The sequence below is a fragment of the Micromys minutus genome, assembly GCF_963924665.1.
Source record: "Micromys minutus genome assembly, chromosome: 5".
Classification (NCBI taxonomy): domain Eukaryota; kingdom Metazoa; phylum Chordata; class Mammalia; order Rodentia; family Muridae; genus Micromys; species Micromys minutus.
In genome coordinates this window covers 67,996,924-68,500,313 of record NC_137974.1, presented here as the reverse complement: position 1 = coordinate 68,500,313, position 503,390 = coordinate 67,996,924, and the positions used below count along the sequence as shown (strand labels likewise).

General features: G+C 39.9%; 2 protein-coding genes and 1 pseudogene across 4 annotated transcripts; 1 reads left to right on the top strand and 2 right to left on the bottom strand.

Moving 5' to 3' along the window:
* Window positions 1-83,766: 83,766 nt before the first annotated feature.
* Window positions 83,767-385,729, top strand: COL19A1 (collagen type XIX alpha 1 chain; the record flags this gene model as incomplete). Its single annotated transcript, XM_080916766.1, has 50 exons — window positions 83,767-83,857; window positions 96,189-96,248; window positions 97,645-97,744; window positions 121,388-121,511; window positions 122,951-123,226; window positions 127,513-127,593; window positions 131,869-131,994; window positions 133,143-133,205; window positions 148,366-148,410; window positions 151,025-151,069; window positions 187,561-187,614; window positions 195,222-195,275; window positions 197,154-197,189; window positions 241,851-241,904; window positions 282,991-283,044; window positions 312,616-312,669; window positions 319,037-319,078; window positions 324,467-324,529; window positions 328,476-328,511; window positions 329,140-329,175; window positions 329,272-329,325; window positions 329,981-330,034; window positions 331,399-331,452; window positions 332,103-332,192; window positions 332,887-332,931; window positions 333,040-333,117; window positions 335,791-335,826; window positions 335,935-335,979; window positions 336,067-336,120; window positions 338,339-338,380; window positions 342,050-342,154; window positions 342,240-342,293; window positions 342,502-342,555; window positions 347,298-347,351; window positions 348,668-348,721; window positions 351,464-351,508; window positions 353,491-353,541; window positions 353,626-353,670; window positions 354,257-354,283; window positions 358,316-358,369; window positions 360,438-360,482; window positions 363,572-363,616; window positions 363,721-363,783; window positions 366,814-366,849; window positions 366,991-367,035; window positions 369,527-369,697; window positions 371,995-372,061; window positions 379,375-379,503; window positions 385,381-385,458; window positions 385,602-385,729. 50 exons carry the CDS (start codon window positions 83,767-83,769, stop codon window positions 385,727-385,729), a joined length of 3,396 nt encoding a protein of 1,131 aa, XP_080772892.1.
* Window positions 385,730-397,182: 11,453 nt separating this feature from the next.
* On the bottom strand, window positions 397,183-476,221 carry COL9A1 (collagen type IX alpha 1 chain; the record flags this gene model as incomplete). 2 transcript variants are annotated; one of them, XM_080916658.1, is made up of 38 exons in its annotated part: window positions 397,183-397,367; window positions 404,754-404,831; window positions 410,249-410,437; window positions 412,171-412,225; window positions 412,389-412,535; window positions 416,071-416,103; window positions 417,414-417,458; window positions 418,125-418,160; window positions 418,699-418,770; window positions 419,256-419,309; window positions 427,516-427,569; window positions 427,663-427,716; window positions 428,519-428,563; window positions 429,673-429,726; window positions 430,145-430,198; window positions 430,330-430,383; window positions 430,521-430,574; window positions 433,001-433,054; window positions 436,172-436,225; window positions 437,254-437,307; window positions 441,938-441,991; window positions 443,280-443,336; window positions 444,373-444,405; window positions 445,080-445,133; window positions 446,235-446,288; window positions 446,651-446,674; window positions 448,887-448,922; window positions 449,162-449,215; window positions 453,887-453,949; window positions 454,071-454,106; window positions 454,207-454,281; window positions 455,639-455,659; window positions 456,401-456,484; window positions 466,601-466,997; window positions 474,494-474,626; window positions 474,735-474,812; window positions 475,722-475,795; window positions 476,208-476,221. In XM_080916658.1, the coding sequence occupies 38 exons, from the start codon at window positions 476,219-476,221 to the stop codon at window positions 397,183-397,185; spliced, it is 2,766 nt and encodes a 921-aa protein (XP_080772784.1). The 2 variants fall into 2 exon arrangements, with proteins under 2 accessions (XP_080772784.1, XP_080772785.1); XM_080916659.1 differs by lacking the exons at window positions 455,639-455,659; window positions 456,401-456,484; window positions 466,601-466,997; ... (2 more) ...; window positions 475,722-475,795; window positions 476,208-476,221 and adding an exon at window positions 455,716-455,793.
* Window positions 476,222-482,274: 6,053 nt separating this feature from the next.
* On the bottom strand, window positions 482,275-483,537 carry LOC308421182 (rab GDP dissociation inhibitor beta-like; annotated as a pseudogene). The gene has a single exon. The product of its transcript is annotated as a rab GDP dissociation inhibitor beta-like (transcript).
* Window positions 483,538-503,390: the final 19,853 nt, after the last annotated feature.

The window sequence follows — 503,390 nt, the reverse complement described above, 5'->3', positions numbered from 1 at the left end:
TGGGCACTGCGTTACCACGTGATTTTTTTTTTTTTATCTGCGTGTACCTGTGAATTTCCATGATGGTTTCATTCAATTAAGATATCCTAGTCTATGAATTAATTGTAAGTGCTAATTATATTCCCAAGTGAGCAAAACAAAGAGATTGTTGTAAATCGTATGTGAAGCCGAGGAAAAGCCTGGGAGGCTTGCCTGGGTCCCGTGGTGTATTAGTGTATAGTTAAATTGAATAAACAAACGCTGGCGTAAAGTTTTGTTTTGATTGTGGACTTTTAACTGTGATTGGCCTGTTGGCTTATGAGGAATTTTTTTTTTTAATTTGGGTTAATAACCGAGGTGAGAAGCCCCGCCCTGAATGTGGGTGGCATTATTTCACATCCCTGGACCACAGCGCGTGCAGAATTTGTTGTTGTCTGCGCTGGACTGTGGATGTGAGTAGCCATTTCAAGTTTCTGCTGCCTTTAACGTCACCACAACAATGGACTGAAACCTCGAACTGTGAATCCAATAAACCATTCCACCCTTAGGAAACTAAGACACTTAGAATGCAGTCAGAACCGTTTATGAATGAACCCCATCGTCGCTGCAGCTTATTACACCGTGATATTACTCACCTTGGTCTTATTTCTGGCTGGAAGTCTGTAGTAGCTAAGGGGTAGAAGAGTAGAAACGACAAGAAAGTGGAAAAAGAATGAGTTTTATATGAACCGATCCAATCACAAACTCTCTGGTGGGAATATGTGCACATCTTTGAGATCTCTCGAAAGTTCCTTTAACCGTGCCGAAAGCACTTAGAATTCCTCATCACCTGTTAATCATATTTGTGCTTTGCTTCTTTGAATCAATGTCTTTTAACCCTTCTCTAGTAGCTTTTCTGGCCAGAGGAGATATCTAAAACCACCTGACCAGTCATCCCCATTGTCTTCAGTGGCCCAAACCCTCTTGTGAAAACTATCATATAACCGATAATTTTGTGAGCACAAGCTGTTTCTCGATGAAGCTACATCTCCTTAGTTCTGCCATGGAACAAATTAAGCAACTGGATTTCTACTGGATTCAGATCCCGTTCCACAGTGAGCCTGAGTCAGACAACACCCTTCCGTATATCTTAGCATTGGATCCATTTTCAAACTCTCTAAATGGGTTCCTGGAAACCTTTTTCATTAGCCAGCTTTCCATCACTAAATAAAAGTACTCGAGATAATCAGCCTATGAGTCGTATTATGGTTAACAGTTTCAGGAGGTGCAACCCATGGTTATCTGATCATGTTGCTTTGTCTCGTGGTGTCTTATGTAGTATATTAAGACCGTGTGGTAGAGGAGAACTTTACCTCATGAAGACTGAAAAAAAAAATAGAGGACGAGACTGAGTCTGCTTGTGGCTTTATAGTTCCAGGTTCTCTGTTTCTTCCCTAAAGTGTCCAGGCACCACCAATGTACACCAACCAGGAATAATGAACCAGTGTGGTCTACTGGACTCCATTCTGGCTGGGAGTAAGTGCCAGGGAGAAGGCCTTCTCCAAGAATTTTAATGAACAGTTCTCTTAGACCACCTTAGCTTGTGTGCATACCTTTATTCAGGGTGGGCTTGTACAAATACACTTATTCAGGGTGGACAAGGACTATATATGAACCTTGAGAGAGTGGGAAAGAGTTTTCAGGGCAAATTTAAAACCACTGGCTAGAGATTAAAGTACCTGGAATGCCTCGTTTGCATGAAGATGTATGCTAGGAATCCCAGGTATTTGCTGCGCGGGCTCTTATCAGAAAAGAGGAAGTTGAACTAGGAGGTCGGCCAAGGACTGTTCAACCTTCCCCCAGGAGAAGGTGTGGGGGCTGGACTCCTCAGACAAGGTCAAGAGAAGAAAGCTTTGCTAGTAAAGGGAGTCTTCCATTTTGTGCAGAGCTCAAAGGAGCTATCCAGACACAGTAGACAGTGACCTTAATTAGCAGGCTTTCCCCACAGGTTTGAAGAATGGCCCCAATAAATTCAAGTGGTTTGAATGCTTGGCCCATAGGGAGTGACATTATTAGGAGATGTGGCCTTGTTGGAGTAGGTGTAGCCTTGTTAAAGGAAGTGTATTATCCTGTGTAGGGGAGGGGCTTTGAGGTCTTCTTTACTCCAGTTACACCCATTGTGGGATGCTGTTGTGGTAAATATTTTTAAAGGTTCTATTGCTACCCATCCCACAGGGTCTCACTTCTCAGGAGCTCTCACTTTGGGAGCTGCTCTGATGTGGAGCCAAGTGCCCTGTCTCTTTCTCTACTGTGCAATCTCTTAGGCAGTTAGTTACCACACTCTTAGGCAGTTAGTTACACACAAACACACATCTCATTCCATGGGCCTCATGTCTGGATCTCCATGCTCCAGCTGCCTCTCAGCCATTGTTTTCACACAGTGTCCTCAGGTAAAATCATGACTCAACAATCAATAACTTATCAAACAGATTTATATGTTAAATTCTCATTCCAAACTCCCTCCACACAATAAGCTTACAATCAATTGACAACGATATAAAATGCCTGCCTAGATGAGATAAATTGACCTTTAGGAATCCATCCCTTAGAAAGTACACACTACTACTAATGGCTACTCAGAGCCTTGCTGATGGAGACGGATCATCTTTGTCTTCCATGTTGAATCTCCCACTTCTCCTCCTTTGCTGTACTAAAACTTTGTCGCCACCCCACTCTCTACTGTCCAATCATGTGTCGCTTGATATCAACCTGCAGCACCCAGTCTGTTTTTGCTGCCAATGGATCAAGATGTAGAACTCTCAGCTCCTCCGGGACTATGTCTGCCTGCATGCTGCCATGCTTCCCATCATGATGATAATTGACTGAACCCCTGAAACTGTAAGCCAACTCCAATTAAATGAATTCCTTTTTATGAGTTGCTGTGATAATTGTGTCTCTTCACAGCAATGAAACTCTTAACTAAGACATTCCTCAAAGGTCATGCCTTTGGTTGCCTAATTTTATTAGGACCCACATTCTGCAGGTCTTTCCACCTTCCAAAAGCACTGCATTCTGGGAGACTTCATCTCCTTCAATACTCATATATTTGTCTCATTTGTCTCCAGACCCAAATTAGGGATGTCTGGTATACAAGGTTGCTTCCAACCTGTTGGTTGTTTGTCAGCAAAGGATTACAACAACACACAAACAGGCATACATTGCTCTTAGTCAGCAGCATAGAAAGGTGCATAGTTTAAAAGCAAAGCTCTGCATTAGGTTATAAAGCCGACTGCATGGGAAATTCCAGGCAAGTAAGGCTAGTTTGCAGCTTGTACTCTTAAAGGCAGGTTAAATCTACACAATGATTCCATAGTAGGATAGCAAGTTAGATCTTAAATGGTGTATAACAAGCTCGGCTGGAAGGTCTATCCTCTCCAGGTTCATAGAAATCTATGGCTATGGTTAGCCAAACTGAGAGGCTCTTTGCAGCTCAAGGCAAGTGAGAAGGGCCTGGAAGAAGGAAAAGTGATATAATTGTGTTTAAATTAAATATAGATAGATAGGGACTGGAAAGATGTCTCAGCAGTGAAGAGCACTGACTGCTCTTCCAGAAGTCCTGAGTTTAATTCCCAGTGGCTCACAACCACCTGTATTGGGATCTGATGCCCTCTTCTGGTGTGTCTGAAGTGTGATAGTGTGCCCTCAAAAATAAATAATAAATATTTTTAAAAACCATTTAAAATATAGATAGATGTGTGTGTGTGTGTGAAAGGGGGGGGGGGGACTGTCTCTCAGGTGATTGTAAACCTTAGTAGATTGATACCAAGTGTCAAAGGAATATAACTGTGGAAGTGGGTCTTAACTGTGAGTTCTCTTGCCTGAACAGGAAACCAAGAACAAAAGACATTTGGTTTTGCCTCCAAATACTCAAACTACGCAATAGAGAGTGTGTATGGGGCCCAGGAAATATGACTATGTGCCCACAATCTTCTTATAAATTATTTTTGGAAAACAAAGTTAGATTCTGATTAAATAACATAAACTAGAAGAGAAAAATATGGCATTGGATGTATTAATAAAGAGAAAAGATGAACAAGGAAGGAAAAAAGTTACATCATTTGGATACAAAGTAAATAATAGAAGAAAGTCAGACTTGGTGTCTTCAAAAGGGAAGACACCGAACAGAGATATTCTCTGTGCCTGTAGCTGGAAAGTTGAGGTAGGCTGACCCAAGTCCTCTGGGGAGGGGTCTCCAACTTAAAGGATCTCATAGAACTTAACAAGGGCTTGGCCCTGCACTGAGTCAAGCTAACTGCTAAAGGGAACTGAAACCTAGATGATATTTGTACCTGAAATTACAGTTAAGCCACAGTAAAGTTCAGCTTTGTGTCCAAATTAACTGTATATGGTTATATGTCCAAATTAACTTTTTACCATGTGTCTGGATGCTGACATTTTCATAGTTTTTAAATAACTGAGTATTGTTAAGTCCAATTTGTGAGATGCATTACTTTCTTGGCAAACAAAAACACTGGACTAAGTTGAAATAAGCTTTAGAATTTGTCTCTTTGGCTGTCATTTTTGACTCAGAGATAATCCTCTTTTTGAATGACAAATTCTTTCCTTAGCTATTTGAATTCCTTCAGCAAGATTACACTGAATTTCTTGCTGTCTTGTGACTTTGCACATGTTGGACTTGATTCACAGTGTGTTTATATAGTATATAGTTCTCTGTGCTCCAGGTTTTCCGTACACTTAATCATCTGTCCAAAGAATTTAGGAGTGGCCTAGGGTGAAAATTGATGTGGGACTGAGGGACTATAGTACACCAGCCTTTTCTTCCCTGTACAATATTAGATCTTTTCCCTGCTATTCCACTGCCAAAACCCTAGATTTCTTATGGCAGCTCTAGGAGGTTTCTTCTTTTCCTTTAGAAAAGGGCTCAATTGTGTTCATAAGGTCCTCTGCCCATATGGTTGTGAGGCCCACTTGGTTCTAGAAACACATTTGCTCATTTATATATAACCCAGTCAGGAGCCAGAGGATTTTGCACTGGAGCCAACGTATGAAAAACTGCACTTACATCTACATTTTCCTTTTAAGATCAAGATTTCTTTTCACACCGATGGATAAGGTACATTTTGAACATAGCACATCTATTTCACTGGAGGGAAAAAAATGGCAAGAAGAAAATGTCACTAAAATGTTAATACCTGGGTGTTTTTAAATTTAACAGCACGCAGGCAACTTTCCAACTTATTGTCCTAAAATTAGATTGCACACAGTATGGTGAGGTGGAGTGTGACATTCACATTTTCGTGTTTCTGTGGTGATGAGCTCTTAGTGGATGCTGTCCGAAGACTTCTAGTGAGACAAGTGTTTCCACGTGGACTGGCAGTGGATGTAGTCTTTTAAAGGATTTTTTTCTGGCTAAAGTGAAATGATTTGTTCATAGTTTAGACATGTTAAAATAATTTAATGCCTCCAAATGTTTTGCATTATCAAATATCAAACTTGCTACTTGTGTGCATTAACATGTGTGTGTGTGTGTGTGTGTGTGTGTGTGTGTGTGTGTGTGTGTGTGTGTACAATTCAAAACATGTCAAAGTCATCTTATAAGTAGATTTCATGATTTTTTAAAAAAGCAGAGTTTAACTCATGATATTTAGAATTACCCATAGTGTACTGGATAATTTTAACAGGAGGTGCTTTTGATTTATTTATATATTTGGTAGCATATGTTGCTCTTTTTCCTAACAATAGGGTTCCTCTCCTTATGGGAACATCTGTTCTTTTCACAATGCACTTTTGTTTGCTTCATTGTTGCAGAATCTATTACCTTAAAATTGAATTCAAATTGTAGCCTTCTGCATTTAATCTCTGCATGTTAATGATTTATAGATTATATAGTTCTCCAAAAACCTTGTCAGAATTTATGGAGCTAAAGCAGTGTTTCTCAACATGTGGGTACTGACCCCGTTGGGGTTTGAATAGCCCTTTCTCATGGCTCCTCTAATACCACCAAAAATGCAGATGTTTACATTATGGTTGATATCAGTAGCAAATTTACAGTCATAAAGAAGTACCAGAAATGACTGTTGTTGGTGGCACCATAATGTGAGGAATTGTAGTAAAGCATCCCAGCAATAGGAAGGTTGACACTCAGCACAAGTATCTCATGTCTAATCATTCTTATAACTTATGAAGCAGTTCAAACATTAATAGACAAATTGTAGACATTGCCATCCTTTTATTTTTAAATATCAAAAGTTTGTGAAACTTTCTAATTAGAGGAAAAAAAACCTGTGGGTTTCAACTTTTATATTTTATTCTTACCTTAACATGTTTCAATTCAAAATGTGAAACATTTATACTGGGGTTAGGATGGTCTTTTAGGTATAGGTAACATTGTGAAATGTTTTAAAGGTTAAAAAGCAGTTTAGCAGACATCCTGGAGAGTATGCCCCACCAAGAAAATACTATGCACAACAGTACAATACCATGAAATAGCATGTTTGGTACTGGGCAAAGTCAGTATGATTTTAGTCAGTAAGAATTTGCCATTTCAAGATTAGATTGCAGATGGATTGATGTATGTGACTAGTAAACTCAACTTTCATGTTGGAAAGGGTGGTTTTAGAGTTTAAGGACTAGTCACAAAGGAGTGAGCAGGACAGAGGTAAACTGACCTAGGGGTTAGTAGGGCTAACAAGACTATACTACCATTCCTAAGAGGTTATTCTGTCTTTCTAAATAGGAAATAGTTTTAATGGACAGAATACACACATTTAGGATAGAGCTACCTAGCAGCCATAGAGAGTATCAATAAATAACACCCCCTGCCATTTTATCTTGGGTCAGTACCCCCCTTTAAATAAACTTAACAGGAAGACAAAGGGCATGAGGATGTATCTGGTGCAAAGCCTTATTATGTTCACACTCCTGAGGTTCCCAACAGGTAAAGGGTGGAAGGTGCTCCTGGTCAACAAGCACAAAAATGCTCAGAAGAAAAGTTAAGGCTTCTCAGAGTCACAGAGGACATACAGAGTCCTAGTGAAGGCAAAGAGTACATTCCATTTCTCACAGGGTCTATGATGTGCCATAGTGGAAAAAAATCTTATTGTATTTTAGGCAGAGTTAATAAGAAACTGATATTTCTAAATAAGAAAAGTCCTCTAGTAAAAAAGACATTGTTCACTTTTTATTGTGTTTAATGAAAACAGGCAATGTTAAGCAGCATAACTAATAATTTGCATAATGTCTCATCTTTATATTAAAAACCAGATTTATTATTAACAATACTCTTCCTTTCAAAACATAGAAACAAATCAGTATTGTTGGAAGTTTTAATAAAACCAAAGCACTACGAGTTAGGTTTGGACCTGAAAATAAAAAGAAACAATGTTAAAACTTCATTTTCTTAGATTGCCAGTATTTCAACATTATTAATATTTTTTTAATTTTTAAATTTTGTGTGTGTGTGTGTGTGTGTGTGTGTGTGTGTGTGTTTCCATGTAGGTGAAAATGTCTAAAGAGCTCACTTGAGTTACAGAAGACTAAGTTCCACGTAGGTGCTGAAAATGGAACTCTGACACTAAGCAAGAGTAGTTAACATTGTTAACTACTGAGCAATCATTCTCCTCAACTAAAATTTAATGTTAAAGCTTTATGTATTTAAATTGTTACACTCTTTACTCCCTGATTGAACTAGTCAAGCCTCAATAGCTCAAATGTCTCCAGCTATGTTTTTCCACATTCATTTTGTTTTAAGCTCAATTTTAATAACTTTTAGCTAGAGACAACTTAAGGATTTGTAATATTATTCATAGGAATGAGACCTTAGTGGGGGAAGACCCATAACAAATTGACTATCAAATATTGATTTTTAAAATTATCTGATGAGTGTCGTTTGGAGAAGCACATTCACAATCAAAGTGTCAAGCTTTGGTAGATATGACAAACCACCCTGAAGAAATTCTCTCTTATTCCTTCAGGTCATTTTTTTTCTTTTGATTTACTAAGCCATCAACACCAGTTAATATTTCCCCAGTACTGGCATGTACCAACTATTGAAGAAAAGATGAAATGTTACACAAGTTACTCAACTCATGATACAAGTCATTTTCCCTTTAGACCACATTTATTTTATGACAACTGTATGCAAATGAATATTTTCTGTCGATTTTGTGGATTTGGGGATATCCACCCAAATCAGGCCTGTCTTTATAGGCTCTCCTTGCCTCGTCACCTTGTGATTCTGGGATGTCTCCCTTAATCTAGTCTTGAGGACTGACATTTATAGAAACAGCAACCGGTCATAAAAATTCAATTAGAAAGTGTAAACGTCAGTCTCCTCAGAAACTATAGAAAGATTAAAGGGGTGATTAAGCTTCTTAAGGTCCTCTTTAGATTTCAATATTGTTTTCCTCATGTCTGCCAGAGTAGATTCACCACAACACTAATGAAGCTTTCATTTGTGGACAGAGACAATTTTCCTGGTCCCCACTGCATTCTTCCAAGATTTCATAAAGTTCTAGCAATTGATATGCATTTGTTTTAGCCTGTCGAGGTCCCTGGCACTTTCCACAGAGCTTTCCTTTCTTGACACTTCTCAAAGGAGTGTCATTTGAACAGCCACAGACACTAAGCAACAGGCAATGTTATTTAGCATTAGGAATGCTTCTTAGTTAGCATTAGTGGGCTATATACAAATGGCTCATAAATGCTCCATTATAGTTGAGTTATTGATGGGTATCCATGTATTTGATTGGCTTCCAGGAATATTCTGTTCTCTATTCCAATTTAATTATCACTATGGAAAAAAGGCAAGAGCACTGTAATGTGATGGGAATATGTGGCTGATACCAGAAGTTTCTGGGGAGTGGGAAAGACCCAAGTTTTAAAAGTATGAAACCACAATCTGGATGATGCTACTTTTATGGATTTAATGAAGCTGTACAGTATATATCAGCTGTTAAAATGATCCATTCTCCCTACCTTGTTTTAAATAAAAATTTATTTTCAATTCTGTTTGTGTGTGAGAGAGAGAAAGAGAGAGAGAGAGAGAGACAGACAGACAGAGAGACAGAGAGACAGAGAATACCCTGGAGATGGAGGTGTGTATGTGAGAAACAGAAAGAGAGAGACAGAGAGAATACCCTGGAGATGGAGTTATCTGCTGTTTTGAGCCACCTGATGTAGGAGCTGAGAAACGAACGTGGGTTTACTCCCAGAACAATGAGACCCTTAACCACTCTTATCCACTTAATCCCATGAACCTAATTTTGTATTTCTAATACTAAATTGTTGTATTAAAAAAGATTTAATCAGGGCTGGAGAGATGGCTCAGTGGCTAAAAGCACTGACTGCTTTTCCAGAGGTCCAATTCCCAACAATCAAACAGTAGCTCATAACCATCTGTAGTGGGATCTGATGTCCTCTTCTGGTGCGTTTGAAGACAATGACAGTGTACTTTATATATATATAGTGTGTGTGTGTGTGTGTGTGTGTGTCTGTGTGTGTGTGTGTGTGTATGTACATACATGTGTGTATATATATGTATATATATATATATATATATATATATATATATATATATAATAAATCAATATTTACCAAAAAAAAAAAAAAGATTTGCTCACATGCAAAGTAAAGTTTTGGTCTTCCTACGGATTTTTTAAAATCCCACTTCATTCTTTACTTCCTAGAAACATGCTGGACTGGCAGGCCTTCCACTTCATACCCTCCCTACTGAACTTTATATGCTGCTCCCACTCAAAATACTGCTGAGTATCTGAATCTCCCTTTTCTCCTCTTGACTGCATTTATTTTAAGCACTAACACTCCAGTCTCTAGTTAAAGTCAAATAAAACCCTCTATCTTTTCTATGATTATATAGTGCTTCTTAGGCTTTTAAAATACCTACATGAATCCCTTAAAAGAAAAAAAAAGTCTTCCCCTGGAATCCAATATCAACGTTATTTTTATGTTGTTTAAATATTTATAACTATGAATCTGTATACAAATACTAGGAGCTTATCAAACTTATATGAGCCTAATAAATTAAAAAGTTCTAACAAAACTCACAGAGAGGAGTCATTACGGTAACGACACCTTTACAATGTGATACATGGTGGTTCCTTGCTGAAACAAAGTCACCCATCTCTGAGCTTTTAGAATTAATCTGTTTGGGGACTTTGATTTCAATAACACAACTGTAGAAAAGGTTGATTCTCCAAAGTGTGTGGTACAAATGGTAATTTCCAGTCTCTGTTTGCTGATTAAGTATAATCAGACACCAAGCTTAAGTAAATCTAGGGACTAATCCTTTGAAGCCAGTTTTAAAGTGCTCTCTTGACAATTGTGTGAACTCTCTTTCTCATTTTGAGATTGCACGGATGTTGGTCCCAGTGAGCTATGCATTAAGTTGATTCAATTGCAGCTGCAATTGAAAATTGAACTATTTATTATTGTATATTTTGGCAATAAAGAATTAGAACATGTGATGTAAGATGAGAATACTAAAACCATTTGTTTACAATGTGACTATAACACGGGATAGCCAACAAGCTTCCTGGGAGTTAATAAATCTTCATGACTAACCGTGGGATCTATCCATTCTGTTATCAGAACTTTCTCCCCAACCAAGGCATCGATTTAATACATTCGGTTTTCTTATCTGATCCTTCCTTAGTGCAAACAGGACAGAAGTGTAAACTTTAGAAGGTTGTTCAACTAATGCCTCAAGTGTGCAAATATGTGCTTGTAGCTTTGGGAGGTTTTCTAAAGGAAGTGCAAAATACAGAATAAAATTTGATTTACAGTTTCCTTTGGGAGTTAGCCTGGGATGTTTTATGTAGAACAAGCTTGCCTTGAGCTTAGAGATTCACCTGCTTCTCCATCCCAAGTGCTGGAATTAAAGCTGCGTGCTGCCACACCTGGACCTACTTTCAATTTTTATTTTTGTTTCTTAAATAAGTCAATTATAAAAATGCTGCTGAAAACTTAATTGTTAAGTGATGAAAATGCCTTATAGGCTCCCAAAACAACTACTTAAATATTACTTCATATATATATATATATATATATATATATATATATATATATATATTACACATAAAGCTAGAGTACATTTGAAAAAATCATTTAAATAGCATGGTTTCTATAGGATAATAACATAAAGTGGTATTGTTGGCTTTAAGTCAAGAACTTAGAATCTACAAGGTAGATACCTCATTGCTTTTAGTATCACCTTATAAAATATTGACACTAAATATCGACACCCTCTGTACAACTACTACTGTGCTGCCAAAACAGTCTTGAAACGCACAGTTTGGAGATAGCCTACCTACAGTATAAGCTTTTGTAAACACTGACCTTCATATTTGTATTGGTCAGACCTATTCTCCAACATCCAACATTCGAAAGGTCTCTAGCACCAAACCATAACCCTTTTTGAGAGGCAGCAGTCAAACACATTGGAAGGCATGGTTTGTTCTCTAGGATTCTGGCTTTTTGGAATGATGGGGGGTTAAGAAGAGAACAGCCAATCTATATATGGAATAGTGGTACAGGAGGGAAGCCCCAGAGCTTTGCCCCATGATGAAAATGGGAATAAACAATATCTATTTTGGAAGTATTAAGAAAGGTGCAATGGGAGTCAATCAGTAAGCAGAGCAGAAAAAAGATACACAAGGAGAAGGCAGTTGCCAACATCTGGCAGCAGAGGTGAAAGAACAGAGTCCCTGAGTAATCCAAGAAGCAGGAAGTAAGAGCTATGAATGAGAAGAAAAGAGACAAATGAAAATTTAGTCAACAAGGACAGTTATATAAGGGATAAAAATATTATGAGTGGAACATTGATGAAAGAAAGAACAGGCTTTTTACATCCCTGAAGTTGACAAAACTCAATTCTACCAAAGAGGAGTCTAGCTCTTCTTTTGGGGCCTGGTTCGATGCATTTCTTAAATTGGCAGGAAGTTACAATAAATGAACACAGTGTCTGTTTTGCTTACTCCCACATGGAGGCTTTTAATAAACTCCACATGACTTAAGGCATTCTCAGGAACCTCTGTCTTTATAACTAAGATGAATTATCTAGTTAAAACAGCTTTTTTGTGATTGCCCCCAAACTGTACTCATTAGCCAGCATATTCACTTACTGTGACCTAGTAAATAGAAACGATCTATTTCCTTATCAGCTCCCTTCATGTGTACCTCTAGTCCCCAGGCTCTTCCCTGAAAGTTTGTTCCTTGCATCCTCAACATTGTCATTTGAGAATTTATCCATAAAGTCTTATCAGATGAATGAGTCAAACAGCCACTTGAAGAAATGTTACAAAGCCAGACATAAGGGACTTGCCTACAATCCCAGGGCTGGGTGAGCTGAGACAGAGGATCCATGGATCTTGGTGATGAACCAGGGTAGCCAATCAGGAAGCTTCAGGCTTTTAGAGAGAGACCCTGTCTCAAAAATGAAGGTGGAGAGTAATGAGAAAGCTGGAACTTAGGCCTCCATACTCACAGTACACATGCACATGTGTACCCACTAACACATGCGTGTATCCACAAACATGCATAAATAAACGAGCACAAAAATGAATTTTAAGTTTCAAAAATACATAATAATCATGAATCTCTGATTAGTGACTTTTACAAAATAGGAATTTTTGGCATAACAGATACATCAGTCCTATACATATGTATTTCAAAAAGAGAAGTTACTGCTGCTTTAGGTAGTTTCAGAGAGGCAAAACTGAGAGAGGATCCCAAGCAAATGTTATTTTTTTCCTGAAGACTTTTAGAAGGTTTCCTCTACTTACATCACAATAGAGAATATAAACTTCACTGGTGAATCTTTAACACTGATTTCCCAACATAAATGGCTTAGGAGGCTTAGGTACTGGAGAGGAGAAACCATCTCACTGAAAATTAAGTATGACTTAGACCTCCAGGAGAAGTAAGAAACGTCTGAAACAAAACCAGTTTTGGAAACTTAGGTTCCTAAGATAACATCCTGAAGTTCAGGTTTAAGCTTTCAGTAAGGATTTAACCTATCTGGCACTGGAAGGGACCCCCGACCCTTCCATAGATGTTAGTCTTGGGATACATGGACCGAATAAGGGAATTAATAGATAGACACCTCATCTCCTACTTGGGCACAAGTGTGACCTTTTGCACTATCTTGAACAAACAAAAACCTCACTGTGGCAGTAGACAAGACCCTGAAGCTCCACTGCAAGCTAGTGTTTAAAACCACAAAGTAAGAGGGACAAGAGATGGGGTATACATACACTGTCTCTGCTCTTCATGGTTAGAAACAAAGTTGAGCAGCAGAGCGCCATGTCCTTTTGGTTGTCCTTGTTCTTCTTCTTCCCTTCTGGCTGTAATGAAATGTTCTCTCAATGGTACCTTTAAGGGAGAAGAGATTTACATTAGCTAACAGTTCAAGGTGCAGGCCAGCCATGACAGAGGTGTCAAGGCAGAGCTTAAGGTAGATGCTCACATGGGCATTCACAGTAAAGAAGCGGAGAGCAAGGTGTCGGTCTGCGCTGCTGTTCAGTTTCCCTTCTCAGTTTATATAGAATAGGATATAAGCCAGGTGATGGCACCACCCACAGTAGGCAGTCCTCACTCCTCAAAGTAACGCAGATAATCTGTCACAGGCACGCCGAGAAGCTCACCACCCAGAAGAGCCTAGATCTGTCAAGTTGATGACTCCCCATCACGACGTGTCTTTGGGGTTGTTAAAGGATGGGTAGGTAAAACGGATGAGGAATGTCTCATTAATATGGTAGTAATCTTCCTGATAAATGTCACATGAGGTCTCTAATAATCCCTTTTTTACTCGAAGAGCTATGCTTATAATTTATCCCGAGTTGGGAATCTATTGTTTAGACATTTTCCCATAATTTTTTGCTTTTTAAAACTAATGTACTTTGACTCATCTTTCCCAGGCACTGTCTCTTGTTTTTACTCTTTTATTTCGGGACAAACTTAGAAAAGGGAATGCAAGCTCCTTCACTGGGATATGCTATCCAGCTTGTTCCTCCCACGTGTCCTGGGCCTGAGCCAGCCGGCAGCTTTGGTGGCCACTTCCCAATGCATCCACCTACTCTCCATTCACCCATCTGCTCTGCATGCCTTTTCTGATGGCATCCAACCACCACAAAGTCTCTGAGCCACTATCTGTTTTCTAATCCCGTGTTCCTGACCCATGGCCCCACCCAGCTGCCATTTTAGGACAGGTTGTAAATCCTTAAATTCAGAATTACAATCTCCAAAGGCATCCCAAGAATTGTTCTCATATGGAGTTCTTTTCATTCATCCCATGGTTTTACCTCAAAAGCTGGTGCAGAAGATGGATCTTGAATATGAATAGCAAGGGCTATTCCTCCATATTGATTTTTTTGGCAGGGGAATATATATATATATATATATTTACATGATCTGTTATCATTTTCTAGTTACATAACGTGAATTATCACATTTTTGCTAAGTAAAAAAAAATACTTAGAAGGGTAAACACAGTGGCTTAGTGAGTAAAGGTGTCTGCCACTGAGCTGGATATATACCTTAGTACAGACACACTACACCACACCACACCAACACTACAGCACACCACACCACGCCACACTGTCTACACACAAATAAAAAAAATAATTAAAAATTAAACCACTCATTAATTCACAATGGTGATTAATTTTCCAGTTGATGTAAGGTTAACATATATTCCAAGTAACAAAATTTATCTAACTTATTCAATGGTGCCGTGTCTTAGCTAGGGTTTTACTGCTTTGAACAGACCCCATGACCAAGACAACTCTTCTAAGGATAACATTTAATTGGGGATGGCTTACAGGTTCAGAGGTTCACTTCATTGTCATCGAGGAGGGAACATGGCAGCATCCAGGCAGGGCAGATGGTGTGTTTGGACGAGGGCTGCTCCAGCAGCTCTGGTGGTGCCCAAAGCAATGTTGATCCCAAATCTAATGAGCAGAGGGATGAAGAGCTCTCTTTGCTTTTATCTCCTTCCAGCTATAGAGTGGGTTCTTTTTCGGGCTCATGGAGGTAAGCCTGGGGAACAATCATTATGGGGGACCTGAAACTTTGAAAAGGGGGTTTAAAGCAGGAACTGGTGATGTTATTCCACCAGAGAAAGGTAGAGGTGGGGGAGTTCACACACACTGACTTGGTGACAGTGATGTTATGGGAAACTGTGGGATGAGATCTTGAAGAAGCTCTATGAGGTAAAAGGGAAAGAACAGGGTGAAGAGAGGAAGATTTTGTAACTTTGGCATGGGTAAGGAACCACGAGGTTCTTGAAGTAAGTTGTTAACGGAACAGCTGTCAGTGGCGGCCGGAAGGGGAAGTACTGAAAAGCACAAGAGGAGCTGGGGTGGATGGTTAGGGAAAGGAAGTCAGCTGTGTATCGTATCCAGGGTGGCTCAGACCTCCTCCTGGGATTGATTTTCGTGATGAAGAATGATAATGTGGGTAGACTGACTTGGAGGCAGGGAAAAGCTGGCAGGAAATGTATAGGTTGGCTAAAGGGTATGGTTTAATCATTAGGGTAGCACCTACCCTTGACTCCCATTCGCCATCATTCGTCCCAGAGATTGTTGATTGAAAGTTGAAAATGAATTTTAAGCTTGATGAACATGGGGCCACCCAAACTGGTGAATTCAACTCAGCATCCTCAATACCTGTGACTTCTACATGTGGAGGTCCCCCCGCCCCCCGGGAGGCAGTTGCCTGAGTTGCCAAAGCAAAAGCAGAGGGAAGTGCTGGAGGCAGGGGAGATGAAATCCAGAGTAGGTAGATCTCATTCTTGGTCCAGCATCCTTCAAGTGGGAAATCCTGGGTCACTATGATTTTGCTGAATCCTTTATAAGTCTCTCTATCAACGAATCTCCTACAAGTCCTGCTGAGAGAAGAGAAAAACCTCTTCCTCGATGCAATACATTTCTTGACTTTTGCTCTGAGGTTTACATATGCCTAAGGTATATAAGCTGATTTAATTCAGCTGTCCTTTCTGAAATCCAGTGTTTTTCAGCTGCTGTGTAGCCTGTCATGTTGATGTTTAAAAATTTCCAAGTCAATAAAGCATTATTTATCCCACCTACTTAGAGGAGCTGAGAAAGGAAATGCCTTCTAACCCTTGTGGCCTGTGTACGGGGAAGTCTAGTTGAGAGGCGACATTTTTGGGGAGAGGTGGTATTAAATGCCTGTCGGATTTGAAAGCTAACAGAATTCTTCTAAAGGGGATCCTTTGTAAATATATGAAACAACAATGAGATAAAAAGTGTTTTTCAGTAACCCTTCAACATTGACTGCACAGAAATCATAAACTTTAGAAATTAAGTCCTTAGAATTAATTTTGGTTCCATAAAGGAAATACAATAGTTTGGAGAGTGCTAACTTCTAGGATACATTATTGGCAGTATTAGTTATTAAAAATTCCATATGTTACAAAAGATGACTTGATAGTCAGTAACAGTGTGTCTGTCAAATAAACTGGCTGAAATAAATGGTCTTAGCTCTTGGCTCTGTTACATTAATTGAAGACTAAATAATAAAAACAAAATAAAAGAGGGCAAAACATATCTCCCTATTAATTTTAGTACCAATTTTATATTGCAATAACACATTAGATATATTGATCAGTAAAAAAGAGAAATGTACTAAAATGAATTTCACCTCTTTTGTTAGCTTTTAATGTGTTTACTAAAAAATACAAAATAATGTTTAGTTTACATATTATTTTTATTTAATGGCATTGCTTAAGAACATAGAGCTTTAATTAGGCTGCTTGATACTAGAGGCAATCCTATTTATGATGGCAGGCCTATAGGAATTTCTCAAGAGCAATATAAAATAGATTAGAGTCTCTGCAGCCTTTATCAGTCACAATTCTGTTTTATTAATTTAGTAATTATAGATTGAACTTGAAAAGGGGTAAATGTATGAGCTGGTTGGTTCATTTTACATGGACCTTAGTAATTTTAGTTCCAAATGGCAAAATGGTCATTTTATATTAACCAAAGCATAGTGATCTAATTAACATGAGCACTATTTGGTCTTAAGCAGTACTGAGTTATAAGGTCATGAACATTCTTTAGTTTGACTGCAAACCATGAAAGTCTTCCCTGTATCCAGAGGACTGGAGGTATATAAATTTAGTACAATGTAAAATAATGAGACTTCTTGTTGCTTTCTTAGTCTAAAAGGAGATACAGTGTTTTTAAACCATTCCTTTGTAAACCATTCCCGGCCTAAGGGAGAGGGTCTCCCTTGCCAAGTGCAAGCTTCAGCTGTCACTTTAGGTGCTATTGCCATGTGTTGGGTCAGATCTTGTAGGGGATGAGGTGTGGGCCCCTGGCAGGCTCAGAACTGTGCACTTGAGTTTGCTCAGCAGGCCCTTCCTCCTGCCCCTCCCCCCACCTGACTTTTGTCTATATTTTGGTCCTGCCTGGTAGGACAGAGAAGTGGTCAAAGCTTTTTTATTTTTATTTTTTGAGGGGTGGTGCGTATCTCTCTGTTTAACCCCTAGGAAGGAGACTGGGAAAAGGAAACAGATAAGGAATGGTGAGGTTATACTGGTGCGGCTTAGGGTGGGGTCTTGTGATCCAGAGAGCAGGGCAGTGACACTGGAACCTGACCGACTGTCATGCCTGCAAACAGCTCATTCATCAGACTGGTAGACTAGATAGCCTTGATACTGAAATGGCCATTTGCTGAAAGCCATCATGGAGGACGATCGAATCAGTGGGTCTTCATAAGGACATTTAGACTGTTAAATTGTTGGATTGATAACAGTTTCCGTCATAATAGTTAAACTGGGTCTGATTTCTAGCTTAACAGAAAGTGGGAAGATATTAAAGAATGTTAATCTAGCAACTTGGCCTCTCCAACAAGGGATCACATCCAAAGGTCTTCTAGTCTATGTGAATCTGACTGGAATGCAGCCATGCTCTGGATTATAATTCAGTCTGGCTAGAATACAGACACTCCCTTAGTACACACCTTTAATTCCTAACAACAAATGAAGGTTAGTTTGTAGAATGAAGCAGCCATGTTTGAAAGTTACTTCTAAGTTAAGACCACTTCCAGAGGACCCAGGTTCAACACACACACACACACACACACACACACACACACACACAGAAATAACATCCAATTGTAAGGCAGACAGTGACAAATCAGAGAAAGCTTTGAAAGAATGAGTCATAGATAGGATATTCTCAACTCTCATGAGAACAGCACAAGAAAGAGAGGCTACAGAAGATTGTAGGAATAGAAAAGAGGTTAGAGATAGGTGGTGGTGGTGGTGGTAGCGGCAGCGGCAGTGGCGGTGGGTATGTGTATAGGAAACAGATTGAAGACAGGACAAGCGACACACAGGTGAAGGCAGAACAAGCCAGAGAACAAGAAGAATCCAGAAGATTTGAACAGATTGCCAAAGTATGAAGCCAAGCAGAGCAATTCAGTCAGAAGTTGAGAGAGGATGGATTTAATCAGTCAGGTTGGAGGATTATATTGTACAGAGGTTAAACGCTTCCAGGTCTAGTCTTTGGGTAGTTAGAACAGAGAAATGCTCTGGACTCAGCCCAAGTCACGTATTAGCACAGCTTAGACAGGGCTCTCATTTCATCCCTTCATCTGAGGAAATAAAAAATGACATTCGCAGTATGGATTTGTAAACTTGAATGTCATTGTGAACTCTCATGTGGGTGCTGGGAAGTAAACTCAAGAATGATTGGTGCTCTTAACCACTGAGCTATTGCTCAAGCCACAGGTCTACAATGTGATCTCAGAATTTGGGTGGATCGTGAGTTCAAAGCCACCCTGGGACAAATGTCATATTAAAAACTAAAATTAAACAAATAAAACAAAACAAAAACAACCCCTCCCCCAACAAAGCTGAAACAAAATCCTAGGAAAAAGAGGAACTGAGGGTGGGTGGGCAAAAGAGATAAAGAAAAGAGAGCTGCAAAGGGGGAAGAAGGAAACAAATCAGAAAAGTAGAGAGAACTCGTCTTGAAGCAAATGTCATTCTTCACGTTGTTCGTTTCTTCTCGAGTTTACCTTCTGTGGCAACTGGCAGAGTCCTGAGGTAACTTTTTTTTCAAATACTTTGCCAAAGGATCGGATATTAACTGCTGCTATGATTTAAGTATAAAGTGCCCCACACGAGGTTATGTATTTGAACATTGTCTGGTGTTTGGAGAAGTTATAAGACTTTTTGGATAGGAGGCTTGGTGGTGAAATGGATACTGGGGATATTGCCAATTCCTGCACAAGAACCAGTGCTTAGTTTCCTGATCCTATAAGATGTGGGAAGTCACAACCACAAACTCCTGCTTCTCCATCCAGAGCCAAGATGAATTATTCTAGCCACAATCTAAATAAATCTTTCCGCCTTCAGATCAGTTTTGTTTCTTAGCAATTTGGTTACAGGGATCAGAGAGAAAACTAATATACTCCATGGGTGAAATGACTGTGGTGGACCACTTCATCTGTGCTGGCTCTTAAAGTCTCACCTAGAGTGGGAAATGATGCTCTACCCCCAGAAAGTGCAGCATAACTGCCTTATCCCCGAGGACAGCATAGAAACCACAAACGTGGTCATCTACAGTCATTCTGAGCTAGGGAATATGAATATATAGTGCATCCCCAGGGACCAAGTGGCCAGACTGACAAGTGGATCAAAATGAGCGATGCCAAAGGCTTCTTTTCTTCTTCCACGACTTCCCAGAGAGCTGACTCTGCAGGTCACTTAGTGCAACAGAAGACCTGGCTGTTACCAGATACCGATTTCCAAATATTACCCCCCTTTTAGCAAGGCCACTAATTCAAATACTGGTTTCTACTACTACACAATTGGGCAGATGTCCCTAACCTTCTTCCTGGCAAATCTATGGAGAACTGATGAGAGCCTCACCTGGACAGCCAGGCAGGTGCAGGTAAACTATTTGTGCCTTCTGAGCCGATGAGTTCAGCATGGCCACTATCCTTTTTGTAATTTATTTGTCCTAATAAGCCCTATTTATATCTGTGCATCAGACATAACTGGTATGTGCCTGAGCAAGACTTATTTGCATAATGAAGACTGGTAAGAGAATTATTTTGTTCATCATCTATGAATAACTTAAATATTTCTTTCACCTAATATTATTTCTATGACTTCATAAGACCAAGTTTCTTTTGATGTTTAACTATTCCCCTACAAGATACTTTTATGCTCATTACCAACAAATACACCTGCATAAATCCAACAATAGTCAACCTTCCCAAAAATGTGTTACTGTTGAAAACTAAATTTCAAACACATTTCACGAACTACTTAAATAGAAAGTAGAGTTTTTAACATTTCTGCATTTCAGATTTCAATTCTTATGTTTGACTTCTTGGAGTCCACTGTATTACGGTTGATCTGTTAGTACCTGATGCATTGATAGTCCAAATGCATTGAACTATCAAAACACTTCACAAGAGACTGAAAATATCACTTCTAATAGAATTATGATTCTGTGCCCTGCCCTTGGTTCCCTCTGGCCCAGGTGGTTAACAAGCCGCTCCAGCACGGCAGGTCCATGCCACTTTCACTCACAATTCCCTTGGCGGGTTGTCACTACACCAGGCATGCAGAGCCCAATTCCACAATGGGCTTGGTTCACCCCGCCACTGCACTTTCTCTTGAACTCAATTAAATCATCATATGAAAGAACACAGCATACAGTACCTATGATACAATTGACAAGATATAATTTGTCCATCTAGACAGCACAAAATCCTGCACACACACATGCCTTAGAAATATTCCCAATAACCTGCATCTATGCTCAGAGAAGAATTTTAACATCTGCTTCCATGTTGCTCCCAGATCCTTCTCCTTCTCTTCACTCTTCACTCCTCCCTCTTTCTAAAACTTTATTTCTGCCCATCCTTCCTTCTCATCTAATGACAGGCCTCGTTTTATCCTGGACTTGCCTTCCTGCATACAGACATCATCTTCAGGGGGATGTGGGCAAATGCAAAGAGGCAAAGGATATATAGGACAAACAAGTGTCAGAGAGTCACCACTCATGGGCCATTGTCCTGGAAGCTTGTCGGGTGAGAGTGTCAGAGTCACAGTGAGTTAACTAGGAAGCAGACTCTGGAAACCAGCGTGGGGGGGGGTTCTAGTTTAATATGGAGGAAGTTCATTGGCATATATACATACATCATCCAATCAGCTAGGGACAAATCTTGATACCACCCAATGAGCCTGAATGGCACCGAACCCTCATTATGTGAGTGTGTGCTTGGGGAACAGCATGTCCTGTGAGCAAAGGGCAGGAAGCAGACAATGCCTTGGGCTGGGTGCCATTTTTCCAGTCTTTGGTGTGCTGGGACCCCATTATGTATCATCTAGTATTCTGGAGACTCAGGTCGACTCAAGAAGCTACAGGAGTCATTTGTGATTCTCACATTGACTATATCTTAGAGACACTGTCTGGACAGAGACTGCTCCCTCAAATGCTGACTGACTTGAGTAATGACTCCCTATTTTAAGAGTGTAAAAATTTTTGTTTATGTGCTTACCTGTTTGTTTGCAGGATGTTGCTTCTTAGTTTGTTTTGAACAGTCTTACTATGTAGCCAAGGGTATCTCAGACTTGCTATATAATTAAGAATGACCTCAAACTCCTGATTCCTCCTCCCCAGGCCCCCTAGTGCTTGGTATGCCCACCATGCCCGGTGTACAAGAATGCTTTTAAAACTAAGAATTCTGAGGCTCTGCTCCTAGAGGTGTTACATTTCAGTGGGTGTAATGCAGGAGTAGGATTGCAGGACACTTAGGTCAATGTGCATCCCAGGGACTTGGGAAATGTAGTAGCTTGAGGATACCTCTTAGCAAACACAAGCATAGGACCCAAACAGAAAATGAGCTAAGTCCCTATTGTAACACGATATTGTGTCTAACTCTGTTCCAATTTTGGCTTCCATCTCACATTCCCAATGCATGACAGGTGGGCACTCACCAGAAAGACAAATGGGAAACATTTTGGAGTAGCACTCAATATTTATGACTTCTGTTTGTCTCCATGAACTGTCATTAGCCTGGTAAATACATCAAAATCTTCCAGGCATCAAAGATTCTGCATTCCAAAGTCTACCACCCGTATGACTACCACAGACAAAAGGAGCCACAGGGTTACAAAGACTGGTCACAGGAAGAGAGGCTTTTCATGAAGTTCATTTGTATCAGAAGCTTTAAAAAGAAAAGGGAGAATATCCTCCTTGTGGCCCTGTTCTCAGAAGACAAATTTCAAGATGTCAGAAAACAAACAAGCAAACAAACAAAAGCTTACTATCTATTATAACACTTCTACATAAATAGCAAAGGGTGCCATGAAATGCAGGCCTGGGCAAGATGAAACAATGTCACAGCTGACTGTCCTCCAGGACATTCTGCTTGATAAAAATAATGGGGACAAGGATGGTAAACTATAATGGGAAGCAAGTCATGTGGAGATTAGGAATACTTTCAAAGTAGTTCCCTTCTGTCTTAGATCACCTGGTCTAAGTTATTTTTCTAAGCGTAAATGATTAATGTTTTTACTACATGAGGCCATTTGCACTTAGTGATGACAACCTAAGAGAAGAACTTATTTTAGCTCCCAGTACTAGGACTTCAGTCCTCCATGGTGGGAAGAGCAAGAATTGGAATCAAATTGGGACACAGTAAGGACCTACTGTGGCAAGATACAATGCCTAAAGCCATCCCCTGCCCTGCCCTCACCCCCCACAATGATATGCTTCTCAACTTGTCCCAACCTTGTGAGGGTTGGTCAGGTGCTGCTGTGTATGCAAATGCTAAATTCTGAACCACAAGGTCTGACTGCCTCAATAAGCAGATTCTCATGTTCACGAGCCTCTGCTGTGCAAACCTTGCTCCCCAATTTAAAACTATTAAAGTTTTAAATAGTTAAATTAAAGAGGCTATAGCCAATTACTGGGGAGAACTGAAGTAGGCACGATTTTAGTCACTGAACTGGGGGGGGGGGTCAGAGATAGAGAGGAGGAGGAAGAGGGAGAAGGAGAAAGAAGATGGAGAGAACGGGGGGGGGGGGGTCTCTATTAGGCATGATGAACCAGGACCATATGGCCAAGTGAAATGTTCCCTGAGGTGACCAAGACCAGCTTGGTCGAACAACAGGTTCCCCAGAGCAGGAGAGAAGATTAAAAAAGTCACAGTGTTATTGCTAAATCGCTTGGATTAAAGAATCCCTAGGAGGTGGATGAAGCACAGATCTGGTGTGCTCGAGGTGGAACTTCCTGAGATGATTCTACTGTGAATGTTCTGATCTAACTGATGAGCCAACTCCTTGATGGAGTTACAGCTTGATGGCTTTGTAGGCAGATGGTGAAATGTAGGTCAGGAGGTTATGTAACTTGTATTTTTAAATGTTATTTATTAATTCTATTAATTCTAGCATGACCTGGCCAGCCCTTCAACAACTGAGGCAAAGACCCATGGATTCTTTAAAATCATCTTTAGCATTACTGTGCGAATTACTCCTGCTCTATTTTTCTATGTGCTAGACTGTTAAGTCCTCAGCTGTGCTCCCCAAGTACTGCCATTTGAGCTTCACCCAGTTATTTCTGATCCATCTGTCTGTCCTCAGTGTGGAGAGCTTTTGGGGTCGCTTGGCAAGAGTTTGACACTGGGCCAGGACAAGATCGCAGAGCTACCCCAGACAAGAATTTAACATCGGGCTAGGACAAGAAAGTAAGTCCAGAGAAGAGTCTGATTTTAAGATAGAACAAAGAAGTAGGCTTAAGAAAGAGTATAACTTTGCCTAGGACAGGGAAGTCGGCTCGGATAATCCTGTCTTCTTTATCAGCCCTTAGAAACAGTGATGATGGGGTTTTGTTTACGGTCTTACTTGTTCTCTGTTTAAAAGGGTATAAAAGGAGACTGAAAAAATTAAACCCACTCCAGCCTCAGAAGTGGCTGGGGTCATGCTGCAGTTTTGTCTAATTGTCTCTTTCTTTTTTAATCTTCTCTCCTGCTCTGGGGAACCTGTTGTTCGACCAAGCTGGTCTTGGTCACCTCAGGGAACATTTCACTTGGCCATATGGTCCTGGTTCATCATGTCTAATAGAGACCCCCCCCGTTCTCTCCATCTTCTTTCTCCTTCTCCCTCTTCCTCCTCCTCTCTATCTCTGACCCCCACCCCCCAGTTCAGTGACTAAAATCGTGCCTACTTCAGTTCTCCCCAGTAATTGGCTATAGCCTCTTTAATTTAACTATTTAAAACTTTAATAGTTTTAAATTGGGGAGCAAGGTTTGCACAGCAGAGGCTCGTGAACATGAGAAGGGACTTCCAAAGGTGCCATTGAGGTTGTTTTCTGTTGGCCTTCTACCACTGGGAGTGTTCTTAAGAGAAGTTTGTTTTGAGACTCTCTTGGAGGAAATTAAATTCTTTTGCACGTTGTTCACAATTGGAGATTGCTTCTGGGTTAAGAATGGGGACATGTGTTCACTTCACCTTTCAGCTCTAGACCCCCAGCTGGTGCAGCCTGTGCAGGTCCTGTGCGTGCTTCCTCAATCTCTGAGGATCCATGTGTGCCAATCATGTTGACTAAGAGGTCTTTGTTTTCATGATGTCCTCCATTGTGGGTCCCGGGTCCTGTTTCTTTGCCTAAGGTGTCTGGATGCCACGAGTACAGCGGCAGGGCCAAGTTCGTGATCAGAAGTCTGCAGACTATGTTTTTCCCTTTGGGGCATGAGAGAGCCTCTGGAGCGAAACTAGAAGGGGAAGGCAGGCTCTGGAAGGGATGCTGTGGCTCCAAGTCTTCTCTTGTGCTACCTGGGTGCTGTCAGTGTACCGCTGATGGGAGAGGAAGACAGAAACGGAAACAGAGTCTTCAGAAATGGAAATAGAGTCCTTGGTCCTTGGTCCCTGGCCCATGGTCTGCATGTACCTTCAGGGAGCTATGACACTGATGTATGCCTGGCCTGAAGGAGAGAGTGGGCCAAGATGAGCAGGATCCAGGCTCCTCATCGATTGGGAGCCAGTGCTGAATCTAGAGTTGCAGAAGAGAGGATGCCTTCTTCTGGAGTCTGAGTGTTGCAGCTCTTTTAGGTGAAGGCCTTCCCCATGGCGATCTGTAACAAGGCAGCTCACTGAGAGGATCTCCGTTTGTTTATGTTTCTGCAAAATTCCTGAGGTTTGAGCATGCCCCGCTGTACCTGCTCTTATGCCCTTCTGGTAGCGTGGTACATGTGCCCTGCAGTCCATCCCCCATGGCTTTCCACCTGCTCTTCTGTGGGTTTTTCTGAGCCCTAAATCAGGGGTTTGATGGAGACATCCTGTTTAGACTGACTGGGCCAAGATCTCTCACTCTTTACATAATGTCTGGCTGTGGGTCTCTGTATTTGTTCATCAGGAAGCTTCTCTGATGAGCAAGGTAGCAATCTACAAGAATAACAGAATGTCATTAGGGGGTCACATTATTGATACTTAAAAAAAATAACAGTAGTGTGTGGTGATTTTACCTTACATTCCCGGGTTATCTAGTCTAGCTGAATATTAGTTCCAACTTGCGGCATAGGCTTTAAATCAAATTAAATATTGGTTGGTTACACCCACAAACATATTGCCGCCATTGTATGAGCATATCTGGCAGGCAGAACACCACCATAGATCAAAGGCTTTGTAGCTGGTTTGATGTTTACGTTGCCCTTTGGTAACATGCAGATGCTTGTATGAAAGACACTGGAATGTGAGGGTGGAGGTTCTATAAAGATCCCTCAGCTCCTCCATGTTCAGGGAGTTGTATAGGTGTTGTCTTCAGCAATGGGAACTTGCCAACAGCCTGGGTTGTTCAGGGATTCCTATGGGATCGCTTTGGCTAACAAATCAACTAGATGTAACCCAATCCTAGTACCTACCAGAAGCATCATTTTGTAATAAGAGATGACCGGTTGGATCCAGGTTTCCCCTATTACTTGGTGATTTCATTTAGATCACCTTTATATATGTATATAATTTTAGGGAGCTTCTATGGTTTTAAAAGTTCATACTGCACCTCAAACAGACTCTCACTGCCGTTTCTCCTCTCACTCCCTCCCGCACCTCACTGTCTCTCTCTTCTCTTCCCCTCTTCATTTGATCCTCCTATTCCAGCCCCTGATCTGTCCATAACTATTCTGTTTCCCTTGCCTAAGGATATGTATCTGCTCCTACAAATCCCGTAGCCTGTACCTAACCTCCAGATTGTAGCTCGGTTATCATTCATTAACTTAACCGTTGATGTCCACATATAAGCAAATACATACCATATTTATCTTCCTGGATCTGGGCTACCTCATCCAGGATAATTTTTCTGGTTCTACTCATTTACCTGTGACTTTCATGATTTCATTTCTTTTAATGTCTGAGTGTACCACATTTTCGTTATCTAATTTCCTGTTGAGAAACATTTAAGTTGTTTCCAATTTCTCACTATTATGAATAGAGCATCAGTGAACATAGTTAAGCAAGTGTCCTTATGGTAGGATGGCACTCCTTTGGGTTTATAACCAAGAATGGTATAGCTGGATTTTGAGGTAGATTGATTCCCATATTCATGAGGAACTGTCATATTGATTTTCATAATGGCTGTATAAATTGCCCTCCCACCAGCAACAGAGGAGTGTTCCTCTTATTCCACATCCTCATCTGCGTGAACTGTCATGCCTTTTATTGATCTTAGCCATCCTGACAGGTTGTAAGAAGGAATCTCAAAGTAGTTTTGATTTACATTTCTCTGATGACTAAGGATGTTGTACATTTCAAAAAACTGGTTCTCAACATTTGACTTTTCTCTTTTTAGAATTATCTGTTGAATGGATGTGCCAGGGTTGGGGATACCCAGTGGGGCCCTCTAGCCTCTCAGAGGAGACGGGGAGGGTAAGGGGGGAAGAATGAAGTGAAGGGGACAAGAGAGTGATGTAAAGTGAGTAAAAAAAAGGAAGAATTCTTGGGTTGGATATGTACCCTCCTTTTTAAATTGGGTTATTTGTTTGCTTGATATCCAGCGTTTTGAGGTTATTTATATATTTGGATAACGGCTACTTCTTGGATATGTAGCAGTAAAACTCTTTTCCCAATCTGTAGGCCAATGCTTTCACCAAACGATGGTGTCCCTTGTCATATAGAAGTTCTTCAGTTTTATAAGGTCACATTTATTAATTGTCAATCTCAGTCCCTATACTAATAGAAAAGGTTGTTTCGTTGCAAAAGTCTTTTTTCTGGCTGCGTCTGGCTCCCGCTCTCACAGCCATTGCAGTCCATTGAGCTCCACAGAGACAGCGCCGGGGCAAGCGAGAGCCGGACGGGCACTGGGCGACTCTGTGCCTCACGGAGGAAAATCAACTAAACATGGGCAAAGGAGATCCTAAGAAGCCGAGAGGCAAGATGTCCTGATAGGCATTCTTTGTGCAAACCTGCCGGGAGGAGCACAAGAAGAAGAACCCGGATGTTTCTGTGAACTCAGAGTTCAAGAAGTGCTCAGAGAGGTGGAAAACCATGTCTGCTAAAGAAAAGGGGAAATTTGAAGATATGGCAAAGGCTGACAAGGCTCGTTATGAAAGAGAAATGAAAACCTACATCCCCCCAAAGGGGAGACCAAAAAGAAGTTCAAGGACCCCAATGCACCCAAGAGGCCTCCTTCAGCCTTCTTGTTCTGTTCTGAGTACTGCCCCAAAATCAAAGGTGAGCATCCTGGCTTACCCATTGATGATATCGCAAAGAAATTTTGATCCATTTGGAGCTGAGTTTTATAAAGGGCTATAAGTACGGTCTGCTCTATTCGGATTCTTTCCCTTTCAGCAAAATACATTAACACCAGCATGGTTTGATGAAGATGTTCCCATTTCTCCACTGTGCATTTCTGGCTTCTTTTTAAAAAAGCGACAACAACAACAACAACAAAAACAGAAGTGTTTAAGTGTGTAGATTTCTGAGAGTTAATTTTGTATCCAGCAGCTCTGTTGAATTCCTTTATCTGCTGGGGTCACGTATGTATTCTATCACATCATCCTCAAATGAACATATTTTGAGTTTGAGCCCTTCCTTTTCAATTTGTATTTATTTGATGTCCCTCTGTAATCTTATTGTTCTAGGTATGGGGAGAGTAGACAACCTTGTTTTCCTCCGAATTTTGGTGGAATTGCTTTGAGTTTCTCTCCCTTTAAGTTGGTAGGCTTGCTATAAACTGCCTTTATTATGATAAGGCATGTTCCTTGTATCCCTAATCACTCCAGGACTTTTATCATGAAGGGGTGTTGAATTTTGTCAAAGGCCTTTTTTGTGTCTAATGAGTTGATCATGTGGATTTTGTCCTACAGTTTGTTTACATAATGAATTACATTTATCAAATTGTGTATCTGAAGCAACCATGAATGTCTGAGATAAAGCATACTTGATCGTGGTAATTTTTTTAAAATTTTTTGATGTGTTCTTGGATTTTGTTTGCAAGAATTTTACTGAGAATTTTTGTATCTATGTTTATAAGGTAAATTGGTCTGTAATTCTCTTCCTTTGTTGAGTCTTTTATGGTTTGGGTATCAGGGTAACTGGGGCCTCCCAAATTGAACCAGGAAATGCTCTTTATTTTTTTTCTCTTTCTCTCTTTTGTGGAGTAAATTGAGGAGTATTGTATTAACTCTTCTTTAGAATTCTGTGCTAAAGTTATCTAGTCCTGAGCTTTATTTTTCAGATCCATGAGATGGTGTCTATCCTCCATGTTAAGCTTTGTTTCTTGGATGCAGCAAAAGAATGGATCATGTTGTGTGTGTGTGTGTGTGTGTGTGTGTGTGTGTGTGTGTGTGTGTGTGTGTGTGTATGTGTGTGTGTGTGTGTGTATGTGTGTGTGTGTATGTGTGTGTGTGTGTATGTGTGTATGTGTGTGTGTGTATGTGTGTAGGTGTGTGTGTGTGTGTGTGTGTGTGTGTGTGTCCCAGGGAATTTAAACCCTTGGTTTTGAGAGATCACAATGGGCAGTGTTTGTTATTTGCAGCCCAGATGTTCTCTGTCACTGTTTTCCATTGATTCCAAGAAGCATGCTCTGCAGAACATTCATTGTAGTGGGTGACATAGTATAGTTTACCTGTTTTTGAGTCATCGTTCTAGATTAAAACATTAAAAAGTATGTAGCAGCAAACTCTATAGCCAAACAAATTTGCTGGCTTCTCACAATCAAAAGAGATGAAAATGACTCTACGTTGGAGAAAAAACATTTCTGAGCTACTTACTTTTTTTCAAAATAATATATTCAATGATAAGACCTGTATTCCTGCTTTGATTTGGATAACAAATAACTTTAGTTGTTGACATTTAAAGTATTTGCTGGGGGATTAAAAGCCAATTTGAAAATAGAACTGTATTTACACCTGCCAGTTTCACTAACATTTTCGAAATACTCTGGTTTAATTATTTTTTAGAACTAAGTTTTTGTTTGTAAACTCAGAGACTGCCATTTTCTCCTTAGCTGCCACTGAATTTTCTCCTTGCCGTCTGGTCTGATAGATGCACTGGTTTTGTTTGTTTGTTTGTTTTGTTTTTTGCTTTGACCTAAATAAAACTCACTCAATAAAACCACAGTCCTAAGCAATAATTTGGAGAATTATTTGGTTTCTATGGACTCAAACAATAGGACACAATCTTAAAGGGCTTGAAGCGAAATAAGGTGATGAAGAATGACAAAAGAGAGCTGCATGGTAAAGGGTCAGTTAGGGACCAGTTCAACTTACACAACCAGCTGGATGGAGGGTGGCTCTGTTATCATCTTTCTTCGGGTACCATTCTAAGGAGCTGTAAGTCAGCCCCTGTGGAGTGTCACAGTCAAAAGCAGTATGGCCTGCTTACTAAGAAGGCCTCTTTCCAACATCCACAAAACACCAACACCACTGTTAAATATCTTTCTGGAAAAAAATGTATTTCTAACTACAATAGTAAAAAAAAGTATGTCCTAGAAGTTTGATTAATTATAGGTAGAAAGACTGAAGAATCGAAAATAAAAAGATTAAAGTGGTTAAGTAGTTTGTTTCATGATGTTTACTGTCAGAGAGATGATCCCTTCTCTTTTAATGAGTGATTTAAATATTTTGAAATGTCACAATGACATGTAAAGTCAAAGCATTATGAATTTAAAGCACCAATAACATGTATTGTAGGCAAACTCTTGAGATTTTCTCTTTGTCAGATTAAAGGTGATAATGCTCAATGTAACTAGTGGAAAATTTTAAAGTTTATGTAAAAAATTAACTCCAGGTGGTGGTGGCACACTCCTTTAACCACAGAACTGAGGAAGCAGAGACAGATGGATCCCTTCGAGGTTGACACCAGCCTTGTCTACAGATCTAGTTTTAAGACATCCAGGGCTACACAAAGAAACTCTGTCTTGAAAAACAAACAAATAAAAAATCTACACCAAACCAAAACAAAACAAAATTTAAAACTTTAACATGAATATTATGAAGAGAGTCTTGTTTTAAAAAGGAAGGTTAAGTTGGCCAACTCAGTCTGTAGACTTGTTCTTTTAAAGGTCTTTCTTGGGGAAAAAAATGTTTTATTGATCACCTGTAATACCACAGCCCTGCAATCTCAGCACTGAGGAAGTTGAGACAAGAAAGATCCAAGTTCCAGGCTAATCTGACTATAAAGATAGGCTCTATTGCAAAGAACCAACCAACTAATCAAAAGCACAAATAATAATAAAGGTTGCCTTTCTTCCAGTTGTTTCTAAGTATTTACATATTCTTAGTAATCTTAACTTGAGAAGTATCCAAATTGATCAAAACTGTATTGTGTTGGCTAGTTTTTTGTTTTTTTTTTTTTTTTTCTTTTTTTTGGTTTGTTTTCTCAATTTCACACAAGCTAGTATCTTTTAGGGAAAGGGAAACTAAGCTGAGAGAGACCTCCATACATTGGCCTATAGGCTAGCTGGGTGGGGGGAGGAAGCATTGTTTTACTTAATGATAGATCTGGGAGGGTCCAGCCTAGTGTTGGTGGTGTCACGCTGGGGAAATAGGTGGTGGGTGTATAGTATTTCCAAACAGCAACTTGTATAAGCCATTGAGATCAAGCCAAGTAAATGATGTTTCTCCCTTATCTCTGTTTCAGTTTCTACCTCCAAGTCCCTGCTCTGACTTCCCTCAGTGATGAACTGTTACCTAGAAATATCAACTTCTCTTCCTAAATTGATTTTGGTCATGATATTTATTGAAACAATAGGCTCATAATTAGGACAGGTACTGTGGTCTGTGGTGGTTTGAATAGATTTGGCCCCCTCAGACTCAGGTGTTTGAGTGTTTGGCCAACTGGGAGTGGCACTATTAGGTGGTGTGGCCTTGTTTCAGTGGGGCTGAGCTTTGAGGTCTGTGAGGGCTATGAGGTCCTCTGGTTAAGCTCTGCCTTGTGTAGAATTAGAGTTTCCTCCTGGCTGCCTTCATATCAATATGTGGAACTCTCGGCTTCTTCTCTAGAACCATGTCTGCCTGCAGACTACCATGCCTCTTGCCATAAGGATAATGAACAAAATTATAATGAAACTGTAAGCCATCCCCAATTAAATGTTTTCTTTCATAAGAGTTTCCTTGATCATGGGTGTCTCTTCACAGCAATAAAACCCTAACTAAGGTTCTATCTTCGTTTCTTCCTTAGTTAGAGTTTCATTACTGTAAACAGACACCATGACCATAAAAGACAACATTTAACTGGAGCTGGCTTACAGGTTCAGAGGTTCAATCCATTAAATTCAATGTGGAAGCATGACAGTGTCTTGGTAGACATGGTAAAGGAGGAGCTGAGAGTTCTACATCTTCATCTAAAGGCTGCTAGGAGAAGACTGACTTCCAGGCAGCTAGGATGAGGCTTTCAAAGCCCACACCCACAGTGACAAACCTACTCTAACAAGGCCACAGCTTTTCATATTGCCATAGTTTCAATTGTTATTTTGATAAAAATCCTCTGACAAAAGCAATATATAGAAGACTTCATCTTAGCTCACAGATCTGGGTCTGAGCAGCAGGAGCTTGGGGGAGTTGGTCACACAGTATTATCAGTAGTAGAGAGCCATGAATGAATGTATGCTTGCTCATCTAGTTTTCCGTTCATCATCAAATCCAGAAATGCTGCATCCCACATTAACCAATAAAATTAAGATAATCCTGATAGGCATGGCCATAAACTAACCTAATCTATACAATCCTCATTGAGACTCCCTTCCTTGATGGTTGTAGACTGTGTGTCAAGTTTGCAATTGGAACCAGCCACTATGGGTTCTATATACAACTAACTGAAATATGCAATGTGATTGCTAAGCCCGGGAGAAATGAAGATGACAAAAATATTGTGCATTTTAGGTTATTTTCAGAAAATTCTAACTAATATTTTAAGAAATCAAGCTTAAAAGGGACTTTAAAAATTAAAATAGTTGCTAAGTGAAATCTTGTTACCCTTATAAAATGTCAGCTTCATTAAACGTTCCCCCCCGAAATACACTCGAGTTGATGCACTAAAATTAAAGTTATTATAAAGTTCCACAGATGCCTGATGATATCTGCAAACAGGTCATAATAAACACATTGAAATTGTCTTACGCACAAATAAAGCTCGGATGTTGTGATCGGTTTTGTAGCTCCCATTTATACACGGATCATTTATTTTTCATGAGAACCTCTAATTTGTCAGCTGAACAGCATCTGTTTCAGAGAAGGATGTTTTCACCCCCCTTGTGGGAATAGAAAGGCGACACCTGGAATTTAGAACCTTAATAATTAAAGAATTCAAACCATGAAAGTAAATTTCCACACCCTCGGGAGATTTACTTCTTCATGTCAGAAAGGGAGCTGCAGTTCTAGTAATCAATACTAGATGGCGCTCTGCAGTTGTCAGTGCTGGTCTTTCCAACCCTCCAGAGCTCCTGAATTCAAGGGCTAAAAAGTGAAGGATGCTTTTAGTGAATTTCAGACTCAGCTCATCTCCCCCTTTAACGTCCTCTTTCCAATGTTTACTTTGTGTTGGGGTTGGAGACATACAGTCAGAGCACCATTTTGTGGAGTCTGGTTCTTTCTTTCCACCTCTACGTAGGTTCCAGAGATCAAACCGGATTCTTAGACCTGCGCTTCGACTTAGTCCGCTTACCACCCTAGCACGTTCGCCATCCCCCCCTTTCCTCTGTATTTTTAGAGGACATAAGCATGTTCTCTCTTAATTGACTTTTTTATTCTCTGCCTATCTCAACCCTACCTGTGATGCCGCGTGTTTAGATAATAAAATTAAATCTCAAAGTAATCAATTTGTATTAGATAGCCAGTAACATCATTGGCCAGGTTACGCCCCTGGTCTTTGTCCTACAAAGCTAGCTACTTTGCCCAGAGAGGTGAGACCCTTGCGGTGACTCAGACAAAGTTCATTATGGAAAAAAAAAAAAAAAAAAAAAAGAGTCAGGAATGTAACCTGGGAGGTGTGGTTCCTTCTGACTTTCTTCCCTGAAGATTCTGGTTCTTACCTACACGTCTGAGGGTCTGGTGACAGCAAAAAGGAAGGACTGGCAGAGAGAGACAAAAAGCGAGCACATTGCACGTGCCAGGCTCTGGCTGAAGAGTACCTGCTTGTTTCTTTACATTCTGAAGCGATTGTTTGTAGCGTGAATGAGTGGACTCTGTTTAATCCGTGAAGAACAGGACGCTTGAAGGGGGACCGCCTTCAAACGAGTGTGTAACTGGTGGGTTTGGTTGCATTTCTGCTCATTTCGGTACCAGCGGGGCTTTCGACAATTAAGTTCGACACATTCAAGAAAACTGTTCACAGTTGGTGTTTTGAGCGACATGTATGTGCTAGGCCTACACTATACAGCCTGCTATCCTGTTTGTTACCACACTTAGGTTAATACCAACTGTTACACCATGACTGAAAAGTGACATTTCCAGCTTCAAATCGGCAGTTGGTCCCGGTGCACAGGCAAGAAGCCTATGCTCCTTAATAATCAATTTTTGTTTTAACGATACAAACATGGATCATTCTAAATATGTGTTTATAAAACTTGTCATGGATAAAAGTTATTTTAGTTTGTAACCTTTCTCGTCCCCAAGTGATCACAGTGTCTCTAAAATGCAAACAAATGGCATCCAGTTGGCTTTTTAAATTAGTGTATGTTTACTATGACAGTTTCATGTATATATGCCATGCACTTTGCCCTATGACCCTTTGCCCTCCACCCTCCTGCTGGCTTCGAGTACACACACACACACACACACACACAGAGAGAGAGAGAGAGAGAGAGAGAGAGAGAGAGAGAGAGAGAGACAGAGACAGAGACAGAGACAGAGGTGGGGGACTAGATTCTGCATATAGAGGAGTGTGCACTATTTGGTTTTGTGAGGCTGGCTTATATTGCTAGGGAGATGATCTGTACTTCTGTGTAGTTTCTAACACAGAAAACCTTATTTTTCCTTATAGGTCAATAAGACTCCACTGGGTGTTTCCATGTGTTCTTTATCCATTCATATGTTTATAGGCATCTGGGCTGGCTCCTTGGCTTGACTCTTGTGAAAGGTTCTACAGCAGTGTGCACTCAGGAAGCTCTGCTTATGATAATTTGAGTTTCTTTGGGAAGATGCCCAAGAGTGGTGTAGCTGGATTACATTGTAACAAGCATCTGCACTTAACATCCATTAAACTCTTTACACTGCAGACTATAAGCAAAGAGAAGGCATGATTTCTTCCTTCAAGTTCTTGATAGCTTATTGCAGAAGATGTGTATAAGTGCTTATTCCTTGAGCTTTTACCTAAGACTGTTTACAAAACTATCTCAGGCACTGCAGGAGCTAGAAGCATGATTACATCAGGCCCTAAGTAGAAGGACAGCTACCTTTGTCTAGACATTGAGGTGGTGGTGGCTTGTGTAAGGATAGTCCCCATAGGCTCATATATTTGAATGTTTAGTCACCAGGAAATGGCACTATTTGAAGGGATTAGAAGGATTAGGAGTTAATAGCCTTGTTGGAATAGGTGTGGCCACATTGGAAGAGGTATATCAATAGGAGTAGGCTTTGAGGTTTTCAAACCCCATGTCAGGTCCAGTCCCCCCACTCTGCCCCTCCTTCTCTCTCTTTCTCTCTGCCTTCAATCTGGATATAACTTTTCATTACTTCTCCATCTCTAGCACTATGGAGGAACTTTCCCCGAGTGAATAAAGATTACAAGGGACCAATCACTGGGCGAGTAGGCGGGACTTCCAGGTCAGGAAGAGAAAGAGAGAAGGCAGGAGAAAGGAACACCCTTTCAGACTGCAGACTCCGACAGAATGAAGGAAGCTGATGTTTTGAGTAGCAGATCAGGATCCACCAGAGGATTTCTAACATAGAGTACTTCATAAAACTAAGATGCTAGATATTGAGCCCAGCGATTATGTTACCTGCTGATTCTAAACTAAGATTGTCTGGTGTTTTCCTTCAGGCGCCAACTCAACTGGGTTCCAGAGAAAGGTAGGACATTAGAGTGTGGTGTGCAAGGGTGCACCCCAGCCAGCCACGGGAATTTGGAAGAGCCAGGCATGGGTGGCAAGCCACGGGATTTAGTGAGATGGGAGGAGAGAGCGACTTTGGAACTCTGGGGTGGCAGAGCCAGCTTGGGTGAAACAGGGCCAGGCTAAACGGAATAATGTGGTCTCCGTTTGTCTGCTGGGCTGGAGACAGACAGACACTGCCTGGCCGTGCCTAACCGGCATTAGCAGGGGATGATTTATATCATGCTTGCCTGTTCCCATACTTCCTGCCTCCATGTTTCTTACCATGATGGTAGTGAAGTAAGCCCTTGAAACTGTAAGCTACCCTCTGATTAAATTGTTTCTTTTATAAGAGTTGGCTTGATTATGATGTCTCTTCACAGCAATGGAACAGTGACTAAAACAAAGAACATGAAAAAACAATCACTTGGGGAAAATGGCACGGTCATCCTGTTTGGCAAATAAAGAGTCCACCCATGCAGATGGGTTCTTTCAACTGTCCCCTTGCCAGATGCAAACTGCTCCCTCCTCAGTCTTTCACCTACTTCTGTCTAGCTTGTAAATTGGAGATTTGAAGGGGGTGTTTGTATTTTGGTGTATAATTTATTCTTGATCACATTTAACGGATAAAGACTTTAGCTTCTCTTTCTGGTTTCTGAATTCTGATTCAATATTTCAGAATCTTAGCAGCGGCTCTCTGTGTAACTCAATGAGACATTTTCTGATGGCTAATTACCAGGACAGCCTTACTCCTGACCAGTATTTCTTCTCTACTTTGTGAGCTTTTTTTTTTTCATTTTAATGAACTTTACAGTTGACAATTTGTAGCAATTCATTAGCTCGATTTGATTAGAGTATTATCATACAGCTAGGAATCGTACTTCTGCTAAAAAGGAAAGCTACTGACACCGCATAACTTTGTCAGGGGTGTAATTTTTAATATTGTCATTTACCATGGTTGGTGCAAGTTAGACCCTGAGGTATTAAAGCTCAATTTACTTTCGATCATTGCCAGGACAATCTGAAACTGGTGACAAAGTCAGTTAGCACAAAATGTGTTTATTTGATGTCTGATGCCAAAAGTTCTTAGCTCTCATGCTCAAAATTTAATCTTCACTGATTACGAATGTGATATATTTGATCACATTAATCCATGACATCCCCGCCATATGTAGGAAACACCTCAACCCACAACTAATTGCATCTTTTTTCTATGTCTTTCTGCTACTCATTGGGGGAACACTTGGGCTTTGCTCTCAAAAGTCCTGGTGAAAGCCCTTCCTGAGCCATTTTGGACATGAGCAAGTAGGTGGTAGAGAGATGGAAGAGGAAGAGAAGCTAAGTGGTTTGTGCACTATGAAGAGCACAGAACTGGTGTGGAAAGGCGACCACTGTTCTCACTCCTTGGGAAATGGTGAACCACACTCTCGGTCAATAGAGCCAGTGAGAAGCATAAGTGCCAAAGGGCCTCTGCTTTCTTTCACTGAGCAAACCCACCACCGTGTGACTGGCGGTGACTCCCAGAGAAGCATCCCAGCCCAGGAAGACGACTCCACGTTGAATTACAGGGGTATTGTGTGTGTGTGTGTGTGTGTGTGTGTGTGTGTGTTTTGGTGCTGTATGTAACTCTGGCCAGAGATTTCTTTTAGAATCTTTGGGTTGGACAAACACTTAATCATCCCACCTTTCCAAGAGGATGTCACTACGCGCGTACAGGCACCACAATGAGGAGCAAGTATGTGATGGAGAGATGGGAGAGAAAGAGAACCAGAGTGGCTTGGGCTTTTTGACGAGGTGGGAATGGAGATGGGAGCTGTGAAGAGCAGCCTGATGGGAGTAGCCTGAGCTGCCACCTGAGGCCACGGTGATGTCCTGGGCATGCTGCTCACAAGGGCCATGTCTAAGTCCATGAGACTGAAGCAGCAAAGGTTGGTGACCCATGTCACCACTAAAGGCCATGCACATGTTATTACAGTAATTGATCAGTTAATTCACTTTAATCTCCCCAGAGGCAGCAGTGCGTGTTCCTCACTACCGCCCCAGTGTTTTGAGTTCCCAAATGAAAGGCACACACACAGCCTTATATTTAATATGCCTCAGTCAGCTCAATGGCTGGACCACTTCCATACTTACCCATAACTAGCACACTCTCCCATCTGATATTTCTGAATTATTAATTACTAAAACCTATATTCCATCCTGGCTATCTCAGACCCAGGCCTGTAGCCCTCCCGGGGCCACGATCCCTGACTCTTACATGTTGGCTGTCTCTCTGTCCTGCCCTTCTCTCTTTTTATCCTAGCATGGCTGTTTTCCTTCTTCTTCAAACCCCTTGCCCATGAATCCTAAAGTCTATATCTATCTTTCATTGGCTGCCAGAAACTTTCTTTACCAGTCAGAAACAACTAATTACATCCTGTCCATCCACTTTTCTCAATTTAGGTATATAACTTTAACATCTATCCTAATGTAAAGAGTTAACAATTCTATACCTGAATTATGTTTTGATTTTAACTTGTATTACCATCTCAAAGCCATCATTTCAAATGTACATCCTCCTCCTCCTCAGTGCTAAACAATTTGATTCTGAGAGTCTAAGTAGTCTTCAACCCCTTCAGAGATCTGAGAATATATAGGAAGCACAAAAACATAGCTTCTAAAACATAAACAATTCGTAGACATGGCTAACTCTGTCTTAGCAGAGCTCAGCTGTCGACTAACACATCTTGAGACAGTACTTTTTGTCTGTGGATGAATTAGGCCAATTCTTTCCCAGTGGCTACCTTACCACAACTGGAGCATCTCTATATGGAGGTTGTGATGCTCAATGTGTTCTTTGAACTGTGAAGTGGTTACTGTCAGGAGTATACATGTTTCATAGTCAAAAAATCAAATAATCACAAAATTATTATAAATGTCATATTCTGTGGATTTATGATGCTGTTGAAGACTATCTAAAGTATATCTGAATAATTAAACCTGACTACTTTTAGCTATTTCTATTTGAATAATATTAAAAGCAGCTTATTATAATTAAATCAGAATCTAATACAACTATGACTTTCTATTTAGCCTTTAACTTGCACTGCTTAATCATCCTAAACAGTGTGTAATAGCAGCTATAGAAGGACTGGGTCTAAGCCTTGTATTCTTAAATGAGTTGCAGAGGCACAGTACTTATCTAACAACTTGAAATTTGTTAATTTCAAATTTTGTATTAATATAAAAAATTTATGCCAATGAAAATTTTAATTATGTATCAATATGTAAATTTGTAACAATGTAAGAAGTTATAACTTCAATTTTGTATCGTTTATAAAGATAATATTATGATTTTACAATGCTTTGTTTAAGAATAAAATTAGTAATTCATCTCATACATCTAATTTCTTATAATATTACCCTATCCCCCTTCCCCCTTTAATCCCATTTCTTTTACCTAGGAAAGAAAGGATAGAGAAGAAGAAAGGAAAGACAGAACACCCCAAGTGCGAGCTCTCCATTTAGTTTCTTCCCTATTCAAAATTATGACTATTTTTAAATTATCCCTTAAAATGACAACCTATTTATAAAATAACCATAACCAGACACTCAAATCCAAGGGATTGAGATGATGATTCTCTGCAACTTCTTCCTGTTGAATTGCGGCAACAAAAAACTTTAAGGGAGTAGGGAGGGGTAGAGAAATTAGAAAAATTGGTCAGACTTTTAAAAAGCTAGCTTTAGCATCTGGTATCTAGTCTCTGTGTGCTTAGAAGGTTTAGGGCTTGACTGAAGCTTTGACTGGATCCATGTGAAAGGCTGGATGAATCTAGTTCATCAGGAATCAGCAGCTATTCCTGAAATAAAGGGGTGTGTTTCTGGGTCCTCAAGATCCTCTTCATGTAAACTGGGGTGATGCCTTGACTCTAATACATCACTTTTCAGACATTAGCATCAGGACCACCAGCAGAGCATCCTGAATAAGCTAATAGCAGAACAAAACCCGGGGTTCTAAGTCTGAGGTGGAGCAAGATGGCATTCATTTCTGTGAAGGCTTTTGGTGCCATTGCTACAGCTCCCAGGGGACTCCACTTCAGAGAACATGGTTCCTATCCAAGCAAAGGGTTTGTTATTTACCAACTTACCTGTTCTTGATTAAAATTTATATGAATGTTTATATGTGTAATATATACTCATGTTCCTTTTGCTGCCTTGATGAAAAAGTGGATTAAAAAAATTAAGATGTTAAAAGCAGTGAAAAGCAGTCAGCACAGTAGTGTGTGTTTATAATCCAGTTCAGCATGAAAGAGTTTGGGGACAGCCTCAGCTACAAAAGAAGGATGAGGAGGAAGAGGAGGAAGAGGGTGAAGAAAGAACAATGAATGGACTTTCTCGCTTACACTGGATTTCGTACTTCATCAAAAATGTTTTTTAGTCATTATTTGTTCATCTTCTTTGTGAAGAAAGGGAGGTTTTTTTAGTGCAGTGTCGCCCAGAGATAATGTACTGCATGGCATCTCTTGAAAGGCCCAGTAAATGTCCGGACTTACCTGTGCCCTCCTCACACCCCAGGTAATACCAGTCAATTGGAACCCCCTGGAGATGATCATGAAGTTTGATACTTCTGCGTCTTTGCTTATGCTATATATTTAATCCCCTCTTTTTTATCTTTTCTCTGTGGGGAGAAGGAGTTTCTCTCTCCTAGGCACAGATGCTTTCTACAACTCTTACTGACATCAGAATCTCAGTTCCCTGAAGACAGAGTCCTGCTTCATTCATCTTAGACCCTTTGTCCTGCTCACTTCTGGTGGTGTTGCCTTGGAGATCCATGCGTACCACCTGAGATGTACATCACTGTCTCGGTCAGGGTTTCTATTCCCACACAAAACATCATGACCAAGAAGCAAGTTGGGGTGCAAAGGGTTTATTCAGCTTACACTTCCACATTGCTGCTCATCACCAAAGGAAGTCAGGACTGGAACTCAAGCAGGTCAGGAAGCAGGAGCTGATGCCAAGGTTATGAGAGGATGTTACTTACTGGCTTGCTTCCCCTAGTTTTCTCAGCCTGCTTTCTTATAGAACCCAGGTCTACCAGCCCAGGGATGGCACCACCCACAATGAACTGAGCCCTCCTTCTTTGATCACTAGTCAAGAAAATGCCTTACTGCTGGATCTCATGAAGGCATGAGGCTCCTTTCTCTGTGGTAACTCACTCCATCTTGTGTCAAGTTGACAAAACCCAGCCAGTACAATCACCAAATGGTTCTAGACCATAAATGATGTGGGTGTTGTCACAGCTATTTGGTTTGGGGCTGAAACTCCCCAAATAGGAGCTCGGAATTCATCTTAGATCTTAGGATTTTTCATTATCATTACACCTTACTTGTGTTTTGATGCATACCTACTATGATATTTCTACTTTTGTGTGTAAATATATTTACATAGCAAAAGCAGCCAGCCACATGGAATCAATTTGTGGAGTCTCATCTATCTGTCTGTGTGTCTATCTGTTGTCTGTCTGTCTATCTATCTATCTATCTATCTATCTATCTATCTATCTATCTATCTATCTAACCATTCATCCATCTACTCATCCACCCACTTATCCACCCATTCATCCATCTATCCATCTATTTACCCACCCACCTACCCATTTATCCATCTAACCACCCATCTTCCCACCCATCCATTCATCCACCTACCTACCTACCTACCTACCTACCTACCTACCTACCCACCCACCCACCCACCCACCCACCCACCCTCCCTCCCTCCCACCCACCCACCCACCCACCTACCTACCTACCTACCTACCTAACCTACCTACCTACCTACCTACCTATTCTCTTAGTCAGGGTTTCTATTCCTGCACAAACATCATGACCAAGAAGCAAGTTGGGGAGGAAAGGGTTTACTTAGCTTATACTTCCATATCACTGTTCATCACCAGAGGAAGTCAGGAACTCAAGCAGGTCATGAAGCAGGAGCTGATGCAGAGGCCATGGAGGAATGTTGTTTACTGGCTTGCTTCCCATGGCTTGCTCAGCTTTCTTTCTTATAGAACCCAGGTCTACCAGCCCAGGGATGGATCCACCCACAATGGGCTGGGCCCTCCCTACTTGATCACTAGTTGAGAAAATGTGTTACAACTGGATCTCATGGAGGCATTTCCCCAACCGAGGCTCCAGCTTGTGTCAAGTTGACGCAAAACCAGCCAGTACACATATCTACCCACTTACCTGTCACCTATGATTTATCTCATTTCTCTATTTCTGTGTCTCAGCCTGGACCTCTCATCTCAAGTCCTCCATCACCAGTCAGCAGGATGAATTGTTTACATTTCAACTGCTATTCATAGCATTACCTCCTCTCTCCTCTCAGTTTTCAATCTTGCCTGAAGCACTCTCTCTTCCAAAGATACTCTTGACTTTGATGAGATTCTGTGTTTTAACTTCTCGACATACCATGAAAGTTCAAATTTCTCTGCCTTCTGGATTCCTTTTTTATTACTTAGTGTCTCTGTAAAGGACCATTCTAATGTCTTTTTCTACTCGATCTATGCCATAGTGTTGGCATTACAAAAAAAAAAAAAAAAAAAAAAAAGTTGTAGCTCCCAAACCTCAACTCCTTTTACTGCTTGCCTTTGACACATTAAATTAAATATAGAAAAAAAGTTCTTTATACTGAGACATCCATGTCCAATGAAAACAAATGACAGAAAACAGATTTATAAACTGTGCCTGAGAAATCTTATTTCTGTATTTTTTCTCAGGGTAAATTTTCCATGTAGTAACTGTCTCTTCAATACACATGAAGCCTTTCACAGCATACTTTTAAATCTTAAATGTCCAATGACTTTATTCTGCTTGACTGTCTTTTCAGATTGGTTTGTCATCTTTTTTATTTCCATTTTCAATATGTTTTCTTATTTCAATCTGTAAGTAGTAAGTTACTACTTGGGTGGTTCATTTATCCTGAAGTAAACGTTACAAAGCGATTATTATTATTCTACTTTTTCTGTTTCTCGTGTTTAATTTCCATTATTAACTTGATTATATTAAGACACACATAGGACATTAATGAGTAATGTGTGTGCATGTGTTTGTGTGTGTGTGTGTGTGTGTGTGTGTGTGTGTGTGTGTGTACCCAATGAGATTAACTCAGGAGAGAATAAGGGGGAATGTGAGTGGCACTGGCTTTCCCCTTTCTCTGCTTTCTTGCTGGCAGTGAAGACTATGCTTTTCATACAACCATCCATCACAGCTACAATGGAGCAGTACCATTAGGAACTGTGAGCCAGATGAAACCCTTCTTCCTTTAAGTTGCTTTTTCTTGGGGAATTAATTGTTCACAACTACAGGAAATAAAAATACTATACTGTGAAGTTGCTTTAGAAACACACATAAGTAACTATTTCCAAGGGTCATCAATGAATACTTCTCTGCTTTTACATGTTAATACATAGACTCACCATGTAGATACATCTCTCAGCTACGGCTACTGACGTTATGATGAAACTCCATGGCCAAAAGCAACTTGGATTTATTTTGCTTACACTCCTATATTACATGTCATCATCTGAAAGTAGGTAGGGAAGGAACTCAATTATAGAAAGAACCCGGAGGTAGGAGCTGAAGCAGAGGCCATGGAAGAGTGTACTTACTAACTTACCCTCATGACTTACTCAGCCTGCTTTCCTATAGAACTCAGGGCCACCAGTTGAAGGGTGCCCCAACCCCAAATGGTCTGTGCCCTCCCCAATCAATCACTAATACAGAGAATACTCCTCTGGGGCCATCAACCCTTCCCCTAACTCTGCCATCAGACTCCCTGAGCTCTCTCCAATGTTTAGCTGTGGGTCTCTGCATTTGTTTCAGTCAGCTGCTTGATGGAGCCTCTCAGAGGACATTTATTATAGGCTCCTGTCTGCAAGCATAACAGAGTATCATTAATAGTGTTAGCGATTGGTGCTTGCCCATGGGATGGGTCTCAAGTTAAGCCAGTTATTAGGCCTTGGTCTCTGCTTCATCTTCATCCTTGCATTACTTGTTGACAGGACAAATTTTGGGTCAAAAGTTTTGAGAGTTGATGTCCTTATCCCTCCGCCAGGGGTCCTGCCTGGCTACCAGAGGTGGTTACTTCAGATTCCATATTCCTACTGTTGGGAGTCTCAGATAAAGTTACCCCCATAGACTTCTGGAAGCTTCCCCCCTCAGGGCTCTGGCACATCCCACAACCCCTGTGAGACCAGATCTTGGGTTTAGACTGGATCTTAGAGAACCTGACTTGGGTTAATCTTTCTAATACCAGTTCCCAGGTTTATCCCCAACAACTCTGCACCCAGGTTACAAGCTTTCCCCTGATACTTGGCTTCCTAACAACCACAAATCAGGAGAAAACCAGACATTAAGTTTATGGTTTGGCTTCTAGTGCCAGCCCACTATTTTAAAGGACAACAAAATTCCATAATAGTCCCCAAATCAAATGTGTGCCAGGCTAGACCCTCCCTCTCTTACTTGCCATTTCCTGTAAAACCTAGTCCCACAGAGAGCTTGGGACTTTACCTTCCCATTCTGCTGTGATGGGGGTGTGGCCCAAGTGTGAGCTTGAATAGCTTTGACCTAGGGCAATTGCAGATTGCATTGGAGTTGGCTCCTTGGGGCTCTCTGACAGGCATAACACTCCTGACCCTAGAAGCCACTGACTTCCATTCATTCTCCTGGCCCTTTGGCCCTCTCTCCTGTTCTTCCCCACACCTGATCCTGAACTATCTCCATTTCTTTCCTCATCCCCTCTCCCACCTAAATTCTTCTCTTCATTTGCCTCCTATGAGACTATTTTATTCCTCCTTCTAAGTGAGACTCAAGTGTCCTTGCTTGGGTATTCCTTCTTGTTTAACTTCTTTGGGTCTGTGGATTTTACCATGGCTATCCTCTACCTTATAGCTATTATCCACTTACTAGTGAGTACATACCATCCATGACCTTTGGGGTCTGGGTTATTTCACTCAGGATGATATTTTCTAGTTCCATCTATTTGCCTGCAAGATTCATGATGTCCCTGTTTTTAATACCTGAGTGGTATTCCATTGTGTAAGTGAACCACATTTCCTGTATTTATTCTATGGTTGTGAGACATCTGGGTTGAAAATGTTCTACAGGCCTGACTACAGCTCATTCGTAGCGAGGCCTTTTCTAAGTTGAGTTTCCTTCCTCTCAGATGACACTAGCTTGTATCCAGTTGACACAAAACTATGCGGCATAACCCTCTTAAGTTAGGATTAGCAGGGTCAACTTGACAAGAAAAATGTACAAGGAGCTCATAGCTTATAGATTTTAAATTGCTTAAAAGGCTGGAAGGATAGCTCACTGGTTAAGAGCACATATTGCTTTTGTAGAGAACCTAATTTTAAGTCCCATGATCCACATAGGTTGGCTCACAACAATCTTTAATTCCAGTCCTGAAGGCAACTGGCTATCTCAGGCACATACCCTCACACAGGTACATGTACACACATGTAAATGTAAAGAAACGCTTAAAGAACGCCATTTCCTTGATAAGCAGATCCTGAAGCCACATCACTGAGATCACTAGGGTAGATATCAAAGATGCATTAAATGCAGACTCTACCTTCCCAGAGCTCAATAGCTATATTGTATCTATTTGTTCCCGGAATCACAGGGGGTGGGAGAAATGTTAATTAAGGCTATTAGGGGATTTATCATACAGCAGAGAGAAGCCAAGTCCATAGGATTGTCACAAAGTTACAGGGCATTAGACCTAAGTGTATGTTTCTCAGTGTTTCCCAAAGCGTACATTATAGATTGAGCTTTCTCATGGAATCTGGAAATGTTCCCATGCCACCCAGTTCAGGGCCATCCTTTCATGTGTTTGGAAAGTGAAATCCCCAGAGGTTAGGTGATGGTGTGTCCAATGTTGGTAGCATAGGTTACAGACTATGAATGCCAACCTGGATTTCTGTCTCTGTCACCTTTGTATATTTCTAAACGCTCCTTTCTAATAAATATCCAGTGAGACAAGAGAATACAAAATAGTGTGGATAGAAATTTTCATGTATTCTAAGGTCATTGATGTGCAGTTTTCAATGGAAGTTGATAGTTTAACACAAGAGACTAAACTTAGTGCAGATGTAGACCTAGGAGAAAGGGTGGTTGTGCCTGCATGGAGAAGACTCCCAGATCAGTGCTCCTTATGCAGGGCTGGATTCCTCTCTGTGGGAGGCTTGAGTCACATCAGAAAAACGAGGGGGCAAAAACCCAAGAAACCTATTAACCTCATTTTAGACAAGCAGGTAAAAAAATTTCCATCTTATGCCATTGAACTTAAAGTTTTACTTGAAATTATTTCCAGGATTCCGGCTTGGATAAAACCTAGATTTAGCCAAGATTTATTTGTGGTAAAAGTTTCAGCATGGTGTTTCATAAATAAGTAAGCAAAATTCTGTCTTTTCCTACAATATCCATTGATTCATTGATTGATTCATTCATTCATTTTCTCTTCAGGAAAGCCAGAATGGGAGGTAACACTGATGTTCCTGCTTCACATGTGAGCGGCCCTGTCAAGGCTTAGAATGTCAGTGATTTACAAAAAGAAAGTCCCAACTGATAGTTGGTTTCCATGGAGGAAGACATGCATTTTTCACTATCATATGTTGGCACTGTAATTCATGGAGGACAAAGGACAATGTACAGCTGCGCTAATGAATTCAGATGCTTGGGATTGAGCCCAAGCCTCTTTAAAATTAGCCTGAAAAAAAAAAAAAAAAGCCTTGAAATATCAGAAGGCCCAGTTTCCAGCGTGTTTATTTTTATAATGTTAGCTTTCTCGGATTAACATTTTGGTGACAGCATACTCAGTCTCTGTTTTATTAAGACTTAGATTTCTTTTGTCATTAAAAATATAAATAGCAGTTGGGGACAGTAAGGACTTTCTATTTTTGTTTCTAGTGAGACTAAAGAGAATTGTTATGCATTGCATGAGACAGACTTAGAAACAGGTCTAGCATATCTAATTTTTAAAATGGTGTCTGTGGTTTGATACTTAATCTGCATGCTACAATAACTTGGTGAATATGTTTAGCCTGTCACAGAAATCAAGCAATGAGATATAATTAGATTAAACCTCCTTTCCTCAGCACCTCAGCATTACAACATATGGTATATCTTTTAAGATAAACAATACTGGGGTGGTGTGAAGGCTCATGGGTAATGGCTCTTTACCACAAGCCTGGCTACTGACATCTATCGCTGGAACTCACATAAAGATGAAAGAGAAATAACTTCATAAACTTCCATCTCTGTATGCATGTCTTCATATATCCCAATGCCCCTCTCCCATGCTAATATCTTTGTTATGGTAAAATGTATTTCTAAAATATTCTAACATTCTACAATCTTGTTGGTGGTAGATCTATAAACTGGATGTCCTATGTGTCTTGGGCAAATGATCTTCTATGAAGCTATAGCTCAATTTGTTTTTATTTTGATATTTTTTGAGGTTATAGTTTAATTACATCTTTCCTCCATTTTCTCCCTACAAATCCTCCCCCATAGCTTCCTTTTCTCCTTCATTTTTTAATTGTGATTTTATGTGCATATGTATATGCATTAACAGATTTTACACACACACACACACACACACACACACACACACACACACACAGGTATGTATATTTTCTTGGCTGACAGTTTGGCACTGGACAAACAATAGTGTGCTGTTCCTTGGAGAAAACCACCTCTCCCAGATCCGGCTTTTCTTAGTTGACTATAAATAATTATTTCTGTTAAGGAGTTATGTGCTCTTCCCATCTTTCTTGGCATGTTGATTGGTATTATCTTTGTTCAGCTCACATTGGGCAGTCATACTGGTAAGACATTACTAGGAGACACAATCTCACAGCAAACTCCCCAACTGGCTGATATATGCAGTCTTCCAGGCCCTTCTTCTGCAGTGTTCCCTGAGTCTTGGATGCAGGAGTGTTTGTTAGATGTATCCACTGGGACTGATTGGGCTCTGTGACTCTGCATTATGGTTGGTTAAGGTTTTCTGAAATGGTCTGTCTGTTGCAAAAAGAAAATTTCTTGATGATGGGTAAGGACTACATTTATCTGTGGGTATAAGGACAAATTGGTTGTCAAGTGCTGGGCAATTAGCCCTAAATATATACATATAGGTAACATTATACAGGCTGAGCATGTTATAGTCAGGAACATATATGTATATACATACACATATATTCATGTAATATAAGTTAGTGATTAAAGACTATGACTCGGAAGGAGAGATGGGAGGAAGTTATACGGGAGAGTTTGGAGTGTTAGGACCTAGTTAAAATACTAAGACCTAGATGAAATGTTAAGGTCTAAATAAAATGTTAAGGTGTAGGTTACCTGGCTAGCCTGCCTTTATAAGGAAACTGTTTCATATGTTTCTATTGTTACTAGAAATTTTCTAATGCCAAATTGATTACATATTCTGATATGTTCTGTGCCTTTGGAAACCGATCACTATAGAAGTCAGTAGAACTAGTTTGTATAGTTACCCACAATAAGCTTGGACCCAAACCAATCACCCAACAGCACTTCCTGTACCTATGTATAAGATTTTATGGTATAAGTTATCTCTGAGATGAGTCCTAACACAAGAGAGAGACACGTGTACCAATATGAGAAACTATTTGGACTAAGACTTCTATTTTGAGTAGAGCTGACATTCTATTTGGCAGGCAGACATGTGTACGACTATGCCTTTATGCAGGAAGGCAGGTACAAGATAAAATGAGGCCTGTCATTGGACGAGAAGGAAGATGAGCGGGAATAAAGTTTTAGGAAGGGAGAAGGAGCCAGAGCAAGGAGCAACATGAAGGCAGATGTGAACATTCTTCTCTGCTCATAGATACAGGGTGTTATGAACATTTTATAAGGGATGGATGTGTACAGGATTCTGTGCTGTCTGGATGGGGAAATTATATCAATTGGATCAGAGACTATTATGTGGTGCTTCCCTTCATGTGGCGACTTAATTGAGTTCAAGAGAAGGTGCAGTGGCAGGAAGCACCAAGCCTGACATGAAATTGGGATGCATGGGCCTGGTGTGCTAACAACCCACCAAGGGAACTGTGAGTGGGTGCAGCATGGTGAGGTGCCACGCTAGAATGACTTGTGGACCTCCTGCGTCAGAGAGTACTTGGGGACCAGTGTGGAGCAGCTGAGATAAATTAGTGCAAGTTCCATATGGCCCTACAGATCTGGAACTAGTGTGGGAGCAACTACCCAGGTCAGAGAGAGTGGTAAAGTGAGGGAACTGATCACACCATTTTAAATATTAGCCACAACAGACATGTGCATGGATAACTGACACACTGGTTAGAAAGTTAAGACACGAATATTAGACAAGTCCTTATCACAGACAAATAACTCAACTAATGGGAGAAAGATAAATGTACAACAAAGACATGTTCCTAAGGAAATCCCCCTGTCCCTAAATCCTGATTGGTGAAATAACTTGACACAGTTGTTTGTGGATTTCGGGCTTAAAAACCCTGTAGGATCTTAATTCAGGGTTCAGTTCCGGAATCTGGATCAAGGCCCTGGTCTACGAGTCCTGGGTATATGCTCAACAAACTATCCCTGTCTGGCTGAGACTGGTGTTTGTGTGCTTTGTGAGGCAATTCCTAGACTCTAACAGAAGGAAAGAAAAGGGGAAAAAAGAAATGTAATTATATTATACTCTCAAAAATAAAAGTTATTACATTGTTCTATAGTCTTCAAGGGATATTATAAACATGTTCTGGTACAAAAAGTTAAACAATCTGCAAATAAATGTTAGTAAAAATTTTTAATTCACCCAATGATCTATGGTCATATATTTTAAATGGAGCTTAAACTTGATGGTGTTTTCCTTTTCTATTATTTTTAAGAGCAAGAACAAGACACATGGGAGGACTGGGGAGGAGTGGGTGGTGAATATGATCAAAGTACATTATATGAAGTTCTCAAAAAAGTAGTAAGAAACTTGTTTAAATACACCCAAAATGTTCCAGAAGAAAGGGGCAGATAAGAGTGTTTCTTGTTGTTAAGTAAAATACACGTCTGCCCAAGTCTGCAGCTCCCACTCACCCATAATTTCAGCTCCAGGAGACCTAACACCCTCCTCTGGACTCTGTGGACACCTGCACTCAAATGTGTGGTTTTTCCCAGGAAACATAGACACACATAATTAAAAATTTTAAAGAATATTTAAAGGACCAGGAAAAGTGATAGGTGAGGGCAGATGTCTTTTCTGGAAGAAGGGGTTGTGATGCAACAGAAGTCTGCCTATTCTATTTAGGGATTTAGACAGAAAATTGAGGAGACATAGTCAGGAGGGCTAACTGACATCAGTCTAAGCATGCTGAAGGAAGACAGTGGATCCTGAAGGAGCTGAAAGAGACAAAAGGGCTTAATATCACTAAACGTGAGCAACAGACATACACTAGACAATACACACAGAGGGAGTATCTTGATATCAACAACCAGTACTTGTATTCTTAGATACCCATGTTGTGTTGACTTTTAATTGTTTTCTATTGCTACAAATGAAGGACAGAAATCCATGGGCTGGTTAGTCAATGCATACCCAAGGACAAGTATAAAGCCAGCATATCCCTTGTCCCCGGGGTGCTAACATGAGTTACACCCCAATCACAAACATCTAAAGAACACAAATAGAGAAAAAATAATGAAGCATTTTCAAAGGATTGTTTTAGCTGTAAATCATTTGCTCTCTCACGTAGATTTCCATTTGAAGGGTGCATTTAGCAGTCCTGTTCTGTTGCATGATATTTGATCACTCTGGGAAACTGAGATTGTCTTATTTACAGGGGAAAAAAAAAACTATTTCTTATTTTAATGTGGTTCAGCCTTAGCACACACCTTTAATCACTCAGACTGAAAAACAAACATGCCCTTAGTACACATCTTTAATCCCGAACACTGCAGGTAAAGTTAGTTTGTGGAAGCAAGCAACCATGTTTAAATGTGATGTCTAATTGAGTGGCAAATCAAAGATTAAGGATTTGACAGAATAGGATGCGCCCAACTCTCAAGAGGAGAGAGGGAAAGGAAGCTATTTAAGAGAAGAGGCAGAGAAGAGAGGGAAAAGAGGCAGGAAGTGTTATTGGGACAGTTGTACAGAGACATGTTGCAGAGAAAGAACAAGCTAGACACAGCTTAAGAGAGAATGAGAAGGAGCTAAAACAGATTGCAGACATTAGTATGGGACTAAGCAGTGAAATTGAGGGACTGTAAGAGAAGCTGGGTTGAATCAATTAGTGTGGAGAGGAGGTTTGAGCCAGAACAACTGAGTTGATCAGTCAGTCAGAGCTCAGAAAGAACAAGGCACATGAGCTTATTCAGTAGCAAGGCTCAGAGGCTAAAAACATTTGGTCTACATTAGATTTTACAGAGGCTAGAAGCTTTCAGGACTAGGCCTAGGTTGAGAGATGAAGTTAGTAAGCCTCCAAGACAACAATTGTGCAGGAGAATAAAAGCTACACTAATATTGTTCTACTTTCTCATGTATACGTTAGTTAAGTCATAAAGACTTGATGTTGGTAGAACAAGAAAAGACATATTATATTCTGATCAAAATTAAGATATATATATGTTTGCAGCTCCAATGTACATGAATAAACTTAAATCTTAATTCATATCGTTGGCCAATTATTTGCACATATATAGTTTTCTGGGATCTCTGTATAGTGTTATATGGGCAAATAATTTTCTAACAACATGAAAGTAGAAGTTCTAAGTTAAAAGAGCAAGAGAAATGTCCTGAAATATGGGAAATCATACATTACAGGCACATTTGACATGGTTTATACTAAAAAAAGAAACGAACCAGAGGAGACAAATTCCATGTAATTGTTGAGCTTTTGTGCAAACATTTTAAATAGAGGGTTTTAGAGCCAAGAGAATTATTTAATGTCCAAAGCCAACTTAATATTTTTTCATATGCCATTACTATACTTAATAACAATGACGTATACTTACATATACACATATATTTTAAATGATACTGATAACAGACTGCAAGGGTTACAGGCAATGTTTTTCTATTTTCCAAATACAGTGTAGTCAGCAAATGCTCTGAAATGACTAAAGTGTGTAAAGGAAGGGGAAGCACCATCTGGCCATGAAGAACTAGATCTCTGCTGGCTGTGACATCATCCGTCTCCGCGAGAGAATGGAACAGCCTGGAATCCCACTGTCTTCTCCCTACCCTTCTTCCACCAAAATCTCCATTCAGTTCTCTTGACTTTATCTTCTAACGTGACACAAAGTTTCAGATTTCTAAGTAAGAGTTTGTGGAGACAGAAAGCTACCATGAGGTGAGAGCGTTTATAAACAGGACACAACATTTACAATATGTGGAAACAGAAAACTACCATGAGGTGAGAGTGTTCATGAAGGTAAGTAACGGGTCAGTAGTGTGTTTTAAAGTGGAAGCCAGAGACCTCGAAGCAGATCAGTGACTCATTGCGATGAGAACTTGCAAGTCAAGCTGTTTGCACAAAAGGGTTTACTGTGTGACACTCTGTGACACACCACAAGGAGATGTTCATTTGTTTGTTCCTTTGTTTTATTGTATATTTTTCTTTTGAGGGAGCAGTTATAAGGGCAGAAGGCATACTAGGAGGATGGGGGGTATTGGGATGCATGATGTGAAATTCACAAAGAATCAAGGAAAAGGTGTTTTAAAACGTTTGTAACATGTATATGTTTCAAAAATTAGTGAACGACTTCCTTTAAGCCAAAAGTTAAGTACTTAATAGTGCATAGGATTTTTGGCTTTGTTGTTTATTTTTACCTATTTTTGGATTAAAATTTATCACATGATATATTTTGCCTATTATACATAGGTAAAATGCTATATGTACAGAGTTCAATGGGAAGTACAATCCCAGTCTTGGGATGAGCCCTTTTATATAGATGTAGGAAAATTGTTGCATCTAAAATGTTATGAATACTCTACTGTTTACTTATATTACCTACAGAACCCTTCCTTGATTTGTCCTCTAATTTATGCTTTACTCCTTCCTCCCCTGGCTTAGATCCTTCAAGCACTTCTGAATTCAATTTCCCCCATTCCATTAACTATGTATCCTTTTGGTAATCTTTAAAAGCAGATATTCTAGCCAGTCTGTCAAACCTGATGCTTTTAGGTCATCTATAGTGAGAGGTGAACACGCCCCAACAAACTTGGTGAGACTTTATTGAACTCAGTTTGATAACTTGCCTATGCCATTCTTTAGCATAGATGACGCTGTCCTGTGTAAAGAAGCTTTTGGTTGTGCCGTGTGACACAGATTTACATGGTGTTTTGCTGACCAAGACCCATGGGAGGGTATGTGATGTTTGAAGGCAACAGACAGTGGTGGGATGCTTCCATACCAAGCCTTGCGATGCTTTCTCTGTTTCTTGTCTTCACTGAACTTCACTTTCTTGAAAGAGACACCACAGAAAACTCCTCCTGGCACCCCGGCTGGTACTGATGGCTTCCGCTGACTAGAGCCAAATCAGCAGAGGCCGGGTTGTTTCTGCTGGATCTTGCCACCACTGCAGATTTGTGCTTGGTGTCCTGACTCCACTGAACTTGAGTTCTGGATATCCTGACAAACAGAGATTTGAATCATCCCAAACAGGTCCACATCCTCTTGTCCTATTTACCATCTTTTCTCCTCTACCTTTGGAAGGTGGCCTAGAAGGGGTATCAAAGTGTTTAAGAACCCTTATTAAAAGTAGGTTTTAAAAAATCTAAGCCTACACATGTATCATTTTTGCTGTTATTTGAGATCTCACAAAATTTCCACAGTGTCCAGCTGCAAAGCAACTCAGTAAACTTCGGATATTTTACTAACTTTCTTTTGTGCAGTTGTCTATGTTGCATATGTATAATTTATGTACATAAAATGATACATGTATTTTAAATTACATTTCGGGCTGAAAAAAATGGCTCAGTGTTTAGAGGCACTTGGTGTTTTTCCAGAGGACCTGAATAGGGTTTCCAGAACCCACATCAGGTGGCTTCACATCATTTGCAACCCCGGCACAGGCACTCACCAACACATATCTGCATAAAGACATGTTATCCACACACAGTTAAAAAGAATTCAAATGAATCTTTGAACTATCTAATCACAGCTATGGGTTCATTTGTATGAGTGTTGGGGGTGTGGGCACAGTGCGGCACAGCACATGTCTGGAGATCAGAAGACAATGTAAGGAGTCATTTGTCTCCTTCTACCCGTGGATCTTAGGGATAGAACTCTCATTGTCAGGCTTGGCAGCAAGTGCCTTACTAGATGAGCCATTTCACCAGCCCCAAGTACTACATATATTAAACTAAAAATCATTGTACTTTGATTTAGTCAGTAAAGGCTATGCAATTTTATTTACTTACTTGCCTTTTTTAAAAAAAAGTCATTTCTTTGTTTCTGAACTTTCACCTTGTCAACTAGCATCATTTTCATCGCATCTGGGAAACACCGGTGAAATAGATCTGTTAGTATTCACTACCTTAGTGATTCCTTGCTTTTGTTTAGAGATGTTTTTGTTACCATTTGGTCAATTGGTTCTGTTTTTGTGATCATGAATTTGCCTATTTGTATGTTTGTATGTCTGTATGTTTGTTTGTACGTGTGTACAGGTAGCTGGGAAGGCTTGAAGAGGTACTAGATCCTTTCGAGATGGAGTTATCTGCAGCTGATTATGAGGGGAGACCCATCCTCAGTCCTCTGGAAGAGAGCAAGCACTCTTAACAGCTTAGACACCTCTCTAGCCCCTGAGATGTTATTGTTTTGTCTTTGGCTTTAAGAGCAATCTTGGAGGGGGTGATCTAGGGCAGTTATTTATCTCCAGGTTTCAATGATTTTATTCACTGCCATCTGGCTCACACTATTTATAAAAAGAAATATACCAACAGCACCCGTTTCCCATTTGAAAGTATTTTCCACATCTCCATAGGCTTTTAATCCTTACAGCTTTTATTAGTGTCTGTCTGCTTTGGTTTATATTCTTGAATTTTTACTTTTAGATCTTTCGTCAGACTTGGGGAAGCATGAATCATGTTGTCTTTGTGTATGTTATTGATCTATTCACTGTTTTCCTTTCTGTGGAAAACTCTATCACACAGTTGAAACATTTCATTGTGTCTCAGATAACTCTATTTTATCTTAGTCTTCACCAGCATTTCCAGTGTTTCTTTCTATTGCACATAATTTGCTATTATCTTTCACATATTCATTCTGTTACTCCCAGTACTTGTGTCTTTGGGTCTGTGTATACTTCTAGAGTTTCCTTTCCATCATTGGTTATGTAATTCAATTTCTGAAAAAGGGGGGAGTGTTTTATCTGTTTCTTGGTTTTATGTTCACAGTTATTTTAACTTCGTTATTTTCAACCCTGGTATCTTCTAGCACGGCCCCTGAGCATAACTTTCTAAAGCAGTTGAATACAACCTTCTTACTTCCTTGGTCCTTGCCTCCTGGACAGAGTTCTTATTTAACAACACCCACTGTTCTGCTTTGTTGTCTGCTACTTGAAACGTTATCTTGAAATGTCCCTTTGTCTTAGATAGAGCGTTAGTTAGTACTGAGAAGAGACACCAGAACCATGGCAACAATTTTTTTAAAAAGATTTTATTTTTAAGATTAAAAAAAAAGTTTTTATTTATTTATATTCCAGACATGCCACCCTCCTAGTTACCCCTCCCACAGTTCTTCATCCCATTCCTCCTCCCCCTCGTCTCCTAGATGGTGCTCCACCCTCACCAGACCTCCCCCTTCCCTGGGGCCTCAATTCTCTCCAGGATTAAGCACATTTTCTCTCACTGAGGCCAGACCAGGCAGATCTCTGCTATATATGTGCCAGGAGCCTTGGATCAGCCCATGCACGCTCCTGGTTGGTGACTCAGTCTCTGGAACTAAGACTACTGGTGTTCCTATGGGATCACTCTCCCCTTCAGCTTCTTCAGTCCTTCCCCTAATTCAACCATAGAGGTCCCTGGCTTTAGTCCAATGGTAGGGTGTACGTATTGCTTCTGTCTCAGTTAGCTGCTGGTAGGGCCTCAGAGAACAGCCATGTCAGACTCCCAGCTGTAAGTACAACTTTTATAAAGGAAGACATTTAATTGGGATAGCTTACAGATTCAGAAGTCCATTGTCATCGTGGGAGGAAACATGGCAGCCTTTACATTGACATGGTGCTGGAGAAGAACCAGAGTTCTACACCCTCACACAACAGGAAGTTGAGCTTCTGAGACCTCAACACCACTCCCTAGAGATAAACCTACTCCAACAAAGCCAACCTATTCCCAACAAGGCCATACCTCTGAATATTGCCACTCCCGATGGTCAAGCATTCAAACACATGACTTTCCAGGAGCCATTTCTATTCAAACTATACTTAAAATTCAATTAAAAATAAAATGTATACTTAGAATTTAATAAAAAAATACAATGTTTACTTGAAATTTTTTCCTTTTATAATGCTACTTTTGAGTCTGTTTTGTAATACCCATAATTCTTGGGTTTTCTGCTAGATGCTGTGGGGACATTTTATCTAAATTTAGTGTTCAAGGCAGTGCAATTTAGAATAAAATCTTAATGGTGCCTTTATGTCCTTTTGGCTCTCTTTTTGTTCAATAAGCCCTGCTTGAATGAATAAATGAGTTATTTGGTTGATTGGTTTGGAAATTCAGACAAAGAAACCAAACTCATAGCTTAAAATTTGTACATTTATCTTTGTTTTTTTTTTTTTTTTAAAAATAAAGTTCTTCAATAAAACAAACAAACAAAAAAAAGAAACAAAACTCATGGCCCTTCTGGCGAAGCCTAATACAAAGTGGCAATTGACTGAATTTGGAACTAAGAAACTTTGAAGGAAATAAAGAAAAAATAATTATTATGCTCTACAGGGCAATTAATATATATTTTTATAGTTTTCCAGAATATCCCATATTAATTATTTGATGAAATCTTTACAAATTCTCTGTAAGTAAACATTTAGTGTAAGACTAAGTCATTTATTTGAAAGTACAAATGTTGACCTCAAACACAACTCTGCTTCTACGTCTTATGAGCATGGATCTATGATGTCTAAAATTCTAGATATGAAGACTATATAATAATTAGAATAACTAGATAGTAATTTTATAACCCTACCTATATTTTTATGTCTTATAATATGACAGAAGGGTTTGTTGCTGGAGGTTTAATCGTCCTTCTCGTCCTTCTTTGGTGTTTTATCATCTACTCTTTCACACGAATTCTTACTTCTAATGAGCACACAATATACAGAGTTGTGTGCAGTTTGGGTTAAGGCCAGTTTCTTCATTTGCTAGGAATCAAGTTTACAATGCAAACACCCATATTACATGTACCTAGTTATATGCATACATACTTGAGAAAGAACATTTTTCCTTCCAGTAACAGATAAGGCAGGCACTGTTTCATGTGTCTAGCACCTAAAGATATCACAATTTCCAGAACTGAAAAAAAATGTTCTTGTTTCTCCTTTGAATGGCACCTCAGTGAGTGGGTATTATCATACCCTTAGCCAAAAAGAAAATTCTGAAAAATACCAAGGAAATCTTACTGTACATATGCAATCCCCAAATCCTAAGGACGAGAGTGAAGTGGGCTGCAAGGAAAGTAAGAGGATAGACAGAGCAAAGTGAGCATTTCCTTCATTACCGGCTGGGCTTCTGTGGGAGACTACTCTGGTGACTGGCCACCACACATGCCTCTGGGACCTTCTCTTTCTCTCTCTCTCTCTCTCTCTCTCTCTCTCTCTCTCTCTCTCTCTCTCTCTGTGTGTCTCTCTGTCTCTCTGTCTGTCTCTCTCCCTCTCCCCCTCTCTGTCTCTGTCTGTCTGTCTGTCTGTCTGTCTCTGTCTGTCTGTCTGTCTGTCTCTGTCTGTCTGTCTTTCTCTCCTCTCTCTCTCTCTCTCTCTCTCTCTCTCTCTCTCTCTCTCTCTCTCTCTCTCTCTCTCTCTCTCTCTCCCCTCTCTCTTTCTCCCCCTTCCTTTAAAACAAACAGCAACATAAAAAGTAAAACTTTATTACATACTTATTTCCAAAGAGGACAGAGATATGTCAAATATTCCAATTCTTCACATTGATTACAGAAGATACTTACAACTACTTCATAGAAACTGTACTGGTTTTTGTGTGTGGGGGGGGGTTGGTGGTAATATATACCTGCAATCCCACTAGTACCTTCTCTTAGGTTTGCCTTTGCCCAACCTCTCCTCTCCCACCCCAGCTCTATCTCTACACTTTGGTCCCTCTCTCTGGTTTTCCTCTCAAATGGTGTGAGGTCTTCCTATGAGGTCTCCTGGAAATATTGCATTTAAAATAAGCTTGCTCTGCCCTGTCTGTCCCCTGCTTATTTTCCGTTGTTTGTGTAACTTTCTGACACGATCAATATCATTCCCTCATCTCTGCAGCACTCTCTACCTTGTTCCTTGCTAGACAAGCTCCATAAGGGAAGAAGGTCCTTTCATTGAGTTCTGCATCTCGACAGTGACAACTGACCTTGGCTCATAGAATTGCTCCATCAATGTGTGTTGAAGAAGCTCATGTTGAATGTACACTAAAAAAATTAAAAATGTTTTGGAGAATTTCAGGTCTTCTGAGCCAATAGGAGGCAGTTGCTCACAAAAGTTAAATTTGATATTTCAGTTAGAACAGAGCATTGGACCATCTAGAAAATCATTATGCTACTTTGTAATTGGTTAGATCAAAGTATTAATGAAAGACCTAGAATTATCTCTCTGTAAAATAATTTTCCATCACTGTTTATGCTCAAAACATGTAATCTTGTCTGTTCTGTTAATAGCTGTTTTCAAATAAATAACTGTAGAACTAAAACTTTTTGAATTGGGTGTATGTAACATATATGTACATATATAATATATATATGTGCATTTATGTGTTTGTGTATGCTGTATGTAAAGTTCTGTAACACTTGAACCTCTTCAGTGTCTATTTGATAAAGAGATACTCTATTTTCTCTTGTGCTTCCAATTAAAACAGAAAGCCAAATGCCTCAACCTTGTAAATTACCGAGGTATTAACCAAAGCCAGCTGCAAATTGTAAATGCTCCCCCTTTTATAAGAAGCCAGCTTGGGCATGTGCTTTCCTTAGTATTACATAGCATTTGATCTCTCTTGTTTATGCCTTCCAATTTTTTTTATAGTACACAATCTGTCTTTATGGGGATTCCTTAAGCCCAACAATGCATTCAACATTCTCTGAGAGAAAGCACAGAAACCTTCATTCTAGGATTGGGGAAATTGGATTCATTGTTAAAAAAAAATGCCTACACTGATAATTCAGTCATTTACCTGGAGGCCAATGTGAAATGAGGAAGAAAATGGACAACAATATTAAAGACTATAATATTTCCTTAAATATCCACCAAGCAAATGCAAGAATAGGAGACTCAACTTGGCTCAGAAGGCAGCCATGCTTACAAACACCCAGGGAGTTATTTTAGAACTGTAAGACACAGAGTCCAGTTGTGTGGACAGGGAAATGATGATGCCTGGAGACAAGGGGACAGACTGACAAAATTCATACAGACACTGGCAGGCCCAGAACAGCCATCAGAGCTCCCATTGATCCATAGTTACTCATGTCCAGAATCTGGTTCTCAGAAATAAGTCCTAAACATAAAGGTATGTACAGTAGGCGCTTCTTCTTTTTGACATTTTGCTGGTAAATAAAGTCTGTGCTTTAAACCTTGGGCTGCTTTGTTGGTATCTATGTATATTTGCTCATAAAGCTTCCTTTCATTCTTGAAGGTGTCACTGTTCAGAAAAACAATCAAAACTCTCTGGCCACTCGCATTAAACCCTTCCATGTGCAATCAAGTGAGAAGTGTCCTGGTTACAGAAGCAAACCATCTCAGAACCTTTTCCCTGTGACCATACCCTTGGAAGGACTCAGTAGACGAGAGACACAGAAAGACCTACACTTGATTGATTTTAGATAATCTGAAGACCATGCCCTGCTGTTTGTAAATAATCTCAAAATCACATTTTCATGACCACATATAGACTGTAGTATATATATACATGTAGTAAATACAAAATTATAATGTACAATTTTTATATTTGCCTTGTTGGTATGAACCCTATTAAAATCTCAATGTTAAAAAAGATACATACCAAATGCTAATTTTTTTATAACTGGCTTATTTTCAATTTTTTTCTTAAAATAAACCCAGCCTCTCAAACATTTTGAGATTATTAAATAAATAAAGACATGTTAGGAAAATGGCCGGTCCCGCCCCACCCCCAATGATTATGCTAACAATGAAAGTATTCTGGGTTTTGCAAAGGGCAAGAGCACTACAAGAACAGTAAAGAAGGTGCCAGACTGTCTAGAAGCTAAGGCCTTAGGATGAAATCAAACACTACAAAGTACCTCAATAGTATTTTTCCAAGTCTTATGCAACCAACTTTCTTTTTTAAAAAAAATACCTAAATACTGGATTAGTGTGTTGTTTTAAAGTTGATTTATTTCACTAAGACCATAAAACAACTCTAAAACACAAAGCTTAATTTTGTCCTTCATTTCTGTATATCTGCAAGAGTCTCTGGGCTGATGATTATGATTCATGAACAGCAGAAATGCTCACTGCTTAAGATCTTTTTCTGGAATTCTCCTTGGCTTCTCCCACCATCTTCTTCTCTTGCTTTCATTTGTCCAGTGTGATTAGAAAAAGAATCATTTTGGGCTTTTGCAACTCCAGTTGAAGTTCAGGAACCAAGATGAGCTATTAATAGTCATCTTTCTGTGGGAAAACAAAAATCGAGTTTTTTTTTTTTCAGACCTTGCTTCTTCAGTCTGGTTAATATTGGAGAAATTTGTATCATTACTGCTCACACTCACTCCCCTGAAACCCAACTTTTCAAAGTGTGATAGGGAATCTCCTGAAAGGGTTCTGTACCTCCCGTTGGCATTCTAAAGCAAATGGTGACACCTAGGCTATCATTTGTCCTTAGATGTCTTCTTCTTTATCATTTTCCTAAAGGCTAAGAATTTTACAACTAAACATTTCTTTTAATGTTTGTTGATTAAAATGTCCACAGATGAATGAATAAAGAAAATATGGTGTGTTGACCCAATGGTATATTTACTCAGCTATTTAAAAAAATTACTAAATTTTCAGGTAAATAGATGAAGCCAGAAAAAAAAATAATGGCAAATGAGATAACCCAGACCCCCAAAGAAAAAAATATGTTATGTAGTGACTCACATGTGAATGTTAACTGTTAAATCTTCGATAGCAAATCTATAGAACCACAGAGGTCAGGTATAGAGTAAGGTTCTGGGGAGGAGGTATGGATTGTCCTAGGAAGGAGAAATTGAATAGATCCTTGTGGACAGATTGGAGGAGTAGGGTCTGAAGTTTGAGGATTAAATGGAAATGGGGAGGGAAAAGAGAGAGAAGGAATACAATACTCTGGAGTTTTCTCCAGAGTCTCGGAGGGTAGCCAACCATCTGTAAGGCCAGGTTTTATGCCTAGCAGTAGATGGTCAACACAAATTGAATTCAATGGGATTTTTAGGTGGTTGTCACATAATTTTGTATTTTTCTTTGGAACCTTACAGGTCTTTGGCAAATGTATTATTGTTTCTAATTTTGTGTTCTTATGAGATTTCTTTGTGTGGGAACATGTGTGTCTCTGCATCTATATGTGTTTCTTGTGCTTTTTCTTTAGCTCTTTTTCTCATGTTCCTAAGCTTAAGTGGCCTCTTAGTCTTCTACTGTGTCTTGAATCTCTGTCTCTTGGACCAGGCTACCCCGCTGAAAGAGAGGCCATTTATTCCAACAGAATAATGAGAGCTTCTTTCAGCCAGCTCTCTTCAGATCTGGCAGGGCTAATGGTAGCAATTTTAAAGAACCCAGCTGAAAACATCCAAGCTCATAGATGGAAGAACCTCAATTATGAGATTCATGGACAGAATAATATAACTACCATTTCAACTACTAAGCCTAGAGTTAATGGGTTAATAATACACTGGTAGACAGACTGAACGTTTCCCAAGACATCACCTACTAATATTCTACTAGTGATCAATCAGAAACCACTACCATTTGGCTAACCTTGATGGAGCAAGTCAACCCTTTCTCTGAATCTTAAGACACTTGGACTGAGGTAGCACAATTCAATTTCTAGGTTCTATAATTAGAGTTTGAGTTGCTTCTGAATGGATATATGGTAAGTAGAGCCTAGAAAGAGACCATAGGTAATGATTAGAAGAATGCTTTCGATGGGCTTTTAGGTTTACCAGACACAGGAAGGTGAGCAGTTGCTTTATCATGCGTCCTTCAGCCAAAAAGAACTGTTTCACCACCTAAAACAAACATAGTCAGCTGTCAATGGACTGAAACCTCTATCATTGTGAGCCGAACTAACCCCTCTCTTTCTCTCTAGGTTTATTATCTTGGATATACATTACAGCAATGGAAAGATGACTACCACACTGTTCAAACAGTAGATGTTGATTTCTCACAATTCCGGATGATGAGACATTCAAGATTAAGGCAAAATTAGATTGAATATAAAAGTTCTGCATCTTAAAATATGAAATAGAGACCGAAGGAAAGGTCATCCAGGGACTACCCCACCTAGGGATCCATCCTATCTGCAGACACCAAACCCCCACACTATTGTTGATGCCCAGAAGCACTTGCTGATAGGAGCCTGGTATAGCCGTCCCTGAGAGGTTATAACAGCACCTACAATACAGATGCAGATACTCACAGCAACTGAGCCCAGGGACTGCAATGGAAGAGCTAGGGGAAGGACTGAAGGAGCTGAAGGGAATTACAACCCCATAGGAAAAGCAATATCAATCAACCAGGCCACCCAGAGCTCTCAGGTATTAAACCACCAACCAAATAACACAATGGAGGGATCCATGGCTCCAGCTACCTATGTAGCAGAGGATGGCCTTATCTGACATTGATGGAAGGGGAGGCCCTTGGACCTGTGGAGGCTCAATGCCCCAGCATAGGGGATGCTAGACTAGTGAGGTTGGAGTGGGTGAGTGGATGGGGAAGCACCCTCATAGAGGCAAAGGGGAGGGGAGGGGGGATAGGATGGGGAGTTGTGGAGGGTTAAGTGGGATGGGAGATATTATTTGAAATATAAACCAAAATACTGCATCTTTATAGATAGCTGCTTTATTTGCTGTATCTGCACATGATGGAAAAGCCAAGGATCTCTATGTAGGCTTTTTTTTTTTTTTTTAAGTACTAATGTTGCTCAGGAGGGCTCCACTATCCTGAACTGATAATTACTCAAAGGTCCATCCTTTTGAGCTACAAGGATGTTCCTTGTACTGGCCTTATAGGGGTTAGAATTTCAATGTGATTGTGAGAGGGTCATTTTCTGCTTTGGCTGGTAGCAGGCTCCTGAAGTAGTCAGCATCCCCAGGCCCAGAGTGACGTCACTATAGCAGAAACAATTCAACACTGATTACACTGGAGATAGAATTGCCATGAAGGGATCTGGTAAGCAGTTTGTGGAATAAAGCCTTTGAAACATAATGGGCTTAGGAAATTTTGCCAGGGCTATTAAAATGTATGGAGACATTTTAATTAAGAGTAAACCAGATCTAGGCCAGATGTGGTGGTACACACCTTTAATTCCAGCACTGGCAGGAATCTGTGAGGTCCAGGCCAGCTATGGCTACATAGAGAGATGACCTGTCTTAGAGAACAACCATGCCTCCAACAACAACGGCAGGGATATGTAACAAAACAGATCCGTATAGAAAAACCAAAATTATATAGCTTTGGCTAATACTTGAAGTAATTTCAAATATATATAGATTTAGAAAATATATGTAGATTTATAAAATCTTATTATTTTTCATTTGAAAGGCCTTATAAACATAAAAGCTTATATTTTGAATAGGTAAGAATTAGCTTGTGGTAACATAATTTGGTAGCAAGAATGTTCTCAAATATTGGAAAAGTCGGTAATTCTGTCCTTGGAGTTGGAGATCAGAATTTAGTTAAATTTTCTGACTCTATATGAATGCCTTAACTGAATGCTCAGCTGAGAGAGGCTATTTGCCCAGTTTGGAGTCTGATAATTCCCATTCTCTATTGTCAGTTGTTAAAGTATGTTGGAGCATAACATTTAGATAAATAAAATGATTTTAGCTTCATCTAACGTCATTCATAGTTTTCATTTCTTTGTGATTAATTCCTGGCTCAGGGTGTGTAGTTCAGTTTGTAGAGTACTTACCTACAATGTATGGAGCCCTGAGTTCAGTTCTTAGTACCACAGAAAACAGAGTTTGGCGGTTCCTGATTATGGTGCCTGGAACTCACCTGGGGGGACATCAGCACCAGATATTCAAGGTCATCACATAGATTAAAACCAGCTTGGGCTGAATGTGAAATAAAATCAATCCACTCTTAGGCTGGGAGCTGTGGTTGGAATTATGAGGACAGGCCTCTCATTGGACGAGAAGGAAGGGTAGGTGGGAACAAAGTTTTAGAAAGAGGAAGAGAGGGGTAGCAAAGAGCAAAATGGAAACAACATGTAAGCAAATCGAGGCAACACGGAGGAGATGTAAACCATCCTCTCTGAGCATCTCTGCATAAATAAAGGTTGTTATGAATATTTTATGAGGGATGGATGTGTTACAGGATGATTTGACTTGTCCAGGTGGGGAAATTATATTATACCAATTGAATCCATTTATTGTGTGGTGTTTTCCTTTACTGCAGACTCAACGCCAAGGGACCTGTGAGAGGGTAGCCACTGCTGGGACCAAGGGGTGGCAGCAGAGAATGTGAGCAGAGTTCCCGTCTAGTCTAGCAGAGAAGCAGCCGGGAGAGATACTAACAAGACATAACTAAGAACTAACAGCCTATGAGATAAATTAATGTTATTTCCATATGGCTCTTCGGTGCTGGAACTAGTGTTGGTGTGACCACCCAGGTCAGAGAGTACCCAGAACCATTGTGGAGGAGAGACGATCTGGAACCAGTCATCGTCTTTTTTAATATTGCCTCAACATGGAGACATTGTTTTATGTATACATATTATATATACTATATCTTTATCTATATCCAACATAACCAATCTTTATCTCCACATCTACCTCTATGTTTAACTCTACCTCTACCCTTACACCTACACCTACATCTACACCTATACCTACATAATATTAAGTCAGGAACGAGATGTATCTTTGTCATGGCCTATGGACCTCTGCCTTCCTTGAGCATCTTCCTAGCCCTCTGACGCTTACAGCACTATGAGGCAAACAGGTGTTCCAAGAAGGCCTGGGGGAAGCTGCTGAAGACAGGAAATTCTAGGGAAAATGTCCCTCGACTGTCAAATGAGGTGAGCCTGTGTGCAAATTCTCACGCCCCCTGTGATTTGTTCCCAGCCCCAGGCCTCCTCCATAGGGACTCTGAAAGTGTTACTGGTCAAAGGACTAGGTGTGTAAGGCAGTTAGCACCATGAACAATACTTGACAATCTCTCTAGTAACATAATCTTGATTTTATGAGGTTCGTTGATCAAGCTAAACAGTTTGGAATGAAAACCCAATGTCCCCCTAAGGGACTTTTAGGAAAAATAGTTACAATTTTGGGGACATGACCCTGCATAATATATAAGCATATTAATCACTTATGATGTTTCAATATTGAATTATTATTGAAATTATTTTGTATGTAGAACAAGTTTCTTAAGAATGTTCAGGAATCACAATAAAGGTCAATAAGAGAGTATTTTATCCTTTAGTAAGAAATAGTATTGTGTTCTAATTTTCATAATGGAAATTATTTTTGACTTAGGGACAGAGAAGAGTACTACAAGGACACTACTGACTAGTGACAGTCTTGTCTTGATGTACTGACATCCTCACAATCCCTACTCTGGGAGGCTTTTTAAATCGAGAATAATTTGTCCTGCGATTTTTATCAGTGGAGTAATATAATTCCCTCAGCTGGAAGCAAAATCATGGGCTTCTTATATTTTCACATACCTAATGACTCTCAGTCCATATTGAGATTAAAAATTGCACGCCCTTTGTTATTTGACCTCTACAGGACTTCTTATTTGAAAACTGTTTTTTGAAGAAAAAGAAAGCTTGCTTCATTTTACAGTGTAAGACTGGAAATGCGAAGACAGAACTCCAGCCTTCAGGGAGCTTGCAGTCAACTAGACAGGTGTGGAAATGTGGAGAAGCGGCACAGATTGTCACTGAAGCAGCACACACTGCCCACCGTGCTGTCAGTGTTGGGGAGGGTGCGTGTGGAGGGAACTGACAGGAAGGGCATCACGTTAACTGTGACAGCTAAATAATCCTTGACCGATCGGCAAAATTTCTCATTCCGGCTACCGGGAGCAGTGTGATGGAACAGCCCCTGGCTGATGCTTTCAGCAAACATTTTTATTAACATGAGGATAAGTTTAAAACTTCACAAATAAGTGAAGTACGATACCCTTCCAGGAACTAAGATCATGGGAGGATTTGGACGTGTAATCAGTTAGATTGACAAATGACCAAAAAAATAAATTTGGTTTTATTTCATCTACTAAGATTTTAAGTTCCTGACGTTCACAAGTAAAGATGGCTCTTCTCTCGGTATCTCTGTTGTGTTCATGACTTTTCACGCATTCTTTTCCCATCATAAATCACACATATGAGTGCGAGTGCCTGCCAGATGTCAGCACCAAGAATAAAGCTACATTTAACTTATTTTTATATTCAGAAGCCATTTGAAATCGATGTGAGAATATTAGATGGTTTGATTAATAGCTGCTTCCTAGGGAATTCGCTAGACACAATTTACATGAATTATGTCGCATATTGGTTTATATCTGGAATGCTCCTATTGGATTAAAATAAAAGTACTATCAAGGTCAATTTCTCAACTCCCTTCAGACCATAGCTTTATCAACAGGCCCAAGATAGAGCAACAACCGTTAACATCTGCTATGTGTTTATGATGGCAGGGTTACATGTGCACTGTAGAAACTTTATATGTTACAGATAAGCAAAAGAAAGAAAATCTCTATAATCCTAACCCAGAAATAGCTGAGTAACTGTTTTAGAGGAATTTACAATGTAATTGACACCCACCCCACCCTTGACACATTTTTTTTCATTTTCAATGTACATGGCTAAGTTGCCCTTCAGCAAGACTGAACTATTATATACTTCTCCAGTTGTTGAGAAAGATCTTTCTCTCTGCCTACATCGCACAAAATAACTAATGTTTGATCCTATCAAAATAGGTAAAGAGAAAAAATAATAAATGCATATTTTAAAATGCTAATTGAGTTAAATACTTCATCATGAGTTTATTGAAGATTTATATTTACTGGGTAATTTATCTCTCTGGCGGCTATTTTTGTTTTTTCTGCCAGGACACGCCTCTCTGTTACTAATAAATTGTTCTGGAGAACTTAATGCATGTTACCAAGCTGTCCCTATGACTAGGCTAGTCACTTGTCTTTTATCATATTTCCTTTCTGTGTCACTGATCCTAGGGAGAGGGACTAAGAAACCAAGAGAAAGATGCAGCTGTGACCCCACCCTGCAGTCACTTGTAAACTGAGCACACATCACAAGTCAGTGTGTTCCAGGAAGGGAAGCAAAGAGAGGCGAGCCTTGGAATATTAATTTCTGTGTGATGAGAAATTTTCAGAAACGGTGGCAAAAACAGACCTTAAAATTAGTGGATTTTCCTCGCCTACTTTGAACTAATTTAGAACTAATACGAATAAGAACAGCGTATTGTAATGCTGCCCCAGAAGAGAGTATAATGAATCTGTCTTGAGCAAAGGCAAGTCAGATTTGGTAATTACAGTCAACAGTAAAGTCTGTTCATCCACTGTGGATGCATTGAGCTGTTTCCATGAGACATGTATGAGAGTCATGTATGGCTGTGCCCTGAAAATTCAATAAATAATGAACACTTTTATGGTTTGGTAACTAAGAAATTAGCTGGGGGCAATGTTGAAATTCTTTCTTCCTGGAAAAAAAAAAGGGGGGGTGGAGTGGACTATGAAGGAGAAAAGTAAAGGAAGCAGTAAAGCTGGGAGCCTGGATGCAGAAAATAGAAGGAACTAAAGAGACTAAGGAGAGATGTTTAAAAGAAACACACTGTAAATGTAACCTTTCCAAATTACCAAGATAGATTGCAATGTCCACCCTAAAGAGCTTCGTTTATGTAAGGCAGACATAAAAATATGAAGCCTATGAAATACTTCAGATGGAACTTATCTCTCATGTGACATCTATGAAGCATACATGTTGAAAGTGGTTTGTGCTTTTAAATATATAGAGTGAGATGGGTGGTAGGTGGGAGGAGGGAATGGTGGGAGGGTGGAACCAAGTGGCCTAGATGTTAGAAGTTCCATAAGTTGTTAGAATTTAATCATTTTGGATACTTTCTGCTCAGAAGTGGCTTCAGAATTAAGGGGATCGTCTATCGTTGCATTTGATGTAGATAAATAGAAGGTGCTTGGTTTAACAGTCATTCTACTTGAAGTCACCTTAAAATTCAACAAAAAGAATTTGGTAAAAACTCTAAACCTATGGACATAATAGGTTGGGATCATAAAAGAAATCTAGACTCAAATCATGTCTTAAAAAAAAAAACAAGAAAGGAAAGAAGGAAGAAAGGAAGGGAGGGAGGGAGGGAGGGAGGGAGGGAGGGAGAGAGGGAGGGAGGGAGGGAGAAAGAGAGCTGTGTGCACAAGTGTGTCCAGAACAGAGAACATGGCTGGTAAGTTTTAAACTTGATTCATTCCCTTCTCAAGGTAGCCAAAAATGTGTTGGTTCGGTGTTATAAGTAACAAAAGGGGACGGTAACACAGAGACAAAAATGTGCTTATCTACCTCATGAACACATTAAAGGTCGTGGAATTATTGAAACAGTGGAGTAAAGACCAGAGACTTGACATGCGGTGTAAAAGTTTACAGATAGCTGAAATTAGTAGTCTGGACAATAAGGCCCGGGCATGAAAAAGATTGTATATAATATAATTGACCAATAATGAAAAGAAATAAGGGCTCTTGAGAAATTGGAAAGGTGCACCAGAAACTTAGTGCACCAGACTTAGGAATCCTGTCTTTAAATGGGCAGCTGAGCCTCAGGACCCACGTGATGCCTTTTCCTTTGGCATCTTTCCACCGGTCAACCAAGACTTTGTGGTGGAAATCACGTGAGGAGGGGGCGCATCACATGGCTTGAGATCCTGACAGGAACATGGTTCACGGCACTCAGCGAGAACTCTGAACTTCAGAGCTCTGTTTTCTTTAGGATGATAGATAGGTAGGTTTTCAACCCACTAGTTAATGCTGTAATAGTCTCCCTCCGGAGAGGTGAAAATGAGCTATTTTAAAATTCCTTCTAAGCATCTAAAAATCTTTGCCACTATGGTCTTATCTTCTTTGGACTGATCACCTCACTATGGGAAACTTATGGCTCTGAGGTAACACTTCCACAATTTCCAATCTTATGAATCAATAATACATATTTTTCTCCCCAACTGTGGCAACACACAACTAAAAAAAACATTAAGCATTGTCTAACTCTTGGGTTAATCTTCTAAATTCTAAAATTAAAAAAAAAATCACACACTATATGTATATAAATATCTGTGTATATCTACTATGAATAAATATAAATCTGAAAATACATATACTTATTGTGTATAGGTACTGCTATACACACCCCCTCCACATATTGAAAGAGATTTCAAAGAATTAAAGGACCGATACTTATAACACCAACCTATTTAAGCACAATGTATCTAAGAGTCATAACGTACCTTTATGGAGGCAGACGCAAACCTACATTCAGGATGATGATTAGAACGCAAGCTGACTTCATTACCCTTAGATAAGCTCCAGATACAGAATAAAACATACACGATACCCGTTTTTATTTTTAGCTCAACTGTTTAAAAGCCAATTATCTACCTGTGAATGTATGCCACACATCGTACTTTGAGGACACTTCTTCATGGTCGGAAGTGAGAAAGCATCTGCCTCCAACTGTCATTGCCTCTGAAATTCCTATTAAAACAGAAACCTGAAAGACATAGTCCCAGGCTGGGCTCTGTGTGATCAAGAAAAACCTGGGCACGAGTTGGCTGAGGACTGTCTTAGCGGAGTCCTCCGTGCTCACCGAGTGGGAGGGTCACACTGGAGGGACGAATAAGGGCACAGATGCGTCCCGCTTCCACTCGCTGGGAGCTGGCGCGGGCCACTCCGCGGTGGTGCTGCAGCCCGGTCGGGACTCCACCGCGCCTCCCAGGGGCTCTGACACCAACCTAAGGTAAGCTGCGCAGCTCGGCCACCAGCCTTTTGGCTTGCTGTCGCCCACACAAGCCCGGTCTCTGTCGTGTGCTGTGTTTCTGGTCATTTGCCTGCATCTGCTTTTAAAGAAAATGTCAGAAACGGTGCTGCACAAGTGCACACATTTCGGGGGGGAAAGCTGCCTACCCCCTCAGTTACGCATTCCCACAGGAGCCTAGGGGGACCTTGTGCATTTGGCCAGATCAGGCCACTTTGATACGCTTGCCTATAATGTGGCTCGTGTTTGTGCGTCCAGGTCACGCGGGTTCGCGCGTTCCACTTTAGTTCTCGGTGAATTTTCTGGGTGGGTTTGGGAAGCAGAAGTGTGTGCGATGCTGATGCGGGTGGAACGGACGCGAGCTACTTAAGAAGGGGTAAACGCACGGAGCAAGCTACGAATTCTGCGGGGCTGCGGTCTCTGGGGCTGGGATGCTGTACGGGGGGGGGGGGTAGGCGAAAGCCAGGACGCACAAGCTCGGAAGCCCGTGTCCCCCGTGCGTGCAGTTACCCACTTCGACCTGAGCGGGGGTCCCCAAGCCCGGTTTGGGCTGGCGCGGAGAACAAGGATCCGGGTCTGGTCCCCGAGTGCTGGGCCCTGTGCCTCCCTCAGCCCGCAGAGTGCGCAGCGCATCAGGCCCGCCAGAGTGCTGTCCCCCTCCCTGCCGTCCTCGCTACTGCGGCCACCGCGGGGACTTCAGGGTCCCGGTGCAAACAGACGCTGCCCCGCCTCCTCCCGCGGCCCTCGGCTCTGCGGGAATCCGGCCGGCGCCGCAGCCACCGCTGCCTGGAGGAGGGAGGCGGCGCGCACGGTCCTGGAGAAGTTTGTTGGTCCGGAACCAAGCGCTCCACAGCACAAGGCAGCTCCTTTGAAGCAGGCAGGAGATGAAGCCTAACCTTACCCCAGCTAGGTCTTGAGGGCTCTGGAACTAGCTGTGTGGGTGAGCAGGTTACCCACAAGGGCCCCATGCCATGGGGGACAGAGGGAAGGGCATGGTGGGTCTCAGGAGACAGTGGACTCGGCAGTAGAAAGAATGGGACCCAGACGCTGAAAATGTGTACTTTTAATAGAACCCTCCAGGAATTGCGACAGTGGGTGATGTGAGACCTAGCGCGAGGCTGGGAAATGGAAGGGTAACAGAAATAAATTGTGCAGCCTCCACCCACCCCATCACCAATTCAGAGAGGACTTCCTTCCAATCTCTCCTTGGAGAAGAGGTCTAAGGAGCAAAAAGGATGTGAGGGTTCTAGAGGCACTTTAGAGGAGTATACATCTGCCCACTCCTCACCTCCACTAATGAGAGTTAAGGAAATAAGAACTCCTGTACAAATTAAGGGCTACAGTTGTTCTTTAAGCGGGGAGGAAGCCTGGTTGAGAAGGGTGGCATTTAGCTTCTCTGGAATAGGCAAGAAAAGCCGCTGGGTCCTTTCTAAGTAGAGAGAGCTCTTCACCAGGCGCCTGCAAAGAACATGCCGGGATACCTACATGTTTTCATGGAGCAAACTGTAATTTCTCAGTCCTGAGATGAAATGATGGTGTTTTCTGATAAGAATAATTCTTCAGGGCAGAAAGAGGTAGCCGCTAGGAATAGGAAACTCATTCTCATGGGGGGCGGGAGGTGACCAGAAACCTAAGTGTTAAGAAACCTAAGTAAAGTGTTCCTGGTGAAAAAAGTTGCAACAGGGGAGCCGTTCCATTCCATATGGACTGGTAGAAAGAGAAGGGAAGAATGCCACGTGCAATCAAGTTTGCATCTGAATCTTTGTTATCTCGGAGTCCTTCCAAAAACAGATACAAGCCCACAGTACTCTTCGGAAATGGAAAGTTTCTTTTCATCTATTTTTCTGGTCCTGCGGTTTAATCTCTTTGGCTGAAGTTTCTGTTCATTTTCTGAGGCCACAGAAACAGGCTGTGTTCTGAATGGATGGCTCCAGGGACAGGAGGCGATTTGGATAGCAACCATAGAAATGGCATTATATGTGAACGTTCAAATGAAGGATGACAAGCAAGTAGAGATAAAAGGAAGTGGAGCTATGGAGATACCACTTACTATCCGGCCCGGAAGTGAAAATGTGGGGAGGAAGATGGAGTGAAGGGTTACTCCAGACAGGCCTTGTTTAGAACTTTTGTCTCAAAGAAGCAGAGACTAGGCAGGTTTCACAGAGGAAAACAGGCGAGCAGGCAAAAGAAAAGGCACATATGAAGGCTTAAAGGTGTCAGCGGGTGAACAGTCATGTGGTGGGGAAGACTGAAAACACAAGCTAGGTGAAGTCTAAGGTGAAATGAGATGATCACGACCATGGAGAAAACACCGGAGAGGGAAGGCTTCTCGGCGGGTGCCGTATGCTATTGTTGTATAGACCGAGTTAGCAAGACAACCAGGCGAAGAAGCCACGTAGTAAATCTAACAGCTAGATAGTGAGAGAAGAATAGGCCTATTCTATCCAGCTGTAAATTGTGAGTGGAAAGCACCCTTCCCATTTGTCAGAAACCAGAGGGAATCGGACAGTTTTCAGACTGTCATACCAGACAGCCAACAGCCATTCAGATAAAGGAGAAGCTGCAAGAGGTGGATGAGTTGGGAAAATATACAAAGCGTATCAGTATGGAATTCTAAACGATAGTGTGTCATAGGCTGGGATGTGTCCACGGGAAACAGAAGCAGAGCTTGGAATCAGAGAGCAGTGGAGGTCGGCTGCCGTTGTGGGAATTTTGGGTGTCTGAGCAGCTAGTGGGGACAGCTGCCATTCAGAGAGGTATGTCAACAAGACAGACTCACTGTAAGGCGGAGAAAACTGCTCATGTATGTTCACATAGAACTGGGGGAGTGCTGACGTCTTCAAGGAAGAGAACACTATTGAAATAAATGAAGGGAGAACCTATGGAACCTTGAAGGATTTGGGCAAATTCATCAGTAGTACACGTTAGCAGTTAGGGAGGATGTTTCTGTCCTGGCAAAGAACTAATTTCAACACTTAACTCTTTTTGAATCTCATTAAATTACATTCATCCTTGTTTCATATGTATCCTTCAAATATTAAGCAGAGTCTCACTATATTGACTAATAATTCTCAATATATGTTTCACCTTCAACTAAAGAAAGAATTGCCTTAGACTGCGCTCCTTCTTCCAACTGGCTGCATAGTTGCCCAGGGATGGTAGGTTTATAGCAGACTAATGAATACAATATAACAGTTTTTGTTTCTTTAAGAGGATAAATAGAGTAGGAACAATGTCAAAAAGCTGTTACTGTTTGGTACAGACTTCAAAGGCGAGTAGTGGGGCTGGAGTCCGCCTATAAGGCAGTGGAGATGAACCTTGCACCGATGGTGTTCACAGAATACACAAAAACGGCTTTTTGAACTGAAAGTTGAAGGCAGAGTAAGGGTACCCAGACGGTGAGAAAATTGGAGAGATGATCCAGCAATAAATACATAATTAGACAAATAGATAATGTATGTATATTTGAAAAGGACAAGCAGGGCTTGTTGCAATTCTGAAGCAGAGAAAGTGCTTACTATGAACAAAGTCCTTATTTTGATTCCCAGCAAGGCACTCCCTACCCCCCAAAAACAATCAGAAGAATGGCATTTGGGTTATTGTTAATAGTTTGCTGGAATAGTTTAGAAAGCAGTAGGTTAGCAGAGAGCTGGAGAGATAAGACTTCACTGTACTAGAGCCTTATGTCCCTTACTTCCCACTATACAGTGATGTGCCATTAAGAATGAACAGGAGAGCCCTCTCATGATTGGGCCAGTTTTAGAAATAAAATTATTAGCCAGGACTCACATTTGCCTGTACTCTGGCACTCCATTACGGAGGCTAACAGTGTTTGAAGCTAGTTATTACTAGTTTGAAGCTGCCCCTGGACACCTAGCAAAGGAGAGGGGGGGGGGACAGAGAGACAGAGAGACAGAGAGAGAACAGCTGGGGGATAGAAATTAGGGAAGGGGGAAAGGAAGATAGGAGTCTAGTTAAAAGGCTGTTGCAACTTTCAGGACGAGAGATTGCCTCGAAGTAAAGAGCACTTTTCATAGAGAAAGTGTGCAAGGTTTCAACGGGAATGCTTTGGGAAACGGTTTGACAGACTCCCCTCAGGTCTGAGGTGGATGAGTTGTGGGAGGTATAGGGGTGGAGAAGAAACTAAAGATGATCTGAAACTTCTTATGTTCCTACTTTTACAATATTTATAATAAAAACATAAAGGGGAAGGGATTCCTGTGCAGTATGTAAGAGGGTAGAAACCTCGCCTAAGTTTTGGCAGTTTTCTGTGGACTTACTTCAACTTCAGTAATAAAATAAATGATGAAATTGTAAAGTAACTGCACACCTACTCCAAAATAGTTGTGTTTGATATTAGCTTGGGATTTTCACAGTTTATGGTATCGTTTTTTGTTGGTTTGTTTGTTTTGTTGTTGTTTTTTTTTTTTTTTTTTTTTTTTGTTTTGCTGGCTTTTTTTCTTCATGAAAAATAGATTCTCAAGACTGACAAAAGAGCAGATGTGTGGCACCTGTTGCTGTGTGTATTTACACAATGCCACACTTGGTCACAGCAGAACCAGGCTTTCCTGCTGGAGTTGCGTATGGACATGCTGGAGCACAGTCAAGGAAGTCTGATGAAAAATCAATCATCCGCCCTCTTGTCTAGCACTCCCTCTGGGAGGAATGTTCTGAAAATGTGGCTTCTTGCAGATGTTTCACAGGTCAAACATCTTTCTTTTTCTTTTTTTTTCTTTCTTTCTTTTTTTTCTTTCTTTCTTTCTTTCTCTCTCCCTCCCTCCCTCCCTCTCTCTCTCTCAAAACAAATCTTTTGTTGAAACAAATGATATTTCTAACAATAATTATTTATTTAAAAAGCAAATTAGATGAACCCATCTGAAGGGCTTTAGCGATTTGGAGCTTTTAAAGAGTTATTTTGCAATCTTTCTAACCTAGGATGTGAAAGTTGAGATGTGTTGCTTAATGATACAGTGTATGTAAAATGAACAGGTATCTTCTTCCGCCCCTTTCTCCTTTCCTGCTCCTCATGTTTGGCCATTTGTTTGTGAGTTTTTGAGGGATGGCTCTCATGTAATACACAGTTTCAAAGACATCAGGTGAACATGTAAAATTGAATATGTTAATGGGCGTAACAGTAAAAATATTCATGTTTGAAAGAGATTTGATTGGATTTACTCGGGCTTTCACTGACAAGCTTCTGAACAATTTCATCTAGTAAAACCCCATCATTTCATCCACTGATCCATCCACTTATCTACCATCCCATTCACTGCTCCATTGCTCTGTCTTCTTGTTCAGATTTCCTATTCCTTCCTCTTTTTTTTCTTTAAAAAATATGTTATTTTTCCTTTCGTGGATGCTGAGGACCAAACGTGGGTCCTCTCCAAGAGCAGCAAGTGCTCCTTAACTACTGAGTCATCTCTCAACCCTGACAGCAGTAACTTCTATTTAATTTGCTGCTATATTCCCACCCAATTAATTAATGGTTCATAATAGGGCTCTCACCAATGAAATGAGGCAATAAAGTTTTCAATTGTTCCTTCCTTGCTACTCCTGGTTTCTGTGTTATAAAATATAGCAAGGAATTCTTCAAGAACCATAGTCCTTAAAAATACCTTAGGCTTTATAAGTGCTTTAAAGATTTTGGGAAGTGGACTAAGGAAGTTTAAGAGATGACATCCAGAACCAATCTGGTCCGCAGCAGGTGGGAAGAACAGTGAGTCATAAGCAGAGGTTGGGACCCTGTTCCTGCCACGGTAATAAGACATAGGTTACAGGCAGAGCTACCTGAAGGATTTAAAAGGGGTTGTCATGGAACATGTACTGGTGTCTCTGTGGGCTGGTCAGTGCTGAGGACACTCACAAGTATGGCATTACCTTGTGTGGCACTGGATAGAAACTCTCAGGGTTCTAATTGGGATCATGGTAGAAATAAATGAATATTTATGAGGAACTGATTGGCAAGCTATTCCCTGCACCCTGCTATTAAACAACACATGGTAATAATGAAAGCTTTTTGATGAGACAAACCTGAACTTGATCCTAAGACTCTCAAGTAGATTGTTCTATGAGCATTCATGTCTGTGGAATGAGGTCCTGATTCCTGTCTTTATTTCCATCTTAGGGCCTAGAAATGGCTGTGATCTTCCTCCTTCCACCATGTGGGTTCTGGGATCAACTCAGTTACTGAGGGTTGACAATCACCCTTACTGACTGAATCATCTTGTCAGCCCCAGATGGGTTTGGGTAAAAGGAGAAAATGTGTGTTTTGAAATCATTCATTTCAGTTTTTTTAAAATAATTCTCAAACATTTAGATATGTTACATGACCTTCTTATTCTGTACATTCTTAATGTTAGAGGAAGGCAGAATTTACTTCCGAGCTATGCATATTAAAATATATACTTGTGAATGGTAGGTGGTTCAGTGGTTAAGATCCCTGACTGCTCTTCCAGAGGTCATAAATTTAATTCCCAGCAACCACATGATGGTACACAACCATCTGTAATGAGATCTGTTGCCTTCTTCTGGTATCTCTGAATAGAGAGAGATTATATTCATATATGTTATATATATAATAAAATATGTTTATTTTAGGAATTGAGAACACATAGAATCAATACTTTCTGTATCCTTATTAAAAATGTACTGTAGACATCTGTGTACAGGTTTACCAGAAGGCAATTTGGTAAACTTGAGAGTGCTAAGGAACTTCAGCTTCTGCATACATTATCTTGTGGCACCACATTAATCACTGAACTGGGAAGACATTGGAGGTGCCAGTCTTAAATCTTAATGTCAGCTGTGAAGAAAAGCACACTAAGTTGTATAACAATAGCTTGAAGTAATTTATAAAGCTATCTTGATAATCACTTTGCTGAGACCTGGGGAGGGAGATAAGGTAGAAACTGCCTAATTCTGATAAGGGGTTTTGGTTAAAGCCAAGAATGAAGAAATCTAAAGTGAGACACTTAGGAACAACCAGCAGCCCAAGCTCCACCTGTGTCTAAGAACAGTGGCAGGAAAGAGGAAAAGGGAAGATTCAGAGGGTTCTTCCCATGGAAATTCTATTTGGGACCAACCCAGCAAATGACTTAAGAAAAATCATCTAGAAAATATTACTAGTGAAATAAAGAAAGAAGAGATATAAATGAGAGATTCAACTGAATGGAAGATAGACAGGTAGATGAATGGATAGATGGATAGATGGACGGATGGATGGATGGATGAATGGATAGATAGATAGAGAGATAATAGATTATAGATAGACTGATTGATGTATAGATGATAGTTGATGTATATATATATGTGTGTGTGTGTGTATATATATATATGTATATATATAATAGATAGATAGATAGATAGATAGATAGATAGATAGATAGATAGATAGATGATAGATGACAGACAGCTATATGATAGATGGTAGATGATAGACAAACAGACAGATAGGCAGGCAGCAAACAGACAGAAAAAAGAAGTCAACTAGCAAACAGTGGATCTGAAGGAAGATGAGAAGGGATTCTAGGTACTGTGAAGTTGAGGAACCCAATGGGTGTTTTCAAAGAAAGGAAGGTTTGGCTACTGGAAATTCCAGAAGTGATAGTGTTAGGGTGGAGAGTGAAGGATGCTTTGTAAGTTTTTGTTGATGTTGCTGAGAGATAGCAATGGGAAGTTCACACTCGAACATTTGATTAACTAAGTCATATAATCTCATACTGAGAACACTTTGGAAAAAATCAGGTTGCTTCCAAGTTCTGTCATTTTCTGAGCAGCTCAAGATTTAAGGAAATCGTTGAGCAATGTCAATGTCATGTGCTTGTGACTGCAGCTTCTGTAGTCGTTTGTGGCAGTAATAGGAGCCAAAGTTTTGATGAAAGTGAATGTCTAAAACCATTTAACATTTTTACTTTTCAGGTATGAAATCAACCTGAGTGTAAGAAACAAGTGTAACCATAAATCAGACTAATTAGTCTATAGCAGATATAGTGGTAGACATCTTTAGAGTACATAGTTCAATGTTTTCATGTATGCAACTGCCATTCATTAAATAAGACATCTGCTCCTGACTTGAAGATAAATAACTTGGGCTGGAGAGATGGTTCAGCAGTTAAAAACATGAACTGCTCTTTCAGAGGTCCCGAGTTCAAATCCTAGAAATCACTTGGTGGCTCACAACCATCTGTAATGGGATCTGATGCTCTCTTCTGGTGTGTCTAAAGACAATGACAGTGTACTCACATATGTAGAATAAATGTTTAAGAAAAAGCAAATGAATAAATTAAGACTTAAAGATGTTCTATAACTTGCATACACGTGACAGAAACCATACAGGACGCCAAGATTTTAGCTACTGTGTCTCGGTGCTAATTGATCAACTGAGAGAAAACACAATCATAGGTTTCCCAGAAAATTGAATCAATATTTTATATAGAATTTATTTAAATTAGAATTTATTTGTTTAACAGTTACTGACATACACAAAATAGTAGCTGTGATCAATTTGCAAGGTCGCATGAGGATCATGACTATGTTTATAGCAAGAATTCAAAATAAATAAGGCATAAGACCAGATGTTTCATATTTAGAGCTACACATACAATTTTAACACTGTAATTGCTGCCTCTAGCTATTCATCCAGAAATATATAAAATCTTGAATTAATTTTAAAATGCTGAACTGAGTATTTGGCATATGTATGTAGAATATCAAAGAAGATGAAGTTATTTTTCTCTAAAGAGAGTCTATTGACAGAAGTTAGACAGTCATGTGATGAGTTTTGACATATTTGGCTCTTCAATTAAATGGTGGATGGTAGCACATAAGTAATTTATGACTCTTGAATAGCTATTTAATAAAATTGTAATTGTCAAATAAATAGAAGGACCCAGTATATTTTTCCTTGGAAGTTATTTCCATTTTAACTTATTCACTGCAGTAAAGTTAATTTAAACAATGTTAGACTTTTGGTAATAGTGGTCTAAAAATATTTAATTTTATTTTCATTATTTTGTATATACATACACACATACATACATACATACATATATGCGTATGCGTATAAATGAATGTTTTGCTTATGTTTATAACCATACAACATGTGTGTGCATGATGCCCACAGAGACAAAAATAAGGCATCAGATTACCTGGGATTGGAGTGATGAATTATTGTGAGCTGCTTTGTGGGTGCTGGGAATCAAACGTTGGTCCTCTGGAAGAGTAGCTAGTCCTCTTAATGACTGAGGCAAATCTCCATTCCCCTAGAGGTTTTTTTCTGCTGAATGTTTCACTGTAAGACCTATAGAGTAATAATATAAATCCGTAAAGGCAATGATGACATTAGCAGAGTATTATGAAATGTACCATAAGCATTGCAAGTACCAGTTCCCTTTTAAAGAGAATGAAGTTGCATGTGTGTAGTGGACATTTTAAGAGTGGAACCCAATCCAATAACAAAATAGTTCATGGAAAATATGATGATGCCAATTAAGCCATTATATGTCAATATAATATCCCCAAACAGAGTCATGAATAATTAGATTGCGTTTAAATTTCTATATTATGGTATTTGAATCCAAATGTATAGCAATAAGTGAAAAATGTAATAAACACTATTTAAAAGTTTGTGTATGAAAGCACACAGTCAGTAGACTGATGTGGAGACCCATGGTCTCTATTTCTAAGGAGAGAAATGTTGTTCATTATAAGCTGATAAAAGGTGTTGTAAAAAAATGATTAAATACTGGCAGTGCATTCCTTTCTGCAATTGACTATTTAAGTAACAGATGAAAGACACAGCCCTTATATTTTAATATGCTTGAGCAGCACAGTAGTTGGGCAACTTTCTACCCTCCGAGCTTTTACACCCTACCTCTTATAGATAACCCATTATTACTTTAATGTCCCATCTTGGCTGCTCAGAACTCCAATTAGTTAACCCTCTGGGCCATATTTTCTTGGCCCCTAGCCCAGGGCACTCTCCTTGCTTTTCTGTCCCATGATTGCAGTCTCCCTTCTCTCTCTTCCTCCTGGTCTCTAACCCAAGGAAGCCTAGACCCCACCCATGTCTCTTCTCCCCAGCTATTGGATGCCACCATCTTTATTGACCAATCAGAATTAACTGGCGGCAGGGTCCCTCAGGCTACTTGCAGACTCCAAATCTTGGAGGCCAGCATTTATCCTTAGAATATAAAGCAGCATTAAGGTCAATACAAGGGTCAAAATGCAGAATATATGAAAATGCAGTCAAACAACAGCTAACTGTATTTAAAAATGGGGAAAGTTTCTGAGAACCATCTCCACAGAAATACAATGTATCTCCACATAAATAAGTACATTCACAAGGTACATAAAGCATGTTTGATATCACTAATACTCAGGAAAAACAAAATCAAATTTACAGTGAGCCACCCTCTCATACCATGTATACACACACACCCACACACACCCACACACACACACACACAAATATATATATATATATATATATATATATATATATATATATATATATATATATATATACATATATATCAAGTAGAAGGAATATGTCAATGTGACAGAGGGTATGGAGAAGTCAGCACACCTGTTCCTTACTAGTAGAAACTCGACTGGTGTGGGAGTTATAGAGAAACTCCATGGTGGTTCCTGAGGAAATTAAAAAGATGAAAACCATATGGTCCACCCTGCATTTTCTTCTTTGGGCATATAAACCAGAGAATTGTAATTAGGGTCTTAGACTGATACTTGTACGCCTATGCTTGTAACAAGTATTCACAGTAGCCAAGAGACAAGAGCAATGAAATGTCCTGTAAGGGACGATGAAGAGATTTGCAAGTGGTAAAGTATTACCCAACCCTGAAAACAAGAGAAAAATTTTGACAAATGTCACAGCACTAGTGAACTTTTAGTATCTGACTGGAAAATATTTTAGTCGGTAAATTGCTCGATGCACAAATACAGGGACCAGAGTTAAGTCCCAGAATTTGCATAAAAATGGGGTGTGTTCTGGGCATATACCCCAGAGAACATACAATAAAGACACATGCAGCACAATGTTCATTGCAGCTCTATTTATTATAGCCAGAAGCTGGAAAGAACCCAGATGTCCTTCAGTAGATGAATGGATATAAAAATTGTGGTACATTTACACAATGGAGTATTACTCAGCTATCAGAAACAATGACTTTATAAAATTCTTAAGAAAATGGCTGCATCTAGAGAATATCATCTTGAGTGAGATAACCCAGTCACAAAAGAACAGACATAATACACTGCCACTGATAATTGGATACTAACCCCAGAAAGCTCTGAACACCCCAGAAGCAACTCACAGACTATATGAAGTTCAAGAAAAAACAAAGGCCAAAAAATCTGTACATTTATCTTTGTTTTTTTAAATAAAGTTGTTCAATTTATTAAAAAAGAAAAAAAGAAAAGAAAAGAAAAAAAATGGGGTGTGGTTGCATGAGCTTGTAAACCTAGTTCTGGGGAGGAGAGCTAAGCCTACTCCAAGCTGATAAAGTGAGGTGGATGAGAAGAGTTTTCTGAAAACAGCAAGGTGGAGGGCTCTTAGGGGGTGACACCTGGGACTGACCTGTGCCTTCCACACACAGATGCACACACACACACACACACACACACACACACACACACACACACACAAAACACATGTGCATGCACTAGCCCGTATGTACACACCAAAGATATTATGCTAAATAAAATAGTCACCAATAAAGAAGACAAAAGTGGATTGATTCTGTGCATATAAAATACCCAACATAGTTAAACTTCTGACAAAGAAAACAGAGTAATAGTTACGGATTTATTTTTCAAAATGAGATAGAAAGATTTAGCTAATAGGCACAGATCATCAGTTCTATAAACTAACAAGAATTGTAAAGTTGGAAGAGGGTAGGGGCCTTCAAAACAATAGCAATGACATGCACACCCCAAAATTCCCAGAATGCAATTTTTTTTGAGAGTAACATTTTTTTTTAATTGGGTATATTTTATTTACATTTCAAATGTTATCCCTTTTTCCGGTTCCCCTCCATAAATCTCCTATCCCATCATCCCTTTCCCTGCTTCTATGAGGGTGCTCCCTCACTCACAAAACCCCTCCTGCCTCCCTGCCCTGATATTTCTCTACACTGGGGCATTGAACCTTGGCAGGACCAAGAAGGGCTTCTTTTCCCAACAAGGCCATCCTCTGCTATATATGCAGCTGGAGCCATGGGTCTGTCCATGTGTACTCTTTGGATAGTGGTTTAGACACTGGAAGCTCTGGTTGGTTGGTATTGTTGCTCTTATGGAGTTGCAAACCCCTTCAGCTCTTTCAATCCTTTCTCTAATTCCTCCATTGAGAACTGAGTTCGAAGTTCAGTGGTTGACTGTGAGCATCCACCTCTGTATTTGTCATGATCTGGCCGAAATTCTCAGGAGACAGCTATATCAGACTCCTGTCAGCATGTAATTCTTAGGATCAGCAATATTATCTGGGTTTGGTGGTTGTATATAGGCTGGATCTCTAGGTGGGGCAGTCTCTGGATGGCCTTTGCTTCAGTCTCTGCTTCAAACTCTGTTGCTGTATTTCCTCTGTGGATATTTTTGTTCTCCCTTCTAAGAAGGACTGAAGCATCTGCACTTTAGTCTTCCTTCTTCTTGAGCTTCATGTGGTCTGTGAATTGTATCTTAGGTAATCAGAGATTTTGGTCTAATATCCACTTATCAGTGAGTACATACCATATATGATTTTTGCGTGTGTGTGTGTGCGCGCGCACGCGTGCGCGCGTGCATGTGTGCGTGTGATTGGGTTAACTCACTCAGGATAATATTTTCTAGTTCCATCCACTTGCCCATGAATTTCATGAAGTCATTGTTTTTAATAGCTGAGTAGTACTCTATTGTGTAAATGTACCACATTTTCTGTATCCATTCCTCTGTTGAGTGACATCTGGATTATTTCCAGCTTCTGGCTATTATAAATAAGGCTGTTGTGAACATAATGGAGCATGTGTCCTTGTTATATATTGGAGCATCTCTTGAGTATATGCCCAGGAATGGAATAGCTTGGTCTTCAGGTAATACTATGTCCAGTTTTCTGAGAAACCTTCAGACTCCAGAGTAGTTGTACCAGCTTGCAATCCCACCAACTATGGCGAAGTGCTCCTCTTTCTCCATATCCTCGAAAGCATCTGCTATCCCCTGAGTTTTTTTACCATTCTGACTGGTGTGAGGTGGAATCTCAGAATTGTTTTGATTTGCATTTCCCTGATGACTAAGGATGCTGAACATTTCTTTAGGTGTTTTAGGGTCATTCAATATTCCTCAGTTGAAAAAAAATCTCTGTTTAGCTGTGTACCCCATATCTTCAATAAAGTTATTTGATTCTCTGGAGTCTACCTTCTTGAGTTCTTTGTGTATCTTGTATATTAACCCTCTGTTGGATGTAGGATTGGCAAAGATCTTTTCCCCAGAATGCAAAGTTTACATTATCATATATTTTAACACAATGTTTAAAATAAAAAAGAAACAATAATCTTCAAAGAATAGCTTTAAAATCACTTAGGAGGTGGGAGGAATTAAGTGATGAGAAGCTGACTTCACGAGTAATTGAGTCATGGATTAAGAAGAAATCTAGAAATATTACCTGAGCACTCATAAAGAGGAAGGTGTGTGCTGAAACACTCAGTTGCATGCTAGAGTACCATATACCCTGATATACAATTATAGGGAAATCGATTGATTTCCCTTTGCTGGTGATGACTTTGTGTCTGTGACAGAGACTACCAGACCTCAACTTGAATGCTTCTGCCATTACAGATCTGTGGCCATTTGTTCCCATGGTTTCAAGGTACCATGAGGCACACTGGCTCTTGGAAACTGTGGGCCTGCGTGGCAATGTTCCTGCTTCCTGCCTGTACCTGTGTGACGGTCAGGGACAAACCAGGTATGTGGGTCACCTCTCTACATGACTGATAAATGTTATCTAGAGTTCGTAAGTCATTAAAAATCCATTGAAGCAAATCTTGTTAAGGTTGGAGAGGCCATAGATTAGATTTACTGATAGATTAAAGAAATCGGTAATTTTTTTTACCACTGACCTTCATAGTTTGCCAATGACAGACTTCCAAGCTTCATATGCGTGTTAACCTTTTGCCTGTAACTGAAACTTGTAAATGTGATTATATGCATGCATTCCTCTGTTCATGTATCTGATATTATCTCACAGTTTTGCCTTTAAGAATCATTTGTTCACTTTAGAAGTCTAAAAGCTCACCACTAATTAGGATTAACAAGGACATGTCTGCCTTTAATTAAGAAGAAAACAGACTCTGAAATGTGGAAAGCAATAGAGTGTAATTACATGTCAGTTTTGTGGTATCTCAGAGGAGAGAAACAAAAGGTTAATATATCTTTACAGGATCCAATAAGATATATTTATTTTTCAATTATTAAATTTATGAATCTTGTCTTAAATATTCCCAAAGGGCTTTCCAGAAATTTGGAGCATTTATATTCAGTGCTGATTTTTAAAATTAACCGTGACTGAATAGATTATTAACCTACACACATTTTATGTTGCAAAATTCAAGTGAATATATTAGAAAAGCCATTTGCTAAGAAGAGAGAACGTCCCCGTCTTTGCTGAGAATCACGGGATATGTAGGCAGGTGATAATCCCGTATGAGACAGAATATTGCTATGTATATTCTTTTGAATATTTCTTAATAAGACTCCTAAGCTGGTTATCATCTGCTATTTTGCTTTAATCTATAGCTTTAGAAACTCCTTGGTTTGTAAGAATGTTTGTCACTGTCCCTGCCTCTGTACAAGTAGAGAAAGATGAATATGTCTGAACTCCTAATTGAGACTTTAAATTTACTCACACGCAAACCTCTTTGTACACCTTGATCATTTGTCACTAATTTCACGGGAGTCCCATTTTGTAAACCAATCCATCGGAACGTTTAAATACTCTACAAATGTATTAAGAAGACGCGTGGTTGTCACAGTGTTGGATGAAAGCACAGCAGTAGCTAAAACTACAGCCACATTAAACTCATACACACCTGGGGAGAGTAACGATATTCTGAAAATCTGCCCTCTTAAGTTTCTGTTTAAGCCGGGGGGGGGGGGGGGGGCTTCCTTTAGTAGAACAGAAGGGAAAGCTTTAGCTGAGTGGTCCAGCATTTTGGCCATGCTACTAGGTAGAAAATGGCTTTGAATGGAACCAGGGCCTGTAGGATGGATGCAGATGACTCTCTGGTTGTCTCTAGAGAAAGAACCACGGCAGGTACTTACTCCTGACTGCTGTTGACCATGGAAGACTCAGTACTTCACTTCTTTGACAAGCCAACTAGTTGAGTCTGATGCAGGTTGACTGGGGACCCCACGTGGGGAAATATTCACTTTGGAGATAATTAAATGCCATTTTATTTCTCTTCTGATTCACTCCTAAGCTGGCTATTGACTGTTATTTTGTTTTAATCTCTAGCTTTAGTAACTTGTTTACTGTAAGAAGAATGCCTGTCATTGTTGACTTTGTCTCTGTTAGAAAGAAATGCTGTATAAGTAAAGAAAGTGTTGTTAGCCACAGGACCACTGTCTATCACATATCCTTAGAATTCATTTACTTCACATAAGCAAACTTCCATATTTTAGAATTCCTATGAATTGATATTTTCTACATGGAATATTACCATTCTTGATCAAGTTGTATCAAATGCATTTCAGCTCCAAATATCTTGTGGAATTAATTTCTTTGAAAGTTCTTTTCCCCCTAAGAACCCGTGCTCTAACAATATTTACAAAACATGTTGCATGAAGGAAATTATTAGAGGCGACACTGAGTTCTCTCAAGCGATTTGATAGAGGGGGCGCCTGTAGAGCGAGAAGTCATGAATATTACTTCACCCCAGGTATCATTTGCGTGGACTGAAAATCAGCACAGCACGATCACGGGCACCGTCGGAGAATCTGAGGCACTGTCGCCTGCCCTGCCAATAGACGCTTCTTGTGCAGTGCCTTGTGTGTCTGATTCACGGTGCAAGGTTCCCGTTTTAGTCTTCTCATGTGCAGACCTGTGTGTGTGGTCACTAACCGTTTACCGGAGGGAAGTGATCACGTCTAAAAATAAAGTCTCGCAAATCTGAGGGAGAGGCTAGGGTTTCAGGTCTGGACTTGGCGAGCTTGTCAACAGTTTACAGTTGAAACCAAATGTAGGAAACTGTAGGGAAAGGCTGAGTTAGGAGAGGGAGGTTGGGAGAGGGAGCACCTTCATGGAGGCAGTGGGTGGGGAAGGGGTGAGGGGATTGGCGGAAAGGGTATGACACCTGAATTGTAAATACAGAGAATATCCAATAAAAAATAACTTAAAAAAAGAAAGGATAACTCAAGTTTCCATGACTGTCTTCCACACTCTGACAGCCTCAGTGTTTACTTAAAATATTGTTGCAGGTGGGGCAGAATTTAAGAATAATACGGGAGAGACTTTAAGCAAGTACATCAAAAAATCTTGAATTCAGGCATTTCTGTTTCTTTGATAAAGCTTACATTATTTTGACATTAGGGGATAAGATACGTTTGTGTGCTTTCACACTGACAATAAGACCCACTTTACTGATTGATAGCGCCGTCTCCACTGTCAGAGTGCAGAAGAAAAGCATATTAACTTATGTACAATGCTGGACAACCTCCAAACTCGTTTTAATCAGTTGTTTAAAACTGGATCCTCTGTAACAGAAACGTCCACATTGCATGGTTGGTTTCTTTTAGTGTTTCCGTAAGTGTGCTGACTAAATTGTTATAAACAATCTAAAAAAAAAAATCAGAGTGAAAAGCATAGGTGGAATCAAAGGCAGGATACTGTGTAAGAGAAAGAATATTTTTCAACAATTTCCATTCTGCGCATAAACTGTCTAACTCCTACTGAAGACTCTCACAGACTGGAGGTTAGACACAAACTCTACTAAGTCAATCCTCTACTACATGCAAGGAAAAGCTTATTGCTCTGAAATATAGCTTATATTTACTGATAAAAATCTCTTATTAACCTCATGTAGCATTTGTAAATAAATCTTAGTGCTCAGTGTGGTACCCCTGAAAATCTTCAAAGGGATGCAGGCAATACTTCATCCCTGTTATCTGAAGAACAGCAGAAAGGTATTGTACCTGCAGAACATGCCTCTTAGCCAAGTACCTCCCTTGGAAGGTATGGATCTAAGCTCACTAGTGAAGGTGTGACTTGCTTGTAACCTCTTCCTTAAAATAGTTCTGTCCAGTTACTCTTTTTCATATGCCCCACACACACCACTTCAAAGTACTTTTATTACATTATCGCCCAGTACAAGGTTGTCTGCTCTTGTTACCCACTGATTTCCTCCTAGCATTGAGCAGCGTATATTCAGTTCCCAAATGCTTTGGCAGCATACAGACTGAGTGCACAGGGGCTCGGAAGCACAGAAGGATGAATAAAGAAACCTCCCGGCTGCCTCCACCAGCAGACACCATAACACTTGGGAAAGAGTTGGGGGAAGGACTGAGGAAGACAGAGGGGAGAGGGTCTCCAAAGGAAGACCAACAGAGTCAACTAACCTGGACTCTTGGGGCTCTCAGAGTCTGAATCACCAACCGAAGTACATACACGGGCTGGACCTAGGCCTCCCCACATATATGAAGCAGATGTGCAGCTTGGTCTTTATGGGAATCACAAACAATTAGAGCAGAGGCTACCCTGACTCTGTTGCCTGCCTGTGGACCCAATTCTCCTAACTGGACTGTCTCATCTGGCTTCATTCCAGACACTGTACCTGCTCCTGGGGTGACTGTGGTTGCCAGGGTGGCTTGGAACTCCAGGTGATTCCCCTTCTCAGAGATGAAGGGGAAGGGAGACATGGGTGAAGGGGAGACTGGAGGGCTGTGATCAGGTTGTAGTGTGAATACATCAATTTAGAATAAGGAATTCTGTTTCAGCCTTTTAAAAAATATATAAGAGATGCCTCAGTCAGTAGAAGGCTTACCTTTCAAGCAAAAGTACCTAAGTTTGATTCCCAGGAGTTACCGTTTTTGTTTTCTTCCTACTAATATAATAATCAAATGTCTTTATTTAAAAAACCATATATTCCCCACCACCACCAAATTGAAGTTACACATATAATACATTATATGTTTGTGGACTCCAAAATCTGTAGAATTATTATTGTTTAATTGATCTATTTCTTGATCTTATAGCAAAATGGATCTATTTTTTATATAAAGAGCTATTTGTTGAAATTTATTTTAATAATCTTATCTTCTATTTTTACTTTCTGGTTGTTAGACACTTGTTTTCTAGGTGTTTTAAACAGCAACATCAAAGTCTTTTTTATCCAAATTGAAATTTCCTTCAAAAATGTATTATTTTTATCATTTTATTTACTTTATTGGTCTAATTTTCCACACTATGGAATGATTTGAACAATGATCTATTGTCTCTTTTCTTAGACATATTCATGATGGCACACCCCTGTAATTTCAGCTATGGGGAGGCAGAGGCAGTCAGAGCCAACATAGGTAGGGATGGTCCTCTGTTCTCCTTACACATGTGCACACATGTGTACACAAACCCATATACCCGTGTGCACCTGCATGCACACACATGAATGCACACAAACAAACAAAATACAGAATGCCCAAGAGATCTTTTTCATTCGTTTATGCAACCTAAGCAGTTCCACATCTGCAAACAACAGCCAACTGCTGCCTTTACCTACCCCACCACTTATCCTGAGGAAGAGGAGTGCCTTGAGTAAAGGAAGTAATTTTCCTTAATGAAGGTTTGAGATTGATAAAAGGACTATCAAATGAGCTAGATTTCAAATTATAGTTTTGTACATGCATCCGTGCATACATTATGTATGTGCCTGTAGATTTCATGAAGGGGGAATATCAAGGCAGAAATTTAGCAGGGGAAGCAGCCCAGTTACTAAGGCCTTCTCTCACCCATCTCTTTTTGTCAGGCGTTCTGTGTGATAATCTATCACTGAGCTCCAAAATGAAGTATGTTCTTCATTTTTTGTGTGCTTTGCAGCCCTGATCTGTTTCAGTTTTACAGGTAGTTTTCTCCCTCCCTCCCTCCCTCCCTCCCTCCCTCCCTGCCTCTCTCCCTCCTTCCTTTCCTTCCCTCTTCCTATCCCACCCTTCTTCCCCCCTCCTCCCTCCCTCTCTCCCTCTCTCCTTCTGTCCCTCTGTCCCTCCCTCCACCTTCCTTCCTTCTGTCTGTCTCCTCCCTCTCTCTTCCCTCTGTTGATAAAGATTTTAATTGGCATGCACTATTTGTATACATCTCTGTGATGAAATGTGGTGATTCAATATGCCTACGCAGGTGTGATGGTCAAACGTGGTTAAGAGGATTTATGTTCTTAAACATTTCTTTGTGTGGGGAAGCCTTAAATGCCTATTTTCTCTTATTTCTAATAATTTATGTTATAATAATAAAATGAATTACTTAACATCTCAGTCTTAGCACATCCAGGACCTTCCACTGATTAATACACATGCTGCCAAACAAACTCTTATTTCTATCCGAGATCCTAGTGAGTCAGACTTTTATCTAGTTAAGCAAAGCAATTGTCCCTTCTCCCTCCAGTCATCTGCCTGCCACATCTTGTTGATTCTTGTTCCTCATTCCTTCTGCTTTTCCACATCCCATTGCTTTCTTTGTAGACCAGGCTAACATCATCTCTGGGTTCACAGAGTGTGGGAAAGCAAACAAAGTAGCCAGATAAAAATCTCAAGGACCAAGCTAAATTTGAAGTTTAGATAAATAATAAATGATGTTTTCTTGTATGCCTGGATATTCTAGATCTTTTTATCAGGCTTACTTATGTTAATATATTTTTCATTACGTATCTGATACTTGATTATCCATCTTTTTATGCCTTTCCTATGTTGAGAAATCCTATATGGGAAGACATGGATAGGCAGGGAAAGCTGAGCTCATGTAGGCATAGTTAAGTGGAGGTGCAAAGGCAATGAGGATTAGATACATAGATATCTGGAAAACAGCCAGCACAAAGATTCTGAGGCAGAGGACTGCTCAGTATAAGGGAGAAATGGTACAAAGGCCAGGAGCCTGGGATCAAGGGAATTAGGGGCAGTAAGGTAAAGACACATGCTACTCTGGACAAACTCTGACTCCCAAGGCTGCAAAGTCAAAGGCTAGACTGTGGATCCTACCACACTGACCAGAGCGGTGCATACTGTCCTGTGGGTCTCCCAGGAAACAGGGTTTCACTTGTCTGGTCCCAGATAATGTAGATTGGTCTCTTCTGAATTAGTGCCCTAAGTGTCTCCCTCAGAAAGACTCAGCTCACAGATATCTGAGAGTCGTGAAAGTCACCCCTTCTTTTCCACAAAACTGTGTTATGGATCCCAGTGTTAGGTTTAGCACTCAGCCTTGCATGCACGGTCTTTCCCATACATACTTTACTTACCTGCAATGAAGATAAACCTGTAAATTAGGCTCAGAAAGAGATTGACAGCACAGCTGGCACTAAAACTGGAAAAAATTAGATATTCTGTAATATAAATTTAAATTAAAACTTACTTCTGGAAAGTTTTCAACTACTATTTGCATGCTCCAGTTGCTCTTAGGTCACTAAGAGCTCATGATGCAAAACTCAGAGCAGGAGGGCTCCTGTGTGTGACTCAGTACCCTACTGCTAAAGCTCAAGCGTGTTAGCAATGTAACACTTTATTTTCATCTTCGTATTTAAGTCACTTTTAGATACCTTCGCTTTGTTGTGTGTGTGTGAGTGTCTATCTGCACGTGCACTGTGTACCATGTAAGCGTCTGGTTCCTGCAGATTTCAGAAGAGAGTAACTGCGAAGCTACTGTGTCAAGATGTCAGGATGTCAGGAACCCAGGCTCGGTTGTCTGCAAGAACAACAGGCGCTCTTAACTGATGAGCCATCTCTGTACATTTTAGCAAAGTGGAAATATTAATTACACCGTCATCCTGCAAATGACTCATTTTCTTTTCCTGCAACCCGTGAGGTGTTCTGTAAATACTAAGAGCTGTCAGTACACTAAAAAGAGTCTCATAGAACATGCTTGCCTTCATTCTTCATGACCCTGAAGCCTCAATTTCCCCCTAGCTTTTGTATAAAGAATGAATTTGCCTCCTGATTTTTCCTAAGCTAGAGTTGCAGAGGCGATTAGCTCATATTTGGTATGACCATCAGCAAAAAAACACAAACTGATTAGGTATTAAATCAATTGAAACGACAAAACCACAATAATAGGTTATAGCTGGTCTTAGATGTGAGAAGAAAGGGAAACCAATGAACCAACCAACCAAACAAACAAACCAAAGCCTAAGAAAACTGAAGAGATGCTGACACACTGTCAAGCTTTCTAGTGAATACTATAATAACGGCTTATGTAACTCAGGATAAAAAATCTAGACAAGAGTTAAGAGCGAGTATTTAAAGATGGGCAGGTTTCGTTGTTGTTGTTTTGATGAATAAAACTGCTACTTGTCTATTTTGTTTTCATTTTGTGTGTTTTAAGGATCTTGTCTAAAATTCCTTGCCTATAACCCTATTCTTATACAGTTAATGTCTCTCTACATTACTAAAATCATATCTTACAGTGCTGGAGTCATGACTCAGTGCTTAAGAGCACTAGCCGATCTTGCAGAGGACCTGGATTTAGCTTCCAGCACCTACATGACAGGCTCACAACAGCCTGCAACTCCAGTACCAGGGCACCCAATGCCCTCTTGTGGTCTCTAAGACTACTACATGTATGTGATACACAGGCATGCATATAGACAAAAGACACACACATGTAATTTTTTTAAAAAAATGTCTTATCAAAAGAAGCAAGCTAGTCTCAAAATTCTAGAAGGCCAAGACTTCTGTTAAAACCAGAAAGGAACTGACAGGTTAAAGTGTGTGTGTGTGTGTGTGTGTGTGTGTGTGTGTGTGTGTGTATCTATGTGTGTAAACAGGATCTATTTTGTTAAGCATACATTTTGTCTTTCATCTTTTTTTTTCTTTTTCTTTTGGCATTTATAGCACTGATCCATTTTTTTTTTTATCAAACACTAGATACCCATCTTAGGTACAAATGAAATATTAAATCTTCCAGATCAGAATCATGACGAAGCTGCCACCCTCCCAATCAATTTCCACATTTGTAGCTAGAAAGCAGTAGGAACACAACTCAAATTCCCACTGGGTTTCCTAGAGGTTAAGCATACATTTAAAACAAATGGAAACTAATGAATTTTATTAAAGAAGAGGGTTTTTTAGGTGTGTGGTTGCTTTGTTTAGAACATGTTCTTGAGAGGAGATGTTCAATAAAGTAGAAGGAAAAGTTGGTTTGCGAGAAATGTGTTTTATTCTGCACTCTGCCATTGGGTGGCTGTGTGATTGTATTTCTCTCGGGTGACCAGGAAACAGAGGGTTAATAGACATTTCTTCTTTAAAGGCAATTAAGATAAAGACATGAGGTATGTGAAGTTGAGCTAGCTGATTTCCTTTTTGTTTCCTCTGGCTCTTTTCAAGATCCCAGCAGCCTCATAGACAGCCCAGGTCTTTCAAGCTGTGTAAAGAGGAAATCAAGTCTGACAATCATCAACATTAACACTTCAGCATGCATCTGCTGAAATGACTCACATTCGCTTTTGAGAAACTGTTGAGTTCTGCAAGCACTGCATCTTTCTGAGAAGGATGGTATTCATTACTCTTAGAAACATCCCCAGAGAGGCTCTGAGGGACAGAGTTGCTGTGCTTGGTCCTGTTTTAACGAGTATTGTCACATTTGAGTCTCATGAATAAGTCTAAAGGCACATTAATGTTAAAATGCAGATGTATGTTTGTATGTTATGATTTTGATAGTTTGACATATCCAATCTCTGATAGTCACTTCCACTGTTTTATATTAAAATGCAGATGTCAATATTTAAATTGATTAGCATATCTAGCTTATAATAGCCAATGATACTGCTTTCTTGGTTTTGTGCATTGAATTCATGAATCTTCATGAGTTGATCTTATTGCGACTTAAATCTTAAAACACTTAGTTTTAATTTGCTTTGCTCATCTCTTCATGTTTAGATAGCATGTGATCTAAAGATAGGAAATGGCATTAATGTTTTGTAAACTGAATATTTTTAGTGGAATATATATGTGTATATATATATATATATCAGGCAATGTTGAATTCCATTTCTTTTCAAAGTCATGTGCTCATTCCATTGACATCACCATCTATGTGCTAGGAAGAATTTAAATGAGATTTACAGTTTCCTACTGGAGACAGGCCACACACCTTCCCCTCCCTACTGAAGTCTCACAGCAGGGAAGCCCTTCTGTTACCCAGAGATTTGTTCCACCAACCACATACTGAATCTTCTTGTATGTATGTGCACATGGTGGGAAGAATGCAAGGTTCCTTTTTACCACTTATTGTCTTATAGATATCTGCAGCCAATATGTATTTTTTAATTGGGAATTTTCTAAATCAAAATTTAAAAATTATTTTTAGATCAAAGTGTTTTCCCAACAGAACCGCTAGCTTTCTCTTTAAATCTAAATAATCTAGATAAGCAAAATCTAAAGCACAACACATGGGATATTTTTTTTACATGTGTTTATGTGCACTTGTGTAATTGTCACATAAATAAAATAATAAAATATACCCTGGATTTTAGAAGATTTCTGTGTACCTGCTCTGGGTCAACACCCCTCCACGGTAATCACTCCTCCAAGCAGATTGGTCATACAATCGTCACATAAATGGAATAGGTAGTATTTGTTTAGGGGAGATGATACTTCCTTAGTTATTTTCCCTCTAAGGTCAAAATAGTTTCATGTATCAAGTTAAATCTTCCTTCCTTCCTTCCTTCCTTCCTTCCTCCCTCCCTCCCTTTCTCCCTCCTTCCCCCTTCCTTCCTTCATTTCTTCCTTCTTTTTGCTGTCTTTTCTTTCTTTGTTTCTTTCTTTCTTTTTCTCCTCCCTCCTTCCCTCCCTCCCTTCTTCCCTCCCTCCCTCTCTCTCTCTAGCAGCTATCCAGATTTTTTATTGTTTATATCATTGTATGACCTCTTGTTTCTGAACTTTTAGGTTGTAACTCTCCAAATAACAATTGGATAGACATTCTTATCTAAAACAGTCTTTTGCAGTCCCGTTTGGCTTTCGTGTTTCCTGGGTCACTGAGTCTTCTTACTTAGAGTCATACTTTATTAGCTTCCATAAACACTGTCAAACAATTTTCTAATGTGGTCCTGCCACTTCCCACCACCACATGCCACATAGAAGTGCAGGAAATGTCACCCTTTGTCACACCCTCACCAACACTCCAAGTGACAGTTCTTTAATTTGAGTCATTTAATGGAATCTTAGTAGCTTCCTTTCCATTTCTTGATTACTAATGAAGTAAAACACTTCTGATTTTGTGGGTTGGTGATTTGGATAACCTGCCTTGCGGAGTGGGAAAGGTGTTTTGAAACAAACTTTTTTATGTTCTGCTCCTTTGTGGGAGCCTCGGGTTTGTTCTGGATACAGTACTTCCCTCTCTGTGTATTTTCTCTGTTTGAGGTTTGCCTCGTCTCTTTATGATACATGTCTTATACATACCTTCTTCCATCTGCTGGCCTGACTTCTCACACATCTGATCGTTGGATTAACAAGTGCTTTAATTTTAATGGATCCCTCATTTACCGGTATTTTCTTTTGATAGTAATGCTTTTCCTCTTTCAAAACACCCCTTGCCTCTCCAGGTTCACAGAGCTTTATATATTACTAAACTTGCTTTACGTTTTACTTTTCACACTTATAGTGTGTTCCAGTTTCTCTATGTGATGTGAGAAATCAAGATTCAGTGTTTTCCTGCATTGGTGTCTAACACTAGACCCCACTGGCCAAAAGGACCTTCTATTTCCCAGTGAATTGCCATGGTCGTTTTGCAGTAAATAAAGCCATATCTGAAATGGTCTACATTTGACCTTCCTACTCTGTTTGACTGATGTGTCTTTCTATGTGCACACCAATGCTGTGTTAAAAGAATCCCTTATATATCATGGTTTGTTTCCAAGTTATTGTTCATATTTGTTCCTCCATTTAAACTAGAAAATAAGCTTGCCAGCTTAAACACACACACACACACACACACACACACACACACACACACACACACACACACACACTGATTTATCAGAATTGGTATTTTAATCATCATTCAGAAAGAACATGTTATTTGATATTTCTACTTGTAAAATATGTGCTTGCCTTACTTAAACCTTGAGATCCTTCTACTTAAATATGCCAGGCCAAGTCCTTCTCACCAGCACCAGCCTGGGTACATTTGTCAAAGGAAGAGCAGAGGCATTCTGGGATTGACTGGAAAACTGGAGGTTTTCACTTTCAGCCAAGCAGATGGTCAGTTTGGCCATAAGCCGTTTACTTCCTGTTTGTACTAGAAAATTTAAGACACAAAACTCTCTTACACGTGGAAAACTGAACGTGTGACTGAATGGCATTAGAAAGTGTAACGTACTTAGGTCAGGGATGTCGCTGTACTCTTGCAGACTCGCTGTGGCGTGAGTTAAAAACTGGGTGGCAGTTTTGTCTGCGTGCTCTCATTTGTCGGTTAGAGTCTTGATTAGGTTTAAAGAATAATATGTGTGTGTGTATGTTACTGAATCTGTATGATGTTGTCGTATTGGACATGTGAGTTCACTGAATGGAAATGAGCTTTATTATTCATCTGAGTATTATTGAGAAACATAAATATTAACTTTCTCAATTTTTAACGTACAAAAAGATCTCTGCTTACTAATTTTATTTAGTTTTGTTTTCCCGGTTCATGTTTCATCATGTTATAAAAGTTTAAGATCACCTGGTTGAAAAATGTGGATAAAGTTAGGATAAAGTATATCAGTAAATCACTTGTTTAATTGGATGAACTGGAGCTGATTCTTATTATCAAACGCATAGAAACATATAGATGTTTGAGTAACAGTGCTAACACTAGCCAGCACAAATGGGATTTTACTGTGGGCCAGGCAATATTTTAAATATTTTATATGAACAAACATTAAACTTTTATAGATGTACAGTGGGGTGAAGAGCATCATCCTTGCTTTACAGGAATCTAATGAAATGGTTCAATTAGTTTTTATTTTCAGTTTTATCTTGTTTATGATTTTATGGTAGTACTCCCAACTTCATTTGGGGAAAGTATGATGGAAAATTTAGTTCAAATAATTTATTGATTTATTTTTAAATAGAGACAACCTGCCCTTCTCTGAGAACAGAGGGATTTCATGATGACAGAAGCATCTTGACAGGTAAGCGCTGCGATTCTTTGCTAAGTAGAAATTTGTGCAAAAGTTATCAACCGATGCATCATAGCTCATATTCTGGACTTCATTATCATAAATTTTGTGGGGTCTCTCATAGTGCCCAGATGCTGTATGGTTGAAGCTCCAGGGAGTGGGGATTCGTGGAGGTAGATTACATTATCTCGTTAAAGGAATAATTATTCTACCTATCTCTTCAGTATGACTTACAGTGAATGCACTGTCCTAGTGTGGACAGATCATTAGCCCTGCCAGATGGAACGTTAGGTCTCCACCAAGCCAGAAGGTGGGCCTTAGTGCCGCTTGCCAGCATCACAGGCCATGATCACAACATCCACACGGGAAGTAAAGGCTGTGGGAAAAATACTGACAACAGAGTTTTCTACTGTCTCAATTCAGGGCGACACCACCTCCCCTCCCCTCCCCTCAAACAAAAGCTGTGTAAAATCACAGGCATCACACCCTCTGTTGCAGATTTTAAAGGAGAGAAGAATATTTATGAAATGTTTTTATTTTTATAATTTTTTTTGTTATTAATGTTGTCATGGCTGGTTTTCTTGTTATTGTCGTTTTTTTCGTTTGGTTGTTTGCTTGCCTGTTTTTTGTCTTTTATTTTTGAACAGGGTCATCCCGGCTGGTCTCAAACTCGGAATCCTCCTTCGTCAACCTCCCAAGTGTGTTCTAGGTGTGAGTTACTAAGGCTAGCCAACATTCCTATTCTCCTTCTCTCTTCGCCTTCCTTCCCATCACCCATCTCAGCTTTTCTCCAGCTCTCTCACATATGTGAGAAGAGAACACATACCCAGCATCTGGATTCTAAGTGCTTTCTCACCTTCCTATAATTCTCCCGAAGTATGGTTTTGCAAGAGGCTGTCTAGATTTTAAAGCAGTGACTACTGTTTCTCTGCTAATTTTCTGCTTACATGTTGGAAATGGCACAATGATCTACTGAAATCATTTGCCTAGGTAAATTCTTAGATTAAATCAGAGTGGTATTTTCTTCCCTCTAAACATTTGCAAAGAGCAAGCACAGTGGTGTACTTGTGTGGCCTTAGCACTGAGGACGCCAGTGTCAGAGGATTGCTTTGCATTTAGACAAGGCAAAGCAAAAGCAAACAAACAAACAAACAAACAAAAAACCGGTATTTATGATCTGTTGTTTAGAAAGATGGCTATACCTTCTGCATGCAAAGAGAATTTCATTCTCTTGTACCATAAAAGGGAAATACGGAAAAAAGAAATGGGGTGTATTTGTTGATTTCAAACAGGAGGGGTTTTATTTTAAATCAATCAACCTGTGGATATGGATAACGAAGAATCCTGTTTAAAGATCAATACTTCTGTGAGTTTATTGCAGGTTTTAATAACATGTCATATCTTACAGGCTTTGATCTGGGAGAAAGCTTTGCTCTGAGGCATGCATTTTGTGAAGGTGATAAAACCTGTTTCAAATTGGGAAGCACACTTCTTATCAGAGACACTGTGTGAGTAAATATTCCATTTTTCTTTTCATGTTAAAAATGTCACAAAAATATTTTCTAAGGATATTTCAACTTGTCTCAAATATTAAAAGAAAGCTCAGTAGTATGCCCCGATACTGTAGTGAATACAGAACTTATGTGTTATCAATAAAACTATGCAATTGAGCCCTTTGCTTGCACACAAAAAAAATAGTCTTTAGAAAATTAAATATATTTTTGGAGAAATCTTATTAGCATTTAACATAGACGTAGCCGATACTATATTTTAAAATGTGAACTTTGAATCATAAGGCTCAATGTAGATTCAGAGAAAAAAAGACTGGTACTGTATGTTTTCCTGTGTATACACCATGCTCTGTGATGAATTCGAACAACAGTTTGGCCTTGGGTGCTCTCTTTATGTATGGAATAGAGCTTGAAGGGAAGAGAAATCGCTTGCAGGGCTTTTTTGTTTGTTTGGTTGGTTGGTTGGCTGGTTGATTGGTTGGTTGGTTGGTTGGTTGGCTGGTTGGTTGGTTGGCTGGTTGGTTGGTTGGTTGGCTGGTTGGTTGGTTGGTTGGCTGGTTAATTGGTTGGCTGGTTGGTTGGCTGGCTGTTCAGTTGGTTGGTCAGTCTATTGGTTGGTTGGTTGGTACTTGTATCTTGGGTCAGACTTGAACATTCCTGTGTTTAAATGCACCGTTGTGGAAAAGCACCACATTCCCCCTAGGCTTAGCATGCACATAGATGTCTTCGTGTTAAAAGGAACTGACATGTGTTCCTCACACATCTTCTTACCTATCTGGAGATTCTTTCTTTTAGACGTCCTGTTTTGAGATGTCTTGGATAGCTTAATTTTAATGACATTCTTCTGTTCATTCACTGATGGGAAACCAGATACCAAGGAAGAGCGTGATTTGATGTTTAGGGAATAGAAGGAATGAATGGCTCTCGGTGGGGCTTTCACCAAGTGCCATGGGTATAGCTGTTTAGGTGACCTCATGAGCAGTCACTGAGGGCAGCCCAGTAGTTCCATGATTGATTATGCATATGCTGTAAGGAAAAGCAAAGTGAAAGTGTGTGTGTGCCTATGTGTGTGTGCACATGTGTGTGCATGTATGTTCACCTGTGCTCATGTACACTTGTGAACGGGGAGGTTAACTAGTAGTAATAGATAACATTTATTAATAAAATTAGAAAAGGCAATATACTATGTTCAAAAATTAACATTATTTTCTTACTTCTTTTTTTTTTTTTCCTGTTGATTTAAATCCCAACAATCCTGGAAATGTGGGAAAAGAATTGATTGGAGTGAGTCATTTTAAATTCACTGGACTTTGAGGAAAGCAAATTAAGCTGATTTGAATAGTACTTCCACTATTAGGAACCGATATTCTCCCTTTGAGTCCACAGGATTATAGATGTCAGGCATGAATTGAAATTCGTTTTTCAACTTGGCTCTAAACCAGTCTTCAGTCTTTGGACACTCAATGAAAGTGCATTTTCTGGCTCTGCCGAGCATAACCCTGTTCCTCCAGGACAGGAAACTGGATGGTTTCTGGCTAAGCCGACTCTTGAGTGTCAAGTCTCTTGACTCATCTCCACATTCATTTTGCTCAGGGAGCCAACTGTGCTAGGATGCTTCTCTTGCATGATGCCATTTTGGGTTTTCAATGGGCCTGGAGCAAAGTTTCAGCTATTTATACATTTGTAAATAAGCTGCCCAGCCAAGTCAGCATGGGAAAAGGCTGATGCTATTTTATATGGAAAATGAAAATGCTTTATGTGCCTGAACTTGCTTCTATTCTTCTAGTACGTCCCACCCGATGTTCACAAGGGAAGGAGCCTCCTGAATATGGGGGTCAGAGACCTATCTGAGGCTCAATATTTTCAGCTGGGCTTCTTGTGACATATCCCAACTTTGCTCAGGCAAGGGTTTTTGAGATATCAACACTTATATCTAACCATCTATATCTTTATTGCTCAATATTTAGAGGTGTATTTGCTCTAAAGTATCTGAGGAACTTGCTGTGTCTTTCATGATTTGAAACTCCTGTTTCTTCAATACTTTTTGAGACAACAAAGGGTGGTTATTGGATTGGAGATGGGTGCTTTAATTGAATCTGGGTGGCATACTATTGAGTCGGCTGAATTACCTTTTCAGAATAAGTTATTGTCCCCCCTTAGAGTTTTTAGACTCACTAATAAAAGTATTTAAGAATGGATTCAGATGGAGTTCTTCAGGCAAATTTTATTAGTGTTTCAAAGAGAAACAAAAGGAGGAAGTCTCACCAGCTGCCCAGAGAAGGAGAATGGGAGAGAAAAGAGATCCATGTTTTTCTGAGGCAGCCTGGAGGTTAGACACACAGCAGACCAGTACACGCATGGCTTGGAGTAACACAGAGTGCTATGGAGGGAAAGCTTGCTTAGCCGAGAGTATAAAGATCTCCATACAGATGGTGGAAAGAAAAGGAAAGTTACTTTTCTCTCTAATTCTGAAAAGCAAGCAGATGCACTCTGTACAGATGCTGGTCATATTTACTCTGTATAAGAGGAGGAGTCCAGGGAAGGACAGGAACAGTATCTCATCCAAGGAAAACTCTTCCACCTATCTTGTTAGCTTGTTTGAAGGCGTTCTGTCTACCATCCTTGGATCTGGGACAAGCAACTGACCTGGCCCAGCTGCAATGTTATGCCACCACTTAGGCCAGAGATTCTTTTTATTGGATGGAGGTTTTTTCTTCATGAGTCTTTAATTGCTGTTCTCACAAGACAGAGTTTATGGTTCATACATTTTGAATTTCTATGTACTGCTGCTTCTAAAGTCATGGTGCTTAGAGCTCGATTGGAAAATGGGGGTTACATTTCAAGACATAAATTTTCTGATTTATTATTGATTCCAATACGGTAAATCACCCTATCTGTCAGGCAGTTGTATGAAATACCACGCTAAGGTGGATTCTGGGGTCATATCGAGTTCTGTAGCTTTTTTAGCACTGTGACCTATCAGTAGAAAAGAAAACTGTGGGGTGTTCAGATGAGTTTCAAATCTGTAACTACTCTGAATTGTGCTAGTGGATTTTTCATTTGAAGTAACACCTATGAATAAGGGTGAAGGGATGCTATTTATGAAAAATATCTATATAATACGACTTTATGAGTTAGGATAGTATACTTTGTTACATATTTAGCACATATGACATTGGGTGTGCTAACAAACTTAACCTTCTGAGATGCTAAAAACATTCTACCTAGCATGGAATAAATACTTTCTGGTTTTTGTTACCAAAATAAATCTCTAATGGGAGGAGTTGTCTTTCTCTGTCTCCTTAACTAAATGGTAGGTTACTTTACAAAAGCAGGGATATACAGTCCCACCTCTTACATGGAAGTTATCGATAGCCAACAAGAGGGAAATGGTGGATATGAGAGAATAAGTGTACTTGTTACTTTTCTTTGTGAAAAATGCCCTGACCAAAAAGCTTGTGAAAAACAGTTTATTGTCACCAACATTTATAGAAGGAGAGTTTGTAATGTCAGGGAGGTGGGGCTGGTATCAGGTTGATGGAATATGATGCCCAGAGGTTACATCTTCAACTGCAAAGGGGATATAGAATATGCCAGAAGTGGGCAAGGCTGTGAACGCCCAAAGCAGACTTTCAGAGACATATTTGCTTTAGTAAAGTTGAACCATCTCCACAGACAGCTTTGCTCCCTGAGGACCGAGTGTCCAAATACTTGAGCCTATGGAGGGCCTTACTTATTTAAAACTACCATAGTTTGGTAGCAAAAGAGGTGGGGAGTGGTGACAGTTATAAGGAGATAGGAGTTTGTCTTGGTTTTGGATTGTACAAAAGGATAGTCACAGATAATAGTAGTAAATTTCACGATAATAATAAAAAATTATTAAAATTATCTCTTTAAGGAATTGATGACCATTGGAGGTGATAAATATGTTTAATTTCACTTTAATATCATACAATGCATATATGTGTCAAAATTATATGCTAACCCATTACTATCTGATTTTTATATATCATTTGAGTAAAATAAAGATAGGAGATGTGCTTGCAGTCCATTGAGAGGGTAGCAGTGTCAATGACAAAAATCACAAAAAAGTTAAGAAAATGTCATATAAATAAAAATTGAGCATGTCTCAAAGTAAGGGAGTCATAAGTAGAAAGTATTCCAATTGGTATTTTTGTCTTCTAGACTTTTTCAGGGGCTCCAGACTTCAGCATAGTCTGAGTAGTGCATTGCATAACTTACGCCACAATTTGCCCCTTGTCTTTGCTACTTTTGAATGATGGATCTCATGAACTTGACCCTTTTTCACAAGCTCAGGTCTACAATAGTTATGTCTTATAGGGAGCACTACAAAATACAGGAGGGTGACTTTTCATCTCTATGTACAATTATTTCCAAAAGCCTGATGTTTAGAAATGAAAACCCATCTTTAATTGTCTTGATGGAGAGTATTAACCCATCGCCTTCACCGTTAGTGGTCTTGATAGAGAGTACTAGCCCTGTTCCATCGCCTTCTTATTCTTGTATATTTTGTACCCCCTGAACTCTTCTGCACTTTTAAATTCTTATGTGTTGTTTTTAAGCTTAAAACTCATGCAGTTACCAATAGGGGTGAGAGTGCTTTCTAACTACCATAGATGTTCTAAACGGTTTTGTTAGATAAAAATTAAATAGCAAATAACAAGTAACATTGGTGAATCCCAGAAACTCGTAATCAAAGTGTGTTCCAGTCAGCAGACTCTGAGCTTCCTTATGGCTCAGCTCTGAATGACAGCCTCCCACTGGTAAGGGGCATTGAGTCTGCCTTTTCTTCCTGGAGCCTGATAGAGAGATGCAGAATGCAAGGGAAAATTACCCTAAAAATTTTACAGCCCTGCCCATCTTCCTACCAATGTCATGATTTTATTTTCATTTGCAACTGAAAAAAAAATATCCAGTGTATCACACTTTCTTCCTCTGTTCAACTACTGAGAAACAAGCGGACTGGTCCCCCATCTTAGTTACTGTAAATAGTACAGCAATAAAGATGGAACTATTACATCAAGTGAGGCATCCCCAACTGGTAAGACAAATACCACATATTCCCTCTCATATGCATATAATATAGATATATAATATATAATAATTGTTCCATGCATGTGACTATGAAACTTAAAAGGGGACCATGAGAAGGGTGAAAGTAAAGGAAATCAAACAGAAGATACTAGAGCTCATATGACATGAAAAAGAAGAACATTGATGGGCAGAGGAAGACTTAGGGGAGCAGGCCAGGAGGATGGAGGGGAGGGGAGGATGAGGATGAACAAGAGTCAAGTGTGTATGAAAATGCCACAGTGAAACTCATAATGTCATATGGAAGAAAGAAAGAAACAGCAACTGGAGACAGCAGAGATGATGGCTTAGCTGGTAAGAACACTTAGCGCTCTTCCGAACAATTGGGTTGGATTCCCAGCACCGGAATCTAGTGGCTCACAACCTCCTGGAACTCCAGTTCCAAGAGGGCCCAACACTTCCAGCCTCTTAAGGCACCTGCCCTCCAGATGCACACACCCATGCATGCAAACTAATAATTAAAACATAAACAAACGAATCATAATAGTAAACAATAATAATAAAATACCACAGCTACTAAGAACAACAACAACAACAATACAAGTTTTGCTTTCCCATTGTACCGAAGTTTCAGCTACAAAGTCTGCCCCCTCTGTCACTGAAGCTGAATTTTAAGTATCACTCATGTAAGGGCCAATTTTCAGAGTTTTCATTCCTTCCCTCATATGGGCCTGTTTTCTAATCTATGTTTCACTCCTTTTTCGCTCTTAGTTGGGCCGTCTCCAAGTCCTCAGAAACAGCTAAATTCTGAGGCATGAAACTGCTCAGGGCTCTGACACAGACTAATTCCTGGGCGGGTTTGAAGGATCACTTTGCAGCCCCATTAAGCTACAGAGAGTGACCGTGCATCCCCTGGGTTTTTCTTTGGACATTCTTTTGTTTTGAGATAGAAAGCTTCCTATATAAGGGCCATGTGACTTAGCTAAGACCCCGTCCAGCTGCTTCATGATGAGCTTGACTGTTACACATGATCCTAAATGTCATTGCTGCACTTCCTTAATTATCATCTGGCACGCCAGGAATGTGAGGTGAGTCACCACCACTCCTGCATTCTAAAATGAGAAGGAAAGTCTACTGGGCTCATGGCTACTGGATTGAGATTGTTTAAGCGAAGCTCTTTTAGCACAATTATTTAGTATTTATTATATCTGATAGAGTTTAAAGGTAACCCTTGTAGAGGTTTTAAGTAGTGTATGGAAATGTTTAATTACTAATAATTAACAGAAATTATCTCAGATTTTTTAAAGGAAATTCAGGGATTTTTTTAAATCAACAACAGGTTACTTAATATAAAAATGACTAGTAAAATGTAAAAATGCTGAAATTCCCTCCAAGTATGTTTGTTTGTTTCAGAATATTATGTTCTTTTCCTCCAAATGTACTTTATAATTGGATAGATATAAATTAATGAACAGAAACTAAACAATTGACACATGTAATAATTAAGCAGAGCCTGATAATATAATTTCAATATTTTTCAAGGTTATCGTCAAGTCTTTCTATCATTGGGTTCTTAAAAAAATCAAGTAACATATACTTCATATGAATGTCACATCTGTGATATAATTTCTTCTACAATACAATTTTGAAAAAACTTCTGTATGTAAAAAAAGTATTAATCAAACACTCAGTCCAATACAAAAGAATATTTTTTAATTTGTCAGGTGGAGAGTTCTTTCGCTCTTCATTTTTAGGTACGATGTCACTGAGTGGAAGGAACAAAATCCCCTTGTGAGCGTAAGGAGAAATAGACACACGCCACGTTGGTAAAACGTTGCATCTTTGCTAGACTCTCTCTACTTCTAACACTTCAGAAATGTAGACATGGAAGAGTACTCTTTCATTAATTTCAAGAAAAAGTAAAGACGGTCCTTTGAGAATGCAGCTATGAATGTGGTCATGTGGTTATACAGACCTTGCTTTATGGGAGGGAAAAACATGAAACGCGTTCAGTTTCAGTCACCTAGCAGGGCTTAGGGAAGCTTTATAGTTTCATTACCAAACTTACATTAACTGGATATTCTTCCTTCAGATTTCACTTACTCCATATTATTTTGGAAGGCTGAACTGCATGAGTACTTGATAACGGTATAGATATACATTAGTGGTTCCCTTGACTGTGAACTCAGGGATAAACAATCTTATTCATTCAGAAACTTCTAAAATTTTGTATTTATTTGTGAGTGCTAGTACACAAAACCCTTAGAAACATCAAACATTTTTATTTCAAGTGTGGTAAATGATGACACAATGAAGAGATGAATTTACAGAATGTTAACATACATGTTAATTATATAATATTAACATATATCTAATATATTGAAGAGGTCTCCATTACTTATTTCAAAGAGTACAGACTTAAAAGTCAAATAAAATGAAAGCAGACACGAGTGAGACGCTGTGGTTCATTTGCCTCTTTCTAGATTCAAGTGCAAATCAACTTTTGAAAAGAGATGGTTTCCATTTAAGGTATTTTTTTTCCTCCAGTTGCTACAGTGAGAATACTATCCTGTAAGGCCCAGTGCTTCCTGCATAGCAGGCAGTTTATTCTCTTAGAGAAAGGAAAGGGGAGGAATTGAGAACCAGCTTTGCATCTCTGAACAGACAGTTAATGCTTTAAGTATTTGGAGGGAAACAGAAGCCCCATGTAAAAAGGATATGATTTGGGGTGGGAGAAAAGAAAAAGCAAGGGGAAGGGAAGACAGAAGGGACCTAAGTGAGAGGAAATGAAGGGCTGGTGACACAGGTTCTGTCCACTTGACATTGAATCCTGGGAAGAGGGAATCTCAGCTGAGGAAAAGCTGCAGTCAGAAGGCCAGTGGGCATGTCTGTGGGGTTATTTCAGACAACACGCACGCACACACACACACTCACACACTCACACATGTATGTGCACACACAAAACAGTTGCATGAGTACATGCTCCATCTCTAATCATTAGAGAAGATAACAATTAGGCTCATAACAATTCGGTGAAAATTAGTCATTAATTGATTTAAAGTATTGGTGAATGTACTGTTTCTTTATGTTTACACATTTCCAAAAGATATGATTAACCGAATAACCTTAAACTTATGAATCAATTATGAACTTATTATACATCTAAAACCATCTTAGCTCAGGAGGGTTACAGAGGGTACTTTATTTTTATTTTTTTTTACAACTTTATTTTAAAAACTAAAGATAAATGTACAGATTTTAAGCATTTATACATAAAAAGTACTTGATTTTTTTTAAAGGTTTGATGGTATGCATTAAAATCTTACTAGTTACAATGAGCATAAAGTACATGTAAAACAAGATGTAACCTGGAAATAGTCAATGTTTTCTTGGTGTGTGAAGATTAAGCATAATGGTTTTTCATTTTCTTTCTTTTTTATTTTTGGCCTTTGTTTTTTCATGAACTTCATATAGTCTGTGAGTTGTTTCTGGGGTGTTCAGTGCTTTCTGGGGTTAGTATCCAATTATCAGTGACTGCATATTATATCTGTTCTTTTGTGAATGGGTTATCTCAGTCAGGATGATATTCTCTTAGATGCATCCATTTTCTTAAAAATTTTGTTAAGTCATTGTTTCTGATAGCTGAGTAGTATTCCATTGTGTATATGTACCACAATTTTTGTATCCATTAATCTACTGAAGGACATCTAGGTTCTTTCCAACTTCTGGCTATTATAAATAGGGCTGCTATGAACATTGTGGTGCATGTGTCTTTGTTGTATGTTGGAGCGTCTCTGGGGTATATGCCCAGAAGTGGAATAGCTGGGTCTTCAGGTAGTACTATGTAGAATTTTCTGAGGAATTGCCAGACTGATTTCCAGAGTGGTTGTACCAGTTTACAACCCCACCAACAGTGGAGAAGTGTTTCTCTTTCTCTGCATCCTCACCAGATGTCATCTGAATTTTTGATCTTAGCCATTCTAGTTGGTGTGAGGTAGAATCTCAGGGTTATTTTGATTTGCATTTCTTTGATGGCTAAGGATGACGAGCACTTCCTTAGATGCTTCTCAGCCATTTGATATTCCTCAGTTGAGAACGTTTTGTTTAGCTCTGTACCTCATTTTTTAATAGGGTTGTTTGATTCTCTGGTGTCTAACTTCTTGAGTTCTTTGTATACCTTGGATATTAGGCCTCTATCAGATGTGAGGTTGCTAAAGATCTTCTCCAACTCTGTTGGCTGCCGTTTTGTTTTCTTGACAGTGTCCTTAGCCTTACAGAAACTTTGCAATCTCATTAAGTCCCATTTGTTGATATTTGACCTCAGAGCTCGAGCCATTGGTGTTCTGTTCAGGAAATTTTCTTCTGTGCCTATGTGTTCTAAGGTTTTCCCTACTTTCTCTTCTAATAATTTCAGTGTACCTGGTTTAATGTGGAGATCTTTGATCAACTTGCACTTGAACTTTGTACAAGGAGATAAGAAAGGGTCTATTTTTATTCTTCTGCATGCTGAGTGCCTGTTGGACCAACACCATTTGCTGAATAGGCTGTCCTTTTTCCATTGAATGTTTACAGGTCCTTTGTCAAAAATCAAGTGACCATATATGTGAGGGTTCATTTCTGGATCTTCTGTTCTATTCCATCGATCCACGTGCCTATTTCTGTACCAGTACCATGCAGTTTTTAACACAATTGCCTTGTAATATAGCTTGAGATCAGGGATGGTGATTCCCGCAGATGTTTTCTTGTTGTTGAGGATGGATTTCACTATTCTAGGTCTTTTGTTATTCCAGATGAAATTACACATTGCTCTTTCTATACATACACAACTCTATGAAGAATTGGGTTGGAATTTTTATGGGGATTGCATTGAATCTATAGATTGCTTTTTGTAAGATGGCCATTTTTACAATGTTGATCCTTCCAATCCATGAGCATGGGAGATCTTTCCATTTTCTGAGATCTTCCTCAATTTCCTTCTTTAGAGATTTGAAGTTCTTGTCATACAGGTCACACCAAGGTATTTCATATTGTTTGTGACCATTGTGAAGGGTATCTTTTCCCTAATTTCAGAAAAGCACTTTATAATATTGGGTCACTTTTAAGTTCAACTTTAATGCCAGTGGGGGGTGGCATTCAGAGAAATTGCAACAAAACATTGCATTGGACTTTCGAATGTTTCTTGCATACTCTCTGTGGGCTGAAAGACAAAGAAAGGCACAGTTTGTGTTCCCAAGTTATCTGTCTCCAAAGACAGAGAGGCCAACAATTAGCCATTATGGAATGTAATGGTGTATAAATGTGGCATACACTCTTGAGAGAGCTGGTGAGAATCCCTGGAAACAGTTTTACAGAGGATTCAAAAGGCAGAGGCTTGACAGATGAGTGTTCCAGGTTGGGGGGGGCGTGAGTGTGCACAATGGGGCAGGCAATTGGCTGTTAAAGGATTCTGAGAAACTCCCGTGTAGTTAGTGAACACAGGTGTGAGGATATCTAGAGAAGCAAGAGAACGCAAGGCAGAATTAATTTGAAGGCCATATGTTCAAGAGATTGAACTTCATTCATATAAAAAACTAAAGGCATGGGAGCAGTAGCAACCACCCTGAGGGGTGGGGGAAAGTAACTGTGTGAGTGCCATAGAGAAATCATAGCTTTTAGTTAGGTGTGAGACTTCCTAAATAGATACTGAGGCAGGAGTTGGGCACCCAGATACCAGGAGGACATTTCCGATTTCCAGGGACCTCTTGTGAGGACTGAGCTTTGTTGGGGCATTTTGATCTTCCCTGGGTGAGAGTTACCTGGCAACCCTGGCTTGCAGTGGGTCTCTGTTTCTGAAGAGCAATTTGCTTAACTCTCCTTTTGATTTTGGTTTTGTTCCAAGGCTCAGTGGCATTTGTAGGAGGGCCTGTGTTCAACAGGAAGTCATTTACAACCCCACAATGAACAAGTGCTTACTGGGACAGGCGAGGAATTATTAGAGCATCACCTAAGCTTCGTGTTCTCATTAACGAGCTATGTGTCTGAATCCTCTTTGCAAACACGAAAAGTCTAAGATTTCAGACTCTCGGTGGCTCTGAAACCAAACATTATCCCCAGACCCGAGGGAAGGCATTTAGACAGAGACTCCAGTCCAGCTCGACATATCGCCTGTAAGGAGACAGGTGATGTTGAATGTCAGCTGGGAACGAAACGACTTACTATAAACTTGAGGCATCTCTCACTTCACCCTCAGGAAATGTAACTTGTATCATATTTCTCTTCCTGGAAGCTGTTCAGCAAGGCGGAGGCCTCGGTGATACTGGTAAATACGGAAGTTCTTTATAAACCCTGCCTCACACTTATTCAGAATGGAAGAATTAATTTGGAAGCCTGTTCCTGATATTTAAAAATAGAATCTTTTTCCATGTGGCCATCCATTTGAAAAGAAAAATAAATAAACAAATGTCAGTCTTGTTAAATGGGATCTGGGAAGCTGGCATTCCGTCTACTGAAATAGGCCTTTTAAAAGGCAGCTTTACTTTAGGCTCTGGACTGGTTGAAGAATGTGCGATGGGACCTCTGTCTACCATCGACAATTAAGCCTTTCGAATATGCCACTGTTTGGACATAAAGTACACTTGATTTGGGGAACGTGATGTACAAAACGAAGTTTTTCTAGAAAAATTATGGCCCCCTGGCTGTTAGTGGTTTTTGTTTTGTTTTGTTTTTATGAGCACTGAAATTTGAAAACATGCAAATCTTTTTTCTTTTTCCTGTCTTCCTATTTGCCTTGCATCTTTTTATTACACAGTGAAGAAAGAGGAGAAAAGGAAATAGCAATTGGGACTTTCTTTTTCTTACCCAATCTCTTACTCTGAAGTTTGACTTTATCCTTAACTTTGTCTGTGTGTGAGACAGAGATCCTGTCTGCCCCCCTATGGGCTATGACTCCTTTAGGGATACAGAAAATGGCACCAGCTTAACCTTTCTATTCAATAAAATTACTTAATATGCCAAGAAATATAAATTTACTCCATACTTTTTATTTTTCTCACCAGAAAAAGACACCAAGGTTTGTGATGGAGAATCAATCGATCCATCTTATACTTCCTTCTCCCCATACAACGGTGTCAATAAGTATTTGTGTCTGTCTTTAGAAAGAGATTGCTTTTCAATGCCATTCTTCCTGAATTTTCCAAGTGTCCAGTGCTCACTGCCTGAACACGCGGTGGGAAGTGAAGTCTGTCCCCTTGAGGTTACTCTGTACTAGTTTCTCATTGGTCCAAGATGCCGTCCATCCTTGCGAAACAAGGTTCTTTACTTCAGCAAGTTAACTTTGTGGGGTGGTAGCAATGTCAGACCCTGGTTTGGGAATTCAGTGGATGGACGGCATTGATCTGCATGTGGGACCATGACTCAGGATCTGTGCAAAGGATTCTCCTCTGGATCATTATTTAAAATAGTCAGACTTATGATCATTACTTTCACACCTTAAAGAGCTACTCCTCACCTCCCCGTGCTCTGGCAATCACAGTGATCCAGTATGTGCTTGGCGTGCTTTCGTGAGAGAGAAAATGGCCTTCCCAATGCACAGCAGACCTACCCCAAAGTGGCTTCTTTGTTGTTCCTAGGAGTGCCGCAACTCCTCGGAGGGAAGGACTTCTATTTTAAAAAGTAAAAGCCACCAATTCTTCAAATTGTTATCTAGCCAAGGCCACCTTGAATGCTATCACCAATACCTACAGCTCAATACAATTGAGCCCTGATCTTTGGACTACTTTTGACAAGTTTCCTTCTGAGGAACTCTCCATCTTTCAAAATCCCAAACCAGGTGTCTGTTCAGATAACCCAGACTCCAGATATTGCTGCCACTTAAGGAAGGGGGTGAGGGAATTAAGTTTTTTGTTTTTTGGGTTTTTTGGATTTTGGGGTTTTTAAATAAAATAATTATTGATTTTGTTACTTAGGTACCATTCTATTCACCCCCCCCCCAAAGATGTTAAAATCCCAACCTAGTGTTTATCTTTTATAAGACACACAGGCCCTTCTCATCAAAATAAGTAAGTAATCTCTAAGGTATATAAGGAAAGTATTTCTGATTTTACCTTTTTTAGTATGTATCATTCCAACAGACTGTACTTAACCCATTTTAAAGATATTACTGTGTGTTCTGTGATACTTCCTGGTCCGTGCTCAGATAACTGTAGGGGAAGGAACTGTCATTATCAAATCCTCAGGGATACCAGGAACTAGGGTGTACAAATGTCATAGTGAATATTTTCCTTGGAGACCAAATATGATTTGTTGCTGTTGCTAATATTGTTGTGTTACTGTAAACATTGAAATGAACCTTAAATTCTGTAAAACCAATATTTTATATTAGCTTACCTACTCTCCAAAGCTCAGAAAAAGAACTAGAGGCTTCTCTTCTTCATCAGAATTAGAAAAGATTACTTTTAAGTCAAGTCAATAATGATGAGGAGAATCTCATTTGCAGCCAAGAGGAAGCAGGCAACTTGATATCCTGGAAAAAACTGTCCGTGGAATAAACAGTCACGAGTTCAAGTCCCATCATGACCTCTGCTTGGCAGAGAGCTGGAAGGGCGGTCATTTAAGTTCTATGGCTTTGATTTTTTTCACTTAGTAACTGAGACAGTTGATATAAATTATATTCAGGATTTCCTTAAGCCTTAAGAGTAATATATATATGTATATATATATATATTATATATATATATACACATACATATATATATATGTTTCATATGTTTTCATAGTTCATATGTTTCATAGTTATCATGACTGCAAGAATTTTTTTGGAAGAATAGAAGAATACTACTGAATATATATTTTTTGGTGAAATTTTTTTGAAACATCTGGTAATGTTTTCTCTACAGTGGTCTTAAATCACCGTGTAGTTCTGATGGTTCTCTTTGGAGCTGACCATCTGAGAGCTGGCCTTTCATTGTTGTTTGTTGATTCTTGTTTTATTTCTGTTGTTGTTGTTGAATCTTCAGTATCATTTGGTACTTAAATGTTCCTGCTCTTTTCCTGCTGGATAAATTTCCCCACTGGTTTAAACAAGCGAACATAGATTTTATGCTTATTCAGCCCCTGGAAAAGGATCACAGGCATCATGGGTTTCTGCAGATGACACAGGTTACTGTTCCAGTGTTTGTTTAACAGAAACAAGTTAGCCTTAGCCCTGTTTTCATGAAAATCATTTTACGGTAGCTGAGAATAAGCAATAAATGTGCAAGACATTTGAAAACAAAGAAGACTGGAAAAAATAGGCAAAATGGTATGTTAGGGTGGTGACTGGAGCCAGGGCAACTTTAAGCTTCTTAGAGGACATGACATTTGAACCCAGGCACAAATGAGAAGGAGAATTTGTGTAAATGCAAACTCTAGAAAGATGGCCCCATGAGAAGGCACAGAAGACACAATGGGAAAAGGCTTCAATAACCACAGTTTTTTCAAGGAACTAAAATCCACGTTATTGTGGCTGGCCCTGGCTGCCTCAAAGAATCTAGTGCGGAAGACAATGAGTCAGAGGCAGGACTGAGTCAGCTTCGGAACCAGCATCATAAATGTGCCCTTTATTCTGCATATTTAAAGATGTGTTCTAAAAGTTTTAGAACAGAGGTATCTTGTCTGGCTTTTAAAGTTTATTCTAGCTGCCATGTACAATCCAGACCGAAAAAGATGGAAGGGGGGTGTGTAATCATAATTGTGTAACAAGAATTTATTGGAGAGATGTTGGCCACTTGGACTCAGGCAAGAAGCATGTAGATTGAGAAGAGAGCATACACCTGTGGTCTGTGTTGGTGGTAGGAGTAAGGCTTGACAGTGGACTGGGTTGATAATGAAGGAAAGGTAAAAATTAAGCTGACTTCTAAAGATATAACTGGAATACTTGGGCGAATGGCTGTGTCTCTGAGTTGTGGAGCCCTGGTAGAGAAGTGTTTGGCTAGAAAAGCAACAAGTTGAACAAAAGAATGACTTAGGCATTCAAGTAAAGATGCTCAGGAGCATATAAGTCCAGGAAGGCTGACAAAAGTTTTATCTCCCTTTAGCATCTCCCTCTCCCTCTCCCTCTCCCTCTCCCTCTCCCTCTCCCTCTCTCTTTCCCTCCATCCTTCCCTCCCTCCTTTCCTCATTATCCCCATTTCCTTCCCTTTCTCCCTTTCCCTCTCTCATGCTCTCTTTTGCTCTTTCCTGCATATGTCATGGTGACATTTCAAGTGCTCCAATCTCATGATAGTGGTGTGTTGTTTTGGACTGGCTAACTCAGGGATATTTTTGACTCCAAATTTGTTCTTCCTTCTGTGTTCTCTACTAAAGTTTCCTTCCTTCATAATAATCCCTGCAGACCTCGGCTCCGTGCTTTCCAAAGTGTGAACTGATTATTAGATAACCTGGTAATACCATGTGACTAGTTTTCAAGGATTAATGTTGAGTAAGGTCTAATGTTAACAGAGCCTGCGTTTTATAAACACAAGCATTATCCAGGGAGGAAGAGAAGCCTAGCAGTGGATATTAGCTGCTTGGGCTTTCTGTGAAAGCAATGCATAGTAAGAGAGGATGCTGGCATCTTCCAACAATTTTTGACCTTGTATCACACCTTTAAATGACTTTAGATATACAATTCTATTTCACAGTAATTAAAGGTACACAGTGATTAAAGCCATCCTCTATGTCTTGCCAAGAGCTTTCCTATAATATACCAACTATCTAAACTATTATCTTATTTGTATTTCCTAATGTCTTTAAATCAATTTTACCTAGCAAGAAATCTCATTAATCAGGAAGGGGGGAAAATCACTGGAGAACCTACTTAATGTAAAATTTGGATATACTCCAGTCTAACATTCTGAACAATGCATTTTTTCAGGGGTACATAAAATGCTATTTTTTAAAGGCAGTTTTATATGTCATGGTGTTTTATTATTAGTTGCTGAATGTTAAATTTATGGTAACAATAGTCACTCAGGTACATTTTTATTGAAGATTTTTTATGATAGCTTATTGTTTTTCTCCATGTACAGTGGGAATTAAAGACTTTAGTGACTCTTTTTCCCTGCCATAATAGAAAAAAATGTAGTCTTTAGTCTATTTATTAATGTTCATATAACTTGCCTGTCAATGTACATGTCAATATTTATGGCCTTTCGGATAATAGGAAGAGGTGAAGGCATTGTCTATATTATCTCTCTATTGGCTAGGTCTCTGAAGAGAACAAATTAACTCACAGGTCATTTTAAGGCTTAGTGTTATTTTATCCAAATGGAAAGAGTTGTGTTTTTTTTTATTTGCATTTATATGTTCTTTTTTTTATAAGGTCTCTCTACATAGTCCTGGCTGTCCTGGAACTCATTCTGTAGACCAGAGTGGCCTTGAACTCACAAATCTGGTGTGTGCCACCATATTCAGCTCAGCCGTGGTTTTTAAATGATCATTAATAAGATTTGTAGATTTATGATAAGTCGATATGTGATTGAACAGTGGAGAAGTAAGAGGTGTAAAGATAGGAAAATGGAAGAGGAACAGGGATTGAGAGGGAAAAAAAATCAAGACGGAGCCAGGGAAAGCAGACTTATATCCTGGTGGCTGTCATCGGACATAGGTTAATATACATATTTAAAGGAATTTCATAAGCCTTTATCTCATATGGAAGGGCAGTTTGTATCTTTGTCTATTAGATGTAATCTTATTGTATAGAGGGTTTGTGGATTGAGATTGTAATATGTAAACCTGCATGAAAAGTTACTGGGCCATGGAGTCATATTTGTGCCGGGCGGTGGGGTAAAGAAACAGGCCAGGGGAGAAGCACCAGGGTGGGCTGAGTGAACCTCTGGGGAAGGGAATCTCTTGGAGAGTGTGGCTTGTGGACTGAGTGACAACGTTCGTGTGCTCAGCTCCACACTAGAGCGGTATCCGAGGAGTGATACCTCGGGGGCCAATGAAAGGATAAGCAATAATATTTAATATTTACTGCAACAAGGATTCATGCTTTTTAAAAGACTGACTAAATATAGACAATGCAAAGATAAAAATAAATATTTCTCAGTGTTGACACCCAAAGGGAAACATAATATTCAGATTTTAGAAAACCCATTTTTGTTGGGGTCAATCCCCCACTGACACAAATTCTTAAATTTGATGCCATTTTCTGTCCCCACTGGTCACTTCAAGGAGGCAGGAACTGGATTTTCTAATTCCTCCCCTACAACTTCGATCGATCCATTTTTTCTTTATGATTGAATTGGGGCTGCTGTGTGGAGAACATCAGAGAAGAGACGAAAACTAAGAGATTTTTGCAACATTGAAGTACATGACAAACTCAAAGTCATTTAAAACATGTGAATCTTGAGACTTCAGAGACACTCTGTATTCTGACTACACTAACTCTGCTCTTAGCAGTCAACATAAAGGGGACACCGCACCTTTGGATAAATCAGAAAAACTTTAAGTTCACTCTCTATGGCCATTAGTCATTTAAATTACTGATTTTAAATCGATGGTATGCTTGTACCCTCACCTGTTCATAAATATTTAGGTAACACAAATGAATGTAAGGGTCATAGACATAGGAAATATGTCGTAGATTAAATTCAAAATTCCAATGAGCCCTCAAGAGTAGGTTAACATTAATGTATGGGAATAAAATTCATATTGAGCGTATTGAACTAGAAGCAATGAATATAAAATAGGGGTGAAGGCATAAAATATTCCATAGATAATTCATAGCAATATATATATATATATATGTATATAAATTTGGGTAAAGCTTAACAATATTTTTCTTAATGGAATATCACTGAATAAGCAATGGATAGGATTTCTTATAGGAAATTACACTCCATTCACAAACATGCAGGCTGGATATCTTGGATAGCCAAGCTGTCATTATATCTCTCTGGTAGCACACAAGTAATCTAATATGGCCTCTTTTATAATAGAAACTTTGGCAGGGCCCAGAGAAATTATTCTGCATCACATCAAGTGTTTGTGTGTGTGCCCTGTAATCAAGAAGCCAAGCTGGTAGGGGCAGATATAGTCTTTAACATCTCACTTTTAAATACAAAAACTTTTCTAGAAAGCTTACATTTTCTGTAAGCAAACAAAATAAAACAAAACAAGAGCAAACATTTGCTCTGCTCCTGAAAACCGATTGTAAATTTCTCAAAGAGAAATATGATCGTTACAAAGCTTTTCATTCACTAGGAATGCACTCCAGAGACATTTCTTCACTGGACATTTTGAGAGTGTAATTATCACATATTAATCATACTAATTAGTTATTTTTAACACAAGAGAAACTTTAAGATATAAAGGCATTTTTAGCTTTCAAATTAGATTATAAGTTACTGAAAAGAATTATGTTGAACTTTATGTATAAACTATTACAATTTTACTCTAAAATTTAGTTGGCCTTTATCTGTTTTGTTCCTTTTACACAAAGTCATCAGGTGGCCTATCAAAATGCTGATAGACCTTGAGGTAAATATAACAAATTCCATGTTAAATAATAAATTGTAGTGAGTATAATAAATTCCATGTGTTTATTCTATACCCTCTGAGCATAACCCTTGAGCAGAACTGGAACGGTCATAACTGAGCCCCAGTCTTTGCTTTTCCAGTACTGGGATTAAAAATTTAAGACATCATGCCTGCCTTTAGTGTAGGTGTTGAGATTAAATTCATGTCCTCTTGCATGGGTGCTAATCACATAACTTAATGAGCTACCTGTCCGGTACTTCTTTATTTTTATATCCTTTATTTTCTTATATATAACACATAGATATAAATACATATATGTACATATGTCAATAATTATGAATCAGTGCTGATAGATGTATAAAGATACATTCTGTGTGAAACATTAACACCATGCAAGGAAGAAGCAATATATATATATATATATATATATATATATATATATATATATATATATATATCCATTTTCCAGAATTTGACAACACTATTATATTAATCATCATTCCTTCTTACCACATACCTTTCCAGACAAGTTCAACATGCACAGGATCACATGACCACAGACTTACATCTTTCAACAACGACTGTGTATTAGCAAGAATTAAAAGAAATATGTTTCTTTTGCTATTTTCTTTTATTCTCCCTTTTAAAAAGTCACTTTTCAGGTACCTGGTTAACTCCCACATCTTTGAATATCTCTACTTTTTCTGGGTCAGTTTTTTCTAATAATTCTGCCTCTTATCCACACTGGATGCTGTGAAGTTGTAAATCTACAATGTTAGGTATAATACTTAGGATAGTCAGTAAGAAAGCAGCAAACAATACAATTTTAAAAGAAGGTAAATGGCATTATAGTATAAACATTTAACATAAATCATAATGGAAAAATAAAAACCACAAAATAAGTGGAAAACAAACACCAAATGATAAGTATAATCAATCATATTGACAAATATGTTAATTATAAATATTTACAAAAACAAATAATTATTCAAACAGATAAAAAAGCATGATACATCTATGTAGTATCTAAAATAGACATAATTCATGTTTCCAATTTTAGTAAAATTTAAATTTTAAAAGTTTAAAAAGTAAAAGTTTAAAAGTTAAAAAAAGTATGCCACTCAATTTACATTGAAATAGCTATACAAAGTCAGAAAGACTAGTTTTTCTAATTTATCATCCTATCTTAGTCCATCAAGAGGAGATAGCAATGATCAATATATATGCACCCAACAACACAACCCTAAAATCCACAAACACTGACAAAGTTGAACACACAGAAATAAATAATTTAATAAAAATTATTGAAAATGTCAATATTTAATATAAAGATTAAAAGACCATTTGGTAGAAAATGCTCAAGGGAAACATAATGCCCCTGAGATAACATGACGTAATGAGCACATTTCTTGCTGAAGTAGCTGAGTGTGTGTGCTTCTCAAATATTCAGAACACTGTCCCGAACGGGCCATGAAATATGCTTTAAAAATTTAAGTCTTTCATGTACGCATTAAGTACCTTTGCGACCATAAAATGGACTCAGATTAGAAAGCAGAAAAGCATACTTCAATGTACTAAACAAGCCTGGAGATTCAGTTGGCAGCAATCTAGGGTCCGTGGCATTGAGGCAAAGTATTTTAAGACACCTCTCGCTACACCACCGTGGCTGCATTCCCTTTGACAGATCATGGGATAATCTCCAACAACTACCATCTTGCTTTCACTATTAATAGGAACTTTTAAAACTGATTTTACTTTCAACATCAGGGTTTTCATTCATATCATGTTGTTCTGATTTTAGCCCCCTTAGCAGTCCCCTAATCTGAAGAGGGGGCCTTCTTTATGTGGTCTGTTAAAATTTTACAGTATTCTATATCAGATGAGAATTGAGCTGATGCTTATCACATAATTTTGCTAACTGCTGGTCATGGCACTGGCTTTGTTTAGCTTGTCCTTTATTAGTCTGGACAGTATTTATGAAAAGTGTGATTAACTGTCAAAATTTAAAACTTGAAACTTTTTAGGCAAAACCGTAGGCTTTTGGCTTGTTTGGAAAATGTGAATAATCTGGAAACACTGAATCTATGATCCCATATGGTACCAGCTGGCTGGCACTAAGTAACAGCTGTCCCTGTAGATGGCCTGAGCTCTGTTGCCTGCCGTCCTCACATGTGTCCTTAACACAAGGACCCATGACACTTACTATTATTAACTCGCCACTGTGTTTTTCATATCAAAGTATAAGAGGAATGTGAGGAAGTGGATATTGTTTATACGCATGGCTATACCAAAATGGGGGAGGCAAGATCGAGCGCTATGTTTTTATCTACAAAGCAGACAAGCTCAGTTCATTTATTGATTTGCCTGCATTTATTATCTACCCTTTGTGGACACTACTGTAGTTGTTCAGGATTAATAGGTGAAGGGGTTTGACATAAGCACCCAGAGTTTGTATTCCAACCGTCCTGTACCCATAGGGCTATACATTTGGTTTATATGAACAACAACAAAAGATACCAGCAGTCTTAAGACCTGCACAGAGAGGAGGGTGAGTGCGAAGAAGGTGGCAGGCTCCCTGGCTGGAATAATGCTAGAATTCAGGAATGAGTGAGAAGGACTGAAGGGACAGCGAGGATATAATTATTTGGAGTGTTCATTTAAATAGTTCACTGGGTTAATGAGGAGCTACCAGCTCGACAGCCAGGTCAAAGGGAGGCTGATTTATAAAGAGAAGACATATATTTGTAAAGCAAGATTACAAGACCATTTGAAGAGGACACATGAATGATTTAAAAGGAGATTTACTCTGGAATAGAAAAGTCACAATACATTCTAGAAGAGAAAAATCAATTGGAATGTGTGCCCGACTGAGCAACAGCAGAGCTGGGCTTTCAGTGTTGTAGGTGGGGAACATTAGGGAGAAGAGGATATACCTCAACAGATCCTGAACCATGAAGAATTAAGAGGAACCAGACTATGCAGAAGCCATGTAGCTATCCACACATGGATTTGTGTGTGGGTGTACAAACACTCCTATGTGTGTTTGTGCGTGTGCATACATATGTGTCACATGAGCCCGAGAATATGAAGTCCCAAGTGACCAACTTACTACCTTCTTTATCCAACTACACAGGAGGTGGGTGAGGGGTATTAGAAGCGAAAGAATTTGAACCATAAACGTTACAGACTGAGCTTAACAAGAGAGTAAACAGGAGAATGAGCCAGGACAACCAAAACGGGGGCAAAGGAAAAATTCTACAGTGAACAAGAGACTTTGACATTAACATGTCCCCTGCACCATTTCCACTCTTGCAGAATGCTTATTGTCAGGTGAATATCATTTACCATGTGTAAAGCAAAAGTATTGTCTTTGGAAAAAGGGCAAATATCTACAGAAATAGTCACTGCATATTAACATTTGAAGAGCCCTCACAGAGACCACAGCCGACCATGCCAGGCAGTGAAGCATCCCATTGCCCCACCTTGCCAACCAAGGCGGTGTTTTTACCACAGTCATTCTTCGGTGTGAATGGCTAGCACAATTTACTGGAAATTCATTAACTTCACAGCTTCCAGAGGCAAAATTATTAGAGAAAACTGACCCAGAAAAAGTAGAGATATTCAAAGATTCGGGAGTTAACCAGGTACCTGGAAAGTGATGTTTTAAAAGGGAGGATAAAAGAAAATAGCAAGAGAAACGTATTTCTTTTAATTCTTGCTAATACACAGTCTTTGTTGAAAGATGTAAGTCTGTGGTCATGTGATCCTGTGCATGTTGAACTTGTCTGTATTTGGTAAAGGTATTTGGTAAGAAGGAATGATGTTCAATATAATGGTGTTGTTAAATTCTGGAAATCCTGGGGTGACAGTTATATCCTAAGAGCTTCAAGGTGGAGAGTTGGGAAGAGATGTAGGACATTGGAAGCAAAATGGAATATCCAGCTCTGATTACATGTGGTAAGGGAATAACATGGGGCTTGGGATTTTCTTCAACAGTAGTTTTTCCATAACTATCTCCAAGTTTCCAGTTGGAAGTGCACTTGGTGTTGCTGCTTCAACCCTTTTTTTGTTATTACGTTTAACTAAGCAACACTTCTTAGAACATTGCAACAATTGTCACCAACAATTTAGTAAAACTTCATTTGATACTGTAGAAATCCTAGAAGATACAATATCTCATTATTGGCACATAATCATGTAGAACTGATAATAAAGTTCTCTGCTATCACTTTTAGTAGAGCTGAGCATAATAGTCAATTCTAGTCTTACTAATTAAGTGCATGGTGCTATATTTATATAACGCAACTTCATGTTTTGTTTGTCCATAAGTGATATACTCCATTTAAAAACTAAAAAAGCTTCATTTCATGATTACAGAGTTTCATTTAATATTGCAGGATTCTCACATCCAATGAAAAGACCTAGACACTTTATCTATAACCTAATGAAAATCAAATTCAGGATATGTGGATATGTAGACTGTGGATTTTTTTTTTTTTTATTTCCTTGTGCTTTTACCAAGACCAGTATCCTGACAGTGAGGTTGACAAAGAAAGAAATTAGGGCCATTCTTTGGCTTCTACTCTCTACAAAGACTAATGTTTTTATAGTAAGGACAATACAGCCAACTCACTTTTAATTTATTGTCGTCATAACTTACTGGCAATGAGTATTAGGAATTCATTTGTAAGATTTAAATATGGTAACATTTCTTTAGAAAATATTCCTTGATGCTTTTTTGTACCCAAACCACGAAGGAAGCCGACTTTAATTCTTCCTAAATCACTGCTATGCATCCAAAGTCAGTGAATTCTGAGACTCTCCAAGTATTGTAGCCTACCCACTTGTTTATATATCCCAGCCTTTATAAAAATGATATGAGATGATTAGAAAAGGGAGAGACTGAGAATTAAAATTACATGGAAAATGCAGACAGACTTGCTTCCATACATCTAACAACAGAAAAAAAAAAAAAAAACGAGTAATAAATGATAAACCTGTTGGGAGTAGCTATGACTGAGAGACTGTATTTCACAGAACTGTATACTTAAATTTATTTTCTGGCCACCTTCAGTGTTCCCACAATCCTTGTCTGTTTTCTTCCCATAGTAAGGTATTTCCCAAAGGCCTTCCAGAGGAATACGCCATAGCTGTCATGTTTCGGGTACGAAGAAGCACCAAAAAGGAGCGCTGGTTTTTATGGAAGATTTTAAACCAGCAGAATATGCCTCAGGTAAGCTACCAGTTCATTTCATTGGGTCAGGTGGTTCTCTATTCTGTGTACCCAAATCTGGAGATCGATGTAGCACCCAAATACTTCCTTGTTTAGGGAAATTTTCAATAGAAAACTGTAAACCTTGCTAAGTAGGTAAACCTTGAGGATATGCATGATGTGAGAATCTGGTGAACCAGACATTGTTGTTTTGTTTAGTCCTAAAGATCTATTTTCTTTTATTTTATGTGCCTGAATGTTTGCCTATAGGTATGTATATATGCATGGATGTATGCATGTATATACATACACTATGTGTTTGACTGTTAACCAGAGAGGGCAAAAAACAGTGCTAGATTCCCAGGAACTGCAGTTACAATTTTTTTTTGCCACTGAATAGGTGCTGAGAATTGGAGTCTGCTTGTCTGCAAGAACAGCCATTGCTTTTACCACTGAGCCACACCTTGAACTCCAACCCCTTTTAACATAGAGATTGATATTTTATATGAAGTTAGTGGAAGATCTGCTTTCACTACACAGATGCTTTATTGACTGGCTTCACCTCGCTAATTAACTGCATGTCCCCTCATATCATATATTATCCTTAAAAAGATTTATTTCTCTACTTAAAATTCTCTTGTCAATTGAAAGCTGATATTTCAACAATGGCTTCATTAACAAAAACAAATATGGACCAAGTGCTTCATTCTAGAAAGGGATGAGAAGAAGAAGCCAGGACAATGGCTCAGGGGAAAGCACTTGTCATGTTCAAATGAGGACCGGAGTCCAGATGCTCAGTGCATATATAAATGTCACGTGAAGTTGGGGGTTCACCTGTTAGTTTAGCCATCATGAAGTGGGCGATGGGATCCCTAGAGCAAGTTAGTTAGCAAGACTAGTCAAATCGATGAGCTCTCTGTTCAAGGGAGAGACATAGAGTGTACATACATACATACATACATACATACATACATACAGGCACACATTTATACACATAAAAGTAAATACATCTTCAAGACCAAATAAAAACAAACGCATAACCATTGATCACCTTTAACTTTGGTTGATCTTCTCACTATTAATAACGGTCACAAGCTTATGGTGGGATGAACACGAACTAAAAATGCATGCCATCTATGAAATATCTTCTCCCTGCCATAAAAAATATTAAAGGTTTTAAATGACCAGGTCAGTTTTCATGCAAAAAGAAATGTGTATAATGTTTTTCTTCTGAAATCAGCAACCTTGATATCTATCTACACATATAGAACAATATAAGCATATCGAGGTATGTGATGGTATGATCCAGGAGTTTAAGTTAAAACCATGTCTCACAGTCAGCCCGTTTTTCGGTTATGCCGTTGCACACATGGAACTTCTATTTATGTGCTTTATGAAGTTTGAACTTCAATTCTCAAGCCACATGAAGATGTTCTTCTTATTTGTCTTACTTCTTTTAGATATCTGTAGCGATCGATGGTACGAAGAAGGTGGTAGAATTTATGTTCCAGGGTGCTGAGGGAGATCTGTTGAACTATGTTTTCAAGAATCGAGAACTCCGTCCTCTCTTCGATCGTCAGTGGCATAAACTTGGCATTGGTGTACAAGCCCGAGTCCTTTCTCTCTATATGGATTGTAATTTAATTGCAAGTCGACACACAGAAGAAAAGGACTCTGTGGATTTTCATGGAAGAACAGTTATTGCTGCACGAGCTTCAGATGGCAAACCTGTGGATGTAAGTTGTATCACTAACGCTAACAAGGAGCTGCCAAACATTGCTAACTTAAAAAAATATATATCCTGTAACAGTGGCTTCCTGAAACTGGGGATGTGGTTCTATATGTAGAGTGCTTGCATAGTCTGCATGGCACGTGGAATGTGATCTCCTGTGCCAAATAAACCAGGAATGGTGGTTCATGGTGGTATGTGCCTCCAACCCCAGAACTGCAAAGGTACAGACCACTGCATCAGAAGTTCAGGTCAGCTCAATCTCAGCCACATTGTGAGTTTAGGGTCAGTGGTCTACACAAGACCCAGTATAAGAAAGTGGGGGTGAGGGAGAAGGAGGGAGGGAGAGAGGAAGGAGGCAGAGAGGAGGGAGAGACAGGAGGGAGGAGAGAGAGACAGGAGGGAGGAGGGAGAGACAGGAGGGAGGAGGAAGGGAGAAGGGATGAAGAGAGGAGAAAGAGAGGAGGGAGGGAGAGGAGGGAGGGAGAGGAGGGAGGAGGGAGAGACAGGAGGGAGGAGGGAGGGAGAAGGGATGAAGAGAGGAGAAAGAGAGGAGGGAGGGAGAGGAAGGAGGGAGAGACAGAAGGGAGGAGGGAGAGACAGGAGGGAGGAGGGAGAGACAGGAGGGAGGATGGAGAGACAGGAGGGAGGAGGGAGAGACAGGAGGGAGGATGGAGAGACAGGAGGGAGGAGGGAGAGAGAAGGGAGAGAGAGAGGAGGGAGAGAGAGGAGGGAGGGAGAGAGGAGGAAGGGAAGAGAGAAAGGAGGGAGAGAGAGAGGAGAAAGGGACGCCATTTCTTCCTTTAATAATTACACACCCACAAAGACCCCCTTTCTTATCAATGTTTATATTGTCATGTATGAAGAATATTTATTTTTCAACTGTATTTACACATGTAACTGAATTCTCACATCTAACTGTATTCTGTTTTCATCCACATTTTCCAGTCAGCCAATTTAAAGTAACTGATCGTGCCTTTAAAAACTAAGATTACTAAGAGTAACTTTTAGAGAAAAATTGAAAATATGACACAAGGAAAGTTTAAACTTTGTCAAGCCTTTATGTTTTGAATAAAAGGATTAGAAGAGGAACTTTAAATGCTTCCAGACTATCTGAAGTTTTCATTCAAGGACAATAGCCAATTCATTCGATCTCCGATCTCCGCACAGCAATTCAAAGGCCCTTCCCACAACTTAGCACGTCTTTTCAGAGTTCCTTTGACAGAGATAAAGTCCTTAAATCTATCAGTGGGTCATCTGGATGAGAAGACATGGCCAGAAAACCTCTTTCAGATGAAGTGTCCTTAAAAAAAATTACACTTTGAAGCAAAACTGATATAAATTTTACTGTTGATTTTCCTGCAGAATTATGCCATTAATCTTTTAAGAGTGAGATTTAGCTAAATTTAGTAGCAAAACTTTCTCTTATGGGCTAAAAGATAAGAATGTCTTTAAAAAATCTGTGTGGAGATTACCAACAATAAATATACCAAAGCTGTAAACATGAAGTGCTGACAGTCGAAGCTTCAGTTCAGAAATAAAGCCTTGTGTAGATGTCTCTCTGGAGTTGTCCTTCGTTAAGATCTCTTGGAAGAAAAGGATATAAATATGGAGACATATTCAAGGAAATATTATTTTAGAGCATTTTTTTCTCTAAGAGACACTGTATGTATGAACAGATCAGAGAGAATGTCTGGATTTGGGATCCGGGATGACCAGGCCTAGAGGCGAAGAGGAGCAGCCTGTCCCAGGGGTCCTTCAGGGCCACACGGAGAGATTGCCAGGGAGAGTCAGACCCCCAGCTTGGATCTGTTAATTTGTTAGCAACTTTGGTTACAAAATAGATTCAGTGCAGTTGCTTGTTGTAATAGTATAGGGTTGGAACTAGGCTTCTCTCTTCACAGTCTGTTCTCTATAAACCACAACACGCAAACACAAAAACAGCAACAAAAATCTCTATTGTCCTTTGCTTTCAAAACCTCCGAGCCAGCAGCAGGCCTAAAATCTGTCAGTAAATGATACTGTTATTACTGATGTGTCATTAATCATTGGCCTTGGTTGCTTATTTTCTATATTTTGTCCTGCCGTGATTCTCTCTTGTGAGCCGTTATCCTCCACAAAAGTAGCTTCCTTGATGCAGGTTGAGAACTGAACTCACCATGAATACAAATATAAACAATGAGTGTTAGATTGCAATCCTTTAAAATTGATAATCTACCTTTAGTTAAATAAAATAACTCTTAGACAGCGGGGAGCATAGCATCACATATGATAAGCTTTCAATACCTGGTATGTAAGTGGTATGTTTGTGCATGGTGTATTCACATGTGGAACATGCGTGTGAGCATGCGGACAGCTATCCTGTGTAGGCATGTGTGAGAGCACAGCAGGATGTTAGGTGTCTGGGATTCTTTCTGTATCATTTCCTGCTCTTGAAACTAGATCTCTTGGTGAGCCAGAAGCCCAGTTTTTCAGACAGGCTTGCTTGCCGGTGAGCTCTTGGGACCATTTGTTTCCACCTCCAACAGTTGTGTTACATAGAGCCACTCACAACCATGTCAAGTTGTTGACACAGGAGCTGGGAGTTCACACTCAGAAGATCACAATTGCAGAGGAAGTGCTCTTGTCACTAGAGATCTTGCCAGCCCACACTTATCCATTATCTTGATAACAATGATCAGAATGAACTTCACTTACAAGTTGCATTAGTTAATTATAATCTTCATTCTTTATATCACATAATTTGTATCCCATCTCCAATATTTTACTAGCTAAGTACTATACTTAAACTCTTCAAACAAAAATCATCACAGTGACCTTGTAAAATTCCTATAAACATATATTACTGAATCTTGTGCATTATTTGTGTTACCCATAGACATGAGGCTGCTAATAAACCCATAAGTTTTTTGCTATGTCTGATGCTTTCTATGAGCCTAATTCATTTTGTCAATTTCAGGATACTGCACACTAGAGGCTACCTTGGGGATTTCATTGTATGTCTAGGGTGGGGGCAAGTTAGAGATTCACAAGCTAGCCAGATGTCTCTTTTCTCTAACCACAGATGAACTCTTACAAAACCATAATTTGCTTTTTCTATATAAAATATATATCTAATAACATCAGAGTAATAGATAACCAAGTTCTGTTAAACTGTCAATAAGAAATCATAGAGAAAGGGTCAGGAGAAAGGAGGGAAGCAAGTGGGAAGACAGATAAATCTGATCATGTGATACACCAAGTCTAATATATCCTTCTTTGTTAATGACAACCCTGAATTCACAGTAGTAGGCTAAGTTCAGGGCTCTGGTCAATGCTTCCTGCTATATAGTATTATTTAATATTTCAGTAGCCCAGGAGTTGAAGATGGTGATATAAACACTTATCATATTGATATTTTATAAGTAATAAGAACCATTTACCATGTCCTAGGCAATTGTTCTGATCGTTCCATTAAAGTTATGGTTATTTTTTCCATGAAGTTCATTCATCTCCTGTCTAAGTGCCAAAAAAAGGAGAATTTTCTGCAAAGAGAAGAGACGTTTGTAAAAATAAATAAATGAATGAATGAATAAATAAAATGGTGAATCCTTTGGTTTTCGTGCTGTTGAGACTAGATTGCCCTGGGTAATCCAGTCTGGTCTGAAACACCACATATAACCCAAGTTAGCCAAGTTTTTACTCCTGTATCAAAGTCATCGATGCCAGGACTACAGACACATGCTCCTGGGTTTAGCTGTTGAGTCTTGCTCAGGATTGTATCTATATAAAGTCCATAGGCTTTCTGCAGACTTCACTAAATACAGGTAAAACCTAATTATCATTTTTTCTCTCTACTGAAAATGGCACATTTACTTCATACCTCACATGGGACTCTTGAACCTAAAGAGAAAGCATTTTCCTTCACATACTCCCACCTTTGACTACCTCTCTGCCAAGTTTTATTGTTGTGTAATTTTGTACAGAATGACATTGTAGAATGGTGGTATATCTCTAATTAAATATTTGTGGCTCTTCTTGGTTAATTCAATATTTCATTCTTATTGCTTGAGACAATGAGCCAAACTTTACTATTGTTTATTAATTCATTTCCTCTGTTTAATAATCTTCCTCTGTAGCTGTGTCTCAAGTGATCCTTAAAGCAATGAATCCTAAATTATAATGTAACATTTTAAATATGTATCCGTCATTTATATTAACTTTCCTTTTATTTCTATTTAAATTGCTGCAGTTAATAGTGCCTAAATTTGATTCTCAAAGCCAATGATGTGTGTTGCCACTTACTTTTAATAGATTGAACTTCACCAACTTAGAATCTACTGCAACGCAAACTTCCTAGCCGAAGAATCATGTTGCAACCTATCACCAACTAAGGTAGGTTCGTTTTCTCACCATATGAAACACAAGCGAGTGTGTTATCTTTTAGTTAGCATCTGTAGATCCTGTGTGTAGGGCACTGTGAAGTATCTCAGTTGAAACGAGGTAATTTATTCTCAGTGTGGAGCCCTTCACAGAACCTCTCACACTTCAACCACAGGCTTGCAAAGTGAAATTTGATGGGGATTTGTGCTCACACTGGCCTCAACCTAGTGAGAACTGTGCATCCCTCCCCCCTCGTCTCATCTGAGGCCCCAGATGACTGGAGGTGCTGCCAACATTTCTTACATCTTTCCTCAATGGACCCCACACCTTAAGATTAGCCAACCTGTGTCTAGCTTTGCTTTGTAACACACCCCATCCCCTTCACCCTGCTATTCCCAAGTACATTTTTACCTTATGCATAGCTTTCACCCCATCATGCCAACTGCAAATTCCTTTCCTTGATGGTATCACCAAGAATGGGTTTCTAAATTATTGAATTACATACTGATTTGTTGTCTTTCAGCAAATATCTGTTATTAACCATGGATCTAGTAGACACTGCACTAAGAAAAAAGACTGACAGACATGAACAGTCTGGTCATCTTTTTCTTAACGCCCTAAATGATTTCTTGTTGGCAACAAAATGTCAACCTAGTGAATTAGTCTCCCATATTAAATACTTTTCATCCCGTTCTATGGCCATCACTCCTGTACCTATGTTCTTCATCCCAGGAAAAAGCAATCAGGTACTCTCTCGGCCTCACTGTAATAGCCTCCAATGCGGTGTCCCAACTTAGGATATAATTATATTTCCTTTAAATTGATTAAACTATGAATTAAACAGTAATGGAAGAATTTACCTTCAAATTCTTTTTATATCTAGCACTTTGTTAGCAATAGACCATCAACACATGCATTTGTTTGTTTCTTTGCTATGAAAAAATACCATGACCAAAGCAACTCAGGGGAGAAAGAGTAAACTTTTGGCTTATGGTTCCAGAGGAAGAGTCCATAATGGTGGGAGGGTAGGACTGGCAGCAGGCAGCTGGAGCTGGAACCTGAGAGGTCACATTTTCTATCTCAGACACAGAGTAGAGAGAATGAAGAGGAAGTAGAGTGTGGCCATGAAGTCCTAAAATCCTCCACAGTGACCTAAGTCCTCCAGCAAGGCACTGCCACCCCTCAAACAGCACCACACACTGGGACCAAGTATTGAAATATCTGAGCCCCTGGGGGTCGTTTCCCCTTCAAACCACCACACAGGAGGAGTGCTTCATTTCTGGATTTGTCAGCTACAACATGAAAGACATTCAGTAGGGAATAATTACAAAAAAAGAAAGAAAGAAAAAAGAAAGAAAGAAAGAAAGAAAGAAAGAAAGGAAGGAAGGAAGGAAGGAAGGGAGGAAGGAAGGAAGGAAGGAAGGAAGAAAAATATCACCTCAAAAGAACATATGAAAAGCAAAGTTCCATATTCAATGTTTTGTGCCTTTGAATCTTCATTTCTCTAAATTTCTACACTTATATAGAACTCTACATAAAATTTTAATCAGTAATTCTTTTTTAATTCAAAAACTCTTGTAACTTCTCTCATGCAGTTTGCGTAGTAGAGTGAAATCTAGCCAAATAACTCAGAGTCTTTCAAATATTATGCCTTGCTTATATAACTTGGCTGTATAAAGCATATCTCAAACTCAATTTGCGGATCTCATTCCAAGCAAAGTGAAAGTCTGCCAAATATCTTTCTATAAATACTTAAAAAGATAGCTTGAATACCAGTCTACAGACTTGAAATACTGAGGCTTCCTGAGTCTATACCTTTAATCATAAAGGTTTTCTTATTCCAAAAGTTTGTTGTAAGCAATTATGGTCATGTTATATTGGGGTTCTTAAAATAACTCTTTTTTCACTTAAAAGTAATACAATGATGTTTTTATATTTGTAAATGTTATGCTCTTCATTGTCATTCATTGACTTATCATTAATTGATTGCTATGAAAATGGGTTAGAGTAGAAATAGATGAAGTACTGACTGAAGTAGCTCCTCATTCATTAATAGTTTACAGTGCTAACCTTAAAATTTAACATAAAAATAAATAATGATGTTTACAAAGATTACTTGGAAATCAGTTTTGCAGTTAAAAATAAGTTAGGAATGTATTCCAAATCCTTAAAAATAACCAAGCACAACATTTTTTCATGTTGTTGAGTGTTTGTGGTGATGACATCATCATTTATTCTGTAAGTAAATGTAAATAGAGCTCTGAAACATTTTACAAGCAGGGATACATAAATGAGATAATCCTAAAAGCCATTTAATACAATTGATGAACATTCGAAACCAACTGACTTCTTTGCTTTCTGTTTTTGAACAACATCTTAAAGGAGGCTAGAGAGATGCCTCCGTGGTTAAGACCGCTTGCTGTATTGTACTACCATACTGAGCTGAGTTCTTGCTCTTCCTTTATTCCTGGTACTATAGTGGGTAGGCAAACAGAATATCACTGAGGCTTGCTAGCTGCTACCTTCTTCCAATACAGCTAGCTCCACGTTTCAGGGAGAGACCCTGACTCGAAAAATAAGGTAGAACAAGATAATGGAGGACAACTGGCAGCTGGCCCCCTTTGACTTTGGTGGGAGCACACAGGTGCACATACTTACACACATGTGTACAATCCACATACACATAAACCTCACACATATCAACACCCACAATAAGTGTATTCATAAACATATAAGTGTCCTAAGTCACAAAATGTCATTGTATCTGTATATTTAAAAATTTTATACATTTATATTAAACCACATATATGATTTTTATGTTAATATTCTGTTGAGTACTTCAAAGGTAAAATTAATTCAAGACTATATATAGAAATGCTTTGCTTCTAATAAGTCAGATTTTTAATCTCTGAAACAATAAAATTTCACATGACTGAAGATACAAAGTAAAAAAGTACACAGGAAATAATAAATCATCTGGGAAAAATGAACTGTCTTTGTAGCAATCTTGTTTAATCTGAATATAATTTTTAGGTTTTTAAATTGAAAATTTATTAAGATACCCAATGACCATAAAATTTAGAGGTGATGAGCATAGAATCCCTAGTCCTAAATACAAGAATCTGGTCACAGTGTGTCTGGGTGTGAACTTTACTATAGGTCTTATTACTACAAGTATTAGAGTGATACACATTATTTGAAAGTCAATTATGAATTCTATTTTAGAAAATATAAGAAGGGAATAAACATCAGGTACTAGGATAAAAATAATATTTACCGTGGGCTCACATCACATTATCGAGCCATTGACTCTTTTATTTGTATATCATGAACGTGTTTTCCACTCATGTGTAATTTGTAGTATACAAAGCAACTAGCAAGTTCATGTTCACTGAAGCTACAAATGAAGTTAGCAATGGGAGGAGTGTTGTATCAGGTATCAAGAAGAGAAAATAGATTGGAATTCTCTTTAGAATCAACATGTAATACTTCCTCTATATTTTACAATATTTATTTTAAAAGTGTGTGTGTGTGTGTGTGTGTGTATGTGTATGTGTGTGGGGTGTTTATATGTGTTCGTAAGTGCAGTACAGAAGAAAGCACCAGAGGTTAGAGTAACAGCTGTGGTAGGTCTCTAGATGTAAGAGCTGAGAACTGAACTTGGGTTCCCTACAAATCATCCCTGGCTTTTAACTGTTGTTTCTCCAGCCTCTTGAGTGAAATTAGAGGGGAAAGATTCTGTCTCTTTATAACCATGTTTATCATGTGCTAAACTTACTAGACTCAGAATTTTCTACTTTTATGTCTTTAAAAAACATTGGCCTAGGATAGGCTACACTGTGATTAACTAATCATCATCCTAAAGGAAAAATAAAATCATTTTCAGCTCTACTTACAGTTCTACTGCAGTGCCTACATGTTACCTACTACATTTATATGCTTTTATACTTTTGTTTGCCAGGTGCTATTCACATTTTGCTTGTGTGAAGTATTTTGTTACAAGAATGTACTATTATCAATGTCCAATACTACTATACTTATCATAAGGCGACCTAATATGGCTTTAAAGTTTCTCACTAAAACAATTAGTTTTCACATATTCTTTGTGTGTCACCAGTGTTGTTAAGGACCCTGGAGGCCTAGAGGCAAAGTAAAAATGTAATAAAGTTTTATACATGGATGACAATACTAAGAAGGAAGGGTAGCAGGCATTCAGACATCCTTGACTTGATGGGAGCTAACAACAAGAGCTGACGTCATTCTCTAAATTCTCTTTGGGGATTTTAGTGTCCAGAGCAAGACAGCTTTGGAAGTACCGCTTCATCCTGGGTGACCTCTCAAACTGGTAAAATATCTTCATTTCTTCCGGGAAAGCAGGAACTTAAAGATGCATGCCAGTGCATTCCAAACAAGGTATGTTAGTTTTCTTAATGTACCCTCTGAAAAGTCACTCCACACAGTGGCTTAGGCTCCTTGGCTATGGTATACAGAAAACGTCTTGTGCTTATTTAAGTCTCAAATATAATAGTCATAAACATGGGCTCCGAAAAGGAAATTAAAGATTGCATTTTTTTGATTTTTTTAAAATTTTCCTTTTATTATATGACAGTTAAAATTAATAGAAAGTTGAGGAGAAGAACCGGTGTATAACGGGGAAGTACTGCATACATGACATGTTAGGAATGGACTGCAGCTCAGGAAGTACTGACTTCACAGTCCATGCTAGGAATAGGCTGCAGTGTGGGAATTTGGTGCTAGCTGAAAAGTGCCTGACCTTTGGCAAAGACACTCAAAACCCAGTGCAAAGCATCCCTCCTTTGCTGCATGATGACTCAGTTTGCACAATGTCTGCAAAGTTCCGATTAATTGATTGTCTCTGTGTGGTATTTCTAATTAATGAGCTTCACCTGAACCTATATTGTTCTTTGATCAGTAAGGCTGAGTCCATAGACCTCTAGGAATATATTTCTTATGTTCATAGCAGTCATGGAGTCTGTTCTAAAAACAGGAAGTTAGGGAAATAAATGATGACAGGCAAATAAGATAGGCAACAGGTAGGTATGCAGATAGATAATAGATAGATGGATGGATGATAGACAGAAAGACAGATGACAGACAGGTAGAGGATAGATAGATAGATATATAGATGATAGATAGATAGACAGACAGACAAAGATATAGAGGATAGATGAAAGATACATTGCAAATAAATTGATATATGATAGAAGATAGACAATAGCTAGCTATGTGGATAGATAGACAATACATGCATAGATGATGTATAACAGATGATAGATTGATAGATGATAGAAGATCAACAGATTCATAGACATGATAGATAGATAAACAGGGGATAGATAGATAGATAGATAGATAGATAGATAGATAGATAGATAGATAGATAGATAGATGGATGGATGGATGGATGGATGGATGGATGGATGGATGGATGGATAGATGGAGAGATAGACAGACAGACAGATAGATAGATGAGATAGATTAGGTAGCTTTGGAGAAAGAAAACAATGATTTTAACACATTCATTCATTTTCCCCCCTCAGGAGGAAGCAGGATTACCAAGAACTCTGGGATCCTTTGGATACAAAGGCGACAAAGGAGAGCCGGTAATGTGCACACAACTTGTACTGTTGTGATGAAGGGGTTTTCTCAAAAGTGGCTTAAAAAGATAGAGGCCTTTGGTCCAGCAAAGGCTCATTTTCCTGGAGTAGGGAAATGCCAAGGTGCTAAGGTGGGAGAGAGTGGTTGGGAGAGGGAGCACCTTCATGGAAGCAATGAGACGGAGAGGGGAGAAAAAGGAACAACGTCTGAAATGTAAATGCAGAGAAGATCCAATAAAAAAGAAAATTACATATAAAAAAAGATTTGTCCACCTCCTGTTTATGATAAACACATTTAGAAAAGGCTCTCCAAAACTATGTTGAGGTGAAGAGCTCCGAATACTAGTGTCAAGTGTTGCCCAACAGTTGTCTCTGACTGAGGCCATGGTGTTAGGGAATTCTGAGAAATTTACAATAGCCAGCCAGTCTTTGTACCTGTAAGTTCTAAACACCACCATGAAGCAGGCCTGTGTCCCTGTGACCCCCTGGACTTTCTCACCAGCCACTTCTCTAGATACCTAAGAAACAAATTTCCCTTGTCTGCTAACACGTCCCACTGAGCAGGATTTTAATGACCAAATCTTTGCTCTGTGGGAGGCATATTGCTGCATGTTTGAGGAAGAATAAAGAATTGGATAAATTGGTTTTTCCCCCAGGATATCAATTCTAAACAGAGATAGATAATATAACCATTAGATACTATGTGAGAGGTACTAGGGTCCTGAGAACACTATCCGGGCAGATCAGGAAGAACTGAACATGAAGATGTGTGCTCTTGACTGCTAAGTGTGCAACACAATCCATAACCCATGTGTCAAGATTTCTCTTCCCTATGGCTAAGCTCTAACTTAGCTGTAATATTTTCTAGTTTTTTGAATGTGTCTTTCAACCAGTCAAATTAGGGACTTAATATAATGAAAGTTGCAACTGTTGTTGGAGCCACAGTAATAAGAAAAAAATGCACGAGGCCTGTCCTCACTGCGCGTATAATCTTATGACGATGTAAGTTACCACAAAAGTTACAAAAAAGGACAAAAAGGTAAAGATGGGAAATGTTAGAAAATTAATAATGCGTATAGTCCATAAAATATTTTATGCAAAGATAGATCTTAGAGCAGCAATGTGTTGTGAGATTCCCGTCAACTTGTTGCTTTAAGCCATTTAACTTTGTTAGCAATTCCCATATACAACATTCACAGTGACATGAGATTTTGATGTATAATTCATTAGTAATCTACCACACAAAATAAATAAATACACTTCCCTAATTTCCTTTTGCCTATGCACAGACTCAAAAATTTTTGAATTTGATTAAACCAAGACAGCCACTGCTGTGTGAAAATGCTTTCAGGTGACCATGACCATGAACAGAGTCAACTTTTCAGAAACATATAATCAGCGTGAACATATGATTTCATCTTAAGTAGCAATGACATTTTTAAAATGTAGGCTTTTCCTTGGTGTTTGACTGTTATAAAATTTCCATAGTTCTCACAGGGGCCCAGGCTACCTGAATTTTGGAACTATGAAATATCACTTTAAGATTGAGTGGTTAGAGTACTTACTATAATGAAATCACCAATGTTTCAAGTCATTTAGGGAAACATGTTATTCTAGAAGTTTGCTTATATATCTTTAGATCCAAGAAAGAATGTTCATGGAATTGGAATGGCGTGTTGGAAAGAGTACCACCTTGGCGCCCAAAGTCTTAAGGCATCAAGAATATCTTAAGAATGCCTCTTAGTGGCTTTGATTTCTCAATAATATCCCATCAATGGTTGACCATGAAGGACAACACTGTAACACATACAAATCACTTACATTATAGACATTCAACAGGTGTGTGTTTGGTGTGTGTTTTCCTCTTCTTTCTATTTCAGGAGGGGGGAGTTGAAGGAGAGGTGGAACTCAGCCCTTTCATGGTTTTATGTCCTCTCATATGTGACTTGATAAGACACAAATCCTCAGTTATGAGGCACTATTTAACAAGTTTCAATTGATTGAGAGGCCCAGTGCATAAAAGTTTGGAGTTACTTTATGTCATTTAATAAATAACAACCGTACATTGCTTCTATCTTCATGTCTATGAATATTGAACTCTGTGTTTTGTTTGCAATATTATCTGGCCTTTCCTGAATAGTAGTTACTAGTTTATGACTATTTCTTTGCATTTTAGTTAAAGTAAAATGGGTTCAAATTTGTGGACATTTGATAAGGAGATCAGAAACTATTTGGACATTTTTATAATTTACATTCTCTTATAAACTATTAGATATAGTTTAGCAGCCTTTGGTAAATTTGAGTGTTCGAAACAATGAGAACAAATTTGAGAAAACAACTTTGAAACACTCTTTCGAATTATTTGGCAGGGCCATGTTTCTACAGGTGTTACATGAAGAGTCCTTACTGTAATGTCACGACTTAATAAAGGTGAATTCTTGTTTTTATTTATGGGAAGCTATTAGTAGTGAAATAACACATCTGAATAAGAATGTAAGCAAATCTAGTCTCACGGGGTCCAATGTCTTCTAATGACTCCGTGTCTCTCTGAAGACATCTGTTTTCTCACATACACTTCAAGACACCGCATGGATTTGTAAGATTGCAGCTAAAACCTTGCTGACTTTCTTACTAAGCATGCAGAATAATGAGCTGTCTGTGGCGTTTTTACTTAGGTATCGCATTACTGCTCATGTTGGCCCCTCATGACACACCCTGTCATCTTGTCCCCTCCCAACGCTCCTTTTCTTTCCCAAAGAGCCCCTTTTAAAAAGCTTCTAAACTTTAGTGTTCTTGAGCCTACATCTGAGCCGAGCAATTTGGGGATCGATTTTCCAGTTTGCTTTTGCGTTGTTCCACATTTCCATGTAATTTCCCCAAATTAGCTGTGCCGGCATAAAATGGTGTTGTACATTAATAAAATCTCAGGTGATGGAGCCAAGCTTCAGTGATTAAGCCACTCATTTAAAAAGTAACATTACACTCCACTCTTTCAAGAATAAATTTGTTGGGCTGTTTAATGATGTGGGCGGTCTGAGGGAGAATCCAAAGCATAAACTTCCGTACCCACTTAACAACTCACTTGGGAGATGCTAAATCTCTTAGACGTTAACAATTAATGTACCTTTTATGAATGTCTAATGAATAATTAAGGCATTTTAGTGGATAGCTGGTGGTAAAGTCGAATTTGGCACCCCTAGTATTCCTGGAGAAAAGATATGCTGACTGTCTATTTGATTAACCTTAGTGCCCGTTATATATAAAGCTGAGTCAGGCAGGGTGGGGAAAATGCAGAACTTTTGTTTCTTGGGGATCAGTGAGCTGTGGCCCAGTGATCGGGCTGCCACTGTAAGGTTTTGTAAATGAACTTGCAGAGAAATGCAAACTCATAAAACTTGGTTTTATGTTGTTCAAGGCTACCTCTGACCTACACAAACAGGCTAAGGAACTGTGGCAAAGGTTACAGGGCCAGCAATGTCCAAGTATAAACTGCATGGCTCCTTGGAAAGAATATTTTTCTCAAGAATATAAAAAAAAACAGTCTGTTAACAACTGGGCTTCTTACATGTTCATTTTCATGGCTGATACTGTATCTTAATATTTTGATTTTATTTAATAATGTTATAATCTATAGAAAATTACATAAGTTAAATCATTTATTATAATAGTTCTATTTCAGCCTACATTTTATAGCACCTTATAAGATATATGACTTACAACACAAGAATTATATTTAGGTCTATCAATAAAATGATCCGACTTAGTATCTAGATATAAAATGGCTGCTTTTCTGATTTCTCCTCTAGTGCTGTAAGGGTTATTGTAGACATTACTTCACTCACAGGATGTCAGTTCTGACACTCACTGTATTACCTGGAGCCAGCATGGTGGGGCTCACTAGCAACACCCATACTCAGGAGGCTGAAGGTAGAGAAATGTGAAATTCTAAGCCAGCCCGAGCTATGCTACAAGACCCTGACTCCAAACACTAAGAAAAATGCTCATTTTTTTTAATGCAATCTTTACAAAATTTCACATTTGCATGTCAAAATAATTAGCTTATTTTCACTATGTAGATCAGGCCAAAATTAGTTGTCAGATGTTGATGCTAAAGAAAGTCTTTCTTTAGGAAATAAAAGGTTTTGGTGAGATGACTCCCTCCCACCGTGTTATATTGAAGGCCATGACTCTGTCATATTATTCATGTGAGGCTCCACAGGACTAACTGAGACTGCATTGGTAGGCAGTGTTTTTTTGTTAGTGTGTATTGTTGTTGCTGCTGTGTTATTTTGGTGTCACTGGCCATCAAACCCAAGGACTTGTGAATTCTAGACAGTTCTCAACCACTGAGCTCTATTGGCAACACTTGAGACCAGTACTTCTTTTTCCCCCTATTTTATTTATTTATTTATTCACTTTACATCCTGATCGTACCCCCTAACTCTTTTCCCAGTCTCCCCTTCATATACCCCTGTCTTCCATACCCTTCCCTACTGAGGAGAGCCCCCTCTGGGTACTAACCTGCCCTGACATGTCAAGTCATTGGGGGACTAGGCACATCCTCTCCCTCTGAGGCCAGACAAGACAAGCACACTTACAACAGATTCACAAGCAGGCAAGAGAGTCAGGGACAGCCCCTGCTCCAGTTACTGGGAACCTGCATAAAGACCAAGTTGCACTTCTGATACATATTGCAGTGTATAGGGTGGTGGTGGCTAAGGTCTAGCTCATGTATGTTCATTGGTTGGTTGGTTGTGTAACAGGGAAAAAATCAGATTCGTAGAAAGGAACATACTGGGCAAGTTTATGATTCATTACAACATGCCATCCTGGCACAGAGATGAATATTACTGTGTCTTGTTTATTTCCCTAGAGCATGCTTTTGGAGGCAGGCTGCTGCTGATTCATCTTACACTCCACTTAAAGTACAACTTCAATAAAGGGCTGAGGGATATGGCAGCTGCTTAAAACCTAGTTGATCCAGGTACTTTCTTAGAACTGGGAGTCTGAAAACTTGGAGCCTATGTGCCCAAAACAGTGGTTGGGAGAGTCTTACACAATGAGTGTAAGGGCCTGCTTGAGGCAAGTGTTCTGAGAAATTGAAAAGCTAATGTAATAAATGTGTTAAAAAAATCTTGGTAAAAACTGTTCATCAAATAGTTACCTAGATACCTCAAGCACTTTAACTTTGCATCCAGGTTACTTCCTTTGCTCCTAAGAGTGTCATGGGCTATAGATTTGTTCATCTCCCATTGGAACTAAACACTGGTGTGGCTTTCTCTGTAGCCAGGTTCACGAAGCTTCAGAGATCCCACTTCGTGGTTATTATCTTCTAGTACTTAAAGAAACACTCTTCTTTGACCACATCCCCTTCTGAGGCTCTGGATCTCTGGTGGTACCATCTTTGCTCCTAACTTCACGTCATTAGCTGGGAAAAAGATTAGCGTTCACATGTGAAAAAGAGTTACCACTCCCAGGCTATTGTTCTCACTTTTATAATCCAAGGTTTATTGCTTACTTAACACCATGCTAATGAGCACATGCAAAGTAAAAGTAACAGGAAAATTATCTTTTATTTGGTGGTATAGTTGAGATGTATTACCAAGTATTTCACTCTAAGGGAGAAACGTCAATCTTTTAAGCATTAAAAATTTTAAATTACATTGTAGTTAGTATTTCAGGTAGAATACTAACTTGTAATAAAAATGCCTCACTTGGTTTTTGGTGTTTTGGTTGTGAGCTTACCCTTTCCCTAATGACGGAGTCATCTCTCCAGCCCTGATTTTTATAAATACATTCTAAAAAAAAAACTGTCAGTTCACACATCATGTGTGATTAAGTGATTGGAGTCACATATCTTCCCAGCTCAATTTCTCACATTTTCTTCTGATATGCTTTGTTATTCCAATAATTTATACAGTTTATTCTGTTTACATTCACAGCTCCCCCTTCCTTCTCTCTTCCCAGCCCCACCCTTGCAAATCCTTCTCCCCATTGCCATCCCCTCCTCAGAGAAGAAAGAGCCCCCGTGGGTAGCACCCTACCCTGGGACATCTAGTTCCAGCAGGACTAGGCACATCCTCTCCCACTGAGGTCCAACTACTCAGTTCAGGTAGGGGAATCAGATCCAATGTCAGAAAAAAGAGGATGAAACTGTCTCTGCTCTGCTTGCTGGGGGCCAGTGCCACATGAAGACGAAGCTGCACATTTGCTATAAATGTGTATGGGTGTCATGCCTTATGCACATATGGATGTCTTCCATGTCACCAAAATCATCACTGTGCCCTCTCGGTATTCTTTAAAACACACACACACACAGACCCACACACACACACACACACACACACACACACACAAGAGAGAGAGAGAGAGAGAGAGAGAGAGAGAGAGAGAGAGAGAGAGAGAGAGAGAGAGAGAGAGAGAGAGAGAGACATATAACTTGTCGAAACATCTTGGGGAAATTATGCAGTCAACCTGCCACAGAACGCACACCTCTGTCACATTATTCTCAAACAGAGTATATTTACATTTAAGCCAGAAACTGATTTATGGCCACAGAATGAGACATATTCTGAGCAGTATTAAATAGAATTTGCATGCTGGTTCCAATTTATATTACCACACAATATGATACTGTAATAAATTAAATTATATACATATGAATTTTATCGTCCTAAAATGGACTTGCACTTTGAAGCCCAGTGAAATGATAGCAGTAATTGTTTCCAAGTGAAGAGTTGAATAGGATAGTAGTTTTTCATGGCTGCTCTTTGGCAACAGAAACAAAACAATATACTGTGTAGCACTGTTTTGTGACATGTAGTTTTGGAGAACGGAGTCATTTGGACTTTAAAGATGAGGAATTATAGCAACTACCTATATTCTCTTACAAATTACCCCATCAGCCAGTGTAGACAAAGAGTAGGCGTTCACCACCGTATACATACAACCTCTCTGTCATGCATCAAAAGACAGTCACCCTCTGCATTACACTGATCCAGCACACCTACAAATTTTCCCTAAATTTGATAAACTAACTGCTGTACATTTATAGGGGAAAATTCCATTCTATAACCAAATACCTGGTATTTGGTAAGCTTAGACAGTGGTAAACTTAGGTATCGAAAAGCTGCTGCCAATAAAAGAATAAATGGAAAGGATTAGTTTCCAGGAGAAATGAATACTTCAGACACACCAGAAGAGGGCATTAAATCTCATTGCAGATTGTTGTGAGCCACTATGTAGTTTCTGGAAATTGAACTCAGGACCTCTGGAAGAGCAGTCGGTGCTCTTAACCTCAGAGCCATCTCTCCAGCCCAAACTGAACGCTTTAATGCATAGAATCACATGCATACACATACTAAATCACACATGCACATTCCCTCATACACGTACACATAACCCACACACATCATATACACACAGGTAGTTTTGTTCGACTGGTCTGAATGGGAAAATGGGGTGAGGACCTGAAGAGGGGATGAGTGTCCTGCAAATTCTGCTCTGTAGCCATTCTTATTCTATTGACTGCGTCTTTCACCAAGAAATTTGTCTTATTCCCTACTTCACCAATGTGCCAGTGTAGTGTGCATTGTTTGGGAAAGATGTAAATACTTCTTAGAAATACAATTACTTTCCAATAATGTCTATTGTAATTATGCGATCATAAAAATATAACAAAAATAGAGCCTAAATCATGCTAAAGTAACATTTACTTACTGAATGACTAATGTCTTTCCTAAGGAGAACCTCCTGCTTTATGAGTCAGATGTCACCTTGTAGCCCTGACTGGCTGGGAACTCAGTAGACCAAGCTGGTCTCAAATTCAGGGATCCTCTTGTCTCTGTCAGTGGATGCTGGTGTTAAAGGTGTGTGCCACCATGCCAGACAGAGGGAAGCAGTTATTAAACTATGTTTGTTCCTTATGATGTATGTAAATAGAGAATACTAGTTCTCAGAAATGTGCCTCACATTAAGCAAGCAGAGTTATACTGCCTAGATCGGGGTTCTAGGACAAAAATCCTTCTCCTTTATCAAATGGAAATTATACTGGGCCCACATTAGCTTGATCTTAATGACTGGATGAGAGGTTCATAAAAAAACCAGCTTAATGACTGGCATAAATGTTTAATAACTAGGAGATGCATTTCAAATGCACAGCCTCATGATGCTCTTGCTCCAAGCTCTGACTTACTGTCAGACTAAATCAGAACTCACTTGAGGGAATTTATTTTACTCAAAATCTATTTAGCTGGAAATGTTAAAATAAAACTCAAATATCTTCTGAGTCTTTAGACTATTTAAAAACAACAAGAAGAAAACAACAATAAAATTAATGTTTATAGACCAATGGACCCATTCAAAAGAATTACACATAGCATCACAAACTTGAATCATACAGATAAAAACAGCCACTTACACAATTAATACTTTGTGCTAAGCATTGCCAAGACGCTCCTCCCTTATATTAAGTAACTGAATACTTACAGATCTTTTAGCTCAGATTTGTTTTTATTATTTTTGGATTAAGGACCTAATATATAAAGACAATTGAAATGTCCCTAAGTTTCATAGCTAGCGAGGAGAAGAGTTAGAAGTGAAACTGCCCACATGAACTCACCATTGATGACCCTTCCTGCAGCTTCATCCTGGGGAAGCTGCCAAGAGCCCTGTTTGCCTTTCACACTCAGAATTAAATCACAAATCCATTTTCCTTGCAGCTTAGGGAGCAGATTGTGAGGTTCTCTCTCTAGATTCTGCTGTGTTTCTCAGCTCTAAGTCTATGAGCCCCTTTATTATAAGGTCTGCTAACTCCAACTCAGGTAGAAGAGTGAGTCTATCTATCTTCAAAGAATTACTGTAAGCTACTTCACTCACCAAATTAAAGGGCTGTATAGTTTGCTTCCAGAAAAAAAAATGATGGTTTAATTTTGTCTGTTTATCAAATTTGAAATTAGATTTGAAATATACTCAGAACGTCCAGAAGTGACTCTAGAGACCTGTAGTCTGCCCGCTATGGGCCAGGGTCCACTCTTGGCTGCTCTGAGTTGACCTGAACACCAAACAGGACATTCTACCTTTACACCTGCTACCAAGCATGCTTTTGATGCATGAATACGCATCTCTATTCATGTAGAGTAAGATCAAAGACAATGGTGTTAAACTTAGTGCCCTGATATTATTAAGATAAACTGCAATGGTAATAACAGTGGGCCAGTTGCTAACTTGCCTGTCCTAAGAAAACAGCTAGCCTGCTTTCAGTATAAGGAACCTTGAAGAAAACTGACTTTGCCTCCATAAACCCTGAGCTCCCCTTCATTGTCCTGGATGTGCAGAAACAAGCCTTATTCGTTCTTCATTGCCTTTTTCATTTCTTTTTCTTCTGGGGAATGAAGTGATGGTGTTTGAATCTTGATTTTTTCCCCTAAAAAGGCATTTGTGAGAACACTACGGCTCCAGGAAATAAAGGCAGATGTTGTTTCAGTTCATGTACGTGCCGACGAGTCCTGTAGCTGTCAGGAATCCTAATGAATTCTTTCCTAGCCCAGTCCAGATGTGGCGTTAATGCCTCAGAGACTAAGAGACTTATAGGCGTTTAGTGAAAATAATTTTTGTTTAAGTCATTTGGCTTCCTCTGTGCATTTCTAGCTTCACGTAATTTTTCCATGAACAATCAGAATTAAGCTCATTTCCACAGTTTCTCCCCAAGTTAAGAAACAATTAATATGTATCTGCACAGAACAATTCATTATTAAAACTGAAACCACTTAATGAGAACATTCTTTAGCCAACAGTAGACTTGTTTTTTAGATTTAATTACATTTTTTTCCTTCTTTTCCTCCCTCCAAGCCCTCTCACATACCCCTCCTTGCTCTCTTTTAATTCATGGTCTCCTTCTTTATTGTTATTGCCTGTATATATGTATATTTATAGACCCATATATTCATATTCATAAATATAACCTGCTCAGTCTTTGTAATTCTACTTATATTCATGGCTCACCATTTGGTAATGAGATAACCAGTGTGTGTGTCTTTCCTCAGGGAAGACTATTTCTCCTCCTCTCAGCATCCCTGGTTGCTTGCTGTTCTTTCTGTAGGGTTGAGGGCTGACATGCTTTTCCACGTCCACTTTGGTTTTGTCTGATGCTATCCTCCTTGTTCAGCTCCTGTTGAATGATACGGCATTTTGTCAAGGCTGATAAAACATATGTGAAATTTATTTTAACAAAAAAAAATCATTGTTTGCATTTGTATCAATATTGCCAATAATAAATGTGCTGTTTGTAAGAGCAAGACAGCGAAATCTCAGTGTTTTATTTTATATTTCCATGAAGCTGATAACAGTTTGTAGGGTTATCAATTAACTATATAATCGACTTATATTTTACAAAATAAGGGATCATCTGTATGCCCGTGTGTATTATTTAAAAATTAATATTACAGGTCTCATGAGATCTTCTAATGAGCAATATTCAGAGAAAAACCACCACAAAATTGTAGTTCCATTGCTCTACTTTCTAGTTTCACTGACTAATGCTCCAAGGCTACCAAGAATTCTCGGTGGAAAATTCTGGCTTGATGTGGAATGCCTTGGCATTGCCTTATCAGTCGGTGCCTACTGATACAATATAGCCTTTGAATGAGCAGAAAGGTAAGAAGCACGGAGGAAACAGAGGGACAGGGAAAAGAAACCACTCTGCAGCTGACTTGATTTCTCAATGGTTTCTTATTCCGTCCTAATGCCTTCCACTCACATCCCAAGTAGAGCAGTTGGCAGCAACCACAGCAGATGGATGGCAAACTGAACACATACAGAGATTCTGGCACCCAGGCACTTGACTTTTATTTACCAAATAGTTAGGCAGATCTCAGGGACCCAGTCTGCTAACAACCCTTATTTGGTTTAATGTGCAATCTGTATCTAGCACATGAATATTAAAATATGACCCGGAGAAAGGCCCTGCACTGATTCTTTACATAGCTCAGTGGCTAATTATCTTATTCTTGGTGCAGATCACTAACATAGTAAATAGTGGATTAAAAGACAAACTAACTGCTATCGTTTAAGTTGTCTGTGACTGTGGGTGCTAGTCTCCCTGAAGTGGCTTCAACAGAAGCATCTTTCAGCCAGCCTTGCCAGGATCAATTGTGGGGTAGGATAGTGGGTAAAGCGATCAGGTAAAAGTGAGAGATTAAAGATGGGTTCAGATAATTGATATCTTGATCCCTTACCACCACCACCACCACCACTACCACCATCATCATCATCACCGTCATCACAGATCACTACGTTTAAAGCTCAGGCAGGTTTGTACAAAGCCTTTTGGTCCACCAAGCAAAACTGGAAGCACTTTTATTCTCCTAACTTAGTTTTTTTTTTTTTTTTTTTTTTTTTTTTAACCAATTTTGTGTGTCTGTATGTTTGGGTGCTCCTGGAACAGAAGGATGCATTGTCTCTTATATCTCTGGAATGCCTGTGCTTGGGCCAACAGAGAACACACAGGTTGATACTCTTCAGAAGTTCAAGCTGAACTGTGCAGTACTCAAGGAAACTTAGTTCCAAAGTACAGGAGAGAAGAAAAAGAGAACTGTTAGACAACTATGTTGAGGGCAGAGCGAGAGAGGTACATTAGTAAGAACCCCCAAGGTTTGAAGCAAAGCAGACTTCAGGGAAGTATTTGGGGAGGAAAAGCTCTACCAAGAAAGCTTACGAGTGAGGCTTCCTAGGACAGAATGTAATAGGGGCAGTGTGCACAGCTCCAGAACTTGCTTCCCGTTTCCCGGTCACCTGCTTTCCCTGCTCTTAAGCAAGCCCGACTGCAAGGCTGAAGCTAAGCTAGCCAACTGCTTTAGCACAGCAAGCCTCCAGTAGAGGTAACTGATACGGGGTCACGATATCAATTACTCATCATGAAGAATACTCTGGACAGGAAATGGTTTGCGGCGACTGGTATCTTACTGTCCTCAACTAGGAGCTGACTGATGGGGCTGCGTTCTATATCTTAAGCCATCTTTCACTTGGTGGAGTGCTGGCTGTGGGTGTCAGGAACTACAGGTATCAGGTCTCTCAACAGATGATTCTCAGTAAACATCTTGATTTCCCTACCATGGTATTTCAGTTTCAAAATGACTTAGACTGTCTTTAACCTGCTCTGACAATATAATAAGCTCAAACCTTTCTTCCTGACAGAGCCACCTTAAGAAGTTCATATACGTTTCATAGGATCCCAGAATTTTATTAGATTCCACAAAAGTGGCTAAGCCTCCCCCCCCAACTTCACTAGTTATTCGAGAAAACTTACACCACTCTCCAAATCCTAAATTGTTTATTTTTTTCAAAGCTCAATATAACTTTTGTTTGTCTAACTTGGAGAAGGGTTGAAACTTGATTTTTTTTTCCTTTGACAGACAATATTAGTAAGTGCTTACACTTGGTTACATACTCAGTATATGCAAATGTACATAGTTGTAAAAGAAAATTTTATTAATAGAGAAACAACATGGTGTGTGTGTGTGCATGCGCACAGATGGGAACATGTGCATGGTGTGTGTGTGTGTGTGTGTGTGTGTGTGTGTGTGTGTGTGTGTTATGGCTCCGTTTTTGTTTTTGGAGGGACCACTTCTGACATAATCTGCTGAGTTTGGAAAGCCACATTTTAAGAGACACATTGACTGGTCAGTGTACACTCAGAAAGCAGGATCATATGTTTCGTGACTCTAGACTATCGCTAATGGTTTAGTGACTGGAAGCCTTGAAAGTGACCCAAGTGATGTCATGTGTAAGATCAGAAGGACTCTTTTCTCCTTTAGGATATCAGAAGTGAGATATCTAGTGGGAAGGTCCCCAGACAACTTCCGGGAGCCAGTTCTCTCCTCCCACCATGTATGTTCCAGTAATTAAAACGCTTGTACAAGAGAGAATATCCCCAGAACACACACACACACACAAACACACACACACACACACACAGACACACAGACACACACACACAATTCATAAAACAGATAAGCAGTCTCTTTTCAGTAGTGTTGGGCAATTACTGATTTTGTAGGTAGAACTAGGTTGGCCCCGACTGTCAGCATTTCTTTCGGCTTTGCCCCTACATTTTCAGAGCAAGCACTAAAGTGACTGAAGTTACCCACATAATGTCTTAGATTAAGATTTTATAGAGCCAACACTTGACCATCAGCATGTTTGGACTATTGAAGTTTTCATGGAGATTCATACATCCCCCTTTCTGAGACAGAGACGTGACCCAGTAGGTTCACACTCCACTGATGGACTTAGAAGTGATGATAAGCCTCTAAGTAGGGAGAGAATGAGACCAGCTAACAGTCACCACAGTGAAGCATAGTGTTTTAATAACAGGAATCACAGAATGGCAACTAAAGTCACCCCCGTGGCAGCACTCCAGGCACATGGTATGTAAAAGGTGGCTGCTAGCAAAACTGTCACTACTCCTTTTACCCCCCAAAATGGGTCCTTGGCACCGTGAATACCGTGGCATTGTACTTTGGAGGATTACATGCTGCATCTGGTGATCCTGAGTAACTTGTAATACGATACAAAACATTATACTGGATCAGCTGAGGAAAATAATCTGCTTCTTAAGGACAAGTGGGCATACTTCAGTGGTGAGTAATATTAGAGGCTCTGTTTCTATAGAATGGCCTTTGGCGTCAGATACTTAAAGTGGTTTCGTTATCTCCTTATCAGAGGTTAACTGTAGCTTTCCACCAGGCTTGCTGGTGCCTCAGGTCAAGAAACTCTCAAGGGATGGAAATGCTTAGCACGCTGTTAATTATGCTGTTTTTGGCGCTTCCTCGTGTAATTACATATAGCAACCAAATTTTGCCCGTCCTGTGATGACAGCAGTTATACTATAGGGTACTTTGATAGTTTGATCAATAGAGAAAATCCTTAACTCTTAAAGTTTGTGACACATATGGCAGTGTACTTCTGGTAAAACGGAAAAGAAAGAAACAGTAAAACTTTTCAAAAATTTATTAGTAATAAAATTAAGATCTTGATATTTAGGAAGGATATCTCATTGTCATTCTAAATTATGAAGATGTGGTGTTTTTCTTCATAGACTCCCTTTAAATTTTTACAAGTGATATCTGTGTTCTAGATAATCCTTCAGAACTGTTATTTTTCTGAGTGAAATTTTCCAAATATTTTACAAAAATAGAGCAGAACGTATTTTGAGCTGCCTGAATCTCGACACTCAGAAGCCAGGGTAAATTCCTAGACTCAAGTTAAACGTGTGAGGGTCCACCGAGAATGCACACACTGTCCCTGGAGTTTCTCTTTCTGGATGGTGTGCTGTTGAAAAAGCAGACGTGTCAGAGCAATGACAAAGAATTCCAGTAATGGAACCTGATAGGCATCTGCTGAAAACGTTTATGCCCATGACAGAAACAAGACAAGTGGAGAGGGGACGGTTTCATGTAAAATTGCCTTTGGTGTGACTTTAGAATTCATCAACTCACATTAATCAACAGATATGGATAAGGAAATATACATACACCCAATGTGACTAGAATATTCAGACATGCATATGTATCTCATATTAGGCAAGAAGATACTTATATATCACAATTAAATTGGTTGCCAGGGATCATGGTGAGAAGCAGGACATTGGCCACAGCTAAAGGGTTAGAGTTGGAAGCCAAGTCCCTGTGTAACAATTTATAGAAGATGGTTATGAGAACACTGATTCTCTGATGAGTTTGTTAACAACGACTATCTATAATAAGCATTTTGCCATACAAAGGAAAAAGGAAAAGGAAGGAAAGAAGGGAAGAAGAGAGGAAGGAAAGAAGGAAGAAAAGATTAGATTATTAAATAGCATGTGGGATACATGGGATGTGAAATTACTGAGCATTTACTTGTCATCTCAGGTGTTGCTACAAGTTGGATAACTCTGAGACTAGTCCTTAATGTCTCGGAGTTCCCACACACTCCCCCATTCCTTTACCTTAAAATTTGAGGCGATTTCCCTTTACTTGTTACATGGTAGAAAGTTGAAAGACCAGACACATAAGAGATATCCAAGACAATGTTACCTTTCCCCATAATCCTACAGGTTCCCCCTTTTTGAGGATCTTTTTTTTAAGCATCATTTGTGACTAATGACATTCATTTTGGTTACTCCTTCTAGGGTGAAAATGGCTTACATGGTACTCCAGGATTACCTGGTCAAAAGGTAATATGTTTTTTGTTTTTTGTTTTTTTTTAGTAAATGTTTCTTACAAACTAAGCTAATAACCAAGTCTTTCCAAGGATGATTCGTAGAAGTCGTTCTTTCTTGGAGACCCCACATGGAAACATTCAGTGCAGAGTGTTAGCAGCATGCTTCCCAGAGAAGCAGTAGTGATGCTTTCTAAGGGTCCTGGGAGACCTACAGAGGCACCAGAAACAGTGAACAGTGAAGAAGTCTTTTCTGCAGTCATTTCAAATGTGCACAGGCTGTGTTTCTCAGATTGAATTAAGCAAAATATCTACAATGACTTAAAATATCCAGCATTGTAAGGGTGTTCTACACCCAGCTCAGCTCTTCAAAACACACATTTTCCCCCTTTGTCCTGGTGGCACAAACCAACCACTCTAACTACACTGGAGGCAAAAGCAAGAGTATTACACATTCAAAGCCTGTTCACAGATTGCCAGCCTATAATGTGAGTCTAAGGCTAGCTTGGACAACTTAGTGAGATCATGTCTCAAAGTGGAAAGCAAAAAAAAAAAAAAAAAAAAGAGGCTGGGAACAGTTCAGTGCACAGTTCTTGCTTACCCACTATGAGGCCATAGATTCCAGCCCCCACCATGTGGGAAAAATAAACTTGCAGAATGTCACATTCATATTCATGATGAACAAGAACTTTTACACCATCCAGGGTGACTCTCTCAGCGCCTGAGATCTTTCTTATCACCGAAATGAACTTCCTTTGTATCCTTTACTATCTATTCAGGGACTATCTTCTCTGGGAAAAATCTATTCAAGGACAAGCTTGACTGTGCCAAGCATTGCCGGGTACACAGAAACGAATACACTCCAGACCCCGACAGGGAAGAAGAGTCACTTTAGGTGGGGCCAGTTGTCATGATACATCCCAAACACTCCCACCTTGAGGGAGAGCATCATTTACCAAATTTTAGATGTCCCCCCCAATGCCAAATGTCATTTCTATGTTCCAGTGAAACATAACTGGTTTTGATGGCAAAATGTCTGAGAGCATTATGCAACGAGGCTTTCTTACATATAGCTGGCAATGTCATTTGAAAAGAGTCCCTTTTATGTATAGTTGCAGCAGCTTTTAGGAATATTTCATTACATAGCCCTGTAAAGAGAATAAGGTTGTGAGGCATGAAATGGCTTCTGAGTCTCATCACAATACTTCTAGACCAAGCCAAGTGGTACAGCATGTGCCGTATCTGCGAGTTGAGCTGCCAGCCAAGGGATGTGCGGATTTATCTGCTGGGAAATAGTTTTGGACTTTCCAGCAGCTGTTTGTGGTGGCCCCATCATGCTGACGCCATGGCTGAGGCGCTAGGGGCATTTAGCAGCTTCAGTGTCAGCTTGAATTACCAGATGGAGACAAATTCTATATTTTAGGGGAAACGCTATTAAAAGAATGTCAGGCCTATGTACCAATAACTAATCTATTGTTTGCTAATGGTGTGTTAAGGCTAAATGAAGCAAAATAAAATTAATTAACACAATTTGGCTGTATTCATAAGTTAATATTCTCATAAATTACACACACATATTAATTAATGTGGATTTTAATTAAATCACATGCTGCTTTATGAAGGCACTGCAAAAAGCTGAGATCTGAGACTTTTCATCTTTAGCTTCACACTGGCATATGTTTACTTATTATCCCAGCAAATAATAGTAATGGAGGCAGGAGAAGCTCATGAAAGGCCATGTGGGCTATATCAAGAGTTAAGGACAGCCTGGTCTATATAATATCTTCTCTCAAAAGAACTTAAGTAGAAAAATAAAAGAAACAACTAAAACTATTGGTCTCTTACACTTGTACACTCAGAAGGTACTGGCTGGAAGCCTTAGGCCATGACCCCCAGTAGGTACATGGCAAATATGACCCAGACATACCACCCACACCCCAGTTATGCAGCCATAGGTCCCTGGCACATAGGAGACTCTCAGCATTTACTAAATTTTCAATTGGAATGTCATCAATCTATGTATGTGAAATTAAATCTGAAAATAAGTGTATGGAATTGGAAAAGTGTTGGCTGAGGAAAGGATGCTCGTACCTTTTAGAGTTAAAGGACAGCATAGAGAATGACTCCTCTCTTTGTGGCTGTGAGTCACATGAGTGGAACAGAGAGAAGCCTGGGGCTGCAAGCAGGTGGGTTCAGGACTCCAAGGTTCACAGCTAAATCCACTCATGAACCTCTTATTAGATGCTCACACTGTGGAAGGTAGGTCTGGAAGAAGTCTGTGTCTTCTGTGTTTAATGAGATGCCACCAAGGACAAGACTGTAAAGTCAGTCTGTGCTGATTAATTCAGTTCTCAGAGCAAAGATGGTGAGAGCATTCTCATATGCTAACATGTGGATACTTGGCTTTCTGAGGTGAGATTTTCTAGAAGGTAGGGAAGTATTTAGAAAGCTGTTCCTTTGGTATTTTGTGTTATCCAGACTTTGTTTAATATCAGCTTAGAGCTTCATAGCACAAGGAATTATTTAGACCAGTGATTATTTACTCTTAGAAATATCACTGTTATTTTGTGAAAAGTCCACAAAGTGTCAGTGCTGTTCCTATTACTATACACCATGCTCCTCTTTTTCAGGGAGAACAAGGACTCGAAGGCATCAAAGGAGAAGTGGGTGAAAAGGTAACCCTTCCCCTATGCGTTTCTAAAGGATGAACTATGCTCCTGAAATAGCTTCATGTAATATTTATCTCTTAATGTTCTATAGGGCATATGCAATAATCTTATAGGGATGCTAAAATATTTGCATCAGTTAGAGGAGTCTCAATATATTGGTGATTGACAGAAATAGTTCAAAACTTACTTAGTGGTCAGGCTTCCTTAGATGTATTCCATTTATTTGTAAAAGATGCAAAGATTTATTGAGCACTGTATTGTTATGTTATGGTGTCATTGATCTACTATGGCTGATGACTGATTAAAATATTGCTCATTGGATTTTTTTCCCTGGGGGGGGGGGGGATTAAGAAAACCAAAGAGCCGACTATAATAGAAAAGATACCACACACTAACATCAATCAGAATTATTCCAAATGTTTAGTGAAGGGGCGATTGAAAGATGTAGGTGATATATAGGAAACTCAGAGGACTTTAAAATGCCCTGGGTCACGTTACAAGAGACTTGTTAATGCCAGAAAGTTACAGATCCAGAGTCTGTGAAAAGTGTGGGGAAGGCTTCAGGCAGGGGAAGAAGGAAGCACTTTTTCCAAAGCAGTTAGTCCCCAGAGTGAACCATGGCAAGGAATATCACATTCTGCCCAGAGCTCCTGCCCCATGAACATGGATACCCTGGGGCTCAAAGGAGGATGGAAACTGGCGGACTATGGTCCCTGAAGGAACAGGCATAGCCATCCCTGTAACCTAAGGGTCATCACCTCATCCTCTCACAAAATTGAACTCTGCATTTTATACTTTTAAGCAGTGTTTTATTCTACAAATGAATGAATAAATAAATACATATTTACATGCATACATATTTACATACATACATACACACATACATTCATACATACCAAAGTCATTGGATAGCCCTCAAAAACCATCTAAACAACCATTCTTTTACAAATGTTCAGTTTCAGCAGGTGGAGTACATGATCTCAGACTAGCCAGCGTTGCTTGCTTATGCTTACAATTTTTGGCAGTGATCAGTTATTTCCCTCTTCTATAAGTATTTATAGAGACAATGAGCATCTTCTATAATTACAGGACAAATTGCACACATTGTAAGCTACATGATAATTACTTTTCCTCACTGATGTGAGAGAGAGCACTGTATAATGACCATGCAATTGAGGAAAAATTCCATTAAAATTAAAATTATAATGATTTTAAAAAGACCCTTTATAAATCCCTTGGGTATATATATGCTCTAGAATAAGGTATTATCAGGACGTGCCTTTAGGTCTTATTTGCATTTATTTTTTGTTCCTTAATGATATTATAATTGTAGAAATAAATAAAACTAAGGAATGTATAATATCCTTTCTATAATTTAGTCATTAATACATTTAAAATTTGGCTATTTTGTTATTCTGTGAAAGTAGCAGGTGTTTCATGGTAATACATGGATTCTTACAGACTGGACATGCATTAAATACATCATGTACATGTATCACAATGCTGTAATAAAATCCATTATGTAAAATAAATGTTAATCAAACATTGAAAAAAGAACACACATTCAGTATATGTTGCTTCTAAGTTTTCACTTCTGCTTCCTCATGTCTATCTTCTGTTGTGTTTAAGCAACTCATCCTACCATAAGGAGGGAACAGAGACTACTTCAAATAGGTTAGAAGTCAATAATCTTCAAAATGAAAAGACAGTGGCTCTCCTGAGAATCATAAGCCTGATGGTTGACAGTCATATTTAATATTCATGTAATCATGTTTTAAGTTCTTTTTAAATTAGTATTTACTGTAAACTAAATGTTTGACCCTTTTCAGTATTGCAAGCTGAAAAAAAAAACACATGAATTATGTGTCTGTCTGTTCTATGAAACATGTATTTTTCCATATGTTGAGTAATTAAGGTCATGTGATTGACTTGGGTTTTGAGGTAAAGAAAGAAAAGTCTAGCAGCCCTCAATGTGATATGAAAAGAGAACAGGAGTCTTGGGTGGCTCACAGTGCATTGTTTTCTGAACAAAACCAACCAGCTACACTGAAATAACAATCCCTTGTGCAAAAAATTAAGTATTCACTTATTTTAAAAACATTTTCTCTCAAAATATCATATCTGTTAACCATGTTTAGAATGTGATGATTTTGAGTGACACAATGCACTAATTGTAAACTAAATAATTCTGGAACTTAAGAAGAATTTCATGTCTATCAAGAACACGTGTTATGGCCAAAAATAATATCAACTCAGAAATATAGCATATTATGTGTTGATTTCCAGGTGTTATTTCTACAGGCAATAGAAACCAATTTGAGAAGTATACAATTCATCATAGCCAGAAAATAAGCCTTCAGACTAATTTACCTCACTAGGTTGACCAAGAGATTTCCTCCAAAGTCAAATTTACAGAGTACTGTTCTTAGTCGAAAGAACTTTCCAAACTTAACAGGTACAGGTCTGTTTAACCCCCTAATATCCATGGGGAATTGGTTATAAGACTCTCTGAATATGTGAAAAATCTGCAGATACTCAGGTCCCTTAAAGGGAATGGTGAGTGTCCTACACATATCCTCCTGAGTAATTTAATTGACTTTAAATTATTTATAATACATAATATAATACAAATGCTATGCTCTGTTGCATAGAATAATGATGAGAAAATACTGAATATTCAGCACAGAGACATTTTAAGCACAGTTGTGTCTATTCCTTGAGAATTTCACGTGTGCCACATATTCTGTTCATATCTTCACCGCTGTCCTTGTCAAATTCTCCTCTCCCAACTGCATCTCCTTTCCTCTCCTTCCTTCATTCTTTCCTATAACTCTACCAAGGCTAATTAGTGCTTCTTTTATTCACATGGCAGTAGGGCCATCCACTGGAACATGGAGAGCCTACTAGTGTGTACCCCCTAAATAATTCTTCCCCCCATGCAGCAGCAACTACCAATGGTTCCTGAGTTAGGGGTGGTGCCACATAAGACTTTTCCTCATCCATCCTGGAACTTCAATAGTTTTGACCTTATGCTGATGTAGGGCAGGTAACCAAAGCTACTGTTATTCATGAATGTAACAACTATGTCATGTCTAGAAGGCAGTAGTTGTAGTGTTGGTGGCCAGGTGGTGGCACATCATAGAGTTCTTCCCCTCTGCTCATTCCTCCAGCTCTTACATTCTCTCTATCTCCTCTTCCATGATGTTCCCTGATCCTTAGGGGGCTGGTGATATAGATACCTTCTCACTTAGGGCTGAGCATTCAAAATCTCTTACTTTTATGAGTACTCACCATTACAAATCTATGTTTTAACTACTGCCCACTGCAAAGAGAAGCTCCTTCGACCAAGATAGAGAGTATCCCAGAACTATGGGTATAATCAAAGGTATTTCGAAGGCACTTTGATAATATATTTCCTTAGCAAAACAACATTAGTAGGCTTCCCTTACCAGCCATGGTCTTCTTCCTGGGTTAACAGTACCCTTTATTAATGCATCCCCACCGAACAGGCCTGAAATCCACCCAGAATGTGGTTGGTGAACTTCCTATGCCACAGTGCATCAGTAGGAATATTTTGCCTCATAGATCCATATGTAGCATTCAGGGTCCAGTGGTAAGATCATTGATATCTTTTCTTGAACCTACATAGCACTTCCAGATACTAGGAATGCTAGCCAGCAGAGAAGATGTTTCCAGCAAGTTCAGAATTGGTTTCTCTATTCCAGCCAAAATGTGCAGTGTCTTTAACACTAGGGTTTACTATGCAGTGGTGGATAACCAAGAACGTGACTACATATTGGTACCAATGTGGTATCACACTGTATGTGGTACAAGCCTAAATTATCTTGTGAGTCTCTGTAGGCATGATGATCCATGTCTTCTGGACACAACATTGTCTACCCATACCAGATACCTTTGTTTGAACTCAGTTTTTCTTAACTATATTTTTAATTAGCCTATTTTATTCAGTATGTTTTCAGGTTTAATCTATTTCACTGAAAATTCTATGATTTGTTTTTTTTAACATCAGAATAAAATTCTGTTGAGTTTATGTCTCACATTTTTATCCATTCATTAGTGAATAGACATCTAGGTTGATTCTGCTTCTTACATGGCAATGAACGTGTATAAATTATAAAGTCCTTTGGATAGCTGTGAACGGCTAACTCTAACGATAGATAAGAGCCTTCCGGGTTATTTAGCCAAGTCATTTCTAAGGTGAAAGTTATCTTAAGGGGTGGCTAGTTCTCTCAAATAAAGTTATTTATCAGATGGGATTCTCTAAGAAGACGTCTTAACTGTAACTTCAGTTGTAGCACCTGCTCTAAGCACCAAGCCCACATGTGTTGTACATACAGCACATACATACATGAAGGCAAGACATTCATACACATAAAGTAAATAAAATGAAATTACAAGTTTGTCCCTGCTCAATGTGTTGTGAAATCCCATTTCAGATGAAGAAACACAGGGCACCCATTTACTGAAGGCATACTTTTCCCTGAAGTGCAGTTCGTTTTGATTTATTCATGAGTGATATTGACCATAGGCCAATCATATATATATATATATATATTTGATATGACAAATAGATAGAGAGATATAGAAATAGAGATATAGAGATAGATATAGATAAAGAGACAGACAGCAGACATACACACACACACACACACACACACACACACACAGAGAGAGAGAGAGAGAGAGAGAGAGAGAGAGAGAGAGAGAGCATATATATGAGGACAAAAAATGTTTTAACTACTTTCAGCATTTTCATTTGGAAATTAGAATGAACAAGATGTTCAAATCTCTTAATTTTAGGGGTAAAAAAGTGAATTCACTTTTGAAGACTGAGCCCCGGAGGTGTTGACAGTACCCAGCACTTGCATCCTCCGACCTTGAGCGTCCATGATGATCAGGTTGTAGGAACCCATGTCTAGGCTTATGGGAATTAGCCATTTTTACTGTGGTGTTTATTGATGTTTTCTCCCACTCAGGGTTAAGCTAGTAACAATGAAGATGCTACAAAACTAACAAGTACATATGGCCCACACACTCTTAAAACCACTGCTGGAAAACTAGACCTCGTAAACAGCTAGTGGTGTGATTTTTATTGTCCTGCTGTTTCCAGAGTCATCTTTATGTGCTGAAATTCCACAAGATATATGTTTGTAAATCAGAAAATTATGTTTAGCCAACGATTCCTCTGGTTTTATGAACGTTGTATTTTTTTTAAACTGGAGAGTATCTGCTGGAAAAAAATATTCCATTGAGCCCTATTTCTAGTTGGTTCCTTTAAATACACACAATTTAACCTATGAAATTGGTAACATTCAAATGAGTAAAGTTACAAAAATGTACTTTATAATATAGAAGTATATGTCTATATGTACATGTATATGTACATATTCACTTTAATATTAGAAAACTGTATAGCTTCACTTATAATTAAGCCATGTATCTGAACATTTGTAATCTTTAACCAGCAATCTACATCAGGCAATTTTCAGGTGATATAACTCAAAATTTCAGATGCCAACCTAAAATACAATGTGTGTGTGTGTGAGTGTGTGTTCCTATTGTTGATTTTATTAATGTTGAGTTCACTTAGTTACACATACTGCAGGTCCCGACCCACCCCCACCCCCTGGCCCCGGTGGTTGCTTTGTTGTTTCAGTAGGAGAGATGGCCAGAGCCTAATAGAAAATGTCACTACCTGTATATTTAGATCAGTCACTCATGGTGTGTTTTAGTCAAGCAAAAAAGCAATATTGAATCCATTCTTGCTGTTGTATTGACTAGTGCTTGTAGAATGAAGTCCTAGCAGCATCTGCAGGTTTTATATCCCACAGATAATAATGGTATGTAAATGCAAAGATAGTAAGTTGAGTGGGGGGTGAAGTTGGTAAGATTTTGTTCACTTACATCTGACAGATTATGACACACATTTAATTTATAACCAAATTAGAAAGATGAGACAATATTTTATACCAGTACTAGAACTCACAGGCACAGGAGAAAATTTCCTGAACAGAACACCAATGGCTCGAGCTCTAAAGTCAAAGATTGACAAATGGGACTTGATGAGATTGCAGTTTCTGTAAGGCTAAAGACACTGTCAAGAAAACAAAATGGCAGCCAACAGAATGGGAAAAGATCTTTACCAACCCCACATCAGATAGAGGCCTAATATCCAAGGTATACAAAGAACTCAAAAAGCTAGACACCAGAGAATTAAACAACCCTATTAAAAATGGGGTACAGACTTAAACAAAATTTTCTCAATTGAGGAATGTTAAATGGCTGAGAAACAGCTAAGGAAGTGCTCAACATCCTTAGCCATCAGGGAAATGCAAATCAAAACAACCCTGAGATTCCACCTCATACCAGTTAGATTGGCCAAGATCTAAAACTCAGATGACAACAGATGCTGGCAAGGATGTGGAGAAAGAGGAACACTTCTCCACTGCTGGTGGGGTTGTAAACTGATACAACCACTCTGGAAATCAGTCTGGCAATTCCTCAGAAAATTGGACATAGTACTACCTGAAGAACCAGCTATTCCACTTCTGGACATTTACCCCAGAGATTCTCCAACATACAACAAAGATGCATGCACCACAATGTTCATTGCAGCTCTATTTATAATAGCCAGAAGCTGGAAAGAACCCAGATGTCCTTCAGTAGATGAATGGATACAAAAATTGTGGTACATTTACACAATGGAGTACTACTCAGCCATCAGAAACAATGACTTAACCAAATTCTTAAGAAAATGGTTGCATATAGAGAATATTATCCTGAGTGAGATAACCCAGTCACAAAAGAGCAGACATAATATGCAGTCACTGATAGTGGGATGCTAACCCCAGAATGCTCTGAACACCCCAGAAACAACTCACAGACTGTGTGAAGTTCAACAACAACAACAAAAAGAATATATTTTAATCAAAATAGAACTGTATCACATCCCTCTTTCCTCCCTACAGCCTCTCCTAGTCTCTCTCCTATCCCTTCAAAATAATAGCCTCTTTTTCTCTATTATTGTTACATATATACATATGTGTATGTATATGTACCCACAAATACTTAATTACAACCTTAAAAATGTATTAAAAATAAATAAATAAATAAAAGAAAGAAATACCTCTCACAAATAAATAACTCACGTACTTACTTCTAACTCTGAGTATTATGATTATATCGAATCAAGCAATCAATAGTAATTATTTGCCCCAAAACAATGATTATAACTAAAATAATCAAGGATCGATTACATAGAAATTGTGCTGACCTTAGCCTATTGTTTATTTAATTGTTGACATGTTAAAGGCACAAGAACATTGAGGAACTAAAAGGTAGCCATGAGCTTTGGCCACTTCAAATTACATGAGAAAATGACCCAAGAGGAAATTTATGTGGCCTATAATCTTTTCTTTAGGGCATTCTAGGTCAGCATTTTAGGTCACTCAACAAGTCTCCTTACCCAGATGGAGAAGTCCACACTTGCTGAGACATCTTATATTCTTGTCAGTGTCTGCTGGTGTGTATACCCATGGCTATAGTGATTAATTAATAAACCCACACCAATGGCATTTTATGTAACAGAACAGGAGCATGTGCTTCCAACCTATCCAGTAGTATTCCAAAGAGAAACTAGACTGACAACGTCTTGTAGTACCCACAGTAGCTTGTGATTGCCATAAATAAATCGTATATTCCTGTATGCTGAGTTATAGATCAGCTCTGCTATGCTACCTATGTGAACCTCTGTGTGTGCTTTACCAGGGGCTTTTCCTTTACAAAACATTCAATTCCTTTTTAACAGGATAGCTGTTGGAATTTAAAATATACCTAACAAATAAGAGATACTCTATAAAATAGTGACTCAGCAATAACCCACCTATGAAAAATATATACAAAATATTGGTATTTAAGCAGAACAGCCTTGACAAAATTAGTATCTTTAGTTCTTAAATTTTTACAATGCTAACTCCTAACTTTCCTTCTTGACAAGTAAATAAAATATTCAAGAATATTAGCTACATATACAGAAGAATTACTCCAAACCAGAACTGATGTAAGATAACAGTGATTTATTTAGCATGCTTTTGTATGGCTCGGTGACCCTTTAGTCACATTGATCCTGTCTATGTTGGCTGAGAATAGCTAATCTACATTGAATTCTAAAAGGCACTGTGTCTTTATTCTACATGTACACTCTCTTTCCTGAAGTTATCACAGACTTTTCTCTAGGCAAGGGTCCAAAAAACAACTCTACCTGCAAGCAAAACCATATAAGGCCTTTTGAGGCCCCTCCCTAAAACCAGCAGGCCACATATCCAGTATTCTGTTAGAAAGCAAGCCCTACACCCAGTCCGGGTTCAGAGTGTGATATTAGACCCCACCTACCTTTGGGTTGTAGAAAGAATGGATCTCTGCAAGAACAGGAAATGGCTCGGTTTCATGACAAATGTGCTCAATGAGATAAGACTCTTACCTTCAAATCCATGGCTTAGAAACGTTGACTGATTGAAAACTCTCATTGTTCTAATTCTCTCACAAGCTGAAGTATGTCAGTTGTTCTTAGTAGGGTACAGAGACTATAAAAAATACATTTCACACTCGATTGACAGTGCTACTTTATAGTAAGACCATTGTGGAAAAAAGTAAAGTCATCGTAGTGGTGACAGGAAAGAAGTCATGAACGATACCAATGACTTATGCTCTCCTTTCTTCCAATTATGTGCCTTTTCATTTTAGTTACAATAAAACTGTTAGAGTAAAGGGAAAATGCAAGTCAGAAATGTAACGTACTTTTCAGAATTTGACTATTAATGCTGTCTCAGCAATTATGTTTAATATTTAATATTCAGAACTAAGGTGGAGCAGCTAAATTCTGTTATTACAGCGAGGCACGCTGCCATTATCACCGCAAAGATGCTGTCAACCTGTCACCTTACTTCCTGCGAATTCTCCTGCAGTTCGCTCTCATGGAATCCTCGGGAACATTAGCCTGATATAGAATTATTTCATTTACCCTGATAACACGTACGAAACTTCTACAACTTTTAGTCAGGACTTCAGTTGATGGCTGACGTGAAACACGAAGGAAACAGATGGAAGAGAATAACTATAATTTCAAAAATCAGAGCAATTTATGTGTGGCCGCTGGAATTGGTATGGGAGTAACCGTGCCAACTTTCAATTATTCACAATGACAGGCAATTGGAACTCAGGAGTGGCAGTGCCAAGTCGGAGACTTAACATTAGTCAGTGCAGATTGTATATCCTGCAGATTGGGTATCCTGTATATACCCAATCCTCACAGTGCTATTGAGTAAATACTTACATGAAATATAGTTAACCTCCTTTTACTCATCAGTAATTACAGAAAACGGAATATTAAAGCGAGATGAACACACACAAATAAGAACAATGGTTTTCATGAGCATTCGTCTTTTCAAGTATTATTTCCAGTGTCCATAAATTGTTTGACTATGTGACCGTGCATTATTTTATTTAATGATTCTCTTATTGGAAATATGTCTTTTCCTGTGTGTTCTTTGTGATGTAGACTAAGTCATTCTGGTGTGGGGATGGTTTTGTTGAAGACTAATGACTATCAGGGACAAAGTAAAGAGACTACTCAGCATCCTCTGAAGACTAGGATGTCTATCACTATAGTAACAGAGCAGGAGCTGGAGGGGCACTGAGTTACTGCAGAGGAAAATGTTTATGCATTAAACTAAGGTATGTTACCTAACGAAAATATTCTGAAAAAGATAGGGGCAAAGAGAAAATGATGGATGTACTTACAGGAAATCAGAAATATCTTACGTACCCTACGGACCATCAACCTAAAGCCAGTAATATCTCACACTTAAGGGATTTCCACTGAAATCTACAACAAGACAAACCCTCGCCATTCTTATTTAACAGTACCCTGGAATTTTTGGGGCAGTGTCAAGTTTACATCTAAACTATACGCATAACTCAAGTCAACCTGTTTGTCTTCATCTGAACACTACTTAACCCTAAGGACTCAGGGGTCACATATGCGCCCAGATGAATCTTTAAAAACCACTTGCGTGGCTCCCATTTTTAAAACATTCTCAAGGTTTCCTAATAGGTCCAACCCTAATGCTTCGTATAAAGCCTTGCAGCATCTGGACAGTACTTTAACCCTAGAACCCTTTCCCCCCTCACAGCCCACACTGTTGCCTTTTCTTCTATCAGTTCTTTGACATCATCCACTGTTGTTTTTATTTTGTTTCTCGTTACTGTGACAAAATTCTCTGACAAAAACAACATAGGGGAAAGGGGGTTTATTTGGCTCAAAATTCTAGTTGCAGTCTGTCATCATATGGGATGTCAAGACAGAACTTGAAGCAGGCAACTATATCACATCCACATTTAAGAGCAGACAGCAGTGAACTAATGCAACATGCCTACACTCATACCAGTACCGCCTTTACATTATATTCAGGACCTCCTGCGTAGGGAATGGGTCGCTCACGAGGGGCAGGTCTCTCTACCTAAATCAGTGCAGTCAAATGAACCCTCCACAGACATTCCCACAAGCCAACTTGATTCACACACTTTCCCATTGCGATTCCCTCTCCAGGTTATTCAGTCATCACACTTTGAAAGTTACTTTTTCTGCTGTCATGATTTCTAAGTAAACCTTAAACACTGTAACTCACTTATTGTGAAAGTTGTGTGATTGCTTATCACAATTTACAATTAGAAGTTCCTGGCATGTGACTTTTTTCCTTTATGCTCATTTCTTCTCAGTCAAATAGAAATTCTATGATAGAAGATATCAGTCCAGAGTTTTGTTTTTATTTCTAACACCTAACATAAAAGAACTTAATCAGTTCATTCATTACCACCAGGAAATAGTGTGGACAAGGCTTAGAGTTTCTTCTCATTTTCTCAAAGTCTTTGATAAATATTTTGATGCACTCAATATCTCATTTTCAAACTTCTGCTAATAAACTTAGGAGGTCAAATTACACGTACATAATGTTACATATAGATAATACATATACATAATACATGTGCATATGTGCTTACTCTATTACATTAATTCTACATATATTACTATAATTATATGTCAATGAAGATATAAAACATTAATATATTCATGGGTGTGCTAAAATATGCACAGAATAAATTGATGTAAAATAATTTAACTTTTATTATTTACAAATTATATTTGTCAGGTACAACAATCTAGCTTTATATTATCTGTCAAAACTACGGGATGCACTTAATAGCAGATATGACAATGTCTTTTAAATTTAATGGTATTATTAAAAGTTATCTACTGAGTCCTGGGCTGTTTTACTGAGTTATAACAGCAAAATTGCTAGCTGTTAACTGTAGTGGCCTTAAAATGCTTTTATTCAAGAAATTGATTCATTCATTATTTTATGCAGTTTGAGGACAAAGAAATATTAAAATCTTGGGGCACCTTAACAAGCAGCCACACAGAATAACCTGGACCTCATTTATAGGTTTGAAGGGTTCGGTTAATCGGGTTTGGATGATCCCTCATATTTTGACCTTCACTCCTGTGAGTCCATCTCTTTCCTCAGGCTCTGAGCTACTCAGGTTTTCCTCCTGCTGCTCTGACTTCCAGCTCTCCTTGCTCTGGCCATCCTCTGCTACACTGCCCGTCTGCTCTCTGCTGCCTCTGGCTCGCTCCAGCTTCCTCATTTATTTCTTGACTTCTGCTCCTTTCTCTACACCCATTTAATTCCCTGACCTTCCCTTACACCCCTATCTGATTTCCTTCTCAGATAGTTTCATGTTTCATTTTTAGCAACTCTAAGAAGATATCGTTTCTAATATGAATGTATAAGTTCTTCAGCAGGTGACAGGAGTGTTTCACATCAGGGAAATGATCTGTTAAACAGTCCTGTGCCTGTTACCACCCCTGAGGATTTTTGCATCTTGAGAGACTGAATCTGGGGTTCTGCACACGTCATGGAGTCGCTCTACCCCTGACTTGTTTCCCTAGTCTCTATTCTTGACCATTACTGAGTAAGATCATGTGCTATATGAAGAGTGGGGTCAGGGTTGTCTTTAAGTTTCCTAACAACGCTCTAGTATGTATAACAAAAAATGTGTGATTTAAAATGTTTTAAGTGAAATGGGTGAAAAATTACTTAACTTTGTAATTTTTTTTCAGTCCAGAAGTATTGACAGAATTTTTTGAGGGGTATTCCAGATGCTAGAAAAGAAACCCATTTCACAAAATGTTAGGTGTTTTTTTGAAAGCCACTGCCTTGTAAACTTCTTCCATAATAATTGTAGGGATAATTTACAAAATAGCAATTGCTGAATGTATGTGTCTCTACAAAATAGTAGAATTCTTGTTCAGTAGGCAGAGGTGTAGCTGCTGTGTCACATGAAGCTTGTGTAGTGACAGGCTGTGTGAAGCTTATAATCCAGGCTTAGGATCAGCCTTCGCTTCTTATTCTAATATCCTCAAGAAACTATCTTCAGCTTCTCCCTTTCCCTGATCATCCTCACAATCCCCTCTAAGTCACACAGCTTTATTAGGAGGGGAGGCTGACTGAAAACAAGACACAAAAATCTGCTCACATTCCCTTCCATTTCCTGCCCTTTTCTTCATTGCTTCTCGCTGTCTGTCCGCTGATGATCATACTGCACAGTGAGACACAAGGACAAAAAGGATACAACATCAATGCTCGGGGCAAGAATTTTATAGAGGTTCATTTTATATACCTGCAATAGTCCAGACTGGGGACTGTAGGAATGCAGATGGTGATAGCTAACTACATTCCAGGAGCTCAATGATAGAGATATTCCTCCTACTCAGGGTTTACCTGATGATTCATGAGTATAGCATCTTAGAAACATTTGTGGCAAGGGCATAGAACAGCACTCAGTAAATCCAGGTTAAGTCTATGTTTCTTTCTTAGTTAACAGGAAGTTAGATGGTCACCTACATTGGTTCTCACCATTTATTTAGATTTTGTTAGATAGCTCCTGAGAATTTTCTCATTAAAGCTGATAGAAGATAATTATTTTACTCTAAGTCAAAATCTCTTATTTTGATTATCCCACCAGAGTTCTGAAAACCCTTTAGAGAGTTCAAGGCAGCTGTTGTGCTTTCTGGTACACTGCTGCTGTCTCACATGAGAGTCACTATTGCGTTGTACTTCATTGATAAACTTACAGGCTCCTGGTATTTCTTGTGGCTGCCTTCTTATGCTGCTATACCTCATCAGATGCTGATGTATTTCAGAAATGGTTCTAATTATTCCTGTGTATGTGTGTGTCTGTGTGTGTGTCTCTGTGTGTGTGTGTGTGTGTGTGTGTGTGTGTGTGTGTGTGTGTGCACTAAATTACCTAGGCAGTTTAATATATACAGAGCTCCAATGCAGCTCCAGCACCAGCTAATTTCATGGTTGTCTCAAAGTCTTCAGCTGGGAAATTAGAGAATGAGGTGTGTTACCTCATCCAGAGTCACAAATGACCTGAAATAGACTCGCAAAATATGGAGGGATTCTACTACTGTCGTGTTATGATCTTGAATCAGAATATAAGCATTTATATTTATATGTAGTCACTCCTGATTTGGACTTGTGGCCTTCTAGTCTCCTTGTATGCCACTGACTTTTCTTTATTACAGTTAGCACCTTTTTATCTTTGTAACGGTTGTGAATTTCATTCATGTGAGTTCTGTTGACCAATGTCACGGATATGAGCACTGAATAAGAAAAATCTTTTTTCTGGGAAATAGCCAGACTTCTCTGAAGATAAAACTAGTATTGCTGTTCAATCACTTTCTTACCTCCCTGGCATTTAACACATGCCTCTCAGCCAATCCTTTGTTAAATGTTTGACTCAATTAAAAAAAAAAAACTGAAATCACAACATGTAAGTTTTTTTTTAGAGATCATCTTATTCCCTATAAATTCCTTAAAACCACTTTAAAAATATTCAGTCCAGAAATCTGCCAAAAGTCATTATTAAAATACCTTTCATGTGTGTATATTTTTAAAATGAAGACATATCATTGAATCACAGACCTGCCTTTCCTTCAAGATTCTCAGAGACTCATGCCAGTGATGGCCATGGACTCTCAGTTATCTGTCCTTCATCTGTGCTCCCTAGCTTGATGTCTGCCTTGGTCCCAGGGATCTCTAGCTACAATCAGTTAATTAAAGGGCCTTCGATTTCTTTTCCAACCTGTTTGATGTCAATGGAACTCAGTAAGATACAGAATTCCTTCAAGACACATGCTGGGTTTTTGAACATATGTGTTCGTTCAATCACCCATTTATTTGATCATTTAGGACCTACTCCAGACTAGATACTGTGTTCAGCATTAAGGTAACATGAAAGGGACATGTGGGATGTGTTTGATGGTGGCTTGCATAGGATGCAGGGTGGAGGACAAGAGCGGAGCACGCACTGCCTTGGATGGAGGTAAAGTTAGGTCAAATTTTACTCATTAGTGAATCCTGAAGGGAAGGTAAGATTTCTCAGAGCAGGAAGAGTCAGATGAAAGTTCACAAGTTCAGTGTAAGACATTTTGGGATGTAGAGGGAGCCCAGGGACATCTATTGTGGCCATTGCAAAAGAAATAAAAGCTCTTCAGCAAATGATTGAAGCTCAGCTTCAGGCTGAATGTCCAAAGATGGTGGAGGGAGAAATACCAAAGAAATAGCACCAGAGGGTCACTTGGATCATTCAATTTCTGAAATCTTTAGTTTGTTTTCCTCAGTAAAGGTCCCATCCAACCACCAAGCAACTAACCACCTTGGTAAGGAATTGAATGTTTCTAGGAGAAACCTCTCATGAGAACACAAACCTGAAGATCCAGACAGAGGATTAGAGGCTAGAAGCTCTTCAGAAACCCCAGGACAGCATAAGCAGGACTTTTGTTAAGCTCTGCATTTCTTCTCAAAATGCATAAAAACTGAACCGTTTAGTCTAGGGAAGAAGACAAATCTGATATCTAGTATAAGTTTATTCTCCTAGGTAAAATCTTGAGGCAGTAGTATAAGTGATATAAATCCAATCAGTTGATCATCTCATCCCTGAGAGAGAGAGGGAGGAGAGAGAGAGAGAGAGAGAGAGAGAGAGAGAGAGAGAGAGAGAGAGAGAGAGAGAGAGAGAGAGATGGAGAGAGACGGAGAGGGACAAGGGAAGAGAAGAACCAGCAGAACTGGAGGAAAGGTGCATGCTAGAACATGTGAGGTAAAGAGGAAGAACAGAGGGGAAAAAGACTGCTCTACCCTTTATATACATGTTTTTCCAAGGTGTGTGTGTGTGTGTGTGTGTGTGTGTGTGTGTGTGTGTGTGTGTGTGTGTGTTCCTGAACATGCAGGCATATGTGTTGATAAAGGTATGCCACTGTGCATATATGTAGACCCGAAGCCAGCCTTTGGTGTCAGAACATCTCTTCCACCTTATATAAGACCATTTCAAGAAGTGCTTACTGGCAGGAACCTGGCATGAATGCCTCCTCAGAGGCTCTGCCAGAGACATACTGATACAGTTGAGGATGCTTGCAGCTAATCGTCAGACTGAACACCAGGACCCCAATGAAGGAGCTAGAGAAAGCACTGAAAGAGCTGAAAGGTTTTGCAGCCCCATGGGAAGAACAAAAATTACAAACTAACCAAACCTCCCAGAACTCCTAGGGACTAAAACACCAACCATTGAGCACACATGGAGAGACCCATGGCTCCAGCTGCATATGTAACAGAGGACAACTTTGTCTGGCATCAATGGGAAGAGAGGCTTTTGGCCCAGTGAAGGCTCCTTTTCCCAGTGTAGGGGAACACCAAGGTGCTGAGGTAGAAGTAGGTGGTTGGGAGAGGGAGCACCTTCATGGAAGCAGGGAGAGGGGTGTAGGAGAGGGGAGGAAAAGGGATAACATTTGAAATGTAAATACACAGAATATCCAGTAAAAAATAAATATATATGAAAACTTTTTTAAAGACCACTTTTCTAGAACCCAATACATTTCCTGTTTTGCTTTTTAGTATTTACATGACATACATAAAATTTAGTTTCAGTGGCAAATATTTTAAATTACATGTGAATATTTTGTAGGAAAAAAATTCCTGTACCTAGTAATTAAAAGTGGAAATGGAGAAAATGCCAATTAGAAAATAGAGCCAATAAAGTAAAGTCCATAAAAATTAATGCCCAGAAAAACATCCTCAAACCTATGGGGCGAATCCAAAGCTTCGAGGAGGAGAGTGCACTAATGCAGAATAAAACGTGAGTTTAAAGAATCAAACACAAAATAAAGGAAAAAATAACATAGAAAAAAAGTAAAATAAAAAGAAATGAAATAGAAACACAAAGAGGAGCTTTGAAATAAATGAGTAACAGGAAATCAATAACTATGGTCAGCAAAATCTATGGAACCACAGCCTTCACAGTGTAGGAAGGGAAAATATGTTAAAATCTTCTTTAATATATGAGCAACACAGTGAAGGAATAAAATTCAAGTAAACAGGGAGGAAGTAGGGCCAAGAAAAGAGACAAATTAGGGACAGAAGAGGTGACTCCATTCAGAAGATGGACGGAAGAGTGTGGGGGCTCTAATATGCATCCTGAAAGAAGAGTATGTAATAAGATAATCCATGACAACTGGAAATATGGCAATGTTAAAAATTATGGAAGAGATTAGAAAAGTGGTTGAAAACACACCAGGAGGTAAAGGAGCAGCTGACTTTCTGAGTTGGATTGCATGGACCCATATTTCAGTAGTTAAATATTTAAAATGTCCTAAGATAAAGAAAAGACAGTCTCTCAGAAGTTGCATATTTCAACCCCACAGCTAATGGAAAATGACCTGCAACTGGATTTCATTCACAAGCACGTGTAGAGATGTAATAAATAAGACACCAGCAGATAGAATTGAACTGTTCAGCAAAACCCAAACAGGGCAAGATTAGGATGTCCATGGAGAGTCCTGTTACAGAATTACCCAGTGCACTACATCGACCAGTTCAAGTATTGAAATTGACTTGTCCCATTGACATCCACTGAAGTTTGGAATAACACGAAGTAGTCACTATTAATTAAATCCTCAGGTAACAGGAACCGATAAAACATCTTTACTGAAATACAACTATAAATATTGTTTGTAAAAATATTAAAAACATATTAGAGATTGAACAAGCAAAGCTAATTCCTAAAGGTAAAATTTTCATCACATAAAAAATAACATGGATTGGAAAAAAAAAGATATTAGTCTCCTCACTGTAAAGTGAATTTTAAGAAAATTATCGAGAACTTGCTGGAAAGATATTTTAGTTATTTGTGAGAGAAGTTAATTCATTAATAGCAGATATATTGAAAATGGATGTATTTTATCCAAAGTCAACTTACATAAAATGATAATTAAGCATTAAAATCAAGAATAATCAGGAGAAATGTTTTAAAAAGAACACTTGCCAGTACACCATAAGCATAGAGTAGACGCTGATGGAACATACATTGGAACTCCTCTCCAAAATGACAGTAAAATACTTTAAGACTTCAAAAATAATTCATAAATTACACACAAGAAAAATGGCAATTCCAAAATATTTCAATTATTTTTTTAAACTTGGATACTATCTCCTGAAGTTTATATGCATAATTAATGAATGAACATAGAATTTTTTTTTTGCAGGAGCAGAAGGGAGAAATGTTTCTTTTATAAGACTTCATCATTATGGCATTTTTCTTTATAAAATTTCAAGAGCATTGTTTATTAATATTTGTGGGATGGGTGGCACCCTGTGAGCTCACTATTATTACTAAGGATGGTTGGAACCTGTGGAGGTCATAAAAATCTTCCAGGTTCTGTTCTCTCCTTCCACTATAGCTCCCATGGACTGAGCTCAGATCTAACCAGGCTGGATTCACACAAGGGTCTCTGTCCACTAGGATAATTTACCAGCCGAAGACATCGGGGAATTCTTCATTTCCTCTTAGACAAAGGCTGAGAAGCACATCATGCTAACCTTCCATAAGATTTCTGTATTGCTGCAAATATTGTATCATATATAGGAGCAAGACCCTGGAAGCTGACCCTCTACTCAATAATAACTCTTATGTTTCAATCAATAAATCTATAAAGACTCTGGAACGATTGAATTCATTCACATGAAAGATACTGTACCACTAACAAAAGTAAATTCCAAATGGGTGAAAGAGTTAAGCCCAAATCAAAGCAGAGTAGGTGTAGTGTATTTGTGAAAACTAAAAACGGGGCATGCATACCAAAATATACAAAGAAATTATGGGAAAATTGTTCATCAATGCACACAAAATTGAACATTGCAGGGGCACAGGATGCTGTTGGGTAAAATAAAGTAAAACTATTAACATAGTAATAATTAACACTTGCTGTTTCCAGGGGATTTTTTTTTTCATTTTGATGCAAAAACAAAAGCCCGAAATTACTCAGTTTTTAAATGTGTAAGATATATAAATAAGCAGCCACTAAATAGCGACTTCCCAATGTTAACACAGTAAAGCTAGAGCTAACTGGTAGTCTGTGATGTGTAATTTAAAGCGATTATGAGACGTGACTTAGCACCCATTTGGCACCTGTTGCTGGATGGAATTCAAAGGCGAAGGCATGCCCATGCATTGCTGGTGGTATGCGCGGAGCTATGTTCTCTCTGGGAAAGCAATTTAGCAACATCTGTTCACAAATGAAAAATGCATAACCCTTTTACCTAGCAATCACCATCTCGAGAATCCTACTACTGTGACGTATGTCACGAGCAAACGGCGGTGTTTATGGCTTTAAGAAGTATAAAGATTTATACAAGTCTTAATGGAGTCAGCTGAATTCAACCATTTATTAAGATCTGCACAGTTGGCCCACAGATGTCATAATATAAGTATCACCTATTATGTATGTGCACAGTACAAACTGTGCAGAGGGCTTCCTTGTAGGGAATACACTGCTATTACTTGTGAAGGCACAAAACTGGGAAGTCAATATTCGTAACAGGAAATAATCTAATACATTATGGCATAGCTCTATTATAGAATATTATGAAAATTTTATTATATATTATTATATATTATTCATTCTGAATTATAAATTATATATTTATATAGATATGTTTATATATTCATATATTGTCATATATCATGATACATAATGATACATATGATATTTCATATATAATAATATGATATGTTTAATGATATATTATATGTAATAATATTATAACATACTTATTACAACATATAATATTATAGAATATTAACAAAAATAGGTTTATGACTATATGAGTAACACAATTAAAATGTCATATTGAATGTTGAAAGAATATAATATTATAAAATGATATGCATGTGATATCCATTTATAATGACCAATTGTTTTGAAAATTGAGACTTTATGTGAGTTTACATAAATTAACTAGAAGGATATATATCACAATAATAAAAACTGGATATTGAGATGAATAGATACCCATTTTAACATTGAATGTGCTGGAAATATAGCTCAGCAGCACAGTGCTAAGGGACCTGGGCCTAAGATGCAGTTTAGCCCAAAGTAAAGAAAAGGAAAGAAAAGAAAAGAAAAGAAGAAAATAGTAAGTCCATAAGGACTGGTTGACTCTTTAACTTGGAAACATGTATATTATACATACCTTTATATTTTGAAATACTGAAAGTATATGAGTTTCATATATTTTGTATTAATAAAGCTTAAATTCATAACTATATATCTATATCCTTGGACTATAAGTATTGTTATTCATGTACAAATATTACATAACATTTTAATATCTGTATTAACACATGTTTTTGTATATTATGTCCATATATGTTTTAAGTATTTTTTCATCTTTTTTTTAATGGTATAGATGATCAAACATAAGGCCTTGCTCACAGTAGCCAAGTACTCTGCTTCTGAGATAAATCTCTTTCCTAGGAAGTTTGTAAATTAAAAACATAGAACACAAGAAATGCACTTACAAATGGAAATCAGCTTAGATAGTTGCTACAATGATCAATAATAAAATTGAGACCAGGAATGGCAATGCCCCAGTGATTGTGCGACGGGAAGGTGACAGGCAGTAAAGTCATTGGGAATGGAGATGACACAGAGAGGGGGAAATGAAGAAGTCCCTCATCTGACCCCCAGGCCTACTTATTCTCCATTTCTGTAACAATGTAACACTGCACAATTAACTCACCCCAGTGAGCATTCAGCAGGAAACAGGCACATAGTAGCTCTTTAAGGTTATTTTGAGCAAACTAGTATCTTAGAATTTGTGTATCAGTTTCAAAACTAACTCATCAATGTGATCTCTCATATACAACCTGCTGAGATATTAATGAGGAGTTTTGGTGTTTTGTTTGTTTTATTCTTTAGTATGTAAGTCTATTATTTTCTAATATTACATTATAGAATCAACCAATTCACAATACGCATGCTTAGAATTTTCTTGTCTTAGAATTTGTTTTGTAGTTATGCATATGTATGTGTGTTTGTGGGTATGAGTACACATGTGTTGCTGTTGAAAGAGACCAGAGACACTGGATTCCCTGGAGTTGGCTGTCAGCTGCCCACAGTGGGTGCTGGGAACCAGATTCTGGTAGAAAACCAAATTTCTCTGCAGAAAAGAACATTTCTTGCTGTGTGCTAAGCCTGTGAACCATAGTGCCAGCCAAGGCTTTCTTTATTCTTAGTAATGCCATGTCACTTTCACCATAGAGGTCATCTTTGTTATAGTTGTTCCTAACTAATTGGTGTGTGTGCGTGTGCATGTGCACACACATGCCTGTGTGTGTGGGTGTGCGCGTTGCATGTGTATTCCCAGGTGCATTAGTGGTGGCCAGAGGTTAAGGAAGTGATGAAGGTTGTCTTCCTAGATTTCTGTCCCCTTTATTTTTGAGACTGTGTGTCACAGATAGCTGCAATTTTTTTACCTTGCATCTGGGAGCCACCGGAAGGCAAACTAGAGTATCATGCTATAGAAACAAACACTTCTAGAACTCCTTTTAAGTTCCTATTACTTAGATTTCCTTCTTGCCAGTGTGCAGAATAACGTATAGACTGCAGTCTTTAGGAAAGGAATACAGTGTAGACTTGGGCCAGTTTTCTACAGTCAAGTAGGAAAAATTTAATATGTCATATTTTTTCATTCACGGGGTTCAAAACATAGAGCACACTGCAACACGGGTCTTTTGGGGAAGAAATCTTTTCACCAGCATTGCAAAACTAATTCCTTAGTATAGAAATCTTAATAGTACAAGGTTCAAAGGTATAGTCAACTTAGGTCCTGCAGCTGGAGGGAGTGTTCTGGTCTTCCCCGCAGCACCCCACTTCTGAAGTGGCAAGTTAAGACTTGGGAAAGAGCTTACCTCCCAGGGACTGAGGAGAAATAATTGGTGGAAATATGATCATTCCTGTGGTCTAGAGCTATGTGGCCCCAGGGTGACTTCGGCCCTGTTAGAATAGAAAAGAATGCTGAGTGAGGAGTGACTCTGATGTCTTTTAGACACATTTGTGAGTGACCTAGTCAGCAAAACTATGGTAAGAGCAGAAACAGGAGTCAGGATTGTAAACTTCAAACAGAGTTCTTAAGGAGTAGTATATTAGACACTCCAATGACATGGGGCCCAGAACTAAGTTCCATTCATTATTTAAGAACATTTTCAAATACTAGGCTTATGTTGCTTTGTTCACAAAATTGTAGAAATTCCTTTATTTCAACAGCTCACTAAAAAATAAGTCTCCCCTAAGAGTCATTGAAAGTTTGGATCATTTAAAAGGCATATTATGAATTTTACTGAGTTAATAACCATTATGATCTAGTAGTGAGGATAATATTTATCATGGGACATCTTAAAATGCATATTATCATAAAGTGCATAATAAGGAGTTTCCACCTATATAAATTGAATTTAATAGATTGTAAGAGCTCAAGTAGGCCCAGAGGGTCTTTTGAAAATCCCATTTAGGATCTTGTTAAAACATGCATTCCTTTCGCATCATATTTTAGAGATTTTGCTCTACCTATACTCAAACTTGAATATGTTTGTTTTGCTTAGTTGTGCAAAGACAAAAATAGAAAAATATTTTTTCCTGTACATCAGTCTACAAAAAGAGAAAAAAATCTTTTATCGTTAATCTTACTGTTTTTTTTTTTTGTTTTAAATAACATATATAGAAAACATCTATTAAAATTAATAGTTGCTGTACAAAACATTTTATGACATATTTCCATGCATTGAAAAAGTCCTTTTCTTGCATGTTTCAGTGTGAGAAAGTGTGTGTTTCTGCTTAAGATGTGATTGCCGTTAATTACCAATGAATATACTTTAACGAGAAGCACCAGATATAAATTATACTCAGTGTCTTTCAGAATATGGCTTGCAGACTTCCTACATTGAAACCTCCTGGTCCACTAGATCAGAAGCAGCCTCATGCCTTACAAGTTTGCATTGTAAGAAGTACCCTCAGAGATCCCTGAAAAACAACAAGAGATTGAAGAACACTAGTCACTTTTATCCATAAATACACATACACATGTAATGCAGGGAATACCTGGAGTTACATCTATAAAGAACACCGCCTACCTCGTTCCCTCTCAAGCTATATGCTTCCACTCCCTGAACAGTGTATGTAACACATCTATAAATTTTCCCCTGGGAAAAATTTCTCACCAGGCCTAGTATCAGTTTTCTGCAGCCAAGGAGCCATGCCCACTTTGACATGCATGAGAAGCCACATAGCTTTGTGACTCACTACAAATATGAACACACTTATCTTCTACATATTCTCTTCCAAGAGTCGGGGCCTTTTGCAAACTCCATTTTGATGGATCAAATTAAGACCTACTACCTATGTCTACTCAAGTCCTATGGACTTACAGAGACTATATCTGAATCATCAAGCCATGCCAACATACATTTACAAAGAAATAAAGACACAGGAAGTCTGACTGACCTTTCTCTAATAGATCCCAGAAAAAATAAGTAATGAAACAAACCATCCTTACAAAGACAAAATGAAATCTAATCGGGACCATTTGGTAGTGCTCTTCTTTTGTGAAAACGCCTGAGATTTCTCAGACATCTTTACAAACACAAGGAGTTTACTGAGCCCTGTGCTATATGATCAAAGGAAATAAAGAAGAAATAGATACAAGCATGTGTCAATGAGCTTACACCATAGCTTAGAAGGAAATGAACTACCATCCTTTTCTCCCACGGATGTTGTACTGGCTGGTGTTGTGTCTGTCACCTTAACATAAGCTGGAGTCATCACAGAGAAAGGAGCCTCAGTTGAGGAAATGCCTCCATGAGATCCAGCTGTAAGGCAGTTTCTCAATTAGTGATCAACTGGGGAGGGCCCCATCAATTGTTAGTGTTGTCTTCAGTGGGCTGGTAGTTTTGGGTTCTATATCAAAACAGGCTGAGCAAGCCATAAGAAGCAAGCCATTAAGCACTACCCCTCCATCGACTACTGCAATCAGTTCTTGCCTCCAGGTTCCTGACCTGCTTGAATTCCAGCCCTGACCTCCTCCAAGGATTAACAGTGATGGAGAAATATAATCCAAATCAACACTTTCCTCCCAACTTGGTTTTTTTTTGTTTTTTTTGTTTTTTTTTTTTTTTTTTTTTTTTTTTTTTTTTTTGTCGTGGTGCTTTTTTTGTTTTGTTTTTCTTAGTATTAAAAATATATTCTTCTCTTATATAATACATCCAGACTAGGTTCCCTTCCCTCCAGGGGGTTGAGTTATCCTTTCACAGGGATCACTGAAGACCATTGGAAAACACAGGTATTTACATTAGGATTCAAACAATATCAAAATTATAGGTATGAATAGCAATGAAAATAATTTTATGGTTGAGCAATCACCCCAACCTGAGGAACTGTATTAAAGGGTCACAGAATTAGGAAGATTGAGAACCACTGCTCTATGGTATAGCCTAAGTTCCGGAATTGCAATCCCTCCAGCATTGTTAATTTTTGTTCAGGATATTTTTGGCTATCTAGGATCTTTTGTGGTTCCATATGAGTTTTAGGGCAATTTTCATGTTTGTGTGAAGAATGATGAGGGGATTATCATTAGGATTGCATTGAGTCTATAAAGAGCTATGGTAGGAAGGTCATTTTAACAATGTTAATTCTACCAATTCATGAACATGGGATGTCTTTCTATTTTCTGTCTTAACTCTCTCTTCAGAAATTTAAAGATTTCATTGTAGAGATACTATAGTTCCTTAGGCTCATTCCTAGATATTTTTTGAGGCTATTGCTAATGTGACTTGTTCATGATCTCCATCTCTGTATGATTGTCCTTGGTTATAAACTAGCTACTGATTTATGCTTGTTGATTCTGTATTCTGCCACATGACTGAAATTGTTTAACATATCTACAAGTTCTTAAAAAGACTCTTTGGGATCTCTTACATATCAATATCATGTCATCTGCAAATAGGAACAGCTCATCTTCTTCCTTTCCCATTTGAATCACTTTAATTTTCTACTCGTCTTCTTGCTCCAACTAGTACTTCAAGCACAGTATTGAAATGGAGTGGGGGATTCAAGAGATCCTGACTGGTTCTTGATTTCAATATGATTGTTTCAAGCTTTCTTTATTTAGGAGGAGGTTGGCTATAAATTTTTTCCTGTATAGCTTTTATAATGTTTTCTCTAGGTCTATATTCTGTACTACTTTAAAATGAAGGCACGTCCAAGCATCTTTCTAGGTGTATTGAGATGATCATGTGTTTATTCTTCCTTAAGTTCATTTATGTTATTATATGTATTGACTTGCCTATGTTGGACATCCCTACATTTTGTTAATACGCCAACTTGGTCATGGTGTATAATCTTTTTATGTATATATGTAGTCTATTTGTAAGAATTTTACTAAGCATTTTTGGGTCTATATCCATCAGAGATATTGGTTTGTGGTTTTGTTTCTTTGTGTGTGTTTGTTTACTTGGTTTGGATATCAAAGGAGATTGGGAGTACTTCTATTTCTTTTTTTTTTTTTTTCTTGTTTCTCTTTTTAAAATTTTTTATTATTTTTATTGGATATTTTCTTTACATACATTTCAAATTTTATCCCCTTTCCTGGTTTTTCCTCTGGAATCCTCCATTCCATCTCCCTCCCCTTGCCTCTATGAAAGTGTTACCCCACCTACCCTCTTACTCATTCCCACCTCCATGCCCTGGCATTCCCCTACACTGGGGCACCAAACCTTCACAGGACAAAGGGCCTCTTCTCTTGCTGATGCCCGGTAAGACCATCCTCTGTGACATATGCAGCTGGAGCCATGGTTCCCTCCATGTGTGTGAGCTCCAGTCACCAAGTTGTTGAATTTTGGTGCTTACGCGTCATCAGTGGAATTTTGTGCTTTAATAATTGTGATTTTGTATTTTTCTCACAGTTTCCTAGCTTTGCTCATTCCTTCTTCATCCTAATACGTTGCTTCTTTTGCTTTCTTTAGGGTTGGTTTGGTGGATATAAACTCTGTAAGGCTGTTTATATCAGGGAAACTTTCACCTTCAATTATGGCATATAGCTTAGTGTGGTATATTAGTGTAGGCTGGATGTCATGGTTTTTTAGGATGTGGAATCCATTGCTTGAGGCTCTTTTGGCTTTCAAAGTTTCCATTGAAAACACTGTTATCCTGATGGATTTTCCTTTATACATGACTTGTGTTTTTTCTCTTGTAACTCCCTTTGTTATGTCTTTGTTATGCATGCTCGGTGTTTTAACTACAGCAATGCTACAGGGGCTTCCTTTCCTGGTTGTCTATTTGGTGATCTGTGTGTTTCATGTAACCATGTAGGTGTTTCTCTCTTTAGTTTGGGGGGAGTTTTCTTCTGCGATTTCGGTGAAGATCTGGTCCATGTCATTGATTGTCCCAAGTGTGCCTATAACTCAAAAGGTCTGGTATTCTTCATTTCCTGTATTTTCCTTTCCAATGGGTTTTTTTTTTTTAAAAAAAAAAAAAATTGTATTTGTGGCTCATTTGGTCTAGATCCTCTACTTTAGGTAGAGTTCTAGTGTTCTGTCCTGCTTAATTCACTCTGCTTTTGAAGCTGTACTTTGAGTTTTCTAGATAAGTTATTGGTCTTTTCTATTCCAGTGTGTGTGTGTGTGTGTGTGTGTGTGTGTGTGTAAGAGTGTGATTACATCTGAAGCCTGGATGACATATTTAGGTGTCTTTTTCAAGTCCTATCCACCTTGTTTTAAGACCAGTTAACTCACTGAAGGTGGAATTCACTGACTGGGCCAGACTAGGTGATCAATGGGCCCTGGAATCTGCTGATTTTTGCCTTATGAACTCTTAGATTAAGGGCATGCACTTCACCTATGGCTTCGATATTAGTTTTTAATGTGATGTTATGGGTCTGAACTTGGCTTCTCGTGCTTATATAGCTGAAGCATCTCTTGAGCCACCGTAGAATACTTTTTTTTCTGTTTGTAAAAGTCATTTCTCACCAATATGTAGATCCATTCATTCTATGAGGACAGCCAAAATGATGATATTTAAACTTTATTATACCCTCTATTTTGTTAAATGTAATATTTTGTAAGGAGGAACTGTCTTGAATCAAGTCTCCAATTATGCCATGTTGTACACCAGTAAGAAGGATTTGTTAAATATTTTTCACTTTATATAGTTTTCAAAACCAAGCGTTTGCATCTGCAGATGGCTACCAATTATATTTTATTGTTTGGGTTTTGGTTTAATAGATCTGCTTTAATTCATTGACCTTGTCCTCACTGATACTAAAATTGTCCCCTGTTTGGCTAATAAGAGAAACTTCACCTAGCCACTGAGTCTCTTCCTCCTGATCCATTCATCTCTGTGAGCTGCAGCTGTTAGGATGACAGATCATTTAAGTTTTAATGTACTGCAGGGGCTAACTTAGCTTTTGTGTGAAACATAAACATTCCCGGGAATGACTACTTTTTTTCTTTTTAGTACTTTCTTTACTCTTGAATTCATGTGGCTTTCAACATTGTGGTTTCCCTTGCAAATTGCCACAGATTACTCTTCCCCAGACAGCAATGATAAGCCCCTTTATCCACCGTGCTTAGTACAAGGTTTTGTATAAAACTGCAATGCTACTAACTTGCTTGATTATCTAACACTTCACAGTGCAAGTGGCCTTATCACTATAGAAGTGACCAGCAGAGGCACCTCCGCTTGCCTGTCATAGCAATTTCAATCTGATTTAGTTGAAATTGTTCTCCGATCTCAAATGTACAGTTGAGTTTCTTCAGTCCAGGTCCAGTGACTAGAGTTGACCCACACGATTTATAATAATAGCAATAAGATAAACTCTTTAAAACATCGTATTTAGAAAGAAATTAACATGTATAAAGGCAAAAAGCACAGATGAGGTAGTCAGAGGTAGCACAGGAAAAGTATTCATATTTTCTACATGACTTAATAATAAGCTATTAAAGTCTCGCCTTACTCTTACCAAGATTACATTTTTTTTCTGTGATTAAGGATACTTCTCATTTTCTTAGATGTGACTCTTCTAGGAGACCTAAGCAAGCATTTGTTCATCCTGGGGATGGAAGAGATCATAGAACAAGAAAACAATTCCATCCAAATCTAGCTTGGTGAACCAATGGATTTTGGGGGCTCCTTACAGGAACATGGGTAACTCAAAGACAAAAAGCCTACCTCCGCAGGAAAGAAGACTGGAGAAAACTACCCACTGAAGGGTCTTCAGGCTGCAGCTGTTGTAGTTGGCTGCAGCTTTGGGGCCCTGTGGCATTCTGGGCTTCCCTAGTCCTATAACTCTTGTTAGCTTTTTGAGTCTGAACTTCTTGCCTCTCCTTCATGAAGGAGTGTTTTAATCGTGAGGAAAGAATTACACAGATCAGACTACTGTTTTCAGTATCATGAATTTATAGTAGTGGATGTTTCTATTTTGACAAAAATAATTTACGGGCAGCTCATAAATACCTTTCACGGGAGGTAAGTGCAAAATCAGCCAGGAGCTAGCAATACCCTTAGCTCAAGGTTACAAATAAAGAAACTACAGCTCAGGGCAGAAAAAAAGTCATGACTTTTTTTCTATCATAAAATTCCTTATGCCCAGCATCTTATTAGTTCTAAGAGAGTGGCAATTCATTTTAAAATGTATTTTAGAAACTTCCATTCCCAAACCAGCAAAGAAAAAAAAAATTGTGTAATGCATTCATCCTAGTTAGACAAGAAATGAGTCAGTGACAGAGAAGAAAGCAATGGCTCCCAGACCAGTTGAAATTGGCCCACGATGATTATGGAGAATTCCCTGGATCTGTCATTCTGTCTGGATACCAGGCAGCAGCTGCAGAGGACCGAATTGCTTCTCTCAAATGTGTATCGAGTTTCATTTCCTTTCCGCATCAGCAAAATAAAATGAAATGGGGAATTTTGGAAATGGTCTGAAATATTATTGCTGACATCGCTGTAATTTGGAAATGGCCAGGCCATTACGCAGATGATTTGGCAGTTTGGGGAATTTACTCTGCATGTGGCAACAAGCCTTAGTCAGCCTGGCACTGTCATTTCAAATTCCATCGTTTTCCTCAGGATTCTCTATGAGACCTACTCTGTGCCTCTGTCCTTGTGTACACCGGCGAGCCGAGCTGGTCCTGATTAGTAGCTTTGCAGTATGGGCCTTTAGTATTCCATTTGATGTCTTGCTCTTGCCCATTACCTATCTCCTCCCATAGACATCCCTTTGGATTTGGCCTTCCCCCAAAGCATCATTCTCCTGTTCTGTTCCACTAGCTAGGATTTATCACTATGCTGCCTCTACCTATAAAAACCAGCCGCCCTTTCCCTACTCCCCTTCTGCCCCTCTCATCCATTCCTAGTGCCTTACTCTCTTATTTCTAGAGGGCTTGCTTCTTACTATTTGTCATTTATCACCTAGACACTGCAGTTGTAAGTGATGGGAAGGGGTAGGTTGTAATGTGCAGTTTGCCTGTGTTCTGCACTGTGATGTTTTTCGTGGTGCACTGACTAACTGCGGCCTGTCATCATCAGAAGTCATGGGAACAGTCCCGAGAATGCCCCTTTTGTCTCTATTCCAAAAACTCGGGTTTCAGGAGCCAGGAAATTCTGAGACTACTAGAGAACACGAATGACCATCCCCTACTTGTATCTTTCCCAGAGGCCAATTCTAAGAGAGTCTTGAATTTTGCAGTGCTTATATAAATGGCAACTGGGCAGTTTTCCTCCTATAGCAATTAGCAGAGTTAACTGCTAGCCATGACTCTGGAAATAATAATAACAGGCTTTATGTTAAACTGTTTCTTAAAGAGAACAGAGCCGTCTACTGTTTGAGTCAGCAAATCTTCGCAAAGGCTGCATCTTTTCTGGACTTGTTGTTGTTGCTTCTTTGTTTTTGTACAGTCCTGGCTGGCTGCCTTTCAACTCAAGTTTGTAAATCAGGCTAGGCTCAAGCTCACAGAGGTATACCTGCCTCTGCCTCTTAAGCACTGGCACCACCACTGGGCCACCACTCCCAGTCTGTTTTGAATGCCAGTGAATAGAGAAAAAATTTTAGTGAGACATGTAGTTTTTGGGTTTCAAGTAATAGACCTTCCATTTAGTTCTTAGAAACATTTCGAAGAACCCCACTGAAAGGTTTATTCTTCAAATAGAGAATAGGAAACAGATCTCGAGAAATAGGACTGAAGGAAGTGTGAGAGTGTGATAGAACTTAAAGGGACAGTATTGGTTGTTGGTGAGCTGCTTCTCACCGAGGGCACCTGGGCAAATGCGGCTGAGGTCACCTCGGGAAACCAGAAGGTGGTGGTTTGGAACTGTCCCCCTCTTGAAACTAATATGCTCACTTTGGTGACCTTTGATACTCAGGAGCATCACTTCCTCTCACCTGCCTATGTTGTCTTGCCAGAGTTAAATTAATTCACTGGCTCCACAACAATTCCAGAAACAGAAGACCAAGGAAAGCAATGCCGATAGAGTTTGAAATGCGCATTGGCCCTGGTGGTTCATGCAACTAACTTTATAGGAGCTGTCTGTCAGTCAGCTGCAGCCGAAATCAATGAAAGCCCCAGGCTTGTGGACAAAGAGAACCTAAACCAAATGAGATTTTACTTTTGCAGAGCAAGTAACTTGCAATGGTGGAAGTACTTTGAGATTGGAAGTTACTTATAGTCCCTGAGCTATCCCAGCAAAATGGGGATGAAAATACTAGCCAATCATGGTCTCTGAGAGAACTGAATGAAGCGCCTATGGTGCTGGAGAAATGGACCAATGGTTAAGGGCATGTGTTCATTTACTTTTCTCTCATGACAAGCACCATGGCCAAGACAACATACCAAAGAAAGCATTTAATTGGTCTTACGTTTTCAGAGTGTTAGAGTCCATGATGGTGCCACAAAGGCATGGTGGCATTCACAGCTGAGAGCTCAGTCTCTATCCACACAAGTAGAAGTCAGGGAGACACATTGGGAATAGTCGTTTGAAATCTTCCCCCCTCCCCCTCACCCTCAGTGATGAAATTTCTCCACTAAGGTCCTACCTTCTAATCTTCCCAAACAATTCCACCCACGGGGGTCTGAGTATTTGATACAGGAGCAGATGGGAGCTAGTCTCATTCCAACTGCTTGCTACAGAGCATGTTTGTGCAGAGGATCAGAGTTTGCTTCCCAGCACCTATATGGGTGATTCCAGACTACTCATAATCCTGCCCTGTGCGCATCCTGACATCTCAGGCCTCTCTGCAGGCACCTGCTCATATGCACAGACACATTTAAAAAGTAATCTGTCCTGTATAAAGCACCAGTCCTGGTAGGGGAAATATGTACTGTTATGTTACTGATGATCTCTATAGAAATATACAACACTAATACCTTACCTGTTTCTACAGACATTTCCGGGGAAATTCATACACTGTAAAAAGGACTTTGCTACTCAACAGCATGATCTAATCTTAACATCAGTTTCAGGAAAGAACAGAGAGTGGGAAAGTCCTCAGTGAGACTTGACTCCCTTCTTTCCTCCATACTTTGGTTAGAATTAATTTTTGATTCCCATCAGTCTAACTTTCCAGAGTTATATGTTTAAAAGAAACCTTCAGACACTATGTATTTTCAAAACTCTTCTGTCTTTTAAAACCAAGTGAAATACCAAGAAACAACCACTCCGTTCTTCCTGCTTGCTAATTCCCTCGGATGTCAGAGTAAGTGGTTCTTAAATTTGAGATGAAACTTCGAAGGCTACAGTTTGGTTCATGCTCATTTCTCTCCAGCGCAGAGAAAGAAGCAGCTGGTTACTATTTCCAACTTTCTTTTGTCTGAGATGTATTAAATATGCAACACATGAATGTATGGTTTTTTTTTCTTCGTCTGGATTCAAAGCCCACCACTTCATTTTTTTGCAAACAATGATAGAATTTAAAACAGAGAAGCCGTCATGATCATTTGCATCCTGCCTGGAGCCTGACTAGTTGATTCCACTTAAAACAAGCCTGTCATCTAACACCTCTGTACTTCTTTGGTGTTTTTCCCCTACACATTTAGCCTGACTACCAGTTAGAATATACTTCTTTCTCTAACGAATAACGAAAATTCTTCCTGTTAATTCTTTTAATCAGTCTGCCACCAAGTAGTATTTTTGTATTTTATTCTTGATTCAGATGATAGCAGTCCTATTAGTTTGCTAGTAATTTATCAAGCACACTACTTTTCTTTGTTATGGATATCTTTGTTCCATGCTTGGGACTGTCCACTCTGTGTCTGAGCTGCATTCAGCTATGCATTCTTTTCATCCTTTAACACTTACAAGGCAGCTGTCTGATCAACCCAGAATTAAGTGCAAGACTGCACATTTCAGCCCTTCTTTTCATTGTTTATGACAACATGCTTTGGATCACTGGAGTGTTTTATATCACGAACATATTACATATCTACACTATATATTCAATGAATATATCGATGGTTTTCTTCACCGGAAGTAGTGTCGCTCTCTAGGGGGGTATTTAGAAAGGTCTGTAGACATTTTGATTTGCTGTTACCAAAGAGACATGGAGTAGAAGACAGGATGGCTTCTGGCCTGCAGTGAAATGAGGCCTGGGATGATGCTGAACACCCAGCAGTGTAGGGGACACCCTACAGAGGAGAGTTGCCAAGAGTTCTGAGGTTAGACCACCCCGTGACAGACAGATAGGTGTGCAGATAGAGCGTAAATGAACCTTACTATATACCATGACTCTGCCAAATGCATATCCTTCAATCAAAACACCGACCGGCCTATTGTTCTCTTAAAAAATATGTATTTATTAATTTCTTGCATGGGGAGGTGAGTGTGCATGCACACACAGAGAGACACACACAGACATACACATGCATGCACACCTGTGAGCACATGTGTTTGTCCAGGAAGAACAAAGCGATAGGATCCCCTAAGAGCTGAAGCTGCAGGCAGGTATAGGGGCATCTGATGCCTGTGCTGGGCACAAAGCTCAGTATTCTGGAAGAGCAGCAAGCTATCCGGGCCACCATGCTGTCTCTCCAGCCCCCACGTGCCTTCTGGGACCCACACTATGAACATTTTAAGTGACTTTGCCTCCTTCTTTAAAGAGAACCAGATGTGCAGCATTTCAGCTTCATAATGTTTTTATGTTGTGAAACAAACGAGTTTAATGGTTTTAGAGCGCCGGCTTTAAGTCACGGTGCCTGAGTTGAATTGGGGACATTGGACATATGACTTAAAATGTCTTGCCTTTGGTTTACTCCTATGTGGAATGTTGGTGCTTAAAGTAGATTTTGTTGTTATTGCTATTGACACGAGAGATCACTTTGAAGTGGTATGCTGTTTCTTTGGCTTTCTGTTACAATGCACCCCCTTACCCTACAGGATTAACTTCATCAGACTATCAGCTCTGTTCTCTGCAGCATCACAGTCGCTACATCAGCATCAGCAGCACTGCTACCACCATCTTCAACATCATCCTTCTCCCCATCACCATCACCATCATCTTCCTTTGCCCTTCTTTTAGCCAAGTTTGTCAATGTTCTATACGAATATGGATTTTATACAATTTATGCTAGCATAGGATGTGCCATAGAACTGAATCACTAGCCCCTGAGTTATTTCAAACTTGAGATTGTGTTTGTTTGAAGTAAAATACATTTCAAATATTAATGATGGCACCTATAAAATTCTACTTGTCTTCCTGTGCCAGAAATTTCACTCCACTTTCATAAACAACTCTTCTGTGCCGTGTAGGCAACATTTTTATAAGTAGATAAATATTTTCTTCTCTGTAGATGGGACTCTTGTTTAGAATTTATTTTTATGTATATGGGTGTTTTTCCTGCATGTATGCCTGTGTAACACGGATATGCCTGGTACCTTGGAAGCCAGAAGAGAATGCCAGTTCCCTTAGGACTAGAGTTACAGATAGATTTGAATTACCCCGTGGGTACTAGGTAATGAAGCTGAGTCCTCGAAAGAGCAGCCAGTGTTCTTATCATCCCTGTTGATAGGACTCCTGTCCTTAGAATCTGTGGTTGTTTAAGATCCTTTTGCACACCCCATTAGCCACATCCTATAGTGCTAGATGCACAATGCCTAAGCTTTCAGTCATAGGTAACATTCTCTGTGAACATCACTGTCCAGGTGAATGTGCTTTCATGATAGAAAATGCGAGGAGCTCAATGGGATGAGACTGTTTGAAATGTGTCTAGGATAACTGAGAGATAATTCTTCAAATTAGGTTCATTCGTGGGGTATTGTTGCTGTTGTTGTTTTGGCTTGGAAAGTGGGAGATAGAGAAGGCCTGCATGCCATTGCACAGAAGCGAGAATCAGAAGACAGCTCAGGGGTCGATTCTCTCCCCCTGCTATGTGGGATGAAGAGACTGAGCTCAGGTCCTGCAGCTTAGTGCTGAGTGTCCCTTCCTACTGAGCCATGTCATTGGATGGAAAATCAGTTTTTAACTTTTTAAAAGGATATGAATCCAAAAAGATGAATGTGGCCACTGAGACGCCTGAGTAACACTTCACCTTATATTTTAGACTTGAAATACTCACTGCATTTCTAGTCTCTACTTGCTAGGAAAATTGGGGTTGTTTATTTTATTTTACCTGTGTGTGTATTATACTCCAGAAGTTATTTATATTTCATTTCATTAGAAGCTGATAATCTTAGATTATTGGGAGTACATGTCCGTATTTCTGTTTATAGATGATTTCACTGTTTAAATTTTTATAACTTCTTAAAATTGTGCTTAGTTCAATATTTTTGCAAGAAAAATAGCAATGCTCACTAAAAATTATGAAGGATAGAATTTTTAAAAATCATCTTAATGATTGTCTCAGTTGGGGTTTATTGCTATGAACAGACACCATGACTAAGGCAATTCTTTTTTTTTCTTTTTTTTTCTTTTTTTATTAATTTATTTATTTTATAAAATATTATTATAGCTCACAAAATTTGTTACATAATAATATATAATGAATAAATGATCTTTTTCTTTTTCTAAGAAGGACTGAGTCTTTCATATTTTAGCCTTCCTTCTTTTTGAGCTTCATAAGGTCTGTGAGTTGTTTCTTGGGTGTTCAGAGCTTTCTGGGGCTAGTATCGAATTATCAGTGACTGCATATCATGTTTGTTCTTTTGTTACTGGGTTATCTCTCTCAGGATGGTATTCTCTAGTTCCATCCATTTGCCTAGGAATTTCGTAAAGCTGTTGTTTCTAGTAGCTGAGTAGTACTCCATTATGTAAATGTACCACAATTTCTGTATCCATTCCTCTGTTGAAGGACATCCGTGTTCTTTCCAGATTCTGGCTATTATACATAAGGCTGCTATGAACATGGTAGAGCATGTGTCCTTATTATACTTTGGAGCATCTTTGGGGTATATGCCCAGAAGTGGAATAGCTGGGTCTTCAGGTAGTACTATGTCCAATTTTCTGAGGAACTGCCAGACTGATTTCCAGAGTGGTTGTACCAGCTTACAACAACCCCACCAGCAATGGAGGAGTGTTTCTCTTTCTCTGCATCCTTGCCAGCATCTGCTGTCACCTGAGTTTTTTATCTTAGGCATTCTGATGGGTGTGAGGCGAAATCTCAGAGTTGTTTTGATTTGCATTTCCCTGATGACTAGGGATGTTGAGCATTTCTTTAGGTGCTTCTCAGCCATTCCATATTCCTCAGCTGAGAATTCTTTGTTTAGCTCTGTACTCCATTTTTAATAGGATTGTCTGATTCTCTGGAGTCTAACTTCTTGAGTTATTTGTATATATTGGATATTAGACCTCTATCAGATGTGGAATTGGTAACCAAGGCAACTCTTATAAGGTCAACATTTAACTGGGGCTGGCTTACAGGTTCAGAGGTTCATTCCATTATCATCAAGGCAAGAATATGGCAGCATCCAGGCAGGCATGATGCAGGAGGAGCTGAGAGTTCTACATCTTCCTATGAAGGCTGCTAGCAAAATACTGACTTCCACGCAGATAGGTTTATATGCTGTGCTAATAAATATATCTACCTTTAATACAGAAACTGAGCAAAAACATTTTGTCACTATTGTTATTATCATCCACAATGATATTAATTATCCTCTTGAGCAATTGTAACTTACTAAGAGCACATGACATCTACCAGAAGCCCCTTATTAAGGGGTGGAGCCTACAATGTGTCTCCATCATCTATGGCAGGGTTCTGACTGGCTTGGTCTTGCGCTGGTAACTACAGGTTCTATGGTAACTCTGTCTTGTCCAGTGGACCCTTCAGACTCCTCTGCCTCCTTCCCTTTCTGCCTCCATTCCCACAACGTTCCCTAAGCTTTGTCAACTTGTCCCAATTGGAATGAACACTCAATCTCTTAAAAAAATAAAAAACAAAAGAGTGCATATTAGCTGAGGTATATACACTGGACTTATCAATTTGTTCTTTGAATTCTACTGTTTAGATACCAGTACTTTTATAGGATGAAATATGTATAATATGACTTTTGTAGCTGAACCATAGTCCATTTATCTAAGTGTGATAGATAATTTATTGAATCAGGTCCTTATTCCCTGGGCATGTGGAATGTTTCTCGTAAATACCACTGTGTTCCCTATAAGGTGCCTTAAGCTTTGCATCTGGTTATTTCCTTAGGATACACTCTTAAAGTAAAATCACAAGGCCAGGTGTAAGGAAATGATTTAAGAGACTTGATATATATTGCCACATTGCCCTCTGGAAAATTCCTTCTTGCTTATAGAAGAAAAAAAGTAATTCTTCTAATTCTCCTCCAATCATTTTTATGTAGTGTTCCTTTGAACCTTTGAACTTCTTTGGTTTTAGGGCTCAGAATTGCTTATTTTTAAATGCGTGCTTCTTCCAGAGGATTAGCAAATTAATCACTTTGTTATATATATTGCCAAACTACATAGCTCTCCTGACTTTTTTCTTAGTAAAGGTTTTGAAATATGACTTTTTTGATTGTTTAAATTATTTCTTTCCAGGGTGAACCAGGAGCCAAAGGAGACACTGGTCTGGCTGGCCTTAATGGACAAGATGTAAGACCAATTCTCTTTTGAATAATGCTCTGTTTAGATTTTACCACTGAAATAGTCTTTCTAACGCGATTAAATCTGGCTGTCCTTGGCAGAGCCAGCCACAGTCAAACAAAGGGAAGGACGGTGGCAGGCTTTTACACAGCCTTTTTACTGCAATGTTTAAGTTTCATTACCGGGCTCTCCAAGGCTTCATTCGTCTCATGAATGTCTTTTCTTCGTCTTCATTTCTTGATGATTTTTTTTTTTTTAAAAAGCCTTGCTTTCACTGTCAATTTCTTCCTGCATATGTTCAGCTGTGACCTGTGTTCCCAGCTGGCTTTCACAGTCTACATCACTTTTGTTTCCCTCTAGAGAATGGTTGTGTCTGCAGGATGGCATGTATGTAGAGAGGAAGAGAGAAAAGGGAGGCTGTGTACTAGGCTCATACACTCATCCAGAAAGCCATGACCCCTTGACCACCCCATACAAGAGGAGAGTGCTCTAAGCTAAAGTATGCTATAGCCTTTGACATGTTTGAACCCAATTCATATCCGCCCCTTTCCTAGAGAGCTATTGCCCCTCCTTACAGAGCACTACTGTGGATCTTAGAGTGAAATTTGAGCAGTAGGCTAATTTTCCTTTTCTTTTGCTTTTTTTCTGAAATGTATCTATTCAAATCAACAGTCACAGCTTTCTATTGAAATGCAGTTTGAACTGGGAGCTTACAGTAGCAACTCTTAACCTCCTTTACAGTCTCATCTATACATAAACTGCTTATATGGTTCAAAGAGCCACATTGCCTACTTTATGAATCAAGTAGAAGGAAACACTACCCATGGCTCTCTGCTCAGCTCCATAATGCCTGGAAGCCTTTGACATCCTTGACATGCCTAGAGGTATTGTGAAATCCATCTTGTGTGCAGTAGACCTTCACAACAGGGAGAAAGGGTGAAGAACAATCTTTGTGGACTGTGGAGGGATTTAGAGGGTTCATAAGAGACTTACTTCCAAAAGAGAAACACCCCAGAAGTCACTCCTGGCACAAGTTTCTTTGTGCCACCCTTGCCTTTCGTTCCTTGCATATTTCCCAAGAATATCCATTCACGTTGTTACTGTGACACTAGTCCCTTTTGCTGCTCACCTTTGCAGTGAATTTCCTAGCATGTGTTATGCACTAGAACCAGTGGCTTCCAGCCGAGGAGTCTGGAATACTCTTATTGCCTTCTCTTGCTATATCAGGATGCTGTTCCATTTGTTTAAATGCAGCATCTAACCTACCTTGATAATCACTGCACCATGGTACTCGGTTCAATGGTCAGAGTTCTGGAGTATGAGCAAAGGCCCATAGTTTACCCTATTTGTGACATTAATAGAATAAGGCCAGACCAATAGAGAGTGCATTATGGGGAGATAAGCATTCCTCCTGAATGGGATGGTCAAGCAAATACAACTCCAGTAGGAAAGGTTTTATTCCTCTTACCCTGCAATTTCTTAAGACTACGGAGCACGCTACTAAGCAAGAGACAGCCCATTGATTTGCTCAGCAAATCACCTGCCACAATGCTCTAAAAGGTAGCAGAAGACTGAATTTCAAATTTCTATTAAAAGCAGTGTCTGGAAAAGAATGTTTTCATCGCCACAGCTTCGTCAAAGCTAGTGAGACTAAAGAAGAAAGCAAGCTCTCCTTACTTATTCCTGTTTCTTGGCCATGGCTCCTGAGTATCTCCGGGAAAATCAAGGAAGGAAAACATCCTTTACATGTCAACAAAGAAAATAGTAAAATCATCCTTTAATCTTGAATGCTTGACAGAAAGGTCTCATTTTCCTACCAAATCATGACATAGCCCACAGCCTGATCGTCGGGGCAAAACACCTTTTCAGCACTTGTGACAACTCATGCTGACCTTGTGATTACAGGCACACCTCTTAAGAAATGTATGGTATGTTAATGGTGATTTTAAATCTCACTAAAGAAAGCCACTATTGAGATTTTAGCTTCCAGAATGCTCAGTTAGAATCCAAGTGAGCAAATTCAATATATCAGGCTTGCAACCTTCTAAGCTACTTTCTATACTACAGTGACTTGTAATGGTTTAATATTTCCACTAAATGAATTCAAACAGGTCTGTCTTGATGGTTTTCACTGTTGCATATTGGATTTAGTAAGATGTGATATATTATTGTATAATACATCTTTCTGTGCCAACTTTTTCACAAAATAGCTAGCCTACTTAGTTTAGAAAAAGGAAGCACGCTGGTCCATTCTTTCTCAGCTGGGCACTGTGGGATTTAGAACAAGACAATTCTCTGCCATGTGAGATTATCTTTGTGTGTGTGTGTGTGTGTGTGTGTGTGTGTGTGTGTCTGTGTGTCTGTGTCTGTGTGTCTGTGTGTATGTATGTATGCATATATATATGTATATATATGTATGTATATGCGTACAATAACATTTCATTTTAAAAGAGGCCATGAATTTGAAAGAGAGCAAGGAAAGGTATATGGAAGAGTTGAGAGGGAGGAAAAGACAAGGAGAAATGCTGTAATTATATTATAAGCTCCAAAAAAGACGAAGAAGAGCAGAATGTGTTTTGTCCTCAAGGTTCTCAAGTCATATTAAATAGCCTTTATTCATAGGGACGACAAAAATTCTGTGTGTGTGTGTGTGTGTGTGAACGTGTGCGTGTGTGTGTAAACTTGTGTGAACTTTGTGCTTAAACTCTAAAATATTAATAAATGCTTTTTTACTGTAGTAAAATAATGGGTACTAAGCAACACAGAAATAGAACATTTTTTTAAATTTCTACAATTTACCTTTCAAAACAAAAGATCTTGGATTATTGGATAGTTAAGTGATTCTGATTGTTATCTAGCATGGAACAGATTCAGCAACAGTATCTTAGAACAGATCTGAGATAGTCCGCACGTATCCTATTGTAACCATGGAAGTCAGACTGTCTGGTTAGAATCCCAGCTCCTCCAGTAGCTACAAGTCACATCACCCTATTTATCGTCCCAGTTTCCTTATTTGCACAATGGGAAAATCAGATTATTAGTACTTGCCACTGTCCTGAGAGAATCAAAGGAGTCACCATGTAAGCAGCAGTAGAAAGGTGCTCGGCACACATAAGAATTGTGTAATCAATCATTTCCTTTTATCAGAAACTTGCAGGTGTGACATACTATTTTTAATAGATGCCCTTTCATTAATTTCTTTCCATTCAACCTCAGAAGAGTAGGTCTCAGTTATTCAGTTTAGTCTCCTCTTTATGTTTATTTTGATCTTCAAAACACCCTATGACAAAATTACTGTAACTGACATTCCTCCAATTATCACACAAATCTCCATATACAAGTGTGATCTATACTGCTAATTACAGAGGACCCTGAAATCACAGAACCAGAAAGTATCAACTGGTGACAGCTGTTGCCTTTGCTAGGAAGCAAGATTAGATCAGTAGATAGGGCAAGGAATTAATTAGTAGCTTAAATTTTTTAATAAATAATATTTTATACCATCTGACTTTTTAAAATGCTATATTAAATGCACAGTAGATTTTTCCAATAAAAACTCTGCAGTCTACTTGCTTTATGTGACAACATCCCTTGGCTTTTATTTTGCCTTTAGAGAAAACTTTCTATCTCTCAGAACATGCATTTACGACTGACATGCTGCGGGGAATCAAATTACTGAGATCCCTAATAATAGATGCTCATCCATGCCTTACGTTTCAAATACATTGCATTTGATGCTTTGTGCTTTTTAACTTAAAGTTTTGTAATTAAAAACTCCTTCCATATCTCCACCATTCCTCAAGGTCATGACCTCTTCTATAATCTCCCCTTCTCTCTCTCTCCTCTCTCTCTCTCTCTCTCTCTCTCTCTCTCTCTCTCTCTCTCTCTCTCTCTCTCTCTCTCTCTCTCTCACACACACACACACACACACACACAACCAAGTTCATTTTATGATGTTTTTATGCACATGTGTCTAGGGCTGATACCTTTTTTTTTTAAGATTAGATAACTCATAACTAGGCACATCCCTTGGGGGAGATGATTCCTTTCTTTCCAGCCACTGATTGCTGACAGTTCTTCATCCAGAAATGGGGCCTTGTGAAATTTCCTTAACCTGCACTGGCTTGTCAACAGATGTTGTCATTGTACAGGTCTTGCTTAGGCAACCATATTGCCAAGGTTTCATGGTCACAACTCTTCTATCTAGAAGGCACAGTCCAGGCACTAAAGACTTATGCTCACATTTCTAAACAAGTTTTATGCATTTGTGCTGTGCCTTTTCCCCCACTCTGGCACTCAGTAACATTGACAGCAACAACAGCATGACGGGCAGAGAAAAATTGAGCTCGCAGAAAGCATTACCGAGCTGCTTTTCGGAGCCTATTACAAACCCATAGCCTTAACATCACAGTACTTTGTCACAGGGGACATAAGTTCCATGGGTCTACTTCCAGAGCTATAGCTGCAGGAGCTTAGTGAATACATTGCTTCTCTGCTGCATTTTGTTCTCTATGACTTAAAGAACAGTTGTCACATAGCTGTCAACCAGAGTGGGAAACACCACAAAAAGCACTATTAATTATCTCTTGCTTGCACTAAAAATATAATAAATAATTTTTGTTAAGAGACAGCCTAACTAACTGTTCTTACAACTATGATCCTGAGCATCTCTTCAAAATAACTACTGTGTATACCTTTTTTAATGCAGATGCCCTGACTACCTAGGATTATTCACTAAGCACTATTCTTTTTCTGAGTCCCAAATGCCATATTGCAGTCTTAAGCACATCCAATAGATTGTCAGGCTAGTAACATTGAAGTGGCCTCCCACTTAATTAGAAAAAAACATTGTTCCCATATCTATATGTTTTGACCTCTGACCTTGACTTAATATATGTCATAAGATGCTACCTTAGTGACTTTTCCACTTGCTGTTTACATCACCTGTACACTTTCCCCTGGGACTGTTCTGGAACGGAAACCTTCTAAAACAGCAGTCCCCTGTATGCAGAGGTAGTGTCTAACCATTCCACCTGAGGCAGCTCCTTCCGGCATTTGTCTCACTATGCCTACCGAAATGCTCACTGTCTATCTCACAAGTCCCATAAATGGCAAGAATCTTAACTTTGTGAAAGAAACTTTGTGCATTTATTTATTTACTTGCTTACTTATTTGTAGCAAGAATGAATTTTTATTCAAAACAGCTGTAACAGGGAATTGAAGAGAGGGGGTCAGGCACATGTCCACATATAACAAGGACCAGGCTGTAGATGTGGACAGTGGCATAGAGGAGACAATGTGGGGGAATTAGTAAAAAGGGATATCAAGTATGGCACAGTTCTGGTCTAGGGGAATTCTTTCTAATGATAGCCAGGGACGAGAGGTCACAGGGAGGGGATGAAGAGCACACTCGATTAATCCTGAGATTTGCCAGAGGAAAACTAATTCCACCATGTGTGCCAAATTTAAAGTAAGCTTTTTTAAATATTAACTAATGACCAAGAGATGAATTTTTTTGTCATCCCCATTCCCTGGAATTTCCCCACTAAAAAGGGCCTCAAGCCATGAGTTGTAGCGGTTTAGGTTTATATGGACAAATTTATAGGCCACCGTAATTTCCCATGATGCTTTATTATTGTCCAAGAACTACAACTCCTAGCATTTCAGGAAGTTACCTGGTCCTTGGGCAGGTGGGACTTATGGGTTAATTTAAGACATTGCGATTTCAAGGATGAAAAAGTTTTATATGCTGACTTAGCAATACTTTTAGATAGCCAGTTGAGCAAGCCAAGGGAAGCCAAGGACAAGGCAAGGGCATGGTTTAGACTTAGGAAGAGCACTTACAGGAACCTGATTAGCATTAGGTTATAGAGGTAATTTTTGTTACCACCTTCTTCTCTTGTGTCTGATCTCCAAACTGGTGCAGAAATATAGAGAAAGCTACTAACTCAAGACAAAAGTAAACATGTTACAGTTTCTCTTAGCCATGGTGGAGAAAGGTTACTTTTTCTAATATATATTACTTGATGCATTATTGCCAACATTAACATTTCAGCAAACAGTATAAAAAGCATTAATGAACTATCTAACATTATTTTCTTATACTATGTATCATAAACCAAACTGGAAATGCAGCTCAGTAGTAAAGAACTTGATGGCATGCTCATGGCTAGTTTTTATCACTGAGAAGAACTGGACCAGAGAAGAAGAGTAACCAGTGTGCAGATACTTTATCAGACAGCATAGGTCTAGGATAGTGAGGGGCTACAAGGCACCGGGGAAAAATTCAGTGGACACATAGATAAATCAGTGCTAGAAATCCATTCACAGAAATGTAACTTGTCTCCCCATAAGAGGTTAGGACATTATTCTGCCAGGTTTTACTCTCAACTGTCTACTGCTTTAGAAAAAAATAGATAGATATTCCGAATAAAATTCCAAATAAAATGTAGTAGACTACTACACATTAAATATTACTTATTCAACACTAAAACAATGATTAAAATATATCAAGGTATTTCTTCATTTCAAAGTTGAGGTTTTTTTTTTTTTTTTTTAAGTTGAATGTTTTAATCCATCCCTTGTTCTTGTTAATGTCTTACATGGTTTTCACATCCTCTGTGCAACAAAAATTATTTCATCCACTTACTTTCATTACTTTGGTTTGCTAGTGGATTCCATATGGAATACCTGTAGGTGCTGGGGTGTGTATTATATATATATATTCACTACAAAATTCCCAGGCAGTGATAGCTTGCTCCCTCAGCTAGGAACAGCAAAATGTTTAGACTTACTGTGTATAATATCACTCCCAAATGCTTCCGTTTCCATTATTTCTTCTCTCTTGTCCCATGTGCTCAAAATGAAGGAAGGTACCACCCTTATTTACCAGTGGTCAGGATGTGTCCATCTGACTCACCTTCTATTTCCACAGTGAACACAATCAGCTAAAGAATTGATGTGGCCATCACCAACTGAGTACCAGAAGAAACACCCCACAATCAGGAGGATTTGTGAAAAAAACAATCTAACAAATTTTCTCTCTTGCATTATCTTTGTAAATCCAGGTTAAAAAAGAAAAAAATTAGAAAATGAAACATAGTTTCAAATGGACAAGATGCTACATTTTCCCTTCAGCCCTGGGAGTGACAGGCTCTGTAACCTTCCTCCCAATAATTAAATTTCTTGATAGAGACACGAACATGTTTCTCGATGTAATGCATGAATTTTTTTGGCAAGCTTTATAAAGGCTAAATCAATGCTAAATCAGAGGTATTTACAACATCCACAAATTTAATCCAAAGAGGATATTTCAAAGCTCATATAGATCTAAATGATGGTCCCCCAGATGGTGAATTAATGTAATTTTAGCAGGAAACCAAGTTGTGCAAATATGCAATATTGAGGCCCCGCGCTGCTTTAATGTTTCTGAAGCAGCCGCAGTGCAGATGGTGCCTATCACAGCGTTGCCAGTTGCAGGTTTCTGTACTAGAGAGCAGAGAACGGGGTTTGGGAGTCCGGGGAAGCATGGATGACTTGGCTACTAATAACCTGTCAGTAATTCAAGTTTTTGGTGACTCTTCTGTAAGAAATTATTTTTGCTATGTTCTTTTCAGGGTTTGAAAGGTGACTTGGGACCTCAAGGTCCACCTGGCCCAAAAGGAGAAAAGGTACTGTATCTACCCAAAGCCCACCCCCCCCCACGCTCGCGCGCGCGCGCGCGCGCGCGCGCGCGCACACACACACACACACACACACACATACACACACCCTAAATCGAGTGACTTCTTGTCGATCCTATCTGGTTACACAAGCATCCTGACTATGGCGGAAGGCTGTTGTATGAAAAGCTTCTGAGTGAGGAAAGCCTTTCGGTTGCTTCGGTGTGAGAGACTGTGTGTGCAGCCACTAGTTGACATTAACACAGGAGTGAAACCTCCTGTTTCTCACCTTTGCTTGGCAGCCTGAGTGTTCCATCAGCACATTAGCAAAGGTGTCCTGTGTCAGGAAACTCAGCCAACAACACAAAGCTGTCACCTTAATGACCAGGCAGGTGGTGCTGGGGGGAAGGAAGCTCACTTTCTGCCTGCCCTTCAGACCAAATGATCTATTTCTTATGTACCCCCATCTCCACCCCCACCCCACTCTGTACTATTTCATAATGGCATTTTGGATGTGGCCTCTTAGTGACAGTAATGAATATTAAATCCAAGGGTTGTGTTGAGTGCAGTAACAAGGCAATCCTGATTTCATGGGAATTGTACATATCTACATTTTATTCTTCATGCTGAGCACATACAGAATTCCATGCCTTTCTTCCACATTTATCTCTGCACTAGAGATGCTCTCACAGAGCAGTCCTTAGTAACCGATTTAAGCTCCTTAACAATCACCACTTTATTCACATGTCCCCAAAAGAATGGATGGATATACAATGCTCTATCTTAAAACCTAATAACTAAGTTTAATGAGAAGAAGAGAAAATCCTAGACATACTTAGCATGACAATCCCATGGCACACAGCATTGACACGTGGACTCCATCATGTTCAAGGCAACAAAAGCCCAGCAAAGGCACTTGGTCCTGATGACTATGGAGTTCTCAATAAATGACTAGAGCTCCTGAGACAGAAAAGCACCAGCAGTGACACATCATGAACTCTGGATGCTTTTTCAAAGACTTGTTTAAAGACAGGGTCTTACTGGAAACCTCTAGCTAGGCTGGAACTTGCAATGTCAGTGTGGCTGGCCTTAAAGTCACAGAGATCCTATTGCCTCTGCCTTCTGGGTGCTGGCATGTAAAGTCCAGCATTTTCAAGGACTTTTTGGTAGTCAAGATACACATACTTGGGAACCTGTCTTCACATAGGTCAGCGAAGCAATTCTAAGGCTGGAAGATATGCACAGAAGGGACTTTCTGAAAGCTGGAGGCACAAGTAATGCCCATTCAGCAGAGCCTAGGAGAGGCTGTGGGGACAGTTCCTTGCAGCTGCAAGGCACAGAGTGGTGGCGGTGGGGGTCCACTTATTATTTCTGCTGATCCTCATACAAACTTTGTCAGAAAAATTATCTGTCACCATGAGGCTTCCCAGCTGCTCCGTTGGCAAGTAACCATAATTGGAAAGATAATTTTTTTTCTAATTTTGGATTCATACTCAAAAGAATAAAAACATTAGATTATTTTAGTTTTTCAAAACCCGTTCTGCTACTGCAGAAAGCGTGAGGGCACAGAGGCATGTTTTTATACCATAAGCCCCAAAGGGAGCGTGATACAGCTCTCATTACGCAGGAAATCTAATCAAGAAGAATTCTATTTTTTATGACCTTTCAAATTGTGAATTTGCTGGTAGTGAAATTGGGAAGGGTTTGGGGGAAATTCGGAAACAGGGGAAGAATATGACCAAACTATATCATGAAGTTCTCAAAGAATAGATGAAAATGTAAAAAAGAAAAGATTTATCTTTACATATGGCTTCTCTCCATAACCTCTTAAACAATGTACAGAAAGGTGCTGCTGTTTAACTGCAACTTTCCTTTCTCCTATTTTAGGGTGATATGGGACCCCCAGGGCCACCAGCCTTAACTGTAAGTAATGTTAAAGGGAAAAAATTAAAACTGAAATGTTCCGTTTGCTATTCAGACTGCATCATGACTGAGATACAATTTATGCCACACAAGTATTACAGGAATTCATAGTGAACTTTGAAAATGCCTAGCAAACCTTCTCATTTTAAATATGAACTCCTCCCCTGAGCGATGATATACTTGACCCCAAAGTCTTAGGGGTATTTTTTTAAATAGAAGTCTGTAACTAGTATCTACCTCAAAACAAATTTCTACATCTTTACCATGCTTCATAGTTGTGTCCTTATGGTTGATTAGGCACTATTTTAAAATAAAATGTATATTATGAGTAAATGGTAGTGGTCAGTTTCACTTGGCCTAAAAATTGTAAAAGCAACACTAGATATAACCATCCAATAGCTTCTTTTCCTCCTCTCTTTTTTCTCTTTTTTCTTCTCTCCTCGCTCTCTCCCCTTCCCTCCCCCTCCCTTGACTCTCCCCCCTCCCTTACCCTTCCTCCCCCTCCCTCCCCCTCCCTTCATTTCCCTTTCCTCTCCCCCCCTCATACACACACCACACACACACACACACACACACACACACACACACACACACACAACTGAGAACTCTCTATGTTGATCAGGCTGGCTTTGAACTCATAGAGACCCACTGGGCTCTGCCTCCCAAGTGCTGGGATTAAAGTGTTAAAGTGTGGGCCACCACACCCAGCCAAGAGATATGCTTTCGCCACTGATTGTAACTTTGCTTTCGAACCTACCAGAGACTATTTTCCCATGACTTACTTATAGGATTTGCAAATGATAAAATGGCAGAAGATTGGTGAGAAAAGTTAATGATGTGCATGTGATAGGATTGTCGCCAAGTAAATGTTTCATAATTTCTCAAGTGTTTTATCATAAATATGTGGAGTTTCCCTATTTACACACAATCTGCCATTATAAATTTTCTAAAGGTTTTCATTTAACTTAAAGATTCTATTCTTAATTTTTTAAAAAAAGGGGGGAAGGAAAAGATCAAAATAAGGTGTAGCCTAAAGTCTGTCATCTTTCATGTTGATATTATCAATGCTGTAAATCAAACATGAAGTCGTTAATATTCAAAGACCCATGAAGATGATAGAGGTGAGGTTAGAGATGTCTCAGGTACCCGGGGTGGAGCATTGCTGGCATAGAACATGGGAATCTGAAGGGCTGTGCTTTCATGTATGTGTGTTTGTCTTAGGACTTGAACACCCCAAATGGAATGAAAGAATTGTCTTGTTCACTTCATTTCCCAACTTTAATTTAAAGCAGACAAATACTTCATGTTATAGAGGAAACCCAAGAAGTAAAACAAGGGACCTTACTCTAGAAGAGCAAAAATCTTGAAGGTTTTTATTTACAAACTTTAATGAAATAATTTTGAAAGAGAATTTTTACCTTTATGCCTTTCATTTTATATATTTTGGAATTAAGATTTCATTTGGGGTGACTTAGAGTTAGGTTTGCTCATCTTATGCAAAGCATGCGGCTGTTTCTCAGCTCAGTCATATGTTTAACTGCTTAGTCACTTGGTTCCCTAGCCATTTCCGGCTCCTGTGAAAAGCTGATATGTGAGCTCTTTATTATTTCACTTGAAATAAGGTTTAGGACCCTCAGTCAAGAAATTATATTGGAATCTATCTACACTGTGAATGGCCCCTAGCAGCTGATTCCTCTCTTCTAAGAAACCTCCTCATGGTGGGCTCTATGCCTATCATCCAGGATTTATTACAGAGACAAAGCTAAGATATTTTGCTCTGTGATATCTAAAAATATAACAAATCCAAATTCTAATTAGAAAGCATTGCATTTTATTTTATAAAATGAAATAATAATAAATATGTGGATATTACTATTTGCTATACTGGTCACCAACTGGCTTCCCTGTGTAAACTATCAACAATCATCTAAAAACAGGGGTGTGTGCTGAATATTTAATTGATTTTATGATGCATGTTAATATTTTATTAATTGAAATAACTGCTAGCAGCCTTCTGGGAAGCCAAAAATGGCTAACTGTTCTGTAATATATTAAACAAGACAATGATAAATCAGAGAGCTCATCCCTAGTAATTCTTAAAACTAGCTTCCCACTAAAATCTATCGGCAGGCTTTAGAAAATACCAGTGTTGGGTCTTCATCCCACCAAATTCTAATTTAATAGGTCGAATGTTGGACCAGCACATTTTTTGAGTTCCACAAGTAATGTGTGGGAAACCATTGTTTACAGAAACAAGGGAAACAAGCTTTCTTTCCATCCCAAGATTTTTTTCAGAATGCTGCAGTGCCCTGGTTTTCCTTTGAAGTCCAAGTTAATGAACAGCAATAAAGAAATATCTTTATCTTTGGGGAGGCAAACTGGTAAAAGTCACGATAGGAGACTGCTCAGTTAAGGAGCGGGGATTAGGGTTAGGAATGTCCTTCCATTACAACCTTAACCCAGCCACTTGAGTATGCCTGCTGGGCTAGATGCCTTAACACTTCTCAAAAATTGAAAGTGCACATAAGCCACCCAGGGAATCTTACTCACGTGCACAGTTTTATTCTGTAGCAGTAGGGCTGAGAATAGAAATTATGCATTCTCAGAGGTAGCCACTTGGGAGTTGACAGTACTCCTCCTGGTCCATGGATCAAACAGGGCTTCATACTCTCTCTATCTCACTGCCTCATTTCATAAGTCAGTGGATCCCCATCTTTACTTCATATTCAAATTAACACAGATACTTTTAAAAATGTATAGCATTAGTAGTGTTTGTGACTGACATGAAAATCTTGGGGTAAGTCATGTGTCAGTCAGCTTACGTTTTTCTGAGGCTGCTTTTGCATGGTTTGAGACTCACTAGCTTGAAGGCCCAGCTAAAGATTTTTTTCTACTGCTTCCTCTTGAAATTCTTGAACAAACATTTGGAAGTCACTCACAAGCCTGTATTTGTATCAGAAACACCCTGCATGACAACTTGTAGGACTTCTAGGCAAGGCTAAACTCTAGACCTAGATGATACCTAATATGGGACACCTGATTACCTCTTGAGAACAATGAATTTTATCTGGACATATTTTCAACTCACCAGCCAACCCAAGAGCCACATTTCTTTTTTTTAAGCAAGCCCACAGCATTGACACCTTCAAGACATAGCATCCTAAAGACTCTCCAAGTTCACACGGCTGAGATGAGTAAACAGTGAACAGGCCAGACACCTTTCCTCATCTAAATCACAGTGCTTATTCATCTTGATTGAATATACAGCTTCGTTTAACAGTGAATGCAGAGAAACAGTAATTAATGACAATGTCTTTGCATCAAGCAGGTTCGTGGGTGGTTGAGTTTATTGCTGTTATTTCTCTATATCCCTGTAAATCACTATGCTTAGGCCATTGGTTTACATTCTTTTCTTTTCTTTTTTTAAACTTTTAATAAGTTATGAAAGAAATACTATTATGCTGGACTTGGTGATGACACACTCTTTTTATTATTACTATCTTTAATTTTTATTGATTCACAGTTTTAAAACTAAAGTAAAACCACACTGTAAGTAATCCAATATTGGGTACCAACCCAATAGGCATCTTTCCTAAATGCACCAAGCCAAAAGAAAAGTGGCTCCTTCTCTCTCAGCAGCAATCAACCATCAGCTAGGTCTAGAGTCCCTCTTCTCCCATGCTTACAAAATGAGATTATAATAGAATTAAATTATTTACCCCTTCCTTTTCCTCCCCCCAAATCCTTCTATATACATAGCTTTGCTTTCTTTCAAAACCACCTATTTTCATTAAGTATTATTTGTTTCTTATTTGTACTTTCTAAGTTCTCATCTATGACTGGGTCTCAGTGAAGGAAGTGGGTAAAAGAGTAAGAGAAGCCAATTTGCAAGGAATAGAGAGAAGGAAAGTTGGTAAAATGTCATGAAGTACAGAACCTCGGAAGCAGGCTCACCAGGGAATCTCAATCATGCCAGTTCTAGCCCTCCCTGCCATCTCACAACCATGGACTCTATCCCCTAGTAAAGGAAGCCTTAGAAAACCAACACAGAGAAGAGGGCTAGCAAGAAGATTGACCACAATGGCACTGCAGTTTAAATGCCTCTTTGACTCATGGAAATAGTTCACGTTCAGATGCCAGAGCTGAATCCCTTTGATAACCTTTGTATCCTTCTGTTGATTCACCTGCATGGGTCATATAGACAGAACTTCAAAGGAACCATATGAGGGTGGGAAATAAAAAATAAAACTGAACAAAAAGGAGTTGGAAGGAAAAGAAGAGACAGCAAGAATGGATGGGAGAGAGGGAAGAAGGAAGACATACAGGATGTATGGGAGGAGGGAGAAAGAAAGAGGAATACTTTGGAGACAGAAGATGTAGAAATAAATGGGTGGTAGTTACACCTCTACCTCTTCTATCTTTAGCCTTAACAACTCTGTCAGTCAACTTGACTTGAAAAATCTGAATGATGATCTTTCCAGTTGCCTTTTTTAAAGCTTTTCCAGATTATTCTAATAATAACACATTAAGGAATAACCTTAAGGACAACCCTGTGAATCTGGGCATGAAACACAGTGCACAAAATCTTGTCCAAGAATCTTTCCTAAATATACCAAGTTTAGATAAAAGTGTCTCCTCCTCTTTCAGCAGCTGTCAAAAATCAGCTAGGTCTAGAGTACCCCTTCCTTCATATTAGAAAAAAAAAGATTATATAATGACATCATTTGCCCCTTCTCTTTTGTCCCAACAAACCCTCCCATATATACATTTTGATTTCTTTCAAATAGTCTTTTTTCATTCATTGTTGTTACATATATATGTATGTATACTAGCTATATAAATATAATTTGCTCAAGGAAATATATGCATGCTAACATAGAGCATAGGCCTCAATCCTACACAAAGAACTAAAAGCAACTAAGGAATGCCGAGAGAAGGAGAAATGGTCTCCACCAGAAAAGAGCATACAATTGCTTTTCCGATATCAAATGGTCTACGTTGAAAATGTAGAGTTTTTAGATGCCTCTATCTCATTCAGGTCTTGTGAAGGTAAGCATGGTTGCTGTGATTTTATGTATGTAACAGCCGTGCTATGTCTAGAAGACCACATTTCACAGTACCCACCTCTATCTTCCAGTTTCTTAATGCTCTTCTAAGATATTTACTGATCCAGTTGATAGGGTTACTGATAGATGTCCCACCTACAGTCAAGACTGGTCTCTTGTTCTTAGCAGGCTGAACAACAATGCTCCTCTGTATTAGCCACTGCCCACTGCAATAACAAACTTCTCTGATGGAGGTTGAAGAATAGAAATATAAATATTTTGAAGACAGTTTGATAACATGACCACTTAGAAAATTCTTATCAACAGACCTATGAATCCTATTTTTGGGGCTTGACAGTGTTTAAAGTACCAGTCATGAATTCCTTCCTGTAGAGCAGGCTTCAAATCCAATCAGGGGAGTGGCTGGTTACCATAGACACTTCTTTACTATTACCCCAGAAACATCTTGGCTGAGATACAGTATCCAGTACTGGTGTCTTAGCTCACCCAGCAGCCTGTGTGACACTTTGTACCACTGTGAAAGACAGCCAGCAGGCAGAGTTTTGGCTTAGTTTAAGACTAATTCCTCTGTATCCTACAGCCAAAATATGTGGTGTCTCCAGCAACAGGGTCTTACTCTCTAGTTAAAGAGGATAACCAAAAGCAACAGCAACAAACTCCAACACTTCCAGTGTCTCTGAGGCCTCCCTGGACAATGATTTGTGGGGAAATAACGCTACCCACTGAGCTTCTGTGGCCAAGTATGGGAGCAGTAGAGTTCTATGGATACAAATCAATATTTACTAAGCAGTTTGACAACATGGCCATTCAGAAAGCAATATTAGGCTCTTACCCATGGCCTGTGATCTCTCCATGCATAGGCTTTTATCCAGGTTACAATAGTAGGCATAAATTCTCTCCTGTTTAATATAGAATATGGAACATGATGTACATTGCATGTATTATTTAAGGTAAACAAGTATTAATAACCTAATTTTATTGCTTTAGACATTTTTTAAACAAAGAAAGTAGCTTAGATGTCAACTCTTCTCTTTTAGTGCTAAGGAAATTACAAAATAATATTGACTCCGGATTACTACATGTCTATGTTATAAGCATGTACTTAAGATAATGTTAGACTATAGCTTTTCATACATGGTATTCTTCTGGAATAAGTATTTGCTGTATGCTATTCCTTATCAGCTTTTGAGCCCTAGCCATGTGGATGTTGTAGGTTGTATTTATTATTTTCAACTGACTTGCCTTCTTCCAATAGACAAAAACTTTCTTGCCAATAAAGATAGGAAAATTTTCCTGTTGATATTTTCCTTTACTGACAATGTACAATGTATCAGTTTGTGCTTATCTCTCATGAGCATGAGTGTTTTCTTGGTTATATAAATATAAGTAAAGCCATTGTGTGACAAAGAATGTCTTTTGTTCAATATAATAATATACAGTCTAATTTTCCTCTCCAAAGTAGCTATATGGATTATTGTCCTCTTTGTCAATAAAGGCAACTACATCTCAACAATGCTAAACATTGTTAAATGTTTTAGTTTAAGAACTTTCAAAGGCCTGAAGCACATTCAACTTCTTATGGGGCTTTGTGATATAATATGGAAAACATTACAAATCAAAAAGGGAAAGAGCAGACCACTCCAAAAATTATATTGAGAGAGCAGCTTTTTCAGGAGACAGAAAAATACACTATTCCCTCATAATATTTCTTTTTAATGCTGGTGGTTTTTTATAACCTTAGTAAGGTATCAAAATTTCTACAGGCTTATACATGCATGATACATATAGATAACCATATTATGACAATTTACTCTTCTCTCTTCTTCAAGCATGGAAGCACATATGTTTTATATTAAATGTGATCTTTCTGTTTCTTGTTTTCTGTTAGTTTTGATGTAGATTGTTGTAGTTGCCAATTCACCTCTTCTCTAATGGATCAGGCAGTGCTACACATTCCTTGCTTCCTGCCCCAACGTTCTGGGTTCCTGAATGAAAGACACACACACACACACACACACAGAGAGAGAGAGAGAGAGAGAGAGAGAGAGAGAGAGAGAGAGAGAGACAGAGACAGAGACAGAGACAGAGACAGAGAACCTTATATTTTAATATGCCTTGAACAGCTCAATGGTTGAGCCACTCCCAACCTTCACCTAGCTAACACCTCCCCTCTGATATTTCTGAGTTATTACTTACTAAGGTCTATATTTCATCTTTGCTGCCTTAGACCCAGTTGTGTGTGTGGGGGGGGTGCATTGGGGATGCTCTTTCTCAGCTCTCACATAATGGTATGCTCTCTCCTCTGCACCTCTCATGCCTGGTCTTTACGCCTTTCCTAGCACGGTGGCTCTATCTACTTCCCCCTCCCTCTGATATATTTATACATTTTCTTGTATGTCAAATAATGTTTTATGTTTACCAGTGAATTAGAGGAATTATGTCATGACTTGCTTTCTGTTGCTGTGACAAACACCACAACCAAAGGCACACTGGGAAGGAAAGTGTTTATTTCACCTTACAATGGACAACTGTGAGTAGGTGTGAGAAAAGAACAAAAAGGCAGGGAATGGAGGAATGCATCTTACTGCTTTGTTCCTAATCCCTTGCTCAGCCTGCTTTCTTCCTTCCTTCCTTTTTTCCTTCCTTCCGTCCTTCCTTCCTTTCTAGAAGTGGATTTTTTAAATTGGATATTCAGCCTGCTTTCTTATACAGCACAGCTCAGCCCATTTCCTAATGAGTGACACAGCTTACAGTGTCCTGGACCCTCAGACATCAATAATCAATCAAGAAACTGCCCTACAGACATTGCTAGTGGACAATCTGATGGAGGGAGTTATTCAGTTGAGATCCCTTTTTCTCGGAGACATCTGGATTTGTGTTAAGTTGACCCAAACTAAGCAGTACAAATCCTATATTATGTTATATCTCCCAGGCAATCAATAACACAGTTTTAATGAGTTACATTAGCTGAATTCATATTAGAAAACCCAATTTCTTCTAATTGGCACTAGATCAAACTCCACTTTTTAAATGTTTCCCCTACATGAGACAAGACCAGCCAGAGATTTGAACAGTATTTAGATTCAGAATTTGGGGCAAACTTTTCTCCAGGGCTTTATAACTCCCACCCATTTACTTTCCAGGGATGGCCTTTGACCTAAACCAGTGGGGATCTAATAACCCTTTCAAGGGGTCACATATAGATGTCCTCCATATCAGACATTTGCATTTATAACACAAAACAGTAGCAAAATTATGGTTATGAAGTAACAACAAAAAACAATTTTATGGTTGGGGGTCACCACAGCATGGGGAACTGTATTAAAGAGCTATGGAATTAGGAGGGTACAAACCACTGGTCTAAACTCTAAAGTTTGATCTATCAATTCAGCTTTTCCTGCAGACTTTTCCTTTACTTACTCAGATAAGACCTTGTGTTCAGCCTAAATTTCTTAAAAAAAAAAAAAAAAAAACAATAAAAGGGTCCTATTTCCAAATTTTTGACTCCAGTCTAGTATCTACCAAATGATTTTTCATTTCCATGATTTTATTGCATTTCCAGTGTCTTTAGGTAGTTGTTAGCGCATCCATATGCGCGCGCGCGCACACACACACACACACACACACACACACACACACACACCAACATAAATGCACACACACTCAGGCACACACATGGATATATCATACTTTATGTTTAGCAATACAATTTACATATTAAATAAAACTATAATAGAATGCTTTGATGTTGTTTCCAACAGGAGAAAATGATGAAATTTTCAGATTATAGAACCCTCCACTAGAGTAAAAAAATTAAAACACCTTTTCAAAGAGGGTCAGTGAAACAGCTGCATTCAATGACTTGTCATTTCTAACTCCTTTTGTACTAAGGTCAGAGGAATTAAAACAGAAAGCCCAATTTCCACCAGTGTTCTCAAATATGCATGAGTGATTCTTTCAGAATCCCAGAATGGAAAGTTGAATTCATACAGTCCCCAAGAAAAAACAAAGAAAATTAGGATGAAGTTGAAACTAGAAAAAAAAAAACACAAAAACAAAACAAAAAAAAAATCTTTATATCATCTTTCCTGACCCATGTGACCTTTAACCCACACTCCATCCTTCCTTGTTCTGTCTTTTCATTTAGTCCATAGTTGATAATTTCCTGTTGTTGGTCCAATAGGAACACGTAGATCATTCTAGAAACTTACGATGCATTTTTATGTAACACTGAGTTGCATATAAGTGTCCTAGCTGTGTTGCCTTTGCAAACATTAGCATATAATTTAACCTCTCCCATCATCCTTACCTTTGACAGCTCCCTAGGATCTGACTGTGTCTCACAGTCTCTTCCACTCCCACTCACTCCCAGTTAGTACCATGTTCTCTTGGTTATTTCAGTGACAAACCTGTCATCTCTCTACTCCTTCTATCTGCCTTGAGATTTTTCTTCTATGAGGGATTAAACCCATGGCTTTGCATGTATTAGAGAAACCTCTACCACTGAGCCCTTATCCCCGAGCTTTTCCTGAATACAAAAACCAGAACATCCCTGTTACTATTCTCTGAAAGTCGCCAATGTCATCTTCTGTTTTGATTGTAAACTGACATCCAAATGCAATACAATGGCCTACAAAGTTCTACAGAATTAAATTCATACTGAGCTTCTTAAGCTGTCTCTAATTAGTTCTTTCTGAAAATGTCACAACCTCTCCCTTCCTCCTTCTCTCCCTGCCCACTCTCTCTGTTCCCCCACCATCAGAGCTGTCCATCTTTCTTTTATGCTCTTCCTAATGCATACATAGCTAACATCCTTCCCTGTGGATGCGCTCTCCCCACTCATCACCCTCTCAAGGAGCACACAGGCTACCCTTCTGTAATAATGGCACAGTAAGGGTCTAATGCCATGAGATGGTCCATGCTTTCTTGCTGCACATCTCTTCTGACGTTCTCATGTACTTAGAATTCTGTTTACTACTTTGTTTGTGCTTCCCTTCTCCATATGAATATTAACCTCACACAGGCCAAGGTCTTTGATGGTCCTGCTCTATGACAATAGGAATTAGACATGGTAAGCCACTGAATACAGCGATCACACTGACCCACTTAAAATACAAAGCCATTTTCTTTGGATTCCCAGCAAATCTAACAGTGGTTGACTCATTGTTTGCTCTCAAAAAAAAAAAAAAAAAAAAAAAAAAAACAAACCAAAAAAAAAAAACTGGTGTTTAGTGAATAATTTCTTAACTCTGTAAGGTTGAATTAGCTTCAGTAATTTTGCTTACTGGATTCATCTACCCTAACAGAGTTTGTACACCAACAATTTGGATGAAACTGATAAAGTAGTATGTTTTTAAAGACTTTTTCCAGCACTGACTCCTTTTTTTTTTTTAATCTCTCAAAGGTCATTTGTTTTCGGAAGCTTTCTGCTTCTTCTTAAGTCACTTTCTCAGTGTTCTCACTGTTCAGCTTCTTGAAAGCAGGACAATGACCAGCTGTGACATGCTTCTGTGCCTCTGCCCATTGATCCTGCTTAATGTTCTCAGGTCTCCAGTGAAGGGCAGGGTGGGTGACTGTTGGAGTCTAAACCCTGTGATATGTCTAGTAATTATTCAAGTATACACTGGATAAGGCTTTGACTTACAGTTTATAGAAGCTTTACCTAGGGTTTATAGTCAATCCTAGCTGTATCCATTCATCCATTTCTTAGCACATTGTTGATCTCTTGGAAGGTAGATGTAGTCCTTCATCTATCAAAATACCAAACAAACTGCTGTTAGTTGGGTGCTTTTGCTTTTATTAGCCCAGATTTCAATAGTGTCATAATTTTAATTGAAAGTCTCTTGAATTGATTACTAAGCACAAAGAATAGTTCCATATCAATGTATCCTGCATATGGATACAAACATCTTTAAGCAACGAGTTTAAGAACTGTGACTAAATCATAGTTTTTCTCAATTTGTCTAGTCACCACTATAACAGAAATGATGATTTTTCTACTATCACTGCCAAATAATGAGACAAAATAGATATAATTTAGGGGAAAGAGTTTAAATACCCTAATAAATAATATCTTATTTTATGGATTACAACATAGCATATTGAGACAACTCTTTTCAGAATCAGCTTGTTTCTAATATATCATATCCAAATAAGTGACAAACTACATCCTTAATGTCAAGACGTTTTAAAGAACAAATTTGTTATTGCATTTAAAGTGTCTCTTCTGTTGATATTATAATATACAAAGAAAGTAACATCAGGTCTAAAGAAGAACATTTATTATTATATGCATTAATATTTCCTTGACTGTGATGTGATTTAACTAAGATTAGAGTACAAGGAAAGAAAATTAATCATATTCTGTTTTATAAAAAATGTCACCATAGTTTGGACTAAGGATCTACTGAAATACCTACCCAAGAGTGACTTCAGAAACAAGATAGGGCTACAGCTGAAATAAGAGACTTGGCTGGATCTCTCCATCTCTGCTCCCATCCTTTTGGCTTCTGCATGTCATGTTAGAATAAAGACAGGTGCAGAAGGCACAAGACTACTATTTCTTTCACACACACACACACACACACACACACACACACACACACACTTATTTTAGTTCCTAGCAATATGACTGTTGCTCTGGCCCCATCTCACTGGGAAGTTATTAAATACTCATCCACAGAGCACCAAATGTTTACATAGAGGTGAAAGGTTAAGTCAGTCAGCGACAAAGGGGTTTTATCCATGCTCACTAAGTGATACTTAAGGACCAGCTCTTTGGAGCCCAGATAAACCCTTCCTGCATAAAAATGAGGCATGAATTTTAATCGAGGGAGAGCAAGCTGTCACTCTAAGAAATCTACCGGAAATGCTGTAGGTCATGGAGGGAAAGTCTCAGCTGGTTGTCTATAAGTCAAATGACACTCAGCTAACAGATGACCCTGATGCCTGGGAGTACGTGATGTACACACACTAGGGTAGACTTGAAATAATTTTTTTCTCAGTATGTACACAGACCATTTTTCAGCAAACATGATATGACATTCTATCTTTCCACCTTCCTCTCATCTGAGTACTTAGCCTGTGCAGACACTGTGGGGAGCATGGGGAACAGAAAAGCAAATGGCACTGGCTTTGCCTTTGACCAGTTTAATCCAGACATGAGTTAAGGTTGGTCCCTTTACAGCTAGTATGCAAGTAGTCTACAGACATTTAGTTATTTCCAAAAAAAATATATTATTTATACATTTTTGACTTTGTAATATAAGAAGTTATTTATATTACAGTCAACTCACATACTTAATAATGTTTTCTTATTAAAAAAATAACGAAAGAGCTAAGGCATCCTTATCAAATGAGGAGTGATTCAATCTAAGATTATTTTGAATTCTTGATATATTGAACTGGGTTATTCACATGCTTTTACTTTTTTTAGCAAACACAATTTTTTATTCGATATTATATTTATTTACATTTCAAATGTTGTCGCCTTTTCTGGTTTCCCCCCCCAGGAACCCCTAAACCATCCCCTTTCCCCTACTTCTATGAGGGTGCCCCCCCACTCACCCACCCACTCCCCCTCCCTGAACTGGCATTTCCCTACACTGGGGCATCGAGCCTTCAAAGGACCAAGGGCCTCTCCAACAAGACAATCCTCTGCTACATAAGAGGCTGGAGGCATGGGTCCCCCATGTGTATTTCTTAGTGGTTGGTTTAGTCTCTGGGAGCTGTGGGAGGGTCTGTTGGTTAATATTGTTGTTCTTCCCATGGGGTGGCAAACCCATTCAGCTCCTTCAGTTCTTTCTCTAACTCCTTCACTGGGGACCCCATTCTCAGACCAATGAGACTGGATGTGGGATGGATCCCCAGGTGGGACAGTCTCTGGATGACCTTTCCTTCAGTCTCTGCTCCACACTTTGTCTCTGTATTTCCTCCCTTGAGTATTTTGTTCCTCCTTCTAAGAAGGACCAAAGCATCCAATTTTGGTCTTCCTTCTTCTTGAGCTTCATGCACATGCTTTTTCATTCACTTAACTTTTTTTTTTAATCCAACTCAACAATGGAATTTTTAAAGTACCTGTGAGTGGTTGGGGGAACATCTGTAGAAATGCCTTAACATGTTTTGGGTTTACTTTTGGTTTTTAAATCAGCGCTTTGTAGAGGCTGCACAGACAGTGTTGAACACGGTTAAGAACATAACTGCTCTCCCAGAGAACCCAGATTCAGTTCCCAGCACCCACATGGCAGCTTACAACTACATTTATCTCTATTCCCAGGGGATCTGATACCCTCTCTAGCATCCACACAGACTCTATACATGTGAGGTGTACAGACATATAAACACACATAAATGGAAAATAAGAGTAAAAAACAATCTTTAATATTTGGGATTGTTTGTTTGTTTGTTTGTTTGTTTAAGACAGTTTCTCTGTGTAGCCCTGGCTGTCCTGAAGCTTGTTCTGTAGCCCAGGCTGGCCTTGAACTCCCAGAGATCCAGCTGCCTCTGCCTCCCAAGTGCAGAGGGATTAAAGTCAGGCACCACCACCACCTAGAAAACAAAAACAGTGCTTTTAAAGTTTGTGAACCAAAGACGTAATATAAAGGAACTCATTGATAATGGTAGAAACTGCTGGGGTGGGTAAAAAGGAAACATGGAAATGTTGTAAGTACAGTCCTTGTGCATAAAAACAATTAAAGAAATGTAAATAAAAATAGGAGCTGCCTATATGATGAAAAGCTGTCTTTATATATTTTGCAGAAATACTGTCAAGTCAATGCTTAAAGGCTTTGAATGGTTTATGCTTTGGCCTCAGAAAAGATGTATGCTTTAGAAAAATAGTCGGCCTGCTTGACACGGGTGTGATTCCCATGTCTTTCAGTAGAGGAAGGAGCTGAGGTGAGGAAAGCTCACTCTGCCCTTCAGCTTATACTTGGCTTCTTTCTCACTCATTTAGAAACGTTCTCACCGAACATCTAAATTACACATTTTAAACCTCAACAATTAAACTTTACTAAAAATGAAATAAATTAGCCATGTGGGACTTTTATGATGAGCTTATTTCCATTTTATGCTCAAGAAATGCTGGGCTATCTTGGAAAATGAAGGCAAACACACCTCAGGTGCATTAGAGCCTCATGACATGGACAGATCTTTAAAAAAAGATTATGTACACCAAGGAATATCATTTAAGCCATAAAGCTACACCAAAATTGTTTGAATTTTGTCTCCTTCTATTTAAGCACTTTTAAAATATGTGTAGTTGAGTCTCGAATTGATTGATAGAGGGGGACATTTTCAATGCTCACACTCTCACAAGGACTTATGTCATTCATGCTGATTATCTATGCCGCCCCTTTCATAAGACAACAGGAAGCCCTGTGGTGCAGTTGAGTCACTATACTGACATGTGTCTGAAGCTGGCCGAGTGCCTTGATCATCTATACATTAGTTACTTTATCTATAAAATGTGATCATTTTTGTGCTTTACAATATTGTTGTTAAATGAGGCTTTATACTACTTTACATGCTGTAAACATTTTGGAATAATCACTAGCTCCTAATAACCGCTCACACCTATTGATTGTTGTTATTGCTAATACACCGATATGATTGCAAATAAATATCAGTCCATGTGAAGCTAGAAGGGAGACTCTTATGAAATAATCATTAAAATACTTAAGGGGCTTCCTATGTTTCTGTCACTGGTATGAGGGCATGATCTTTGTCTCTTCAATTTACAACTGTGTACTCTAGAATTGTCAGTACGTAGCACACTCTATGTACTCAGTAAGGAAACAAATACATTTCACTGCACCAGCATATTGTTCGATCATCTGCTTCTGTGTTGAAAGCAGCCCTCTAGAGAATATCGCCTGGGGCATCCCATGACCAGCTCCCTTCTTTCCAGCTCACTTTAGGACATGAGATGAACTTCCCCTGTTCTGAAACCTTTCAGCCATAACAATGCCGGCCACAGCTATGACCACGGCGGCATCCGGCTGACTGGGAAGTCACGTTTTAGAGTGAGAGGCATAATCTCCTTGATTGGAAAAATCATTCCTGTTCAGAATCCTGCACATACAATCAGAGTTGAAGGTGTTCAAACTATTAACGTAGTCAGTCATCCCTTGAGGAAGAGGTTAAAGAAACATTGTGCATACAGTCAATAACACGCTATCGTGAAATATTCATTTCTCTTTCTCATTTCTACCCCTGGTATGTCTCTTATCAACATGTAGGGGTTAAAGCAGAGATTATAAATATCATTTGTAACTACAAAATTTTATTATAGTCTTCCTCAGCTACAGGGTTAGGCATAACTCAATACTAGACAGCTGTCTAACATAAATAAGCCTAACATGAATAAGGCTTAATTCCCAAAACTACAAGGTTCAATTCTCAATACCACACCACCCAAAAATATCCATCAATAAATCAAACAACAACAAGACAGTTCAACCACTCTTTAACTACATACTCTAATATTGATCGTTTCAATAATATATTTTCTTTAAAATATCTCTTCATTTCTCTCTGTATAAAGGAAGGAACAGCTTAACTATAGACTCAACATAAAGAATTACCAGTGGCAAAAACTATGGAAGGTATGGAATAGTTTTCTATTGAAGGATAATTAGCCTGTTACAGACTGTGTCAGGAAGCCTCGAGGCAGCTGCGGTACTCCAGACTGAGAGAAAGTCATGAACACACTTGAGCACGCTTACTTAGATGAAGCACCGTGAGCTTGGCGATTTCTCAGTATCTCTCATCTCAAAGCACTATGTGCCAAGTGGGTGCTCCACCTGCTGTGCTAAGCAACTCCATAATCAGAGAACCCAAATATCTTATAAAGGACTGTAAGGAAGGTTTCTTTATCCAGAGAGAGGGTTCATCTCTGATACCCAAGCACCTTTTGCATTGACAGGGGGACATTCTTTTGAAAGAGTCCACGCAGGTACGCTGTGAACGCCTGCCATCCCAGCCCTTGAGCAGGAGGATTGGAGTTTGAGGTCGACCAATCCTCAGCACCACGGGAGGCGTGCAGAACAAGGCAAAAGGACAGTTAATATCCATCTCACAAGACATGCAGAAATGGAAACGACACGTGGAAAGGCCCGCTGTCCTCTGCTGTCCCTTACAGCACGGTCTTGGTTCCTGGCCAGTTTTCCTGCGTGAACTACACTATCAACTTGTCTCTAAGCTCACCAAAGGAAGCCGGAACTAAAACTGTGCTGTTGATTTCACATGGCATTTAATAAAAGGTATCAATAACAGGACTCCAGGCAGGTCGCTGAAGAAACGGTGCTTCTGGGAACCCCAACATCCAACCAATAGAACAAACCCGTAAGTGATCAAACCCCATCTTAAAAGCCCGTGCCACATTCTCCATGTTTTATGTTGAACTTTCTTCTTGACCGAATACATTAATCCAGGAACATCAGTGGCATGCACAACTCTGTAAGATTTAGAGATTCATTCTGTCCACTTCCGCCTGGGTGGAATACCAGGAGAAAACTAGTGGGGTGCTTTATTGGGTATCATTTTTTGCTTTCTTTATTTTTTGTTAATTTATTATTTCACTTTACATCCTGATTACAGTCCCCCTCCCTCATCTTCCCAGTCCCACCTTCACAAGCCCCTCCCCCCACCACCCCTCAGAGAAGGGGAAGCCCCCTCCCCATCTGCAGCAACTCACCCTAGCACATCTAGTCATTAAGGGCATATCAGGATCAAGGTAACCAGTCCAATACTGTTGAAATCTTCATGGCCTCCCTTTGTCCAGACCTCTATTTGAAAAGTCCAGTAGAGGATTAAACCGCTGTGCTCATTAGATTCAGATTGATCTGTGGGCATGCCTTCTGGGACATCTTCTCAATTGCTAATTGATATGGAGGAGTGAAGACCACTGTGGGCAGTGCCAGCCCTAGGCAGTGGGATTTAGAAGAGCTGTCTGTGTGTGAAAAGCAACTGAACAAGCCTCAGGAAGCAAGCCAGTAAGAGTGTTCCTCCACAGTCTCTGCTTCAGTTCTTGTCTTCAGCTCCTGCACTGGCTTCCTTTAATGACTGATTAGAACCATTTACAAGTTACTTTGCTTTATCATAGAAATGTAAATGAAGCTAGAACAGCCACTGGCTAAGAGCACACAGCAGCCTTGCAGCAATGACCAGGTCATTGTATTGCATTTCTTTCTAAACAAAGCCTAGGGGAGAGCTGTTCTGTCCTCTCCCCACCACTGCTAATTGTACTGGGGAACCATCCAACCTCAAACAGCTCTCATCCTTGAGTGCTTTTCCTCTGATGCTCGCTATCCTTTCTCTTTATGATATGGCATAAATGTTTCATTACTTTCGTTGTGGAATATCGTCCAATTTTACATGCCTTTCCAAATATATAACATATTCTTGAAGGCTTAGCACTTTCATGAATCAAGAATGTCAAGGGTTTTCTCATTACTATTAGGCCCGGTAATACTGACCTGAACCTGCCTTAGTATGTGAAAAATGAAGCATCTCTTACACCTCTTAGATTCCAAAGGTCTCTTTGAAAGTAGAAGTTGAATATATTAGAAGTACAATAGTTTTGATGCCAAAAATATTTGAGTTATGAGCTAATCTTTACCATTTATTCATAGGGTTATATTTAGGAAGTGTCTTTATATATAAGTAAAAGGAAATAATTCTATTGTTGGGAGTTGTTAAAGTTAAATAGAATCACGCACATAAAATGACTTCGACCACTACCATGTAAGCCAGTATTCAATTGAGTGTCCATTCTCCATTCCCTTTCCAGTTTATTGTTTAAATTGTAGAGATTATGCAAAGGCATGTATTTTTGGTTCTGTGCAAAGAAGAGTCTTGTATTTATTTATTTCCTTTTACTGAAAATAGATTTTTTCTCTCATAATATATCATGATTATGGATTCCCTACCCTGACTCCTTCCAGTCCCTCCCATCTTTACCCCTATCTGAATCTACCCCTTTCTTTCCCTCTATAGAAAACATAAAATGTAATGATTATAATATAAACTAATACATCAGAATAAGAAATAAACAGACAAACGAGGGAAAGAACTCAAGGAAAGGTACAAGAAATAGAGATAAAGAAACCTATTCATTCACATACCCAGGAATCCCACAAAAACACTAAACTAGAAGCCATAAAATATGCACAGTAACAATAATTCCTTCTTCTTGTTCCCCAAGCCCTTTGGGAAGGGATTTAATGCAGACATTCTGTTTAGGCCTGAGTTTTCCAAGATCTTTCATTCTCTGCAAAATGTCTGGTTGAGGGTCTCTTTATTTTCTCCATCTGTTATAGGAGGAAGCTTCTCTACAGATACAGAGCAAGAACCTGCTCTATAAGTATAGCAGAATTTCATTAGGAATCATTCTATAGCTATATTTTCTTTGTTCATTTGTCTGTTTTGCAACAGTAATATTTGACTTTGTCCCTGGTTATTTAGTCACACGTTTTCGGTGACAGGTATAGCTTCCATCTCACAAATCTACAAGGAGTAAGTAACTAAGTCCTTAAATTAAATGGGACATTGATTGGTTACTCCCACTAGCTTCCTGCCTCTGCTGGACCACTGTATCCTGAAGGTAAGACACCAGTGTAGAACAAAAGATTTGCAAATGGGTTGTTGTTCATGATTCTCCATCAGTACAATGCACAGTACCTCCCTGGGCCAAAGATGCTAGCATCTAGAAATGGAGGCTCTATGTAGGCACCATGTTCCATGAGTTGTGTAGGCAGCAATGGGGACTTTACATCAGGCAATAGCCTGGGTTGTTTGGGATTCCTAGGGAACCCCCCTTGGCCAATAACTAAACTGTATGTAACCCAATTCTAGTACTTGCTGTTATGTTTTTGATGAGCGATGGCAAGTTGGGGCTCTGTCTCCCCCAACTTTTTGGTGATTTTATCAAGATTGCCTTTACATGTGTATATGTTTTAGGAAAATTCTACTGTTTTAGGTTTCCATACCACCCTTCAAATGGTGGAAAGTCCCTTTCCATATTCTGTTCCTCATTGAAGTTTTCTGGCTACCTTCTTGATCTTCCTGTTCCAGACCCACATCCATCCAGAACTATCTATTCTATTTCCCTTTCCTAATAAGGTTTATCTGCCACCCCAGACTCTTACTCTACAGCTACCTTCAGTAGTTCTGTGGGTTATAGCTTTGCTATCATCACTTAACAGCAAGTATCTACAGATAATCAAATAGGTATTATATTTATCTGGGTTTCTTCTCTGAGGATAATTTTTTTTTTGCTGGTCCTATATATTTACCATGATTTCATTTTTAACAGCTGAGTAATATTCCACTCTGTAAGCATACCACACTTTCTTTATCCACTCATCTGTTGATAGACAACTAAGTTGTTACAATTTCTGTTTATTGTGAAAAGAGGAAAAGTGACCATGGCTTGAGCAAGTGCTCTTGTGGTTGGATGAAGGTTTCCTATCTTCCTGAGGAACTGCAACACCAGTATCCATATAGGATGTAGATATTTGCACTTCTATTGGCAAAGGATGAGTATTCCTCTTACCCTACATCCTACATCATGAACTGTCATGTGTTTTGCTGATCTTGGTCATACTGATTGGTGTAAGATAACAAGATTTGCATTTCCCTCATGACTAATAAGGTTGAACATTTCTTTTAAGTGTTTCTCAGGGACTTGAGTTTATATCTTTTGAGAATTCTGTCAAGATTTGTACCCCATTTTTAAGCGGGTTATTTTTCTTCATATGTAGGTTTTAAAAAATTCTTCATATGTTTTGGATATTAGGCCTGTATTAGATAGGTGTTAGTAAAAATTTTCCCATTCAGTGTATTGCCACCTTGTCAAATGATGGTGTCCTTTGCTGAGCAGAAGCTTTACAGTTTCAGAAAGTCGTTCCCTGTGCCAATGATTTCAAGTTGGTAAAGTTCAGTGTATTTGGTTTTATGATGTGCTCTTTGATACATTTGATGTTGAGTTTTATGCAAGGAGATAAATATAGATATATTTGGATTTTTCTACAAGCTGCCATCCAGTTTGATAAGCATCATTTGTTAAAGATGCAATTTTTCAGTGTATATTTCAGGCCTCTTTATTGACAATCAGGTGTGAATTTATGTCCATTCAATTCCACTTGTCAGGATATCTGTTTTTATGGCAATACCATTCTGTTTTTATTACTATAGTTCTGTAGTACTATTTAAGGTCAAGGATGATAACATCAGCTATTCTATTACACAGGATTGTTTAAGCTATTCTTTTTGTGTGTGTGTTTCCATATGTAGCAGAAAATCATCAATCAATGTAATTTTGATAGGAATTGCATTGAATCTGCAGATTGCTTTTGTATGTTTTTATAATTTTAGGGATTTCCTCATTAGCTGTTACTATATTCCCCCATTTATCTCTAATTTTGTTAATTTGGATATTCTTTCTTGTTCTTTTAGTTAATTTAGTTAACTTGCATAAGAGTTTGTCAGTCTTACTAATATTCTCAAAGAATCACCTCATTGACTATTTTTTATTGGTTTGTTGATATTATTTCTATTTTATTGATTTCAACCCTGAGTTTTGCTTTTTCTTTTACTTTTTTTACCAGTAACTTTTTTGGAATGTAATTTCTCCCAGTTGTCCTAAAGCTTCAAGGTGTGCTGTTAAGTTACAAGTACAAAATGACTCCAATTTTTTTATACATGCACTAGTGTGATGAATTTGCCTTCATTGTGTCCCACAAGCTTGAGTGTGTTGTGTGTTCATTTTCATTTGATTCTAGAGAATCACTACTTTCTTTCTTAATGTCTTGGCCCACTTTTTCATTCAACAGTGAGTTTGTTTCAGTTTCCATAAGTTTGTAAGCTTCTGTTGTTGATGACGATATCCAGCTTTAATCCATGGTGGTCAGATAGGATGCAGCTTTACGTCAATTTTCTTACACCTGTTGAGATTTACACTTTGTCTGATTATATGGTCAGCTTTGGAGGAAGTTTTATAAATTGCTGAAAGGAAGTTATTCTTTTGTGCTTGGGTGAACTGCTCAGTTAATGTCTGTTAGTTCTATATGATTTATGATGCCAATTAACCCCAACATCTCTCTGGTTTAGGTATTACTGAGATCATTTCTGTTGATCAGAGTCAGGTACTGAAGTATCCATATATCAGTGTATGAGGGTCAATAGGCTATTTAAGCTGTAATGGTGTATTTTTTATAAACTTGGGTGCCTTTGTGTTTGGTGCATAGATAAGAATTGCAATGTCCTCTTGGAAATTTTCCTTTAGCAACTTTGTCTCTTTTGTTTTTTGGTTTTTTTTTTTTTTTTTTTCTCTCTTTTGATTAGTTTTGGTTTGATGTCTTATTTTGTTAGATATTAAAATGGCTATACTATCTTGCTTCTTAAGTCCTTTTGCTTGGAATATCTTCACCAATGTTTTTAACCAGAGTGATGTCTGTCCTTCATATTAGGATTTTTTGACTTGGATAGGGTAAAAGAATAGATCCTGTTTATGCCTCTATACTGTTGGTCTGTATTTCTTTATAGGAGAATTGAGATCACTGGTGTTGAGTTATGTCAATGAGCAGTGTTTATTTATTCCTGTTATTTTACTGTTGTAGTGTGTGTGTGTGTATGTGTGTGTGTGTTTTCCCCTCTTTTGATTTGCTGGTCTGGGATTATTTAATCTTTGTGTTTTCTTGGGTGTGGTTAATCACTTAATATAGGAGGTTTTTTTCTAGCATCTTCTGTAGGGTTGAATTTGTAGATAAATATTGTTAAATTTGGATTTATCACAGGATGCCTTATTTTTTTCCATCTATTATGCCTGAACATTTTCCTGGGTTTAGTAATCTGACTGATATCTATGATTTCTCCAAGTCTGTAGAAAATATGTCCAAGCCCTTCTGGCTTTCAGAGTCCCCACTGAGAAGTCAGGTGTTATTCTAAAGGGTCTGTCTTCATGTGTTTCTTGGTCTTCTTCCCTTGGAGCTTTTATTTTTTCTTGTTCCGTGAATTTAGTGGTTTGATTATTATGTGATGAGGACTCTTTTTTTCCTAGTCTAGTCTATTTAATATTCTATATGCTTCTTGTACATTGATTGGTATATAATTTTGAGACCAGATAACTTGTCTTCTATGAATTTATCAAGAATATTTTCTATGTCTTTGGTATGGGTTTCTTTTCCTCCCTTTCTTCCTATTATTCTTAGATTTTTGTCTTTTCATAGTGACCCAGATTCATGGATATTTCGTACTAGAGGTTTTTTTTTTTTTTTTTTAGATGTAACATTTTCTTTGACCTATGTATCCACTTCTGTCATGTCATTAGTGCCCAAAATTATCTGTTCCATCTCCTGTATTTTGTTGGTGAGGCTTGGCTCTGAGGCACCTATGAGTGTATTTCCAGGTTTTCCTCAGTTTTTGTTTTCTTTGATTCTATTTCCACTTCCAGCTCTTGAACTTCATACTTGTTTTCTTCCACTGTTTGTGTTTTCATCAATTTCTTTAACGGGTTTATCTATTTCCTCTTTAAGGGTCTCTATCTTGTTCATAGAGGTTATTTTCAGGTCTTTGTTGTGGGCTTCAGCTATATTTCAATTCTCAGGGCCTACGGTGGTATATTTGTATTTGGAAGCTCTGTTGTAGACATTTATTTTTCTGGATGCTATCAATTGTCTTTTTAGACTGACATCTAGATTTCTAGGTTTTAGAAGATTATAATTCTAGGTACTGATGTATGTCTTGCCATTATTGACTGGTCGTTTTGTTTCTTGGTTTCTGTTGCCCTCTCTGGTACTCAAAATATAATGGTTATGGATTTCCTGGAAGGAAATTCTTCTGAGATCCTGGTGTGGGTACTGGGGATACTGGTAAAATGTTTTTCTATGTATTGGGACCTGACACTAAACACTGGGAATGGGCTGGGTGGGGATTTGAGGAGGCCAATAGGGAATTACACCATTATCTGCTTAGTCCCCTGGGAATGGGGGCACAAAATAACTTGAGGTCACAGGTAGTCCAATACAGAACTGGGGATGAAACTGGGAGATTGGATATGGAGGACAACAGGAAAGGTGAAGATCTGAAGCATGCCTACCTGCTTTCCTGTCCTACCTGTTTCTCTTGTAGGCTTACCTGGCTAGTCACCAGTAAATGCCTAGTAAAGTTGGGAGCTGAGATAAAACAATGAGATGAAGGCAGAAAGTTTGGAGGGGCAGATCTCTGGGAGCCACTGGAGATAGGAGAGGAGAAACAATGCTGACTCACGTGGTCTGCTACAGAGCTGGGGATGAGACTGGGGGAGATTTGGAGGATAGGTGCAAGAGGGGAGGGACGACAGCTAGCTTTCTACATACCTGGTTAGTGTGGCTGGTAGGTTCCCAGGCACTGCCTACTGATGTTGCAGGCTGGGATGATAGAGTGAGCTGGGAAAAGGAAGATGGAGTAAAAGGTCCATAAGATGCAGGGAGAGTCTCTACACGCTGTGCTTGTTTTCCTCTTCCTCCATACTGTGGACTTGCTTGTGATGCTCTGTATTTTCTTGACTTCTGAGCTCACTGACTCTCAAGTCCTTTTGATGTACACACTGGACACACTGCTTACTTTTCAAAAGCATGAAGATAACTTTCCAATTGCTTGGCTTCATTGAGATATTATGAAAACACGAATTACAATTTACTTTCACGCCAACGTCCTAGAGTTTTGCATATTGAAAACCAGGTGGCGTTGATAGCCTCTAAGTCTGGTTCTTTGGACAGCACACACAGCCCACGTAACTATCCTCATAAACTGAAAAATGGCTCCAGATATCCTGAGGCCTCTGGGAGATGCACCGAGATCAGTTGCATCACTGCTGCTGACTCTGGCATCGAGAGGCACAGCCTTCATCTGTCAGCCTGAAAAATAGATGCAGGTACATAGATAGATAACTTGGCGCTTGTTTCTAAAAGGCAAAGTTCAAAGAAATGTTTGTTCATAAGTATTTTCTGTTGACCTGAAATATAATTTCCACCCATAAAAATTGTGGCTCTTGGTTGGCTCCTAGATTCATTGGTCAGAATATCATTATCAAGGGACAGACTTTCCTTCTCAGTATGAAAACTGCTATTACACATTCCCCTACTTAGCACCACAAAAAGCCAAAAAAGCAATGTGACCAGTTTTCTTACAAGCATACAAGTTACCAAAATTCACCTTAGAATATAAATTCACAGGGTTCTTGGGTATTTTGTGAATGAAGGAGTAACACTTAGGAAGCCACCTTGGCATCATTTGTCTCAGTGACATGCTTTATTATGTGGGTTAATTCAATCTGTAAAACACACTTCTATGGTCCTGGCTCCATTAAGTACAAATTGAATCTAATGAGAAGGTGATAATTAAGCACATAGCCTACATTACAATAATAGCCATCTTGTATTATCCAAATTAGTAGATTGTTGCAATGTGTGTATCACTTTTACCAGTGAGAGCAGCTTCTTTTCTGAGTGCTTTACGGTAAGTTGCCAGATATGAAAATCAAAGCACTGCTTTACTATTCCAAGTGCCAAGTTTGATACTGCACATAATACTGATGAGGGTTTTACTGCTGTGAAAAGACACCATGACCACAGGAGCTGTTATGAAGGAAAACCTTTAATTGGGGCTGGCTTACAGTTTCTAAGGTTCAGTCCATTAAACATCATAGTGGGAAGCATGGCAGTATCCAGGCAGACATGGTGCTAAAGGAGCTGAGACTTCCACATCGTGATCCACAGGCAGCAGGAGAGACGGTGAGCCACTGAGCTTGGGCTTGACCTTCTGAGATCTAAAAGACTACCCCCAGTGACACACTTCCTCCAACAAGGCCACACCCACTCCAACAAGACCACACCTCTTATAATGCCATGCTGTATAAGTCTATAGGGTCACTTTTATTCAAACCACCATAATGTCTTTGAGAATTGGACTTATTAACTTTACTACACTCGGAGTTTTAAATAAAAGTTAAATTCCTCCCAAATCAATACTTTTACAGAGTCTAAAGTCAAGTGGCACCTTGAATGACTTAACATGAAAATACTATTTACATAAATGGGTTGAGACTAACTCTACAGCATTTTAAATAACCAAGGTTCCCTTTTAACTAGCATGTCAAAACAAGAATAAAATAGATCAAGGCTTTAAAGATAGAAAACTGAACCAGAAAGTTTTATAAAAATGTTGGATGTTTAAAACTAACAAACAGCTTTTTTTCCCATTTATTTATTCATGTAAATGTGCTATGTACATGTGCTGAGGCAGGCCTGTGGATGTCAGAGGACAGCTGGCAGTGAGGTAGCGCTTTCCTTCCTTCTACCTTGTATTTCCAGAGTTGGAACTTCGGTTGTTAAGGCTGACATGCGCTTTACCCTGAGACATCTTACTAGCCCAAGAAATGCATTTTCATTATCAAAATACAGAAGTATTATTAGAGGGAGCACATTGAATTATATGAATAAATAACTATCTGTTTTTTAAAAGCTATACTATGAAATTGCCAATAGAAAGTATGCATTATTTATTAATAAGGAATTAAATTTCCTAAGATACAGAAAGACTTCTGTAAGCCAATAGAAAATCAAAACTCAGTTAAATAAATTAGTTAAAAATGTGAAGTTCATTCTGAGAAGATAGATAAAGACTAAGTTGTTACTTTAAATATGAAGTGGCACTCAGAGATGCCAAAGGTACCTATGCTCACTCATAAAAGGAAGAAACTGAAATACTCCAAAGATGGTTTAAAACACGGACAATTCTTTGCATTGTCAAAGGTAAAGATACACATTCACACACTCTACAAGATGTAGGTTGAATACAGTCTCTATGGGGTTGACAATTTGATACTATCACACACACAAAAAAATCACGTTGGCTTTAAACTTGATGATATAACAATGGGTTGTCTCCACCATCCTCAGTACAAACCCAAGAAAGGATATACAAGTCCATTAGAAGAAAGTGTTAACAGTGGCGGTACTACTATTGTTTCTAACATACTTGCATGTTTATGAATGTGTAATTTACAGAGTCAAGTAGTATATATTGTCTTCTGGAATAGTTTCTTGTTTTTAATTTCTCCTCTGTTGCCTGGCATTTGTAACTGTTTTGTTTCCCTGTGATTGCCTTCCATCTTTTCCACACTGGTCACCATCTCTCGTTCCTGGAACTCAGGTCTTTTGCTCTATCCATGATTAGCTTTCTAGGCTATCGTGGAAGTTCATCTGTCATGCACCTTGTTTCTGTTTGTTTATTTTATTGTTTGTTTTGCTTGCTTGGTTTGAGTTGGTTGATTGGTGGTTGCTTGTTTACTGGTGTTCCTTGGTTTGGTTGGTTGGTTGGTTGTTTTGTTTGCTTATTTTGGGTTGGTTGATTGTTTGTTTGCTGGTATTCATTTGGTTTTTGTTTGTTTGTTTTGCCTGCTTGGTTTTGGTTGTTGTTTGCTGGTGTTTCTTTGTTTATTACTCGTCTTTGTTGCTGGTTGATGTTGATTCCTTGATGCTTCTTTTTGTTGTCATCTCTGTTTTGTTTTTATGTCTTCCTTTGTGCAGATGTATCTTTAATCAAATTATGCAAAAAATGTGAAATTCACATTTTCCTAAAACTTAGCATATCTTGGACTTTATTTTCTACTCATATACTTGATGAGAGTTTTTGCTGCAGACTTAAAAATATTTTCCTCAGAATTAAAGATTTTGCTACCAAGAAGTTTAACTGTTTAAATTTCTGGTCCTCTCCATCTCCTCAGAAGAGGAAAAGCAAGAACAGTGGCTTCTCCCATCCTTTTGGGTATTTGTACAAGGAAACAAGGAAAACACATTTTCTACATCTGTGCTTTCTGATAGGTAATAACTACTCTTGTACCTCCTTCTCCTGTACCAGGCGACTTACAGTTTCCAGAGGATACCCGAGGACATGCTCTGAGATGTAAGAAGGAAGGAAGCATGTTATTTTTTTAGAAAAAACTCTTATTTTACAAGGATCACTTTCCAAATTACTGCCCAAGGTTGATGCAACAACCATTTCTTTGTTATGAAAGGCAAACATGGATTCTCTTATTATCTTTACTCAATCACCTCTCATCTCTATTAGAATACTAATTCTCCCTAGAAACATGGCTTCCTTTGACAGAAGGAAGAGGGCCAGTAGACAGAAGATAAAAGAGAATATATTTTCAAACATGTTGATAGTTTTTTATAGCACAAAACACTTTTCTTCTCTTAAATGATTGGTTTCTATCACCATAAAAACTTGCAACCTATTCATCCTGATACTGTTTGAACTACCTGCACCGCCATCTGCAGTAAGTAGGAAGGCTTCTAACATGGAAAGAACATCTCATTTTAATCCTGAAATTTCAGAGTGTTCGGTATGCTCCAGTCACTTATTCTGCAAAGCTCTAATTAACAGGACTTGCTAATGATGTTAAACTAATTTTCTGCCATATAAGCAGTTCTTTGAAGATATTTTAAAGCAGCATATGCCTGAATTATTATTTCTGACTACAGTCTTTATGCAGCCAGTGATGTATGGAAAAGCAAACCCCAAACCTCAGGCTATTATCCTAATTAGATTAATTAGAATGGAACCTGTCATGAGTCATGGTGGCATACACCCATAATTATGGCACACTGGAGTTGGAGGCAAAAGGATTATGAGTTCAAGACGAGCTTTGAACATAGCATGATCCTGTCTCGTGGAAACACACACACACACACACACACACACACAAATAAGAAAAAAATGAAGATAAAAAGGGGGAGAATTGTTGAAGTTGTCATAGGCCCTTGACCTATATCATTGAAACAGATGATACAAGTGGATATGGCAGACTATAGCCTATTAGTTTTGTCATTAGATCATTGAGTTAACCGCAATCAAGTGATTTCTTTTATTAGATTAGGGTCAAAAGAATAAATATATATTCCATTTATGTTAGCCAGGATCCAGAAAGGTGGTTCTGTGGTTAAGAGCCCTTGAGGCTCTTCCACAAGTCCCTAATTATGTTTCCAGTACCCACACCACTCACATCATAACTTACAACCACCTGTAATGCCAGGTATATATGATACCATTTTGGCATTATAGGCACCTCTGCACATGTGCACACATGCATGCTCACACACAAATGCACATAAATAACAAAATAAGTCTTTAAAAATTGTATAGTCAAGAATATTCCAAAGGTAAAATTTCTACCATATTAACATATAATAAATAAATAAAGGTGAATTAAAAAGTCTTTACCAACACAATGCTATGTTTGATATTTAAGTTTATTAATTAATTTATATATGTGTATGTAGATATGTTGGCCTGTGGCATAATTATGTATATGTAGATAGATACATAAATGCATGTGTGCGTACAAAGACCAGGTTATCAACCTTAAGTGTCATTCCTTGGAATCTATTTAACTTATGTTTTGGGTCAAAGTTTCTCCCCGGGCTTGGCTGGGAGCTCCCAGAATCCTACTCTTCGTCTTCCCAGTCCTGAGCTTCTAGTATTCAGAATAGGGTAGTTAAAAAAATTTGTTGCTTGAGAGAGGGTCTTGCTTTGTTCATGAACTCACAGTACTTTTGTCTTCAACTACTGTATGCCATAATTATGGACATGTGACATCATGCCTAAAAACAGGTTCCAATTTAATTTATTAAATTAAGATAATTCTAACAACAGGCAATAATGTCTGGTTTTTATATGGATTCTGGAGATAGAGCTTCTGTCCTCATGTTTTCAAAGCAAGTATTTTGCCAGCTGAGCTCCACAGACAAGTATTTTAAATAACTTTATGGGTTTTGTCTCTAGTTGATACTCTTCAAACTATTCCACAAAACAGAAACATAAGGAACACTACCCAATTTGTTCTATGGAGCTACAATTGTGCTTATACCTAAACCACTCAAAGACACAACAAACAAAGAGAACTTGAGAACAATTTCACTTATAAATATCTCATGCAAAAATACTCAATAAAATTCTCACAGAATCTAAGAACACATTAAAACAATCATCCATCATGATCAAGTAGGCTTCATCCCAGGGATGCAGGGATGGCTCAATATATAGAAATCCATCAATGTTATCCACTGTATAAACAAACTCAAACAAAGAAAACAAAACCCCACATGATCATCTCATTAGATGCTGAGAAAGCATTTGACAAAATTTATTACCTCTTTATGGTAAAAGTCTTGGAAAGATCAATATGGTAAAAGTCTTGGAAAGATCAGGACTCAAGGCCCATACCTAAACATAATAAAAGCAATATAGAGGAAACCAGTATCAAAATAAATGGAGAAAAACTTGAAGCAATCCCACTAAAATCTGGGACTAGACAAGGCTGCCTACTCTCTACCTATTCAATATAATACTCGAAGTCCTGACCAGCACAATTAGACAACAATAGGAGGTCAAAGGGATACACATTGGAAAGAAAGAAGTCAAATATCACTATTTGCAGATGATATCATAGTATATTAAGTGACCCCAAAAATTCCACCAGAGGACTTTTACAGCTGATAAACACCTTCAGCAATGTGACTGGATATAAAATTAACAGAAACCAATAGCCTTCCTCTACTCAAAGGATACACAGGCTGAGAAAGAAAGTAAGGAAATGACACCCATAACAATAGTCGCAAAAAAAACAAAACAAAACAAAACAAAAGAAAAAGAAAAAGAAAAAACCTTACTGTGACTCTAACCAAGCAAATAAAAGATCTGTATGACAAGAACTTCAACTTTCTGAAGAAAGAAATCAAAGAAGATCTCAGAAGATGGAAAGATCCTCGATGCTCACAGATAGGCAAAATTAATATAGTAAGAGGGACCATTTTGATGAAAGCCATCAACAGATTCAATGCAATCCTCATCAAAATTCCAACCCCATTTTTCATAGAGTTAGAGCAATTTGCAAATTCATTTGGAATAGCATAAACTATTCTCTACAATAAAAGAACTTCTGGGAGAATCATCATCCCTAACCTAAACTGTATTATATAACAATAGTGATAAAAAAAACTAACAGAGACTATGAACCAACTGGAATTAATAGATATCTACAGAACATATCATCCTAAAGTAAAAAAAATACACCTTCTTCTCAGCACCTCACGGCACCTTCTCGAAAATTGACCACATAATTGGACACAGAACAAGCCGAAATTGATATAAGAAGATTGAAATACTCCCATGCATCCTTTCAGATCACCATGGTCTAAGGCTAGTCTTTAACAACAACAAAGACAACAAAAAGTCTACATACACATGGAAACTAAACAACACTCTGTTAAACGATAGCAGGGCCAAAGAAGAAATAAAGAAAGAAATTAAGGATTTTCTAGAATTCAATGAAAACGAAAGCACAACATACCCAAACCATGGGATGCAATGAAAGCAGTACTGAGAGGAAAACTCATAGCTCTGAGCGCTTCCAAAAAGAAACTGGAGAGACCATACATTAGCAACTTGATAGCACAGCTGAAAGTTCTAGAACAAAAGGAAGCAGATACACCCAAGAGATGTAGACAGCAAGAAATAATCAAACTTAGGGCAGAAATAGACCAAATAGAAACAAAAAGAACCATTGAAAGAATCAACAAAACCAAGAGCTGGTTCTTTGAGAAAATCAACAATATTGATAAACCCTTAGCCAGACTAACTAGAGGGCAAAGAGAGAGTATCCAAATTAACAAAATCAGAAAAGAAAATGGAAACATAACAACTAGAACTGAGGAAATTCAAGAAATCATCAGATCCTACTACAAAAGCCTATACTCCACAAAGTTGGAAAATTTGGAGAAAATGGATGAATTCCTAGACAGATACAAGAACCTAAAGTTAAACCAGGACCAGGTAAACCATCTAAATAATCCCATAACACCTAAAGAAATAGAAGAAGTCATCAAAAGCCTCCCAACCAAAAAAAGCCCAGGTCCAGACAGGTTGAGTGCAAAATTTTATAGGACATTTATTGCTGACATAATACCAATACTCTCTGAACTATTTATTCCACAAGATAGAATCAGATGGAATACTACCTAACTCATTTTTTGAGGCTACCATAACCCTCGTTCCTAAACCACACAAAGACCCTACAAGGAAAGAGAATTTCAGACCAAGGTCACTTATGAACATTGATGCAAAAATACTCAACAAAATCCTTGCAAACCGAATCCAAGAACATATCAAAACGATCATTCACCATGACCAAGTAGGCTTCATCCCTGGGATGCAGGGATGGTTTAATATAAGGAAATCCACCATGTAATCCACCATATAAACAAACTCAAACAACAAAATCACATGGTTATCTCACTAGATGCTGAGAAAGCATTTGACAAAATTCAACACCCCTTCATGTTAAAAGTCTTAGAAAGAACAGGAATCCAAGGTCCATACCTAAACATAATAAAAGCAATATACAGCAAACCAACAGCCAACATCAAACTTAATGGCAAGAAACTTGAAGCAATCCCACTAAAATCAGGGACTCGACAAGGCTGCCCCTATTCAACATAGTACTGGAAGTCCTGGCTGGAGCAATTAGACAGCAAAAGGAAATCAAAGGGATACAAATCAGAAAGGAAGAAGTAATTACATCACTCTTTGCAGATGACATGATAGTGTACTTAAACAACCCCACAAATTCCACCAGAACACTACTACAGCTGATAAACAAGTTCAGCAAAGTGGCTGGATATAAAATTAACTCAAACAAATCAGTAACCTTCCTATATTCAAAGGACAAACATGTGGAGAAAGAAATTAGGGAAAAGATACCCTTCACAATACTCACAAAAATTATGGAATACCTTGGTGTGACTTTAACTAAGCAAGTGAAGGACCTGTATGACAACAAATTCAAACCTCTAAAGAAGAAAATCAAGGAAGATCTCAGAAAATGGAAAGATCTTCCATGCTCATGGATTGGAAGGATCAACATTTTAAAAATGGCTGTCTTACCAAAAGCAATCTACAGATTCAATGCAATCACCATCAAAATCCCAACCCAATTCTTCATTGAGTTGGAAAGGTCAATGTACAATTTCATCTGGAATAACAAAAGACCTAGAATAGCGAAATCCATCCTCAACAACAAGAAAACATCTGCGGGAATCACTATCCCTGACCTCAAGCTATATTACAAGGCAATTGTGCTGAAAACTTCATGGTACTGGTACAGAAATAGGCACGTGGATCAATGGAATAGAATAGAAGATCCAGAATTGAACCTTCATGTATATGGTCACCTGATTTTTGACAAAGGAGCTGTAAACATTCAGGGGAAAAAGGAGAGCCTATTCAACAAATGGTGTTGGTCCAAATGGCACTCAGCATGCAGAAGAATGAAAATAGACCCTTTCTTATCTCCTTGTACAAAGCTCAAGTGTAAGTGGATCAAAGATCTCCACATTAAACTAGATACACTGAAACTATTAGATGAGAAAGTAGGGAAAACCTTAGAACACATAGGCACAGGAGAAAATTTTCTGAACAAAATGCCAATGGCTCAAGCTCTAAGGTCAAAGATTAACAAATGGGACTTAATGAGATTGCAAAGTTTCTGTAAGGCTAAGGACATTGTCAAAAAAACAAAATGGCAGCCAACAGAATGGGAAAAGATATTTACCAACTCCACATCAGATAGAGGCCTAATATCCAAGGTATACAAAGAACTCAAAAAGCTAGACACCAGAGAATCAAACAACCCTATTAAAAATTGGGTACAGAGCTAAACAAAACGTTCTCAATTGAGGAATATGGAATGGCTGAGAAACATCTAAGGAATTGCTTGACATCCTTAGCCATCAGGGAAATGCAAATCAAAACAGCCCTGAGATTCCACCTCATACCAGTCAGATTGGCCAAGATCCAAAACTCAGATGACAGCAGATGCTGGCAAGGTTGTAGAGAAAGAGGAACACTTCTTTACTGCTGGTGGGGTTGTAAACTGATACAACCACTCTGGAAATCAGTCTGGCGATTCCTCAGAAAATTGGACATAGTACTACCTAAAGATCCAGCTATTCCACTTCTGGGCATATACCCCAGAGACGCTCCAACATACAACAAAGATATATGCACCACAATGTTCACAGCAGCTCTATTCATAATAGCCAGAATTTGGAAAGAACCCAGATGTCCTTCAGCAGATGAATGGATACAAAAATTGTCGTACATTTACATAATGGAGTACTACTCAGCTATCAGAAACAGTGACTTAACGAAATTCTTAAGAAAATGGATGCACCTAGAGAATATCATCCTGAGAGAGATAACCCAGTCACAAAGAACAGACATAATATGCAGTCACTGATAGTGGGATGCTAACCCCAGAGGCTTGGACTGCCCCAGAAACAACTCACAAATTGTGTGAAGTTCAAGAAAAAAAAAATTATGCTCAATCCTTACACACTAAGAAAACATTGACTAATTCGGGGTTACATGCTGTTTTACATGTACTTTTTGCTCATTGTAACTAGTAAGACTTTAATGCAGAGTATCAAACCTTAAAAAAAAGCTTAAAAATTTGTACATTTATCTTTGTTTTTTTAAAAAATAAAGTTCTTCAATTAAAAAAAAAAGAAGACATAAATCATCATGACAGAGACATTCAGTAAAGATATGATTCATATATCTGTTACTGAATGAACAATTTTTCATATACATTTTACAGTAATATGTAGATTCTGTGCTAAATAATTGACAAATTATTACAAGAAAGTAAATATTTTGTAATGATGTTATATAAGTCCTGGATGGCATAGGGATTTTGGGAGTCTGTTAGCCTGGCCACTATATGGAGAATCACAGATGAAGATGGATGAGGAAAAATATAAAATAATTTAATGGAAATGATGAGAACAACTTGTTTTACAGGCATAGGATTTTTGTACACATCTTATATTAACTATGCTGAAATATACTTACCAGTTTAGAAAAATAAAATGATTTTCTCTTCTAAAAAAAAAAAACTATGCTATTGGTACAGAGACAAGCAGGTAGATCAATGGAATAGTACTAAAGATCCAGAAATAAACCTACACACGTATGGTTACTTGATCTTAGACAAAGGAACTAAAACCATCCAGTGGTAAAAAGACAGCATTATTAACAACTGGTGCTGGTTCAACTGGATGTCAGCATGCAGAAGAATGCAAATCCATTCATTTTTATTGCCTTGTTCAAAGTTCAAGTCCAAGTGGGTCAAGGACCTCCACATAAAAACCAGATACACTCAAACTAATAGAAGAGAAAGTGAGAAGGAGCCTCGAAAACATGGGCACAGGGGAAATTTTCCTGAACAGAACACCAATGGCTTATGTTCTAAGATCAACAAGAGACAAGAGACAAATGGACAAATTGCAAAGCTTCTGTAAGGCAAAGAACACTGTCATTAGGATAAAATGGCAACCAACAGATTGGGAAAAGATCTTTACCAATCCTACATCTGACAGAGGGCTAGTATCAAATATATACAAATGTTGTAGATTGCCCTGCAGCTGTTTGTATTTTGATGCTAATTCCACTTCCCCAAGAAGGACTTCCTAGTCACACTTAGGTGACTTCATCAAAACCTTCTTCCCCCATTTTAATTTGTAAAATAAAGGGGAGAGCAGGTGATTGGGTAGGGGAAGGGAAGGTGGAAGAGAGAGGGACTGTGGAGGAAGAAGACGTGAAAAAAAATGGAGTTGAAATAAGTGGTCTGGCTGTCCTTCTTATAGGAGTGGAGTTAGCATCAAAATATAAACAGCTGCAGGAAAATTCACAACATTTCAAAGAACTCAAGAAATTAGACTCCAGAGAATCAAACAACCCTATTAAAAATGAGGTACAGAGCTAAACAAAGAATTCTCAACTGAGGAATGTCAAATGGCCCAGAAGCAACTAAAGAAATGCAAATCAAAACAACCTTGAGATTCCACCTCACACCAGTCAAAATAACTAAAGTCAAAAACTCAAGTGACAGCAGATGCTGGAGAGGATGTGGCAAAAGAGAAACATTCATCCATTTTTGGTGAGATTGCAGGCTGGTGCAACCACTCTGGAAATCAGTCTAGGAGTCCTCAGAAAATAGTACTACCTGAGGACTCAGTAATACCACTCCTGGGCATATACCCAAAAGGTGTTCCAACATAGAACAAGGACACATGTTCCAGTATGTTCATAGCAGCCTTATTTATAAGAGCCAGAGGCAGGAAAGAACCTAGATGTCCTTCAACAGAGGAATGGATACAGAAAGTATGGTACATTTACACAGTGGAGTACTACTCAGCTATTAAAAACATGACTTCAAGAAATTCTTAGGAAAATGGATTGAAATAGAAAATGTCATCCTGAGTGAGGTAACCCAGTCACCAAAAAAAAAAAAAAAAAAAAAAAAAAAAAAAAAAAAGCACCACACATGGTATGCACTCACTGGTAAGTGGATATTAGCCCAAAAGCTTGAAACACCCAAGATACAATTCACAGACTGAAAGGACAGACTCCCGGGTCGGGAATCCTCTGACCCTCAAAGTGCAAGTTCTCCACACCTTCCAGGAAAGGTGACACCCCAAATCACTCAGGAGAAATGGTCTTGATGCAAACTGCAAGAGGATTTTTATTTCAAGTGCGCTTGGGACCCACAACTGTACGCCACACTGGAGTAGAGGGCTGCGGACCACGAGGGAGAATCGGAACAGATTTTATATGGCTCACAATAAAGCCCGCCATTCATTGCAAAACCCGAAAATCACAGACCAATCATTTCATAGCAAAAGCTTGTGAATCACAACCAATCATTGCAAAGCCCATGAATCACAAACCAATCAGTTCCCTGAGCTCTGTATTTGTGTGGTTTCCTGGGTGGGGGTAGCAATGGGAGTCAAGATATGTCACTAGGGCGCGGGGAGGGGGGGTTTCTATTGTGTGAGCAGTTTGCAGAGGCCAGATAAGCAGTTAGTCAGCTTATCTCTTAACTTATTAGGCCCGGCTCCTTCATGTACCAGGGGCCTGCCCTATGCCCTTTCACCCAGTTTCATACAGAAAGCAGGCTCCGGAGCAGCAAGGAGTGTGACTTTATACCTCCTTACTGGCAGAGCTGGGTCTGGAATTTGAGTTATTAGGGCCTCTAAGGAGCGGGGTTAAGGCTCCTTAAGAGTGAGGTAGCTTCATTTAGAGTGAGGTAGCTTGAGGTCCTTGGAGGGGTTAGGCTACATATTTTTTTATCCTTTCAAGACCACATGAAGCTCAAGAAGGAAGACCAAAGTGTAGATGCTTCAGTCCTTCTTAGAAGGGGAAACAAAATACTCACAGGAGGAAATATGGAGACAATATGTGGAGCAGAGACTGAGGAAAGGCTATTCAGAGACTGCCTCACCTGGGGATTCATCCCATATACAGACCCCAAATCCAGGCACTATTGCTGATGCTAAGAAGTGCTTGCTGACAGGAGCCTGATATTACTGTCTCCTTAGAGGCTCTGCCAGGTCCTGGCAAATACAGAGGCAGATGCTCACAGCTAACCACTGGACTGAGGATGGGGTCCCCAATGGAGGAGTTAGAGAAAGGACTGAAGGAGCTGAAGGGGTTTGTGACCTCATAAGAAGAACAACAATATCAACCAACCAGACCCACAGAGCTCTCATGGACTAAACCACTAACCAAAGAGTACACATGGAGGGACACATGGCTCTAAACACATATGTAGCAGAGGATGGCCTTGTCAGGTATCAGTGGGAGGAGAGGCCCTTGGTCCTGTGAAGGCTTGTTGCCCTAGGGTAGGAGAATTCTATGGCAGGGTGTCAGGACTGAGCTGGTGACTGGGAAGTGTGGGGGAGCACTCTCATAGAGGCAGGGGGAAAAGGGATGTGATAGGGGGTTTCCAGAGGGGAAACTGTAAAGGGGGATAACATTTGAAATGTGAATATAAAATAGTGAATAAAAGGAAAAAAAAGAATTTGCATACATGCTTTAATTCCTTTTTGTTATCCTGTCTTTCAAAAGTAAATACTTTTAAAAATAAATTCTTACCAGTATGAGACAAATTGAAGAATACATATTATATTTCTTCCTGTAATGAAGGGCAAGCTTCAAGTGGGAGACCAGTGTTTACTTTCACCCTTACCCCATGGGAAGTAGAAACCAGTTTGTATTATTTTGGCATCAAGTGGGATTTGTAGGTGAATATGTAATTATCTCAATTTTCTCAAAGAACCAGCTCTTGGTTTTGTTGATTCTTTCAATGGTTCTTTTTGTTTCTATTTGGTCTATTTCTGCCCTAAGTTTGATTATTTCTTGCCGTCTACTCTTCTTGGGTGTATCAGCTTCCTTTTGTTCTAGAGCTTTCAACTGTGCTATCAGGTTACTAGTGTATGCTCTCTCTAGTTTCTTTTTGGAAGCGCTCAGAGCTATGAGTTTTCCTCTCAGTACTGCTTTCATTGCATCCCATAGGTTTGGGTATGTTGTGTTTCCATTTTCATTGAACTCTAGAAAATCCTTAATTTCTTTCTTTATTTCTTCTTGACCCTGCTATCGTTTAATAGAGCATTGTTTAGTTTCCATGTATATATGGGCTTTTTGTTGTCTTTGTTGTTATTAAAGACCAGCCTTAGACCATGGTGATCTGAAAGGATGCATGGGAGTATTTCAATCTTCTTGTATCGATTGAGGCTCATTGTGTGGCCAATTATGTGGTCAATTTTCGAGAAGGTGCCGTGAGGTACTAAGAAGAAGGTGTATTCTTTTGTTTTAGGATGATATGTTCTATAGATATCTATTAATTCCAGTTGGTTCATAGTCTCTGCTAGTTTTACAGTGTCCTTGTTCAGTTTCTGTTTCCATGATCAGTCCATTGGTGAGAGTGGGTTATTAAAGTCTCCCACTATTACTGTGTGGGGTAAAATGTATTTTTTTTGAGCTTTAGTAGGATTTCCTTTATGAATATGGGTGCTTTTGTATTTGGAGCATATATGTTAAGGATTGAGAGTTCTTCCTGACAGATTTCCGCTGTAATGAGTAAAAAGTGTCCTTCCTTATCTTTTTTGATAACTTTTGGTTGAAAATCTACTTTATTCGATATTAGAATGGCCACTCCAGCTTGCTTCTTGGGGCCATTTGCTTGGAAGGTTTTGTCCCAAACTTTTATTCTGAGATAGTGTCTGTCTTTTTCTCTGAGATGACTTTCCTGTATGCAGCAAAAGGCTGGGTTTTGTTTATGTATCCAGTATGATAGCCTATATCTTTTTATTGGGGAGTTAAGTCCATTTATGTTAATAGATATCAAGGAATAGTGATTGCTGTTTCCTGCTATTGTTGCTTTGATAGGTTGAATTGTGCCCGTGTGTCTTTCTTCTTTTGGTTTTCTTGCTTAGAAGTTTTCTTGTTTTTACTATGAGGTGCTTCCCATCATTGTATTGGGTTTTCCACCTATAATTCGTTGTAGTGCTTGGTTTGTGGTCATATATTGTGTGAATTTAGTTTTGTCTTGGAATATCTTCATCTTTCCATCTATGGTGATTGATAGTTTTGCTGGGTATATCAGGTTGGGCTGGCACTTGTGCTCTCTTAGGGTGTGCATGATGTCTGTCCAGGCTCTTCTAGCTTTCATAGTCTCTGTTGAGAAATCGGGTGTGATTCTGATTGGCCTGCCTTTATATGTTACCTGACCTTTTTCCCTTACTGCTTTTAGTATTCTTTCTTTGCTTTGGGCACTTGGTGTTTTGACTATTATGTGTCGGGAGGTATTTCTTTTCTGGTCCAACCTATTTGGGGTTCTGTAGGCTTCTTTTATGCTCGTGGACATCTCATTCTTAAGGGTAGGGAAGTTTTCTTCCAGGATTTTGCTGAAGATATTTACTGTACTTCTTAGTTGATATTCTTTGCCCTCTTCTATTTCTATTATCCTTAGGTTTGGTCTTCTCATTGTGTCCTGGATTTCCTGTACATTTTGGGTTAGGAGCTTCTTGGTTTTTGCATCTTCTCTGACTGTTTTGTCTATGTTTTCAATGTTGTCTTTGGCCCCCGAGATTCTCTCTTCCATCTCTTGTAGTCTGTTGGAAATGCTTGCATCTGTGACTCCTGATTTCTTTTTTAGGATTTCTACCTCTTGGGTTGTCTCTTTTAGTGTTTTCTTTATTGTGTCCATTTCCGTTTTAAATTCCTTCTTCCATTCCTTCATCTCTTTGGTTCTGTTTTCTTCTAGTTCTTTGAGTTCTTTGAGTGTTTTCTTCTTTAAAAGCTTCTAATTCTTTATGCTTTTCCTCCTGTTCTTGTTTAAGGATCTCTATAATCATCTTGAGGTAGGATTTCGTGTCTGAGTCTTTTTCTGGAGTGTTTGGCATTTCGCTGTTTGTTGTGATGGGAGAGCTAGGTTCTAGTGTTGCCAGGTTGTCTTGGTTTCCCTGGGATTTTTTTCGCTTTCCTCTTACCCTCTTGTTGTCAATGATTAGTTTTCACCTTTCCCTTGTACCTGTCCTGTGTCCCTGAATCTCTGCTGTTCCTGGTAGCAGATGGTCCAAGTGCCTGTTGTACACCCCAAAATCTGCTGGCTGGGAACAGAGGGCCCAATGCTGGGTTCCTGGGTCCCTGGATCAAGCCGGCAGGTGCACACTTTCCACGTGCTCCGCTGAGATCTCTCTGCCCCCTGGCTAGTCGGAATCCATTCTCACCTGGTTCTCACCAGTCCTGTGTGTCTGGGTCTCTGCTCCTCCTGGTGGCAGATGTTCTGAGCACCTGTTTTGCACCCCAGAAGCCGCCAGCTGGTAACAGAGGACCCAATGCCACCAGGCTCCTCGGTCCCTGGATCAAGCCCTATTTATTTTTTTAAGCTATAATATTCCTAGTTTTATCAAAAGTATCAATGGCAATTAGGAATAACTGGTTCAGAATCTGTAACATAAAAAATTGTGTTTTCTGACTTCAGCTAAACCTCTGAAACCACAGGGGTAGTGGTCATTCCATGGGTTGTTTCTGAGGCTTATTTGAATTGCTATATTTTTAAAGCCGCATACGTGACTGCAGTCTTACATGGTTGATGGTAGGAAACAGTTGGTCATTCAGTTAAGAAACTTACAGAAGCTAATAATCACATCTTTACTACACATACTTTTTGGAAGAAATATTCCAGAAGCCATTTAAAAAAAAGAATCTCATGTTCTTGTTACTGGGAAGGCTATTTACAAGGTCTTTTTAATTTGTGGAAGAGGCTATACTGTTCTTCAGTTTAGATACACTGACATTTTAGAGACATTTAGTATGTACTGAAAACTACATAAAAGCATAGACTTTTGATATAATCATAGAATTCATTTTGAACACGTAAGAAAGTTGTGTGTGTGTCATTCTAATTCTTGAATGTAATATAATGATCCCTTTAAATTATTAATATAATTTTTATTTCACTTTACATAACTAATATGTAATCATTTCCTGTGATTGAACTTTATATCACTTATGCTTTTACATAGTTACTTTGTCTTGAAAAAAAACAAATTACATATCAAAAAATTACTAATCTTAAAAGAACCAACTAAACTTAGAAGAAAAAATTCACTTCAATACATGCAATTTAGGAAAATTTGTTCTTGTTTTCATACTAATAATAAGAATTATTCATATTGACAAACTGCTCTCAATTTTAGTAGCATGCATTCTATTTGAAAAATAAAACCTAGTAGCATTTTGAAATGTGTGCAGATGCTGCTTAATTTTATGTTTCAGGCCTACAAAGTATATTATAATGCAACAATCATAACACTTAAATTATAGTTTAAAGGAACATTTGAAAGTATACTCACGTACCATTTTAGTCAAAGTGGTTTTAATAGGCATCATATGCACTTTGCATTCCTGGCAAGGGGGGTGCAGATAATACTTCAAAAAGAAAACTCCTTTGATTTAATTCAGTTCCTCTCTTTGATTGAGGAGTTATGAACATATCTTGCCTCTTTTCATAAGTGAAAATGTGCTCAAATGCAATTAATCTATCCTATTAACTTTACTAAACATCTGCTACATTTGCTAAACATTTCAAAATGCTGTTCTGAACCACTTAATGCCAAGTAATTTCTTAGCTAAATATTTACACCAGTTTCCATAATGATAAGCCCTACTGTGTCTTAAATAATCAGCCAATTGTCCTGAGAGCTGTAACACATTGTAATAGCTACTCACTGGAATTTGAAATGCATTAGCTGGCTAAGACCACATTTTGCATACTTTTGTTTCTAGCCAAGAGATGTAGCAGTCTTATGAATTCCATTTTTGTCAATGTTTTTAATATCCAGAACTCCACAGACAATGAATGCCTACACAGATACTCAGGTCATGCAAATACTAAATACATGCTCAAGAGTCTCTTTCACAAGAGTAAGTCTATGCATCTATAACACTGTATAAGAAAACTAGATATTGTATTTTTATAACAAATTAAATAAATAGAAGAATAGAATAAAGGGATAGGCACTACTTAACAAATTAAACCATAGAGAATATATAGAAAGCATATAAATGTATCATGTGTCCAAACAGTTAATATTAACCTCTAAAAAATATGCACAATACCATGAGGAAGTGATCAAAGATTTTACTACATGTAATAACAGAGATGAAACTAAGTCATGTAATTCATTAGTAAATGAATCATAAGACAGACTCAGACCTCAGTCCAATGATTGCTTCAGAATAAGAAATAAATCAGAGTTAAATTTCTTTATCTATTAAGAAAATATGACTGTGAATCCATATGTACTGAACACTGATGTACCTACCCAGCCTATCTAAAACAAATGCAGAAAGTTCCAGACACAATAATATTGAGTGATTTCAATACCCAACTTCCGGCATTGCTATCCAAACAAATTTCAGCAAAGGATCTTCTGTGTTAAACTATATAGCAGATCAAATGAACCTCACAAGCATTAACAGAATGTTCTGTTCAACAGCTGCAGAATACACATTCATCTTAACAGCCCATGGGACTTTATCCAAAACAGACTACATTTTATACCATAAAACAAGGCTTAACAAATAGAATAGTATGTTAAAATCATTTTTATTTATTAAATGGTAATAGAATGAAATGAAAAATCAATAGAAGGAGAAAAAACTTAGAAACTATATAAATACATGGAGAATAAACAGTATAGTATTAAATAATTATTTGGGGAGAATTTTTTTTAACTTCTAGAATAGAAGAAATCTAGGGAAAAGTTCATTTGCAGAATATTTGGGAGTTGAAAAAGACAGTTCTAAAAACTTATATGCATAAATGTTTCCATTTAAAAAATCATAGAGTTTTCACATAAAGACTGTTATGCTGTGTGGTTTCACAAGAGCAAAGAAAAGCCACACACATCACTCATGACAAGAAGGAAGAAAGACCAGGATGTCATGTAATCATGTAATGGAAAGCCTTAGAATTGTGCAAAGAAATAACGAAGCACAGTTATTTCTTGGAAAGCATAGGCAAAATTAATAAATCTTTGCCTAAATTGGCCAAAGGAAAAAAAGACCCAATTTAAAATTGAGTCCAAAAAGGTGTAACTGGAACCAGAAAGATGGTCCAGAGCTATAAAGTGCTCACTGCTCTTATAGAGAGCACTTGTAGAGTTTGTAACCATGTTGGGTAGTTCACAACCACCTTCAACTCCAGCTCCAGCATGTTCTCATCCTTGTGACCTTCATGGGTACAACTGTCTCCTAACCTCCACAAATGTTCCAGGCCACATACCTCCATCATATACAATAATATGATTTTGTTATTTTGGAATTTTGTATTATCCATTCATACAATGTATTTATTTGGTCAAGTCAACCCTTTATTCTCTTCTAACCAAATTTTCTTCCTGTTTACTAAATCTCTAAATATATGTGTTTTGTTTTTTATTAAAAAAAAAAATACACTGAGTCCACTTAATGTTGCCTGTATGTGAATGGGTGTAGAGTTGTTCACGGGAGCATAGATACTCTCTCAGGGACTGCATTTCTGAGGAAAAAAAAAAGAAAGAAAGAAAGAAAGAAAGATGACTCTTCCAGTCCTAGAAGCCACAGAGTGCCAAAAGTTCCTCAGTCAGGAGTGGGCTTCCTCCACATCAGCCCCTGCATGCTGGATTTTGTATGGCTTGATCACATGCACCAAAGGATCCTAAGCTGTTTTTCTTCTATATAGAATGAGTTTAGGTTTACTTATATTGCTTGTTTATATCAAATACTTTTATGCATTTAATATAATAATTTAAATAAATTAATCATAAGTATTAAAGAACCTAAAGTTTTCCTTCTTTTTTTACTATAGTGGATTGACTCTCCAGCAACAGTTGGTTTTCCTTAGCCAGTAACATTGACATTCTCTGTTCAGGCAAGTCAGAAGAGACCAAAGCTGGGTTTTTTCAAGACTGGCTTGATGGTTACAAAATCATCAGGAAGCTTTGGAGCCAGGCAGGAAATGCTCATCTTGAAGCAGTTAGAATGGAGTGAAATGGATTCAAATAAAAAGAAAACTAATCAGGCTCGGTAATTATACGTGAGGACTAAGTTTGAGAGGGGAGTGTAAGGTGTGAGTTTGATTTCTAGACAGTGTGGGTTGACTGTGTTGGGGGTTGCAGAAAGGAGTTAGGGAGGGATCTGCACTCAGTACTTGATGAACCAAATTTGAGATACTTGTAAATATCCGAGAGGGGGTGTCAAACATGCAATTGGCTACTTGATCTGCATATACATAAACTAAGGCTAGTTAGTATCTATAAATCTAGACATCATCTTGTGAAGGGTCTGGAGCACACAAATAGAGGGGATCAGCCAGAGAATATAAACAGGGAAGATGAGTGTAAAATCTCACCAACAGCCCATTTGGAGGTACTGAAGGGAAGGAAGAGAGAGGAAAGACCTGGAATAACCAGTAATGATTGCTGGAGACTAAAAATGGTAATATGCTCTGAAGTTGATATAGTCTCAACCTGATAGGCTGAGAGGTAATTCTTATAACAAATAAGGGACTTGATGTTCACATTATTAACACCTAGGAATTCATGGACATCTTATAATCTGAATTTTAAGTGAAAAAAACAACTTTCCCTCATTGCTTGATGAGAAGAGAAATCATTCAATACCATACAATACCAAAAGTTATGAGTCATAAATAGACACAGTTAAAGCCAGTGACATAATCATGTGCTTTCTAAAACGTACAAAACTACTGTAGTTTTGTTTATAGAATTTGAATATATAAAAGGTACCTTTCCTGCTTGCAATTATGGTTATTGTCCATGTGTGATACTTTAGCAGTTATGGAGGTCCAGTCATGAGAAGTTGTTGTTATTGTTGTTGTTGTTGTTGTTTTGATACCTTTTTAAAAGAAATCTCTTACCTGCCTCAGAACTTCCCTCCACTCTTTTCTGGAATCAGATCCAAGGACAAACAAGACAAGGAACAGCCATTTCTCATCACTTATGTTGATAGACTAACCTTGGAAGGGTCCAAATGACTTAACCTTGTTTTGTTTAGTAACTGAAATTCGAGTCAGTATCACTACATTCTTTCTTGACAGACACACTTGAACTGAGTGTTAACATGTGTTCCTTTTCCCCCACAGGGCTCCATTGGCATACAAGGCCCCCAAGGTCCACCTGGCAAAGAAGGTCAAAGGGTGAGTAAAGTCGAAGCAGCTGGAAGAGTTTGCCAACACAGATGATAATTATTTTTCAGCCTTAAATAAATAAATAGATAGCAAACAGGTGGGCATAAAGTGTCAACTACCAAAGACAGAAAAAGGCTAGGGATTTTGACAGTTTTAACATCAGAGATGTCTAAATGTTTTAAAAAAATTGGCAGCACAAATGTATGGACCATTATTTGTATAAAGTCAATTAGCCCTAATTTGGTCCAGAGTTTCCATTCTTGAGTTAGGTTAATGAGTATTGCAGTGGAAGTCCAGCCTGGACACACATTCTCTCAAAACTGTGGATAGTAACTATGCTCTTGATCCAAAGTAGCTGACATTAGGGACTCTTTGAAAGTCCATTTTCACTACTATTTATTGATTTTAACCAAGATGAAACAGGCAATAAATGAATATCAGCTTCAACTGGAAATACCACAGTGACCATCTCTGGCCAGAGCTGAGTCTTTGTGTCTCCAGCTAGAGGAATCCCTGAAGGGTTCTGGCAGATGCTCTGCTACCCTGGGACTCTTAACATACCATCCTTGGGTGATTCTGTTACTATTTCAGCTGATTCTGGAGTCTCGTGTGTTTTTACGCACTTTCGCATATGATTGCTTCTGAAGTCCTTGTGCTACATAAAGCAGGCATTACATCCTCAACTCTACAACAGTGTGGATGAGGTTCCTGTAACAGGGTTTTCATTGACTGAAGTACATGCCATGCTTACTTTCATTTTACAGGTGTACTATAAATCGCTCCCATCTGCTCATATCAATCACATTTCTACCCTCTGTGATGTAAATCTGTGTGCTTCAAATATATCAGTGTACTTCCAATATTTGAAGACCAATTTGCAAAGGCTTGCTCTGGGAGGGTGAACAAAGAACAAATGCTCTTGATTTTTCTTTTCTTCATTTTATGGGTTCCTGAGCCCACTGCAGGCTTATAGTTTGTCCCAGGAGACACTAATTGACCTCCTATAGGTATCAAGAGTGGGACTAAAAATGTGTAGTCTTATTCAGGTACAGTTCAGTATGGCACATAGGCCTCTACCATGGACAGTAGCCCAAGGCAGCCCAAGATCCTCTTTGTCTAGGAGGATGCTTTGGGTTGTCCCAGATGTGTGCTCAGCTAAGACTATGGACTTTTTGTTTTAATGAAAATATCTTCCCAGTCATGTCTTCCCTGCCATATGCTTGTCTTCTTGTATCGTAGTATTGGAACAATTCATGGTATCTTTCTTTTTTTTTTTTTTTTTTTTTTGTCTCTTTATTTTTTTTTTATTTTTTAAAACGACTATTTTACAAAACAAAGATAGATGTACAGATTTTAAACATTTTTTGCTTAAAATTATACATTTTTGTCAGTACTGTTTTTTTCAGACATTAAAATAATTTTTACATAAAACCATGTGAATATACTTTTTTAGTCAGTACTTGATTTTTTTCAAGGGCTTGACAGTATGCATTGAAAACCTAATAGTTACAATAAGCGAAAAGTACATGCAAAACAAAACGCAACATGGAAATAGTCAAAGTCTTCTTGTTTTGTAAATATATGTATTGCATTGAATCTGTAGATTGCTTTTGGTAGGATGGCCATTTTTAAGATGTTGATTTTTCCAATCCATGAGCATGGGAGATCTTTCCATTTTCTGAGATCCTCCTCAATTTCTTTCTTTAGAGGTTTGAAGTTCTTGTCATACAGGTCCTTCACTTGCTTAGTTAGAGTCACACCAAGGTATTTCATAGTTTGTGACAATTGTAAAGGGTACCTTTTCCCTAATTTCTTTCGCCACATGTTTGTCCTTTGAGTATAGGAAGGCTACTGATTTGTTCGAGTTAATTTTGTATCCAGCCACTTTGCTGAACTTGTTTATCAGCTGTAGGAGTTCTCTGGTAGAATTTTTGGGGTCACTCAAGTACACTATCATGTCATCGGCAAAGAGTGATGTTTTTATCTCTTCCTTTCCGATTTGTATCCCCTTGATCTCCTTTTGCTGTCTAATTGCTCCAGCCAGGACTTCCAGTACTATGTTGAATAGGTAGGGGGAGAGTGGGCAACCTTGTCGAGTCCCTGATTTTAGTGGGATTGCTTCAAGTTTGTCGCCATTAAGTTTGATGTTGGCTGTTGGTTTGCTGTATATTGCTTTTATTATGTTTAAGTATGGGCCTTGGATTCCTGTTCTTTCCAGGACTTTTAACATGAAGGGGTGTTGGATTTTGTTGAATGCTTTCTCAGCATCTAGTGAGATGACCATGTGATTTTGGTCTTTGAGTTTGTTTATATGGTGGATTACGTTGATGGATTTCCTTATGTTAAACCATCCCTGCATCCCAGGGATGAAGCCTACTTGGTCATGATGAATGATGGTTTTGATGTGTTCTTGGATTCGGTTTGCAAGGATTTTGTTGAGTATTTTTGCATCAATGTTCATAAGTGAGATTGGTCTGAAGTTCTCTTTCCTTGTAGGGTCTTTGTGTGGTTTAGGTACGAGGGTTATTGTAGCCTCAAAAAATGAGTTGGGTAATATTTCATCTGATTCTATCTTTTGGAATAGTTTGGCGAGTATTGGTGTTATATCCTCAATAAAAGTCTGATAAAATTCTGCACTGAACCCATCTGGACCTGGGCTTTTTTTGGTTGGGAGGCTTTTGATGACTTCTTATATTTCTGTAGGTGTTATAGGGTTATTTAGATGGTTTACTTGGTCCTGGTTTAACTTTGGGACCTTGTATCTGTCTAGGAATTCATCCATTTCCTCCAGATTTTCCAATTTTGTGGAGTATAAGTTTTTGTAGTAGGATCTGATGATTTCTTGAATTTCCTAAGTTTCAGTTGTTATGTCCCCACTTTCCTTTCTGATTTTGTTAATTTGGATACTCTCTCTTTGCCTTCTAGTTAGTCTGGCTAGGGGTTTATCAATCTTGTTGATTTTCTCAAAGAACCAACTCTTCGTTTTGCTGATTTTTTCAATGGTTCTTTTTGTTTCTATTTGGTCTATTTCTGCCCTAATTTTGATTATTTCTTGCCGTCTACTCTTTTTGGGTATATCTGCTTCCTTTTGTTCTAGGGCTTTTAGCTGTGCTGTCAGGTTGCTGATGTGAGCTCTCTCCAGTTTCTTTTTGGAAGCACTTAGGGCTATGAGTTTTCCTCTCAATACTGCTTTCATTGCATCCCATAGGTTTGGGTACGTTGTGTTTTCGTTTTCGTTGAATTCTAGAAAATCCTTAATTTCTTTCTTTATTTCTTCTTTGACCCTGCTATCCTTTAACAGAGCGTTGTTTAGTTTCCATGTGTATGTGGGCATTTTGTTGTCTTTGTTGTTGTTAAAGACCAGCCGTAGACCATGGTGATCTGAGAGGATGCATGGGAGTATTTCAATCTTCTTATATCAATTGAGGCTCACTCAATTGTGGTCAATTTTCGAGAAGGTGCCATGGGGTGGTGAGAAGAAGGTGTATTCTTTTACTTTGGGATAGTATGTTCTGTATATATCTATTAATTCTAGTTGGTTCAAAGTCTCTGCTAGTTTTGCAGTGTCCTTGTTCAGTTTCTGTTTCCCTGATCTGTCCATTGGTGAGAGTGGAGTATTAAAGTCTCCCACTATTATTGTGTGGGGTGAAATGTATTTTTTGAGCTTTAGTAGGGTTTCTTTTATGAATGTGGGTGCTTTTTTATTTGGAGCATATATGTTAAGGATTGAGAGTTCCTCCTGACAGATTTCCCTGGTAATGAGTAAAAAGTGTCCTTCCTTATCTTTTTTGATAACTTTTGGTTGGAAATTTACTTTATTCGATATTAGAATAGCCACTCCAGCTTGCTTCTTGGAGCTGTTTGCTTGGAAGTTTTTTTCCCACCCTTTTACTCTGAGATAGTGTCTGTCTTTGTCTCTGAGATGAGTTTCCTGTATGCAGCAAAAGGCTGGATTTTGTTTATGTATCCAGTCTGATAGTCTATGTCTCTTTATTGGGAAGTTGAGACCATTTATGTTAATAGATATCAAGGAATAGTTGTTTCTGTTTCCTGCCATTATTGCTTTTTTGGGTTGAGTTGTGTCTGTGTTTTTTTCTTCTTTTAGTTTTCTTGTTTAGGAGTTTTCTTGTTCTTACTAGGCTGTATTTTCCCTCCTTGTATTGGGTTTTCCACCTATAATTCGTTGTAGTGCTGGGTTTGTGGTCAGATATTGTGTGAATTTTAATTTGTCTTAAAATATCTTTGTCTCTCCATCGATGGTGATTGATAGTTTTGCTGGGTATAGCAGCTTGGGCTGGCACTTGTGCTCTCTTAAGGTGTGCATGATGTCTGTCCAGACACTTCTAGCTTTCATTGTCTCTGTTGAGAAATCAGGTGTGATTCTGATTGGTCTGCCTTTATATGTTACCTGACATTTTTCCCTTACTGCTTTTAGTATTCTTTCTTTACTTTGGGCACTTGATGTTTTTACTATTATGTGTCGGGAGGTATTTCTTTTCTGGTCCAACCTATTTGGAGTTCTGAAGGCTTCTTTTATGCTCGTGGTCATCTCATTCTTGAGGGTAGGGAAGTTTTCTTCAATGATTTTGTTGAAGATATTTACTGTGCCTCTTAGTTGATACTCTTCTCCCTCTTCTATTCCTATTATCCTTAGGTTCGGTCTTCTCATTGTGTCTTGGATTTCCTGGACATTTTGGGTTAGGAGCTTTTTGTTTTTTGCATCTTCTCTGGCTGTTTTGTCTATGTTTGCAATGTTGTCTTCTGCCCCCGAGATTCTCTCTTCGATCTCTTGTAATCTATTGGAAATGCTTGCTTCTGTGACTCCTGATTTCTTTTTTTGGTGTTCTGACTCTAGGGTTATCTCTTTTAGTGTTTTCTTTATTGTGTCAATCTCTGTTTTAATTTCCCTCTTCCATTCCTTTATTTCTTTGGTTCTGTTTTCCTCTAGTTCTTTGAGTTCTTTGAGTGTTTTTCTTGTTTCTTCTTTAAAAGCTTCTGAATCTTTTTGATTTTCCTCCCTTTCTTGTTTAAGTATCTCTATCAGCGTCTTGAGGCATGATTTCAGGTCTGTGTCTTCTTTTTCTGGAGTGTTTGGAATTCCGATGTTTGCTGTTATGGGAGAGCTGGGCTCTGGTGTTGCTAGATTGTCTTGGTTCCCTTGGGATGTACTCTTTCTCTTTCCTCTTGCCATTTTGTTGTCAGTGATATGTTCTTGCCTTTCCCTTGTATCTGGTCTGCGTCTCTGGTTCTCCACTGGTTGAGGTGTCAGATGGGTCGAGCCCTGTTTTATGCCTCAGAGTCATCGGGTGTGAGCAGAAGTTCCAACGTTCTGTTTCTGTTTTCTGGAGCAGGCACGGCAGGGCAGGGCAAGGTAGGGGGTGCACTTTCCATGTGTACTCCACAGAGATCTTTCTGCTCCCCTGCAGCCCAGGTCTCCCACCCACCAGTTGCTCAGCCTCTACAAGCCTCCATTCCAGGTGGCAGATGGGCCAGGCTCTGCTCTGCGTCCTGAAGTCGCCTCCGGGCAGAAACAGAAGTTCTAATTTTCTGTTCCCAATCGCAGTTGCTCAGCCTCTATGAGCTGCCGATCCGGGTGGCAGGTAGGCCAGGCTCCGCTCTGCGTCCAGAAGTCGCCTCCGGGTGGAAACAGAAGTTCTAATTTTCTGTTCCCAATCGCAGTTGCTCAGCCTCTCTCATGGTATCTTTCATCTTCTGGATCTTTGTCTAATATTTTATCATTTGGGCATTATTTTCTTAGGGTTTTGTGGTTGTTTTAATGTATGTTCTGCAGTCAAACAGCTCCCATTTTTATACTATTGAAATCATTAATAAATTCTAAGCAGAAAATGACCAGACAACAAGATACCAACAGCCTATCTTTTGTCATGGGCTTGAGACTTGCTAATCAAAGTCTGTGCAAATGTATGTGATCTCTCCTTCCTCCTCACCCACATTTCTTAATGTGGTTTGTAAGATAATTATGAGAGACTCGTCAGACAGTTGCTGGAATGAGAAAGTATTCAAAAGAAGATTTTTCAAAAATATACTTCAAATTGAAATTGTACCTTATTGAAGCTTGTTTTCCAAAAGACAGGTCAAAGGATATATGCAGCTAATGTATTTTTCATAATTGCAGAAGCAATTGTTTGAACTATTTACCTCAATCACTATTTTAATGCAAATATACTCTGCTTATAAATGTGTGTAGTCCAGAACATTTCATAATACCTTTTATTTTATTTTCTGTTAAGAGCAACCACATCAGACAGTAATGTAACTGATTTTACAGTCATTTGTTGCATATAATTTGTTCTTCTTGTTGTTGGTATGTGTCACAAAGATGCCATGTATTTCAAAGAAAATAACTATAGCAGATATTAGTAGTCTTATCCATACTTAAAGATAATTTCTGAATGTGTTCAATGATGTCTCACCTACGATATAAGCTACTTAAACAGAAAGTGGATTAATGTAAGGAATGGACTCTTGTAGGTTTGTGCTTATGTCCCTAAGTGTCACATTTCTCCTTTTCATGGGAGCCAGGTTTGAGTGCAGCCTCAAAAACACATCAACTATATGGATGGATAAGATGTAGACATGTCTGAACTCGGGGACCCCAATGAGGTTGCTAAGGAAAAAAATCCTAAGGATCTGAAAGGGGTTGCTAACTCATGGGAAGAAGAACATCATCAACTAACCAAATAAACCCTTCACAACTCCCATGGACTAAAACACCAATCTTTGATCACACATTGAGAGACCTATTGATCCAGTTGCGTATGCAGCTGAAGATCGAAGTGTCTGGCATCAATGTGAGAAGAGACTTTTATTCCAGGAAGGGCATGTTTTCCCAATGTAGGGAATGCCAAGGCAATGGAGTGGAGAGGGTGATCAGGAGGGAGTGCACCTTTGTGAAGGCAAATGGAGAGGGAGGGGGATGGGAGCTGGACAGGAGAAAGGGATAACATCTCAAATGTAAATAGAGTATCTAATTTTAAAAAAGATGTAGACGTGTCTGAATGCATTATACACACACATACATATACATACATCACACACATACATCACACACATCCACCTGCACACAAATGGACACATACATATACACCTTCAGAAATAGACCAATAATTATTCCATTTCATTGAATTTTAAAATAGGATATTATAGAAAAGTCCATGGCTATAAAAATGTATGAATCTATTATCAACAAACATGTAAATTTTGATTGTGCGTGCTTGCCTCTTGTTAAGATTGTTAAACTAGAATCTAAAACATGTGGCTAATCCCTAGGACTTAACTTCCAGGCACAATGTCTCTAGTGAAAGACGTTTAGTGATAGGCAAAGCTTTACCTCCTTATTGTTCTTCCCTGATTACACACATAACAACAGCTCACAATTAAGATGAGTTTAAAGCACAGCACTCACAGGAGGCCATACTTTTAAAAATTCCAAACATGACAAAAGGATGCAAGTATTGCTGCAGTTATTTTTAACACACAAACTTCTGGTTGAGAAAACACACACACACACACACACACACACACACACACACACCATTAAAATATTTCTATCTATTCAGTGAGAACACTGCTTTTATGGATACTTACACAATTGTCTGAATTTTTAATTAGTTGATTTTGTCTCTTAAAGATGTTAGATATTAGCTTATGAACTATTCATTTAATAAACTATAAAATTAATGCTCTTATATTTAAAGGCTGTCCTTAACGTCAAGAATATTCTATGGCAATGTGTATCTGAGATTTATGGGCCTCTTTTCTTAACCCGATTTTCATCTTTGTTTTATGCCATTAAATGTTTAACCTTAAAGTTTTGAAATCTTGTAAGTAAAATATTTGACTGGAACTTATAATCTTTCTTTCAAGGGAGGGGTCAAGACAGGATTTTTTTTTTTTTTTTTTTTTTTTTTTTTTTTTTTTTTTTGGTAGTTCTGACAGTGCTGGAATTTGCTCGGTATGCTGACCACAAACTCAGGGATATTGGCTGTCTTTCCCTACACAGTGCTGGGATTAAAGATGTATGCCACTACCACCCCGTGGTACTTTTAATCTTAAATATCTTATTCATCAATGTAAGCTTTAGAAGTTAGCTAATAATAGGTATTTGTCTTATACTATGGATGCAGTGTGTTTGAGCGTGGTGAGGTAGGGCAACCTATGTGAAGGCCTGAGGAGTGTTCAGCCCATGAAGAGAACAGAAGAGGAAGTAGGAAGGTACCGAGGACACAGCAGATCCAGGACACCAAAAGAAGAGTGCTTTAACAGTTACAGAGAAGCTGTTAATAAGGGATATTCACTTAAATATCCCCTATTTTGCACTTACAGGGGTCCCTTGCTCTGTTCCTAAGACCTCCATGGTGGTTCAGCAAAGTGCAATTCCAGCTCAGGTGTTAGTTCTCTATAGGCTCCTGAATACATATGGTATATATGCAAGTTACATGAGTGTGTGCACAAGCAAACACACTTGCACACACTCATGCACCTACAGGTAAACACAGATACACACAAGCACACACAAGCATGCACATGCACACCGGTATACAAGGGCAACAAAATCAGTATCGAGATGTTTGCTGAAAGAAGTCAGCAGATGCAGTGTTAACTGAGAACGAAATTTTAACTGATCAATGGGCAAGGCATGAGAAGAGAAAAATGAAAGAAAAGGGGTGTGAGGAGGTAGAGGGCAGATGGTGGGGTGGCAGAAGCGGAAACAGGAACTGAACAGAAGCCCAGAAAAGTATCCTAGGAAGTGACGTGGTTCAAGTGGCAGATCACATGTTTGTAGATGCTCCCACAAAATAACTGACTTTGATAAAGACCCCTCTGAGAGACAGATGCCCTGTGGATCTGCTTATGATGGAATATTTTAAAGTATAAAGAGAATAATTATTTAATGTAACCTTCTTCTTTTCTTATATGAACATTGAATTCATGTCTGAACAATAGCAGTTTAAATGTGAAACCTAATATTTTTTTATTCAAAGACTCATTCCAGGTCTCATATAAAAAAAAAAAAAGAAAGAAAGAAAGAAATGGCTGTTTATTAGTGAGTCGGCTAGTGACACTACTACCATGCACTTTACACGGCTAGACAACCATCTTGTTCTTGTTCTCTGCTACTAGAATCTAGTATTAATACTGGACAGAAATACTCTGCTAAAATCTCCACAGTCTTCTCCAAATCCCCTTTAGTCCTAACCTCAGGTTATCCTGTGTACCCGTGTCTCACCTCACACTTGGAAACCTTTGCCTTGATTGCTTCCCTGGACACCATAGTGCATACAGATTTGACTTTCCCTCACACTGCTAACTCCTGGCTCCATCTAGCCTTGAGATTCATTGCATTTCACAGAGCACAGAGAACTGGAGCTGCTCAGACCCCACCCCTGTCAGGTGGTAGCCCATTGCACGTGACTAGATCTGATGAAAGAAAGGAAACAAGATCAGTTTTCCTCCGTGATGGTGATCCTGGGGCCAGAAAAAAATGTCACAGGAAGACGGGGCAAGTAGCACGTCTTCCTGCTTCTTGTGCCACAGGCAAGATGCTGTTCAGTGTGGAGGTTGTCACCTGGACTTTTAGTCCAACTTGATGGAATTTATACCTACCTTTGCCATTGATGAGCTGTGTGGTCACCAGTGAGTTAATCTCCCTCTCTGTGCCTGTTAACTCATAGAAAATGTAGACTATAATATTCCCCACCAAAGGCCTCTCATAAGATGGATATGGGAGTGTCAGAAATCAGCATCATTTTCATTGCCAGCCTGAAGATGCAGGGATGCTGGTGAAAGGGAAGCAGAGCACCACACCTAGCAGAACTTGACTAGAGACACTGTGTGACTGATGGAGAGACACCATTCAAGAAAATGACTTCTCATTGCTATGCCCCCAAACCCGTTTTCCCTCACTTTCACTTGTGACCTTTGAGGTCTGTGCCCATGTTTTATGCTCCAGGATAAAGGTGGCATTGATGTAGCTTGATAATAAAATTCGGAAACCTTTACAAATGCGAAACAGATGACTTCCTTCCCCTTGAAGGGGAGGATGTAAAGACTGATGTGCTCATTGTAGGGAAGCTTAGGCGTCGGACTTTGTCTTATGGGTAAATGGTGCTTATGTATAAATTTACTAGGATCCTCATGGCAAACACTTTGCTTTCCTTCCTTGCCCGTGTCTGATCTAATTTATATGCCTTATCAAAGATAGGATAAATAACACATGTGATGTTCTGATAATTACTGGGTTTATTGATCCCACTAGGACAAAGGCCACTAAAGTCACTGCTTCCAGGAAGCCAACAGAGAGTGCAATACTCATTCAAGCAAGATTTTCCTCAAGCCCATTTGCTTGAGTTTACAAGACTAAATATCAATGTATATAAATGACCAATCTGTACGCATCCCCTTATTCCCTTTTGCAGAATTCCACGGCAGTCTTTTGGCATTTCACATCTCTCGAGTCTGCATCAAATAGAGCTGCTGAAACAATGTGTTAGGACAGGAAGGCAGAGAAAACACCCATGTATGTTAATATCAAGTAAATGTCAGCAAGGGTGGAGTTGGGTCTCAGCAGTAAACACCCTCTGGTTTTGCTTCTTGCTCTACGCAAGATGGGAGCTATAAATTCAATAAACAAGATGTAGGCAGACAATCTCTAGCCCAGTCTAATTGAAGTCAAGCGAAAAAAGACAGCACAAGGCATGGACTGGACTTTGAGAATAAAATCCAACCTGTAGATCAAGTGAATGTCACAGCTAGTTGATGGCAGTGTGTCTGTGGGCCATTGTGGTAATATTCACTCTAAAGAGTGGTGCCTGCCATGACTTTAAGGCAAAAAAGACAAAATGTTCCAGAAGGACTGGCAGTGAGGAGGAAAAATGATTGTAGCCTATGGTGACAATCTAATACGTATATAGACAGGCAAGGCATAATTGGCCACGTTTCTTTTATCCATTTAAATGAAGGGACAAGTGACATGATCTGTAGTAGAATAAAATAACTATAAATTATCTCCATTTGATGATTAGCAATGAAGAACCATTTCATAGTTTCTGAATGGGATACTGCCTATAAAAGGCATGTTTATGTGGATCCATGAAGAACTGTTCTATGTCATGGAAGAACCACATCATGGAGCTCCCTTCAAACTGAAGACATCCTGTCTTCAATGTCCAGAGATTCTGAAACCTTCAGAGGGATTAACCTGGGAGAAAGGAAGCAGTTCCAGAACACCACATCACCAAACAGTGATTTGCAAATCATCCACACCAAAGTTAGAGGGGAAAAAATGGTGGAGGCATTCCAGCCCATCAAAAGAAACCGAAGCCATAAAAATTCAACAATTCTCTAAATGAGGCCACAGAACAAGTTATATATTTCTACATAAAAAGAAATACTATCTATTCTGTGGTCTTATATTGAAGTAGTAGTAGTGGTAGTAATAGGAGGAGGAGGAGGAGGAGGAGGAGAAGAAGGAGAAGGAGGAGGAGGAGGCAAAGACACTGAGATGACCTAGATTTGCACATCTTTAAAATGGAGACTATTGAAATTTAACTGAAGTACTGACTGATGATCCACCTTAAATTTCATTTCTAAGACCACACATCTATAGGGACAATGAAGCCATTGATTCTTTTCGGTCTCCATGCAGAGACAAGTGCACACTCCCTCTTCCCATGTCAGCAGTTCGTAACCAGAATTGCCTGGCCAGTGGGGAGGAAAGATAGCCAGCTGTCAACGTCAACCTGTTCCAGCTGTGGGATTAGTTTAACTCATAACTGCAGGCAAACTGCTTCAAATTCTAATGTAAATTAGTTTTATCACAACCTAGCTCTCAGGTATATTACAGAATTAAGCCAGAGGCACCAGAAAATATTCTCTGGTGACAGGTGTGTACTAAAGCATCCTATAAATGTCACCTGCTTAGCCACAGAAGCACTTAAATGGGATGGGAGGAGAAGAAGCCCTTTCTTTGAAGTGAGCTGTGCTAACCCTCGGGCATCACTGCCTTTGCTGCATCTAAGTCACACTGAGCACCTCTGTTAGCTTTGCCAGGAGAAATGTCAAGCAGAAAGTCTTTAGCCATTTGAGAGGCTGCGAATATGGGAATGGAGGGCTGCCAGCAAGCACCAAGCACAAATGCAGAAACTACAAAGAGAATCTTAAAAATGTGAAACATGAGGAACACGGGATGTGGTTTATGGCCTAATGATTTAAAGGACAGAAAGCTACAGTTCAAACCTCAGCTTTACAAACCTCTAGTATCTTGCATAACCTTCAGAAACAAGAAAATCCAAAACTAAGTTTAATGCCTTTATCATTTATGACATATCTTGCTACAATTCTCCAGACAGCAGCAGTTGCTAAATAACTGTGACAATGCAGAGATTGAAAGATGATTGGACATTCACAATGCTCCTCAGTCAGCTTTGAACTCTACAGAAAATGCTAATGCCCTATCTTTTCTTGTTTTCCTTAAAAAACAGTAAACATCTGACTTTCTCTCGTTAAGAATTATGGATACCCACTTGATATTTTTAATAGGTTCAATGCCAAAAAAAAAAAAAACCATAAATGCTTGTACTTATGTGAGTGTTCAGTGTGGTAGTCTTTTTAGTCTATTGGAGTATGAGAAAGATACTACATAGCTTTCATTTGCTACATGCTAGGCAACTTCTACCCTGAGCATTAGCAAAGGTTGCTATTTGTATTGCTTATATCAGAGATGCTAAGAATATATCTATGGGATTATAAGGCTATGACAAATGAATATCTATAGAAGCACATAAAACTTGAATGCACATACAATTATTAAGATTTATACATATTCTCATAAATAACAAGTAAATGTTATATGTGCTCAATTATAATGACACTTTATAAAAAAACAATGATTGGTGTATACAGATGGCTTAGCCATTGAAGGCTAGGGTCACAGCCAAAGTGTCAAGACAAGTAACTAGAAAAGTGCAAATAAGAGACCACTGAGGAAAATGATTGTATGTTTCTGATCATGGCTTCACACTTTCCCTTGATAAGCTTTGTGAAGTGTTCCATATAAAATATTTCATACCTTAATACATGTATTTGATCATGCCAATAGATTTTATCTTTAGCATATTTGAAAGTATTCTCATAAAATAAATGAAACTAAAGTCTGTACACCAATGGGTGGACCTAGTTAACAAAAAGGAAAAAAGGGGATGAGACACCTGAATTGCTGTTTTGTGTGGCTATGGGAGTTAGCTGGCCTGGAGTTCCTTAACAGCAGGGATATGAGCTGTCCTTATTCAAGTGAATGATTAAAGAAATCTGTGCACAGCCGAAGCACACAGAGAAAGCAAGAAATATAGAAATGTGTGATTTCAAGAAGAGTCTAGGATCAGTCTGGTTCCACATGGATCCTTGGGGCACAAAGACAGTATCCTGCATTGAGGTAAATGACTGTGCTTCCTCTCTCTGGGTTGAATATGAGCAATAATTTCTCAGATATCCCCCAACAGGCAGCTCATCAAAACTGAAGAAACCTCTGGAGAAAAGTCTGGAAGCAAGTAGTGGCCAGTCCCAGCAACCAGGCCTGGCTCTGTATTAAGGAGGGAATGAAGCAGACATCAGTGTCAGCTGAGCAGAACTGGGTGGCATCTGAGCAGACACTATGGTAGATTTGATAACCACAGTTTCACAGGGAAGACAGAGGAAGTGGGACCCTACACACCTTTTTAGATAAGGTAGATGACAGAACCCAATTATTACATAAGCAAGTGAAATAGCCAGATGCAGCAAATATTCCTAAGAGGGAGAGGGAGGGGGAGTAGGAGGGGAAGGGGAGAGGGAGGAGAAAGAGAGGGAGGGAGAGGGAGAGAAAGGAGAGGGAGAGGGAGGGTGAGGAAGAGGGAAGAGAGGGAGAGGGAGAGGGGGAGGGAGAGAGAGAGAGGGAGAGAGAGAACACAAAAGACTTAAGTACCAGTGGATATGCAAGGGTGAAAATGTCTAAACATATTATCTATGTGTGTAAGACATATTGGGCAAACAATTTAAATGATATCTGAACTAACAAACTGAAACGAATGATATTGCCTTTGACAAATGTAGGAAACAGTAAAGGAAAGCTTCTTTTTGAAGATGAATCCATGTAAAGTCTAAAGTTAAAGGCCCCAGGCATGAAGAGCATCTGCCTTTAAAACTTAGCTCGAGCCAGGCTGGAGGGATGAGTCCACAGATCAGAGTGGACTTTTCCAGGAAACACAGGCTTGATTCCCAACACCCACCGTGTCCGTGCAGCAAACGGCCACCCGTAACGCCAGTTCCGGGATACAATGTCCTCCTTTGTACTCTCAGGGATCAGGTATACATGTACTGCTTATACATACATTCCAGCAAAATACTCTATATGCATTCAAAATAAAATAAATATCTAAAAGAAAAATATTTTCTTAAGTAAAAGTAATTTCAACTGATTTCTTAAAGAGGAAGGACAAAGTTTACTAACAGAAAGTCTCCAGGGAGAGCAGAATTGTACAGGCCAGACTACAACTAAAGGACAGACTTCAGAAAAAAAGGTACTGGGGACAGGGCCTTGAACTTGGGGTAACCCCTACATCTAGGAGCAGATAAGGAGGTCTGAGTGGTTTGAGTCCGTGCTGCCATCTTTGAAAAAGTCAGGGGATTATTGACTATCATTTTCTAAAACTGATGTTTATCTTGTTCAATTGGCATGTGTGTATTGTGTGTGTTTGTGTGTGTGTGTGTGTGTGTGAGTGTGTACCAGTGTGTGTACATGTGTATACTGGAAGATGGGTGGAGGGTGGAGGTTGATATCAGGTGCCATCCTTGTTTACTGAGGCCAAAGCTTGCCACATAAGGCGGATCAGCCAAAGCTCGCCATGTAAGGCGGATCATGCTCACCAGCTGACTGTAGAGATCCTGTCTCTGCCTTCAGAGGCTAGGGTTACTGACCCGCCAAGCACTTGTATGCATTTGAGGATTAAAATTCTAGTCTCTGTGCTTGCAAGGCATGTGCATTAGCCAGGAATCAGCTCACTTGCCCATTAACTGGAATTTAAATAGAAATGGCTCAAGGCTACATTGGGGAAACAAGGAGGAGGTTTTTCTCTTGTATTTGAATGACATACACAAACAATGAACAGAGATAAATTAAAGATGTAAGCTTCCTAAAACAACATTATAAATCCTGTAGGTGTCCAGAGGAAGTTGGGAACACATAAGCACCATTCAGAACCTCCATTTGGAGGACCCCCAAGAAAGTGTAAAGCAGAGGTTCTCAACCTTCCTAACACTGTGACCCTACAATACAGATCCTCATGTGATGATCCCAACCATAAAATTATTTTTGCTGCTACCTTATTACTATAATTGTGCTGTTATGAATTATAATGTAAATATCTTATATGCAGGATGTCTTATATATGACTCCTATGAAAGGGTTGCTTGACCACAAAAGGGGTCACAGCCCAGAGGTTGAGAATCACTGGTGTTTAGGAATGTGAGCATTCATTTTGGGAACAAGAGGAGACCAAAGCAAATTTCATCTTCATGTTACATATGTGTGTTTGTCTCAAATAGAAAAAGAAATCAGAGGAAATAAAAGTCTGCTATTTATGAGGCATTTTTATCATGATTGTTAAGCTAGGTACTGCCTATTTCATTCATAAGGAAGCCCAAGTCAGTGAAGAAAAGGCAGATAAATATGTAGATGTTGAGAAGGCCAAGGTAAGATACCAGAGAAAGACTAGTCAATGAGGGAGAAAAACAACTGTGACATCAGCTCAGAGTACTTCGAGGTTCTCCAGGCTTCCAGTGAAGTCTAGGCACACCATCTTAGCCGTCCCATATATGCTTTCATGCATAAATTACAGTGATGCCTACTATAAAAATCTCCTTTATCAGATACCTTCAAACAGAACATTAGTTTCATTTTATAAATCTGATCTGCTAGGGGACAATCTAATCTTTTAGAAAATTTTATTGGTAAAATATAAATTAGGTAAGGGTAAAGTACTGTCGGAATTAAATTATTCTTAAATTTATGATTTCTGGAAATTTTCACATCTTCTATCTCTGAGTGCATTCTCTAAATTCTCATTTTCCTGAGTTCTGTGAGAGATCTGAAGCATGCATGTGGTCTTAACCGTGCTTGGACAACTCAGGAGACCAGTTTGTAACACAGTGAGTATTTCTGGCGTGTTAGAGCAATTCATGTTGGAAGTTATGGCAACAAATGTGTGTGTGCTATGGTGCTCATGGCCATATGCTAAAGTCCTTTTCCACAAGTGCTGACTGGATGGATGTTGTATAGTTCTTAGCAGTGGTTGCCATAGAGCTAAAATTTTCTTCAGGGTAAGATAGGGATGATATAAAATCTCCTAATCTTCTAATGTAAGATTTAAATGGTGAACTGTTGTTTCATTTCTTGTTTTGTCAAAATTGTGTGACATGGGTTGCCTAATTTACTTTTATTAAACAATTTCTCATATAATGAAAACAGAAGCAATCTATGTCATTTGTAGAAAGGAACGTTTATTTTTAATCGTTTATTCTTAAGACAACATTCCTAATGATTCCTCTACACTTCCATTCTCTTCTATTTTGCTACTCAATTTCAAATATAATTTTAATGAGTCTTCTTTAAAACTATTTTTCTGCCACATCAGTTTCAAGAGGTAAGTAGATTTTCTGGCATGGGCACAATTTGACAAAAAAGGATGAACAACAATTCTATGAAACATTTCCAGATCTTGTCATTTATGATCAGATTTAGACAGTGTGTTAGACTTCCCCCTAAGAACTCAAACCATAACAGACCAAAAATATATGACTTGGAGCCATTTTGTTCGGTATCTTCAGTAAGATTCTATTAGGAGACGTTCTACACCATCATTTTCTAAAGATACCGAATGAGTTGTATCAACGCTAAGACTAATAATTAATAATTAAACAGGAAAGAAACACCCAGTGGTAAAATGATGGTCATGGAGGTTGTGCCTACACAATGGGACCAATGGGATTATGCACCAGTCAGCTTTCTCATTTCTGAATCAGAACACCCAAAAGGGCTTATTTTGACTTACAGTTTCGAAGGGTTCGATTAATGGCCTTTGGTCCTATTGATTCTGGGTCCACAAGTAGGGATGTGTGACACTGTTCCTGGGAAGGCATGTTTCATGGGAGAACACTGTTCATGAGAGTCCATAACCATGTGCTCACCCCATGATAGGAAGATGAAGACAGATGAAAATACAGATAGCAGCAAAGTCCAACTTGGTGAGCCAATGGGTTTTATTGGGGTTACTTACAGGAAGATGGGTGGTTTATTATAGCAGTGACTCAGGGTGAGCTGTATAACCCACTCACACAATCATAAATCTGAAACCAAGAGCCCACTGCACAACTTACAGGCAGCTCAATAAGATGAAGACTCTCATTTCCAGGAGGCTCCATTGGCCCCAGCCTTTTTTCAGGCAGCTCTGCTTCCCTGAGTGACCAGCCTTTCTCTGGTCTCTTACCTTGGCCTTCCCAACATCTGTGTTTTTCTTCACTTTTTCTTCACTGACTTGGGCTTGTTCATGAATAAAATATGCAGTAGCTATCTTAACAATCATGATAAAAATGCCACTTATAAATCGCAAAGGCCTTTTTATAGGTCTTATCTCCCCTGGTTTTTTTTTCTGAATGAGACAAACAGACATACATAATATAAAGATGAAGTTTGATTTGGTTCCATCTTGTCCCCAGAAGTTGTTCTCTAAGATGGATGGTTTTAATCTTGGGAAATGGTTACACAACAAGATGGCAGAACATCCTAACAGTAGGAACATGAAGAAGGGTCACCTGGACCATCACAGAGAGAAAAAAGAGAAAAGGAGGAGCAAAGTTATACTAGGTATCACCTTCATAGTTAATAGCCAGTGTCTTATGTCCTTGATCTTCCTAAAATAGCACCACCAGGAAACAAGCAATGTATTCACTCTTGGACACTTGGATGTAACCATGACAGACAATGTAAGAGGAAAGAGGACAAGAACAGACCTTTGTTATCTAAATTTCCTTAAAGATAGCCCTAAGTTTGCTTTCTTCAAAGCCTGGGCTGTTGTCTGTCTAGTCCGAAGGAACTGGGAGAACTAAGAGGAGGCTCCTTCCTTTCTCAAGTGACAGGAACTGGGAAACCATCCTTGTAAGTGCAAGCAAAGCTGCTAAAGTGTGGTGCTTAGGAACCCGTAGGCAAGCTGGGAAGATAAATATGCTTGTTTGGAACCTTTAATAACAACTGACTATAACTGTGTAGCTTCAGCCTGTGATCACTGGACTCTTGATAACAATCCATCAAGGAGCAGCACTGAACTCAAGGGGAGTTACAGCTTCTGTTGGCTTCCTCTGAGTCATAAACAGCAGGTCCTCAAACTTGTGGCTTTTATTAAAGTTAGGGAGTTAAGATTGTAACTGAGAAAAAAATGTGATCATTTGTTTTTGCAGATTTTATGGTTTATATCTTATTTAGTTTATTTATACTTTTAAATTATGGCTCTATATTTCATTATATATTTTGTACTCATGTTAAACAAGGAAAGAATATTTTAATCCTTATGACAAGACAATTTTCACTACATTTCTTTACATCTCATTATCAGAAATAAGCTAAGTAAGAACCTTGCAAAAAAAAAAAAAAAAAATAGAGGTCTAAAGAATTCTAGGCCAAAATAGTTAAGTCTGGTTTCACTAAGCAGTATGATTAAACTGATATACTGAGCCTCTTAATTGATGGAAGAACATTAAATAACAGCATGTTGTCTTCGGTTGTGCACTGGGTAATGAGGCAGTAGATTTATAAAAATACTAGTAACATGTATGCATAAGATTCAAATATAAGTGCAAAGCCAAAAAGATTTCTGGGAAAACAAATACTGACTTTAAAAAGCCAATTAAAGCAAATGTCCACTATTTCGAACCCAAACATTAGTATTTTCTTCATAATTATTTTATATCGCTGCAACTACAAAAGAAGCATATAGTTTGCTGAGTTAATCATGAACAAAGGCATCAAAGATGTTTGCTTGGGACTGTGACATGAACATATAGAAAAACTCTGTTGTTTGACACAGACAGCAGTGAGTAACAACATGGGAAACAAACAAAACTCGGGAATCGTGTTCACTGCATCCTGACTAACACACTGCCAGCCTCCATTTTGTACTTCATAGTGATTGCAGGGAATGGTGGTGGTGAAGAGCTTTTCCTTCAGTGCAACGCAGACAACTATGATCAACCACACTGTCGGAAAATACAAATGGAGCTCTATTCTTACTTAGGACTTTGTTCTGATGGTCCAGCCATAGGGATGGGTGAACTTCTGGAGTTAACCCCAAGTTCGGTTCCCAGCAACCATATTGGGTGGTTAAGACTACATAACTCTGTCTTTAGGTGATCCAGTGTGCTCTCTAACCTACACACACACACACACACACACACACACACACACACACACACACACACAAAATAAAATATTTTTAAAATCTTTAAGGTTTTAAAGATTATTTTTACATTTTCAAAAATTAAATGTAAACATCTAGAAAATACAAAAGATATGAAACCTCTTGTTTCATATCTTCTATCTTAATATCAATATTTCCATGTAAAGAAATAGTGAAATGTGACTCTCAGTGGCAGAAAACTGATTATCAAATAATGTGTTAATCATGGTGTTTTATATCAGTCATTTTTACCAAGTATATCAGACATCATTACCAAGTACACTTAAAATGTGATCAATTGCCTTAAATTTTACATTTCTCACCAAAAAAAAGTTTTGTATGTAAACATTCCAAATAGCCAAATTCATTTACATGTGGGGCAGGTAAATTTTAATAAAGTACATTGTCACAATAGGGCAGATTCCTAAAACTGGCTACTAATAAAAACCTGAAAATGAATTTTGAAAATGCAACATCAGTTTTCCAGTTTTACAAAAGTTGTAACTTATGAAGACTATGCTGAGCTTGTGAAAATTCATTTGAAATTTCGTTTTCCATTCCCTTCAACCAGTGTTACTCAGCCCACGTATTCATGCACATGATCTCATATTCACGATGTGCAAGCAGAGCGATGAAGCTCTGGGGATAATGGGGATGCCCTAGAAGAAGCACCATTAATTCAGCTGGGTCTGGAAATGATAAAAATCACAAAGTAAGCTCATTTTTTAATGTGAAACAATTTTGTTTACAGTTACAACTGTTTTTGTTTGTTGGAGGTATACATAGACATTTTATATTGACAATAAGTGTTTCACAATTTAAAATCAACTTACTGTCATCTATTACCTGCATATATTGTTGAACTTTATGTAGACATTATCATTCAAGACTTTTTCATTCAAGACATTTTTCATTCATGTTCTTGGCCCACATTCCCCTTCTTATATCACCCCATCTCCTTCTCTTCTCTTGCTATTCCATTCCTTTCCCCAGAGGCCCCTTCTTTTATGATGTGTATGTATATACATGTTCCCATGTGTGTAATTTTATGAATTTATATAAAATCAAAGATCCAAAAAGTTAAAGTGTATTTGCCTTTATGATTCTTATGCATCTCTTAAGATAACAATCTCTGCTTTGTCCATACATCTACAGATGATTTAATTTTATTCTTCTTTCTAGCCACATAAAACTTTACTGTGTAGATGTGCAACCTTCCCTGTATCCACTCGTCTGTTTGAAGACATCGAGGATGATTCTACAATTGCTACTGTAAATAGTGCTGCAATACACATGGGTCAGCTGTGGATGTTGTGTTCCCAGGAATAAGTCCTAGGATAGATGTGCTTTTTAGCTTTTCCGGGACTGGTCCAAACTGATTTCCATAGTAGCAGCACCAACTCATGTTTTTACCAGCTATGAATAGGGCTCCCTTTCTATAAACCCAGTATTCACTGCTATTTGTTTTCTATACGATAACCATACCAGCCATGTACAGGGGTCCCTTTCTAATGAATTTGCATTACATTTGCTGAGATTTGTTTCTTTATAATAACCATTCTTTAATGAGAAGAAATAATATCTCAGTTTAGATTTAATTTGTATTTCCTAACAGCTAAGAAGGTTGATCTTTTTTTTTTCCTATTCCTTGCCTATGAATACATCATCATTTGACAACTGGTTGTTTCATTAGCTTGTTTATTAATTGAGTTGCTTGGATGTTTTCATAATTAGTTTTCTAGTTCTTTATATGTTCTAGATATTAGTCCTCTATCAGACATGAAGTTAACAAGAATTTCCGCTCATGCAGGGAGCTGTCATTGCACTCGATTAATTATCTCCTTCCCTGAGCAGTGGTGCTTTCTTTTGGATTTTTTTAATGTCATACAAATCCATTTGTCAACTCTTAGTTTTATTTCCTAAGCTATCAGAGTCCATTCCAGAAAAGTCTTAATTTTGCCTATTTCTTCAACTAATGCCATCTAACAATTTCAGGGTTTTTGGTCATACAGAAAGAATTCTGATTTTCAGACAGGCAAGAAATGGTGTCTTTGCTTTATTTTTCTACATGTGGCTATGCTGGATTTCCAGCACCATTTGTTAAAGATTCTATTTTTCTCCAACATATATCCTCATTGTCTTTATCAAAAATTAGGCAGGTACATAAATTTAGACTTTTTTTGTATAAGTACTACAATCTATACGATTTAGTTTTGCAATAAAGAAGAGAAATGTGTACATAGCCAGGTCACCTTTCAGAATTAACCAATAGAATATGCAGTGAACTCTAGCTGAGTCACATGTTAATGGGATTTAGGATGCCAAAAGCCTTATCATCAAAGTGAGGCTAACCTGTTTTATTATCCATTCTCATTTATTCTGGGTGACTCAGACAAAGTCCCTTAGAGTATCTATGCAGGGCAAAACAACCAGTGGGTCTAAAAGAGGTGACTAAATAGAATCTTCCAGAAGATGTTTTAAGAGAAAATAACCATTAACTCCTTTACTCTTTGGGGTGTTTTTCCTCTGAGAGGCAGAACATAACTGACCCAGAACTGGTGGAGTGTGAATAGTCTGACTTCTTTCTATAAGATCTGAAGACATGTCTTATACAAAGAGCTTCAAGAAGCGACTCACTGTGTGACTTTCCCAGAACTAAAACACCTTAAAGCTCAGTAGACAGTCTGGATGTGTAGGGTGCAATGGAAACAGGCAGGAACTTACAGTCTCCAAGGCATCCTGGGAAGGATTTGTGAGGGTAATTAACTCAAAGGCAGAGTTTAGATTTATGCTGATAGGTTATTTTTAAGATAGAGGAGACACATCTGAGTTTGGAATAGGAAAATCTGACTAAATCATAAAACTGAGAATCTCAAACCACTTCATTGATGCTGATAACACATTCAAAATCAGAACAAATAAAATACCATTCACAACATATAATTCTGCATTTCCCTGTATTATCCCCACAAGGAGTGCTATCCTTTAGCAGAAACTCCTCTGTGATGAGGATTATTATTTCCATTTGAACATGAAAATGCTGAAATGCAAAAATGTTACAGTACTGTTTGAAATCACAGAGCAAGACAGGAGCTAGCGTATAACCAATTGCTCCTGACCTATTCTGTTCTCAGAACAGCTAAGCCTTCCAAGGTGTTTTAATACATGAATAAATCACAAATCAATTTGCGGTATATTAAGACACCATTAAAGATATAGAACACAGCAGGATATTTTTAAAGCATAACAACACAAGGAAAAGTGAATTATAAAATGTCACATGTGGTATTAGTACACTATTCTTACTTGCCTCTGCCTAGCCCACTTTGGAGAGACCCCTTGATTTATTCTACTGACCTTTTAGAACCACCTGCCAGCTTCCCCCTCCCTCCCTCCTTCCATCCATCTACCTTTTCTTTCCTCCTTTCTTAATTTTGGTATTGTAGAACAAACATAGGAACTCATGTGTACTAAATATATGTACATTGTACCACTGAAATACAGGCACGTGTGCATGTGTGCACACACAAAATCTTTGGCACTTCTTCTCTTCTCTTCCCTTACCTAGACCTTAGGTGCTGTATAGAGGTTGGTGGGGGAAGAAATTTTCCCTACTCTATTCCAAGTGGCTTTGTTTGAGCCTTTCCCCAGCCTCAAACCTTACCAATTGAAATCATTCACTTCATTACTTAGTGTGGTATATGGAAATTTGGTTCCTTGAATTCTTTACTAATAAAACATTAACTTATGTACAATTTCCAATCCCAAAGGAAATGGATTCTCAAGGCATACAGATCTGGGGTAAAAGCAGCTTCCAGGCACAGGTAACATCTCCTATCCTCCTACCCTGTCAAGATTTCAGTCTTCCAATGAGTATACAACCAAAAATATACTAATAATACTAAGACTGGATCTGTGACTAGGAATACGTATGTATATAATCTATAATATATAAACTACCTATATAATATATAGGCTATTTGTAATATATGTAAGCTATCTATAATAGTTATAAGCTATATAATATATAAGTATAATATAACTATATAACAGATATATAATATATAAATATAATATATATGTTAGCTAATGTTGGTGCTTATAAGCGCTGGCTATTATGTCAGAATTACTACTTACTACTAATTTGAGCACAGTGAAAACATGTAGCATGAATCCCAGGGAAGTTTAGTGACTCAGAGACTCTCAGAGACATTTCTGGATCTGGTCCCTAGCACATTTGCCCAGGTTATTCTATGAGGAAGTGTCACTAACCACCAGATAGCTGGGAGGCTTGAATCTAGCCAACAGTGGTCCTCAGGGCAGGGCTAAAGCTAAGAAGGAACTTTCCCCTAAGTCCAGCCGCTCTCTCCCTGGTACTTGTGCCGCCAGCTCCCGACTTATTAAAGCCAGTTCAAACTGCCCTATGGAAACTTACAGGTGCTGCTGGGTGGGTTTTTCCACTTACTGGAGTGCTATGTAAAACATTTACCACCGTCAGTTGCCCCAGAAAACGGGTTTACTTTTAGCGCTGTTACAGAATACTTTGGACTCTTCTTTTTGTCGCCAGACAGACACTTGTAAGAAGAGCAGCACGCCAGGACTGGGTTATTTATAACACAGGATGACATGGAATTTTCAGGAATGTTTTATGGACTACAAATGCTTCGTTCAGACTCTTCATTCTTCTTCCTATGCCCTGATGCTATAAAATACGTCAGGAGGAATTCGTAAGGTCACCATATTCTCAAACCTCTTAGAACTATATACTCTGTTTTAAACCTCCAGGACACAGACTTTGTATCAGTTGGTCTCGGTCTAATTTCAGCTTGCTCCGTTTGTACTTAGACATACTTTTTAAATGCTTGTCATTATTTTTGCTGTTAGAGAGAAGTGTCACATGATACTTGGTTTTTGTTTTCAAAAGCAGGTGGCTAAATTAAAATATTGGAAATGGAGCATTCTGTTGGAACACAACATAAAATTGACATTACAGTAGAAGTTTTTTTTTTTTTTTCTTGCAGAGGATAATAAAATGTTACTAAATTCTCCTATCTCTTAGCTTTTTTTGTTCTTTCATTGGATAAAAGACTTGGTCTTCCTACTGTATTCCAACATGGATGACTTCAAAGCTACTCTACACTTTCACTAAGGACACAATAACTTCTGTATTCCTTTACTTAAGGATAATTCCTTTCTAAAATTTTGCCCAGTGTCAATGAGCATTTCCAGTACTTTAAAATATTAAAACACATGGAGAAATATTTAGCATAATATATACTATGTATTATTACATATGGCATATTTATATAATCCGGAACAGTACCAAGGACCAGAAAAATAACATAAAACATGTGAGACTAGTTACCCATAGGCAGAGGTGAGGGAAATAACTCTTGGTTTGGGAAGGATTATCAAAGAGGCTTGGTGGACATATTGCAATCCCAGCTGGGACAATAAAGATCTGATATCCAGGATATCTGATAATGAGTTTGAGGCCATCACAGGCTTCACAGTGAAACTTTGTTGCAAACAAACAACAGCAACAAAAGAATTTCCCTTTAAACTGGGAGGGGGTGTTTATTTTTAAATAGATTTCAGAAAGTATTCTGAAATTATCACTATTTATTAATCCTACGCCTGTGGAAAATTTATCATTTGTTATGTTACTCACTTTGGATAAGCTATGTTTTTAAACTCGTCTGGGCAAGATAATTTTAAGGAAACTTACAAAGGTTTGTATTTACTACAACCTTAACAAAAATAGCAACACAAACATAGCCATATCCTAAACATGTTTCAAGATGTAATTAATCTCACAGCTTTGATGCTGATGGTTGTCTAAAGTGTAATCATAAATGCAATCACAGCTTTCCTCATTAGTAGAAACTCATCATTTTAGAAAGCCATATTCAATTCTATTTTCCTTATTAGCTCAGTCCAAAAGCAAAACCAAATATTTAATGAGCACCAATTACATTCCCAGACATTGCAGCTACAGCAACAAGCCTAACACGGGTCCTTACTGCTTTGCCACTGACTTTTGTAAATAAAGTTTTATTGGAACACATTAATGCCTGATTTTGTTCATGTAGCCTCTTAGGTGACTCAACAGTAGGAATAAGCAATTATGAGAAAGTGTAGGACTCTCGAAGTCAGTGATTCTCAATCATCCTAATGCTGCTGACCTTTAATACAGTTCCGTATGTTGTTGTCACCCCCAACTATACTATTATTCCACTGCTGCTTTAGAACTGCCATTCAGCTACTGTTGTGAATCTAAATATCTGGTACTCAGGATATTGGATATGTGATGTCCAAAGAGGTTTGACTCACAGGTTGTGACCCGCACAGCTCTAAAGCTAAAATACTCCTTCTCTTCTCATCCACAATAAATGTTCCCAACCTCTGCAATATTCAAAAGCCTTTGTCCTTCTTGGCACCCATTCTAACACAGACAGTCACAACATAAGTTCTGTGTGTATAAGGATAAGAAACAAAGTACAATAAAACAGCCGAAGGAGAGTATTCAGAAGGAGCCATCTTTGCCCCTGCCAAGATGACTGTCGGTCAAATATCTCACAGAAACAAGGGAAGAAATGCCAAGGAGATCAGAGGAAATCTCTTCAGCAGAAGGAACAGATGCAATGTTTTGGGGCGTGAATTCCTAGGAACCTCAGAAGGCCAGTGTAGTCGGAATGGGATGAGAAGAAAGGAGGCAGCAGAAAGTCCATGGAGCCATGATGAATTCAGTACTGCAAGTCATTGAAGAGACCAACCAATACTAATTAAAGGTGACTGTTTGTCTCTTACAATATCTAGCATATCCATTTCATTTAAAAACGGAGGCTAAAACTATGCCTTTAAGACACTATTCATTCCTTATCTGACAGCAACCCTTCTTAGCCGTGCTATTACTGAGAAAAAACCAGAACAAAGTAGCTATTGACCACAAGCCTTCTCTATTTAAACACATACCTGTTTTTTGTCTTTCCCACAAGTTGCCTATGTCTACGCGAGTGTTAGACAGGATACTCTATAGGCTTTGTATGCTCCTATTAACCTTGGTCTAATAGGTTAGTTAACCTCAGTGACATTACACTTTAAGGGTTAGAGATATAACTCAATAGAAAAGCAGGAACTGAAAATATTTAGATGCTGAGCTCAATCCCCAACACCAAAACCATATAGTAGTAACAAAATGCTAAGTCACAAATGGAGTATTTAGGGCCCATTTGTCTTAGGTGTGTTCTAGGTAAGTGGCCAACTCACCATCTCTACTGGTAAAGGAAATGGCTAACTTCTATGGCCTCATGCAGATAAAATCCTCTTGAAATTGGTAGACATTTTTGGAGAGAGTACTGCTTGACTTATACCATCTCTGCCATAAAAGAAGAAAGAAAGAAATGTTTACCGTCTAGTAACAGGGAAAAGACTATAGAAATGTGTTCACAGAGTTATACATTTCTCTTAAAGAAAATATCTCTAGTGCCTTGGTCAGATTTGTTTGGTAGATGAGTAAGAGGGAGTGTAATTGGCCAGAGCTCTGACTTTCATTTCTTGTTTTCCATTTGACTTCTGTTGAAGTGATGACATTGCTTATTAAAATATAAAATATAACCACAACCAATAAGTATACCACATATTACAAGTTTGCCTGTGTGGGGCCATTCATGTCGCTGTAAGTAATGATAGGCAACCGGGCATTTCTGTGGGCTTCCTTAACTTACTTATAGAGGAAAAGCATACAGAAGAAAAATACATTTTGAGATTATAAATGTGTCAAGAACCAGATCTAATGTATGGATGTATATTTAATCTCCAATAACTGGCATATATTCTTCATTTAGGGAATAATACACAAATATTGATCATTTATGCAATGTTTTCTTTTTTTGTTTTTCTATTCCTTTGTGTTCCTCATTACCAGACTGTTCTTCACTGAAGTAGTAAACAAGTGTGTAATTTTGGTTATTTCTTACATTAGCTTTTATGGTTTTCATTACTAATGGTCTCAAAAGAATTAGATTTCTACTTAAAGAGCCCAGATTGCTACATGAACTTGAGAATATAACCATGTAATTCTGAAGACTTGCACAGACAGCACACTGAATTTTCCTTTTGGTGTTTGAGAGTTTGACACCAAATAGATTTCACTTGCCCACATTTTGACTGCATTTAAGTCAGATTAAGTTTTTCTCAGTATTAATAGCCAATGAATTAATGGTATGAATGGTAGTTCATGTTCTAGATAAAACCACAGGTTTTTTTTTTTTTTTTTTTTTAACCACACACTCACTGCAGAACATCTGTGTTATTTCCAGTCTGGGGCTGCTATGCACAAATCTGCATTGAATATGGGTTTTTTTAATGCTGAACATTATTTATCTACTATTTGAGAAATTCATGCACATTGATCAGTAGACACCTCCCTAACTTATCTACTGGCTGCCTGCACAGGACAGACACAAGGTCAAGCAATAGTCAGCATGGGTGGGGGAGGGGACACAGGGCTGCACTCTAGCTGAGAGCTTTTAGCAGCGGGTAGCTTCTGGGGAAGGGCAAGTCAGCTTTCTTCTGAATGTGGCCTCCCGTAGGTTTCCCGTGTTTCATGGATGTTCCTATACCATGTACATACAGACAGTTCTCACTGGACTCAGTGAGTCACAAAAAACATGAAATAGAAAGAGGATAAATCAGGTTCCATTAAAGTGACTCTACAGAATAGGGGTACAATATTATTCAAGGGAAAGATAGTGACATAGCTTTCTTTACATCCTCTCCCCCCCCTCCTCCAGTGATTGGTCTCCCCTGACATAATCCAATATGGAGGGCTAGTTCTATGACTAACTTCTCAGAAATCTCATTTGTAACGTCACTGAGACCTCTAACCATCACGGAGCATCTATCTCCTGAAGGATGACTTTGCTTCCCTCAAGTTCCTAAGTTATGGGCTAGTCATAATGCAAATGAGATGGTACACTCTCTCATTCTCTATGTCTGCATTTAGGCGTTCTTTTCCCTCCATGAAGTCTTTCAATTTAGTTAGGCCAGGCAGCTGCCATATTGCCCATTAATCATACATATTAACTGGAGTAGGTAACGGTTTGAAATTCAACTTCCCACTCTGTCCACAGGGACCAGATCTTGTTTTCTCAGTGTGATGACACAAACTTCAGACCCTGCTAATTAGGACTCTCCCAGGGAAATTCATCCTGACATGTTTCAAGAGCATTCTTCCCCCTGGAGTTCAAGTTCATTAAATTATTAATATCCTTATATAAGTCTTGTAGGATTACTAACATAATAAAACTTTCTCTGTTTTAAAAACCATAGTTCCCTGTGAAGAGAGAAATTGATCTCTCTTCCTCATATCATTTCTGAGATCATAATTAATAGCATCTAACGTTGAATATACAGTAAAATTGTGCTATAATTAAGTTCTAAGCAGTTACATAAATGTAAGGAAGTATTCTAAACAGTCCAGCAGATAACCTATAACGGGTTCTTCGGGGCTCCTCTGTTAAGTGGTGAGTGTCCAGGTTTACTATGTACGAGACCGTCTACCTACCCAGGTGCCTGTATCACCTCCACGATATGGCCCTTTAAAGGCAAAACTCTTTGGCTCTCAATGACAGTCAACACATGCAGCTCAGAGGACTAACCAGGAGCCCCTGATGTAATTTGCAAAGCCCAGCATAATCCGGCCACTCTGCCGTTCACTCTTCACCAGTCAGCTGTCTCTCACTAGTCCTTGAGCAAGCCCCTCTCTGCATCCCCCCCCCCTCCGCTGATGGTTCATCAGACTCTCAGTGGCTCCTCCACCTGCTGCTTTCCAGTCTCTGCCTAAGCTTTCCAGATTATTCTAAAACAGTTAGCCTTCCTATGTAAATGTTGCTTCCTTGTCTTGTATTTTCTTAGCATTTTGTCCCTATCCGATATTTACATATGAACGTTTGTTTACTATATATGCAAATAAATATAGCCTAGCAGTAGATATTAGTAATGGTCCATACAGGCTGCTTGGATTTGAGTCCTAAATCTGTTTCCCATTAGTCAACCTTTGATAAACTGCTTTGTCGTACATTCGTTTCACTTATAAAATGGGATCATACCGAAGGGAATTATGAAATGAATATGTGTGAAATTCGTGGTGCATTGCCTATGCCAAGGTCTTATGTTATCTCTTACCTCCATTGCCCACAGTGGAAGATAAGCTTCATGAGACTAGGATTCAAGGTATTTCCAAGCTCAAGTGTTTCTTGGTTAATAGATGTCAAGGGCATAGGAGCTCAAGGTGAAGAAAATGTCTACACCATAGTGAAGAGATCGCAGGTAAACAAAGGAGAGGCTTAAAGGCTAGGATGGACATTTCATGTTATGGAGAAAGCTGATTTTGTTACATTTGATTTTAGGATGTGTATGACTACATGTAGCATTACTAGATGCTGGGAACAAGAGACTTCCCTAGAGGGGAACAGAAAGAGAGTCAACAGGGACCTGGGAAGTGGTCCAGGGGATTTATAGCAACACCTGCCTTCCTAGGAAGCCTCACTTATGTTCCAGAAGCTGGAACTGATAAGAGCATAGAGGAGGCAGATTGATAGGGACAGAGTCTAAATTACTTCCACCCACTGTACTCTCAACTGACAGTCTCTGTTACGTTTAAGGGAGTAAAATAGCATTCAAATAAAAAAAAATGCACCAGCAATATCTGCATAGTGCTATGGCCCAAGTGTTTGGGGTTTGAATACCATCAATATATTTTCCTGATATTTAATCAACTGTGCAAGATAAAAAGGGGGTGGGGCTGAGGGATGCCTACAGAACACAGTTGATCAAGGGGGGCAGATGTGAGAACTACAGGTGTGCTGGTCAAAGCCACTGCCATGAGAGATTTTCCATCCCGTCTTGTCACAAGGGGTACGTATTCAGCTTCGCACCAGGCGCCCCTGTGCTCTGTGCCCTTTCAATGGCCCTAAAATTCTAATTCCTAAGGATATGCCTACAAAATTGTCTAAGTTCAAAGCTCTAAAATACACGTGTCCTGCAAGTACCCTGATGGAAATCACAACTTAAGAGTTATCGGCAGTTTCTTGGTGCTGATGCTGGCCAGTGTTTTTAGGGCTCATTCTTGTTCCTCTGACTTAGACTCTGACCTTAGGCTCTCTGAACTTTGTGGGTAAATGTCACCATATTGTTTTAACTTTGAAGGACATTATCAGTCACCTGTGTCATTTGTCCCTCTTCCTGCAGATTTGATCTGCTCTAAGCCTGAAGCTATACACTTAGCCTGCTAAAGAGTGCAACAGAAAAATGCACATCCCTGGGGCATTATGAAGGTGGTTGGCTTTGGTGATGGGGAAAGCTGGTTGTGACATCATCTCGAGGTCCAAGGCTGCACAAAAAGTAGAATCTCCCTTCCCTAGTCTGGAAACATTCTAAACACAGGGGCAGGCACACTTGCAGTTTCCACCCTCCCTCCCTGGGGCACAAAGATGTCAACAGACATCACAGCATATTCGAGAGGGTCCTCAGCCACCCTCTACTGCTGCTCCCCACTAGTAACAAGCAGGAAGACCCAAGTGCACAGCAAAGAGCCAGAAAGTGGGTCTGAGAGAGCAGGGTTGCCATGGTAGCTAGAGGCCCCGACAAAACTGAGTGGAAGTTTGGGTTGTCCTGAAGAATTGGTGGAGAGAGCGAGGTAAAGGAAAGGGAGAGCAAGGAGGAAACCATGGGGAAAGCAAGCGGTAAGACAGGGCACCTGGAAGGGACCAAAAGGCTGCCTGTTTTGCTCATTTCAGGAGCTGTGGTCACTGGAGACCTAGAAAAGACAGGAGGACCAGGGAGAGGGGAATGGTATCAATAGTAAAGCACTAGATAATAGGGATTCACTCCAATATTCTGTGGTACAGAGGGTGGTACAGTCTACAACCTATCTTCTATCTCTAAATAGAAAGAGAAAACCCCGGAGGTTTGCCCACACATAGAAGTGGTAGGCGCTTGAGAAATAAAAGTGACAGTGATGCTGATTATTATAAATTGTATGCATGTGTTAAGTTATCACACTACAGCCTACCAATATATAAATATGATATGTCAAAAATACATAATGGTAGAAAAACAGAATTACAGATGCAGAAGAGCTGATTTGTGAGTGCTTAGAATCCCCGCACTGAGGGAGCCTTGATTCTGTTTTAATAAAGTATTACTTATTCAGATCGTCATTTGTTCAGGATAGCCTGCGGTGAGGGTTAGACAATGATATCAGGACAACTTGTAGTTTGCTTTGAAAAGCATCATTTGTTTATAAGGAAGCCCATTTAAAAGGAAAGGAAAGCCAACAGGTTGATTCAGCAGGTAAAGGCACGTATTTCCAGACCTGAATTCAAAGCCTGGGACCAATCTAATGGAAGAGGAGTGCTGACTTCTCTAGAAGTCATCCTCTGATTTCCATACATGTACCTTGGCATGTGCATGTACACACATATGCACACACATATGCACACAGACATATTCACACACAGGCATGCATGCACACACGTGCACACACACGCATATACACACACACAGGCACATGTACAAACACAGACGCAAACACACACATACACACATACACACACAAATACACACACATACACACACATAAACACACAAATACATACACACACACACACACACACACACACACACAAGCACATGAGGACTGCCAAAAGAGAAAGAGAGAGTGAATAAAAGAAAGGAATGGTTTGAGAAGTGTAAGATTCTGTTGCAAGCAGAGGAGGCAGCTGTATGGATTCCTCTTCCCACAGTTCTAAACTTATTTCAGGTCTCTTATTCATACTGTATTACACCCTCTCCCCAGTCCTTACAAGAGCCACTTGTCTGATCCCTGAAGTAACAAGACCTCTATGACGGGTGTCATTGCTGTCTCAAATGTATTTTTAAATATCTGCTAAGATATGAAATGCACTGGGGATATCACACACCCCTGACATGAGAATTCATTCGTTTCCTATTTTTCGCATATATGGCTGATTTTGAAACTGGGCAACACTTTACAGCATTGGTCGTAAATCCCGTTTCTGTTCACAAAGGTAAAAAAAGAAATTCAAACATCCCAGAAAGACAGCAATGCTTTCCTGTGTAATGAACACCTCACTCACAGTTGTGTGTGCCAGTCAAGACCGTGTCTGATCTTTCTTAGCATTTCTCCCATACCTGCTCAGGCTGAGCCAGTCCTCATACTGTATGGGAAACAGTCAGGAGAACGGCAATTCTGCAGACACATTGGACAAATATTTCGACTTGTGGGATCGGTGTCTCTTTATCACCCCTGATTTGAATCTAATTACTGCTGTAACTCCTTCTTTGTCCTCATGACCCTTGCCAGCCACCAGAAACACCTGTCATATAAGGACCAGTAGTCCATTATTTGCATTCTTCTCTTTGGAATGCTGATGGCGGGTGAAGTGTTTATAAATCAAGTGTCTAATTTAAGGTGCATGTGTGCTCTTACTGCAAGTCACCCCGGAAGGATCTGGTTTATGTTTTAACGTTGCATGTTTGCAGACGCCGTTCATTTAAATAGCCCCTGCCTGCCTGCTGACAGTAATAACCCTCTGCCACCATGTTTTTTTTTTTTTATAATTTTTTTTAAAATACTGATGGGTTGACAATATACCCTATATGTTCATTACATTATGAGAATATCTTGGTTTCATTTTCAAGGTTTATTAAAATGTACATTGAAAGATGTACCACTAGTGTGTGGCTTTGGTACTTTCTTTTTCACCAAATGCACACATTGGTGTAAGCAGCACCCTGCTCAAGAAGTGCTTTCTCTCATAAATACCCTCACTCACATTGCGTAACTCACTGTAACCTCTAGTGTGTACACTAATTCTCCCTACTTGATCTTCTGTATAAAATGATCAACACTGAGCTTTAAAAAGACTAGATTTGTTTTACTTTTTAACTGTGGGGGCAAGCAAGAATGACCAATAGGTGCACAGAAGTTCAGATACCCACGGGGACACAGGGGCATCGGATTCCCTGGTGTTATAGTTGGTTATGCTAACCAGTCGCCATTTCTCCAGCCCCAACATTACGCTTCCAAGGAAGATGTATAGTGCTCTATATAGTTCACATTCACTCATTTTTAAATGTTATATACTGTCCCATAACTAATTTTTATTGAAACTCTAACAGGTATTTGACTGTTAACAGTTTTTAATCTACTTGCATAGCTCAGAGAGGATTGCACATTTTAAAAACATATTACTCATATTTTGTTGTATGTATATATATATATATATATATATATATATATATATATATATATATGATGCAATGGGGGTGGGCATTGCTGGCATGTATGTACGTATGATGCGGTGGGGTGGAGGTCGCTAGCATGTGCATGTGATGATTGGAGGACAGCTGTCTGAAGTCTTCTCTTCTCGCCCACCTCTGTGGGGATTACTATCATCAACCGCAGGCTGTCACATTTGTGCCCAGTTCCTTACTCACTGAGTCATCTTTCCAGTTCTGATCTCACCTTTGCAAAGGATTTCTCTTCTATTCTTTAGAAACTTTCCTTTCCACATTACAAATATTTTCATATGGCAAACTGGATTTTTTTTTTTTTTTTTTTTTTTTTTGGATAGAGTAGAGAGGATGAAAGGAATTGGCTTATTTTATTACCACATTCCAAAGATTATAGCACATAGCATAAAATCTACCACCCTTCCCATTTTTAAGCATATGGTATATTCACATTGTTGCAAGACAAGCTCTCAGCACTTGTTTTCCTTCCGAAAACTGAAATCCCCTTTTAAGCAGCCCCTTTCTTCTTGCTCTCAGCTCTGGGAAGCAACCAATTGGCTCTGTCAGTTTGAGTATTCCACCGTGCATAGAAAAAAAGTCACGAAGGTTTTGCCATGATTTGTTTATTTCGCTGAGTCATGTGACCAAGCCTCCCCGCTGACCACATGACAACATGCCCTTCCCGTTAGACTGAGGACCAGACTACTGCATGTATGCATCACACTCTGTTCAGCCATCTCTCCACAGAAGGACACCTACAGCGCTTCCATCCCATGCTGATGAGAATACTGTGGAAATGAACTTTGTGTTACCAGAGACCTAGGGTAGAGTTCTGACTGTGGGGGACCCGAGAGACTAAGGCCAGTTACCCAGCACCATGAATTACTAATCAAAGAAATAACTGGAAGGTAGAATAACAGGAAAATAACTTTTTGGTGTATTCACACTAGAAGACAGCAGGTCTAGTGACTTTCTCATAGCACTGGGGAGAGGACGTACGCACAATTAAGCCCCCTTAAAACAGACTGTGGTTTGACTGATTGTCAGCTCAACTCCAGCTCTGCTGGGTTTCCTGGCACCGGAGAGAGGATTGCCTGAATACAAAGCTCACTGCTCCTGCAATTGGAGGAGAAATGGCTAAGAAGGAATGCATGCCAGAAAGAAATCAAGTCTGCCCAGGCCATGACTCCTGGGTCTTGCTTTGGGTTCAGGGCAATGACTTAGAGTGTCTGCTGTTTCTGTGATCTCGTGCAGATATTGTTAAATAGGGCAGTCCTGCTCCATTAGCTGAAATGTCCCTCTAAGTCAAGGAAAGTCCAACTCTTAGCTACTAGTGTCTTTAGCCTCAGAATGGGAGAGAATTAATTAGGTTAATTTGAAAACCTTGTATTAGGAGTTGTAGACAGACCTCCTTAAATGATTAACATGCCTGTGTGAACCATCGAACAGAAAGACAAATTAGCAAAGAAGACAGGTCAAGTACAGAGGCAGAGATCACAAGTTTCCCTCTGCTAGGAGTTACCTGGGGCTCAAGTGCAGGGCTGGCACGTGCATTGGGGTGTGTTCCCAGAAGATCACAGGGAAGTTCTCCTTTTCACTCACTGAGGATCTCCACATACAATGATGGCACTGTTTGGCGATCCTATAAAGGCTCCTTTCCCCACATCCTTGTCAACACCTTTTATTTCCTGAATTTTTGTTTTGTTTTGTTTTTGATAAATAGCCTTTGTGTTCATTGTGCAAGGTGGAAATTTACAAGTAATCTCTTTTGTAATTGTCAACAAACATGTGGTCGAATATAAACACAATTTTATAGCAACAAAATTTGGACACACACCACACACACACACACAGGATTTTTCTGTAAGAAAAGAGACAGCCTACCTGGTTCTGCTTCTGAACTTGACAGTGATTATTTTCAGCTTCAAAAAAAGAAAAAACAAAAACAAAAAAATCAACCAACCAAAACTACTTGGTTTGGGTTACATTTATAAGACTTGTGGCTCTATTGAACTTGTTAAGAGATGATGATTTACAATTCTGAGAACCTCTGCTTTGGAAACTCTGGTGTAAGGCAGGGACCATGCATGTTAACTGGCTTTCCAGGTTTGAGCATTCGCTGGGCTTTGACCATTAAACAGAAATCCAAATTGTAGTTCAGAATCTCTTTAGTGTTACCAAACGGAAAGCCTCTCTCAGGTTTCCAGGGAAACCATCCGGAGTTCATCTATGATTTTATGCTTTCTACCGTGGTTTTCAGGAATGTATTAGATTAGCTTGATCATAATAAGGCAGGAATGGTAGATCTCTCTGCACTGGAAAGTTTGTGAAATGAGATTTATCAAAGTTGCTTCTGAACAAATAGCCCCCCTGAGAGCAGCCACCCTACCCAGGGCAGCCTTTCCTAGATGAGCAGTCCTAGACAGCTACAGGATAGCTGTCGTGAGTATCCAACCTCCTGCTTTTTGCCTGGCTTTACAGTGGGCAGCAATGGGAGTCAGGCATGAAGACAGACACGTAAGAAGCCTCCCTCCACCAGCATCAGAGGCTTCTCCCCAGCCCTCGCGTCTACAGCCCTCCACCTCCACGACCCCGTTCCCCCAGCCAGTGTGCAGAGCTTGGTCAGCAAAAGCACAACTTAGAGAGGACACTTTGCTTTAGATCAGTGCGATTCTCAACCTTCCTAACCCTGCGGCCCTTTAATAGGGTCCCTCACGTTGCATGTTCCCCCAACCACAAAGTTATCTTCATTGCTACTTCCTAACTGCAATTTTGCTACTGTTATGAATCGCTATGTAAAGATCGTTGTTTTCTGATGGCCACAGAAGTAATTTCTGGGAAAGAGCCACAATTCCACCCCCATAGGGGTCGTGCGTAACCCACAGATTAAGAACCACTACTCCAGAGAAAAGAGAGGACTCTGGTTTTAGTCTTCATACAAAGAAGAGAGGTTTGTGCCGGTTGTGTTAGCTAAATTACTAGCAATAAAGAACTCCTTTTATTGTCCCCCCAAACAATACAATTTACAGTACCAAAAAAATTCTTTTTCTTAGCTCTGAGATTGACTCTCTTCTTTCCTTAATGGTTTTAAATGCAGAGAGACCTCGTGGAAGGGCAGAAATTGGTGTATCTGGTGTGGGTGCAGCCTTACAGGGCAGAAGTAAGAGAGAATTCCTGAAGCTTCTCGGGGGAAGAAAGACAATGTCCAGAAGTGAACGGGAAGTATTAATGTCCATAGAAACGATAGCTCCAATCTCGCATACGGTTTCCGCCTGCCTTATGCCAGAGCGCCCTCTGCAGGACACTGCGACCTGAAGTCCCAAGGTCCTGCCTGCTCCTTATGCAATGCTTACCACAGCTAAAGGGGAGAAAAGTGTTGTTCTCTCTGTAAAGCACGTACATAAAATTGTTCAAATATGCTTCCGGGAGTTATCAGACACTCAGGCCTTAAGCTGAAAATATGCGTTGGCTGAAGTTACCCTCACAAATATGTTCCTTTACGTTTATAACCCTCGCAAATATCTTACTTGCTTGTCCACGCTTAGGAAGGATGTCTGAGCGATTCAGCCCGCTCTGACTCCAGCGGCAGGGCTCTGACAAGGCTAATGCAACAGATCATGTAAATCGCAGGAGAAATGAGGAAGCCTGGAGGCTCGCCCTCAATACAGAGCGTGGATGCTTTTTGCTCGCCATCAGTGCTGTGTTATGGCCCCTGACACTTGTCTTAACATAAACTCTGTGATAAAAATTGATCAATAGCCCTACTTCCAGCCCAAACAGATACTCATTTCTCTTGTGAAGGAAGGAAAATGCAAACAAACCTAAGCCTGTAGTTTTAACTCAGCCTAATGCATCATTACAGAAGGAACGGATCATCTGCTTAGGCGATGCCTTTGATTTCATTTCTAGGACTATTGCGATTTAGGAAACTACAATGCTTCTATTTCTAAAAAAAACTCTTTAGTCTTGCTTAATCCTCAAAGGCAACAGACTTGCATTTACTAAAACCAAATATATTGATTTTTAGAAAATATATACTTCAGGACTAGAAGATGTATGTACGTATAATCTGTATTAAATACAGAATATAAGATTACATATATATTCCAATCTTACAGTCCCTTAAAGAAAGCCAGAGTTTAGATCAATTAAATAGGCAGCATATGAAAACACCATTAATTGCATGTCTTTTGTCATTTAATTTTTTGGTCATTTGTTCTATGACTGTGAATTTAGAAATATTTATGGGAAGGGTGCATTTTATCTATTCTTTGACAATTTCATAGATGTCTGTAATGTATTTTTAATCTTGCTTTCTATTGTTATGTTTTCTCCCCACCTCCTTCAGGAATAAGTTTTCCCAGCCAATCCTTCTCCTACTTTCATCTGAGAGAGAGAGAGAGAGAGAGAGAGAGAGAGAGAGAGAGAGAGAGAGAGAGAGAGAGAGAGGAGACCCACTGGGGTTGGTTAGGGTTGTTTGTATACACATGGACAAGCATGGAGCAGTATAAACAACTTAACCAATGGCCACAACCCTAAGGGAAACTTCCTCCCCCAGTAGCCATTAATTAAGCTTCTCCTTTAGGACTGGGACCTTCTGAGGACTTCCTCTGTTTGCAACACAATGTTGTATGTCCTGTGCAGATCTCCAAGTATCCAGAGCTGCTTGAGCTGAGTAAAACAACTGTTAGAAGAAGCCCTTGACAGTTTGAGCTTTACTTATCCCCCATAGCAATGGGCACACTTATCTCCCAAATCATAACTTAATATTCGTTACAGATCCACCTGGCATTTAAACTTCCTACCCAACTTCAAGCCTAAATAAAATTAGTGAATGCAATGGGCCTTCCCATATGTCTTAGGGTTTTCTGTGAAGAGACACCGCAACCAAGGTAATTCTCATAAAAGAAAATATTTAATTGCGGTTGGTTTACAGTTTCAGAGGTACAGACCATTGTCAGTATGGTGGGAAGCAGGGCAGGGTCCAGGCAGACACGGTGCTTCAGGAGCTGAGTTCTGTATCTTCTGAAGGCAAACAGGAGTCTCTCTTCCATACTGGGTGGAGCTTGGGCATAGGAGGCCTCAAAGCCCACCGACATAATGACATACTTCCTGTGATAAGGCCACACCCACTCCAACAAGACCACGCCTCCTAAAAAATACCACTTCTCGTGGACCAAACCATGACAGCTTACTTACCGCTTGAAATTCTCAAACAAATCACGAGCACTGAAAAAGTAGACCTAATGCTTTTATTTCTTAAGTCTCAGGACCAGTGCCACAATATGTATAAGTATCCTACCAGTGCGGCCATCACATTCTTAGTAACAATGGGGTGGAACCGTGCTGTTTAGGAAACATAAGTTCAGAAACATTCCTCATTCAGAACCTATAACTTCTAAAAAAAAATGATTTCTTAACAAATAAGTTAACTAGGATGGGGCATGGTACCACACACTTCCAGTCCCAGCACTTGGGAGGGAAAGGCAGATGGACCTCTGTGAGTTTGAGGCTAGCCTGGGCTACAAAACAGAGTTCCAGGACAGCCAGGACTATTCCACAGAGAAACCTTGTCTGGAAAAACAAGCCAACAAAAGAAGAACAAAACACAAATAAATAGGGCCAGAGAGAGGGGACCCAGTGGGTACCCCAGGAAGCAATATGTAAAGCTGAAATGGGGGACTTGACCCCGGAAGTTATATTCTGACCTCTACCCAGGCCCCATTAGCATATGTACCCCAGCATGCACACATATACAATAATAGTCAATAAAATTAAAAATAATAGTAACTAAATTCTTTTATGTAATTTTAGACATGTAGTTTCCAAAGCATGTTAGCACAAGCCTGCGTTTCTGGCCCCTGCAATTATAATCCACATGGTTATAAATTTGGGAGTGTGAACAGTGAGCTATAATAAAGATTAATATGTAAGAATTATACACTTAGTTCACTTATCTTGACAGAAGGGAAAAGCTAGTTTGTATTCTGTAGGCTGAATATACAATGTTATCAATGCAATGCCTCTCAAATTGTAGCAAATGTAAGGGTTACTGGAAGTAATCCTCCAGTATGAAATCATGGCTCAGAGCCCCTGGGATTCTTGCCCAGTTTCTTTCTTTCTTTTTTATCAGTTTTATTGGCTATTCTCTGTATTTACATTTCAAATGTTATCCCCTTTCTGCTTCTCCCCACCCCCCCCACCGCCTGTCCCCTTGCCTCCATGAAGATGCTCCCTCTCCCAACCACCCACTCCCACCTCAGCGCCTTGGCATTCCCCTATAATGGGAGAACCAGCCTTCACTGGACTAAAGGCCTCTCCTCCCATTGATTCCAGACAATACCATCCTCTGCTGCATATGCAGCTGGAGCCATGGGTCCCTCCATGTGTGCTCATTGGTTGGTGTTTTAGTCCCTGGGAGCTCTGGGGGGTGGGGGATTGATATTGTTGTTCTTCCCATGGGGTTGCAGACTCTTTCAGTTCCTCCTTCTTAACCAGTTTCTTAAGTAATCAATCTAGTTCTCCAGTCCTTAGGTACCTCCTATAAAATTAGAATTCAGATCCCCTTCAAAATACTTTTTCCTTTTCTCTTTCCTTTTCTTTCTTCCTTTCTTTCTTCTTGCTTTCTTTCTTCTTGCTTTCCTTTATTTGTTTATTTATTTTCTTTCTTTCTTTTCTTTCTTCCTTCCATTCTTCCTTTTTTCGTTTACTCTTTTCTTTTTATTTTTCATGCTTCTGAGTTTTGTTTGCACGGGTATCTTTGCACCACATACCTGCAGTGCCCAAGTGGACCAGCAGAGGGAGACAGAGATACCAGTTTTAGCTCTGTGCCTGTCGTGTATGTGCTGGAAACTGGACCTGGGTTTTCTCCAAGAGCAGCCAGAGCTCATAACCATCTCTCCAGCCCCTGAAAAACATTTTTTTATTTCACCTAAACTGCACTTTTTATTTGAGCTGAAACTGCAGAGTCACCCTACAAAATGGTGGTCTTAAGTCACGTTTCACAAACTGTCCTGATACTGCTGGAGTGTTAAGATAAGTCTGCCCAGGTCAAAAGCAATTAAAATCTGTTCATCTCGGGGAGGGTATTTCCCACTGTGATCGTGAAAAATTGTTCCACAGCTTCAGAATTCATTGATGTCCAAGGGCCATGTGCACTTGGAGCTATTTCTTAGCTTTTTTAGACTGTCTTCCACATTTCTGCTAAATATTGTTGTGTTAAAATGAAATTAAATCACAATACTTAACATCTATTTTCTTTTGGTTCCAAGGGAAGACGAGGGAAAACAGGACCCCCAGGAAATCCAGGACCTCCAGGACCGCCTGTGAGTAAAAATAAGCCTGCTTCTACTTCCCTTTATCCATGCAAGTGGGTCGGGCTATCAGCAGTGCGTTGTTGTTGATATAGGTTATAAAACAACAAAACAGACGAACAAAGCCGGAGAGGGCATGAACTGGGCAGGTATCAGCTTTGCTGACTTTTTGTTTGTTTTTGCAAATGCTTTATGAAATTGTCAGTAATTACTTCGTGTCTTGAAGATAAAAAGTGAGAGTGCACACTAACAGACGAAGGGGATCTTTTCTGCCATTTCTAAACATTCGATGTGGCTTCAAGACAAGTGTGTCTGAGAAGGGATTTAAGTGATGAGGGCACGTATGCGAAGTTGGCCAAAGGCCTGGAACAAATACGCTAGGATCAGGAGTGCCTTTCCCACTGTTGAGAGCGATCTTCTGAAGAACTAGGAAGATTAAGAAATAGGTGACCACTGGAAAGGATTTAGCGTCCTAGCAACATGGGTTCCAGCAGATCGCTATTGTGTTTGGGGGAGGTCTGGGCACATTTTAAGCATCTACACCCCTCGGTGGCTCTGATTCTGCTTGCTCATTAAATCTTGTATTAGGAATAAAGATGGTTTATGAACTTTTTAATATAATAAAATAGCCAATTTATTAGACTAAGAAAAAAAAAAAGTCAGGTAGACTATAACAGGGTTTATGGATAGGTCAGCACTTGCCTGAGAAGGAAATAGTGTGCTGAGGCCACTGGTTCACTTCTGCTCGGTAATTGTGATTTGTGGAAACTCTGATTCCCTTAAATGACTAAAATCTTTCCTTTCACACAAACATCATCCAAAGTTCATCCCGGGGTGCAGTCAGTTTCCAGCACTTTGAGGGCTTCCCCACCATAAGATAAATTGAGGGTCTATACCTAACGCACTCACCGTCTAGTGCAGAACAACATTGAAAAGAAAAGGAAGTCTGGTAATTGGTTCCCTGTGCTTTTCCATCAACGAACACATTCTTTTTCTACAATGAAAGGTCCTCCCAAAAGAGAATTGCTATTTCCCAAAGGACTAGGGATAAAGAGAGTTATTCACAATGCATCTTTTCACGTCAACATAACTAACCCTTGGAGCAAAAAGCTCATAAAAAAAAAATCTAATTGTACCCAACTCCTACTGTTAAGAGGTTTCAAAAACATCTATTTAGGGTCCTACTAAGTGCCTACCTGGAACTGGGCTTGAGAAACTAAATAAGACCCTGCCCTTGCTTGTTTTGGGAGATTTGAGTTCAGGTCAGAGAAATGTGGGGTGCAGAAGAGAATTCAGTGAAGATAACACTGCTGGATTCCTGGAGGGATTCACAGCAAAGAACAAAGGTTGAGGCTTTAAAGATTGAGAAATAAACCAAATAGAACAGGGGAAGGAGCAAGCTGGGTACCTCTCCCCTGACACACATACCCCCCACACACAGATTCCCCCCCCACCCCACACCACCATTCACACACACACACACACATACATACACACACACACACACCACACCATACCACACACACACAGATTCCCTACACACCACCATACACACACACACACACACACACACACACACATACATCCCATCTCCACCTCACCCTATACCTACACTCTACACACAGCATACCTCACACACACACACACCACCCCACACCCACCACCCCACACCACACATACACACACACCACCCCACATACCACCATACATACACACACATCCCATCTCCACCTCACCCTATACCTACACTCTCCACACAGCACACCTCACACACACCTACACCCACCTCATTCCCACCCCCACCACAATACCCCACCTCCATCCCACCCTATCCCATTCCCCATCTCCCATCCACACCCCCACCATACCTCCACACAACCCACACACCCCACCCCCACAGAAACATACCCACACACACAGCACCACCCTCCACACTCCATCTCCACCCCAGCCCACCCCTGTACCCCAGGAAAGAAGACAGTGTGAACAAACACCCAGAATGTAAAACCTCTAGTGGGTAGAAGTGGACGCCCTGCCGCAGATAGCTGAGGCACAGCGAGAGGCCAACAGGGACGCAGTCAGCCCTTTCCAGGGTCCTGGCAAACCCCGTGGAAATCTATGAAAGTAAACAGAGGACCTAAACCGGAGAGCGCCAGGGCCAGATTTCACTGATGGTCACTCTAGCAACATAGGGAAAACAGATGCTGAGAGCAACTCCAGCTCTTCATTGCTTCTGAGATCTCAGCAGGGTATTTGTGATCACAGCTTGGCTGTCCCTTGAAGCTATTTGCATTTGATTTGCATATGGAGTGCAAGGTAGACAGGCACAGTCTAGTGTATTTTTTTTTTTTTTCCGTCTTTTCCAGCATGAAACTGAGCTTTATATGAGCCCTACTTCATGACAGGGAATAAGGCAGCTAAGAGAAAGGGTGGTCGGGCACTAAAATTCTTCTGTTTGAGATTTGAGATGGTGTGCGTGTGCGAGTCACCCCAGTGACTTGTACAGTTTCTAAAGCAAGCATGGGAAGGGCTTGTGACAACCTCAAATACAGAATAGATAAATAATAAATAAATAAATAGTAAAATTAACTTTACCTCTTATGAAATAGTGATAGAACAATATATCCCTCAAGTGAATGAAGCTGAAACATTTATAACATTATATTTGAATGGTTATTTACAGTAGTCAATTTGAGTATCAGAGATGCTAGGAATGGAAGTCTTCAGGAGGCATTAGGCAAGCCTTTGACAATGGAATACTTGACCCAGTGTCCTCAAAAGGACCATCCTTCCTTTGGGAGTTTAGAGATGTTCTCTAAGTCAAAGGCAGTGCCATTGTTTAGTGGAATGCAATGGAGACAAGAGTAGAGACAGAGGTAAAGACTCAAGGACCAGAGGCAACTCAAAATAACTGACCTGCCTTAGCTGAAGTTCTTTGTTCCACGGCCAAACTTGTTAAATTCTCACTTCCTTAAGAAATTTTTATACCAAAAGACAATTCCTTTCCAAAGAATAATTCTCTACAACTTTAGAGTCAGCTAGTGAGCTGTGTGTTCATGTTTGTGGGTAGGTGGGTGTGTGCATGTCTGCAAGAGAATGTACCTGGAAAGAACCATATGCAAAAGTCATAGTAACTAACAATTTAAGAAAATTAAATATCCTGGGGGGGGGGGGAAACAAAATTCTATGAGATATTGACTATGCATATTTGCTTTTCTGTTACTGTGAATCTGACTAAAGGCAACTTGGGGAGGAAAGGGTTTATTGGGCATATACATCCAGGTCACAATCAAAGAAAAGTAAGGGTAGGAATCCAAGCAGAAACAATAGAGGCATGTTACTTACTAACTAAAGCACTGGTTTGCTCAGATAGATTTCTTATACAGCCCGGACTCACCTGCCTAGGAATGGTGCTACCCATGGTGGACTTGGACCCTCCCATGTCAATCACAAACCAAAACAATCTCTCATAGACATGATCATAGCCTGTAGAAGTGAGACAATTCTTAATTTAAGGTTCCCATTCTCAGGTGATTCTAGGTTGTGTCTAGTTGACAATAATAACTAACCAGGACGTTTACTAAATCTGTTGAAGTAAGGTAACTAAGTTGTTGTGAATGTCATATTCATTACTATAGATTAGCTCTCCACATTTTAATTTTATCATCAGGGAAAGTTTAACTTTTCAGGGAAGATTTAATCTGCAGTTGATTGCCAGGGCTAACTATGTTCCCTTATGTTGAATATATTTCTTAAAATAATTTTACACAGTTTCATGTCAAGCAGCAGACCTATCAACACAGAGGTAAATGCTTCCGAATTTCCTGAATGACTTTTTGCCAACTTGGCCTTTCATTTTTTAGATTATACCATTTTTCCTTCCTTTTCTCCCTTCAAGCCCTCCCATAGGTTCTGCCCTGCTCTCTTTCAAATTCCTGGTTTTTCTTTGATGTAATAATTATTATTTGGGGCAGGGTTGTTACACCCCCTTGTTGTCTTTAGATGTCTGTTAGGGGTCGGTACTCCTCTTAGACCATGTAATTCCCAAATAAAAGACACACACACAAAAATACTATAGATTTATTATGAGCCTCTATGCTATATTGTCTACTTCCCGAGGGTGACCCTACAATATCACTTGCCACGTTCTGCCTGGGCCACTCCCACTCCCACAGGCTGGCTGCCATGGCCATGAGGCCAATCCACCTACCCCATGGGGACTTCTGTCTTCCTCCTCCTCTCCCCATCATTGTGGTACCTGCTTGAGACCCCAAGCTGGGAACATCCACGCTGCTCCCTCTCTTCTGCCCAGCCCAGGCTGTACACATCCTTATTAACCAATCAGGGATAACTTGGGGGACATAGTTTACACAACAAAAGCTGGTATGCGTAAGAATCTGCTCGTCTTGGATAAACCGGATCTTGGGGCACATAATTCTGCACTTGAATACACACAGTACCAGATCAACCCCCTACATTTCTTTTCATTAATTATTGTGATATACACATATTCATATGTACATGTACATATATATGATGTATACACACATATATTCCTAAATATAACCTGCTTGGTCTCTATAATGATATTTCTATGTATATTTTCAGAGCTGATCCTTTAACATTGCATAAACAATTGGTGTGCTCTTCACCAGAGAAGAATTTTTTCTTTTGGTCAGCATTCCGTAGTAAATGTAGTTCTATGCTGAGGCCTGTGGTCTTTTCCTGTCCAAGTTGACATGCCATTGTTTCTGTGTGTTTAGTTCGGTTCATGCTTCAGCAGTTGTGTGGTGAGACTGTGGGTGTAGCTTCTGGTATTCTAAAGAAGTAGTCTCCCCAGCACACTCTGTGTTCCCCTGGCTCATGCAATCCCATTTCGGCAATGATCCCCGGGACTCGGTTATGAGAGTTGTCATATAGAGGTACCAATGGGACTGTGCTCCACAACTCCCTTTGATCAGTGGTGCTTTTCTGTAATGGTCTCCATCTGTTCCAAAGAAAAAGTTTCCATGTTGAGGCGAAAAGGCTACACTTATCAGCCGAGATACTGGAAAAAAGGATGTGGGTACCCAGCTAGGTGGGGAGGATGTAGTTAAGGGTTTGGGTTTTTACCATGTCAGAGACCAAGAGCCTGTAAAGTCTGAGAGCATAGTATAGATATCTGGCAAGGGTGTTCTTGAACTGTGGTATAGTGGAAGCACCCGGATTCTCTCCTGCCTCTTACAAAAACCACTGATCATGTGAGGACCTCACCCTCATGGACCTATCTTACTGTAATTACATCCTCAAAGCGCCACCCACCTCCAAACACTGCTAACTATGCCTTTAGTGATCTCTTTTCCGGTACATAAAATTCAAAGGGCTCATTAAAAAACAGCAGAAGGAAACCGTAAGCAGAGATATCTGAAATTAGTAACACCTTGAGATGCACTAAGGTTATGATAGAGAACAGTTTCTCAGAGAGACAAAGGATAAGAACTCTAAACTCCCTCATGAAAGAAATTAGTTCAACGGAAAAAGAACGAGAGGCAGTGAAGCCGGGAAGGTTTATTACGGCACTGGCTCCGTGTTAGAAGCCATTTCCAGTGTATTATGGAATCCCAGAACTACCTCAAGAAGCTGACATTAACCTCCTTTTGCAACAGGATAAGCGGTCCTTACAAACATCAAACGCCTTTCCCAGAGGAACAGAGGGATGATGGAGAGCCCAAATTCAGGCTCGGGATTTGAGTCCCAAACTTCGTGTCCTTGTGCTTGAGAACTTACGGGTTGTGGTCTGATACGGACCGGCCTTACTTAAAGATCACATACAAGCATTGTTTGACTTTTCTGTGGTGACCCATGGCACCCGCCTCATAGGAAAGTACGCTGGCACAGGGTGTGTGGGATGCCATCCTCCCCCGCAGCCCCTATGGGCAGTTCCGACAGTGCTCTCTCTGTGAATACAAAATCATAGCGCTTGCCCCACCCACTTCCTGCAGGGGCTAGGAGAGGCAGCTGCCACGTTCCTACAGGAGCTTTCGGCTGTATGTAGACAAATCTGTTAGTGTTGTTCTGAACATACATTTGCAATGTCGGCAGAAAAGATTGCTCTACACTACAAAGGGATCCACGTGGTTTTTCTCTTTTCACATTTCCCATTTTTGTGCAGTAACAAAACTGTAACATCTACCCTGGCCTTGCTTAAAAATGATCACTCTACGTGTTGAGTACTTTCTTTATATGTAAATCCACTCTTGAAGAGACAGAAATTATTTCCAAGTCACTGCTACAGCTGAAACGAGGGGTTCGAGGGTATTTTGTCTCCCCAGCTTCACAGGCGGGTTCGGGCTTATGGGGCTGGTTTGCCCACAACTGAGACATTGCATTTTATTACTTGTGATCACCTCTGAGTCTCTCCTTAGACTCCAATAAAAACATCTTTCCAAAACAGCTTTTTGGCGATCTTATCTGCGTATGCAATGGAAAATACTGACCTTCTGTTACCATAGCGAAACTTGGGAGGCCAGAACACTCGGGAAGCCTTAGTTTGTAAGAATTTTAGTTCTTAGTTTCCAAAATGATTGGAACGCTGTGGAAATACGCTGGAGTAAGAAGGAAAGCCGGAGAAGTTAATGAGCCATTAAGGGAAGCATGTAACAGCCCACCCCTGTGACGTTAGCGCCGCCTCTCATTTATCATCTCCGTAAGGAGCGTTGATTAAAAGCCACGTAACTCTAAAATGTATTCTTATTCTTTCTATCGCGGGAATGAGTTTAAACCATCTTTATTTTTCTTTCTGGCATTGTTTCTGTGCACTGTTTCATTATTGTGGTGTGAGAATTCATCAGAGGGCTCAAATAATGTCACATTTGAGTGCAGAGCAATTGAAGTTGGAAAAAAAAAGAATTCGAGAAATATGTAATGTGGGGCAGCAGCGCCCTCTACTGTTTCCACTGGGAAATTTCTAGGCAAAGATGCTTCTCAATGTGCAGATGACATTTTGCTTTCCATGTTTGGGGTTGAATTGTGAGTGAATACAATTTTTTAATTTTACTTTTATGATCTGTGACAATTTATAATTTTCTTTTACTTTAAATATAAATGCCATCCCATCCACGATCGCTTTTACTGTCAGCTTTTGATACTTTCTTAAGTTGAAAATTCAGTCCTGGCTCTTGGTTCTCTAGCATGCCCATGTATGGTAAAACGCTGATGTTAACTATTAACTTTGTGGAGCTCACTCCAAAAAGATGCCTATTTTCCTGGCCAAAAATCTGTTTTTAAATATGTAAGTCCATCTTATTTTGTTTTAATTTAACAACACTGTAAAATAATTTCTTTTACCTTTAAAGCAAGAATCGTTTTATGGAGGTAAGGGGTGTGACCGATGTAACATCCGGTGATGAGATTATGTGAATAAATTTAGGGTACAAATTATAATTCGTTTTCAACAGTAATTTGACTTTATTCTCTGTGGTTTCAGTAGCCTGTGTTCAACCATAGCCCAGAAATGTTAAGCGAATTCCAGAAATAAGTTATTTACACGTGTTTTCAGTTATACCCCATTTTTACTGAAACCTCACACCATCTTATTCTGCCTTCCTTGGGGTTGAAAATCACCTCCTTACCCCCTGAATCCAGTCTCCACATAGCACCTACCCAGGAGTCCCTGCATTATCAGATTGACTGCCACAACATCATCTCAAAGCGGTATTCCAACCGCACTCCCTTGATTTAACTACAGCCTCAAAATCTCAATGGTAGTGAGGCTGCCGCCAAAATGCCTAAGTAAACTTGAATGCTGAGATTTCTAGGATTTACTGTAAAAACAAACCTAATATTTGTGAGATCATAAAAGAAAACAAATAACGCTTATTCTGCTATTTCAAACTTCCAAAGCACCTATACAAAACACATATACATTTAGCTTATATAGGACATTTGGATAAACATTTCCTTTAAGCGGGACAAATGTTAAGTTATCATTTCCCAAGGGTTGCTTGAGATGGACTAAGTTTCCCAGGTTTATTCTCCGCAGGTAAAGAGAAGTGAAAGCAATTGTCTTCGAATCACTACCATAAACAATGGATATGCAGTGATTCAAAAACAGAGTAGTGAACTGCAGAAGTCTCTGCCTTAAGAATTACACTCCACCGTAGGGAAGGACGCAAAGAGCAGTGGTTAATAAAATTAAATAAGAGACGGAACAATCTCAGGGTAATGGAAGACCTCTGTGGGAGTAGAGTGATTAATGGGATAAAAAATGAAAAGTGTTCTGGTCGGGGTAGCTTGAGGAGACATCTCTCTGGTCAGCGACATGATTCAAGAAGGAACGAGCCATAGTCAATAGACAAGAACTTCCCAACAAAAAAGCTGGATGTGTTCAATAAGAGTAACAGAACTAAAAAACAAGGTTTGGGAAAAGGATTGGGGTGGGAGCCTTTATCACATAATGCCTTATAAGAATGACATAAGGTTGAGGTTCTTGGGTGCTCTCTGTTTCCTGTTAAATCGTGTGTGTGTGTGTGTGTGTGTGTGTGTGTGTTTTATTCATAGTAGTTAGCTTTCTGTTTGGTTTTGGTGGTGGTGATAGGTTGTTTTAATGTGATAAAATGATTCAAATAATTATTAAAGAAGATGAGTTCATCTTTAACTCGTAATTTTTAATCTTTAAATAGACAGACCTTAGTCTTGTTTGTGAAGAGAAAGCAGATTTTTAAAAAAAGGCTTTGATTATAGACCACTCAATTTCAACCCTGCTAGGAACACTGAATACATTTTTCTCATTGAAAATGGAACTCTTATCACATATAATTCAGTCCTTTTTTTTTTTTTCTCTACCTCTAACTCTGATGTTTTCCTTCTAATAGGCTGCAGGTTAGGTGTTATGAATAGTCATAACAGATAAATGGCCACCCTCAAAACATCACAGAAACTAGAACTACTGTACTTGGCCCTTCCTACCTATTATGGTCCTTCCCTTGTCTGTCCTCCAACTCTCGCTCTGTTACAAAGAGAAAAAGTAAGATGCCACTGTGTGCAGTATAAAACCTGACCAGCTTTCAAAGCAATTGGTACCCTAAAGCCCACGTGGACTGCTGGATGAGGCAGCTGACCAGACATTTCACTGCGACTTTATTTGATATTAAAATACCGTGTGTATGACTGTGTGCATTTTGAGGCTCATGGTGTTTCCGTGGGAACCTCGTTCACTTACAAGCCTTGAACTCATCGATGCTTTCCCAAGCATTCACTTTAGCAGTGAACCTCGGCCTCCTCTGTCTATCAACTGGCTAGAGGCCACAAACTCTAATGACAGTGTCAGAGAGAAAATAAACCTAACCATCAATTTGAGCCAATGGGATAGCAATTTCATCTCTTATTGAAAAGTATGATGACATCGTGAGTTTAAACACACACACACATACACATACTCACACGTAGTATGGAGAGAGAGAGAGAGAGAGAGAGAGAGAGAGAGAGAGAGAGAGAGAGAGAGAGAGAGAGAGCTGACCCATTAATTATTTTTACTACCACTTGTGCATTATTGGAGTCATGGTTCCAGACAAAACAGCAAACAGCTGTTGTCAACATTGCTAAACAGTCAGTGTCACCTTGTGGCCACAGAATTAAGTAGGCACACATGTGAAGCAGCTGGGAACCAGATTGAGATTTCAAACACCAGCACTCGGATCTGTTTGCCCACTCTCTTTTCTCTCCATGAACAATAGCAATGGGGCGTTATTAACGCCTTTCTCAGTGCTAAGCCTCTTTCAGTTATACCTAAATCACGGTGGAAGAGATCCGGTCTTCATCTACCACTGACTACATCTCCGTCTCGGCTCACAGCGACTCTGTGAACCACCGTATGTTCTTTCTAACAGCAGTGAGGCAGCTGCTTGAAATCCTTGGTCCACGGGGATTAAACTTATAATTAGTTGGAGCAGTGCATGAATTTATTGTGATTTCATGATGTTGGGTAAATGTTAAGGTCCAAGGAAGCAAAGTCCAATTAGATTTGTTTGAACCTTTAATGTTCAAAAGTGAAACTTGTTTCTGAAATAATTTTATAATTTACATTTGGCTCAATAGCTCCAAAAGGGATGCCAAATGCCCGTTTAGCTTTTTACACACACACACACACACACACACACACAGAGAGAGAGAGAGAGAGAGAGAGAGAGAGAGAGAGAGACTCACACACAGACACACACACACAGACACATTCACACACACACACACACACAGAGAGAGACACTCACACAGAGACACACACAGAGAGACACATTCACACACACACACACACACGTATGAAATACCATCTCTACTTTAGCAAGACTTTAGGAAAAACCCCAGCAAACAGTGACCTGTGTCATCGGTTTTTGTCGGCACAACTACAGTTTCGTTTAGCAGAAAGACCAAAAGGCACTTTGTGAGTGGAGAAAGTACTGTCTTGTGGGGTTTGAAACTGAAGGAAATCTGTAGAAAATACGATGTGAAGCAATTTCTGGCATGTCTACTAATTTTGTTGACTGGGACAAAGATCTAGCCAATATGGTGGGTGGATAATATTTGATTACAATATTAGGTGGTGGCTTCCTGAAACATTTTAATATTATATTTTATTACTTCTTTGAGAACTTACTATTTTGATGATATTCAACTCTGACTTCTGTTATAACCCCTCCCTATCCCCAACCACTTCTCAAATAAGTGTGTCCTTTTTTAATTATCCAAGTACAATTTGTACTATCTGTACACTCTTGGGTGGTAAATCATCCACTGGCATATGAACCTACAAAAGGCTACACCCCTAATTTTTTTTGCACCTATCAATTGTCCATTGCTACCAAGTTAGAGATGTAGGCATATAACCCCCTACCTCCAAATTCATAAGGCCTTATCATTTTATTTCTGTACTATTTAGCACTCTAAAAGTATTTCAAATTCACTTTTTGAAACAGGAAATCCACTGTCACTGATCATGTCTTTAGCCCCAAGATCATCAGTGTTCCCTCTTCTGAAAATCCCTTGTGCACTGGAGCTAAATAAGTAAGCTAGCCTCAGGTACTTTCCTCCGGATCTACCTGGAGCACACTTTTATGTCACACTGAGGATCAGTTTTGAGCCACGGTCGTCATTTGCAGACTTATCATTAGTACAATACGGAAATGAGAGAAAATGGTACCATATTTAAGTTGGAAATAGAGACTTAATCTCCCTACATATAAAGGCTGAAATTTTCCATTGTCTGCATCAGTCCGGGGTGATCCCAGTGATTCAGATTTAGCACATGCCCTTCTGCCTCCATATTACACCGAGCCTGTCTTGTCTTGGGTCTCAGCAGTGTACCTCAGAACTGTATTCTCTCTGCACAGGGAGCCTTGTTATTTTCCCAATGCTTTTAAAGGGAGTGAATGCTATCACTTAATTACAGAAAACGGTAACACACAGGGCTGATAGGTAGACGCTACCCCTGTGGCCTTTGGGAGTGACTTTATTCCTGCTTTGGTGGTACATGGAGAGGTTTCAGGGGGCCAGACAAGATGGAGGTACAGCTGTTCCCAAGGTGAGGCTTCTGTTGGTGATGATCTTTTGGGGACACCGCTGGATACAGACGATTATTTTCACACATCCCCATGCTTGCTGGCTTTCATGTGCCCTGGTTTTTATCATCTTGCACTGGACCATTGATGCTGCCGCTGGGGATGGCAAGGACTGGAAAGATTCCTGCTGTTCCTTATATCTGAGGGAGCTGACAAATAATCTTTTCCTCCCTTTTTTCGGGACCTACTGCAGAGAGATGAGTATGGGACATTTTGTGGGTGGGTAAGCAGAATGGACGGTCTTAGGGGAGGAATCATTCATATTTTCTAACTTCCATGCCGGGCGTATCAGTCAGCAAGTACTTCTGTCCTATTGGTGTTATGAGGCTCAGATGAATCAGATTGATCTCTGGGAAGGAAACGGCCACCTTCCAAAATGCTGCTTTCTTGCCTTGGGCTGTAAAGGGTTAAAGATGTTTGCAATTCATGGGATAATTTAGAAAATTTGTTTCCACGGAACGGGTTAATTATACGCATTGAAGGGGTTCACCCTTACAGCCCCATCCTCCCCCTCCTGCTCCGAAAGGACGGGCGAACCGGGGGACTGGGTAATTTTGGAAAACAATCAGGTCACATACCGAGTAGTTTGCTTATTCACACAACCATGAACTGTGTATGCTTGAGTTCCCTCAATTACACAGCTCAGTCTTCAGGCCAGCAGCAGACAAGCCCGGCGCAAGTGAGCACTTTCCTAGAATACACAGAGGAACGAGTTTGAAAATGTCCAAAGTGGCAGATGGGGGGAGGGGACGTATTCTCATTCAAGATCTAGAAGCTGCTTCTACAGCGATCCCTCGCCTGTTAACCACACAGCTTTGGAATCTCAGAACCAAGGGTACTGGCAATATCTCAGACCAAGAACCCCCAAGAGCCATAGACCTTTAAAAATATGGTGCAGGTATTTGTCACCATGGGACATAGCAACTGAGACGAGTGAACACGAGGGGCCACAGTACCGAGCATCGTGGGCCACAGTACTGAAGATTGTGGGTTACAGTACCAAAGATGGTGTGTGGCACCAAATCCGGCTTCTTCCTTCAGGGTGTCCAGGCACCACTGCACACCAGGTTGGAAAGGATGTAGCAGACCCGGTATGGGTGGGTAAGTTGGATCTCGGTCTGGCTATAAGCGCTGGGGAAGAAGGCCTTCTCTGAGGTTTTCAGTGTTACAGGTCTTTATGAGGGAAAAGTGTCTCTTCTAGACAATACTCAGTGAAACAGCTCTTAGACAACATTCCGTGAAACAGTAGCTCTCTCTTTTCGGAGGTTAACGGGGCTATAGAAAACGTACGTGATGTGTAGGGGTTTCCAAGGACCGTGTACATGATTGGCTGGGGCTGAGGTTCTGGGAATGCTTCATTTGCATGAAGAGGAATTCCAGACTCTTAAACCTGTAATTTGGCGAAGAGTCTACATGACTTCCAGGAGGACAGAGGTAGGAGTCGTGGGGCTACGTGCCCGGGGACATTTGGGCGAGGAATAGGGAAGAGGCGATCTCAAGATGAAATATTCCAGGGATAGGATGCTTCTCGACCTCGCTCTTCTTTTAGGCCTGTTCCCAAGTTGCACTTGCCCCTGAAGGGTGGGTCGCAGAACAGAACGTCGTGGGTCCCAGTAGTGAGCATCAGGAATAACACTACTAAAGATGATGAGCCACAGTAATGAGCATCATGGAGAACAGTACTGAAAATGGTGGCTCGCAGTACCTAGCATCATGAATAACAGTACTGAATATCGGCTGTTAAGGTACTTCTCACAAATTCCAGAGATTCCCCCATCAAATGAGTACGCGGATGCTGCAAACTTCGTTGAATGTTGAATTCTCGGATACATCTCTTGAAGCCTTCAGTTTCCCTCGGCGCTGATGTGCACCAATCTTTCCTCCAGGACAGTTGCAGCGGCTCTGCTGCGGCCTTATTAGAGAGATGTTTTTTCTCTGTGTGACAGCTTCACAACTAATCTTCTGTGTGGCTTCGTGCTCACCAGTTTGTGACCATCAGAATTCTTCATGGGTGATATTGCTCATTTGGTTACAAAGTGTCTTTTCTACCTGCTTTGCAAACTTATTTTTCCTCCGCTCTTACCTTAGCTTAAGCACTGAGAGTTTCGACCCCTCACCTGTATTATTTAGCATCACAAACCCTGTTAGCTATTGACTGAGGTCACTGCTCTGTTTTTTTCCTCGCAGCTGCCTTTTCTAAGTCCCTGTGTCTTGTCTTTCTGTTCTAAGTCCTGGGTGATCTTGTGGCTTCTATGTTCTCTTTCTCTTCACTTACTCTCTCAATCTATTCTGGCGATTTTCCCTCTTCCCAGTGACACCTTTGAAATACTACAGCAGATTTCAGAGCTGCCCCTGCATGACCCTCATTGATCCTACACCACATTGAGAGATCCTGTCATCTTTTACAACAGAATGACCCCACCTGGATATTTTTAACTGGCTTTAAACGATGGTTGGGATTTTATTCTCCTCTTAGTTTAAGCAAAAGAGTTAAAAGATTAAGGTTGTGGGCTCAGGGGTCCTGAATTGAAACCCAGTTCTTCTCCCTGGCTACACGTGAATAAGTTATTTAATCCTATGCTACATATAAAACAAAGAGAGAACCATTTGTTGGGTTATTGAAACAGTACATGCAATAATAAATACACCTATGTTGTGGTTTAAATGTAGCTTTTCGGCAGCCTACATTCCCAGTATTGAAAGGTGGGTGGCTTGAAGAGATGGTTAAACCATAGATTTGCTTTCAAAATCTTAGTTTAATAAAAAGACCTGTTGGCCTTTGATCTTATTAGCAGAATAAAGGCAATTTATAAGTGAAGTTTTTCCAGCATGTGGTTAGCTCATGATCTTGGCCTTCTGCCTTCTCCCAAGTGAGAACACAACAAGAAGAGCCCCATCAGACCAGAGGCACAAACCTTAGTGTTCGGCTCCCCAGCCCAAGAATTATGGGAAAATAAATCTATTATGTAAAAATTACTCTGTGTATTAAAATAGAATGCCTCTTTTGCTGGATTCTGTCATTGTTCAATTGTGTAGTTAGGAGAGGGAAAATAGAATTGGTTTTCCTATCTGCCAAGTGGAGGTTATAAAAATACCCACCTCACAGAGCTGTCAATGATGAGCCCAGATTACTTTACTGCCAATAATCACACTACCTAGCAAACCTAAAAAACAGAAGGCACAAATACTTGTAGAATTACCATGAGTTACATGAGATATGAATCTTTGGAAGAGCACAATCCTAGGCTAGTGAAATGGCTAAGCAGTTAAAGGTACTAGCTGCTCTTCTAGAGGTCCTGAGTTCAATGTCCAGCAAACACGTGGTAGTTCATGATCATCTACAAAAGGATTTAATGCCTAATGCCTTCTTCAGGCAGACAAGGCTCTCACACACTAAAAAAGAAGAAGAATAATTGCATTTGAGGAGGCACTAAAACCTAATACCAACGAAATAAAGATCCTTTGTGGAGCTGCAGACATAATCCAGAGAGTAGGTAGAACCAGAATAAAAGTCCATCCTCCCAGCAACCCTCAAATATGGGTGAATGTGAAGTAACTGCCACATCCCTAGGGTGTTACACTAGAATCCCAAATATGAACACTCCGTGTATCTTCTGGCTCCAGAAATCTCGTCTCCATATCTAAGTTTCTGGGATTTATATTTCAGTGTTGTTTTGTTTTTCCTTGTTATATATGTTTGTGTACATTTGTGTGTGTGTGTGTGTGTGTGTGTGTGTGTGTGTGTGTGTGTATGTGCTTGCTTACTTGCACTCACATGTACACACATGCGTAAACATGGGAGAGAAAGCTCTTGTCAGCATCTCCTCCCTCAATATAATCTGCAGCAGATATGGGCTCAATATAATGCTCCATTGTAATTTACAACCATTTAATTTATAGAATTAAATCTCGGGAGACACTGGAAAATTCCATTCAGAGCAAATACTAAACGAATGAAAGGACTGACGTTTCATTTTATATTCGTTTAATGTGGTGAATTTTTGAGTGCCTACATGTGTGTATATGTACTGTGTGTGTACATGGTGCCTACAGAAGTCAGAAGAGGACATGAGATTACCCTGAAACTGGAGGGGGAAAACCACCATGTAGGTGCTGGGAATCAAACCTGGGTCCTCTGGAAGAGGAGCAAGAACTCTTAACCACTGAACCACCTCTTTAGCCCAGAAGGATCTATGTTTCCTAAAAACAAAACGATGCTTTCTCAGATCGTTTCTGTCTAAAGAGCCTTATTGATTTTCCCGCTCAGAGTTACAGTACAATTTTGTATGTTGTAATTCTAGTCAAACCTCTACCCATGAACTCTTTGCTTCCTAACTAGGGCTCCCTACAGCCTTCCTTCCAATTGACTTGCCAAGTTCTTGGGTTAATCCAAATATGTGGGTGGGACCTGTCTTCTGTAACTCTGGAAGCAGCAAACTCTTTGCTCTTTTTGTGACCATGTATGAATGAAGCCAACATGTGCAAGGAAGAGCTTGGCTTTTCCCATAAGTATCTTCTTATAACAGCAATGATCTATTAAATTCAAAAGGTATATGGTACTGGGTGGTGAGGGCATGAATTGGGAAGCTTCTCTATTCCATAAATGGTGTTATAATGTTATAAAGATGAAAATTCTGTCCTCAAAGAGATTTCATCCTAGCCGACTCTGAATCAATACATGAGCCACTTTATTTGAGGTATAAATTGCTGTATTAAATTCTTCACAGTGCATCATAAGTGAACACAAAGATGAAAGAAAAAAGTCCATTTAACATTAGCATTTCTGATCCCTATTGTAACGCCTATGTCTGAGGTCTTAGAATTCCTAATAAAATTTTTTAAATAGCCTGGGAAAAATAATTTCTACTCTGCCTTTCTTACTAGCCATACAGATGATGAAAGTGATCAGTGGAATATGAACCTAAATAACTGACCAATAAACAGCTTTCTGTTTGTTCTTAAAGTAAAGCTAATTTTACCATATTTCAAAGAGCATTTTTTAAGCACAAAATTCTTCACAGAAGTTTCTGATGTTCCAAAGGTCATTACTATAGATACTTGAAAATCCCCCAATGCCAGAGGCAGTCAAGTGTTACTCAGAATGCATATTTGTGAGTTCTGGGAGAAACTCCTGATACTACTTGGACACTGGAGGGCTAAATGGTTCATCGAGATAAGTGGCACCGAGAGAGGTTAAGGATGCTCAGTCAGCAAAGTTATGATGCAGGAAAGAATGTTTCTAACATAAAGGGATGCTTCAGAAGCAAGGAGCAGTGAATGAGCAGAAGTTGCAGAACCACTGAGATCTTGATTCCGTGCTTAGAAGAGGCTAAATCTAAACCAAACACCAAGACATGTGCAGGCAAAGTTCTTGACAGAAGAAGTGGGAGTGGGGTAGGACACAAGAGTATAGTCTTTTGAGCTTTGCATATGTAAGCTGGCTGAAAAGTGAGAGTATAGCCAAGCAACTAAAATGTTTAAATTTTAACAGCAGGTTTGCCCTATCTTTCAAATACCAACAGTGCATAGCCCAAAGTTAAATCTATCAAGAGAATGTTAATAGGCTTTCTTCTGTATAACCATTTAACTATTAACACAGTCCTGGGCTTCACACTGTGCATCTGATATGACTGGTAAGACCCATTGCGCTCTACTTTTCATATCCAGAAAGAGTTTAGCCAAAGACTCCAGTCAAAGACTCCTTAAAGGCTACTAACACTACTGCTGAGCGTAGGCACTTCCCGAACTGAAGATAGCTTTAATTCCCTTTATCCAGCAGCCACGGATTTGCAACTTCAGCAGCTCTAAGTTTATAGACCGCTCAAATCAGTACCCATCATTTAGTCAAAACAGTTGAGTTCCAAGCAGGTGTATCTCCCTGGAGTTTATTAGCCTTTAAAAGCTGCTGTATAATTGTGTACTATTCACATTAACTCTGGTGTCTTGTATCTTATGATGGAATCCAATCCACCAATCCAAGAAAAGAATCAGAGCTCTACAAAATAAAATAGAATAAAATAAAATAAAAATTAAAGTCATTTAGAGCCATGATTCAACTGCAGTCACGTTGCTATTGGTCACTGTTGTAGGCCAAATACTCTAATATTTTCTAAAGGAGACTATGTTCAGTTTATCTAGAACTCTTACATGGATTAACCAAAGGTGGCATGCTCTCTGTGACTACTCTCCCCTCTCTATTGAGTATGACTTATCTCATGATCTTCTCAACTGGTTCTTAAACACAAGTCTTTAAGAGAAAAAAATGATATAGTTGTTCTACCTATGGGGTTGCAAACCCCTTCAGTCCTTTCTCTAACTCCTCCATTAGGGTCCCCATGCTAAGTCCAATGGCTATATGCAAGCATCCTTATCTGTATCAGTAAGGCTCTGGCAGAGCCTCTCGGGAGACATTCATATCAGGCCCCTGCCAGTTAGCACTTCTTAGCATCAGCAATAGTGGTTGGGTTTAGTGGCTACATGGATGGATCCCAAGGTGAGGCAGTCTCTGGATGACCCTTCTTTCAGTCCCTGCTCCACTCTTTGTCCCTGTATTTCCTCCCCTTCTCAAATGCCCTGCAGCTCTTGGGGCATGGAGAGTTGTCACCTTCTTTGACTTCTCCCTTTTGAGAATTGATTGATGCTCTGTAGGACTTGGGCACTTGCTAAACTTGAAATGATCCCTTGACTCTTCCCCAGCTGTGTTCCAAGCCAGAAAAGACCGACACAGAGCACAGTCCTTGGTGATATGACTACAGGAATGCCTTCCAATTCTAAGACCCCAGGGTCTACATTGATTTCCTAACCGTACATTGAGATGCTCTTGGTACACGAATACTTAAAGTTTACCCATTGTTACTGTCCTCTGCTTCATTTGAAGTTGAGTTGGGTTTCTTTAGTTTGTTTGTTTTGTTTTTTGTTCGTTTGCTTTATTTTTTGTTTTGTCTTAATTTTTTTTGGTTATTTTATTTATTTGCATTTCAAATGTTATCCCCCTTCCCAGTTAAACCCCCTGTCTCCTCCTCCATAACCCCTGCTTCTATGAGGGGTGTTCCCCCACCCTCCCACCTAGTCCTGTCTCACTGCCCTGGCATCGAGCCCTTCACAGGATCAAGGGCCTCCCCTCCGATTGACGCCATATGTAGCTGGAGCCATGGGTCCCTCCATGTGTACTCTTTGGTTGGTGGTTTAGTCCCTGGGAGCTTTGGGGGGTCTGGTTGGTGGATATTGTTGTTCTTAATGTTTCAAAATAATCAGGAAGTCATTTCTACACCAGCTGAAGTCAGTGTCCGTGTGTTCGTCCCAACCTGTGCCAGTGTTTGCTTCAGACTTAGGCTCCTTGACTGTCTGAGAGAGAGTGTTTAAATATTGCTGCACCAGTAGTCTGATAGCTATAAATCTCTATTACACCAATCCTTGAATTTATGGGACCCAAAGCACTCCACTGACTAAGAAGTTAGAAGGAAAATGTCACCGTAAATGCCCATCACCTGATTAAATGGTAGAGCTTAACACTTACGATCAAACCCACTTGGAACACTATTTTGTAGATTTGACATTTTATGACAAGAATATGTGAAAATATGGGAGCCGCTTTTGTAGATGTGTTGATCTTTTGGGGCATCTGTATAATTGTTCCCACTTTTCTATTGGCTTGTGGCTCCTGACAGTGGGCTGAGTACTTGCTACAGCTTTAGAGCGAGAAGCCACACTGAGCCCAAGAATAAGTTCAACAAGTTCAGGATCCATAGACATGTTCTGTGTCTATGAGGTATATGTATCCACATTCTGTGGGCAGAGAGCCATCTAGGAAACATACTGAATCCTTTCCTAAACTCTCACACCAGCATCCTGAAGATTTTGCTATTCTGCTGGCACCACCCTGTTTGTTCTAATGCTTGGTTTTCTTTCCTTGCCTTCTAGAGTGGCTTTGAAACCCCTCCCCTCACTCACGTACATAGCTTGTATTGATCGAGCACTTTGTTGGGAGGGAGCAACGTGCATGGGGTGCATTTTGAACACAATTACATTATGAAATGTCCAGGTGTAGTCTTTCATGAATTCATGAAGATAGATGTGAGATGCAAAAAAAAAAAAAAAAAAAACCCAGCTAATTCTCAAAGATATAATAATAATAAATAAATAAATAAAAGGAGTTCCCTTAAGTAATAAGGTTATATTTAAAAGCAAAGTAGTATGTCCTTCATCCTGCTAGTACAGTGCTGGTTTGAGAGAAATGCTAACTACAAGTTTTGTTGCATGTATGTATGTATGTATGTATGTATGTTGTATGTATGTATGTTGTATATATGTATGTTATATGTATATGTGTAAGTTGCATGTATGGTATGAGTAAACCATAAAGACTTATCACCCTCTTGTCTTCTCTAGAGGGCAACACTTAATTTAAAAAATTAATGGTAGTTAATACAAGTGGGATTTTAGGCAGAGAGCTGAATTTGCTCTGTATTTGCTATAGAAATTTGTAGTTTTAGGGCAATAAAACAAAAGAAATAAAGGGTATGACTAGTAAAGGAAGAGGCCATAAAATCAAGTTTGCACATGATGTGATCTATATAACAAAAAGCCCTGAAGACTTTGGAAAACTCTTGAAACTGGTAATCATATTTCATCAAAGTAGCAGGATATAAAGTCAACGTACAAAACCAGTCACTTGTCTATATTCCAAGAGCAAGCATGTTGGGAGAGAAATCAGAAAACCAGGCTCAATCACAATAGCCCCAAGAAAACTACAATTCCTAGGGAAAAATTCCATCAAGGAATAAAAGACTTCTATAGCTGAAGTCTTGACCTGCCGAAGAAAGAAACTGGAGCAGACAGTGGAAGCTGCAAAGACCTGGGCTCTACTTTCCTGGCATCTCCAGTTCTGGGTTCTCCGCCACAACTAGAGTTGTGACTTCACCAATCGCCTCCTGGTCTCTCTGACCCTGCCAAGTGGTGCCAAGCCTCAGCTTCCCTCTATTACCCCTCTGATCCTGCAGCTTTCACACCGGCAAACCCAGCACCACGTGACTCTTTCACATTGCCACGTTAGGCTGGGAAATGCAACTTTGCTTGCAGACCCTGAGGAAACACTTCTCAGGAGACATTACCTTCCGGATGCTGGTCTCTTGTTCCAGACATCAGCACTGATTGCCCCAGTGAACCAAAGTTTTCATTTCCACAACCCCACCCCCGCTTAAGGGGAAATAAAACAATTTCTTTATTTGCAAAATGAGACTGAATCGTGGAGATCAGTGAAAATCCACTGGCCCTCTCTCTTCGCAGGGCTGTGAGTCAAAAAAGCAGCAGAGCTGTGTTTTGCGGGGCCGAATCCAGCCCCCAAAGCTCCAGCAGCTCTGTTTGTCTAGATTTTATTTCTTCTTTGCACTGACATTTATGCAGACCCTGTTCGTGCCGGCCTGGAGGCCCTTGCCTGTGGGAGCTGAGCAGAACTGGATGTGCCAGACTTGGGTCCCGGAGGGTGTTGGTACACAACTTAGCAGTTCTTGACCCAGCACATCTTTTTTTTTTTTTTTTTTCTGTCTGCACTGTCAATTACAAATAGAAGAATGTTGGTATTTTCAAGATAACTCCTCCAGGATAGTCTGATTTCCCTGTCCGCCAATGTCCCAGACATTGCATTTAAAACCCCGTGACTGTACATGTTTAATGCGAAAACCGTGCGTAGGTGTGACATAGCTGATGTCTTCAGACGCAAGGTGCTGCAGCTGAGGAAGTGAAGCCCAGGAGAAGGGGGTCCCATGTCCTGGACTGGTGCACGTTTCAAATCCTGCAAAATAGAGAGCAAGTCCATACTCATGGAGTTCCTCATTGGCCTCCTCCCCCTCTTCCTCCCCCTCCCCCTCCCCCTCTTCCTCCCCTTTCTCCTCCTACCGCCTCCATTCCTGTACTACTTTTGAGGGTCTCCTTAAGTTCCTTCTAAAACGAGTAAAGCAGAGCTCTGCTTCCGTGCTTCCACATTATCTTCCCAGCTCCCACAGCAACAGCTTAGTAAGTTTTGTTCACTCACCGACTTTTCTAGCCCAAAGTTTCCAATGTAACCACAATCTACAAGTAAAAAGAAAAGAAAAGAAAACAAAACAAAACAAAACAAAAACAAAAACCATGGTTAGGCCGATCACAGCAGAAGCTCAGATTCCCAGTAGAAATTTTTGTTCTAGTTTGCTTGCTCACTTGCTTTTTTAAATTAATTATTTTATTTATTTACATTTCAAATGTCCTCCCTCGCTGTCTCCCCTCCACCACCACCCACCTTATCACCGTCCCCTTTGCCTCTAAGACGGTCCTTCCTCACTCATCCACTCGCTCCAGGCCCATCCCTCCAGCATCCTCCTTTCCCAGGGACAACAAGCTTCCAGAGGACCAAGCTCCTCCCTCCCGTTGATACCAGATAAAGCAGCCCTCTGCTACATATATAGCTGGAGCCATGACCCATCCATGTAAACTCTTTGGTTGGTGGCTTAGTCCCTGAGAGCTCTGAGGTGTGTCCAGTTAGTTCAGACTGTTGTCCTTCCCACAACTCTTCCACTGGGGTCCCTGGGTCAGTCTAATGGTTGGCTGTATCTGCATCTGTATTGGTCAGGTGCTGGCAGAGCCTCTCCAGGGACCGCCATAGCAGGCTCCTATTTGCCAGCACATCTTGCCATCAGCAATAGTGTCAGGGTTTGGTGTCAGTGGATGGGATGAATCCCAAGGTAGAACATCTCTGGATGGCCTTTCCTCCAGTCTCTGCTCCATTTTTTTTGTCCCTGTGTTTCCTTTAGACTGAAATAATTCTGGGTAAAAATTTGGAGCTAAATAAATGACCCGACCCCACTCCATATCTATCTACTGGAGGCACACTCTTCAGGTTCTATCAACCCGCTGCTGTCAGGTATTTCAGCTAATGTCACCTCTTTGAGTCCTGGGAGTCTCCTAGGAACTTCCTAGTGGTTCTCCTATTCCATACCCCCCACTGCTATATATTTTTATTCATCTCCTGGCCCTCTGGACTTCTTTGCTGCCTTCACCCATACCTAATCCTGCCCCCCTTTTTCCCCCTTCCCTCTTCTATCCAGGTCCCCCCTCCCTCCCTCTGCCTCCTGTAATTATTTTGTTTCCCCCTTCTAAGTGGGATTAAAGCATCCATACTTTGGCTTTCCTTCTCTTTAAGCTTCACATGGTCTGTGACTTGTATTGGCGTATTCTGAGCTTTGAGACAAATAGCCACTTATTAGTGAGCATATATCATGTATTTCCTTTGGGGTCTGGGTTATCTCATTCAGGATGATATTTTCTAGTTCCATGCATTTGCTTACAAAATTTGCGAAGTTGTCATTTTTAATAGCTGAGTGGTATCCTGTTGTGTACATGTACAACATTTTCTGTATCTGTTCTTCCCCTGGGGGAAATATGGGTTATTTCCAGCTTCTGGCTATTATAAATAGGGCTGCTATAAACATAGTGGTGCATGTGTCCTTGTTATATGTTGTAGCATCTTTTAGGTATAAGCCTCGTATTGGTATAACTGGGTCTTCATGTAGAATTATTTCCAACTTTCTGAGAAACTACCAGATTGATTTCCAAAGTCGTTGTACCAGCTTGCAATCCTACCAACAATGGAGGAGTGTTCCTCTTTCTCCACATTCTCACCAGTATCTGCTGTCACCTGAGTTTCTGATCTTAGCCATTCTAATTGGTGTGAAATAGAATCTCAGGGTCATTTTGATTTTCATTTCCCTGATGACTAAGGATGTTCAACATTTTTGTTTTTAGGTGCTTCTCCACCATTTGAGATTTCTCAGTTGAGAATTCTCTGTTTAGCCCTATACCCAATTTATAATTGGGTTATTGGGTTCTCTAGAGTCTAACTTCTAGAGCTTTTGTATATATTGGATATTAGCCTTCTATTGGATATAGAATTGGTAAAGATCTTTTCCCAATCTGTTGGTGGCCATTTTGTTCTATTGACAGTGTTCTTTGCTCTACAGGAGCTTTTCAGTTGCATAATGTCCCATTTGTCAATTGTTAATCTTAGAATTTGAGCCATTGGTGTTGTGTTCAGGAAATTTTTCCCTGTGCCAATGTGTTCACGACTCTTTCCCACCTTTTCTTATATTAAATTCAGCGTATCTGGTTTTATGTGGAGATTTATTTGGACTTGAGTTTTGTACAAGGAGATAAAAAGTGGATCAATTTGCATTCTTCTACATGCAGACTGCCAGCTAGACGGACACAGTTTGTTGAAAATGATGTTTTATTTTTTCCACAGGATAGTTTTGGCTTCTTTGTCAAAGATTAAGTGTCTATAGGTGTGTGGGTTCATTTCTGGGTCTTCAAGTCTATTCTGTTGATCCACCTTTCATCTCTGTACCAATGCAATTCAATTTTTTTTATCATGATTGATATGTAATATAGCTTTAGATCAAGGATGGTGATTTCTCCCAGAAGTTCTTTTATTGTTGAGAATTGTTTTAGCTATCCTGAGTTTTTTGTTATTCCAGATGAAGTTGAGAATTGCTCTTTCTACCACTGTGAAGAGTTGAGTTAGAATGTTGATAAGGATTACATTGAATCTGTATATTGCTATTGGTAAAAATAGCCATTTTTACTATATTAATCCTGCCAATCAATGAGCATGGGAGATCTTCCCATCTTCTGAGATCTTCTTCAATTTCTTTCTTATGAGACTTGAAGTTCTTGTTATATAGATCTTTCACTTGCTTGGTTAGAGTTACACCAAGATATGCTGTATTGTGTGTGACTATTGTGAAGGCTGTTGTTTCTCTCATTTCTTTCTCCAGCTGTTTATCTTTTGTGTAGATGGAGTCTACTGACTTGTTTGATTTTGTATCCCTTTAACCTCCTTTTGTTGCTCTGGCTAGTACTTCAAGTACTATATGGAATAGATAGGGGGAGAATTGGCAGCCTTGTCTTGTCCCTGATTTTAATGGAATTGCTTTAAGTTTCTTTCTATTTAATTAGATGTTGCCTGTTGGTTTATTGTATATTGATTTTATTATGTTTAGTTATGTGCCTTGAATCCCTGATTTTTCCAAGACTTTCAACATGAAGAGGTGTTGTATTTTGTCAAAGGCTTTTCTATCATCTAATGAGATGATCATGTGATTTTTTTTTCCTTTGAGTTTGTTCATATAGTGGTCTACATTGATGAATTTCCATATATTGAACCATCCCTACATCTCTGGGATAAAGCCTATTTGATCATGGTGGATGATAGTTTTGATGTATTCTTGTATTCAGTTTTCAAGAATTTTGTTGAGTATTTTTTCATCAATATTCATAAGCAATATTGGTCTCCAGTTCTCTTTGTAGGGCCTTTGTATGGTTTAAGTATTAGCATAACAGTAGCTTCATAGATCAAATTAGGTGGTGTTCCTTCTGTTTGTATGTTGTGAAATAGTTTGAGAAGTATTTTTATTAGGTCATCTTAGAAGGTCTTATAGAATTCTGCACTAAAACCATCTGGCCCTGGGAATTGTTGTTGTTGTTTGGTTTGTTAGTTTGTTTGTTTGGGAGACTTTTAACAACTGCTTCTATTTCCTTAATGGTTGTGTGATTGTTTAGATAATTTATCTGGTCTTGATTTAACTTTGGTATCTGGTATCTGTCTAGAAAACCATCCATTTCATCCAGATTTTCCAGATTTGTTAAGTATCACCTTTTGTAGTAGGATCTTAGAATTTTTTTAATTTCCTCAGTTTCTGTTGTTATGTCTCCCCTTTCCATTTCTGATTTTGTTAATTTGAATACTGACTCTGTGCCCTTTAGTTAGTCTGGCTAAGGGTTGATCTATCCTGTTGATTTTCTCAAAGAACCAGCTCCTGGTTTTGTTGATTCTTTGTATAATCTTTTTGTTTCTACTTGGTTAATTTCAGCCCTGGGTTTGATTATTTCCTGCTATTTACTCGTCTGGGGTGTATTCTTTTTGTTCGATAGCTTTCAGATGTGCGGTTAAGTTACTAGTGTAAGTTCTCTCCGATTTCTTTATGTTTTTTGTATGCATCAAAATGCTGGCTTCTGTTTATGTATTCATTCTGTTATCCTTTGCCTTTTGGAGGTGGGGAATTGTGTCTATTGAAGTTGAGAGATATTACAGAACAATGATTGTAGGTTCCTGTTATTTTTTGTTGTTAGTGGTAGTGGTTTGTTTCTATGGTTCTCTTTTGGGTTTCTTGATAATTAATTTTTTGGTTTTCTTGGGTGTAGTTTCCCTCCTTGTACTGGAGTTTTCCTTCTATTATCCTTTATAGGTCTGGATTTGTGGAAAGATATTAAACTTGGTTTTGCCATGGAATCTTGGTTCCTCCATCTATAGTGATTGAGAGTTTTGCTGGGTATAGTAGCCTGGGCTAGCATTTGTGTTCTCAAAGGGTCTGCATGGCATCTGCTCAAGATCTTCTGGCTTTAAGAATTTCTGTTGAGAAGTCTGGTAATAGGTCTGCCTTTATATGTTATTTGGTTTTTGTTCCTTACCACTTTTAATATCCTCTCTTAGTTCTGTGTATTTAGTTATATAACTGAAGAAATTTCTTTTCTGGTCCAACACACTGGGTGCTCTATGGGCTTCTTATATACATATGGCTATGTCTTTAGGTTAGGGAAGTTTTCTTCTATAATTTTGTCGAAGATGTTTTCTGGCTCTTTGAATTGTGAATCTTCAATCTCTTCTATTCCTATTTTTCTTAGATTTACTCTTTTCATTGTGTCCTGAATTTCCTGGAGTTTTGGGTTAGGAGCTTTTAAAACTTTATATTTTCTTTGTTGTGTCAATATCTTCTATTGTACCTTCTATGTCTGAGTTTTTCTCTTCCATTTCTTGCTTTCTTTCTTCTTTTTTTATTAGATACTCTGTATTTACATTTGAAATGTTATCCCTTGCTCCCACCCTGCCCCCCATCTCCCCTCCCCCTCCATTTGCCTTCATGGTCCTCCCTCCTAATCACCCTCTCTATCCCATTGCCTTGGCATTCCCCTACAGTAGGAAAATGTGCCCTCCCAGGACTAAAGGTCTCTTCTCACATTGATATCTTCAAGACACTGGTATCTTCAGCTACATATGCAACTGGATCAATAGGTCTCTCAATGTGTACTCAAAAGTTGGTGTTTTAGACTATGGGAGTTTTAGAGGGTTTGTTGGTTGATAATGTTGTTCTTCCCATGAGATTGCAACCCCTTTCAGCTGTTTCAGTCCTTTCTTTACCACCTTCATTGGGGGCTCCCATGTTCAGTCTGATGGTTAGCTGCAAACATGATCAGTTGTATCTATATGACTCTGACAGAATTCCTGAGGAGGCTTCTCTATCTGGTTCCTGACAGTAACTACTTCTCGGCATTATCTCTTGCTTTCTGTTGCTGATTCATGCATTTGTAATTCCTGATCTCTTTCCTAGGTTTTTCATCTCCAGGCTGCCTCCCTTTGTGATTTCTTTATTGCTTCTCTTTCCATTTTTAATTTAGATCATAAACAGTTTTGCTCAATTTCTTCACCTGTGTGATTGTGTTTTCCTGTATTTTTAAGGGATTTGTTAAAGTGTTTGCTCTTTAAGAGCTTCTACCTGTTTACAGTGTTCTCTTGTATTTCTTTAAGGGAGTTGTGTCCTCCTTAAGGTCCTCTAGCATCTTCATGAGATGGGATTTTTCAGTCAGAATCTTACTTTTCAGGTGTGTTAGTGTATCCATGGCTTGCTCTGTTGGAGAACTGTGTTCTGACAGTGCCAAGCTGCATTGGTTTCTGTTGTTTATGATGTTGTTGTGCTTGCCTCTTGCCATCTGGTTATCTCTGGTAGTAACTGGTCTTTCTATCTCTGACTGCAGCCTGTAACTCCTGTGAGCCTGGTTATGACAGGCCTCCTAGGAGTCAAGCTTTCTCTGGGTGAGGGAATGGAAGGGGTGCTGGAGTACTTGTCTAGTTTGCTTTCCGTTGCTCTGAGAAAAAAAAGCGCCAGAAACAATAGCAACTTGCAGAAATATGTGTCTGACTTACAAGTCACAGTTCATCATCAAAGGAAGCCAAAACAGGAACCCAGAGGCAGGCACTAAAACAGATAATGGAAGGAAACGGCTTACAGACTGGCTTTCCTTGTCTAGCTCAGCTAGCTTTCTCACAGCCAAAGCCCATCTGCCTAATGACAGTACTGCTCACAGTGGGTTAATTCCTCCTATACCAATTACAACTAAGAGAATGCCTCACAAGCATGTCCACAGGTCAGTCTGAAGGAGTCAGTCCCTCCGGTGAGGATCCCTCTTACCTGATGCCGTTTTTCTCTCATATTCTTTTGTTTGGGCCATTTTATTTATCCTACTGCTTTTTTTGTTGTATATTATGGTTTCTGATTGAGAGGTTTTTATGAGTTTTGTTTTTATATGTGTTTCTTATGCTTTTTTTGTTGTCTGTTTGATTGGTTGGTTAGTTTTATTCTATAGTTTTTTTTCTTAACTTGGTTGGTTTTTTTTTTTTTGCATTTTCTAATAAAAGAAGGCATGGATATAAAGGGTCTTATCATGGACACACACACATACACACACTAAATAATTGACACCTAGACCTCCTAGTGCCTCAACCAACTGTTAATGCTGCTACTCATAGTGTTTCATTCCTCCTTGCTTCATGTATATTTTCAGAAAGATCAATGTGTATGGGATAACTTGTCTCCTAGCTTTCAAGAATAAGTTATTAACTTACACATATTGACTTGAAAATCTCCAGCCACCCTCATTTCAATGGTTGCTTTCATTATTTTATTTAACAGACCTAGAATATTTTACTCAAGGCTGAATGTATATAATGTCATGAAAATTCACTCCTGACATTATCTCCCTTTTAAATTATTTATTTCAGCAAGGTAACATCCCCATTTGTCTTTCTGATCACAGCCGACTCCATTACTTGCAGGTCCTATTACTTTCTCAAGAATTGCACCAACTTGCTCCCAGGCATTTATCACCCCATCCTCAAATCTTTTATGTTTCTTGGCACAAAGCTAATATGCTATATTAAAATAATCTCCAATCACAAGCCACATATAGGGAACACCTGGTGTAAATGTTAACCAGCATTAAGTACACCCACATTCCTGAGATGTTACCTTTATCAGAATGTAGCTAGAAATTGTTCCTTAAATTTTTTCTTCACATTTCAATAATCAAGTTCTTTTTAAAAATAATCTTTGTATAATGGGGCTCTTTAATTTGTTCAGTCATCTAATTATTTTAAGTTAAAAGGGGGGGAACTTTGCCTCTTTATTAATTTTTCCCCTCCTAGATTTTGGGGTCTAGATGATCTATATAAAATATGTCTGAGATAGATAAATCTACCTTGTCTTAAGCTTCTTCATAAAACAATGGTAAACTTGGTGTTTTATTCCAAAATTGTAGCCCTTAGAGAACTCTTGTCTCCATCCCTTTCTGGAAGGCACTAGAGATGGGCAGCTACCTTACTTCTTGTATACCATCCAGACTGAGCTGGACAATAAAAACAGCCACTCTTAAAACGTTTCAGAAGTGAGATTTTACATGTCTCTTCCTGGTCTAAAACTCCATGAGCATCCCATTTTAAACAACATTCCTAAGTGTAAAGGAATAGAAAAAAATATACTTCTCCATATTCTGTGTTAACAGCGTGTGTAGTAGCATGCATTTCTGTAAAGTGCTCCTTCTGTTCTACAAAAAAGCACAGAAAACAAACGGACGTTACAAAGTCCTGCTGGAATAGCCTCGTGGGTGGAATGGAATCTCTTCTAATAAAGAGTTTGATGGCGGCTGAGCTTGCCAATGTTTCCTGTTGCCGCTTGGGACTGTACTTTGGCTTCATATAAGACATAACTAGAAAAACAAAAGCTTTAGGAATCTGATTACAGGTTCATTTCCATGATATTCTTTATTCATTAAGATATTTGACAAAATGGACTTTGAGTGTATTATTTATAGCACACATTGCTTTGAAAACTGTGTTTGCTTTTATTTTCTCATTCAGGGACCTCCTGGGTTACAAGGATTACAGCAGCCTTTTGGTGGATATCTCAACAAGGTACAGCTTTCTTATTTCCACAACTTGTGTGCATAGAGATTTTTATGTCATTACATTTTTTAGGAAGAAAGCATTATTAGATCCTTACGTCTCAGACCTTGAAACAGAATCGCATATGTTCAAAACATCTCCTCATACCAAACACTATGTTTTCAAATTTAAATTTAAAAAATTCTAGACATATTGTAAAGTAAGTGTTTAGTTCCATAGTTTTTTGTAAGTGGTAGTTCAAAGTTTGATGATGAAGGACCAAGAGAAAGAACTTGCTGTCTGAAGCTTGGGGTGACACCGCCGCTGATAGATGCCACAGCAAGGTTTCAAGCACACGTTCATATCAACAACAAGAGTCTCCCCAGGGATGCGTAGGAACAGCTTGTCATTACCTTGTTATCTTCTTTACCACAGCTTGAATGCTGCCATGGAGCTGTCTTGGCAGGAGTAGCTCCTGATTATACCCTAGGACAGTATCAATAACTGCACAGGACACCAATACAGGGATGAACTCATTGGTGGGTTCACTGTTCAAGAACAATCTATGGGATCTGATCACATAGGGAAAACCAGTGCCATTTTATCCTTCATTGCCCCAAAATGACAGCAGTTGAGGCCCTTTCAATACCTGCCAGTTCATCATTGATACCTTGTGCCACAGAAAACGTTAGAGACTTGTGTTTTGTTTTCTTGGGTTTGTTTCCCATAGATTACTTTCATTTTGGGTTTTTTTTTTTTTTTTTAAAGATTAATTTATTTATTTTATGTGAGTACTCTGCAGCTGTTTTCAAACACACCAGAAGAGGGCATCTGATTCCATTATAAACGCTCGTGAGCTACCATGTGGTTGCTGGGAACTAAACTCAGGACCTCTGGAAGAACAGGCAGTGCTCTTAACCACTGACCCATCTCTCCTGCCCCCTCGTGGATTTCTGTAGCCAATATTGGATTTTTGTTTACACGGTCCAGAATCCTGTATTCCAAGCTTAAGTGGTTTTATTTAATTTCAAGAATTTATTTAATTTTCTTTTATGAGTGAGTGAGTGTGTGTGTGTGTGTGTGTGTGTGTGTGTGAATGACTTGCATGCATGATATCCACAGAGGCCAGGAGGTGTCAGATAACTTTGTAGGCAGTTATGGTAACTAGTGGTTGTGAACCACACAGTATGGATTCTGGGAACTGAAATGGGGTTCTCTGCAAGAACAAGTGCCTTTAACCGCTGAGCCACCCAAGCTCCCAAGTCTTGAAAATGGCTGGTGCTCAAAAGCACATTGATTGTTTTCTAGGACAAAATAATTCATTTAAAAATATTAATTCTCTGTCCAGTTAAACTTTATGTAAACTTAGTAGAAAGCTTAGAAAATCCATAATATGTAAATTTAAAATAAAACAAGTAAATGCTTCCTTGCTCTTGACAAATTGAAGATTATGATTCTTTTCATTTGTTTAGATTTCAGGGGAGTGCTGTGTTACCACAGTTACTTTATTAAATAAATAAATTGCTACTAGCTTTTTTAAAAAAAACATTAGAAATTGGCAAGTTTTTTAAAGGTAAGGTCGAAGAGTATCTAAATTGAATCCGTGTAAGGACATTAGTTATGACATATACTGTTATAAAGTAGGATGTACAATAAAAGCTTCAAAATAATGAGAATAGCTTGAATCTGATGTCACAAGTCAGCTAGAAATGCTTAAGCAACATACTATATTACTCTCGCCATCAGTACAAAATGCACTAAGTCGGTTCTCAGCTACTTAAATATCTGCTAGCCCTTGCAAAACTTTTAAGGTTTGTATCTTTACAGGTCTCCTAACACTACTTCTATATATACTTTTTCTTACCAACGAGTCAGTTTCTCCTTAAATGAAAATATATGGAGCCTTTGTATTTTCGAGTCTGAAGTTGGAAGTGTTGATTTTTAGGTTATTCTTGCTGTAATGGGAACTGAGCTCAGTAGCTGAGTGTGGACTTTTGTGAGTTTCATCCCAGTACCAGTGACTTATCTATTGCCTCTCTGTTACTGTCATTGCAATTAAAGAACCGAGCCTCACATCAGTTCACCTGTGCTCTGAATGTAGCTTTGGAGCCAGAAGATAATAGGGTAAAGACCGAGAACAACAGCTAATTTCTCCCCTCAATAATAAAACAGAACCACTTTGACTCAGAAGTGTTCGTATCTATATTGACTGATAGAAGGTTTTTATTCCGTTTCCTCTTGAGAGTAGATGAGCCTCCTACCTCGAGGTCCCAAGAGGATCTATAGGGAAGCCCACACCCAGGACACACACTGAATAATATTTTTGCACCGTGTTCATCTCTTCTTCACAAGGCAAAGTGCCGAGTGTGCTATGATGAGCAAGATGCACTTTTTTTTTTCACTTGGCATTCTCCCTGCCACCGTCATCTGGTTTGGGATAGTAAGGTTGTTGCATTTTGCAGTTTGTTGCATGCCTGATGGCCCGGCTAAAACAAATGAGCACCGTAGAGGAGGGGCTGAGATTAAATAATGGAGCATGTATTGAGACATATAAAGTGACACTCCAAGGTTAAAACAATCTTCCCTTTTAAATTGGCATTGATTTATGTGATGCCTGCTCCGAGCTGTGGACCTCGGCGCATCTTCTGGCAGCAGCTCCGCTTACAGCGCCCAGATTCTGCTGAGGCAGCTACCCAGGGGAGGGTGAGTAGCGTACTCCTCCGACATGCCCCTCCCTGCTCAAGGCTAAGAGCCTGGATGGTTCATCGCTCATCCGGGCAGTCTGCACTAGCATCTTGGCCCTCGCACAGAATGGATCTATTCTTCTACACATTTTCTGTATCATCCAGAAAAGAAACATGGGCATAAAAGAAAGCTCTCCCTTCACAGCAAAAATCAAAAGTTAAAAAAAAAAAAAGACAAGGAGAGAGAAAAACAAGAGCGACTCACTGGAGAGAGAAGCCAGGACAATCACGTGCGTTCTCGCGTGACCACTTGAGGATGGAAGGATTTAAAAGAGAACCCATTTCCATGTCTATCACGGAAATAATTTTCGGGCAGCTGCTCTCGTCCTGTTGGGATGTTTACAGAGCAGCGTTAATGCGGAGTACACTTCTCCCCTGAAGGGAATTCCGCTCCCTGCCCAGCCAAACTCTTCTTCATTGTCTTCAGCTCTGGGAATTTTAGTAAAAATTTGATAGGCTCCATTAGCTTTTAAAGTCCTGAGCTCCCTACATGGACGGAAAGTGTGATCTGTGGAAACTGAGTACTGGGTTGCAGGGAGGGGCAGATAAACGTTTGACACGGTTTTGAAGATCTACATTGAAAATGCTCAGCTATTGTATCTACACACATCAGTAGGCTCAGTCTGAGCTGCTGGGATTGACGCAGTGCCTCTAAGCTACCAATTCCAGCGTTCCTTTCTCCAAACAGTTGATCCAAAACACAAGACGGCAAAATGATGCATTTTCCTTCCATATGTCAAAGCATAGCTTCACGCCGAACAGACTAGAAGGAACGCCGAACTCCTGTCCAAAACAGACGTTCAAGGTCTTTTCAAATACCAAATTAAATGCAACGAGGCTATATAAAGCAATGTCAGCTGGAGACAAGCTAGAGCCATCAGAGAAGAAGCCTTGGCTGAGGAAATGTTTCCATGAGAGCCAGCTGTAAGAAATTTTTTTTCAATTACTGATTAATGGGGGAAAGTCCTGCCCATTGTGGGCGGTGCCATCCCCGAACTGATTGTCCTGAGTTCTATAAAAAAAAAGCTGGCTGAGGGAGACGTGGTCATGAAGGTAGTGATCTCTTCATCGTGTAACTAGTTATATCTGCCACCATGTTGTCAAATTCAGTTCACGTTCTGAATTCCTGGGAGTCATGTGACTACATATGACTAAGTGAATCAGGTTCACAGTTGCAGTCCTCAATGAATAACTCCTATATTTCCCATGCCTAGGATATTGGAGCATATTTCCAAACGCATGAACTTGAATTGGGGTGATGACTCCATCTTCTGCCAGGGAGTTCATGTCCTTGGTATTTTTCGTTAGTTCAGCTATAGGGAATTGCTGCTGACTGTTTACTGTTTGGAAGAGACAGACAGACAGATGATAGATATATAGATAGATAGATAGATAGATAGATAGATAGATAGATAGATAGATAGATAGATAGACAGACAGATAGACTGATAGACAAGCAGATAGACTGATAGATGATAGATAGATAGATAGATAGATAGATAGATAGACAGATAGATAGATTGATGATAGATATAGCTACTTCCATTGATTAAGCTCATCTGTGTTTACTACAAAGTGTTCCAACAAGAAATTCTCTCTTTGAACAATGAGAGTAGCCTTGAGTTCTCCTGTCTGACAATGGTTCCAATGTTTGACACTTCCCATGTGAGAACAAAAGGATATTGTTCACACCCAGAATTCTTCAGCTGAGCAGGCAAATTAGCAAGCCATACACCATGGCATGTTCCTCTGCTTTATGGTCCAAGCACATGGAGTTTCAAAATATAAAGACCACGTATAAATACATGACATCTTACGTAAATTCGCATTCCAATACCCATCCCTAAAACTACACAAGCAAACGTACAGTTAGTGGGGGGAACGCCGATGTTTTAGACACAGTGACAGGCACCATGTCAAAATGACCAGTGCTATCAAGAGATCTCTGGAGTTTGTCTCTGGGTGTGTGAAGAGGGTTAGACTGGATGGCCAACTGAATGTCAGATGTTAAAAACAAAAGGCCGAAGGCAGGCATGGTGGCCTGTACTTGTAATCCCAACACTAGTGAGGTAAAACCAGGAGAGTCAGGAGTTTAAGGCCAGGCATGGCTAAACAATATGTTTGAGACCACATAAGCCACAGGAGACCCTGCCTCAAAAGGAATAAAAAGGGAGTGGGGGAGGGAAATAAGACAATAGAGATCGAGAGAGAAAGCTTCTCTGGACAAGAGGAATAAGTGCAGATTTCCTATCCTAACTTTTTTTTTCAATTGTAAAATAGAAATTATTATTCACACATACAAAAAAAAAAACTTTCGGAAATACATTGTGTAAAGGTAGCTGCTGACATTCTCTTCCGGATTAACCAATGTTAAACTTCTTGTTACTTCCTCCACCCCCGTGTCTTTTCCTCTCAATTGACTGTGTGTATGTGTGTTTTCATTTCATCTTTTAATCTGTTGGTATGAATTGCTTCTAGGATTAGATACACAAGTCTAAAGCTGAGGTCGGGAGAGACATGACAAGCATTAGAAACTCACGTTTGTTTAAACAATGCCTTGACTGTGGCCTTAGACATGAATCCCTGAGAGCAAGCACTGAGTCACTTAAGGAGAGAGCCTGGACCAGGTCTTAAGAAAGACAGACCTTCTACAGTTAGATGTGGAGAGGAAGGAGAGGAGACGCCTAAAACAGAGACAGATGCAGAAGCAGAAGAGTGAGCCCAGAGAGAGGCAAGGGCACCTCAGGAGCCACTCACTATAGAGCTCATTAAATCCAGTACCACAGGTATCCTTCAAAACACAAGAGCATATGTTCCCATGACATATAACAAAAGAGCCACCAGCAGCCAACACAGTGACATGTATGCAAGGACTCCACTTTGGAAAAGTCCTGGCCCCATTTGGGTGACCTATTCTGCATGTGGCTTTCCAGCGTGTGATTCCAGTCGGAACTGGTCAGTGTTCAGACTTGGGAGGTTAACATGAGCCACAAGCACATGTCATCTCCAGTTCTACAATCGCTACCATGCAGATGGGGGGAGGACTGACTGATGAGCGTTTGGTCCTAGACAGAGCCTGGGGTCACCAGGCTGCGGTTCTGGGGTTACAGGTTCCACACAGCTTAGAGGAGTGAGGATTTTCTGGATCAAACTTGTGGAAATTCAGGGATGAGAGCTTGCCCTTCCCTTCGGTGTTTAATAAGGGTCTCTAGGCACACAGAGGATCCAGCAGCTGAAGTGCTTCCTAGCAATTTGTATTTGCTTTTTCTGTGTGACAACAGGCTCGGGTTGAGTCAAATTAAGGCCATAAATATTTGAGAGTAGAAAGAGCAGGTGACTTGGAATGTGCCTGAGGCCGGCAGGTGTGTATTTGGAGAAGGAACTCTTGGAGCTGTGCTGTTTCTCCCAGAGAGAGCACCAAAAACCAAACAAACAAACCAGACAGGGTCTCCAGCTTTGGAGAGATTAACCGGGCTAAATGTTAATTACATTAACAGGAATAAAATAAGAAACACAACAATGTCTGCCAACGCGTCAAACGTTGATAAAGTACTAACATTTGACTAGCATTTTCAAGATAGAATGCATTAAAAACAATTGGCTTTTTAAATTTTATTTATTTATTTGTTTGTTTGTTTGTTTGTTTTACCCAGGGAACTGGTGGGCACGGAGCTGATGGCCCCAAAGGAGAAAAGGTAATTGTTGTTGTTGTTGTTGTTGTTGAAAGTGATTAAGCACTTTATAGGGGCAGCAGTCACTGTGAGCAGGAGCCTTACCTGCCTGCTGACCAGCTGCTGGATGCTGCCCCTTGGGGGCGCTACTGAGCAGGGGCACACTACAAGGGAAGGAACGTGGTGTCAGGAGAAACAAGGTTAATGATGGTCAAACGGCGAAAGAATTACACGATTTGTAGAAAAACCATAGTATAAAGGAAGGATTGTAGGAGCCAGAAGGGTCAAGGATCCCACAAGAAAACCCAAGAATCAACGAACCTGGGCTCCTAGAGGCTCACAGAGACTGAACCACCAAACAGAGAGCTTGCCTGGGCCTGACCTAGGCCCATTGCGCATGTGTTACAATGTGAAGCTTGTTTTTTTTTTTTTTTTTTTTTTTTGTGGAATTCCTAACAACGGGACCACCGGCAGTCCCTGACTCTGACGCCTGCCTTTGGGACCCTTTCTGCCTGCTGGGTTACCTTGTCCAGCTTTCATAGGAGAGGAGGTGCCTAGTCTTATTGCAATTTGATATGCCATGGTTGGTTGATATCCACGTGAGATCATGGATATGGAGGGGGAGTGGATGGGAGATGGGGATGGAGGACTGCAGTCGGGCTCTTAACAATTTTTAATTAAGAAGGAAAGTAGGGAAGGAGGGAGGGAGATAGGGAGGGAGGGAGGGAGGGAGGGAGGGAGGGAGGAAGAAAGGAAGGAAGGAGAAAGAAAGGAAGGAAGGAAGGAGAAAGGAAGGAAGGAAGGAAGGAAGGAAGGAAGGAAGGAGGGAGGGAGGGAGGGAAGGAAAGGTGGATGGGTTAAAATTCTTGCAGGTAGCCAAAACCATACGAAGTTACAAACAGCAAAACGCCTGTGGATCAAGCTCATTGATTTTCTGTACTTAAAACAAAGGCTGTCATGGGAGTGTTTTCTTTTGCTTTGGTGAGGTTTTCTCATTCCCTATAGTAATCTAGCCAAGCAGTTGTTTCAAAAAGAGTTTTCAAACTAAAACATTTCTTTGTCCTCAGTTGGAAGTCCAGTTTTATTAGTTATAAAGAGGGCAGATTAACTTCTCTACAGGAAATATCACTATATTCCAGTTTGATTGTAAAACCGTGATGACCTTGGACTGTGGATGAGGCAAGGTCAGAGGAAAAATTTAAAAATAAAAAAAATGCACATTAAATCTACAGGCAGGAATATGAAGGCTTGAAAATACTCTCAAGGCAGATGGCCTCTGAGAGCTACCTTCCCTCATTCACCCAGTAAAAGTTCTCTTGATTGAGGGCATGATACTTTGCGATACAAGTCCAAGAAATATGACTTCTGTGCTTTATAAATCAGCACAGCCAATCTATTCAAAAGATTGTGTATCTCTCACCAGGAAAAATCGCTAAAAGATCATCTCAGCAAGAACAGTAAGTTCCTTATAGACGAGCCATTCAAGAAGAAAATTCTTCGGGACTCATAAATAAAACCCCGACATTCTGAAAAACGATTTAAAAAAAATAATTCTATAGCAATCCAAGTCTCTCCTGTGTCTTGGATTTTTGAACAATGCTATTTTCTGTGAAGCAACACCTTATGGAATCATATCCCAACCTCACAAATGGATTGCATTTTAAGTAATTGCTACTGGGCATATGCAGGCTGGGGGCACAGGGACGCTAAGCTTGTCACACAGGACAGCTGAGTGGAGAAGTGGGGGTGTGATGCTCTTAAAGAATTTAAGTGATGAATCATTTCTTGAAACAGAACAGCTGGCTTCTGTGTTGTCCTCTTCATTAGCAAACATATGTCATTTAGAAATTCTTAAGACCTTGCTGATGAGAAATTTGATTCTGTAAAACAGGTGTATCTCAAACTCCAGGGACCATTCCTACCGCTTGGAATCCTTTTAATTGCTTCAGAATGTTAAGTGGAATTAGAAAAAGCCGAGAGCGTATCTGTTCCATCTTCCTACCCAAATAAATGATTTGTCTGGTAGAGTCTACAGGGAACTTGATTCTGTGCGTGATATCAATGTACCCATTAAAGTATTTTTTTAACTTATCATTAGCAAAGGAACAGCCCTGCCAGTAAACCATGTATCAAGCCCACACAGAAAACCTAAGTGTCACAGCTGCCAGAAGAAAGAAGTCAGCTTGACACTTGCACTCACTTCCTGCCTGTTCTGGATCAGTCTCTTGGCTCTTAAGACCTGTGTCTTTCACAGTGAAGATGTAAAACTCCTAGGTTCATCTCTGCTTATGCTTGTGATATGATCAGGGGGTTCCAAACCCTGCCTGGACACAGACGCACCAAGAGAGGGTACTGGAGCCCCATGCACAGGGCCTCCAAGGAAAGAGAGACCAGTATCTCTATTGCTTAAATACACATGAGGTGATTCGGACACTCAGTTAGGGCTGAGAACCACTGAAGGGTTGAATGAACATAAGCTTTGGAATCAAAAGTTCGCTGCGACATAAACTGTTCTGTCACCGTGGGAAGCCACCTTCATACACTAGGCATTAGGTTCCCAGTACATAAAGCAGACGTAATCATCTATAGGAAGAATTGATGGAAAGATTAAAAGCTAATGAGATGAACTTTCCTAGAAGCACAATTCTTGATGCAAATTAGGCTGCCAATAAACACTCGGGGTTTTGGGTTTGTTGTGTGTGTGTGTGCGTGTGTGTTTTTTTTTTTTTTTTTTTTTTTTTTTTTTTTTTTTTCTTGCTTGCTTTACACCTTCTGCTCAGGAGCTCTCACTTAACTTGTTTCTGAAAGAGCTGTCACAATTCCTAGTCTTGTTCTGTGCATCCCAACCCCCATAATTCTGAAGGGAGCAGACTTGAGTTGGAAGGTAGAAGAGAAGACTTAACAGTACTCTTTAAATCTGTTAGTTTGAACAGCTGTGTATTTATAAGTAATGTCTAGCCCCATTCACTTCCTTTCTATTTCTGCTGAATTAGATGAGTCTGTTTTGTTAGGGGTTTTATTCCTTGATGCCTGTTTAGTGGGGATGATACCACAAACCTGTTGGATGAAATGTAGGTCACTTTAGAGTTTTACAAACCAACTATACACACATACACACTTGCGCACGCGCGCGCGCGCGCACACACACACACACACACACACATTGGTGCCTAAAGTGATCACTGTCTTCTCTACCTTCCTACATTATATAAAAGTTACTATCTTTAGAAAACACACCCATTACCACTTCCGATGTAGGAAAGCACAGCTGGGGATGTACAAAGATGTATTTTGCTAGGATCAAAACATGTCGGGTGACTGGAAAGATGTCTCAGACGCTAAGAGCACTTATTGCCTTACTAAGGATTTAGAGTTAGTTTCCAGCACCTGCAAGGAGCAGCTCATAGCGGCCTATAACTCTAAAGCATATCACACCCTTTTCTGGGCTTCTTGGGTACATGCACACGTGGCACACATGTAGACCAGCAGGTGTGTATGTGCACATGCTACTGTGCACATACAAAGTAAATAAATATTTGAAGAAATATGGCTAGCCCACTTTACATTTCACAACTATTACCTCACAGAACTTATTCATTCTTAAGCTGAAAACTCAAAGGAGCCCAGAGAAAAGGCTAGGAATGTATAGGTCATACAGGAACACTACAAAAAGGATGTAGTCAGCCTACAGACGAGCAAGCTGTAAGACATACTGGTGTAAATTATACATGCTCACTGGGCTGGGTGGTGCATGCCTTTAATCCCAGCACTTGGAAAGCAGAGGCAGGGTGATCTCTGAGTTTGAGGACAGCCTGGTCTACAAAGTAAGTTCCAGGACAGCTAGGAACCAGTGCTACACACTCACACACACAAACACACATACACATTAGTCTGTGAATTGACTGTCTGCCCAGCCCATCGAGCTATTCCTTTTGCAAATGAGGTAGGTGTGAACTGACTTTTTAAGTTTATGTGGTTTTCTCATACGGGACTTTCATATGACTGCCTACAGCTTAGAAGTATGAAAAATTAGTACAAAGGCTTAACATTTTTAACCAAATCAATATTATAAGTCAAGAAAGATAGTTAATACAAAAATGCTCATGTGTATCCATTATGAAAATGCCAAAATACGAATTTTGGTAGGAATATATAAATATGCCAAAGACTTTAAGGCTGAAGTAATTTCATGTATTGTTCTTTGAAGATTTTGTTACAGATACATTGTTACACTAAAAAACATTCAGTGAAGCCATGTTTGTAACAGACGAAAGCTACAATGCCTATTGGGTAACCTTCTTGCCTCTGCACATTAATTTTATGCTGTCTCCTATGCCTGAGTTTCTCTCTTCTCTTGTATTCTGAGAAGAAAGTTAAATGCAATATAACTCCCTATGGAATCCATCCCACATTGTCAAAATAATTTATTACTTATGGTGTTATAGACAGATTAAAATTAGAAAACATGGACTGGAAGGCAATTACTAAACTCAAGACAGATATTCTCTCTGGAATAAAAATCCAAAGGGAGATGTGGAGAATTTATTCTCCACGGTTTTCTTCAATTTCTTTCATTTTGAGTATTTAATATTGAAAGGTTTGACACGTACTACTTCCTGGTTTGTATCTTTGAAAGTTAAAAGATTAAGAAAGATACAACAGCAAACACTGTTTTACAAAATTTACCTCAGGCTGAAGGAAACTGTTCAGAACTATCTGTGGTCTGGGGCTATGTCTAACTTAAGAATCAAGTGGTTGGCTGGGGATGCTGGTAAATTCTTTAAAAATTAAGATGCTAAAGCTCTGATGTCCATCCACCATGTCACTCCCGCCTACAAGGAAGCTCTCTCCAACCGCATTTTCTGAAAATATTCTTTCTGTGTCAAATACAAATCCCTCCTCAACGTTTTTGAGCAGGATATCTTAGACATTTCTAAGCTGCTGTCACCAAGTCAGCAAGATTCACAGCCTTTGTCCACAGTCTTCATCTAAGCCACAGGAAAAAGGCTGAGGACAGCCAGCAGATCCCCTTTCCTTTCTGTGATCACTGACTCCCTCCCCCCACACCTAAAATAAGAAATAAGTTCTCAGAAGGAAACAAGAGCAGACTGTTGGGTTGTATAAATGCAATAAATAAATAAATAATGGTTTTGGTACACCGGAACAAAACTATAATTCTTTTCTCCTCTGCGTGTCCTGTCCTTGAATAGTGATTAGCATTGTTCCACATTAATTTTAAATGTCCTAATGAAATGTTATGGATTTCTTAGGGCCTAAGGCGTGGAGGAGAGCAAAGACACCGTGTTAGGAAGACAGGCTGATTAGATTCAGAACGTCACTGAAACCCTGAAAGGGTGGGATTCTGTGGGATAAGTGACTCTGAGCTCAAGGACTTCTGCTTTTTCTTGACAGGGTGACACTGGGCTGCCTGGATTTCCAGGGTCCGTTGGCCCTAAAGGACACAAAGGAGAACCTGTAAGTATTTTAGCTTTGAGGGCAGAGAAAGAAAAAAAAATAGATGAAAAATTAAAAATATTTTCCCAAACTAGCCCCAATTTCATGTTTTCTTTTTAAAATCTAATACTCTGAGCAGCATTGTATAAGCATGTGCAAACCATGCCAGGCAACAGACTCTCTCTATAGTAAGTCACTTAACTCATATGAAAAGTCCCCAGGAGGCAGCCCATTCCAGACACAGGTTAGGCTGGTTCCAGATTCCAAGCTCTAAAATGATTAGGTTGCCTGGCTAAGACTAAATACTGTATCTGAAATGAAAGGTGCGATCAATATATCAAGACTGGGACAAATTTATCTTTGAAATTGAAAACACTTCTCCCTCTCTGCTCAAACAACTGCTCTCAGTACACCTCTGAAATTATTTTCCTTTCTGTTTCCTGTGAGATCGAAGTGACTTCACAAGCTACCTTCCAATGTTGTCCTGGCTGGTTTCATTGGGCAGTTTCAATGCTGCCCAAACTTTTTCTTTGGGCAGAAAAGGACAGAGAGAGGAAGAGAGAGGGAGAGAAAGAAGGAGGAGGAGGAGGAGGAGAGAGGGGGAGGAGGAGGAGGAGGAGAGGGGGAGGGAGAAAGAGAGAGATGAGAGAGAGAGAGAGAGAGAGAGAGAGAGAGAGAGAGAGAGAGAGAGAGAGAGAGAACAATCTTACTACATCATTTATATTCAAATAGAACCACTGGAGAGACTGCAAAAGTGTGTGTGTGTGTGTGTGTGTGTGTGTGTGTGTGTGTGTGAACCTGGAGCTCAACAATTTGGCAAGCCTAGCTAGTCAGCAACCTCTGCGAAGCCTGCTGACTCTACCTCCTCAGTCCTGGGCTGGTAAGCAAACATTGGCATTGCCCTGTTTGGATGTAAGTTCTGTGGATGAAACTTACTCTTGTACACACACCAAAATCAGGATTAGCATGTATCTAGTTGTCATTGTTAAATGTAGCACACCTTTTCAAATTGCTTTCCACCATGCTCCAGAGTGAGTTGGGGATATGGGTTTATTGGGGATGAGGGATGGAGAGGTCAGTAAAATGCTCCAGGGACAAACAAGCTACAGGAAAAGCATCCAGTGCTGCGAAGCTGAACTCTACCTCTGCTTCAGGTTCACTTAGTCGCCTTCAACAGCACTGGTAATTGTCCCTGGCAGCTTCAAAGTCACCTATGGACACTGCTTTTGATCTTCTGGTCCCTTATCCTAGGTGTCCTGTCCAGGCCTTCCTAACAGCTTTTAACAGTGTCCTCCAGCTGAAGATTTCAAAGGGACTATTATGAGATTCTTCCTGCTGCTCACTCACTCCCGTGAGCCACTCACACATGTCCCAACCCCTCCTTGGGCTCCCCCCTGTCCTCCTGCCCAATGATACCCACCTCAATTTTAAGTTTCTGAGCGCACCATGGGAGATGCAACAAATAAGGGACAGAGCAGAAAAGGACTTTCAGCCAACACCTTTTGTACTCTTTTGTTTAACAAGAGTGGGGCCCAGAAGCCAGAGATTTCTAATCCAAGAGTCTTGGGAGGTGCCTGGAAACCTGCGTTTCCCATGTGACATTAGTGTTGCTCCAGCATCACTGAGGGTTGGAGTAGTCCATCCTTCCTAGGCCTGAGAGGCCTTTCTTGTCTTAATGGACTCCCTCTGGCTTTCTCTCCTGCCTTCAGTGTCTGGCTGCCCATCTGGGCCAAACCCAGCTTTGGCCTTTTTATTCATCAGAAATAACTTTCAAAGGACCCAGGTTCAATTCCCAGCACCCAGACAGGGGTTTATAATCACCTGTAACTCCAGATCCAAGCATCTGGTGTTATGTTATGATCACCGTGGGTACCACACACACATATGATGCACAGACACACATACAGGCAAAACAATACACAAAATTTAATAAAGAAGGAAAGGGGAGCTCTAAAACTTAAAAGGGCTACTTCAGTTAGTATTCGGGGAAGATGAAACTAAATAACAAACCTGTGCTTAACCAGCATCCTACAACTCAGTGAAGATCTGAAGCAGGCCTGAAGGTATAGACCTGTTATCTCAGCTATTCTGGGGAATCGGGCTGGGGGACCACAAGTTTGAATAGCTTGGGGTACAGAGTGAGTTCAAGTCCAAACTTGGCAACTTAATTAAATCTTATCTCAAAAAGCAAAATGAGAGGCCTGAGGATACAGCTCCACTTTAAAGTGCTGGCCTGTATTAATTCCCAAGGAGAAGGGGGTTGAACAGAGATTTCGAGCATGCCACAACTCTGACAAGAGTGTTATGGCGTAAGAGCAAACAGAGGTAGAAGCAACACAGCCCAGCACAAGTGCCTCAAACCTTAATAGTCAGGCGCATAATTTTAGAACAAAAATCTGAAAAGTAAGAATATAGACAAGGCCCTGATCTAATGTGTAAAAACTAGCCCATAATAAAAGATGAAATCCTGTTAGGTAGATTACAGTTTGTATGGTCAAACCAAGTAACAGATATGTGGCTCAGCCCAGGAAATGGTAGCCCTCGCTCATGCTATAGTGGCAGCTCAGTTCACTAGGACGAGATGGGTGTTCGAATCCCCTACTCACTCAGTCATCAAGCCAATTTGAATCCTATAGCTTTATCCTTGGGCACACACAACCTGAGTCATCACTGATCAGGAAATGAGACTGAAGGATTGTGAGGGGGTGGGGCTCTCACTGTCTCTCAATTGCTGGCAGTGCCTGACATCTCTGATTACAGATCACTGCCAGTTATATACTTGGTTCAATAAAATGACAAAAGAGCTAGAGAAGGTAGAAGGTGACCCAGAATCCATCATGCCTAGCACATAGAGCATGGCAATCTCAAAGACCTGCTTTCAATAATCACTTGTCTCTTCTCCACCCCGAGTGAGGCATCCAAGAGAGGTGCAGTCCCATAATAATGGTTCTTGCATTTCTCTCAACGTTCATATGTGAAAGAACTCTTTATAGTTTCCAACTTACTGGCCATTCGCTCAATTCAAATAATAAATAAATCTGATTTTAAAAATCAAAGCAGGCAGGTGGAAACAAACACTGAGCTTAAAATCTGGCTGCATAGATAGATGATAGATAGATAGATAGATAGATAGATAGATAGATAGATAGATAGATAGATAGATAGATGGATGGATGGATGGATGGATGGATGGATGGATGGATGGATGGATGGATGGAATGGATAGATGGATGGATGGATGGATGGATGGATGGATGGATAGATAGATAGATATAAAATATTTTACTTTCCTGTTTCCTCAACTGTATATGCTACACTAAGAGCAACTTCCCATTGACATCTGAGGTTAACTATAGTGTGTGTGTGTGTGTGTGTGTGTGTGTGTCTGTCTGTCTATCTGTCTGTCTGTCTGCTCATGCATGTGTATGCATGTGTCTGTGTGTGCCCATGCATGCATGTGTCAGCATGTGTGCATGTGTATGTGTGTCTGTGTGAGACCTGAACAACGGTAACATGGTGACATCAGGGAGGGTACTGGTTACTGGAGGTTATCCCTTACGCTCCAGAGAACCTTCATTCCTAACCCCAAGAGCAACCAACATCAATTCCACCCATTTGTGCTGCTGTCTATCCAGTAATTAACCCCTTCATGTCATTTTGATTAGAGTAAACTCTTAAAATGATGTTTTGTGTGTTTAAATGCCCAGTTAACCCAGGTGGGAAACTCGAGTGCATACCTGCCATTTGGTGGTTCCCCACATCCATTTCCCCCCACAGACGAAGCTCTAGCCTTGGGCAGGCAGCATTTCAATCTGACTGCTGTTGGGAGCCTCAGCATAGTATTAAAATGCTTACTTAGCTCCATGCTCATTTGGGACCATGAAGGAATCTGCAAATTATTTCTCAGTTCCGCCTGTCTGAGTTGATTTCGGAGTGTTTATAATTGATTCTATTTTTCTGCCCATAGGGGGAGCCCTTGACAAAAGGTGAAAAGGGAGACAGAGTAAGTAGGTGTTTATCACTATCTTGGGTTTTCCATTTCATTGATTTTTTTTTTCTCTTCATTTTGTTGTCTGGTGCCTAATACATTTGATGAAGTAAGTTTACCGAAAAATTTTCTTCTGCATTTTAACTCTTATTTTTAATCCTATTATAATAGACATTGTAATACATTATATGACGTATACATGTGTTATACATTATATTACATGTATATTATATACATCATGTATATTACATATATTATATTACATGTATATTACATATATATTATATGACATATATATTATACGATGTATATTATATAATGTACACACACACACACACACACACACACACACACACACATATATATATTCTATCAGCTATCTATCCTGACTTATCTGAGATTGGTGATCATTTGGTGGTAAATGAGTCATTGCTGATTGCTGATGTGTCCTGATTTCACATGAAGAAATGGGATGAGGTGTTCTGTTATTAGCAATAAAGACTTTGAATATTTTAGGGTGAGCATTGTTTGATTGATATCATAATGCCCCCCTTTGTTATGTGTTAATGGTCAATTAAAGTATCAAGCTGTCCGACCCCATCTGGATTCAGGAATGAACCATATGGTGATTGTTTATTTACAGGGAGAACCTGGCCTATTAGGACCACAGGGAATAAAGGTAATCTGGCATTTTTTCCTCAGTTACACTTGCAACCTAAATGAAATAGTAAAAATAATAGTAACATTTGACTTTCCTTCCCATTCATGCATTTAGGGGGAACCTGGAGATCCTGGTCCCCCCGGTTTAATAGGAAGCCCAGGGCTAAAGGTATGTACTTCATAAATAAATGTGTCAGAAGTCACTATTTGGAAATAATATGAAAATTACAGCCATCTTGCATTCAAAAGGGCTTTGTTGTGCCGCTCATTTCAAGATGTTCTCAGAGACTTTATTTTGTTTCCATGGTGACCCCCACCCACTGGCTACAATTATTACAAACAGAGAAGCTAGGCCTTTTGGTATGCAATGGGATTTTTAAATTCTTTTTCAGAACAAATTCACACTAGCATCCATAAAAGCTTCAAGAGTAAACAATGTCAGTTAAATCTACAACCCTGTGTCACATTCCTAACAGGAAATGGATTTGAGATCTAGTTCTTCACTAAAATTATGCATCCCTGAGATGCTTGAGTTTCCCAGGGGAAATTCTACTAGAGTGTCTCAAGATAAAAGAGTTGGGAGAGGGACTTGAGAGGTGTGATCCCAGTCAGTGCTTTGGGCTGGTTAGCTATGATCACCTGCTGATAAAACAGTCCCATTAAATGAAACATCTCAGAATTACAGTACTTAGCTCTGAGCACATGTCAGTATAATAGGAAGAAGGTGGGATGCTGAAACTCCATCTCTTCCCAATGGAAGTCTGTATTTCACCAATATTCTAGTTTTTATGAAAATTTAAAATATATACCATTCTCTATTTTAGGGTCAGCAAGGACCTGCAGGTCCCATGGGGCCCAGAGGACCACCAGGAGATGTTGTAAGTATTATATCATCACTACTTTGAAATAAAATTGATGTTGGTTAATGAGTTGATTATGCTACATTCCCCCAAAATGTAGGTCAACCCCACTACCCAAATTGATCACTTCTAGTCTCAGGGGCTACTGGAGAGTCCATTGAAGCAGAGCTGGATAAACCCATCTTTGAAATTCAGCATAATGCAATTGTCCGCCATCAACACTTCTGCAGAATGGAGGAGACCAGAAATATCCAAAGAAATAAGAGAAAAGCAAAAACAACAGCAAGTGTTTTCAAGTTCTACACCTAGACTTGAGTTCAAATATGCATACAGTGTGATAAGGTCGCTGTAGCTAGCTCTCTCCCCCCACCCCCGTGTGTGTGTACATATATACACACATATACACACATATACCTTAATGCTATTTAAAAGCATTTTTCTTCTATTTTCCCATATCTCTACCCCTTGGATAATCTCCTAGTCTCCCCATGGGAACTGAAAGATAACCGTCCAAATGGAGAAAATTCCTGGCTACACCTCTCAGTGACTCTCTGCCCATGACTAGGATCTAGTTGGTCAGACTTGAGATCTGCCCTTTTCCCACTGTTTCTGGAACCCCCCCCTGTGACTTCTTTCCTCACTCTTAAGCTTGGAAACACCATGACTAAGGCAACATATATTAAGACAATACTTCATTGAGGTTCAGTCCATTCTCATCATGGCAGGAAACATGGCAGCATCCAGGAGGACATGGTACAAGAGCAGGAGCTAAGAGTCCTACATCTTGATCCAAATACTGACAAGAGAGTACTGTCTGTCTTCTAAGCAGCTAGGAGGAGGGTCTGAAAGCCCATGCTCAAAATAACACACTTCCTCTAACAAGGTCCTGCCTCCTAATAGTACTACTCTCTGGGCCAAGCATATAAAAACCACCATACTCCTACAAGCCATTATTGGACCATTTCCGAAATACCTTGTGGAAACACCACAAAAAAATAGAAAATGCTAATAATATAAGATGTAACATGAAATACTCTGGTTAGACTGAACTGTTGGTACCAAGCAAATAAAAAGAATAAAATCAAAAGGAAAAGAGCCACTGTATAAAAGTATAATAAAAATATTTTGACGTTCTCAGACCCTACATCCCATCCCCTTCTTAGTAGCTGGATAGATGGAACATTTCAATTTCCCTTTCCTGTTTCCCATTATAGCTGTTGACTTCGCTTGAGACAACAAGCCACGTGTATCTCTGAATAACACTCCCCCTAAGGCTAAAATCAACATTACCTTGTATATAGATGTTAAAATTCAGTTCTCTTACAAAGGTAAATGGCTATTACATTAAGAGGTGTTCTAACTGCTCGTTTTGTATTCTCTAGGGATTGCCAGGAGAACATGGTATCCCAGGGCAACAAGGCACTAAGGGAGAAAAGGTAGAGTTTAGATTTTATTTTTGTATGTTAAATATGTAGACAGGAAAAAAAAAAAACAAAGATCCTAATGCCATGGAAGAAGCAAAAGATTACAAGGCTTGAGCCTCCCAGGATGTATCAGTACAGGGGACAGACATTCAGACACACTGTCACGGTGTCTCTGATGTCATGCCTCATTGCAGCGATGGAGCACAGAAACCTCAGATGAGAAAATGAGATCTTAGGACTGAGGTCAAGCTGTGGATTCTCAGAAGTCTTGTGGTCTTTTACCACCTGTTTCTTGATATGTCATAGGCATATTAATATTACATCACTCTGGGGAAGTAACAAGGTATCTGGATCTCCTTTGAAAGCTTCGTGAATGCACACGCTATCTGTTCCTGCGTTTATGCACAAGTCGGTGTTACCTAGTGCTGCTCAACATTGTGTAAGAGAACTCATGTCTGAACCTGAATGTGTCTAAGAGACCAAGTACACCACCCAGAGTGAGCTAGCACTTAGTAAACGCACTGGAGGGGCTGAATTTAGGAGTGATCATAGGATGCACTTTAACTGGCTATGACAATATGAAGCAATGGAAACTATTGACTCCCAACTTCCCAACATGAACTTCACTGGAAAAAGAAAGAATCATGTCTTGTTTCCCACAGGGAGATCCAGGCGGAAGGCTAGGCCCTCCTGGACTTCCAGGTCCGAAGGGTGATGCTGGACCTCCAGGGATGAGTCTGCCAGGGAAACCAGTAAGTTCTGCCCTTTGACTAAGAGAGTCCTTGGGCATTCATTCACTGCTAATTCTGGGCCCCAGTTTTAAGACACGAGTGTGATTTTTTAAGCCTATCCACCCCCCAAAAAAAAATTTTACCCTAGCATGTAAAGATAAAACATGTCAAACGATTCACAGAAAGCCAAGAGGTCACTGGGGCAGAAGATAAGCAAGTACACAACACTTTACATACCATCTGAAATATTTCAAAGGTCTCAAGACTTGATGTGCTGATTTCTGAGAGATCTACAGAACAAATATTCCACATTGCCTTTCCAGAGGTTTAAGCTATAAACACAGAACATCACTCATAGAGCATGTGTGATCCCTGATCTGCTCAGGACATTGAAAACTGTGTCACCCGAAACCCCAAAAGGCAATATACTCATTTGATTTGCCCATTTCCCCAACCCTTTGTCTCCCATTACATCAACAACTAGTGGTGATGATTCTGAAGATTGGATGTTTAATTTCACAGATAAAACCTCTTATATTTAAAGCTTCAAATTCAAAAATTATAACCTTGTAAGATGGTCCCTTTATATTTAGTAAGGGGCTTATTCAAGTAAAATAAAGGCTAATGAGCGAGTCATGGATTTGAATTATGACTTCCAATTTCTTAATTAATTAGTAAAAGAAATGTAGTCATCTTACTTTTTTTTTCCTTTTAGGGGTTAGATGGAAATCCGGGAGCACCTGGTCCACGTGGGCCAAAGGTATATGAATTCCATAGCTGACTTTAAAAGAATTAAGAGTTAAGAAAGTCATAACTGAAAATGCATTTGTCTTGTGCTTCAAATTAATTAGAGTATTTGGTTTCACAGGGTGAAAGAGGTCTGCCAGGGATCCATGGTTTCCCCGGGGACACAGGCCCACCAGGGGTAGGAATCCCTGGTAGAACAGTAAGTGACACTCAGACACTTATTGAAACCATTGGTTGTGTTATGTGTTCACTCTTATTTTGTGCAGTGCTCAAAATCTTACATAAGGCAGTAAGCCAAGGAAAAAAACTAAAAGAGTTACAAACAGGAAAGGAGGGATTCAAACCATTGCCTGTTTAGACACAGCTCAATCCTATGCTTAAAAGACCCTGAAGACATTGCCAGAACACTTTTAAGAGCTGAAAACATTTTCATCAAAAAAGCAGAATAAAATATAAGCATTAAATGCAGCAGTTTCTCTGTGTAGAACTGAGAAATGTGACAAGAAAAATCAGGGGGGGAATCTCAGTCAATTAACCTTGGGGTGGGGACGTCCCAAAGAGAAGCCTGACTAAAGAGGTTAGGAACATGTTCAATGAAAACTTGAAGGTACAGAAGGAGACATCTAGGGGTTGGAGGCATCTCTGATACTCATAAACTGGCAGGGATAATGTCAGTATTGCCTAAAGCAATCTTCACCAAAATTCCTTTACAGAAACAGGAAAAGCAATGCTAAAATGTATGCAGAAACACAAGAGACCATGAAAAGCAAAAGCAAGCTTAAGCAGAAAGAGCAGTTCTAGAAATATCATAGTACCTGATCTCAACTTATACTACAGAGCCATGGTGTCAAAGCAGCATGGTTCGGGCTCATGAGCAGACATGCAGAGAGAGGGAATAGAACAGAAGACTGAGAAAATCATACTGCCACAGACACCTAATTTTTGATTAAATTTTAAAAAGTATCAAAAGTATTCATTAGACTAAAAGATAACCTCTTCAATAACTGCCACAATATCTACAAACTACCACAATATCTACAAACTGCCACAATATCTACAAACTGCCACAATATCTACAAACTGTCACAATATCTACAAACTGCCACAATATCTACAAACTGTCACAATATCTACAAACTGTCACAATGTCTACAAACTGCCACAATATCTACAAACTGCCACAATATCTACAAACCCACAATATCTACAAACTGTCACAATATCTACAAACTGTCACAATGTCTGGTGAAAGGTGGAAATGCCCTACCATGTGACCCAGTGGTATTACTCTTGAGTATGGGTCGAAAGCATTCTGTAGAGCTCAGCATTCCATAAAGAGACTTGTACATCCGCGTGTTTATTACTTCACTATTCACAATAGCTAAGCAATGGAACCAGCCGGGATGATACTTCTCAATACATTTTTCAAAATGTACTATGTACCCACAAGAAAATTTTATCCATCTCATAAAGGTAAAGGAAATTATGACATTTTCCAGAAAGTGCATTTGAGTAGAAATTATTCTATTAAGTGAAATAATCCATACTCTTTCCATGGGGAGTGCTCTCTCTCTCTCTCTCTCTCTCTCTCTCTCTCTCTCTCTCTCTCTCTCTCGACCTTTCTCTCTCGATCTTTCTCTCTCACTCTGTGTGTGTGTGTGTGTGTGTGTGTGTGTGTGTGTGTGTGTGTGTGTGATATAAGTAGACATGAAACCATGGAAGAGAAGAAAAGATCATCCAGAAGAGAAAAGGGGGAAATAAAATAGAGTGTAATGAAGATGAAACACCCCTGACAGGAAGCAGGAGGGGTTCTTATAGTGAGAATGGAGACCACCAGGTAGAAAATAAGCCAGAAGAGGGCAGTGGGGAAGGAAGCATATAAGAGCAACATGTCTATGAAAATGCAGTAATGGAACCCATTCCTGTATACACTGCCTTTAAAAGACGCTAAAACATTGTATCAAGAATTCATTAAAGAGGCAACAAGTTTGTGGATGGGAAATATCAGTTAGGAACACAACTGAAAGGCAACACAGGGCATGGATGATAACAGTGCCCTGAATATCTTTAAAGAAGATAAGAAACAGAGCAAACACTGATGCCAACTGCTTAAAGGAAAAAATCAAATGTTAAAAAAATACTCATGTGACTATGTAACCCTGGCTCGCCTAAAACTCACTACATAAGCAAAAGAGTGAAGACATGCCCTCATCCACTGTTAGGAGTCCCACAAAAACACCAAGCTAAAGCCACAACATCCACAGAGGACCTGAGACAGATCCATGCGGGCCCTCGTTTTCCTCTAGATCTGATCTAGAATTCACAGAGAACGGCCTGCCCCTGCTTCCGAAGGACTAAACTAAAGGCAGTGGCGCTTTAAACTCAATGTCTTGGCTAGCTTGAACCTCAGCCCTGGGTTGCCGGGCCCAGCCTTACTTCTGTACCTTGTTTTGTCATGTTCGGTTCTTGTCTCTTGGAGACTCGTAATAGACAAACGAGTCTAAACAAACAACTAGGAAAACGAGTCAATGAAGAAAGGAAAGGTCGCCCGGGCCTCTGACCCCACAGACGATTAGTTTCTGATCTGATAGGATTTGGACACATCTCTTGCACACTCCTGTGTGTGCAGCAGCATGGTGGAGAGAAAGAAACACCCGAGTGTGCAAGCAAAGTCTCATATTTCTAGCCTCGGATATTTGGTTGCTTAATCACTTGCTTGACTTCACAAAGAACTTTCTAGAAACTGTGTGCCGGGCTTTCGGAGCCTTCAGATTATTCAAGCATCAAACTCTGTTGCTCTGCTCGAAAACACGGGGGCATTTGTGGATCATCCTGGTAGAATCTGGATAATTCTCTCTCGTTTTTTATTCAGGGCTCCCAAGGACCAGCCGGAGAGCCAGGTATTCAGGTACGTGACTTCATAAAGTTTTCAACAAAGCAGGTTCGGTTTTCTCGATCGCTGGAAATTACTGAAAAGACGTTCCTAAGCAATTTCTATCCTGCCCCCCTCCACCAGGGTCCTCGAGGTCTGCCTGGATTGCCAGGGATACCAGGGAATGACGTAAGGACATTTTCCCAACACCCATCCTATGTCCATTTTAATTTGCTCTAACTTGCAGAGGTTTGAATATGTTGCCTCTGTTTCTAGGGAGCTCCAGGGAAAGATGGAAAGCCAGGCCTTCCAGGCCCCCCAGGTGATCCGGTATGTAGACAGTTTTGCCTGATTTATGTATCTTTTAATGTACCCAGAAGCCAAACAGCCTACCAAGCAAATTTTGCTGTCCAAACTAATTACAATGCTCGGGGTCTGCTTGGTGATTTTGTTTACCTCCATTATTTTGTAGAGGGAAAAAAAAATTCAAGCTGGGTCAGCATTTGTGTGTGTGTGTGTGTGTGTGTGTGTGTGTGTGTGTGTGTGTGTGTGCATGTGTGATGAATACTTATTTCCTAAGGGTATAATTCAGCTGTACAATTTTGCCCTAGGCTGAGCCTTAGCATTTAATGTCTTTGTTCCTTGGGAAAGTGACATAAAATAGCCACAATTTCTGTTCTTCCAAATACTGGTGAGTAAATGAATTTCATTTTCTAAATGAAAGTTTTCAGGTAAGTTACCTCCGATGTGGTGCATCTCCACCGATGGAGAGCCTCTAAACAGATGAGATGATTAAATTACGAAAATTGGATTGAAACATCACAGAAAATTCATACTAACCGTGTCTTCCATAGTCTTATTTCAGGTTAAACCTTGCTAGGAGTGACAGTAAATCCCTTTACACAGCCTGAGCCCCAACACTTGCACTTTCAATAGGCCCGTATGGCACACGGCATTGTATTAAGAGTCTTGTATAATAAAATCCAAATCTGGCCTCTCGCTGGGGTCACAGGTCCCTTTAGCTCCCATGCTGTGTGTGCCTCCGAGACTTTGGCAGCTGCATGCGGCAGCATTATCCCGCCTTCTTTTCCATCACTGAATTCTGAGCACCTCACCTCAGATCTCGTAGACAGATGTCACTCGGCTTCTCTCTGAAAAGACATTCTAAGACCTGTAGTGCAAACACAGCCCATGTTCCCTGTATGTTTGTCTCGTGCCTCTGAAATCTCTTCTGAACTTCCATAAGAGCTAACTTTAAGACAGACTCACCCTACCATCGATGTACTTCTCTAAAGCCTGATAGTGAAAGAGTGATTTTCTCTTAACAAATTGTTTTACTTTTATACATCACTTGAAACCAACAGCATAGGGAAAGCATAGTGGTCACCATGTCATGAAGCTACAAAATACAGATGTGTGGGTGTCTCAGTCAGGGTTTCTTTTCCTGCACAAACATCATGACCAAGAAGCAAGTTGGGGAGGTAAGGGTTTATTCAGCTTATACTTCTACATTGCTGTTCTTCACTAAAGGAAGTCAGGACTGGAACTTAAGCAGATCAGGAAGCAGGACCTGATGCAGAGGCCATGGAGGGATGTTACTAACTGGCTTGCTTTAGTAGTTCTTGTTAATCACAGCTGATTCATTAGCCCTAGTTAACCAAAACCACAGAATCTTCACAAACAGCAACAGCCCTGACAAGAGTCTTTAATCTTCCCTCTGAAATTTCACAAGCCAGGCCTCCATCTTCTTCATTGTTCTTAACATTATCTTCCAAGCTCCTACAGAACATCCCACAGAGCTCTTAATATCCCAGAGACTGTCTTAGCTCAAAGTTCCAAAGTCCTTCAGCAGTCCTCCCCAAAACATGGTCAGGTTGTCACACGAATACCCCACTATCCTGGTACCAATTTGTCTTAGTCAGGGTTTCTATTCCTGCACAAACATCATGACCAAAAAGCAAGCCAGGGGAAGCAAGACAGTAAACAACATCCCTTCGTGGCCAGTGAGTCCAATGGTGAAACTAAAGTTCCATGTCCCAAATTTCAACTAACATGTCACGTTAAGAAAAAAAAAAAAACACCAATTAACCTGGTTCCTGGGGACTCACAAAGACTGAACCACCAACCAAAGAGCCTGCAGGGGCTGGACCTAGGACCCCCACACATTTGTAGCAGATGTGCAGCTTGGTGTTTGAGTGAATCCCCTATTGGAGCAGGGGCTGTCTCTGACTGTTGCCTGCCATTGGATCCCCTTCCCCTACCTGACTGCCTGTTTGGAACTAAGTGAGTGAGGTTGTGCCTAGTCCTGCTGGGACTAGACATGTCCCACAGTAGAGTCATACCCAAGAGGGGGTGGAGCTTTCCATTCTCTGAGGAGAATAGGATGGGGGATGGGAGGGGGAATTTGCAAGGGTAGAACAGGAAAGAGAGGGAAGGCTGCAATTAGGATTTAATGTGATAAATTATTAAACAAAAAACACTTTGACATCTATGTTCATATATATGCAAATATCCATGATTTGGGTTTTTTCTCTCTTCTTAACTACAGATCGCACTTCCTCTCTTGGGAGACATTGGTGCCCTCCTAAAGGTATGCTTCTACTATCAAAGAAATTACATGTTGGTGTGCAAGAAAGGCTAAAAGGGAACTTTCTACCAAAGATAGAATTAACTGCTCAGCCAAAAAAATTCAAATTCAAACGTTAGAAATGATGTAACACAGAAAAACACATGTGTTTTTTGATAAATTCTAGCATTTATGCCAGTCTTCCCACTCTGAAATTCGGGGTCTCACATTGTGGATATGGAGATTCGGGAAGGCAGTACTGAGATGAAAGACAGGAAGGGATGACGTCATTGACAGATACCTTTAAGTAGATCTTGCCTCTTCTGAAGCAAAAGCTTTCTCTTCCTAGATGTTTACCCACCCTGTCAACCTGTCACCCTGTCAGCTCTGGTCACTCTCAAGATGAACATCCACATCTAGCTTACAGACTGAGTTTTTATGTCATAATATTTCACAGAATGAGCTGTAAAATTCCAAACCCAACCATCACTCTAACATCTGTTAGCCTGTTAAACAAAAATCATCTCTACTGATTATCTATTCTATAAAGTGCCTTGGGCTAAATATGGTGGCACATGCCTATAATCCCAGCCTTTAAGAGGCTTTAAGCAGGAATACAACAAGTTTTAACCCAGTTTTAACTACTTAACTACTCAAAAACATACACACATGTACAAACACACACACACACACACACACAGCTTCCATCTTTTTTCTTTTCCTGTTTTCTGTTTTTTGTTTTTAACTGGATATTTTCTTTTCTTACATTTCAAATGTTATCTATTGCTTTCCTGGTTTCCCCTCCGGAATCCCCCTATCTCATCCCTCTCCCCCAGCCTCTATGAGGGTACTCCCCCCTACTCCCTCCTGCCTCCCCACCCTGGCATCTCTTTCTTAAATACTTTACTGTATTTTATTACTAAGAACTAGGGATCTGAGGAATCTGGCAGTGGGTAAACCTAGGTGTGCATAGTCTCTGTGTAGTCTAATAAGAGTTGGTGAACCCAAATGAAAATGTAGCTGTTGATTTCACTCTTGCATTTTCTGTCTATGAATGAACAGAAATTATATGCATATACAACACTCATGCTTACAGATACTTCACTTACACAACTTGTGTTTATTCTAATGACTTACCTGCTGACTTCCGTGTAAACATGAAGGAATAGTTATAGCATTGAATCCACCAAAAGACATGATCTGGGGGACATATTGGTTGGGGAATTAAAATTTTCAGAAAAGATACATAAATGTAAATATTAACATAAATACTTTTTAAAGTAGCTATTAGGAAATTCAAAACAAGAGCAATATGTTTTTCTAAGACAGAATATTTATGACAGTTTCAGAGAGCTCTTTTTTTTTATTACTGAGTTGTAATTATACACCGGTCAATGCAGTTTTACTTATTTCTTTCCACTTAGTATTTTCCAAAATGTTATAAGCTCATGCTGGAGTACCATTCTCATCCATCAAAGAAACTTGAAGTTCCAAAGAGCTAAGCATTTTTCCCAGACACATAGCTAATAAATGTGAAGTTGACCCGGGAGTACGTGTCCTCTGGTATTAAGTCCTAGATTCTTTGTAACAGCAATGATGTGAGAAATGACAGGATCGTATCAATTAGACACTTGAATTCTTGAAGGAGGAGAAATGTGTACATGCAACCAGAATTTATGTTCAAGTAGAGTATGGATGGCTCAGCAGACAGGCAATATACTGAGTGGACTCTGTTAAAAGAGAAGCAGGCCCCCAGGTGTCTCAGGAATCTGAGGAACAGGTAGTCTTGCCAGGACAGCCTTCTCTACACTACACTATTCTTCTCTCCCAGAATCATCCCAGTAAGGTCCTGGTAGGGTGCAGGGAGGAAAGCTAGGCAGGTAACACCTCCCCACAGCTTTATTCAACAGAAGAAGGGGGAATGCGTAGCTCCCACCAAACATCTAAAACCAAGAATTTGATGAATTGTGATACAATTTAATAACATAATGTTAAGTCCTGACCCTATAACCCAGCATACTGACTCCATGTGTTGAGTCTTTAACAAGGTGGTATGGTAACTGCTTTTTGTTTTCTAAGATGTCTTCAGGTAGAGCACTGAGAAGAACTAGCACAATACTGAAATCAAACTTTCCTCCCAGCTCTTCTAGGTTAATCAGTGTGCCCAGTCCCCTTGGATTTTGATTGAGTGTTGGCTAATGATGAATGTATCTTAATCACTTCTATGAAATAATATTGTTTCCAAGAACCTTTATTAAAACCAATTTCCCTTGTTTTAACATTCTGTCATATATAACCAAAGAAAATGAGACCAATGCCTAACAAGTCTAAGAAGTTTCTGTTGAGTTATAACAATTATTGTCTTTTCAAGTTTTGCTAAAGTCATCAATGTAATCATCTATCTGAGAACGTTTCTGAAATCGGTGTTCTAAGGTTTAGCTTTATTTTGGTAAAGTTGTGTGTGAGCATAATTTATCTTTTATATATATATATATATACATTTTCAAATGTGGAAACTCTCCTGATTCTCCTAAGTTCTACCTCACCCGTTGCTACATGGTGATTCCACAACTTTATGTTTTTAAATTCTTCTATCAATGTGATCTAGGTGGTAAAATTGTTTGATCAACTATACACACAATTCTGGTATCGTTTTACATATTTGAACCCTAGAAAGAACCATTTCAGAGTTTAATCCAGCATTTCTGAGGCCAAAAGTTGTGTTCCAAGGAATATATTGCTGAAAACCAGATATTTATTGGGCCAGAAGTATTGGTTACGAATGGCTTTAGTCTTTCTTGACAGTTTTTTTTAATCAATGGCAAATCTATATTTCTTTTTCTGTTCAATGATTCTTCCCATGAACAAAAACCAGAAGTGTCTTTTGTCCTACCCTGTCAACTCACCCCTCCATCATTGCCCCAATCTTAGTCCTGATCATATTTTTATCCAAAATTTGGTTTTAAAATAAGCTTCTCACAGAAATATTCCCTAGCCATGTGAAAAGACTTTCGCTTATTTTAGAAGCAATGACACTTCCACTCAAGCCTCTGTAGATCACCTGAGAATTGTGGTAAAGTCAGTGGAATGCTGATTTCACTGAGGTTTCCTGACTCTTGGATTTGACTCTGGGTCAAGTCAAAGACCCTCAAGTGTCTGTCCTTCTCAAGGATGTTCCACTAACAAAGGTAGCAGACCCCACGGTGGGTCCCAATTCATTCCACTTTTAAATCAGAATTTTTTTCTTTCCTGTCTTTTTTCTAATTGTATTTCTACTAACTAATGGAACTATTGGTTTGATATGCTACTTAATCTTGATGTTTAATCCAAACTTAAATATGGCTTCCCTTCCTCAACATACTAAAAACTTAAAACTCAGATTGTATCCTCAAATTACATTTCTCACCCCCCCCCCATTATTTATCGGGAATATTCCTTTGTAATGGCATCAGAGATATAAGTGTGGTGTTTTCACTTTTAAATACAAGTTCACCAGTGTCATAAACCAAGATTAAGGATTAGGTTTGTCGAAGTTTTTAACCTCAAAAAAGTCATCTTCTAAATTGAACACACGGGTCTCTGAAAGCGAGAATGGCCTCACGATTACTCATTGGTTGGGTTCAACTAGATCAGACCTCAATTTCTTAAACAGGTTTCAGGAACCTCTCAGTAAGTTGTCTTTATACTCACCAGAACTTCTGTAGCAACTGTCAAGCCAATGTTCCTGGGCTGAAAAGCAATATTGGGGATGAAGGAGGCACTGGGGAGCCTGGAAAATATGATCCTGCCACCAGGAAGGTGAGCGTTTTGATGCTTGTTTGCCAGCCTTACAGCACCCCTACCAAGTACCCTCCTCGAAGCTCTGTTACCCTCTGTCTTCCAGGGTGATGTAGGGCCACCAGGTCCTCCAGGAGTTCCAGGAAGAGAAGGGCCAAAGGTAAGGAAGTCTTCTGAGAGATTTGTCAACTCTATGAAAAGTAGAACTTTCTTTGGCGAAGTGGAGCAGGCCGCCTTTGCTTCATTCTCTGATCCTGTCCAAATGACAGACCTTGGGAGGCTCTGATGGGAGGTGGTACTTTCTTTTCCCCTTTGTTCCAAATGACACCGAAATAGTCTGGTATTCACTGAGGTTACTGTCTTTTCAGGGAAGCAAAGGAGAGCGGGGCTACCCTGGAATACATGGGGAGAAAGGTGATGAGGTAAGCGATTCTGCTGTTACTCTTTCTATTTGATCTAGTAGAGGACTGGTGTTGAGGTAATTATTATTCTGGAAGTGTGCACCAACCAGTTGTTGCCTTCAAATATCCCAACCAAATGCCACAGAGACCCTTAGATTTATAATAAGCCGTAAAGCACCTGAGCTGGGCAGACATCAGTCCTCTATGCTATTTTGTTGGCTTCCTTGTCAAAAATCCCTGAGATATTGCTTGACGTAAATGAAAATCCTGCTTCATCAGGAACATGTGCTCCAGACCCCTGACCCATAGCGACTTTCTTCCTTCCTTTCCTCTTACCCTCCCTGAAACCAGAAGCCTGAGAACAAAGCCCCACCCTACCTCTCTTCTGTCCAGCTACAGGCTGTAGGCATCCTTATTAACCAATCAGGGATAACTTGGGGGACAAAGTTTACAAAACAAAAGCTGGTGTACAGGAGTATTCACTCATTGGGGGCAACCCGATCTTGGGAGCCAGTTTTTAGCATTTGACTCTGCACAGCAGACCAGATCAACCCAAACAATAAGATGTTCACTCTGATGAATATTTAATCCCAAAACCATTTAAAACCACGAGTAGGTAGTTGTTTTAAAAATAACACATTTTAATAATTTTAGATGCTCATCTATCTATGGTGGTCCAGATGTAGAGACACAACATCAAAGCTAATAATAATTACTATGTAAGTTATGGGATTTCCGATTTCAGGTAATTATCCTAACTCTCAAAGAATAAACAGAAGAAGAGTGTAATCACGAAAAGACCTCAGGGTAGCTAAGAGATGGAAAGAGTATATGAACATGTGTAGATGAGGGCAGCTTCAGAACCCAGCTGAGAGCCGGGAAACACCTCTGTACCACGAGTCAACTTTAACAACCTTGGCTTATTTAAGTCAGGGCTCAGCTTCTAAACGCTTGGGAGAAATAAGCGAAGCTAAGGATCTGGGTAGACTGGTTCAGGTCATCCACTCACCCCAGGAACAAGCACCTAACTCAGATGTGGCTTTGAGATAATGGAGTAATTTCCTGACTGTAAGCCGCAGTGATGCTCGGGATATTATTCTTGCCCTGTATAACTCACATTAACGCTTAGAAAAACCAATTAGAATGATGAATTGCTGTTAGTTTAAACAGTTTTGGTGCTAATAGTTCTTAATGAAAGTAAGAAAGCCATCTGGCATATATTAACCTTGATGGTAGTATGGGAAATTATGACACTGTAAACTAGATCTGTTTTCCTGGTTGGAACTGTATTTCACATTACAGGCTATCATCATTTATTATTGTTTTTATTGATATTCATTGTGTTCTGGAAACCTTTAAGATTGGCTCGGGATTGTTTCCCAAGTTAAAAAAAATTTAAAGAATGGGAAATACAGCATTTATTTTCATTTATAAATAAGACATTAAGGCGTTTGTTTTGAAAACAAGTGAGAATGAATGAGCTTTTGCTTCCACAGAAGGTTTCTGTGAGGTATAAGTACAACCATGGGCTTTAACAGGCAGGCAGGTTTTAACTGCCTAGATTGAAGGGGTGGGCTTAAGGGGCCATTGAGAGGGTAATAAAAACAGGGGAATTGAGAAATAATTGGAATTGGAGCTTTTTATGAGTGACTCTGTTAAATTCATGAGAAGTTAACTTGTATTGATTCCATGAGGTATTTTGCCATCTTGGTGAGCTGAACCCATTATGAATACCCCTTGATATTTTAGTGTGTTCTTTGGCATGGATCAACAGGAAATGCTGCAGAGGACTCATTAGAGTTCAGGAGGCTCTCTTCCTTTGTCCCCTACAGGGATAAGCCTGGCCCAACACAACTTTTGTCTGCCTCACAGATCAATGACAGCAAATGACTGTTTCATCTACTTGCACTCAATAAATACCATAGTTACACATCTGGCTGGTTTGTCTGAATGAATAAAATATTAGTCAACAATGCATACCTTTCCAACTGCCCAACACACTACACAGTGATGACAGACGTGCATTGTCTCTAATGTTACAAAACCTGTGGAGAAGGTACAGAGGGGAGGTCATACCTTCTGGAGACCTACTTTTGTAAACAGCAACTTACTTCAAAAGTTAGAGGAATCACCCATTTGCCAATGTTTTGAAAAGTGGCTCACTCCAGGTTCTTCATGTAGCTATAAGGCTCAGCATCAAATTGCAAAACATTAACAAAGCACAGATCCCATGTTTCCTAGCCAGAGAAAGAAATTGACTGTATGTATTCACATAATATTTTATGATAATCAAAGACAAACAAGGCACAAAAATGTCATTATTCATAAAATATAGCAATGATGGCCAAATACCTACACAATCGATTTTACTTTAAAAGTCACTGTGTCTTACAAAATCTTCACATCGCTCCTTATGCCTGCATAATAGCTCTCACTCCTGTGACAGAATTTTGGGCAGCTAAGAGAAAGACTGCTGAGAAAGATGGTTTTTACTTATGCAGTGGGGTTTATTTTCCAGTTTAATGCGGTCATCAGAGGTTAACCTCCCATGCTTATAAATTAGACAACCCAGAAACTCACTCAGCATCTCAGAGTTGAGACTTAAAGTAGCAAAGAGAGGAAGATATATGCATAATTATATCTGAAACAGTTACATGTAGAAAAATTTATGGAAATGTGGGGAAAGTACCCTTCCAAATGGAAGTTTTTCCTTTTTCCTTACAAAATTATAAATATTTTTATAAACTCACATGCATGATAATAGGAAAATGAAAAGAGGAAATGAAATGAAATCCACCATACTGATATGAGACATCCACACATACATGTATGTACACACGTGAACATAGCAAGTGAAGGGGGTTGATAAAATCTTGAAGAAAGAATGACTAAGTTCTTTCATACAATTATACACAAGATTTTTGCCTGATACTTATTACATGAGGCATTCCAGCACACTCAAGTAGATCCTTTAAGTATTTCTTCATGTCATACCTGTTGAGATTCTATAAACCCCACCCCTCAGTTACCTGGCAACAGCCAGGTATGCTCCGCCCCAGTAACCTGACACTATAAAAGGGGCTATTTGCCCCCTCCTTTCTCTCTTGCTCTCTCTTGTTCTTGCCCTTACACCCTTACTCCTCTTCTTCCCCTTCTCTTCCCCACTTTCTCCACATGCTCATGGCTAGCCTCTACTCCTTTACTCCTCTATTCCTCTCTCTCTCTCTCTCTCTCTCTCTCTCTCTCTCTCTCTCTCTCTCTCTCTGCCTCTACTATCGTCTTAACTCTCCTATGACCTGAATAAACTCTATTCTATACTATACCGTTGTGTGACTGGTCCCTTAGGGGAAATGGATTCCCAATATGAATCCCCAGAGGCTTCCTCCTTGCCTCCAGGCCTCAGCTCACCTCCATGGGCCATATGCCCCCAAACTCTCTTCATCCTTTTCCTAACAATACTTGTCTTAGTTACTTTTCTATTGCTATAAGAGACACCATGACCAAAGCAGCATATCAACATATGTATGTATGCATGTGTGTGTGTGTGTGTGTGTGTGTGTGTGTGTGTGTGTGTGTGTATGAAGAAGAATATAATTGGGGCTGAAGCTTGCTGACTGTTTCAAAAATGTTAATCCACAATCATCATGGTGAGAAGCATAGCAGCAGGTAGGCAGGCATGATGCCAGAGAAGGAGCTGAGAGCTTACTTCTGATCCACAAGCATAAGGCAGAGAGAGAGAGAGAGAGAGAGAGAGAGAGAGAGAGAGAGAGAGAGAGAGAGAGAGAGAGAGAGAGAGAGGCATAGTCTGGGCCTGACATAGGCTTTTGATACCTCAAAGACCACCCCCAGTGATGTACCTCCTTCAACAAGGCAAAACCTTCTAATCCTTCCAAAACAGTTCCACTACTAACTAGGGACCAAACATTCAAATATATGAGCTGATCAAAACTATTCACACTCAAACTACCACAGTATCTCATGAACAAAGCTGAAGCAGCATGTGGTCTTTGGTATTGGATAAACTGAACTTATTCTTAAGCCTATTGGTACAAATACCCTCAATCCAGCTCATTCCTGCTGACATCTCATAAATACAGATGCCGTCATTTTACCACAGTCACTTTGCTTGATATTTATAATGGGCATAAATATTCATCATTTAGGAACACTAGAAAGAGGGGTTCTAATATAACAAGTAATATTAGAGCAGCCCTAAAATACTTTATTCAGTAAAGAGACTGACTCTTGAAAAATGATGCCATTCAATCCACAACTTGGGTCTTGTTTTGTTGGTTTTTTTTTTTTATTGGTTTTTTTTTTGTTTGTTTGTTTGTTTGTTTTTGTTTGGTTTTTTTGGCTTATTTGTTGGTATTTATACTGATGGAGTTGAAAACCTGACCTTGACGACTGTTGGGTAAGTATTGTACCTCTGAACCACAACCCCAGCCCTTCCATCTAGAACCTGATGCATTCCCTATGAATCTGAAACAACAGACAGGTGAATAATTTTTCTCTAATTAAAACATGGTCTCAGCCTCTTAGGGAAAAAGTGGTAAAAACCCAAAACTTATGTCTGTCCCCACAATACACCCAGTAGTGTGTATTATATACAGTGTCCACTGTATATAGATTATACATTATTATAAATATATAAATGGTCCACAATCTGAACCCCAGAAAGTCTCTGAAAGTGCTGGAAATCTCACAGGAGTTGGCAGTAAATTCAACTAACACCAAAATCTAACAATTTTGTTTTTTTCCAGGGTCTTCAAGGAATCCCTGGCCTCACAGGAGCTCCTGGCCCAGCTGGACCCCCTGTAAGTATGTCTAAGACTAGTTTCCTCATAGGCCATACCTGTGGGAATGATACACGGTGTATTAATATTCCTGGTGCCTTTCCTGCCCTGTATCTCTGTGTAGCTCAGCCATTGCCTAGAACAGTAGCCTCACCCAACACTCCAGCTTTCATCTGAGATTATTTAAGCTTGCTCAGTCTTGCAGAGACGTCTCATGAGAATTTTTGCCAAGCCAAAGAGCTGTTTCTCACTCTGTTGGACGTAGAATACACAAGTACATTCTCTCCTTGGTTATAAAATTTGGCACTAACCTTAGATAAGATATTCAGATCCAACGCAAGCTAGAATTTTCTAAAGAAAAATAACAGGCCAAAGATTATCAGCTTTAATTTGTTGTAGTCCTATATGTGAAGTTTTAAAAATTCTGTTTCTGCTGCCCCCTTGAACACAGCAATATGGCCTTTGGGTTATCTTGTTTTCTTGGAACAGAGTCTTCTTTCATTTCCAACCTGCCAAACCCAATCTCTTACTTAGAGTTTAATTCTAAGAAATCCTAAAGTTCAATTGACAGATAAAAGATGGGGCACAAAATCACACTTGAGTTTTTCACCAACAAATAATCTTTGTATAAGTTTGTCCCACATAATGCATTTTCCTTGCTAAACCAACTCCATTAAAGTCAAAGTCTCAACCTTTCTACCTCTTCTCTTAAAGTCCTTATGTCAGTGAATTATTTTTATCTCTCAAATAAGAAGTGATCATCCCTTACTATTTTGAGTCATGGGTTTGCCATAATTAAAAGTTTATCATTTATGCTTGCACCTACATAATAAAATTTTAAATTATGAAAAAGAACCAAAAAAGAAAGCACAAGAATTACTGCTAATTCTATTCTCAAAGGAGAATTAAGATTTACTTTTGTTTTCCTTTTTATAATGCAGATCACATAACTCAGTATGCGCATTTTTCATTCTGCCCAGTATTGGAGTATTTAAAATGTTGATCGCTACTGAAATTACACCTCATTTAGAAAGACCTGTTATGTAAATTGCCATTTAAACAGAAAGACTAAATTCTTAAGTGTATCGAAAGGTTTCAATTAAGGTCATTAAATGTGGTTAGCCAAGGTGAAAAAAGAAAGATAGAAATGTTAAACTTCCAATGGCTTATCCGGAGAATACAGGCTGCTGTATCAGCCTGAAGAAATAAGCTTGTAGAACCACTTTAATTAGGATCAAATGACCTTCTAAATGGGTTAAGTTTAAGCGACCACCTTCCACCACCTTTTGACCATTGACTTATTGGCTCCATAAAAAACTCAGGTTTTCATTTCACAGGGCTTAACCGGAAGAACTGGACATCCTGGTCCCACTGGAGCAAAAGGTGACAAGGTACAGAGGAAAATGGGACTTGGGTTGGGGTAAGATGAGACCATTTACTGAGAACTCTATGCAATCAAGAGCAGCCTACAGGAGCCAATGTTGTATGTCAGGAAGTGGCTATTCATGGAATGAACTTGCAAAGATGTTGGTCTAAAAGTGGGTCCAAACACAGGTGTTTATAGATGAGAGCTATGTTTGGAGATAGAAAATCTAGACTTGGTTCAGAAGCTGAGATGTCCATCTGTAAGGAACAGTGACTGGTTCAAGCCTCCGAAAGAGAAAAAGGTAAGCTGGACTGTAATGTATCAGAAACTTCCAGCTATGGCTGTGTCTTGCTCTCTTTGGGCTTTTGTTTAAAAAAAAAAAAAAAAAAAAAAAAGTATAAATTGGCCCTAAACAGCATCTTTCAAATTCTGAGAAGCTAGAAAAGCCCCAACAAAAGCACTGGTGGTTTTGGTAGCTGGCAGGCCCATCAAATTCATCATCCTATGAGTTAGTTGGACTCGTGCTGTAAGTTTAGGGGAAGAGAGACCAAACATACTGAGTGAGCTCCCTGGCTCCAGATAATGCCTTGCTGGCTCTCAAGACAATGATCCACATCCAAATGACTGGTGAGACAATCTGGCAATGCTGTGCCTAGAAGACCTTAGTAGAAATTGACAAAAACCACGTTCCCTGGGAAGAAGAATGCGTTAGTTAGTTACTTTAGTTGCTAGGTCAACATATCTAAGAAAACAGCCAAAGGTGGGAAGTGTTTGTTTGGACTTACAGTTCAAGACCGAAGATCGTCATGGTGGGTAGGTCATGGTAGATGTTGAGGTCTTGAGTTCATGCCGCATCTGTAAGCAAGAAGGAGAGAGAGATGGGTGCTAGTGTTCTGGTCCCTTATTCAGTTGGGACTCCAGCCCGTGTGATAATGATGGCCCTGCTCAGGGTGGGTCCTCCTACTAAACTTTTCTGGAAATGTCCTCACAGACACGCCCACCCAGAGGTGGGTTGCCACAGTGACTGTAAATCTCACCCCAATGTCAGTGAAGACTAACTCCTACAGCTCACAGCTGAATATATGCGCTATGTTTAGAAGGGATGACCAACAGCATATGAGCATCAAGCCGCCATGGTGTCGGGTCTCACTTGACATTGCAGTGACAGTACCGGCACAGCCGCCAAATGAACATAATAGCTACAGCTATTCAGATTGAGGAAATGGATTCGAAGAGCCACATATGCTACTCACGTATCTCCTGCACACCTGCCAGGATGCCAGCTCCCTGAGCAAAGGGAGAGTGGCGGTATCAAGGAGCAAAATGAAAAATCCTCCAAACACTTAAAGGAAACGATATGCTTGAGCGCCTCAGCACATTTTTATCCCGTTAATGTCTTAAGGATCTTTCTCTGTCCCACCGGCCCTCTTTCTCTATTTTCTATGAAAATTATTCAGCCCTCCCTTGACTGGACTTTGAAGTTAATGGGATTCCACAGTGAAATGAGCTTGAAGGCATTCATGAGAATATGCCTGCTAATTGCGCCGGGAGGGGGGAGAGGAAGTATTCTCAATAGGCACATGTTGTTTGTTGACTCATAGAAAAATGACGCAGTGCTCTGAAGGACATTGGGAGCGGTCCGCAGAACAGAGGGAGTCTTGGGGTGACGGCTACCATCAAAGCACCTTAGGGAAAGATACGACACGCTTACTCGGCATGCATGTTCTCAGGCAGTGCATTGCGTGAGAAACTTTACTGTTTATTTATATTGGTAAATACATGGTTTGTGACGTTTTCCTTTGTTGGTAGGAAACAGATGAGTTGGAAATAAAGTCGTCAGTCTAATTCTGGAAGACGACTGACATCCCTGAAAATTCCTGGGCATCGTACGCTCTGTGTTGTCACTGTCTCTGATAAACGTGACTTAGGACATTTCATAACGATACCATCCTAAAGGCAGTGCACAGTTATAGCAACAACTGTCAGAAAGCCAAAGGGGCTGCAACAGTTGCTTTTCTATGGACTGGTCAGTATTCCATGCTTTGTAAAAGTCACTTACTAAATTTCAGTTAAAAGAAAAAGTCACAGGATAGTTATTGGTCCAGTAAGCAATTATTGGAGTTCCCTTTGGCTTTTGATTTATGTTTCCTACAAGTCGAAGTCGGAGGTTATTTAAATTGTACAGACCATTTCCCTTAAATAGTGTCATAGCAAAGTTGTTTCCACTCAGTAAAACACACCTCACCTGGTTGTAGAGTCTGTCATTAACCAACAGATACGACACTGGTGGCGACTTCTTACTTCAGTTACCTTTACTATAATGATCTCCTGGTTCTGAAAAGCTGCAGGTGGTGAGGTGAAGCCAAGAGCGAAGGCTAATCCAGAGAGCCACAGTCTCAAAGCCCACAATCTGTTTGCGTTAGCTCTGCCCTGTATCCCATGCTCACCAGAGGAAAACTCCCCCACCTGTTCTCAAGATTCCTCACCCATGTCCACCAGGACTGGTCATCTAATGGTCTATCCCAAGGGGAATTGTCATTCCCTACAGTTTGCAGCGAGAATCCAGATGGACTTGGAAGAAGACAGTCACTTTCCTGGGGTTGGGAGATGTGTTTTACTGGGTCAAGCTGAGCAGAGTAAGACCACAAGGCAGAAGCAAAAAGGCAGCCATGGTGATTTTCGAAGATTGCTCTTTGAACAACCTGGTTCACAAACTTGAAGTAGAAATGGTTAAGCCATTAATTAAAGGTCTGTGTCTCTCTTGCAGGGTAGTGAGGGGCCCCCTGGGAAACCTGGACCCCCTGGACCGCCTGTGAGTTGTTTGAGGTTTTAATTCTGTGTAGTTATGACTCATAAGTTGATTACCTGGATTCATGCAAAGTTAAATCTTTTGTTGCATGAGTTCGTGCGTGTATGCATGCTTGTGTGTGAGCCTGTATGTGTGTCTGTGCATGTGTATATGCATATGTGTGTAAAAATGACATGCAGTGCAGCATTAGGTAGGCCTAAGCTGTCCATATTTCAGCTCAGCCACAATCTGCAGTGTTTACAGTTCTTTGTATAACACGAACTTCTTTTCCATGGAATCAGGATGCCTAAGTCTGACAAGCCTGACTCTCCACTTTTGATAAAGGATGGAGAAACATTTGACTACCATAAAACTTCACAGATTAAAAAAGGGGTGGGGGGGTCCTTAAGAAAACATCCTTTCCAATCATGCGATTTGCTTTTTCATAAATGTTGTCTGTGTTCAGCCCATAAGTAGTGTCTGAGACATGAGAAAATTCTACTTCCGTGGCATGCAGTGAGAAAACTGCACCAGAGCCCTGGATGTCCTCTGCTCTAGTGAACCACACAGACTTGCACTCTCACGGAGGCTGTGGAGAGCAGGGGCCTCTCTCTGTGGCAAGTCTGCCCCCTTGTGGGGCCATGTTCAAATAGCAGCAGAGCTGAGGTCTATAGTGTTGTTTCCCACAGAGGAACCTCTTAGGAACTTAAGAAGCCAAACTTGGGGGGGGGGGGGTCTCACAGTAGCCGTTTGAAAACTAAAAAGTCTGTATATAGTTGCATGTTTTATACACAAAGTAATTGCTCTTTGCTTTCTTAAATATGTTCTGCATCTAATTCTTCCTTCAAGAAGCAAGACATAAAACTCATGGAGTTCAAATTCTAAAATATGTCCTTTCCTCAATGGGAGAAGGAAAGCAAAATATATCATGAGACCATTAAAGAAACCTGTGCTGTGCTTTTATATAAGGCTTAAGAAATCTTCCTCTTGTCTCTGGATTTTGTTTTGTTTTAAGGAGGATTATGCATCTTCTCTGGGAAACTTTCTTAGAAGTCTTTTACATCTACCTATTCGAGGCTAGGAATACTAAAATATAGTCCCTGTTCAGTCGTTGCCAAATGAATGGAGGAATAATAAAGGGTTAAACAAAGCGTGGCCTTCTGTCTCACTGTTTGGAAGATGCGTGTGAATGGTGCTCTCTGGACACAACTATTTCTGACGTCATCCCCAAGTAGTAATGAATTAAAGGCTTCCTCATTTTTGCAGCCGAGGTATTAAAAAATAAAAACACACTTGGATTTTTTTCCCCCTAAGAATCCATTATCCTTTCTAAGTGTTTCCAAACGGAATGTTTCATGTGCATTTTTCCGAAATGCTACCGTGGACAGGAAACTGCGCAAGGGAGTTCCGTTTCATACTCCGTATTTACGAGCCGGAGTTTTGGCTCTGTTGTTTGGTTTGTTTGTTTCACAGACACAAGTTCTTGTTTCACGGTTTTTAAAGATGTTTTTGCGGAAGCATCCGCACTGGGTGATGTGACTGACGGTATCCCCCAATTCACCTTAATTTTCTGTTCGGCTTTAAGAACGGTGGGGAAACGTCACCTTGCAGCTGCCAATAGCTCCCTGTCCACCTCTGCAGCAGCCCTGCTGCGTAGCTGCCTGCACGTCCGCAGGCTGGAAATACAGTAAAGCTGCGGTTCAGACACTGCATTTTAATGGGCAGATAATGTTTTTCATCCACATGCCTCATCTGCCAGACCAGAACAGATTCAAACCCCAACTGGCTGCACCCGAGTGTTTCAGGCACAGTTCAGGTTCCTTTGTCCTGCTTTCCCTGCTGTTTTGAAACATTACAGGCCTGGGGTCTTTGCTTTATGGTGGCTAAATTCACCTTAAATATAGACTAAGAAAAAAATTAAGTAAAGGTTACTATAGGAAGAATCCCATCTGGTAAAATCACTGAAGTTCCAAGTGCTAACTTCGGTGTCTTCTTTCTTTCCTAAGGGCGTCCCGCTCAATGAGGGAAACGGCATGGGCAGTTTATATAAAATCCAGGTACCTCCATGTTTAATTGCCTGTGATCATCTCCCAGGTACAGGTTTTATAAGCTCTTCTCATCTGCTTTCTCTTCTTTCGAAGGGAGGAGTGAACGTTCCCAGTTACCCCGGACCTCCGGGCCCCCCAGTAAGTACAGATGATTTATCTTAAGTTGCCTTAGCTGGCTCACAGTAATGATGGGGGACTCTCCCTCAAGCTCACTGAAAACTGGACGTCACAAGTGTAAGCCAGTTTTACAGAGGAGTAAAGAAGTAAAACCAATTTAAAGAAAAGAAACAGTGAGCAAAGCCTTAATTAGTTACTCTAAGCTCTAAATCAATGTCCAAATATGTTCATGGAAATGGCACCATGTTGTTTCTTTAGTTATTTTAATGGTATAAGGTGGACGGGGCTGGGGGTTATGTGCATGGGATATTCATGAACCAGAAGAGGATACTGGTTCCCTGGAGCTAGAATTACAGGTGGTCATAAGCCACCCATTATAGGTGCTGGAACCTGAGCGTGGGTCCTCTGGGAGAACGTGTGCTCTCCTAACCACTGAGGCACCTCTCTAGACCTCGAATTACATTTCTAAACTTTACATCCAAACTTCTGCAAAAGTGACATGTGCACTGTCCTTGTATTTGTTAACAGGCATGTAAGAAAAGTGCTTCAGATTCTACAATGGTGGCCTAGTCATAATTAAAACCATCTTTCTACGCTTTTCTTCCAGGGCCCAAAGGGTGATCCTGGCCCAGTGGTATGTATGTTTCTTCTTCTATGTAGTGTGGTCTTTGTTAACACTAGAAAGGGGGGCAGACAAAGATAGGCTGTCATCTTAGGTGTCAGAGGCAAGAAAACAAATGAAGAGATGTCAGTAAATGTGTTCTTTGTTTTCGAGACGCTTTGGTCCCGCATTCTTGTGCCTGCCCTTGAGGCTCCGCTCTTTCCGTCTGTGGGTTTTAAAAACCGTCCTCTGCTGTAGGAAGGCACACAGGATGCCCTTGATAACTGGAACACTTTCCTCTGACGGCCTTCTTTGGATGATTGATGCAATTTAAAGTAGCTTGTGGAAGAGAAATACTTAAGGGAGGAGAAATCCCTTGCCATATCTGACATCTCACCAACAAGAAAAGGGGAGAGGGCTGTTTATTTACTCCTCGTGTCTTGGGCAATTCTTCCGGGAGCATAGACTGTCATAGCCTGCTTGTTGAGTGGAAGGCAGCAAGAGGTTAACACTCAGCGACTAAGGAGATCGTGTCCTCCAGCCGCCCCAAGGATGGTAATTGTTCTCAGCATCTTCCTCAGCCGTGGAGCATCCCTACAGAAGTTCTGCCAGATTCAATTAGGTTGCCTCTAACCTTTGTCGTTCCATTTCCTGCCACGTCCTTTCCAACCGAACATTCCATCGTTCATGTCCCATTTGTACATCCTTTTAACCTCTGAGGAAAGCAGTGAAGCTTAAATGTACCCAGGACTGAGATAAGCTTCCCAACCGCTTTCTGTTGCTATGCAAAAAAATAATAAGTCATTTTACTATAACAGTAGAAGTTGGTAAAAACTGTCTGAAAGAAAAATGTTAAACTGGAAACAGACAAACCATGCAAACCATGTGACTTTTTCAGAGAGGATTATCAAAGAAGTTATCATTGTTACTGGGCAGGATATACTAGATGTCTTTTTGATTTTCCCTAAAATAATTAATTCAAGTCCTCAGTACTATATTCAAAACCCCGAATGTGTTTCCTGGGAATTGCCGTTTCTGTGTTTGCAATTTTTAAATTACTATTATATATGTTCATCTACAAATATGTTGTTCTTTTTTTATTCAATTTTTTAATCATATTGATTAAAATACTCCCCCCAGTCTTACTCTTTTATGGACTTACAAAACGGCACCTCTCTGAGTCACAGGGATAAATTTAGACTTCTCATTGACTTTTCTGGGACATTCTTTAAGTTCTCATTTTAATAATTGCAGATTAGGGTGAGAAAAATTTTTAAATATTATACTGAAGAGTAAGTTATAATTTATCAGCACTGGAAAGAAGCTAGTCAAAATATAAAGGCCGTTGGAGTAAAACTTGAAGAAATTAGGTTCCATATTTCTTAGCTTTGAGAGAAATAATAATAATAATAATAATAATAAATAATTATAAAACTAAACAGTAGTCTCTGTTTAGATGGTGAGGTTGTGTGAATGAAACACAAAACAGAGATAGAAAGCCATGGTGTTAAATATTGTGTGAACATTCATACTTACCATACAAAAAATTTCCCTGAAGTTACTCCGTTGGGTCCTATATGCTAGTACACACTCACACGCTATTCACATTGTCACCTGCCATTTGCTGGGTCTGGAGAACCCACACCCCATGGCACAGGAATAAGCGAGGAGTACGAGAACTCTACTGTCCAAGTATGTATCAAAAGGGAACACGAATGAGGTAGGGGGAAATGTTCTCTCTGGGTGGCCTTCAAGTTCCATGTCATGGTAAGTCAGCTTTGTGTCACTGTGACAAGACACTTGAGACAAACAACTCAGAAGGAGGAAATCCTGGCTTTGACTGGCAGTTTCAAAGGTTTCAGTCCATTCTCGGACCTGTGGTGAGTCAGAATATGTACCAGGGACCACTTAGGGAAACTAAGCTGTTAATCTCAGAGTGGCACACAGCAAGACACCTTTCCTTTATAACCAAACCCAGACCCTACAGCTCATTATGCTATGAGGGGTTAATTGATGTAGCCAAAGTCTTCATGAGCCCCTCTTCTTTGGGCAGCCACATTGCAGATCAACCCTTAAAGGCATGCACTTTCCGGGGATCTTTAAGATTCAAGATACAACACGCGGCAATAATAATCTTCTGAAAAAACTTTATACAGGAAAGAATCACCTTCAATTGAATATGCTAAAAACTGGATGGTTTCCTGATGTGAACCATCTTTTCCTTTAGCTAGTCAACGTCTAAGTGGTTTCAATTAAATATTTAATTACTATGTACTCTCTAACAAAGGCTGATTAATTAATTGATTGCTTCTATCCTAAGGAAAGACTGTTGAAAGTGTAAACAAAGAGACAGGATACCAGAATATATTCCATGCATCAATGACTAGGGGCCTCCTTCATACAGACTCACACAGAATACAATCTGAACACCTTTTTATTTTTTAATCTTATGATTATATATATATATATGATTACATAGTTTAAATACTAATGAGATTTTTTAAATTCTGAAACATAAAATTTACCAAGTTGTGTGCTCACTTGTTTAGTAGTATGTACTAAGGAATAAGCAATAATGGGTGTGCAGTTTTAGAAGTCTTTCTAATCAGATTTGTATTTTGTGTACAGAAATACAGCTACAGAGAATACAGTTGAGAAGCTTGCTATTCTGTGCTGCATTGTTTGTTGGCTTGTTTGTTTTAAGACAGGGTCTCCCTGTGAAGCCCTGGCTAGTTGGGAACTCTCTTTATAGGTCAGACTAGCCTGGAACTCACAATGATCTGAGATCCACCTGCCTCTGCTTCTGCTTCCCAGGTACTCTGATTAAAAGAGTGCACCACCACACCCAACCAGTGTTGCTAAGTATAAAATATCTAGTGACCTAAGAAAATATTTTCCATTAACAGTAATTAATTTATTACAAATTATCAGGTATAACTCTCCACTTTGCCTATTTCTCTATTTTTCTAAAGATTTTTCTGTGCTCTGCTTGCATATAACCAATATACAAATGCATGCAGTACCCAAAAGCAGCCAGAAGATGGCACTGTATTCCCCCAGAACTGGAGTTACAGGTGATTGTGAGCTACCTTGTGGGTGCTGGAAACTGAACCAAGGTTTTCTACAAAAGTAACCAATGTGACTTAACTGCTGAGCCTCTCTTTGGGCCAACTCTACATCTTTTTTTAAAGATTTATTTTATTTTTATTTATATAAGTAACACTGTAACTATCTTCAGACACACCAGAAGAGATCACTGGACCCCATTACAGATGGTGTGAGCCACCATGTGGTTGCTGGGAATTGAACTCAGGACCTCTGGAAGAGCAGTCAGTGCCCTTAACCGCTGAGCCATCTCTCCAGCCTCCATTTCTACATCTTAACTTTTCGATTAACTCTACATCTGTCTTGATCGCCATGTTGATTTGTTCAAATAATCAGCATCTTTCAGTGTAGATTTTCCAAATATCTTACTTGAAGACCTATAGTCTGGGACTGAGGCAGAATATACATAAAGGCCTCTTGTTCTTTTTAGTTTAGTTTGTTTTTTAATGCTGTCTATCCCCTCTCAGTACAGGTCAGCATGGGCAATGACTTAGAATGACCGAAGGTACCACTCCTAGGGCTAGCGGCTAGCTTTCCTAAGCATTTATAATCGTGTTAAGGATGCTGCACGCTCTGCTTGGAGAGCTCCACCTTCATTCTCTCATAAATATTTTCATCTTATTTCATAAGCCAGCAGCCCCAGGTGCCTCGCAAATTGGCAAACCTTGTTAAAATCTGCTTTTTCATTTTAATTCATACTAAAATTGGAGCTATTGATATAATAGAGTCATCCCTCCTGATTAGATTCTTAATCAGAATAAAAATAAAAACAGTGGATCATAAAATGGACTCGTGCCTGCATAATAGTTTAATTCCCAAACTATTTTCATACACCTAACTTGGAATAAGAGGATACCATTCACTCACCAAGTTTCAAATTAATATTGAGGAGCTTAGGACAGAGAAACCCTGAGTTTAAACCGTTGCTTATAAACCTTTGGCCATTGTTCCTTTTTACAGGGAGAGCCTGGTGCAATGGGCTTGCCTGGACTAGAAGGGTTTCCTGGTGTCAAGGTAAGCGCAAAAGTTAAAACTGCATTCACTCATATTCAAAATGTGTATTTACCTTTTGTTCTACTTTATCGGTCTGGAGGGAGTGTGGGGTGCCGCTCTGCTCCTCCAGGGGAAGGTGGCTCCTCACACTGCAGGTCCCAGGGAAGGCTGCCTCTGGTGTGCTCTGCTTGGTCCACAGGAGTTCAGGCTGGGAGGCGTGGGAATGAATCCCAGCGGGGTGCCACCAGGCCTGTGAACTCTGGCGGGCCAAGACTCAGCCCGGTGCTCAGATTATAGCCCTGCTGGCCAGGGCCATAAACCCCTGCCTGCCTGTTAGAAAAGTGCAGAGCCTGCGATAAGGCTCTGGGATAAAGCGTTCACAGAGGGCGAAGGAGTCAGAATCACAAAGGAGCCAGGACCGAGGAGAAGGTTTCAACGTGTTTCTATATTTTCACACACCTTTCTCCTTTGTTCTGTTCCTTTTAAACAGCCCAGGATCCAACCACCAGATTCCCATACATTTGCCTCTAAGATTTGCCATAGTTGTCTTTCTAATGCTGCACTCGTGCGTGCGTGCGTGCGTGTGTGTGTGTGTGTGTGTGTGTGTGTGTGTGCAGGAGAGGGATTTAGGAAGTGGATGATTTGGCTAGAGTCTACGTCACTCTCTCCTGTGGAGGGGGGTTTGGAGCTTGCCTAGAGCCTTGTACATCTGCCCCATTGGGGTGCATCCAGGCAAAGTGGATTTAAAATCAGTTCAGGAAGCACCTGCGGGTTGACAGTCACCTGTCCTCAGGGCTTCAACTGAACTCGACCTTTCACATTTCCAACTTTAGCCTTTCAGTCCCACAACCTATCATACCAATAACTGTCTTAGTAAACATAAAATGAATGTTTAAGGAAATGAAACAAATCTTTTATACTTGACTCATTTTTGACAGAAGGATACAGGACTTAACTGTATGGGCATGATGAAACCAATGATATCAGGAAATACTGCAGCAAGAAAGTAGAACAGGTTGGGTCCAGAGACATGGCTCAGTGATTAAGAGCACTGGCTGCCCTTTCAGAGGACCTAGGTTCAATTCCCAGCACCTACATGGCAGCTCACAACTGTCTGTAACTCCAGTTCCAGGGACCTACATCAGACACACACACACACACACACACACACACACACACACACACAGAAAAACTTTGAATTATATGCATAAATCTGTATTTGTATCATTTCTACCCCTCTCTCCTTCCAACTCTGTTGTCACCCCATACCCTCTCAAGTTCACAGCATCTTCACTACTTCTCATACTTCCATAGACAGTGGGCATATGAAGACAACCTGTTGAGGCCATTTGGTTTTGCTCCTATGTGTGTTTGTGGTGTGTGAGTATGAGAGTGTGTATGTTTGTGGTGTGTGAGTGTGTGTGTGTGTTTGTGGTGTATGAGTGTGTGTGTGTGTTTGTGGTGTGTGTGTATGTGTGTGAATGTTTGTGGTGTGTTTGTAGTGTGTTTGTGGTGTGTGAGTGTGTGTGTGTGTTTGTGGTGTATGAGTGTGTGTGTTTGTGTTGTGTGATTGTGTGTGTGTGTTTGTGGTGTGTGTGTATGTGTGAATGTTTGTGGTGTGTTTGTAGTGTGTTTGTGGTGTGTGAGTGTGTGTGTGTGTGTGTTTGTGGTGTGTGAGTGTGTGTGTGTGTGTGAATATTTGTGGTGTGTGAGTGTGTGTGTGTGAATGTTGGTAGTGTGTTTGTAGTGTGTTTGTGGTGTGTGAGTGTGTGTGTGTGTTTGTGGTATGTGAGTGTGCATGTGTGTGTGTGAATGTTGGTAGTGTATTTACGGTGTGTGTGTGTGAATATTTGTGGTATGCGAGTGTGTGTGTGTGAATGTTTGTGGTGTGTTTGTAGTGTGTTTGTGGTATGAGAGTGTGTGTGTGAGTTTAGCCCTAGCTGTAACTCTTGGTCTAAGGATAAGGCTTTGTGAGATTTCTTTCCTCCATACACAATGGCATGTCAGATTACTATTTGAGAAATGATTCTAACAGTAAAGGGTCGATAGACATCATTATGAGTAGCCATTTCTATCTTCATCCCAACAGGGAGATCGAGGCCCAGCAGGTCCCCCAGGCGTAGCCGGCATATCGGTAAGTTGGGTTTATCCCGTCTTAGCTTCTCAGGTATGCATTTCTGTGCCCATAGTCTGTAGCTAGTGATCAAGGAGGCTTGGAGTATATCGTGATTCCAGAGGCAACCGCTGCCCAGAGCTTGTCCTCTCTTTCTCTCTCTCCCTCTCTCTCTCCCTCCCTCCCTCCCTCCCTCCCTCTCTCCTCCCCTCCCTCCCTCCTCCCCTCCCTCCCTCTCTCCCCTCTCTCCTTTGACCCTCGTGTGTTTGTTCTTTATTCCAATCTTTACTTTTTGTCTCTTGTCTTTCCTTCCCCAGTGTCTTAGGAAACCCATTTACCCGTGATCATGTATTAATGTGTGTGCACAGCTCTGAAATCTCACTTCTTGTATCTCTGTCCCTGTCATATTTCAACATTTCTCCATCTTCCAGGGGCCAAGTTCTCATCCCTGGGCATGTACGTTAGGCACACGCACGCACACATGCACGAAGCTGTAATCTGCCTGGACACTTGCCTCACCCGGGGTTATTAGCAGAGCTTTATTGCTGCTAATGTTCCCTCGTAAACCAGGCCTCAAACCTTTCCATCATTTTTGTGGCTCTCCGGGTGTCAAATGCTTTTATCTCAGCAAGGTCTTCGCAAATGAATAGGAAGTGCTCCCAGAAAGGTTGAAATCGTTTCTCTGAGCCCTTGGGATAATTCTGCTCTTCATTCACGACGCCCTCATTAAAGTTTTGTGGTCGCGGTTTATGAATAAGAGGCTCATTTATCCTCTTGCCAGATGACCCTGCAGGGAAAGTCCGGTTAGCACATCGCAAGAAAGTCGATGGAGGCCTTATGCGGTGGCGGTAGAAGCACTGTGAAGACAGGAAAGGGCCCTAGTCTTAGCCCCACCTCACAGCAGCAACACCACCACCCCATACTACCCCAAACCTCCAACCACCATCCCTAAAGAGCCTCACACTCCCTCCCCATTCCTCACAATCCCTCCAACATTGAACTACTTCAAATAAACCATAAAATGCTACCCGTCGTGTATATGTTTTCACAGAGAATGACATTCTTTATTATTATTATTATTATTATTATTACTATTATTAAGTTTGTCCAGACTGAGACTAAGAATGTCTGTAATTATAAAGGCAAAAAGAAAAAAGAAAACCACCTTCTCTTGCAGGCATTCTGGACTTTTATAAAATAAAGGTTCTTTATGAAAGTGGGCTTCACATTGAATCTCAGGCCCCCACACACTCCTGCTCCTCCTCTTGGCATCTGGGACTCCCTTTCTGGAACTGTACCCAGAATGCCATTTCAACCTGTTCCCTTACACTCACAAAGAAACTCACCTTCTCTTTATATTCCTCTACAAATGACTTCAAGATTCATTTCCAATATGACCACAGATTAGGTCTGTCTTCAAAGAATGATTACCAGACACACACAAAGTCATCAAGACGTGTATAGTAATTTCAAAAGTTAGTTTAAATGAGCCATTCCAGAAGTGTTTTTAGGGGCTGTTGATTGGCTGAAATACCAAGACATTACCTTTGGATACCTAACATCTGATAAATGTACTTTAAAATCATATTTCACAACTCCCAGGAGCACTTGGCATCTCCAGACTTAGGCAAGCATTAAAGGTGGACCCAGTCAACGTGTGCAATCATGTGATTTAAAACATGCCCTGGTTTTTTCACCGGTCCTTGGAAAATAAAACAGTTAAGAAGGCCCAACAAGTAGTGATAACCAGTACAAAATAGAGAGGATGTAAAATTTTATCATAGATACATATTCCAGTACTGTCTAAAAATACCGAAATGATTATTGTAGTTGAAGCAAATATAAAAATCAGTTGGGCATGCCATGTCTTCTCAATGAAGGTCCACGGGACCCACTCCTGTCCTTTCTAGAACAGTCTGTCTCTGTCCAGTGTAGTTAAGGCTACCCAGGGCTTTCTCTAGAATGCCTTTCTTTCCCCCTTCTCTCAGACAGATCGCCTACCAGAATTCTAAAGCAGGTTGAAAGAGGGTCTAGCCCTTTAAAGTCTCTGAAACTCACCCACATCCCCAAACTATGTTTCCAGCCACGATCTGGACCACGGGTAGGAGGTTTTCTTCCAGCGCAGCCCTGCCAGCTCAGTCTAACACTTGGAGCTTCATTTCCCAGTCTTTGCTGGACCACAGAATATTTGACAGAAGCTGCTTAAGGCTCAAAGTAAAAGTCAGCAGGCAAACATCAAAACCCATGGCTGCTGAAGGGGGCTGGCAGCAGGGGTGGGGGTGGGCGGGGAGTAGCTTGCAGCGTTCTCTGTTGGTAGATCAAACCTTTGACCACTCTGGCGGGAACCAGAAGTGGATATGCCCTCAGGGTAAGCCTCTGAGCTGCCTAATTGTTTCTGCTGGTAAAACCACAGCCTAAAGGTTTGCTATCTCCACAAACTCCAAACTGCCACCAGCTGAGGAACAAGTGTTCAAATACGTGGGCCTATGATAAACACCACGTTCCTATCTCTGCTCCTGGGTCCCTTGACTTTGAATTCTTTAGACAAGGCACATTGAGAGGTTTAGGAAAAAAAATTTTTTTTCCTCAATCTTTTACCCAAGCACAGCTTTTCAGATAAAATGTGCTTTTCTTCCTTCCTTCCTTCCTTTCAGATTATTTTACGACCAACATAGAAGCTCTCTTGTGAAAGTCCTAACCTGATATAAATTTCTTACTCTGCCTCTATTGGTGTGGTTAAAAACCATTACCAAAAGCAACTTGGGAAGGAAAGAGTTTGTTTGGATTATGTGTCCTGATCACAGTCCACGGTCCTTAGTGAAATCAGAGCAGGAACCTAGAGCCGGGGACTGAAGCAGAGAGCACGGTTTGCTCAACCTGCTTTCTTAAACTACCCGGGACCACCAGGTTTAGCCCTACTGCTGCCCCGGAGTAGCCAATCAAGGGAATGTTTCACAGACTTGCCCTCGGGCTGATCTCACGGAGGAACTGTCTCCATAGGTTTTCTCTTCCTAAAAGACTGTAGTTCTTGTCTACTGGATGGAAACTTACCAGCACAGCCCACCCCCTAGGTGCGTGGCTCTTAACATTTTTATTTGATTTTGTTGCAGGGAAAGCCTGGTACCCCAGGCCCTCCAGGAGCTCCAGGGGAGCCGGTAAGCTTCTTCCACTTTAACAGCAGATACACTAGTGTCGGATTTAGGGGTTATTTTAACGAAATTTTTACCAATATGTTTTTCCCCTTGGGACACGTTTATAGGGTGAGAGAGGACCTGTTGGCGATACAGGTTTTCCTGGACCAGAAGGACCTTCAGGGAGGCCAGTAAGTACATTTTTAACCATCTAGAAATGGTTTTCCAAGGAACGTTCTCTTCACTTTCCTCCTTAGAAGCTTAAGGTTTGAGCCGGCGGCTTCAGAAGAAAATACAAACAGGTTCTAAAAATTGAATTAGGGGGTATTAGGTATTAGGAATTTTCCAGAGCTTTCTAGAACTCTGCCTGGTGTCTTTTTATCTTAAACGATGAAGAGAAGAAGTTAAACGTTCTGAGCACTAGTAGACTCATTTGTTAGTTCTGGTATCTTCAGCGGAGTTAAACTTAAATTGTCCTATCATGACGTAAAACATAAAGACGCCAACAACTAGCCCACATGATAAAATAAAGCAAAACTCTCTTCCCGGGCTCCTCCTTCATAGCCAGGCCTTGTCCTGACACTGCCGTTGCTAATCACTGCAGTGTGTGTCACACCCATCCCCTGAAAGAGCTTGTCGCTACAGATACAAAGTATTGATCTGACATAGTGACAGTCATCCCCACCCAGTGTTTATACATCTAGGTCCTCCTGTGGGTTGAGGATGTGCTGGGCCAGGAGCCAGGGATCCAAGTTCCGGGGTGTTTGGTTTTGTTTTAAGGATTTCCCTTTTTATCTTTAAGATTTATTTTATTTTACATGTATGACTAATACATACATGTACACCGTATGGGTGCCTGGTGTGTTTGAGGAGGCCAGAAGAGGGCCTCAGATCCCCTGGAACTGGAATTTATAAAGGACTGTGAACCTGCAGGTGGTAAGAGCTAAACTTGGTCCTCAGAGAGAGCAAAGGATGTTCTTAACTTCTGAGCCATGTGACCAACCATCCTGTTTCCTTTGAATAGAAGGCCTTAGTCATTTGCTGTGGTGTACATGAAAGGGGAGATCTAAAAATGAGAGGAACTTAGGAATTTTGTTCAGTAGTTCTCTGACAGCTCAGAGCTGCTGCATGGTCTGGTCATCATCTCCTCAAGACGGTCACACTAGAGACAAAAGGCCTGCAGTGTTGGCTGCCATAATTCTCCAAGTTTCCTGTCACCACCCTTAACAAACTCCCCCTCCCTACCCCTTGTAAGTAGTCTTGTTAAAGGCTTGGGTTTCCAGGATATAATACAATGTGTAACCCTGTGAACTTATGCACAGTGCTACTTGGATTTAGTCAGTTATTCAAAGAAGAGATTATAAAGTAGAGAGGAGGTCTTGTTAAGAGAGATTCCGGGAGAGTTGGTGGGGAAAGTGGAGCATGGAAATGATCATGTTTCATTGAATTTGTGTGTGTGTGTGTGTGTGTGTGTGTGTGTGTGTGTGTACATATATATAGTTTAAAAAAGAATTATGTACATTTTAAAGGTTCAAAGCATGAATTCTAGTTTTACATTTGATTTATCTTTTATTCAGCTGACATGTTGTTTCTCATTCTCCCCTTAATCAGTTTGATCTTCATGGCTAGTATTCTCAGGGCTAATAAATTCTTCGAACTATATACACATCAGGTAACATACTCTCAGTTAAAGAATTCTCATAATTCCCAGGGTACTTCAGAGAAGTCCCGAGCCTATGGTTGGGTTACCAACTGCAACAGATGTCAGCGTGATTTACAGCAGTGAGAACAGGTGGCTGTCTGTAGCTGTGTCCTTGTGGACTCTGTTCCTGCACAGTAAAAGTCTCTCAGGTTTTCAGAGAGCATGCCCAGGCAATGCCTGCTGGCTAGGAAACCTCATCCCTCACCTTGATCTCTCTTCAAATCACATCTCAAAGCCGCACCTGCAGTAAGGCTCTAGGTATCTGGTTTGACCCCAAATCCTTTTCATCCTCCTGTCTCTGATGGGCAGTTCTTTCAGTTTTATAAATTTCCTGCAGGGCTGACTTTATGGCCACTTCCAGAATACCTTTGAAAGGTCCCAGAATTTTCATTTTTCTAATAAAAAAATATGCCACTGCTTAGTAGCATTGAAAACTTAGACTCCCAGCTCTCATCCTCTGTTTTTTCAAACTGAAAAATAACGATTCTTCTCCAGCCATGTTATGAAATCCCCCTAGAAACAACTGACAGTATTTGCTGAGATGGATCCCCATGCTTCAAGCTTGTTAGAAGGTTGTTACACTGATACTATTCCCTGGATAGACTTGAATGAGTGTCCCCACACAGAGATAGGCAGTCAGTGATAGCGCAAAGTAAGGATACCAGCAAAAGCAACTTGATGAATCACCGGTGAGTTTAACTGGCATTATTTACAGGAGTATAGGTGAGAAGCTACTGGCAAGAGCTTGTACAAACGAAACCGCATCATCAAAAGCCCACTCCAGCACAGATGATGCCCACAAATGCTAGAACCTTGAAGCTCACTGTACAACTTGCAGGCAGCTCAACAGGATAGTGTTACTTCTAGAAATTCTGTTGTTTCTGGTCCTCTTCCAGACATCTCGGCTCATCTGAGGATCTCTCTTACTGCCAATATAATCTTGGGGAAGGAAAAGCATAGTGAATACACTCAGTTTCAGGAATTTCCTGAAGATTTTGAGTTGTTCATTCTGAGTTTTAAATAGCTTTCCTACAGGATGGGGGCTTTTACCTCCCTGTAAAATATCCCGAGTCTAAAGAAACTGCTCTCTGAGACAGAAGTTTTTATATCAGAGAAGTTATTGTAGAACAAAGGTATAAAAATAATCCCCAAAGCCATCCAAGCTTTGGGCGGCTTCATTTATTCCTAGGAGGTTGAGATAGCCATCCTGGATGACTACTTAAGCAGACTCTACATGTTGTTGTGCATTTACTCCTGAGTTGTAAACTTGCTCTTATATTCTTCTCTGTGTGCTTGAAGATGAGGATGCTACTCAGATGAAGTCAATCCCAAACCTGGTCAATGGAACCAGGAAATGGCAGAGTTTGAACTTGGGGGCACATGACTACACTGACTGTGGAGTCTATTTCTCCATGCAGATTCACAAAGATAACAGAAGAAATACGTACTGGGGTTTTTTGTCTGTTTAGCTATGACTGTATGCAACTAAGAAATAGAAATATTATTTTTGTCATTTTAGGGCATAAATGGAAAAGATGGATTACCAGGTGCTCAGGTATGGGAAAAAAACATTTTAAATAGTATAAATTCTTAAATTTTCTAATTTGTAAGTGCATCTTGAATGTTCTACCATTTAGTTATTCAGACTAATGATCTTGGCAAACAGTCGTTTTTAGCATTGATATCTGTTTTCCAGGGCATCATGGGTAAACCTGGAGACAGAGGCCCCAAAGGAGAACGTGTATGTATATCACTACTGTGGTTGCTGTTCACATCTTTCTAATACAACTGTTTGATCACTCGGCCACATACCAAGACATGGAGACAACTTTGATTCTCCAAACAAGTGGTTAGGGCATACATAAAACACTATCTCTACTGGACATAGAATGTGATCTGTGAGCAGGTCATGCTGTTGTTCTTTGTACGCACCCAAGTCTGTTTATATTCCAGCTTGGAAAGTGTTTACCATGCTCCAGAGACACACATGCCAGCTATAACCACCACCCAAATTCTTTTTGCCAAATAAGGGATTTCTCACTCCCAGTGCTGCTGATACTTAGAGGCAGATAAGTTTTGTGGAGTCTGGCTGTCTTGTACATTCAAGAGGCCTAGTTGGTGTCTGTCCACTTGATACAGTGGCACCATCATCTCTCCAACTGTCACTATTCAAAGCATCTCTAAACATCACTTTGCCTTCTAGGGAGCAAAGCTGCCCAGGCTGAGAACCACTGATACACACTTACTCCAGTGACCCACTTACTCCAGTGACCCACTTACTCCACTGACCCACTTACTCCACTGACCCACTTACTCCAGTGACCTACTTACTCCAGTGACCCACTTGCTTACTTCATAGTCCTGAGTGGAAACTTCACTTTCATGACAACTCTACGTAATGCTAGTGCTGTCACTAAAACTTACTAGTATTTTCTGTAATGAATCTTAATTTCCTAGTAGGACTCATATCCCTGAATCAAATTACTCAAGACTTGTTACTTTGCATAAGCTTACTTAGGGTCATTCTTATGTATGTGGCCACAGATGTGTTTGTGTATTGGTGTCTAATTCATTAGGTTTATTTTAAATTGTTACACAAGAAATTTGTAATAATGGAAAAAAATATAAAAAGAAGATAACATACATTCAAGAAGGAAAAGTCTTTCAGGCATCTTTACACAGGGATAAACATTTGATACTTTAGGGATATTTCCCTCTTCCACTATTACCTATAATCAATATCAAATATATGTTATTTTGAAATTGGATTGACAGTACTTTGTAAATATTTGTTCTATTGGCAGTCTTCAGTGACTGCATATATATCTTCACAAGTCCCCTTTTAATAAGCAGTTGTTTTCATAATAAATACCACAAGCATCCTTTTTTAGATGGGTGTGTGTGTGTTCACTCATGTGAGCGCACGTGCCAAAGCATGCTTCTAGAGGTCAGAGGACAACCTATATTAAATCAAGGACATCAAGTATAGTGATGGGTACCATGTGCAATTTCAGGCCTGGAAAGACACTAGGTGATGGGTAGGAGCTGAGCTATCACCCAAGCCCTAGACACATGATTTTGAGGTTTCACCATGATCATGGAATACAGGTCATCGATCCAGGTGTGCTAATATGTTTTAATCTTGGGTATTTTTCCAGGCACGAGCTGTCTGTATACCAATAAGACAACAGCACTGATACTCTGGCCATCCATTTTCTTTCTACATGGCCTCTTTGTCAGCTTCTATACCTTATGCTGACATTAATGTCTATGGTTGCTCAGTTATTTTCATTATTTTGTAGAATCAAGACCAGTATGGTTGGCTTTTCACAGAGCATTACGGTTAAGGTCATACTACAGTAAATTCCAGGCAGCCTTTAGGACAACCCATCACACTCAGCTGAGACCTCACTTCCTGGAGCTTTAAAACTGAACACTGAAAAACATGGAACTGAATTATGGTGGTGTCACGCTTCTTCCCTCGGGCACACCCAGGATAGACACATGCCCAGAAGAAAGGCAATGCTGCAAACCCTGCTCTCACCTTGAGACACATGTCTAGCATCATGTTGCTAACTCTCACAAATTCTTAAAGTTCAAATACCCGCTCAAACAAGTCATCTCAGAGACAGCCCTTCCTCCACCCGCCCCAGTCACTGAGAGACTTTGTTCAAGCTCTCCTCCCTTGCTTTCCCGAGTGAGCCATGTTTTTCTTCACTGACTACGTGTGCAAACTCATGTAAAGCATGGCTACAGAAGGGATTCCAAAGGACCTTATGAACGCCCAATGAAAATGCAAAAGGAGAGCCAACCATGTGATTTAGAACAGGGTTTGAGCTTTTCTAGGTGAGAAATCTCAGCGACAAACTCCTGTTGCTCATCTCCTTTTGTAACTACGGAAGAGACCCAGACCTGAAGTGCCAGTGGGTTCTGACTTTCAAAAGTGACAACATTCATTCGTTCATTTATTGCCACTGTGATCTACATGCCGGGTAATTCCAAGGCGTCAGACATGGTTTGAAGCATTTTACCTGGGTGTAGTAATTTCTCAACATTCCCCTAGCTAAGAGATACTATTAATATTCCAATTCTAATCCATGTGCTAGTGAATGGAAGTTTATAATCCAAGGACACACAGTAAATGGGTGACAGTATGGACCCTGGACGTTGGCGCTTCATCACAAATGAGGCGTTACTAGAAAAGGTGACTCATTATTTCTCTCCCCAAACAGGGTGACCAGGGAATTCCAGGAGACAGAGGTCCACAAGGTGAACGTGGAAAGCCAGGTCTTATGGGCATGAAGGGGGCTGTAGGTCCTGTGGGGCCACCAGGAAGCAAGGGCTCCATAGGACCACCTGGCCACCAAGGCTCTCCAGGCTCTCCAGGCATCCCCGGCACTCCGGTGAGTGGAGCCCTGGCTTATACGGACCATGGATGTTTTTTATAATGAAACAATTGATGATTGCCCTGACATATATCAAATAAGCTGTCTGCACCATTAGTTACGAGTATGTGCCGGGTCCTCTGATCAACATCGAAGGATCATCAAGAGAGACAAACCCAGATCTGGCTGACTCCAAAAATCATGATTTGGTTTGCTTTGGGTTTGTCTAGTGTGACTGGGGGATGGGGTGATATCTCAGACAGGATCCTGTGGTATAGCAAACCCAGGATCCTCTGGCCTGAGCCTCCCACGTGCTGGGATTACAGGTGTGTACCACCACACATGCCCCAAACCAGGCCTTTACACTACTGTCTATAGTTGTTCCGCATACAAGCATACACGTCTGTTTCACACTAGGACTCTGTTTCAGCTGGCCACTGAGCAAATTTGCCCTGAAGTAGAAATGAGAGCAAGAATATGACGGCAGCAACCCTTACCTTACTAATATTTCAGGGAGATCCGTATGAGGCCGTGAGGCTGAGGAGCTTAGTTTAAACCCCTGTGACAGGAGAATCCTCCATCAAGTAGAAAGTTAAAGACTGACTCTAGAGCGCCCCCTCCTGTTCAGACCAGTAAAAAGCAGGGCATTCACTCTTTTTACCTCATTGAGAAACCGTGCCTGCAGAAAACCTCCAAAACTTGAGTGTCTGTTTCTACTATCAGACCTTGGTCATCCAAGGTCATTTTTATCTAAAAAAAAATACATGCAATATATATTATCATACCTTCCCCTTCCTAACTCCGCCCACATCCTCCTCATCTCCATACCCGACTCACCAATTTTGTGTGCACTCTCTCTCTCTCTCACACACACAGAGTAAATACAAATGAGAAACAAAAAAAAAAGAAAATCAAGAAATAAAATTCCACAAAAGCAAAAATCAAAACCGTCAAAGAAAAGATAAAAAGATGCCCAAACAAAGCAAAATGAAAATAAATCCACAAAAAATACCGTTGAGTTTGGTTTGTATTGGACAACAACTCCTGGGCACGGGGCCTGCTCTCAAGTGTGGTTTTGCTGTGACACTGTCAGAAGGAATAGATTCTTCCCTTTGCCAGAGTATCAGCTGCAGATAGTGACTTGGTTGAGGTTGGGGCCAGTGTCTGCTCCCCTGTCTTACCTTCGTCCATGTTCATTTTTCCCATGCACACTGGAAACAATGTAGTAGCTCCGACCAATAGAAACCAGCACCTTATGAGCACATGAAATTGCCTTTGTCTAAATGAATGGGTTGTTGTGGATGGACAAGCAAACCATATCATCATCCCATATACAGGATAAACGTGCAAACAGGATGAATGAATCTGCAGCGAGGAATGATGGGAAATTCACCAAGACAGGGACTTTTGAACATTAAGGACAACTGCCTGGTTTATGGGAATAACAGGGGCCATGGCTGAGAATCACATTGCATGGGGATTCCCACAGATCTTTCCAGCCCCTCATATGGAAACTGTGACTGGCAGTGGAGGGGTCTCTGTGTCACAACTTCTAGTGGGCTCTATGTTGTCTTCACTGCCGAGCATGGAGCCTCAGAAAATAAACAGGAATACAAAGAATTGTAACGAGAGACTTTGGAATTCTGACCATCTTGAGACTATTAGCCCCCTTTTGAAACCATCAATTAAGCATGGCTATTATGAAAGTTGGGTTTTTATCAAGGCGTTAGCCATTCAGTTGACACTACTTACCTACTTAAGGTTACCAGGTATGTCAGGTGTTTTCTACTAAAGAAATTACTATAGTTATGTTAATACCTAAGTTACAATAGCATGAGACAGGCAAGCATGAGAAAGCCACGTTCTAGAATAAGCCTGTGATCTAGTGTTCTGTTTGGGGTTTCCTTTGGAGACCCATGATGTCACTTGCTATAGTCATTACCAGTATCCAGGAGTGGATGTTTAATTGTGGTTGCTTGGTAAAACCATGGTGAATGCACTATTTTGAGGCAGCAGATACCTTTTTAGATCAAATGCTAGGAAAAGCTGAAGCTCATAGTTGCTTTACAAGCTGTGTGCTGGACTTATAACCGGTGATGCTAACATTTCTCCTATGAGTAGAGAAACATGGCTATAGGCAACTAGGAGGCAATGGTTTGTTACTTTATTACATACGGTTAAAAGGCCCAAACAATGCCATGGTTTTGCTTGACAAATGCATATCCACAAAAAGTATGCCAAACACAACATTTCTGTACCTTATCCACTTGTGTGCCCTGCCCTTATTTTAACAGACATTTTTTTTTCTCCCTTAGGCTGACGCTGTTTCATTTGAAGAAATAAAAAAGTACATTAATCAAGAGGTCCTAAGGATTTTTGAAGGTTAGGTTTGCTTTATAATACTTCTGGATTTTTTTATGGGTTTCTACTTGCCACCCCCCTGTGTGGAATCCCTTCAGTGACATTCTTGAAGTGTGCCAGCAATCTTAGCAGATCCATTTCCTGGAGAAGCAGGAAACTCTCTCTTTAAACTGTCTTTCCTCGCAACTTGTCAATAAGACAACACAGGTCAAGTGCCTTCTATTTATGCAACTGCCTTTCAAGGATTTCAACACCCATCAGATGCCACCTTAATTTCTCTATGGAGTAAGTACATCCCCACCACTGCCACCCCAGGGAGATGGTGAATTGACCAGTGAGTGTTTGAACTGAGGTGGGCTACAGTGTCTTTTGATCTAGACCAGGGTCAGCAAACAAAAACTACCAGCCACCTCTGTCTACTACAGGCAGACTTTTATGTGGCTCGCAAGCTGGGGATGGTTCTTACACACATTAAAGGGTTTCCCACCTGAAGTCCAGATCTCCGGTAATGCGTTTTGGGGTACAGTCATATTCACTTCTTTTCATACTTCCCAGTTTTTCAAGGCTGTGGGTGAAGAAGTGAATAGATGTGAAAGACTTCCTGTAGCTAGCAAAGAATTCAGTATTGATTACCCGACTCTTCTCAGATATCCCAGTTATACACCTGTAAACTCGAGATAACATTGTTTGAGAAATAACACAACAGTGTCTTATACCCCTTGTTGGCCCTGAATTCTCTATGTAGTCCAAGGATGGCCTTGAACTCCTGATGCTTCTGCATCCATCTTGAAAGTACTGAGACTGCAGACATGCACCACCTTGCCTGGGTTATTAGTGTCTTTTTGGGGCTGGGACCTAGGGCTCCATGCATGCTAGTGAGCAGTCTACCAACTGAGCCACACCCTCAGCCCACCATTGCTTTCTCGAGGCAGTTAAGTCTCTGCTGACAGTTCATTTGGAGTCATCGTTTAGCAGCATTGTTCGTCCCTCTGAAGAGTTTGTAAAAGAGTTTCTCGATATTATTTCTAAAATCATAAACTGGCTGCCACAGTCAGCCACCCTGCAGCTACTTCCAGGAACGGCTGTGGGTCTCCTCCAGAGACTCAGGGAATTTGTTCTGGCAAATTTACCTAACTCGTATTTCTAAGTAGCACAACCTCTAAGCCTGTGTACTTCCCTTTGGATTTCTGCCCAACCACAGAGTTGCCCCGGCCAGGAAGCTGACAGCTAAGGAATCATTCCCATGGCTCCTCTGGCTTCACCCCTATCTCTCCTGCTGCCCCCCACCTAGGGCCCTAGTGAATGACAAGACACACTACCCTCGGGAGAGTTTGTCTACCTCCAAAGCCACAGATTCCCTAGCCTCAAGATAGTTTGCTAAAGAGACCCAATAGAAATCGTTCACTTGAAACTTCTAAACTCCAATCCCACATGTGATGTCCCCTCTCCTAGTAGCTTTCTCCTGTCACCAGCCTGGCAACTCTGTCTTCTCTCCCACATGCCTCAGACCTACAGCATGGTTATTTAGCACTTACTCTAATTTGCCCTCAAATCATTTGATTTTTCCTTCAGTCCATCTGATTTTTTTTTTAACTCAGAAATCACCCTTTCCGTGACTTCTGAACACCACTTTCCAAGAATAAAAAAAGCAGTGCTCCATTTTCACAAATCATACCATTGCGAGGTCAGTTTCCTCGTCCACAAAGGCTTCTCTGTAAATGGCAAGATTGTCACATTTTAAAGCAGTTTCAGCAAAATAGCACAGTCCAGTTAAGTGCTGGGGTTCAGTCACGCCTGTCTACAGCCTGTTTCTTAGAGGTTTTCATTAAAGTATCAGTAAGCACCCCTGCTGTCTCTCCACACTCTTCTGCTCAGGAGGGGGTCCTTGCTCATCAAGCAGGAGCCCAAGTGGCTCCTCAGGAGATCCCACTGTTTGCCTTAGTCATTGTCCCAGATGTTCAGATGGCTCCTCTTGTGAAACCCTACACGGGGACCTATGTTTTAAGTTCTCCTCCAGGGATTCATCAGTCCCCTTTAAAGGTGGCCCTCACCTTGGGCTGTCCTCCAGACCATTACTACCCTGTCCTTCAGAAGCTAAATGCACCTCAAACCTAACAAATGGAGGGAGGCAATTCTCCATGATCTCAAAGCTGGGTTCCACTTGGATCACAGCACACAAGCATGCGTCCACTCTAAAGTTAGATCGAATTCCCACTTCCATTAACCACTACGTTGACATTTTTGCAAGTGAGGTAAAGACACAGAGCAGAAACAGATGCTCACTCACAAGACTCAGCTTCTAGCCACATAAATCAGGGGATAACCATATCGGAGAAGCATAGGTTTTGCTATGGCCTCACCTTATAAAACTTGAGCATTTGTATCTATTGGGATAAAAATTATGAAGTAGCGTCTACAAACCATCAGACATTTCCACTCTTTAAACCCTCAAAGCCAGACCTGTAACTAAGGGAGAACAGGAAAGTGAGGGTGATTTCTGCTTCTGGATTTCCAGTGTTCAGGAAACCTGTGTCTTTCCCATTTTTACATATAACGCATATGCATGTGTGTGAATGAATATAATGTATTGTCCTGTTCTATTTCAAGGTAACACGTCCTTCCTTCCTATAACTAAGATGTTTATAAGCGTATGTATATTTGTGCACATACATGACATCCAACACATACACGTCCTGGGAGATACAGAAAATAGTGTCCACACATAGTCTGGCTTTCCTATTTGCTGCTTCTGTTTGTCTCGGACTCATGCAGAGTCAGTCACATGACTGACAGGACTCCCTCTGTCTCCAGTGACCTGTGGGTGTCAGTTCCCACAGAAGGATGTGTTCTGAAGCCTGCTGAATGTGGGACTTGCCAACTGTGGTTTTTCCATAGGGTAGCTAGCCGGGCATTCTAAATGAAGGTCTTTCCGTTTCGGTGCCCTTAAGTATCTGAGGGGAAGTTATTTATTTATTTATTTATTTATTTATTTATTTATTCATTCATTCATTCATTCATTCATTCATTTATTTATTATTTACAGTATTAAAGCCAGAGTCTCACTGAAGTCTGGGGCTGTTAAGGCAGAGACAGTCTAAATCCCCTCTATTTATTCATTTTACATTTTAATTAAGATATAATTATCTCAGGTTCCCCTTCCCTTTTCAGAAAGGGAACCTTTGGTTTCTGGGCTCGGGAAGAGTCACTGCCTGGCTGTTTAGAGAAACATAAACACCCGTCAGCTATCGGATCCTCAGCTTCCAAACTGTTGTTGCTACTTTCTCCTTTTAGGTCCCCTCATTCTTGAGTTTTATGACTTTACATGTGTCCTGGTTGTTTTTTCAAGTATCCACAGAGACTTAAAGCAGACGTGAGGGCTCAGTCTACTTTCTTTACTTATAACATTCCAAAGCAACATGCTTACAAAGGGTCAACGACTATGGCACTACAAACTGCAAAACAAGCGAGTCCATTATGTTACTTAAAATTAAAACAAACCTGGGGAATAATACAGATCTCACAAAAAAACTTGCTGTTACATTGCCTCATAGGAGAAAGCCTACAAATAATTTTAGTCTCGTAGACATGTGGGAAAGGCATGGAAAATTATCCAAATAAGTGATTTCTAAAACAGATTATTTACCCTGTGAATGAATTCTCTTAACCTTAAGGCTGAGAGATAACAATGTTACTAAGGGATGAGCACTTCCCTTGAGAAGTCCATCCTGTAACTAAAGGTTCCATAAAGGGAGGTCAGAAGAAACACACCGAAGTTATACTAAGTAAGCAGGCAATTAAACTTGAATGGGCATTAGGAGAGAAGACCATTGTTTTCTTTAAAAACCTAAGTGACGAATTCCATTTGGGAAACAGCAGGCAGGTAAGAGCTGGGTGACACATGAATGTCCCTTACTTCTTCCTTTAATACTCATGTCTGCATTGCCATGAGATGGTTCTCCTGGGAACCAAGTCATGTGTCCGTTTTGCCTATCAGACTGCTGGCTCTTGCTTTGCTCGGGCAAGCAGAATATGAATGGTTTACGTACACCTCATCTAAAGTCTTTAATTTTCTGCCTTGTTAGAGAGCAGAGCCAAAAACCAGTCTAAATGACTAAGGGGTTCTGAAAACAGAGAAAAGGCAATTAAGAATATAGGCCTTCAGAATTCATTTAGACGCTCAGAAACTATTATTTTCAATTGTGGAGCATTAGGGTAGGGTTCAGAAGAGGTAATTAGCTTATGCTAAATGGCTGTTTCTTGGTATAGCTCAAAGCTCGAAGTAATTCTTTAAAAATAATTGTGGTTTACTAAAATTATTTTTTAAATACCTCCCCAAAGTACTTTCACTTCATATGTTAAGGGGAAAACTTAGGATGGTGAATATTTCTGTTTAGGCATTTACGGTAGTAGGCATGTTTAAAACCACTTATTTATTGTTGTGTGTGTTCATGTGCACATCCACGTGTGTTGGAACATGTGCCACAGTGTGTGTGGAGGCTGGAATAAAATCTGCCAGAGCCAGTTCTTTCTTTCTACCATGTAGGTCCCAGGGATTGAACCCAAGCACTCGGGTTAGCACAAACACCTTAACCAGCTGAGTCATAGAAGCTCCAAGTTAGTTTTACAAGTTACCTTTGAATTACTAAGATACTTGGTCCTTTGAAGAACTTGCATGGTGAGGAGAAACATTAACCACTTTGTTTCTTCTTTTCATGGCAAGACTCTAACTCTTCTAGCTTTCTATTTTAAAAATTAATCACCAATATATTAGACTTTTACAATATTGATGTATGAAATATAACCAAAGCAAGTTTAAGGGGCCGCATGGCAGATTTTTTTTTTATTTGTAAGTGAATTCATGACATTGTCAAAATAGATTCCAGATTAAAATTTAAGTATTCTCTTGAGATGGAATTTAATGAAGCAATACTCTATGTGAAATCAAATAGTCAGAAGTTCAGTAGTGACAAGAACTGTCTTTCAGCAGCTGACAGATTTCTAATCTGGCCTCTCAGATTATCCCAAAATAGCTGAAGGTGCTCTGCAGATATGCCTTATAATACATGTGCCTATAAAGACATGATAAGAGTTCTTACTTAAATGATAAGTTTAAACGATTAAATACTTTGATTCCAGAAGAAGAGTAGTTGGTGAGAAAGTCCACAATCTCTAATCCAAGGTTCTGCTACAAAGCATGTTTAGTCAGGTGTGGTGGAGTCACAGTAGACTACCAGGGGGTTCAAGGCTAGCCTGGACTGCATGAGACCATGAGTTTAAAAAATGTAATTAAAAATAAAATCAAGAATGCTTTGTTAAGTTAATAATATACCCAGTTCGGAAGTTAATTTAAATTAAAAATTCTTATTCATAGTTTCATACTTATAGTCTTTGAACCTCTTTGGTGATTCTTTTAAGTTTCATTAATACACCTACTTTCTCATTTCTTCATTTTTGTGTGGAGGGGTGTTGTATGCAGGGTAGGGGTTGGCTGGAATATGTCCCATGTGGCCAAGTACATGCACAGAGGCTACAGAGGATATCTAAATGTCCTCCTCTACCACCCCCTTCTTATTCCCTTGTGACATGGCCTCTCACAGAACTAAGCTTGGCTTTTCCTGCTATTCTGATGATCATTAGGAGTCTCAGTGATCTTCCTGTCTCTGACCTCCTCAGTGCCGGGCTTGCAGATACACCCAAACTCTCACAGCTTTTACATGAGTGCTAGGGATTTGAACTTGAGTCCCTACACTTGGCAGCAATCACTCTTACCCACTGTGTAAGCCTCAACATGCTAACTTTCAGCATTGCAGGCTTGCTTTCATCTCAATGTATCATGACATTAATCACTGTCTGAGACTTAGTAGTTACATCCAGCTGTACCAACTATACAGGTGTTTTCATGTGTTGATGATGAGCCCCTGAGAGGGTCTGTTCAGTTAATGTTCTCTGTCATCTCTAGGTACTTTCTCCAGGATGCCTATATACAGTGTTGTGTTCCAGGCAGTCTGTTAAATGCAGAAATGATGATGTCTATGATGTGCTCCTTGGGGTAGCATCCTTTGTTAGGAAGTACTTACTTCATAAAGATGTATCACTCAATGCTTAACAAAAACATGGCACATATTTATTTACCTGCTTCCCCTAACAATGCAGATAATGTGTTCATTTCCTGTGATTTGTCTTCTCCGTTTTCTTAGGCTCACAGAGATATGCAGACACATTTTTTTTCTCGTTTTCACTGCTGCCACTGCCTTCAGAGGGCAGAATCTCATCTGCAGCAATAATGAATCTATTTCCCTTTTATAAAACTAGTCATCCTCCTAATGACCCAATTGAATAAATGGCACAGCAGCTGGGCATACAACCAGAAAATGCCTAATAATGCGGAAATATAGAATTCCTGCCTTAAAAAGTAGAAGTTACTTGTGACATTATTTGTCTACTGTAGAGATGAAGTGGTGAGGTGAAGCCAACAACCGCCTTTCAGTGACTAAATGTCTCTGTGGCAAAGGCAGCGTTGTCACGTCATCTGTTGCCATGTAAAAAAATACAGTCCCCACACACGTCAGGGAGTCGAAGAGTTAACAACTTGAAGCGTTGCTTTTTCATATTGTTCAGCCTCCAAATCTGGGGTAAGGTCACAGACAGGATCCCAGTCAGTTACAACCATTTTACTACATGACTCGTGGAAAAGGGTGGACACCTCCAAGTTCATGAGCATAGCTGTTCAGGGCAGCATGTTGAATGTTCCCAGTGCATACTCCTTGTCAATGGACTTCCTCGGGGTTAGCAACCGAACAGCAACTAGAAAGCTCCTGTTACACATTGTCCACTCAGCCTTTTCATGAGAAAGGCAAATCTGGCAACCACTCAAATACAGGGACTGGGTTCTCACTTGGAAGTAGGCATTAAGGAATCTGTGAATATACTTAAAATTGCTACACATTCAATATATGGCTAGAAAATACCTTACATTTATTCTTAAAACAATTCCATAAGAATTTTTTTCCACAAGTTATAGCCAGAAGTTAATTAGACAAGTGTTCTGGATGCCCCACTGCTGGGTTCCAGGAACACTGGAAATTCCTAAACCCTCTGATCAACCCATCTGGTCCTTCTGTCTTTGAACAACTCCATGGAATTTATTCTATATATTTTATCAAAAAAAAAAAAAAAAAAAAAAAAAAAAAAAAAAAAAAACAGACCAGTTGGTATAGAATATGTGCTTCAGTTATAAATTGAATTTTTTTCAGCTTCATGTTAAAATGTTTGGAAACATTTTGGCATAAAGACATTTCCATCACACGATGTATTCTTTTCTTTCATAAATGAAGAGAGGATGGCTGTGTTTCTATCCCAGCTTAAGCTGCCTGCAGCCATGCTGTCTGCTCAAGCTCATGGGAGGCCTGGCCCACCAGGGAAGGATGGCTTGCCTGGACCCCCAGGAGATCCAGGGCCCCAAGGTAAGGCTGAAAATGTAATTGCAAATTAAAATGTGTGTGTGTGTGTGTGTGTGTGTGTGTGTGTGTGTGTGTGTGTGTGTGTGTGATGTGAATAAAATGACTTGTGGGATATCTTGTAAATGTCTTATTTTCTAGTGATAAATGTTAAGTATTATGACTTCAAACTTAAAATGGATGTACCTGCTACTCTAAGATCATTTTAATGATAACCAGAATAATAATTATGCTGTTTGCTTCTCTGTCACTGTCATAGAGGAATCCTAGAGTTGTTTCTGTTGCTATCTTACTGATCCTCATCTGAGCCCTAAAGAACTGGAAAAAAGAGAGAGAGAGAGAGAGAGAGAGAGAGAGAGCTTTGGGAGACTCTACTACAAATAGTCATTTAGGGCTAACAGCTAATTGGGGAAGCTTAGACTAATGGTATAGTAGAGTTTTACAGTTAGTAACTTTTAAAGTATAAACGTAATCTCCTAATTTGTTTTTATTTCTGAGAACTTCATACATGTATACAATGAAATATTATCTTATCTATTCATTTTCCTACCCAAGTATTCCCATGCCCCCTCAACATGGGTCGTCCCAAATCCCTCTTTTAAAATAAGTCACTAAGTCCAGTTGGTGCTCCCCATATGTGCACAGGTATCATGCACCCAGAGGTTGCAGTAGAACCCTGAAGGCCTGTAGAGGCCACATTCTCTCTTAGGAGTGAGTTCTCCTTCCCCTGCAAGTAGACACTGCCAATAGTTCCCATCTGAGAGGTAGGGCCTGGGCATCATCTACACCAGCTTTGCCAGAATTTTTGGATAGCTTGAGCTTGGGTAGGTTATGGGCAGATAACTACAATAACCTTTATACTTTAAAGGATACTTTGTATAACTTCTAAAGTCTTTAAATTCAAGCTTATGTTAGCAAGGAAAAAGTCGTCCCACTGATGACAACTGAAAAAGACAAATGCCCTTGAGTGTTGCTTGATTCAGTTTTTCTGACACAGCTGTTCTGTAAAAAATGTGGTTAGCAATCTGCATACGAACTAGATAGGCCTTTATTTAGATGACTCATGGATTCTGGCAGAGAAAAGCCAAATTTAGTGAAGATGGATCATGAAAAACAAGGTTGGAGAAGCTGCAGCCATAGTCACCTTTGCTACCACCAAAGTTATTCCTAAGCATTCTGGGACATTTACCTCACTGTAGTTCTATTAAATTCTACTCCAGAATCCATATTTAATTACCATCTGCACATGGGATCCACTTGAGGACAGACAGTACAGCCCCCTGCCCACATTCCGAAGTCCTACACATGACAGGGACAGAAAATCGGACATTAGCCACAAGGATCCGTGCCATGAAGAAGAAGAACCCTAGACACCAGCAAGTGCATTTCCTGATTCTGGCTGAAGTCCACAGTAGTTCCCACTCAGCCTCAGTGCTCTGCTGACCCGTGGAGAAGATGGACGGTTATGGTATTTTAGGCATGTTAACTTGGGTTCCTCAACTTACCAAAGGCAGTATCTGGGCATTTGGAGGCAGTATGAAAGATGGGGGAGTAATAGAGGCTGCTTCCAGGGCAACAGGCACAGTCAGCTATGGAAGGCTTCTCAAGGGAGGAGGTTGCTCGTTGGAGTACATAGCCCACCATGGTTGGATCCCCAAGGAAAAAGCCAGTTATTCCAAAGCAAGGCATCAAAGAATGACCTAGTATTCTGAGTTAAGTGACCAGAAGATGAGAACCATTTTGTCTCAATGGGCCATGCAGACAGGAGGCTGGGAGGCGGTGCTTACATAGACTAGGACTGAAGACTGATGGGAACTTCTGCACAGGTGTAGATTTGTGCCAGGGGTTGAACATCTAGTCCTAGCCACCTGAGCATAGTGCTTTACTCTTCTGCAAAGATCATTATTGCCTCCGGTTGTTCTAGTCACTGATGGTGTGGTCCAGGTGCAGTTCCCATTCCACAGTGGACAGGCTGAAGGGAGTAGCTACCACAAAGTCCTCTTGCTGACCCCCAAATGCGTGATAAAGGAAAGCATACTGCACCTGATTATTGTGAGAGACACAAGTCACATGAAGCTAAGTAGGGAATCAGCGGGAGATCTGCCCTCGATGCTCGGCTTCAAGATCACTGTAGTTCAGTGAGACTTCTGGTTTCAAATAGTTTAGGAGCATGTTATTGTTTTAATTCCAAATGTGGGGAAATGGGGCTGCATCACAGCAGGTGATTAAGATTTATCTCATGCTCTAGCAGGAGCAAGTTTATGGCAGCTGCCGATAGTTTCTGCAAGTGTGTGATGGTTGGAATTGTAGGGACTTTTAAGAATATATATAAATGCCAGAACCTCAGCAGAGAAGCTGTTTGGTGGTTGCATGCTGAAGTTATGTAACCTTGCATGAAGAGATGAGAAAAACAAATGATATATTCTGACTGTGAAGATCAAACTTCCCCAAGGAACTTGATGACCCCAATCAGCAGAAAGTAGTCTAATGACGTTATCATCCCCTTCTATTCTTTTCTCTCTCCTGACTACTAGCAGGTTGATAGGGTAGGAGAAGAGGTGTGGAGAGATGGGGGAGGGGTGAACCCACAAAGTAGCCCCAAACACCATAGTTTTCCTTAAATACCCATTTTCCATTTGTCTTAGGTCAAGAGGTTTGACTCACAGTTGAAGGAAAGAGAAACATGTAGATTCAGAGGCAGACTTTTGTGTGTATACACCTGTGCAGAAGGTGCTTATTACCTTTTATTTGTTGGGTCTCTTCTGAAATCAGGGTGCATGAGAACTGGAAAGGCCCTTAAAAGCCATCTGAAGATATGATGCTCTAACCACATGAAGAAGCTTCTGGCTCCAGGCATCACACCAAAGTGTTGGGAAAGTCCATCTTGAAGATTCTCAGTCAGAGACGATTTTAAGTCAGAAATAGTAGTAAGGTCTTTGAAAAACAAGGCTTTTATTTGTTACTGAGTCAACTGATCAAAAGATGACCCCCCCTTCTTTGCAAGGAATTTCTGTGGGTTTAGCCACAGCTATGTGTACATCACAGACTATTTATAATGAAGATCCGAGGTGTGATTCTTGAGTTTGAAGCAATTCCCCATTTGGTTTCCAGTTTTCTTTAAGACAAGTTCAACTAAAATGGACAAAACTGCTGTCCCACCAGAGTATCTGACAACAAACATACTTAGAAGAGGTTGCCTTAGCCTTTGGTTCCCCTGTGGGACTTCTGATAGTGAACATATCTTGACTACAAGCTGTTGATTGGCACTTCAACTCCGTGTAACGTTAAAGTTCCCAGAAACATGGCAGAAAATAAGGTTTACCAAAAAATAAGACCTGTTTTAAAAAGAGTTCTGTGTATACTCATACTGTAATGATTGCCCTAAAAGCCACAAAGAAATCTCATGGGAGAAGAGAAAGAAGGGGAAAGAAGAGGAGGTAAAGAAGGGATGAGGAGAGACAGAGGGAGAAGGAGGAGCAGCAGGTGAGAAGGTTGGGAAGCTGCTGTTGGATTTTTGCCCCTTCTCTGGGCGAGTACTAGAAATTGAAGGGGTTTCTCTGGTAATGAGTAACTATGAAGTACTCAGAGGATGAAGCCGTATATATGATTCCAATGCTCTCTCTCTTCTGTTTATAAAGAAGGAAGAGAGCATCCATGTTAGCCTCAAATGCTGGTGGCTGGGTTAGCACTCTTCATCCTGTGGCTCACAACAACTACTTTTAATAAGAGTGGAGTGCAAACCACAGCACAGAAAGGGGCAGGAAACGTGTCTGCTGAGCTGTGTTCCAGGGTACACTGGCCACTTGAAAACTGTGTCTGGTGGGAGCTCACTGGCTTCCAGGAATTGTCTAAAATATGCATGTGTTTTTAATAGTACCTGTCAGGAAAAAAAAGCCATTTTAATTTTAATTAAGCGGCAGTTTGAAATGTGCACCAGGAAAAGGGTCTTTTTTATCACCTTCATTTTCTTCATGAGTTTAAGAAAGGATATAAAAAAAAAGACCTTATCAAGTGTCTGGTGCTTGTTCTGCAAAGCAGGAGATCGTAGAGGCAAAGAAGGAATTGATGTGAGGCCGTCAGAAATATGCCCAAGGGAGACCATTCTCCTACAAAGACTTACTGATGAAAAATGGTGGATATTCTTCCAATAACCCAATCTTCTTAAAGGACAGTGCTTTATTAGGGAAAGTTCTAAGGAGGCCATTTTGTTTACATCCTCCTAGATTCCCAAGAGAGTAATGACTCATGTCCTGTTAAAGCATTTCTATAGAATTTTTATTTTAGCCCTCACACTAGGCTGTGACTGTGGATTCTCACTATGCAGAGGGAAAGGACCGCTCGTGTGTTTCAACTCTCCCAGAAGGGGTCTGCAGCACAGAACCCACCACAGCTCAAGGGCAACAGACCTAAAAATTATAGCCCAGCTTAGCTCTCCTATGGAAATGATGATGAACTTTCCCAATGAATCGAACCTTCTTAGTTGAGGTTTATGCAGAAGAATTTTTACAAAATGCAGTTGATGTTTTCAAAAAGGAATTGATGAAAACCTTGAGAAATGGATGCTACCTGTATAAGCCCTGGTCATTTCAGAAAGAACCCACATGTAGACTTAATAGAAGAAAACAAAGAAGAGGAAGACAAGGAGAAGGGAGATGAGGAGGGGGAGGAGGAGACTATATACACACCATCAATTCTTAATGGGACAAGACTGGGTGTCACTGCTCTTTCTGAGTTCTTAAAGTTTAGATACCATCAGCTTCTAAATCAAGGAAAACCTTTTATTTTTTTTTTTTAATCCAGTGACCGCCAATGGTTCTTGGATAGTTCTGACGTATCCAAAAGAAAAAAAGAAAGTTAGCAGTTGGAAGCCTTTGGAAATAGGACATGATTGTAAGGCAAAATGGCCAAATGGCTCAGCAGTGAGCAAGCCAGTTAGTGAACAAGAGAAGCTGAACACATTGTGTGTGTGTGTGTGTGTGTGTGTGTGTGTGTGTGTGTGTGTTGTATATGGGGTATGGCCATATGTATGCAATGCCTACAGAAGCTAGAACTATTTTCTGAGTTTATGCTGGTGATGCTGCTTCTCCTCTCACCATATATTAATTTTCCAGCTCACATTTATTATCCATGAAGCATAAATACTAGGTTGGGCACAGCAGAGCACAGAGGTCCTTACGGATGCTCAGTGATAAAGTCTTTGCAAACCAAGGTTTTGACAGTGAGATGTTAGCACTACACATAATACCTAAATACATTCTTCATATCTTCCTTTATATGTTTATGAAAGGTGTGTGAGCCTTCTTCAGCAAATTCTGATGGGGGTCAAGGTACAGGAAATGGGAAAGACACACACAGAAAAAAATTTTTGTTGCATATGAGAACAAGACAGCTTAGAAGTGCAAGCTTTAGTGTAATAATTAAATGAACTAAATAGTTAATAAATAACTAATTAAATGAAATAAAGGAACAAGCAACTCATAATTTCAATATCAGCAGGACATAAATTTGAGTCAAGTCAGTTTAAGATAAAAACACAAAACATTTTTCCATGACATTCAAAGGCTAAGGACCAGACATTTTAGCTATGCTAGGAGAGAAAAGATCAAGAAATTCCAGAAGTGCTTAGTTGTATTTTTCAAGGTTGGTTATTATTTTTAAAAAATAAATCTCACTATCAAAATCATGGTTGTGTGGTTACCAGGTTCTCCATGCTTTATCATGCCCAATCTGTATTCGTGTTTAATGCATAAATGTGAGATGGATACTAATTCATGGTGAGCAAAGAAATGGCATTAACAACCTGACTCAGGAAGCAGCACTACCCTATGCACGTCAGTGCGGGACACCCCTCTCACGCCTCCTATTTCATTGTCTCTCATCCAGGCTACCGAGGACAGAAGGGAGAAAGAGGTGAACCTGGAATTGGGCTGCCAGGGAGTCCGGGTCTTCCTGGATCTTCAGGTACTAGACTTATCTGAGTACACGCTGTCCTCTCGGGATAGGCGTTTTCTTCCCTGTGGACCTTCCGCGTTCAGCTGAAGGAGAGAGGGGGCAGGCAGGATCGCATGTGACCCAAATTCTCATGGTGTGTTGTATTTCCCTAGCAGTGGGTTTGCCGGGATCACCAGGTGCCCCGGGGCCTCAAGGACCCCCAGGACCCAGTGGAAGATGTAATCCAGAAGATTGCCTCTATCCTATGCCTCCTGCCCATCCGCAGGCAGGTGGGAAGTGACAAGGACGGACGGACAGACGGAGGAAGACATCGCGTCCGGTGATATCTCCATGCCACTTGAGCCAGCTTCACAACCTCGTGCTCTCAAGGTTTACGAGTTCTGGTCCGCTTTATTTTCTTTTTCTGATGCAGGGGCAGACATCTAGAGCAACCACCTGAGTCCTATTCTGACAGTAATCGCAGATAAGAGTTTTCCGATGTTTGCCAGTTTCGTTTCATACGTTCTGCTTCATTGTGGCTCCGAGTTCAACTGTCTCAGAAGAAAAATCCAAGCGAGCCTGTCACGGGTTCGGCAGAAGAGATCACATGAGATGATTTGGTACACAGACAGCACGCACTCTGTGAACTCGTCAACATGACTAGCTTTTGACTCCCGAATTTTAACTTTTCTAAATTTATCTTGATTGTTTCCTTCGTATTTGAACTTACTATCCTTGCTTAAGGTTTTCTTTCTGCTCTTTTGAGATTGAGGTAATACATTACTGCTGTTGACTGTCTTATGACTGCTTTTTATAAGAAGTCTTATACCATCCTACATTCATTCGATTTATACAGAAAAAAAATATGCAATAAGAAATTCGATTTTAATTTAAAAACAAAAAACCTATGGGAAACTCTTTATCAGGGAGCCACCAAATCATCATAGCCAACTACCGAAATGCTTTTGTGATTTCCTAGCAATGAGCTCAATTTGAAGCATGCCTCCCTGGCACGGACATATGCTACTTTAAAAAATAAAAAAAAATGAAGAACCAACTCAACCCTATGCCCACATCTCTGAGTCTCCTAGGGCGAACTTCAAAGTGGTTTTCTCGAAGAGACCTTTGGTGGTTTGGTGCTTAGCTTTAGCAGCCTGGCAAGACCTTTGTGTCTGGCACATTCTTTTTTCTGACTTTATGATTCCCTACACCCGCCATCAGAGAAAAGCAAAGGATTTGGGATGCCCAGAAAAGAAGAGTCCTCATCTTGGAAAATGGGGGTAGAGGGTCGGCAAAGTCATGTTGAGTACGTGCAGCCCTTGCCGCTCTTAAGGGGATTAATGTTTTCTCAGAAGCCATTGAAAGGTCCAGCTTGGCAGAGGAAAGACACCGTAAGCTCAGGGGTGAGGGATTCAGCTTCGCAGTGGACTGCCTGCCTAGCAAGCATCAAGGCCCTGAGCGCCATCCTCTGTCCTGGAGGAAAGAAAGAAACATGTTCGGAAAGGAAGCAAAACCCCAGTGGTCCTGGCTGATTTACCCCTTCTGTGTTTTGTTTTTATTTCTACTCCCTACCTGTTCGTTGCTTGGAGAAACCTTGGGTGGGAAACAGCTGATCTCCTAGAATAATGAGCAGAGGGCGTTGTTGTGATTTAGCTGGTGGGTGGCACAGAAGCTGAGAGCTTGCAGCGCCAGAGCCCTCGAGTCACAGTCACCTGACTCAAATAGCAGCACCTCTTCCGCAGGATAAGAGGATGCTTTTGACTGTTCATTGAAAAAGGACAATGGGCTTAGAAAAGCAACCCACTGAAAGTGGTAAAAGCTGTGAACAGTTTTCCCCCCCTGGAAAGCCTGCCTGACTTAAGGCAGAGATTGTTTAAATGCACCCATGATTTGAACTGGTTTTCATTACAAACAGACGAGCTGCTGGCCCGGTACTGTCAACTTGGCTGTGCATAAAATAACTTTTTAGGTATTTCGTACTGAGTTTTGTTGTATATTTCGATCCAAGCTTATTTATTTTCCAAGTCTACTTTATTTATTTCCAATGTTTTAGACTTAAAATTGTTTATTCCTGTGTTTTCTTTCATATGCAATACCTACAGTGGTGCTGTATTTTAAACTTGCCCAGGAATATGCAAATGTTTGCATAAGTATCTTCATAGCTAACTGATAATCTACCCCACAAAATGTACATAAGGTGAAAAGTTGGTGCTATGTGTATATTTTGAGCTTCTAATTTGTTGAATTTTCTGAAAACTTACACTTCACTTGACACATATTAATTTACTTGAATTTGCTGTGTAGCAAAGACCTTTATGTTTTCAAAGATTATCTTTCATATTAATTGATGGGTTGTTTATCCTTGCATTTTGGCTTATTCAAAACTATTTTATAATTTCAATATTTTCATGAACATTTGGATGGTGATAGGTGATTAGTTTATTTGTTAGTTTTTTTGTTGATCAAGTGCTATGTGCACAAAGATGCACCTCATCTTCTTCTTTTGCAAATTATATCCACTTCAGTTCTGCAGAACAGAATTCTTTCTTACAAATTGGATACTTATTACTCCTCCTTTTTTCTAATTTTTGTGAATGTATGACTGACTTATTCCTGTTTCAAGGATTTGTTGACATGACTTGAGGACTGTAGGGAACTAGAATGTCACATGACACAAATTGAAAAGTGGCCTGTCACCATGATTCAAGCTCACTTTTGAAAATTGGGGCATGAGATTGTATCTGACATAACAGAAAAATGGAACTAGATTATATGGCACAAACCTCAATCTTCTGTTATTAATCTTCAGATTTTTTTTCTTCTGTCTTGGCTCTGTTCATAACAAAGGGCTCCAAGAACACTTGGTCTAGCTAACACTGCTAAGAGATGGGCAGGTTCCCAACCCCATTGGAAAAACAAACAGGATAATTTGGTCCCCAAAGCAGGATAAGTAATATCCCCCTAAATAACCATTTGTTCTTGGTGTTGTTTACATCAAAGGAGAAGAATTATCAGTTTTCTCTCATTTTGTATTTCAGATATGCTTTAAATACAAAATGGTTACAGGCCATAGTGACAACGTTAAAACTAATTTCTTTTCCATAAACAAGGATGTCTGAATTCTAGTCCTAAATTTTACACCACTTCAGTTTGCAATTTTAGGTAGAATCTGCTTATGTAGAGAAGATCTGTCCTCAATTAAGATATGTTTTGCTTTTATGGTCTAAAAGAGAATGGCCCATATATGTGTGCATTGTTCTTTCCAGCAGTAAACACTGGCCATTACTTCTCACCACAGTGGAAGCATGGTCAGTCTTAAGTCCTTTAAGGTCTTACCTTAACCAGAGCTGCTTAATGACTTCAACCTTGTGTGCTTTTTTTTAAATTTCATGATAGAGTTGGAAATTAAAATTTTGCCTAATTATAGAGATTAAGGAATTATTTTGTAATACACTGCTTACATAAATTATTGTTTGCTGTTCAGCTTATAACATAATTTCTATGACTGTATCTTATACATTAATTATGGTTTAAGCTTGTCTCTTTTTGCAGTTTCTTCCACTTCTGAGAAACTTATGATATACCTCCCTTTGTCCACAAGATGGTGTTTGAGGCAATTTGTTCAGAACTGAACAGATTTACAGAAGTCTAAGACCTGAAAAAGTCTGGCAGACAGCTATGTCAGACATTGGCCTTTGCACTTTTTTGTTTTGTAAATATTCTTTGTAAATTATACTTTATTTTACTAATTAGTATGTTTCCAAATTTTCAGTATCTTTGCAAGGCAGGCATAATAACTTTCAGTTTGCTGACTAGGTCAGTTTTATTTATTGACTATGTATACCCCCATATGTTATATGCAAATCTGCTATAAGGTTGTCCTGTTCTTCTCGTGTATTTAAATAACCAATGTGCACACACCGGCACACACCTGGGTATTCATCCTCCTTTGCAGACATGGTAGATACTCTTGACAAGTAGCTTACCACAAATAGACAATGTACAAATTATACAGTGTCTAAACCCTTTGTCGCACAAGTAAAATTTCACAGTTAAATTTGTACAGTGTCTATTTTTCTAGAAACATGGCACTATTTAAAAAAAAATAAGTAGGAACAATGGTTTCCAAAATTCTCCTTTTCTTTTAATGCCATCTTTTTTCCTAGTGTCAGTAACTCTATTCAAGAGAGAATTAAGTCCAGTGATGCCGGGGTTATTTGAACGACCTTTGGAAAAGCTGAGCAGCGTTGACCTTTGCCCTCGCTCTTAAGTTATTTTCCATACTTGTCTATACGCATCTACCTTGTAAAGACTCACGGGAATACAGGGAGTGTACTCTCCACCCGCCCTTCTCTCAGAGACTGACCAGACCCCTATGAGGAGATTCCCAGCAGAGTTTAATTATTAACCCTTTAAGTCATGTGCATCAATGTAATGCTGGCCACTGCCATTTAGGCAACAGGAAAAGAGGTTATTTCTGTGTCTGTTACTAATGTAGCTGGAGCTAGCGTATCAACATTTCACTGAGAAAAATCATGTGGAAACCTCATCGTTTTGGTTGAATGGACCACAGCTCCAAGAGGACACGGAGCACAGTTGTACAGACAAGTAGACCCAGCAAAAAAATAATTATCCAGAAGACAAGACAAAGCTAGGAACATCTGTATGGAAAAGGTTTCAACCTCACTTCCAGAAGTAAGATGTGGTATGAGTCAAGAAGTCAGCTACTTGCTTCGACAACGGAGGCATCAGTAAACTTAGGACTAGCCACTTAAACTTTAACACACGTCTGGGTGTTAGCTTGGCTATAATAAGCTCACTAGCATAAAGATGCAATTTTACAACTTTTTACTTTGCTGTGGTATTTAAGGCATCTTGAGAGGATAAGTACTTTTGGTGAATTTAAATTCTGATTGTGTTATGGAATAACTTTTTAAAATAACATTTGGAGTGTACTTTTTTTCTATCCATTTTGTTTGTTCAATATCTTGCCTCATCCGCTACTTAAGGTTTAATTTCATTACACTTACATTAAGTGCAATGCTACTCAGTTATCATAAGCCCCGGTGAATATGTACTTGCAGGCATTTGTCCCTCTAGCTTCATCATATGCCATGAACTTGTCACCTCTCAGCAATAAAGGAATCGACTCTAAATCAGGGAACACTTAGGTGCGATTCTTAACACTGTGTCTACATGTTAGCCCTCCTCGGCAGCTGATTCTCCAAAACAGCTCCTTTCTGCTAAGTCTTGGCCACACTGAAGAGGCTTCACAATCAGTTTCACGCCAAGAGCAAGCCCCAAAGCATCCAGGGAGCCGGGCACTGCTCTATTCCACGTACTCAGAGTTTGAATTTATAACCTACCTCCCTGGCAGCTCATGAAAAGACCAGTATATTGATTTCAGATGACAATTATAAACAACACCAAAAGCCAGAGTGAGCCCAAAATGATGCTTTCTCCTAACAGAGACTAAAATCAGTTTAGACTCTTTGCTAGCGAAAGCTAAGAAGCACCACAACTAACTTTCCTCATATAATATGCTTGTCAGTGTGTCCACACATATTTAAATACATAGTGTTTTCTAACAGAAATAAATTTTGTCAAAATATGCCAGTGGCTTTGTATGTCTATATGGGATAGCTAATGACTTAAACAGCTCTTGACTATTCTTACCTTCATAGTCCCTTATGATAAATTTAAGTAGGTGCTCTCCAAGGAATATTATCTTGTCTTATGCAACTGTGAACTTGAAGAATGGATTAAAAACACATCAAAATAGACTTAAATAAGAAGACGCGGATCCAAAAGGTTTCTTAGAGTCAATGCCCCCAACGCCCCCCAATTGTTCTCTTGGGTTGTTCGTGTGGAATGAAAGGCAGTGTACAAAAGCATGATGAACACAAAGTGTTAGTTGCCATTTACAAAGACTACAAATACTTACCAGACAGAATCGCTCCCCAATAGCCAAATCTACCAAGCATGCTACAGTCCTTCAAATAACATTCTAAATACAATTTGAGTATCTATATTACACATACAGTATTACAATCGGCTGATTTGCATTTAATAGCTACTAAGCCAGCATATATTACTGTTCAGCCTCACAACTTTATTTTAAAAAACTTAAGTACACACCTGGCAAGCAGTTTACTACATAAAATGACAACCTGCCTGTCTTAAACACAAATACTATCTTGCACTTTTAAGATTCTTGAGGACCGTTTTCATTTGTACCAAAAATAAATAATTTACTAATAGTTCTTCCTTAGTACTGTTTTTGAATTCTTTCCCATGGTTATCAACATGTTTAAAAACAATTCAATTGACATTTGGAATTACTTGTGTCATGAGAGATTTTCCACCTCTACTGGTTAATTTTAAACCTGGATTTTATACCTCAGAAACACTGTATCTCTGAAATTAAATAATACGAAAGCAGAGTCTTATATTTGGGCATGATTTGGGTCAGATCTAATGTTTGAGGATTGCAATATTGGTCAAGCCAGAAATATAAAGTATTTCAAGTTGGTCACCTAATGATATGACTATTCTTTCATGCTTATCTGATTGACAAGACAATCACCCAATCTCATCAGTGAATTTGTGTGCTCAGACGGCAAAATGATTTCCATACCCCTTAACCAGCCTGTTGGCTATTTGGAATGAGGATCAAATCATACTTCAACTGGAGCACTGAGTAGAAATGAGCCAGAAATCATTTGCTCTTGATTAATCTGTTCATGTCTAAGTAACTTCAATTACCTACACATTCCCCTCTTGGCAAGTTCTCAGGTGGACACTACCCAACTTTTACAGCGACATAAAAAGAAGATGTCTCTTTGCTAGGAGTGTATGCCAGGTCTTCCTGTATTCAGCAGCTGTCTTTCATGGAGAAGGTTCACTGGGCACTTTTATTTGCAAGTTGTTTCTTTTTTTTTTTTTCAAGAATTGGTGCATCTATAAACTGTTTTTACTGAAATTTACCACGGGTTGTTCTTATCATTTGGAATGTACAAGTTTTGCATAAGCTTCTCTAAGCTACTGTTCCCAACGTTACTTACTGTATCCATGGGGCTTGTTGTACAACCTAGAGAGGCATTAGGTTTGTGTAACAGTTGGGTGAACTGACATTTGATTTTTTTAAATTTCTTATGAATATGACATTATAGAACTGAGGAACATGTCTAATTGGTTAATTTTTCTTTTTCTGTATTTGATTATGTCACCTCAATTAAAATAAAAGCACTTTGATGAAAAGATCATTGCGTTGCCTGTTTTGTGTGTCATAATTCTTTTCTAGGAAGCATACACCATTTTTACCTAAGGTGCCATACAGATCCATTATAGATGTCTCCATTTCTAAGAGCTCTTTCTGTATACCCATATGAATATATGTACATATGATTATATATGTATAAATTAATTTATGTACCTATAAAGAGCTCTAGTATGCACAAGAAAGAAAATAAGATATTTTTATTTCTGCACCTCATTTACATTAGTTAATATGATGACCTCCTGTTCTACCTATTTTCCAGGAAATGACATCATTGATTTCTTTTCACAGATCAATAAAACTCCATTGTGTATATATATCACACTTTTATTTCTTCACCTGTTGGTGGACACCTCATCAGATTCCATAATTTAGTTGTGCATATGGCTGTTTAACAAACGAGGATATGTAGCTATCTCTGAAGTTTGTTGACACAGAATCCTTTGTGTATACAGCCAGAAGTATGATGGCAGGGTCACACGGTTGTTCTATGTTTAGGTTTTAGAGACACTACTATACTGAATTCCACAGTGACTAACATAATTTACATTCCTGTCAACAGTGTCTAAGAGTTCACCCTTCCCGCACATCCTGGCTAGAATTTGTGGCTGGGTTGTAATAACTGGGAGGAGATGGAATTTTCATGGAGTTACTTTACATTTCCCTGACTCCTAAAGTTGTTGAACATTTTTCCTATTTTTTAAAGTTCTTTGAGGATGGTGTACAATGTGTGCTCAAGATATTCACCTCCCTCTCCCAAGCCCTCCCTACTCACCCAACTTTTTGTCTGCAATTTTTTAAGACCCATCAAATCCAGTCTGAGCTACCTGTATACTCCTGAGGTTGTAGCCATCCACTGGAACATGGTCAACCTGACAGGGACCACTCCCTCAAAGAAAACTGACTCTCCCTCCCTCACAGCTCTTCAGCTAGGGGTGGGATCCTGTGCCCACATCCCCTCTCCATCTTTGTATTCTATCAATATCTCAAAATATCTTCTGAAAACTGTCAATTCATGTCATCAGTATGTTGATTGGTGATTGGCTGGCTGGTTGGTTGATTGGTTGGTTGGTTGGTTGGTTGGTTGGTTGGTTGGTTGGTTGACTGATTGGCTGGGGTTTGTGGTATTTAGTTATTTGAGTTCTTTATATAGTCTAGATATTAACCCTCTGTCAGTTACATGGCTGGCGACTGTTTTCCCCTTTTCACCGTGGTGACTGTTGCCTTAGTTATTCAAAAGCTTTCTTAATTTTATGTAAGCCAACTTGTTAGTTCTTGACTTTACTTCTTGAGCTACTGCAGATCCTTTTAGCAAGTCTTCCTATCCTCCTAAACCCTGTAGTCTCTTCACTACATTGCATTTGAGCAGTTTTAAGTTTTCAGCTCTGAACATAATGGATGTATACTAAATTGACTTTGCCACATTTTGGGAGAGAGCAACCTCATTTTACTCTCCTGCACACGGCTAGACACCCTTTCCAGTACTACTCCCTAAAAAGGCTAACTTTTCACCAGTGGATGGCTTTGGCATCTTTGTCGAAGAAAAACAAGAGGGGGAGGGGCTGGGTTTAATCCTGTGCCTTTTGTTGTATCACATTGGTGTGTGTGCTGTTTTGTGACCTTACCATGCTGACTTTGTCACTGTCCTTCTCTAGGATAAGCCAAGATCAGGGACTTATCTTCTTGCTTGAGTTTACTTTAAATATTTACATTCATTCATGGATCCATATAATTTTTAAGATTTTTTTTTCAAGTTCTAGGAAGAATGTTCCCGAGTGTTTTATGGGATCCTCCGTATCTACAACTCAGTTCTTGGAAATAGCCAAGCTATTTCCCCTACCTTGTTTTTTCAGTCTGTCAGCATGGAAAGGTTTTGCATTTTTTAGTGTTCCTCGGTTTTTTTCCCTTACTGTCTTGGCATTTTCATTGTAAATGGCTTCCATACCTTTGATTAGGATTATTCCTAGGTATTAAAAAAAAACATTTTGAAGCTACAGGAAAAGATTATTTTCCTAATTTTTTCCCAGTGTGTTCATTATCAGTACATTAGGCTACTTATTTTGTATTCTGCTGCTTTGCTGAAGGTGTTCATTGGTTCTGGGGTTTTTCTTATGGACTCTCTTTGAGTTTATTATGCATAAAATTATATCACCTGCAAATAAAGATGATTTTATTTCCTACGTATCTATTTGAATGAGCAAATCATTTCTCCAATAAGTGAAGTGAGATCGAGGAAGTGTAGGAAAGTCAACCGAAGAACAAAAGTATCCAATTTAAAAAATGTCAAAGATGACAGATACTTCTCAGAAGATGTCACGACGTCTGCATAACCAATGGGGACATGAAAACAAAAACACAATGTCAATATCTCTAGGGAATATAGAACAAGCCACAATCCATCGCTTTGATGGCTATCATAAAATTAAAAATAACAAACACTAGCAAGTCTTGGAGAAAATAAAAGTCTCCTAAAGATTAGCAGTGAGGTTCTAGTAAGTCATTATGAAAAACACTGTGGAGACTCAAACAATTAAAAAAAAACTGTAAGTGCAAATACCATAAAATCTGTATGTCTGTGTATATATGCCAAGGAAAATTAAATTGTTTTAGCAACACGAAACCCCTAGTTGTTAGTGATAAACGCTCCACTTCTATTGCAGCACTGTGAAATAGCCAAGTTATGGGATCAACATGTGTGCCCTTCAGTGAATGGATCAGCAAAGAAACATAGCTTTGTATGTTCTGCCATAGAAATGACGGTGTCAGCTGACAAAGATATGAATGGGAATGGCTGTCATGGAAAGACAAACATCACGTGTTCTTGCTGTTCTGTGAAAACTAGAGCGGAACTATGGTCACTAGGAAGTAGGGGTGTAAGGAACAGGAGACAGTGGGAAGTTTAATACAGGGGCACAAAGCACAGACTGGAGGGATTACCAACTGTTCCTCTTTGATGTACGAGGGTAACTACTGGTTACGCTCTATACTGGAGGCTATCTATGATGAATTTCAAAACGATAAATCTACACAATTCCAAACACATAGAATAATAATTGAGGAAATGAAAATGAGCATTGCCATCATTTAATATATATTATACACATCTACTTAATCACAATACTGTAACTCTAACCTATCTAAAGTCTTAAAAGAATTGCTTTGTGATTTTTTTAAAGTGGTGAGAGGTAGGTTATTTCTGCATCACTGATGCTCCGAGGAGGCACTAACAACCTCTGACAGAAACTGTGGTTCCTAACATAGAGATCACGAAAGTCTGGTTTACAGCACTCTGAGTACTCTGAAATAGTGCACAAAGCGCACATGCGTATGTACCTGTGTGTTTGCCTCAGAAAAATGAGTTCATAGTCTTCATTAGAATTTCAAAGAAATTCATTAACTCTCTTAATACACACACACACAGTCACACACACACAGTCTCTCTCTCACACACACACAGTCACACACAGTCACACACACATACACACACAGTCACACACAAATACACACACAGTCTCTCTCTCTCTTTCTCACTCAGACACACACACACACACACACACACACACACACACACACACAGAGTCACAGGGTAACCCCGTGGACCGGTAAGGACTCTTCAGATTTCCCCAGGTAGAATAAACCGGTAAAATAAATACATTTTTAAAAGTAGCAATAAGTCAAAATTTTAATATATCTAAACAAGTTCAATTAGCATGTAACCACATTTAACATGACTACTTATTTTAGAACATACAAAAGATTATGAAACCATGTTTATTTCTTCTTTGGTACAACCAGACATGTTACCTCAAACTTTGAAAATAAATAATGTCAGCCACAAAACATGTGCATGGCAGGGCATTGCTTCTTTGCTTTCACGTGGATCTTAGACTACGAGTAGATTTGGGGTGCAGTACATGCTATTCACCAATTCAGTGTGAAGAGGAAAACCACCATACAATAAATAGAGACCACTGTGTGACACATCCCTGATGAATATTTAAGCACCAGTTTTATTGAATGCGGTGGGTTTTGTTCCTTAGTACCCTAGCAATACTTGATAAAACTGAATTAATAATCTGAGATCAATATCTTAATTTAAATGAAAATAATGACAGCAACTGAGGTAAACTGAACAGTTTGTGTTGTTGTTGGCTCAGAGGCCCACAATACATCATATATTCATTCATAGCATGCTAAAATTCAAAATCCCAGGAAGAGGATTTATAATTCATAATTTTGGCTAAAGAGAAATTGAATCTGACTTTTGTCTGATGACTCTCCTGTCCTCCTTCCCTGGACAAGGAACAGGACTTACTGAACAGCACCAGTTGTTCTAAATCTGATTGTCAAGTCACATTTGTGTAGTGATGTTGGAGGTGAAAGCCTTTAGTCTCTGCCCCACGGTTGGATACCGTGTCCCCCCATGCTCCTCTTCCAGGCACAGTCCGTGTAGGGAGTCCGTAGTGCTGAGACTTTCATTTGTCAGGCCCTTTGCTAAATGCTCTTTGACCTGCCTGCAGGGTGCAAGAAGCTGGCTCACAGAAACCAGGAGGGCCCGGAGGACCTGGGGGCCCAGGCACGCCAGGAATGCCTGCCACTCCTGGGGGACCTTGCTCTCCATCTCGGCCATTTTTCCCGTAGCTGGCAGGGCCTGGGTCACCTGAAACAGACAAAAAGCCCACACGTGTGAACAAGCTGTTGATTAGCAGAAGACACTAGACCCTCACCTCCTAGCAGTGCGCAAACTTTCTAGCTGTGTGTAAACAAGCTGTTTAGCAAATGCCATTGGAGTTGACCCATGAGGACGAGACGAGGAACCTCCATTAGTGTGTGTGTGTTTCATAGAAATCAAAGGCAGAAAGTGATTTCAGTCTGTGTCTCCCAGATTGGCATCCTGGCAACCCTTAGTGGTCTGTCTCCTGAATATTGAAATGGGGCTGGTCCAAACTGAGGTAAACTGGAGGTCTAAAATTAAGCGGGGATTTCAAGGTTTAGCAAGAAAAGTGTATAAGATGTTTTATTAATGAATTCCTGACATCAGGGAGACCATGATATCATGTACTACTAACTCCATAAGAAGATCGAAACTCAGAATTTTTAAGTTATGTCTCTGCCAAATTGGTCTCATTTTATGTCATCAAAAGGTGGAAAAAAATCTGGTTAACTATATCAAGTCAGTGACTAGCTGTATTATCAAAATTAATTTCACCCAAGTCTGCACCTTGCCTACTGAAGATTCAAATTCACATGTGCTGTGGTTCTGTGGCTCACACTCTTTCTCATGAGCAGAGGCACTAACGGCCTCCCTGACTTCTAACAGTGATTCACATACAGAGAAAAATAACCATGGCTAAGAAATTTAAAGCACACAGGCTTTCAAGACAAACGGCTTTAAGTTCTAACTCGGTCACTTAGGAACCATTAGAATAAGGAGAAAAAAAGAAAGCCTCTAACATTCATCATCAACAAAATGGGGTGTTCGTGTTTATTATCATTAAGCTCTGTTCATTAAATGGGGTCTGCCTCAATTATTAGATATTACTTATTACTGTCTTTTAAAAGGTCACACTATGTTCTCTACAAAGTCTCACCCCAACTTGTCGTGTGTGCTCAGTAGGGCACACATTCTGAGGCACAGCATGACAATGAGGGGTCCCTTTGCATCAATCGTGAGTCCTTCTGTTACTAAGAAGGCAGTGTAAATGCATCGCCTTCACTTCGACAAGCTCATTACAAGGATCCTTATTTGGTCTCGGTTTTCTTAGCTGCTTGAGAAGCCAAAAGGCAAATCCTCATGTTCAACCACAGACTGTCGTAGGTGAAAGTACTCCCATTTTTTCCAGGGTTCTCAGTCTTTTTCCTATTTTGGTGGTCTAATTACACGCATCTTATTGTAAAAACCTGCTCATATTAAGTGGTACCATTATTACATACACATATTTTGAAATTAAGGTGGGTGTTGGAACCTATTTTTACAGACATCTCGTTCTTCTGTGCATTGTACACCACAGCCTCCAAAGTATTAGAGAGTAAACTATTAGCAAGGTTCAAGGGAGAATAATTATCTTTGAATTTATGCATCTCGGGGTTTCAGTTAAGTGGAAAGGTGTATTTCCAGCAAATTATCCCATAGACTTTTATCCACCTATCCGTTGAGATGAAGTAGGTGGTTATCCATTTCCTTGAATGGGAGACAGTCTTTCCTTCCTCCACAGTGTCTATAGGTAAGGCAGTTACAACTGCTTCTGTAGCAGAGACCCCTACATCCCCTGACACTAGAGACAGTTAACATTAAGCTGATTCCTTTTTAATTTTAAAAATAGGCCACATCTAATTATATCTAAAAGGTGGTTTTCATGTACTTTGTCAATAAGAATGACCCACTGAGACATGTCAAATCTGTCTTAAAAATCAAACCAAGACCAAGAGAAAATGACCATGCTCACAAAAAAGAAGTCAAAGTCCAAAGAACATCACTAGGCAGGTAGAAAAGATTAGACCAACCTCAGCCCACAGGCCAAATAGTATTTATATTTATATATATATACATATATACATATCAGTATTAGAACACTGACATGCTAATTTGTTTACATACTATCCATTGCTGTTTCAGGAAGGCAGAAGACCAGGGTCTGAAGAGTCCTCACTATGCCTTGTCCACCCTAACGACTACACAACTTCCTGAGACATCACGGACCACACTGCCGGGAAGAGTTTCCACGACCTTAATTAAGAATCCAGTTAAAAGGATGTGTATACCATTCTCTGTGTACACACTAGAGGGCAGGCATGTTACACTGATGTAGGCAGAGCCTTTCTCCTAACACTTAACAGAATAAAACAACAGGGCATACACACTCATAAAGGAGAAAGATGTGCAAATAATTGTCTGTGTTAAATAGGTGACCTGGTGATATATGCAATGGCTATTTAATCTTTGGGGATGTACCAGTATATATATATACATATATATATATATATATATATATATATGTATGTATATATATGTATATATATATATATATATTGAGCTTACTTCTGTGATATTTCACAAGATTCTTCATTTAATTTATTCCTTTCCCTAGTGAGTCTGAATGGACAGAGAAGTCGGGATTTATTATTACATATTTTTCCTTGAAATGCCGTGAGTGCTGAGTTACTGGTCACACGTGGGCAGTTCAGTGGCAGCAGGCATGCAGGGATGTCCCTTAATGAGATGACCTAGCTGAGCAGCAGCGTTAGCTAGCTCTGGTAAGAAAATGAAGAGAGGAGGAATTAAAGGCCCGGGGGTTGTTTATAAGATCTGCACAGCTCTGGGAAGAGAGGCAGAAAAAATGAGAGGCTGGAGATATGCCCGCATCACGTAACTATGGCGACAGTGACAAACTAGCCTCGCCGGACAACCTGTCCTTTTGTTGATTTTATGAACCTGGACTCGGGGAGCATAAATATTTCCTTCTACCACTTACAAGCAAAGATACTTCCGTTGGGATGGGTGACCTGAGACCTTCTGCCTCTGCTCAAATAGAAAGACAGGCTTAATCACAGCACAGCCAGCTGAATTCTCAGTGTGGGACTTAACTCTGCTCTATGGCTTTTACATGTTTGAGCATGGGTATAGATCTTTCTAGAATAGCCCATAAAGGTGTGTGGTTCTGTTGCTGTTCCACAAGATGGGAGTGAGAGCAGCAGTTACTGGAAATGAGGAGGAGAAGGGAACAGGAGTCCTAGAAGCCTGTACCCAGGGCCACAGCCCTTACATATCTGCCCCTCCTCAATCAATTATATCAAACCACACAGCATCCATCTGCTTTTATGTGACAAGGCACTATAGCCGAAACAATAATCAATGTTACAAGAGTGACCGATGGTCTATAATAAGCAATGTCACAGTGACGTCCCAGAACATGTAATGGCTAACCCTGAAAGAGCTGAGACATAATGCTGTGAAAGGTGACAGAGAGCAAGAGACACAGAAACAAAACAGGGAACCTAGGAACGGATTGACCATGAAGGGACATTTTGCAGATTTAAAATTTTAGGTCTGTTTGCACGAACAATGATCTTTACTCTGTAGGATTTAAACTCAAAACTCAACACTAGGGGCAGCCAAGAAGGGCTCTTTGGGTGGAGACCATCACAGAAAAGCACAAGGGCACACAGCACAGAGGTCAAGCTTTGATCATGTGTCCCTGGCCCCGGTGGATACATCCAACACTTAACAGAAGGGGTTAGGGAACATGGAAGAAAGGACATTCCCAGCCGGTCCTATTAACATATGCATATGCACTCATGTGTATGTGAGTGTGTATAATAATATTAATTAAAGAGAAAGAAGTTATCAGTGAGAGCCAGGGGGACATGAGAGGAATTAGTTGGGGGGGGAACATCTAGGGAGGTTGGAGAGAGGAAAAGAAGAAAAAAATTATATAATTCTAATTAAATTAAAACCATTTTTAAAAATCAAATTTAAAGATAGAAAGAAGGGGAAGCAATATAACTGTATCTTAATTCAAATGTGTTAAATTTTTACAAATTAAAAAGTAAAGCTTTACGGCCTTATTTATGATACCCAGAAGCTGGAAAGAACCCAGATGTCCTTCAACAGAGGAATGGATACAGAACTTGTGGTATAGTTACACAATGGAGTACTACTCAGCTATTAAAACCAATGAGTCCATGAAATTCCTAGGCAAATGGATGGAACTTGAAGCTATCATCATGAGTGAGGTAATTCAGTCACAAAAGAACACGCATGGTATGTACTCACTGATAAGCGGATACTAGCCCAAAAAGCTCAGAATACCCAAGAAACCATCCACAAAACTTATAAAGCTCAAAAACAATGAAGGCCAGAAGGTGGATGCTTCAGTCCTTCTTAGAAGAGAGAACAAAACACCTATAGGAGGAAATAATGGGACAAATAGAGGAGCAGGGATTGGAGAAAAGACCATCCAGAGACTGCCTCGCATGGGGATCCTTTCCATATGCAGCCACTAAACCCACACACTATTGTTGATGCCAAGTAGTGCTTACTGGCAGGAACCTGATATGGATGCCTCCTCAGAGGCTCTGCCAGAGATGTACTGATGCAGATGAGGATGCTTGCAGCTAACTATTTGACTGAATACAGGGACCCCAATGAAGGAGCTAGAGAAAGGACTGAAGGAGCTGAAAGGATCTGCAACCCCAAGGGAAGAACAAAATTATTAACTAACCAAACCCACCACAGCTCCCAGGGACTAAAACACCAACCAATGAGTTCTTACAGAGAGACCCATGGCTCCAGGTGCATATGCAGCAGAGGATGGCATTTTCTGACATCAATAGGAGGAGAGGACTTTGATCCAGGGAAGGCTCATTTTCCCAGTGTAGGGGAATGCCAAGGAGCTGAGGTAGGAGAGGGAGGCTGGGAGAGGGAGTACCTTCATGGAGGCGATGGGATGGGGAGGGGGAATGGAATTTGCAGAAAGGGGAAAACACTTGAAATACCCAATTTAGAAAAAAAGAAAAAAAGAAAAGCTTTAAAATGGAGAGTTTTTTCCTTTCAGGTAAAATGTGTGTTTACCTAGAAGACACCAAACAGGTTCCTGTGCAGAATTCGGTTGAGGTTTCCTCCAGGTCAGGAAGTTTTATTAGCATTGTGTTTGTAAGTACCACAAAGCCACAGCCTAAGTTCTATTGGGACAATCATCGTTAAAAGTTCACTCTCTTGGTGGACAATTAACCGGTGAAATGTCCATAGTGACCAGTTCTCTACAGTAACAGCAGAATCGCCGCAGAATCAAGGAGAGGGCAGAGCCCCAGGAGCAGGGCTTGTGGAGAACAAAGGTGCCTGTTACTATGGATTAAGAGCAGCAGAAGAGAAGGCTGCAAGGGTAACGACATGCTTTGCCCTTAGCTCTCCTCATCAATGTCAAAAGCAAAACCAAACTAATAGACAAACTTCCTTTGCCGCCGTTATGCTCACAAACTGCCCTAAACACTTTACAGGATTTCTTCCTTTTCATTCTCAGACTTACGGCATCAGAATGATATCCCCGGTACTTCGTAAACGAGGAGACCTCTGGAAGCTCAGAGGTCAAGTAGCCCAGTGTCATAGGTTAGGAAGTGGCAGTGGCCTGATTTGAACCCCAGGGTGTCTGGATTGTTGGGACTGTGCTTTAAGGGACTAATAGTCAGCAATCTCTGGGACCTGTCTGATTCAATTTGCCAACTGTACTCGCAATGCAGAGAAGAGGATGTGAAGCTGGCTGAACAACACAACACTGAACAAGCACCCTGGTGTGTTAAGGTAAACACAGACCCTTTAGTCTTCTGAAACACACAGAGCCATTCATCAGCAGAACCCTGCTCTCCTCTGACTGTGATTTGGAAGCTTATAACCTGTATTTTTTTTTTTTTTTTGAAAAATGACATGAGGTTCAAAGTTCACATGGGTGTCATTAATCCCATCAATGTAACAGAGACAGTTGAGATGCAGGTCGATAGAAACGGAGACAGGTGAGAGTCAGCGTGAGAAAAATGGAAGCAAAGGAGAAATGACCTGTGCAAGGACAGAACATAAAGTAAAGGCAGCAGTGGGACGGGCAGGGGGTGTCAATCAAAGGAAAGAGGGCAGGTGTAAGAATGAGTCCCGCCCCGAGCCCCTGGACAACTCCCACTGTTAAAGGGTAGAATGGTCCTGGTGAGAACTGTTCTCTCTCCAAACCGTCTGTCAAATGAACCCAGATTCTCACTGTGTGCTAAAATCTTCTTTTGATCATTTGAAGTCCAGCTAGCTTTTCCTTTTTCCAATCACACAAAAATATTAAATTATAAAAATATCTCGACAGGCCCGTGGATTCCCAATTTCATAATGACAGTGTTTGAGCTCTCTCCAAATATAGTTCTCCTCCCAAATTTTAATAAGAAAACAATCCCCAAGAGCAATGAAATAGATAATTGAAAAGTAAGGCTTTTTAAAAAATTTGGAGCTATAATTATTTAATTATAGCCATGATTAAATATGTAACCTCTGGCAGAATTACAAAATGGTAAATTTCTTCTCCTAGATTTCTCTAGACCAAAATCTTCCAAGCCATGAAACAGGAAACACCTTATTTTCTTGTCACTCTCTACACTTCTTTGACCTTAACTGTCCGAGTTGGAGTCAACTAAAGTCCCCAACACTCCTTCACACCCCGACAGCCATAGTCTGAGCCACGAGATGAAGGGTTAGCTTGTGCATACCAACCTCCACTGAGCTAACCAGCCTTCAGCCCCACAGTCCTACTTAATCGGTTGGAGTCATAAGTCATTTCCTCGTCTGACGAGTACATTTCTGGCGAGACCCCAGCAACAGGGCAGTGATGGGATAAAGAGAACACAGAATGCCCAGTGAGAGGCCCCGGCTTCATACAGAAGCCCCTCTGTCACTTAGCCCACACAGCTGTGATCCCCGTCTGTGTGGAACCCTTTAGGGCTGTGAGACAAATTTCCTCAATGTTTGTTTTGAGCAGAGTAGATTTCGGGAGGGTCTGGGTAGTTGAAAGGAGAGCTTTAAAAATGTAATTTCAGTTGCCCCTTGTAGCACATGAGTAGCTGAAACTTAGATTCCTTTTACAACTACTATGGACTTTTTGTAGAAAGTCTGGTGTAAGGTTGTCATTAGGTAGTGTGGGCCTGGCCCTAGGTTTTATCCCCAGAAACACAAACCAATAATAATGGTTAATCATTGTAATAAAATAACAAGCAATGATCCACCTGGGCTAGACATGGGTCTAATTTTTGAAATGTTTATAACAAATAGAGTGTGACTGAACCTAGGTACAATATTCCTGAAAGCTTAGCTTTAAATGTTTCAAGCCTTGGCAGTTAGATGCTCACAATGAATACAGATTTGATTTACAAACGGTTCAGCTCTTCGTGAAAGCCAGTTCATAAACCCAGGATAAGCTTAGGTGACTGAGGAGCTCTTTCTTCAAAATGCTATTCAGATGATGCTCTAAGCAAGACCCCATTTCTTCCTCCCCTCCCCCACTCTACCTCGGAACCCACTTACCTGGGAGACCTATAGCTCCTGGCAAACCCTTAGGACCTCTTCCTGGAGGACCACGTTCTCCTTTTTCTCCCAAGTCACCTGCATCACAATAAAGAAATGTTATGCTTCTACATATCAATAAAGTTCTGTACATTAAACTTTAAAGAAAACACAAACTCATGAAATAGCTGGGAGCCAGATTGTAATAGATACTCAGCAAGGGCAAAATCTTATCATCAGATCCAACAAGAAGAAGGAACAAATCAAAACATTGATCTGTGCCCACTGAAATGACATTCCCGCACCCCCAAAATGGATGTGCATTTTCAGTGAAACACTAGATAAGGTAAGAGTCGACGGGTCCTTTCTCAGCACAATCACATCTATCTCTGCCTGGAAATGTAACCCTCCACAGTGGCTCTGCCCTGGGAAGAGCAAGAAAAATGTTCTCTTACCGCTACTAGACATCATTTGCTTTGAGGAATTAAAACCATTTCTATCTTTAGGCAATAGGAGCACATATTTTAAAGACAAGAATCAATTTTTAAAAGCTACTACAAACAATAAGAGAATTTGTTGAACTAGCAGGAAACAAAGTTAATATACAGAAACCAGGTGCTTTCATACACACAAGTAGCTACCAGTTATGAGGCGTGGCCAAGAAGTACTAGGTATGGTATCAATTAAAATGCTAAACAACTAGATGTTTAACACAAGTGTACAAGTAAAACATGAAAGAAACCGAGTGTCCCTGGTGGACACTAAGACTTGAAAAAATGTTCTGCAGTAAAATGACATTCCAATAAATAGCTGTCCTTTCTCCCTAAACTAAAAAAATATTGATTACAATTTCAGTTTTAAGTACATCGGAATAGCCACAAACCTCATCCAAGTAAAGTAGCATGAAGGAATTGATTCTACCAGTTATCAAACTGTTATGATGGTGTAGTACTTACCCATGAGGCAGAAAGTCCAAATTTGCACAAGACATTGGTTTATCACACAGGTGGCATCTTTTGTTTGAATATTTATTTTACCATGTTTTGTGTGTGTGCTTCTGTGTGTAAGCATGTGCACAGGCTGCCTGCAGACACCAGGGCATGAAATCCCCTGGAACTGGAGAAACAGATGCACATAACCTTGATGTGGGTGCTGGGAAGTGAGCTTTGGTCCTCTGTAAGAACAGCTGGTCCTCTTAACTTCTGAGCTGTCTGTCTAGCCCCAGAGGTGGCAGTCTTGAAGTGAAAAATGTTTAGGGAGTCATTGTTTAGGAGAACTGAGGAACCCACTAGGAAAAGAAGATATAACTAAACCTCTATTAGATAGGCTAAGTTACAAATGCATGAGATGTCTAAGAGCTGTGGAGATGACTCTGTGGTTAAGGGCATTTTGTGTTCTTGCAAAGGAGCCAGCTTCAGTTCCCAGAATGGCATCAGTATCACAACTGTATGTCCATTTCCTGGAGATCCAGCACCCTACCTGGCCCACATGGGCACCTTGTACACTTACTTGGTACACATACACATAAGCAGGTACACAAAAAACAAAAATAAGTTTAAAAATGAACAATGGTGAGGTCGTTGTGAAAAAGAAACAAGAAAAATTGGCTGTTGTATAAATGAGCCAGCCACTGGGTTTGTTCCATAGATAAACAAGAAATCAAAAAGGAATGAAGACGCTTAGCCTGTAAAATTAGCACGAGTCCCATGGTTCTATTAAACATGTCAAGTCTGTAGAAAAATACAGAAGTGTAAATTGTGAAGGAAAGGGCGAATTGGCTTAACCTCATCGTAGGGTATGACAATAGCATTCAAGTTATAAGCGGAGGTTCCGGGAATTCTCCTTCCAGAAATTCCTTCTCAAAGCAATAAAGTATTTTGGACAGGAGATGAAGTTAGAAGTAGAAATAAAGTCTGTGTTGATATTTTGTATCAAGGTGAAATATGTCCGCTGCTGTGTCCCCTGCCTTGCTACAGCAATGGAAGACTAGAAACAGTCAAAAGGATCATCAAAGGGAAATAGTGAGTTTAGTGAGAAGCGACCCCTACCCAGCTGAGGGAAATCACCAGCAGCTCTGGAATGGTCTCCTGGACATACTGGTAAATTAAAAACAAACGAGGTCCAGATGGCTTGCTGAAGAACAGTGTGGTTCTTTCATAAGCGGACAGAGAGCACATATCTCAGGATTTATATAGCATTGCTTGTCGGGTCTGTAGGAAGCCAGTGGATTCCTTACCATAAGAGTAACAGAAGAAACTAAGCATATAAGAAAGTCCTGAGAGAAATTCTTTACCAAATGCCTTTCCTACATTTAATTCTGGGGCAATGTAAATGTAGTGTCATCAAAAATAAACTTATTTTTAAAAATCAAAGTGTGCTATCACATGTGTTCCTCACTTCTGACTCAGAGGTCACTGGGAATATTCTGTGCTTGCAACCAAATGCTCAAAAGCAACTGCGAGACAGATGACTGAACTTGGGGCATCAGCAACTGCAGAACAACGAATGATGCAAACCATTCATACATTATATATATATATATATATATATATATATATATATATATATATATATATATGACATAAAATTACATATATATTGAACATATAACACACACACACACACACACACACACACACACACACTTGTTCCATTCTCATGGCTCTCTGGATATTATTTATTTCCACAAGCTATAAATGGTCCTCTGCTCCCCTGAGAGCCGATCAGTATGGAAAAAAAGTGAGTCGGTTATAACACATTTTCTCACACCTTCATTTCCATCCCGTCTCACATCTGTTTGACGCACACTAAAATGTCTGAGGATGCACAGCCTGACTCAAAGGAGTTCAAAATTAATCCTAACGACAAACATTTAAAAATAAGGCTTGCGGCCTGAATAAAGCTCGAAGTCAAGTGAGCACAAACCCATCCCGCGGTCTCCCTCGTGGGTTCTGCCCCACCGTGTACGCAGAGAGAGCTTGCAGCATGAACACTGGTCCTATGGGTGTGCAATTACACAGATTATGGTGTCAGGGAGAACTTTTCTTCAGGACTAAGCCATGGGGACCGAGCTACTGCTCTACACTGGTGCACATGCGCGGGTGGGAATGGGCGAGAGATGGTTTTGGGGGACAGATCACAGCACAACACAGCTCTTATCCAAAAACTCTACTGTTTGTCCAATGCAATGTCAAGAGGAAAACAATGACTAAGACATAACCTGAACTTTGTGTTTCTTAACAAGTCCTATTTTTCTGAGAAAAAAGGCCCCTGGCAGTCATATACATAAAATTTTTATCGGGTAATATTGGGGGAAAGAGGCCAGTTGTACTGAACTACATCCGTTCTTAATGACTCAAAATTTAAATTTTACCAGGGTAGAATGTGTACCCTTGGGGGAAATTCTGAGCTACAGACTTCTGAATGTAAAAAACAATGTTTTCATTAATAATCATTGTCCTGTATGTGGTAGGATGCAGCCAAGGTCAGTTACCTGGGATGGTTTGCTTCTAGAATGGTTGCAGTGTTAACTGATAAAGAAAATCGAGTTATTTTGTTTGCCTTCAACCAGGTTTCAGACTTCAGAAGTATGAGACCTTTATAAGACCTTTATGAAAATTCTGATTTAAATGACTCTGCAGAGGAAAGGGTGGGGCCTTGGGGAGGAAAGTGGTGTATCCACAGAGATGATGGACTGTGCCGTAGATACTGAAGAATCAGGAGGAAACTCGGGATTAATAAATGAAACTTGTGCTGCAGGTCTCTTCTGGGTACCAAATACAGAAATACACTCTTCTTAGATGAGGTTCCTCTGTTAGAGCCCTGTTACCATTCTGGCTACAAGTTAAAACCACCTGGGTAGCCCCCAAAGCCTAGACTAGTTGATTCTAAAATTCTGGGCATGGGGTCCATAAACTGGATTGCTGGTAAAACTCTCAGGGCGATTCCTTGCGCAGCCAAGGCTGGAAGAAGCGGCCCCACAGACTTTCAGGTCAGCAAGGAATACAGACTTTCAAGCTGCCTAGAGCAGGGTTTGCTTCCCAGCACAAAGTCAAGGTCTAACCCAAATACTGATGTGCCATAGAACACAGGGATGCGGTTTCTATGACCACATCGAGGAACCTCTTGAACCCAAGTACTAAGCCCAAGTCTGAGTTTCTGATTCAGTGTGTCTGGGCTGGGGCAGAGAACAGGAGGCACTGAAGAGTTATCAGGAGGCTTTCACGCTGCTGTTCTTGACAGGCAGGGATGCTACATCAATAGCCCTGGAAGGGGCACAGAAGTCCAACCATCTCAATAACCAACCCAACCAGCGCATTTTCTTAAACACAGTTTTTAGAGTGGTCAGGACGACCCATGGGGTCACCTGACACAAAGTTTTAACTAGTAGTTGAAAAGAACAAGGATGAATAATCACCGACGCTTCCTGACAGTCCCCTTCCTTCTCCCCTTCATCTCTCCAGCTTTGCAAGACTCCCAATTAGAGCCCATTTTTTAACACGCAACTGCACATGCCAAAAAAAAAATGTAATTAAATAAATTGTTCCAACTGAGGGTGTAGTTAGCCAACCATGTTGGCAACTCATTTAGAGATTCAGAAAGGCAGCTGGCTTGACCTCTGACCATTCATACTGTAATATTTATCCCTAATTGGAATACCACAATGTTTAAAGAATGTGGAGAGGGGTCTGTTGCTTTTTATTTTATTTTTATTTTATTTTATATTTTGTCGCATCCTTCTAAAGATCCCCCACAGAGCTGTAGGTAACTCATAACAACATAGGAACCCCTCGATTTACTTAATTCTCCACAAATTATCTAGGGCGCATACACACCCCCACTGGCACACTCCCCTGGCAAATGCCATCTGAGGTACCCAGTCAGTTCTGCAGAGCGTCTCACATGCTCACTCGCAGACCTGTGTCTCATTTTGGTTTTGTGAGCTTTCCTGTACACAGCTCTTGGTTTGCTTGAAAGAGGACAGACTCCCAAATGAAAGGAGTTAAGTTGGACCACACCTTGGGGCTGAAAATAAACACCCATTAAAATTGAAGCAATGATGCTACCTTTTGAAAGAAGAAGAGGGCAGTGCTAATCCCTGACATAGGGAGCAGCCACGTGTCCCGTACCTGCACTGCTTTCGCAGACACAAGCATCTCTTTTAAGAGAAGCCCTGCAGTAACTTTAGAGTCTCAGAATTTTCCATGATTCTGTGAGCTTGGGTACAGATCATACAACTAAAGAAAATTAGCAGTGAGTGTGTCTCGTACCCTGCAGAATAGCTTACGTTTTGGGCCAGAGAGAGATGGTTACATGGTGAAAAAGAGTATACTGTATTACAGAAGACCTGAGTTTCTATCACCCGCAAATTTATGCACAACTCTAGCTCCAGGAGGGGGGATCTGATGCCCTCTCCTGGCCTCCATGAGAACCCCATGTACACACACACACACACACACACACACACACACACACACACAATTAAAAATAAAGTAAAACTTAAAAAAAAAACTTACCTTTAGGTCCCCTTAAGCCAAGAGCACCAGGGGGACCCTTAATGCCTGGGAGGCCACGGATTCCCATCTGACCAGGGAAACCATTCTCTCCAGGAGGACCCGGAGGCCCAGGGGGACCAGGCCTCCCAGGAAGACCAGAAGCTCCCATGTCTGGTCTCTTGAGGCTAGCTGCCATTTCCGCAAAATGCTCTGCAAGACAATAAACAAAAAGCATAAGTCACAAACACAACAGTGGCTTGGATGAAGAAAACAACATTCCGACATCCCCAGTGGCCTTTATATCGATGTGGCACCAAGAAAGAAAAGAGCTTCATTTTTTTCCTCCTGCTTCCAAACAGGAAGCTTCGTTGGAGCATCTTTTCTGAGCTTGCCATGGGTCTATCTGGCCCTGCTGCTTTTAGACACAGTGGGGTGAGGGTTAAATTCCAGGGCTTTAGATGGGTGGTGGCCCAGAAACTTGAGAGTGCTCCCTGAATCCTATCTAGTACTAGGTGAAACCCATAGGATTGAAAGAAAATGGGTTTCTTATCATAGGTGGAAATGTTGTCTTGGACCTTTTCAAAACCCAAAGCATCATTCAACATTAGGGTTCAGACACTCTTTGAGACCAAGTATCAAAACTGAAAGCCTTTTTAGTTCAAAGCTACTCTATAACCTGAAATACCATGAGAAGTCACGGCTTCTAATAAATCTGTCCCCTCCAGTTTATTTTCCTGCTTGGAACAGATAACAATCATTCAAAATAACCTTCCTTGGGAATGGTCACAGTTTGTCTTAAAAATTTAATAACTCTGGGGGCTTCTTATACACATTCAGAATCAGCTGCCAACGCTGTGAAAAGCAAGAAAATTCATCCCATTAAAATGCTCTAAGGCAAGTATCTAGTGCAATATTGATTTTAAAGCTTTAAGGTATGGGAGAAAATCTGAATGGGAAACAAATTTATATCCAGCAGTTCAAAAATTATTCAAATGACTACTTTGAATTTCTTAATAAACAAAAATTATAAATTTGCAGATATGTCAGTAATGTTTAAAACTCAAATTAGAGCCAAAATAAAGTATGTGCACTAAAGAGATTTATGTCAGTTTCCAAATATAGAAACATTTATTTTACTCTTATCCTGTTCCAGAAAATTCTACAAGTCGACTAGACTATCTGTTGGCAAATGAAAGACAAGCCTTTCTCCAAGACGCAGTTATACCGTCCTGAGGGTTTTCTGTTGAGGGTGACGATGTTATCGTTTGGTGACATTTTTGTGCATATTCATTTCCTGTGTGGTTTTGTAACTAGGCAAACTGTGAGATGAACAATAATGACTTCCATCGCTGCAGATAAATTTGGATTCAGACTAATAAAAGAAGGAAAACGTCATCGTTTCTGGAAAACTGCTAGTCGCTGCTTTTTTAAACTCGCCTACTACACGGGTATAAATACTGTCTTCACACCACTTGTGGGTGTATGGGCCTGTGGGCGTGTGGCTGTCACTTCATTCTCACAGGATTTGGAGGGACCCGAGGACAATGCCAGATATACACTAAATGGTAGCAACTTAAGCAGGGACCTCTGAGAATTTGTGTTGCAAAGAAAAGAAAATGATGTGTGCATATGCATTGTTTTTCTTCTGTAAGTTACCCTCCCTGTTGGAATATGGTGGGTAAGACATAGAGACCAAGCTTGGATGGGGCGTAGAGAAAAGGCTAAGACAGAAAGGTAGTATTTTATTGTAAGGCATCAACACTTGAATGAAACATAACTGATAGAAGCATTACTCAATATCTCTCCCTCTCTCTCCTGCTTCCCCTCTCCCTTTCGCTCTCCCTTTAAAGCGACTGCTACTTACCCTTGCACTCCTACAGAAATAAAATCTTAAAGGGCACGAGGAGACCGTGACGATATTTAAACCCCTGCGATTTACTTACCTTGCACGACTCTCATGCAAACCTGCTTGATGTGCTGGTCCGTCGGTGCCCTGCCCTAGGACAAGAAAGAAAAGGACAAGGATAAAGAGGACATTGCTGAACTGTAAAGGACCGACGTCACAAAAATCCAGGTGGCCCAGATGATGAGACGGTTTGGCGCTTGGCTTAGACGGATGGAGCTACCAATAGGGAACCACGGGATGTGTCCACCCACTCACCGGAGGGCCCTGGATACCGGGCAGTCCAGTAGCTCCCTGTTCTCCCTGCACACCCCGGGGTCCAGGGGGTCCTCTCGGTCCTTCCACTCCAGGAAGCCCTCTGATTCCTTCAGGTCCCCTCAGGCCGGGCTCCCCAGGGTTACCCACCTAGAACAAACAGTACACTATAAAACCAGTTCTAGACATCAGCCATGTTCCACTTAGCATCAGTGTAAACTATCTAGGTGGAATTTCAGGTTCCTTACAATTTATTTACAATTAATTCCCTATTATTTAAAACTCAGTGGTGTTTGGCCCGAAGTTACCTCAAGTGTTAACACATATTACCATTCAACCGGTCACCAGCCACTTAGAATTCCAATGTAAGTAAACTTGTAATGTTTTTTTTAATTATTTCAAAGTCTCCATTGATATAAGATATATTTAAGGTTTCATTTGCTATCCATAAGCCATCTCATAGGAACAAGTCAGTGGTTTGGGTTTCCTTTTTCTGATTTTTGGCTTTGCACACACTAAGTGCATGCTCTACACCAAGCTCAGTCCCAGCAAGTTGATTGTGTGTGTGTGTGTGTGTGTGTGTGTGTGTGTGTGTGTGTTTGTTTGGGGGGACATACACACAGCGGCCAGAGGACAACCTGTAGAGAAGTGTTACTAACCTTCCTAATGCTATAACCTTTTAATACAGTTCCATGCTGTGGTGGCCTCCAACTATAAAATAACCTCCAGGCCTACTTCCTGATGATAATCTGAAGTTATTGTTATGAATTATAACGCAGAGATCTTATATGCCGGATATCTGATTTGTAACTCCCCCAAGGGAGTCCTGCTGCACAGGTTGCACACCTCTGCCTTAGGGTTCAGCTCCACATTTGTCCCTTTCTGCTGCTTCATAAGCTAAGTTATCTGGCCCATGAGTTTCTAGAGAGTCTCCTGTTTCTGCCTCACGTTTCCCACTGGCTTGCTGGAATTACAGACACTTGCTCTACCATGGCCTGCTTTTACATGACTTTTGGAGATCTGATCTGAGATCATAACATTGGTGTGGCAAGTCCTTCTGCCCCCTGAGCTCTCTCTCCAGCCTGTCTTTTCTTGAATGTAGAATGTTCATTTATATGTTCGGTAAGGACTGGTAATATTTTTCTGGCAAAAAAAAAAAAGAACTTCCTCTAAGTAAGAGATTTCCTCCAAGATATGCAATTTGAGTATAAAATGCAACAGGTCAGGAAACTAAGTTATTCGGCTTTTCATAAGATGTTTTTGGTAAACTTGAATGCAATAGTAATAACCAGGAACTACAACGTGCTAACATAGACTAAGCCAGCACATTCATCATACTATTTGGAAAATGAAGCATTAAAAAAATGGCAACTTTACAGTTAAAATAAGAAAAGAAATTAAAGCCTAAATGTTAAAAAAGTTAACCGGGAGGCCACTTGCCTCCTCAGCATCGAAGAAGTGCTCACAAGATGAACTAGGTGTTTTCTTTCCCTGAAAGCAGACTGCTGAGAGCATTTTTAAAGTCATCATATATAATAACTGCTTTGAAAAGGAGGTTGCATTCATTCACTCTTTAGTGGGAGTAGAATTTGTTTGAATCTATAGCAAAGCAGCTACAATGTACCGTTGCTCAGAATAAGAGTGTACAGGGACATGAGGAAGTTGGGGAACGGTCGTCCAGAGGCTTTATCCTGCCTCCTTTCATCCTGTGCGACATCTATCTGGGTAAAGCTTCCTCTTTCAAATACGCAAGTATTTTCAGCCCAACGGAAGATGTAAAGCGACCACCCCCTCTGCACATCACCACACAGGCTCCATGAGCTTTTTCGCAATCTTGCTTTAAGATGAAAAAAAATATTCATCCAAGTCAGCTTGACAAGATTGGAAAGCAGCATCAACAAAGAGAGCTTAAGAAACACTAACATGAGTGAAAAATGTCAGGTTCCCACAGTGAGAAACTCTGATAATTTCTCAAACAACCCAAAGAGGCACCCAAATGAAATGAAAAATTAGCTCACAATGGATTATGTCTTCTTTGTGACAATGGCTAACACTGCTATTATATGACAGGACAGGTGCTCTTGGATGAAGAGATCAGGATGCCATAAGACCCCAGATCTCTCAGAAAGAGTTCTTCAGTGGAGAAACTGTTCACTGGAACAGACTTCAAAAAGCTCCTATGTTATTTAATAATTCTCTTGACTCTGGGGAAGTACAGTTCAATTTCTTCAGCATTACTTTGGCAATGTGTCACATCAGTGGGAGGTGGAAGAGAATTAATAAATTACCAGCTAATTCTTAAAATATCCAAATTATAATGCAGTGTGTGTCACTAAGCTACAATCGATTTTTTTTTCTTTTACAATTTGAATTCATTCCCTTGAACATTGTCAAATTCTTCCAGATGGTGACGTATAATTTCCCTCACCAAACACATTAGGGTTTATTCTTCATATTTGGTACAACTTTAAAGCATTCCTCTCAAGAATTCATTGACACAAACGTTGCTTGAGACTTGACGTGTAAAGGCAGAGAAGTTAATACTGTGGTCCCACCCATGTGCTAGTATGCATACAGCATACAGATGGCCTGCATCTGGGCTCTGAAGCCGGGTTTGGATGGGTGCCCATGGAGCAGGTAAGGTACAGGGATCATTTGGAAGCATCATAAGTAGGAGGCAGTAATTCTCATGACGGACAAAGAGAGCCTGTTCTAAAGTGTTAAATGACACAGTATGTAAAGGTCTTGAAGATGGATAGTTTCAGCCATCCGGGAGACAAAGTCTATGAACCAAGAACTCTTCCAGCTAGATTTGGTCTACTTTGCTGAAAGTCTGATTTTATTCTACAATAGTTAGTTCTTTTAAAAGTTATCCTTGAAGTACTCAAAGAGAAAGAAGAATATAGTAGGTTCTTTTTATTTAGTAAGGTTACATTAGCTGCTGTGGAGATAGTTTGTTGGATAAAAACAGAAATTCACAATATTCTAGAAATAGAATTTAAGACTTCACTAGAAACAAGTAGTCTGGCCTTTGGGACTACCATCAGAGCTTCACCTTCTCTGTCTAAATTCCAAGTTCTTAATTGTGTTGGTATGCACAGAAGCAAGATGCCTCGGATTTTCCTATGGATCAGATCTACAATTCTTAATTCATCTACTCTAAGGACCCAGGTTTGGTCTCCGTAAAGTGACAGTTGAAGAAGCTCATCATTTTGTAGTTTTGGGGAGTCTGTCATTTTTTCTTATGTGCTCTGCTTCTCTCTCTGTTCCCTTAACTAGAACACACGGGAGATTAAGGAAGTTACTGACATATTTTACAGTCGCATACCTGCCACATAAACTCGGTTATTCGCCTAGCTGCAGAGCACGTATCAGCTCTTTAAGATGAGCCATTTGGGCAGGATCTCAGAGTGTTATAATGTAACATTCATTGAGCCGTTTATAATACTGGAACAAAAACCTTTCTTTAAAGTGGCTAGTTCTAAAGCTAGATCCATCTACATAGTTGAGAATTTCTTCCTACTGGACAAACGCATTATTTACACCTTTATTTAGACATGTAGTTCTTTAAAGCCCTTCAAGGATTTAATTTTATACAATCGTTTCCTGAAGCAGAACATTGCATTTCCTACAGTTTTATTAATGTTCTTAATTTTTTTGGACTGTTATTGTTCATCATACTTACAGATCCCTTTGGGCCAGGTTGTCCCATATCTCCCTAAACCAGTAAAACAAAATTATATTAGTACAATATATTCACTTCACATAGTTTCCTAAAACATTTTTTCAATGATGTTGCACTGTTAAAATACTGAAAGCCCATCTTCAGATGGAGAGCAGAACTGCAGAAAATGTGTCTGACTCAAAGTGTGGGTTGTCATTCCGGTTCAGCTCCCCATCTCTGTGTTCCTGTGTGAGCAAGGTCCCCTTCCCACTCTTGGCTAACTGATCCATTAACTAATAAGCTACAATCGGGGCTCTGTAGAGTTCACCCAGATCTACAGAGTGCAGCCCCAAGAATGAAATTGTGTACATAATAAAATAAATAATAAAACAAAATAAAGTAGCTTTTTCTTACTGAACACAATAGATATTTAGAACTACCAACTGAAATTTCACCTTTGTATCTTTTATTTCTGTAACTCATTCCCTAAAAATCTACCAAACAAAATATGCATGCTTTCAGGCGTTAAGCAAACAAACCCACCAGGAGATTGTCCCATCATTAATTTTAGATGAGTTCAGTTCAAGTGTTAGCATATCTTCACTGATTTAAATTTTAAAACACTCCCTTAGCTCATGAAATGAGCCACCTCTACAGAAAAACGAAATAATCTCAGAAATTGTTGGGGGAGGGGGATCTGGAATTGCCAAGTTCATATATTTAATTTATATTTATTCTAAACCCTGCAAGTGTGAATAAATATTAGCAGATTGTGTCTCTGCTCTTAAAGCACCCTAAGGTTTTTCATAGGAAAGACCTTTCTAGCTGCGAAAGGACTCAAACATACATTTCTATGTTAGGCCTGGTCATTCCTGCCAAAACCACTATGATGAGTTAACAAACAGATCCATCACCTCTGTAGACAGACAGCAAGCTCTGTGTGTCCGTTTCCTGGTGACTCGGCAGTCCCATCCTCTAGACATGGAGGTCATTCCCTCAGACATTATTAGGGTAAAGAGAATGCCTTCAGTCATATTCATGAGCCACAGCTCTTTGACTCCAAAAGATTTCAATAGTGTTTCCCTGCTAAGCCCTATTCCTATGTAATCTATACTATATCAAGAACTTAAATGTCTCAGTGTAAGACCACAGGGGAATTAATCATTTCTAAGGGAATTCTACAGAAATTTAAAGCTATATCTACCTATCCTAGGCCTTGCCTTCAGTACTGGGAATTACTAGATAAAAATAGAGGAAAACTCGCTATTCTTTAAGATAAAAAACAGTATCAGAAAGAAGAGTCATACTTTTTCAAAATTTTAAAGTTTCATGTTAACCAATTTAAAAAAAAAAAAGAGTCTTACAAGGTCACCCCTTGCTCCTGCTTCACCTTCTTCACCAGAGGCACCCTAAAATTTAAGATAAAATGTCATATGTTTCCCAATTCTGCATTTATGGTTCAGCTTTAACCAGTCATTATTGATAAGCATTCATAAGAACCCAAATGCCCCAAGGATGTTGCAGGAGCTCTCAAATCCATGGCAGCAGGCTAATCCTAACTGAAGAGAGTAGCCTAGGGAAGCCAGAGTAAGAGCAGGCAGGTTTCAGCTAATTGACTTTGGATCATTTAATTAGATTAACAATTCTATCTAGCAATCGTGAAGTTCAACAGCCCCTGAAAGAGGCATTCTACAGTCGAAAGAGGAATCCAGACACAGAGTGACTCCATTTACACATTTTATTTGCTGATGTCGTGATCAAAAGGCATCTTGATTAGATGCTCTTATGTGGTTCTACAAGTCTGTGTCATCTGAATAAAACTGAGCAAGCTAGAGAGACAGGGCTAACTCTCTTCAAAGGAGGAACACTACACAGTCCAAGACACAGCCATTAGTGACAGCGTCTGAAAACAATCTGCCTGCGCACCAAACTCCACCACTCTGGTTGTCCCTCACCATAAAGCATACCAAGAACAACTGTGAGCTTTTTCTATACCACACCCACAAGCCAGCCAGCCCTGTCCTCATAAAGTGGCGAATACCCAACCAACACCTCTAACTACATGAGATGCTTACCTGTTCACCCTTGGGACCTGGTTCACCAAATACACCCTGGAGTGAATAAAACATAACATGTTTCAGCACTGGGAGTTCTGTGCATCATTGCAGAGGAGCTGATGAATGATGTGATAGGAGAAATCTCCCTAATTCTCACCACTTAACTCAGGACCAGAGGAGACCTGGCCCCATCACAAATGCTCCCCAAATCTCTGGTAATATCAGAATGAGCATTCTCTGGTCATATCCATATGAATAAATAGTCACTGGTAGAAATAGAAAATCAGAACTAAATAAAAAATTGTAACTACAACTAATACTGTTTTTCCTCCTCAGCCTTTATTTTTCTTCCTTCTGGAAAATTTGTTTGGTTTTGTTTTATTTTGAATGTCAACTCTCAGTTTTTTAACACATCTTTCACCATATTTCTTTATGATAATCAGTAGAGAAAGTCTTCACTGGGTAAAAGCAACCTTGGTTTCTCAACAAAGGAGTCAACATTCCAGATGTAAAAGGGGAGAAACACACACACACACACACACACACACACACACACACACAAACAAAACATGTAGAGCGCAGGATATCTTACCCTGTCTCCTTTCATTCCAGGAAGTCCAGGGGGCCCAGGCAAACCAGGAAGGCCGGGGCTGCCAAGAGGTCCCTGGAAAACAAACAGAAAATCTTCAGAGTCACTGTGTCCTTGATGCTGAAAGTTGACAAGCCAGACGGGGGCCCTGGGGTTTCAACTTTGTGAAAAGTTAGTGTGTGGTTGGTTTAGTGCTGGCCCGCTCCTAAATCCCAGAAGAGGGCCCTCTGGCCTCCCACCTTCAACCCCACCTCTAAATCCCCTTTGCACAACTCAGCAACAGTGGGCTCTTTCAGCCAATGCCCGGCAGCGTGCTGTTGCTTCTGCTGCTGTGTAAACAGGAGCTACACAAGAAGCAAAGGCCAGCATTCATCCACAGTTCCCTTCCATTCCAAGAGGCAGATGCCAACCATGACACTTCATACCTCTCTGGTGTAGAAATGCATTCTACAAACCACACTGATTTAAATACGGTGGTTATCATAGATACAATTTGGAAAAAAAAAACACATAACTACTTTGCAGGAAGCAAATCTGTAGAGATTGGAAACGTCACTTACCAGTTTCCCTGGAATGCCTGGAGATCCTTCTGGTCCCAGGGGGCCTCTACTGCCCTGTAAAAACACACAGGTCATCATCAGCTGGATGTTCAGCCCAGAGTCAAATGCTTCATTATTATATTTCAAAGAAAAATAACATTTCCATCCAGGATTTTGTTAAAACATAGTTGTTGCCAAAATCCTTCCCTTCACTCCAACTGAAGGCTCAAACCATCCTGTCAAGGGTCTAGCCAATCTCTGCGCCCTGTTCATGGAACACAGTCATACCGTTCACAGGATGCCAGGCCAGAACTTTGGAAATACTCACTATTTGTGCATGCGGTGGTGTTAGTAGTAATTTTCAGCACGTAAGTCACATCCTGTTTTACATTATGGTTATTCCTATCTGCACGTTTTATGCTCTTAGACCTGTTCTCGGGGTATTCCAAACCCATTCATTGGACATGCTGGAGGGTCTGTGTGAGCTCTTGGGTCTACAGACGCCTTAAAGAAGCAGCTGGCGAATGACTGCTTCCCTCCAAAAGCCATAAAAGAGAAGCACGGGGCAGAGATGTCTGCCTTTAAATGATGACTGCAGCCTCAAAAAGACACAGATGGCAGACATTTTTAAACTTTCGGAGATAGAAATTCCTTGTTTTACTCATTCTAGATCTAAATATGTTTCAAAAAGACTTTGAAAACCGTGACTCACCATGAAGATCGGATAACAGCACTGCCAATGTTTGATTTCTTGGACCCGTTTAAATTTTATTATTTGAAATCTAAGTCTTCACATTTCTATTCTACTTGAAACCCTAAACTTCTGAGAAAAGGAGCTCCGTGACTTTTTCTTCTTTCCTTGAGAACTCAACATACTTCCGTGCACTCTGACTAAAGCCTGTTGTATGCCCAGTGTTGTGTTTGACTCAGTAGAATGCAGTGGAACGCAAGTAGATAAACAACCACTTTTTCTCTGAGGTGTATCATAAAACAGCAAGGACTAATTTGAGTCAGTTTCCCTTTAAACGGTTATAACAGCTCCATTTTAATAATTCATGATTCTAAATGCTTTTGGTAAGGTTGTATTATTCTGGCCCATATCTGAAGGTTGGAAGAGGTGTCAAGATCCATAAACCTTCTGGGTTTTCGATTTCCCTAAAGGTTACCACATTACAACAGTCTCTGGCTGTGGGCTATAACCTCATTATAGCCATTTCAAATGACTTAAGAGTGATTGAAACTCCTGTAAGTACTTTTCAATAATTTATATTAACAACCTGTCAGGTTAAGCATTTGGAATAATACATTGGTCCTTAATCCTATGAGTGACTTGGAAGCCAGGAGGCAGTGCCCAGGAGGATGAAAGTCTAGATGGAAAGTTGCCATTGTAATGGGTCATCTTTTCTATTCATCAATAAAGATTTTCTTCTGCCCTCTCTCCAGGAGAGGAGAGGCTGATGGGCCCACACTTCCCTTGGGAACTATTGACTAAGGAAGAATTCTAGCAAAAGGAGAGTCATTGTCTTCCGTAGCATAGGCAGTGATGAGTCCTGATGTTCCAGTGTTACACCTGTGCTCAAGCAGAGGGCCCTGGTTAAACTCATCAAGTCAGTAAACAAAGACAAAAGGAGAAAACCCTGAAAAGGGTACGTCTTGTAAAGAGGGGTGGAGAGGACGATAAGACTTGTGGAGTGTGTGTGATGACATGCATTAGACACATGTATGACATCATCAACAAGTTTAATTTTTATGGGTAAGTTTGGCTTCTGCTCCAATTAGTTTGGCATAGATCTTCCAAGATGGCTTCTCAGCAGTATATCTAAATCTACATCTATATCCAATCTCTATCTATATTTATATATCACTGGTATTCTCAAATCGTTCCCAGCTGCATTGTGATGCAGATTCTCAATGACACTGGTCTAAAAAGACTTTAATCTTAGAAGCTGATGATCGCTGATGAGGGAAGAGAAATATCAGAATAAAGCTTAGTTCCTAACTCATGGGTTCGCTTAGACTCAACATTCTGTTCTAAATAAAAGAATCATGCTACTGTATCAAAAATTAAGGATGGTTAGTATAGCTGTTTTCCAAAATCCAAATGGAGAAATTCAAGTTTCAGGACCATAGAGCCTTTAGTTTATGCTTTGGAGGATTAACTACCTCAAGAGTCAAACACAAAGATTTTCTATGCCGAAATCTTCTTTTCCCCCATCTTTCATAGCTCCTTAGTGTTTGTTCTACAAGTCCTTCCAAATCTTTGGCAAGGCTGTGGCTGAGTGCCCATGGATGACTCAGATCACCGTTGTCAGCACCTGTACTGGTGGATGGATGTACCCAGGGGGAGGCAGTGTCTACATAGGACCAGAAGAAGGACCTGTGACGTGCAGATGTGTGTTTGTCTGCTGCTGCACAAACAGGTAGGTTCTCTGTTCTTCTGCATTCCCAGGTTACAAACTCAAGGCTATTCTGAATGTATCTATTTCTAGAGAAATATTCTCACTGTGAAAGTCCACCATGTGTATTTTCATAATAGTATTCAATAAAATCACTACCAAAATGCTAAGAACAAGTTTTTCCTGATAGCCATTTTGTGGTATCTGTACAACACACACACACACACACACACACACACACACACACACACACATCTAGATTCTGGATTTTTATGTCAGAAGAAAAGGATGAGGAATCAAGGTATAAATAGTCACTCTAAAAATGGAGCTTAGCCACATTCTAACAATAACTAGACAAGCCACTGTCAACTGAGACTGTGCTAAAGAAATACCAGAGCCTTTGTGCTCCAGGAGTTTGTGGTCCCCATTCTCAGGTGTGGCTAATGGAGGCAGGAACAGAAATGCTCCTCCCGGGGGCTGATATTTACACAGCCTGTATCGATAAGTTTCCATTTATAACAAGAGAATTGAAAGGAACCTGGAAAAGGACGGAATTCTGCCAGTGAGAATGTACTGAAGGAGCCTTTGTTTTTCCCACTGTCCCTGTGTTTCCCCACACATCCCTGAGAACTTCAGACCCATCGGTCGATGCATCCCTGAGAGCCATCCACCACCTTAGGAAAGATGCAGAGCCTCTGCCCCAGCTATGGCTGCAGAGAACTCCTCCACGCCCTTTAGGTCTGTGTAGCATCCGTGTCTCTCAGCACTTTCTTTGTTCCACATTCCCGTATTCCTTATTTCTCCTCGGTCCTCCTCACCACTGGTTCTGATTGCATGCGTCTAGCATTATAACAAGGACCCAGAAAATTAGTTTGCGTTCGTGTATTTGTTCTTTACCAACTTTACTTAAACTTCTGAAAAAGATTAAGGTTTCATATATCCTAAATTTAAAAATGGCTGGATTCTGTTGTGCCCTGGCAAACGAGCATCAACTTGAAGCTATGCTGGGGCATAGTGGCAGGAAAGAACGGAGAGAAACAGACACCAAATAATGCAAGTCGATGCCTCTTCCCTTATAGAGGAACTACTAGACATTTATAAAAATCCCCCCAAAATCATTGTTTAGTTAGACTACACGTGACCAGCATTGTTTTCCAAAAGAAATGACTCTATTCTATCGGTTACGTTTGTCATGGCTCTCATATTTCAGACGTTTCCCAAATTACCTAGCTAACTAGCTGAAGCATAAAGAATCTCTTTGGTGCATGTTAGCTGCATTTCAGAAGTGAGAAATTATACATCATTATGTTGAGCCTGTTCGGTGTACTAAGTGTTTCTCTCTGGCAATAACAAAAAGGAAGGAAGCCGGTTTTAACCTAAGAGATCAATTCTGATTTCTCTAGACTGTTTTTTTCTAATCAATTTATTTTCCAATTAAATTGCAAAATCACCTGAGGTCTACCTCAGGGAATAACTTTCAGTGTGTTGCAAGGATTTTTTTTTAAGATTCAATTTTGTGATATGAAAGACTCATATTATCTTGTGTGGGTTTAAGTGTTCCTTTATATATTATAAAGGCGGAGAAAAATCTAGCTGAATGCTTACCACCACCCATATCAGCTTCGCACACCATTGCCGAGGGCTGGGCAGGAAGGAGAGCAGCTTAGAATATTCAACAACTCGCCATATGGCCCCCAACAACCTCTCTGCTTGAGGCTGTTGTGCGGCAGTGGAGTGAAGGTCTCCAGGAAAAGTACAATGGGAGCATATGATATTCAGAAAGAGGTAAATCAGCAGGGTGCTCTTCCCAGGCAGAAGCAAGAGAGCAGAGCAAACATAACCCCACTCATCCAAAAGCCTGGAAAGTTCAGAGAAGCCTGGAGGGTGGCTGGCTAGAAGCCACCAAAATACAGTACCAGACCAGAGGCCAGGAGCCATCAGACCAATAATAAACCAAGCAGAGGAAGTGTGAGAGAGGGGCTCCGATGAAGTCACTAGAGTCAAAGGAAAGAACTAATCTCTCTTACAAGCAAATCACCAAGTAATAATAATAAAGTTAATAATAGTAATAATTGTGAAGATATGCATCTAGGATCCATTAGACATATGTTCTTCTTCTATTCAATTCAATTTGAGGTAAATTTACAGGGAAATCTGATCACATTTGCCATTCATAGGTGGAAATGTGTGACTCTACCTACAAAATCTAACTCAAAGCTGTAAACAGAATAGAGTTCTGTTTTCTGGCAGGCTCTAAGTGAGGAGATGGAGGAAGCACAGAGACCAATTCAGCATCCCTAGACCTCCCTGCCAGTTGCAGCAAGGGCACACAAAGGGATTAAGGATTTTGGACTTCCCAATAACCCCATATGGACAGATGACTCAGAAGTGGAGAAGAACTCCAGCTAAACGTGAGGATAAACCAGTGAGCTAAGAACTACACAGAGCAGCTGTCAATCTGACTCCTACTCCATAGGAAAGGATTTCTGTCAGCCATCTTGGGTTGCCACGTAGGCCTCCACACATGTGACAGCCGTACACATATGCACCTGTGCAAGCACGCACACTCACACACACAGGGAAGGGAGGGAGGGAAACAAGGAAGGAGGGAGAGAGGAAGGGAGGGAGGGAGGGAGGAAGAAAAGAAGACATGCAGGAAGTTACCAAATAGATTTTAGACTTTCTCCTGTCAGTATAAATTTATAAACTATTTTTGTTTTTCTTCTGTGGTATGGTTAATGTTTAGGATAAAGTCTCACTGTGGAGCCTTTGCTTGCCTGGATTCTGCTATGCAGAGGGACTAGAACTGAGCTCACAGAGATGGCTCGTGAGAACTGGAATTCAAAGCCATTGTGGTCAGCCATGAGAGACGTTAAATGGGGGGGGAAAGGGAGGATGAAGTTAAGTTTCAAATCCGGGACAAAGGGGACCTAGCCTCCAGGTTCTCCCAGCATCCCTCAGTCCCCACCTGGTACAGGGTATGGCTGACATATGCCAGCCCTTTACCCTAAACTCACCATCCTAGGGGCTGAGCTGCTCTTTGTCCAGAGGTTCTTCCCTGTATAGACATTTTGATCAGCTGCCCTTTCTGTCCTTCGGCCTCCTGGCTGCTGTGCTGGGATGTCCCTCTATCCTCTCTTCCCCTCCCACTTCTCTCAGAAGTCTCAGGGTCTTGTCCTCTCTGGACTCTCCCAGATGTGTCTGCCCCTGACTACGCTATAATAAACTCCCCCCCCATGCCTAAAAGCAGTCATGTTCTTCCCTTTCCTTTTTATTTCTTTCTCTTTTTTTCACTCAGATGGAAGATCGATTCTGTGGTATTTGCACACTGGAGGTCCTACCATTTCTTGGGGACTTTGGAATTGTTTTTGTAGCTACTCCCCTAGGACTTTGGGGTGGTGGTCATGGATACGATACACCCCACAACTGACAAGAAACTGAAAACAGCAGATATTAAAATATACCAGTGGTGTCCTAGTGAGGCATGAAAGATGGAGCTGATTGAAACAAATCAGAAGATCCTGCAGTTACCCAAGTGGGTGCTGAGTCAGGCCAGGGAGAAAGAAACAGGAAGCCAGGAAAGTCAATATAAAGGAGCAAAAGAAGATAGAATCAATGAGCCCTTAGAGACAGGAAATAGGCTAGCACAAGGTGGTGCATTGAGGCTCAGTGACTGGGACAAAGGGACAAAATTAGACTCATAAGAAATGTCCAAAACCAAACCTGACATTTAGACCCACCAGTTAACCTCCTGTAATCTAACTCAGCACACTTGAGAGAATTAAACTTTTCCTGCATCCTTCTGATGTTTCACCTTGAGATATTTATTACTTGTGTCCCTGTTTCTTAGGTGGTAACAGTAAGCATTCCCTATGTGGTATGTGTGTGTGTGTGTGTGTGTGTGTGTGTGTGTGTGTGTGTGTGTGTGTGTGTGTGTATGAGGGTAGGTATGGATGTGAGTATGTATATGTGGGTATGGGTGTCTCTGTATGTATGGGTGCGTATAGGTGTGTATATGTATGTGTATGTGTGGGTGTGTGTATATGTGTGTGAGTGTGTGGTTGGGTGGGTGTAGATATGTATGTGAGTATGTGTGTATGTGTGTGTGCATGTGAGTGTGTGTGGGTATGAATGTGTGTGGTTGGGTGGGTGTGGGGGTGTATGTGTGCTTGAGTGTGTTGTATATGTGTGTATGTGTGTTTTCAGTGCATTTCCTGATAAACAATAGGTGCGAAGTCAGTGTCCATTTAGCCATACACAGCTTTCTGCTTTAAAAAAAAAAAGTGGACTTAACAAAAATTAGTCTCAAACTACTAATTCCCTGACACTTGTACATCTCCCTGGGTCAGTCCCACGTACAGCACTTCACTGCTTTAGAGCTGTGATCTGGCTTTAACCTCGGTGCCTGGATGACAGATAATCCGACGCAAGTGTTCCAGTTACAAATTCCCAAACTCCAAGCCTAAAGGGAACAAGGAGCGAGCGGAGGGCATGGCTACCGCAGGTGCTGGGTCCTCTGGCTGCTGAAAAAGCCTAGAAAACTGCCTGATGCCAGTCACAGATGTCTGCAAGAAGCAGAAAATGCCGCTCTTCTGCAGGATGACGGCTAGCAACTCCGACTTTCTCAAGCATAAAAACCCTCATTCCTCACACGCTAGAAAGGCTTTCAAAGACGTCTGCTTGGAGCCGCTCCCATGTTCCCACTTGAAGTTATTTATTTACTTGTTTACATCATCCAGAAGACAGAGACTGAGAGCTTGAAAATGAAGACCAGATATTGGGGAAGTCGGGTTTAAGTGCATAATGTGGGTTCTTGAAATCATTTTATTATTTTATGTCTAAGAGCATTTTTGTGGTATTATGCAGTACCCAAAGATGCCCCCCAAAAAGGATTATAGATACCTTGGACAGGAGCTAGTTATAGGCAGTTATGAGCTGTCACCTGGGTGTTAGAAACCAAGCCCAGGTCCTCTAGTGTTCTTAACCCTTGCGCCATCTCTTTAGTACCAGTGTAAATTTTTTCGATTAGTTTTTCTTTAAGAATAAAAAAGTACCTTCTAGTAGGAAAATACACATGACTGTATTGTCTGTAAAGCATGTGGGTAAGTTCACTCATCCTTATAGACAATGTCACATATTTACACTTAAAAAACAGGGAAGCATCTCAGAGAATGAATGCAGAATCACTCCTAAGTATTACAAAGTACTCAAGGAAATTAAAAGGCATTCACAGGGGAAAAAAAGTGTGAATACATATGTTTATAGCAGATGATCCAAGTGTCTATACCTGAAGGACGGGTGAAATCATACCAAGGCATAGCACAGAGGGTATACCACGGCAGAAGGTATAATGTACAGCTCCGCTCATATAAAACTTTCAGAATCGGCAAAGCCATGGGGACAGAAAGGGGAACCGGGATCACATAGAGGTGAAAGGTTGGGAGCTAAATGCCTCAGCTGGGAACAGGGTTTCTTTAGTGGGAGATAAAAAATATTCTGAAATTAAACGCAGTGATGGCCTTATAGTTTTGTGACTACACTAAGAAGTAATAAGTCGTGCATATGACGTGTTTGGCGTGGTTAATTCATATAGCATGTGAATGACTAAAGGTTTTTAACCACACTAAAATACAGGAGGAGAAAATAAAAATCCCTTTATGCTTCTTCTAAGCATGTCATTTTGGTACCAGTTTTGAAAAAGAAGATACACCACACACACACACACACACACACATACACACACACACATTAGCATGTTCATTTTGTTGTCTCTCTGGGCCAGATAGACATGCATATGCTCAAACATTAACAACCATCCATGAAGTCATAAGTAAGGGACATTCAGCGCCATCCTCAGAAGGAAGGCATGGGAGAAGAGTACTCACTGGAAGGCCCCTGGGTCCCCGAGGTCCAACCTCTCCTGGAGGTCCTTGTTGGCCCTGTGTAAAGGAAATCAAACAAAGAAACAATTAGCCAACTATCCCTGGTAACTACAGATGTTAACTGACAGAAAAGTATAAACACAGTCTTACTGGTTTCCCTGAACTTCCCAACTGACCAGGCTTCCCTGGAGCACCTGTGTTACCCTAAAGACAAAAGACAACATTTAGAGTCATTCAGACAGCAAGTCGTCATCAACCTTATTAACACCAGGGCATTGCTTCTAGTTAAACAGCATTCATCATTGGACTGCATGGTGAGAACCTGGGAGAATGAATAAACATGTCCTTCTTATGTGTGTGCGTTTCTATGCACATGTGATCACATGTATGTACATTACAGGTATGTGTGTGGACGTGAATGCCCCTGGGTGTGCGTGTGTTGGCCAGAGTGTTTTTATTGAGACAGATTCATCCTATAGGCTGAGCTGGTTGCTGAGTGGAGTGAAGGCATCCGTCTAGGATTGTAGACACACACTACTACACCTACTACTACAAGGGGTTCTAGGGATCCAGCTCAGGCAAGCATTTCCCAGAATGCACCACCTCCCTAACCTCAAGTTCTACATTATCATGTTTTATTTGTTTCACTATGTTTGTGTTATTTCTCTGGCCTGTTGTTTTAAACGACTCGCCCTTTCAATCTCAATAGGATATAACATAAACTCTACAGCTTCGTCGTATCTTCCCTACTTTAGATAGCCAGAAACCAGGAAGCTGCCTCTGTCTACTATCAGCAAAGAATGACAGTTTCAGGAAGAAAGTCTCATCAGCCATTCTTTTCTTCAGCTGGGAAAGAGATTAGCACTTGGACATTTTAAAGGTTTTGCTTTCTGATTTCTCCCTGGAGTTAAATATAAAATAAAATCCAGGCTGGATATATTGAAAATTATAACAAAAATAAACTCATAAAGCAAAATATTAGCTGAAAGTTCGATTTGATTTTTACCTTTTCACCAGCAACACCTTTCGCACCAGGCATCCCAGGCACGCCCTAAAGGAATACACACAGATCCTGACTTTAACCACCTCATCTGAGGAGCCAACAAATGCCAAACCCACCATCTGAGAAGAGGCAGAAGGGATCCTTGCAACCTTGCAGTCAGCCTGCAGGTGCTGCTTCATTCCCAAATCCGTCAGCAACAGAGCTACACGGGGAGGGTAGCCTGAGGCTTTCCCAGCCCTTGTTAAGCTGATTAAGGCTGAACATCCTTAAAGAAAAGCTCTAAGCTAAGGTTACTTTTTGGAACAACCTTCTAGTAAGGATTCAGCCCCATCTTCACATCAAACAGACCATCTTTAGGGCAGGACGGACACTATAGGATTGTAAGATTGCTTCTTGTACAGAATAACCCAATCCTCATTTTGCTCATGTTGGTACTGGAAGTCCGTATATCCCTGGCAGCTTGCAAAATGCCAGACGATATAACAGATTGGGAACCAATACTTGATGCTACCAAGTATCTTTTGTTAACTAGAAAGATTCGCTTTCAAAGACTCAAACACACAAACTCAAAAATACAAACTGCAGATGAGTTTTCGGCCACACACCAGTAGGGGATACCGATTTTGATGTTTCCACTATTCATCTATCCTGTAACCCAAGACTGGTAACCTTTTTTGCACTGTCGCTGAGAATTCTTTCACTCTCCTGTCTCAGTCCTGCTAACAAGAACTGCAAGAATAGCTAAAAGAAAGACAAGAGCCAGAGCTGGGTTGTGAGCCACCATGTGGTTGCTGGGAATTGAACTCAGGACCTTTGGAAGAACAGTCAGTGCTCTTAACCGAAGAGCCATCTCTCCAGCCCCTGCTCTAGACCATTTAAGAAAGGTAATACAAAAGGCAGACCAAGAGAATGAAGTTAATAGTGCATACGCAGAATCTACTGTTCATGTTATACCTCATGGGCAAATGACCAGCTAGCTATTCACACGGGGAAAATAAGATATAAAATGAACATTAAAATGAGAGAACTAAAAAAATGCATCATATTTTCCTCGGATCCTAACAAATCGCATAACGTATCTGTTCCTACAAACCTGCCTTTATTTTTTTCATATCCATAGAACATGGACAGGTGAGAAACAAAAGAGGAGCACGTACCGGTAAACCCTGCAATCCCACATCACCGGGCGGTCCAGGCTTCCCTGCTTCACCCTGAAAGCAAGTTCATAATCACACAATTATGTCTTTATGAACTGGTGTGTTCTTCTGAGAAAGAGTACTACATGCATTTTAGGCAAAATATTTTTCCAACACCTAACCTTAGGCAGACTTTTAAATGACATAGGTCAGGATCGGTGGCAGGTAGGACAAAGGACAGACAATCAAGCATAGTATTTCCTCCAGCCTACTCTCATCAATGGGGCTATTCACTGAGTTCCTGAACCAAGCAAATGAGTGGCTATTTTAATAAGAACTTTGCAACTGACACTCCAGTTTAAGATTGAAGGAGAGAGAAAGAAATGGCAGAACTCTGTAAGCGAACCTGGCAACGTTACAAAGGAAATGCCGAGCATAGTTAGGCAGGGCAGAGAGATCCTCATTCGTGCAAAAACTCAGTCCACACATCTACCTTTGTTCCGGGCATTCCAGGTATTCCGTCTCGACCATCCACACCAGGCAAGCCCTGTAAGGACACACAGAGCACCCTGTGTCTTAGGAAAGGTCGTGGTCTTCTCTATGTTACTTCCTGAAGTTCCATTACAAGTCAGTAATTATCCTGGGAACTACATTTGACAGGTACAGCCCAGAACGTACCGTGTCTCCTTTTGGTCCAGGGGATCCAGGAATTCCTCGGGAACCTTGAATGCCCTGTAGGGCAGAAGGAATAGAAGAAATAATACATCTTCAGTGATTGCAAGGCACAGGCCATGCCAAATAGGAAAAACCAATAGGTGGCTGAGGAGAGCCGGATATTTGGCAAGGATGCAGAGTCATTTTGTACTTACTTTGTCTCCTTTAGGACCTGTTTCTCCGGGGGGTCCTCGCTGTCCTTGGTCACCCTACATAAATGCAGAAGTTCCCATTGTGAACAAAAGTTACTTACTGAGGAGTGTTTTAAAGTTAGAAAGCATCATTCACATTAAGGATTAATAGCTTGGTTCTGTTTTTTAATGTGTACAGAAGTTTTGCCTGTGTCTGAGGAGGCCGGAAGCTTGTACCAGATCTCCTAGAACCGGAGTTAGAGATGGCTGTGAGCTGCCACCTGGGTGCTGGGAGTGAACCAGTGTTCTAAGCCACTAAGCCACCTCTCCAGCTGCTATTAGTGACTCTTGCTCTTTGTCTCTGATAGCTCTGGTCTATGAAAAATGCTCACTTAAAAAATCCTCTTGTAAAAATTATAGTCTTGATCACTGATATTGCCACAGGGATAACAGAGGTTGCATGCCTTTGGTATTTATTTTAGGTACATAATGGTTCTGTGCTATTTTCCAGTACATGCAAAATAGGCAAGAACATCAGTAATTCTTATCTGAACATAGGCTCCTCTCCTTGACTGCTATGTGAGGAGTCAAGGTAGGCTGAGGTGTGAATTAGGCACCTGTATTTTCTCTTTACTATTATTTCCCACTTCAGTAATCGTAGTTTCTATAAAAATTATCCACTTCATGATACATGCTACATGTGTCAATACATGAGAAGATGTCTTTCTTAAAATGTGGGGTCTTCCAGAATTGCTCCTGTCTAAAGGAAATACAGGGACAAAGAGTGGAGCAGAGACTGAAGCAAAGACCATTCAAAGACTGCCCCACCTGGGGATCCATCCCACATGCAGATACCAAACCCAGATACTGTTGCTAATGCCAAGAGGTGCTGGTTGACAGAAGTCTGATACAACTGTCTCCTAAGAGGCTTTGTTAGAGCCTCACTGATACAGATGAGGATGCTGGAAAACAACCATTAGACTGATCACAGGGATCTCAATGGAAGGATTAGGGTCAGGACTGTAGGAGTTGAAGGGGCCTTATCCGGCATCAATGGAGGGGAGCCCTGGGTCCTGTGAAGGCTTGATGACACCGTGTAGAGGAATGCTAGGGTGGTGAGGGGGAAGAGGGGGAGCACCCTCATAGAAGCAGGGTAAAGGGGTAGGAGACAGGGGGTTTGCAGTGGGGAAACCAGGAAAGGGGATACTATTTGAAAAGTAAATAAATAAAATATCTATTTTTTTAATGTGGGTTTTTTTTCATTGGTTAGGCTAAGCTTAATCTGGCTCTCTGTGGCTGTTTCTCAACTCAGACTGCTCAGTGAAGGGTTAGATATCACCTATAGTGCATTTCCACTCAATCCAACCAGTTTCATCTTCTCATAACAAACCTCCCGTCCAGTGATAGCACAAGTAACTGTAACCGTCAACAGGACCCCGCCCTTTGCTTCCTCTCCCAGAAGGGCTCTCCATGGCAACCTTCCCCTTGTGGGTCACCTCCATCACAGCTCAAGCATTCGGTCTTGTAGCTCATCACTGAGCTACGTCCTGTCTTCCCATCAGACACTGACGGTGAGAAATTCTGCTTTACTTGTATCATTGTTGTGGTATAGGTGGGCTATGAGAATGTCTTTGACCTGTGCGCCTTCCAAGCAGTGCGGGGCAGTGTAAATACTGGCACATGCTGATGCAGTAGTCAGCATGCAGAGCAACAAGGAGAGAAGCCATCAAAGGACGGAAAGCTAGAACTGTGTAGGAACTGGAAATGTGATTGTCACGGCAACAAGCAAAGCAAAAGAAAGAGACAACCCACAAAAATAGATAACCATGGGGCTTAGCCCCTGAGAAGATTCGGGGGGAATCGGTCTCTGAACCCAAGAAAAAGACTGTAATTTTTAGATTGATATGAAAAACTTTGCCCATTTATCTATTAATTCATTGGCTCTAGGCATTGAGCCTAAGGTCTTTCACCTAATAGAAAAATGCTCTGCTGCTAAACTATGACCCTGCCACCCTCTCCCCCTACCTTTTATAATGGTAGGGTCTCACTGAGTTGGTCAGACTAGCTTTGACTCCATAGTCCAGACATGCCTTGAATTTGGGGGATCTTCTTGACCTCTTGAGTAGCTGTAATTATAGCCTGCACTACCAGACCTGGGTTCTATTTTTTCCATCTTAATTACTTACTTTTATAAGCTACTTATATGTCATATAGATAGCATTTTTTTTAAATCCAAAGAGAAGTCTTAGAAATACAAATTTTGGGACAGTGTCCTTTGTAATCTCAGCATTTGGAAGACTGAGTCAGGATGATCACTACAAGCCGAAGGCCAGCCAGGGTTGCATGGAAAGATGATGTATAAATCAATATAAGGAAGAGGAAAGGGGTGGGGGAGCAGAGAGAAGAATTAGAGGAGGGGGAGGGGAAGTATTGCTTTTTAAAAGTCCTTGTTTTGGTTTTTTGGTGTTGTATTGTTGTTTGTTTGTAGAAGAAAAACCACTTACAGCTGCACCTGGAATGCCCTGAGGTCCAGGCTCACCATCAAATCCCCGAGCACCCTGGACACAAGACAAAGAAATAAAATTCAGATGAGCCATGCGTGCTACAGGGCACCTTCAGCTTTCTACAGTTTACCAGCCACAATTAAAGGAGGCTTTCTATTTTGATGCACACTGGATTTGCCAATGAACACTGAAGGGTACACCATTAGACACCCCACACATGAAACCACTAGTTTTAGCTCTTCCTGCGAACACCACTCAGGAGGGTCTTTGACTCTGGATATTTTAAGTTAACAATGGATCTATTGCCAGCTGCCGACATGAGCTGAAAACTGAGATTGACCTAGAGGACTTAGGAGGCCAATTGCAAAAGATTTAGTGGTCAGTCTCCAAAAATCTCAGAATACCTATGGGAATTCACTAATGCTAGAGGGCCGAGAGCCTCCAGGAGAGTGTGAATTTAGCTTCAGTGGATTCTGCAGTGCCACAAATGTAAGAAGGACTTCTATGACTCTAGAAACCAATACCCTGCCCCTGATCTAAAAAAATAAAACTAAGTCATATGACTGTGTGATTCAGAAGAGTAAACTATTAAGATTGCTAGAGGAATCTAACATATATTCATAAAATATATTCACACACACACACACACACACACACACACACACACAGTAGTCAACCTTCTTTCTCCAAGTAGATCCAACTTACCAACTTACAACATGGTATCATAGGAACCATGGTTCAGTTAGGTCAGTGGTTGTCAATCTTCTTAATGCTGAGACCCTTTAATACAGTTCTACATGTTGTGGTGTCCCCCAACCATAAAATTATTTCATTGCTACTTGATAACTGCCATTTTGCTGCTGTTATGAATCATAATGTAAATATCTGATATGCAGGACTTATTTTCATTGCTACAAACTGACCCAAGGGGGTTATGAACCATAGATTGAGAACCACTGGTCTAAATGACTTTTTCAGACCTAATCATCTAGAAATGACCTCTGACTTGACAACATAATAGATACCATTGTATTTTCTTTACTAGAATCAAAAGATGACTTTGTTTTAAAAACTGGACAGTGGGGGATTTTTTTTTGTTTTGTTTTGTTTTAGATTTTTGGGGGGTTTTGTGTGTGTGTGTGTGTGTGTGTGTGTGTGTGTGTGTGTGTGTGCTCACTACATATTGTCCTCAACAAAACACAGGCTCCATCTTGAAATGTTCTCCTCTATGATGTAAATAAGAGAACACAAGGATAACTTGAGTGGATAGATGGCATCCTAACAACGTAGGTGAAATAAGGAAACAATCAAAGCGAGTCGAAAGCAGCTAAGAATATCGGGTGGATGTCAGTTCAGCAGAAGCAGGTAGACCTCGAAATGACAATGAAAACCTAGGAATCCTTTGATAGGAAGATCAGACAATGGTGGACTCAAAGAGGAAAGGAAACACTACAGAAGCGGAGGGACCACAGAACCCTGCAATTCTTTGATTCCTAAAAGAAGAACAGAGACATTCTCCGTTCACCAAAGAAGAAAGGATTTGGAGGACCTGAAATAGACCTTGAATTCCTCACTCACCCTGCATTGTGAAAGTGCACCTCGGCCTTTGCATGACAGAAATGTCTTTTTGATGGATTCTCACTCACCAGAGAGTTCTCTCTACCTTTCTGCAGTCCGGCCTGAGCTCAGACCAGAAATGCTGTTACTAGGTAACCACTCCATCTCTGTGTTCACAAGAGGAACTGCCTTTTCGTCCAAAGCAATTTGACAGAAATGAAGAGAAATGAAAAATTTTTGAAAACTATCAAATAGTGAAATACCGCGAATAAAGAACACATCGAGAACAGTAATTGGGTTTCAAGGGGAGGTCGCCTGTTTTATGGGGTGAGTTAAATCTGGAGGAAAATGATATCCTAGGTACTGGCCGCACTGAAATAAATGGACTTTATTATTTAATCACCGAGAGGAACATAGAATGTTACCTAAAGTGGTGTGGATGTGAAAATATATAACACTTCAGTATGAGAGTTTTTTGGTGGTTTTTCTGCTTGTTTGTCTGTTTTTAGAAATACCTTAGAGGAAATGGAAAGAGAAAACTGGTGGGAAAATATCCAGAAGAGACTGAATATGAGAAGAGAGAGAGAGACGAAAATGTGGTCGACAAATGAGGCCTGTAGCTTAGCTTACTTTGGTCTACTCAGTATCAACAGTGAAAACTTCCTGTTTCTTAACTGTGACTAAAGATCACTGTGCTGTGTGGAACTGATACAAAGTATCAAAGCCAAGCTGTGAAGAGAGCAAAGCCAAGGTCCAAATGTTGATGAGCAAAAAACATTCTATAGTCCATAAATTGGCCTTCTAAATAAACTTTCTAAAAAAAATGGTGACAGTTTTTGCCCCAACACTAGACACAATCCTCACACACACAAATCAATATTGCTGAGAGTACTGTGAATGGTTTCGTTGTTTTTCCTGAGGACAGGCTGTCCCCCAAGCATCACGTCTTCATACTTCACCACCAACTGCACCTCATCCTCATGACCTACGGAGTCAACTTTGTCATGAGTTCTCCCAGGTGTCCTATGTGTCTTTCTTGCTTGGGTTATATTCGCATATTTTCTAACCTGTCTTCTAAGGAAACAATACACTTACTGTAACCCCGTTCCTGAGCTTGCAGACCCCTTGCATCGGAAAAGCCAGGAAAACCTGACTTCTAAAAGTAGTCCAGGACAGGCTAGAGGCTGTGGCCACAGCTGTATAGATAGAGGCAGGGCAAGGAACATGGTTCCAGGATCCTAGGAGATGCAATGTTTTCCCTCTCTTTCCATCTTCGCTTGGCTATGCCTTGCTGGACCAGAAGCTCTGCCAGCATTATGTCAGTGTTATGAATACTAGCTACAAATACTGACAAAGCCCAAATATTTTACCCCTACTTATTCTAATTCCCTAAGACAACTCCCCTCTGCCCATGGGTTCTGCACCACAAATTTCACCAAAAATATTTGCGGAGAAATGCCCCTGTAGCTAATAATTTTCTTGTCATTGTCAGCATTTACAAAATATTCTTTATAAAGAATGACAAAAATGAATAAACGTATAGATTATTAACTAGCAAGTGACGGTAACGGAGGTAAGAGCGCTTTTATACTATGACCATCATAAATAGCTCACTTTTTCTCCTTTGTCTCCAACTATGCCAGTGATGCCTCTCAGACCTTGAGCTCCCTGGAAAAGTGAGAACAGAGGGGGGTTGTAAGTGGTTTCAGTGAAAGCACACATTTCTTAAGTCTTTTTTATAAATACTAATTCAGAATAAGCATGTCATCGTAATAAAAGGAGACCCCAGGACATTCCATAGTTCAGGGGCAAATACTTCCAGTTTGCAAAGAAAAGTCCAAGTAAAATTCTAATGCTTAGAACCCTGTAATAAAATGCTAAAGACGTGCAGGGCTGCAGGCAAATTGAGTTAACACAATGATCGATGCTGAGAGCATGTTTTGGACATTTTGAACTCAATGCCAGAACCCAAACTACCATTTCCACCCACTTTGAGGTGTGCCAGGGGTAACAGTGCTGTAACCCTTAAAATAATAGCTACCTGCAAATCTATACTATCAGAGGAAAACAGTTCCAGTCGAACCCCATAAATGTTCTTATAAGAGAAATAGAGCGTGGCTGTGCGTCAACCACTTGTCACCAGGATTTATTACGCCATTCCTACGATAGGGGGTGTTTTGGATTCCAACGTGATGTAGCGAGAACTCATCACACGCGCAGAGGTGAATAAGCCTGAAAGGGTGCTTTCTGCAGTCTGGCTGTGAGTGGGTGCTCCATGGGCAGTAAGCTATATGAGCATCTGACAACTTTCAAAATTGGCTTAACGTAAAGATGCTTTAGCGTGGTCATAGAGCTCATCGTCAGACTTGGAAAAGATGGCAAGTTCCAGAACCAGCCTTCCTTTGTCTGATTCGGTGGCAAATTCTCTGCTCACCATTTGCTTTTGGGTTACAAACTCCTGGAGTCTGCATCTCGTTTTACATAGAACGTTTCTGTTTAAAAGAGAAGTCTCGAAGGTGGAGTAGGGGCTCTCTTGCTTTAAAAAGCAGTGGCCGCCTACTGCTGCTTCGATGGAAACAGAATGTTGGATTCATATAATGTACTGCTATTAATCCAGACACTAAAGGAGGTCAATACCTAATCATTTAACAGATTTGCTTATCTTAGGTAAACAGTAAAAAAAAAAAATACTTTACTGGAGGTCCTTGTGCTCCAACTTCCCCCAGCTCTCCCTGGTCACCCTCTTCACCCTGAAACAGAACAGAGAGAATCACAGTGAGTGTTCCCCTAGCAAAGGAATATAGGAGTCAGCTGGGACTTGCTCGGTACTTCAGGTGCCTTTGACAACCCCTGGAGTGTTCTACTGTGTCCTGTTCTGTTATACAGAATGCCCATGTTAACTGCATAATACAGGGAGCAGAGATAAGTCCTCAAAGAGACAAGGACAAACATACTCCTCGGAAGCTTTTCTTTCAAAGTTTTCTAAAGAGAGAGAAGAAGGGAGGAGAGTCTGTACCTTACGTTGCAAGTAGTCGTGTCAGGGTGTTACTGGAATAATTTAACCATATTATGAAAACTTCTGAAAAATATTATGTTACAATTTACACTTTGGATTTTCATATCATAATTTTATACCATTTACAACTGCGATGCATTCGAATCAATTCTTTCATAGGTTATACCTAGAATAGCTCCCGTTTTCAAAATGAGTGCTCATGTTTATTTCCTTTGAGACCTTTCATGGTTTAATTTCATGCAAAGAACATTTATTGAGCATTTACTTTTTGATTAAAATAGATCTTTGCTGTGGTGATTAGACACTTTCAATATCACATATTGAATAGCAAATACTTCCTATGTAGGCTGGAAAATGTGCCTCAGCTAGAGAGCTCTGGTTTTAGCCTGCTTGTCTACTGTGTGAGGTCACTGTCATGAAAACTTTGACCTACATTATTATAGAAGTGTATTTTATAGTACATTTTCATTACAGGTAGGAAGATTTTCTTCTATATATTTTATTTATAGGTACTCTCTTCGCCATATTTGCCTAATTGCTTACTCTTCCAGATGAGTCTGAATCACTGGTCAGAAATGGAAAGACGGCACAGTGGTAATTGCCTATACTAACATGAGAACCTGAGTTTGGGTCCCCAGAACCTACATAAAAAAGTGGCTTATGGCTGTACACATTCCTATAATCCTAGTACTGTGGGGCTGGGGTAGGGACAGGAGTCTTTGATGCTTGCCGGCTGCTAGCTCAGCTCCAGCTTTGCTGAGAGACTCAAGGGAAAAAGCAGAGACTGATGAAGCAAGATATCTAATGTACTTGTCTGACTTTCATGTGTGTCTACAGGTGTGTGTGCCTATGCACATGCATATAACACACATGCATGCACAATCCCATGCACACACACACACACACACACACACACACACACACACACAATTCAAAAGCAGAATTGCTTTCCAAATAGTCACAAAACATCATCGTTTTAGATTAAACTACATTAGACTGCTTTATCCTAGAAGTCAGTGTATGTTTCTATTATAGTAAAACCTTTTTGTGCTTTTTTATGAATAAAGTTTTATTATTTTCTTTATCATAGGCTTGAATGCCGCTAAAGTTTGTTCAAAGTAGTTTGCCAGTTCTTTTTTTTTTTTTTTTTTTTTTTTTTTTTTTTTTTTTTTTGTCTTTGGGATTTTCTCTCATATTATCTAATTTTTGTTTAGACTTCTTGCTATTTTATAAACTCTAATATACTTTAAAACATTAGAATGTTCTATAAAAGAAACCTGATTCTGAGACTGTGGAAATAGCCCAGTGACAAATCACTTGTTGGGCATATCAAAGCTCTGAGCTCCAGTGACAGAGAGAGAGAGGCAACTCTATAGATTGAAAAGATACCTAATACACTTTTAACACTTCTTTCACTGTAAGAATATTTATGAGAAAAATTCCTTACTTATATCACATATTAAAATCAATTATGCCATTTAATTATTGAGATATCTATACTTTATTGGCTCATTTTCTTGCTTATAACATTATATTGCATTTAATATATTATTTATATAAATATAATATACTTACATGATAATTTCCGTAGATCATATCTTATGTTTATAAGTTTTTTCCACACATAATAAACACAAGTACACCCAGAACATTTGACAGCAGTATTAATAGATAACATTTAAACATTTAGTACAGAAAATTAGATTGTGTCTCGATGATTTACACTTTATTTTTTGCATTTATGTATTCAGGGGGACATACGCATACCACACATATCTGTGGAAGTCAAAGAACAACTTACAGGATTTGGTTCTCTCCTGCAAACACACGGATTCTGGGGATCAAACTATGGGAGGCTGGATAGCGACCATCTTTACCCAGTGAGCCAACCCACAGGCCCTGGTACTTAAGATTTAAGTGAATTACGAAAATCTTACTGGTTTTAGCTGCATAATTAAATTCAGATTCTACTGGAACTTAGGAGAGAAGAGGCTAGCCCACATTAGTGCAATTACTAGTTCATGGAGTTGGTAATCATTAGGAGCGTACAGTCAAAGATTTATTCACTTTCTTTTATGTGAATCGACCTAGTAACGATATGAACAGACACAGTCAACAACTTAGCAGGCCTACACTAATGAGAATGCTATGACTGTAAAATATAAAATTTCCTAAGAGGATAAGTCTACTATGCAGGAAGTAAAATTATTGCATGTTTTTATGATGAAGACATAGGCCAAAAGGGGTACCAAGTTCCCAGAACTGCCATATGAATGCAGGGACCTGAACCAGGGGCATCTCTGTAGGACCAGCAAGTGTTCGTTATTGTTGAGCCATCTCTCCAGCCCAATAAACGCTGTTTGTCTGTCTGGCAGAGTTCTCAAGTCGCTGTGCACAAGCAACAATCATCAATAGCCCCCTGCGAATTTCTTCATCAGGGTATGGCATAGTTCTCATAAGTCTTCCCTAAAACTGGGAGCCACTTCTCCAGCCGGTGAAAAGCACCCACCTCATCTATAACCGCAAGCTTTGAACGATGGGTTTTGGAGAAGCGATTTTACCACCGGCTAGCTGCTAGGGTTTCACCAGTCACCCCTGCAGTTCTGGAAAGTTTGTGCATCTTTGTCCGTTAATGAGGATGCACTCAGAGCCGACAGTGGGTGTGAGTGGGAACGGGAGACCACGCCCTCTCCATTGTCCATCCAGGCTCTGTCCTTTGGCGGCTCAGTCACCCAATAGCCTAATCTCCTCCTGCCCGCTTACGTTAATTTTCAAAGTCACCACTTAAAGTTTCGGGAGGTACAAAACTGTCAAGTGAACTAAAGGAATGTTCAGCAGCTAGTGGACATTGGTTTCACTACATAGTGAAACATGCAAGTTCCCCACTTAGAAGACCAAAACAAAAATAAATTTTAGGTCTAATATAACTAATCTGTGGGCACCCAAAATAGTGTTTTCATGGGCTTAGGGGAGAAACACTCTGATTGACAGCTCCAGCTCTAAGTCCTGTGGGTTAAAGTGGGGACAGCTCTCCAAAGAAAATGGGTCAACAGCACACGGAGAGATGGACCAAACCTCTGAGATGACAGGAAGTCTATTCTACGCTTCACCACACACGTCTCAAAAATAGCTCCGGCTCTGATCTCATGCTCTTGCTTGCCTGTTTTTGTGGTGAGCTAGTGTTCTCATATATTAATATGTCGTGCTTAATTTAGTGATTGGTCATTAATTTTATTCACTTCTGAACTTTCAGAATTTGGAATAAGCCACAGCACATAAGCAGGTCCTTGATAAATATTAGCTGAATTTTCAAAATTACAGATTTAAAGGCTCTGGGGAAGAATGGGTAAGCAGGGAAACAGGGCACTCTCCTTTTCTATTTTACACAAGGTTGACATGAAAAACCCAGCTATTTCACTCCAGATAAATGAAATAACTTTATTACTCACAGCCTTTGTAACAAAAAAAGACTGAAACTAATTGTAAATTGTAACATCTCAGAAACTGTACTATTCATCATGATTTTGCCAGTGAGGGCTGAGAAGTTCAAGGATATCAATGCTCACATATTTTACTCAAAAAATAAATTGCCTCCCTCTCTAACTCATTACCACAGGGATAAGGGAAGGCTAATATTTTACTACAGCCCAGGAAAGATACAGGGACAGACACAGTCAACAAGTTAGCAGGCCTGCATTCGTAAGAGCGGTGCGACTTTGTTAAATGTTATAAAATTTACTAAGAGAGTCTACTATGCAGAAAGTAAAATTATTATACACTTGTAATATGAAGAAATGGCAGCTACGTCACCTTGCTTTAAGTAAGTTTCAGCCTTTTGGGGGGCGGCATCTTCCCCCATGCGGTAGATCCCCCATTTCTATCCAGCATGCTATCACTAAGTTCTGTCCCTTCAAACTTAAGGGACAGTGGAATGAGGTCAGAACCAGACCCACAACTTAGTTCACATCTTGAGAATTCGCTTACATCCAGCCAGTTACCTACCAACTCTCGTGTTTCCTACTCTCAAAAACCCTGTAAAAACTGTACAGTTATCACAAATCTTGGGGCGTTAAGACAACTACTGACGTGATGTTTGTCATCATCAATCTCTATTTAAGAAACTAAATATGATACACTTGAAAGGGAAAGAAAATGTAGTCAACATGGAAGCGTATGGAGAAAATTGTAGTTTCCTTTGTCATTTCAATAACTCAACAGCTTAGAGTGCTCTACTTGGAGTACTGCAAGCATTTACTTGCCAGAAAAGAAAATAGCACACTTTTCTGTTCCTGACGATTCCTCACAGTGAAAGCAATAACCCGACCTGAATCACAGTTGACCTAGTCCGTGCTACCTTTCCTTACCTTGTGTCCTTGTCTTCCCGGCTCGCCAATTTCTCCTTTCGCCCCTTTATGGCCCTAACAAACATAAACATAGTCACAAATAAATGAAGCTGCTCTGGGCTTGACACCAAATATGACCAGAAGGCTCATAAAATCGTTCTGCCTCCCTAAGTCCGTGTTAAAATACTACAGAGAAGATTATGTCTCAGAGCTCGGCTCTGTCTTGGTGGCTTTAGAGCATCGTGTACACTAGGGGACTGGTTTTTATGATAGGCATCAGCTTTAGGTAGGAAGAAACGTCTCTTCTAGAGCAACATCGGCTCTGCTACCCAGCTCAGAAACACAATGCAGGGTACCTGCCTTCTCTCCCCTTGACCCCCCTGCACCCCAACCCACCCACCAACCTCCCCACCCACCCACCAACCTCCCCACCTACCCACCAACCTCCCCACCCACCCTGCTGTCTCCCCAGGGTTAGGTTCAAAGCCTTAGGTCTTCCTCACCACCAGGAACTTCACCCTTTCAGAGGTTGTCCCAGCTATCCCTTGCTATTAATGACCACTTTGCAACTTTCTTCCCCCTCCCCCATCCTGCCTCTCTGCTCCTTCCTGGTCTCTACCTGTGCCAATGGCACCAGGGTTGGGAACAGGTAGCAACGGACAAACTGTGAGACAGAGTTTCCAAATCAGCTCCACTAGAACTTTTGCCTTTCTCTGGTCTTTGGTAAAAAATAAGACTCTGATGCAGGGAACCCACCAAAATGCTGGTAAAGAAAATCTTCTGGAAAACCCTCCTGCCTCAGGGCCTTCTAGATTATAACAGAACAGAAAGGAACTGGAGTTTCTCAGAGTCGCTTTAGACTCAGAGACTGGTAGGAAAGTCGGTTTATCCCCAGGATTTGGTTTTTGTTTGTTTGTTTTTAAACATACTATTTTGAAGTACCATAATGGCAAAGTTAAGGGAAAACACCTTCAGAAAAACCTATTTTATACAGTTTTCTTTTTTTTTTTAAACCAGAACATGTCAAATTCACATATACAATGTATTTGTACACAGTCTCCCTCCACATCCTTATCACTGTCTTCCCCACAGAAGTAAACATCTGGCTCTGGACTTCATGTTTAAGTTTCCTGGCCCAGTGAATGCTATGGGCATTTCCTTTCTGAACTACAGACATTCTGTAACTTAGCATATACACCTCAAAAGAGACCCATCAGGGGCACTAGTTAGAATTTCCAGACTGAATTTGTAACATGGACAGAGAAAACAAAGGCAGACATGACTAACTAAGCCAGTGGTTAGATGGTCCTCTCTTTCTCTGCGTATAATCCTTTTGAGGATGGAACAACAGAATTATTCTTACCCTCATGCCTGGTAGACCTGGATATCCAGAGCGACCTGGTGGGCAGGAATTGGGGCACTGGGAGAGAGAAGGAAGGAGAGAGAGAGGTAAATTAGAGCATCCGTTCTGTGACAGGATGGGGATTTTTTTCAAGGAGTCCAACTATAAAATCTCAAAGCAATAATAATCATTAAATAATCCTGAATAGCTCTTTCCATTGTTTTTCTTTTTAAATAAAGAAAAATACGAAGCATTCAATAGATACCCTGCCATGTGCTCATCTTCTGCATGTTATATGTTAATATGTTGTCATATTTATTTCAGATTTAATAAAAGAAATAAAATTCCTTTTTTTCTTTTATTGGATATTTCTTAAATTTCATTTTAAATGTTATCCCCTTTGCCAGTTTCCCCTCCAGAGCCCCCTTATCCCACCCCCCCTCCTCCAGCTTCTATGAGGATGCTCCTTTCCCCGTCCTGACATTCCCCTACACTGGGGCATCAAGCCTTCACAGGGCCAAGGACCTCTCCTCCCATTGATGCCCAAAAAGACCATCCTCTGCTACATATGCAGCTGGAGCCACGGGTCCTCCATATGCATTGTTTGGATGGTGGTAATGAAATTCTTAACCGTGGATTATACCAGGGCCTTGTCTGCTTTCTCCCCTCCACTCTGACACAGCCCCATTCTAGGGTCAAAGCCTTTCACATGGGGCCAAAATAACTTGACCACTAGCATTTGACTACTTGTTTAAACATAAAGCATCTCCAAAAACCAGAGTACTCCAGTGAAAAACCACATCACAGGCATACAGCCAATGGCTGAAAAAAAGCAAAGATCCTTGTCCAGTGAGGAACCTAACACCGCCTGAGACTACATAAGCCTTCCTCAAGTCCCACATGGCTCTGAGGTGTAAGTCAACTGAAACATGGAAGGCTAGGATATTTCAGTCAGATCATTTTAAAGATCATCTGAAGACTATGTGGTCTTTTAATTAAAACTATTGTCTTGTACACATGTCTAAAACACCATGATTAAATTTATTGTTTCATATTAATATATGCTAATAAGAGAGAATTGCAGGCCATTTTGTATCAATAAAAAAAATCTTACCAATGGGTCTCCATCGTGAAATCCAATTGTTCCCTAAAGTAAGTAAAACAAAAAAGTTAAGAATAAAGTAGATGATTTATTCTAACTTATGAACGATAGAAAATTTTAGTGTTCAAAACTATAATAAAATATTAGTTTTATAAGATACAAGGGAAAAATAGAAACATATCATATATGTTAGTGTTTGAATACTTGATTGATGGGCAATACCTTTGAAGATCCCTATATCTTATCCCTAAATAAGACAGCTGGTTATCTGACTGCAGAGGCTACACGATTGGCAACACAGACAAATTAGGACACTCTGACAGGTAAACAAAAGCATAGAGAGTCACACACTCCAACTGTTTTCCTTATTTCTACCATTTAAAAAAAAACTTAGCAAGAATGAATTTGCCCAAAACCGCTTCTTCTGCATGTCAAAGTTTTGAACACATAAGAAATCACAGCTATTAAAAGGCTGCAAACAAATAAGTTGTCTTCTTGGGAAACCACCTTTTAGACTACTGGGGTTCCGCTATTGATTCTAAAGTGAACCAGGCTCTGAGTGTGTTTAAAAAGAAAGAAAGAGAGGGGAGAGGGGGAGGGAAGGAAAGGGAAGGGGAGGGTAGGAGAGAGAAAAAGAGGTAGCCATTTTATGTTGGTTTCTGTGGTTTCTTCAGCCCCCCCCCCAAATGCAAAAGAATTTTAAACTTAAAATTACTTACACTGGGTCCTGGGGGTCCAGGAGGACCAGGGGGTCCTCTTTTTCCAGGGTCGCCCTAGGTCATTTCAAAATAAAGACACAGTAGTTACACAAGGTTCAGAACACAGAACATGAAAGCAGAGCAGTAAGAGAAAGTCTAGCAGAGCTCAGGCATTCACTGGCCTACCATCAAACCAAATGAAGGAATTCTGGCCTCACCGAGGTAGAAAACAAACAAAGACAGAGGGGAAAACAAAAACCAGCAATCCACAGGATAACTTTACCCACTTGAAAGACAAACCAGAAACCCCATGTGTTGTTCCAGCTGGTCTACAGATGAACCAGAGTAGTCGGTGTTACTAGAACCATTCAGACGACTAAAGCAAAAGAGAGCGTGTGTTCAGCCTGAAGCTGAGAATAAAGACTCTTATCTCTACAAATCCATGTCTCGATTCTGCAGTCCACCTACGCTCATCTGCCACTGAGTGTTTGCAAGGGACGATAAAGCAAAGATAGCTAAATTCAAATAAGCCGTTCAGATGAAAGCCGGTTCAAGATCCTCTGGGTTTACTGTTGGCCCCTCTTCCTTCTTAATATTCTACATAAAAAGTCAGGAGCATCCTAATTATTCTAAATGTACGATCATTTGTGTTCATTCATTCCTAACACATATGCAAATAACTTTGCAACAGGAAACATACATGCCTGTGGTCTGACTCCTTTCCTCCATGAGCATAAGTATGAGTTTCATACCTTCTCATACTTACTCATACCTCCTCAGTGTTTCAACATATTTAGATGTTTACAGAATAGCACACCTCTTATCGGCAATGTTCCTAATCGAGTTCACTTTCTTTCTGTTTAATGATAACTAAATTCCGATTATAATTGAATGCATCTACCTTAAATATGCACAGGGTTGCCTGAGGGGTGTTGGTTAATTTCACATAAATATTTTAACACAAGAGCCACTGGATCCCAATCCTAGATGGGAGTGTAACAATGGATGACACTCCCTAACTTGAAACTCAATCTGGAAGTTAGAAAGCAATGATTAACCGAAATGAAATTTATCTATACTGTGTGGAATCTCGGGAGGAGGTGGACAGTGGAGTGATCTGTCTAACACCTTCTTTCAAATTAGCAAATGTCAATCAAAATGCACCAGGGTACTCACAATAGGGCCTACTCGGCCAAGTTCTCCCGGAAGTCCTGTGGTTCCAGGAGGACCCTAAAGTCAACAAGTCAAAGGGACAAACCGATTTATGCATATGTTTACAGTCTATCATAAATTCTATCAAAGATGATAAATAACAGACTTAGAATTATCTATCTTTGCTATTGTTATTTTGCAGTGAGACTATAATCCATTTAGTGAAACTTTTAATTGCTTAGTAGGAAACAGAAATTTTCTAAGTTGGTAATTTCCTATTTGGTGTTTGGTATCCCTATTTGGCAGAACAGGGGTCTTGTCCTTAGGAGCTATGTAACATCATATAAATAAGTCTATAAGCCCCACTGGTTAGAGTAATAGATACAGGATTGGGTCAGACTTTTAGAATTTGTAAAAATAAACAATGAAACAATACTTACAGGGGGTCCTGGAATACCACGGCCCTAAAAGATCAAAATAAGAATAGTTAGGGCTTGTGATTTAAACATCATAGAAACATAGAGACATGGTTCAGTTCATAGGAGCTGATGCTCTCCCACTATGTAAATAGACACTGATGCTCATGGAAAGAAAACCCTGGATGGAGGAAGCAGCATCATTCTGCCTCAGATGAAGCCAGATGTGTGCTTTGTTCCTCAAGCCTTCCTTTCATTCTCTGCTGACCGGTACTGTTTTGCTAAGGATTTTAAACAGAAATTCAAAGTAAAGAATTCATGTGTGCTCACCCTCCCACAGAGAAGTGAAGAAGCTTTTTATGCTCAGCCTCCCTCGGTGAGATACATCATAACCAAATAATTAAAAGATTTTCCTCATCTGAATAAGAAATCTTCATTAGAGACAACACAGCTTTATGGGTTCAGATACTCTCCAAGCAAGTCATTGGCACAGAAAGCAAAGAAGTAATTTTTTTAAGATATATCCCCTTTGGACTAGCGAGATGGCTCCTTGGTTACAAGGGCTGCGTGCCCTTCGAGAGGACATGAGCTCTATTCCCAGCATTGACATCAAGTGGCTTACAACATCAGCAATGGAAATTCAGGGAATGCAAGGTTCTGACTTCCAAGACACTGGCATGTATGTAATATACATAAACTCACTTACACTAATGCATATGTAAATAGAAAGTAAACTGTTAAAATAAATTTTACTTTTAACAGGAATGGTTATATTTCTACATGTGAATACGATATTTAAATTAACTTGGTATCATTCCTGAAATAAAAAATTCCTTATAGCTGGATCTTATGGAGGCATTTTCTCAACTGAGGCTCCTTCCTCTCTGATGACTCTAGCTTTGTCAACTTGACACACAAAACCAGCCAGTACAGAAAAACAAGCATCACTGTTTTTTGTTTTGTTCTGAAGTTTTGAGTCCTAGATTTTATATAGATCCAGGCAATCGTGTTTGTATACGTGATATAAAAGCAGAGGTGCAAAACTGTCTCGGGAGCCAAAGGAAAGGGGTGAGTGGGGAGAGCATCCTCTTAGAGGTAAAGGGGAGGGGAGTGGTTTGGGGGTGTGTGGAGAGAATACTGGGAAGTGGGACAACACTTGAAATGCAAGTAAATAAAATAGCCAATTGAGAGTGAGAGAGAGGGAGAGGAAGGGAGGGAGGGAGGGAGTTAGGGAGAGAGAGAAAGGGAAGGGTTGTTAATAGGAAGCAAAACAAAGCAGGTGAAGCAGGGAAAGGACAATAGCAAAGAGGGCCAAGACCAAGCAAGAAAGGAGAAGAGATCCTAGAAGGCACACACACACATACAAACACACACCACACACACACACACACACACACACACACACACTACACACACACACACACATATACACACACATACACACCACACACACACACACACACATACACACACCACACACACACATACACACACCACACACACACACACACATACACACACCACACACACACATACACACACCACACACACACATACACACACATACATATACACACACACATACACACACCACACACATACACACACCACACACACATATACACACACACATACACACACACACTACACACACTACACACACACACACACACACACACACAAAGATAACACTGCTTCCCTGTTGAGCAAAGCAAGGCCAAGTTGAGTGATGAGCTAGCTCCTTGGTCAAGGTTCTGTCAGATGTACCTCTGTGAGTGGCATGACGCACTCTAAGGTTCAAATTATTGCACCATACTTGGACCGTTGCTGTTGTTGCTTGAGGTATGTTTTCTGGCATTGAGACAGAACCAGCAGCTGTGGTTAGGCTATGTGGCTCACATCTGTAAACCCAGCCCTCAGGAGGCTGAGGTGGAAAGACAATTGTGAGACTGAAGCCATCCTGGACTACATGGTAAACTCCAGGTCAGTCTGGGCTAGAGGATACGACTCTGTCTCAAAACTAAATTACAGTAAAAAAATCTCATCTGATATGGACACACATTTTATCCCATACATTTAAACTTTTCTACTCACAGTAGGTACACTTGTATATAGCCACTATATACACTTTTATACCGGATGAGTTATATGCCCTTTGCCATGTGCATTATGGAGATACTGCATTACAATGTGCTTCACAATGGCAGACTTTTACCTAAAGATGGATTTTCAGTTTTGCTGCTTCACTGCTTATACTTACTGGAAATCCACGAGACCCAGGCACACCAGGTTCTCCCTAAAATAAATAAGTAAATAAATAAAGATTTACTGTATTTTCTAGCATATGAACTCTGTGTACTGCATACTCTTCGTAGCATAAATATAAATATATGCAAATTGAGCAGACACCAGAATCATTAACACAGTCCACTTGATGCTCAGTATTTCTGCTCACTTCCAAAATCAAAAATCTTTCTGAGGTATTTTGGTTGGCATTTGAGGACACTGTAGAAATAGTTGAGATGGCTAACTTACTTTTTGTCCCCTTGGTCCAACGGAGCCAGGGGATCCATCAGGTCCCGTTAATCCCTAATGAAGCAAGAAAACATGTCAGCGCTCGAGGAATAAAACATGGGGCAGAAGGTTTTTATCTTACTAGCTATGTGTAGTTTGGAGAACACAAGTGTTTGTAAAGTAAAGCTTTCCAGTAACTCCTTCTTTTAAAGCATGTGCCACGGACTCTGCTTTTGACTTCCCTTCTGTTGTAAATTTGACAGTTTGGTAACTGCACTGTCAAAAGTCCAATACAATGTAACGGTTGAGTCTGGTGGACGCTTATTCCACCCATTTGCCAGATTCATGCATCTACTTCACCTACGAAATAGAAACATTATGTGTTTTTCTGGACATTGGTCGACCATGTCTTGAAAGCTAATGCAACTTTTTCTTAACGTGAAATAAGTACAAATAATTTTAAACCCTCCATCCATTTTCTAGCAATGCAATAACTTAATGACAGATATTAACTTTTAGATTAAAAAAAACAACTTGAAAGCATGCATTTTCCATATAAAAACATATAACCATGTGTACTACCTAATATGCATAGTTTAAGCCATTTTATATATATATATATATATATATGTCTAGCCATCATTTCTCATGCTAAGATGTATTAAATGCATTTTATATCCATTTTATCATTTCTATTAATATTTAATTCTTCATAATCTTCAATAAAAAAGACATGGAACCATGATAACAAATCAAATCTTGATATTAACCACATCATAACACTTCTTTGTCTCCTCAGATTCCTTCCATGGCTGGCCATTTTCATGAACACTGACTTCACAGAATAATGTCTTAACCAACTACCTACTCCTGCTGTGAAACATCTCTGAGGGGTATAGGTCTTTTCCATTCACAGAACAAAAATCATTTAACATCAGGCCTGTATAGCATCACATAGTTTAACAACATATTTGTTATGTTATATTATTATTATATATAATACATAATTGCACTTCTTCCTGTCTTTGGGTCCTGAAATGTAAATACAGAGAGTAGCCAATAAAATATTTTAAAATAAGAATAAAATACTATTTTCAGAGCTTTCTGAGCATCCTGAAGTGAACAGCACCTGTAATAATCTCTCTATTGCTTATTATCCATAATAATAACACAGTTGTCTTTTAGGTACAAGGCTATAGATAGGCTCTCACATCTCTATTCTGTATGACCACAAAAGAAAAGATGACTCAGCTTTGAGAGGCGGAGAAAGGAGGAACTGGAGATGTGGTGAACACGCACAGCCTGCACAATTTTCAAAATCCAATTTGCAATAAAACTCCCTAAATCTAATTTCAAAGATATTACAGAGGAGAAAACTCTCCAGTGGCAGGGGGAATTGCCTTCATATGAATGTTTATGCAGACAGAGCTCCGTATAGAATAATATTGGGCTGTGTTGTGAGCCTTCACACCGCCATTTGTCAGGGGATACCTGTCCCTGCCACTTTGTTTCTTGTTTCCTGCCAGCATCCTAGCAGCTCAGCCAAAGAAAAGGAATACCACTAGAAGCATAGCTGTAATCCAAATCTACCCAAACCCACTGCATATGGGAGACGCCGTCCTGCTCTCGGGTTCTGACAAACAACTCCTCCAACAGTCATTTTTATTAAGCATCAGGTAAGTTTCACAGTGACTGGAGATCGAGGTCCCCGAGTTCACTGTCAAAAGAGCTCTTTCAAGGCTTTCCTACATGTTCTATTCCCCAGGCTCTGGGCAGAGTGGGCGGTTACTACTCACTGTTCTCAGAATGTCCTTTCTCAGTAACAGTGAAAGGCTTTAACACCAACTCAAGGAGAGGAGAGTAAGGAATTTTCCCAGCTGCAGCAGCCACAAATGGCTCTGATTCGAAGGTCGAAGGAAATGACGCATTAAAGTACTTACACACAATCACTGAATGTCAGTTGTAAGCATTTTCAACACTTACTGTCTAATGTACCATTCTTCCTAGTTGGTAAGAAGGGGACTGAAACATCCCCATCACCCTTTTCCTCCATTCTTCCCCACCACTTGTCTATTGAGAAGGCGAAAGCCCGCACATCCGGGTGGTATGACCATAGATGGATTAACAACCTCATCTGTATCTCCTGCAGGGTAGACCTGAATTGCCTAAAATGAATTCCATAAATACAAAAGTCTCTGTGGTCTTAGCAGCTACATAATTCTGGATCCCTGAGGAAATTATTTGTTCTTATAATTTTTCATCTTCCTTTTCATGGGAAAATAACATTAGAACGATTTCCTCTCTAGGTTATGATAAAGCCAAAGGGAGTAATATCTGAGACTGTGCTTGAGGGAAATACGCCATGTGAAAAGGCCAAGCTAAGTTCTCTCAGATCTCAGGAATGCTAAAACACTAGGGTGTGCATGGGGTTTCTCCCTTTTCACACCCCCCTTTCCCTCTGTCTTTTGCTTCCTTCCATCCTGGATTTCTCCTTATGGACCATTTCAGGGTCAAAGGTGATGCCCTAAGAAGCCTGCACACCTTCTGATACTATACTGTCTTTTTTTGCACTAAGGGGCTATCAGTATAGACAAAGAAGAACTGTGTGGTTGTTTTCTCATTCTACTACAAAATTCAGAGGGTGATCATGTGCTTATCCAAATGGAAACATAGGGTTAAGAAAAAAAAAAAAAAGAGGCTTGCTTATGATTTAACTTTTTTTTTTTATGAGCAGTTAAGCAAGTTACAAAAGAACCATTAAACTGAGTCTAGCACTTGAGGCAGGATTTTGAGTCCCAGGCCCAACTGGGTTACACAGCAAGATCTCATCTACATAAACAAACAGACTGGGGGACATTTAAGTCCAGAATTCTGTCTGAAATTAAGCTAAAGTTCAACAGAAAGACACGATTTTAGATGAATGGCTTATGTTTCAACTACATTTTTTTTTTAATTTAATGAGAAATTTTCTCCTCCAAAATAAAGGCTGATTGAAGTTCCAAAGAAAAGTAGAAGGTCAACTTATTTTACTTTAGGAACTTACCCAGTAGCCTATATTTATCAGACATTCTTCCTATGAGCTGAAAATTTCAAATAATTCAATCTCAAAGGTCTGGATAGCCAATGTTACATATTTCATTTGTAGTTACTAACACATAGACGTTTATGTGTTGCCATTTGAAATACACACACAAAAAAAAAAAAAGAAAGAAAAAGAAAAGAAAAAGAAATTAAGCTAGAAGCTTTGGATTGTAAGATAAAGTCTGTCTCCTGAAATACTAAATGACACAGAAATCTAACACCCTCACCAAGTTCATCACAGCAGAAGAGGCTTGTTTGAGTAACAGCTAAAATGCAGCTGGTTTGTTCTCTCAGAACAATGGGGCTTTTTAAAAACTTGCAAAAATTCTTGGAAATAACAGGTGTATGTTTGGGGGAGCTTTCCTTCTTTAGAAAAGCCTCTAGGTTTTGCCAAACAAGTGATGGTTGGTAGGGAATGCTACTTTAATGAACCCTAGAAAATGAAAGCCATCTCTTTGCAAGCCAGAGACAAAAATCAGGTTCTGAAAAAACACCAAACCAACTATGCACAGTGTGCAGAGAGGGAGGAGGTGCTGATTTCGAAAGATGAACTTACTTCACTCTGGGGAAATATCATTTACCATATAGCTGGGCATCTGAATGTCTTCCCAAACTGATTTTTAACTTCCCATTTTCGAAGCTGATTTTTAATGTCTTGTTTACCTGTGCTAAGCATTTCCTGCCCCTATAGCATCCTAATACACTCTACCACTCACTTTGAGCAACCTTTTATTTAAAAAAAAATTATTAGTAATTGAAATACTTTTTTTCTTTTTTACACCCACCTGTTTTCTGGTGTTATTGGGGCTTTTTTTTCTAATTTTTTCCTTTTATTTTATTGAATATTTTTTAATTCACATTTCAAATGTTATTCCCTTTCCCAGTTTCCCCACTGGAATCCCCCATCCCATACCTCCTCCTCCTGCTTCTATGAGGGTGCTTCTGTACCCACCCACCCACTCCCTCCCGCCTCCCCATCCTGGCATTCCTTTACACTGGGGCATCAAGTCTTCACAGGACCAAGGGCTTCCCCTCCTATTGATGCCAGACAAGGTCATCCTCTGCTATGTTTGCAGCTGGAGCCATGTGTACTCTTTCGTTGTTGGTTTAGTCCCTGGGAGTTCTGGGGGTTCTGGTTGGTTGATATTGTCATTCTTTCTATGGGGTTGCAAACCCCTTAAATTATTTTCTTATTTTCTGTGTATTGGGTGTTTTGCCTATATGAATACCTATGCACCGTGTTTGTTGAGTTTCCCAGAGATCAGAAGAGAGCCTCAGATCTCCTGGGATTGTTGTGAGCTGCTCTGTGGGTGCTGGGAATTGAACTCTGGTCCTCAGGAAGAGCAGCACCAGCACCCACCAGCACCTACATGACACCACTTTCCTCCCTATGTAGGCAGTGGAGGTGACAGTTTATAGGCAGAGGTCAACCTTCACAAGACATTTTGCAAGGTACCACAGTGTTTCTCTCCCTTTTCCCCTTTGCCTCTGCCCCCCCTCCCCTCTACCAACTCTTCCTCCCCTCCCCCCTCTCCTGTCCCTCCCTCCCTCCATCTCTCTCTCTCTCTCTCTCTCTCTCTCTCTCTCTCTCTCTCTCTCTCTCTCTCTCTCTCTCTCTCTCTCTCTCTCACACACACACACACACACACACAGGAGTATACTCACATCAGCTCCTGGTGTGCCCGGCTTGCCTGGTGCTCCCGGCTTGCCCGGGTCTCCAGGGGGACCCTGAGCAGCAGCGGGAGAGAAAATGAAGCAAAGCAAAGTTGAGACTCTTAAAACATAAGCATGTGTCTACAAAACACATCTTAAGGAAGGAAGTGTGGCGCCATGAGGCCAATCAACTTACCGGAGGTCCGGGGGGACCCTTTGGACCTCGGTCACCCTGGAGACACAGAGAAAGTTTTAAAAGTGGGTAAGAATAGCTGGGGTCCCACAGAAGAGTCTTGGGCATGTACACCCATGCCCAAGTACTAGAAACTTACATCGATGCCATCTATGCCCGGAACTCCAGGAGGCCCGGGAGGCCCTGGAGGCCCCTGCTCACCCGGAGGACCTCTCTGCCAAAAGAAACACACACACACAAGGTTAGAGGAAAATAATGTGCACCCAGAGCAAGTACACACACACACACACACACACACACACACACACCCCGGCGAGGATGGCTCTCTATGGTGGGTAAGTTTTTGAACCAAAGCAGCATTTCCACACTCTGTTAGGTAAACAGTCCAAGGTGGAGTAGACGCGATGTCTTTAAATGGAGGGACTTCACTGTGCCTCCCTACTCAGAATACATTAAAAAGAGGGGGGTATCTAATGTCCCCTTTCCACCTAAGGGAGTTAAAAAAATAAGTATGGGGGTCATTTGATACCTCCACTGCCAATCAGTCATTTGTCTCAAATCCAGCAGGTAGGACTGAAGCCGCTCCAGGACAAACAGTTACTTTACCACCGCAAGCCTTTCTTTGTTCAGTAGACTGGGAGCAGGGTTGGAGGGCGGTGGGGTTGGGAAGGTAGGTTTGGGAGGTATGGGGCAGAAAGGCCTTGAATTCAGGAGCCTGACCTCATTTCACTTCCCCCAGCAGCGACAGTCCCTGACAAGAGGTCTTTGCACCCCGCTTCAAAAGCTACACAAATTTCAAACAGTCCCCTTAGTTTGTGAGCCCTTGTGTCTCTCGCCTACCGCTGTTTTGACAGGTCTACAGGGAATTCTGGCGCCTGAAACAGTATAAACGTGTTGCTTTAGGGAACATTTTTTTCTCCCCCTCTGCTTCTAGAAGGAGGAGGAGGGGGAAGTGGGGGGGGGGAGGCTGCTTTAATCAGTAAAGACTCTGTTTGCCTGAACTTCAAGGACCAGACAGGCTACAATGGGGTCTCTGTAAGTGAAACCTCAAACCTCCCCTGGCCTCCCTGCCTGGCTCCTGCACTCTGCCTTGCCAGGAGCCAGGGGAAGGGAGGGCAGTCTAGAGAGAAGTTGCTGGAGTTCTGTTGGGATCCAGGCTGGCCAGACATCAGTCCTAAGTCGCTAGCGGGATCTCGAGGTTTAGTGGTTTTTCTACAGCAGCAGGAGCTGGAGAAAGCTTTTCTGAATTTTTGAGCATGACCCACATTTAGGGAAGGGGTAAGCAACAAGAACAAACAGCAAAATGTAAGCCTTAGTCATGGGCTACCCCAGTACTGTGCCTTTAGAGTTAGAGTCAAAGTGGAGAAATAGCACCTTTCCCCCATATCCATGATCACCAGAGGCTCCCAATCAGACCCTACTTGCTGGAGGTGCCCCAGGCTGCCTGAGAAACCCTGAGAGTTTTTTTTTTTTTTTTGACTTCCCACAACCAGGACAGCTTCACCACAACCTATTTTTCCCTGTCACATGCTTAGGAAATGGGAGTGTTTTCATTTTTCCCCCCAGCTTACCTCTTCGGTGGTCTGACTGGTCTGTGGACAAAAAAGATGAAGAAAAATAAGGTGCCGGGCAAACTCCCACAACTTACTTGAGCAGCACTTAAGCGGAGCCCAGACAGGATCAGTGACAACCCAAGTGCTCCTTGTCCCCAGGCAGCCCAGGCCATCCTTGTTGCTCTCTGCCAATCCTCTGGCCTGGCTTTGCAGCCTGATGCCCTCTAGACTTCTAGACCCCCGCTGAGTGCATAAAATGGCACTTGGACCTCCTAATCCATCCAGGGTAGTGGTTGTAAAGGTGCCAGGCCAAGGGGACCTGGGTTCCTTCTCTTTATGAATGACCCAGGAGAGGGTCCTGGGGATTGGAGGAGAGCTAACAGGCCTGGGAGGAGGGATAAAATGACAACAGTCCCAGTTAACCCTTTCCTGGCAGCTGCTCCAAGACCTAAATGCACAGTTCTTCCACCCCACCCTCCTCAGTGTAGCCTCTGGCTGTCCCCAGAGCCTGCCAAGGGTCTGTGCCCTACAGGGAAGCAGACCCCCCCCCCCCAGCGCTCCTGCAGAGACACTTCCAAAGGAAGTGCCAGACACAGGTCTGCTGGTGATGGTTCCTCCAGCAGAGTTGTAAGAACGGACCTGTGTTTCTTTAATTCCAAGCTAGTCAGCACAGCAAAGCATTACTCCAGGGAAAGAGACTGATGTAGAGGCACTAGTAAGGACTAGACAGTGACAGTGGTGTGGGGAGAAGTGACTTTTGCTGGTGCTCGGAGGACTCACTGTGATTCTGACTGGCAGTTCATGACATGTTTCTCTCCTGGGTCTCAGCGGGTCACAGTGGATCAGCATCCACTGGAGTTCGAACTGGTGGAAAGCAACAGGGAGGGTTACTTACAAACGAGATTCATTGGTTGTGGTTGTTGTTCAGTATGGTCTCTAATCCTTAACAGAACAGAAGCCCTTTGAATTTAGCTCGGTGAAGTACAGCCCTCTCTTTCTTCCTGAGCAGTTTTTAATGCAAATGGCTGGGAGCCTTCCTGAATTCCTCTGTACTGGTTGGGAGGTGCCTTCATTTTGATTCACCCCAGAGTAGTCCTAGAATGGCATCAGACCACTGGCTCTGACTTCTGATTTCTATTCTGACCACAACTTCCAGAAGTCAATGCTGTTAAAAATGAGGTACACAGAGAACAAGGACTTGTCCAAGGCACAAGCCAGGAGTTGTCAGAGCATGTCCCCAGGAGGCAGGCCTACTCCCTCCAAAGGAATACTCATGCTAAAACTGCACCAGAGAGAGTAGAGACAGACATAGCAAGAGGTCACTGCAGAGATGACAAATGGAAGAAATAAAATTTAGTCCTGAAGGACACATCCTCCATGGAGTGGTAGAGAAATCTAGAACCTGAAGGTCTCAGAACAGGTGCTCAAATTATTCAAATATTGGATACTATTGTTCATTATTTGAAGAGAGATAATTTCTAAAGACTAAAAATCCAGCGCAAATAATGTCTGATACTCTCAGTAGGATGTTAAGGGAGGAAAATTATAGCAAGAAAGAGAGGAAGCCAAGAGTTACCAGGTCTAAATCTGAAGAAACCCTTGAATAGCAAGGCAAAGAAAACTTGCAAATGCCACAAGAAGCCAACAGCCATGCTGGACCATCTTCTAGGGAGGCAGATTCCTTGTTATTCGGTGGAAATTAGGTCCCTATTATTTGGTCAGTAAATTCTACTGGACATAGCAGGCAATTAGGTGACTGGATAACAAATCTAAATACTGTTGCTTCTTTTGTAGTGAATTCCATTCCTTCCCAGCTACCAAATGGACCAGCTCTAGAAAGATAAAAGATACATTTCTGCCAGCTCTAGAAATATGTGAGATACTTTTTTTTTTTTTTTTTTTGCCATTGCTCCAGATACCTCCAGAGTTGGCAGTGAATAGAAAATGGAAGCCGAGACACAGCAAAGCAAAGTTCTTTGTTTCCAATAAACTCAGGGAGAATCAAGCCAACGATGAACGTCTCTCTTATAAAAAGAGGGAGAAATCAAGGAGTCAAGTGAAATAAAAACCCTGAGCTGCAATCAGGGCATACTTTAAGGTGGAAAATTATCTATAGGTTGTGGAACGACGTGCTGTGCCGACTTTATAGCGGAACACAGACATCCCCCAACAGGTTTGCCCGGCTATCCAGCCTCTTAGAGTGAAGCCACATCAGCCAAACACTCCTTTTGTTAGAGTCCTCTTGTTTACTGGGAAGGAAAGAACTATCTGAGATTAATTTAAAATTGCAGTAGATGTTTTAAAAGGAAGATGGATAGTGGAAGAGAAATAATTTTTTACTCAGTGACAGTGGGATAGATGTCATCTAAGGCCGGTGACAGATAAAGTGAGACAAGGGAACCAACTCAGTACAGTGGGTCACATGGCTAGGAAGGCGCAGAGGATTTCTAAGTTTTCTTAATTAATAATTTTCCAACGACACCTCCCGACATTTCTGAAAACCACATACTATCTCCATAGCGTGTGGTATTTCTGACAGGTAATCAATGCATTTGTCAACAGAGCATATTTGTTAAAAAGGGAGAGAAAAGAAAAAGGAGAAATTAAAACTTTGTAGGCTTACTTTTACTGTCTTCTAGAACCTCCAGTGCTGGACTAAGAAACCTTCATTAGGATTCAAAACTGTCCCCCATTGTGTATGCTCATTATAGAAACACACCCAGGAACAGCCTCTAAAAATGAACAGCTGTGTTTATACGCAGTCACAGATTCACATGTGCAACAAAATAGCACATGGAAAAGAGAATTACCATCCCTTTTCCCCAATGACCACAGAAGAATTTAACCAGAACTAAATTCCTCATTCCCAATCTTCAAAATAAAAGGTGACTGCATTCAGTTTTATTCAGTGAATCTCGTGCGAGCGGGTCATTCAAGCTAGGTATTTGTTCTGGGTGCATGAGATTCTTCCTTTTGAAAAGCCATTCGCCCTGATAAGCATTAATTAAATGGTTATCCAGGAAACCTAAATCCTTTGTTTAGATAGTTCATCAAAGTTACTTATTACAAATGTGAAGTGCTTCATTAAACTGTCATCTCAAAAATGGAATGCTCTCTGAATAAACTGGTGCATCTGATTAAATATGCAGAAAATATGCAATTGTGGCACCCAAAAATGGGGAAGTGAAATATATTTCATCTGTGTACAAGCTGAGCTGTTCAAAGTGCCACAGAGATCAAGGGTTTTCGAACACATCTGTGAATTCCCATAAACACCACCTACGCGCTAATAATCATCTATACAACAACCATTTTTTGGCATGCAATGTGAATTTCAATTTGCATGCTAATTATTTTGAAGGAAGATTGGCAGGGTGCTTTTGTAAAAGTCACTTCCATTATGCCGCTAAAATGCTGATTTCCACATTTCTCATTTTCATACCTGAGCTCCTCTTCACCCTTTGAATATTCACTGACAAAATATACGTGAAAAATGTTTTAATTTAGTCCTCAGTCAACATTCTTTAAAAAAAAATAATAAATCCCAGGATAAAACAAGCACTGTGAAAATGGCCCACGAAAGCCAGATATTCCCTTCTCCACAAACAGCCCACAGTGTGTCAGGGGAGAAAAATGTGAACAGAGAGACAAAACCTTCTAAAAGTCTACTAAGCAGAACATAAGCCTTAATAGGACACAATAGGAAATACCATCTTTTCCACCTCCTCTCAGGAAAATGGAGTGTTGTCAGTGGGAAGTTTTCACATCTTCCCAAATGTGGCACTGTCCAGATATTTCATCTCTGCAAACCTTAATCCAAGTTCACTTCTGAAGCTAGGTTAAAACTCAAAAGAATCATATTAGCATTGAGGCCCAGGTTCCAACACTCGTGGCTTTATTTTGCTGGGCCATTGAAGAAGATTAAGTAGTTGAACACATCTCCAGATTCCTTAGAATGATGCGTTTTGATTTTTATAAACTGAATTATTCTTACAATGTGGTAGTACTAAGCACCTAGGCTAATGTTTGCTAACAAGTGTGAATTTCCATTAACCTGTCATAGACAAACAGCTTTGAAAACAAAGCTTGTATTCATGACCAGTAACAAGTAAAAATACATGGGGTGGGACCAGCCAATAGTAACAACAAGAAGAAGAAATACTAAGGTCTCGGATCTTATCCTGATTTGCCACTTTTGATGAGTTTGTTAGCCTTTCCTCTTGTCATCTAGAAATCTCTCCAAATGACACTTGCCGGGAACCAAACAGGAAGCTCTGCCCTGACTCAGAACCAAGAGAAAGTGGCCAACACAGAGTTAGCACACTGAGAACATATTCATTTATTAAATTGTATGCTTGGAGATAAATGTAATGAAGGACACAAAAATATTATTTAAGGCCAGATAGGTCTTAGCGATAAGGATTAGAGCACTCAAAATGGTTACAAGTTCTTCTGTCTAAAGCCACCATGTAACATGTAATATGTGAATGGATCCAAGGGGCAATTGATATTTTCACACACAGGGATGAGAGGATAGAGAGGGTTTTAAAGAGATGTGATGGGACAAAGACAGGGTAAGAACCCACAGAGTCCTTATGCAGAGGAAGACCCACATTAGCTGGGGCACAATGCATAGCAGGACTTTTCTCATGAACTCGGGAATTTCAATACTTTGAGTGTTACCAGCAGAGATTTTTCTTCAATGGAGAGATATGGTAAGAAGTGGGCGGGTTCAGAAGCTCAGTGCACGAAGACTCGGTTGAGCACGCATGCGTGATATTTCAGGCAGGGAGCTATTATAGTGGGCTTCAGGAAGTTCTGCATGCTGAGCTATGACGATGCACCCTGAGGTATCTTCTCCAAACCTAACTAAACTCCTCTCCTGTATCCACAACCTCTCCAGCTGCTGTTCTATACATAATTCTATTCCTCTTTATATAAAACTCGGAACAGTGTCTGTACTCACTCTCCAATTCTCTCCTCACTTTCTCTTGAATCCTTTCTAACTGAGTTTTCCTTCCAATGGACTAGCAGCTCTTTGATTCACTCACTGGCCTCTCAAATCAATAGTCAACTGTCAGTCTCTACCCTGTGTGACCTATCCAGCCTTTGAAACAACTCTTGTCACGTCCACATTAAAAATGTCTTTCTACTCAACTTTTGAGGTACAACAGTCACCTGTTTCACTCATCGGCCAGACACTCTTCCTTTTTAAATAAACCTTCTTAGTTTGCTCCCTCAGAAGTCAGTACCACACTTAGGATTTGGCTTCCTGGATTTCATCATACATAAATGTTCACAGCTTCTAAAGTTCAAAGTTCAGTTCCTGGATGATCCTGCCCCTTAAACTCCAAGAGCTCACACCTAACTGCCTGCCCAGCATCTTTTAGATGCCTAAGGATGTGGTCTCTGCAACCTCATCAGCTATCTAGTTCCCTCTTCTTGTCCTCCCGCTTTGCAAGGGACCCTCAAAGATCAGGTAATACCAAGACGTGTCCCTTGTCATTCATGTTGTCTCTTCCTGCAATCTTCCTCCCTACGACAGCCACAGGCTCAATTCCTTCAGACTTTCTCAAAAGTGTTTACTTCTGCATGAGCCCCACTTCATCTCCTCACTTCGTTTTCCCGGTAACGTTTACGATTCCCTGGTGCACTGCTAACCATCCAGCCACTCCTGCACCTCTCCCCAGAATGTGAGCTCCATTTGGGCATTAGCTTTTGAGTTTCTCAGTCACCTAAAGAATGCCTGTAACTTGGAAAATAAGTGTTGACTATTAATGACAGAACATAAGAACTCCACACTGCTTAAACCACTGAAACTGTAACTTCTTGCATTTCTCAAATGCGAGAAATGCTCATCATGGGATCCAATCTTATGCATGATCCGGGCATTGTATTCACATTTGTAGGCTAACGCGACTCAGTGCTGTAGAGTAAAGGAGACAGATAGCACAATTCTTCCATCCACAATTCTGCCTGCTCTGTCATTTTTCTCTGAATCTGATGAGAAGAAATCAGAGCAAGGCATCAAGATACACCCCTCATGCCACCAAATCTGTCACATTCTACACTGTTTTATTGGGAGTATGCACAGGTAAAGAGAGGAAAGAGCTGAGTTATATATGGGGAAAGTCACATAAGCTTTCATCTGCCCTCAAACAAGACCAAACTCCCAATCTGCATCTGAAAGGGGAGAAAAGCTGACTCTGTTTTCTAATAGAGCTATACCAAATAAGTCTCCGAGGTAATCAGGCTGACAACAAACACTAAAGAAGCTGTCATAAAATAACGCGCTGGTGTGGGAAGCTGCCAGGAAACCCCGTTTTGCAGTGAGGATAAAATGGACTCCTAAATTCAAGCACAAGGAGAATGAGAAACTAGAAATGTATTGCTTTAAAATCGTCAAGTAACAAACTTACAGAAATGCATAGAGTAAAAAATATATAAAATGCTCGGAGCCCAGAAAATAACTATAAATGATGAGAATGTGTTTGAATTGTGGACCACATAAGCACTCATGAAAGCTTCTTGGAATTGGTTTCTTTTTCCAATTTAGAAAGAGAAGGGACACAAGATAGGATGGATGGGCAAAGGCACAAATGACCACAGCGTGAGTCTTCTAGCACTGGTGATCCATCAAATGCCTGGGCTCCATTTTTATCATGCAGTTCTTTTTAAGGGAAAGATCTATTTATTTATTTGTTTGTTTGTTTGTTTGTTTGTTTATTATATATCAGTACACTGTAGCTGTCGTCAGACACACCAGAAGAGGGCATTAGATCTCATTACAGATGGTTGTGAGCCACCATGTGGTCGCTGGGAATTGAACTCAGGACCTCTGGAAGAGCAAGCAGCCAATGCTCTTAACCACTGAGCCATCTATCTCTCCAGCCCCTATCATGCAGTTCTTACATCTACCTCTGATGACTGATAATGCCTACAGAAATGCTTTCGAAAGTAAAGCAAGTGTTGACCCTTAAACGAATAACGAATCAATAAAAAAGATGGAAGATTAGAATTAACCCAATCATAGTCAGAAAATACTTTTAAAAATGTGCATGCCTTTCTGGGTTTGGACTATTTCATGTTACTTTTTTTTTTTAACTTAAAAATTCTTAGAAAGTGAAACAAAAAATCTGCTGTCTCCAAACCGAGGAACAGGTTTCCTATTAGTATGGCTTTTCTGCCTCTCATAATACATGCACATCAGTAGCCATTACCCTTTAAGACTGGAAGGGGAATCTAGCTGGTTGTAGGCTTCAATAATTCCCAACAAATTTCATTATTTTGGGCAAATTGATGAAAAGCCCAAGAAGATAAGCTATGAGGTAAAAACAGGGTCTAGGGCAAAGCATGCGCACTTGAACTTAGAGACCCATGATTAGTTTGGAAGAGTGAGGAGTAATAGAAGTCTATAAAAGTTTGGAAAGAATGAGTTGAATTGATTCTATGTATATGTATATGCATATGCATTTATATATACATATATGTATAATTTCCAAATGAGAATCCATCTATCTCAAATACCATTCTTTCTCTTCTCCAAGATCCCACGTTGACAACACTTCCTTTCATAAGGCTCCTTGACCCTCCCTCCTAATCCTTCTACCCGGACCTGACTTAGGGCCTTGCCTGGCGCATTTCTATTCTCTGATACCGTGGTTCCCTGCTCAGGTTCCACTCCATTATTTACTTGTATGGATCCTCATCCTCCACAGCCTGGAGGAGGCAACAGCTTTTTCTTTTCTTTTCTTTTCTCTTTTTTTTTCTTTCTTTTTTAATTTTTGAGAAAAGCACACATTTTGTGGAAGAGACAAATAATTTTGTTGATTTTGCATTCCTAACATATAAGCACTTACTAGAAATAAAAACTTACTAGATAACTAAACAGGCAGGATTAATGTTTAGGGACACAATTTATACTCCTCAGTCTTCCTTTATTTCTTAACATGTATTTTATTTGTGATAAAGAAAAAATTCTGAAAATAAAATGTAAAAACCATAAATGCCTTTACGATTAAAAACAATTAGATCAACTACAAGGAAAGGTGTGTCCTCACATATACCTTCCTTCCTTTTTTCCTTTTTTCCTTCCTTCCTTTTTTTTTATTTAATTATTTTGTTTGAGATGGGGGTCTCACAGTGTAGCCATGGCTGGCCTGGAACTCACTGTGTAGATCAGCCTGATTTCAAACTGCCTCTGCCTCTCAAATGAACCACCACACCCATAAAATACATGCTTTCCCTCCAAAAGAAACCTGCTTGGAATTAAAGAAAAAAAAATAGAGAAAATTACAAATTTAATACCCAGTGCTGTTTCTTACAAGCCAATAAACCTAGTTAAGATAATTTATTTTATTTAATATGTGGAAATAGGGTATCTGAGCAAAATTCTTCTAACAATCAGAAAATTCGATGCAAGGGATTTTGAAATTTTCAAATTGTTATATTAAAGACGTGAAGCTTTTTTTAAAGAATAAAAAATGGGCTTCTTCCTCCTGTTCTTTTAGAGAAGAAGATGAAGGTAAAAGGGAAGGAGAGGAGAAGCTGGAGTGGAGGCAGAGGAAGAGAGAGGGCTGCATTAGCCAAAGTTGACTTTGGTATTATCACGTTGATGTCTTGAATGGAGAAAAGATGTTTCCGCCTATGGCTTCCATCCATTACCAGTGCTATCAATGGTCCCACACCAACGCAACCACCAACCGGTGTTGAACTTTGTGGAGATTTGGGCTCCGATCTCATTTGTTTTCAGGAAGGGGTAAAGAGTCTAGAATTGATTCTGGAAGGGAAAAGAATTGTTCGTGCCTATACAAAATCCTTTTAACAATAGTGACAGCATGACCACCTAGAAAAGCTCCTTACTGTATGACAAGAACAGTGTAAAACTAGATGCTAGATTTTTGGCTTCATCCCTACACGTGGAAATGGCACAACTTTTCTGCATTGTGCTGTGAGTATGGAACTTCTACAACCAGCTATGGCATATATAGTAAAGTAATATCAAGAGTTTGTCTCTCTGGAAATAAAACAATTTAAAGACATCTTCACTAGCACCCAGAAAGCAGAATTAAATTATAACATGATCTTGATGGGTGGTGAAGGTGAGTTAATCCTCTTTTTCAAATAACTAACATGCAGCACATTTCCAAGACGCTAAGAACTCTCCCTTGCCCAGGTCCAGAAATGTCACGGCATGCAGAGGCTGTGTTCTCTGAAAACCATTCCAGGGTCATTGCAAAGTTCCTGCTGCACAAAATGTGAGCATTTCACAGCAGTGGTCACATCAGTTTTCTAACCCAGCCACTTGAAGTGCCATGACTCATTAGACGATGAAATATTTTCTCGAGTGTCTACAAGCCAGAGCAGCGATTTGGCAGCTACAAATTGCTTCCTGCCTATCAGAGAATATAGAAATTTCACACCAACCTTCACACTAATCATAACTCTTCCTGTAAAAACAAGTTATTTGAACAATTCCATTACTGAGGTCCCCAATAACATTTTTTTTTCAAGAAGTCCACGGAAGCAATTCAAAACCATGGTAGAACCTTTGCCACATCTATGACCTAGGCTTTGTGACTAGAATGTTATAGCCCCATCCAATAGGAGAGATGGATTAACATCAACAGTTTATTTATATTGAATTTTATCCCCTTCTTTTTCCTTAAAAGAATCCATTCCCTTTAAGGTTGTGTTTTTAAATTACCGTCCAAATGCTATAAAATATTCTTAAAGAATTGTTAGAAGGTACTATTTGATACAATAGTGGTATCATTACAAACTATTTTCATATCAATGGACTTCTCCAGTGAAATAATGAATAAAGCTCTAAAATTCTTCACTTCAGGCATGAGAGATAGCAAAAGCCTGTACTTTTGCTGAGAATGGAAATTCAGTTCCCAACACCCACATCAAGTGACACAATCATCTGGAACTCTAGCAGGAGGATATGCAATGATCTCTTCTGGCCTCCAAGAGCACTACACTCATGTGCATAGACACAAATATACAACACTAAAACTAAAAATCATTTTGAAAAGTATTTTCTTCTACCATATCGCACAAAACCTAGCTCTAAATAAAGAGAGATCACACCACCTATACAATCCTTATTCTTGCTCAACAAAGGCCATCTGACTTTCCCACTTTGCTTCTTCCCATCCTCCGTTATAATCCTCACCCCCTCCCACAAACACTCCATTTATATCCACACATATTACTGAAATCAACTAGTCTCCAGACTGTTGAAAACACCCTATTTGCTTAATCATCTTTTATACTATCTTCCTTTTTTTTTGCCAATTCAAATTCTTCCCTTTCAATATGTATTCCTTCCAAAAATCATGGACCCCTTGACTACCTGTATTCATGATTTACCTCTAACCTCACATTAAAATTTGTAATTAACTGTAAATACATGGTATGTGCTGCACTAGTGTGGCCTTCCTTGTAAGTTGTCTCCATGACTTGTGGATGCTCCAGGTGGGTATGTAATGCCTTCCAAGTTCCAAGTATAACTGCCAGTAAAAGCTTTTCAAATGAGTGACTCATTTAATAAACTTTACAAAAGTGAGTAACTATCCATTGTTTGCACAATGTACATTGTGTCCACTATATCCATTGTATGCACTATGTACATTGTGTCCACTATATCCATTGTATGCACTATGTACAATGTGTCCACTATATCCATTGTTTGCACTATGTACACTGTGTCCACTATATCCATTGTATGCACTATGTACATTCTGTCCACTATATCCATTGTTTGCACAATGTACATTGTGTCCACTATATCCATTGTATGCACTATATACACTGTGTCCACTATAGTGATTTATAAACTATGGTCATTCTATACACTATAATCCATTGTATGCACTATGGCTGAAGGTCAAAAATGTCTTGGGTGCTGACATTTAGCCTTGCAGGTTTGCTTTCAATTACTATTGTGGTGGTACCTTGTGATGTTATACTTACAGGAACAGAAACCTGAGGACTGTCCACAAGTTTTCCCAGCACAGCAAAGCCATCAGCATCAATCTGGGCTCTTGGCTTTATAGGTAAGGATTCAATCCTGATGCAGTCAATAAAGAGAGTGGCGCTTGTCCTTTCCACGCCAATCATGAGCTTATGCCACCGGGAGTCAAACAAGGACGGCAAATTCAAGAAGGCTGCCATTTGGAGACTCCCATCCAGCCCCTTGTATGAAAATTCGACAGACTTTGTTTGGCCATTTATCTTCACGCCAACTTGCTCCCTCCCTGAGGAATCCTGGATCTGCCAAATGTTCCAGTGCTTTTCCAGGGTGCTTCCAGTCATCCGAAAAGTAGTTAAAAAGGAATATTCTTCAGGCAGTCCACTGGGATACAAGTGCCTGAGAAGAGTTTGAAAATCATAAACACAAGCCTTGTTTTCTCTGCTTATACATAGTTACCATTCCTCTGTGTTTGTGTTAGTTTGAATTCTAGTCCTGCAGAAAGGCTACAGTGTGAAACATACTATGCAGCATTTGTTCCTTGATGACATCTTACATGAACCTCCCCAGTTCAATCGTTCATATGCATTAAAGCTCCACCTTAAAATACACACTTTAAAAACACCTCCCTTATAGCTAACAAAGGTTATCAACAATTTACTATTTATTCTGCCCAAAGAGCCACCATTCATCAATGCCATCTCGGCCAAAAATATCAAACTCTTGCAATGTTCTGGGCAACATCTCCTTCAAAAATAAAAAAGGATATTATTTAAAGTCTAAATTAACTCTACTTGTTTATAAAAAAATTAATTAATGTTTGTTTTAATTTTTCATATGATAAAATTAAATAAAAAAATAAAATTTGCTGTTTTAATAATTGCAAGGCTTTTATTCAAGAGTTGTATTCTAGACCCACAGAAACATTTTTGAAAACCGATAACCAACTACACCAAATTTATTTAAGGGCTTCTTCCCACTAAGGATGTATAAGGAGCAATGCAGAACCAACGCCTCCTTCTCTACTCCCAAGTCCAGCATGCCTCGGTCTACCAAGTAAGGTTTACAGCATTATTGTTTCTTCGTTGCATTACATGGAAGCTAAAACCAGCCAGAGCCCCTAAGACGGTTCTTATTTGTAGAGCTTGTCCTTCTCTATCTTCTTATCTGTAGATCTTGTCTTGAAGCAAGCTCTTAGGGGATGTCAACTTCAAAGTTATTTCTTTATACCTTCTTCTAAATATAAGAAAATTCCTCAACAAGAAGGAAATGCCAGGAAAACTGAATGTCAGTGAAATGTGCTTGCTAAATAAAAAAATTGAAAACAACTGGGCATTAAGAAAGACCCAGAGTTCCAAATCACCTTCCTTCGGGCCAAACTTTTGAATTTAGTTCCCTTCTTATTGAAGAAAAGAAAGACAAGAAGAAAGATCCAAGTGAGTATTGATTTTTACATATGACATTTAGTGAATTGAAGCATAGTATACACACACATGCACATACACACACACACACACACACACACACACACACACTCACACACACACTTTTGTAAAGTATACAGAAGTTTTTAAAAACAAAGGAACAAAACTACCTAAAGTCCTCCTTTTCCACAATAGAACGAACCACTCCAGATATTTATTTTAAATATACTTCTAGTTTCTCAACTGGTTTGCAACACTTCTTTGACTTTATGTTTTCAGAACTATATTTATTCCAAAATAATCTTTAAAAAAAGAAACTAAAGTTTCATTTATAGTTGTATTCATTTGTAACACTCATAGACTACGTCATTCTTAATGCACTGTCACACCAAGGGCACCTGTATGTGCATGACTCTCTCCACACATATGAAGATCATATGTATATGCATATGTATATGTATAAGTATATGTGTATGTGTATGTGTAAGTGTATGTATATGTATATGTATATGTATATGTATATGTATATGTATATGTATATGTATATGTATATGTATATGTATATGTATATGTATATGTATATGTATATGACGTATATGTATATGTATAAGTATATGTGTAGGTGTATATGTAAGTGTATGTATATGTATATGATGTATATGTATATGTATATGCATATGTATATGTATAAGTATATGTGTATGTGTAAGTGTATGTATATGTATATGATGTATATGTATATGTATATGTATACAAATGTAACTATGACTAATATGGTCATCTTTTAGAGTAGACAAGTATGTAAATAGAATAAGAAAGGAAAATGCCTCATTGCTCATATGATAAAATATACATATTTATGTGTACCAAAGACTGCTAAATGTCTCTGAAACCTAATCCACAGGCCAGGCAGCCTAATGTATTATTAAACACCTAAGATTCTATTCTCAAAAATATGCTATGCCTATCAATAAGCAAACCTGAGTGCATACATAATTTAAAAGAAGTTGTGTCTATAAATGATTTATTGTATTCCAATCTTCATGAAGTACCTTAAGTGGAGAACCATATGGGTTTGAATAAAAGATTCAAAAGTCTTTGAACCTTAAAATATTTGTTTATGACCTTAATACTGAGAAATCTAGGGTCTTTGTTGCGAAACAAAGCAAGTATAACATGTTTTTAAATGGTCGTTAAGAATGGGAAGCTATTAAAAAGATTAAAAGGAAGCATAACCATGTCTCTTAATTCTTCATAGTTATGAAGATAAGTAAGTAAAAATTGTGATTATCTATCATTAGTTTGTTGTAGCTTATTTTTCTCCCATGAAGATTCTGTGCATTTTTCACTGTATTGGGTTCCTTATTCTCCGGTACCAAAGGACTCATTAAGAAACAAGTGTCTCTGTTCCCTGAGAATGAGTCCAAACCTTCTTTTCTTGTCATCTGGCTTTTGCATAAGTAGTTTAAAGGGTGGAATCAAATACCATAGTATACATGGACCAGATCTTCATTATCCATTCCTCAATTAAAGGACATTTCCAAACAAATGATTGTTTCCCTTTCCTGGCCATTGTGAATAACATGGCATCGAACACTGATGAACAAGCATCTGTCATTTGACGTATACCGAGGAGAGGTACAGCTGCATCATACAGCAGATCTGTTCTTAGTTTGTTTAAGAAAAAATAAAATCATGAAAATTCCAGGTAAATTATGAAACTAGACAATGTTGTAGGGGAGGTGACCCAGACCCAGAAAACGTATGCCTCATGGTCTCTTACTTGTGGTTCCTGTCTCTGAATATCTAGATAACCTTGAATAACCTCAGGAACCAGGAAAGGAAGAAGGAACCATGGCGATGGAGGAGTGAGAAAGCTCTCCTGAGAGAGAAAGATGACATAATACAGGTGCTATGAAGGGGAACTGGGAAAAACATGGAGGATATCTGTGGAGAGGGATAGAAAGATACAGCAGGGAAGAATAAATAATACTAAAGATGTTTGAGAAACCCATAGAGAATCACAGTCTATTATTTTCTACTTAAAATTACATAAAATATACTTACAGAAAACTAGGAATAGTTCTACCTCAAAACCCAGCTATATCAGTCCTGCGTATATACCCAAAAGATGTCCCATCATGCTACAAAGACACTTGCTCAGTGATGTTCATAGCTGCAAACAACCTAGATGCCCCTCAACTGAAGAATGGATACAGAAAATGGGGTACACTTACACAATGAAATGCTCTTCAGCTATTAAAAACAAAGGCATCACGAAGTTTGCAGGCAAATGGATGGACCTTGAGAATACCATCTTGAGTGAGGTAACCCAGTCCCAAAAGAACATGCACAGTATGTACTCACTTATAAGTCGATACTAGCCATAAAATACAGGATACCCACGCTACCACTCCACAGACCCAAAGAAGTTAAGCAAGAAGGAAGGCACAGTGAGGATGCTTGAATCTCACTTTGAAGAGGGGTAAACTATGACGACATAGGAAGCAGATGGGGGAGGGAATTAGTGTCAGTCATGAGAAAGCTGCTTTGAGTCATTGGCTAGGAGAGACAGGGGACTTTCTAAAAAAGATAACTATTGCCTTTGGTTTCCTTCAAAAACTTGAAGGCCGGTCTCTATGGCTGAACTCAACACACAATTTAGACATAGAACTTGGAAGGCTCAAGCTGGGTCTGACCTGGAAGGCTACTCCCTGAGGACTAGCTCTTGTAGTATTCCATTTCCCTATGCAAGCTGCTTTGGAGAAAAGCAGTCAATAGTCCTGCATATCTCTGATGCCTATGGACCACAACAATGACCAGCATGGCTGTATATTTCAAAAATGCAATAATGACATTATATATTGATGGCAACCAATTTCCATCTAGTTGGATTTAAGGACTGCTTAATATAAGGGCATTTATGCCTGGATTTGTAAACCTAGCCAACCATCTGTTGAGGCCCTTGAGGAGAGCTTATTATTGACATTTTCCTAAACATATTATTGACACATTCTAACTGCATTCAAACTACATATCCTTCTACTCACAGATGAATGCATCTCTCTTTCCTCATCAAAGAAGCCTCTTTTTTGAAGTAGAGGCCTTAACAGAAATTCACAACTAGTCAAAATGCACTCACCTGGCTGTAGAGGGCACAAAATGGATCAATCTACAATGCAACCCTACATGTTGGGTTTGGCAGCCCTCTCGGAAGAGGGGCTGGGAGCATTATAAGAGCCAGAGGACCAGAATAACTGCCAAGAGATATGTCTTCTACACAACAGGAAAGCTGCTGGGCTGGAGAGATGGCTCAGAGATTAAGAGCACTGGCTACTCTTCCAGACGTCCTGAGTTCAATTCCTAGCAACCACATGGTGCATGGTGGCTTACAACCATCTGTAATGTGATCTGATGCCCTCTTCTGGTGTATCTGAAGATGGCTACAGTGTACACACATCCATAAAATAAATAAATCTTTAAAAAAGAAAAAGAAAGCTGCACCCATGACATCTTAGCAATACGGTTCCCTAAACAAGACCTGAATAATGACAGCACCAGTTGACTTGCCAACATGAACAGGAGAAATCTCACACTAGATGAAGAGCTAAATTAGTCACAATTAGTGACTGACTATGGAGAGTGGGAGAACCCACTTTTCCCCAAGGATAAATTTCATAACTGGCTACCAAGTAGCAAGCCCTAGAAGCATGTATATACAAGCAACATTAAAGGGACTCATATTATATATTTATACATTTAGGGGTCCCTCCCCCCGTATATGGTGTGTGTGTGTGTGTGTGTGTGTGTGTGTGTACATAACAATTAAAGAATAAGAGGATATACATTTGAGAGGGAGCAGGAAAGAAACAGGATGAGCTGGTAGAAGAAGAAAAGAAAAATGATGTAAAATATTCTATAAAAATAAATAAATAAATGAATGAATGAATGAATGAATGAATGAATGAATGAATAGAAAGAATCGATTAAGGAGAAGACTACTCTACATGCCCTGTTCTCTTCAGGAAAGGGTGAATACTTATCCAGCCTTCAGTGTTCAGGCTTTGTCTAAGCACTCTACAGTTATTAATATTTTCCCTAAGCAGTAACCTTATGACATAGTTCCCCCTTCAATCTCTAGTTTTTAACTAATAGATACATAGCTTGCTTCAAACCAGCTATGGCTGGGGACAAGAGGCAGAAGAGGAAAATGGCAGGGAACCGTGTATAGAAACAAGCATGGAGTCACATGGAGTGTGAGTGAACCTAAAAACAAGCGAGCTAGAAGAAATAAATATTCTCTGTTCTAGGACACCACACGACTCGGCACTCTGGCTTACTTCCCTTCCCGTTTCCTTCCTCCTGCTTTCCTCAATCCTTTCCTAGTAAGTCCAGTGATTGATGACATTAGTTGTAACCTGTGCATATTAGTTAATTAAAGGCTTTCAGCACTTAGAGGAAAACAACAGAAAGGATGAGCAGGAAGTAGAGAACTGCACCACCCCTGACAGTCTGTCGCTGAACTAAAGTTAATGCCAGCCCAGTCGTACTCCAAATCACAGACGGGGAAATTATTTTGAAGTTTATTTTAGAGGCCAGATGGTGTTTCTTTAAGTGAAAATGCCATCTAAGCAATGAAATAAATGAACGAATAAAGGCAATTTCTGTTAACATACATATCCTAGTTAGCTTTATCTGACAACTTCATATAACCTAGAGTCCCCTGAGGAGGGTGTCTCAGCAGAGGGACTACCCAGATCAGATCAAGCTACAGGATATGTCTGAAGGGACTTGTCTTGACTAACTGATCCAGGAGAGTATGCCCACCTTGGGCAGCACCATTCCTTAGGCAGGTGGTCCTGAGCTATGGAAGAAAGCTCACTAAGAATGAGCCTGTGGGCCAGAAAATAGCATTCTTCCATGCTGTCTGCTTCATGTTTTTGTTTGAGTTTCTGTCCTAATTTTCCTTGGACTGTCACCCAGATGTATAAGGCAAATAAACCCTTTCCTTTCAAAAGCTGCTTTTGGTAGGAAATGTTGATCACAGCAACAGAAACAAGACTAGAAGGATGACTTTAATCTTTCCAGATGCGAGGGTCCAGGCTCAGTGGTCACCTCCATGCTGCCTGGCTCTCAGCACACCCGGCTAGCACGAAGCCTTTAAGCTTGCTTATGTGGGTAAACTAACCTATGAGGATTCTGTTTCCCCCTGCACTGAACAAGAAAGGCAATGTCCCTTTGTCACAATGTTATGAGGAAGTTGAGAGTAATGTTACTAAATACACAAGAAAACCACAATGCTCCATTTTTGAACCACATGTACAGCTTAAAATATAAATCTCTACCTTCTGTTTTAATATTATATGAGATTCTTGAAAAACATTAAGAAATACATAAATTTTGTGGAATATTTTTTCACTGTGGTAGTTAATTTTTTTTTTCCTATACAACTTAATGTCCCTTAAAGAAATATTTTTTTATCTACCAAAGGAATATTAGTTCTATTTTTCACAATGCATTAAAGCACTTTATATGCAACATTTATAAATATACATACATAAATGAAAAGCATATGAGAACTATTTCAGGAGAAAAAAATGAGTCAGAATTTGGAGATGGTACCAACAGAACACATGATATACATGTATGAAAGCTCCATGATGAATTCATTAGTTTGTACAATGAACTTATGCTAATAACAAAAACCCCCAACACACGTAATAATCATATTAACCACATGATATGTTGATGATCCCAGACTTGACCAGTGAAGGGTACTAATCACAATGACATAACTCATTCAGCTCAGATATACCACAGAACGTCAGCTATGAAGAATTTATGAATTAATTCTAGGGAAAAAAGCAATCAAGTAAAATCTGTATGTATGACCCCACCAGTGTTCCTCTTATTTTAATTTCCATCCTGTTTGTTTGACGCCATGCAGGACCTAAGGCCTGTGTGGTTCTCTTTCAGCACCAGGACACTTGAACAGCTCCACTGTGAGCCTTCAAAACCACACTGTGGCTTCTAGTTAAATTTATGTTTCACTTCTGCTGCTCACAGAGAGTCCTTTCAGTCAAAACCAGACAAATTACAGAGAAACAGAAAGCAGAATTCTAAGAACATGTCCTGAACTGATGTATAATAGTCTCAGAGGTGTTTCTATTCCTGGAATGGAAAGTACATTACAAACCAACATGAAGAGAAGTATTCAGGGGCTAATGATTGATAGGTGAACACATTCTTTTTGTTTTTTTTTTTTTTTTTTTTTTAAATTTTAGCAGTTCTGTTGACTTACCCCATTGGTTAATGCATTTGAAGTAAGTGATCTACCATTGAGCCTCAAGACCTTCATCTTAAAGTAAAATAATCCAAGAAATACCAAAAAACATTAATAAAAATATCTTTGACATCGAATAGCTGCAAACATTTCTGAATGCACTCAAGGAAGATGATTAGACAGGTTACCTTGTTGGGATCCTGAAGTCTACATTACTTCCCAGCTTGTAAGCCACTTGTAACGCTGTGGATCCCACTACCCTCTGGATAGTCCTTCGAGACGCAGCCTTCTCAATTTGAAACTGAGAAATCAGGTCAAACCCTACAGAAAGGGAATAGAAAAGAAAAAGTTGAAAACAAGACCGGTTCTATCCCTTTCCAAAATAAATCTGGAAAACCTGAGTTTCCAGTATGATACGCTGCTACTCACCTGGCAAGTCATCTTGGCCAATCCTGATCTTGGGACACAGTTCATTTCCACCATTAGAAATGGAATTGGCGGGAAATCCTACAAAAAGCAAAACTGTGTCATCCACACGCTAACACAACCTAATACCAGCTTGCTTATAAGCCATTTATTTGTCTTGAACTCAATGCTTCAATCGTGAGACTCAGTTGACCTTCAGCTTCTCCAAGAAGGGATGTGAGGCATGGAACTAGAGTACTGATTTATGATGGAGGAACACCCCTGCTTGGAAGAGTTGGGGATTTGTTCCATTTAGAACCAGTACTGCAAAGTGTCCTAAATGGCATGAGGTCAGAAGCCTGTTTGGAAAACTGCTGGTGGTTTGGGCTAGAAATATTCCTTAAATACCACCAACTCTAAATTACAATGACATTACAGTGTCAGCGTTTAGTTTCATGGAGCTCCCAGACATGTGCAAATCTTGGAAATTGTCACCAAAGATGAGTTCTCATAACTGCCAGACCCTCTCCTGCCTTGATAAGACTTTTAGACATCACACACACACACACACACACACACACACACACACACACACACACAGCTTTAATACACAGCTGAGTTTCACCCTAACCATTAAAGTACATCAAATATTTTCCTTTTTTTCTTTTCATTCCAGTATTCTGGGAAAATCCATCCATCTACCCATCCATCCATCCATCCATCCATCCATTCATCCATCCATCCATGTAGTCAACATTTACCTTCACCATCTGAAAGAAGCACCATGTTTGGCCCTAGAAAAAGCACAGCTATCCTTCCTGCCCGCCAGCTTACAGTTGAGACTCCCTTTCCAGGCTCAACATTGAGCACTGAACCAACCATCCAAACATCCCCCCAAGTTGAAGAGAGGAAGTGCAAAGGACCATTGGAAGCACTGTCTTCACTCAACCACAGCCCTGCCCGCTTTTGGTGGCAAGAGATACTCCACACTCCATAAACTGTGGCTCTTACTTGCGCGACGCTTAGGAGTTGCAGATACCCAGGGTCCCAGAACACTGCATACAAAGAAGAAAACTGGAATTTTCCTGGAAAGAGGAGAGGGGAAAAAAATGACCTGAACAGGGATCTCTTCAGATAGAATACTTTCATATTTTAAACCTGCCAAATCTGGCTGTTGGAGACAAGCAGACCCCAAGGCTTACTGCTCCTTTTATTTATATTTTGAAAGTTCACTTAGGAATTCTGTGGCTAAGCCCATTCCTGGCTTGGTTTTCACACTATCTCATTTTCTACACTACCCTTGTCTCTGCTTTCTTTTCTCTTTGTTTTATTGCCTCTCTTTCCATAGCTGCCTCTTCTTTTTCTATTTCAGATGCTTACGTCCTTTCTCTTCCATCTCATCCGACTCTCCGCTGGTTCCCACTGCCTCTCACCTCCCCTTAGGCTACTGATACTGCAAAACTCCCCACCCATCTCCCTCCAGAGGCATGGGCTTACCAGAAGTTCTTCATTTTCCCAGTGGGTTCTCTATGGTTGCTAAGAGTCACCGTGAAGGGGTTGGAGGGGAGTCCCTACTCCCCCAAACCCTGTCTCTATCTGTCTCAGACTCTGAGTTTTGGCCCCAAGCTCACTTCTTCTTGCCCCTCTCAGGGCTAAAAGCAAAAAGAGTGAACCAGAGGCATGTAATAACTCTTTAAGCTGAAGCAAAGGAAAGGGGTGGGGAGAGACAGCCTGTAAGCCCAGGCCCAGTCAGGGGTGTGTCCGGCTTAAAGCTAACAAGGTTACTGAAGGAGAGATTCAATGGGAAAAGCCTTGCTGAGGAGAAAAAAAAACCCAGGATGTGGGAAATTTCACCAGAGAAATGCAGGAAGTGGCTATAGGAATACAGTGCCGGCTTTTAGAACAGCTATAGGGCACAGTGGAGGCTTTGAGAGCTGTTGTAAGGCCACAGTAGAAGCTTTCAGTGACCACAGGATCCAGCAAAGAGCTGCCTGTTCTGAGGCAGAGGTGTGGGGGTTCAGTGCCTAGTCAACTTAGGTTTAAACCCACTTCTTCTGCCTTAGCGGTTAAATGAACTTGAGCAGTATAATTAGCCTCCCCATACCTTATCTATAAAACTGGACGAAAGCTGTTCCTTAACAGCAGCTCCTGGCGGGATTCAAATGAGACTGGCAAACTCATCCCCTGGCAACCTTATCCTATTAACAAGTCACTGAGTGCTTCTCTTTCTTGTCCGTGCTAGCAGTTAAGAACAGTCTCACTACCGTGTACACATTGTTATTCACTAGCTAAGAGAACTAAAGTACAGACCCAGGCGACTCTCCCAGAGCACCACTGTTGCTATTCATTCCAAGTCAACTCACTCACCTGGGGAAATTCTGGTGCCATATGACCTCAAGCCTTCTAATTGTTCGCTCTCAGTCTCTGAGATTAATAATATGAGATTGAATAGACCAGGGAGAACACAACACATCCTTTTCCATCAACAACCAGAGAGTCAATTGCTAGGGTCACAGACCTAAAAAGGAGGTGTGCCCACACACTGTCACACGTGCACAGACCTCCTCCGGAACCTGAGCACACCAGGAAAAGGAGCAACAGGACTCCTGGCTCTACTTCTGGTTCCATCTCGGATGACGCAAGCGTCGGAGGAACACCGGCGCACAGTCAGGTGGGCCCATAATCTCTGCAAACCGTGGTGCCTCATAGTTTTGAGATTTTGCTTCTTTGCATTGTTTTTATGGTTTTGACTCATTAAATCTTTTGTTTTATTTTCTTTTTTTATGTTTATATGTATACATGTTTTTTGCATCCCCCATGTTGGGGGATAGGGTGTGCATATAGGACCCTAAAGAGGTTCAAAATTGACATTGAGCGTCTTCTTTCATAATTCGCCTCTTTATTTAAGAAGGCCAGGTCTCTCACTGAACCGGGAGCTCTGTGGGGACCTGCCCTTCCTGCTGAGATTGCTGGGAACTACCAGTCTGCCTCTCTATTGCATGAATTCCAGAATCACTCTGGTCCTCAGACTTAGGAGGCAAAAAGCATTAGCCACAGAGCCATCTCCCAATTCCTGTTTGTTGTTTCAATAAAGTCTTTCTTATTTTGGCCTCTTTCAGCTTTCTGGAAAATCTCTGATCTGACCTTGACCAAGCAAATGCTACTGTTCAGGCTCTCTTCCCGTGGCTTTGTTCCTCTTGCCTACTCATTTCGCGGGCAGGGAGTGTCCCCTCTTCCTCCCAGAGAGGGACATTCATTTCTTCCTATTGTGTGGTGCTGTCCACAAGGCCTGCTCTCGACCAAAATTCCCAGTCTCTGAGGCAGATGCCCTGGCTCAGAACTATGAATGGCCTGAGACCTGCTTATTTGTTTAAGCTATTTGAAGTTTATGTAAAACGAAAAAAAAAGTGCCTCTGGGGAGCTTCCTAATGGCCTGGAATTATGAGAAATAAGCCTGCTTTAGATCTGTCGAGAGAAAGGCATTTTCCAAATGGAATTTCTATACAAGCTCTGTGTTTTGTGAAAGAAGAGAGGAGATTTTCCTATCCACATAGGTGTTTCAGAAATCCTTCAAAGGGTTAGAAAGAACTCACCTTTATGCTTGCCCCTTCCCAAGCCACTTTGAAGAATTCTTCACAACTAAAATGAGGAAGCAGGTGAATGAAGTGTTAAATAAAAGATAAAAGAATTGAGAGGAAACTAAAATCATAAGCGGCAAGGCTTCTGGCCAGGATGCTTGTTTATTTTAAATAGTGGATAGAGGGCTAACAGTTCTATAAAGACGAAAATGTAAATCCTGAGAAAACAAAACTCTAGACAGCCTTTAAAGATACTTTTGTCTGCTCCATCCATCTTAGCCGTCATTGCCTATATTTCCTAATGTGACATTAAATTCTTGCAGGAAGAGTATCAAACTCCACACTATCCTTGTTTGAATCAAGCTGCACCCTGAAGCCAAAGGCCTTAAGCTTTTTTGTCTTTTTCTTTTCTTTTCTTTTCTTTCCTTTTCTTTTCTTTTTTTTTTTCTTTCTTTCATTTATTTAATGAAACATGTACGGGATTTTGCACATGACTGCAGTGACCGACAGAGGCCAGAAGAGGGCTCCCTGGAGCCGGCGTTTCAGGCAGCTGTGCCCCAACAAACACAGGCGGGGTGGGGGGGGGTGTGGAGGGGGGAGGTGTCAGGACCACCGCAAGAGTGGTAAGTGCTCTTAACCACTGAGCCATCTTAATTTCGCTTTGTTTTTGTCTTTATTTTTGTCGCTAACACTTTCCCCCCACTTTACCTCACTATCCGTCCCTGAAAGGTCCAATGGAAAGGAAACCGTCACTCAGTACTTGGCACCCTCCATAACTCTCCACAGTGTACCCAAAGATCCTTTCGTGTACATATGCACACTCTCTTTCGTCGTCTATAAATCAAAATTATTTGTTCCTTATCGCTTACATGAGGGAATCTCTGTCACAGTCGTCTTTCTTGAACATCTATTTTTCTTTCATTGCTTGTTCAATCATTCGACTCGCATTTATCGGATAACTGTGTCACCAAATACCTAGTAGGAGCCGAGGAGACAAAAAGCATGAATAACCACATGCCTGCCCTCAGGGAAAATCACCTTATAGAGGGGAAAGAAAAATGAGTTACATTACTGAGAATAAAAGTGACTTCAAAAAGGATGAACTCAGTCCAAGGGCATGGGGAAGTCTTTCACTCAGGAGATGAAATTTGAAGAGATGGCTAGAAGCCTAGCAAAGACTGCGGAAGACCAGTACAGCTTAGGCAGAGAAGGCAGGCTATGTTATGTGGGGGGAGAAACCACACATGGGGAATGACCAGCTGAGCTTAGAGACAGTCAGTCATGGCCCTCCTACCTTTAACCCTAAACACAACTCCACAGTTACAGCATAGACTGACCAGCTCTCTGCCCCCTACGGCTTTCATGTGGTTGGGGAGATAAATGTTAAACATCTTTATAAAAAAATTTCAGTCAGTGAAACTATTAGGGAAATGTTTGCTGGAGAGAGGTGTGGAGACTGCTCAAGATGAGCGGCTGGACCAAGGGAGGCTGCTCTGAGGGCATCAGTGTTGGTGGAGACTGGATGAAAATGAAGAGATAAGATTAACAAATAGGCTGGAAGGGGAGGGATGAGGGGTGGAGAGGTGGAAGGATGGAGGGGTGGAGGGTAGAGAGATGAAGGGATGGAGGGTGGAGAGATGGAAGGATGGAGGGGTGGAGGGTGGAGAGATGGAAGGATGGAGGGGTGGAGGGTAGAGAGATGAAGGGATGAAGGGATGGAGGGTGGAGAGGTGGAAGGATGGAGGGGTGGAGGGTAGAGAGATGAAGGGATGGAGGGGTGGAGAGGTGGAAGGATGGAGGGGTGGAGGGTAGAGAGATGAAGGGATGGAGGGTGGAGAGATGGAAGGATGGAGGGGTAGAGGGTAGAGAGATGAAGGGATGGAGGGGTGGAGAGGTGGAAGGATGGAGGGGTGGAGGGTGGAGAGATGGAAGGATGGAGGGGTGGAGGGTAGAGAGATGAAGGGATGAAGGGATGGATGGTGGAGAGATGGAAGGATGGAGGGGTGGAGGGTAGAGAGATAAAGGGATGGAGGTGTGGAGGGTGGAGAGATGGAAAGATGGAGGGGTGGAGAGATGAAGGGATGAAGGGATGGAGGGTGGAGAGATGGAAGGATGGAGGGATGGAGGGGTGGAGAGTGGAGAGATGGAAGGATGGAGGCGTGGAGGGTGGAGAGATGAAGGGATGGAGGGATGGAGGGTGGAGAGATGGAAGGATGGAGGGGTGGAGGGTAGAGAGATGAAGGGATGAAGGGATGGAGGGTGGAGAGATGGAAGGATGGAGGGGTGGAGGGTAGAGAGATGAAGGGATGGAGGGTGGAGAGATGGAAGGATGGAGGGGTGGAGGGTAGAGAGATGAAGGGATGGAGGTGTGGAGGGTGGAGAGATGGAAGGATGGAGGGGTGGAGAGATGAAGGGATGAAGGGATGGAGGGTGGAGAGATGGAAGGATGGAGGGGTGGAGGGTAGAGAGATGAAGGGATGGAGGTGTGGAGGGTGGAGAGATGGAAGGATGGAGGGGTGGAGAGATGAAGGGATGAAGGGATGGAGGGTGGAGAGATGGAAGGATGGAGGGGTGGAGGACACAGAAAATATATTCCTGGTTTTGAGCTTGAACAAGTAAAAATCTGGGAAATTTTTACAAAATATTGAATAGGAGGAACTTGGTGAGGGATCCTGAATGATATTAGGGAGTTTAAACTTTGTTCTGGTTGTCATGGAAACTACTTTGGGTATCCAGTGACACCTTCAGGCATGTCTTTGGAAGGAATGCTGATGTTGCTTGAAGGATGGGAGAAACCATTTGAACAGCTTATACACATACGCAAAACTAAAACAAAGGCTTCAGAACATAACACATACGCATGTAAACATGCTATACTCTATTTTTCAACGCATTTCCTATTTTTTTTTTTAATAAAGATGACCAACTCGATATATTATGTCAGAACCATTACTGAGTTGCAAGTCATGGTTAGAAAAAACACTGAATTGGAACATATTTGATGCAATACCTCCTACTTCCTGACACAGGACTTGGAGTATCGCACAGAAGTCACCAAATAGTGTGGCAAGTTCCTGAGTGTCCACATGAGTATCTGTTTTTCTTCTAAATGTGATTTTGAATGGAGTAGTAATTAACCTGATGACAATAATTGAAGATCTTGTGACAACCGCATTTAACTACTTTATAGTTTCAAATAAAAAGGGGTGGGTTTGTTGGTTTGTTTCCAGAGTTTGGCTTTATTTTGCAGTACAGAAATCATTTAGAGCCATTTTTGGAACAGACATCATCGAAATTTAGGCTCTGTCAAATCAATACTGCATTGCAACTTGGTCCATTGAAGAAGCCATACCTGGGATAAAGGGGGGCTTCTATATTTTTACCTGCTTTACCTCAAAGTTCCTTTCTCTTTCTCAGAAATTGTGGGTTAAAGTACCACATACTGGCTTTTTCCAAGCAAATCCCTAAGCCTGACGTTTAGTTAAAGGTTTATACCCACGTAAACAAAACATGTGGCTCTCCTATTTGGGCACTGCTGTAATGCTTCACATAACAAAATAGAGGAAATGTTGAGCGTTTTTAGAAACCAAATGCTATTCAGTTTAGACTCCCAATATCAGTACGGCACAAACTGTATGGATCCAGCCCTTGGGAGACATCACACAATCACAAAGGATACACTGATTAAAAGATACAAATCCTGTATCAAGTTCTCTGTATTGGAATCAATATTTGTTTAGAACAGTTCCTCCACTACCAAAAAGAATGCAGTCTGGTTAAGCTGAACAGAGGCAGCCATTTCTGACTAGCCATTCCATGAAATCAAGTTAATACATGATATTAGAGAAGCAAAGGACTATTCACTGGTATAGCACCCTTCAATCTCCATGCCCATCATAAAAGCAGGGTTTTCAATATTGATTTCAAACAATATACATGATTTGCCAAATTTTAAGTTTGTCCTAATTACGTAATATGCACTGCTGTTAGTCTTCTCCATAAATGTCATTCTTCTTGCACTTCATTTCTTCAGAGTCAAACTCAGATCCTGCCGTCCTCTTAGAGATATCTCTAATGTCATCACAGGTTGTCTCAAAGCGTGTGGTGGCATCACAGGCATGGGAAATAAAGATGTTCCCAAATTCTTAGGTACAAAGAGGTCACTGATGCTGACAAGTTTCTGTTCAATTGGTTCCAAGAGCTCCAAAGCTGGTCTGACTTTTTTTCTGGTTCCTTCGTCTCCACAGTTGTACACACAAAGGCAACATGCTTTCCCTGTGCTGCCATACTGTGTGCAAAGGAGATGTGTTTGACTTGGTTCTGTGGAAGGATGACCTGGCATCGTTGGCGTTCTTGATAGGGTGGCTGAGGATACAGATCACTTTCATTACCTGCTCTACTGTTTTCAACCCCATCTTCTATGTAGCTGGGGTCACAGATGAGCTGCTTACAGGGGGCAATCTCTCCCTCAGCGTTTATACGTTTCCATTTTGCACAGTGATTTCTTCAGTTTATTAAACATGTAGGTTCCCCCATATATAACACCTAACCTTGCAAATCCTTGTGGCAGCTCCCCAAGACCATAAAGTGGATAGAGGTGCAAGCTTTTACCATATCTTGCCCAAGACTCGCTGTAAAGTTTGATTCTATTAATCTTATCACAGCATGGCTGATCGAAGTAGTCATCGGTTCTGTACAGTGCAGGAGAATGGCCAGGGAAGTCTATAACGTCTTGACCCAAATCAAACTTCTTACACACATCTCTCGTGGAGGTCTTCTTAGAACCAACACCCTCAAAGTTCTAGGATCTTTTTCATCTAAGTTGGCAAGATAAATCTGAACTTCCTGAAGCAGTGTTTCTCAAACAGTCCCATTAAGCTAGATGCCAGGGTTTCTGCTTCAGAGGAAGGAACCTTGTAGATGTTCCCTCCCTTATAGACAAAGCTCCCTTCAATCACTTTGACATCCATATAACGAGTGACCTCTGCGAGAAGCAGCATCTTCACCAACCGACCGTGGGCCACAAGAAACTTGGGAATTAAGACAACATTCCAGTCTCTTCCTCTCCCCATTGATGCTGGTGATTGTCCTGGTAATTTAAATCATTTTTATAACTCTTCCAGCAGTATTATAGATGCACTTTCTCCTCTGTAGTATGAGCTCCGATCCATATGAAGAACCTTCTTCCCATTCACTGACATCATCTCGGACAGAACACATTCCTTCAGGCTGGTACCCAGCAAGATCATGGTGGCGAAAGGAGTGCATGCAGGGGTTGGAGGTCACCATAGAAAAGGGAACAAAAAGCTCTGCTCCCCCCCCCGGGGGGGGACAAGAAGAGGGAAACCAGCTGAGTAGGAGGGGAAGCCGGCCACCATCTCAATGGGAAGAGACTTAACTAGCTTCTTAATGGAATTGACTTTGAAGCCGTATCCATCTGCCTTTGCTTTCAGTGTAGAAGATCCAGAGTGTAGCAGCATGTGTGAGTTGTGTGAGGATGCTGTAAATAAACCACAGCCAGAGCCTGAAATATATCATAGGAATCTCTGGCTGAGTCACTGATTAACGATCAGAGAGTTGCAAAACCTCAGACTCCCACTGTCCAGCATTGCGTTCAGTTTTCCTGTAAAGAAGTTTCAGCGTGATCAAAGCTCTATTTTAAATCTGCTTATTTTGGTTTATTAGGCATGTAATTGTAGCCTAATCATCTAGACTCGGAGAAAGCAAACAGAGCCCCATGGTATAGTCATCTCTCTGTGCAATCACTCACAATAAATGTGCTCTCGTTCTGAAACTGTAATGTCAAAGACATGGCAACGTTGACCTTGCCAACCCCAGAAGCCTTTCAGGGTATTATTTTTGCTTCCTCTAAAATGTGATCATTTCCAGTTCTCCAAGGAAGAGAAAAACCAACTCCCCATCCACCAGAGCACGCATGTTTTGTGGAGCTGTTGCTGTGTTTGTTGCCTGCTGGTCTCTAACTTTATAGCAGCTGGTTCACATCCTAAGACTCATTTGCTTTCCTCCAATCCATGCATACAGGGCCGTCAGCATGATTCTCTGGGTACTGGCAGGGGTTCTTGTCTAACAGTGGAGCCAAAAGCTACATTAGAGTCAACCACTAGGATACCTAAAACAGATTACTGGACTCCAGCCCCAGAAGACTTAAGACAGGCCCAAAAATTTGCATTCTAAAAAGCTCCAAAATGCTAATGCTGTTGCTGCTGCTGTTGCTGCTGCTACCACCATAGGTAATGGTAGTGGTGGCCACTGAAAGCTTCTGCTTATTCAGGTCATGTTTTCAGCTCCTTTAAGTCTCTCCCCTTTGCTGCCACAGGTACTGCCTTGCAGACTACAAGTGTATAATATTTGCTAAATAAGATTTTTGAATAATTGTCTTATTAACCAATAAGACTTCCTGAGACCCTTAGAGATGATGAAAAGACACATTCAACGCATTCCTTACAGGCCATCTATTTGTAAAAATGTACCTGGGGAGGAGTACAATTGTAAAATAGGGGAGGGGATAGGAACTCCAACAGAGTCAACTAACCTAGACCCTTGGGGGGAAGGGTCCCAGAGACTGGACCACTAGTGAGTAACCATGGGATAGATGTAGGCCTCCTGCACATAGGTAGCAGATGTGCAGCTCGGTTTTCACGTGGGTTTCCCAATAATTAAAGCAGTGGCTGTCCCTGACTCTACTGACTTCCTTTAGAATCTATCCCCACAACCGGGCCACCTTGTTTGGCCTCAGTGAGAGATTGCCCAGTCCTGCAGTCACTTGATGAGCGGGGTGGGGGTGGGGAATACCCAGGGAGTCCTCCCCCTTCTCAGAAAGAGAGAGGATCTGTGAGAGGGGCATAGGAAGGAGAGGGGGAAGCTGTGGTCAGGATGTAAAGTGAATAAAGAAATAAATAAATGCTGTAAGGGCATAATCAAACTAATTAATTAATGGCACACACATATATATGGCAGAATAAGTAGATATATCTGTATCCGAAACAGTATATACATTCACCAACTCAATGCTACTACTAATAAAATTAAGCTCTTACACACCAACCTTCACTAATTAGACATAAAATTATCATTTACCCTGAAATTCCTTTCTTAAACACATTCCCTTATGCTGCACCCCATAGCCTCTTGGACCCATTCAGTATTTGCTGCTTGGCGAGAAGATGCTCTCTCTGCACTAGGTGGCAGTGTGATCCTGAAATCTGAAACCTCAGCTAAGGAGTCAGAGGATGTGATTTCCCATTACTTGGTAGAAAACTGATTTTATGCAAATGTTTCATTCTTTGATATTTTCCGTGTGTAGAAAATAAAATGCTATAATTGATCCCGTTTTAGGGCCGCTCTCAAGGCAGATGCGCAAATACAATGCACTCTGATTATTCGCAAAAGCCTGTTAAAGAGCAAGGAAATGAAGAACTAAAATCAACCCCTCCCCAGTACATCAGCCATGTATGTTCTGTTCAGTAACCACCACCAAGGTGAGTCTTCTGACTAACACAGCCAGCCCTGAGGAGTGAGCTTGGAAGACACACACTTGAGCTTTCTAGAAACTTTGCTTTGTAGATGCAAGAGAAATTAACTTCTCTGACTCTGTTTACTTATTTGTAAGCTAATAATAAAATAATATAGCATAATATAATATAATAATAAACAGAACAAAGGCACTCTTTATGGACACACTTTAAGAATTAAATTAGAGAGTAATGCGTAGCCTACAAACATTTTAGCTTGATTTATTTTGCTACTGGAACACATTTTCCTCTGCCTTTGATTCTGCACGTGACCCCACACTCTGCTTCACTAAGCCATGGTTCAATTAGATCCTGAGAAATAACATGTGGCTACATGCTACAAACAGACCTGTCCAATACATAGCTCCTCAAGAAATCTACCTAGAGCCATCAAGGTAAGCCAACCGAAAGCCTGACTCCCTTCCATCTCAAACTATCAGCATCCACTAGGCTTCTATTCTTCCCACAGAACTGCCACAACCTCGTCCTTCCAGCTCATCTCCCCATCAGCACCTTCCTGAACACAATACTCTGTGATGGTTTTGAGAATCTTTCTCATTATGATCTCTTTTGTGCTTTATAACAATGCAACGAAACAGACACATGCAGCCGTTGGCTTTCTTGGCAAAGAAACTATGATGAAGACACCTGTATGAGTTCACAGTCAGGGATGAAGAAAATACCTTAGTCTATTTAGTTGTAAATAGATACAAAAAAAAAAAAAGGTCATCCTAACAATCACTGTGGATCCAGGCACAGGTGCCTATAAGACACTTGACACTTGTGTTCCCGGTGCCCAATGCCCTGACACTGTTTTATACATGTACATGTAACATTACATATGATATCCATGTAACTGTTTTCACATGTGTGTGTGTTTGTCCATTCTTGTGTACACACAGGACTTCTTTCCTTTACAACTGCTATGCAAACGTTTTAGAAAATATAACAAAAGGAAATAAAACGATCGCTCTTGGTTTCCCCACCTAAGGAAGACTCATCCTTACCACATAGCATGTTTTCTTGAGTTCCTTTTCTGCATGTAAGTTGCGGGCATAGTAGACATGACAAGACATTACTGAATCTTTATATGTGCATCATTTAAAGAACTTAAAGAATGCATGCATTTGCTTTCCCAAAATCCAGATGCAATCATATGTCACATACAACAAACATACCAAACTCTCACTGGGGATGTAATTCAGTCTAAAAACACATATCTCACAGCATAGCAAATTCTAAGAGCACAGACAAACCTCTTACTTGAGGTGAAAGTTATGGCTTTTAATGTAAACTTCTACAACCTTGAGACAGAAACCATCTATACAGAACAAGGCATTTGAGTAACAGTTGGAGACTCTGCTGCCCACAGCCCATGGTTTCTTTTAAAGATTTTTTTTTTTTACCCAGAGCCACATGGATTGTAAGCTCACAGGCAAACAGCGAGCCAGAAAGCCGCAAAGACACGCACAGACATTCCAGTGGTTTCCAAGGGCACCCACAGGAGTCCTTCCTTCTATTACCTCCTTTCTCTTCAAATGTCTCTGAAACCATGGCTGATGCCAGGAATAGCAGCGGCAACTGGCACCTGGACAGGTGATAAAGAGTTTTCATTATTAATGATTGAGCTTACAGCGGTTAGGAGCTCAGTGGGTGCCAACATCAACACAATGGCTCCAGGACTGGACAGCTCACACAGTACCTGCAGGAAAATCAGAATATACCGGACTTGGGAGGATGGGGACAGAGGAGAAGAGGGATCAAACTGGTGTTTCCTCAGTCTATGCTGGCTGGGGGCTTCCTCTGGGATCCCCTCTAGAGTGACAAAAGAATGCACGCTTCCTAGCTACCAGAAACTACACCCAAACTTCTTTCTCTTTTAACACACACAGTTCATCAGCAGTGCCATTTTACAAGTGAAGTGAGGCTCGAAACATAAAATGCCATACAGCAAGCCACACCAGCCTCAGGTTTCTCTGACTAGAACTTTGCCTACCTACGATCGTGTGCAGAAACACATCGGGATGCACACATTGCTGAAAAGGGCTCTTCATTCCATTCTGCACCTAATTGTTGACTCTTATTCTCCTTCCCCCATTGTCTCCTAAACTGTTTCAAATGTTGGTAAGATAATAATAATAATAATAATAATGATGATGATGATGATGATGATGATGATGATGATGATTAATAATAATGTGTATGTTTTATTGGTTACAAAATCAGTGCTCTGATGGAGGTACACTCAAGGATTTAGCACAGCAGCACACTGACAAAACAACCAACAGGACTCAAACACGCCCATACAAGATACCAGATGGATTGGGGCCGGTCCTGTTTCTGGGCTCCTACTCTAAATTCTTCTTGACTCAGTTTATCGGGAGTGTTGGATAAAATTTAATATCAGTTTTCTATGTAGCAGTGTAGCCCATGGTAAGTTGGCCATGTGGATATCCCAGAATATTTGAATAGTACAAATTGGACTTGGTGGATGGTTTGGTTTGTGAACACAAAGTTGGGTGAGTAGGGAAGTGACAATGGATCTTGGAGAAGTTGTGGGTAAGCGCTTACGTGCACATTATATGAAATTCTGAAAAGGCACATATATTTGTGCAATTTTGGTATTTTATCCTAGATTGCTCTGTGGCTCTGTCCACTTCTTGTGTTGGATTTTAAAGTATCACAGGCTAGGGGTCTTCATCATCTCTAATCTCATGCATACCTTCGTCATTATAGGCTGCAGCCAACCACTATCATTTTCCTAAGCAATCAAAACTCCAATCAACATCACATTCAAAACACACCATGCCTTCTTTGTCCTCGACGATGAATAGACTCATAAGTCCCAAACCTGGGACATATTTTGACTCACCTAAAGGACCCGAAAGAAAAAAGCAGAGCCACATATTAGCAAAGTAGCCCACCTACAGAAAAATAGATACTTTTCTATATCAGTACTGGCTGGTACTGTCCAGAGAGATCAAAAGCATCTCGTAGAAGATTTGACACTTTGACTGAGAAATGAATCATATATTACATGGCAAAAGGGGGCAGAAGGCTGGGATAACTTGAGCAAAACTTAGACTCATGAAAATGTATGAGCAGCATTTAAGTTGAAGTAAGGTGTGACTTATCTTTTGAAAATATTATTTGTGTAACATTCTTTATGTCAGGATTCAGTATTATTAGACTGTCTTTAGTAAATAAATAACAGAGCTGGCAATATCTGTGATTTTTCTAATATTAGGCTGTGGTGGTGGTTTGCATATGCTTGGCCCATGGGAAGTGGCACTTTTAGGAGGTGTGGTCTTGTTGGAATAGATGTGATCTTGTTGGTGGAAGTATATCACTGTAGAGGTGAGCTTTGAAGTGTCACCCAATGTCGTACAGTGAATCTTCTCCTAGGAGCCTTCATATGAAGTTGTAGAACTCTCAGCTGCTCCCAAGCCATGCCTGTCTGAAATGCACACTGCCATGCTCCCATCTTGATGATAATGGACTGAGCCTCTGAACCTGTAAGCCAGACCCAATGGAATGTTGTCTTTTATAAGAGTTGTCTTGGTCATGGTGTCTCTTCATAGCAATGGAAACCCTAACTAGGACAGTTGTTGGTACCAGGGACTGCAGTATTGCTGTGATAGGCCTGATCATGCTTTTGTTGGAATAATGTGGATTTGGGAACTTTGGATTTGGAAAGCAGTGGAATGCTTTAAGTGGGGTTTAATTGGGCTATCCTAGTAGTAATGTGGAAGACTTTGTTGCTGGGGGTGATTTGAACTATGGAAGCCTGGCTCTAGAGGTCTCAGAGAATTTTAGAATGTTGCATGCAGATTGTTCTTATGATGTTTTGGTAAAGAATATGGGTGCTTTTGCCCTTGTCTGAAGAGTCTACCTGAGGCTAAAGTAAAGAGATTTCTATTAATTGCATTAACAAAGGAAGTCTCAGAAAAGTGCAGCAAAAACTTTGTCCTCTGGTTTTCTCTCATGAAGAATGTTTTGAACAAGCTCAGCAAGTGTAAAAAAATATGAAATATATGGTTCAACTAATAAAAGGCATGAGAAAGTAAAATGGATCTAAATTCTAAATTCAAGGAGAGATTAAGGAAATGGTAACTTTGGATTCCACTCAGCTAAGTTTTTTGTTTATGCATTTACCATAGAAAAAGCAAAAGTTATATCATGTTAGGTGTTAGTATATTGCCAATGACATTCAAACCATGTGCTACCATGAAAAATCTGAATAAAAAGACACTGACATATTTGGGAAGGACATTATTATTGTCTACAAAGTAGTATTAGTTTGGAAATTCTATAAGGATAGGACATAAGGAATACCAAGTTTCTCATGTCAATGTGAAGGAGACAGAAAGAAGAAGATGTCTTCCTGAAAGTAAGATAAATGATCTGCCATTGCCTAGACTATCAGTATTTTCCCCCTTCATACGCTTCTAAACCCTCCTAAACTTGGGTACTAAAAAGAGTCAACAGGGCAGGAAGTCTTTTGTGTCTTTGTGAACAAACTCAAGGGTAAATAGAGATACAGATTAAGAAAACAAATTTTAGAGAAATTTTCTATAATTCTTTTGAGATGTTCATTAAGGACATCAGTGAAATGCTTTGTTATAGTATATGCAATATTTCTGGACTTTAGAATAAATAACATAAATCTGGCATATAAATTGGAAGTAAAAATAGAAATATTTAGAGGAAAGTTAGTACCAAGTAATAAAAAGCAGGAAGGAGCTTTGAGTGTGTAATAGGTGGTTGCTGTTTATGAAAAGTGAGTACCTATGAGACTCTTCTACAGCAACTCTTTGGAGTACAATACTCTAAAGAATTTCACATATGTCTGTATTTTATAATGCTTCCCACCATGTGAACATTATGTTGACAATTCAACCAAAAACAACTGTGAATATTCAAACAACATGGAATTTTTGAAATATTCCCAATAACCTCATATTATTTTATTCAAGGGTTGGCATCAGAGGATTTGGTTGTAAGATGTGATCTGCTTTTTGTAATCTCTTTATTTAGTGTGTGTGTCTTAGCATCAGAAGACTTGGGGGTAAAATGTGGAAAAGAGAGAAAAAGAAATGGAAGATCCAAGAGAGTCCTCTATACAGACTTGATGATAACTTCAGGCTGCAAGATTGAAGGCATGGGATCAAGAATAGATGTGCAGGGGAAATATCTGAAAGAAAAGTCACCCTAACTGCTGACATGAGTGCTGTAGTATATCTAAAATGGGAGACAAGGAGAAACCCAGAGAGGAGAGGGATGCCCTCAAAGGAAATCAGCATGCCCACAATGAACCTCCCAAAACCTCTTTGGTCAAGTAGCACAATGTAACAAAGAAACAATGAAAGAATAAGTAGCCAGAAATGTTGGCCTTGCTAAGCATAACCTGCTACCTAGGATTGGTTCAGAAGCAGATGGAGAAAAATCATAGCCACACGAGGTTTTCTCACTGAAAATGTTCCTTTTCACTTTGTTATCTGACAGAACATTGTTTAACCTGAGATATCACTGCGAGAATTACAGAGAATCCAGGAAATATCTGTCTCTTGGTGCAGTATTAGGGAACAGCACTTGGCGATAGATTTGCAACATAATAAATTTGTCCATAAATATGTCCAATAAGCACAGAAGATGAGAGAAATAACTTTCATATTATATCCAGGAGCTAAATGATGGGTCCTAGGTATGTTACTGAGAGTTGTTTCCAAAGAAAACAAATTTGGCAAGCCTTTGTTACACTGTAAATCATCATTAAAAGTGTGTTTACAAAGAAATTGAAATCCTTTTTAAGAGCCTCAGTAGTTTACAGTGTTGCCTACAGCACCCACCATATTCATTTTAATTACTCTGTGTCCAGCTTTACACTAGCTGTAGAATCAACTGGAAATTGGACAGTAGCAATTCATGGTTTTACCTTAAATTTAAGCACTTTTCTGATGAATATGAGCCCTGCAGGTTTTCACAAATGAAAAACAATAAAACCAAACTTAAAATAAAATTTCACTATTCATGTGCTGTCTTCCAAAACCTCCCTTCTTCCTATTAGACTTCAAGCCTACTACTTCCCATCTGAAGCCCCACCTTATCGCATAAGATGGCTTTAAAGGAATTCCAAGAGAATTATGGCAGATAACGGTGACCCAGTACCTCCAGTCACATGGTCTCCATTCTGTGTTCTCACACAGATGAAATGATGCTACCTTTTCTCTCAGAGACAGGAGAGTAGAAAAGAGCATTCAGGAGCATCTAAACTCGGAGGACTTGTGCTGTAATGATATTTTTAAAATCCCAGTGTGGGATTTTTCTTTCTGCCTTAGATCATTTGTGTTTCTAGATGAAAGACAAACATAGCCTTTATATTTTATATATATTGTGCCTTATGCTGCACAATAGCTGGGTAGCTGTCTACCCTCCATGCTGTCAGAAGCCATTTCCCTATTGATAACACCGAGTTCTTACTTATTACTTACTATGTTTCATCTGGACTGCTCTTAGCTCCAATCAGGCCAGCCCACACAGCCACGTCTTCTTTATTCAGACCCCATGGTGACTTTTTCTCTCTCTACTTCTTACTTATTCTTCTTCTTCCATGGTGGCTTTCTTAGAATTCAAGCAGCATTAGGTCAACCCATCACAGACTTACAATGGGTTCTTATTCTGTGTGCTTCTCTTCAGTGATGTTATAAACCTGACTGCAACTTTTTTTTTCCTGCAAAATGGAGACTTTCCATAAAGGCTCATTATGAGACTCAGTGAATTATCCCTCATAGGCGAGCTTTCCAGGACACAGAGCATTGTACTCTGCAAAGATAAATATTGTTTCAGCCGTGTTTAGTAAAGATCTATTACTTTTATATGCAGAATACAGATTTTAACACTCCATAGCAATCAAATCTGACAAAAGCAATTTCCCAAATGCCAAGACCCTTACAATATTAGACACGAATCTAGTGTGTTGATCTATGTGTTGATAGTTGAAATGCAAGGTAGTGAATAGTAACCAGCTGAAGATATCCCCAGGTCTCTGAGTCAGTTTGACAAATCTCTGTGAAATTGGCTCTTGGAGGATCCTGTTCAGGGAGGACAGACACATAGCAATGATAGCAAGTACAGATAAATCTAACCACTAGAGAGAAAGTGCACACTGGGAATTACCTACATTGACAAAAACATACACAGGAGGAATTAACTGATCTAGATCAGTGATTCTCAACTTGTGAGTTGAGACCCTACAGGGGCTGAATAACTCTAAGACCACACACCATAGACACAGATATTTACATTATGAGTCATAACAGCAGCAAAATATGGTTATGAAGTAGCAATAAAAAAATAATTTTACGAATGGGGATCACCACAACATAATGAATTAATTTTATTGAGGGACTGCAGCATTAGGAAAGTTGAGAGCCACCAGTCTAAATGATCAAGAACGGTTTGATTGAAAGAGTTAGAGTTTGGAATTTGTTTCCAAAGACTGGATTTTTCACTTAGTAAAATAATTTATGCCAAAGAGGAGCAGATTGACATCATCAGACATTTTGTGAGTGGTGGCTTCCTGCTTCCGAGTCGCCATGAACCATGGTGGTGAAGTTGCTGCTCGTGGTCCAATATTCTAGTAGGGAGCTCTGGTCTCTGACAGAGTGACTTCCTTAAGACGACACTGGTGGTAAGGACTCAGTTTTGCCAGAATTCAAAGTGTGTGCTCAGTCTGCTCCATGGTCTCCATTCTAAAGTGCACTAGACACAATCAACTTGAAGACAACCTACATGAAGGAAATTATATGAGCTAATAAAAAAGATAGAAAGGGGAGGAGGAAGAATACAAATAAGACATCTAAATGAGTTAATTAAATGTAGGGCATAAGTAAGATACCCAAAGCTAATGGATGGATCGGAAACGGCTGAACATCAAATTCATGGGATTCTTTATGATAACTTTCAAGTATTCAAGTAACATTGCACTTTGAATTTTAAAATTGGTCTTCTATTTTTATGTATATTTCTAGTCAGAATGAGTAATAGTGCCTAAAGTAAGTATTTGGGGTTTTATTTATCTTACATGCATTTAAAAAGTCAGATCATACAGTTGCTGTTCAAGAACTTACAGAAAAGTATGGTTAAATTATTGGTATAAGATTTAAACCCCAACTATGCACATTTGCTCTTGCACACACTTAAATCAGCATGTATTTCTGGAGTCACATAACTTCAAAGATGTTCTTAAATGCTACCAATGTCTTGCTACACACCAGCCCTGCTAAGCACCGTTTTCTCTGACCCCAAAGAGCATTGCCCTCAAACATGTTGTAAAAGGGAACCAACTCTGTCAGTGTGAATGGGAAGCAAAGCGTGATAACACAAGGCCACTAAGGGTAGGCCCTCCCAGCATGTCTCAGATACACAGCCGAGTAGCTGCTGCTGTGGGCACACCTTAGATTACACTTTATCTAACATAGCATCTTCACTCCATCTTGAGACTGTCCAACCAACTGCTTTTTGTAAATGTTAAGCATTCTCAGAGGTGGTATCTACCAGACTAACCATCAATAGACTCAGCAACTATTTCTAACATGGCTACCTCTCCGTTATTCCCAAAGCCTAATATTGGCTTTACTATTTTAAACTCCGGAAACTTTCTGTGGAAAAAAAAAATGTCCTTAAGAAATACTTTTCAGCAGAGTCGTGGTGGTGCATACCTTTAGTTCGAGCTCCCAGGAGACAAAGTCAGGTAGATCTCTGTGAGTTCAAGGCCAACCTGGTCTACAGAGAAAGTTTCAGGAAATCCAGGGCTACCTGTGTTTTTCTCTGTTAAATAATGTTCTTGGATAGAAGATCTGGACACAGCACATTTTAGAAATGTGTGTTTTTCTAAGGAAATTCTACACACATTTTACCTTAGTATAAAGATAAGGGACAGTTGAAATATATCAAAAGTGAACCAGGTGTGTATTCCTCAGCAGATTTCACCCATCCATGATATATATGATGGCAAAAATTTGACCACCTTGGATTAAAGAGTCTCAGAAATATGTAGTCTTTCCTAGTGGCATAGATGAGTTCTCATGGACTTTGTATGTAAATTAAATGAACTCTCATCGCATGTTGGTCAGAAAGAATAGTCGAAGCTGGGAAATATTCACTCAGTCAGCTGATGGCCAACAATCAGAGATGAGAAAATATTTAGTTTCTATTATTTTAATTTGGGTATTTTTTTGAATTAACACAATCTGAGTGTCTCAGATATTAATACTCATAACTGCTTCATCTGTACTTTCAGAGAAAAAAATAGAAAGAAAATTAATCTCTTTTTTTAAAAAAGCCAATTTTTGTAATTGGAATACCTGCAAACTCCTGAAATTTTTAAATGGTTGTGCTGTTTTTATTTGGCTCATAAGTATGCAGATGCATTCTGCCTTTAACTCTGCTTCATCCTCTATGGAAAAAAACAAATAATGTACAATCTGAACTTTATTCCGAGAACTCATAAAGAACAGATGGGAATTCTGGGTAGTGATACAAGTTAAGCCATATAAACAGGAAAAAAAGCTCCGAAGTGAAATAACAATATAAAAGACAGCTTTTACCCAAAAGCCTTGTTCAAAGGGTTAAAAGTTAGAGAGGATTCCAAAATATAATTTCAATGCAAGCCAATGCACATGTATAATTATAGGTCACATTTCCGATTTACCTAGGTTCTTTTCTTTTTCACACCAATCATTGCACATTAGCAAGACAAAATTGGGCACAAATTGACAAGTTAATTGCCTGTGCATTAGAATTCCCATATTTCTGGAGTGTGAATAAAACTGCAGATTAAAACCCTAGTGTGTGTGTGTGTGTGTGTGTGTGTGTGTGTGTGTGTGTGTGTGTGTGTGTGTGTTTCCAGAGGTCACATTGTTCCACGGGAACTTGCAAGAGAAGAGAGGGGAAGTAACTGTACAACTATTTAATGAAGAAGTTGATCTTTACAGTTTGCACTTTGCAGAAAATTTTATGAGCATTTAGTTTTTGTTGTTGCAATTGGGAGTAGGGGTGATGGTGGTTATTCGGCTGCTGCTACTGATGATGATGATGATGATGATGATGATGATGATGACGACGACGACGACGACAACGACGACGACGACGACGATGATGATGTACTTCTTAGACTTCTTCATGGGCTGGAATTGAGGGAGAGAAGAAGAGGCCAGAAGAATCTTAGATCAAATGCTATGAAATTTTATCTGCTAGCAAAAATCAGATGTATTTTGTTTCTCTGCAAGAGGACGAAGCAGGAATAATATTAGAATACGGTTTCATTTCTCTTGTATTCTTCGTTTTGACCTTATAATTAAAGGTTTGGTCTTTCTTGCTTGATACATAATATCTTCTCTGTGTCCTGAAGATTATTGGATCATTAAATTCTCCTAGGATGTCTCAAGACATTCTTTCTCCTAGGATGTCTCAAGACATTGTCACATCCAGGGAAGTCTCAGAACACACACTGAGTAGCAGTCCACAGCAGCAGAAACCTAGGGAAAAGCAAGGAATTTAAACCCTCTACGGAGTAGCACTCAATGTTCATTTGGTGGAATACAATCTACTCATGATAAAAATTAAGCCACTTAGACAAATTTACCATACAAAACATTACACTTTTACATCACAGAAGATTAAAATTAGGCAACATCACTCATGAACAGGTGAAATTAGGTCTTTACACCCTTTAAGTTACATACACTGGGAAACAGATCAGAAGCACTTCCCGACACCTAATGACAAGAATCAACCACTCCATCAACCACCAGCAACCTCTGGAAACTGCCAGGAGCTCGAAGAAACAAAACCTAATTGTATCAGATTTTTTTAAGAGACTATGAGTCTTAACCAGATAAAGAGAAAATGGTTTCCAAGCCAGTGTAACTGTTGGGAATTGTAAAGGAGCCAGTTTCATAGAAGGGAACCATGTACTCACAGACTCAAGGTCCATGGGTCAGGAATAAAGGACAGTTTATAATTCATAGCATTAAGTTCAGCGTGAGTCCAAGCCAACGTTCTGAGCCTCCATCACCACAGTGGGACGTGTCTAGAGCCCACAGAGAGCTGCGTGGGTAGTGGGGCTTTCTGAAGAACAGCTCCAGGAACCCAAATGTTTCTCAGCAGGCAGGAGACCTGTGGACGGTCCTCTGGTTTATCATACTGTAGAGCCATCGGATTTTAATGTGCTCCATTTATAGATCTATCTGTATTTCCATGGCTGTTCACTAGAGAGACATCTTTGAAAAGATAACCTGAAACGAAGGATCTTTGTACCTCTGCTCAGAAGGCAAGCTTGAACTTCAGATACTCATTAGCTCCTGGTACTGGCCATGGAGGGAACCTCCACTCTCAGGCATAGTCTATAGCTCATGACCGTTCCTTTACAAACTCTCCAGGCTGCCTAAGACATCACAGCTCTCTCTGAGTCTCTACCTTCTCCATTCGTCATCTCGAACTTCCCATTTGCTCCTCTTGCTCCACTTCAGTTTTTCATCTTCTGTCTCATCCCTCCCTTCACCTTACTTTTGCTTCAACTTCAGAAGCACTCACTCCCAAGCCCCAAGTTCGCCCACCCCCTCCCCATGCCACCCGTCTTCCACCCTCTAGAGAGACACTAAGTAACAACCTGTCACTTAGAGCTTCCTTACCTACTGAGCAGGCTGGTTGTAAGTCAATTTGAGCCAGCTAGAGTCATTTGAAAGGAGGGAACCTGAATTAAGAAAATCTCCCACCTGATTGGCCAGTGGGCAAGCTTCTAGGAATTGTTTTGTTTTTTTTTTTTTTTTTGATTAATTGATTAAGGATGTAGGAAGGCACACTTTCCTGTTAGCAGTGCGACCCCCTGATGATCCTTGGTTGAAAAAAAAAACAAGCAAATAAACAAAAACCAAAAAAAAAAACCAACAACAACAACAACAACACACACACACACACACACACACACACACACACACACACACAACCATAAGCAACTGACCTAAACAGACAAGAGCATGTAGTCAGAGGCTCTACCCAACAGCTGACTCAGACAAATACAGACACCCACAGCCAAACAGTGGATGGAGCTTGGAGACTCTTAAGGAAGAATAGGGGGAAAGATTATGGACCCGAAAGAGGATAGGAACTCCACAGGAAGACGAACAGAATCAACTAACCTGGACCCTTGAGGCTATCGGAGACTGAACCACCAACCAAAGACCATGTACACGGGCTGGACTTAGGCCTCCTCACACATACTTAGCAGATGGGCTGCTTGATCTTCATGTGGATCCCAAACATCTGGAGCTATCCCAAAAGCTGTTACCTGAACGTTCCATATGTTCTACCAGCTGGGCGGCCTTGTCTGGCTTCAGTGGGAGAGGAAGCACCTAGCCTTGCAGAGACTTGATGTGTGTGTGTGGTGGGGGAGTTGTTACCCAAGGGAGCCCCCATCAGAGGAAGAAGGGAAGGGGAATAGAGGAAGGATTGTGGATTGCAGCGGTGGGGGCAGTGAGCAGCACGTAACGTGTATACATTTTTTTAAAAAAAAATAATAGAAACACGAGCAGCAAGCCAGTAAGTAGCGTGCGTTTCCTCCATGGCTTCTGCCTTGGTTCCCGCCTCCAGGTTCCTACTGGGAGTTCCTGCCCCAGCTTCACCTCAGTAAGGGAATATAACCCATAAGCAGAAATAAACCCTTTCCTCCCCAAGACGCTTGTGATCATGGTGTTTAGATTCTCTGACATTGACCTCATATGGTGACCCTTACATAGCACATGTTGGCTATGAAACTGGTTCTTTCTAAGGACATTTAACACACCCACATAGATAATTATGTACGAGGAACTGGAACTGGGTTTGGCCCCTTTTTGCCTTTTTTTTAAACGTGAGTTTTCTAGTTCAGGGGAATCATCTTGTTCATATGCAATTTTAGTTAATGCTGTACCCAGTGTTACCATAGAAACAGGTTTGCATCTGGAATGCATCCCATCCTTTCTGAAATTATCATTCTACACACCTTTACAAATTAGAATAAATCCAGTGGCTACCTACAATGTCAGCATACAGATGACAAGCCACATTTTCTCCTTTTATTCAACAATTTTTTTTAAAAGTGAGAAATGATTATCCCTGCTGATGAATACATAATAGTAAAACGATATTCAGGAAAAGCCCACTCTTATTTATTTTATTCATTAAACAGCACTAAAATAGAGTGATGTACACCATCTCCAAAAGACAAGGGCATTTTCCAAATGACTAGACAACAGTGGCAATTCAAAGTGAAGAAAAACAGTTCATTTAAACAGCATTCTTCTCCTTAGCAGAGAAACCTGAAATCTATTTATTGGGAGAATTCCAAATTTGGCGAGCATTCAAATATTCTCATACCTCTTGTCTCTGAGAGTATTTTAAGCACCTAATATTCCTAAATGTGGAGATATGAACAGTTACAGAAGGCATACAAAGTGAATCACATGTCCCAAGTCAAAAGGACCCCCATAATTTGAGGACAGTATTTGGACTCCTTTTCTTCCCAGAATTTATAATAAAAAGAATTTTAAAAGGCAATGAAGAGAGTGACTAGGAAAACAGATGAATCTCTAATGACATTGCTTAAGGTGAAAAGGTGTCTCCCAAGTCCATCCCTGGAGTCCACATACATCACTGAGATTCTGTCAGAAAGAAGGTCAAATTAAATAGAGAGAAGGCTTGCTCAACATGGTGCTCTGTGGTGACGGAAATGCCCTGTAATCTGTGCGGTTCTTTATGGTACCCGCCAGCCACAAACGGCTGTTGAGTCCTTGAATGGAGCGAGTTCATAACAGCTGTACTTTTTTAAAAGTATTCATTAGCATGCTAGGTGTGGCTAGTGGTTTCCATGGTCAACAGCAAACTTTCACAGGTCAATAATCATGCAGTTGGAGTCCAACCAGGAGGTCCTAGATAACTACACTATTTATTCCCGGACTCTCGCCTTTGCTGTTGTAGAGGTGATGGGAAGACACGGCATGTTACATCATTTGCCATACCAATCCTAGAGAGTTGGTAGTATGCCCCAGCTATGCAGATAGACGGTTAGATCAGGTCACCTACCCTCACGGTCGAATTACATCTTCTAGTGCTAATACTGTCTTGGATGGTGGGGTCAAATGACAATGTATTGATCGCTTAGCATGTGCCTGCCAGAGAGGGGTAGTCAATGCATGCTACATGTTATATTTAATTACTATCATGGAAGTAGTTTAATGGAAAAATTTGTTTCTTGTAGAAAATATAGCAGATTTGTAACAATTTATACTTAGTGAGCTGACAATATCAAGTCAAATTTGGACTATTCACCAGCATAATTTAAGAGCTTAGGGACTAAGGATTAAACATATTGGGTACTCTATTTCAGACATACAAACACGCACACACTCACACACACAAACACAAATACACTCACACAGAGATATACATATGCATGGGCACACACACACAGACATATTCATGGATACAAACACATACTCACACAAACTATCATCCCCATACACACATACACACATAAACAAGTTTAAGACTTTAAACTCCAGTGATCTCACAAATACTCATAAGACATTTGATATTTGCCATAATACAATCTGTCAACTTTTTTTCTCAGTAGCAACCTTATTAGCAAACGGTCTTTATAAAAATGCATTGCCCTTGTCTTGGGTACCTAGAAGTGCTGACCATTCAAGAAAAACAAAATGTCCTCTGCAGGAAATCCTGTTTCCAATTAATGCAAGATGCACAGGGTTTATCAGCGGCATACCTTGCTCTAGAAACAGTTGTATATATCTCAAAAGAGTCATGGGATATTCAATTAAACTAGTAGCTCCTGTATACTTCTAAATTCTTACATTCAGTATCAAACAGTAAAACATTAGATGCCAAGAGTCAGGAGAAACTATTTTAACAGGGAGAAAAGTATTTCTGTAAATTTACAGAAATCCATAAAATCTGACACATCTGATGTGGAATGCTGTCGGCACTGGATTAAAATATTTTTATTTTATAAATGAACCCGGTGTGCTCATGCTAGCATTTTTCTGGCATCTTAACAGCAGACAAGGACAGCTCTTATTTTTCCAGCGGTGTCTGCTTGGTACAGTCTAAATAGGTCAGAGAGAGAAGTAAAAGCTCTTCTTTCACCGAACCTTTTAAAATTCAGGACCTCCTTTATATTTGAAAGTAGTTCCACTGTACAGTTACCTCAAAACAAGCTAGCAAGCACCTTGCTGTGGGCTGGATGCTTACAGATTCCAAGAAACAACAAACCTCCAGTGTTTGCAATGTACTTCAAATATATTCGCATGCCCCACAACTCCTCCCAGAACGGCCTTCTCCACCCTCAACACTCACAATCTCTTCCCATCCAACTTTGAGATTCCTTATTTTGTTTTTTTTTTCCTTTCCCCATCAAATCCAGGGCTAATTCCCTGCAATACTGTGTATTAAATTCCCAGTGTGTTTCAAAAGCCTCCTTTAATGGCCGACTAGTTGTACTCCATAATCCACCACTGGTAGAGAACATGATTTGGCTTGGTGTAGTTTTTTTCAAGTATACCCTGGATAAGAGTTTAGCATTTGGAAAGGAAGAAATGGTCTAAGGTTAGAATTTGATGTAAAGACAACAGGAAGAGGACCTGAAAGAGGGTTTTCCTGAACTATCTTAGAGAAGACCCTGCCACAGGCAAAGAGGCAGAGGGCACATGTACCCAAGTGAGACTATTTGAGACTCCACCTCACACCTGTTAGAGTGGTTAAGATCAAAAAACTCAGATGACAGCAGATGCTGGTGAGGATGTGGAGAAAGAGGAACACTTCTCCACTATTGGTGGGGGTGTAAGCTGGTACAACCACTCTGGAAATCAGTCAGGGTTGTTTTGATTTGCATTTTTCTGATGACTAGAGATGTTGAACACTTCTTTTGGTGCTTCTCTGATATTCCTCAGTTGAGAATTCTTTGTTTAGCTTTGTACCCCATTTTTAATAGGATTTAATTTGATTCTCTAAAGTCTAACTTCTTGAGTTCTTTGTATGTATTGGACACTAGCCCTCTATTATATGTAGGATTGGTAAATATTTTTCCCAATCTGTTGTTTGCCATTTTGTCCTTTTGACAGTGTCCTTTGCCTTACAGAAGCTTTGCAATTTCATGAGGTCCCATTTGTTGATTTTTGATCTTAAGAATAATCCACTGGTGTTCTGTTCAGAAAATTTTTCTCTGTGCCTATGTGTTCTAGCTCTTCCCCACTCTCTGTTGTAATAGTTTTAGTGTACCTGGTTTTATGTGGAGGTCTTTGAACCACTTGGACTTGAGCTAGAATTCTGCACTAAACTCATCTGGTCTTTAGATTTTTTTTTTTTTTTTTTTTTTGGTTGGGAGGCTTTTGATGACTGAATCTATTTCTTTAGGAGTTATGGTGCTGTTATGATGGTTTATCTGATCCTGATTTAACTTTGGTACTGGTGTCTGTCTAGAAAATTGTCTATTTCCTCTAGATTTTGTAGTTTTGATGAGTATAGGCTTTTATAGTAGAATTTTATAATTTCTTGAATTTCCTCAGTTTCTGTTGTTATGTCTCCCCTTTCACTTCTGATTTTGTTAATTTACTCTTTTTGCACCCTCTAGTTAGTCTGGCTAAGGGTTTATCTATCTTATTAATTTTCTCAAAGAACCAGCTCCTAGTTTTGTTGGCTCTTTGTATAGTTCTTTTAGTTTCTATTTGATTGATTTCAGCTCTGAGTTTGATTATTTTCTGCCATCTACTCGTCTTGGGTGTATGTGCTTCTTTTTATTCAAGAGCTTTCAGGTGTGCTGTCAAGCTGTTAGAGTATGCTCTCTCCAGTTTTTTTTTTTTTTTTTTTTTTTTTTTTTTTTTTTGAAGGCACTCAAAGCTATGAGTTTTCCTCTTAGCACTGCTTTCATTGTATCCCATAAGCTTTGGTATGTTATGCCTTCATTTTCATTAAATTCTAAAAAATCTTTGATTTTTTTCTTTATTTCTTCCTTGATCAAGTTATCATTGAGCAGAGCATTGTTCAGCTTCCATGTGTATGTGGGTTTTTTGTTGTTTTTGTTGTTATTATTGAAGACTAGCCTTAGTCCATGGTGATCTGATAGGATTCGTGGGATTATTTCTATGTTCTTGTATGTGTTGAGGCCTGTTTAGTGACCGACTGTGTTCAATTTCGGAGAAGGTGCAGTGGCGTGCTGAGAAGCTACACTCTTTTGTTTCAGGGTGAAATATTCTGTAGATGTCTGTTAGATCCATTTGGTTCATAACTTCTGTTAGTTTCACTGTGTCTCTGTTCAGTTTCTGCTTCCATACACTGCCCCTTGATGAGAGTGGGATGTTGAAGTCTCCCACTCTTAGTGTGTGTGTTGCAATATATCCTTTAGCTTCAGTAGAGTTTCTTTTATGAATGTGTGTGCCCTTGTACTTGGAGCATAAATGTTCAGGATTGAGAGTTCATCTAGATAGATTTTTCCATTGATAAGTAAAAAGTATCCTTAT